Here is a 498,580-nt window from a genome sequence, read left to right on the forward strand (position 1 = left end):
TACAGCCATGGACAGAACCATGTTCCTTGTGATACAGGGACTGCATTCTAGGGGGAGGCAATGCCTCAGGACCAAGAGGGTTCGGTGTGGGTACCCCTCGGCCCCAGGGGGTGAAAAATATGGGGGGGACAGATGTCCCAAAGTTGAGACTGTGCCTTTTTGGAGTGGGATGAAGCATCCTTAAAAGTCGACCCTAGAAGCAGCTCTGGTCCCTGTTAGTGGTGAGAGCGCTGGACATGAAAGGAAGAGATCACCATTGGCACAAGAAGGACTCCTTCTCCTCTTGATGAACTGAGGATTGAGTATTCTGAAGGGTGGTGCCAAACTGAGAGTCGATGATTTGGGGGATGTATTGTATTGGGAATTTGGTGGGGAGGAGGAGGAGATGTATTTGTGAAGTTTTCATTTTCCTTGTGTGTTTCTTTTTTTTCCTCCCTTTTCCTTATAGTTTAGTTAATATTTTTTTTTCCTAAGTGGGAGCCTGCTTTGCTTATTCCTGGTCACATCTCACAGCAGAAACCAGGGAGAGGGTATTCTCATGGAGGCACTGGCATTGTGCCAGTGTCAAACCATGACACCTTTACACCTTTATCTGGGGCTCAGCCCTTGCTGTGCACCTTTTGGTATCACTTTTTTGGATGCAACAGGATCATCTGTTTTAGATTTTGTGTTATCCTGTGAAGATGCAATTATGTACATGAGTTTTCAGCAGGCACGAGGAAGGAAACATTCCTTATGGCAACGTGAGTATTTGGATACTAGAAAAGAAATAAACTGCAGGTAAAGTAATGATCCAGCCATTCTCTACTGGGATGAATTCCCAGTGGTTTGAGGTTTTTTAAGAGCTGAATTTTGGATTTACCCCTTGCTGGTGACACAAGTAAACTACTGGAGCTCACTCCAGCTACTGAGAATCAAGAACTAGACTGGGACTATGCCAAGGCTTGGTCACAGATCCAGCCTTCAGCTATTGCAGTTACTTCATTAATAATCCTTTTTGTACAGATTATGTGTTTAGTGCCTTTCTCTGCTCGTAGTTCTGGGAATGTTGTCTGTATTGCCTTTTGCTAATTGCTTTCTCCTTGCTTTGAAGAGCGAACACCAAAACCAGCTTTTTGGGTAGAAGCATCCTTTGTTTTTCAGGATGATGCATTAAGAACTACAAGCAACAGATGAGAAAAGCCCTTGTAATATAATTCCAGGCCTATTTGCCCAAGTTTATTTTTAAAAAAGCAGAGAACACTTGAATTTCCAACAGCCCAGTTTGTGCTCTGAATTACACTCTGGGTTTAGGAGGTGCATTTATTCCTGTGCTGTCAGTTCATATTTTTTCAAGACACTGGGTATTTGACGATGTTCAAGTGTTCTTTACTTTTACAGACTATACATATATGTGTATATATACATATATAAACTATATACAGCCTGAGATGTATATAGTTTATATATATACATCCACCACAACACTTTACTGGTATATTTGGAATATCTTGCTGAAAAAAGGAGCTTCAGCGTGGAAGTCATGGTGATTTTTTCTGATTAAGTGTTGCAGCCTGAATTGCTGCTAATAAAGTCCAGGGTAAGGAAGCAAAAAGGGCCTTTGCACGGTATCCACAGATGTTTAATTCAGCCACCTGGTAAGATGTTCAGGGTCCCAGGCACTCTCCTGGGGGCTCTCCAGCTTTCTCTCTGCCCAGAGGCAGGGGCTGGACAGCGGCATTGGGGCAGAACAAAGCCAAGGAACAATGAGGGAATAGGGAGGGAGTGGCTCAGGGACATAGGAACAGGGGAAGGAGCCAATGGGGTCTTAACAGATTTTTGAGAGAAGCTTCTTGTGTCTCCCTAACCAAGGGAATGCCCCCCAGGATCTCTACAATTAAGGACCCAGATTTTGGCTCATTTGAAAGAATTTTTGATATTCTGTGTTTTTGGATGTCTAATAAACTAGAGGACCACACTTCCAGGTAGTTGGTGTGTTACTTCTTCTCCTGGGGGGGGACCTTTTTTTTGAATGTATAAACTCTAGGGGATGGGGGAGCTGCAATTTTCATTTTTACAGTAGTAAACACCAGGGCAGAATCTTTCTCAGTGCTTTGGATTTTGGCTGGGGTGAAACAAGTCGGGGGGGACCTGGTGGTGTTAGGATTTTTTTCTTTAATATTTAAATATATTTTTATTATTTATTATATAATTATTATTTATATCTTTATTGTATAAAACTAATATTATTTAATTAAATAATAATATTATTTATTATATAAATATATTATTATTTATTATACAAATATAATAATATTTAAATATATATTTTAAATGAAAAATTTTAAAAATAAAAAGTAGAAGTGAATACAAAAATAACTGAAAAAACCCCAAAAATAAAAAGGTGAAAATTAAAGTAAATAACTGTCTTGATTTGACGCTGGCACAATGCCAGTGCCCCCATGAAAATATATTCTCCCTAGTGTCTGCTGTGAGGTGTGACCAGAAATAGGGCAAAGCAGGCTCCAACTTAAAAATAAAGGAAAAAAAAACTTTATTAACTTACAATATATAAAAGAAACACACAGAACTCAGAATGAAAACCTTCCAAAAACATTCCTCCTCCTCCTCCCAATTTCCAGCACCACACGAAATAGAACCTTAGATTCTCAATCCAGTTACCACCCCTCAGATCACCGACTCTCAGTCTATCACCACCCTTTAGGTAATCAACTCTCAGTTCATCAAGAAGAGAGGAGTCCCTCTTGTACCATAGGCTTCCCCCTGGAAACACAGTTGAGACCTTTTGTGTTTCCATGTCACACATGGCACTGCCCGGAGATCATTTGCCATCATGACATCTTCCTTCCATGCCCAATGCTCTCACCACTGTGCATGGACCAGAGCTGCTTCTAGAGTTCCCATTTTAAGGATGCTTTGCCCAGTTCCAAAAAAAGCACAGTCTCTCACTTTTGGGACACCTGTGCCCCCCAGATTCACCCCCTGGGGCGGACGGGTCTCGAGAACAGAGATCTTCTTCTCTGAAGACAGAGGTCACCACCACCCTCCTCACCCACCATCTCTGTTCAAGCTGCTCCTTCACATAACATCACTGCACTCTCTTGGCTCCAAGCCATTGCCTCCCCCTAAATGCAGTCTCTGTGTCACAGGAAAAATGGTTCTGTCCATGGCTATACAAGAAAAGTCCAGTCAAAGGCCACTCCATCATCTCCTCCCACCTAAGATTCTTCTCAACTTCTCTCGTGGCCCATTTCCTCTTATCTCTATCTCTATTCTCATTCAACTCCAGGAGGATTATTATTTGAAAGGTTTCCATCATCCAAGAAAAGGGTTAAAAATCTCAGGCTCTGCCTGTCCAGAACTCCAACGCTGCCCTGCCGGGCACCTTCTCGCTGCACCCCGCCCCGCCCTCCCAACCCCTTCTCCTTCTTGGCCAGCCGTGCTATCAAATTTCAAGGTGCACAAGCACAGGCACAGGCACTGGCACTCTCTCTCTCTCATTCTCTCTCCCTCTCTCTCTGTCTCTCCTGGGGGGAGGGGGCAGGGAACTGCCCGATGCCTCTCAGTGCTCCTCCACCCTTCGATCCTGCAGGGGCCTTCACCTCCCCTCTCTGTCCAAGGCCCGGCCTACCTCACCCGGCCGCATGGCTTCCCCTCCCCTGCCAGCCCGCAGCCGGGCAGGGCAGCTCTGACCTCTTTCACCTCCAGAACCCAAGAGAGCTTCCCCTGGGAGTTCTCTGCTTTTAAACCCCTGTGTTCTCAGAGGTGTATCCATGTCCTCAGTGGCCACACCAGGTGCCAATATTTGAATCTGAGCACCTATTGGTTTGACCATGGCATCCCAAAAAACTCACTTCCTTTTCAAACCAGGACAATAACAATAAGTGAAAACAAAAGTAAGCAAAGCTTAAAACAAAAACTAAAAGTAAATCAAAAATTACTTTAGTTTTACATTTAATTTTTAAATTATTTTAAGGGTGTTGCGTTTTGCTTGAACAAAGATCCCATGCACTTGGTCTAAATCATCTTTTATTGTGAAGCTTCTCCTCTTCTATTTAAACACAAAACACAGAACAAACATTCTCTACCCAAAGAAGAACAGGAATTTCTTTGCCCACAAAACAGCTTTACAGTCATGTTTACACATCCAGTGCTGTCTGAGCTCTGCGGCTCCAGCTCTACTGTTAAAGCTGGTCTAAAATATGAAACTGGTTTCTGCAGAAGCTCAGTCAAGTAATCCATGTGCTGAACTGATAATTTAATTAACCAATTGGTTAATTAAACTCTACAGCTTTGCCTTCACGAGTGAAGCTGGGAACTGCATCTCCAGTTCTTATTTTGCCATTTAAATCCAAATTTTACCTGGAATTTGGTACAGAACATCAGGAAACTCAGACTGTACACAGTATTGTACACAGTAACTTAGTTTTCCTTAAGTCAGTAATTAAAACCAGCAGCTGAGCATTTTCCATTTTTTATTGGATCCCTAGGAAATAAAAGGATTTTGGGCCAACTCCTCTTTTCTGGTCCCAACTTCCAAAGGCTTCGGTAACAAAAATGTTTGATACAAGATTAGGTTAAAGCAGAACTACAGCACAATACAAAAACTTCTTAAACCTAAAAAACTCTCTCTTTTAAACCCCGAGCCCCCTCTTTTAAACCCCAAATCTCCTCTTTTAAACCCAACTAAAACTCTCTTTAAAGCCAGAAAAACTCAAACTCCTGACCCTGTGTAGAACATTACACAATCTAAAACAAATACTTTGAATTTCAGAATAAGTAAATGTGAAACTGATATAGTTTAAGAATAAAAATTTCTCCTTTCTGTGACACTGCTGGGGCCCAAGGTATAGTTAAGACCCAGCTCTCACAGGAGCTGTGCCACAGCTTGAGCAGGTAGAATTTTTATTCTGATAAATTGCAGAATTAGTTAGGTTTTGTCCATTGTGACAATAGAGCCTCCTAGTGAGGAAGAAACAAAGGAGGAAACAAGAGCTGCACCATGTTCATCAGATGCCAGCAGCCCACAGGGGGAAAAAAAGAGCCAGCTAAACCCAGCAAGAAAGGACATTTTTTCCACCCTTTCATGGCAGTGGCAGCACTCGGCAGGTGATGGAGCAACTGATGGAGCACTCATAACACATTGTAGGGAAACACATCAGGTCAGCAGAACAGATGATTCACAAATATGCTGCAAATCAAATAAAAATTATGTTATTTGATAGATTCAAATAACACCTCTCTACTACACTCACACATCAGTGCAAGAGCTACATACTTTATTTCCCAACAGCATAACCCTGAGAAACAAGGGCCAATTGAACTAATCAGTATGGGAAGGTGACCAAGAGGCAACTGCTGTTCTTTCAGAATCCCAACATCAGCTCTGGAGAGCAGCTTTTCTAGGTTTTGCTGCACTACTGATAGCTTCAGCTAGGTTTTCAAGTAGTTCTGGCAGCTCATGGTTCAAATCCAGGTAATTAATCTTTTAATCCAGGTTACTCACGCCCCCACCACAATATCACCATATGTGGGTATCTCTACCCAGCGCACACAATCAAACCAAAGGAAAGTATTGGGTTATGATATTAAGCATTAGAAAAACCTTTCTTTATCTTTAGATCAAACTTTAAACTGAGGCAAGAAGGCAGAGAGAGCCTGGCTGCTGTTGCAGTTGAAGAGCCCAGAGAAGAGCTCAGGTTTGCTGAGGTGTCCTGAGGACAAAAGGTTCACCAGATTTAAATAGTTGCCTCAAAGGTGTTTCCATGTTGCTTTCTGAAAATCAGTAGGATGTGTAATAACCATCTCACCAGAATCCACTGTACTGAAAAGGATGCTCCTAGTGAACTCCAAACACCTCACAGAACCAGTAGAAATGGGGCACAATGAGGCATCCTACCACCAGCCTCAGAACTCACACAATTCATGAACCTTCCCATAGCCTGCAGGGAAAATAAATATTATTAAGGTTAATAAACAGGGCAATTTTTTTGGTGAAACACATTGGTACACCTGGATTTTTAAATTTTGTTTCCCGCCACAAAACACAGTCACTGGTATCTATCTTCAAAGCAGTGCTGGGAAAAGAACCACCTCCCAGAAATTCATAGACATGTCAGGAAAGAGGTGAGTGATGTGAGCACTATGAGACTCCAGAGATGTTACACCCAGGGGAAAACTGTGTATTTTTTAATAAGGCCACTCTAACACTTAAGATTCATTATATTGAGCATCTCTTTATACACATGCATTCATCAAACTGTGTGCTGGTCTGAAGTTTCATGAAGTACAGTGGAAACACATTAACAATTAACAATGGGTTTATCACCCCTGTAACACTGTGTAACTCTTGCTGGAACCCAGAGCATCCTTGAAGCAGGAGCAGCCTCCTCTCCACCTAACACTTCATGATCACCACCCAGACACATTCAAGAACCTCCAGCCTCCCAAGAAAACTACTCCAGCCAGAGCTGGAACACTTCCCCCTCCTTGGCAGCACTTCTCCAGTTCTGTTCCCTTCTCCAAGCTCCAGCGCCACGATGTCTTCCTTGTAGGGAGGGACCCAAACCTGATCACTATTCGAGATGCAGCCTCACCACAGCCTTGGATGAGATCCAGGTTGTGCATCCTCAGAGGAAAATAACCATGTACTGCTGACTGTTGTTTCTTTAATCACTTGAGTTAATAGGCAAGAAACACATTAAGATTTATAAAAAAGGACAAAAGTAATGGAAAATTTTAAGTTCTGGAAGAGATAAGCGACCTAGAAAATCCGATTGTTCTCTGAACAGCAATTGCATTAAGTTTGGAAGCTAAGTGTAATAATTAAGCTGGAAGAATAGATTTTAGTGGCGCTTAAAGAGCTAATTTCAACTCCTCCTAAAGCCATGAATCTCCAGCAAATCTCTCAGCAATAACAATAAAAGGTTTTGCATACAGATCTGAATACTGAGGGTTTGTAAAGCACCTCAGCTCATCCAGCAGCACTTTTCCATACGGACTCAAGAAGTTTCTCTTCTCTCTGGCTGAGGCAAGAGGATACCCAGATTACACCCAGCCATCCCCCAAAGGCTTCTATGGTCAGTTCCTCCGGTGCAAAATCCTGTTCCTGACATTTACCAGCAGCAGAGGATTTGTGGAAATGGGAAAACTTACTATGACATTCTCCCAACCCTTGCTGTGAGAAAACTTGTGAATTCAATCTGAAAGTGCAAAGGTCCCTGTTCCTTCCAAACACTTCAGCATGTGTGTTCTGGATACCTCAAAAAATTCTCCAAATTTAACTATGTAGCAGGGAATATTTGTCATCAAAACCACCAGTCTTGGTGCTTCTGTGTGCCAATAGGCAAAAAAAAGGGTAAAATGCAGGTGAGAATTACCTTAAATCCTGGTTTGAGTAGCATCATTTAAAGCTTAACAATGTGTGAAACAACAAAGACACACAGCATTGCTTTCTGGCCAAGGTATTTTTCAGGAAATCACAGCCCACAGACCATGGAAAAAGAAAATCATCCACATCTCTACATCTCCCTGGGGACTAACAGTGCAGACAGACCAGGAGCTACACAAGGAATTGAATGTTCTGACGAAAAATAACAGGAACAGCATCTGCCAGGTCTGTGTATGATAAATAATGAGATCCCCTGTAATTAAACTCCCATAGGCACACATCCTAACCGGCCTTGGAGAGGCAGGGACTGCAATGAAACATGTGTCCACCTCCCACCTATTTCAGGGTCGCCTGTGTCCACAGCACATGACTAGCAACACTTTGGGTGGACATTGGGGTCTTTACTGATCACTTGAATCTTGTCTAGTCATGGAATTCCAGAATGGTTTGGGTTGAAAGGTCATCTCATTCCAGCCCCCTGCCATGGGCTGACTCTCTATTCAATGAGTTTTATTCCCTTCAGGCTTCACTGGGAGAGATGTTACAGGAAATATCAATCCCATACCCAGGCTAGCTGGGAACTGTACAACAAACACATCCACAGCCTCAACAACCTCATGTCTTCTTTCTACTTTATTGACATAATGAACATTAGTCACGTATCAAATATGGGGTAGCTCTATCACCTAACATGGTAACAGGTAATTTTGGCTGCTCTGCTCAAAGAGATCTTCTTGGGCTTGGAGTGTGATCCCACTGAACCCGTCAAAACAGACAGCACGATGATTACTATTTGCTCTTACTTATATTTATTCAAAGAAAGAAGAAACATCACCAAAAACCCCCAACATTTTATGCAGCAAAACACTCAGTAAGAGATTCAGCACTGCAAAGATAACATTTGGGCAGAAAAAAACCCCAGGAAAAAAGTAACATCAGTTGATCAAAGGGGAAAGAGATTGTTTATCCCCTTCTTTTCAATCCAAGCTCAGTACACCAGGTTGCAACCTCTGCAATGCGCTTCCCATTAGTGGCAGCCAGTCTATAACAACTTGACACAATGACCCCACTTCTAGTCCCAGGAGGATTATTAACAATGGGAGCACATCACCTCCATGGAGCACAATGCAAGCTCTCACTACAGTACTGGAGATCCACACCAGTCCAACTTAAAGGCAACCAGGTTCTGGAGAGACCATTGCTCAGGAGGGCAGCCTGCTTCATCCTCGGTGTGTGGTTGACAAACGTGGGAGCCCAAAGTACTGCACTTACTTGGTTTTCTCTGCTCCTCAAGGCTTTTTTCTGGACACAAAGCATTGGTCTTCTTCCAGCCCTGCTCCAAAAGGAGAAAATATAAGAATAAAATACAAAAAAAAACCCCAAAACCCCAAAACAAAACAAAAAACCAAAAATAAAATACAAAAATAAAAATAAAATGCAAAATTAAAAATTAAATAGGCAGTACTCACTCTTCCAGGGAGTTCCCATGGGGCTGGCAATAGCAACTGGTCTGAGGCGGGAGGAATTTTTCTTTCCTCCCAGACTGTGCAGCACATCAGGGATGTGTTCAGACTAAACTGGCTCTTGCATTTCTTAGGGGAATACAGTAAAGGTGTTGGAAGATAATAAAATCAATGCTGCTGGTGCTCCCCTGTTCACCCAGCCCAGCCCTCAGCCATGGCACAAACATTTTAGATGTTGATTATTAACTTTTGGATGATGATTAGTGATGTTCTTTCACTAATCCTCCTAATGATATCTTTTACATTCAGTTTTGTTCTCCATCTCCCCTCAGGAAGGATCTCCCCACACTGTTCTGCTGCAAACAAAAGGAGACTCCAACAGCAAGGCAGATACCCCCTAACTGGAAGATTTTCTTTGGAAGTGACTAGCTCCAAGGATGGAATAAAGGTGTTGGAGAAAAATTGAAATCACTGCAGGGCTCTCAGACACTTCCCAAGACCATCCATACACCCACCCCCAGCCAGCTGAAACCATCATTTTGCTTCAAGGGTCTCTCAGCCGAGCCCCCTGCCCAGCAAACATCCCATCTCCCAGGAACACCAAACCCCTGGCTCATGTGCCTAACTCAGCTTCTGATGATAAACAAGAAGGAGAGCAGCTACCTTCCATCCACTGGCCACCCCTCCTTCCCTGGGCAGATTTATCCACATTAAATCATACACAGTCCCACCCCTCAGATATTTCCTCCACTGCCTAAACCATTTTGAAGCCAACATTGCCTTAGCCTGCAGCAAGGTGTTCAAGAGATCCATGGAGGAGATGTGTTAAAGCACTTTATTGGTGATCACAGATAGTCTGTACATTCAGCTTAGTACAAAACCCTCTCCATTAACACCAGAGGGAATGACAGCCACCAGGAGCTTTGAATTCTGGCTTGGCTCCCTTCTGAGGAAGAAGAAGGGAAATGTTAGGAAAAATAGTCTGATTTGCCACTCCAGTTGGACTCCAACAGCAAACTAGTCCTGCAGTCTGCAGCCTGAGCTGCAGCTCAGAGAATTAAGAACTCGTGGCTACCAAAGGGATGCACAAGGAAAGATTTGGCATCTCCTGTCATGCTCTGCCTCAGGGTCCTGCCTCCTACTTCTGATGCTCCATTGTCAAGTGCTGCTGTAATTTATCAAGACTAATTAAAAATTTCATCTCAAGAGCTCTAAACCATCAGGGAAGAAATTTCCATGCCCACCACTGCCTCATTTGTCATCCAAGCTGCTCTCTGGCAGCAAGGCACCACCGGAGCTCTTCTTCCCTCTGTGGAGGCACAAGCCACAGTCCAACTCCACGTCAATGTCCCCAAATTTCAGCTGGCAGGACTCATTGCAGCTGCAGGAGAGACAGTGACAATGGTCAAGGACTTGTGAGTAGTGAGACCCACTGGCTCACCCTACCCTGCTTGGAAAGGCTGCTCTGTGGTAGCACAGAGCCCACCCTTTCCAGCCAAGCCATGCTTGTATACATATAGACACCCACACTCCTTATCCCATGACACACTGGTGCATGGATTTCCCAGCCCACTGTTGGATCTGGGTACTGCTCTTGGCCACCCAGCCCATGCACTGTGCCAGAACCCCTCATACCAGCGGGATGCAGCAGCGTTGGCGGCCACAATGGCGAGAGCACCCAAGTAGTGCCAGCAGAAACACATGGTGAGGAACAAGAGGTTGCTGGAGTCTCTCTGGTCCCAGCCTGGTCCTCCCCACGGAGGGGACAACACAAACCCAATCTGGTCACAGATGAAAGAGAAGTCAGACTTCAGCACATCCCTCCTGTTTTCCTCCTGATTTTAGCCTACCTGCTGCAGCTGACTGTAACCCCAAGTAACACCTGAGACACTGCCCTTAGCTTCCCCAACCACTGACACAAGGGTGTCAGGAGGGGATGGATTCTCTGCAGATAATCCTTAGGGCTTGCAGTGCAAGCCCAGCATCCAGGAAAAGGGTGCCATCCAAAAAGTGACATTGCCAGTCTGTGCATTTCCCCCTGGACCAAAAGATGGGAGATTGCATGAGAGATTTCCAGATGTTTCCAGTTACTTGGAACAAACAGAGGAAGAAAATGGACCTAATAAAATTAATAAAAATCCATGATTGTGGTTTCCTTCCCCTGTGGGCTCCAATTTCCATTTTCCATTCATTTCCAGGTCTGTCCATGCTGCTACATTACACATGCACTTCACGATGGCAGCTCTGGCACTGAGCCTCATTTCCTCTTCTTATTTACAAAGCTATTTGAACAGCCTAGAAGTTTAACCCCAACAGATGTGCCTACAGGGGCAACCCCACTCCAAGCACCTTCCTGGGTGCAAAGATCTGAGGAGAATGCTGGATAGACACTGACCTGCCAAAGCCAAGAGCCCTGGAGAAGGAAGGAGCTGGTCCTGAATGTCTCCAGGATGATATGGTCTCGGTGGAACACCTCTAGGAGAGCACAGAGGGCTCCAGCAAAGATAGCCATGGCCAGCAGGGAGTGGAGGTGCTGGTCCAGCACAGCATCACTGTAGTCACGGAAACAGAAGAGCAAACCTGCCAAAATCCACCCTGTCTTAGCAAAGGACACTCTGGGGTTTTTCTCTTAAAAATCATCTGAAAACTCACTCTTAGGCTTCAGGCCTTGCCGTGATCTACCTTGGGGAAAAGAACCAGAGAGCTACCAGCTGCTGTCACCACCTTCCCTCTGCTATTACCAGGCAGCCCCAGCACTGTCTCAGTTCTGCTCCTGAGGAACCCCTGTATCTGTGGAAGTCTCTGAGCCCCTTTACCTGGGGAGATCCCTATGTCCCAGCCAGGGCTGCGGGAGAAGCACAGGGATGGGCACCTTGAGCTCAAAAGATGGTGGGGAGCTTTGTATCTGTCCCTCTGCATCCAAACAAGGTGGGGGGATGACACCTTTTTGTAACTTCAGAGTGAGAGAGCTGCTGGCCACCAGGAGCAGCACAGATCCCTCAAGCATCCCCTGTGGCATCCAGCTATGATTGGATCCACATTTAGGAGGAGCAGGGAGGGGGGGGTGACTGTCACAAAGCCAGTGTCATCGTCCATCCACACCCCCTCCAGGTCTGCCTTTTTGGCCCCAGACTGACCAGGAGCTGTCAGACCCATGAGCACTGCAGCAATTCCTTATTCTGTGTCTTCCCCTAGCACCAGGTACAATTCACCTTCCACAAGTAGAGCCAGGGACAGCGAGAGCCGGTCCAAGCCAGGGGGTAGCTTGAGTGGGGAGTGAGAGACCATGTCTGTGATGCCGGAGAGGAGGAAGAAGAGGTAGATGGTGGAGTAGTGCCAGTGGGTGAGGTCAGTCCAGCTGTGCGTCTTGGGGCTGTACAGCTGCAGGTGGGGACCAGTGGGGACAAACTGCTCCACCAGTATCCCTGGACAAAGACAGAAAAGGTCACTTTTCCTTATACATGGAGAAATTACAAGCCTGAGGGAATGTTTCTTTGCAGGTGTGGAGCTGTAAAATTCCTTTGCTGGTGTTTGCCCAGGAGAATGACAGCAAGCTCCTTGTCCCAGGGTGTGCCACAAGCATGTCCCTAAGTCCCACTAAAACAGGCCCAGTGTTGTGGAAGAGTAGATGCTGTGCTAGTAGATATTGGGGCACAGACTCATCATCACCCTCTCTTACCTACTAGAGCAAAGAAAGCTTTGACCGCGCCTTCGAAGACCTCCGTGTGCCCACGGCCCGGCTGGCCCTCAGCACCCCCTTTCCTCCTGAGGTACTTCAGGGGGTACCTCACCGACCACCACAGGCCAAAGGCGAAGAAGAAAGTGCCCCGGAGGGCACTGCCCAAAAAAGTTGTTGGCATCGGGCTCATTCTCTGGACCTGCAAGGACAAACAGTGCCTGAGGACCAACCAAAAGCATCCCCAAGGGAGTTGTTGGGCTGCTCAGCATCCCCAGGGATCCACATCACGACAGAGTAGGTGCACATGGCTCAGGTGCAAACAGGGAATACCAGAAATGGGATATCAGCACAGGGAAACTGCCACTGTGCACCTCTGTGTATATGTGTGTATGTATGTATTTATGTGGCTGCATATAAAATCAACAGAACTTCATGCCAGAAAACAATACAGTAGTGCCCAAGAAAGCGTAACAGCAATTAGAAGAGGAAGCACAACAAAGTTTTTACCAATAAAAAACAACATGACAATTATTTCCTTAGACCATAAACTCGCTCCAAACTAGGCAATTACCAGGGTGTGAATCCAGTACTGGATTAGGAGCTCCAGCCAGTGAAGGCTTTTCCGGGCTGTGCAGGAGGTAGCAACCCAGGAACCATTAACATTTGGAAAAAGAGCCTTATGCGTATTCCACACAACCTTTGTGTGGCACACAAGTGGTGATTTGACATAAGAGATTTCCTCTCCATAGGAATAAGCATAAAGAAAGCCTTGACTAAGTCAGACCAATGCCAGAGTACCAACCAAGTAGGATGGAGAGGAGCAAAGGTACAGCAAATTTATATCCTGCAAAGTATTTCAGCCATAACAAGATTCCTTAGAAAAATCCCAGTGTAGCGAGTATAGAAAGGAGTAAATAATGATCAAAGTGTTTCTAGCATTGTTTTACCTGGGGATGGTCTTGTTTCCTCCAGAAAGACCTCTCGAGCTCCTTGCTCTCTGTAAGCTTCTACCACCTAAGGAGGACTCACTTTTCTCCTCCTCATGGGCTTTCCGGTCCTTTTCTGTAGCTCGGATGTGCACAGAGGAAGGCATTACTCATTCCAATGCTTCCACACCGACCTGCCCTTGCATCACAGATCACATCCTCACTGTGTTTATAAATACCAAAGCAAATCACAAAGGCTGGATGAACAACTCCAGCACGTTCTCCGAGTCCTCCCACACTAGAAAGTAATTAGGCACTGCAAAACAAGGGTAGGATGTGGCATGGCAAGTGCCTGAGGTGAGGGAGAGCTCTGCAAGATGTTCCAGGTCAGGTTATGGCTGCAAAGCTGGCATGGGTCAGACTGGCTCAGCTCTGTGTGGCAAACGCAGGATTGGAATGTAGAAACCATCATCATCCTTTGCATCTCTGGGACACAGGCAATCTGGGAAAGGCTCAAATCTATGCTAAGGTTTCCTTTCAGGGTGGAAATTACTAAACAGCCTTTCAGGTAGGTGAGAAATGACCCATCCAGGAGCTGGAAATCACAGATGGCTCTCTGCTCTATTTGGGGTGCTTGCATTAGGGTGAGGTGGTTGATGCCCCAGGAGAACCCACATCTTTCTTGATTATACCCTGGGCACTCCAGCCAGGACACTTCTCATCCTTGCACAGACATCTACATCTGAAGTGTCTAACAACAAAGCACATTTAAGCATAGCACAACTGCATGATGCATAACCAAATTTTACCATTGTCCTACTTGTGACTGCAAGGGCAACAGCCTGAAATTGGAGCACACCTTGATTGAGAGACATGTGAGGAACATTAATTTGGCATGATGAAGTGGAGGAGAGAAGGAGAGCAGAGACATCCCAGAGTCCAGAAATGACAAACGTGTCCCACCTGCAGCCCCAGAGGCTGCTCCAAGCCACGCCAGCATCCAGGATTAACCTGGGCATCTGTCATCCCACATCCACCTGCCATGTCCCCCTGTTACCAGCAGACCCAACTTGCTGTTTCAGAGATGTCCCTGGAATCTCCTACCCTGACCATCCCTCTCCACAGCAGAGCAGCCTCGCTCTTCCTTGCAGCACCAGGGACCCCCTTGTTTCACAACCCCTCCGCAGCCCAATCCAGCAAGGCTTTGGGGAGTTGTCACGAGTCTCCTTTGCTTCCCAGCAACTGGAAATAGCCCTTCAACAGCCACCACAGATCCCAGAGATCCTCTCTTTACAACTCCCTGCCATGGGCAGGGACATGTCCTACTAGACCAGGTTGTTCCAAGCCCCTTCCAACCTGGCCTTGAACACTTCTAACACTTCTAAGAATCCAGTCATGTCTTGGGGGCATCCCTCTTGTAGCAGAGATGGCCCAAATCACCATAGACAAGCAGAAGTTTGCATGTAGCTCACTCACTCACCAAAAAAAAAAAAAAAAAAAAAAATCCCACCTCCTTTTATAAAACAGCCACTATTCTATAGCAAAACCAGACGTTTCCAAGCAACAGTCCACTTGCACAGCTCACATATTTGAAGCATAGAAAAACAACCCCCACATTCACAGAGCCCCTCCACCAGCCCAACAAGCCCAACCCCTGACACCCCTGACCCAGTGGCTTTCCCCACTCCAGCTTTGGAGCCCACACTCACATAAAAGCTCATTTAGCTCCAAGGAAGTGGCAGCCAGCAAAGAGCAGAGACACCAGGTTATTTATTCCTCCTGGAAACTGCTCTGTCTGTCAGAGCACTTGAAATATGACTGCAGATAGAAGTTATTACCTGAGCTGCCCTTCTCCCTCCACAGCTTCCAGGCTGTGATGCTCCTGCTCAATTGCCCCTGGGAACTGCCTGCTGTCCTTCCAGAGCCATGCCTGACTGCTCACAGCCTCCTCAGGCTTGGCTTGGGAAGGACTGCATTCCTGCCCAGCTTCCAGGCTCTCCCCTGGAGCCATTGCAGCTCCAGATCCATCACCATCCATGATTTTGACCCCACCTGCTCTAGTGGAGGGGATTGCTGCTGTCCCTCTGGATGCGCCAGCATTCCCTACAAGTACCCATCAGCATTTCAGTACAGCCAGCTTGTGTGCAGAGGACAAGCTCAGCACCTGGCCACAAACATTTGGGAGGGTCTTCTCTTTGCGACTCCTCCTCCATCCTTGGACATTTCCAGGGATCCAGGGGCAGCCACAGCTTCCCTGGGCAGCCTGTGCCAGGGCCTCACCTTCCTCACAAGGAAGAATTCCTTCCCAATATCCCATCTATCCCTGCCCTCTGGCAGTGGGAAGCCATTCCCCCTGTCCTGACACTCCAGGAGTCCCTCTCCAGCTTCTTGGGGCTCCTCTAGGCACTGGAAGGGTCTCTAAGGGCTCCCCAGAGCTGTCTCCTCTTCAGGCTGAACAAACTTCCATCCTCTGCTATCATGCAGCTCCAAAACACAATAATCCCCCCCAAAAATGGCTAAAGCCAGAGATTTCCGGCACCATCAGCACCACTTCCACCAGCCTCACCCCCAGCTGTCATCACAATGAACCCTTGTCTCTCATGGATGTTCTCCCCATGTTCCTTCTTTTCAAGTTCCAGCAGCCATGGCACAGCTGCTCACCAATGTACAGATGGGAGAGTTTACCTGTGACTCCTGCCTGTCCTTCTCCCTCTCCAGATGTGTCAGCAAGGAGGTTATTACTCAGAAGAGGCAGATAAAGGGAGAAGCCACCACGGGGAGGTGCCCCTCAGACAGGATGTTTGGAGCTGAACATTCCGTGGGCCAGTTCAAAGCACCCTGAGTCAACCACCTTTCACAACCTGGGCCACCTCCTGTCTGCTATTAAAAAAACAGCCAACAACTCTCCTGGAGTTTGCCACAAAAATCAGAATAAGCAGCCAATTCCTGTTCCCATGGCAACCATGTGTATTCAGTTGTTAGGATGGGGCTGGGGATGCCTGGGGAAAGAGCCAAGCAGAGAGAAGGCAGCAGTAAGGTCTGACAGGGCTCTGCTGGAAGTCTGTGAACTGGGCTGCCAGGGACATGATAACCTTTTAGGGAGTCCAATCTTATAAAAGTTGCCTGAGGACAGGAGATTTTGGGCCAGAAGCTCACAAACCAGAGCAGAGCCTTTGTGAGCTTCACCTCCCAGCCCACAGCAGCTGAGAAATGTGGGCCATGGCCCTCTCTCCCCCAAAAGATGGGCAGACAGGACACAGCAGCCTGTTTCCACTCCTTTTCCTCTCTAATACAACAACGCTGCCCTTCACCACGCAACGACAGGCACAAGCCACCTTGAAGCTGCTGCCCATCCCACTGATGATTGCAGAGATGAGCAGTGCAAGTGCTTCAGGCAAATAAATACCTCAGGCCACATGTCCTTCCAAAACATTGAGGTGATGGTGCAGAAACATTCAGCATCACCCCAGAGCCCTGCTCAAGCCCCCGACCCTGGCACAGCCACATTCCCAAACCAGCAGTTCTCCTAGGAAGTTGTATATTTCTCTCACTTGTGTTGCCAAACCCACCCCAAGCAAGCTTGCAGAACCAGCCTTGACCAGAGCCAGCGACCCACAGAAACCCAAGGCTGGAGCAGTACAGAAGCAAAGCAGCCTCCCCAGGGTGATGGGCTGTGGTCCAGCACAGCCAGAAAAACCACCAAGCCATAGCCAGGAGCCTTTTATTCCCATTATCTTCATATCAAGAGGGAGGAAGGGAGGAAGGGAGGAAGGGAGGAAGGGAGGAAGGGAGGAAGGGAGGAAGGGAGGAAGGAAGGAAGGAAGGAAGGAAGGAAGGAAGGAAGGAAGGAAGGAAGGAAGGAAGGAAGGAAGGAAGGAAGGAAGGAAGGAAGGAAGGAAGGAAGGAAGGAAGGAAGGAAAACAAGAGGTTGTGCTGTACACCCATCACTGCTCACTTCCAGCAGTGCCTGAGAAGCAGGATGGGTGGAACAGGGATGAGTACATCTGCAAAAGGGTCCTGGGAAGCTCACAGTAGCAAAGGGGCTTCCACAAATGGCAGTTTCACCCAAGCCTAAGCTTAGGAACTTGTTACAATATTAAATCCAAGCATAGGGAGAAACACAGCACTCATGGGAGTTCTTCCTTACAGACCTACCTCTGAAAATAATGCAGGATGAGAACCATACCTTTTTGCAGCAGCACCATCTGCTGAAGAGGACCTCTTTCAGCTCAGTTTTCCTTTCTGCAACACCTACCTTTACAAACCACTACCACAAAGAGCAAGAACCTGCTTCCCAAGCAGTAGGAGTCAAGACCTTGGAGAAAGTGGGGAAAGATGAAGTAGGAGTCCAGCAGCTGGAGAGTGATGGGAAGAACAAGACCCAGCTGGAAAGTATCTACACAGAGGATCAACGTGCCTTTTTCCATAAAGGGCCAGTAAAGAGTAAAGACCAAAGAGAAAGCCTCTTTGAAAAGGGCAAGTTAAGTTGCAGACAGTGAAGGAAGTTTTCAGTGCCTTAAACAGTTGTGGAAAGGAGGTTTCTTGTAAACCATCCCCATGAGAAAAACGAGGATTTAACTCTGACGGGTAGTTGGGAGAAAAGATAACAAATCCCCCAAAATCCCCTAGCAGGTCACTGAAACTCCATGCATGCTAAAATCACTGTGGGCACAAATGGATGTGATTCCATTTCAATTCTTTAGGAATATACCCCTTCTTACTCCTAGGAAAAGACTGAAGTGTGTGCAACTCCCTCCAGCTCCTCAAGCTAAACCCTGAATTGAATTTGATTTTGTATTTTTGGTTTTTTCTTGTTCTTTTTCTCTCAGCTGTAACTGCAACATCTCCCTGAAGGTTCATCATCAGCCTCAGTGCTAATGAAAAAATGTGATAATGTTTGTCTCCTTCCTGGGGGTGGTGGGAGGCACAATCTAATTAAAGGTTTGCCAGCAGCTCGAGTGCTGCAGATGGATGGTTGTTTGGGAAGTGCAAGGTATTATAATTGTTATTATGACGAATGCTAACACCAGCTTTCATAAACAGGCAACAGGAGGTAAAGCAGGTGGTAAAAGCAGAGGGAGGGCTTGTTCTGCTGCTACACCTTCATTTCAGCCTCACATAAAAGTGGCTGTGTGGGTGGCAGCAAGAGATCCTATCTCTGCCCCAGGAATGAGTGGCTCGTGGATGGGCTGTTCTGGCTCCTGATGAAGGATTTGTCTTTCCAGCTGTAGGAAGAACAGCTGCCAGGACCTTTGACTGCGTTGGAGTGTTGTCTGGGCTCCTTTGTAAGAGAAGGGCAGGATCAGCAGCTTATTCCGGCCAAGGATGAGCAGGACACCCGAGTGACAAAATCAAACACCAGACTACAGTTACATTGTAAGAAAAAAACATCCCTGAGATACCACCTCGGGATCCCACTCTTTTTTAAATCAGTGTGGATATGGATCCAAGCACACTCCCAGCCCCTACACCATCTGTATGGCCAATGGGTCCAGTACAGAGAAACTTTAACTCAATTTATAGAATCATAGAACGGTTTAGGTGGAGAAAAGCTCCAAGATCATCAAGTCCAAATATTATATGCTGAAAGACATGATCCAGAACAGCTGATTGATATTAATGTTGTATTAAAAGCAAGTCTCCATCTAGAACTGTCCTAAAATATCCATCACTCATGAAATAATTGTGAGGACGGCTTAAGGTTGCACTTCTATATAATAAATCATCTCTGTACCTCTGATCCAGACACCTTCATACTTTGTTTGGGTACCTTAACTATTTACAAACTGGTTTTAGTTGAAATGAAAATCATTAATTCTCATGCAGAAATGAAATCAAACTGTATTTCCTTCCTTAATCATAGGCTGGATCTCTCCTCCTTTCCTGACCTTCATACTTTGGAAAAGAATGTGCTCCAGAGCTGGAAAACAAATTAGTGAGCGCTTTGCTGACAGTCCTGGGATGTTTGTGGGAGCAGGGAGTTAATGAGGCAAACAGAAACTATTCCAGACACTGGGGCTGTGGAGGAAAAAGGTGTTTTGTTGCCATACAGTGACAGGGGCCAAAGAAAGGAGGGGGGAAAGGAGACAACAACTTGATTAAGAGCTGTGAAGAATTAAATAAACCCTATCCCAATTCCAAAAGCAAAGAGTGCTTTTAAAACGAAATTCAGCCTTCATTTGTGCCCTGTGCTTTCATTGTGCTCTGGAATGGAAAAAACCTGTGGCTTTCGAGGGTGGGTAGGAGGAACATGACTGCATCCAGCTTGGATCCATTCCTAGTCGAACAGCAGCTGCTGCCCTCCCCTGGCTGTTTAATGGGAATAGCAATGCTTGGGCTGTTTCCTAAAAGAAAATGATTCACAAAAAACCAGAAATAATTCAGAGCATCACAGAAGGCCTTTCTGCTCTTCAGTGAACCCGTGCCTGTCCTGCAGCACTCCCATTAACTTGGTTTGTCCCCTTCCTCATGGGGGTGAGGGGGTCTCTGCCATTCGCAGGTGGCAACTGCAGAATGGTTTGTGTCTCCTCATAGCAGCCAGAGGAATTTGTGATGTTTGGAAAAAATATTCTGCCTTGGCAGAAAAAAAGATATCTACAAAATGCTCCTCATGTTCAGTGGTTACGACTCATGAGTTTATGAGATGTATTTATTTATGAAGATGTAGCTCTGCTTCTTCAGTCTCATCATGCCCAGTCGATTTGCACCTCCCAGTATCCAGGCCTGCAAAACAAACCAGCTTAGAAGTGGATATACAGGAACGTTACCATTCAAGGAAAGCTACTCTTTTTGGCATAGTTAATAAGCAATACAATCCAGGCTGCAGTCTCTATAGTCTGTGATAGTCTCTTTGCACAAGGGGAAAAGGGTTAAAGGACAAACTTTGCCTTCCCTTGGACCTGTGTAGTCATGAACATGAGCACAAAAATCTCTTGCAAAACCCCCACTACACAGAAGGGAGAAGATCTCAGTGCAGACCATCCTTCCAGCCATGGGGTTTGAGACATAAAAATGGTAATTTACCTTGTGCTGGTGGTTATTTTATTTATTTATATATAAAAATTTATATATATAATTTTTTTTAAATCCCTGTACTAGCATATTTTCCTCCTGTCTAGGAGATGACATTTCCAGTCACTTTTTGCAAGAAATTAGCTAGTAAAGGCAGCCTAAAACAGACCATGTGCTTGTATCATCTTGCTTTCCAAGTTGAGGGGGTTTATTTTCAGTGGAAAACTGGGACATTTCATGAATCCCTGCTGCATGGCCATGTATCTTACAGTCCTTTAGGCTTTGCAGGTCTGAGAGATGGATTTTTCTAAGCTATTATTATACACTCTATAATTTATCAGTCTTAAATTTAAGGATATCAGCTCAGTGAGGATTTTTATTTCACATTTATTTACTCTCTTAGCCTTTAAGTGAACAAGAAAATTATTAACAAAATCCCTCTTTAGTTCAAAGCTTCAGTAATAACATTCGTAGTGTGTGCAATCAAGCCCTGGTGTTGCAAAAATTGCCATAATCTCACATTCAGCACTCTCTTACTCATCCTCCTTGGGGTGATGCCTTGCTCCAGAGATGCATGACCTCAGCCTGGAGATTCCCCTGACTTCAATCACAGCAGGTCAAAGCCTTCAGGCTCTTGGAAAAGTTAGCTGGCCAAAAGATGCCTTCCATCCCTATGGGAGCATACAGGGGAGCCCACAGGATGAAGTAATCTTGCCATGCTGAATTTCTATGCTTTGTTTTGCTGCTAAAAATCACTTCAAGCTCTGCCCATGTCTGAGCCAGAGATATTTGGGTATGGATGGAGGGCAGCCACCCCTGTGTGCTCAGCTTTCCTCCCAGAAGCTCCATGGGGGTACCTCTCATCCAAAACAAAAATATTTAATTTGATTTGTTTCTTCTGAAAAAGGGACTGTTCATGTATTTGGAGCAGGAGTTTTGCACCCTCTTCACTCTTCATCGGAGCCATTCAAGAAGGCAGCCTGGGAGCTGCTGTCACACTTGTGCTGCCGGACCCCCAGGCTGATGTAGGGCTCTCCACTGCCTCTCCGGAGCCTCTGGAGACAGCTGCAGCACAGGAGCAATAAATCATTATTAGAAAAAACTCCAACCTAATGCCACTCACCAGAACCTAAATTGCTATTGATGGGGGATTGAGTGGTTTTTGTTCTGAATAAAGTCTATTTGATGGCATGGACTGAAGTATCCATTCTGTAGCTTACACAGCATCCCTCAGAGCATCCCTTAAAGTGGGATAATCTTCTCATCCCCTTGGAAAAGCCAAACTGGGGGCTGGTAATGTCTTACTTTTTGTACCTCTAAGAATTCAGTGACCTTCAACCACTTTGAAGTCCTTGCAAGGCAGAGGATGAAGTGTCAGGGGGTCCTGGTAATGCTTTGATGCCTCTGTCAAACTAAAGTTTAACCTCAGCACTCATTGCAGAGGAAAATAAGCAGTGTGACTTTCAGGAGCACCTCTAGGGACTCAGTTGTTTGACTTCCCATTTACTGCCCATGCCTCTTGCTGACACTATTTTGCATTCTGTACACTCAACAAATAGCGTGCCCTAAAACCTGCAGTAGTCTGGGACTGCTTGTTCAGCTGTGATTTTGTACTGCAGGAAGGGCTGGGTTACATCTGTCTCACTACAGACATGCCGCCCTGCCTGCCTACCCCAGACCTGTCCCAGCCCCTGTCCCAGCCCCTGTCCCAGCCCCTGTCCCAGCTGTACCAGTAAGTGAGGCTGTAGTTCACAGCCAGGACGGCCACAGCAGCTGCCCAGTGCCAGAAGAAGCACATCGTGAGGAACATGATGTTGCTGTGGTCATTCTCATCCCACACAGGACCTCCCCATGGCTGGAACAGCACAACACCGATCTGGGTGGAACAAGAAGTTGGTGGAACAACTACATTGGGAAAAAAATTATAGAATCCCAGAATGCCAGAATTGTTTGGGTTGGAAGGGACCTGAAATAACCTGTGCCAGAGCCTCATCACCCTCCTAGAGTTACCTTTATTCATGTGGTGACCGAGGAACTTGAGCCCTGACCAGGATAGACATTTTTGCTGAGAGTGAAGTTCGTCCTTGTAATGAGAGGCCACACAAAGTAAGTCTGTGCCCAAGATATCTCTTTTTCTGTTCAATATCCAGAACAATTGTCCCTCAACATTCCAAACTCCAAACCATCCTTTAAAAACTCCAGATTTTGTACTTTACAAGCTCAGCCCAGTTTCTTACCTCTGAACAAAGGCTGATTTGAGCAAGCACAGCCTTGAAAAAGAGAAGGGAAAGTGGTTTGGTTTTGGGGTGGTTATTTTGGTTGGTTTTTTGTTTGTTGATTTTTGGTTGGTTGGTTGGTTGGTTTGGTTTTGTTTCTTTTTTTATTTGTTTGGGGGTTTTTTTGATAGCTTAGTTTTGAGAGCAATTATCTCCAACTGATTTCTTTGCTTTTCCAACTCCTACCAAAGTAAGCAGCTGGCTGTATTTTAACTCTGTTTTATTGCTGGCGGGGTTTGTATCTTTTCACTAAACCAGAGGGAGGGCTGTAGGGAGCATTAGACACATTAAGCAATTAGTACTTGGTTGTTAGGTACTGTAAAATGTTGCTCACTTGCTTTTTCTCTTCCCCCTGGAGAAGCAGTAAGCCAAAACAAACAGCTCTTGCAGCAGGAGCAGCCATCAGAGATGACCTGTGATAAGTAAATTTTCATTCTGGGTTATGAGCTATTTATGAAGTGAGCCTGGCAAAATAATCCTTGGGAGATGTGTGATTGATATGTGATGTATAACTTGTTCCCCTCTTTTCTCTTTGCTTCATTGCTCTGGGAAGGCAGAACGGACCTGCCAGAACCACGTTCCCTGGACAATGGTGATGTGGGCTCGGAACATCTCCAGGACAATGTTGTCACGCAGGAAAACCTCCAGCAGGATGCTTCCAGCCCCAGCGAAGATGGTGATGAGCAGCAGGGAGTGGATGTGCTGATCCAACATGGGGCGATGAAGGACGTGGTAATAGAAGAGACAACCTGCCAAAACACGAACCCTGCTTGAAGCAGCATTAACAACAACAGCCATGGCCACTGAGCTGAGTAAATCACCTGCCTGGGTGGCAAATTGAGACAGGCCATCATGGAAAAAGGGGACTCCACATAGCACCGTCCCCTAGGCCTCCTGGCATCCCAGCATCCTGGGGGCAACCAGGGGCAGGAGGATCTGAACAATACAATGACCAAGGACAGGGTAGTTTTCTTCCCACAGATGTCACCTCTTCAGATGAGGCTGCTGCTCTGTCTTTCCTTCTTATTGCTAAATTTCATCATTTTTTGGGAGCTGTAAATGATAGATTTCCTGGTCATACATGCCAAACTGTGCATGTGGAGCTGCCCCTGCTGCTGCTGCCTCAAAAACTGCTGTGATCAGGAAAGGAAAATTAACAGGAGCTGTGCCTTCATTAAGGAGGATTCTATATAAACAAGACCTTCTTTTCCCATAGGAGAGCGTTGGAACTAGATGATCCTTAAGCTTCCTTCCAAACCAAGTCTTTATATGATTCTATGATCCAAAAGGGGTCTGGAATCACAGCTGACAACTTGCAAGGCAGCCTGAGGACAGAATATTTGTGATGCGCTGAAGCTGAAATAAATCAGTTCAAATTGCCACGTGCCATGTAAGGAGATGAGGCTAATGATGCCTGCAGTGCAATTAATGGCTCTCAGGGGAACATGGGGCAGGGGAACAGCCTGTGGATGTCAGAGGAATGCAGAGTTCACCAGTCATTTATCATAACAAGGAACCTCATTCTGCTGCTTTGCACTGCAGTAGCTTCAGAAATACCAAACCAGAACCTATCCATGACTGTATTTCTCATCTCATTCCATCCCAGCCTGCCATAATATATCCCCTACAATGTGTCCTATCTCCAGAGGCATCTGGAACCATATCTCAGTCAGGCAAATTTTAGCTCTTCTCTGACTTGGTGCCCAATATCCTTCCCCTAATTAAGCACCACCTTCTACAAACCTTCAACGAACACAGCCATGGCCAACATAAGGCGATCCAGACCCTGCGGCACCACCTGGGAGATGAAGGTGAAGACATCTACCACCCCGGAGAGGCCGTAGAAGAGGTACATGGTGGTGTGCTGCCAGTTCATCAGCTTCACCCAGTCGTGCTTCTCCCCGCTGTACAGGTACAAGTGGGGACCATCGGGGACAAACTGCTCCGCCAGCATCCCTGCAGGACACCAAGAGCATGCAGTTGCTGGGGGTTCATTTGCAATGGTCAAGACTGTTCCTTGCTGCTGGGGGTTCTGAAGCAGGAACTGGTGAGTTTGCATTAGGGAGAAAAGACTGGATGGAAAAATCAGGCCTGTGTTTAAGGGCAGCTCAGCTTTGGGAAGCAGTATGAGAATTGCTTTTCCACATCAAACTATACCAGAGATCACGTCAAGATGGATGGCAAGGATGCATCCAGGCTGCCCAGGAGAGTGCTGGAATCACCATACTTGAAAGTATTCAAAAATATGTGAAGAGGGTGCTCAGGTTCATGGTTTAATAGTGGATGTGGCAGTGGTTAGTGGCTGGACTTAATGATCTAAGAAGTCTTTTCCAGCCTTAAAAACTCTCTGATCCTTCCAGATCTGGACCAGTTTCTATGGAGTCAGGGCTCCTGTACAGTCATCGGTGCAGGCTAGGTGAACACTGACATAGCAAGTGAAATATAACCCTTACCTGTTAGAGAAAAGAAGATTTTGATTCCCCCTTCAATGGCATCCACACGCTGGAAACAGTAAGCCCTGTGGGATTTTTTATTTACCTTCTGGCTGAGATACTGCAGTGGGTATTTCACAGACCACCAGAGTCCAAAGAGCAGGAAGAAGCTGCCTGGAAGCGCATGACCCTTAAAATTTGCCATCCTGTCAACCTCTTCTGACTACAAGGCAAAGAAAAACAATGTAATTATTCAATTTACACAAGTTATTTGGCGTAACACTGGGAAAAAATAGGATTTCCCTTTCAGGGAGGACTGGAGTAGGCTTGACTAACCACATGGGAATAGGAAGGAGCACAGGGAACCCCTGGGACCTCTCTGAGGTCCTTTCCCCAAGATTAGGAAAGGTCAAAAAAAGCCACAGTTGTTTCAAAAAAGCCCCAAATGTTCTGCAATATCTGACACATCCCAGCCTGAACCTTTAATTCCAAGGATCTCTCTCAGCAGTAGGTCCTGCTTTTCTTGCTCTTCTGAAAGTATTAACGTAAGGATCTGCTGCTGACCAGGGCTTTTCAGGACCAGGTAGGAGAGATAATACATAGGGAAAACAGGAATGTCTAGGAGTAAACAGCAGAGTTTTTCTTTAACTTCATGAACAGCCACAGAAGTGGTGTGCTAAGTCCAAAATTTTTTAAATCTCTGGAATTGTTTCAGGCCATGGAAGAGATGAAAAAATCCTGTATCTATTCCACAAACCAAAGCACTTTGTTAAAAATATACCTTCAAAAATACCCCAAAAGCTGCTGGAAACAAAACATTGTGGGTTTGGGCAAACAAATCAAGTTGCTCCCTGCATCCTGACCTTCTCACACTCCTTCTTCCCTCTCCTGAGCGTCCCTAAACCAGGACTTGCACCAAGCTGCTGGAGCCTCTGTGCCAGAGTACGCACACACATGGTTTGCAGGATGTTGGGGGACCCATTTCCTGGGAGAATTACAGCAATTAAACCCAGCCAGCTCCTGTTTGCGCTTTGCTCAATTAGGTTGAGAAATGATCAGCTCTTTCATGTGGGCTCACCCACATGTTTGAGGGCTGCCTTGGTGTGAGGTAGTGTCAGACTGGGCAATTAGGAATGTTTTAATTGATAACAAGGCTCTGCTGCTGGTGCCCAGGACTTCCTTCTCTGTTTAGTAGCTTCTCTGTAACAATCCACACTTAACCGTGGGCAGAAACTGTCTCCCTTGTGGAGTGGATGCTCTTCCTCCACATAGCAGATGTTGCATGGTTTGGAGCTAGATCTGACCTCCCCATCCCAGACATCCTGGTTATCCTGAAACTGCCTTCCCCAGCAGCATTTTGGGCTTCAGCCCCCACTTGCTGAAAATATAAACCAAAAATATTCTTATTCTGCTGTTGCACAAGGGATAATTTGTGTGTGGGGTAAAACATGAGTTGTTGCAGTCAGCCTTGGAGAAAGGGAGTTGTTTCTTTGGCTTTATTACTATCTGATTTCAGGTTGGTTTCTCCCAGGGACACCTTGTTTCATCTCTGGAAGTCCATGCCTGGTGCAGACACCATCTCCCAGAGGAGTCTGTCCCAATGCAGGAAAATCCACAGGGTTAAAACTAATCTCCTAAATCCCTGCAACCAATCTGCCTGATCCAAGCTGGTTTAACCAAACAGCTAATCCAACAGGTTGAGCAAAGCAAATATTAGCTCCATGTGCAAACATCACCCTGGTAGATGCAGCCACACAGGGCAGCACATGGGGCTGATGTTCCTGCAGTGCCACCAGGCTGGTTTCCATCCTGTCTTCACCAAGCACCTCTGAGCTATCCCAGTGGGTTCATGAAGATGAATTTAGGGGGGATTTAATCCAAGAATGGAAAAGCTGTGTATGGAAAGAGCATGGTATGAGCTGGCAGCTTTGCAGGTCACTATTAGCACTGCAGGGTTCTGCCTTATTTCATTACTTAAAAGGAAAGATTTATTGACAAAGGGTGCATTGGGTAATTAAACAGAAAATCAAACCAAGATGCTGTTTACCAGCAGGGCTAGCACAGTCCAGTGGGTTAATACAATCATTTCTGCAGTCCTTTGAAAGGGGCGATTGGGAAATGGGAGCATCCAACTGTTTCCCTGTGATTAAGGGAGCAGCATTCCCAAGCCATGGAGAGGGCTGAAAAAATCTGTATTTTCTGGGTAAGTAGAGAATCTCATCATATACATGAAATGGGGGTAATGGCTTTAAAATGAAAGAGGGGAAATTTAGATCAGTAACAAGGAGGGATGGTGAAATAACGGGGTAATATCTGGAAGCAGAACCAAACCCATCCCAGAATACCACAACAAGAAGGATTGCTACCATATCCTGCTGTATTAATGCTACAGTTATAACATGACCATAGCAATATATACTCAAATATTTAACTGATGTAGCTCTTGCAGTTACATATTAAAGGCTGATATAATGTGGGGCCTGATGGTTTTCCAGCTGAGATCAATGCAGTCAAACTGAGATGACCTGAAGGATACACCGATCAATCACAATTAAAAGATCAGCTAAGTGGGGTATGCACAGCCACCTTACAGTGCTTATGTGATCTGGGCTGAGCTCAGGGGGTCATGGGGACTCTTTTGTGGTTGCTGGTCTCCATTCCTGCCTTATAGCAGGGAGCACATGGCTCAGCTGGGACACGTGACCCACAAAACTATTTCTCCTGCTTCTCTTCCTCCTCTGAAAAACATGCAATGGGTAAGCACAGGGGAAAAACCAACCACAGTTATGTTGTACCCTGAGGCAAACCGCTCTTGTTTATCCCTGTATCTCCAAAGGAAGTGAGACATGCTTACAATCAGCAGGGAAAAGAACAAGCTGAAGGTCCAGTGGTTGCTGGTGTTTGTGGCCACAGCCACCATACCAGGGCATCCCTGCTGAATGTGACTTTGTCCCTTCCCTCATCAGCCAGCAATGTTTTGCAACACCCCCATGTCCTTGCTGGCTTGTCATTCATGCTCTTTGCCCCCTGCTTATTATGGTGCCCTGCACTGTGTCTGCTTAATGATTTACTGTTTCATCTGCTCTTATCACATCCCAGAGGAGCTGGTTTTTCTTGGTTTATAGCTAATGCACCCAACCACCAGGAGAGGCATCTGGTGGATGGTAAGGAGTCTGAGAACCCAATTAGGCTTTCACCTCCTTCTTCTCACCCTACTCTGGTAGCCACAAGCTCTCTTTTTAGTCACAACTTGGGCCATTTTACTATTCCAAATATCTCATTCGGTTTCCTGAGGGATTTTTTTTGCTTTGGTTTGGTTTGGTTTTTTGGTATTTTTTTTTAGTCCATTGATAATGTCTCAGTCAAGGCATCATTTCCATTTTCCCAAGCTAGGAAATCACAGTCTAAAGTTCACCAGTGGGCAGAGCTGACAGCCATCACCCCTACAATTAACTTTGCCCTTCAACCTGTGTGAATCAGGCAGTTTGAACACACCAGAGCTGGTTTGCTCACTGTACCTGTGCTTGGCTGTCAGAGCATCTGTGGGTGACAGGGATGGTCCCCAGGGAAAGGCTGACTCAGGGAAGAGGAGAAATGTCTTGACTTGTGGAAAAACCACCCAAGCTGAGCTCAGGCTGAGGTGAGGAATGCCACTGAGATGTGTATCTGGAAATAATAAAGCTAGTTCCAGCCTTCCAGAGGGGCTCTTGTGTTGAATCTGCAGCTGCAGAAGTGCATCAAATCCAGACCTACAGACTGACAGTAGCTGAGGTGCTGTGCTCACAAAACCATCCTCAGTCAGACCCTTCCCTATCCTGCATGTCCTCTGTGTGTCTCCCTGAATACAACATACCCACTGCCCAAACCTAATGGGGATGGCAGTGAGCGAGCTATCTCTGACTCAGGAGTGAGCTATCTCTGCCTCTGAGGACAGAGAGATGGCAGGAGACACCCGAAAGGTATCAGGAGAGGCATCACTGACTGTGATAAGCTCTCCTGTACCCTGTGCTGCCTCACTCATTACAAGCACTGTCTTATTTGTCTGCAGAGGCACTTATAATCATAGCAGCACTTCCATTAGCTCCCACAGGAGCTGGATCTCTAATGCATTAATGTCCGGCTAAAACCCCTCTCTGAACCATTTCATCTCATTATCCTCAGGCTCTCTTTTCCCTCTGCCTCTGTCCTCACCAGGGAGTGTTAACAGTGACACTGAACAATCATCTTCCTCATACTGGTAAGCTCAGCTGCTGCTGGAAAAGCAGGAAAGCAACATTTCTGCCTCTAAAGGATCCTTAAGGCATTTGGACTTAGGTTAAAAAATCATCATCATCATTGGACACTATTAGGCTCAATTGCCAGGAAGTATCTGAAGGACCATCAGGTACTGCAGTGGCTTATGCAGTGGCTGCAGACAGAGAACACAAACTGAGATAATCCATCTTCCTGAAATGAGAAAGTTCAACATGAAAGTTCAAACAGGGATGAAAGCTTTAAATTCAGGATGTTAGACTAGAGGTCTATTTAATAGACATAATGGATCCACCTGGAAAGAGACGCTGAGGGAGGGAGATACAAAAACTGATGATGGAGAGGTTATACAGCTCTCTGCTTCCTCTTCCTTATGCTGCCTCCATTTGTCTCCTGTTTCATAAGCCCCTGGTTTGGATTCTCCACCCCTATCCTTGCTCTGAGCCCCATCATCAGGGAAGCAGAAAGAAGCTACATCCCAGCAAAGAAAGTTGAGAAATAAAATAAATTAGTCAAGGACTAATTACAGAGGCTCAGAACAGGCACTGTCATTCCTTTGTGACCTGCATTTGTTTATTTGTGATTTTAAGACAGTGAGGTCTGACTTTAAAAATTACCTGTTGGGGGAAATGCACTTTACCATCTCCAAAGCCATTTTTCTTTGCCTCTACGTGATAGTAAAGATATTAAAATGCTTTCTAAAGGAGTGGATGCCATCTGTGCCCTGAACTGCCTCCCTTGCTCCATGATGTGTGATGGGGCAGCCCTGACTCCAATAACCCCTCACAGATACCAAGCCAAAATAAGCTCAAACCCAGCATTATCACCATCAAAAGTGCGACAAAAAAATCAGTATTTATAGAATCCTAGAATCACAGAACAGTTTAGGTTGGGGGGGAGTTTCAAGATAATACAGTTCCATCCCCTGCCATGGTCAGGGGGACTTTCTACTAGCCGAGGTTGCTCCAAGTTCCATCCAACCTGGCCTTGAACTCTGCCAGGGGTGGGAGAACCACAATTTTGCAGGACTCCACAACTTCTCTGGGCATTTTCCAAAGAGGAGATGAATATTTGTCCTCAAATTGTTCCAATTGCCCCAGAATGTGACACTTCTAAGCACTGTGTTAAGCATTGTGTGTCTTCAACATCCCTCAAGGAAAAATATCCAAAACAAAGGATTAAAACCATTTCCATTGCAATAAATACCCAAAATACCCATAAAACACATAACCCTAAGCCTGCTAAGTACCACAGTTTGTCTGTGGCTACCCCAGAGCTGTGGTCCCCAACATCCCCCTCCACAAGCACCTTGAGCCTCGGCTGTCACACCCTGTCCTGCCAAGGTGAAGGGTTGGTAATTTTTTAATGATAAGCTGGTAGGAAGAATGGAAAAAGGAAGGAAAAAAACTTTCCCTCCAGCAAAGGTGGCCCTGCCCATAGCAAGGGAGATGGCATGAGATGAGCTTTACGACCCCTTCCAACCCAAACCATTCTGGAACTCTACAAATCCAAAGTGTGAGGTTTTAGGCACTGGAAGTGACTTTTCTGGGCATTGCTGTGGGTAGAGGAGTTTTTGGTGGGGAGGGAATGAGGAGGGAGTTTTTGGTTCAGTGCACACAGCAGCAATTTCAGTTTGGCTGTGAGGCAGAGGCTTTGCATTTAATTCGGCTGGGAGTGGAGCAGGGAGCCAGCAAGGGCTCCTTGCAGAGTGGCGAGGGGGTTTTGGGGCCCTGCTGGCCCCAGGCTGCCCTGCTCTCACCTCTGCCTGCTTTGGGGCCTCACATATCATGTTTATTTTTCAACTTCCTCCTTGGAAAAAGTTGCTGCAGGTTTGCTGGGCTGTCCCATCGCCTCCCAGCCCAGCAGAGACAGCAGCCAGTCCCCTATGAGCCCCTCCACGGGGACCTCAGGGCAGGGCAATTCCCCGGTGGGCTGGGAACACTTCAATCCCTCCCAAATTTACTTTCCTAAGGGAAGCAGTGGTTCACCCACCGTGACCCCTCTCTTCCCTCCCCATGGAGTTTGGATGCCAAATTAAAGGGTCCATAAAGGGCAGGCAGGGGATCCAGGGGATCCAGGGGATCCCTTCCCATCCCACGGTGTGGGGTGACCTCCCCCCTGCCCGTGCCAGCCCTTGCCAACAGAGCCTTACCTGCCCTGGTGATCCTGGTGCTGCACCTGCTCCCAGGTGATCTGTGCTCCTCCCCTGCCTGTGGCACCCGCCTCACCTGCCTCCTCCCTGCCTCCCAAACCCCAGCTGGGAGGGAAAGGTGACCCTGGACACAGAGATCCCCCACTCCTGGGCACACCAGGTGCTTTAATTTGCAGTTTTCTCCCACAAAGGTAATCCATGATTTGCTGAATTCTGGCTGTCTCAAGGCCTTTCTTCTCCAGATCCTAATTTTCTCAGATTTTGTACAGTGATGAAATTTCCTTCAGTCAGAGTTCCCCATTACCCACCTCATGCAGGATGGGATACAGGGGAGCTGTGTGGGGCATTACCCCCCCCCCCCAGGTGCCTGCACCCCTCATCCCTAAAACACTGCATTAATTATTAACTGGATTAACTCCTTCAAAGCACTTCATTTTCCATGCTTCCCAGGTTTGATAGATGCCCCTCCTGGATACCCACTCCTAACCCATATTTCAACTCCAAATGCAATTTTCTGACCAAGCCTCCTATAAAGCTGAGTTTATCCTTAATAATACTTTCCACTTTCATCTCCAGTCCTGCAAGTGCTTTACAAATGTTAAATAATTAACCCTCATGACACCCTTGGGAGGGAGAGAAGTGTTATTATGGCTATTTGTAAAGGAAGCTCTGACAGGGCCTTCTGTGCTCCAGCCCTGGGTTTTACTCACTTTTAGGGAGCAGTGCAGCTACTTACAGTACTGAGAGCAACTACACCTGCCACAGGGAATTTGTAGTAAGAAAGCTGGATTTTAATTTTTTTAATATATCCACCCTGATTTATAAATTACTTGAGGTATAGAAGAGCTGTCTGCCAACCCTGTCTTTTTCTTTTATTATTATATTACTATTTTGATTCATTGACATAAAATCTATTCCCTCTCCTTGTCCCACAGTGTTGTTTAAACAGATGAGTTCTTAAATAATAAATAATTGTCAATTAATCCATCTTTCTCACCACTCAGAGAGCTAAGTGCTGCTGGAAGGGAGGAAGCATCCCACAGTCATCCTCTCCTTTATCAGTGATGGGGTTGGATGCCCAAACCCTCTGTGTTTTTCAGGTGGGAGAATTTAAATTTTTTAGAGGCAAAAGCCAAGCTGCAGATATTTTTTATCTCTTCATTAAATTGTTTCACAAATGTCCCAGGAGCCTGATGATGTTTTGCATCCCACAAACCCTGGAATAAATCAGAATTGATTGAGGGGTTTACACCCTGCTCCAGGCACATAGAAGGATTTACCAGAAATTTACCAGATTTACCCAGAAAACTACCCCCAAAACTGAGGCTGAGGAATAAAAGGAAGGAAAACAACTGTTGAGATGGAGGGCCTGGGAAAAATGAAAAATTATTGCTACAAGTGGTTCAAGTTGCTACAAGTTCATGAAAAAACCCCAAGAGATGTCCAAAAATGCCAATGAGACCCAAAAAAATGCCATGGAAAAGTCTTAGTCATGAGTGATGAAGTTGCTGTAGCTGTTACATAAGACCGAATTTAGCTAAAAACAAAACTTTTAGTTAAACTTGATTCTGAAATGGGAGCTTGTTCCCACCCAAAGCTCTGCTGAGTCATGTTGGTGTTTCTTGGCTACCAGGAAATTTGCACCTTCAAATATTTGCAGAACAAAATCATGGGTGTGTAGGGGGGTGGATCTTACTCTAAGGAAACAAATAACTTCTCTGGGAGCATTTATTGTAGAAAAGACCCTCCCTGATCTGGGGTTATGCAGAATGTCTCATTTCCAAGTGGTTCTGAAGAGTCATTTCCTGAGAAGACACATCAAAACCTGATGTCATCTCCACCTTATTCTTTATTCTTTATTCTTTATTCTTTATTCTTTATTCTTTATTCTTTATTCTTTATTCTTTATTCTTTATTCTTTATTCTTTATTCTTTATTCTTATTCCTTCCTAGAGCTCAGCCACTCTTAAAACCTTCCCAGTTCCTTAGACAGCCTTGAAACCACATGTAAACACTGTAAATTCTTCAGACATGTGTCCAGTTCAGGCTCTCTATCCACAGGCGCTGGGCTACCACTGGAGGTGGGCATCCTAGCCAGCACAGCGCATCCAGCCTAAAAAAACCAGTCCTGATCAGCAACTTTTCTCAATCTTGCCTTCCCATGAAATCAGTCCTGAAAAAATTTCAGAATTCCTATTTTAGGAATTTTTGAGGCCTCAAAAAAGCTCTTCTGTGTCCTGCCGATCTCTAATTTTCCACCTCTGATGTCTGTTTTCTCTCTGCTTATCTCACACAGAGCTGCAGCTCCTAAACATATCCACAGGAGATATGGCAGCTAAGAACACCCTGGTGCTCACCCTGATGTGAACATCTCTTCACATCAACATGCAAAGCTAGGAATGACCAAGAAAACAGGAGTTTGCTTCTTTGGGAGTCATCTCAGTATGCTGTCTCGTTAGACAATACCTGCAGTCTCCGTGGATGCAGCTTGGGATTCAGGCTGGTGCGTGCCGTGGGAGTGATGCTCAGAGAGAGCTCAGAACTAACAGCTCAGAGAAATGGGGGAAATGATGGAGTGTCAGAGCCAGGAAATTAGTTACTGCATTTTCCTGTGTTGGCAGAGGGGTCGGGTGAAAGAGTCATTTGCCATGTGGCCACATATCCGGAGAGAGGAGCTGCATAGGCTGCCTGCAATTTTAAGAGGCAGGAAAATGGGAAAGCATTTTCCCGCCTCTTAAAGCTGGCCACACACAGATATTTGTCTGATCCCTTGCTGGAACAGCAATGTATTTTCCAATCAAAATGATGATGTCTCGTTTTCCTTCTCCTCCTCCTGCACCCACAAACCTTGCCTGTGTCATGAAGGCAAAAGGTTTTGTACTTAGAGGCTCCCATTTCTAAGTGAGCCACCTCTTGTGGCACCTCCCTAAGCCTTCCTGGTACCCAGGGAATGATCCCTCACAGCACCCTCCCATCTCAGTGTTGTTTGTCACCTGAGTGCTCACCCATCATGTGCAACCCAGATTTTCAGTGGTGCTGAAGTACCTTGGAGCAGGGGAAGAGGCAGAGACCTGCAGCTGCTCCATAGTACCATCACCTAAATTTATTCCTCTCCATGGGCCACTTCAGTCCACACGTAGAGAAAGATGTGGAATGTAAAGTGCCCTGGGAGATGACAAGGGACCCACCAGACTCTCCCCAAAATGTGACCTAATTCTTGCAAATGCCCTGTTCTCATGCAAGGAGGTTGAGGAAGGAGTTTTCCAGATGACAAAAGGAGGAGGTGAATAAATCCAATATGGCACAACTGCAGCTGTGGAGAGCAAACGGCATCCGTGCACAGCCAGGAGGAAAAGGGGCAGAATGGGGCAGGAAAGGTGATGTAAGCAAAGACAACTCCCAGAAATGACTCTGTTACAGCCCTGTGATGAGAGCCCAGCTAGGAAAGAACAGGCGAGAATGAAATAAAAGCAGAGAGGGCTCAGCCCTGATGTGATTCTAACTGCATCAGTCCCAGCTGGATGCCAGAATTGAAGCATGCTTGGACATGGCAAAAGCATTAATAAGGGACAGAAAAGGAAATTTGTGTAGCCAGCTGAAAGAAGAGGATGAGAAAGAGAAGGCCAAGCATGAGACAACAGTGACAGGCAACAGTGAGGAAGGTTCAGGGAGAGGTGGTGAAGGTTAAAGATGAAAACAACGGCACCTAAAAGGAAGCACAAAGTGGCCAACCTGTGGGAAATTTCAACAGAATAAAAAAATAACTCACAGCTGATGAGCAGTTAAAAAAAATAAATGGGAACACAAGGAAATGTGCCCTTAAAACACCTCAGATGGAGAGTGACCCATCTAGGAGAGGTGCAGGGAAGCTGGGCAACCCTCAGGGCTGTTCCATCAACATTGTCCCTGGGAGCCAGACAAAAATCTTCACATCCTGGGAGGTTTGATTTGGGGATTTTCCCCCTCCATCCAGCTGCCATTCAGCAATGATGGAGCAAGGGCACATCTCGGTGGCAGAGGGAGGAATATCACCTCCCCAGCCAGGCTCGGCCTTGCTACTCGTAGCCAGATCACCTAATAAAGCAAGAGGAATTTGGGCAGAGGAATTAATTCATCTTCAACACCTGGAGCTGGAAGAAATGTCTCTGAGTGACAGTGAGATTACTGGGGATATAAAGCTGTGAGGAGCCAGAAGGTTCAGATGTGGTAGGTAATTTCATCTGAAAAGAGAGAAAATCAGTTCATCATTTTGACATGTTAACACTGAGCCCTTTGCTTTTGAAATTAGAATTGGGAAGTGTCATTCACACTTATATTTCATTGTTTTTCTTTCTTGTAGTCATCGTCTTTACAATCTTCCCCCTCTTATCCTTCTCTCCAGCACTCCTGCTCCAACTATATTTCCCAAGTAAACATTTATCATTTCTGCTACATTTCATTTAATTTTCAATCTTAAAAGTTGAACTACCATTAAAAGATACCATGGAAAACTATACCTAGGGTCAGGGAGGAAAAGCAACTTCAAACCCCAGCATTTATTGACCTTTAAGCAATGGAAACACAACTCTGATAGGGTGCAAACCAGCATCTCCCCCACTCTCTGCAGAAACAACTTTGGATGTCAAAGCAATCTAGCCTTCCCTGTAAATTCATCCCCATAGAGGAGGATGCTTTGGGAAGCAGTTGCTGAAGTTTTTGGGAGCAGACTTCACACCCGAGAGCTTGCACTGGGGATTTGTATTGTTAAACGGCTGAAGAGAGGTGGGAACTGGGGGCTGGAAGGGTTCCTTGAGGATGGAGGGATGTAGGGATGTGGGATGCCTCCCCAGCCTCGGGGACCGGCTACCGCACGGCGGCCAGACATGTCCCGGATGTGCAGAACGGAACCCCGGGAATATTTGGGAACACTAGGTGGAGCTGAGGGCTCACGGAAAGGATCCCTTTCTATCACAGAGGGATGCTCCGGGGTGCGAGGGTGAAGGGCTGGGGGGGAGGGGGCAGGGGCTGCAGCCCCGTTTGGGGGTTGGCTGGGAGCACAGGTGTGAGAAGCTCCTTGTGTCACTTTTTCACATTCTTCCCTCTCCAAAGGCACTTGGCCAGCAGCTGGACAGCTGCCCTGGTTTCAGGAAAACCAGCTCTGTCCCAGTTCCTTCTCCCTCTTTCCCGGGGTTATACCCGACATCACATCCCTGGTTTGCCATTGGGAAAACTGAGGCAAAAGGAGAGGCATCACCCAAGGCGATTCCCAACCCACCCGGCGGCATCTCTTTTCCAGAAAGGAGGTAGAATTGCCTTTTGGGGAGCCCTGAAACAAACATAAAGGGCTCAAACCATCCTTTAAAATTTAAGGATTGTGACAAAGTACCAGTTTTCACCACGGATCTCTTTGCAGCTGCAGATTTTCTGTGCATAGATGAGTTTTCAAGCACACGGTGAGAAACAAGGGCGCTGTTAATTAGGGTGAAACCCACTTAGGGCTGCCGCCTTCTCCCCCTTCACCTCCGTTCCTCCTCCGCGGGTTCCGGTTACGCCGCGGGTCCATAAACAGCGTCTGAAATAATTGTGCAGTTGTCACAGCCGGGCAGGGGAGGGGGGACTATTTTAAAACGCCCGGCTTAGCCCAAAGGGCCGAGGGGATTGTGGCACGGCCCAGCTGTCCCCGCCGAGCGCGGGCGGGGACTTCAAAGTGCCAGGCGGGATGTGTCAGCGCCAGCCTGTCCTGGCCACCCGGCCGGGGAAAGGAGCCAAGCTGGCCCGGGACTGGCTAATGGTGTTTTGACATGTTTCAAGAGCAATTGCTGGGATTCGGGAGATGTGGGGAGCAGCTGGAAGAGACCTGGGGATGATGGAGGGAGAAGGGGTGGGAGGTGGGGGAGGCAAGAGGGGAGTGGGTAGGGGGGTGCAGACGTGGAGAGGTTGTACATTTCTTTTGACTTCAGAAACTGGGGTGGGGAAAAAGCAAAGCAGGGAGTGCTGCAGTGCCTGAGCTCTGGTGCTGCAAGTCCCAAATGGGGGAAACAGAGAAATACAGGTTTCAAATTGTAAGAGAGAAGGTTAGATTGGCTATTAGGAAGAAATTTTTCCCTATGAGGGTGGTGAGGCCATGGCACAGCTTGCCCAGAGGAGCTACTCCATCCCTGGAATTATCCAAGGCCAGGTTGGACAGGGCTTGGAGCATCCTGGAATGCTGGTGGAAGGATGCAGGTGTCCCTGCTGGTGGAAGGTGTCACTGTCCAGGGGAGGCAGTTGGAACATGATCTCTAAGGTCCCTTCCAACCCAAACTATTCCTTTTTTATGGATTCTATTGTAGAACCCAAAGGGAAGCAGATCTCATCAAAATATTTCTTTTTGTCCTGTACCACTTCTGACAGTGACACAGGTGACACCTCTGCTCACCAGGGCAGAGCTCAGAGTCTGGAAGAAGAGAGGAACATTAACAACTCACAGTCCCATGTGATAACCAAGCTTTAGCCATGCCATGGCCATCCAGGCAGAGCTTCCCCATAGCTCCAGGAGAAGAGATAAAACTTTGATGTTGCCTCAAATGTAAGAGCTGATCATTAGAGTATTATCAGGGCCCAACCTGCCATTCCATCTGGTTAGTGAAGGGCTTTATGGCTGTGAAGACAAGGATTCTGTTGTCCCCTTGGCCTCTTCTTGTTCTGCTGCTCTGCCTTCATGTGAACAGCACTGTCCTCCCAGGGTCAGATGGTCACTGAGACCTCAATCACAGAACCAGAGAATGGTTTGGTTCAGAAGGGGCCTTAAAGATCATCTAATTCCCCTTCCCGCCCTGGACAGAGACACATTCCACTAGACTGGGTTGCTCAAGGCCATATCCAAACTTGGGTGCTTCCAGGGGCATCAGCCAGCTAAAAAGGTGATGCTCAGCTGGGGCAAGTCTTCCAGATCTATCACCCAGCTCCCTATTTTCCATGACTTCTCTGCAAGCCACTAAAGCCCATTGCCTGTATGGTTCCCACATTTAGCTTTGCAGAAATCATCAGCAGCATATCCATGCCAGTGACCTTCCTATTTACTATGTGGTACCACTGCTTTGGCCATTGTGGTGAATTTACCCTCCAAGTCAGCCACCCCAGGAGTTGAACAGCCTAATGTAGAACAGCTCTTCTTGTCCATGTGCTTCTTGTACCTCCAAATACTCCATGCATGGGGAAAAGGTGTGGGATGCCATCAACCTTGTACCCACCAGGAATGGCTTCCCAAAGCCATCTCCTGTCCTTTTATTAATAATCAACTATTTCAGGTCTCATCTGAAGACCATTTTTTTCTGTATGTCCTGTACATCCAGAATTTCTGGATAACTGTGATTAGCTGTCCTGGTTAAGTAGGCAGAAGTTTGGCAAACTGAAATGGGGCTTTTCCTGAAGCCAGGACAAACCACTTAGGAACTTCATGACATCTCAGACAGGCTGAAGACTCAGATCCTCTGCAATGTGAACTCTGAGGATTCCCAGAGCCAGTCAAGAGCCATCTTTCAGCAGCTGTGATCCATTTATAAGGTGGGTTTGAACACTTCTGACTGGGGGAAGGAGACAGAGGGGGCAGACAAAGGTGGGGGGAAAATGGTGTTAATTACCAGTCCATTAGTATGACGTGAAGCTGCCCCGGTCCGTCATCTCATCCCCGTGAGCTGCGATTTGCCAGGTTTTAGGCTTTCATTCCGGGATCCCAGCGGGACCCTCGTTTCTCCGCATCGCCGTAGGGACGGCAGCTGCCGCCGATCGCTCCTGTTAGAAGGGACCGCCGGCGCTCCAGAAATCATTTCGGCAGCATTTGTCGCAACAGCCTCTGCTAATCTTCTCTTTTTCATTCGTAATTATTTTCTCACTCCGGCGCTCCGACAGCGGAGCCGCCCGTGCAGCGCGGCAGGCCGGGAGCAGCGCCGGCCGCTCCCGGGGCTGGCGGGGCGAGATGAAAAGGGACGCGGGGGCGGGAGCGGAGCCGCTCTGCGAGCGGGACCGAGGGCTTCAAACGGGCTGGGGCTCCTCCGGACACGATTGAAGTGGGCCGAGGGCCGGAGCCGGCAGCTTTGAGGCAGCCTGGGCCAGCACGACCAAGAATAATTGAACAAATAGTTCATCTGGTGACCCAACAGCTGTAGGTAACAGGCGATTTCCAGAGGATTAGGGGGGAGCTGTGAAAGAGAGGTCCCATGGGAAGCCTAAAACCCTCATCTTGAATTTAACCAGCCAAGAACACATGTTGGAGCCTTTGACTTACTTTTTACACTAACTTCTTCCCTCATCCCACCACCCTTTTACCCAAACTATTCCGCAAACCAGGACATTTATGTTGTTGAAGCACAAGGCAGGAAAAATGGGGTCCATGGCAACGAGATGAATTAACAAGTGGTAGTTGATTCCTAAATGCGGTTTTCCTATTTTATTTTGATCTAAGCCTGGCAGTAGCATTATAATTTTTGCCCAGAATTTCCACTTACAGTGTTCATAGCAGCCACCAGCAAAGTGAGATGATTTGTCAAACAAAGCTGAACCCTGACATGAAGCTGGGTTGTGCTTTACCTCACAGCCACTTCACATTGAAGCCTTCTCTTTCTCTGCCATGGCACAAACAGCCAAAACAAACACTCTACACCCAGCTGTTGCTTCCCCCAGGGTAAGTCAGAGCAGGTTTAATCCCTAACCCCTCTGCTTTTGATTGCATATGAATAGATACAGTGAGAGATGAAGATAAGGCACAATGGGAGTTGGGAGTGGGTTGCAGCTCAGCTATGGAAACTGCTTCTACGTCCTGTCCCACGGAGTGCTCCAACCTCAACCTGAAGGATCATGTCTGGGAGAGATCATTCCAACTGTACCTCACATTACCCTCTCCAAAGGCAGAGGCCTCATTGGCTCTGAACCAGACCCTCCTAAACCTGTCTGAAAGACTTCTGGTTCTGATTTGGACCAGGAGTATGGATTTTTCAGGCACAGTTTGCCAGGTCAGAAGCCTTCAGTAGCCAGGTCTCGCACTGCTCAGAGGTCAAGTGACAGAGATGTCACTGTACAATTGGGAATTGCCCAGGGAAAGCCTCCAGCACACCTTGTGCCTACACTCAATCCACCTGAAGACCACCTCAAAACATCTGGATCCACTACAAACCTGTCTCAATCCACCAGCAGACATCCAGGGGAGTGAAACCCACAGAGCATCACCAAGGATGAGCTCACCATGGCCACACAGACCCAGGATGTGCTGCTGGCTTAACCTCTCTCTCTCTCTCTCTCTCTCTCCCTTTGCTGCAGTCAAGACAACCAGTTTTGATTAAAGAACTCATTTTCAAACAGCAATGAGATGAAACCTCATTTACCAGCCAGAGGCAGACTCTTGCCACCCACATGGCACAGCACACTCTCCAAATCCAATGCCAAAATCATATACATGCATTAATTCCAAAACAACCCAAATCTGAGGTTCTCCCCCTTTCCTCCCTTTGCCTAAATCACACCATATTTAACGGTGAGGATATGATGGTGTCAATAGGTGACAGCAGGTTCCCTCCAAGCCCTCATCTGCAGGAGACAAGAGGACAGAACTGTGAGAAGTGCTCAGTGGCATCCCCTCATCCTTTCCCACCACTCCAGACTCATTTGGACGAAGACATGGGGGTAGAGTTAATGACCTAAGCACTATTTTTAGAAAAGTAGTCCTCTGTTGGGTATGTACTTGGCAATCCTCAGAGCTGCATCACCAGCAAGGAAACCTTTGGGGATTGGCTTTGCCTAACTCCAGTTGCTCAGCGAGAAAATAAACTTTCAAGCCTGTGCCTTTTTTACTGCCTTTTTGCCAGAGCATTATTCAGGCTAGTTTTTAATTCATAGGCAGTGAGAGCTCCCTGTAAAATTACATCAATTTCTAATTTTTTTATTGTAGAGGGAAAAATTGTGACAAATTCTGGAGAAGATATTTGCTTGGGGTTATTAAACCCAGAGCTCTGCAGGCAGATTTCAGTTTAGGGAAGCTGTAAAACACTGACTGCTGAAAACTGCAGTTTACCAGAAAAAGGAAAAAAAAGCATTGTTCGTGCCATACTTCTCAAAGATGCACAGCCCAAAATTGTCCCTTTTCTTGGTGCTCAGTGAATCTGCAGTTTCCGCTGGGTCTCAGCATGTAAGTCAAAGGGGTGAGTGTGGGGGTCTGAAGATCCTCAGAGCCTTGGATGTCACCCAGCACTAAACCCATTCTTGTCAACTTCTATATTTGGTGAATGGGGGTGATTTCTAGAGAAAGCCAAGTTCAAGGCGGTTCTAGCAGACTTCATTACATAAACCACAGTTCAAGTGGAAAAAGAGGGTAAAAACCTCCACTTTTAAATTATGGGCTGACAATAGCTTAACGATAAGTCTCATTTGTTAGATTTTTTTTTCCAAGTACCATTCAATCATTCCATTCACTGCAGAGACCTTAAATTGAATCTCAGCCCTAGAAAATGCATTACTTACTGCTGAATTGATGTCACTGCCAAAGAATTTTCTCTCGGCTTAAGCTGTCTGCAGCAACACGCCAGTGGCATGTTCAAGATCTTTCCCTATTTGTGGACCAAAATTCCTTGTGTTGGTTCCTCACTTTTCCCCTTTTCCCCACATTTTTATTGAATTCCTTTGTGAGGGTGGGATGTGCTGCGAGTGCTGAAGGAAGCAGTGGTCCCCTGCAGATTTCTGTGGCTAATACAAATGAGAAAGGTTTATGGAATGGTTTGGGTTGGAAGTGACCATGGGCAGGGACACCTTCCACTAGCCCAGGCTGCTCCAAGCCCCATCCAACCAAGGCCCTGGCCCTGGACACTCCCAGGGATCCAGGGGCAGCCACAGCTTCTCTGGTCACCCTGCGCCAGGGCCTCACCACCCTCACAGGGAAGGATTTCTTTCTCATATTCAACATAAACTTATGTTCTTTTGTTTGAAACCATTCCCCCTTGTCCTGTCAATCCAGACCCTTGTAAAAAGACCACACAGATTGAAATAATTCGAAGGTTTCACTTTAAAGCATCCTTAGCTTTGCTTGAGCTTCAGTAGAAATGAAGCATCCTCATTAGTTCATAAGCCCAAATCTCAATTTCTTTGTTTCTCACTATGGATTTTTCCTGTCTCCCCATTCTGGTACCCAAACCTCAGCAGGGTTCCCTCTTACCTTCCCCCTTCATCTTCTGCCAAAAGACAGCCTGGGCTCTACTCACTACTACTTTTTCCTTGGCCCTTGAGACTCATTATCCACTTTTCTTCTTGACTGAGCTTTCAAATCAGGGCTTTTCCACCCCAGTTAATCCTTTCTGTGGCTGTAATAGCTTTCCTTTTTCCCCCTTTTGCACCAAGTGAGCAAAGAACTGCTTTTCACCATTTGAAAACAAAAATGTTTTAATTTTTTGAGCATTGGCTTCATCCAAACACCATTTTTTTTTGGGAAAAAAAAAGTATGAAAAAAATTCAGCAGATGTTCATCTGGAACTTTGTGCTACCAAAATTGCCAGAAAGGAAAAATTGCCAAAACCCCACAATTTTTCTCCAGGGAATGAGGGAAGTACATGAACCCAGTATGGGGACCAGAACCTTTCTGATTAATAAAATTAATTAACTTCAATAAAAGGAGAAAAGGAGGTCAAGAAACTTTTGGCCCAAGATATCCCACAAAGCCACTGAATTACCTTTATAGGTACTTTCAGTTTACTGAGATATGGAAAACACAAATTCCAGCCAAGCACAAACAGGGAAAGGAGCAGACTGAGGTTCCCCTTCCAGCCCCAGAGGTCTCCTCCATCACGTATGAGGAGTTTTCACTCTGGAAAGGGAGAAAACTGCCTGCCTACCAGGTTTTTTTCAGCTCTTGCAGGAAAGGCAGCCTGTAGCTGACTCACATTTTATTAGCTGCTGCCACAGAGGGGTTTCACCTGGAGGTACTTGGAAACACCAAGGCCATTGACCATGTTCATCTCCCATCCCCTTGAAACTATGCTGCCCTGGCTCAGAGAAAACCCTGGAAATCAACTAAAACAGCTGATATTCTGGGATTATTGCATATTTTCAGCCTAGTAGGACACAGGGGGTTCAGTCACAATACTATCTAGTGTTTCTATAACACCCTTCTCACCCATCCCTCCTTGACTTTTAGAAGGACGCATCAAATCTGCCTTGACTTGGATAATTTTACCCACCTCCCAGGCCACAAAGCCTTGTAGTTCATGGCCATTAAACAGGGACAGCATGGAGAAATCCCCACAGGTGCCAAGGGAGAAGCTCTGAAGAGCAATTATGCAAAACCCAGAAAGGTTTCAAATCCTAGGAAGTTAGTCGGATTTATCGTCACAGCAGTGTGTGAGCACCTGCTATCTGTCCCTCAATAAATATTTGAAGTATCACATTGAATACAGGAAATGTGGTGAACCATTTCTATAGTGCCCTGGGCTATTTTATGTGTTCATTTCCTGAAGCCAGATCAATACAAAATGCACAGTAAGGGGGTCTCAACCTACTTTTGGTATCACAGCTTAAAGCCGGGGCTTTGCAAACCCTTTCTTCTCATCTCCAAGGATGAGATGCAGCAAGCAAGCATTCTTGCCAAGCCTTTCACTCTCATCTTATTTCACAACCCCTCAGTCTCTCTCCTATCATCCTCTCTCCCTGCACGTACAATTGCTGGTGTCTTCCCAAACAGATGCACACCTGCAGGAAAAGTTGGCACCTCCTCTTTCCAAGCTGTCATAAAGTCAAATAGTTTATGAGTCTATTGATGACAGATAAATTAATTGCAGAAAGTATGAATGACTTAATATTTTGTGTGCTAATATATTTTTTTTTCCTTCTCTAAAATCCACATCATGTATATCTCAGGCTATTTGGGTCGTGTTCAGATTCCCATGTCTCACCAACTACTTAAGGTGGCAGAAGATACCCTGTGGCTTTTGAGCTCCTGGATTTGATGTTTTAAGCATGCAACATAACTTTTTTGGAAATGTTCTTAATGAACTTTCCTCAGTCCAGGCAAAGGATGAAAGGAGCAGTGACTTTTGGGTAAGATTTTTGCTAGGTGAGAAAGCACTCCCAAATCTCATGCTTCTGAGCAGGTACCTGCTACCCTGCGTAACCTCAGGACTTGGGCTCTCTTTGTAGCCAGTAGATGGACAGGAGGTAATTCAAACTTCCTTGATCATCTTTGACATCAGCAGTCTTTTTTTGGTGGCTACCAGATTTTGTTTTACTCCCATCTCTGTGCAAGTCCTTGTGGACTCAGAGGGAACCCAAATCATGGATGTGGATGATATGGATAAAATGGTGTAAGCCCAGATTGGATCTGGCCACAGCTGCCCTGTCATTCCTGCATGTATTGATGACTAACCCATTACTACCCAGATAGAGATCTCTAGTCAATATATTAGATCATTGCCTGATATTGATCCAACAAGCCCCAATTATCTGCTTAGATTTAAATGAATTTCAGTGTGTGGATTGAGAACAATCATCTGTGTGTTTTGTGCAATAGAATATTGATGAGCAGTTAGAAAAACTGACATCTGAAGAATGAGTAAAATGGTGTTGCTCAGCTGAGAAAAGGGAAGCTGGAGAGGGAGGGCTAACTAAAGCCATGCAAAAATATGTAAGTGAGGTAGTAAAATAACCTCTATTGATTCTCAAAAAGTTGAGTAAGAAATAAAGTGAAAATGGAACAAAAGGATTCAGACTGAACTTTGAGAAACTTCGAAGTATAATGAAAAAACAGAAGAGACTTAGAAATATGGAATTTGACAAATTGATGGGTTTTAAGGATAAGATAGACAAAAGAGTCAAACATGGGGCAGGTAGGTGGTATTTCAAGGCTGCTGTCCATCTCTGCTTCATAAATTGTCAATAAATCATTTGGCCACAGCACTGTCAATATTGGTACTGAGGTGGATATTTATAAGTAGACATGTTCTTAACTCGTCTGCAGATCTTGCACTGCTAAAGTCAATGTCAGGTATTATAAGAGCTGCCCTCCTCTTTCCTTTGATCTGTCATTAAAATAGGCAAACACAGCAGGAATGTTGCTGAGAAATAAGAACTAGGATGTTTGTGTTGCCTCTGACCCCAAATCTTCACTGGACTTTAGAATAAGTTCTGAAACTAAACACCCAGTGATGTATTTGGTCTGTGAATTTGATTCCTTACTCAAGCTGAATGATGTCACCCTGCCACTAGGGACAGAAAAGTTATGAACAGCCGCAAATGAGACTGTTGCTCCTACACACCAGCACAAGATTGTTGACTCTGCAATGCTACCCACAGTGAACTCTGAGATCACTGCCAACTCTGTTACTGGTGGATTTCCCCTGAATTCTGCCACTGATTCCCATAGTCCTTGTCAAACCACTTCTCCCACTTCCCAGACTAGAGGTGCATTATAAAGCTCAGCATAAGTCCTGGTTCAGGCAGCATTTTACCAACACCATTTGGGCTGAAAGGAATCTCATTGCTCTGCGCTTGCAACAGATTTTGCTCAGTGTGGTAACGCACCATGGGTGAATTCTACAGTTTTGTTGCAAAACTGTTAGTCGGGTCTGGGCTTTACCAAGGGAATAATTGCTTAAATGGAGCAAATTCCTCCTCACTTGCTATGTAGCCTTTGGGATGTCAACAGAAAACAAGTCCCAAGTGGCAGAGGTCAAAGCGTGAGCCCAGAAAGCACAGCAAGGTATCTACCCAGTTCCAGAAAGGACAATTTGTTCTGGTAGAAATGTACTGATCTTAGGGGTCTTTGGGCTTAGGCTGGGGGAATATGGAGGGAAATAAGTGACCCTGCCTCTAGAGTCATTCCGCCTTAAAGAAAAATAAATAAAAGCTTTGAAATCTGAGGAGAACAAAGCAAAAGGAAGAGAATCTGAAGGACTGTGCTGTAGAAGACCGCTTTGCTATTAAAATTGACTTCTGAAAATTGCTGGAAAAGTGCTGCAGTGTATTTTGGGAGAGAGGGGAAAAAAATTAATCTATTAGCTAATGTTTCTGGAACCCATCCACCAACCTGGGTGCCCTGTGGCTGTTTAAATTTTTTATCTGCCTTTCCAACAGGCATTTCACAATGTGGATTGTTTTGTGTGGGCAAGGCAGAGAGGGCAAGGCAGAGAGAGCAAGACTGTGCCCTGTCAAGGGCCCTCTCTGCTCTCTGGCTTGGATGGCTCTGGTTCAGGTGAAGAGCAGATAACACCTCTCCAGCCACTTTGTCATCAACTGTCCCAACCTGAAGACCTCATTAGGATGGAGACACAAAGAAGGACAATGATTAAATCAAGATGTAATTAGAAAGAGGCACTGTAGATTTTACTGCTACTACTCTGCTTCTACTGTAAAACAGCAATAAAAGATTAAAAAATCCAAAGGCAAAGTATGAGTAATGAGAGAATGCAGTTATTTGTGCAAGCATATGTCATTTCTGCTATGTTTTAACATATATCTGGGATGATCCTATGAACTCTGTGTCTGGGTAAAGTTTCCTAGATATGTTTTCCCATGATGCTGTGATCTCAGCTCCTACTAGCAAATGCTGCTGTCTTCATGCTATGTGACATGCAGGATCATGATCTGAGTCTCTTGAGGACAAACAACTGAAGCAGGAGTAGTAGTAAGATGTAAGTGGTAAAACACAAAGTAATTCAGTAATCAAAAGTTCATGGAGCACAAGGTACTTCTGTCACTTTCCAGAAAAATGTTCTCTTCAAATGTGTTATTATAGATTATTCAAAGCTTTTGGCTTAATGTAGGAATTAATATTTTTTTCTTGCTGGTCTGAGCTAAGCAAGAAGCTGGTCTCAATGCCAATCACATTTGCTTCTTGTTGCATGTAGTAAAACCTTATAAAATAAGGGCCTTGTTACCCTTGTAGAATCATGGCTCAGGCCTGCTACTTTGGCTAAGTAGAAAAGGACTGTGGGAAAGAGACTCAGCATAACTGGAGGTAGAAAAACATGTTATATAACCATTATGTGCTCACATCATGGATTATGGTGTTTGGTTGAATTTCATTTGTTATACTTAAATTGAATGTAACTGATAATGGGCCAACTGCTTTAAAAGGCCTGGGTTTTGAAATAAAGCAGGTCTCCTTTGCACCTGCATGGGGACTCTGCATCACTCAGCTTTGTACAGCTTCTGGCAGTAGATCCAGTGTGCCCATATTAACCACTCTCTGCTCGCTGGATTGCAAATCATCTGTGATTTGGGGAGGGTCAATGTACTTAGGGAAAAATAATCTGGGCACTTTTGAGTTAAAAACTTTCAGTTTGTCTGACTTGTGCTGGCCAAGAAATACTTAGAAATACCTTCAAGAAAACTGGTGGTCCAGGCAACTCCATCATTTATACCCTGCTGGCCCAAACCTGATTCTCTGTTGTCTGAGTGCCCTGTTTGTAGCAGGTGGCCCACCCCAGGTGCCCAATGCTGTTACTGCTCTTGCCCTCTTTGCTCTGTAAAAGGGCATCCATCTCCCTGACATTCCTGCTGCAGGATGAGGGCTGTGCTGGAATTCATCCTGTGAGACAGAGCCTCCCCCACTACTCTGCTGGCCTTATGAGACCCCACCTGCAGAGCTGCCTCCAGCTCTGGGGTCCCAGCATGGAAAGGACCTTTACCTGTTGGAGAGAGTCCAGAGAGGCCAAGGACATGCTCCAAGGGCTGGAGCCCCTCTGCTCTGGAGTCAGGCTGGGAGAGGTGGGGGTGTTCACCTGGAGAAGAGAAGGTGTCAGGGAGATCTTAGAGCCCTTTCCAGCACCTGAAGGGGATCCAAGAGAGCTGGAGAGGGACTTGGGACAAGGACCTGGAATGCCAGGACAAGGGGGAATGGCTTCCCACTGCCAGAGGGCAGGGATAGATGGGATATTGGGAAGGAATTCTTCCTTGTGAGGAAGGTGAGGCCCTGGCACAGGCTGCCCAGGGAAGCTGTGGCTGCTGCCCCTGGATCCCTGGAAATGTCCAAGGCCAGGTTGGATGGGGCTTGGAGCAACCTGGGATAATGGAAAGTGTCCCTGAACATGGCAGGGTTGGAATGTGATGAGCTCTAAGATCCCTTCCAACCCAAAATGATTTGTGTTTCTGCCACCATATCTGTGCTCTGAACCGGCCTCAATCCCTCCTGGTTCAGCTTTACAGAGATGTTTCAGGCTGAAGCTCTGCTTTAGGGATGAAGCTGATGAAAGTTTGCTGTGTGGGGTGACACAAAGCATCTTCAGTGCCTAGTGCCTGCACTGGGCCACTCTGTGATTCCTGTGGGGCTGGGGAACACTGGGACAATCTGGATGAATTTATGGGTCTCAGGGGTGCTGGGCTTTGGACCTGATCTCCGTGAGGGTTCAGTCTGGACACATACAGAGACAACTTGGAGCATGAATCTTTACCTTGTAACCTCCCTGCCCTCCCTGTCTTGCTCTTTCAGTTCAGACTTGAGCTGTGCCATGTGTCATGTGAGCCCACGTTTTCCACTTGATTTTACAGCCCATGGGGCTGTTTGTACAAGACTGGCTGGTAGGGATGTGAGCAGATTACAAATCAAAGGGAAGGAATTTGCTCCAGAAAAGCAATGGCAACGGTGGCTCCCACCAAAACCTTCATCAAATGTAATTAAACAAAGCTTCCTATTAGGAAAATGCTTGTACTTGTTAGCTCCCCTAGGCTGATCTGGCTCTTGTTTCCCCATCAATTAACTCTTTCAGGCTCAATCCATGCACAAGCAACCAGTGAATCCCCCTGGCAAAGCACAGTGAGCTGCTTTCCTCATCCCAGGCACCACAGCAAGCTCAGCCCTCCAGTCTCTCACAAGAAATGGGAGTGACAGCACCAGCTAATGCAAGACCACAGGAGCCTGAAATAGCTCCTTTCATCCCATTTTTAAGTTCCATGACACTGGTAAAGCAACAGTAGAGATGGCAGTTTCAGTCACCACTTAAAGACACAGGAGATGGAGATGGCTATGACATGGAGACACTGGACCCCAAGACTAACTGTCTGCAGCTGATGCAAAGCAGCCAGGACATGAACTATTAGGTGCAAATGCCATATTTTCCAGCTTTCCAGCACTTAGTTCCTCCCTGCAATTCCACGGTTTTCCCTGTTAAATGGGGGCAGTAGCTCATTGCTACAGCAAGTTCTCCTCCTCCTCCTTCCCAGGACCTGCATCCAGGAGATGCTCCAGGGGAAGACAAAGGCTTCAAGCAAAGAATTGCTATTGGGAGAGGGGCAGGGATGATTTATGAATGCCACCTGATGAAGGGGATGCTCAGCATCTGCCCATGGCCAAGAGAAAAAGAGAAAACACATCTCAAAGTCACCCTGCAGCGAACACCTGAGGGCTGTCAGAGACAGCACTGAGAGACCTCAAATGCTTTCCATTTCCCTCACCAACTTGCAAAATTTGTGTTTAAAAAGTTTGAAAGTTGAAGGACACAGAAGATCAAAAGGATGACAGTGTTTACAGAGGAAGAACAGGGACCAGAGATGCTTTGGGGAGCAGACTGGGACCAAAGCAGACCTGAAGCATTGAAAAAATGTTGACAGGCAGTGAGAACAAGTCCTTTTTCCTCTCCAAATACCTTTTTTCTCTAAAAAATTAAATGGAGTGTGCTTATTGATAAGTAAATGCCACCTTCCTGCCACAGCTCCTTGCTGCTGCTGGGTCTGGCAAGAGTTGCTGTCATGCAGGACTGTGGCTAAGAGTGGGAGAATTCAGCAGCAATGGGCTCTAAATGTGAAGCCCAAATAGGCCCCAGGTTCAAGCAAGGGCTTGTGAGGGGGATTTGTTGTGTGCCATGAGCACACTGACCCTGATAATCCCTGGGAGGGGGTCAGGGCCTGCGCTCCCACAGAGGCCACGGATCCTCCCTGGTTGTTTCCCAGTGAAGGAGAGGAGGGAGCGGGTCAGGTCATGGGGGCATGACCAACCAAGAGAGCAGAAGCTAGCCCTTAATTCATTGCAGTCTTGTCTGGAATCTCTTAATCATTTCACCTCATCCACTTCTGTATTTCTGTTACTTTTTGTAAACTGGTGGTGCAAAAGAATTTTCTACCTCAGAACCATTTTGCCTTTCTGTGTGGTCTGGGGCAAACCATGTAACCTCTCTGTGACTCTGTTTACCAGCCACCACAGCAGTGAGCACAGCATTTACCTCATCAGGGGTTGAGAGGCTTAATTATTCCAGACAGATGGATGCTGCATAAATGTAAAATGTTACGATGACTAAATCTTCCTGGAGGTGCCCTGAACATCTCTGATTAGTTTGTTTATGCCCCAGATTCTGCACCATGGGCATGACAAAGATTACAAGGGGCATGTTTAAGCAGGGGCACGGCTGCCGTGCCAGATACCTCCAGGTCAGAGGGAAACAGATGATGGAAAACCAATTAATTTTTTGCAGCAAGAAAAACAGCTACAGGATTGGGAAACATTAATTATTTATTGAACTGCTCCCTTTGCAGGAAAAAAAAAAAGAGTTTATACATACCTATATCTCCCTACATATAAAATAATCACTCATTGCACATAACAAGGTAATAACTTCAGTAATCTGAGCTCCTGTTTTGATGCTGTTCTTTTTTCAGAGGTCAATTAAAATAATGAGAACAAAAATACTTAGGAGCCTCAGGAGGAAAAAAAACTAGCACAATAATGGCAGGGGCTTGAGTTATGGAATATTTAGCCCATGGTGCTTGCTTCTAGTCTCCCTGGTATGAAGTGCTGAACTTCTGTGTGTGCGTAAGTCAGTTCCTGGTTGCTGTGGATCTGCCCCAAGATGCAGGTGAGATCCAAGTATCAGAGATGGCGAAGAGTCATGGCAACTTAGCAAGTCAGCTGCAAGGTGGACACTGGCCATGGGCACCTCACTATCCCAGAGATGGGATGCAAACACTGGATTAAATGGATTTGCTGCAGCCACTTTCCCGCTGGTGATCTTGGAATCCCAGAGTGCTTTGGGTTGGAAGGGACCTTAAAGATTGTCTTGTTTCAACTCACTGTCATGGTCAGGGACACCTTCCACTATCCCTGGAGGTTGCTCCAAGCCCCATCCAACCTGGCCTTGGACATTTCCAGGGATCCAGGGGCAGCAGCCACAGCTTCCCTGGGCAGCCTGTGCCAGGGCCTCACCTTCCTCACAAGGAAGAATTCCTTCCCAATATCCCATCTATCCCTGCCCTCTGGCACTGGGAAGCCATTCCCCCTTGTCCTGGCATTCCAGGTCCTTGTCCCAAGTCCCTCTCCAGCTCTCTTGGAACCCCTTCAGGCACTGGAAGGGGCTCTAAGTCTTCTTCAGACTGAACCTTGGAACTTCAGCACTGCTGTGGCTTAACCACCTCTGATTCCCTGCCTGGATGTACCTTGAGATGCCACTGGTGCCTTCTACAGAACCTTGGTGGAGCACCTCGTGCTGTGGTTCACAGGGTGCCCAGAGAAGCTGTGGCTGCCCTATCCCTGGAAGTGTCCTAAGCCAGGTTGGACAGGGATTGGTGCAATCTGGGATAATGGAAGGTGTTCCTGCCCAGGGGAGGGGGTGGAACAAGATGGGCTTTAAGGTCCCCTCCAACCCAAATCCTTCTGTGGTTCTGAGACCTGCCCGCTTATCTGGGATAGGATTAGCTGTGTGAGACAAATCCCGTGTTGGTGTACTTGTGTACTGTATCTAGGTGCAATCCACAAAAGGCAAACTTGGAGGGACATGAGAAGCAGCATATGCTTTAATCCAGGTCCAAACTGGAGTTTGCCACGTGCACACATGCCTGGGGAGAAGAGCACCTCCAAGCATTTCCCAGGAATGGCCCTGTCCAGAGGACAGCAATCAGCACAGCCAAGCCAGTGCCTGGGCACGAGGCTGAAGTGAACAGCAATCCCCTGCAGACCCCCAGCAAGCACACCCTAGCACCATTCATCTCAGAGGAGCCCTCACACATTAGGACTCCTCAGGCTATGTGGCAATAACCCTTTTATCCAGGTGCCTGGGGGATTTGGAGCCTCTTCCCCAGTGGAGATCTTCTCTGAGCTTTCAAGAGCTGTGCTAAGGTCACCTCTTGGTCCAGCCAGTGAATCAACAGGTGGGACTTTGATCCCTTCCCATGGGACAAGAGTACATCAACTGGGTTCCACAGCCATGGCTGATCTGATCATAGATAAATAATTTATTTACAGAAATTTATTTTTTTTTCCTAATGCAAGTGAGAAAAAAAATCAGATTTCCTTCTCTGGGCACCCACTATAGCCACTTCAATTTCAGTGCTTTAAAGACCTCAGGTGTCTTCAGAGACCTGTTTGCTACGTTTTCAACCTAAAATTCCACTCTGCATCCTCTCTCACATTCCAAACTCACCATCCTCAGGCCTGCCTATACACTCCATGCCATGGGCTTCTCTGTCTTACTCTTTTCACTGCCTAAAAGGGCTTAAACCAATCCTCCAACTGACACTGGTTATTTTTGGCCAAAAGTAACACAATAATTTGTGCAGTAACATCAGTAATTATCAATACAGAATTATCAATACAGAACTGCAGTAATTAACAATCAGGGACAATAATTAGGCACTTTCCTCCCTCTGATGTGAAATGGCGAAGAACAGCTAGGTTTGCTCAGTCAAATTGAAGCCCATGAGGATGATTGAAGCAAAGCTAAACACTTTGGCTAACTTGAGAACAAACATGGCTTCTGAATTTTTGGAAAGCAGGTCCACATTTTGGTGTGGTGTCTCTGACCACAGGAACTTCAGTTTTCCTTCCTGTTCAATCAGGATGTGCAAAACCCAAGGAAATGCCCTGAAACTCTTCATCTGTTTTAGGGGTTTTTTTTTGCAGACACACTGAGATGGTTTGATTTGAGCCTGGTTCAACTTTGTGGAAAAGTTTCTAGGAGGTAGAAGAGATAAACAGGAGGAATTTCTGATGGCTTTTCTCCATTAGTCTTCCCAGCTCTGTCTTCACTTGCCTTGCAGTTATGCAGCAAGAGAGCTTTTCCTCTGTGGTTTTTTAAATGCACTGACAGGAGCAGGGCTGTCCTAAGCATGGGAGTCCCTGTGACCACCTGACTGTCACCCTCTGTTATGCACAGATTTTGCAATTTATAGCTCCAGGTTCTCCTGTATGTCACCAATCTGTTTTCCAATGTGCTCACTGTGAGGCCCACCCCAAAACCAGCCAACCACACCAAGCTCCCAACAGCTTCTGCCAACAGTGTCTGGGCAAAGTCCACCCTGTGCTGTTGGCCAGGGTCAACAAAAAAACCAACAAGGAGTTGTTTTGTCATCATGAGGCTCTGCGTTATGTCAGTAACCAGTAGGACACAAAGCACTCACACCAGACTCGTTTTTGGGGAAAAAGGTAGAGACCAGAAGGAAGCTGTGTCCCATGAAAAAAAGGAATTAAACGTCAGACTATTTCATCTCCCTGTTAAGAAGGATTAATTTCCTAGGATTCCCTGGCAGAGAGAAGCAATTCAGTCAGAGCAGTCCTGGTTTTGATACAGTGACACAATCCTGGGGCTTCCAAGGAAACAGCAAGAGACCAAAGTTTGATTCATAAAATCAAACTTCAGGAAGAAGAGGGGGGAGAGGAGATAATAAAAATAATAAAATTTAAAATATAATAATAATAATAATAATAATAATAATAATAATAATAATAATGCCTTGGGGTGATTTCATAACATTAATAGGTAATGTAGTCAATTATGTAGGCTTATTTTATTTCAGCAAAGTGCAGGTGGTGAGCTACATCTCCTCACAGGTGCTTTTCCAATTAGCTGTATGTCTTCTAGGTGAATAAATGGCTGAGTGCCAAACCTCCATGCCACTGGCAACAGACTAATCCAAACTAATCCTGAGGACTCATCTTGCTTCATGTTAAAGCAACTAGAGTCTACTTTATTTATTATCTCTTGAAAGATCTCTCCTCTTCTTGGAAAAACAAGGAGGACTATTTCACAGTGGAAGCAATAAATGCACTTCACTCGGCATTCAGTAAGGGCTTGAAGACTATTTCTGCCTGGATCCAGTTGCTTATTACCATTATGTAATAGCAGATGAATATCCTGTTCTGCATTAGCTAAATGTTTTCTTTTAATAATCAACTCATATCCGCATAATGGGGCAGCTTATGCAATCAGCTGCCTCGTGAGCTCTTCGGGGAGACATCTGTATTTCAGCATTGTTAATTACCACCATTGGATCATTAAAATGTATTTATTTACTTTTGTTATTACAACTGGGCGAGTCCCACTGCTTAGCAAAGGGGCTGGCTGGTAAAATCGCCTGGTGTAGGCATTGTGTGGGCAGGAATTATCCCAGGTATCCACACACACACACACCAGCATCCAGCAGGCACTTTAGGCTTGATGTGATGCCTTGCTCCTCCCAAAGCAGGGATGATGACATGGGTAGAGAACAGATGGGCAGGAGAAACGGGGGACAACCATCCCTGCTGATGTGGTTGTTCATTTTACATTCAATCCCAGTAGAAACATCTGTGTTCGTCCTGTATGTGAATTTTGTGAAGCATCACTACCAACCTTTTGACTTTTGGAGGTCAGGCACTAGGAATTCTCACAATGACAGTTCAATGTTGAGGGCGCAGTAGCTCCCTGATATTTGACCTAAGGGCTGAAAATGCTCAGTTTTGACCCAATGCAGGGAATTTTACAATTCACCCACATCTTTAGATATTCTTTTCGGACCTCTGCTGTTCCTTAGCAGCATGTTTGGGGAAAAGAAGGATTTTTTTTCCAGTTTTCCAAGGCAGCTAATTTATTCTATGACTAAGCAAGTTGCTGCCAGAGGCTCTCAGAGGACCTTCGGCCCCTAATTCCTATTAATTTCCCTCAAATGTCAGTCCCATACACCACAGACGACTTGCACAATGTTGAAACCCTGATGTTGGAGCCGCAGTGCTGGGGTTGGAATTAGATTTTCTCTGAAGTCCCTTCCAGCTCATTGCAACCTAGGATTCTGTGTTGGTCACTGACACCCCTTAAATTCTCTTTCTCTCCTGGTTTACCCAGGCACCAGCCCTGGGTCACCCGCAAATCCCCAGGGACTCTGCCCAACTTTGGACACTCCTGGAAGTCCTATCAGTTCTTGGAGAACCCTTCAAAAAATCCAACCACCTCCCTAGGCTTTTGAAATGATGACCCCAGGTTGGTGGGGAAGGGAGGCTGCCAGGATAAGGCTGCCTGACATCATCCGGATCTGGTCCAGGACCATCAGACACCTGTTGAGCCTCCCAGTGCAATTCCACGGCAGCTGCTGCCCTAACCCACAAGTGCACAAGCGGGAACATGAGTTATTTGGATCACTTGCCTCCAACATTGTTCTCTGGAGTGTTTGAAAAAGGCCTAATGAAAAGTGACTCAGAAATAGCTGACAAGTGCCAGCCTCACCTTTTTATTGTTTCATCAAAATGGGAAAGACAGTGAAGGAGAAGAGTCAACCTTCTCTGTAAGATCCACTGTCCTAACTTGCCTGCAACTTGCAGGCTGAGTGAAATGTTGACACAGGTTTGACAGGGCTGCTTGATTTATGAACAGCTCAAAGGAGGGGGGAAGAAAGGGGGAAGAATTAAACATTATAAATCAACGAGTAACATCCATAACCCTGAAGTGCTTGTTGTAAACAATACAAAACACTAGCCTAATTTTTATAAGTGTAATTTACGACAAGCAATTCCTTCCAAATGAGAGAATTTAAAAGGAAAAAAACATCACTTGTTAGAATATCATTAATTCAATCAGATGAGAACTAAGCCAGCCATTGTTCCTAATGGTGGAAAATTTCACAGGAGCTAATTGCTCCTCTATGGTGCCTCTCAGGGTGTCTGCATTGAGGCCTGTTGGTGCTGGAGAAGAACCAGGCTGGATGTGAGAGTGGTGAGGGCATGGCCAGACCCTCAGCTCTGCCCAGTTCTTGGGACAGCCCTGGGTACGACCCTGTCTGGCTGGAAGCCTGCTCCCAGGTGTGCTGCTGGCTTTATCTCAGCATCTCCCAGCTTGCTTTCTCTCCAGGGACTTCTCCAGAGCCTGGGGAAATATGTCCATGTAATGATCCAACCTTTTGGGCAGTGAGGGGATCAGGTAATACCAGGTCAGCTAAATTCCAGCACAACCTGCGTACTGTAGGAAAGCCAAGTATGATAAACCTTCCCAAATTCAGCAGTGATGCCCAGCCTGACAGTTGGGGGGTACTTTGCAGATGCAGCTGTGCTGTGGAATTTATCAAATCCTGATGACGTGGGAATTAAAACTCATGTGGCAAGTAGATGACGTGAAATCAGCCCAAGTAATCCTGCTCTTACCTCTGCCTGCCTCACTGCTCACCATCAACCAAAATTTCTCCAACTGGTATTCCCCACCTTCATTGCTCAAAGCTGGAAGATTAAAGCAGCAAATGGTGCCAAGGAGAAACAAACCCAAAACAATTTGCTGTATTGTGCAAGCACAAGAATGGCCTCTTCTTATCCCAAATACCTTTCAGTGCAAAGAGCAAAGCAAGAGATGGAGAGAAAAAGGATGCTTTCACACAGACTATCATGCCAGGCATGAACCAGTGGTCCAGGAAGTTGCTGTCTCAGCTGCAGTTTAAATGAATCTCTTAATTTGTGCCACAGCACATTAGGAGAGCACATCACAGCACTTTGGACAGGGGATGGTACCCAACCCATCATCATCCTCCCAAAAAAAGCATGTCCATTTACACCATGGCAGGATTCAATTGACATGGTTTGCAGAAGGAGGAATCAAACCCCAACTGAATTCCTAATCCCAAGTCTTGCTCACAAGAACAGCTTTGTGTTTATTCCCAACATTTTCATGGCAAAGCTTGTCTCTCCAGGCCTACTGTATGCCTTCAGGAAGATTCCAGAGTGCTTGGGGATGGAAAGTTCTTCATCTATTAATAAATGGATCTAGCAGAAATGTAATGAGACTGTAATTAATTAACGTTTGCAGAATGCTATGAGAGGCACAACAAAACGCACTTGCAAAATGCAAGGTATTAAGGCAGAAAGCGTATTATTGTTGGCACTCCAGGGAACATTAGCACAACTCTTTGAGCTCTGTCTTCTCACCTTCCCTGCTGTTTCACAAATGTTATCCTCCCAAAGGGAAGTGGGGTGTGAAACCCCATGATCTGCTTGCCAGCAAACTGCTCCTTCATTAAGGGAGGTAATGAGAAGCTGCACCAGGACACAGAGCAGAGAGGGTGGTGCTGGGGCATGGAGTGCACAGAGCTCAGGTGCATGACAGGACCTGGTCTTGACTGTGGGATAAACACATGGCCAGACCAGGGCTCTCCCACTTTAAAATTAATTCTCAAGAGAGCAAGAAATGCCTTACCAGGGACATAACTGATCTTTTCCAGAGACATCTTCACTTCCAAATCTGTAAATCATCTTCAAGCAGCGAATTCAGCATCAAATTTTAGGGCTTTGGCTTTTTTGTCCCTGAATCCCTGTTTAATACTTGAAGCTGCAGGCACTGTGAGTGATTTACATAGGTCCCTAAAGTTTGGACAGCCTCAGTACACAGAATCCTGGAGTGGGTTGGAAGAGATCTTAAAGCTCATCCAGTCCCACTCCCTGTCATGGGCAGAGACACCTTCCACCATCCCAGGTTGCTCCAAGCCCAGCCTAGTCTTGGACACCCCCAAGGATGGGACAGGCACAGCTTCTCTGTGCCAGAGCTTCTTCCCCCCATCACAGGGAAGAATTTCTTCCCAATATCTAACTAGACCCACCCTCTTTCAGAATCTCCTACCTTTTTTTTACAGTCAAATGTGACAAGGGTTCAATAGAGGCCAGAAAGCTCTAGACATTGGGGGTTATTTAAGCTGCTCCCACATGTTCAAGTGCAAGTATCAGGACTGAGCTAATCATGACTGAATATCAAGATCAGGGGAAAACCTTGCTCGATAGACTGTTCAGCTGCACTGAGCCAATCTATCCTTGTGCAAATCACAGAGGCACATCTATAGCAAAAATAAGACTTAAGATTTCCTACAAACAGCTAAGACTAAATACTTCTTTCACCAGAAATCTGGAGTGGATGAATGTGCTCTTAGCGGGTACATGGATTCGTGCACCTTACACACATACACAAATACACACATATATGCATTAACACTGAAGGTGGGGACAGCTGTGACCCCTGGAGGGCCTGGAAAGCAAAATAAATCTGTTTCCACTGTGTCTTGGAGGGAAGGAACTGACACAGCAAGTTGCATTATAGACACTTCACAGATTGAGCAATGACATTTGTTTTTCTGGTAAGCTCTTAAATGCCTTGAAAGAGGTGAAACACGATACATCTAAAACATGAGCTTAGAGTCATCAACTCTAAAGCCGCCCTCTCAATTACGCTTACAAGCAGCATTTTCCTTCACAGAATTAGAAGCAGTCTCCATAATCCCTTAGCCATTGCAGCACAGAGATCCCATGCCTGCATGCAGGGTAGGGGATCACTTGAATAAGGGAACTGCACAGAGATAACTCGAGATGGCACAAGAAATGTTGTTGGCAAAAGAGGGAAGACTGCCAGAAGATATATGCTGACCATGGAGCCTAGTCACACCCCTGAGTATCAGGGCACTCCTCTGCCAGCCTGATCACACTGATCACACTCTGCTGGCCCTCATCCCTCCCCTGCTATACTTGGGAAGGATAAAATAGGAAGGCAAGGCAAACCTCCCCCGGAAAAACTAAAGTATTCTGTGCTGCCAAAGCCTTTACCAAGTTGCAAAACCTTCAGTTCATCTTCCCAGCACTGATAAAATGAGGCTTGGAACAATCTGCTTAGAGGAAGGAGTCCCTGCCCATGGCAGGTGGCTTGGAACAGGATGGTCTTTAGGGTTCCTTCCAACCCAAATTGTTCTAGGATTCTATATACTGGGAGGGAGCATAGGAGCTCAACTGACATGGTCAGAAGACCAAGGAACAAAAACTATGCAAAGAAATGGAAGAAACTAATTTCCACTGATCCTCAGTTTAGAGCGTGAAGCTGCAACAAACCCAGCACCACAAGCTGGCTGCCAGACGTCTCTGCTATCCTTCCACCATGGCAGCAGTTGCATGGGACACCACAAAACCTAAGAGCTGCAAGAGCTGCATGGCCACCTCAACTCAAATGAAGGATTAGGATGTGTAACACTTGTGGAAGACACTTAGCTGCACCTGGTCAGCCTGGAACAGCAACGCAACCCCCAAATCCAGATATGGATTTGTGGAACAAGTTTCCTGGAGTCCTGTGTGACCAACTAAATGTTTTACCCATGAGCACTCTCTTATCTCTTTCTCACACAGGTCTTGCGTCTCACCTACTCAAACAAGCCTGTCTTTGGCAGGCCAGCCCCAGGAGGAAGAGTGGAAGACAGCTTGATTGCCAATATCTAATCACAATTTGGGATCCAGAAAGCTACTTATCTTAGGAATTGCTTAATAATGCACTTAGTGTGTGAAGTATTATTACGACGTATAATTAAGTACAGAGAGTTACACAGAGGGAGATAAGGATCCTGTGCAAACGGACAAGGAGGAAGGTAATTGAGATTTGAGCTTCTGTTCTGCCAGCTCCTCACCTAGATCAGTGTGAACTGCCCCAACACGTGTGCCTGGAGAGAGATAGACTTGGAAAGTGGGAAGGGAGAGGGGGAAGGTCACTCCCTCCTGCCCTGTCTGTCCCCACTCCTCAGTTTCCGTGAACAGTTGCCCACAAAATCCACAGGAAGCCCTGGAGGGCAATGGGGAAACTGGTGCACAGGAATGAAGCCCTGGGGTGTGAATTATTTCGTACTATGGAAGAATGATTAAGTTCTGTGAGGTATTCAGTCCAGCCCTATGGCAGATGGAAGTTGGAAAGCACAGAGGAGCTGTGACAGGCACAGGGGACGAGTTGTGCCCAACCTCCAGCAGCCCCCAGTTGCTCGTTTGTCTCATGGGACAAAAAAAAGTCTGTTGTAATATTGAACACACCCTGAGGATTTGCACAGGAGGTTAGTGTCAACCTGTAGTTTCCTTCAGTTAGGGGGTACATAGAATCAGAATAGTTTGGGTTGGAAGAAACACTAAAGCCCATCCAGCTTCATCCCCTCCCCTGGGCAGGGACACCGTCCACTATCCCAGGTTGCTCCAAGCCCTGTCCAGCCTGGCCTTGGACACTTCCAGGGATAGGGCAGCCACAGCTTCTCTAGTCCAGGGCCTGCCCACCCTCACAGGGAAGAATTTCTCCCCTGTATCCCACCTAACCCTGCCCTCTGGCAGTTTAAATGCAACGCCCCAAGTCCTGTTGCCTTTGAGTCAAACTGGCAGCTTGCAGGAGATTTAACATCCCTTCTTGAGAAGAAAGGAAATGCCACCAGGTCTGATTTATTTTGTTGGTTTGCTGGCAGAGGATGTGGAGCAAACAAGAAAAAAAAAAAGACAGGAAAGAGCAGAAAAATGGAGGAGAACACAAGTGAGAGTAAAGGTTCCAGCATGATATTTCTGCTGCAGAATCATCTGCATTTCTTCAGTGATGCTACCATAACTTGTGACAACATTGCTCAGCTCGTGGCAGAAAGGGGTTCTCCTCATACCCCAGTTCTTGGAGCTACGTGAGCATTAGTAGCCTTAGGAGTTATGGTATTTCTTGTGGAACCCATAAAGCTTTAGAGACTCTCTATGCCAAGCACTAAGACAACACAAACCCAAACAAGCAAATCCCTCTTCAGAGGAGGAGCACAGAGGGAGCAGACAGCCTTCACATGTGCAAGAAGGAGAGAGAATGAAAGGAAAAAGCAGCTGTTGCTCACAATTGTTTTCCACTCTTTTCGTGCTCATGGGAAAAAAAATAGAAAATGCACATGAAACAGCACAAGGACCAGTGGAAATGCAGGAAACAACCTGAAAGTTATTTCTCTAAACCCTGTATTGTCTGTTCCTCAATATTAGGATGTGTCTCAATCGACACCTCCTAATTACAACATCCAGCTGCAGCATCATAATCAAGGTGAGCAGTGAACCTGAGAGAAAAGCTCTTCAAACATTGAAACTCTTTGCCAGCCTCTCCAAGCATCCCTGAGAGTGGTTTGGGTTGAAAGGGGACTTAAAGCCCATCCAGTTCCACCCCCTGCCATGGGCAGGGACACCTTCTACTACACCAGGTTACTCCAAGATCTGTCCCACCTGGCCTGCAGAAGCATTTCAAAAGCCAGAGGATTGTTCACCTTTTCCCCACCCAAGGACACTGAAAGAATAAGCAAACAAAAAAGTCAAGGGAAGAGGGAAATGCTTCAAGACCCCTTGGTAAGACAAGCAGTAAGTGAGCACCAGGCTCGTACAACAAACACATCAAGGAACAAAAAAAGTGTAAGAGAGGAAGGAGAAAATCTTTATTTGCCTTTTTTTCTAGAGTCCTTTTCCCTTTCAGGCAAATAATATTTGTGCCATGGGACTTTGACAGTGCTCTGGAAGACACACAAAGCCTTTTTGTTCCCACTTGCCTCCCAGGTGGGAGGACTGGTCGAGCAGCTCTGAGGAATGAGGGTGAAAACCAACGACCCAGAGCTGCTATTTAAAGAGTGAAGAGGAAAAGGAGTGAGGATCAGGGCAGGAAGGACAAAGCTCTGCAAGGGAGGGAAGAGGAGAGTTCCAGAGCCAGGATTCCTGGACATGTCCCTTCCAAAACAGTCCACTCTAATTTGGAACAGCATTGCATCCCTCCTGACTCCAAAGGACCTGCATTGCCTCAAAACCCACTCCTGAGCCACCAACTAGAATTTACCTACAAACATCACCGGGTCAGGATTTCACTTGCACAACAAATTCCTGGGAATTTTTAGTGGTGGACTTTAAGCCCAGTTAAATCACAGGGATCTGCAGGAAATCTTGAGTGATGACATTGGTTCTTTCCCACCAGGCATTTGGGACACGATAAATTTGGTTTGATCTTAAGCTTCCTCCCACGGGGAGCTCTGCAAGCCAAAAAGCATTTCTAAGACAAATTCAGAGTGATGTAATGGATATGTGACTAAAGTTGTGGGGTTTAGGTAAACCTTAATCCTTAATAAATTACAGATAGTTTGTATGTAAGGGGTTATAAAGACTATCTGGACACTTCTAATAACTAAATGACTGAGTGAGAAGAGGAAAGAAGAGATGAGGAAATCAGTTAGGTGTAAATTTTAATAGGAGACCAGTTTAACAGCCCCTAGAAATGCTCATTATTTTGGGAAATGCGGGCCTGATGGAATTAAAATGCTCTGTGGGAAGAGAACAGGTTTTTCAAGCATGGGAGAATTTGGAGGTGGACAGAAGGAAACGAGTAGCTGGCTTAGAGATGATTTTTTTCCTTTTGTGGTGAAAACAAGAAGAGCATTATATGAAAGCTAAGCATTTTGAAGAGCTCAGAGTGATGCTTTTTCAACATTTGAGGTTTTTTCTACATCAGTGGCTTTTAAGAAAGTTATAGCTAAGGGCTTTATCAAGAAAGCACTGACTTATCAATAAGGATTTCTGCTTGAAAAAGGAAGCTTTTGGTGAAAAATCAGGGCTGTTAACATTGAACATTCATTTTATTTTAAAAGGGCATTTCAATTTTTTTTTATCTTGATTGCTTAATAATTGTCAAATGCAACATAATTCAATTATCCCAGATTCCCAGCATTCCTGTACCAAGTGGGATGTCTAGACCATAAAAGGTCATGGGCTGTTTGCCCCAGCAAACACCCACTAAGGAAAGGTTTTCCACTCATTAATCCACTCCAAAGTCCCTATGCACAGCAGGGGATTTACTGTAACCTGGGCAGGACATCACAAAGGAGTTTGCAGGATTTAGGATGTGCCACTCAACATTTGACTTTCACCCTTGGCATCCCTGGCCCTCATCTGGTCCCTGGAGTATCTCCACTGCCACTGAACCTGGTTGGTCACCCCATCATTCTGCAGGAAAGTTGCTCCAAGCCACTGACCCATCTGACACTGTCAGGAAAATAAGCACAGGATTTTCAAAAGCACCAGAGTTTGCCTTCTGAACACAGTATCACACTCAAAATCCTGAAATAGTTTGTACTGGAAGGGATCTTAAATCTCATCCAGTCCCGCCCCTGCCATGGTCAGGGACACCCTGCACTGTCCCAGGCTGCTCCAAGCCCTGTCCAGCCTGGCCTTGGACACTGCCAGGGATCCAGGGGCAGCCCCAGCTGCTCTGGGCACCCTGTGCCAGGGCCTGCCCACCCTCACAGGGAAGGATTTCTCCCAAATATCCCATCTAACCCTGTCCTCTGTCAGTGTGAAACCATTCCCCCTTGTCCTGTCCCTCCAGGCACTTGTCCAAAGTCTGTCTTCATCCCTCTTGGATCCCCTTCAGGCCTTGGAAGCGGGTCTCTAAATTTTCCCTGGAGCTTTCTCTTCTCCAGGCTCGACAATCCTTGCTCCAGCAGCTCCACATCCCCCTGCTGTTTGGGGTCAGCAGAGCTGAATTCAGCTTTGCAGGAGTGGTGTCCCCAGAGCAAATGGGCAGAATCCCCCCCTCATGTGCTTCCCATGCTGTGGGATGAGTTCAAGTCATGGTCAGATTTCTGGGGTCACGTGAAGTCTCTCACTCACAAGCACCCCACTCCTTCATGTTGCTTTCAAAATCTGCCCATTTCCTTACATGTTATAAATCACGTTTTTCTTCCATTCTGCCCCTCCTGCCACTCCCAGGGCTAGGAAACCCACCACCAACACAGACATTGACACTGCGAGGAAGGGCAGAGCAAGCACCCCTTCCCTCCCTCCTTCCCTCCTTTCCTCTCTCCCTCCCTCCCAAGACTAATCTCTCATGACCTGCTGCTACGTTTTAGCAGGTGATGGATCTGGGGGCAGATAATTCTGTTCTCTGTTTAATTAATCCAGCATTACAAGAGCAATGAGAGTCTAATGCCCAGTCTTAATCCCGCTGCAATAACATTGCATTCCGCCTTCCAAGGCAGCCAAGGCAGGGCCACTTGTTGGGGTGCAGCTAAGGTATTTGGGATCACAGAGGCTACTGGTTCCTAGTGCCATTCCTACTGCTCATGCTTTATTAGCCATAATTTGATACGTTACCCACCCCGTACACCCGATCTAAACCCAAAATATTGTTTTACAACATTAATTAAAAAGCATTGACACTGAATGCTTGGTTCACATGCTCCAATGTGATTTATGGGTTGTGTTTAATTACCTGACAGCTGTGATTTACCACATCTACCTGGTAGGTATCATGTGGATTTAAATCAATTAATGTTTGGTGGCTTTAGTGTACCTTGCTGGAAAAGGAGGGAGCACTCATGAGCACTAAACTCCAGACACATGAAAGAAAAAAAAAAGATATTTCAGGCATCTAAACTGCAAACAAGATAATGTGACCTGGGCAGAGTCCCACAGCAGCTGTTTATGGAGCATTGCTTCATTAAGGATCTTGGTGACTTTTCATGGAAGGTTTAACTAATTAGTTGAGTAGGCCCTCAATAATCAAGACATCAAGTTATGTTTAGCTTTAATTATACAGAGCCCTGTTCAGTTGCTCAAAGTCAGACATGTGCTTAAGTGTTTTGCTGAATTAGGGTCAGTGTGAGTACACAACTCCTGTAAGCATCTAGGAAGCTGTGCTGATGTTGATTTAATGAATGCAGATTTGCAGCTGAGGAACAAAATGTCCCAAAAAATAATGAAGAACGAAAGCAGCTGGAGCCTTGGCTGAGAAGGGGCACTGTGAGAGGCACCTCCTGTTTTTAATGGCAGTCACTTTAGCAGGCTAATATTCACATTTGGGAAGAGGGGCAGCTTGCTGTGGCATATGCCCTGGTGCAGTTAAGATTTCCTATTCCAGGAAGAGAAGGTTACTGCAGAGGGCCTCGAAGGATGGAGAATTTTGCCAGGTGTCCGCTTACCAGCTTTGTCCCATCACAGTCCTCCTCTTTGTCCCTCTCCTTCCCTTTTCCCCCCTTTCCCCATCACAGGCTCTATGTTCTCACTCTTACATTCTCTCTTGCTCCTATTTCCACCTCCAGTCCAGCCCTCTCCTTCCAGCACAGCAATTTTAAGTGCAGAGCTCTCTCACCCCAAACTCCAACTACTCCTTCCAGTGTAGCCTCCTCCATCCCACACTGCAAATAGCAATTTGCTCCTTCTGATTTTCACCCACCACTTTCCTTCCCTGGGAGCCCTGGGAGCTCGTCAGACACAACCAGCCTCCTACCTCTGTCCTTTCTACATCCAGCTGCAGGGATACCCTGTATCCTTCTCTTTTAGACAGGTACTGTCCTAAATCCAGCCAGGACAGAGGGAATGGTTTCCCCTCACCACTACAGATGAATCTTCTCTTCCTTGTCACTCCTCCACCCACTGTCTCCAAAGGATGGTACTGAACTGATCCATTCCCCCCTCCAGCACAAAGTCCAGAACCCATTCCCTGTCCCTCTCATATTTATTCTCATATTCCATTCCTTTGACCCATAGATATCCTGGTTTTTCCTTTTAGGTGACCTTTCCAGCTCCTCACCTTACCTTTCTGCTTGATTTTTCCCAATTATTTCACCCCAGTCCAAGCACACCCTAATTTATATCCCTTGTCCTTCCCAGCTCCCACCTATCCCCAGCTCCTTCTCATTAAAAACCTCCTTAAACACACCTTTGGCAATTGCTGCCCCAGCTCCTCTCTTCCCTCCTCTGCCATTTACCCTCCTTTTCATGACACAAAGTATTTCAAACCCATTCAATCAACATTTCCCAAAACAAAGAGGGCCAATATTCAGGTGGAAAATTGCTTTAAAAAATAAACATCTTTGCTGTCCAGATGAATACATGTTACCCACTTGTTTCCCAGCTACTCCGTTTATGTAACCTTGAAGCTATTTCGTACAATCCTTTAGTTCTGACAACTCAAGATTTGTTATGAACTAATATTTTAAAGTCAAAATAACTCACAGGTACAAGAGATTGTTACAGATCTCTCAGACAATCTATACAGGGAGAAGCAACATTTATAATTTGTATTTTTTTAAGAGGAAAGACTTTTCCTGGGTTACCTTCTCTTCAACTCTTGAGTAAAGCAGACCTAATCGCTTTCCAGTTTGATGGCCTTTAGGAAGTTGAAAATATACACATGGATACACACGTGTTGTCTTTCTACCTGGCATTTCTGTGTGAATAAAAGGCTTTGAGCCAAAACCAATCAGATAAAATCTTTCAGGAACTTTTACAATGTCACATACTTGTGCAAATCACCAGTGTGTTTATAGCAACAGGCACCACAACAAAGCTCTGTGCTCAGTCAGAGCAGGCAACCTCCTCCATCTGTTCTGTGCCTGTATTTACATGAGGCACCAGGCGAGACATCACCTGGCACAGCCCAGAGGAACTCAGAGGGGTGGGGAAATCATTGCTCTTCACTCACCCCCCACCCTGAGACCCAAACAGGCCATGGACACATCTGCAGGAACAGATGGACTGGCGCTGCTGTCACACAAACCAAACATGATGGTTTAGGACAAGAGGAAACGGCCTCAAGTTGTGCCAGGAGAGGTTCTGGTAACATATTAGGAAACATTTACTTCCCAGAAGGGCTGTCCTGCCCTGGTACAGCTGCCAGGGCAGTGGTGGACTCACCATCCTTGGAGTGAATTAGAGCTGCGTGGATGCAGCATTTGGGGGACATCATTTAGTGGTGGGATTAGCAGAGCTGAGGAATGGTTGAGCTTGATGATCCCAGGGATTTTTCCAACTAAATAATTCCATGATTCTATGCTTTTGGGTCCTCTTGTAGCAAACCGCTGGGCTGCTGCACCAATTTTTCCCTCTCTCTATGAAGGAGAGTAAACAAAACTTAATAATGTCACTGAAGGTGCTGTGAACTGTCAAAGACCTGGAAATCTTAGAGCGTAAGATCCAGCCCCAGAAGGAAATATTACTATGCATGATGGTGTGTAACTACCTTGGTGAGGAGTTGCCCAATGCTGGTATGGAGAAATTGTCTTTCAGGTTGTGTTAAGATAAAGGAGAAAAAGACACTTCTTTTAGAATGCAAATGTTCCTACCAAAGTAATTATTCCAGAATAGCTAATCTGATAGATAACCAGAACCAAACAACTTCTGTGTCCTGGAAGGATGGAGTTTCATGATTTTTGGGGATTCCCAGGCATGTTGTTGGCTGTTTTGCCAGCACCTAAAATGGTGGTTTTCTACCAAGCTGGGCCAGACAGAACCATAAATAACATTTGTGAAGATGATTATGGAAGTGATTAATTTGAATTCTCTTTCACAGAGAATGGGCTGGAAGGATAAAGCCAAAACATTTTAACCATAAACACCTTCCTACCAAGAGTGGACATTTTACCCAATACACTTATTTCTCCAAGGAATAAATGACCTGCTTTAATGTTTCTATTTGTCAATGGAAATTACTTTCCAAGAAGCTGAGTAGAGTCTATTTTTTTTTTCTCAAAGGACAAGTCCTTTCCCTTTTGCACCTTTCAGTGAGGCAGAAGGTGGAACCTTCACCCTGCCAGGGATGAGTGCTGCCAATGCAGATGTCTATCAACAGGTAAAATGAGTCCCTAGGCAGTGCAGGCTGATGGAAGCTCAGCTCCAGGCTTTAAAATGGGATGGAAAAGTGTCCAGATTGCATGGGGGAGCCTGGGAAAGACAAGCATGATTTATTGCATTAAATCACACAAATAAAGGTAAGTGAGTGACTCAGGCATGTGCTTGCCTCCACAGGGGTCAGCACAGCAGAGAGGCACATCCCTCTTCCCACCTGGTGGAAAAGCGCCCCAGGCGATCCTCCCAGGATCCAGTTGCTGATCTGGGGAACATCACTTTAAGCCAACACATTTCACTTCCAGTCCTCTGGGATTCCAGATGAGCCATCAAAGGGGTGAAAAGGGAAGCTCCACCCAAGTTTGTATTTTGCAGGATGAGGCACAGTATGAACTGACAGTGGAACTGCCCGAGGTGCAGTAAGGACAGATACAGAGCCCACATGAGCTCTGAGTTTTGATTAATTACCCCAGCAGAATTTTCTTTCTCTTGCCATTGAATTAACTGCATGCACTGGATGGAGGAGATGCTCCTGGCCAAGATGGAAGACGAGAAAGAACCCTCCTCCTGCCCCCCAGCCTGCAAACTCCTCTCCTACTTGAAAACCCTTCGCAAAAAATCATTTTTGAAGGGTTCTGCCAAATGGATTTTAAGCAATAATTGGCTGGGGATGGACTATGAAGATGCAGAAGTGCCATTAAAAGGAGAAATTATTCACTCCACCACCTCTGGGAGCAATGCTGTCCTGGTGTAGGAGGAGAAGAGAAAGCACCAAGAGCCCACTTGCCAAACCCTGCTCTCCTTACTCAGAGGAAATTTTTAAATTGCCACCCACACAAATTCAACCCCCTGTGACTCATTGCCACAGAGAATGAGATCAGCTTTAAAGCAACCAGAACTTGAACACAATGAAGGTTCTCTCCTAAGTTCTTCATTCACAGATGGCGCCTTTTCCAGATTTTCCCACCTTCTGCAAGAGGTAGAAATATTCTGATTTATTTGCTTCTTCACTTCTCCCAGGAAACAGGGCTCTCAGGAGATCCCATGACTCTTAGAGTCAGAGATTTCTGGATGAACACCTATTCTTAACATACAGCAAAAAGAATCCCAGAGCTGGCAGAGGCCTCATGTCATGTTGTGGGACCATTGCCGAGTGGGAACAAGAGCTCTGGGCTATGATCAGCTCCAGCTTGGGATGGTTTACTCATTCCTGGCTCTCCTCCCACAGCTCCATTCCCAGTTCAAACCCGATAGTGGAGGACAGAGAAAGGATTTAACACCTGTATCAACCTCCTACCAGCTGCTGTTGTAGAGCAGGATCAGGCTATTAATCATGGACCCCTCTGGATTTTTGACTAGAAAATAATTCCCAGAGGGATTCTGAAGCTCAGCTTCAAGCTTAGGGTCTCTCAATCCCTGTGTTGTTGGTTGGGTGGTAGGTTTGGGGTTTTTTTTACATTATCCCTTTGGGCTCAGGGTTCTAATTACTTTTCATTCCTTTTTTCTTTAATGATAATATTTGAGTGACAGATCTTTTATTAAAACATTGTTATCAGAAAGCATCCGGGAGTGGGCAGGGCTAGAGCTCCACTCAGGGTTTCCATGCCTCAGGGAAGCTCTTCCTGGCTCTCACATGGCCTCTGAAGAACAGAGGTTTGGTGTGCAGGTTTGGGGAACGAGACAGAAAGACATGGTTGTCCCAAAAGTTTGTTAGGAAAATGAATGTCCATCACACCAGAGAGGGAGGTGGTGAGGCAAAGGAAGGATCCTTCAACAGCTTCTTCCCATCCTTTCTCCTTGGCAGGAGAGCTGTGATCAAGAAAGACATGCTGATGCTGTATTCACCTTATTCCTTGTCCATGTGGTGACCACCCACACAGCAAAGAGCTGTGTCCTCTCCTCCTGATCCCATGCCCCAGGCACCTGACCAAAGCTGGGAGTGGTCATGTCTTGGAGCCTTCTTTTGGAGCATGGCTTTGCAGGAGTCATTTTTCCATGCTTCCTTCTCTCCTCCTGCTTTATCTACTGAGACCATGAGTTCTCTAGGACAAGAAACCTGCAGTGGTCCATCACCCCTGGTACTGTTAGTGCCATCATGGCACCTTCTGACACAGACACCGCACAGAAAATTCTGTGGAATATACTTCATGGGAGGTCAAATCAGTTGCTCATGGATCTGAAGCAAAATGAAGTTTTACCCATCAATCTTTTTTCTTTTTTCCCCTCCTCTTTGAGTGCATAATTCTTCCATTTTTCTTTAAAGATAATTCTAACATGAGACTTGAAGCACTGGGACCAGAACCTGAAATAACAACCTGAGATTGTCATTGGGTGGCTGCATGTCTTCTCCACCTCTCCCATTTTCCATGGCACATTCTGGCTGCAATTTCCAAGAAACTGTGCAAGAAGGATCCATCCATTGCATTTTTGTAATTCCCAGCTGGCCTTGCCCAGGTGATGAAGTGATAACACCAACTGCTCTGTGCCAGAGTACACACTTGACATGGCCCCACTTTCCAGCCCTCTCAAACTGATGTGGTTTCTACTCAGATAAGCCAATATACACCCAATGCCTGTGGGAAAAGGTTAAAAAAACCCTAATTTGCTCTCTCTTGCCTATTCATGAAGCAATTCCAATTATTTAATGGATTAAATGAGCCTGAAAGCCACAAGGAGCCCCTGTGAAAGGAGAGGGGACATTACTTCACAGCTGGAGGTATTTGGTGGGTCAGATTTTGGCAGAGGGGCATCACCAGCATCCAGGGTTGGCTGTGCCATCCCTCTACTTCTCTTCTGCTGGAGTGGAAGAAGGTTGGAAAGAGGGGAACTTCTGATTTTTTGATTCTGCTGCAGTGAGTCTCACTTTTCCTGAAAGTGGATGCAGGGTCCGGTTGAGACAATCCCCTTTCCTAAAGGCCGCCTATCTTTCAGGAGATCATTTTTTTGGGAAGCCAGTGTGCATCCTCAGTGATGAAAAATACAAGCAGAAAAATTCCCGCTGACATGCAGGGAGCTTGCTGTAGCCCTGAGGCCGTGTCTGCCCCCAGGAGCCCCCATCAGCTCCATCCCACATTCTTGCTCCTCAGTGTGTGTTTTCAAATAGTTTTTTCCAAAACAAAAATTATTATCAGGGCTTTTTCTTCCTTCATTTTGCTTGGCTGGGTCACCTCTGCTTATTGCTCATTCCCATGTTCATCTCTGCTCCCAAGCATCTGGGGACAGGCTTGTGAGTGGGGAGTTCTGGACAGGCAAGATGTGGCACTGCTTCTCAAGACCCCACCTGAGACCCCAGATGGTGGGAAAAATTCATCCGAAACATCCAATTTCCTGTGAAGTTGCTTTATTATCATTATTGTCATTACTACTAGTATTAATATTACTTTTATTAATACTGTTGTTACCTTGTACTGAAATATCCACTTCAGGATTTTTTTTCCCAACAGAAATACTATGTCTATTTTTGAGGAGAACCTGTGGACTCAGCAAGCAATGGGGCAAAAACCACCTAAAAATTTCAGAGTGGAGTGAAGGAGTTGGATGGGAAGGAGCCAGGGAAGGAGCTGGGAGCAAGGTGGTACAAAGGTGCTTAGACTGGAGACTTTGAACTTGAACGAGAGATGTCAGGGGAGAAATACAAATAGAGAGGGAGAGAAAAAAAATGAGAAGTACTTTTCCTGTACCGTTGTTAACCCATAAAACCAGAGAAGCAGAGTCATGTACACCACATATGCCAAGGGAAAGGGGAGGAGAGAAAAAATGACAGCATCACTGGCTTGACGAGATCTTCAGTAAAAAAACAAATGACCTTTTGTGCTGTCTGGGGAAAAACTCTTCCATCATCTTTATGAATTTCCACCTTTGGCAATAGCTAAATAGCCTTGTGTATCTACCATCGAGACACTTACAGCCATGCCATAAATCTTAACTCCAAACTATCATTATTTGCTGGAGAAAATGTATGGTCTGCTCTGCACATGAAAAAAAGAGCAAAACTTCTGACAGAGGAGACCCTTTCAGGCTAACTGTTCTCCCTGGGCTCTCTCCTTCTTGTTGCTGGGATGAACATTTCTCGCATGCTCAGCTCTTAGAAATATCTGTGGAAATGTGCCATTTTCTATCTCTTAAAACTGTTATTATCTTGGTATTATCTGTTGCTTGCAACAGTGAGTCAGTTTGGGAAACACTGGGCGGTCAAGTCTCAGCCATTCATCTGCAAAATGGAGTTAAGGAATAAACACTGGAGATTCTTGGGGTCCCATCAATTACAATAATTGGGGTTAAAAAAATTGATACAGTCAGAAGTGCCCAGAGCTTTTGCCTTCCCCCTCTGCCCTATGGAAGACACAGCCCAGGTAGAGGTGGGAGCCCGTCCCCAGTGCTGGCTCTGGGGCAACTGGAATGTGATTTAATTCCTCCCCTCTCATTACCACTTCCTGAGCCTGAGTGCCTACAAGCCCTGAGGGACAGCAGGGGATGAGGGGAAATATTAGTTTCTTAACAAATTCTTGTGTCATCTTCTTGACAGTACCTTTAAGTGCTGGATGACACTCAGGAATGATGTGGCTTAACCTCCAGGGTTCAAGTGAGGGAGCATTTCCCTTTGCCAAGGAGCAGCAGTAATCGCTGGAGAAGAAATCCATTCCAGCTCTCCCTGCCAGCAGCCACAGAGTGCTTCACCCACATGGCAGGGACATGTCTGGGGGTCCTGTGCCACCTGTCTCGGGTAGCTGTGCTACCTCTGGAGTACCACTGATGTCAGCAGTATCGGGATTGTTGGTCTCCGTGAGCTTTTCCAACCTTAATGATTCCCTGATTCTCGATGTGTGGATGAAGGGGATATCATACATTCCCCAAAGTTAGTATCTTTCCATGGAGGTGATGTGATGGACTGTGGGCACTCCCTTAACCTGCTGCAAAAGGGAAAGGAAATGGGTTAAAGCACAGGGAAGGTGAGCTTAAGTGGAGGGACTCCGGGGAACCAACATTTCAGTGGGATGAAGGCTGGCGCTCTGGAGGAGTTGGATGCAAAGGCTTTTCCCGGCACTCCCTTTACACACTTATTATCTGGAGATGAATAAAAAGCCACAGTATTATTAAATCCCAGAGATTAAAGGTTTAACATGACCAAGAAGAAGTTTGGAGAGCAATAATTAATGTTTATATGTGGTTTCTATCTTCTCCTCTCTTTTTCTTTCACCCTTTGGCTGCCCCAAAAGAGAATAGATGGGAACAGCTTCTTCTGCCAAGGCCACACTTCACCAGTTAAGACTCTTCTTTTTCCACTTCAAAATATTTGTAACAATTCAATTCACAGGCTCATGATTCATGGAGTTTTCCCAGTGTTTATCTGCAATTACAGGTCCCATTGTTCCCCAGCACCAGACTTTCTTGTAGTTTACATTCTCCACACAATGATTTCCAGCCCTGTCCCTCAGCCTGGGAAACCTGTGGCATCACTGCCTCCACTGCTCGAGCATTCTCTTCTCCCCCTCTCTCTCCAAAACAGAAAGATAAAGAACTTCCCATGGATGTGGCATCAAAAGCTGCAAATTCCTACCCTCAGTGGCTCTTCAGGAGCTGCTGCGTGTCACCCTAACCTTTCTTTGGAACATCTCCAGGTCAAGACTATTCCTTGTTCCTTGGCATGAGCCTCTTGCAGGGAGGACAGAAGGTGGCATGTAATCTCTTCTGAGCCAGATGCTCAGAAAGTATAAATGTCTCCCCACTGCTTTATGTCAACTGAAAATACAGCTTGACCACACCTCTTGGTTCCTGTACAGTCCTGTGCTGTGCTGCTCTTGAACCCAAGAATTCTAGCTAAGCAAAAATGTCAAGTTCCTACAACAGGTGAAAAGAATGAGGGGCTGTTCCCTTCTCCTGCCTCAATGGAATGAAGATTACCAACTTAATTTACAAAACCCCAAACAAGGCAGAAAGCAACAACCCCACCCCTAGATAAACATTTTCTATCAGACCTAGACTTGGATAAGCATTCCTGGTTCCTGAAGAAATTTGAACCACAGAAAATTCTGAGTTGGAAGGGGGCCCACAAGGATCATCAAATCCAACTCTTAAGCAAAAAGCCCATACTGGGATTGAACCTGCAGCCTTGGCATTATTAGCACTGTTCTCTGATCAGCTAGGCTAATGAATTTCATAAACCTGTCAGTGTTTCACTTGTAAACTCGAGGCCTTGAGTGTTAGGAATGCTGGAAATTGGGTGTTGCAAGATAATGAAATGACAAATTAATCTGTTTTTTTTCTGGAAACCTCAATATTGGGCATAGATGGATGGTAGATACAAACCCCAATAATAATAAATGCTGCCTTCTCTGCATTTTCCATCATTCCAGTCTGCCCTACCTACAGATATCTGTCCATTACCTCTTTTCCTCCTGCTGTTGATCCTGAAAACCTGATTGAGATGTGCCATGCTGGGGGCTGCAGATGAAAGGAGCTCTGTGCCATCCGTTCCTCATCCTTGGCAGATTCACATATGGTGGCACCATGTCACAGTCCCAAAACGCTCCTTGCCCGTGATTTTGGCAATCCTGCTGCCTCTAGGTACAAAGCAAAATTGCCAGGGAGGCATGCCCGAAACAACGCAATGCCAAGACAGGATTAAGCCTCTCTCATTGCAGGAATTCCAGGCTATTCTGCAGGAAAAAGGAATTGTCGATCCCCTACCACATGCAGCCAGGGGTTTGGGACTGGCCACAGACCCAGCTGAGACCATCCATCAGCTCCTGGGAGTTATCCCATCCTTTTCCTAAACAGTTGTTCTTATCCCAGCACTGCCAGGCTGGGAGGCAATGTAACACCATAAGGGGGAACCAATGTGATTCCCTCTTTTCATCTTCCTTAGAATACAAGTACAGAATTAATTTTAACTAAAGGAAGTCTCTTAAGAAGAGAAGTTTACCCTGGATATCAATATTTCCAGTAATGGAAACTCAAACATACCCCAGACACATTCTCCATGCTCAATTAGCCACGCTGTTAAAACATCTCCCCTGATGTCTCTATTATCCCTCCTTTCCATTAGGGAAAATCCAGTAGATTTAAAAATTAGACACATATCATTTTAGATTTTAATGCAAAAAAAAAAAAAAAAAAAGAAAAGTATAATGTTCATTAGGAAAAAAAAAACCGTTCTCAAAGTCACAATTCTCCGGAGGCTGCAATTGCAGCTCTTTTTTTCTGACTGGAGCCCAAGAGCTGACAAACTGCCTGACAGAACAAGTGCCCTTCTTGGAGGGGACTTGGCACAGCCCAGCCCTGTGATAAAAGGTTTTGTACAGCCCCAACCACGTTCACGCTGCCTCCCTTCACACCCCCTGAGCCTGAGCATGGGGGAGTATTTCCAAATGGAATGGCTCTAACAGCAGCTGATTATTACCTCAGTAAGTAACCTCGACTTCTCTGCTCTTTCCCCAAGTGAAAAACAGAGGCTGAGCACAACATCACCACTCACAGCCTGCTCAGTGAGATCACACATTTTTACTGTGACATCTGTCAATACAATAAAGTATTATTAATAACTAAGAACTCCTGAAAAGAAAAAAAAAACTGGATAAAAATTTATTTTTATTAATTATAAACCCTAGCAATTACAGAGATGATGGGTTCAATTCTCCTCTCACCCACTGACAGTACAAGGACACAGTATCGAGTGAGGGGAGGACGGTAGGACTGTGACCTGGAAGCACATGAGGAGTTGCCCAGGGCACATCCTTGTCCCCATCCTTGATGAGCAAGAAGAAGATCAGCACAGGAGGGAGGAGGGAGGGTGCACTGAGAGCCTAATGAGGCTGCAGGACTCCCTGCCACATGATGCTTCTGAAACCCAAGAACCAAAGTAATTTCTGTGGATAAAGATACCTAGGGTCATCACAGCCAGGAGTAAGGAGCATTTGGAAGGCAGATACGGTGTCATGTCCCAGGGTTAAGCCAGCTGCTGCAGGTCAGGAGAAGGAGGAAAGATTGCTCTCCATCTGTCTGAACTGCTCCTCGTATTCCCCTTGGCAGCCAGTGTGACACAGGCTGGACACAGCCACTTTTCTAAAACTACTCCATATTCCTCCATATTCTCCATTTCCACAGAATGGTCTGGGTTGGGAGGGACCATAATACCCTCTCATTGAATCCCCTGTCATGGGCAGGGACACCTTCCCCTGGACCATTTTGTGTTAGTCTTCAGCTAAAAAGCCCTCTAAGACATCTGCTTTTGCTAAAAATGCCCAGTGATCATCAATTTCCATGCAAATCAAGGTCTGGTGTCTTCAGCTGTTAACATGAAACATGAAGGAGATTAGGGAAAGGATCTCTCTGTGTACAGTTAGTGGTGATTCCAGAGAATGACTCGCCTCTGCAGGAGACAGCATAAATTGTCTGATTTTTCACACTGGCCACAGATGGAAGGAGATGGTCAGCTCAGGCTTAACAGCAAACTTTAAGATGGTCAAAGTCAGGTGGGATGAAGCCCATTCTAAGGAAGAAATGTTTCAAGCTGCTGTTGTGTAGCATTGCCCAACAGACTATAAACATGATAATAAAAATATCTGCTCTAATTTAAAAAAATAAAAATGGGAAAAAAGTGCATTTCCTCACCTTTGATTTGTCAGTCCTGAAAAGGCTCATTTTTTGCATACCACAAACACAACAAAACTTTGACAAAGTGAACCAACTACCAACCAAAACTGGAGGAGAAACAAAATTGTGTAAATCATTAGCAACTTCCATCAAGAAATTGTGGCATTAAATCCTGGTGAAATCCACTGGTATTGGCTCATTGGGCTCAAGAACATGATTGACAAGGTGATCTGGAGGTGAGTTACACAAACACCGTGGTGGCACCTGCGGTGTCTGAAGTGGCTCAGACCCATACTGGACAGCAAAGCCAATCAAGGCCTCCCTGGGGATGGATCCAGCTTCAGCCATTAAGAGCTGGTGGCTTCAACCTGAACCCCTCCACCCCTGAAGAACAGCCCCACAGGAGCACTTGGGTGATCTTATTGACACTCAGCTTTGGGTGCCTTCCCCAGCTCACCCCTGACAGCAAACTCCACTCTACTGTGGGGTGTCATGATCCAGCTCCAGACCTGAATTCTTCAGTTTGCTCCCATCCTGCACTTGCTGAATTGCAGGTGGTAAAAATAAAGGCTGCTAAAATATTTCCCAGTGCACCAACAGCACATAAATATGGGAGAATTTAAGAGAAACTCCAGTCAAAGCCTCTCAAAGGAATTAAAATGCATTTCTTATGAGCAGCTGAACTCATGTCCATACTCTTACTGATCTCAGAGAGGACCCCTGGGGTTTGCACTCCTGCCATTTTTGTCTTTGTTATTTTGAGAACTGTGTTTCGTCTGTTTGTACCTTTAGTTTCCATATCTGTAAAATGGGCACTTCCCCTAACACAGTAGTTCTGCATTAACTAAAGTTGTCAAAGTATTAAAATCATAGGAATGGAGTTCTTGTTTTCTTGATTTCACCCTGTAAAGAGAATAAAATCAAAGCAGATTGCCACAAAAAAAGAAGCCTTTGTGTCTCATCTTCCTCCACAGATAGAGTTTCTAAGGTATGTTAAGAAACAAAACCCCATAGGGGTTAGTGGTGTCCATTTAAATCTCTCAAATACATACATGCAAATATTCCAAGTCCAGGAGGATTAACTCCAAATCTGAGTGGCTTAGTCAAAAAGCTTCCTCAGCAATGTAGAACTGCTAGAGAAAAATATATAAAATTGTCACTTTTGTCAGCTTTACAATACAACTTGATCCCCCTACGTATAACGAGCTGTGAGCCTGGCAATATCCTGGGATCAGGTGGAGAGGAAAATTTCACTTGGGAACAAAGCAGTGGAATACAGAGGGTCGGGCCACCTTGGTCCCTCACTCAACACCCCACAATCCTCCCTGGGTGCACCCATGGAGCTTGGCCAGCCCCTCTGCAAACCTATAGTCACATATACACACATATAAATATATATTTCAAACTCCAAGTAGTTACAGACATCTCCAAAAGATTAGGATGTGAAGGACATGATAAACACATTAAATCACATAAACAAACAAACAACCTTGCACCATTGTTTGAAGGTTATATACATTACAAGGCTAAAAAAAAAAAGGGATACAATTCCTTTGCAAGAGGAATGAGGAAAATGCAGCAAGTACAACTTCCTGCAGGATTTCCTGGGCTAGGAGATTGAAGGGCACAGATAACCACTAGTAACTCACACACAGAATTTATACCAGGCTCCATGGGTGGAACAGGCGACCAAGGGAAAAGTCCAGCTCTGATATAGAATCCCAGAATCCCAGAATGGTTTGTCTTGGAAAGGAATTAAAGCTCATTTCACCCCCCTGCTCTGGGCAGGGACACTATCCCAGGTGGCTTTGAGCCCTGTCCAGCCTGGCCTTTGGCACTGCCAGGGATCCAGGGGCAGCCACAGCTGCTCTTGGCACCCTGTGCCAGGGCCTGCCCACCCTAGCAGGGAGGAATTCTTGGGAATCTACTGGCTGAAGAAAGAACACACCACTCTGCACCTGTGGCATCTCTGGATCAGAAATATTAAAATGTAGTAAGAATTTTTTTCAGGATTATAAAGGGAGATCTACTCCCAGGCTCCCACATCCAAGGTTGCATTTGATCTGCAGAACTCTCCTCGCTTTTTATTGAAAAAACTTCCCTGACTGGAATTGGTTGTCAGTGCCTGCATGACTGGTCACAGCTTATCCATAGCCTAAATTAGCAGGTGTATGACTGCCTGTTTAGCTATATTTTTAGATCTCTGGGCTCTTGCAAGCTGTCAGAATGAAAAAGGCATTATTTTAGGAAAAATAGCACAGCAAAACAGAGTGACAGTCCATTTGACGTGTGAGGATAAATTAAGGATGAGAATACATTAAAGAAAATTCTGAGCATCTTCATCATATTCCTGTATTCAAGGAGAAACACAGCTGAGTTTCAGTTGATCTTGGCTTCTTCATTGACCTGGAGCAGTACATTTTCCCCCTTTTTAGTGTTTGAATAGTTTGTCAGTGAAAGATCCCATTCATAAAGTGCTGGCGATGACAATTCTGCAAAGCTAAATGGCACTTAACCGTGTACCTAATAAATCTGCAACAAAAATAAACAGAGAGGATGAGAGGGAAAAAATTAACAATGGCAGAGAGCTAAAAAGAAAAAAAAAATTTAAAGCCCCACTGGCAGGTATGAAAGGCCATTGTCATTAAAACTGTTTGGAATGGTATTGAGCAGCATTGCTCCCATTGCCCTCCCCTGTTTGCCTGACCTTTGAATTCTCAGAAGAAGCAGGGCTGGGCTGATGTCTGGGTACTCTGTATTTGGTAAGACAAACTTGCTGTGAATGGTGCAGATCTATCTCTCCATGCAGGTGGCCCCATCCACTGGCACCTCCTAGGTAAGACAAAGGACACCTCCATACTCATGGAAAGCAAGATTTGCATTTATGAAATGAGTGACTCCATATAGGAAAAATGAATGCAAATCCTCAAATTGTTGAAAGCAGGACTCAGGGAGGGAAATTCAGGCAGAAAATTTGGAACAATGACAATTCTGTAAGAAATTAATCTCATGTCACAAATGAGATAATTTATCACAGAAACCCCAGAGCAAAGGTTATAATAAATCAACTTAGCATGAAAAATTGTCACCTATATTTAAGAATTTGGAAGAAAATTTGATAAAATAGTTTTTAACAGCTTAGGAAAATAAAGCAGAAGAGATACAGGGAAATAGGATAATGTGAAAAGATTTTGCTGTGGATAATTTCTTTTCAATAATGTAATGGATTTTCTAGACAAGGGAAATGTCATCCACCAGCAATTTGTATGAATTCTCAAATTCTGCAAGGAGAAGTAGTGTCTTCACTAACAAATCAGGGCTGTTATCAGAGGGTCCAGAGGTGGTTGGAGATAAAAGGAAAAGAGAGAGAGAGAGGCAAGTGGGCTCAAGGAAGTTTATTAACATAGTTGTTCAGGATTCCAACTGAGATTAATTTTATATGAGTCTTTAATTAAAACTCTGGGCAGTAAAAGCAGAGTTGAGCCATCAAAGTTGGCTGATGACAAAAAGCTGAGTCAGATTGCCATTACCAAAGGAATTGTACAACCTGCATGGAAACAGGAGATTGAGAAATGAGATATGGGAGAAGCAAACCATGTGGTAATCACTGAATGATTAAATGAGATCTCTGGCTACCAAAATCAGGTGGCCCACCTTAAAAAACCCCACCATTTTAGCTTCAAAATGAGCCAGATGAGATATCTGGGGTAGAGGAGGTGCTGCTGTAAGACCTTCACTACAGCAGTGTGTATGGTTTTCATCACCTGTGCTCAAGAAAGATAAATCCAGCCTGGAACAGAAACAGCAAAAGGATATGGGAGTGATCCTGGGAAGGAGATTATCTCATAGGACAAGCCTCCAAGAGCCTGACAGGATGAAGATTGCATGGAGATCTGATCCTCAGCTTTAAATACCCAAGGAGAAAAGCAGTAGAGAGGGAGATCTGCTTGTGGACAATACCAGGGAAAAATAAAAGGCCATGGAATGGGACACACAGAGGCCTAGACAGAAAATTTAATGAAGGGCTGCCACAGGAACTGGCCTCCGCAGCAGCTTTCCAAGAAGAGTAGAAAACTAAAACCCCTTCCATTTGTTTTTAAACAGAGGCAGAAGTATTTATGAAAGTATGAACAACAAGGAATTGCACCAACCCGTTCTTGTAACCCAAACAATCCTGCTAATGCTGACTTTTATTTCCTGCCATGATACCAGCTTGAGAAGGCACCCCCAGCGCTACCTGCACAGAACCTGCACAGGTAAAAGGGGAATATTTGTGTTCTATTTCACAAGCATCCATTTCCTGCTCTGTTGTTATTTTAACTACACCATGTTTAATCAATGTAAGCTGTTAGGAAGAACAGGCAGGAAATGAAGCTGATCAAAATAGAATCCTCCAAAGAGGACACCTGGTTCTGGGAAGCACTTGGGGACCATCAATGGTTTGGCAATAATCCCCTGCTCACCTGCTCCAGATTTATTGTGCCCAACTAGAACTGTTTCTTTGCTAAGAGCAGATCTTGAAAAAGAGCTAAAATATAGAAAGCTTTGGGTTTCTGAAAGAAAGAAAAGCATTCTGCCTTTGCAGGCCAGGGGTTAGATGTGCAGTAATTCCTGGTTTTGGGAGACCATGGCTGCAAGGAGAAGTGTGTGACACCCCCCAAGGAGCTCAGTTCCTTCAGAGGGAGCATTATCTTCTGCTTCAAAATCAGTGGTTCTCCCAGAATGTCTCCAATTCAGACTTTAAATCCTTATCTTAGCCCTTGTACCAGGCCCATGTCCTACATAAGGCGCCCCAGTGCTGAGTAAATAATGAAAATCTCATTTTGCTGCCCCAGGCTCCCAGATTGCTGCCAGAGCAGATGGGCTCCGTGCTGTGCCCAAAGGTCAGCACACTCGGCCTAATCCAGCCAGGGCTGGGCGCCAGGGAGCTGAGCATTCCTTGGGAAAGGGTGCAGGGAGACTGTTCCACAGCTTCCAGGCAGTTCCTGTCAAGGGGAGGATCAAGTTCAGGACTTTTGCTCATCCCAAGGTGGTGATATGGCACAAGGAGAGGGGCAGGACCTGGGGAAGGGGAACAATGAACCTCAGATTTAGCAGGTAAAGGGCTGGCTGATGCTTCAGAAATGAGCTGTTCCCTCTCTCCTGGCAAGAGCTTGGAGCAAGTGCCAAGCCATCCTCTACTCTCTGACATCTTCATCTCACTGTGCAAGATGGTGACTTTTCACTGCAGGATCAGATCCAATTATTACCTCAGGGGTAAATATTCACTGAGGCACATGTAGAATAAGGCAGGTAACTCCCAGTCTGGGCTTTTAATCCCATTATCAGGGATTATTATCAGCATCATTATGCTACATAACACAAAATGAAACACAGGGGGGGAAATGCCATTGTCTTTCCAGTAATGAAAAGCATGGACAGGAGAGAAAATAGTTTCTCTGAGTCATGGTCCCCACCCAAATAATAGAAATATCTCCGTGTGGAGGAGCAGGTGACGTTATGGATTAATTGCTGTTAATTTTCACCATGAAGCAGCTTCTTTGGGCAAATCCCAGCACGGAAAGCTGCTCTCCCTCCTTAGGTGGCCCAAACTCTAGAGCTTTGTTCATTTTCAGGTTTGCAGAGAGAGGATGCTCTGCATCCCCTGTTTGGCAGGGATCAATCCTCTGAGACTGCAGGCACGTTCCTCCGATCCTCCAGCACCAATCCAGGAATGGGCACAGCACAGGAAAAAGAGAACAATTGTTCTGGATGTGGAAAACAGCCCTGGTGTGGCAGCCTGTGGTTTGAGAGCACACTAGGGTGTCTGCTAAAAATCCCAGCAGCATTGGTGGACCACAGCTCTGGGAGTCCTAGGAGGTGCAATTCCCCAGCTGCCAAAGCCCAAAGGACCTCCTGTGGGAGCAACATTGATCAGGAAGTGTCCAGGGTAGGAAGGTTGGGAAGAGAGACAGAATTATGGGCAATCCAAAGGTCCATAAGAAGCTGGAAGTTCCCATCCCTCCTGGCAGGACCTTGAGCACCAAAGCACCAAGGCTTTTATACATACTGACATGCCAAGGACAGGGATGGATGATGGAGGAGAAGTGTCTCCACACTGATCTGATGCCACCATCTCTCAGCAGAATCACTGTGAGCAAGAACTCCCAGCCTGTGATCTACTTGTGCATTTATCACTTTTAATCCACCACTTTCAGCTTGTTTGCTCCTCACTGAGCTACCAGTCCTATATGATAATGTGAATTTTTCCAGAGGCACCAGGAAAGCGACTCAGGGAGCTATGTGACCTAGCTTTACAAATAACCCCCCCTTCCTCCATGTTGGCTTGCTAGAAAATTTTGAAAGCCACAAAAATACGCATGGCTTGTACCTAGCAGCCTCAAGGATGGAGCCCTGCTGTTTTCATGGCAGTTTACTCCTCTTTTTTCCCATTACTTTTATAAGAGTAAGTAAGAGCACTACTATAGAACTGTAATTACAAGGTGACGCTGCTGGAACAGCCAGGCTGGGACAGGAAGGGATGCTGCTGAAAGCTTTCTCACAGTGAGCTCCTTCAAGCAGAAATAGCAGGGCCTGACTGATTTCAGACAGTTGTCAGACCTGCTTTAACTTAATCCCCTTTCTGAGACAGCCTCTGTGACACCTTCCAGGGCTTCAGGATCCCTTGTACTCTTTGTCCCGACCAAACCTGCCTGAATTCATCATGGTCTGCAAGGATCAGCATCAGAATTGGGTATTGTAGCTCTGATACAACTAATAAAGACTTTACTTCAGCTTAAGCGAGACCTGTCTTTGGGTGTGGTGAGAAGGGTGAAGTCTGCAGTGTCCAGGAAATCAGAATCTTCTCCACCTGACAAGGCTGGCTCCTGCTTGGGAAGGGCATTAATGGTCCATGTGGGAAGCAAAGAAGGCCTGAAATATTTCACTGTTGTTTTCTCTACAAGGGTTTGGATCCTTTGGTTTATGCAAATATTAGCAGCATTTGCCCAAGGGGTACCATCACATCCACTGCTTTTGTTAGTGCTCGACAGCCTTCGTCACCTTCTTCCCCAGGAAATTTTGGCTCCTGAAATTTTACCTTGATAATTTTGTCCTCAGTAATCTCTGGAGGGAAAATCCCCACTCCTACCTGCATGCAGGAAGGCAGGTTGTCAATGATTTCAGGAACTTCTCCTAGTGAGTAACGCTTTCTATTACCCTCAGTTTGACAAAACAAGAACTCCAGTGTTTCCAGCAGTGAAGGGACCTGTCAGAACAGCCTGGAGGAGTTCCCTGTCCATTGGCAGCTGCCTACACTTCTCCCTTTGGGAGAGGATCATTTTACCCACGGATCCCAGCAGATCCAGAGGCTTCCCTTTGAGCAGTGACTACAATTCCACTGCACTGGGACATTCTGTTCAAGGAGGTTTATAATACAGGAAGGGACTGGTATTACTGGGAAAAGCCTAGGAACCACAGGGTGTCTGGTTTAAACAAAAACAACAACCAGACAATCTATTTCTGCCAGGGAAAAATGTATTTAGATTTCAGGGTTCAAATACCTGCATTGAAAATCACCCTCATGGACTTTAACTCCACAACTTCAAGGTGTAAACTTGTTTCCAGTTGTGGATTCCTAGACACAAGACAAGGGACAAGTTGAGGGTTTTTTTGCCAGTTTTTAGACAGTAATTTAAACTAAATATCACTAATTTAAGAGATTTAAATTGCAGCTACAATATAATAATGGAAAGCTGCTGTGCTCCAAAGATTGATGCCCCCAGACCACTTCAGTTTACAATAAAACCTGATAAATCCTTCCTGGCAGTACCAGACCTTGGGAAGAAAGAGGAGTGAGGTTCTTAGAGGATATTCATGCCCAACATCTAAGATTCTACATGATCCAGACTACACCAAACCTCTGCCTTGTTGAGATGTGGGCCCAAATCCTGTATCATAGCTGAAGTCTAATCCAAGAACTGTTCTTTATCCAGCTATATTTTAATTTATAGTGCATAAAAGGAACCATGAAAAACATTAATCATCCTTGCACGTAGAGCTAAACCACAGAAAAAAATCTCTCTACAGAACTAGTGCTTCATCTGTCCAAAAAATAGAGGTTGACTTTTTAACCATGATTATTTTTCTTTCTAGTTTTATCTTTCATGTAGGTTGATGCAGTTAAGCTCTTTCCCTTTGTTTTTTCTTTCAGCTACTTCTCTCCTCTTTTTTCCAGTCCATTCTTGTGTACTGGCCTTTTCCACTTTGCTGCTGAGGAAAGATGATTGAGAGGGGGGAAACTGAAAACCCTCTCAAACACCAGATTTCTTTGTCCTGGCCTGAAGTTAAATGAATAAAGATTTTTTTCTTTCCTTATTTATCCTTGCTGGGACCTGGGGAAACCATCCAGTAGGATGAGCTCAGTGCTTTGCAATATTATCTCAGGAGTGGGTACAATAAAAGGTGGGTCCCAGCCAGAACTCCGGATATGAGCACTTCCCATCCCTGTAGGGGAGTTGGGATTTTGACATTGGGGCTTGTTCCTTTCTGTCAGGACTGGAAGCCAAATACCCCTGAACACCATCAGGGCTCAATCCCAAGGGCTCTTGCCTCAGGTCAGATTTCTGGGATGAGCAACCAGGAGTCCAGGGGCAGCAGATCCTGAGAGTCAAGAGGCTTTTAAAGGAATGAAATCACCCCCAGGGCTGGCCCAAAGGCTCCCAGGCAGCCCTTGGCTGTCACTGGGGGTGAGGATGAAACTCAGCAGATTGCCCCAGGGAGCTGCTCCTTGTGTTTCTCCTCAGGGGCCTAAAATCAGGTTCTGCAGAAGGCAAACACAACTCTCTGTGGGCAAACAGCCCACAGCCCCTCTTAAGGGCTAAATCCCAGTCCAGCTTTCAAACCCAACCCAGTTCAGCCCAAAGTCAGTGGAAGAGTCACTCAATTCTTGGCATTTCAGTGACAAGACCAAAAATAAGCCCAAGTAGAAAAAAACCTTAAAGCAAGAGGAAAAGGAGCACTTGCCTCCCAACAGCAGCTGGGATCCCTATGTCTAGTTCTACTAGAATTTGTAATTCTACTCCAGTTGAGCTGTAAATGGGTTTCCCCATTTCTTCCCTGCTGCTCTCCCTCCATCCAAAACATTCTGAACGTGCTTTCCATGATCACTCAAAGGATTATCAGTGAAAGTAATGCAGTGTGAGCAGCAGCAGCGAGCATTTCAAGAGCTAATTCTGGACTTAAATAATCATGTTGAAAAATAAGATGTTAAGATTGTTACTCAGCCAAAAGAGGAATAAAAACATCTTCAGTGTCTTGTGGACTCATGAAAAACTAGCCCAGACAGCAAGAGAATTGCATTTTTACCCAGACTGACTCATAAATTATTAGAATGGGATTAATGAGGGGGGAAAAAATTTAAAAATCACTGGAACTGTTCCCACTGTAAAGTGGGACTGAGTCAGAAACAATTATTTTCATCTGGGAAGTGGGAAATGCCATTATGTAAAACTTACTTTACACTTTGTTAGAAAATGGCCAACTTTGATTTCCTTGGGACTTCGAAACTTATCATTAAAATTCTTGTAAATTTTGTATTCTCATATTTATCAGTTTCAGGGAACAGCAAAGAAACCCCACACACCGTTTCCTACCTCAGGGCAAGAAAGTGATGTTTTTTCCAGTTTCTACGTTTATTTCCCCACCCTGTTATGTAAATCTATTGGAATTCTTCAAATTCGACAAATCCAGTAGGTAACAACTGCAAAAACCCCAGCAAATGTGTTATACATTTTATAAAAAACATTTTGGTTGAAGAAAACACTGCAGTTTCCAAATGCTGTGTTTACAGTACATCTCTGATTGGGTTGGTTTTTTAAGTTAAAAAAGTCCCAGGATGGTTTGGGTTGGAAGGGGCCCTAGACCTCATCCAGTCCCACCCCCTGCCATGAGAAGGAACATCTTCCACAATCCCAAGTTGCTCCAAGCCCTGTCCAGTGTGGCCTGGAAGAGAACAGATTCATTACAATATATTTCACTTTGACTCAGACAAGCTGAAATATCTTTGATGCCTTCCCTGACGGTCAGCTTTTTGTTTCTAGAACCACACAAAATTCAATTTAATCAGCTGTTCAGGCTTACAAATCAACTGAGTAGAAACTCTTGCAGAGTTTTTTTGCAACTTGATGGTGAAACTCATTATTAGACAAATGATTTCCACTCAGTTGCTCTCTTCACTCTCCCTGAGTACTGTGGCATTTGAGACTTGTGGAAACATTTTCTGTGGAGATAGGAGTGCTGATGCCACTATCCAAGAACAATAGAGGCTGATTACAGATTTCATAGACCATGTAATCTAATTCCTGTATAAACAGGCCACAGGCCTTTTAAAATTAAATGTTATTTCTAGTCCAATAGATACGGTTGAACTACAGCACAATTCTGGAAAGAAGAGGGAAAAAAAGACATCCACAGATAAAGAATGTGCAACAACTCAGACATTGCATCATAGCTCCAGCAAAATCCTGCCTCACCACCTTTGCCTCTCATTGGGGCTGTCACAAGCATGTCTGGGCTCTGTGAAAGGAAAATGTTCAAAGACAACTAAATTTTGATGCATTTAATGGCAGAGGAAACACTTTGCAGTTCACAGCCTGTGTTTGCAACAGAACAGGCAAGAGGGAAATGTTTCATCCCATTTCTAGTTCACTGTGACACAGAAAAAAAGGAGCTAAAAGGTAACAAACCCCAGGTGTTTTCTAAGCTCCTTGCAAATGAGTGTTGCCCAGTTCTGGTAAATTTGGCTTAGATTTAGGTGCAAACCTGTCGATGCACTTACACCAGTGGCTGCCTTTTCCAAGCTGATTATTGTGCACTGGACACACAGGGAGTGGAGCATGTCCCTCCCTGGCTTGGCTAAAGCTGGAGTTTCACCACATGAAAGTGTAATCTCTGTCTCACACACTGTAAACACACACAGTGAGCAGCACAAAGAGGATTACCTGGAAAGTATTTCTCTATTAAGCCATTCCAAAAGTCAGTCCCCAGGCAGGATTATACAGATTCATTTCTTCAAGGAAAGAAGAAACCCACATTTTTTAATATAAACTGTTCTAGGACAGGATGTCCCACAAACACCACTGTGCTTATATGACTTATTTATTTTTACCTTTCTGAAAGCTGTTTGCAAGTTTTAAAGCACATCTTCAGTGCTGGCTGGATGGAGAACAAACAACAGCAAGGGTTGGATGCATGGCAGCCGTGGAAAAGCCTTGCCAAGTGAGACACTCAACCATGGATATGAACTGCACAAATCCTTTACCAAATACCTATTTTATCTTACCTGATTACCCAGAGCTAATGCAGAGCTGGAATCAGACACTACCAAACACCACTGAGCAAGAAACTGGGTGAAAAAGAATCCCTTTCTCCCCACTCAACACTGCTTGGATAAACTGTTTGAGAACTGTGTGTGAATCCTTGCCATCCCAAAAAAGGGATATTCAGAAATCATCTTCACAGAGCCACAAAGAGCCACTAAATATGTGTCCAAAACTGGAGGAGGTGACAGAAAATAGTGCCCTTGTTCTGACACATTCACCCAGTGACAAGGTGGCATTTACAACACCCTCACCTCCCTCAGCAAGTGCTACAAATAGTTTACACAGAGCACGTTGTAGAGTGATGTTAAGGAAAATCTGATGATTTCTATTTCCTCCAGATTTTGTTGGAATAGAAAAACCTATTCCAGAAAAGCCTCTGCCTGATACTCTGAAATAAGAATCTCTGGAAGAGAAACAACAGCAACAACGGTTTAATTTATGTATTTTATTTTTAATTAAAAAATAAAGGTTATCTTAATACATCTTTTGCAGCCTTTGGGCAAAATGCACTCTTAACAAGACTCTATGAAACATGATGCACATCTTTTCCTGGCACATATCTTAAACAAATGCCAGCTTCCTGCAGCAACTTTGGAAATCCACCATTTTCCCCAAACCCTGAAAACATTTAACAGTTCATTTAAAAAATCCCTCTAAAAATTAAAAGTGGGCCGAAAGCAAAAGTCCCAGATCCAAGCACCCAAAAGCTTTTGGAGGAGACTTATATCGAAATGCTCATTTCATTCCAAGTTTTATCCCACATCACTGCAAATTCACAGACACAGCACCCAAACCACCCAAGGAGAGGCAATTGGAGCTGACCCAGGTATGGATCTCCCTTTGGAAGCTTTGATCTTAACTGGGCCAAAGCAAACCTGGGGGTCTGAACCGTTTCCTAAAATTGTTTAAGTCAGGCCCATCCCTAACAGAATTAAGTGCTGGTTACACAAGGAAATGGTGCTGTCAGAGCTCCCATTCCTTGCCTATCCCTGATCTGAGCCCAGGCCAAGCTCTTTGTCCATTGGCACCACACAAGGCAAGGATAAAGCCAAGGGAATGCACTGACCCTACAACACGGCCACACACCTGCCTCCCACTGCCTGGGAGAGCCCCAGGCTTCTCAAGGAGTTGTCTTGGTGTGGTTTTCCCTGGAAATGTCCTGGCTCAGCCCTCCCTGCAGGAAAGCTCAGGCCCCTGCCAGAGGAGGAACAGGCTGGCACCATTCCCACGGGATGTCTTCGTTCCACCTGGCCCGTGATGGCTGATTCCCAAAGGCACAACGTGACCAATCTTCAGACTTATGCACAAGGTCTACATACATATATATATATATATATATATATTTATATATATATGTACACTCACACCACTACATACATATTTAAATATATATATACATATATATATTTGGTTTTGATTTTTCTCTTTGATCTTTTTTTTATTCTCTTCTTTTCCCCTCCTTTCTCTCCCTTTTAACTTAAGGGTGTAGTCTCCTCTGAGGAAGGCTCTGGTATATGTTCTGGAGACTTCTCTGTCTCCAACAGGACTTCTGGGTTTTCCTCTGTTAGTTTTGGCTCCTCAGAGGCTTGAGATCCCTCCTGCAGCTGACTCTGAGCCTGGCTGTTCATTTTCTCCTCTGCTTCAATCTCCTCCGAGGTGGGAATGGAGTTTTTCTTTGGACGGCCTTTGGGCTTCGTTGGAGCTTCCTGTCCACCCTTCAACACCTGGAGCAAAAAGATGAACTGTCAGGATTCTGAACTCTGCTGGTCTCAGACATCCTGTTCCTATGTCTAAGTCCCTCTCTCTACACACCATTCCTGCAGCAACAAGACACTCCAGCCAAGGATCTATATCCAAGGTAATGCCAAATTTGTTAGAAGTGACAGTAACTTCTGCAGGTGCCACATGCATCCAATGGAACAGCCTAGACTGCATCTCGTCTCCCAAATCAGAAAACATAGACATCTCCACTAGAGAATGTCACAGCATCATGCTCCCACCAGCATTTATTGAGTGGCTGACCTTCATAAAAAAGCATTTTAACTGGAAAAGGACCATGAAGATGAGAAAAACTGAAAGGTGAAACAAAGATATGAGAAGTAAAAATTAGTATCAGCTCTCAAAACTGCTCTGTTTCCATAGAGCAACAGAGTCTTTTTTTTCTATGCACAAAACCAATCTCAGAAGCACTGAGATCACAGGAATGCAGAAAAATGCAGAAGGAGATATTTTGGTTTTTCCCTCACTTCTATTCTCATTTCTTTCACTTCTTTGCTTTGTCCTCCTCCTACTGCCTTTAGCCCCCTCTAGCCCACCACATGTACTTGCAGTATGAACACTTTAAAAAAAGAGACCATCTCTGTGAGAAATGATCAGGAATAAAACAAAATTTGGTATAAATAGACACAAGTCACTCTACTATGTTCAGCTTCCAAATCTGTTATTTGCAAGGAGCCATTTAAGAGCCATGGAGAAATGACAAGCACCCACTCACCATTTTCTTCCACTTCATCCTACGGTTCTGGTACCACGTCTTCACCTGGAGCTGAGTCAGCCCCAAAGATTGGGCTAAGTCGAGCCTGGGAGACAAACCAGACAACAAAATGAGTTTACTTAAGCCAAGAGGAGCTCAGGTGCCAGGTCTAGGCAGTGCAACACTGTTAGAGCATTCAGCAGTTTCTGATCAGTTGTCTCAAGAATGGTCACACAGAAGTGGTAAAACCCGTGAATTTAGGATGCAAAGATGGATGCTGCTATGGAAGATGCAGGTGTTGGCAAGCTCTCTTTTCTAGACATGGCAGGGTTTGTCTGCCCTCTTTGAGACATGAACCTGTTGCACTCCAGCTGCTGATGCTCTATGTTTGTCCATGAATTAGGAGCTACTGGTACATCACATCCCTGAAAAACAGGTCCCTGGTGTCTGAAGCAAACTGGTGGGAACAGACACACAGCATCAGCTACTCTTTGTATCATATTTCTCCTTCACTACCTTCAGAATGGGGATCATGGTACTTGCCCATTTCTCATGGAATAGTAGTACATCTAAATCTATCAATTTAATATACATTCTGTTATTGAGGCAATTTAAGCTTCTAAGTGAATTTATTTTTTGTATGTTTAGCTGCAGGGTATATGTGGCAGACAGCCCATAATCCTGATTCATCCTTCACAAATCTCCAACCCATGCAAGTTCATGTGAACCCATTCATTATTTCTATATTAAAGCCCAGGATATGAAGCAAATGTGGCTCAGAGTAGCTCCTGATCCTTCCCCACAGGTGATAGCACCATGCATGTGGTGGTTTTGTAATGGAGCTGCACAAGGGATGGAGCTGGAAATCCTCAGCCACACCAGGAAAGTGCACCTCAGAGTCATGCAAGTCCTGCAGGTGGGACAGATCCAACTCAGAGCCACATTCCACAGTATTCTGCATTCTGTGACTTTTTGGCAAATATCTCCTTGCCTTTGGATGGGCAAACACATTTGTGAAGGCCAAGTTTTTCATAATGAAAGCTTTGTTACACCTGGGCTCCTTGGGCAACCAGATTTACATTTGTAAACACCCACGTACCCCACCCTAGCTCTCTGTGCTCCACCTCACACTTAAGGATTCATGCTTCTCTCCCACTCCGGATTCACTCTGGACCTGCAGGCTTGTTCTGCCACTACATCACATCTGAAGCCATTGATCTAAGACACCAGTACTGTTAAGAGTAGAACATGTCAGAGTCATTACCCTGATGATAAACCAGGGGTTTCAGGTGCCCTCCCAGGGCTACAATCTTCTATCCAGGACAAAAGCTGCAGAAGTGAACACAGGTCACAATTCACTGCTTTGCCAGGTTTTCAGCCATGTTGTTGACAGAGAGAAGCTTGGCTTAGCCAACCCTTTGTGCCTTAGTGCTCATGTCTGGTAACACCTGGTTTACTTGCAACCAGCTTCCATCTCTTGCCACATACCTCAGTGCAACCAGCACTGCCTGGAAACCCAAGGAAACAAACACAGAGGAAGTGGTACATGGGCAGGAATTGCTCATCGTCCTCAATGAAGCCAAGGAACAGTCATATGAGATTATTAATTACCAGCCTTGAGTGCCTCAGCAAAGTGTCAACCATCTGGTGATGTGAAGCTGTGAGGAGTCATTGCAGGCATAGCAGGAACTCTGAAACTCCATGAGGCAGGTTGGCTACGACCAGGAATTTTCAGCTGCAGCAATTTGGTCACAGGCAGTAGGAGCAGAAAATGCCATCTTCAGAATCAATTTAAATATTGGGACACTCCCCTCTGTGGAGTGCAGGGCCTGATACCTTTCAAACATTCTCCAGGTTTACAAACTTCCTAGGAATTTGATGGGTCATTTTTCCATAATTTAGATTTCCAGAGTAGGATTCAAAGCCCTTAAAAAAGCTAAAATCTCTCTTAGTTTGGTTTGCCCATGTGGTACCAAGCAGTGCCTAAGAACTTGCCTGTGCCTTTGCAAGGCACCTTTCAACTCCAGGCTCTGCTTTCCAACCTTATGAACAGGCCACCACCTTCCCACTGAATTGCTGCCCAAGGTGCTGGATAAAAGCCAGCTCAGGAGCAGCTGAAGATACCATGAACACACAGCCATGACCCAGCAGATCCCAGGGGGAGACAGGCTCCATCGTTTTTCAAGTGTGCAGCAGGAGTTGGAAAGGCAGAGATCCTTCTTCTCTGAGGAGATCTCTGAGCCTGGAGAACTGCTCCCAACCATGTGTATCATCTGACATTTCCACTGATATGATCTATTTGTGTTACCTTTGATCCCAGGAAAAGTAGCCTTGGATTTGAATCAGGTTACCTGCCATGGCCGCAGCCAATGGCAGAGGCAACTTGGTGGAGCAAGAGGCAGCACCCCCAGCCAGGGAATGTTCACTGTGGAACAACTGAGCAGGGCTGGAGTATCCCTTTTGCTCATCCCTACTCCTGGTGTGAGCAACCAACCTACCTGTCGGGGGTGGAGAGGTACTTCTGCTTCTGGAATTTCTTCTCCAGGCCCATGAGCTGGATCTCGGTGAAGATGGTCCGACTTCGGCGCGGCTTCTTTGAGCGGGGTGGGGGCTGCTCTGCCTCCGACTCACTGCTGCCCTGGGCCTCGCTGGGGGAAACCTCCGTGCCCACGGCGGCCCCGCAGGGCTGGGCTGGCAGCAGGTGGGAGCTGCCGGCGGCCGGGAGCAGCGCGGGCAGCGCGGGCGGCTGCCGGGTGATGACGGAGAGGAGGGGGTAGGCCCGGAGAGAAGGGGAGCCTGGCAGGGAGGAAGCACAGGCAGATGAAGGACAGATCAGTGCTGATGTGTTTGAGCAATGCGAGTGCAGGGGAGAGGAGGGAGACAGGAAGGGCTTTCCTGGCTCTGCCATTTACTTATTAAAGGACAAGCAAGAATATTCACCTCTTTGGACCTGTTCCTTCTCCCAAATTGCACAGCTTTTCTTGGGCTGGGGAACCCTAACCCTAACCCTAATTCTAATCCTAACCCTAGGACAGGGAAAGGAAGGACTGCCTTTCCACTCCTTTTTTAGGAGATATTATAACCATTGAAATCATCTGTCTGATTACTGCAAGAGACTGAACTCCAAGCAAAGGATGAAATATATCCCCAATCTGTTCCCAACTTTGTTTCCCTGGGGAAACTAGGACAGGGTTCACTTGAGATAGTCCCCCTGCTCTTGCAGGTAAATACACAACAGAGTCTGGTTCACAGCTCATTCCATCCCCTAATGGGCAACTGCATCAGAACCACCCTTGCCCTCCATTGCCCACACTGATCCTGCTGACCATGCAGGAAGATGAGGATGAATAGACCCCAAGAGTTCTTCACTGACTGAACGCTGCATCTTACACCACCCCGTTGATACCAGCCCTAAAAACAAACCAGTTCTGCTCCAATCTTTTCAGATCAGGGCTGTTCTGGGATGACAAATCCAAACATTCCCAAACACTAGAGGAAGTTCTGATCCACATCAGGCCTTCTGATTTACAACTATAGCAAATTCCTGCTCAGCCTTAGCCCCAGGAAATTGAATGTTCCTTTAAAGTTTGGGCAGGGAAATTGAGCTACATACGGGAAACGTAAACTCAGTGTCAGATATACAACCTGCAGAGTCTTGGGCAACTCATTTTCTTGCTCTGTACCTCATTTTACCTCATTTGCAAGATGGAAACAATCCTCCTTACCTACATCACTGATGGTAAAATATGGATTAAAATTTAATGTACACAAAGTATTTGGAGATCTTTAGATAAATGGGACTGTGGAAAGGAACATATTACAGGCTGATTGTGAAACCCTTCACATGAATCACCACTAATGAAAATAATGATCTCAAGACCTCAATGAGTGTGTTGGGGTGAGTAACTCCACACCGTGGAAGAAAGGAGTTCCCAGCCTGGCCTGCTGATGACCTGTATTCCTCAGCCCTCTCCCCAGCTGTAGGCTTGTGATCACAGGAACCAGGTCCTAGGTGAGCTGGGTACATCAAAGAACATCATAGACTGTTGATCGTTGCTTCTCTCCTCAACCACAGCAAGTTGTGCAAAACTTAGCCACTTAAAAAGCAAGCTGGGGAAACTATTGTCAAAACTCTAAATAGCTGTGACTACAGACTGGGGTTTAGGCAGACTAGGACTTCAGTCTTGCTTTCTCCTCCACACCTCCGCAACACTAAAAATCAAAGTATTTCCATTAAATGTAAAGCTTTCCACTTAAACCACCAAGGAAGCATTTGAGAGATGAGATCAGGTTTGCCAAGCCAATCTTTAGCTTGTGTCAAGCCTTATCTACCTTTTTTTTCTGGGTATTTTTTCTAGCTGAAGACTGTGCTGATCTACAGCACCACTGAGTAACCTGGTGGAAATTTTGCCTTGATTTACAACTTCAGTGGCTGTTCAAAGATCATAAATTAGGACAGAGTGTGCTGTCCTTTGCTTTACACCTCTGTCCTTTGCTTTACTCACAAAATCTATGCTGGTATTTATGCCCCCTCTGACACCACTCAGCTAGACAGAAGACAAAGCAGATGCTGCTCCCATAGCCTATGTCCTTCTTGTCAACCCACCACTGTTCATTTCTGACACTGTGGGACAACAAAAAACTTGCTGGCCCACCCATAGAACAGACGATTTCTTCTCTTTCAGCCAAATTTGCCCAAAAATCATCCCCTCTTGCCTCCTTGAAGGGTTTCTCAATTTCTAAAGTCCTATGAAGGAACATTGAGGCCACCTCCACCATAAGAGGTGTTCCTGGGTGTGCCATAGGATTCATGAGGACATTGTGTGTTGATGTCTTCATTTGCAGCAGTCCTGGGACTCAGCCCCAGGACACAACTGCGCTTGGTCACTCAGGCTCCAACAGACTTCTTGGATCCCAGTTCTACCCTGTTCTGGATAAGGAGACTTAAGCTTAAGCTTACTCCAGAAAGGAGTGGGTCCAGTCTTATTACATCCCCCTATCCACTGCTCTGGAGTCCTGGTTCAATCCTGCCCATCACAGAGGTCCTGCTCCTCCGTAGGTTCATGCTCCAAACCTTATCCCACAGCCCATTCCTGTTCTCACTCATGGGTAACTTTTGGCACCAGATCACCGATTAATCAATACTTTTGTACTTCCATACATTTCCAGCAGGGCTCTCCATAAAGCACAAAATTACTCATTAATAATAAATCATCTGAGCTCAGAAACCCCTGCAAGGCTCCAAGTGACTGACACCTCTGGATGAAAGGATTTTTACAAGAAACTCTCTTCAAAGGAGGTCAGCAAAGTCATTTGATATCAGAGCAGCCAGGGATATTTTCTTTTCTGTATGGCATGGTAGCAGCATGTGGAGTGCTTGAAGGGAGGGGAGGGCGGTTACAATCATCCCAGAACATAAGATCTGCCTTCATCAAACAGAGAAAAGTCTCTTCAGGTTATTTTTCTAATAGTCAGGTAAGATTTGGATTACAAGAACTGCTTTTCAAGATGACCAGCAAGGCCTTGGCTATTTTTGCAGGGTAAAAGGTGGTTATTAGAGAAGCAGATGACACCGGAGTTGTTTGGGTCTGGGTTTTCAAGTGCTGAGCACCTGAATGAGGAGATACATTTTCCAAAATTCTCAGCAGCCAGCAGCTGTGCCCTGGTCAAACACTTAGAAAAGCTCAGCACATGCTTATTTTTGGAGCCCACGTCAGGTCACAAATGTATTTACGGCCCTTCTGACACCACAGTGCTGCTTCTGCGCAAGTCGTGGTTTACAGCTGCCTGGCTGATTTGAGTTCCAGGTGCTGAACAGATTTGTGAGGCTGTTGACACTAAGTGTTGTGTATTTGTTTATCATTTGTGCTTGCAAGAGTAACCTTTGCTTATGGTTTGACACCAACAGTTGTGACAGGGCTTTTAGAAACCACTGTAAATAATGAAAGCATCATGATCAGCCCAGCTTTCACAAGACTGCTCAGTTTTTTGCCCTCAGCCTGGTGAGGACACAGGATGGATGTGGCACAGAGTAAGAAATAAAGATGGCATCTAGAAAAGACATGAGTGTCAAGGCTGCAGATATTTTTTGGGAGAAAGCTACAGGTCAGAAAGGGGGCAATGCTTTAGCAGCCTCTTGCACGTAGAGCAAACCAGAAATAACTGACCTCTACATTGCACGAGGAAGCTTTCAGTTCCCAGAGAATGAAGCCCAAGTTCAGTGTCCTGCTCTGGATCTAGTTATCCCAAAGTTCAAAGCAGCTGAAGGTGAGCCAGTCCATAGTCTCTAGGTACACTGTTAACATGACTCCCCTTAAACCATCTGTACAGTTCTCACCCTGATAAAGCCTTGCCTTCCAAACGCCACAAAATCTGAGGCGAGATCTAAACTCCTCATCCCCCGGAGTTCAAAGGTACTTCTAGACTGACATGGTATTGTAAGAATGGAATAATTTCCTAATCTTCAACAAATTAAATGCTGGCAGGCAGCTCTTGTCTGCTCAGCACTGTTGTGACACGCTCTGTCTCCCAAACTGGGATGAATGGGAGTGAAGAGCTCTTTCTTTCCATACCTGCCTTTCACAATGGTTCCACTGAACACGTTCTCACCTGCACTGTTGCGTGAGCACTTTTTCTGACCCACTGCTCTTTCGTACATGAAAATGCAAAAGATGCCCATATAAACCAGAAAATGAGGAATTTGCTACTCTAGAAAAACACCTAAAGCATTTTAATATTTCCATCTAAAACTGTCAAGAGGCCCCACACTCCAGTGGTGAAACCACCAGTGGTTTAGGACTCAGGAGGTCTCAGTGCTCTTCACAGGGACAATGGTCTCTGACTATGTGGTTTTCTATAGAAAAGTCCCAGTTTTATCTACTAGAATAATCTTAATCACCCCAAAGCAGGTATTCTTGGGCTCACTCTGCTGCTGAATACTTCTCAAATATTTGGGAAAAATAAGTATAATCCCATACTTCATACTATGCACTACTGAAGGAGCACTGCCTAAGCAACAGATTTTTTTCCTGTAGTTCTTTTTTAAGGATTTGAATAATCTCAGTTTCGAGCAGTAAGAACGCTCTTATTTCTGTCCACCTCACAAAGCAAACATCTGGCCACTCTTGCTAAAACTAACCAAGGGCTAAAAATAAAAAAGACATTGGATCTGCAGAGCATTTTCTACGATCTGACAACATTTTGCTTCGCTATTTAAATCTGCATTGGCAGCCACTGTACAGTGAATAACAGATCTGTAGTAAGCACTGCCCACATCACCTTGGCATAAACTGGCATACTCAAGCCACACACAGGATAACCCTGGACTCCTGTTTCCTAATTATATGTCAGATATTTCTGAAAAAAAACTATCATGGTTTGATGTATCCAAAATTTTTTTTGTCATTTGTTTTTCTTTGCAGCAGCAACAAGAAGAAGATGTTACATCAAGAAAACCAATCTGAAACCATCTCCTCTCACCTTCTGGAACGTTTCTAATAAACTTATTTTAAACTTCTGACCTCTGCCTAAGACACAGTGGATACACCACCACTGGACAGATCACCTTGCAGAAGTTGTAATTAAAAATAAATACTTGAAACAAGTATTTTCCCCTTATTTACCCCCACCTCCCCTTGTCCCTGGCTTAATTTCAACCCCAACAGACATGGAATAGAAGGAAGAGAGAACAGAAAGCACTAATTAGTTGCACGGTTTGACTGCCGGCAATGGAAGAACAGTTTTCCTCCCAGGCAAACTTAGTTTCCAAATGTTGTTTTGGAAAGCAAGAAAGAAAAAGGAAGGAAAGATTTATGGATCAGTTCCTCTTGGCAAGTCAGCCCTGCTCAGAGGCTGAATGAATCTCACTCAGAATGGGCTGCAGCAAAAGGTAAATAATAAAAGAAAATGAATTTATGACTTAGGAAGGTCTATAAATCTCTCATCTCCTGAGTGTCAAAACAAAGAGAACCAAGGAGTTGAGTTCATTTTGCTGAAGGAGCAGGCAGTCTCCAGACAGGAATAAGTGATCCCTGAGTGAAGTAAGGAAAACAAAAGAAGCATGGAAACGTTGAGAATTAGTTGAACCACACACAGTTTCTTTAGTGGGGAGGCCATTACATAGACTTTTTCCACCACAGATCCCAAAAAGCAAAGATTTTCCAACAATACCAATTCCATGGATCTCAGCTAGACTTTACCACCTCATCCAGAGCATGAGGGACCTGGTACAATCCAGGAACTCAATGTGGCCCAGGAGCCAAGTGCTTAAAGACAGCAGCCAGGTACCCAGTGTGTGCTGCAGGACACATGGCATCCCCTCAGTTAGAGTGGGACTTTGCCTTATGGCTGCCAGACCTGCCAAAAGTTGATCAGAGAGAAAACCTGACCCTTGTACAAGGGCTCTGTTCCTCTGCTGAGCTTCCTCAGGCAGCACATGGATCTGCAGCACCTAACTTGTCCATTAGGAGCACCACTGAGGGCAGGAAAGCAATTCTTGCAGTCAGGTGAGACCTTATTTAATCTATTTTTGATGACATCAAATTGAAACCTTCTCTGCTCCCTCTATACCAGGCTTAGGCACTGAGAAGTTCCCCAGACATGGGAGACTCTTATTAACTATTAGAAGGCATCGGGTTCTTCCCAAGACCAACACTGTGCTCCACCAAGCACCCTGATACAGACATAAAGGCAAGAAGAAAAGGAAAGAACAGCAAAAGGCTGTGCATATACCAGAAAAATTCACATTCTCTCAGGAACAAGTGCTTAGGAGAGGGTTGAGGGCAATTGCCAGGTCTCTCAGACTTCCTTGATCCAGCCATTTCCAAGGTGCCTGGCCCACTAAGCACACTCATGAACACTTCAATCCCAAGTTTAAAAAACGACCTGGGTGATGTTTCTGCTATGCAGCATGGTGGGAACAGATCCCTCCGCTATCTCCGGAATGGGAAGCAGCAGAGCCATGCCTGGGGATGGCTGCTCCTGGGCCAATTATAGCCTGGGCAGAGGTGGGCTAATGAGGCTGCGATCACAGCGCTGACAGCTTGGCACTTCCCAGCTGTGAGTCCATGTATTTGCATGGAGCAGCCCTTGGAACACACTGGCACACACGGTCCTTCAGAGCTGAAGTCCAGGCATGGCAACAAAGCCTCCCTAAGCTGCCCCTGAGCAAGGCAATTGAGCCTAGAGGTGGTACCTAGGTATGGAATTAGATGTTTTTAGCATCCCTCGCAAACAAAGCTTAGCCAGAAAAGTGCAGACAAGTAATTTGTCAGAATCCCTTTTTATCAACTAGTTCAGGCACTGATTCTCTTCTCATCCTTTTCAGTCTTTAGGAAAGACAACCCTCAGATACTCTTTTAGATTTCCTATACCTCTCTTAGTATTGGAAGAGCTGGAAAACCTGCAGATAATCCTCTGAGCCTTTGCAAGTGCCATAGCTCAGCTCTGTAAGCAGATTTTTCTGTGAGATTACATATAAAATGGGAATCCTGGAACTGGGAGTGTTTGAAAATGCTCTTTGTTGCCATTCTTCCTCTCCAGCACCTCAAAGCTCAGTGACAGACTTAGCCTTGTTTGGGGAGAGGAGAATTGTCTGCGGTTTGGTTTCTTTTTCTACTTGCTCTCTTTCTTTGGATATGTATGGAAAATGGTGGTAGCTAAGCTAGACCTAAAGTCTCTGCACAAGAGCAGAGGTGAAGGGCACTTCTGGGACATTTTAAGAGCTTCCAAAAATAGTCTTAAGACTCAGCCAAAATGCAGAGAGACAAAATTTCCATAGGAATTGTGTCATGGAAGCTACTGGAAGGCAGAGCAATCAACCCAGAAATCTTAAGTGCAGAACTGGAACACGAACAGACACTGCTGACACTCTAAAATAGCACCAGGGAGGTTCCTTGGAGTAAAGTTTAACTGCTCCCTCAACCAAAGACTGCAGGTACATTAACACTACATTCTTTTGCTACTTCAATGAACCCTACTAATCTGACAAGGACCATGAGTCTTGCAAACATTAAATACAACTCAGCAACACAGCAAAAAATGTAGCAAATGGCTTCTCTTCATTGTGGAAAAATCCAGACCTAACTGATATCCATGGCAAAATACCCATCAGCTTCAGTGGAGCCAGGATTTCACACGCATGTGCCCACAGAAAGAAAACAGACGACAAAACAAAACAAAGGAAGTTAGTGCAACTAATTTTAGCACAGGGAAAATGATCCTTTTTTTAGGCATTCTTACTGAAAGCCAGTTCTTCAGGAGTCTACACCTCTGTATGAGCCGAGTGAGAATGGGAGAAAAAATTGGCATCTAATCAAATGTCAATATTTTACCTCAGATTTTCAGGTGGGCTCAACCAGGAGTCGTGTTTAACCTTCCCTAAGAGAACAGTCCCTTTTCCCTTCAATCACTCTTTTTGGGGGGATCAGGTTTTTAGCTAAATCTGTTGCAAACAAAATCACTGATGTTGGTGGAGGTTGACTTAAAAGATGCTCCTCCCAAAGCATCTCCCACTCTGCAAATCCTAGTACAACTTCCCAGGGATGACTGGAGCTGGACACGACTCCAGCTTCTGCTCCCTGGGGTCTGGGACACTTGAGCTGTGGCTGAGTTCAGCCCAATTTCAAAGCCACAGGGGAAATTTTCTCAACTCTGTAGGATCCAGATTTTCTGTTTTAAGTCTGTCTCCATTAGCAATTTATCAACACATTGCTGTATTTCTTCTCAATAATAACAGCAATTAGTAAATTTGAATGATGCAAGGCGTGCATGCTGCTGGCCTCCACAGAAACCAACAGAAAAATAACTAATCCTTACTTATTAATGACATTTGATATTCATATCATACTTTTTTGTGTGTTTAAGGCCCTGCACACACTAAGTAATTGGCCTTGGACAGCTGAGAAGCCTGAGAGCCCCCCTGAACAAGACTTGTCTCACTCCCTGCTGCCACAGGCACCTTGCCTTGGACAGGGCTGGATGTGGGACAATTATCCATCCTAAAAACACAATCCAAAACTAACCTAGAGCAGCAGTGTCTCCAGGGATGCCAGGTCCCTGAAGGATGGCACCAGGGATCCTCTGGCAGGGCTGGCGATCACCATTCTGACAAACTGGCTTTGTTCAGGGCCATTGGGGGGGAGGAGATGGTAATGCACCTTTTGAAGCTAGAGTGGAAAGGCCTGGCTGTGCTGTCCTGGGGCAATCACTGGGATATCCTGGGATAACAATGCTCAGCCACTGAGTTTATTCCCAAATGCTGGAAAGACACAAGCCAGCAGCACCTGGTGCTAAAGGCTGCTGTCCCTGCACAGAGCAGCCTTTCTTCCAGGCTGTCAGTCAAGCACAGGAGTGTGCCAGGACCTTGTCAGATCCTCAGTGAGGAGGAAAATTTATATATAAGGAAGATTTATTTTGTTTTAAAGAAGCATTTAAAGAATCTATTTGGCCAGCACTCAAGAAATCCTTTGTGGCAAAAGTAATGGCACTGTGGCTTCATTAGCGGAGAACGAATCAGAACACACACCACGTCTGTACTTTGAATTATTCTGTTTCACATACTCAAATGACACCTGCCTTTTGGATGGGGGACCCCTTGACTCAAACCTGCCCCCTCCAGCCAACCTGAGCATGGCTCAGAGAGGTGCTCTAAGGCTAGACAAAAGGGTCTCTGTCTGGGATTCCCCATCTTTAGCTGATGAGTCCTTTAAATCCTTCTCAGTGGGAAAGGAGGTGCTCTGAACACAAGCAGATCTGCCTTAATATTTATTGGATACGTGGGCCCAAGGCCATTGTGACTTCGAACAGCTCCCAAGGGAAGGCAGGCTTGGAATTGAACCTCCATTCCAGACTCTTATTGCTTGGACTCAGAGGGAGTTCTAAGTCTGGGCTACATCAATCCCAGCACATCTCCATAAACAACAACACTCAGACAGTGCAGGGAAATTCCGGGATACAATCTGCCAGCTCCCTGCCCAAATCTGCACCAAGGGGTGCCTGCACTTTGGGTCCACTAAGCCAACTTCAGCTTGAAACTCTTTTATTTTGAACTGAGTCATGTTAAATACTTCAGTCAAGAGTTCTCTCCATCACTGAGGAGAAGGCTCAGCACTAGAACTCATCATCCACTGACCCAGACTTCACATGTGAAGCAGCCAAAGGATGAGAGAATGGAACAGCTCTAAGGGGTGGATTTACAGGAAGTATCTGGTCTTGACTATTGGGGATGGAGGGGGAACACAGCACCAGAACTCTCAGGGTGTCTCAGCTTAAGTTGCAACAATTTACCAATGACAGACATGACCAGACATCATGGGACACTGGGAGAGGCCAAATCGATTCCTCTGTCCAGGTGGTGTCACTGGTCAAGGAATAAGATTTGGACTTTGATGGTGAAACAGCTCATCCTAGCTGAGAGGGTGGAGTTTGATAAAAGGATAAGTCCTGTCCTGTGCTTTGTTCTGCTCCCCAAGCATCCCTCCCTGGCCACTGCCCAAGTTTTGAGTCTATATGGCCCTTGGGCCAACACATTATGGCCATTCTTACATCCTCACACATCCGAAAAATGATTCTGCCTTCTCTGAGGATTTCACAGTTTCTAGCCAAGATCAAACACACAATGCCACGGACACATAAATCAATCAGTCCCCCACTTCCTGCTCTGTAATTATTATCACAGCATCCATAAGCAAACACCAGCCTTGGTCAGCTGACAGGCTGTGCACACAAAAGCACTCTTCAGGTTTCTCAAGCCCACCCTTGTGTGAGATCCAGCAGAAAGCTGGCCATAAATATCACTACCTCTTCCTGTCCCAAGGCTCTAAAACACACTGCTGAGAGTGACACATGGAAAGAAAGAGAGTGCAATTGTTTCTCAACACCAGACTGTGTAAATTTTGCCTGATGGACCCTTTGGAAAACACTTTTTCCTTCTCAGAATAGTAGATCAGTGTTTAAAATACACATCCAGCTCTTTTCCTACCCGCTGAAATGAAAGGGGGACTTCAACAAGTGCCAGTGTTAACCTGAAATGGATCTGCCACATCTTGGCAAAGCTTTTCCCTCTTATAGTTGTGCTTATAATCTCAAGGGTTGCTTTATTAATAATTTTGCCCTCATCAGGACACATTTAGGAGAGAGCTTGGTCTGTCTGAGCTGCATACATGATTCTTTAATTTTGCATCTGCCCTAATACAGAGAAAACCCATCTCTGTTTCCTCTATGGACAAAAATAAACTCTGTGGCTAATTTGGCTGAACAGCTGCACAAACAATGCATTTAGAAGGATGCAAATGATACACGAGCAAGTTTTGTTCACAGCCGGCCTGTCCTTTGTGGTTGACAATTAGATCAGTGGTCTTAACCATCTCTGGTGGCTGGGGTAAGGAGGAGAGACATGCACAGGGAACAAAGCTGAGGATAATGGACATCCCAGCGTTATTCCAGGAAGCTGAAACCCTGCTAACAGAATCTAGAGCACCCTGGAAGAGGATTTCCTCCAAACCTGATCTTTTTGTTTGAGTAAGCTGACTATGTCACAGCTTCCACAAGCAGAGGGCATGGCTATTTTTATCCTCTTCACATCAAGTAACAGCACACCCATGTCACCTTACAGATCCAATCTTAACTGAAAGAGAATGAATTTAGGACAACTAAGCTTTCACGTTTTGGATGGGGGGAAATACACAGCTGGATTTCCAGGTAACAGAAACTTTTCCCTGCCAATGATTCTACAGCATAAAAATCAATCATAAAAATCCTGGCAACTTCATTCCTGAAGCAGCTTCCTTGACTTCAGGACTCTCTGTATTACATAAAGTCAGTCATGAGCTGAAGATGTTGCAAAAACCATCAGTCATGGTTCCATCTCCACCTCTGCCTGCAGACATGAGTGTCCATATGGACATGAGGAGGTGGATGCTCCCACCAGTAATACCCCAGTCTCCCAGCAAGCTGATTGATGGGAGCCAAGACCCATTGTGTTCATTCCAAGGTCAGTGGCATATTGGGGTTTTTCAGCTGAAACAAAAATCAAGTTTCCCTCTTACAGAAATTAATCTAATCTCAAAAAATAAGATGAAAATGTCTCAAGGATGGGCAGTCCCCAAATGGACACATACAGAATAAGCAGTTCCATGAGAAAAATGTCAGCCTCAGAGTTGCAAAGTGCTTTGGAGGGATGAAAGCAGGTATGTGCCAGAAAAGCGATGATAAGGTTTTCCTGACATCCATACTACAGCCCTGACAGAAGGATGTGCCAGAGATTCCAGCTGGTGAGCTCCAGCTGTTGTGACCTCCACCTGCTCAGAGCAGCTGAGGCTGCCCCATCCCTGGAAGTGGCCAAAGCTGGGCTGGATGGGGTTGGGAGCAAGGTGGGATAGTGGAAGGTGTCCCTGCCCATGGCTGGAACTGGATGAGATTCCAACCCAAACCATTCTGGAATTCCATGATCTGATGATCTCCAAATGCAAGCCCTCACTCATGTCCAACATTCATCTGTGTGATTTTTTCTGTTCTGATAGGAAGAAACACTGTTTTCACATCTCCAGACAAATTTAGATTACACGTCAGGTGGAGAAAAGGCCCTAATTAATCATAATGGATGGAATTAGGTTTCTACAGTGCTCAAATTCAGCCTTAATTGTGAACAAATGCCCTTATGTGCAGAAATGTTAGAAGGATAACTGTTGCAAACAGCTTCAATCCAGAACTACAAACTTGCCCCTGGAAATGTTCTGATTTAGGGATTGAGGTGGGAAATTTAGGGATCCAAATGGAAAACCCTCCCTCAATCTAAGATTTGAAATCAAACCTTTGGTTATCATCCGCCATCATTCATGGATTCTCCTCCGAGTTTCCTACAGGCCCTGTCACCGGGAAACGTGGCGCTGCTGAGTTCCACAGGGATGTTGGGGATTCATAATCTCATTCCAATGCCAGTTACAAAACAGGCAAAAAACAACACAGCCCTTTCTTCCCTTCATGTGTAGGTGGGTGTATAATTCCCACTGGCATAAGAAGCAGCTCCAGGCTAATGGGGTATTGTCACATTCCCACCAACTTTACTCTGTCCCATAAAAGAACCAAACAAACCAAGTTCTGTTCACTTGGATGTAGATTTTGGGGAAAGAGGACGTCAGCCACAATATCTCCATTCCTGGCATTGCCTTAATGGTCAGTCTCAGCCAACTCCCTGAATCCCACTGGACTTCTGTTTTCCCCACATGCAAAACGAGGGCAATAACACCAACCACACCAGTGATATGGCCTGGAAACCATATCAACAGCAGCCATGAGAGGAGGCAGAGGTGTTGCTATCTCCCAGCTTGCTGCAGACATTCTGCATTAATGCATTGCATGAGTGCTGTGTCAAGAACTCTCTTTTGTGTCACACGATTATGAAATTCCTTAATGTGCCATTAATATGTATGTTAATTTTGAAGCAATGCATGTGTCCTGTTCTTGTGCAAGCAGTAATGTTTCCAGGGGAACTCCTCCAATAAGAGGCACAGATACAGCTCTTGGCTTTCCCAACAAAAATAGCTTTTTTAAGCTCAATTTTTAAAAAGTTCTTTTTACCCAAGAAAGACATTCTGCCTGGGATCAGCCATCCCTGCCAATTTTAACATGATGCTGATCTAAATAATTCTGCAGGGAATATTTTATGCATCTCCCAAATCTCACCACTACCAGACTCTGATTTGGCTGTGCTGGGATGAAACACATATTAGAGTTGGCATTTCCACATGCAGACAGACAAAATCTTTACACTGACAGTGTTTTCATTAAGCTCTGAAATAGGGGCTGTATCCCACCTGGAATGTTATTAAGCTGTCCAGAGAATTTAGGCAATTATTGACATTTACTGCTCTCTGATGAAAACACCCAACACTGCTGACCCATCATGGGAATTGGTATGCTCTGCTCAGCAATGGTGTGATAGTTCTGAGGGAGCTTTTAAATTCTGAGACTCAAAAGAGCCTTTAATTCACATTTGGTGAACCTCATATGAAAAACTGTTTCAATTTAAATTTTTTTTAATCCCATTTTTCCTCTCTATTGAAGTATTGATGCGTTGCCTACAGCTGTCCCTGTTTCCATCCCAGGAGATCTGATGGGAAGGAGATCCAAGGGCTTTCATTTTATGTAGAGCTTCTGAAAGATTTGCTTGGACCCTGCATCCCGTTTCACTGCCTTGAAACAGATTTTCTCCAATTAATTAAAAAGTACTTTTAAAAGTCTTTTTCCTCCTTACTTAAAGCCATTCTACAGAAGTTAAAGACTTGACATTAGATGGATGCAATGCTGAATCCATATGGATATAAATATATAGTTGGTTAATAAAAAGGTGAGTTCTGTGTCCACTCTGTGTATTCCAACCACCACACTCTACCATCACATCCTTTACACATACAAAATGACAAAGTAGAGGGAAAAGTGCAATCAAAACTGCAGCAAAATCAGAAACTTATAATCTGATACAAAAATTGGCTCAAATAACAGAATATTTCAAATTATCTTAGTCCTTTACTAAAAATAAATTTAAGAAAACAAAGTTTAAGGCACTTGAATAGCTTGCCCCTTCAAATGCATAAAGTTTCAGAATGACAACACATTCCTACTTGTTTCCAATTCGGAGGGAGCAAAGTAAGAATCATGAAAGAAAAAGAAAAACCTTGTATGAAAAAATAATTTTATGAGTTGTCTTCTCACACATTAAAAGGAGGCAAAGGAAAGGCAAATTTAAATTATTTTCTCCTCTCTGTGGGTCACCTTTCATTAAATTGCTGAGAATGAAACATACTCCCACCAGGACGTTAACATCTCATTTTCAGTGCTGCTGGGGTGAGAAGCCTGAATAAAAATAAATGGCTTCTCCAATGAGACACATCATCCATCGTCAGCATGTAAAACACAGTCATTAATCACAGCACAACCTGCTTATTATGGGCATTCAAGAACTGGCAATACAAATGCTTATAAAACAGGGGCTCCTTTCACAATTGCCTGCCCTTGTCTCTCAATAGTTTAGAGGATTAACCCTTTTGCAGTGAGGGATAGGCAAACTGGTTTTGCTTAATTCCAAACCAACCTGACATCATAGGTTCAAAAGTTCGACTTGAACATTCTCAGGTGCAGTTTGTGTGAGGGAACAAAGAGCTCAGGGAAGATAAGGGAAGGAATATAGCAAAAGAGCAAATTGAAGAACCCTACAGGGCATGGACTGAGTGTAAAAATCCAGTAAGAGACAAAGGATGGATAAAAAATGGTGATGAAAGAGTTGAAACTCTTGCAAAGTAATAAACACGGTTTTGTCTTAACACCTCTCTTAAAGTGATTTATGGGGAAGTCTCGTCCTTCCTACAGAATTCTCTCTGTTGGGAAAAAACAACAGGATTTTACTTGTACTTAATTAATACTCATGAAGAACACAGTTAAACATACACAGTCCCCACAGACCATATGACTTTGGGCTTCTCTTGCATTTCTTAGCAAAGGAATTTAAAATGCTAATGTGTAAAGGACCACCATTTTTCTTTAAAAAACAGGAAGGATGAGGAATTCAGCGGGCTCCATGTCACATATGAATTCAAGGACAAAGCCAAGTACGGATGGCCCAAGCACAAAGCGCTGCCTGCAAAGCTCTCAGCTCTTCCCTGGGCTCTGCAAAACCCAGCTCCACTCAGTTATCCCTGCTCCCAACACAGCATGTCCCAAGCTGCCAGCTAAATGAATGCTCAGAAAATGGTCATTTATTTGCAGTCTGATGCAATTCCTTTTCTTTTTCTACACACCCAAAACTTCTATTGACTCCAAGGAGAAAGTAAGTGGGGACACAAGGAAAATTCAGAGGTCTTGAGAAAAGCAGTATTTGGACATCCATGCAGCAGGCAAAAGTACCTAAGCCCCACTATTTACTGATAGCTGTAACAAGTGAAAACACCCCAATGAAGAAAATTCTTGTGGAGAAAAACTAGATGAGGTGTGTATTTGAATTTTCTCCTGAGGTGTAAACTGGCCCCAGGTTAACCAGAGTTGATAATTTGTCAAACACTTCAGTTTGTCATCAACTGGACAAATATTTCCAGTGTTGGTATCAGTTACTGGAGGCAAATGACCCATGACTGGCTTTGGGGAAAACAAACATTTTGAGAAGACAAATTAACAGTCCACTGTATTTTAAATTACACTAAAGCTACATACCAGGTACTGGAAATGAACACTTAACTTTCTTCTGGGTGGATTTTTCAGTTAATTAACATTGCAGCAATGGGTGGTGGCAGCAATTCCATTATCATTTACTCCATATGTAAGAAATACTTAGCAAATGCTTCATAGGCATGACTGGTTCAGAGTAGAGTGGGATACATCCCAGCAAATCATCAGCAAGGAGTTAAAATCAAAAAATATCTTGAGTTAAAAGAGACTCACAAGGATCATTGAGTTCAACTCCGAGCCCTGCACAGGGCAAAATCACACCTGAAGTACTCAGAAATTCAGCACTGGCTCTACTTCCTAGAAGTAGAACTGTCAGGAGTTTTCCCAAGGTATTTCTTTTAAAGGAAAGGTTTTCTTCAACTGAAGTCACCATCAAGACACTGTGATGAATGAAAGGCTTCTCAGTATCCTTCACTGCCAAAAGAATTTTCTATCCTGTAATCTACTACAGGAAAGCATCACTTTTGTTTTGTGGGTGGAAGCTCAGAGATAAAAACCACGAGCAGGTGAGAGCTTTATTGATGGGTTTGCATTTCCAAAGGAACCCCCAAAGGTGACTTTGGTGCTGAGCCAAGGCTGTGCTGAGCAGTGTCTGTGAGGTGGGAACAGCAATGCTCAGGTTTTAAAAAGCTGCCAACTGATTTTAATGCATTTTTGCAAGTTGTATCATGATTAATTGTGCTAATGCTGAAAAGGGAGAAATAGGTCACAGAAATCAGCTTTTTCAAACATATTAAAGCTACAGAGTCACCAGTTGCCATCAAAGTGTCTCATTGCTCTCCTGGCAGTGGTTTTGCTCTGTGACAGGGAAGAGAAGGAACAGTATTTTTCCTATTTTTCCATGGTTGAGTATGTGCCACAGAAGTCCTGTACTAAGGTTTATCACAGTTCTGTCCTTTTTTCCTGATTAAAACTGCTGGATGAGTACAATTTTTCCCTTCTCTGAAGGCCAAATTTCTATTTCATAGTTGCCAACTCAGTAGAATGTGACAGTGGGAGCTATTAATTGATCCTGCTATTAATAGAAAGCATGGAAAACAGAAAGGACAAAACAATTACAAAAACTGTGCGAGCACAAAAGAAAAGGAAATTATTTGCCAAACTGAGTTTTCCAGACCAAAGCCCAGTCCATGGAGCCAAGCACACAGCAGTAAGACACTCCAGCACTCCCATGCGTGCTGGGCATATGCAGTCAAACCATCTTTTCCATTTCCACACATGTCCAGCACCTCCATCCTCCACAAAGAACCTCTCACAGAGCCAAAGCAATGTCATGCCATGAAAACCAGGATCAGGCCCTATCTTTAATTTTAGCACAACCGCTACAAAGACCAAGAGACCAAGCCAGATCAATCCCACACCTGCAGACTTGGCATGGGCTGGGAGATCATCTGTGCAGAGATGAATTTAGCTCACCCAGAGATGGGAATGCTCCCAGTGCACAGACATTCCCTGCTGTCTGCACGGCTTGCCATAACCCAAGGTTTTGATGGGATGGCACTTGGGAGCTCTGACCTCCCAAGACAGGCAGACAAATGCAAGCCAGGAAACCTTACATCTGCAACTCAGAGCTGCTCCCTGGCTCTGCTGGAAAATGGACAGGGAAGAAAATTTTGGATGATAAATGAAAAGAATCAATCCTGAATGTATTAAAAATGCATAAGTTGTCTTAAAGGAACCATGTGAATTACAATTTAAAAGATAATAATGATTTAAAAGATAATCTGCCCAATTTCGTGAAAACACTGCCATACTTGAACTCATTTCTAAATCCTCTATTTTATCATGTAGATAATTTCTTTTTAAATACTATTTTGGATGGTGTACTTTGTTCAGCTGAGAAACAGATTAATACCCATAACCATTCCAGCTTTGGAATTTGGGATCAGCTCATGTAAAAGTTTCATTAATTTATGAGCTGGTACTTACACAAGTAAGCTCTCTAAATCTTGACAATTAGATGAAAAAGCAGTGGGATTTCTACAATCTCCTTTCAGTCTTCTTTGCTGCCTCTTCTGATGCAATCACTTCAGCAGCAAGTCTGTGATGGACAAATTCATTTACAGCACCAATGGCTGGGACATCTCTTCACAACAGACAGGTGCTCTGGGGATTAGGGACCAGCCAAAGAGATCTCTGTCCCAGCCACAAGAAAAAGGCTTTTAATAGGGCTGTACAAATAAAATAAAATAAAATCAGTCGGGATTTCATAAATGCTTTTGTTTTAATGTAATTTAAATACTGAACTACCTTACAGTATTGTGCTTTCAAATGTTTACAGTTAAGACATAATTGAATTTGACTCATTCTGGCCCTGATCCAGCTACGATTTAATTGACTTCAGTGGGAGTTGGACTGGGCTCTAAGTAATTTTAACTAAAGTAATCCATCAATTGTTCCTCACCCACTTCATCAAACTCCTTCCTATCATTTATGATTGCTCTGTAATTTATTGCAACAAGGTGAAACCAACACTTTTAACTTCTGGCATGGCTTCCTGACCCTCAGTGGAGAATTTCACCATATGCAGCCACCTAAACCAGACCTGTTCGAGGAAAGCCAAGAGCTCAATACAGCTGAGTCCCAAACCTCCTGGTACTCTCCACAGAAACCTCCAAATATCAGCTCCTCCATGGCTTAGTCACCACAGCAACAAAATAAACTGTTAGCAAAGCTGTCAAGAGGAGGCTTGGAACAAAACAGGCAGAAGGGTGAAGTGAAATGCGTTCACAAACACTCACAAATTTTTTTTTGGCCAAACAATCCCATTTGCTTCAGTCTTCTCATCATTTTTTTCTATCAATGATTACATTACTGTTTTCTATTTCTTTTCATATTTTTCCTCTTTGAGCCACAGGATGAAACACCATCCAGAGCACTAGGCCTTCCATAAGGCATATCATGTTATGTGCAACATACATAATTAAATACCACTACTGCTAATTTCATTTCAAAGATGACAGGTTAATCTGTCATAGAATACCCTGTTTAAGTAACCAGAAACATATAAGGCACATTTCTCTATCTTCTAAAAGAAAAGGACATGTTTTTATTAAGGCTTCAATCCTTCTGTGCTTACACAACACAGCTCTGGTTTTTAATGGATCAACATAAGCAGCTCTATGTTGGATGTGGCAATAGGCACCTGCACACTCAAAGGTACAGGAATTGTTGCTTCAACCTTAATTCTCAAGATGTCTATTAGAATTAAATTCAGATGAAATTCATTCCCTGTAAGGTGAAATAAATCCCAGTCTGGAAAAAAAAAAACCAAAAACAAACAACTCACTGGCAGGAAACACAGCCATTAACTGCTCTGTGACTTGCAAAATAACCATTAAAAGAAATATCCAAAGGCAAATGGTGGCCAAGTATTTAAAGATGACTGACTGATTACATGGAAAACTCTTATTCTGATGAAAATCCAAAAAATGAATAGTAAGGTTATCCAAAATACAGGCCAAATATAAATACTTCCAATTCAACCCCTTCTCTGCAAGTCGTCCCATTGAAGTCAGACAATGAACTACATGAATAGAAACCACTGGCATGTAAAAAAATTTACAAGACAAGACCTGAACATACACATCCAAACACATTAGGGTCACTGAAAGGTTGTTGCTAGGAAAAGAAGACCATATATTTGCAAATTTTCTGTTATCACATCTCCAAAGGGAATTGTAATTTTGTTGCATGGGAAGTTCTGGAAAATTGTTTTTTTCCTTTCATTAAAAAAAAAAAAAAAAAAAAAAAAAAAAAAAAAAAAAAGGTGTGATTTTTTGAAAGAGAGAAAATGAAAAAAAGAAAAAAACCACCAGATTTGTCTCTTACGGTTCTTTCAGGTTCTGTGTCTTAGACAGAGCTTAAGTATTCTGGATGTGCTACCTGCAGTCCAAAGATTTTGAATGTGAGTACAGTTGGGGTTTTATTTTAAAGACTGTTCTTCATCTTTCTCTTTAGTAACATAAATGCATCTCACCTGTTCCTAAACACCTGAAATACATGCAGCTAGTATCTGGGCGTTGCTCTGAGCTGTGTTCTGGCCAAGAATTTCCTCTCATGCATGTAAAGGTGCATGAGAAGAAAAGGGAAAATACTGGAAAATTGAAAATATTACATATTACTGTCTTAGCCAGGTCCTAATACCAAACCTCTATATTTTTAAAGATGTCATTAAAATGTAGCTTTGGGAATGCTGGGGTAGAAATCTCTCAGCTAAATTCTCCCACAGTCCTGGGAACCCAAGAAATAATGGATAACACCAGACTTCCACTGCTCAGCTCCCATTAGCTTGTCCTTGTGATCCTACTCTTATTACAGACTTTACACAAATACAAGTGAGATCAAAAAATAAGTCCCAAATTTTCCAAAGAAGTGCTGCTTCCTAGCAAGTGAAGCTCTTGAACATGTTCTGGGTTCTGCAATCTAGCTGGAGCATTTCTTACATAGGAATGACTGAAAAGGTTTGGTTTTAACTTTCTCTCCTTGAAAAATAAATAAAATTTTGCAATACTGAAAGTAACTTCATTGTTTTGCCAAATGTCTCGTAAAAAGAAAAGTGGTATAAAGTTTTGCTTCAGCCTTTAGAAGACAAGTTTTCAGTATTTATTCCTGATCGAGTATTTTCTCTGATCTGATCTTACACATACACCTACTTTTTAAACCTCTCCATTATCAAGCTAAATTTATAACATTTTCTTTGTTCTGAACTGAAAAAGACACATAATGATTCTTCAATCTACCAATAATCCAAAAGATCAATTTTTCTGACTTCTCCTATTTTCACTTGGATATGATGAGATTTTGTACATAGCCTGCAAATGCAAACCCAGGTTTCCAGTGGCTCCAAGCAGGGCTGCAGTCACTTCTAACACTGGACAACTTATCAAGGGCTGAGCAGAAGAAAGAGATCATCAGAACCAAGTAATTAAATTCTCTGAGCAATCAGAGCAAAACCTTTCTCCAGCCCAGCAGTTCTTTTGGAAAAAACTTACGCCACTGCATTGAGCAAGTGCCTCCAGAGCTCAGTTCCTGACTCAACCATCAGTTCTGGCTCGGCCATCCATTGTGTGCATTCCATGCAAATGTGCCTTCCCCACAGGCCTGCACTGAGGGCATGGAAGTGACTTTGAACTGGAAAGGCATAAATTTTGTTCCATCACCCAAACCTGCTCACAACATTCCTATCAGCAGAAAATCCATCCTGGAGGTGGATCAACGCCCCAATCCGTACATTGCCAGAGCTGTGATCTGGGGAGCTGTCCGTCACTGCACCCAGATGGCAAAGAAATGTACTGCTCAACACAACAGAAGAAAAAATACAAAATCTCCTTAGTTACTGCCCTGCTCTGCTCCCCAAGCCTGGTGGAGTGACAGGAGCTCCACACAACACATCAGCTCCAAACAGTCTCAGTTCCTTTTCCTCACCTTCCACAGTGAGAATTTTTGCCCCTGTTCATGCCCAGCTTGTCCTGAAGGCAGCAATGCGGAGCATCATTGATTCTACAGGATGAGATGGTCTTTTCCTGCATTCTACAGAAGCAAGTTAAATAAAAGTCCTCAAAATAATTATGGCACTCAGTCTGCATTGTGCAGTCTCCATGAGCAGTGGCCAAATTGAGGACACTTAATGAAAGTGCTACATTTAAACTTAACTCACTGTGCAGATGGATTTAAACTGTGCTTCAGTGCCAGCTGTGAGGCTTTAGAAAATGAGGCGTAGGTGTCAATTTTCCCAGTGGAATCCCAGATTCATTAATGCCTCTTATTACAGCATTCCTCCACAATGCTTATTCATGCCCAACCACAACCACAATGCTGATTACTTGCCACAATAGGTTTTATTGCAATCACTGGGGTGTGATCTTCTGGTTTGTTCACTGTAGTTTTGCATTCATGAAATCCTTTTATTTGCTATTAACAGTACTGAGATAAGAAAGCAAAAGTCACTCTTTGTTACAGATATTTTAATATCTAGCACTGAAATTTCTTTAGAGACAGATTTCTCTGCTCAGTCCTGAGATCTGCTTTCAAATCCAGATTTTAATCTGGGTTTCCTTCTGAAATGCCATATCTAGTACTGCATATAATCCAACAGAAAAAAATAACAGGCATTTCTCCAAGTATCCATTTATCATCACCCAGCTCATTATTATTATCCCCCATATGCCACTTTTGGGTATTTCTGAACTAGATTTTCTGCTAAAAACATCAAAACACTTAAAACCCAAGACGGTCACCCTGAAAAACACTAGGCTCCTTAAAATTAACTGCTGTGCCCAGTCTACAGCACTTACAGAGGAATCCACTTTCAGTTCATAGGTTTGTTTCATTTACCTCAGTTGATAAAGTGCTCCTCATCCACAGACAGGCTTTCCCTTGTAGGGTTAAAATAGACAGGGAATTTTGGAGAATTTGAGAAAACTCTGACTTTCCCAATGTTGCAGCTGAATAAATCCTGCTACAGGAGCAGGGACACAGTCCTGACAGGAAATCCTGACTTTTCTGGGTTTTCAGAGGAATGCTCAGAGACAGCAGTGTAACTGTGACTGCATCTTCTGCCATTTCTAGGCAGAAATATTATCTCTGAACTATCTTATATCTATTAAAAATACTCAATAGCTTCACAAAGACTGGATCAAAGACATCTATAGAGGAAGCACTTTGTATTTCTCAGGATTAATAGAATTCCTTTCTAATTTTGCCTTTACTTTTTGCTACTCAACTATAGAATTCTATTGATCTTTGTAAGCTAAACGAAATAAATACAGGCAGTTTTCAAAGTATCTTTTTTTTTATTCATATGTTTTTACAAATAATCAGCAAAAATCCCAAACAGTCTTGGCAGCAATGCAGATTTCCACACAGAGGCATTTTCAGCTTTGCAATTTAGGTTGGCACCTCCTGTATAAACACACAGATTCATTTTGGCCTGCTTCCCTTAACATTTTGGGACACAGGTTTTTCATGGACTCAGGAGCCATTTAAGACATGTAGATCTCCTGAGCACTCACTTCACACAGCACAGAAAGAAAACTCTTTCTGAGACCTTGCACTATTGCCTGGGATGCCGTTGCTTTCCCGGCAGCGTCCTGGGGGAAGACAATCCAACCCCAGCTGCAGATGCCAGGCTCGGGGAATGCGGGACGAGTCCAAGGGAGCCTGGCAGAAGGTGCTCCCACCATTCCACATCAGCTTTATTCAACCGGATTTATCCATCTGTCATGTTCCAGACTGGAAGCACGATAAATGGACGGCATTTCATTTTTCCCCGTGCTGGAACACACAACATGGATTCCCTTTTCCTTTCCCAAGCGTTTTGCTTTTCCCCCCGGAATTCCATAACAAAATCTGTTCAATGTAAAGGAAAAGATTCAGCAGGTATTTGAGCAACAGAAATGGCTTCCACTCCAATTTGAAGTAACTTCCCACAGCAAAATCAAGCCTTGCCTGTAATCAAGACCTTTTAAAAGATAATCGGAAGGAATCTTTTGTTGTGAGTTTGCACATAAAAACTGAGCTATTTCAATTCACAATAAATCTACTTTCTCACCATGGTTTCCTAAAAAGGCTGAGGAGACGGGGTGAGGACCAGAAGAACGAAACCTCATAGCTTATCTCCAAAACAATGATTCCCCAAAGGCCCCAGCGGCTGCAGGTACCGCTGAATTTAATCCAGAAAATATCATTTATATGAGGAAAATGACAGTTCAAAAGACCCCTTTGGAATAACCAAGGGGTTATTCCAAAGTTCATCCTAAGATAAAACAACAGAGGACAGACATGGAACTGGAAGAGAAGAATTCAAGATTTGAACAATTCTGTATTAGACACCTGAATACATTAAAATCCCAACCGCACAAATCCTGAATGTTTTAAAGTTAAAAAAAAAACCCAACAAACCCAAACAAACCAAAAGATCTGATCACCAAACTAAAAATCCCAAAAATTATTTCAAAAGAGCTAATAATAATAATTATTAATGTTCTTTAAAGGAAACTTTTTGCACAGAGCAGCAAGAAGAGAAGAAAATTTTCAAAAAAGCAAAAAAAAACAAGTGGAGAAACTTAAGATTGCATTCACTTCCTGAAGTTACAGCGCTTTTAAATGTACATATAACAGTAGAATCCTCTTCAGGACAACTCCCCTAAAACATCGGTAAATATTTTATATCTTATATCTTTATATCAATTCTCTCATAAAATAAACAGGGCCACACTGATCCAAGGTATATTTTTGCCTTGCAAGGTGTTGTTCTGGTATAGCAATTAAAGAGAAATCATCACAGCCCTACCTGAGATATGGACTAGTAAAAAACCTTGGCATAGACATAAATTACTCGGCTGCTCATTAGGATTTAAATTATAAACCACTAAGATACATTCAAATTTGAGGGTTTTTTAATGAGCTGGAATGAGGCCTGGTACAAATGAATACACATCACAGACAATTAACAATTTGTATTACCAACTTTGCTGAAATAACTGAACTCTGCAATTGAAGGCAACGCGATTCTTTCTAATCCAGCCATCTCAATTCATTTGGAGAGTTTAAAAAGGCCATCCAAGACCGATATTACTGATTACCCACACACAATGTCACGAATTCCACTAAGACCAAGGATTGCACACAACTCCCCTCCACACCCCAGCCTAGTTTTCATTTCCAAACTATTTTAGTTTCTTTGATAAATAAGGAGCTTTTCTAATTTGACCTTGTAACACTGCACACTGACAGTGTCCTTTGATTCTTTTACCATGCCCAAAACTACCAATAAGGCAACTGGATTCTAAATCTATCACTAAACCAACATAATACAAATAGAGGAAACAAATTAGAATTGGAGTAGGCTTGCCTACAAATATTTTTAATTGAAAAATTAAATTTTAAATGCAATTTGAAAATTGATTCCTATAGGACTCTGCTCGGTGAAAAAGCAACCACTGTAACAAACCAAGCATATAAACAGTGTATCATTATTTATAAAAATTAACCAATGGTGACATAATACGAAAAGTCAATAAAAATATAAGTATCATGAAACAAGAGAAATATTATTTTCACTCAGCCATCACAGCCCAAAAGTCATAAAGTAAAGTGGCATTAATCACCATCTGAAAATATTTCTAGTCTTTAAAATTTTAATCAAAATGCCTCTGAACCCAGACTAGCATTTTGTTACAGATTCGGTACAGATTTGGTACTGGTTTAGCCTTTTTTTTTTTTTTGCTCAATAAACATAAATACATGTTCATATATCAAATTTTAAACTAATGATGGAACATTTTCACAGGGAATTGCAGTTTTCTTTCAAAAAAAAGAAATTGAAGCTCTCTTCAATGGGAATCTCCCCGGCGACATTGCATTAGACCGGCGACATTGCATTAGCTTTGCGTTAGACCTCACAAATGCTCCTCACAACTAAAATGTCAATCTTTGACCTCAAGATTCACCGGAAGAGTCCCAAATGCTTCTTCCACCACCTTCTGCTGATACTTGACAAATCTGTTTTGTTCCAATTCAGATGCACTCAGTTAAATATTCAGCAATTCATTAGAGCCAGAAGAAAAACTCTTTTCTATTGGGCTCGCAAAGTTTTCTGATCTCTCTTCGCTTAACTGGGGATGTTGTTGAACACACACACTGCACAAGTACAACATCTTATGTCTTTCAGCTCCAAATAAATTATAAAGGCCTATCAGCCTTCTCTGACTTCACCCAAGATGAAAGAAATATTTAATCTTTAGCCCATGAAAACATCTCAAACCCTGACTCCTGCCTCTCAAGGCAGTTTCTCCTGCCTTGAGAAAAAGCCACTGAGGAGATGTTACCTCAGTGGAGTAACTCATTACTCATCACTCCATCAGTTTCAAACACTCCCAAGTCCAAGCTATGATGGTACAGTAACAAATCTCTGTGGTTTAGGTTAAGACGCATTTTCTTAGATCATGAAGAGACTAAGTGCTCACTCCCTTCCTGATTAACTCCGGAGGCAAAGGAAACTCAGGCAGAAAGTTAAATGCCATACAGTATTTCTATAGTTTTATATTTCTGCAGCCTTTAGCCCCCAAGTAGTTTGGGAGGAGTTTTTTAGTTTATTTTTACTCTGTGTGTGTGTGCGTGTCTTTGTGGGTTTGGTTTTTTACTTTATTTTAGTTTAGTTACAGATTTGTACTGGGTATTTTTCAAATTCTTTCACATTTAGGTATCTTTTGTGGTATTGTCCATTTCTTAGCCAATAGTTTCCTTTCATAAAAAAAAAAAAATTCCCATAGCCTAATACACATAAGACTTGAATTATGCCTATACACCTTAGAATCTGACAGTTTGGAATTGTGGACTTGATAGTATTTTCGCCTGTGATTTTAATTCCACAAGCAAATCTCTCTGTGTACTTCACTTCACAAATGCTGCAATTCCATACAGCTTAGTCCAATAGAAGCAGATATTCACAACCCAAACTGACATAGGGACAGGCCAGAGCTTGGGCTAGAAACACAACCTTGAGGGCAAATTCATTAAAGATCCCAGGCACAAAGAGAAATAAGGCTTTAATTGAAGAGTAACCACAAGAGACTCACTAGCATCACTCTCAATCCACTGCTGAATCATACGAGGATTATTAATGATTATTTACTGAATATACATCACCCTTGCAAAGACAATGCTTGCTATACTTGACCCAGAACTATGTTTTTAAAAAAATTCCCTCTTTTTTTTCCATGGGGGGTGGTGGGAGTCACACCAGCTGCTAGGAAGCACCTCATCCATCCAAAATCCCGAGGATCTATTAGGTGACGTTCAGACCATAATTTTTATGCTGAGGTAATTGTACATGCTTCTGGACACTGATAATATCGAGGTTAATATTCCTTTTGGATGCTAAAGGAACTTTCTTTTCTAATTCTTCCTCTTTCTGTACAGAAAGAGAGAAAAGCCAAGAGGCTTGGTGTCCTTACCCTGGTGGATTGAGGTCTGCAGGCAGAATCAGGCACTCCGTGCGTCACTGCCACACACCAAACCCCTTCAGGACGTTTTGGCCAAGCACTGAATTTCACTACTTAGTAGTGAGGGATCAGCTCTCAAAAATTCCCTTGTCAGCAATATCTTGATTAACAACTAGTTCTTATATAAAATATGTCAGCAATTAGTTAGGGAAGGCAAGGGATGTCACGCACAAATCGGTTGGAAGAAATAAATGTTGACGGAGGATCAAATTGTCCATGCAACTTCTTCCCAAAAGCTGGTCATCATGGGTCTTAATTCTGATCCAGCCCCCTAATCCCTTCTGGATCTTTAATAACTAGTATTTACAAAATAAATATTGAGGTTGAAGGAAGATTTATGCTTGGAGCAAGGATTTACTCTACTTGTCAAACTCTTAGGGTACGCTAACAGCAAGTTTTCTATCAGCACAGCTCCGCTAAGAGCTGAAAAGATCCTTCTCATTTATATTCAGCAATAAAAAATCTCAAACTAAACCAGCAAACCTAAGCCAAAGGAAGGCATCGAGGTTTTAAACACAACCTAATACAAGGGTAAAATGAACATTTCCAGCAAAGAGAAAGAGGAAAAATGTAATTCTATGACCTTGAAATAGGTATTATTTTTATTGGTAATTAGTCCTTTACAAATATTTTTCAATAGACAAGATTTTTTGAAGAATGAATTTTTAAGTTGCAGTTTCATCACCTCATTTCTCTTGACACATTATGTGTCACCATTGGAAGTATGGCCTTATGGGAAGAACAGAAATCTGGAAAACTGCCTGCTTCACCAGAAAAAGGAATGTTTAAAAATATTTTTTAAAATCTGGAATGTATTCTAAGAATACTGCTTTTACTTTTAATGTGGATTTTTAAACACCCACATTAGACCAGTCCGCTTGTGAAATTTTATAATGCCCATGGTCAAGACCCGATTGCTATTGTGCTGCCTGTGCAGGGCAGAGCCGTTTGTGCGTATTTATTTGTGGTGTCGGCAAAATCTTTACAAGTATTTTCCCATCTTTGCTGTTAAGAAATAACCTACGTTCTTTCAAAGAAAAAGAAAATTTAGGGTAGAAAAACTGTGCATCTATAGATTTTTTTTCCTTTTCAGAATATTTCTATTAATTTCTTTGTACTCACACAGACATATTAAAAAAACACTGGAGGTTTCAATGTGCATAAGATGAAGGACGATTTCTACAGTACTTAGCACTGATATATTGGCTCCAATGCACACCCCGGATTGGGCTGAAACCCACCACTACACACTGAGAGTAACTAAAAAGTGATAATAACTAACTGATAGCTGCTAGTTACTGATAGTAACTAACAACGATCGCAGCGCTGGCAAACCCAGGGAGTGGGGATGGAGTGTGAAAGCCGGGCTTCGTTCCGGCAGGGTTGGGGGGACGCAGTGGGAGATGCAGGAGGCGCTCGTCCGAGACCCCCGGCTCCGCGCCCGCCGCATCCCCGCTGCGGGCACCGCTGGCGTCACGCTTACCGGCGCAGGAGTGCAGCGGCTTGGGCCGGACCAGGAGCGACGGGCAGACGGAGTACAGGGAAAGTTTCTCGAAGTAGTCGCAGGTCTCCTTGGAGAGGATCTCGTCGATCATGAAGGTCTTGTAGCGCCTCCTGCCTGCCTTGGGCCGGCCGGCCGCGGGCAGCCGCGCCGGGGGCTGCGGGCCGGGCTGGGGCTGGGGCTGGCCGTGCATGGCGGGACCCCTGCGGGGCGGCCAGAGCCGCGCCCGGCTCGCATGGGCGCCCGGCTCGCCGAGCCTGTCCCCGAGCCTGTCCCCGCTGTGTCCACGCTGTCCCCGCCGCTTGGGCCGCGCTGCGCGGCGCCGGCTCCCCGCTATATAAAGCCGCCGATAAGCATCTCTCCCATCGCTCCGCGGCCTTTTTAGGAGGCTCGGGCTGTCAATCAGGGCGCCCGCTGCTCCCCGCCAGCACCATTGTTACCCTGCGCCGCGCTGGGAGGATCCGCCGCTCCTCTCCCCTCCCTGCTCGCTATTTTAAGATACTGGGGTGTGTGGCGTTTTTTTTTTTTTTTTTTTCTTTTTTTTTTCTCTCTCTTTTTTTTTTCTTTTTTTTTTTTTTTTTTTTTTTTTTTTTTTTTTTTTTTTTTCTTCTCCCCCCTCCTCCTCTTCTCTGGCCTGTAATTATCTACAAAAGTTAAAACGCGGTCTGCCGGAGGAGAATGCCGCCTCCCCGGCCGCGACAGCTTTCCCCGACCGGCGTCAAACCTATTCCCGAGCCTCCAAGTGCTGGAGAGTGGCAGACGGGAAAAAAAACCTGTGTATAGTTGCCTTGCCTAGGAGCACTGTGTAGCAGTTATTTTTCTCTGGAGCGGCGTTACTTGGACCCCACGTCTGAGGTTATTTTCTGGCGGATCCCTGCTTAGTTCAGCTGGAATTTTGCAAAGCTGAGCTTTCAGCCCCTTCTGCTGAGGGGTGTTGCGGCTTCGTCACTGGAAATTTTCCTACCAGGCTGTGGGCTGAATTCTGTTTCTCCGTGGTCTGCGAGAGGAATCACCAGGACACCCTACTTATGGAAAGGTGTATCAGGAGGAATCCTCTGGATTAACTGATTGCTGCAGGTTTTGCAGAATGCCCAGCCAGCTCACTAACTTTAAATGGGTAAAGAGAGGCTCATTATGGAGATTTACCACTCTCTAAAAAATATTACTTGCAGGTTTCGCACAAGGATTTAAATGTAATCTGCAAAAGGTTATCAGACATCCTTCGGTTCTCATGCTTTGGCAATCCAAATGACAGCAAACTTATTCTAATAACAGAAAACTCAATCTGCTTTTGCAAAAGCCAACAACCATTTCAAACTCTCATCAATGATTTCAACCACTTTTATTTTTTCAACTGTTTTTTTTTTAAATCCTTCAAAACACTGTAAACTATCTTTAACCTCTTTTGTAAAAGCACTACTTCTTTTTTCAATTCAAAGTTTCATTTAACTTCAGCAATACAGTTGTTCATTTATAGAGACTCAAAATCAAAATAAGACCCTTGCATTGTCCACACACTGAACTGGAAGGCAGATGCAAGAATATATCAGGCTTTCGATACAGCCGTTGAAATTTTTTTCTTAAAACCTCATTACTTTTTTTTTTTCAAATATAACACAGCAAATTATAATGAAATAAATGTAAAGCAAAGTGTTTTGCTAATTTTAAACCATTGGGATGACATTCTCATTTAAAATAAATTGTTTGGAAATGGTTTTATTTCTTTTTATTTTGAGAAACTAAAGTGATCTTCCGATGAGGAATTTCCCTAGAATGATAACAACTTAGGAGTTCAAGAACTTCTCGCCTCCACGACATTATAACTCTTTCTAACTTACTTAAACTGCTGCTTTAATTCCTAAACAAACTATGGCTATTTAAGCAGATGGACTGATTTTGTTATGACTGTAGTTTTTTGAGTATTCACCTCTTCATTCAGACATACACCACTTCAGGAGCATATTTTCTTCCTCTTTTTCAGACACTTTCTTTTTTTGTAGGAAACAAAGTAAGTACCAGCAACATTTACTTCAGCAATTAATACGTGCTGATAATTATTGCATAGAATATTTTGGAAGCAACACTGAGCAAGCCACTGATTTAAGCCCCAAAGCAGCAGCAAATGGCATTTTACTACTTATGTTTCCTCGGGGTCCGGCCAGGAGCTGCAGCCCACCCTACCCCCACTTCAAATTTATCCTGCTTTTCTTTACTTTGAAAAACCTGATACAACAGAGCAGACGAATGTTTCCTGAAGAGTATTGCAGGAGCTTGACTAGATCCAGCCCAGAAATCAAGAGGAGAAGCAAACCGCGGGCTTCCCAAGCTCACGGGACAAGAGGAGAAGCAAACCGCGGGCTTCCCAAGCTCACGGGACAAGAGACTCTGCTTGTCTTTAAATGTTTCTTTCTCACATCTGAAGGGCTGAATATCCAGACGTGTGTGGCTCGCACCTCTGTCCATATTCTAGAAATGTGATGCCCTCACCTGAGCCCAGGCAGATGAACTGGCAGGTGGGATTAGCCCACACTAACCCATCTCTAGACACTGAATTTCTTTTTATTAATGGTTTTTTAAAAGTAAGTGGCCAGAGCAATACGGTGGGTTATGTCAGATGAAACACACACTGTCTGTCAATCAAAAAGGGGGTGCTTTGGTCAGGAATAACCAGGGGTTTTGTTTCCAAAATTAATGAAGTGGCTGGAATAGCAAACATCTGCCAAGGGGACTCAAACCCCGAGCAGCTGTTGGAGCCCCAGGACTCTTCCCATGTAGGACAGCCTTGCTGATAAGTGCTTCTCCCTGAGGTTTCTCTTGTGGCTGGGAGCTGGGACCAGACGGGAGGCTGGGAAGTGAAAGGCGCATTTGGGAAGGTCTGGAGGGCAGGAGATTTGACACAGTCTGTGTGCCCCAGGCTGGCACCTGCACGCCACAAATGGCAGCTGGGTGGCCAGGGACCAGGATTTCTGCCCTTTTCCAAAAGGGAATTAATCCAAGGGACACAATACTCCATTTTACCGAGTAAAGCATTTTTGAAATCAGAATTGAGGAAAATAGAACTGCTGTGAGTCTGTCAGTCAGTAACAAGTAATTTCTAAGGAAAAGCAGGGAGGTCAGCCCAGCACCAGAGAGCTGGAAATAGATTGTCCATGAGGGCAATTGTGTTCAATCAGAAGAGATATGGAAGCACCCTCTTTAAACTTGGGTTTCTGAAGACAACTAGTTTTAATTTGGAGTCAATTTGTGCTACCAGGCCTTTTGTGTGCAATGCCAGAGCCCCCAATGTGCAGTGCCCCTTGGGAAAATGATTAAGCACCTTTGAGTTGACTTGTTAGTCCCAGCACAAACATTACCATGAGAGACAGTGATTAAGGGAAGAGGAATTAAGTTGCTGCTGTATTGCTAAATTTGTGATGTAGGTAGTACCCAAGTGCTCCTCTTAGGGCAGAGTCAGCTGATTGTGATCACTTTGCTGCTGCATTTGTACATTGCCGAGCACACTAGAATTGTTTGCCCGAAGAGAAGAATTCTATCTGTTGGGCTTTCAGCTTCCAGTTTCCACAAGAATTTAAAATGCAAACCTATTTTGACAGAATGGGCAGGATGAACTAAAGTGCCAAAGTCTGAGAGTGCCTTGGCTCTTAGTCTGAATTCCTGTTTCTATATCGAAAGGGCAAAGATACCTTTCACAAGCCCCTGGCATTACCATTTTTAATCACTAGAAAGTCCCTTTTTCAGTGAAATGCAATCACCTTTGAAAACAGATCTGTACAGACATAATCAATCCTGCTAAACACCAACACTCTAATCTCAAGTGTATGCCTTTTTCAGCATGATATTGGGCTTGATACTTGATCCAGTATAGAAAAATCAAATGTGTGGCTAGAAAGAAGAAGGCATAATATGGGCCAATGCTTTGCTCCAGGGAATCCAGAGGCTTTGTCCTCTCAGCATAAAGGTCTCAGTGCATAAAAATCTCTTTGAATAAAAAATCTCAGCATCTGCCTGACATAAATAAAGTTTCTAGTATCTGCCCCATTCCAGAGAAAAGGGCATTGCTCAAGAAGATTTTTTTAAGACAGTGAGAGTGTAAAACATCCAACACATGCACATAGAAGGAAAACCCACCTGATGGGTGGCTAAGTGAGCCCCCAGTTCTGTGCCTTCCCCTGACAGAAATGCTCACTGAGAGAAAGATGCCTCTGAGCAGGGTCTCCTCCCCGCCTCCTGGAAAGCCTTGCAAAGGCAGAGGAAAAGAGGAAAAGAAATTAAAGTGTTTGTTGATCCTGAACTTCACCTTGGCCCCTTTCCTCTGAGGAGCCGAGGAAACAGAAATTGCAGAGCAGCAACTGCACAAGCTCACACACCCCCATCACCTTTAGGGGGGCTCTTTGCTCCCAGCTTATCTTTACAACCAAATTTCACTCCTGGCCTAAGTGACTATGGAATATGACTGCTCCAAGTCCAGCAGTCTCATTAGAATTTTTATTTTCAGTTGCCAAAGCTATGGAGCCTGTCTCAAATCCTCAATTACATTATTTCCCCTGTCACCTAAAATCTGTCTGCAGCCTCTTTGAGTGTCATCAGGCCTCACTGTGAGTCGAACTGATTCCCCTCTTACTTCCTATTCCCCCACTGTGATGCTGCAGCATTTGTGTGGTTACAAACCATTGCTGGCTCCAGTTTTGTCCCCTAATGGACAGCCCTGGGCTTAGGGCAGCAACACTACAAAGGTGTCCTTGACATGCTCAGAATAAACCAAAGCTTGAGTTACTTTCTTCAATAAAATTATACTGAAAGCTGAACTATCTATTGGGACACCTTTGTTTTATTTCCTGCTCTGCCTCAAGCCCTAAACCTAATCTCCCTTGCCTAGAGCCAACTTTGAATCATCTAGAAATAGAGTATAAGGGTATTCATCATGTGACTGGAGCCACTGGCCAGTCCCCAAATTAGTTAAGATGCTCTGATTTAAAGTAATAGTACAGCTAATAGCCATTTTTATCAGTGCTGATAGTGGGCTTAGAACACACAAGCTGTAAAGTTCATGGCACATTCGCAAAATCTCTTAAAAAGGAGACCTAGATATGGCCTCAGATTTACGTGCAGAGAAACTGAGGCAAAGTTTTCCTCTGTTAATGCTTGGGACAGAAGCCAGATCTCACTAACCATCATGTCCTCTCCAGGCAGAGCAGAATCTAAATCCCAGAATTTTCCTCTGTGACCTAATTTTTTCCCCCACAGCACACTGGGGGGCTGTGAGACAGAGTGTTAATTTTTTTCCAAGTTTCCTCTTTGCAGGACAAACAACACCTGAGCAGCTTCTCCTTCCTACCTATTGCTACCAAAACCCTGCAGCCAGACTCTGGCACTGGAGTTGGAGTATTTCCATGAGCTCCCAGGGCATTGCTGTGCCACTACACAGGGCACCAAGGAACTAAACCAGAAGGAATAAGTCGCAATGAATCCTGAGACAGACCCTCTGGCAGAACTGAAGGCATCTAGAGAGGTATTTATGGGGTGTCTCTGATTTTGTGGGAGTTGCACAGACACCACGTACACCAGAGGCTATGCCAAGGAACAGAGCCCATCTTTCAGCAAGTGGGATTTATTTTTCCAGGCTATAGCTAAGAGACTACATTCTGGACTTATAAACTAGGGCTAAGGAGCTTGGGAGTGGCAACCAGGAATGCAAAGATCATTCTGTGCCACCTGAGGGTCCAGTTTGGGCAAGACAGAGGCACCTGGTCCCCTACTTGTCATCCCAAATATTCCTGGGACAATAAACAGTATTTTTCCCCTTTCTCCAATGAATTCCATGCTGTTGTGACAATCCACCCTTAAAGGGAAGGAAGTGTCCAACCATCATCCTCCTCCTACCCACATTGCCGTCCTCTCTGAGATGCCAGTGAAAACAGAGACAACTATTTTAATATGGCCAAGGTAACAACAGTCTCATTTAACTCATTTTCCTAGAGGGACTGGAGCCAATTGTGAAGGGAAGTATCTAATCTCAGGAGAATGAGTGTTTGGAATTGGAACATCTTTCAAAAAACACCCCCAATTTTTGGCAGGGAAGGCTTCCCAAATCTAACACTACTTCACTCTTTAATCCATGCTGCAGCCTCATTTGGATGAAGATCCACATGTGAATGCTTCATCCAGCTTTGCCTAAGGCCAATTATTTTAGCACAAGTCTTGCTAAATCTCTGCCAAGCTGGTAGTGTGTTAAAAAGGAAAAATCAAAATATTTGCATCTCCTTCTATAAAACAGCCAGGATGTTTTGGTGTTCTGTGACTGATGCTTTATTCATTACTCAGAGGATTATCTCTGCTTTCTTTATTTCTATAAGACAATTTACCTGAAAGCAGCAAAGATCCCCAACCAATAGACCAGAAGAATGTCTCCAGTCTCCATAGAGACACCAGGAAAACACCAGGATCATGTGAGTTGTACACAAGAAACCTATTCATACTGGAATGGGTGGTGTTCCAGGATGTTAAGTAATTTTGACAATCTGCCACTATCTCAGCCTGAAAGAAGCCCAAAGGGAGTTATACTGATGCCATCAAGTTCTAATCTTTATTAATGGTTTCTAGACAGCCTTCATCATTCTGGGCTCTGCAGGACCCCAATCCAAACCTGCAGATAGATCTTTGTACAGTCGTCCAAGAGAAACCAGGACCCCCATTTCCAGAGAGCCCAGGGGCTGAGTATCCTACAGGAGCTGCTCAAGCTTCCCCTCCTGACAGCCAGAAGCCCAGTGATCCCAGTATGCTGGAACAGTCCAGGACTTGCTCTTCACTTACTAGGTGCTGTGCTGCCGTGGTTCACTACTGTAGATAAACTTGTACTTGATTAATACAAGGACAAACGAGGAGACACAGGGGCTCTGGGACTCAATAAATAACGCAGCATACCAAAATGAACTGTAGCATTCCTGCATCCACAGGTAAGGCCAGGATTTTCATCATTTCCCAGGCCAAGGGAAGGACAGAGAGGAAGAGCCTGATCATGCCTATAAATAGATTAGTTCTTTCTAAACAAGGAAAGAGCAAAACCTCAGCTACAGTGAGAAGTCCTTTCCAGAGGTCCCGGCCAAATTTACCCTCTTGAGGAGCAGGCAGAGGACTGACTGTGTGTGTGGAAGCCAGCCAAGGCAGGGTTTGGGGCTTGAAACACAGAGGAGTCTCTCTCCTATTTAAAGTGCCTGGTTTGGCTCCCTATGTGTCATTCCTTGACCTTCCACAAAGTCACAGAATCCTTACCTGTGTAAGAGCTCAGGAATCAATTTCATCACCAGAGCCGGAGAACTGTGCCATTCCCAGAAGGATTTGTTGCCTGGGTTGCTGCAGTTGAGTATTTCAACATCAGCTGGGAGGCAGCACCCAGCTCCAGGGGTTTGGGAATGCTGCAGAGGACACTCTGCATTGACAGTGGGGCTGCCTGCAAAGCACTCAGCTTCTTCAGCCCCAGCTCAGTCAGAACTGCTTGGAACACTGAAACCTTCAGAGCAACCCTGGACTAAAAGGTTTGACCCTGAAGAATGACCTGGATGTATCAGTGCTACTCTAGAAGCAAATCTGTCACACTCTAGATTGCTTAACAGCACTGAGGCACCTGCAGGAATCTGCAATCCGTCAGGTTTTGCCACTGCTCAGCTCCAGGCTCTGCCTCACTTCCCTTCCCTGCAATGCAGACAGAGATTTTTGGGTAATCCCAGTTCCATGCAGAGACAGGCCCTGACCCCAGCCTTGGGATCAGGCAAACCAGCCAGTGAGGAACAGGGAGGAATCAGCTCTAATTCCATTGCCATTCCCTGTAATTAGGATGTTCAAATACACGTAGCTGTTAAGACCCTGGTGCCAATAGTTAAGCCCCAGAGCTTTCAGTGTGTTATCAGTGCAAGGGGGGAGTAGGACATCAAACAACTGGTATATGTGCCCAGTGTGTCCAATCCCCTTATTTAAGGAGCACCCCCAGGTCCCTTAACACAGTTGTCCCATCTTTCTGCCCATAGTCTCAGCTTTATGCTTGATCCTGAGCTGTTTTTCTTCTCACCATTGCATATTTCCTTGCCTGCTCTCTCCAGTCCTTTTCCAATGGCATTCTGAAAGACTTTAATCCTTACTGCCATGGATTTTACAGCTGCTGGGAGCCTCGGGGCTGTCTCAGCTGATAACTGAGCAGTGTCTTTCACTCAGGGCTTAACACAGACTGCACAGATCCTCATCCTGTCTGCTTGCAAGGCAGAATTGTTCTCATTTGCCTTCCACCCATTTCAAAGGTTTCCCAGGGTAGATAAAGTTCCACTTTCCTGCTGGAGGAAACAACAGCAGCAATTGCAGAGTATCCTTAACACACAAAAGAAAGGTCTCTGGACTCAGCCTGAAAGCTTGTCCCTGCTCCTTGTCTGCCACCAATCTGCCATTAGCATTTCTTCATATTCCAGAGATGCTCCTACTTAACTGCACTAATATTTTCCATTTAAATTCTTCATGACTTATCTCCATTTTATGCTCTCATTTGGGGCAACATCTTCCTTCCCCAGTCAGGACTTCATGTTCTGCTGTGAAAGTCTTCTGGCTATAAGGAAGAGAAGAAAAAAAGAGAAATAAACAGAAGGAAAGTTCACCTTCCCCTTTTCATAAGATGTCCAAGTCCTTGCACTTCCACCTGCAAGCAATAACAAGGGGTCATTGTACTAAGTGCCTTCTGCACCGTAAGAAGGGGACAGGACAGTCTAAGAGAGCTGTAATAGTTACGGTTGCTGGTTATATTGTGTTCATAGCTCAATGTTAATGTCAGCACTTGAAAACAAAGTGTTTCAACTGTTAAAATAGGCAAGGCTAATATAAAACAAGTTTATATAGGTTATAATTGCACAATGTTGGCCTAGAAGGATGCCATGAAGAAAAAAAAGGTCTGAGCTCTTATAGTAAGGGCATATTATTATAGATCATTCTTTATTATACAGAGCTCTTTTTTTCTCAATTCGAAATTTCTCATGAATGTATTTTTTAGCACTGAAAAAAGAATGTTCTAACACTTAGTTTCTGAAGTCTTTCTAGCTCATACAAAATTTTATTTTCATCTGCTATGAATCCCTGGTGTAGGCAGGAAATCTCCTTATAAGCTACAGGGGTCAGGGAGCACTTGGAGACTCCTTAGTCTTTGTCTGTCTCTGTGTCCTATTCTGTGCTTTGTGTATTAAAGAAAACCATGGTTTACCACAGCTGTAGCTCCTAGTCTAGAAGAATTTAATATAGAAGCATTAAAGTTGGTATGTATATTAACACATGGAACAAAGGTCAAGGCTTATGGAAAGTCTCCTATTAAGAGAACAGAAAGAAATGACGCAGCTGCAGCCAGAGAATAAATCAAAATACACCATTTTTCATAGTAAACCATGTTCCTTTTAAACTTATTACTACTCCTTCATAGCCTGATAGTGATTAATAGTAATTCAGTAATTGCAGTAAGATGTTTCTGCAGACCTGAGTGTGAAAACCCCCATTCTTCCAGAATATTGGGATTGTGAACAGGATCCAGTTTTACAGATGATTCCTGTTCCATTGCCTGCAATGGGATTTTACTGATAGAGGATAAAGATCTGTCTTGTGATCCAGATAAGGCAAAGCTTGAGAATAATTACCAGCTAATTAGGTCTCTATGGTCCAACTGTTTTCTTGGTTGAATAAGTAACTGGTTAACACTAAAGACCTGCATCCTTGAGAAAAGTTGCTCCTTTCAACTTAGTGTGATTTTTAATTTATTTTTAAGTATCTATACTAAAGGCAGGACAATAACATCTTCATTCAGGCAAAGGATAGTGACTGGGGTTGTACTGGTAAGCCACAACTGATTGCTGGGAAGGCAAAGAGCAGGTTAAAGAGTTTTCTGTCCCTAATTGTTCTCAGCAGAACTGGTATGGCCACATTTCTCCCAGATGCTCCTGTATGTAGGAGAACAAACAACTCTGCCATGTCCCAGAGGGCTCTCTGGGTCTGAGACACCACTTCAGGCAGAGAGCTTTTGTTCCCCTCTTGCCCAGTTGTCACTCTGTACACAGGAGTAACAGGAGATGTGCTGCCTGGCCCATGGGCTGGGATAAATGGGGCTGGTTCTGTTTGGTTCCACAGGGCTTGGCCTGCCAATATTGGGAGGTGCAGCTCTCCTGAGAAAAGGTTGACCTGGGCAGCTGCTGCTTTCTGACACCTCTGCAGGGATTTCTGAGGGTGATGTGCATCCAAGCAGGAGCAGAGTGGGAAGGGTGAGTGTTCCTGGGCTGGTGGTGGTTGTGAATGTTACCCCTTTGTGTGTCATGAACAAACACTTTCAGCTGTAAAATGAGCATGCAAATAGAAAAGGATGACAATCCCAGACTCACAGAATAGTTTGGGTTGGAAGGGACCAGCCCCTGCCATTGGCATGGAATCTTCCAGTGTTACCAAAAAACAGACTGATCAGGAGTCCTGGACTCCGTGTGACCTTTTCACATCACACAGCAAACGTGGAGAACAGCTTGCAGGTCAGAGTGACAGTAATCCATAGTCCCTAACAGCCTGCAGTGGGATCTCCAGAGCCTTGTTCCCCACTGGGTATGGAGTCACTGTATTAGTGGGGAAAGGTCAGCAGAGCTTCATTATTTTATCAATACAGTTATCAAGTCCCCATTTTGGGAGCATGCTCCCATAGGGGAGTGGCTGCTGACAGCCTGTCTGAGGCACTAATGACCCAGTCATTAACTGCTGAGTGGAGAAGCCTGTTTGTCCAACTCAGGGCTGTGTGTGCAGTAGAATAGACAGCAGCAGAGGAACCCAGATGCTGGCTGAAGAGGCAAGAAAACAAATGTGCCTTTGGTGTGCTTCAGATGCCATGTTCAAACACCCAGACGGGGCTGCTGTGTTCTCGGAACCAACTGACCCTCCCTTTGCTAGTGTTAGGTCACAGACACGTGGGTTATTCATGTTAAAAGACAGGCAACACAACTCCTCCATAAAAGTCCACCAGACAGACACTTTAACCCCTGTAATCCCTTCCTGTGGTGTATGTGACGCCACAGAGATTTATTAATTAAACCCTGTTATCTGGTGGCCACTGTCAATTAAGTGTTTCCTTGTAACGTGCATAACGAGGGCTCATTCATTAGCAAATGTTTCCATTACATTTAAGGCTGTGAGTCTCTCTGAGCACTTCTCTTCCCCAAAAAGAGGTACTGAATTGGCTGTGGTTTGAGATTCTGGGTGAAGGAGAGGAGAGAGAAGTAAAAAACAGATAATGGATCTGTTGCTAAACTGAACAATTAATAAATTTAATTGCTGTGCCCTGGGAAGGCACAGTGCTGTCTGCAAAGAACTCTGTTTCAGGAGATGGATGCAATTCTTGCTGTGCCACTTGCCACTTGCACTGTGACCCCAGGAAAGTTGCAGCACACCCTTTTTGTTACTGTTCTCTGCTTTGACAGCTCTCTGGAGAACTCTGTATACGGATGAAAAAGAAGAACCTCATATGCAGGGTCTGCATCTTGATCAATGCCTCTAGAATGTGCTCTCACTGAATAATATGACCCAATAATTAATTGCAATATGTGCTGACACTCTGCTAAAAGTACCAGTTCCCTGAGTTCTGTTACTAGAAATAGTCACATCTCTGCCTGATAAACTCTGACTGCTGAGAAACTAAAGTACCAAAAGACTGAACAAAAAAGCTTTCAGGCAGTATCTGTAATAATAAAATCTTCATGATTTAAATGAGTACTAAAAGTCCCTTCAGACCTGATATGGTGTCTAGATCATTGGATTTCGGTGAAACGGATCTAACAGAATAATTAATCCACTTGGAATGTTAGCCAGAGTTCTTTCCAGCAGCTGCCTCGAGAGAAAGAGGGAAAGGACTAACTGAATCCAAGGCTTTTAAGTGCATTCCTGTCAGTTGTGCTGGAGCAGCTGCTGGGAGATGGAGCTTCAGTTCCACCTTCTGGCAAAATTTGCAGTTGCAAGTTTCTTTTAAAAACAGGATTTAAATTAAAAATATATTTTTTCAATTAATCCAAGACTGGGTTAGGGCTTATTCTGAATAAAGCTCAAAGGTAAATATGTCAGACAAATCACAAAGTCCGCATGTCAAGGAAAAAAGGAATTAAAGCATATAGGGAGGTAATGACAAATAGTCAAAGAAATGATACTCAGCCAGTAACTTGTTGGCTGATTTAGTCCTCAGAACTACATTTTTCTTGCTGCAGTGTTGTTTGGTCTTTGTACAGTGATCTCAAGGCTTTAAATTTATTACACTGGCAAAAGGAAGGAAAACCTCTTGTAAAGATTCATTAGCTGCCAGAGAGCCTGGAAAAAGAAGGGAGTGGAAATTTGGCTATCAGGCTGAGAAGATCCAGTGTGGTGTCCCTGTGCTGTTGGAGTGCTGCAATATGGTGCTGGATGCCAACACTGGGGAGTAGGGTCAGCAGCAAATCCTGAGAGCATCCCACAGCAAGGATTCGAGTCAGATGTTCCCCTTCTCCCAGGTCCTTTGCAGCCAGACTGAGGGAGCTGTTACTGTGGAACACATGGAAAAGGCAACCTTATCGAATCAAAATCACTGGGAAAAAGAGACAATGCCATCTGGCTCCTCTGGAGAGAGCTGGAGACCATGCTGGCACTACCTCAGGCAGGCTGTGCACTCATCCTTCCCCACACATTCCTGGGACATTTCTAATCATAACTGTGAATGGCATCCCGCAGGGCCTTTCTGGGATCAGGTTCCCCTCTACAAGTGTCCAGTCCTGTGTCTGGAGGCAGCAGAGCTCCCACTAACATCCATTGAAACATAGCCTGCCTCACTGCCATCAGAACTGCTATTTCATGGAGGGCCCATTTATAAAGTTTTTAATAGAACATAATTTAGACTTTTAGAGAATCATCATATCTATTCAAAGCTGCAATTTTTTAGGAATTCAGCAAAAGACAGGAAAGGATAAAATGACATATTCCTTGTCCTGGCTTCTGGGTTGTTCTAGTGTAACAAGTATATATAATCAATCATGGAGAGCAAAAAATAGCATTACTTTTAAGAAGCCCACTTTACTTTTCTGTCTTTTTAGTGTTCAGCCTGGGTTGAAGACATAACGAGTAACTCAGCACATGGCCCTGTCTGCTCAGTTTATTATCGTGCATTCCTATCTGACTATCTAATCTAAGATGTTTTTAAAGGACCCATCACCAAAATATTTAAGTGCTGCCACAGGATCTAATTACTAATCTTCAGGAAGAAACACTGGCTTTGCTGCAGATTTGAAATAAACCCCCCTTAAATCTTTCTGAAGGTTGAAAAGCAAACGTGTATAAAGCATAAAACTGCCTTTCCTTGTACATGCCTGAGAACACTGAATGCAGGATGCAACATAAAACTATTGTTCTGTCAGAAACCAAGGTGTTGTTTCACACTGCACGAGAACATGAGTCATTAATACTGAGCTATGGCCAAGGCATGGTCTACATTAGCCTGTGTTCTTCATCACTCTCTTTATTGGCTGGCTTTTCTTTGAGCTTGCTTCTGCAGCCTTGGAGTGCCCTGCAAGTAGTTGTGGATTCATTCTCCAGCACTCACAGATCAGGCAACATTATCTTTTTTTTTTTTTTTTACATGTTGGGATTTGGAGGCAAAGATGAAGGATGAGATTTGTCCAGGGAAATAAGAGTGATTTTCACGGCAGCATTCCAAGTGTAACCAGATGTCTTGTGTCATAGTCCTTCCCTGCAGGAGCTCTGCTCATCTAAATAGAGCATTTCCCCTTGTCTCCTGACAAGCCAAGGACAGGCTCACCAGCTGAACCAAATAAAATCACAGCCAAAGTCTGCATCCTTCTGCTCAAAGGAGTTATGAAAACACTTAGGGACCAATAAGCTCAGAGTAACAGTGTTGGATAGAAAATACCATAAAAACTGGGGAATAGAAGATTAGGGAATGAGCCTGGGATGAGTATTTTATACTTGTTATAGAAACCATCTTGCCTAAATCTAGGTCATTCCTTCCTTCTGTTCCTAAGTCACTACCAGCCTTATCCTCAGTTCCTGCCCATCAGGAATATCAGGACTATCCTGCATATCCATGTTTCTGGATAGTTCTTCATCACAGACAGGAACGGCCTCATGAGTCACATTCTTGTGTCCCAGAAAGAAGGGAAGACACTAATAGTTTTCCTTCCAATTTAGTCCACTCAAGACTCAGCTCTGTTTGATTTCCATCAATCAAAGTATGATATTCCTAAAAGCACTGGAAAACATTGGGTGGGCACAGGCTCATTTAGGGTTTGGAAGGACAGGTCAGTTTATAGCCATACATTTGAGCTGAAAAGGAAACCATTAGAACCAATTCCATTGTAACTGACCTGGCACTGTAGTGTTACTGGTGTAACTGTGTTTCTAAACAAATGTCCACAGACAGAGCTACCCAGGCTCATGGAACAACCATCAGCCACTTCCCTCCATGGACAGAAGCACAGACCACATGTTCTGAACCTTCTCAGCCCGGCCTTCTCATTCCTTTTTTCCAGTCACCCTCCTACCAAGCAATGGCAGCACATTCATGGAGTCAAGGCACGTACCAAAAAGTTATCCACTGGCTCAATGCTCATGTCCTTGGACTGCTCTGGTTGGTGATTCTGAGGTGAAACAGCATCTTTAGAAAACCATGCACAAAGCCTTCATGTGACAGCACCTGTAACATGGAATTCACAAATCTGCTGAGGTATGCCTCTGCAACATCAAAGTTTTACATCTAATTTGAATGCATTCAGCTCTAGCATCTAAATGCTGATTTAATAAGATTGTTTGGCATTTTATTTGTAAAACTTCTACTTATTATTTTGCTTTGTAGTGCATTTAGTTGGAGTTTTTTTAAGTGCTTTTACTAGGCTGGCACCCAGTTGGGATGAACATCGTTTGTGCAGGATGTTGAATCCCTGTGCAATAAAAATGGTCCCTTTCACCAAGATCTAATGTTATTCCTTTTCTCTGGGGCACCCTCACAGATGATGAAGACCCTTTCCTCCCCTGCCATGTCCTGGGCAGAAGTCAGACAGAATACTGCTACTCTGCACATGCCTTGGGAAAGCTGCCTGCCTGCTTCATACTAGGTGGTTTGCATGGAGCAGTGAAGGGGCTGCAATGAACACCAATAACACTCCTCTTCCTCCCTATATTCTCCCATAATTGTAGCACTCATTACATTTGTTACTTTAAAACCACTAAAATACAAACCAATCTCAGCCTAGAAGTGTTCATGCTGGGAAAGACAAAAGAAGAATTTTAATGACACTGGGACTGGTGCATAAACTATCATTAAAAAAAAATCAACTATGCAAAGCTTAAGAAACCACTTAAACCCAGCACTAAGAGGGAGATGGGGAGATGGTGTTGCCCTAAAGGTGAGGAAACACAGAAGTGCTTGCAGCCAGTACCAGAGTGGCCTTCATCTCCTGAGTTTGGGGTTCCCAGAGCTGAGGTCTGACTTCCGAGTCCTTCTCCACTCGGAGCTCGTTCAGAAAGCCAAGCCCACGATCTCCCTTAAAGCCACTCTCCTGCTCCATGAGCCTCAGCCACTGTCCCGCCTCTGCTCTCCTGCCACCCCAGCGTCCGACCTGAGCTCTGGAGTTACCAGAGTTACCCGCAGGAGCGGAGGGGAGCTGGGATGGGGCTGGATGCCGAGTGTCAAAAAGACAGGGAACAGCAGGGGGAGGTATTAGGCCAGGAAAACCAAGGATATGCGGCTAACCAGGAGAAACTCCTGCCTTGTGCTGACAGACACGAGAATCACTAAGGCCGCTTTGGTTTGTATGTTTACACTATGGGACACAGTGGGCCCAAGGAAAAGGGTTTACAGGTGACAGGCAGAGACAACCCTTTGTGCCCTACTCAACTGCACAGCTGTGCACATCTGTGAGCTCTCGGAATGACAGAGGCACTGGAGGGACAGGGAAATGTTTTGCCCTGTGGGTGTATTTCTAAGTGCTGCTGACCTCTCATGTCTAAGGGAGAAAGGCAGGGATGCCACGTGCATCTCGGGAAGAGGATGTGCTCGCACCCTCCCAAGACATGGGTGCTCTCAACAGCCAGAGGTTCCAAAGAACACATCTGGAATAATTTTCAGCAGCATCTGGAAGCTGTCATGAGCTGCAATGAGACACAGTTGTTTAATTATTCCATATCCTTTGCCACTGTTGTCAGTGGCTATTCAACCTCCTCAGCATACATCCCAGCACACCAGCCCTGAGGGCTCCTTGTCACATGGAACACTTGTGATGGCACAGGGGCATCAGCTGCACCTTCAGCCCTGCCCTGATGGCGTCCAGCACAAGGAAACAACCATGGTAAGTTCACTGTTACAGCAAGAGGAATGAAATGAAAAGGGAAAACTCTTACGTACTGAAAGAACCTAGAACAACATTCTAAGAGAATCACAGAATATGAGCTGGAAAGGACCCACAAGGATAATCCAACCTAACTCTTAGCCCTGCACAGGACATCCCTAAGAATCAGAGAATTAATCTGTGAGAGGAGAGAAAGGTTCAGGCATAATTTATCTCGCCACGAGACACAAATGAAGATTTCATTCTCAGTATCAATCCCTTCCTTCATGAGAAACCCATCAAGAAATCAATTTCCAGCAGCTGTATGGCTAACATTCTCTTGTGAGAAATGCTGGAAGAGGAAAGGAGTATGAAATTACCCAGGACAGACTTCTCTTTCATCATTATACTCTCAGTATCTTGTGCTCTCTTACCAATACAGAAGAGATGGATTTTTCATGGAAGATGCTCCTTTGTGTTTCCCTATCTCTTTACTAACACCTTTGCCGCTGGCAGTGAAGGAGTTAAGCAGACTGTACTGTGCATTTTACTCATAGCACAAAGGGAGAGGGCTAAGAAGTCTTGCTGATTATCCCAGTGCTGAACTTTAAAAGCTTTTAAAGCCGAACTTCCTCTGTAATCGTTTGCACCTTCCCTTTTTGCCTCCAGCAATGCCTCTGAGGTCACTGTCTTGACCCAGGGTGGATGGGATTAGACATGGAAGGACGCTGATGCCTACCCTCAGTTCACTGTTTCAGAGTGGGATGGTGCTCCCTGTGCTAACAGGAAGCAGAGAAACGTGAGAAAAAATAGAATACAAATAATAGAAACCAAACAAGAATGTTGAGAAGTTCTGGGGCAAAGAGGAATACAAAAGGATACGTGGGATACAAAAGGATAGAGTGCACTCACACAGCAGTGGCTCCGGGGGCATGAACAAGACGTATGGAAAATGCAAAGGAATGACAGAGAAATCACTAAACCAGAACCAAATTCCAAAGGATACATCTAAGAGTTCAGCTCATGCTGCAATAAACAGCCAGATGGCTGCGTATCCCAGAGAGACGCTGCTGGGAAAGGAAATGGAGAGGGAAGGAGGGGGCGAGCAGGGTCAACTACACATGACTCTTCCATTCCCAGTGAAAGAGGAAAAGGAAATGTAGATTAAGAGGTGTCTTCAAGGCCCCAGCACTGGCTGAGCCAGCACAGGAGGCAGAAGAAGCCAAAGAATGTCTTTGAACGTCTTGTGCTCACATATTTTTCTTGCCCTCTTCCTTCTCATTCTCCCCCACCATTCCAGCTCCCTCTTCCCTGCACACCAGCCATTCCTCCATTTCTGACAGTCCCTCTGCAATTTTTCAGAGGCCCAGAGCAAGGGATGGTTTCTGACACCCTAAGCTGTGTGTCAGGGGCTCGTGCCCTGCCTTCTTTTGGAGCTCTTGACTAGAATCTGTCTCAGGTCACCCAGGGAAAGCAGTGAGACAAGGCTTTATTCTTACAAAAAGTGCTCTCTGCCATCCCCAAAGATCCACAGGATCTCCCAGACTAATTTTAGCCATAAAACCAGGAAAAAACAGCTCCTCAATTAATACAACAATGCAGGCTGGAGTTCCCACACCAGGACAGTTATGGAAAATAATGTGAATTTCAGATTGCATCAATTAGCTCAAAAGCAGGACATCTTGTAGTTGTCTGTGTGATCACTGTGTGATCTTGCATTAGTCATCCACTCAGCCTGTATCTCAGTTTCCTCAGTTCTGAAACAGGGAGGAATACTGACCTTGCTTTGTACAGGACTTCAAGATTTTGTATTGAAAACAGGAAAACAGTTTAAAGAAGCATTATTGGAAGAATCAGGTGCTATTAGTGCCTTCTCTAAACAAGATTTTAAAAGCTTTGGTCCTTCAAACTGTTGTGAAGGTAAGAAGCATCAGTGAACTTCAAAGAAGGGGTTTGTTGTTTGGGTTTTTACTGGGCTCCTTTTCTGGCTTGGGCTGCAGTGTTCCACAGTGAATATGCATTATTTTTTCCTATTCAGCTAGGATGCATCAAAGACAAGCTCCCATTGACGGCAGAGAGATAACAGAGTGTTCTTGACTCATTGTTCAGTGGTTCATACATAGCCCTGGCCCACTGGGTGAAGGGCGGCAGCAGAAAAGGCAAAACCTGGTGCCTCAGACAACTAGCAAAACAAAAGCAAATAAAATAGAAAAACCCCACAATATTGTTCTGTTCTGCTTTGATAAAACTCCTTTTCATTGAATATTACTGTATTACCTGTACTCAATTGTACCTGTATAACTGTACAATTGAGTCTTCAATTACAATTAAATTACTCTGGGAAATGAGGGAGCTCAGTTACACAGAAAGAGCCTTTCTAAAAGGCAGAAAAAGTTTGAACATTAAATCAACGATAACCAGGTTCTTTTACTTCTCTCTGCAGCTGGAAGTGCCAAACCCTAATTCACATGGAATAAATCCAAAAAGCTGAATGTCCCACGTGCAAATACAGATTCCAAGCACTCCTGGGAAGTCAGTTCAGGATGTGCAGCCTTAGATCTCCTCTCTGCTCCACCACTGAGCTTCCAGACTGCCCTAAGCCAAGGGGACTGGAGCAGCTCATGCAATGGAAAACAGTAGAAGCAGTATGTTATTATTACTGGGAATGCCAGCGGGACTCCTGGAGAAAACAGTACCAGAAACCATTCCTCAAGACCTATTCCCATTCCAGCTGTAAAGGGCTGACAGTTTGTTCTGCCCAGGAATACTAAACTGTGAGAGATGTGACATGTGAGCAAAGGCTCTCAAGTGGAGTGAGACATGAAAAACCAGGTTGCAGGTTGCACTCCATCCACCACTCTGGAAGGTTAATTCACCAGGCTGATTTATCCAAGCTTTAAAAAAGTAATATATTCAGAAAAGGAAAAACTAGACTGGTTTTGCTTTTTTCCTCTTTCTTCTGTATGCCAACCACTTCAGGTTGAATAAGGAATTATTTCTTTTAAGCTTTTAATTTTAGCATCACTGTTTGTAAAATATTTTCCCTTTTACATGTTTGCCTTTAGAAAGAGATTAAAGTCTACGATGAGGAATGTGTTGGTACTACTTCTGTTCCTGGGTGCCTGATTGACAGAGTGCAGTACTTTGAGAAGTCAGCATTTTTAGGGCTGTATGCTTTCATCTGTTTTAGAACCTGCTGACTAAGCAGGGAAATAAAGAGATTGGGGTGGAGGGGCTGGCTCAAGCAGGAGGGAGACAACAGACTTCCACAACACCTTGCTAAGGGATCCCTTTCACTCTAAGACTGCTCATAATGCTGCAGATGCTTTCCCCATCCCTTCCACCCCATGAGCAAGAGCTGAATATTAAAAGAATGGTTTCATGAATAAAACAGTTAACCAGATCCTGCAAATTTTATAGATCATCTTTAGTAAGTCGCTGTGGTAACTCATCCGTAGAAAACCAATTTGCTTTTCCACCTTGTCTTTTGAGGCTGTGTTTCTCTGGTGACTCACGTGACCCACCGAGCATCTCCCCACAGGGATTTCTGTGTCTCTGAACACCCCCACAGTGGGAAAATCAATGGCTGAATCCTGGGGCACAAACTTTGGCCACCACTCTCATTTCCCCTCAGATCACTCCTGGCACCTCAAGGAGCAGGAGGCCTTTTTGCCTGAGTGGCTCAGATTCCAGAGCCCTGCAGCAACAGAAATTGAAACGCACTGTCCAGAAAGATTTAATAAAATAGTCTTTCAGCCACAAAGATGGGCACCAAGCCATTCCCCTTTGTCTCTGCTTAGAAGCATTCCTTAGCTGACAGGCAATCAGAGTCCAAAAGAGGCAGAACACAGGGAAGAGAACAATTCTCCAGAGTCAAAACAATTTCAGCATAGAAAGAATTTGCATTTTTGGGCTATTGCAGTAAGTGAGACAAATGCACATCTCTACTTGCTACAGTATTTGCAATATCTCATACTACAGAACAGCCTAAGATACTAAGATAAGCAGGAATTCAATGGAATTTTCCCTAATTGCCCTTCCTCTCCACTCTTGCTTTTGAAGTTAGAAATCCCTACCTGCACCATCAGAATAGATAAAGATTCAACTATAACTTTGGTGGATTTTTTCTTGTTTCACCTAATGATATGTGGGATATTTTTATTATCATCATTGGCATTCCAGGAGTATCTCAAATCCTAGTCATAGCCCAGCAGAACTAGCTGTTGTACAGAAAAACAGCAAAAGGCTTCACCCCAGGAAGTTTCTCTGATCAGACTTGCGGAATCCTCCTTGTGTCCCATAAACATGTACACAGCTAGTTCCTACAAGTGGAAAGGGATTTACACTCACAGACATCTCCACTCTCTGGAAGTAAAGCCATTTCATAAAAATAAATAATAAAATAATAAATAAAACCAAAATAATAAAGCCAGTTCATACAAAATTAAGCTCCCTGAAGCTATCAAGCTGGGAAACAGATCCAGATATTTGCTCATTGAGAATGGGAAGAGGTCTAGGTCCATTAAAACTGGTGAAAACTTCGTAGAGGATAATGCCAGTTCATTGGGAGGAACCATTTAGACAGTCTTGTACTCTTCTTAAAAATTGTCTTGCTTAGATGACACAATTCAGTCCTAAATTGGAGACTGCACAGCACAGTGATGAAAACAACAACAAAAACCAAAAACAAAAAACCAAAAACAAAAAACCAAAAACAAAACAACAAAAAACAAAACAACAAAAAACAACCAAAAACCCCCAAATCAATCCCCCAAAGCTGTGATTTCATCTAGGGCTCTCAGGTACATAGCAATTTTTTGTAGCTGTTGCTGTTGTTTTTCCTTCCAGGAGATTATATCCAAGCAGAACTGAAGACCACACACACTTTTCTGGGTTTCTGGGTATTCTGCAGCAGCTCTGATCAGGCAGTTCTGCGTCCAGGACTCCTGAACATATCCATTGGGTATGTGAAGCTCATTCCTACAGCAGCAGCAGAGCAGGACTAAGGCTTGCAGGAACTTAGGAGGCATTTAGCATGCAGCTCACAGCACATCCATGCAGAGTGACTCATGGTGCTCAGAATGTGCTGCACAGAATACCTGAGCAGGAAAGTGGCAGCTCTGCATCTTGCTGGCAAGACAAATACTGTTCTTGTGACAGGGACTTTGGAAAAGACTGAAAATCTCAAACCAAACACCTAAGGTGTGCAGGAGTTGGAGACACTCTATTGTAGGGCTCCAGCTCTATCTAGAGGTTGGTTTAGACAGTTCAAGAGTTTAGAAACATGCTGCAGAGGTCCATTCCACACTCTGGCAACTCCTTTGGTTCTCTTCTACCTAGATCCATGTTTGATCTCCCTCCAGTGCAATTCAGCAGGAGCTGTGGGCACTAACCGTCCATATTTCACACCCTTGCCAGCCCCACTGTTCCTATTCCCCAGCTCAGGGGATGTTTTAAGGCACCTGTATTCACACCTTCCCCAATTCTCCCCTGTGTGATGGATCAGCATCCTGAAGAGCTGCTACTTATCCATGTCCATGGTAATTTCCTAGAGACAGACTTTAATTTTAATGATGTCAGTTGTTTTTGCTTGGCACAGGATTCACAGAATTCATTTTGTGTTTTTCTCCTTCTTCTCTGAGGCACTGCAGAACCTTCACACAAACGCCCCCGGTCAGTGGGCTCATCTCTGGGATGGAGACAAGTACTGAACTTCCAGGTATGGAAACAAGCCTTAAAAGGCACTTTATGCTCCTTCATGGGAAGCAACTTGAGGACAAAAGTCTGTCTCTTCCTCCTCTCTCATCAGTAAATAAGCTTATTCCTCAATATGAGAAAGAATAAGTGTAGCAAGAAGGAGCAAAGGGAAGAGAAATCTCTCTGAAATGAGTAAAGGAATTCCAGCAATTGAACAGCTCATATTTTGACACACTGAGTTATTAAATTTTGAGAACCGATGAAAAATCTCTCTAGACATAGTACTGCAGCCTAAGTGCCAGGATAAATACCAGAGCTTAGGCAGCCTGATTTTCCACACAGATACACTGTCCATGGGCTCAGGCAAGCCTACAGCTGCTGCTGGTGGAGAAAATTTTTAGGAAAAAGCCTCAAAAGGAGAAGGTGGCTCTGAAGGCAGTAGATGCTCTTCAATAACTGTCGCTAAATCATTAAATTAGCGCCTGTACCTCAATATTCCTACAAATTCTTCCATTATCTATTGATTTTACTGAAATCTCCCACACCATCCCCTCCTCCAGTTTCTGCAACCTGCTGCATTTCCACCTCTTTTCTGTTCCAACGGAACTGATGGGAACCACTCCCACAAGCCAAATTTGGCACAGTGCATCACTACTAAGTATATACTTGGCTTTTCACTTGCAACCTGAAATGTGCCATGCATCTGACTAGACTGCAAATTTAATATTTCATAATGAAACTAAATTATTTTTACCCTCCAAATATCTGGGAGCATTGCTGTTAATAACTATATAATCATCCCTTACACATACGTAGCATCTCATTCAAAAGTCTCAAAGCATTTAATAAGCAACAATTAATTAACCCTGTAACATCACACTGCTGTAATTAAATCATCTGTATAAGGAATAATTGCACCACTGGTGATTCCGGTTCCAGTAATTTCATCAAAATGCAGCAGATATGTCACAGCTGTTGTGGTGCAATGCAACAAATGGTGGCAGCCCAAGAAAGAGCCTAAAAAGTTCTGTGCGAGGCCCTGGAGAGGGATTAAGGAAAGGAGAATGTATATAGGTAACTCATAATATTACAGGGCAACATGTTTTAATACTTCTCTTTTATAGATCCATTAATCACCAGTATAATTCTGTTCATCATGTTCACATTAGGTTAAAAGTACCCTATAGAATCCCCACAGGAGCCCAAATATCCAATTCCCACAGAAACAGTCAAGTCAAGACTTCCAGCCTCTGAAACATAGTTTATGGATCAGTTGGATAAGATTGCCTGAAAAAGCCAAATGAGTTTGTGTGTCCAGCTGATGCATAAAACACCTTTGAGACTTACAGGCTAAAAAAGAAAGAGCAGTAAATGCTAATATCTCAGACTTCAGGGTGTTACATTTGCATTCAGGGAACAACAGCCATTGTCTCACAGCCCCTTAATGTCTAAATGTTTATGGCATACTTTCAAAAGGCCAGTTTGGGAATAATTTATGTTTCACTATCAGTTTGGATGAAGCTATCTCCCATCTTTTCTTTTTCTAGTGCTGCACTAGCTTCTTTTCTGCCCTTTTGTATCTCCTTTTCAGAAATAGCTGTCCTATCTTCACACACAATTATGATATTTTAGTCCAAGACAAAGGAAAATGGAATTTGTTCCTTTAGAGGGCTTTCCTCTGCACACTTTAAGGCATCTGCCTAGATGTATGCAATCTGACGGATTAAAGATGGAACAATACTACTAATAATAATAATGGCAAGACTTGCCCTTTTGTTCCAGCAGCTCTCAAACCAATGCAGTGTTCATCATTAATTAAGCCTTACACCATTGCCAGTGTTTCTGTAAATGGGAAATCTCAAGCACACAGTGTTTGAAAGCACTTTTGGGTTTCACAGGAGTTAGTAACACATTTAGGAACAGAGTCCAAATATCCAGACAATTGTGGCAAGGCCTAATTTCTCCTTATTCCTCTTGACTATATCATTAAAGTGTGTTTCTAGTGTTCTGATTTATAAGAAGCAGCTGTACCTCATGGCTTGCTGCTCTCCTTTTCCTTCCAAGCCCACAGACCATCAGACTGGATCAATCCCCAGCGCTGCAGTCCAAAGCAGTGCTTAAAATGCTAAACCCTGCAATGTCATACCCAAGGTTTCACAGGGTGCTGGACCACAGACTGCTGAGCTTGAGTTACTTGCTATTGTCAGGCAAAGATCACACAACAATAAGGGACTAAAATCTTACCAGGTGTAATTTTCCAGCATTTTACTGAAGGCAGAAATTTCAGACCAACTTAAACCAGTCAAAGCTGTGGTAGCAAGACTCAAAGGAAGCCTTCAGCATGCATAAAACCATCAAGATCTGGAGTTTCATCATGATGAAAAGAGAAATATCTTGCTTCAACATTTATGCCAAACTTTGGAAGAGACCCAAAATGGGACTGGGGTGAGATTTTCCCCACACATTCACTTTATTGCCTAAAAAAGGAGATTCAAGTTAGTTCCATCAAAGGTCAGTCTTCTGCTATAAGAGCAGAGTTCTGGCAGTGCTTGGACCTGAAAGGCAACACTGTCAGAGTAACAATGTGGCAGCCAGTTTGCAATAAAAGTGGTAACCGAAGTCTGTGCTTGTATTGCCCCAAATTGCTGCAAAAGCCCCAGGAAAGAATTTACTTCTCAGCTCAGAAGGCTAAGGATGCCCCAGCTGTAACTTCAGCTGTAGAGGCAACCACCCCTTGGAACTTTCAGCTTGTTTCATACCCCGATTCCTCCTGAATAGGAAACTAATGCGTGGCATAAAAGGTGCTGTTAATTAAGAGTTTCTAAGATGCCAGACCTTCTCCATGCTCAGGCTCAAGTCAGCAGTTCTGCAGGATTTGGTTTGGTTCAGGCTGCACACCAGCCCACAGCCCCTGGCAGCAGCAGTCAGATATTTGGGAAGACATTCAGCCAGTATTTAACCCACTGTTAAGAAAAGTCCACATCTTGTTTAAATTTCTCAGAATGCTTGCTCCTGCTAAGAAACATTTGACATGACAGAGCTCTGAGGTTGTGGTTTTTGTCTAGAGGACCCAAGCCAGTGTTAAAAACATGCAAGGAGCACTCCAGCTCGGTGAAATCAAAGCACTACATCAACAAAAGTAGTGCTGTGCAGAAACAGGCCCCAGATTCCCAGGTTCCAACAGAATTCCTACTGCAAGGAGCCTATCTTACGAAAGGCTGTGAGTTTCTTGCAAATTTAGAGGCACTGCCCATGCTGACATCAAGGCCTATTTGGTACATTAAAAAAACCCATCATACTGGAGGAGTGGAATGCTCTGTTTTACAGAGCTAAGGCTTTCAGTGTTCATTTCTGCCTTGATACAAATGAGGCAAGCAAATCCCATCCAAATGAAAATCCATTTCCTTACTGTTATTGTACATGGGACAGATAAGCTCAAACTAGGAAAAAAAAGGGAGAAAAGGAGACCAAGTCACAGCATGTTGGTCACATCTCCCAGGCCCCTAGCTGCCAAAAAATTAAGCAACAGAATCTATTTGTTATTGTCAAGTTTCTAATATCCTCAGATGAAATAACTTCATCCTTGCAAATTGCCTTTTATAATGAAACCTTCGAGGCGAGAACATCCTTATTTCATGTAAAGCACCTGATGCTGCAGCAGTGACTGAGAGCTGTCAGCAAGCACTGCCATTACCCTGGCTGCATCCTTCACCTACACACCTAACTGGGAATTACAGTTTAATAATGAAAAAATCTAAAAGAACTCAAGCAAGAAGGGTGGATAACTGTTCTGCAGTGTTTGTTCTCATGACAATTAAATAAAGTTTCTTCAGTCCTCCATGGCTGGCTGTAGAGAAGACCAGATATTAAATTAAACACACAGCATGGGACATTCTTCCTCTCATTTTGCTCCAAGTCTGTGCACAGTATAGAGCACTTACTTTGCAAGGAATGGTCTTGTTTAAATGGCTTGATAAACTGGATTCTTTTGATGCTGTTTGCTCTTGCCTTCCCTAATCTCTCCTAATTATAATGATTTTTTTTGTCTGCAATGTATCTGACCTACTTCCACATTCCCCCCATCCTGCTGTTCCTTTCTATCTATATTCTCTGTGACGCATCTGTGTTTTTCTGCCTTTTCAGAAAAAAAAAAAATTAAAAAAAAATTAGGATCCTTGGGCAAATGAGGAGAGGTTTCGATTCTCAGCAGACAGTGAATGCTGGAAACCACATGCTCAGATTTTTCCCCTTTAACCAGTCCAGGCATCAACCTTCATCAGTCCCAAGATACTGTGAGTCTACATGGAATTTGTTGAACTGTTTGAACAGACTCTGACAGAGACCTACAAAATGCAAGCAGATGCAATTCTTAATCACTCCAGCAAAAGATGAATTTGGCAATTAAAGAAGCAACTTTGACACAGGGACAGAAGGAAAATAACTGGCTTTAAACAGTGGCAGGTGCATCACTTCAGATAAATTATACACCATCCATCCCAAATGCCTGAAGCAGAAGGATAGCCCAGGGATTAGGGTTTTAATAGAGAATTTAGAATTAGGGATTACAGTCCCTGCTCCACTCCAGCCAATCGCTGCAGCTTTGGCCATTTACAAAACAGGGTTAACAATTTTCTTCCTCTCTCAGCAATATTAAGAGATCAGAAATGACAAATATTTTCAGGCTGTTAAGGCTAAATACACCTTAGAGTAAATAATTATTGGATGGGATCTGCTGTAGTTTTGCAGAGACCTAAAGAGGAGCAGGGAAGCTCTGACCTGACCTGAGCGGGGAAGCACTTCAACTCATGTGAAAATTCTGGCATAATCCAAGAGAGAAGAGCAAAGCCTGTTCACAGCCCCATCTCAGCAATCAGATTAGTTTCTACTGGACACCAGAATGGTTTGGGTTGGAAAGGACCTTAAAGCTCACTCAGTTCCACCCCCTGCCATGGGCAGGGATACATTCCACTAAACTAGGTTGTTCCAAGCCCCATCCAACCTAGCCTTGAGAGTTACTTCTCTTTGTGTGTGCGTGTGTATGTGTCTTTTTGTTTGTGGTTGGTTGTGGGTATTTTTGGTGGGTTTTTTTTTTTTGTTTGGTTTTTTTTTGTTGTTGTTGTTGTTGTTGTTTTTTTGTTTTTTGTTTTTTCTTGTTTGTTTTTTTTTTGTCTGAGACTCAGACAGTGGTGCAACATCTGCCATAAAGTCAAGGAAAGAGCTGCTGGGTGAACACAAACCACTTCCAGGACATGTAGGTGTTAATGGGGACCAAAGTGCGACAGTGAAGTGAAAACAGCATTTTGGCCCAAATATATTTATGAGGTTGTCCCTTTTTGACACAGAATATAGCAATAAAATAGGAGAGGGACTCAGTCTGAATAAAGACAAAATAACACCAAAGACTTCAGGACAGTTGTTATTTTTGTTCAGACCTTAATTATTTTCCATTTCTTGCCACTTCCATCTGGCAAACTCCACTAGGAAACCATTTGTAGAGGTCTCACCTCTGGATTCAAGAGCCAGCCCTGCTGCAGACTCTGCAGCCTTCTGTACCAGTAATGCCTCAGTCTTCACTCCATGTTTTGAGTGTCTTGTGACCAAGTAAGTGAGGTTTCTATTTGCCCTGAGAACATGGCTATCTGGACATACTTGTCTTCTGGGATATCCATCCAGCTGAGTTCAGCAGGACCCAGGCAGCTCCACTAGAGTTGTGGCTTGTGCTGTGACTGCAAGGGAGTGAAGGATGATCAGGTAACTGGAAATAAATATAATGTGTGCTATCACCACTCAAAGTATAGTCACTCAGTCCTGGAACTAATACTGGAAGATTTAGGAAAAGCAGTACAGAATCCTTGACAAAACCTGGGAAAAAATTATTTGTCAAGAGTCCTAATTCCCCTTGTGTGTGTCAATGCTTCCTAACTAATTGCTTCAGAAGCAGTGTTTGGTTTGCTGCAGCATGGGAGAGTGGAGAACCTGGGCCCGTGTTCAGGGAACAAATTGTTTAGAGCCAAGTGAGCAAAGACAAAAGGACAACAGGAATCAAAGGAGATTGTATCTGGTCCAAGAACACGAGGGAGTTGGAAAACCGCCTCCGAAGTAAATTGCAAGAAATGGCAGGTACCATTGTAGCCAGAGAGCTGAGAAACAAGGCTATTTCCTGAGCAATAAACCAAGTAGCATTACATAAAAGAAGAACTTAATTGAAAGGGACAACCATCCGCACTCCAGGCTTCCACCACCCTTAACATTTTGTGACAAACCAACAAGACACCCTAATACTACAGCATCCAAGGGGCTCTCATTTTACCACAGAATCTATTAAGTTCTTTTCATGGATGCCAAGCCAAAGCACAGTGAGGATACGTGACCACATTCATACAATTTGTCTCTGGCACCCTCCAGCTGAATCTGGACCTCCCACAGTTCAGGCTCTCACAGCTGGACTCCATTTTAACATATCACCCCCTCAACACATGCACACCTACAAAAAGGGGCAGGACACTGGGCTCAATTTTTGTTACTAGAAAGCCAGTGAATCAGCTCTCATTGAGAAAGTGCAGAATCAAGCACATGTGACTGCTCAAAATTCAGGGGAATAGGGAAAGACATAATTTTCCCTCCTGTCCTCAATACCTTACATTAAATGAATTTGCAGGGTGTAAACCCTACCATATCATAGACTCCACCATTCTAACTGACAGTGTTTGTCCTCTTGTCAGACACCTGACAGAGCCAGGAGAGCTTCTTCATCCAAGAGCCTTCTACTCACACTGAGCATTCAATGCATTAATTACAGGTCTCATTCCCACTGGCTATCTTGCACTTGTCAGAAGAACTGTGCAAAACTCCCCTATAAATGAGAAAAGAAAGTCTCCTAGATTAAGCAGGATTAAAAAAAAATTAAAAAGCAGCTCTTGAATGGAGTATATATGTCTAATAGCTAATTATGCTGCTAAGTCATGGAATCTGATGATAAAAAAAAATTAGCTATCCCCAGAAGACACACAATCTAATAAGTGTTCATTGCAAATCTAGCTCCTAAATCTGCTGCCCACTGAGCTAATGAGGAATGATTCAGTCAGCCCCAGACATGTTTTTAATTTCACTCAGTGTTGTGTGAGGCTGCTGCAGAGAGCACAACTGGGGAAGACAGCACAAACCGGCCAGATAGGAGGAGCTCCCTGGCCAATTTCTTCAGGACTGGAAGACGAGGAAGAAAAAAGGGCCATAATGAAGGCTTGGGGGCAGTAGGATTTGAGGCTTATTTTTTGGCTTGATATAACTGTGGAGAAGCTCTTTGGTATATGCTTGGCCAATTTACAGAACAGGGAGAGATTCTGAAGACGTTGCTGCTTGTTAGCAAATCTTCTCTCAGGGCACTCCTCATCCTTATCTCCTGGTAGGTATTTTTATTTATTAATGCCAGTAAATAATGGAATCCCAGAATAGTTTGGATGGGAAAGGACTTTAAAGCCTATTTCATTCCACCCTCTGCCACAGACAGGGACACCTCCCACTATCCCAGGGTGCTCCAAGCCCTGTCCAACCTGACCTTGAACTCTTTCAGCGATGGGGCAGCCATAGCTTCTCTGGCCACCCTATGCCAGGGCCTCAGTACCCTCATAGGGAAGAATTTCTTCTTAATTCCTTGTCTAACCCTGCCTTCCTCCATCTTAAGGCCATTCCCCTGAGTTCTATCCCTATATAACCTGCACCTGCCCTTTGGGAAGCAAAGGGTGACATTCCTTAATCTCTAAGCTAAGAACAAAGCTATTACCATATTACTTTCAAAAACTGATCAGCAGCCCCAGTGATAGAGCACTAGGCAACAAAACTCCCATCTAGTAAATAAATTGGGATGTGCTTTCTGTTTTCTGACCTACATATTTATTCAACATGTATTTTCAAGGGGCTGGTAGCATGTGGCGCTGTTCCAAGGACAGCCAGAGAGTTTTCATATCATAAATGAGTTCCAAAAAAGTTCCACAACTGATGATACAGCATTTTTAAACAAAATTGCAGATACAGGGATGTCGCAGACATCTTTTCACTAAAAATCCTTTCTTTAGGATTTTTCCTTCTGAGAAGCTAAGAGGCCTCAGAGACAGAATGTAAACAATGGTTATCTGCTGCTGTGGAATGCAACAGGTGCACCTGTGATTGGCCCATCTTGGATGTTTATAATTAATGGCCAATCAAGGACCGAGTCCAAGAGAGCTGCCTTCGTTATCATTCTTTTCTTTTCTTTTCTTTTCTTTTCTTTTCTTTTCTTTTCTTTTCTTTTCTTTTCTTTTCTTTTCTTTTCTTTTCTTTTCTTTTCTTTTCTTTTCTTTTCTTTTCTTTTCTCTTTTCCTTTCTTTTCTTTTTTCTTTTCTTTTCTACCTTCTGAGAAAACCCTGTCCTTCTTTTTCTTTTTAGTATAGTGATAATGTAATATATATATATACATCATAAAATAATAAATCAAGCCTTCTGATCATGGAGTCAACATTCTCGTCTCTTCCCTCATCCAAGAACCCCTGTGAACACGGTCACACAGGGAGGTGGGTGCACTTCCTATTCACCTCCTAAGAGAGGAATCAAGGGGGAAAAAAGACTCACAACTCCTGAACAGGCATGTAAAGGGCATACTGGGGAACTGTCCTTGGAAGGGACATTTCTTATGCCTTTCTTGTTTGCTGCCCAGAGGCCAAAGTGCCTGGCCCAGCTGTCATTCCAGGATGCTCACAGGGAGAGCAATCACATAAAAGCACTGCAGACTTGACCCAAGGCCAGTTTCTCTCCAGCATAAGTTCAACCAATCAGCCAAGGAACCTTTTAGCAAAATTCCCTGCTAATTTCTCATACTTCCTCTGTCCTACCCATTGCCCAAAGCCACCCTCAATTCTCCCTTCCCTCCAGTGGCTTTTCCCCCCCAGCTTGTCCCTTCTGGCCCCAGAAGCTCTCTGGCTCTCTGTGATGTTTCCTCCCCTCATCTGGGATTCTTGATCGGTGCCCAAGGGATAAAGGAGGCTCTGTTGGCTGCACCCGAGTCTGGAACACTCGATCTGCTGCTTGCAGCTCAATTCCTGCAGAAGTCTTCTCCAGGGGAACTTTACTCACCCTGGAATTGCAGTGCCCTGTAGGGACAGAAAGCTGGAACGTGTCATCTCTTCTGCTGCATTTGCCACATCTCTTGTGCTTGGCTCTTATAACTTTTTCTACTAACTCACAATTTAGTCCAGGTTGGTGCGCAGGACTTCTCCCTCTCCCATCTCAGATTTTCAGGGTGGCTAATACCAATATCCAGAACACCAGCAATTTTCACATCATTGTAGTCCTGGGATCTGCCAAGCTCTCCAGTCAATATCAACCTGAAACTGCAAAGCTGTTAAATTCAGTGTTCATATCCTGGGCTTTCTATCTACACTCTTCTAGTCCATTCATTCAGGTTAAACATTGCAGCCTTAACCTTTTGTTAATCTACAGATTAAGGTTTTTATTCAGTACTGTAAGCAAAATAATGTCCATGTAAGTCTAAAAGAATTATGTGTTGAGGTCCAGCCTGCCCTTAAAAATAAGTGGGATTTCTGGTTTTTACTGCAGCAGTATTACAAATTGACTCTCAGCAAAAGGCAGGATGAAATTTTAGATCATTGCTAAGTAATTCAGTAGCAATAAATTTTATTATAAATTTTGTGACGGTAAGGACTGAGTTTTGAGTTGTTTTAAGGCTTCAGCTTTATTGCTCTGTGTTAACTTTTGTGAGGCCCAAGGCCAGGTACAGGGAGCCTGTGAGGGCTGAGAGTAGGAGATACTCTCTTCAAAAGACACATTTCATTGTAAGATTATTAAATTCCTACAGTATCATTTATTTACTTAAACAAATCACCACCCAGTATTTGGGTTAACAAATGTAATTTTCAATAAAAAATAATGAAATATGTAAATAACAATTGATATAGAGCTAGATTAATTAGTTTTGTTAAAGAATGTGCCCTAAAACATCAGCAGCCTTCCAGAGCTTTTCTGTCATTGTGCAAAGGTCATATAACACGGGCAAGCTGCCACAAATATTTACACTTGTGAAATAAGTTTTGTGAAAGATGAGATGAATAGTTGAGCTGAAATGAGTGCCCTGCCATGAAAACTACCCTGTAGCATCAAAACTTGTGGTGAAAAATTACCCAGCAAGTCATTTGCAAGAGGAGGTTTCCCTTCCATCAGCTGATATCTGGGACACCCAAGCACTAGAAGATTTAAAAACTTCTTCTAATAATAACTGAGTATATTTATAGATATTTGTAGATAATTTCATCCTCTGGATAAATATGCTACGCTAATTCCTGTTTAGCACCAGTATCTTATGGCAGCAACTGCTGCTGATTGTAATTATACAGCTGTCAGAAGTCAGGATCAACTTGGGCTTCCCCCAGCTCCGAGCTGAGTGTAGGAAAATAAAAATCTTGCTCTTAGTTGTAAATCTATAAAGACAGGAATTCTCAGTTTGTGCATTTGATGAAAGTAACCACCCTGAGCTTTTGGAAAGTTCACAGCCAAATACAAGAACTTAGTTCAGTTGTGGCTTTTCTTACTGTGACTGCTGGGAAATTCTACCCGTCCCTGAACCTCACAGTAGATTTGTTAACAAGAAAAAAAATTAACAAAAGCTTAAGAAATAATCATCCCTCTTTCCTTAAATGTGGGATCAGTTCTCTGAAACAACAACAGCAGAAGAGCTGCCCCAGCACTTCAGTTCTAAGGTAGATGAAGATTTCACTGCAGATTTCACCAAAAGTTTCACTGATTTTCCCATGCTGATTAACCAACCCAAACACCACAGTGCAGGGGTGAGCTTGTCACATCAGGCTTACACGATGATCAGATGAAGTGTTACAATTCAGGAAAGGAATGAATGGAAGATAAATGTGGGACACAGCAAAATAATGAGGTCTGGCTCTGTCCTGCTTGCTTGTGAGCCCTCTTGACAGAACAGCTTTTTCCTTTGTTATGCATTTTACTAGGTCCTCCCCCAAAAAAAACTCTCTTGGATCTGGCTATGTCTGAAGTGCATGTGAGGGGAAAAACCATCCCCAAGTTTCCATAAGCCAGAGCCCGCCAAGCATCTGCATCATGTGTGACATGTTCCCACTTGACAGCTCTGCCAGGCTCTCCTGGAGGCTCCTCAAATGCCATACGTCTGTCCCAGCTCCAGAGAGCAGCTCTGCTTCTGCCAGCAGCAACCAGAGGCCATTTCTGGCACCTGCTCTGTGCAGCCCCTCACTTCCCCTCCTTTCACTTGCCCTTCTTGCAGGAATGTTACTCAGTGGGTGTGACTGGGAAGGCAGAGTTCAGATCTCATCCCAGTTCCAACCCTGACAGCCGTCACTTTGTTTTAAGCTCTCCCCATCTCAGCAGTTCACTCTCAGATTCCTCCCCATGATGTTTACAGGCCCCCATCTAAGTCATCCTGCAACTTACAATTTTTCCAAACTAAAGAGCCTCTAGACTTCATCCCACTTGCTCAGGGTTACAGCAGTCCAACTCAAACCCAAGCTATGGCCAACATTCAGTTATAAGGAAATGCCACATTTATCATAATTTCAGCAACTGGATGTTACAGCTCCTGCATCAGGGGTTAAGCCACTCTCTCTTAGAGATGGAGAAAATCTACGGTTAAAAACGCAAGATTCAGTGCACTTCTTACAGGATACTTGTCCAGCTTGTGTAGCTAAACCTCAGGCCTGCTCCAATCTGCCACATTCACTCACTCCAGGCAATTCCAGGAGAGACAAGAATAAGAATAGGCAGCTCTGGCTACACACAGTCATAAATATACAAATAATTACACAACAGAATTTGCACAAAATATGGTGGGGAGCAGCAGTACTGAAGCAGTCTCTGTAAAAACAAGGCAGGGGTTGGTTTACCCTGCACATCTGATCTCCATCCCACAGTTCCTTGGATATCCTTTTCCAAATGCATTCCAGGGCCTTGCTGGTTTTCCCCCCACCCAGTATCTTTACTCATCACATGATGCTTTACATTCATGCTCTTTCTCAGTGCTTTCTTCACCGGGTGTAGCACCAGTGTGTCCTAATTCACACCTACCTCCCAAACCTGTGTCAGCTCTCAGCAGAAAAAATACCCAAGCGTCAAGTTACTAAACAGAGGTTTTGAGTACTTGTTTAGCAAGTCACAGAGGTGCACAAATACTAAGCCTTGAAGGGCCCTGCTTCCCTAAGTTCTCTCAATTTCTGTTCTCATTACCAGAGCAAGCTGTGCCAGTTCTCCACCCATGCCAGTGCCTGCAACTGCCTGGAAAACTGGCGCTGCAAACCCATCCTGCAGCACAGCGGGGGGGTCTGTCCCAGGTTATACCAATGGAACTGAAAGTCTGCAACCTCCAAGCAAATTCAGCACAAGTGGCTCAGAGGGATTGTGTGAACAAGTTGAAACACATCCCGACTTCCCTGTGCGCCAAGGTCACCAGCTGGAATGTGCTCGCCTGGAGTTTGCTCTGGGAGGAACAGCCTGTGATTGACCCAGCGAGTCACTTCATTTCACAGATGCTGCATGGCAGAGTAGCTCCAGGAACATTTGTGAGACTATGAAAGAAGGACTAAAAAGCAAGCAGTCAAAAGAACAGTTTTACTCTGTCCCAAACACAGCATCACATTTGCACGCAAGGAGAAGCCCAATAACTGGAAGAATTCCATTCGGCAGCCTGGGCACTCGTCTGGGTGGATTTGACCATCAAAGAGACAGGCTGGAAGAAAAAGTAATATTCTGCTCTGCTTGTATTTATGCACAGCTGACCTTTACATATGCACAGTCCAAGAGACTGAGTGTACACTAAGACTATTTTGTAAACTCTGAGGTTCAAGGCTTTAAAAATCAATTTATTCAGTTACATTTCTAATCTTTCTCATTGTCTCATATGACCAAACACAATGTTCTCCACAGAGCTGACAGAATAATAATAATTTTTAAAGGGTGGAAAAATTCTTGGCATAAAGGCTACAGAATATTGCAAATTTAGACTGTTGTTTGCAAGCATTTTGAGTATTCAGTGACTATTTAATCCAAACCAATTCAGAGGAGGCTAATTTTTTTTGCTAAATAGTCTAAATGAATGGTTCATTAAAAATCTGATCTCAGTTACTCTGAATGCTTATCTTTGTGAATACAGAAGTCACTTGAATTCACAGAGTTCGGTGTGTGTACAGTAATGTGCCCAGCTAATGGGTCTGTACCAATGTTGCTTTCAAATTTGGGAGCTGTTTTACCTTGGGTAATCTTCCCCACCAGGAGTTTTTAATCCTGAGCACCATCTCGGAGTTACTGAACTCTGTTTCAAACCATGCACAAGGCACACACCACCATCACACCTGACATGCCCATTGTTTAGCTATCTTCCTGTTTATCACTGCTTTTAGAAAACGTCATGCAACAGCAACAAGCTGTGGCATTACCAGTGACAAGTACTCATGGTTCAGTCCCTGGGTGTAGGAGGTACAAAAACTAGTCACAGACTGATAGCTCTCATTTTGTGAACACCACACCCTTTCCTTTCCAAAGGATAAGCAGCTTTAAAAATATAGATATGCTGTTGGGTTTGTCCTGCATGAGTCAGGGGGATTCTCATATTTAAAAACAAATATTCTAGCTATAAAATATGGCAGAGAAAAAGAATCTACTGTATCTGATGACTATGAGTTGAGATGTCTGTAAACAAAGCACTGGGGAATGGAGCACAACCTGTCACAACAGAGTGACCAGCTGAGCAATGAGCCAGACAGAGTCAATACACCCATTGCCAGGAAAAGATATATTTATTCTCTGAAAACATGAGTAGGACTATTGGTAAACGAGTAGAGCCTTTATCTCTCCTCCCACGGAGTCCTCTCAAACATGCCAAATTTGCTACTGAAGTTACTTGGATGAAATCTCTTGGTCTTATCATTAATATCTGCTTTTGGGAAAGAGTCTGACTTCAATTGTCAACAGCAACGTGCCTGATGGCTTCAAGAGAGGCAAGATTTCACACTTGATATCCCAATCCTAACTGAGTTACCTGCTTTTCCAGCAGGAATGAAGATTAGCTCAAAACTGAAGTTAATGAAAGTAGTCACATTTTTAGGATCATGCTTTTTTCTTGATGGCAAAACCACTGTACGGATTCTGATATACCAGCTCATGTCTCTGCAGAGATTATCTCGGAGCCCCAGCCCAAATTCACCACCCCTAGCACAAACGGCCACAACCCTGCTCCAGAAAGGACTTGCCTTCCTCCCTGAGTTATTCATATCCCTGAGACTCATCCTCGGAAGGGTGACAGGAATTGCCTCACTCATCCCCGAAGTCTGGCATGAACCATGACTAATGCTTGTGCTGTGTCCTGAAACACTGGGAGGAAAGGTGCTACAGAAGTGCAAAGCAGCTTTCAGGAACAGAAACACATCTTTCACATGTCTTCCTTGTGGTCCCAGTTTATTTTGTATACAGAGTCTAGTACTGCTTGGCATCAGCATCTTCTCAGAACAAACAGACAAAGCCCAGAAGAAGTCTCCAAACGCAACTGATTTCTTAAATATTTATCATTTCACTCCAAGAAAAATATTTAAAAGAAGAAGAACATGAAGTAAAGGAAGGAAAGATACAGTTATCTCAGATCAACATCTCAAAGCACTGCCAGGCCAGCTGATGGAAACCAGAACCAAATTCTGTACCACTAGCACAGAGCTGCTCTCTAGGGCATCTCTCAGCAGAGGCATTCTGCCATTGACATTCCCAGGCAAAAAAGCCACCTGCAAAACCCCAACAATTCCAAGCTAGGCAAAATCCCTTTCAGTTTCCCTCATCTTCTTCCTCAGAGGAAAAAAAAAATATAGCAGAAAAAGAAAACCACATGGATCAAAAATCCTCATCATGATAGAAAAAAAAATTGGTACCCTTGCTAACAAATAGATATGCACCAGTTTTTAAAAGCTGAAACCAAGAAATCAGACCTGGAGGAACTACCACCTGATCATATCCCTTCCTCTCGTCCCCTGGGGAAGTTTTTTTCCTGGATGCCCTGGCTAACTTGCTGATAAGGTGATGAGGACCAAGTGACCTTCAGATCCATGGGAAAGGGCAGACAGGCCCTGTGGACACACAGTAGCAACCTATAACTGGCAAGGGCTGCAGCAGTTCAGATCAGTCCTTTCCTGTTTGGCAGAGCTGGATATCAGGGCTCGGTGCTGGTGAAGCATTTCCCAGCAACCCCAAGAGCCATTAAAGTTTTCCAGAAAATTAGCAACATTAAGAACTGACAAGAAACAGAAAGGGGAAGAGAAGGGGAGGGGTAAACATTCTCCCCTTATTTATTTATCTTTTTAAGTGAAATGATCAGACACAAAAGTGAAGGCAGTGAGATTCAAATCACAAGGCACAGCTTGATGGGAGGCAGTTAAGGGGAAATTCATGCAAGATCCTCAGCACTGAGTCAAGACCTTTCTTTGATCTTCAGTTTTCCCAAACCACATTCCCACATGCAGCCCACCATTTGTTTTTAGTTAGAGAGGAATAATGAAAAATGCTCTGCTAGGGAAGAGCAACAAACAGGCCTTGCAAACATCACGCAGCAACAGCCAGTCAAAATCAGGAAGAGGCAAAACCACAAAAGTGAGATGATGGCAGCTATTACAGCCAGAAAGGCACAGCTGCTTGGGGATACTCCTGGTATCCTTCCTCCAGGAATTTCAAAGTCACCCAGATCAGGGATGGATAGATAGGGATCACCTCCTTGCACATTACTGAATCTTCTCTCTCCTAAATACGGAGCCAACAAATCGCTTCTGGCACGCTGGGGTTTATCAGCAGTGAGCCATGCAGGGCCTATCCTGCCTCATCCTAATTCACTTGTCAGGTTTGACAGGACCAGAGTTGTAGACAGCACAATACATCACATCATTTTGCCTTGTCATCACTGCAATTTGTATATTTTCTGCCACCTTTTTTGTTTATTAGCCCACATAATTATGCTCTTTTCCATTTTAGGGACTACTGTGCAACATCTTCATGATTTGCTGTCTCCTTACCTGTGGAGTCCGAGCCCCACCAATGTTCTTAACTCCAGTTTTGTTTGTTGGCATCTGGCACAGCATATGCTGATGTCTCACAGCTATTGTTCCAGACTCTGCACATTTACAGTTACCATCAGTTATTCACAATAGGCTCTGAAAAGTTTCATCACAACAACTAGAAATTCTTCAAATCCTTTAAATTAAAACTCACAATTTGGAATTTCTGCATGCCTAGGCTTGCCTTTCTTGGTCACCCAATACATTCGCAAGCAGTGGTATCATTTATCCAAACACTCCGGGTAGCTAGGATCACCACAGGCCTAATGTAGATTATATACTTCCTTTACAGTGTTTCACAGGTAGAATGAAAACCAGAATGCATCAAATCCAGCTTGCAGAACAGTTTCAATTATGCCTTTCATTTAGAACATTTCTGAAAATGTATCAACCGGGCCATTTCATATTTGCTTTTGCAATGCAAATGTGGCTAAGCCCAGGCACAGCCTTCCCCCAGCTCTCTGTGAATGCCAGGTGCATGATCCACACCCCCACTCCATGTTCTGCACCCCATGGCCCTGGCCAAAGGCCAGGAGTGCTCCCAGGTTAACTGCCTTGCCGTGCTACTGCTGGAGGAGTAAACAACACCAGCAATCAGACTTGTAAGCTCTGCGGTCACCAAATGCTATAATTATCAGGGAGGGGTTTCCACATCTCCTACTGACAGCAAGATCGAGTAGTGTGTTCCTGGCCATGCTAATGAAACAATAAAGCACATTATGAAGTGGTTTAGGGTCAGCCATCGAAACACAACACGCAGGTAATGGCTCTATCCAAAAGATCCTCTACTACAGCACAGCAGGTCCTTGCATTCACAGAGGCACTTACCTGGAGGAAGGAGTTTGGGGTTAATACTTAAACCTCACTTTAAAGTGTGAGTTAACTTTTACTGATAAAGCAACACTGTCCCATACAGCTTTAATAAAATCAGCTCAACTAGAGGGGAAAGTTTTGCATTGTGAACAGGGTGTGCAAGTGACCTGTCCACAGATAAACATGTCTGCATGTGACTGCAGGTCTTGCACTAGCACAGTGAGGTGGGAGGGTCGTGGTGGAGGCAGCTACCTGGTACATCTCTTCTGGCTGGGACACCTCCCCTTAGAAAGGGTGTGTGCCTTAGACACAGTAAAAAACACACAAACTTCAGGACATCTTTGGTGAGTTTCTGCATATTCAAGACATTCAAAACCCATCCTGGACATGTTCCTGTGTCACTTGCTCCAGGTGATCCTGTCTTGGTGGGGGGAGGTTGGTCCAGATGATCTCCAGAGGTCCCTTCCAACCCCACCATCGTGTGACAGGAGCAGCCCTGGCCTCACTACAGCTCACACAGAGCCACTGCAGGCCCTGCCAGCTCCATCCCTTCTCCTGCCTCTGGATTAGCCCCAGCACTTTCCGCATCCCTGAACCCCAAATGTACCTCATCAATGTGTATAAATATAGAAAGAAGGGGTGCTAAGAAGATGGACCAGGCTCTGCTCCATGGTACCCAGCAACAGGACAAGAGGAACAGGCAGGAACTCATGCATGGGAAGTTCCAGCTGACCGCGAGGAAGAACTACCTTGTGCAGTCATCAAGCACTGAACAGATTGTCCAGAGAGGGTACGGAGTGTCCCTCACTGGAGATATTCCAGAACCCACTGGACACAATCCTGTGCTCTGTACTCTGGGATGGCCCTGCTGGAGAGGAGACCTAGGACCTGACGATCCTCCGTGGTCCCCTCCAGCCTCAGCCATCGTGGGATTCTGTGAAATAACCCCAGAACCTTCACAGTCCTGCTCAGCTTCTCACACCCTCCCCCTCTTCTCCTGGCCCCAAACCAAGCACACCTGACAGTGCTTTCCCACACTGAGGAAAAAACATTTCCCTGTGCCCAGACCCACACCTTCCCCATCACCGGCAGCCCAGCTCTGGTGGCTTTGGTCCTGGAATCCCAGAGTCATTTCGGTTGGAAAACACCTCTGAGACCATCGAGTCCACCCTGTGAACGATCCCCACCTCGTTACCCAGCCCAGCTGAGTGCCACTTCCAGTCACTCCTTGGACAGCACCAGAAACAGGGACTCCACCACCTTCCTGGGCAGCCAGCCCCTTCCAACATCTAATCACCCGTTCGGTGAAGGAATTCCTCCTGATGCCGGACCTAAACCGCCAATGGTGCAGGTTAAGCCTATGTGCTCTCATCCCGTCGTTGTTCCCTGGGGGCAGAGCCCGACCCTCAGCAGGCTACAGCCTCCTGCCAGGGGGTGGTAGAAAGGGACACGCTGCCCTGCCAGCCCGAGCCGGCATCCTGAGCTCCTTCCTCCGCGTCCCCTTCACGGCCACCCCAACATCACGCCATCCTCCGGCCCCATCATCCCTCCCTTCATCCACTTATCACCCCCTCCATCTCCTTTTCCCTCCCTCCGTCCCTCTCTCCCTCCCTCCCTCGGCCGCCGCCTCACGCCCGCCCTTCCCGGCGTCGGGGCGGAGCCGGCGGCAGCAGCAGCGCGCATGGGCCCCGCCGCCTGTCCCTGAGCCCCGAGCAGGGGGCGTGTGCCGGACGCGGATCCCCCTTGCCGGGCCCTTGCCGCCCCTTCCCGGCGGCTCCTCCTTACCTGCGGCGGCCGCGGCCATGGCGCTGCGGGCGGCGGGACGGGGCTGCTGAGCGGCGGTCGGGGCGCGGCCCCGCGGCGGCGGAGCGAGGTGAGCGCGGCCAGCAGAGGGGAGGGCTGAGGGGACAGGTCGGCATAGCACCGGCGGTCGCGATAGTGTCGCGATAGCGCCCTGCAGGTCGTGAGGGCGGCGCTGGGGTGGGTGATGGGGCGCGCGCCGCGGCCTCTGTCGCCATGGGCGGGAGAGAAAAAGGACAAAATCCCGAATAAAAGCATTCGTGGGTTTGTCGTGGCGGGGTTTTGTTCGTCCCGGGGCTCCCCTTTCCCGCTCCTGGAGCTCCGCCCGTGTCGCCGGGGGTCCCCAGGTGGGCGAATTCTCCCGTGGCCGGGGAACAATCACTGTCAAGGAGGGATAATGGGCATTTCAGCCCATGCGTGCCATCCCCGCGTGGGGCTCGGCGCGGGGACGCGGCTTTGTGCCGGCTCCATTGTCCTGCTGCCCTTTGTGCGGCTGCTGCGGGCACGCAGGGCTCGTGTCCTGGCCAGGGACGGTGTGAGCAGCGCCCAACAGGTGCTACGTGTGCTCGCGGAGGTGGTTTATCCAAATTACCTCGGGGAGCTTCCCGCCTCGTTGCAGAAGGAGGTGAGCGGTGGATGCCGGAATGAGGTCTATAGGGACGGATCCATAACACTTCTGGGCTCTGAGTGAGCAATGGCAGCTTGGGAAAAAGGTAAATGAACCTTTGAAATTCGCACGTGTGTACTCACCTGTGGTGCTGTTTTTTCTGCAAACCGTGTGTCCCATCTTGTTCTCCCTTGGGAATCTGTCTACTGTGGCAAACGGCTGTTCCAGACCTGACCGAGGGCTGCTGGGTTGTTTGGAGGTGAAGGGAACGAGTCAGTTTTTGTTCCTTCTCTGTCCTTTCCACGTGAGATTGTGCAGAAAACAGCACTTTGGACAGAGGCTTGGACAGGCTCCGTGGGTGCCCAGTTTGTTGTGTTTGTTGGTCCTGGCGCTGGGAAGAATGTAATTGAGAGGAATAGGTGGAAAGGTAACAAGGTAGAAGCTTAAAATATGCCATTTAATTTCAAGAAACAGCCGTAAGTGTGTAATCCAAAGGTGAGCAGACACTCTTCTTTGAAATTAACTGAATGAGTTAATTTCCAGGACTCTTAAAATCTATTTCAAGTGTTTAAGGTGGGAGCTTCTGCAGCATAGGGACAAATATCCTGCATGTGCTTATTGAGAACATGCGGTTTTTTTTCCCACTGCACAGATGTCTTCTCTCCTAAAATCAGGTTAGCCTTGAGTGCACAATTTATTTTGACTGGTAAGGAAAATATTAGATATTCTTTATGATAAAAGAGCAGTAAATAGTTCTTGTGCTTGGACTGGTTTGTTTTCATGAAACTGATCAGAGCCGTACTAGGGTGCGTGCATGTGGAGCTGATGGGTGTGTAGTGTTTGAATACACTGGAGCCAGCTGCAAGAATCAAAATTCTAGTCATTTGAGAGCATATGGTGGTACAGATAATAAAGTGGGGGGAAATGGGGTCAGTCTGGCAAAATGCAAAACCTGTTACTTAGGGAAACAGAACTGAAAGTGTTACTGTGGTATAAATGGCATGTATAATGGACAGAAGAAATATTAGTCTATTGCCAGAAGCAAATTATTGGCCAATCTTTCAGCGTGTGGTCTTAATCTGGAGTTTGTTTTTTTGAAGTGGTCTTTGTTTCTTCAGAAACTCGACAAATACATCTGAGGCAAGTCAGCAGAAATATCATCCGGGAACTGCTTTAGTTTTTGGGTTTTGTATTCAGTCTGTAGCTGGATGTTGCAGTGGTTTTGTATCAATTGCTGCTGCTGGGTTGTGAAATATCAGGATCACAGCCCTTAACAATCTGTTTTCTGTAATGCAAAGCGAGGGGAATGATGATCATCATGTTCAATTTAAGGGGGATGACTCCAGTGGTGACTTACTGCCTGGAGAGAAGATCCCAGAGGGAGTAGAGGAAATCCAACAAAAAAGGGGAATAGTGCTACTTTGGCCGTTTTCCCCCTGGGCTTCTGGTTCTTTTGTGAACTTCTGAAAAGGAAATGTCATTTTGCTGTCTGAGTGCATTGTTTTGCATGAAGTGTCAGACCGCATTAAGGGGATGATTCTAGTCAACTTCCCCCATTTCAAAACAAACACATCAAATACAGTAATATGTTTGTACAAAAGCTCAGTGTGTTTTGCAGGATCCCAATGTCCATATTTCCAAAAATAAATTATGTTTTTAATACTTTATTATGGATGGAATAGTTTTTGTAGGAGAGAAGAATTGAGGGCTCCCTTGGCCTTTGGGAACTGCACTCCGCCAATAAGAGGAACTCGTTGGCTTTTTCATGAGCTAGGGGATTATTTTCATTTGCATTTCCTCAAAGTATTCTTATCTTTGCAGTAGTTCTGATTCCAGTGGCTGTGACCAAGGCAAGAGCTATTGTCTCTCAGGGTAAGGACAGAAAGGGAAGAAGATGTAGGTAAATTTGTAAATTTTGGCTGCAGAACCAAATTGGTCCCATGGGACTGTGAAGACGGATGGCCTCTGCCAGGTGTGGTGTCCATGGGCCTGGTCCTCTCCCAGGTATGCTCCTCACCTGCAGCTCCTGGATCTGGTTTCAGCCTTTGCTGTGCAGCAGCAGCATTGTGTACCAGCAAGGCTGATGAGCTTGCTGCTTGTATGGGTTTGATGATGGGCCAGGTAGGTCCAAGCTGAGAAGGATCCTGACAGAGCCGTTCTTCCCCATCAGACTCGTGAAGGAATTTGAACTTGAGCAGGTTGTGAATCTGTGTTTCCAGGAGTGGAGATGGTTCTGTGTTACTGTTCGGCTCTGATATCCAAGCTGCTCTTGGGATATCTGATATTGTAATAAAAGAGAAACAGATTGCAGTGTTTATCAACTTTTAAAGTCCATAACAGCTTTCCTTGGAAAAACCAGCCATTTTGATATTTGGGGTGAGGCAGGTCAACAAGTCTGGGCAGTCGGAGCATGTGGATTTTCCCAGTGATTTCTATTCTTATGCTAATCTTCTCAGCAGGCTGGCTGAGGCTGTTGGAGAGGAGGGGAGTGCACATCGAGAACACTAAAGAGAAGCCATTTTTGGTACTTATTGTTATGCAGATAAGGCTTTCCAGCCAACGAGAATTTGGAGAATCACATAACCCGAGGATGTGATGCTGCAGGTCAGGAGTAATTTAGCAATTCTAACCCGGTTTGGCTGAAACTGTTCCTCTTCAATATTAATTTTGAGGGGTTTTGTTGGCTTTGCTTAGGTTTTATTTTTGTAAATCCATGTTGTAGCTGAAAAGTTGTTATCTTTGCTGCTGAATTAAAGTTGGAAAACATCAGTTTTCAATTTTTAATTATTGTGATGGGTAAGAAGTGTAAGAAGGTAGCAAAACTGAGTTGCTCATTTGAATTCTTGTTCTGTTTTTCTGTGTGCCTTGCTGTGTTTCTCCCACACTGTCTGCGAGCCCTCAATTCCTGCAGTGCAAAAGATTTAAGTTATGTATAGATTGTTGAGTAGTTTGTGCATGTTCCTAGGGAGGTGTGTGTGTCACTAGAAACCAGGTAAAAGATGTAAATCTCACTCTCAAGAATTCCTTGTTGTATATTGGCTTTCCAAGATTGCTTTAGAAATATGAGCTACTGGAGAAGTCTGAAGGAGATGCTCCAAGTTAGGATTTTGTTGCACAGAACAGGAAACTGCAGCTCTTTGTGGCCTCTGTCTTGTATAATCTCCCCAATAATATATGGGGTTTCTGCAGTGCAAAGTGCTGGGGCTCTTAAGCACGTTAAGAAGTCTCAGGGTGTTTATTTCAGTGGTGTTTTGTGGTTCTGAGGTCTGTGCTCACTGCAGTAGATCCGCTTATCCATATTTGTGTGTAATGTTCGATTCTTTGGAAGTGTGCAAAATAATTAAAAACCGCCCTTTAAACTATTTAGTAAATTGGATTTGCTTTGCCAGCAGTGGAACAGGAACTTAATCGTGTTTAAGCTGCTGTTGACTTTTCCAATCTGATTTTCCCTGGAAAGAAACTTTACTACCTAGTTGTTAAATGCACAGTTAATTACCTGCTGATTGGTTAAGCTGATAAACCAATGCTACCAGGTTTACTTGTAATCAGGTTGGTAAATGTGCCACGGATGCGCTTCCTCATGCTATTGTCTTGCTTTATGATTAAACCCAGTGTTAACTCTCATCATGCTCACGATTTCCATGTATTTAGTATTGTCAGGTGATGATTGACACTGAAGTTACCATTCAGGGGATGTTCTTGCTCTGTGCTTAAGTTACGCATATGTACTTCTGGAGTTCATAGTGTCATCTCTTAATAATCTAAGAGAATATGGCTTAGCAGCTTTTAACCCATGGTTTAGGAAATAAAATGTATCTCCACTTCTTAAAATAGTTGTTGTAGGCAACTTTATAGTCTTTCAGTCTTATTTCAGTAGCTATGTTGCAACATTTTGATTGTGTCCTGACATGGTGGTATGAGGTCAGTGGTTGAAGCAACAATAGCTGTGCATCTGTTACTGATCAATGAATCATTCACCCTCTTGGTCATCTCAGTTTTGCTGATGAAGAAGCTGCAATTGCTGCCCCTCCATCCCGTCCCTAATGTGCCTGGGGTTTTTGCCTGCTCTCATCTCAGCACTGATGTTTGTAGGTAGAATACATTGATTTTTGGTGTATCCATTATAACTCATTAAGAATCAGAGAGGGACTGGAGTTTCTCCAATTTCCACCATTAATTCATTGAACCAGCACTGCAAGCACTTTGGAGCCTGGCTTCCTGTAGATTTCAGGGTAAAATTAAATGCTTAAATATCCTTGAGGTGTTCTGTTGGATGGAGAGACACTTGGTGAGCCACAGTTGTGGGCTTAGGTCTTCTGGTGGCAGCTCTTCCAATGGGTGAATTGCTTTTAAGATACATGGATGAAAGGTGGTTTGCTAAAAGCTTTGTCACCCCTTATTGGGAGATTAAGAAAATCAGTTTTCTCAAAAATACCTTTGATGGCAAGGTGTTAGGTTATGTGTGGTTTGAAAATTCTTGCTTCTTACAGAAAGACATATTTAATTCTCTGTGTATTTTGTTATCTGAGACATACTTATTACTGACTAAAAAAATTTCTATTAAAATATTAAAGTTAAGTTGCTATGCTTTTTTCCTTCCTTTAATTTCAGTAACAATGTTTCCTGGCATTTGAGCAATGAACTTTCTGGCCTTGATACTCAGGATATTCAAGGTGTCTGTGAGTTCTCTAGGGAAAAAGAAGATGCAGTGCTTGGTGTTTTGAAAACAGTTTGGTTTTTTGGTGCCAACCTAAAACTAAGACATTTTCCAGATCTAAATGTTATAATTTTGCCATATTCTTACAGACTTCACTTAGGCATAAGAGTGGTTATTATGAAGAAAGTAGTTGGACAACCCTGTTTGTGCACAATATTAATTGCTGCAAGAGTCTATGAGTGTTTGCTGATATTTACCCTTTTCCTCCTTGTTATGATTCATGAATGTCTTCATTAGATTTCATAATAGCAACCTTGTGCCAGGCCTTTTGTGTTTGTGTTTTACAAGAAGCATCTCTAGAGAATTAGCTCCTGCCTTCTGGGAACAATCAGTCTTTTAACAGGGTGATTTCAGTAGTTTTTAAAATTTATTTTGACTTCAAAAAGGCTATTATCTTGCTTCATAAGGCACCTTGCTGGTTCTTTCCCCCAAATTTACATAGCACCAGATACATTGTGGTGGAATCTTTACAAATTTTATCAACAATTTGCAAATCAACTTTTCATGAACTATGAATACATTTCAGTAGCTGCTTTCCATAACATGCCCTTATGATTATCATCTTATCCCTTACACTCTTCTGGGATAGAAATGAAAATTGCTGTTTGGGTATCATGATTTGTTGTTAATGCTTATATGTGTATTTATAATGTATGGATGATGGTACTACTTTTGTACTAAAATATAAAATGTAGTTTTTTTGTAAAACTCGCAAATGAATGAGCAATAGCTATGAATATTCTGATAAACAAAAAAAAAATTCTTTGGCACAATCCGTAAACCAGAGTGTGTTGCTCCTTCCTCGCTTCTAGGAATCTGCAGAGGTGTAATATGTTCACTGGAGGTTGAATCACAAAGGAGTACTTGATTTTTATTTCAGCAAAAGTTCTGGTAACTTATTTTTTAAGTGTAAATGAGATTCCATAGTCGTCCTGTTGCATGATGCACAAGGCAAGCTTCAGACGTAAAGTTCAGTCATTGGTAACTGCTGCAGCTTATTTCATTGAAGAAACAGGAACAAAAGTTTGTTTGTAACCACTCTGGAACTGAGAACAAAGGCTGCAGGGACCTTTGAACCCTTGTGGCTGTGCATCTGAAGGAGGAATTGTTCAGGAACGGGAAAAACTGCCAGAAGACCAGGGATTTGCTTTTCCCGACAACTTTCTCCAGCAGTGTTCAATGACTGCATTTAAAGCAAAAAAAAAAAAAAAGGAAAAAAAAGAAAAAGTTGGTTAATTGGAAGACTCCCTTACTTATTCTTCCCACTGAGCTCTGATTTGATAATCAAGCAATCAAGCATGCTGGGATGGTTATTCTTACCTTTTTTTTCACCAAGGCAAGCTTTGAACAAATGAGTGTGTGTGCTCTCTTTTTTGGGAGAAATTTAATGATTGATTGCAACCTTAAACATTATGTTCTCTCCCAAATGTTCTGTGCTAGAGATTCTGGCGTGTGAAGCAATTTGTTTCCCCTGCTTCCTGGTGTTGTTCTGACTTCACAATTATTTTTCATTCCCTGGTGGCTGTCTCCTCAAGGAAGAGGGTAGGGACTTATCAGTGTTCTGAAGAAATTGTTACTTCTTTGCAAAATGTGTTGACTGGCACGTTGGGTCTCCAGTGGGTTGTCCAGTGTGAAGGTTCTGCTGCAGGCAGCGATTTGTGCCTTATCGTTCACCTTCATGAATTTTACAAGGCTTAAGCAGAGGATGGGCTACACTGGATGAACAGATTCTCCAAATTGCTTCATGCAGAGGGAGAGAAACCCAGTATTGAGGGTTTATTATTTTTCCTTGAGTAGTGAACATAACACACCAGCTGGAAGAAACAGAGTTGTTCATTTATATTTCTCATCCTAAACATGCAGCTCATAAGTGTGCTCAGGCATGCATGTAATGTGTGTGTCTGTCCCTCTTTCCCCTGCTGGAGAAACACTCTGTGCTGCTCTGCAGTTCTTTGGACAGAAGGGAAAAGCTGGGTTTGCCCCTTAAGAATTGAATTAGGTGCAAAACAAGTGGAGGCATGGAATAAGATCTGGAATCTGGTTGTCTTTGTGCAGTCACCCTTGGAGAGGATGCTTCAGACCAGTTTGCAGCCAGGTGATGTTTGTGGCTGCAGCCACCTGAGTGAGAGCTTTTCTCGGGGTGTTCCCTGCTACCTGGTTCCCAGAAAGACACAGAAGGAATTGGGAAAACTCCAGTTACCAGAAAGAAGAGTTAGCCATTGGGTATGATCTGGCTGATCATACCCATACAGATAAGTATTTTAAGCAGTGATTCCTCTTGCTGCTAGAGAGGAAAAACAAATCAATTTCTTTCAAATTATCAGGGGCCTCCAGTTCTTCGCCTCTTTTTCCTTTTCCCTGAGGGATGTACACGTGGGGTGGCACTCAGGGTGAGGCTGTTGTAGATCCTTGTCATATGTTCAGCCTGCCATTTCAGCTGTCCTGAATGACAGCAGCTCTCAAACGTCTTGTCTTTGTTCTTAAAACTGTTGATCTCTTTCTAACCTCTGGCTGCAGTTTCTGTGAAATTAGGCTGGGCTGTGGGGAGATTTGGCTTTGTAAACCTGGTTCCCAGGAGCATGGGAAAACTGTGTGGTGGTTGCCCTTGTCTTTGAAGTTCTTTATGGGATATGAATTGGTTGTCACTGTGCTCTTGACTTTCTCCCCTGTTAAGATATGCAGCAGCTTGAGCTGCTCCAGTAACCTCTGTTCAGTCACCCATACACAGAACAATTGCCAATTGCATAAGGAAGCCAATACACCCGTGGCTATTCAGTTATGTAGCCATACTGTATTAATTTTAGAAGAATGTAACTGTCTGGAATACAGTTTAGGACCATTCTTAACAGTTTCATGTAGATTGCAAGAAAACTTAGTTCTGTGATTGCATCCCTTGCTAGAGGTACTCTTTGCATTTCCTGTTTGGCAACTGCCAGGGTTAACAATTAAACCACAGTTAACATCTATGATTAAAACTGGAAATTAAAACATATAGATTGGTGTCTTAGAAAACTTAATTTGTCAGTTCTTATCTCTAGCAAACGTGTGGAGGAGGGGTGCCATATGGCTGCTAAATATAACTCAACTTGCTCCTGAAAGCAGTTGAAAAAGTACAGAAGTTCACAATCTGATATCCGTGTTGTTAATAAGAATGTGCTGCAGAATTGTAGTGCAGACTAAGGTAATGGGAAGAGAGCCAAAAGTAATCCAATGAAATGTAAGTATTTCCTGTGATGGGTGATGGGGGCTGACACACTGGGGAGGTGCTCAGCATCCTGCAGACACTGGAGCCTTTCTCAGCAGTGGCTGCAGTGGAAGGGTGGCAGGAGCTGCCCAGTTACACCAGTTTTCTGCTCACCACCCTTGCGGTCCAACAGCTCCTAATCCTTGTTTGCTTTAAATATTTGCACTGCTGCAGCCCAGTGCTGGGATGGTGGAGAACTCAACCTGCTAGAGCTGAGTGAGTAAAATCAGGAATACAGGGCTGTGGTGGCAAGGCTTGAGAGTAGTTATTCACAACTTTTAATTCTGTTTTTAAAATTCTTAATACTAAAATTTGTGGTTTTTTGTGTGGACATACTGCCAAAATACACTGTGATCCCATGTTTTAAGGTTACAACTATAGTTGAAATAAGGAAACATTTCTAGTAAGTATTTTCAAATTGTATCTGTGCATGCATTAGAAGGAAGTATAAGTTAGTCATACACTGTGCAATGGATTATTTCTGTGTATTTTTCAGCAGTGGATATTTTTGTGAAATACTTTGATTGTGAAATACTAATCTATAAAGGAGATTAATCATTTTCTGATGGGAAAACCTGTGAAAAAAGTAGAGCTCCAAAATACTTGAATACTTGTGATTTCCTCCACCTCCCCCCAAAAAAAAAAAAAAAAAATTACCCAGCCTGTAATACAGTTGTTCTCACTCCTCTTTTTGAATGCAAACATCCAGAATAGGTGTTGAACTGATTTAGCAAAGCACTTTAGTATATGTCTAATGTTAATCCAAGGGCTCCTGATAGGGTAAAAGGCATTGCTTAACTGAGGCAGAAATATCTGATAGGAAAAGCTTATCCTTGAAAAGAATCAGAAGAGAAACTGTATTGGTTATATTCCTTCAGGCCTTTAAAATATTTCAAAGGATGAGTATAGACTTTCTGATGGGGTTTTGGTGGCTAAAAATGCAGTTACACAAATCACAGCTTGTTGGGGCAGGGAGAATTAATTTATGCGCTTGAACATGGGCTCGTCCACTGTTTTCTCTGAAGTTGAATTACAGACAACAAGAATGCACTTTGTTGTTCTTTAATAATAAATAACAGCATAGCAGTTTTGATCTTCAAAGCACTGCTCAGACCTTAATTAATCTTCATAATACTCCTGTGAGAGACTTAAAAATACTCCCTACCCTTTTGGACAAGGAGCTCCTTAGCATGGAGATGTTGGAGGGTTTGCTCTGGGCCACATTGTCAGGGTCAGCTGGGACAATTGCTCAGAGATTGTTGGCACTGGGAGCTTTGGCTGCTTCTGGAGGCTGTGTTGCTTTTCTCATTTATGGGTTAAAATTTCTGAAAAATTTGAATACACAAAAAACTGCAGTTCTTTAAATTATTTTGGATTTCCAACTGAGTGTTAACTTATGCATATGCATGTTGGAATTTCCCTGTTGAATATTCCTGTAGGCAGGAAAGTGCAGAAGGTTTGTGTTAGTGCTGTTGTGTGGGAGCAGGTATGGAAAACTGCACTTCAGAAAGCCTGGGTCGCAACTTCGGTGTGACAAGGTAGAAAATAAAAGTATATAAGTCTTTGAAAGAGTCTATCATAAATACATAGAAAGTGTCTCTCAGTTTACCTTCCCTAATTGTCCTAATTATTTGTGTTTAAAAAAGGAGAAGAAGAGGAATTAATGTAGATGTTGATTTTCAAGGTTTTCCCAAGGTAATTGCTGATTGGAGTTTCAGGACAGATTTAGACAGTACATTGCCCTACATTTGGAGAATAAAATAGGAATGGCAGAATGAACTGAGACTGTTCAGCTCACCTGGAGAAACAGTTCAAAAGGAATTATAATGTAAACTCTTGAAATGTGTGACCAGTGGGATCCAGGCTTGTCACATGTGCATTTTTCTCACCAACAGCAGGAGGGAGTTCATTGAGAACTGGTTACTGCTGCAGATAAGGAACCCAAAACATGGGCTGTCAGGAGAAAGGCAGAGGTGTATCAAAGTGTTCACATCTGTGTTTGCTTCTGACATAACAGACCCAAGGGCAGAATGTTTAATGTTTTGTTCAGTAGTGTGTAAACTCAAACTACCTTTTCAGAAACTGGGATGCTTCAAAATCACAAGTAGCCCCTAACTGATGTTTTTGTACTGAGCTCTGTGAATGCTTTGAGGTTGTAATTTCTGCTGGAGGTTGCACCAATTTGCATGAGGAATGAACATGGTACTGGCTAGTGAAGCAGAAAGCTGACAACCCATTAAACAGGTCTGAAGGATTCCTCAGCATGAAGAGTAAAGTCAGCAGAATCCTGGAGCCAAACACCAGAAAAGCCTGGTGCACTTCACCTGGTGACCTTGTCATCCTGGAGAAACCTGGCAGGATGATGCTCCCAGCACTGCTGGGGTGAAGGTCTTTTCAGCATCTCCTGCTGAGCCAATTGTTTGGCCCATGGGTTCCCAGGAGAAATCTGTGAAGTGTTTAAATGTCTTTTTAAAATTCATTAGAAATGCAGTGACTTAAGCTGACTCAAGGGTCCATATTGATACTGCACTTTGTTTTGAATACAAGGTGCAAATAAAATGTCCAAATGGAAAAACTATGAGAAGTTTCAAGAGTTCTGAACTGTCAAGTCTAATTTCTGTTCTAAATACTGTTGAAATTTTTATTAACAAAATTCTGCAAATAATGTGTTTAACTCTGTTTGGTTTATGCATGCTTTTCTTCCACATTTTTGATACATCAGAGCATTAAATTGTGATTTAACAGAGGGCAGAATATATCCTTCTTACAGAACTGCAACCTCATAACCCATAAAATGCATGAGAGGTAAAATCTTCTCTAGGTCTTCCTTCTCTGACTTTGTAACCTCATTTCTGGACGTTCCTTAGAGATGCTCAGAGGGATAAATTAAACATCAACAAACAAGTTGGAAAAGAATTTGTGTATTTTAGTTTCCCAGGTACTGTGACAATAAGGAGGGTTTTGATTGCTGAACAACACATGGTGCTGGACCAGCTGTGTCTGATAATGGATAAGGGAAATCCCATGGCATATGCTTTGGGACAGGCAGAGATCTGCCTTTCTGAAGCACACACTGCTGAAATGCTTCTGGTTAAAAATGACTGCAATTATTTAACTTGCCTACCTTTCACAAGTTTTTAAAGCTATTTATGCAAATAGCAGTTTCAGTGAGATGACAGTAAGACCCAGGAGTTGTTTGCTGTATGGTTTTCATGCCTCCTTGAACTAATTTCTGGCCCTAATTGTGTGCATACACATGTAGTGCTCCTGCACTCTCGTGTGTGTCTCCTGGGAAAGGTCTTTTCTTCCCTCCCAGCTAGGCATTCCTCATGCTGCCCACCAGAGCCAGCTTCTGGGACTGGTGACACTCATACCTTTTTAAAATGAAGAAAAATCTCATTCCCCATTAGCGTTGCTGATAGTTTACCTACCCAATAAGGACTTTTAGAAATGAAGATGGAGGTATTTGACGTGTTACTTCATAGGCATGGATAGATGAGTTAAAGTATTCACTTCTAAGCCTTTTAATTCTTGCCTGAAATTTTATTGGCACATTGCTAGACAAAGTGCTGTATATAAAGGGCTAGAAAGTGTATGTAGATTTGAAAGTTTTCACTGTTATATTTAATTTTCCTAAATAAATTCATCGGCAACTTGTTCTTTCCCCAAATGCTGCATCTTCTAAATCAGACTAATCTGTGTGGCATTCAAATCCATACAGCAGGCCTTGTAAAACTCAGGGGAGCGCTGGGTGGATTTTCTCAAGTTGGTTCAGCAGCTCTTGAGCTCAGCAAGTCCAACAGACCAGAAACTCCAAAGAACTTGGGTTGTTCTTGTCACTTAGGACAGGGGTAAAGAAATAGTCTCTGTTTCCAATGGGAGTATTGTGAGGGTTCAGTGAGTGTGGTCTTAACTCTACTTGCATCAGTGGCACTGGTTCTTTGTGGAGTAAATTGACACCTTCTCAGCACTGAAATCCTGCCCTGTATTTGCCTGATCTTTGAAAGGATTAATGCACGGACAGTGCGTGGATTTTCTTGTGTCACTGCTTGTTCCTGCTTGTGGGGAAATCCAGACGATTGGGAGAATGGTTTTTGAGAGATGATTTGTGAAGGTTGTTTGCTGACTGACATATGGTGTGGCATACGGTGCTATTTACCACCTCAGAGTCTGAACTTAGAGGGAAATGATTTTCTTTTTTAAACGTTTAACTCTATTAACTAGTTGTAGACATCTTCCAATATTGCCCTGGCCAAGTTAATTTACACCTTCCTTTTATTCAGCTTGTCCCATCTGATGGTGACTGTTTTCTTCCTTGTTTTTATTCTATAAATAGATTTTAGAGTTTCAAGGGCTGAGGGTCTCAGTAGCATCAAGCACTTGTAAATCTCGTAGCCTTTTACCTGTAGCCTCCAAGGTCTCAGACCTTGCTATGATGTGGAAATGGAAGCCAGGCCAACTACTGGACTGAAAAAAATGCTTATACAGCCTGGTGTAAGATCTTCTTTCCAAGTCATCCTGCTTCTCCCCCGGAGTAGCAAACTTTTGAAATGGTGTTAGTGAAGATGAAGAAATGATATCAAGAGGTTCCATTTTTTGTTAAAAATCTGGTTTGTAGAGGAAGAAGAAAAAAGTAATAGGGGACAAAATTATTATCTTAAAACTTGGGCAAATGGAGCTTTGAGATGATGGAGTTTCTGGAAGAGTACATCAGTCCTTTTTGCCCTGGTGGGAGATGTTGAAATAAAAAGGCTTCAAAGGGAGATAAATGCTCTCAGTTTTTCAGTGCCAACTTTTGATACCATGGAAGTTGCTGGTGGGTTTGCTTTCTTCCAGCTGGGCCTGTGTAGGTATTGAGTGAAGATACTAAAGATGTTTATTTGCTTTTATATTATTGCTTTTTCGACAAATACTTAAAGTTTTTTTTACATGCAGATCTTAAGAACATGAACAGAAGTGAAACAAATGCTCAAGTGTAGATTAACATAAAAGAGAGATGAAAAGAGGACATGAAATATACAGGGAGATGTAGAATGGTTTGTGTTTTTCTGAGCTTGTTTCCATCTCTCTGGCTTATATTAGTGTCATTTCTCTAGCAGAGGCTGCAATTTTACAGAAAGAGAAATTAGGAATGTATACAAACACTTTGAGAATGTTTCCTCTGCTCCAGTTCTACTTCCACCTCCTCCAGTCTCACTGTGAACATTCTGATTGAACTGTGGGTCTACATCCTCATAAAACAGTGTCAGGATCTGTGCCACTTCCCTCTGAACAGTCACCTTGTGAACATTCCTGCAGAGAGAAAGCAATAAATGTTTCTCCTCCCCCATTCCTCACCTATACAACTCTGCCTGTTTCTTTTCCTTTTTTTCCCTGAGTCATAAGGAAATGGTGGTCAAAGCTCTAAGCAATAAACCTGTATAGACTATTACAGCTGCTGCTTAAATATTAAGGTGGTAGAAAATTTTGAAGTGAAGGTCCAGCCTCCATCAGCTTTCTGTGTTTCCACTCTATCCCAGCTATACAGATAGAGAATCTCATTCCAGGATGCAAAATGATGGTATTTGTAATATTTTCAATGTAAATGGTAAGCAGGATGTAAAGGAAAAGGATTTTTACTTAGATTATTAAGTTCTTTGTGATGTGAGGCTCTTTCACACAACAGAAAAAAGTATTCTCTACTTATTGGAAGCTTTGCAAAGATTAAGAGATTCTAAACAGGAAAATCTGTCTGGATTTGTCATTTAGAAGTTTGTTTCTTCAAACCAGTGTTTATAAGATGCAGAAGAGATTAAGGATGTCAGAACTGTACAGTAAGGAGGAGGCAACATAGGTATCTAGTCTGATGCTTAAAATACAGAAGACAACTTTTGGTGGCTTTCTTAAGTAGATAAAACATCCTTGTGAAAGCATTTAAAGGAGAGCTGGTTTTGCTTACAGAGGCCATACATTTAAATAAGCTTAAAATGTAAACACAACTGCATGCCTTCATGGAGACATAAACCAGCATGCCTTACATGTTCCCCTTCTCTCCCAATGGGACTTTGTGCTAGCCTAAGTTCGCCAATTGACACCTTTTTGTTGGTAATCAGGAAGATTGTCAGTGTTTTGAGGTAAGTTTGACTGTGTGTTACCCTGCATACTGAAAGTTATGTGCTTAAAAACCTGGTGCCATAGTAAAATCAGCTGATTGTGGTATCAAAGAGTTCCCTGCCTGAATGAATATTATAGTGTCATCAGTCTGGTAGTCTACTCCTTGTCCTGTCTGTAGATGTTCTCTACAGGATCTTGGGATTCAGCAGAGGTGGAAAATGACACACCAAATGGAAGAGATCCTGTGCTCACAGCTCAGCCATTCCAAAAAGAGGGAAAATCCGCCTGCCAGTGGCCATAAGGGCCACTATCTCAGTGCTACTGGTGTTGAAGGGACGTCTTTGTGATGTAAATGTCACGAGGACCCTGCTGGCCCCACAGCAAGGAGATCATTAAAACATCCAGGTGTGCCAGTGCCTAAACCCCCGGGCTTTCTGTCCATGAGGAGGGGGTTTCATCAAGGCTCCAGCTGCCTCCAAGCCAATGGACAAGCCAATTTAAGGTGTCAGCAGGAAAGAAATGTGTTTGAGGTTCACCAGACCCAGTTCCAGTTGGTACCTTCTTGCAAAGCCAGTTTCCTTGAGTTTCAGTTCTGACTCCATAGTGTTCATCAACCATGGGGCACCAACTGCTGGCCAGGGGCACAGCTGTGACCCAGCTGGATGCTGCAGCCCTGGACCTCTGTCCCTGCCTTTCCTTCATTGCTGTTACATTTTGCAGGATGTATCCGATTCTGTGTGTTTTACTAAAGTGTGGCGGAGGTGTCTCATTCACTTCCCTCGAGATATTTTTTTGTAAAACTGCAGCATGTGCTGCTTTGCTTCAGCAGAACCTGAAGGCTGAATTTGAACATTTTCCTAAGGTTCTGAAAAGAAACCTTTTTGAAGGTTAAAAAAAAGGGTTGTCAAATGAACTTAATGTTATTTTTAATTTCAAATAATTTATTTATTTAGCCATGTTATTAGAATATTTTTAGGTTGCTTTTTTTCTCTTTCTAGTGTAGAAAGGGAAGATTAAATGACCATATTTTGGAAGTGGGGATGAATCTCTCTGAAGTGGCAATAATAAACCTTTCCTCAGCCGTGATGTCCATCCTTTGGAGGAAATGTTGACAGAGCAGTAATGTTTGTGTGTCCTTTGATGTGTGGGGCTTTGACATCTCCTCAAACTCACTGTTGCCTTAAATAGCCCCAAATATTACTTTGAAGCAAGAGGAGCAGGAAAAGCGAATGACTGACGAGACAAATTTCCTTAATAACTTCCTATTTAGCCAAAAGATAAACTGGTTTTCATCTGATATTCTTAATTTATAGCAAGACTGACCAATTGAGACCCATATAAAGTGTTTCTACAACATGCTCCAAAATCAGCTTCTGAACAAATAAATCACTTGCCTGTGGCTGGGTTGTTTTTTAATCAAGTTCAAATAGAGATTCCTGAAGTGCTTTTATTGAAGCAATTTTATTTTATGATAATTAAAAATGTAGGGCTGCTACTTTATATTGCTAGCTTTAGAGGGGCATGTGTGCAGCGTAGAATTGAGGCAACTGTTTGGGTTTTGCTTTTTTAAAAATTTCTTGTGCAAATCTCTGAATCTCTTCTGGTTAACTTTGAGTGGATTTGTGCTGCTGTCCTTTGAAGAACTGAGCAGTGTGTTTTCATAGGTGATGAAATGGGAGAGTGCATATTTTGGGTGCAGCAATCCTGCACACGCCCTGCACGGTTCAAGCCTGGTCTGTACCATGACAGTCCTGTGGTGTACAATCACTATTTAAAATGCAAAATATGTTAAAGAATTGCTGTTGCTGAGCAGACACCTATCAAGGTGAGTGGCCTTTATATATGATTTACCTGTTGAGCGTATCTGTCTTCTGAATGTTATCAACAATATTTCTGAATTACAGAATTGTAGGGACAGTGGAGGGGGTTGAATCTTTGAATAAGTAATCTTTAACTGTGCTGTTTTTGACAGTTTAAATATTATTGACCAAAAACATATTTATGTTTGTTCAGCACGAATGTTCTCCTCTGTAAGAGTCACCATCTGTCTCATTTCTTCTGCATCTGTGGTGGTTTTTGTTTTTTCTTTAACTCTGGGTAGACTTATTTTTAGAGTTTATATTAGGTGATTAGAAGTTGTGGTTTGTTGCAGGTATTTTTCTTTTAACAAAGAAAAGAAAACTTAAATTTATTACTTAATATAATTTTTAACTCTTTCCCCCAGTGGTTTGATACTCCCCCACTGTTTGGTTATGGTATTAAGCCATGTTAAGTTATTTCAGCTTCAGTGAGTGATTGCTGTTCCCCCATGCTGGCACTTCTTAACCCAATTCTGCCGGACCTCTCTGGGTTAGCAATACCCCAGACCATCGTGAGAAGTCCAGGAAATAAGTTCCAGCTACTTCTGTCATGTTGGGCCAGCAGCAGCAGCATTGAGTTCGGTATTAATTTCAATTTCTTTGTGTCTTTCCTGCGGTTATGCTCCTGCTGACTTCAAATGGGTTTGAAATTGTTCAGCATTTAGGAAGAAACAGCAGCATCTGGTAAAACCAACACTCAACAGTGTAGTGCTTCCAAGGTCTCCAAGTACTGGAATAGAGGTCAGCATGGGAAAACTTTTCGAGGGAATTCCAGTCACTGAAGTCTTGGAAAAAAACACTCCCAAGTGTAAATGGAGATGTGTTAGGACCGGAAAATCTTTGGCATGGCAAGCAAGATGCTGCAAATAGTGTTGTTTATCAGTTTATTTATCTATTTAATCTCCCCCCAGGGGATTTCATAGTTATCTGCCTTTTGGAGATCATTTTTAAAAGGATTTTTTCATGGCTGTTGATGATCACTGTTGTTTCTTTTTAGAATTGTTAAAGCACCACTTTTCAAATAATCACAGAATATTCTGAATTGGAAGGCACCCACTGGAATTATGAAGTGCAGCTCTAAGGGAATGGTCCATACAGGGACTGAAACCACAACCTTGGCATTACTAATTCTGCACACTGCTTTTAAATGTCTTTTTCTCCTTTGAGAAGAAAGCATTCATTATATGCCTTGTGATGTGAGGTTTGCAGAACTTAGTGGAATGAACATGACACAGCTTGAAATAATAGAGTGGAAAAAAATCCCTCGCTCAAGGTAGCTTTAAAAGCAAATTAATTTTCTGTGCCTCTGACTGATTTTATTGTGGTGCTTTGGTGGTTTTTCTCCTTCTTGTTGCTCCCTTAAAAGCTTCAAGGAACTACCAGAAAACTTGTGGCCTTAGAAAAGCACAGTGCCATCAGGTATAACTGAAATTTCCTAAGTTAAGATCTTGTCAGCTTTAAACAGAGAGGAGGATCAGGCAGGTGTCAGTAGTGACAGTTTCAGTCATTGTTTTCATGGCTTCTATGTAAGTACCAGGAGGATGTGTTGTAGAATATTATTTAGGATGATGAACCCCAGTCAAAGGATATTTTTAATTCACTGTCTGAAGGAGTAATTTCGTGGCTGTCAGGATGTTTCAGCCAACATGAACCACACCTGAAACCAACTTATTTTTCTATTGTTGAGCTGTTGGTGATTCACTTACATTTTGAGACAGGTTAGTTGCAGCCTTCATTAATGAGTGTTTTGAATCATTTAATCGAGCTCTTTCTCATAATTCATACATTCAGAAACTTTTAAAATGCATGGAGGGGATAGGGAAGAATGTTTTTGACAGCATTTCAGAAAAAATAAAATCACCGTCATTGAAATTTTGCATTCAAGACCACAGGACTTTAGGGCTGTATCTACCTCACATGGTTTTATTTAAAGACTTTTTATAGTTTCTTTTCTTTGCTAATAAACCAGTTTGTGTCCAAGTTAAATAATTTGACCATCTAGTTTTAAAAAGTGCATTTTTAAAAATCCTTTGCCTGGTTTATCTGCAGTAGAAGAGAATCTGGCCAGCCCGACCTGTGCTCCAGGCTCAGCCCTTTCCAGCTCTGGGGATGAGCTATGCTGACTTCATGGGAAAGGGAAAGCTTTCAAAGTGAGTGGGTTTTGCTCAGCACCCTTTACAAGCCTTCACACTTCTGGAGGTGCAGAAAGCCAAACATTTCAGCAACAATTTGCTTCGTTCCCACTACTCATTGAAGTTGCAGATGCACTTGATTTACGAGGGTGCTCCACCACTGCTGAACCATCAGCACAGCCCCATGGGTTCAAGGCAGGGCATAGATTTAACTTGAAGCATATGCTGCGCTGAAATGGGATGTAAACCAGGATATTATTGCATTTTGTCAATTATACCATTGCTCTGTACTTCTAGGAGTAAAAGGGCGTTTTCCCCATGCTTGGGGAAAATGTTATTCTTCTTTGTCACATTTTAAGATTTATAGATTTCCTTTTTTTTCTGAATAGGAAACTTCAGAGTTCTTTCCCACTTTTGTAGTTGAGCTATATAGAAAAGATTTCACCACGATAACATATGGGAAAAAAAGTGGCTTGGATTCAGTCTGAGGAGGAAGACATCTCAGAACGTTCATAGATCAAGTGATAAGGGAGAGTTTCAGTCAGAAACCCACCAGGTTTGAGTGACTCCACTGTGCTGACTTTCCCTCTACTCATCAAGAGATGTTGAACATCTGTTTGAGTTGAGGCCACAACACTAGTTCCATTTTTCCACCTTCTTTCTCCTTTTATTATTTATTATCTCCTAATATTATAAATATAATATTATTTATTATTTATTTTATATTTAAAATTTTGAGGCTTATATTGTCTGGCCTTGCCTCTTTAAATATAGATTATTTTATCTGACAAATGCTGGATTTTGGCTGCACCTTCTCTTCAGTGACTTGTGTATTTAAGAGGAGGTCACCACTTGAGCGTGAGAAAAAGTGGGTTATTGAATTGCAAAAGAGCATACTTGTCTCTTTGAATTCCTTTGAGAACAGCCTACTTTATGTGTATTGCTGTTTGGAATTGGCCCTGTACATTTGGCAAGCACAAATGGAAATGGGTAATAGAGCCAGAATATTGTACTCACTCTTCTTTAGTGCTGCATCCTAGAGTGTCTTTAGATTTTACTGAGGTTATTAGATTATTAAATTAGTGAAATGTGTGTTTGTGTGTATTGGAAGGAGCTTTTAGTAGTCCACTTTGTTGCAGCGTTTTTGGAGACTCAGAATTTTTCACCCTATAATCACATTGAATAAATCATGGCATTAAAAGTCTTCTTTTGAAATAGAATAATTTATGCCTTGCAGCAAATACTTCAGCAAGATGAACTTTTTAAGTTAATAACTTTGGAGACCTGTCTCTGTTTAGCATGTTGTAGTTATGATTTGTTTTCCATGGATGTTAGAGCAAAACAGTGGTGGCAGTTTATGATGCAAAGGGATGTCCTCAATTACAGAAAAAAATAGAACAAGGATATATATTGAGGGGAGAATTCTCATTATTGTCATGAAATTTAGCATTGCTTTCTGCTTCCACTGAAAGTTTTAGGAGAACTTATGTTCAAAGACCACAGAGAAGCACTGGGCACACAGAACTCATAGAAAAGAATTTTGAATTATTACTTGGAAAAAAAATTTGTACATTTCCTTTCTTTCCCGGCTTTCTTCCAGCTGCTGTTGGTGACATCAAAATAAACTCTGACTTTTGGGCAAAGGTGGGATTGTGGGTTGGATCAGATGCTTATTCCCGCTGTGAATACTTGTTTATTCTGGGGCTTGCAGTCATTTTTGTTTATTGCATGAAGTTCCTCCTCCCTGATCTGCAGCTACAAATGAGGGTTCCCACATGTGCTTTTCCTCCCTCTGTGTGTGTGGAATCTGTCCCTGCGATCGCTGGAGTCAGAAATGCTCAGCACAGGCTCCAAGCTGCTCATAAAACCAAGCGAGTCTTGGAAAATGGGGCCTGGAGGCCTCGGAATCAAATGTTTCTCTGCATTACTTCAAACATAAACCTCCAGCAGCTCATCCGTTATGATTTTGCACAGCACACTTTGGGTTTTAAAAGCTCCAGCAGATATGAAAGCATTGATTATTGGCAAACTAATCATCCCAAATTCATCTGGGATTTCAAAGGCTTTCTCTAATTGAGCTGTTTAGGAAATTGGTTAGTCAGAAGATATGCAATGATAACACCCATTTTCTTTGGGGAATATTTTTAATTCATATGTTATATATTTGATACTTAGAATCAAATAATGGGGAGACTATTAACTGCAGAATGTTCCAAAGGAGCTATAAGCAAAGTATAGGGTTAGGGTTAGGAATTTTCCTGCCTAAAAATTGAATTTCTGGGTTGGCAAATGAGTGTTCTTGTAATTTCCAGACTGGTATTTAAAATGTATTCAACTTTGCAGCATCATCCTTGTTTTGAGGCATTGTCTGCCAAGGGCCATCCAGGTGTTATTTCATTTTGGGATTATTTTTTATCTAAAACACAGGTATTTAACTGAAGTCAAGCACTCAGTTGCCTACACCTGGCTCAGTGAGATTTTGCCAAAGAAAGGTTCCAAGAGAATTGCTCCCCAGCATAAGACAGTTGATGTTCTAGTTCTTAGCTCTTTGTTCTTTAGTTTAAGTACTATACTTTCATATATATATATATATATATATATATATATAAAAGGTATAAAGAAACTCAAGGAAGAATTACTTAGTTATAAAACTGCTTTAAATTATTTGAATGCTGCTTAATAGGCTGCTGCAGCTTCCAGTTTTAAGATGATTTAAAAACAACAACAGCAATCTGTGATGGTTAAGATGCAGGAGTCACATATAACTAATATTTTGTCCTAAGTCTTTTGGTCATAATTATTTTTAAATTGTTTATTTCCTAGTATTTTAACTTCTGACTGTTCAGCTAGATATTATTTTGTTCTTTTGCAGAGTATGTACACAAAATACATAAAACGTTTCAGTTATGGCTTTAGTGTAGAGCAGGAAGTGGAGTATTCCTATCTTTCTTGCAGAGGTTCTCTGTAATGAGGTTTCAATCCATTGCCCTCTCTGGAATCAGATTTCTATAAGTGACCACCTTGTATGTGATGGCTGGAAAAATAAATAGAATAAATAGGACAATGAGAAATTTGGGGTGGAGGTTGGGGTACAGAGTTTGGTAGCCAATATTGCTGACTTGCCTCTTAGATTGAAATTGTAAAGTCTTTGACAGAGAGTAGGGATGGGGGATGAGATGGAATTTAGCTGAGCATGGTGCTGTCTCATTTTCCTTGATTTGCATTGGATATCTGCAGAGCAGGAGCCTGAAGATGCTTTGCAGTGATGCCATTGTTGGTTGGTGCCTCCCAACACTGCCCTGGAGGCACCGTGTCCTCCTGAGGTGGCACCAGGCACATCTGAGTTGTTATTTAATGCAAACTGTCTGAAGGGCCGTTCCTGCTCTCATCCTAAAAAGAACACCAAAGTTGTGAGTTCCACGGGCCAGTTGGCTTAAATTGATGCATCTTTATGGATTTTTAGTGGAGCTGAAAACCAGGTGTGCCTCTAGTCCGAGTTGTCTTTGGAAAAACTGCATCACAATAGCGTAGGACTGTGTGTATATGTTTATAGTAATCCATTAAGAACCACAAACCACATGCTGTGAATACATTTACCTAAAGCATTGTTTAGTGTTCTGCTCTGATTTCTCTTAATGTTTCACTCTTACTTTTATGGTGTTGGTTAATTTACAATTTGTTTAATATATCAAGTTCTAAACCCACTTAAAGGCAGCCATAAGGTCTTTCAGCTGAGGTGGCCATTATGCCCTTGAAAATACTGGGATTTCTCATTTTGGCATTAAATTCCAAGCTTTGGCATAGGCTGCAGATATTTTAGAGATGTGTGTGAGATACTGGATCTTCTAGACTTGAGAGGCAACGAATTGGAGGTTACCTGGAATGTTTGACCAGAACTCTGTTCCAGATTCTGTATATAGCTCAGGATTTTGCTATGGATTTGGCCAGGCAGAGAGTTTTGCTCTGGAATGGTGGATCCTGCCATCCAGTCTGTTTTTGAGACACCAGAGACACCTGAACCAGGATATAGTTCACTTCAACTGTTTGTCTCTCACGATCTGTAAACAGCTCATTTTACCCAAGCATTTCTTAGGGAACTGAACAGCTGAATTCAACTTGTGCAGGTAACAAGCACATCAGGAACAGGTACCTTTCAAAAGGTTTTATGTCTTCTCTAGTTAGCTAGCCTTTTCCCTTAGGTTTTTAGTTAGATATAAATACTTGGAATTAGGTTTTTTTCATGGTTTAGCCTCTCAATGGTTCTAATGGTGCTGTTGAAAATAGTGAAAAGCTTTCTGGAGAGGGATATTCAAGCAGTGTATGTGTTAAGCCTCTTTCTTCCAAGCTCTAATTCCAAATCAGCATCCTATACAGATCTGCTACTGCATTTCCTTAATCCTAAACAGTTCAGGATTTTTTCCCCCCTTCAGAGGAATTTTAATTATTTTTGGTAGCACATGTGTGGAAAAAAAAAAAGTAAAAAAAACCCTTTTGCTGTAGAGTGAATGACAAGTCATTGCTATTGTCAGCTCTCAGTGGGTTACTTGCATATAAATAAATTACGGGGGGAGGGGGCGAATAATCTTTTGTTAACGTTGCATTCTGTTTCTCGTGGCTGCTATGGCAACAGATGAGCCAGTGCTGGATGGAAAAGCTTACTGGCGCAGCAGAATGGAGTGATGAATTTAGCAGGAGTAAGAAGGGAAGAGCACAAATCCTTCGGCAATGCTGTGAAATGAGTCACCAATTAACCTGCAGATGGGGAAGGGCTTCCACGTGTATTTACAAATTATTGAAATCAGATTTTGGCGATTATATTTGGAGCAGGAAGAGTGACAGACTGGAACTCTGGGGAGCAGTAAATTAGACTGTGTCGTTTGCAGATGATTCGGACTTCCCCCCCCCTTAGGTCCTTTGTGTAGCTCATAAAGGTGGAATTTGCTATCCTGGTGTTTCTTCAGTGGAGTCCTCAATGACTGGACCACCACACATTCCTGCCTCTGGACATTGCCAAGAAAAGGCAGTGAACGACTTCTGTCCCCTGCCCTTCTAAGATTTTGGCTAGAAGAGTTGCCCTTTCCAGTTTTCTCCTGCTAGGCTGAAAATAAAGGGGGTTAACCCTCCTTTAGATGATAAATAGTTTTAATTCTGCTTTTTTCTTTTAATCTTCCATAGTAGAAAGCACCTCTCACACACTTCAAAGCTTGGCTGGAGTAGCAGTCTCGGTCATAAATCAGAATTTCGTTGGGAAGAGAAGGTTTTATTGGAATGACTGCAAAATGTCATCTTGTGCCATGCCTGGCTTTAGGTGATACTTTGAACTTGATAAATGTGATGAGGCTAGTTCTGCTTCTGGCTGGTTCATGACCCCTGTTTTTTAAAATCACAAACTTTGGTTGGGTGGTGGGATATTTCCCCCCACATCTGTTCTGGCATGACTTCTATTATCCTGAGACAGGGATTACACTGAGCTCTTGGGGAGAGTACTTGTCATCTCAAGTTCCTGGTGAAATGTCAAGTGGGCATTCTAATTGCTGCTCCAGTGGGAGTGTTTGTGCTAAGGAGAAAGTTCCAGAGCATGGAATCTTCTCTGCAGAAACTTCACCCAGAGCTTTAGCAGTGTGGATGGTATGTAATGGAAATGTCCAGAAGTTAGTAATCGAATTATTTACTGTTAGTAAATAGTGCCAGACAGTGCAAATTGCACAGCTGTGAAGTTTTTAGCAATGTAGAGTTTTCAAAAGCCTGGAGGGAAGGAATATTGGGCAGGAGAGGAGAAGTAGAGGATGGGCTTAGCCCAGAGCAAGGGAAAGCTTGCAGGGAAAATCAGTGAAGGATGTTTAGAAGGCTGTCAGAAAGGGGTGGAGTAGTGACAAGATGCTTATTTTTTATTTTAGTGGAGAGACAAGAACACTTCTGAAAGAGTTTTAGCAAGAAAAGTTAGAGATGGATGAAGGATCTTACATGAAGAGTGTTTTAGCCAAACTAAAGGATAAACAAAAAAAATACTGTGGGGGAAATCACTGATGCTATAGGTGATGCTTCCCTCTTGAAAACTGAAGTGCTGGGAGAGAAGGTAAAAAGCTACAGGAAGCACAAAAACGCCTTCTTCACTGCAGACACAGATTGTAGGGAATAAAGTATCTTTGTGTACCCTAAATGGTCCTGTTGGAGAAGCTGTTTGCACTTTAAAAGCTTCAATCTGTGTTGTCTCTTTTCAGATTTTGACTTCATTATTTAAGGGGGTTGAACAATGTGGTTTGACTCCTGTCAGAGCTGGCTAAGGGCTTTTCTGGGTTGCTTTGTGTTTTGGTATTTCTGATGATCCCAAATGTAGGCAGAAAAATACCTGAGGTTATTACTTTGTGAGAGTTGAAATAGATGGTGATTGGAACAGGTGGGAGAAGAATTAAATGCCGTGAAAAACCAATTTTTATGTATTCTCCAAAACTGAGTAGGGTTGTAAATACTGGGAAATGAAATTTGTTCCTCTACTATGTGCTGTGAGCTTGTTAAAATGAGTCCTCTGTCCCTCCTGGGCAGGGAATGTGTCCTTGCCATCCTTTGGGAAAGAAGTTTGCTTTGGCAAAGTGAGAGGCTTTGTGGGGCCTTACCTGCCCTGCTTGATTGTCAGTCCCTCTGGGGAGAGATGGAGCGAGTCTATCAAGGACTATTGATTTCCATTTCAGGACAGGCCTTGCAGTAGGATGTGGGAGGGGAATACTCCTGGGTCCTTTGCAGCCTAATTCTGCTCGTGGAATAACCTTATTTAGTGAGATTCTGTGTTTTGAGATGTGCCCTGAAGGATAAGGCTGAAAGGCTTCACTGTAAGTCCTGCCTCAGCTGAGGAAGGAGACCCATCATCTTGCCTGCATCAACTTTGTTAGTCTTGGAAATAATTTTTTGCCATTGTTTGAAAGAAAGTCCCATTAAATAATGTATTTCAAACTGTGCTGCTCTGCAAATGATTAATAGTAACACCTCAGATTATTCCGGGCTCACCATTTCCTTTCTCAACTCCACTTGTAAGAAGTGTATTTCATCCCTAGACACTTTTAAAAAATTATTTTCTGCTCCATAAACCAGCACAGTGCTGAATCTCTGATTTGAGCAAGCAGCACCTTGTTAGAGGTGATGGTAAACTGAAGGTAAATTTTCTTGCCTCTGACAAAGTTGTCCCTTCTCTTGACATCATTATACCATTCCTGCTAAGGCTGGCTTTCTTCCCAGATAACTGAAAGACAAAATTATTTCTGAAGAGTTGGGATTATGGCTTTGGAAATAATTTAAACCAAACCAAATTGCAGAGAGGGATTTAAAAATGAAATATTTTTGCAGCACCCACTTCTGTTACAACCTTTGACTTCTCAACCCCTGTGTGTGTGGATGTGGCATGAGCTGAATTTGTGCTGCTCTCTTGGTGGAGAACAGTGTTGACTGCCAGAAGAGGGGTAAAGCCATGTATTGAGAGAGTTCAAGTGGTACAGGAAGTTCACACAGTTACTTACAGCATGTTTGATTTGATGAAGTCAGGATTTTGTAATTATTGATCTGCTAACAGTGCTGTGAGATAATAAGGGAGCTGTCTCCAGTCTGGACATGGAAAAGCAAAAGCATAGAGGAGAGAAACTGTGATCATTTGAAGTCACTGGGAAATAAAGCTGCTCAGGGAAGTCTGTGTCAAACCAAAAATGAGTCTAGAGCTTGAAATACTGAGCAGGCATGCCTTACTTGCAGAATGCTCTCTGTGATGTTTCTGTCATTTTCTAGTAAAATTTCTGCTGGTGTCATTATAGTGTTGGTAATAAATTAAACCAGAAAATGGTCATTTCCTCCTTTACAGCCATTTGCACAGAATTTTCTAATTTCTGAGAAGGCTAAAAAAAGGCTGGGTTTTTTTTTTGTTGTTGTTGTGGTGAGTTTTTTTGTTTGTTTGTTTGTTTTTTTTTAAATGTGGGTTTAGTTTTATTCTTTTTAATCTGGCTATTTGGAAGTTCTCATTCTGACCCTTCATACAACACTTCAGGATTTGCGTGTTTGCCTGAGTGTTTTCCTGATTGGAGGTTGTATTTTTTCCTGATTGGAGTGAAGGGGTTGCACTGAAGAAGTTGTTCTGAATTTTGTTCATTTTCATAGCCAACTAAGAACTCTTCTGACTGAGAGAAACCTTCAGCCTTAGCTCTTGTGCCTGGATGTGCTGCAGTACTCGTGTTTGGCTGTTGCAGGATTACCCTCTTTAGCCTGTGTTTCCCTACTCTAAATCTTCCCCAGCTGCTTGGAATGTGGGTGGACAGCTCAGTACATTTGTTTTCTGTGGAAAGGAAACAGCTATTTTTGGCTCCTTGCCATCCTTGACCTTTAATACTATGAGGGGCAAACTACAGAGACCCCTTTTTGAGCAGTGTACTGTCAGCATTGCTCACAAATGCACAAAACATTCCTTTTTACCTGGCAATTCCTTAATATGCAGGTATAGCAGCACACCTGGAAGGCCTTAAAAAGCTGGGCAGGATGAGACACAGCAGAACCCATTTGTCTGAACATGTTTCAAATTCCCTACTAAAGAGAAAGTGTTTGTATGTTGCTCTCCAGAAACACTTATTCTCCCTGCTCTTTCCAGTGCTCCATTGGGCTTTGTAAACTCTCAGGAATATTTTGCTACCCATCAGAATGCTTTTTTATCTTTATTCCATGTGTTTTTCATGTCTACAGGTTGTGACACTCAAGTGGATGTGGTTTCTGTATGTTTCTTAAACCTTGTGTTCACTAATCAAACATATTTGTATGGTTAAAGTGGGCTTAGAGGTTTGATGCCCTCAAGGTTAGACATCCATTTTGGCAATTGGATAGAGGATTCTACGGTTATTAAATATCTCCAAGTGCCATCAAATATGAAGATACAGGAGACAAAACTTCTCTTACTTCCTGAATGCTTAGAGCATATCATTAAAATAAAAAAAAGATACAAAGATCAAATATGCAAAATTCCACCCCAGCCCTGCAAATCCCAAAAGGTTTGACCAGCCAACTAATGTGTTCTTAGTTCTTGCTAGTCATAAGATAAGACGTTGTAAGATTTAAGATGATAACTACTTTTCCCTTTCCCCCCGTGTAATTTAAGCTGTGAGAAGCCATTGCTGAAATTCTAAAAGAGCATATATTGAATTATATAAAGCATTAATCTTTAAATCTAGCAGATCTACTGAAATTGTTTGGATTATTAGGCTTTTCTGGTAGCACATGTACTCATGTGGATCTGGTGCTCTCAGTTACCAGGCCTTAAGGGATGTCTCTGATGTTGTCAACTCCTTATTTTTGATAGGAGAGAGATTCTAGCCAAAGTAGTTTTCAGGCTCTGAAGCTTTAAAACAAACAAACTAAAAAGTTTAAAAGAAGAAAAGAATGAGACCAGTGCTAATTGTTGGTTTCTTACAAGCACACCTTTCCTGCAGGGCAGTGGCTTGGGGATGTTCAGGTGAAATTCTGCACTCCAGAATGCTACAGGAAGCTTTTTTATGGTTTTGGGCAAGTTTTTGGAGTGTCTGAATGACCCAGCCTCCTTTTGAAAGGGCAGTTTCACTATTTAGTGTGAATTTTATGCATTTTTTAGTGAGAACACATTCAGCAGTACCTTATTATGCTTCTGATGAGGGCCAGATGTGTTTCTGCTGCAAAACCATGCAAAAAGGGACTTGCAACAGAAGTACCTTTCCAAGGGAGAAGAGCAGATCGTTTGAGGTGAAGATATTAACTTCTATTAATAATTAGAGGGAGGGAATCCATGGGGATTATTGTGAAACCATGGGCAGCACTGATTTGTACAGAGACAACTGCAGGGCTCTTTATAATGAGGAGGAATGACACTGCAACTCTCTGAAGACAATTACATGGCAAATAAACAACTTATGTCAGCTAAGTGGTGTTTATTGCCATAATGGAAATTAATTTCAAGGGCTGGAGGCAAAGTGAAGGTAGCCCAGCCGAGTGGGGCGTTCCACAGCGAGCTCTTTCTGTCCTGCCATTGCCAGGCTCCCGAGTTCCCATGGAGTGCAGGCAGTGCAGTGCTTGCCTGTCAGGTGACATCTACCAGGTCATTTGGATCCATTGGCTCACTGGTGTGTTAAAGACATGCTGGAGGACACTCAAATGTTTTTAATTACCATGGTCTGTGCTGGCATAGAGAGACTTGGGCTGGGAGAGTGGCCCCTACACTCCAATTAAAAGACCTTAATTTTGAGCCTGCTTTATTCACTTAGCTAAGTTCTCTCTGTTACCCAGACAAACTGCACTTGTCTGACTGTTTCTGTTCAGCAGGAATGATAGTAGAGTTTCCTGGCTGGGATAAGTGCATTTAAAAGGCTGTGGTGCTCCAATGTAGTGTGGAGCTAGGAACTATAACAGGAATTGTCAGCTTTATTTTTATTGTTCCCATTAACTGTTTCCACAGGCTTGTACGTGGGCTCTGTGCCTGTCACCACACTCTACTCCCAGCAGATATGGTTTTCTTACTGCTGCTGTGTTTTTGAGATGCTGTTTCTGCCACTGTTCTGGAAAACTTGCCCAGGTTGCTTGGATGAGACTGAAGACTTATGATCAAAGGGAGCATATCTGCATTAGTGCCTGATCAGCATAACTTTAACACAGAATGTAAATCCTTCAAAATGTATCTCCTTTTGAGAGTGCTGCTGACTTCCTCATGTCCTCACCACTTGGAAGAAGTGAAAGTTGTATTTTGAAGGAGATTCATCTGGGGTAACCTCGTGTTTGATTTAAATTGCTGCACTTTGCAGAAACCTCTCATTCAACTGATGAGCTCTTTGACAACAGGTGATATTCTCTCTGAAAAGACAAAATTTTGTGTTTCCTCATGAATGGTTTCATATATCATGCCTGAGGCTTGAAACATCACCCTGATTTTTCTTCAGAAGGCCATACCATAACTATATATTTCAGCTGTGCGTTAATCTTGTTTTGTTCTTGTAAAATCCAGGAAAAAACAGTCAGAAGACCAGAATAGGCTTGTTTTATTAAATCTTTCATATGAGTGGGTAGGAGTTAGTCCCATTTCTTCCTGTAATGTCAAGGATTTCAAACTGGGAACAATTTAAGCTGAATTGAAGATTAGTAGCTGGGTCAGGATGCATGTGAATAACAATGTATCCTTTCAGAGAGAAGCAAACAGATGTCCAAGCAAAAGTAATAATAAAAAAGATTAAAAATGACCTTTCCTCTGCATTAGCTGCCTTGAGAAGAGGGAAAGCCTACACAGGGAAAGTTTTGAACCAGAGAGAGGTATTCAGAAAGTTCAGCTGTGTCCTGTTGCAGAACCAGCTCTTGTGATGGATTGGCTGTTTCCTAACTATTTTCAGCAAATCTGGAATCTTGTATGAGCATTTTAAAGCATTTTCTTGAGTCACCACTTGGCTCACAGTCCCCCCTTGTTTGTTTTTGAATGAATACCTTGATAGGAAGACTGAGCAGGGAGGCATCAGGATTGTCATGGAAACAGGAGCTGCAGCACGGGCTTCCAGCCGGGAGGTGTGGTGATTCATGGCTTCAATGTGGGTGTCTGGAAATGAAATAAGTTCCAATTCTCAGGTGAATCAATGAAATAGTATTTGTGTTTGTGTTTTTATTTTCCCCTAGGAGGTGTTCTGAACATCTTCCCCACATATCCTGTTTTATTTCTACCATTTTAAAAGGTAGGAAGGGTGTTCCCTAAGTATATACTCAGCATCTGAGCGGTAAACACAGCTCTGTGTGGGGAATACTCACCTGCCTCTTGTTTTCATTTTAGCTTAGCCTTAAATTCAAAAAATACGAAACCTGTAAGCTGGAATTTGGTAATGCAATTTGATTTAATTCTGGATGAGTTTGGGAACAGGTTTGTGCACTGTACATGTGAATGTGGTCTCAGTGTAGAACATGAGAATGAGGTAATTGCAGATCAGGGTTTCTAAGCATAACCTCAATTTCTATAAATGGTGTCTGTGCCCACACCGAATCCCACGTTTTGTTTATATTCATATAAATATAAAGTAAGTAATTGTAGGGCACATACACAAGTGTAGATGTGAACAGCAGGATTCTGCTTTGGGCACACGTAGTTTGGGGCACTGCTGGTGCTGAGAATGATTGAGTGGCTCATCTCTGAGAAGTGCCAGCAGGTTGAATCCTCCTCTTTAACTGCAGGATCCCTTCAGTGCTCTATATGATATATTTCCAGAGCCTCATCAAATGCCTCAGTTGTATTTAATAGCACAGAAATGGAGTGGAATTTTAGCCTCACATTGCATACCCAAGATGCATCTTCAGGGTTCTATTTAAAATGAAAGAAATTTATGAATGAAGATACTTCATATTGTGTTCATGAGGAAGAGAATCTCTTGCTTATCTGCTCTTATTGGTTTGTTTTTAAGTTGCTGCCACGGTGGCCAAAGAACTGTGTTGCTCTGTTTTTTGACCTTTGGGGATTTGTGGGAGTGGATGGGTACAATATAAATTTACTTAAGCTTTGGGAAAAACCTTGTGTATCAAAATTTTTCACCGCTGTCTTTGAGTTGAGGATGCCCTATCAATAGATAAGGAGTCACTCCTGTCAGTAATTAAGACTGCAGAGAGGTGATTTAATAGGTTTTATGAATTTGAGTGCCATATATTGTTACTGATTGCTTTTCTGTTTAAATCTTCAAGTCACAGACAGGGTGACCTTTTCCTCCATTTCTTCCTACTTATGCTTTTGCTATCAACTCTGTGGTTTAGGTGATCAGTTTTTCTTTTAATCATTTTTGTTGCAGTGGGCTGTGCTGTTCCCTGGGTATCTTTTTCCTACGATCAAAGAGTTCATTTTGTTGCTGGAGCTGTGGTTTTACCTTCTGTCAGGACTGATACAAATCCACATCTCTGAGCTCTTAGAGTAGTTCTTGGAGTAGTTCTTTCACCAGCTATTTGTCAGTGCACAGGCTTTGATGTCTGGTGTTTTGGGTTAGCTGCTGCTGAGATCATTTATCCTGGGGAGGTTTAGCAGGTTTGTGGGTGCTGCTGTGAGTTCCACACCCGTGGTATATCACTGCTTTTGAGGTTTTAATTGCCTTCTCCAGCTGTGCATAAATGGAAATATTCCTGTTGCCATCCCAGGGGCAGAAGGTCCAGCCTGGGTGTCTCTGCTGTGGAGGAACAAGGAGCAGGTTTGCATTGCAGCAAAAATGCGATCCAGGAGGGTTTGCTGGGACCAAATTCTCTTAGCTTTCCCATCTTGGAATCTGCTTCCAACCCTCCCCCACTGCCTTTTAGTTTTCATAAAGCAAAAGAAAAAAGTTGTTCTTTCACACAATTGCTTTGTTGTTTTCTGAGCCTCATCTGTTTACATCATGTGCAACTGAGAGAGATTAGGTGTGGGGGAGAGGGGAAAAGAAACCTCTGGGGCCCTTGAGGGCTTTGAGAACCATCTCTCTGTGTTTCTGAGGTGCCTAAAATGCCTCTTCTCTAATATGAGCTGCTCTGTGGGGGTTTTCTTAATCTTCTATTAAATTAGTGGGGCTATTTTTGTTTGGCTTATTTTGATTGGTTTTTTTTTTTTCCATATTTTGCTCTACTGTAGATGTTCTTCATCAGGAGGCAGAGCTGTGGGAAAAAAGGGAGCTGTCTCTCTGCCTCCCTGTTTTTCCTGCACTGTGTGTTTTCCTGCAGTGTGTATTGGCACTTCATTTGGCTGTTGTCTTTTATGAATAGTGTGGCTTTTACATCATTCTAGTTGGGAACCAGGGTGGAGGAGGGGAATGAAGTAATCCTTCCTCAAAGGCATCTCTTGCTGCTGAATTAGTCAGTGCTGTACTTCTGCCTCACCTGGTGAAACTGCTGTCTCATACCTGCCAGGGTGAATGTCACCTGGCACCCCTGGGAGGGGTTTAATTTTAGATATTTTAGAGTCGGCATATTCTATGCCTTTATTGTTTTACTCAGACTCACCAGGATGCCCAAAGAAGCCCGTGTAGAAATAGGTTCCATAGAATATCTGACAGCAGCTGAAGGAGATGTGTCTGGAGGACAGCAGTGTTTTATTCTGATTGCTGAGAAAACAGAATAGCAGCACAAGCAGCACTTACATTCCTATTGCTGTAGTCAGATGGGAGCAAAACTAATCAGTATTTTTAGTATGAAAGTAAATTTGGGATACAAAGTAAAAAGGCACACAAATTATGGCAATTTTTGGTTCTTTGTAGAAAACTTTGGTGATATTTAATTAACATGTCTTGTTAAAAGCAGGCAGACAACAGACCACATAATTCTTTTGGAGAAGAGAGCACTTAGCTTTCACAGTTAGGACAAAGGGCAGGATTTGGACGTAAAGAAGGAGTTGTGTGTCCCTTGGTAACATTCGACAGCATAGCAGCTGTGCTGGAAGAAACTCCATGTGGACAAGTTCTTCTGCAGAGCTTTGTTTTTTTTTGTGCTAAGGCCACTAATCCACCTAATTCAGCTGTTCATCCCCTACGTGTGAAGCTTTTTATACTTAACTTTTATAAAACCAAATCAACAACAAAAAGCTCCTGAAATGTAGGCTAGGAATGGATGTGACCTAATGGAATATTTAAAATTAGGACTGTTCAGTTGGTTTTGTGTGGGGTTTTTTATTGTTGCAGCCAAGTCTAAATCTTTTATATTGTAGGGAGTCCTGAAATTTTTCCCCAAAATGTTCCAGTTGCTGGACCAGATTAATGGGGTTAGAAAACCACCTCCTCTGGTAGGATACATCTGCCCTAACATCCAGTTTAAATATTGGATGGCTGTCATCTCTGGGTTTCCTCAGTAGCTGATGCTGACAAACAAGCACCTCCCCAGGGTGATGAAGCTGGCCTGTCTTTAATTTTTGCCTGAGGATAAGATTAATTCCCCCTGAGCAGCGTGTCAGGGTTTTTGCACTGACTCTTAAATGTAATCTAGAATGGAATAGTTTGCACCTGGATTTCTTACACAAATGGTAATAGGCATTTAGCATCCCTATATCTCTGAACAAGGTTTGCAGGTAAAATATCACTTTTTAAACACTATGCACAAAAAAAAGAGTTTTGGAAAGGCTACAGGATTTCAGTGCTAATCAACGCTTAATTTTCTCATATGTGTCAGAAGAGATTTTACCTCATTTTGAGCTCTGAAAGTCCCTTTTTCTCCTGTTGAGAAGAACTGGGGGGGGTGCAGAGACCAGGATGTGATTTAAATAGGTGGTGGAATTGTTCTCCTGTGCACTGAGATTGTGCATATTATCCAGCTTTGCAACAGGTGAAGCACGACAATAAACTACAAATTAGCAAACAGACCCTCTTTCCCCTTTTCCTTCTATTTCTCCTCTTTTCCTCCCCTTTTTTCTCCTTTCCCCTCCTTTCGTTCCCCCCTCTTCTTCCCCCTTTTCCTCCCCTTTCCCCCCTGCCATTTTCCTCCCTTTTTTCCCCATTTCTCCCTCTTTTCTTCCTTTTCCCTTCTTATTCTCCCCCTTCTTCCCCTTCTCTTTCCCCTTCCCCCCTCTTTTTCCTCCCTTTCCACCCCGAAATCCTCTAGTCCTCGTTCCTGAGCATCCTCTGCCCGCGTGTCCCAGCACAGAGCAGGAGCTGTTCGGATGCTTTGCCCAGGCAGCCTGGCAGGAATTCCGGCTGTTCCCTGCTGGGGCCACCTCGCTCCTTGAAACCATGAAATGCTTTGGAAGGGGCCGTGCTGGGTGCTTTTTGCTTCTCTGAATAGCGCACGCTCCCAAGGGAGCCAGCGCAGGGAAATACAGAGGAGGAGTCTCTGGATGAGCCGGGCCTGTTGGGGCAGGAACTTGTTTTGCCTTGAAACTTAATGCGAAGCTTAGGCAGGGCTGAAGATGAAAGGCAGCGGGCGAATGATGAGTGTTCAGTCATTTCTAATGTGTATTGCTGTATCTGAGGGGCCAAAGTTCAGTCAAAGATGGCTTTATAACTCCCTTGCCTGTACTGGACAAGTGAAACAAAGATTAATCACAGGGTTGAACTTTACTTTGTATTTATTTCCCATGCTGGGCTGGGATGTGTTTCTAGTGTCAGTGTTTGGTTGCTTAGGGTTTTCCCCCTTCAAAACTCAAGATTAAGTTGGACTTTTGGGAGAAAAGGGCAGATCTTGTTAGCATTTTAAGTTGAAATAGCAGAATTTTCCAGGAGAACTGAAGTGATTCTTTACTGCTGTTGTGGTTGACTCCATTGATTTTACAATGTCTATTGTAGGATTGGGAAGCTGCACATTTTCCTTTGCCCTTCCCTCTAAACAGCTTCTTTTCTTCAAAGGAGTAAGTACACCAGAGAGCTTCAGGCACACGAGTTACCAGGCAGCTTCAGGTACTAAAAATGGGCAGGGAGCCATGTGTTGTTTCTTAGGATTCAGCTGATAGACTTCGAAAGAAACTGTAAATTGGGACAGGTCAAACCAGCTCTGAACAGGCAATGCTATTGTTTGTGTTTCTGTGTTTAATGAGTGATTATTTATTTCCTGGGAGTACGTTTGTGAAAGGGGAATGTTTTCCATTTTCCAGCCACATTTCAGTGATGTGGTCAGCCTGGCTTGTGTTTTGGTTGGGCAAAATACGAAGCTTGTTGAGAGCCACATGATCAGCTTGGAAAAGCATGCTGTTTTTCTGGGATATTCAAAAAGGAAGTCCCTCTGCCTTCCTTAAGTACACCTTTAGTATGTTAAGGAATTAATGGCACTGCTCTTCTGCCTGTCTGTTGTTCCAGTTCTGCAATGCCATCACTGTTACATGGTATGCAAATCTCTACAGCCCAGAAAAGTAGCTGAAAACTCATTTGACTTGGATGAAGAGGCATTTATGTGGGTATCAGTCTAAAGGCTGGCAAGATAAAAATCTTACCTTGGTTGAGATAAAGGGGTAGCTGGAATTCAGAACAGGCAGCACTAGTTTGGTCAACTGTCAAAAAGGCAAAACTCTGATTCAAGCTCTGAAGGCCAATGATGCTTTTTAAATAGCTGCTATCTTTGAAAGAAGCTTTTTTCCTTGGTGACTGCTCCTAGAAGGCCAAAATCCCCATACTGTCCTCAATGGGGGTCCTGTCCTATGACAAGCCTGGTGTTTGAGAGTGGTGAGTTGAGTGCACAAATTAGAAACAGTCAGAAATAGGAGTTTAGGAGTTCTTTGTTGTTTAGGGTAAGAAATAGCTGCCCCGACAGCAGGAAAAAATGGAAACCAAAGAGGAGTAATAGAAAATGGTGATGACAGCAATTGCTGCTGGTGTAAACAATTAATGCTATTCATTTTGGATAAAGCCCAATCACAGCATTTCCAAGAAAATGATGATTCTGCCCCACCTTCTGCCCCTCTACAAGCAACCACACCAAGCATGTTGTTATGCACAGTCCTTCATTCCTATCTCTGGATTCTTTTTTGCTTTCTTTGGGGTTTCTTATCTTATTCCAGTGCTGTATTTCTTTCCTGATGTTTTTGTGTTACTGCTCTCTGCTCCCTCTGATTTGTTTGGGGTGATACTTTTGCTGTGAGTGGATGTTTGGGGAACATTTCAGTCAGCCCATGGTCACTCCTGTCTAAGAGGGCTGATGTGGAAGCAGAAGGTGAACTGCTGGGACAGCTCTGGAGCTTTGGGGAGGATTCTCTCTCAGGGTTTGAAGTTGCTGCAAGGGACAAGGAAGGAACTGGGAATTAGGGCACATCTGGGGTCATGCAGCTGTTCCTGCCCTTGAGTCATTCCTTTCAGTTTCTCTTCACTTGCAGTGTGCTGGAAATTCACTTACTCTGTGAAGTAGCAGAGCTTGCTGCCTTTTTGTTCACATCCTCTGGCACTTTCAGGCACATCCCAGTGGTGTTTTCCCACGTAAGTGTTTCTGTGTTGCTGGTAGGGAGCTCAGCTCAGAGAGACAGAGGTGTGGATGCTTTGGAGCTCAACCCTCTTACACTTCTGCAATGCTCTTCTGCTCATACTTTATATTCCACTGGTGAGTTTGGGCTGTGCTTGTTCCTCCTTGGCTTTGTGATGATTTTGGCTGGACATTCCCTACTCTTGATTGAATGAATTCAAAACTTTGTAAACAGCCATGCAAGGTGGAAGTTGCATCTGCCTTTGCTGCATTTATTCATTTACAGTGGTGCTGGGAACTCACTCTGCTCTGCAAGGAACTGTCCTAATTAGAGCAAAGTTTTCTTGGAAGCCAAAAGCAAAATGGTGCCATTTAACTTGCAGAGAGGCAAAATAGTTTTGTCTGGGCTGTAGGAATGACAATTGCCCAGGAAAAGTTAATACTTCCAAGTACTCCTAACTCTGTTTTTACATCATCAGCGACTATTTATGCTCTGTCAGCTTGAAGTTACATTATCTGAAGTGTGTCAAGTCAGAGTGGTGTCATTGCTTTTACAGCCTCTCTCTTCTTGAATGTCACCTCATCTACTACTTCTTAATTCCATTTCCGTCACTCTTTCCATCTCTCATCTCTTTCCTGGCTTGCCAGACAGCACTGCAAAATTATCAGACTTGCTTTCCAATTGAAGTCACTGCAGCTTAGCTCACAGCCAGGCTTTGCAGCATTAGTCAGGAAAACTTTGGCAATAGCCTGACACTGAATTCCAAGGCAGATGTGGCTGCCTGCATTGGAGGGATGTGCTGGAGAGGAATCCAAGGGTGTTTTTGTGCAGATAAGGGCACTGGGAGTTTTTCTTGTTTTCCCTCCTTACAAAAAATTTCACAGGTTTATTCTTCTTTGCTCCACAAACTGCTGTCTTGTCTCAGGAGTTACCAGAGAAATAAAAGTTTCCAACAAAGGAAGGATGCAAAGCACAGAAATGCAATTAAAGTAGCAAAAAGGAGGTGCAAGGCAGGCAGATTTACTCATTTGGAACTGTACAGTATGTCAAGGTCTGATTCAAAACCTTCTGGGGTTCTTCTGGTTTTCTTTGCCATGTTGTTTGTAAAAGGGATTTTGTGATAACTCACCTACAGCAGAGAAAATTCTGTAGCATAGATAAGAGTGCCTGGGAGGGAGAAAAAAAAGAGAGGTCCGGATGTAAATGAGTAAATTAATTCTTATGGGTTTTTCCCTCGGGGAATGTCCACATGGGGTTCTGAAACAGAGCTTTCTTCTCTTTATTTTCACTGCTGGGATTTTGTGTGACACTGGGGGTGGCAGTGGAAGGAGAGGCTGGAAATGATGGTCTTTTCTTGAGTAATAAAATAGGAGAGAACAGAATTGGAGATGGGAAATAAGGCCAGGTCTCACCAGATTTGGAGATTCTCATTTGAACCTAAACACAATTGTGCTTTATGTCACAGCAAAAAACCCCAAACCCAGCCAAATTTTGAAATATAAGCCTCTCCTGCTGCTAAGAAAGCAAATATTAACTGCATTTTTATTAAAGGGAAGTTGAGTTTTTTAGTGTATAAAATCACAGTCTGTCTTTGCGCTAAGTTTGAGATACCATAAAAGCCTCTAAAATACTTATCTTGGAATTGTGTTGGAAAGATTATTATGTAGAGCCAATATACAATGTGATTTTGTCTGATGTTTGAACTTAAAAATGGGTTTCTGACTTTCTTTAACTTTGGTAATTGCCCTGCCTTTTTTTTTTTTTTTTTCTTTAGCAAGCCAGTGCATGTATTAAATTGAAATCTGTACAAATTACAGTTAATTATAGTCAGCTCAGAGTGAGGCCTAAAATAGGCTACATGCTGTTTGGAATAAAATGTGCTGAAAATGGCTAAACCTGTTTGGTTGGGCCTGAAGTCCATTCTGAGGTGTTTGACCCTCCCCTGGCTGCTGCTCTCCCATCTTCCTCCTGTCTGCCATGGCAGGTCTGCTGGCTGGGCAACAAAATGACAAGATTCCTTGGAAGGAAAGGAGGGTGTGAGACTGTTGAGCCTTCTGTCTTTAATAAGAGAGGCTAAAATGGTTTCTCACTCCTATTCATTTCAGACCAACCAAAGTTCTTCCTCAGTATTGTCACATTATACAAATACCATGGGGAAAGACTTGCTATTTACTAAAATAAAAAAGGAGCTAGCACTAAACTTACTGAATTCCTGTCTTTTTCCCCCTTGGAATTGCATTTTGGGTCCTGACTTTGAGGGGACATTTGCTGTCCCCCCTGTTTGGAAGGGATTGTGGTAGAGCTGCCCCGTGAGTCAGCAGGGGCTGCTTAACCCTGGCCCAGTGCAGCACTGCCAGCTCTGTCATGGTTTTGTTTATGGGTGATTCACAAACTGTGGCTGCTTGTTGTCCTTCAGCTGAATTAGTGCTTTATGCCAGTTTTTATTATTCTGAATGCTGCTGAATTAATTACATTAAAACAACTTCACTAGTGACCTTGAGCAAAAGTTATTTCCAGCAGCGCATCTTCCTGCATTTATATAGTGACTTAATGAATGCCTGCACACTTCCACTGCTCAGCTATTGTTCCACATTCCTGCATGCATGTCCTTGATGGGAACTAATTATTAGTTTAATTGTATGCAGAAATATTTATGCATTACATTTTTTTGAGCATTATTGCACTAGGTACTTGTAAAATCATCTGCTGATGAAAACATGAGATCTAAAAGGGCACATACAGTGGGACTGACCTGCAGGTACACCTGGGAAGCTTTTTGGAAAGCAAATTACTTTGAAAATAACTGGACCTGAGCTTAGTCATTCTGCTTCCTGATCAAGTATGGCTGCAGTGTAACTAGAAGAGGATTTATTCTTTACCTTGCACAAACCTGGGTGCTCTGTAAACCCAGCTGTTTTTTTCCTTCTGTTCTCTCCTCCATCACTCACCCAAATTTCTGTATAATTGGTAACAGAATATTCAGCCAACTTCTGTGCTCACGTAAGGCTGAGACTAAAAACCTGCCCTCAATGATGAGTGGTGCAGACCTGGCACATCCTGGGGGATCTGCTGTGGGTGAGGAGGTGAAGCTGCAGTTGTGCTGACTTGGTTTTGTGACTAAAGAAGGGAGCACTTTTGACCTTGGGCAGCTTTCAGGAGCTGTGTTGTTGGGCAAGATGCTGTTTGTGTGGAGTTATTTTGAAGGATAAAACTGGTTCAAACTGTGCTCTTTCCTAAGAGGTACTTTCTAATAGAGGTTGAGATGCACATGGAGGAACCTGAGGAACACACCCCACCCCCCAGCCTTTCACTTGCAGCTGACAGGAGGCTGATGCCGTGTGGAAGGCCTTGAGCTCCTGACTGGAGGGGGTAAAATTTCTCCCAGTCACCAGCACCAGAAGTGCATTGTGAATGTTCTTCAGACTTGTCCATCCAGGGCAGTGGGGGCTGGTTTTGATGCATCTCAAGTCACAGAGGAAGTTGGGCTTTGAGTTAACATTTTGTCTACCCCTGAATGATTTGGGGAACTCTGCATCACAAAAAGTAAAACATTGGAGCATTGAAGTCATTCATTATACTTTAAGTTTTGTTGAAAACTCACCAACAAAGTGCATTTGTTTTCTTTTGCTGATACCATGTTCTTCTTGGAACTGCCAGAGCTCCAGGAGTGGTTGGACAATGCTCTCAGGGACAGGGTGGGATTGGTGGGATGTCTGGGCAGGGCCAGGAGTTAAACTCAGTGGTCCTTGTGGGTCCCTTCCAACTTGTGTGATTCTGTGAAAATGGGGAATGGTTTCCATACTCACCAGGGCTGTAGAGCCCTAGTATTCCCAGCCAGAGCTGCCCTATGCCCCAGCTGACTGAGCTGCCATTGTTTCCCCTGTCTTTCCAGTAGCACAGCTGTGCTTCCTATGAATCATCACTTACCAGGCTAAGCCTGGAGAAAAAAAATAGAGGACTTGCCATAGGAACCAGCTCAGGTAGCTGATGATGTCATCCTGTTAAAGCTTCAAAAAAATTGATTATAAAAGATTTCCTATCCTTGAATATTTCAGTCTGTGGCCTTTCTTTTCACCTTGTGCCTTTTGCAGTTGTGGTTTAGCAGGATCTCTGAGGAAACAAAGGCAATCAGAACATTTTAGGTTTAGATTAGTCTGTTGAGGTTCTCTCAGCTCAACAGGACTCTCAAGTGTGGGGTTGAGCTTTGCAAGGGGTGCTTGTGCATATCCCACTCTAAACCCATGAGCAACTCTCTGTGAATTTGCTCAGGGGCTGCATTATGGGTATATTAGCCACAGATCTACAGTTTTGCAAGAGGAGAACAAAAATTTATAGCCCCTGTTTACTTAATGGTAGGTCAAGAGACCAGTTCTGCAAATCACTTCTCATTGTAGTTGCTTCAATATGGAAAATATTTCAGGGGAATGCATCCAGCTTTTTTCTCTTCATTTTTCTGTTTCTGTCTGCTGTTCTTTGAACTTGCAACACTGGAGGCTACAGAGGCATTTTGTGGGGAATATAATCTCAGAAAGGAACACTTGATGGAAGCAACTTCTACAAATGAAATGCTCTCTGTAAAAGGAAATAATTCATGGCTTTTAGCTCTTTCAAACCCATCCTAACGCTCCTGCTGGGTTCCTTTCACTGTGAAGTAATGCAGAGGATTAGTCAGCATCATCTAATTAGGCAGCGGCAAAGCAAAAATGGTGTTCAACAGCCTCTGCCCTGGTTCTGTTTCCATTCATAGGACTTGCCCATGGAAGCCAAGGACATCTGAGTGATGGCACTGGAAATGTTGGAGCAGCTGTGAGGTGAGGCATGCTCAAATAGGATTTCACCTCAGGAGGAAATCCAAGGTCATCCTCTGCAGTTTCTATACCAGAACAGTCATCCTGTGGTCTGAGTGAGTCTGCAGGTAACTGCAGCACCTCCTGGTTCCTTAATAGCTCTGGTGATGTTAGAGCTTTAATTCTGCTCCATTCTGCTGGAAAAGAATGGAGTGAGAGTTGCTGGATAGCATTTCCTTCCTATTCCTATAGGTCTGTGCTGCTTTGGTGTCCATATTGGATTGTCTTGTGGTGTATCTGTGGCTGAATTCCTTTAAAATGTGCTTAGCAACAGTACCTGGCAGGGCTGAAATGGGAGAGCTCCCCTTGAATTCTTCCAGGGTGGGATGGTGGAGTCTCAGCATCCAAGAAAATTGTGTTTTACACTACAACAGACAGGGAGCAGGAAAAATGGTTTGTTGAGAGAGGGCTCTCTTGGCCTTTCACTTGACAGCAGCACTTCAGCACGTGGTTAGCTGCACTGAAGGGCTCCCAGTGACCCTGGCCCTCACTGAGGGATGCTGACACTTCAGCACACTTGGAGCACAAGCTGGATTTCACTTCTTTCTCGGTGGTTGACATAGGATTACTTAAAGCTGGGGAATTGGGGAAGAGCAAGTCAGCCTCTTCCCAGTGCAGGATATTAAGCTTTGCCCACTGGAGCATTAGATGAGCATAAAGGAAGAAACTGATCTTTTTTGTACTGGGCTTTTAAAACAAACAAGCAAAACATTTTTCTTATTAGAACATGGGAGTTTTACCAGCAACGCAGTTGACACTAAACAGTTTTAAGCAGAAGAAGTTGCTGTAGATGAAGATCATCTGCAGTTAATTGACAGAGCTGAGACATGAGAGAGGACAGCATGGGAAAGTGTTCTGCTTATTTCTGTCCAAACTGCTTTTTTGGTGTGATGTTGTTGATCAAATCAGCCTTATTGCTGATAGTTGATATTGATAATGAACCTATAAATTGTTCTATTGGGACTTTTTGTGACTCCCGTTTTCAGTTAAGCTGAACCCACAAGCTCAGCTCCTAGTCCTGTGTGGAGGAAGGATGTATATCCAAGCCTCCCCAGTTCACTGGAATGTCCATTTTGGTGCCTGTGAGTCAGTCTGGCTCTTCTGACCATGTTACACAGAGGAGAAAAGTGGCAGAATTCCCTTCTGGTACAGCTGCTAAGAAGCTCTTGGGAGGAAAGAGCTGTTGGGAAGTGGGAACTGTGAGACTTTGGTGATGCCGTGCTGCAGCCCTGGGGTGGTGTTGCCTTGATGAGGGGGATGAGGTGTAGTGGAGAGGGAGCATGGTGATGGCTGTGCAGTTCCTTCTCCATGGAACTGGGAGAAGGAAGCAACCAGGGCTGAAAAAAAGCGCCCCAAAATGCAGAATTTCAAGAAGTGAGAGAAATCCATTTACTTTGACACATTATAGAAAGGCTGAGTCTGGAGAAATTATTTTTCCCTGCCTCCCACACCCCCTCAGGAACACCATCTGCAAGTGTTTCTCTTTTCCAGTCTAAGGAGTACCAGAGGAGATTAGAGCTGTTTTTTTCCCAGACTTTAGATGGGAGATCTCCAGGGACATGTCTACCCAACTTTCCAGCTAAGCTTCACTGCTTTCTTCCTTATTTTTCTTATTTTAAATGAATGTCCTCAATATCGTAATAAAAGCAACATAACAATTCACTTAGGGACTGCAGTAAAAAAATGACTGTGTGACATGTCTGCCCATTGAAGACACCTTTGAAATGATGTCCTGAATGCAGATGAGATTTGGATCTTGCCTTTCCTGCTGCTTTTGCAGGGCTGGGCACATGGCAGTGTCAGGTGGGATCAGGGTGACAGTTTCTGGTCCAGCAGTTCCCCTTTGTGCTCACCCCAGATCCCCATGGCAGTTCTGAGCATTCTAAACCTCGTGTATCACCTTGTCTTTACAGCCCTGTCACCAACTGGGGATGAACTCTAGGAAGAGTTCTTATTTTCACAGTGTTTTCCTATTGTTTTTTGAAGGGGAGATGGAAGAGGAACCTTGTGTGAGGCAGTTGTAAGGTGAGCCATGTCTGTATAAATAGAAGTGCTGAGGTGGATAAGCTGCAGCAGAAATGCTTCAGAGGCAGGAGAGCTGCCTTGGTGAAATGATCACAGAATTGTGAAGTCTGTCCTTTCTGGCTGCTTCCATGGGGACCCGCACATCAGTTTTTCCTCCCCCCAATTCCCCTTCAAGTGCAGATTCATTTAACATTGGAATTAATGCATTTTAGACCCCTGAAGTTTAAGCAGAGAGCACAAGGGGTGGGGATGGCTGCAGCAGAGCTGAGGGTGCTGCACAGGGGCTGTGCTGGGAGGGAAAGGCTGTCCCGGCCTTTGGAGCTGATGCAGGGATTGTCACCTCATTTCTACCTGTGCCTTTACTCAGGATGGGTCTGGAAGTCCACGGTGTTATTTCTCCAGTTTCCAGTGATTTACAGAGTAAAGTAGGAGAGTCCTTGACTTCCTTGGCAGTGCTGTCTGCAGAAGAAACACCTGGCAGTGTTTAGGCCCCTTCACTCGGGGTTGTTTGAGCACACACAGCTTCTCCTCTCCTCTGCAGTTCAGGGTACTGGGAACAGCTCAGAAAATCCATCTTCAGAAGCCTGTTTGGTCTCTTTTCTCTTTGGTCTGAAAGCCTCATATTGTCATTGTGAAACTGACTTTGCCCAAGAAATCAGATGCAGACTGTTTTACATGCAGAGTGTCTGATCTCTGTAGCTGATCCCACTGTGCTGTTGAGCAGGTGAAATCCTGTGGTGATGGAATCTATTTGTGATGTAATTCCAAAGTTTTTATGTTCTCATTTAGTTTGTCACTCAGTCTTTATTTCAGTCATCTTGGAAGTACACTGGCATAAAGCAAGTGTAAGGTAAGCTGGTCCTTAAGGAAAAGGAAGATTCAGGATAGTACAAATCCAGGCAGAGTTGAGTCTTCACTTATTTCCATGGGGAGGACCTGGTGATGCCTGTGCAGTTCCTTTTCTCCAAAGCTTCACTTGCTCCAGGCCAGCTGCCCCCATGTGACCTGTCAAGGTTTGTTATCAGCCATTCATCCTTAATCACTGGGAAAATTGATCAGGGTGTTGTGAATAACTGAGGGTTCTGAAAATCTCCCTCCTCCATGGAACTGCAGTTAATGGATTTTAAAAATAAGCTGGGACAGTCTGGCAGGTACCTGCTTGTTCAAGAAGTCACACAGAGAGAATTTAACTGAATCCACCCGAAGTGAATTGGGCAGGAGTCCAGAAATTCATTCACAGCCAAGGTGTCCCACCAGCACTTCCCAGGAGTGCCATGGCCGGGTGTCTGCTTTGGTGCTGCAGTGAATGCATTTCAGCTCCAGGACGGCTTTCTTCTCCATCTCCTTTCCCTCCAGACTTCACACCATGCTGAGTGCTTTGCTAACAGCTGTTGAAGAGCCTGTTTGCTTCAATAATCTGATCAAGGAGGAGCAGAGAGATTCTTTCCCTTTACTCTTTCAACAAAAAAAAGAGGAGCCTGTCTTACTATTTATTGCTGGGCTCCCTTTGTTTTTTTAACTAGGCCAGCACTAAAAATGGAAGTGAAGATCCCAGAAATTTCTTTTGATTAGCAGTAAGTTTGAAGAACGACATACAAGGGAGAAGGTGGAGGAGCACAGGCTACGGAAGATGCTGGAAAACACTGAAATAATCCATTTGGGTCCTCAGATGCCACATAAAGCAGGAGCTTGTGGCTCCAAATATGAAAACAAAATTAGTCTCTCAGTAATGTGGGCTTTTTTTATTACTTTATTGGATTTTTCTTTTTGTTTTGGCTTATGTTGAAGTGGCATTTCAAGCCTCTGTTGGAATACATAGACTGTATATATTGCTTAATTTCATCAGCCTTTTTGTAAAGCAGCACTGGGAGAAGAGCAATGTTTCTTCTTTTTTGCAAGCTCTAGTTTATTTTTTCCCTTCTCCCTCTACCTTGTTCCTCTGTTTTCTTTTTCCCGTAGGAGTGTCATGATATTCAACAATGATGAAAACATATTGAATCTTACAGAAACGTAATTTGGATCATTTTTTTAAGGATTCTTATTTACATGCACTGTGAGACACCCAGGAGAACTTTTTATGGAGATGGTTACTGGCTTAAATATTCAATAGGCTTATATATTTGATGATTATTAATAATTATTATTCTTTTTATTGTAAGTATTATTTCTAAACCCCTTGCATCTAGATCAAGTCACAAGAAAGAGCAGAACCTCCAGCACTAAATGTGGGTTTTCCTTTCATTGTTGACCACAGTAAGTTTGGCGTGAAAACAGAGAGGCTGAATTTATATGATAGCAATAATTCTGGAGGAGCAGAGAAGGAATTCCATCAATTTGATCGTGATCAGGAATGTGATTCAAAATAATTCTCCAGAATGTGATTACTTGTAGTACTCTCATATATAGCTCTCCTAAAAGGGCTAAATTAAATACTGCATCACTTGACAGGAAATCCGTAAAGGTTTTAATTTGAGGTCTGTGGCTAAATCAGTCCTTATTGTGTCCCATGTCCAGGAATCTAGTCACAGCAAGGATAACATTTGCATTAGTCTGCTTTAAAAGCTTTCCTTTAGATAAGAGGGAAATCCTGTTCCAGTAGATGTGCTGTGTGTCAGGACTGAAGGCAGACAAGGCTGATGCACCACACTGGCTCATGTACACAGCACTTTGTGCATCTTCCCAAAACACTGCCTGGCACAACTCCAGGGTGATCCAGGATTCTGTGCTGGCCCTGAGACTGCAGCTCCTTCCCTAGAGCTGGGCTGGGCTCTTGTGCTTTGTCCTGGCAGGCAGAGAGTCCTCAGCTGCACCAGAGCTGAGCTCTGCTACTGACTTTGAACTGAGAAAACCTCTTTTCAATCTCCAGAGGGGCTCAAACATAACTTTTGCTGCCCCACAAATGTTCTTGGAGTAAATTTTGTTAAGAGATGTTATATTGCTGAATGCATCAAATCCATCAGTTCATCTGCTGTGTAGGAATTTAAATCAGGAATATTTATAGCCACTTTCCTTTTTCACCTGTCTTTCTCCTGCTTGTGATAATAAAATTATGCCAAGTGATTTTTATTTTATTTTGTTGGTAATAAATGTTTCTGTGCTTTTTCTGCTTTGGAAGCAATGTTGGGAAATCATTTGGGCATCAGGCACTGGGATTGAGATTGCTGAGGAACATAACTGGTTTCAAACTTCTGCCTAAAGATGTACTTGAAAGCATTATTTTAGCTAGTGGTGAACCTTCCTATTCTAGGCATGAAATATAAGTTATGCTCCTGTGTAGAACTTCAGATTGTGGCACATGGTTTGTTTAGAATTAAGTTTGTAACAGAGAGCTGTGGATTTCCATCCTGAGAACTGATCAGGAATGGTTTGGGTTGAGAGGGCCCTTCAAGCCCATCTCATTGCACCCCTGCTGTGGGCAGGGACACCTTCCACTAGCCCAGGCTGCTCCAAGCCCTGTCCAGCCTGGCCTTGGACACTTGCAGGGATAGCATAACCACAGCTTCTATGGGTGGAATAGACACATAAAAGGCAGCAATTCTGTAGCTGTAACCCAAGGTTGATGTGTTGGTCACTGTGTACTCTGGGAGAGGGGACTTGCCCCAGAAGTGTCAAGGAGGGAAAAGGCATCTGGATGTGCTGGTTCACAAGGGTGTGGAGTTGCACTTAGGGAACCTGCCTAGTTGCATTTTTCCATAAATTACGGTGCTTCAGCATGCCCAAACTTTTCTTTCTGCAGTGTCTGCTCTCCATTTAGAGGCAAAGTTTTTCTAATGCTTTTTTTCTACTATTGTTTGGGTTACTTGTTTCTTTTAATCTCTTTCTTCTTTTAAAATGTTTTCTCCTTTTTTCTTTTCTCCCCCTCAGTATATCTTCCCCCCTTCTCATTCACACTCAAAGCCTCTCTTACTGAAAGTCTTTGTTTCTCTGCCTTTTTTTGCCTCTTGTAGGTTACTTTGTTATGGGGTGGGAGTAAGGGACAGCAAGAAAAAAACACGGCAGTCTTTAGATTTTTATTAAAACCACACTTGGTAAGATTTAACGTTTTTAGAAATGCTTCTCTGAGCAACTATCACTTTCAGTGCTCACTTCTCTAGTCAGAAAGACATTTTGAGTTCCTTTCATTTTCATAATCTTCATTTAAATGCAGCCCCTTAAACTCCAAGAGTGATAATTGGACACACAATTTACTAGTTCTGGAATGCTGGCTGTTTGGCACTAACAGAATTGGAATGAAATCAGCTGTGAGTCCTCCTATTTGATCTGGGAAAGATGTGTCTGAGCTTTTCTGTAGTGATTTAAAGTGACAGCAATGGTCTTGTTTTTAATTTGCAAATATTGGGTCTTCTTGCAGGTAAGCCCTATATATAACCTATGTATAAGGTTATATATTGAAAGCAAATTCATAAGCAAAAGCTGTTCATTTGGACAGCCTGCAGTGAGCATTAGAAGCCTGAGAAATAAGTGTGTTCTATATGTGGTGCAATGAGTAGAGTTTAAATTTTATTTCTTTTATAAGATCTTGATTTTCTTAAACTTATTGCAAATGTTTAGGATTTTTTTCTAATTTCATTTGTAAAATTATTCTTTGTTTCCCAGATAGTAGGACAGAGAAAAAAGACTATTACTACCACTGCAGATTAGAGGCCTTTAGCAGAGGCACCAGCTCTGCCACCAGTTCTGGTTCACAATTGCAGCCCTTAGGCATGAAGTTGTCAGAAACATCCAAGTAATCACCTCATGTGCTTGAAATCTATCTGGTGCTTCCCAAGATTCATCCCTGAGGAGTTGTTGGCAGTGTTTGTTTTCACGCTGGAAATATGAACATATTTAACAGTTGCATAATAGCACTGATCCTTTTAAACAAGTTTCAGAATCCCCCATGGAGTGGTCACAGAATCACAGGATCAGGTTGGATTTAGGCTGGAAAAGCTCTCCCAGGCTGTCGAGTCCAGCCTGTGCGCGATCCCCACCTTGTCACCAGCCCAGAGCACTGAGTGCCTGTCCCTGTTTGACGGTGCCACGTCCAGGCCTTCCTTGGACACCTCCAGGGACGGGGACTGCACCCCCTCCCTGGGCAGCCCCTTCCAGTGTTTAACAACCCTTTCTGTGAAGAAATTCTCTCACCCCATGCTTTTGGGTGCTGTTGCCAGTGGGGTTGTTCTAGTGGTGCTTTTGACCCAGGGTAAATGTCCATCTCCGTGGTCAGATTTGAAGATGTATTTATGTTTGAATACATATCTATTTTAGAGGAGGTGCAGAATTTTTCATCTGATGCTTTTCTTTGCATTCAAAGAGCAGTCTCTAAATCTGTTGTGGCAAATGTGCACTTTTTTATAAAAATACTCACCTGTAAATATTGATTACGATGACTTCTTTGCACCAAATTACAGTGTGCCTGTGCCAGGGCATGAGTCACCTGCCACCCCACAGTTGTCACCCAGGAGTCTGACACTTGTGTTTCTTTTTATAGGTTTGACTTAAACATAGTGACTTACTCATTTCCCTCCATTCCTCTACAGAAATTGAGTTTCAAGACATCTTAAAAGCCATGTGTGGATTGTTGAGATGCTAAAAAGGGACAGCCGGGACAGAAATCAGAGGTGTTGGGTTTGAGGGGTTTTCGGTGGGACTGGAAAAATAGGCACAAGTGATTCCACATGATCCACATGTGTTTCCCTGGGAACAATGGCCCTACCTTGCCATGTCACCATATGCAGGTACTGTGGGGAGTTGTGTCTTGCTCACAGTAGTAAGACCTGGTGGTTGGTGTAGTAGCTCTGCCGTGGTGCAGGTCTGATCTTCAGCTGCCCATGATTTATTGAAAGCTTCTCTGCTGATGCATAATGTGCTGCTCTGTTACACTATTTACAATTATCTTATATTGGGTCAAATGAAACACTCATTTCCTTTCACAGTCTGTGAAAAAATTTGTTACTTGTTTGGTTTCTGTGAATGCTCAGGGTTGAGCTCAAAGGGCTTATTTTGACTCAACAAAATGTGCAGGAGATTGTCTGCCTTCCTTGCTGGCCCCACGTGATGATTTTTCTTCCTCTTGCTTTATTGAGGAAGAGGAGTCTGTGTCAGTGAGCCAGCATGGCCTGTGAGGGATTGGGAGACAGAGCTGGGATTTTGGAGACCTGTCTGATGTCCCACAGTAATTAACTGTGTGCTCAGACTGGTCATTTAATGCCCCATTCCTTCGTTTCTTCTCTGGCTTTTCTGTGCAGACTCCTCTGTCGGGTGAATGTTTCTGCTGGAACTGTGGAGTTCAGTCCATGCTGGGACTCCCAGACACAACTGGAACTAACTCATTGAATCGAAAAATGGGTTTATTTGCTTTCTTTAATGATTGTAATCACTCAGGTGCTGGTATCTTATCCTGTACTCTCTTCTGATTTACTGACATCATTTGTCTTGAAGTTTTAATGCTATTGAGCCTTCATGCCCATGCAGAATAGATGCTGGAGATCCATTTAAAATAACTGGCAATGGATGTCTTAAAAATCCTGTCCCTGTCTCCCTGAAAGACTGGAGGGTAAGCCTCGAGCCAGGGTTCAGGTAGTCCTTTTCAGGAAAAGCTTGTATTTAGCAGCTTATATTGGATTCCTTCTCTTTAATCTGTGAAGAATTTGATTTATGCCAGCAGCAGTTCTTTATGAAATAAGTAAAGTGAATTTGTGAACCAGAAGAGAGGGTGGCCTGACCAGGGAGGTGGCTTTAGGGGAATGTTACTTTCCCATATTTAGGAAGTTAAAAAGGATACAAACAAGCGTTCTCTTTAGCTCCATGGGCTGGGTTTGTCTTCAGTCTCTTTTTTCCCCCAAGAGCAGCATCCTCTCAAGCACTGTTCACAAGCCTGTAACTCCAAGCAGTCACTGAGATGTGTGTTTAAAAGTCTATGCATGACCAACTGAGCAAGGCAGGCAACAGTGGAGCATCCTTATGGATCCGTTATCTTGTACCTGTAGGAGGGTCTTGAATCATGACTTGGGAGGTTCAGGTTGTTGACCTGTGATCTGGTGATTTGATCTGTTACCATTAAATCTGAGATAACCCCTTGAGGGCTGTGTTGATTTGGCATGGCCTGGTTTTTTGGTAATGGCGGGGAAGGAAAGCATAGGGGGGGAAAAGGGGTAGCTTCTGCTAGAAGCTCCCACCATGTCTGACAGAGCCAGCCCCTGATGGCTCTGAGGATGGACATGCTGCTGGCTCAATTAGAGAGGTTTGTAACGCCTCTGGGATGACATACTTCAGAAGAAGATCAAAATGGCATGTTTGCTGTTTTTTCCTGAGGGGTGGGGAGGTGCCGTGGCTGCCAGCGCGGCCTGCAGTGAGCTGTGCCTGCCTGGCCGCCCCAGCCAGCCGTGCTGCGGGCACACAGGCAGGGACGGTGCCAGGGGCTGCTTCTTCCCAGTGCCCTGTGTGAGGAGAGGTGTTGGGCACTGCCTGCCAGGGGCTGCTCCTTCCCAGTGTGAGGAGAGGCATTGGGCACTGCCCGTGCCATGGTGATGGGGCCATGCCACCAACGGCGAAAACGTGGCAGACGACTCCCTTGTGCAGAACCTGGATGAAATCATCCTCTTGGTGCTGTGGGATCTGCAAGAATCTTTAAATTAGTGGAACTTGTTGGCAATGGTACCTATGGGCAGCAGTTTTTCTTCTAGTCAGAGAAGAGGAGGCAGTGAGGACATGTGAGGGAAAACAACATGGTGGCACCAAGGTCAGTGGAACGGGAGGAAGTGCTCCAAGTGCCAGAGCTGAGATTCCTCTGCAGGCCATAGTGAGGACTATGGTAAAACAAACTGTCCCCTTGTAATGCATGAAGTCCATGGGGAATGCAGAAATCCACTTGCAGCCCGTGGGAAAAGTGCTCGCAGCGGAGCGGGTGGAGGCTGGAGAAAGCTGTGATCCAGTGGGAGACCCAAATAAAGAGAGAAGGCTCCTGCTTCCAGAAATAGAGAAGGCCCTTACATCCAAAGTAGAGCAGCCTAGCCATGAAAGGCTGCACCCCATGGACAAGTGACCCACACCACAACACTTTTGGGAAGATTCTTTGCCCGTGGGAGGGACCCCATGGCATAGCAAAGACTCCCTGCCTCGAGTGAACAGAAGATCTCGAGTGATTAACTGACCAAAATCCCCATGCCTTTTCTCCCTGTGCTGTTAGTGGGAAAGAGGGTGGAGCTGGGGGTAAAATGGTGTTTTAAAGGCTTATTTTACTTCTCATTTTCCTCCTCTGACTTGTTAATAATAAATTTACTTTATACCTTTAAATTTGAACCTGTTTTGCCTTTAGAATGTTTTCTCCTAGTCCTTATTTCAACTTCTGAGCCCTTCATTCATTTTTTCCCCTTCTCTGCTCAGCTGTAGCAGAAGAAAGTAGGCAACCAACTTTCATGGGTCCTTGGCATTTGACCAATGTCAAACCACGATGGGGGAAAGGAATGGTAATAATTGTAAACATACCACCTTTTTGCTGAGTGAAATATGTCCAATATTTGTTAAAAAGAGTATTGCATGTGTGTAAAATACTGGGTTTCACCCAGAACTAAATGATCAACTACTACATTGTGTGAATGTGGAGTGTAAAGGGCCGTGCTTAAAGCAAAACCCAGCCTTGCTGCAGAGCTGTGGGCATGAAGGCAAATAGCACATGAAATCCTCAGTTCATTCCAGTTACTGAGAAAATGCCTTAAATCTATTTTCCAGTTTGTGTTTAATTTTAGTTACCTGTGGATGTGGGCACGTATAGAAGTGTTACATTGTGGAGACAGGAAAGATGGGATTTTAAACTGCTGGTTTTGCACCTTGTGTGCTCATTACATTCTGGAAACTTAATGTGGAACCAGCTTTTTAACCTGGTGGGGATAATTCCCAGCTTCTTAGCCTGGTGTGGACAATTCCCAGCTTTCCTGCTGTGTGTTCAGCAGGGCTGGTTTGGTGGCCAGGGCTGCCCCAGCCTTGCAGTGTGGACCAACCTGGCTGAGCTCTCCTGACTCTGGGGTAAATTACACTGGCAATAAATAAACCTTGGTTTTTATTTCCCAGACATATTTTTGGAACATCTTACTGCTCACTTTTCTAGTACATGTGTTCAACAGCTTCTGTATTCCCTTTCCCACCAAACCAATAATGAAATTCCAGAATGGTTTGGGTTGGGAGGGGTCTTAAACCCCATCCTGTCCCACCTCCTGCCATGGGCAGGGACACCTTCCACTCAACCAGGTTGCTCCAAGTCCCATCCAGCCTGGCCTTGGAGACTTCCAGGGATGGGAGTGTTAGGAATTCTGGATGTTGGGCCTGGGGACCAGGGCTGGAATATCCTTTACTGTGTGTCCTTTTCCCCTGACCTTTGATGTTTTCTCGCTATAACACACACCCAGGCTTCTCACATGATGTTCTCTATACAAAACTAATGAAAAATTTGCTAGAAGATTCCCCAGGCTTTTTCTCTACTATTTTCCTGTGGTGCTTTGTAGGTTTATTATATCTTAAAATGTTTAGATTATACCCATAAGGAAAGAAATTAACAAAAATCTGTGCATCAATGGATTATAATGAAAGAAAATTAGATTTGTCTTTCATGTTCTTTTTTTTTCTGTTTCAGAAAAAGTGAAATCTCCTTCATGTTCAAAACAGCCATTTTATTGTCATTTAACTGTGTGCTGTGTTAAAAAGCTTTCAGTGGTGTTGAAAAAAAATCACAGAAGCTGTACTTGGAGAAAATACAGAACTTACCTTTTAACAGAAAGCATTTCCAGTTTTTACCAGAATGTCTATGTCCAGTTTTTAACAATATCAGTGATTTTTCATGGAAAGATTAGGAAAAAAATGCATTCTGTCCTTTGTCTCTTTTTCTGAGTGATAGCCAGACTTGATCCTTACCTTGGAACATCAGAGGATGAGCTAAAGCTTGGAGGTGCATTGGTTTTCCTTGGGGGTTAGGAGCAGGAGCAGCATTTCTTGCTTTGCAACATTTGTGTTATGTAACATAAGATCTACATTTCCATGCATTATCCCCTTCTCCAATGTTTAAACACAAAAATAAACCCCCAGTAACAGCAGAATGATCCTTTCCTGAGGATCTCAGTGATCTTGTCCTTCTCAATGCAGAGTGAATGTCAGCATGAGAGAGAGATGCTGAGCGACAGTTTCCATGAATATTACTCAGGCCTCATAAAACAGAATATTCATGTGTTTATAGCACTGGAATAGAGGAGAGTTTGCAGATACAGAGCTGTGACTGACCAAATAAATGCCCTGCAGGCCAAGTTTAGACTATTCTGAGAAATTTCACCTGTGTTTTGGATCTTCCTGCATGTTGCGTTTCTGCCCTGTTGGCTGTTTCTCTGTGTTGAGGCAGCACCTTCTGTGAAGGACAAACTCCACACCTCATTTATTTGGGGTGTTGTGGCTATTTGTATTTGGAAGGAATTGGTGCTCAGTGCTGGGCGCAGATCACAGGCTCTTCCAGAGCGTTCTGAGCACTCCTATCCATGCTGCTGGGTTTTCCTTGGGCTTTTCTGAGCTCCTTTTCTGTGTAGCTCCAGGCTTCCCAAGGCTATGAGAGTCACATGCACGTATCAGCAGAGTGTTCCAAGTAATTTCTGAATTTCCAGTGTAGCTCCCTCATGGCTTTCATTTATTTATCTCCCAAAAGCCCCGATACCTTTACATAGCTGGAAAAAGCCTTGTATAAAGGTGAGTTCCCAATTTGAGGTTACCTGTGTGATGCTGCTTGATACACAAGCTTTATCCAGGGTTATACCAAGAATTTCCTAATCTCCTCTCCCAGTCTGCCCTGCAGTGCAGAACTGTCTGGATTTTGTGAGACTGAGCTGATCCTTCAGCTGCTTCTCCCATGTCTCCCATTTTAACAGAACTGTGTATTGTCTCCTTCAGCAGTCCCAGCTGATTTAACTGGATTTCTTTCCCTTCTTCAGCTTTCAAACTTGCTGCAGAGCAAGGGAGAGACTGTCAGCTGTGTTGTGCTTGGAGAAGGAATGCTTTTCCTAGCTGTATTTCCAGAACCAGGAAAATAGTTCTCTATTAGCATAACAGTGTGTCCCGTGTCTGGATAAATGACCTGGAAGAGCAAATCCTGTACTTTGTCAAGTGGTCTTGCTGTCAAGGTGTCAATGCTTGTGTCAAGACCTCTGGATAATTGATTTAACTTTGGTGGATTTTGTTAGCATTTCATTTGCCCATCAGAGCTGTGGGCATAAAATGTTGATTTAGGGGCAGTAGGAGGACAGTGTTTAAAACCAAGTGGTGTTCCTCAGCTTTTTCCAACCTCTCTCCATAGGTTTAAAAATTGCAAGACTTGCTTGAAAAGACTTGTTTTTTTAATTGTAGCAGGGTAAAGTAGTTTCTTAGAAAGCAGCACTTGGGAAAGGAGATACAGGGCATTTTGTGATAATGAAGGAGTGAAAGAATGGAAAGAAGAATATTGGTAAGTGGAAGGGTTGAAGTAACAGCAGCAGTAACAATGAAGGATGTGAATGGGAAAGTGGGGTGATAAGGTGGAGAGCAGGAAACAAAGGATGAGAACTTGAAAAAGACAAAGCAGCTGAGTAGGAACCTGATGAAGTAAAGCAATGGAGAGATGTGAAGAGCAGAGCAAAGTGAAAGTTGGATGTGAGGTTTTGGGGCATTTGATATGGCTTAAAACACACCTAAGTAGAGGAGGAACGATTCTGAAAATGTCTTCTAATAATATGAGAGCAAGGCAGAGGTCATGAGGGGTCATTTAAAGATACCTTCCTTGCAGTAGTGTTTGTGCAGAATCCAGCTTCAGTCAAATGAAGCTTCCTGCAGGATTCACAGACTCACCTTCTGGGATGTGTGCCCTGACTTCCTCATCAGTCCCAAATCTGATCTCTGAAGAAATAGTGCACATTCTTTTATGGGTTAATGTGAGGAGCTTGGGATGACACTGAGTGCAAGCTCTGAGAGGTTACACAGGCAGCTTTGGGAATGTTTGAGTAATCACTGCTCTTCTGACTTTCAACTCCCTGCTTTTCACAGGGAGAACATCAGCAATATCCTTTACTAGATGAGGTGCTTGGATACTGAGTGTGGAGAAGGAAGGTTTAACTGCCTTCTAATCTAACATGATTAGAAAGAATAGAACTGAGAGATTGTACAGATGGAGGTACTTAAACCACAGTATCTACAAACTTTAATGTCTGAACAGGCAAAACTGTAGCCCTGTTTCAGAGAGGGTCAGTCAGAGTGAAAGGAGAATGACAGCTGTGATAAGAGCAGGCAGTGACACAGAAGACAGAAATTCTCCACTCTTTCTCTCCTTGCAGCTGTCTTGGGGATATTTTAAATAAAAGCTTTCATCCAGGAGGAAACTGAGGTGAGATAGATGCAGAATTATTACTAGAGCTATTACAGTATATTCCTGTGAGTCAAATCATGATTGCCTAATATAAAAGCAGATCAGCTCATTGCCAGCTTTACACCTGGGGAAAAAGCAAACTGGAGTTCTTTGTAGGACTGCATATTTAGACACAGTGTATTTAGTGCCTGACAGCTACACCAGAGATGCTTAATGCAATTCCCAGCTCTTCCACGTGGGAAGCTCCCTGCTGTGCAGGTGTGGAGTCAGATCACTCCTGTTGAAGAGGAGAGACTGCAATCCCATGGGACACCTTCCTGCAGCTAAAGGTGCACTGCTCTGGTGGTCTGGGCTGTCCACAGCGCTCACAACTGACACACATTTTTCAGTTCATATGACAACAGAGAGGATCATCTTGTACTTAAAGAGCAGCTGGGCTGAAAAGGGTCTTGGGGAAATGTGGAATGATGCTCAGAAAGGAGAGGGATGGACAGATGGGGGAAGCATTTGAAATTTTCTAACTCCTGTGCAGTCTCCTCTGGTTATAGATACATGGATGCTCAAATCACTTGCAGGAAGTTCTTTCTGTGTCCTTGCTAGTGCAGAGCTCTTGCTCTGGAGAAGAGGCTGCTCTGTGAGTTGCTTCTTTTGGGTGCCAGATGCTGTTACCTGGGGGAGCTGTGACCTAGGGGCCCTGAAATGTGTCTGTGCTGATGGCATTTGATCTGTTCCTCCACTGCTCAGACTTGGTTGCTTTCCACCACATTCAGTCTCAAACTGTGGCTCTCTCTTGTGGGCCCCTTCTGTCATCCAGCTTTAATGAACAGAGTTTCTCTCTTGGCCATGAATTTTAAGGGTGGCAGAGCTCTTCACAGCTGTGTCAGGACTCAAACACCTCTTTCCCCTGAGCTGCCTCTGCTCCTCCCTGATGCTGAACCTGCTCTTGTTGTCTCCAAGGCTGGAGAAACCCAGACCTTGTGTTTGATAATTACTGTATGTGCTTCCCTCTCTCACATCTCTGCTCTCCATCCCTCGGGAGTTTTTCTTGTCCTTGTAGCTTATCATGCACTTTCTCAAGGTTCAGTGAGACAGGTTTTCAAGTCTTAAGCCAGGGGGAAACAAGTCCAGGGAATGAGCTGCTCCTGAGCAGCTGTGACACTGATGATCTGTTTCTCCATAGTGAACTGGTGAAAATGTAAATTTTTAACAAAGGTTGCTGTTTACTTTACACTACAGAGTTCTCTTTTGCCATGTCTAAGATACTTTTGAGGGGAATACTTCTGAGTGCCTGCTCATTCCCTGAGGGCAGGTGCTGAGGGATTATGGACAGTGCTGAACAGAGCAGGTGGATCACACAGACACACCTTGGGCACAGCACCACAGGACAAGCACAAACTTATCCTGATCAGCAGCTTGCTCAGACTGTTGGGGGAGGAAGAAAGGCAGTATGGGAATGCTGCAATTACTCATCCAGTTAGATGTCTGCTCCACAAGGCTGGTTTCCCTTTACCCTGGAATAAAGTTTTGCTAACAGTAAGTTGCAGGGAGTATCTGTTTCTTCTTCTGGCAGAGATTCCACCAGTGAAGATTGTGGTTCATGACTTAAAAACACATGCTGTGTGTGCCATAAAGGACTTGGAGCCAGGTAGGGACTCCTTAGCTTCCTCTTTGTGTGCTGTGTCTGGTCTGAAGTCTGAGTATCCTATTGGAGCTTGACACTTGTGCATTTTATAATGCAAACTCCTTAGAAAGGATCTGAGTTTTCAGTATGGGCTTGACTGTGGAGTGTCAGACTTTGCAGCATTAGGGTTGTGCAGGAGTGCCACAGACTGTGCCAGTGTCATTGCACAGGTACAGCACCTGATGGCTCAGCTTGGCTCAGGTTTAGGAGGGGGAGGTGAGACACTCAGGTTCATGTGTTTGCTCGGCATCTCTAGCAATGGCTGTGCTACTGAGTGATCCTTTCACAGATTGTGTTGTAGCAAAAACTGCATTTGGCACCTTTAAACAGAAGGCTTGGTTGGGAGCTGAAGATGTCCCACGTTATGTACCCATTGTGAGTAGAGCTTGGTCTCCACATCCCAATCACCCTTTTGCTATGAGGTTTGCAGGGCTAGATTTTCACTGAGATCCTGAATTGTTTCTTCTTTTCTTCCCTTGATAAACACATACACTCTGCAGTTTATGAAATCAGTAACACACCTGCAGCAGATTGATTGGGCATCACAAACCCAAGGTCTATACCAAGGAATTCAGCAGAACAGTGGTTTGGAGGTGCAAGAGCTGTCCCGGAGGTGCAATAATGCAGAGCTGGGTCAATGGCCCTTGAGATCATTAACTGGGAGGTGTGCAGCAGTGACAGCACACTTGTGTTTCAAGTGAAGCCTTGGGCATAGCTCTTGCCTGGGAGAGTGTGCAGGAATGTCCTTCTGGACAGGGACTGGAGGTGCCTGCTCAGCACTTCTGCCTTCATGTGGGAGCAGGGCTGCAAACAGCCTTTCAGAGGCTCATCCAGCCCTAGCTGTGCCTGAGGAGCCTCTGATACGGGCACAGCTTGAAAGGCTTTTACATATGTTTTGTCAGTCACAAAGTGCTGCCTAGTTTTCCCTTTCTTGTGCTGTGATTCACCAAGTCCTTCCGGTATAAAACCACCATTTTTCATATAAAATTACATTAAACAGGCCTTGAACAACTGCACTCTGTGCCTGGGGGAGGCAAATGTCCTGTCATAATCCTCGGGAGAGAGCAGTTTGTGACCTATATCATTAATTAGCAGTGAAATAGTTCTCAGCTTGGGCTACCAGCAAGATTTTCTTTTAAATATTTTAGTTTCTTGGTTCCAGCTGTCCAGTTGGTCTTTGTTTCATGAACTTGCTTCAGTGTGTATTGAGCAGCACCTCAGCTAAAACTGTGGTTGTAAAATACCCTACAAGAATGGTGGTGCTTCATATAATTTACTCAAAAATTTGTATATCTTAACATTGAACTATTTTCACATTAAATTAATTTACTTTTGGAAACAAAAGAGATCCTACAGTGTCTTCTTCTGCATACATTATTAATGGCAATCCATTTTTAATTTAATGAAAAATTATGCAAAGAGCAAGGGAGGAAGGCTTGCAGCATCCTTGGCCTTTTTCTGCCTAGATAACCTCAAGCAATCGAAGAGGTTATATTTAAAATCCTCTCTTGGTTGGCACTCTTATCTTCTTAAATGGAATAGTGTTTAAACTCAGAGAAACTATCAAAGGTGGAAAGAAAGTACTGGCAGAGGTGAGAAGTGGTAAAGAATTGTCTAATCCTGTTCTTTAAGTGGTTGACAGAAATTTCTGTTAGAGAATTGTCTGAAATAGGTGTTGCTGTTGCAGCTTCCCAAAATTTATTTATGTGGTAGAAAGCTGAATCATTATGTAATCAAATTATCCGTGTTAGTTCTATCAACCTGAAGTTAAACAAATTGGTCATGGGTTCAGCCGTGTCATAGAACAGCTTTCCAGGTTGGAGATTTGTTTTGAATTTGACTCGGAGTCACCCCCTGTTACTCCAAGGATTAAGAGATAAAATGTTTCCAAGCCAATTCCTATTTTAACAGCAAATTAGAGCTTGCAGTTAGTGATACCTCTCTGCTCTGCTCTCTTAATTGAAAAAGCAGCACCAAACCCCCATTTGAGTCACTTGTTATTGTGATAATTCAAGCCCTAGCTAGAGGGAAAGCAAAGCTGACTGGAGAGAGATCTTGTCTGCATTGGAAAAATGATCCATTACTGTCAAAATTTACCTCCAGCAGAAAGAACCCAGCCCATGTGCAGGAAACTTGTGAGGTTACATCAAACCATTGCAGTTTTGAGCCTGGTTGTCTGAAACATCTAAAAGACCTTTTTAAATGTGACACTTGGACATGCACAGTAGTGTTCCTAATAACTGGTGAATTCTAGTTAGCTGTGAAACAAAATCCTTATTACTGTTTAGCTGTACAGTCCCGAGCCCTGGCCTTGGAAAAAGGCTGTGCTGCACTGAAAAATGTTCAGATAAAGAGCAGGAGAGGCTCTGCCTTGGTGGGCTTGTAGCTGAAGTGCAGGAGAACAGGTAGCCCTGGATGAGGAGAGAGGAGATGGCAGGAGGAGCTGGAGGTGGGATCTCAGCATGGAAACACAAAGCAGCAGCAGGGCACAATCCTCTGCCGTGCCCCCAACACCTGGCTGTGTAGGGAGTGCAAGTGCTCAGTCTCTCTGCACTGAAATCCACCTTCTCTCTGCTTGTCATAGGTTCCAGGTAGTTGGAAGAATCTCCTGGAGCTGTAGTGAATACATTTCCCTAATTTTTCCCCACAGCTATTTCTACTCCTCTGAGCAGGGTAGTAGACCTTAAGCTGTAGCAGATGCTGTGTGGACAGTGTCTGTTGCGCTTTTATGCTTTATCACTTTCTGAAGTGACAGCTTTGGTTTTACTCTGGTTCTGTTTCATTCAGCTTAGATTGAACACTGTTCACCAGGAACTGTGGAACTGGGTTTTAGTCTCACTCCTTTAAGCAGAGGTTTATCTTCTGTGTGTGCTCACCTTAGGGTGCAGTATTTTATTGTAGCACACCTGGGTGGAGAATTTCCACAGAGTTTCCTACCTTGTGTTCTCATTCTGTTGGTGCTTTGGGGTCTTGGACCACTGGGGGCCTCTGCCCTGTCTCTGTCCCCATCACTTCATGCAAATCCTTCACTTCTCAGTGTGCTTCTATTTTCTCCTGTCTTGGAATTGGAATTAACTTCCCCACTCAGGTCAGAGAGGTCAAGTCCACCAGTTGAGGTATAAAATCCCTGGGATGAATCCACCCAGTATCCCTTGGTCTCTGTCACTGGGAGCTGCAGGTGAGGGGTCCAGGGGCAGGAAGGGTGTTTAAACAGCTTCTGCAGCCCAGCAGCCACTAATGCAAAATGAGAACAGCTTTTTTCCCCTCAATGGACATGTTGTTTCCTATTAAGTTCTTCTGTCTTTAGGTTGTCCCATTCCTGCATGTCTGTTTTAGTGAAACAAAGAAAAATTATCGTTGGGAAAGAGGGATTTGGAAAGGATCATTAAGCTTTCTAGGCACAGAACGGGTATAACCTGTTTGACTTTGCTCAGCTTTGCCAAGCTTGAATCTTCCCTGTCTCCTGTAAGTGCTGAGCTCATGCTTGGCCTGGCTGTGTCCTTAGGCATCAGGGCTGATGAACAGGGTTATTGTCACTCAGTTATACAGCATGTAGGAAGCAGCGCTGATCCAACCATTACAGACTAAAAAATAACAGTTATACAGTTATACAGTTATACAGACTGTTCTGTATAATTTGGGGTTGTGCAGCCTCTTCTGTTGAATTTTTAACAAAAAGGTGTTGTTTTGGAAGTCTTTTTGTCTTTTGGAACTTGGTGTTTTGCTGAGTCCAAAGAGCATACAGTATTTCACCCCCTCCAAATCTTCATGTACACTGATAAACCTCAGCATCCTACCGAGTTAAAAGGAGCTATGTGCAAAACCTTTAGATTCCACATGGAGTTTCCATGGACTGCAGCCAGACAATAGCCAGCATTGCTACAAATTCTAGCTTGTACCTTTGAGCTTCAGGCAGGAGTAGCAGTGGTAACAATACAGAAATTCTTGGGCTGTTTCATAGAAGTGAGAAGAGCTCTGCATTCTATAGTGATACAGAAAGATTAAAATGACTTGATGAAGGTCACACAACAAGCTGATGGCCAAGCCCGGACTGAGGGTCATACATCATCCAGGCTTTCCTCTTATTTGATAGACCTCAGTGCTTTAGATGGAGAGCTCATCATCCTCACTGCTGCATTGGTGGTCTGGTGAAGAATTTCAGTAATTTAATGGGATCTGAAAGTTGGGTTGTAATAATTATCCCTCATTTTTGGTTTGGTGTATGAACCAGAAATTGTAATAGCAGTTTTTACACAGCTTCTTTTCAAACTGGCTGCATAAACAGAAAAATAAATTAAGGCTTACAAGTCTCCTCTGGGAATGCAGTAAATATTACCCTGTTTTCCAAAAGGAGGAAGCAGAACAGCAAACACATTAATGTGATATATCCAAGGTTAACCAGTTGGCAGAACTGGGAATAACTCCTGCTTGTAAGGTCCTTACTGGTCACTTGTTTAAGTGTTGTTTAGGGGTTGGACATGCAGAGCAGGTGAAAACATCCCTGCGTGTATGCGAGGGACGGGGATGGAGGTGACCAGGACAAGAGATGCCTTTTCCTCCTGCAGCCGGGAAAGGGTTACAGCTGAAATGCCTGTAGCAGCCTCAGGAAAACATGAATCGGTGCTGCTGAGGGAGGGCAGGATGGGAGCCCAGATCCACGAGCTGCCTTGTGCTTTTCCATTATAAACACCCCTTTTGGGGGGGTTAAACCCGGGGCTCCGGAGCATCGCGGCGGGGCTGGCGCGGGAGCAGCCGCTGCCCCTTCCTTCCCCCGGCAGCTCCGTCCCGCTGCTGCCACGGCTCCGTGCGTGCTGTGCTGTGCTGTTCTGTTCTGTGTGCTCTGTGTGCTCTGTGCTGCCTGCTCCGTGCTCGCTGTGTGCCGTACACGCAACATGGAGGGAGGGACCGGCGCCGCCGCCGCCTTCCCCAGCAGCCGCTCGGCCGCGCTCGCCGCGGGCACCGCTGGAGCCGGAGCCGGGAGCGGCCTCGATGGATCGCACAGGTCAGTGCCAGCCATACCCTCAGGACGCTCCTCCGGGACGAGCCTCCCTTCCCCTCCTTTATTTTAACCCTCATCAATGGCGTGCTGAGACCGTATCTCCGAGGGATGTAATTGTTTCACACTTGGTCGGAGCCGGCGATGCCTAATAAAAATGTAGAGCGGGATTAAGGAAGGCAAGCGTGGCGTTCCCACCTGGCAAATGCAAGTTCATTTTAATATTTGCTGTATTTTTTAACCCATGCAGATGACTGTGTGTCTTAAGTGGTTGAGCGTTTGAATGGAGAAAGGTTAATTGCCTGCTTCAGCCACATTACACTGTGTAGCTCCCACCAGCATGCAGAAAGCAGACAAAGTCTAATTTTGCATCCCATCCTTTTTGTGACAGCAGTCCTTGAGGCATTTTCCGGTAAAGTGTGTAGAATGCGGTTATCAGCATGACAGAAAATGCGTTTTTTCTACTAAAAAATGTACTATATCCTGTGCATAGCAGAGAGGAGCACACAGTGTGTACTTTGTGTGAAAGCAGCAACAGTCACAAGGGCTCTTTGCTGAGTGTATTTTTTTCCCTTTCTAATGGATAACTAAGAACTGTTGGTGGGATATGGTTTAGGAGCAGTAGTTCTGAAAGGCCAGGTTATCTTATGTGTGTTGTTAAAATTCTTGTGGAATGAGGCAGTGCTGATTATCTCCAGGGCAAATCATCTCCTTCACCCTGGGCTCGGGTTTTTGCTGTGCCTGATAGGAAGTATGCCTGGTGCTGCTGCAGTTCCATTGGGATTTTCTACTTCAGGGCTGAAAGTGAATAAGTATTTACTGCTGAGGTAAAAAGGAGGGAGCTGTGGACCCAGTATCAGTTAAAATTTGCTGTTACCACCTACCTGGGTTACTGATCAAGGCAGTTTTACCACACCAGAAGTTATTTATGAACCAAGGTGCCAGAAGCTGGAGATGCAGATTCTTATTTCACCGTTTAACACATTATCAACAAAGTCTTGGTAATTTATGCTGACTCCTCCTACTTTACTTATACTGCCAGAAACTGAAGGAGAGTAGCTCACATCAGTACTGCAAAATTTCTTTGAATTTGTCGGTGTTTTCTTTCTTCCTTGAAATATTTATCCTTAGGAAAGCTGCTGCTGGATATCTGCTCATTGTTTGACTTGGGCACTGTGAGAAAAGTAGTTGGAAAATTTTGGTTCCACTTACTTGGAAACAAAACTGTATTTAAAAATTAACTGTGTCTAGTGTGCTAATGCTGAAGGCTTTACACTCCCTGGCTTCCTTTGTCATGGAAAAAGCACAAAATGCAATATATTGGCAACATGTTGTTACCCAAGGATAAAACCACAGGCTTACCAGAGGGAATTTTGTAAATAGGAACTACAGGATTTGTGTTTGGTGTGAATTCCCTTGGGAATGAGACCTTTGATATTTGTGAGAAGCTGGCAATGTCAGTGTGTACAATATGAGGTTTCTGGCTGAAGACAGTTTAGCAGTGGTTTGATAAAATCTATGCAGTTTTCCTCCGAATGAATCTTGTCATCCAAGAAGACTGTAGATTAAATAGGTTTTAGTTCTGGCAGTGACATGCCCTTTTTTTTGTCACTTGTGCAGAGAGTCCAGAGTATGACAGAACTAAGGATGAGCTTATTTTGATTGGCTTTCTGAATGCAGATCTCTTGCTCATGTCCTGCCTTTCAGCACAGAGATAAAATTGGTATTGTTTTTTGGAAGCAAAGCTTGCATTTAACAGGATTATAGGAGTATTTTTAACTTCCTGCTCTCACTCCAGTGCTCCTGATGGATGCTTGGAGTGCGGGGAGTTTGCTGGTTATTGATGTCAAAGTGAATGTGCTGTGCTGATGCAGATTTTCTTGAGGAAAAACGTCCTTTTCTGAGTGGCACATGGGAGGCCTGCAGAGTGCTTGTCCTGCCCATAACAGTGGCTTTGGGGCTGGAGGGAAGAGGGGCAGAAAGCAGCAGTGCTGAGCTGGTGCCAGGGCAGTGGTTGGGAGGGCAGGGGCAGAGCCCTGTGTGTTCCAGGGATGGGGAATATCTTTGGAGCCAGGCTGGGGGATTGATGTTCGGAACTGGCGCTCGGCACGGGCAGCCCGGGGTGACTTGGGTGTCACAGCGTGTCCCCTGCTCACGGCTGAGCTGCCTGTCCTCCTGACCTCTGCGTGCCCTCCAGCTCCGGCACACAGCTTTCCCAGGCTCCGGCCCCCTGGGATGCTTTCCATGGAAAAAAAACCCACATTTTTTCTTATGCAAGGAGGGGACAGCTTTATCAGTCCGTTAGTGAGCACGTCCTTGGCTCCCCCAGGTCTTTTTGCAACAACCAGTGTAACAATGTCCTGTGTGACATATCCTCAGTATTTATATCAAAAATACAAAAATAATCATTTAATCCTGCTTTGTCAAGCATTTTGGTTTAATCTTCCTTTGTGTTGAACTGTGTTTCTCCTTATTATTTGATACTTTATGAAAACTTCATGCTCTGGTGTCAGAGACCGCAGTATAATCTTTTGATATTCTGCTTCTGATAGTTGTCATTAAAGGGAATTAAATCCTTAGTTTTCACCTATGTTGAAAAAAAGGAATGTTATTTGCAGCTACTATTCAGTTATCAGCCTGAAGAAAAGAGGAAAAAAACCCCACAGAATCCCTGGTGAAAAGAAGAAATAAGGTGAGTTTGAAACAGTGGATGTGATGGACAGAAAACAGGAGAGCTGGGATGGGATCTGAGTTTCCCAGTCCTGAGGATAAAGACCAAAGCAGGCAGCTCTTTAGCTGTTGAGTCAGAGCAGGGTAGACTCCAGTATCTTTTCATGTAAAGAGAAAAAACGGGCACATGTACGCCTTTTGTGTGGTTTTTTTTAATATTGGGAATAGTGACAGGATGCAGTGGCAGGGGCTGAGAAGGAGTGGGCATTTCTAGAATTCCATCCAGCTCCTTAGGATGGAGTGGTGCAGCTACTCAGCTGCTCGCTGTTGTGTATTTGTTGGAGGAGGTTGTGTGTGCTGTTTCTGGAGCATGCAAACATGCCTGAATTGGGGATCCAGAAAGAAGCTGAGGGGTAACCCTCAGCACCTGGGTGCATTTCACACTGCCAGCTGTTCCTTTGGCTGATGAGAAGATCCAGTGTGATTTAGAGTGGGGATGACAGAAGAAGGAGGAATTTGAACTTGGTACCTTGCTTTAAGGCGCTATTTGTATTCCAGCATCTCTTACATCCATGTTCACTCCTTCTGAAAGTGTGACTGTGGAATTAGTTTTCCCAGCACCTCTGGAGACACCTTGGAGGTGATGTAACACCTGCTCTTCCATCAGTTGCCTCTCCTTACGCAATCCACATCTAATCTAGTTTGCTTCTTCCCCTGGGTAAAGCAGCAGTAAAAGTGCAGTACTTACTAAAAGGTCTGTTCTAGTTTTCCTTCAGTCTGGTCCGAGGAGCTTTGTGGTGGCAGAAGCCACCCTTGGTTGCAGCGGCTGTACTGGCAGAGCAAGGCATGCCCAGGAGCAGGCTGGATGTGTTGGATCATCTGTGTCAGATTTTACTGCATTTATAAAGGGTTGGGCCTTGCCTCTCCCGTCAGCAGGTCCCACGCCTGACTAAACTCCTGAAGCATCCAGAGGTGACACAGCATTGCTGCTCCTTGAGTTACTGACTTACTCCAGGTTCACTCCGAGCCTCCTCAAAGGTCTAAATTCTCCAGTTAATCCAGCTTGGGGAAGGACTTCAAACCTGATACTTCCCATAATCTTAAAGACCAGAAAGCCCTTGTTCATTGGCATTGACAAGAGTTTAACTCAGCTCTTTGTTTCTTGCTTCAGACAGTTCAAGCAGGGGGCAGTTTTAGCTGGGGCATCCTCTGGCTTTTCTGGAATAAGAACAGAGCTGGACACAGAGCTGATACACGACCAGTGGTGGTGGTTGCTTTCTCCTGGCAGATGGATTTAGTGCAGTGTGCAGCCCTGATGGGATTTAACCACCCTTAGAAGGGGCAGTTTTGTGGCTGTGACTCTCCACCGGATCACCGAGTGTGTGTCCCCGTTCCGAGTGTGACACTGATGAACACCAGCAGGCTGGGGTTTTTCCCTTTCATTGTGCATTATACATAGATTTTCCTACTCACAGGGCTATTGAATAGTCAAAGATTTCTCAAAATGTTTATAAATTAGTGTTCCAAACCTTGTTCAGGCCTGGAATGTGGCAGATGAGATTTCAGCCCTTAAGGAGTATTTTAATTGTGCAAACTGGCTTGATTCTCTGGCCGCTTGTTTTCATTTGTGTATTTCAGAAGGCATTGTCCTTTTAGAAGTGAAACATAACAAGATACCACACAAACTTTTTTCAGAAATAATAAACACAGTATTTCCAAGCCTTTTCAGTCTGCTGTTCTCTGTGCATTTGCTCTTACTGATACTTTAGTGGAATAGCTTTGCTTGCTGTATGAGATAAATGTCATTTGTAAATGAGCATTGTATCTCTTTGTAGTGTCACTGTGCTGGCTTCTGTTTTGGGAGTGGAAATGTGCTGTGCTAGTGCATGCCATGCTTTTTAAAAAACTATTGACATAAAATATCCAACTATTTTAAGTGTATATGCCTACAGTGGCTCTGTGAAAATCTGTTTGTGTTCTAATAAAGATGTGCTACAAGAAAGCTTTTGACAACCCAAAGTCCATGCAATTGAGAGCCAAAAAATAGATAAAAAGAGCACTTAACTACTTGGTACATTTTTTTTTTCATGGTTTCTGAGCAAATCTCATAATTTGGAGTGATGGGAAGAGGGACCAGGACCAGATTTTCGTGTTTTCCTTTAGTAGAGCTTTGAATGGCATCAGGCACCCAGCAAACCCCTTGCTACAGGTGAAACAAGAGTGGGTTTTGACCTTGGGCGTGTGTTATAACAAATTCGATACCAGGTGTTGGATACTCGGGCACTCTCCTGTGAGGATAAAGGCAGTGACTCCTCTTGACGTCCTTTTGCATAAGCAAAATCTACTGCAAAACCAGCTCTTGCTGGTGTCAGGCCAGGGAGCAGCCAGAGTGTAGGAGCAGATCTGAGCCTTTTCTACAGTTAAATTGGTCTCATTTGGAACACTGAGGGGGAGCAGGCTGGCTGGAGGACTTGGCTAGCCAGAAACAAGGTTATGGCTTATGAAAAAGAGAGCAAGAAGAGGAAACTATGCTGATGTCTTCATCTTGCAGGGTCTCATCTAGTGCTCAGTGTTGACAGCTTCATTTAAAGGGACTTTTGCAGCTCTGTGTGGTACCAGGGGAGCTGCTTCTGGGCACACATGAAAGCACTTAGATTTTCATGGGCTGGGAATCTCCGTTCACTATTAATGGTGGGGGAACAAGGCCAACACACACCAGATATCAATTTCAGAGGATGGTCGTTCTTTAATCCTGGTATTTGTGGTTGCAGAGAGCCATTAAATTTGTGCCCTGAAGGTTAACCAAAGCTGTGTTGAGTTTTTTGTGTACAAACGAATTTGTTTAATACTGCCACCGTTGCTCATCACTTTCTGCAGGAGCAATATGATGAGATTAACAAACCTCTTCCATCCATATCTGATCCTCAAATCCCCCTGGGAAGCTGTGAAAGTGTCAGAGCTCTGCTGCTCATGTGTGGGGTCTGCTCTGGCAAAGCCCAGAGTTGTTCTTTATGGGACATGTTGGGATGTGGTTGCTGGGATGATGGAGGAGCTGAGCTTCCATCTGCAGCCTTGGAGCCAGCATGAGTTTGGGAAACAGCAGAGCTGCTGAGGCTGCCAGCCAGGGGTTCACCATTGGAAAGAAAAGACAAACACCCCCTCCTTTTTCCCGCTGGACTCTGGAGAGGGAAGCAAGTTTCATGGGGAGATAATTACACTACTGGAAAAACTGCTGTGACAGCTCCCAGCACCACAAGTGAAGTTCTTGTGGGGAAAAAGCCATGTTAGACATACCAATTCCTTCCTTTTTCTCTCACAGTTCATGTGGTGTGCAGGCACAGTGTTGTCCTGGGGCACTTGAAACTTCCTTAGCTCCTTGCCTTGGTTTTCCTTACCAGCTTCACCCTAAAAAAGCTTGCTGTTTCTAATGAAGTTTGTTGTTTTAAAATGACACACTTCGTGGTCTGGTTTAGGAATGCAAATGGACACCTGAATTATATTTTACCCTGCTTATAAAAGCATCCATGATTGATTGCCTCTGAGTGCAAAACGGGAAGCTTTTTCTTTAAAACAGAACCAAAATGAAGAAGAACTCTCACAGTTCCTGTGTGTGTTTATATATATGTGTGTATATATATTTATGTATATATATAAGCAGCACAGAATGAACCAAAACTCCAACTAAGTATTGATTCAGAAGCTATGTTGTGCTCCTGGGCTTTGTTTATGCTGTGTTTTTAGCCTTGTTGAGGTGATAACAGTTTTGTCACATACTTCATGGAAACCTGCCTGAATCTGTGTATTAGATCTCGCTGGATATCTGCCCAGCTTACAGCCCTTTCTGTGCAAAGTCTATGCCTCATTTTTAATTAATTTCCCCCAATTTCCTCGTGGTGGCTCTGCAGTTGACAAAAAAGGCTTTTCCTCAGTTCTGGAGTGGTTGAACCTTGGCAGAGATGTTGCTTCTTCCCTTGTGTGCAGGACTGATGATTTGCAGAAATAATACAGCTTTTCTGCACTCTTCAGTATTAACAAACATTGGAGACACATGATTCACACAAAAAGCTTTCTCCAGCAAATGTTCCTGGGTTTGAGCACATTCTCCCTTTTCAGTGCTTGACCACACATGGAACTTCTCAGGAGCAGCTGCTCACAAATAATTCCAGATGCTGAAAGACCCTGAATACAGTGTTGTGTTTTGTATGGCGCCTGCTTGTGTTGACCTTTCCCACTCCCTTTTCTTGCTTTTTAGACTCAGGATCGCCTCTTAGCTCATTTAAAATATGTATTCAAGACACTTTTAAATCCCAAAATTCACAGACAAACGGCAAAACTCCTTTTTATTTGTTGTTCTGTTCTTCTCTCCATTTGGGGCTGGTAGACAGAGGGTGCTTGGCTGCTGCTGTCACTGTCCCTTTAGAAAGAATGGTGGGATTTGCAGGTCTGCACAGCTGTTGGGTGTGCAGACAACATCAATCCTGGTCTTGGCTTTGCTGCTTATGAATTTCAGGAGTGAGCTTTATTTCCCTGAGAATTTGTTACTTAGTTCAGCGCTCAGGTTGGAACCATTGGCAGTGGAAAATCTGAGCCACTTGGCCACAGGACTCTGTGAAGATAAAGATTTCCCTTCCAGGACTATTGAATTCAGCTCCTTGATTCTGATTTTCCCTATTTCTCGTGTCTTGTTTGGCAGGGGAATGTCAGAGCAAGGATGGTTACAGAGGCTGTGAGTCAGCTGCAGACGAGCCGTGGTGCAGGCAGTGAGCAGTGGGATTTGTGCTTGGCTGGGCTGCCGCAGGAGCGGCCGGGGGCGCCCCAAGAGCAGGGGCAGGGCTGGGAGCTCTGGGCCCTGCTGGGGCTGGCTGAGGAGCAGCAGGAGCAGGGCTGCCAGCTGGAATGCAGCTGCTGCTGGGGCTGCCTCTGCTGCTGAGCCCTGCCAGCACAGCCCTGCCAGCACAGAGCCCTGAGCTCCATCGGCTGCGGGCACTGAGGCTCACTGCGGGTTTGGCTTGCAGGGCAGGAGGGAAGGGCTTTAAACCTGCTGCTGTCAAGATGAGTTTTGTGTGGGTTCAGAAAGCCAGGATGGGTTAATTTGCAGCCAGAGGACCCAAAAGGAGTGTATTTGTGCAAAATGAACTGTTCCATGGGTTATCAATGGCTCTGCTCCCTGTGCTCTCTAGCACCAATGTGCTTCAGAATAACTCCTAGCTCCTGGAGCACAACCCTTTGAGAGAGAGTGGTACCAGTTAGGGATTTTACCACGCACTTTTCCTCTGGATTCTGTGGAGACAGGTTTAATGACACATGAGGAATGCTCTATAATTGCAGATTTCAGTGGCTTTAGAACAATGGTGAAAGTACACCCTGCTGGTTCATGGAGTGGGAACCTCCTCCTGGGCCTCTGCAGTACTTTCTGCTCCTTTGAGCAGTAGGAAGGGTGTTAAAAATAATGTACTTGGGTGCTAACACCACCTAGCTGTGATGGCAAATTGCTGGAAAAGATTACTGAAATGGGGAAAAGTTCAAGCTCACTTGGTAAACTATTTCTCAGGTTTTTATTTTACTCTCTTCATGCCTTATAAACTTACCTCCTCACACCCTGTGAACTCTGCTCTTCACACTTTATAAAACCATCATGGCAGACATTAACAACAGAAAATTCCAGTGTATTTTCAGTTATGTGTTTTCTTTGTGTTCAGTCCTCATATCTGTGCACAGTGGGGTTAATTCTCCTAGCAAATGGCACAACCAAGCATCAGAAGAGAAAAAGTATCTGGAGTGATATGAGGTAATCGTGCATTTTCTATTCTTCCTTCACAAGTGCTGCATTGGCAGATCTGACTGGCTTTTGGAGCAGCTGTTAGATCAAGGGATGAGATAAAGCTGGGTGAAAGAGAGGGCCTGTCTCAGAGCTGCCATGCAGTGCTGTTAGGAGAATGCAGTACCTTTGGGATGGACTAAAAATTACTAAAATTACATGTATACACAAGAGTAGAGTGAAAAAGCTAAAATGCAGTTGCATATATTGCACCTCCTCCCTTTCCTTCCCCCTTCTCCCTTCCCTTTCAAAATGGAAAACAAGTCCATGAGTGGAAGCAGTATGGACTTCTCCTTCATGTACTTGTTTGATTTTTCTAGTGCAGTGAACTGACCTTTTATAAGTTTGCACCTGTTCCATGAAATTTATTTGATTAAAACATGTTCCTGTCATCTCCCAGGGAGGGGTTTGGCTTTTCCTCTGTCCATTGCTGTTGAATTTCCTCTGCCCAGGGCCCGTGGACAGACACCTCAGGGGTCCCTGTGGTCCAGCACTGACTCCCTGAGCCTGAGCACTTCATTTCTGCACCCAAGGATTCATTTTAAAGAAATGCTCACCTTTTGCAGTAACTTTTCATCTGTGGTAGGACTGGCCCCTCCAGCATTTAAAAAACAGCAATCAAGTTTCTGAAAATCACAAGTCTGACTTTAAAAATGATGCCTTTCAAGGTGTGCTTTGGTTATAATTTTACTTGCTCTCCAGTTTGAGTTTTTATGTGCAAGATGGGTCATGTTGTTCACATTTCCTCCACAAGATGATTTAATAGTGATACTGAAAACTGAGAATATTTAATCACCATTTGACTCCACAACTGGAGCTTTGAAAATATGAAATGCTGAGAGACTTGCAGTGAAATGGTGAGAAATTAAACATTGCTTTAATATGCTTATAATTCAAGGTCATGACCAGTCCCAAGGACATCTGTACAGGTCTCGTAAGTCCTGGGGGTTGGTCTGGCAGTAAAAATATTTCCCCATTTCTCCTCAGCTCCTTGAAAACCAGCAGCAGGACATTTTTTCTGCATGCATATTGTTAAATGTGCACACAGTTCTTGTTTTCTTTGGAGGGGATTTCAAGTACAGCTTCACACAGATTTGTGAGGTTCTGTGGCAGCATCTCCTGCTCTGTGTAGGGCTTTATAAGTATTTGCAGAGGACCAGCAGGTAACCTCATCTTCCCTTCTGCCTGGGTCAAAGGCGAGGTTCAGGTACTGGAAGAGGCACTGGGATAACGTTCCCTGCCTTGTGGAGTTATTCTGTGCCTCCCACAGGGAAATGACAGCAACTTGGATCTGTACTTTTTTATTATTTTTGTGTATCCTGTTGAAATAACTGAAATACCACCTTGACTTTGGAGTGTGTAACATGTTTCACAAACTCCAGTGATACTGGGAGAAAAGGTGCTGCTCTGCCTGATGCAGACTTTGTAAATGAGATTTTGGATCTGATTACAGCTAACAAGGAACAGACATTGGATATGGCATTGGAAACAGACACCACTGAGATGTAAAACCCTTGCTGCTGCACACACAGGATGTTTAATTAGTACCTGGCCCCTTTCTGAATCAGGATGTACCTCTGCTTAGGGAACATTTTTGACAAATCCCCAGTGGCTCATAAAAGAACAGAAGGTAAGGGTTTTGGCCCATTTTCTCTTGTGCAGACAGAAGTTTCCTTGGTGCCTGCTAAGGACAAAGCAAAGTCTGGGTGCACAGGAAGAACAGGAGGGCTCATGGGAAATAACCTCAGACTGCCGCTTCCTGGTAGAAAGGAGTTGTGCAATTGTGGATGAAATGGATGCTGTGGTGTTGGATGGGCCTTGGAGGTGTCACCTGCTGAGCTCTCTGTGCTCCAGCCCCTTTGGCTGCCAAGTCATGTGTGGGAAGCTCTGGCCAGAGTGTTGAGATTCCTGCAGTAGCTGGGGCTTTAAAGGTGTTTTATCATTGTCCATCAGGTTCTGAAAGTGCTGATCAGCCGTCACCTGTGCAGCACAGGGAACAAACAGGAAATACTGGTTTGGGAAGAAGTTTTCTGTGTTCAGCACTGTTAGAGAGAGGGAATATTGAAACAGAAACTGCAGATCCTTCTGGATCTGTTTGTTTGCCCACTGTTGTTTGCCCACTCTCGATTTTACCTTTGCATGTGCATTTCTTAAAAATTGGGATACAGCTCTTTTGGAGAAATAAGGAATTCAAAGGAAGCCAACAGCCAATGAGTACATTAGAATATATCTGGGTGTGTACTCTCATGGGATGAAATATTCTTGCTTTTGCTGATGACATAAATAAAGTCTTTATAAGGCTACTGATGCCTTGTCTCTCAAATATCTTTTCCCAAATATTCCCCCTTTCCCACCTATCCTAAAACACTCCCCATAGTCAGTAAATCAGAGAAACAGCACCCACTGATGTTTGACACTTTCTGTGCCAACAGAACAGGAAGGAAAAACAAGGACACCAAGGGATGCCTTTTGCCACTGTCATGAGCCTCAGAACTTCATAAAAATAATTATTTTTGCTACTTGAGTGTGCTTACAGAAGTGAATTGACCGTGACTGGCTCTCTGTGCTGTAATGAGTGTGTGGCACCATATCAGGGGAAAACAGCCATCAGATCTGAGCAAGGGGCTGGTTCCCTGCTTTTTGTCACCATTCCTGCTGTTGCTTTGTGAGCAAAGGGTTGGTGCTGGCTGTCTGTGGGAGCTGAGAAAGTGGGAAGTGTTGGCATGGTGTGAGTGTGGTCTAACAGGAAGCTTCACGTGCAGACACATTTTGTGTGGCAGCAAATCTTCTGTTCTAGCTGTGCACTGGATCTACTTGCAAGGGAAAATAAAATCATGTTATTTTAGAGAACATATTTAATTACTGCTGCATTTACAATAAAACAAGTGTGTTGAAAGCTTTAATTATATAATGGGAATACAAAAAGATATCAATCTCCATTCAGGAACAGAAAGGTTTGTCTTTTCAACTAACTATGCTCTCTCCTGTGGGTTTTCCATGACATAATGGGAGGCATTGGGTCTGGGTTGTGTTGCCTGTTCAGATATCGCTTGAAAAATAAAGCAGAGCAAGCTTGAAGAGGTTGCTTAGATAGCTTAGAGATACTCAAATTGAAAATCCTGGAGTGCCAGGAGAAAGGGGAATGGCTTCCCACTGCCAGAGGGCAGGGTTGAATGGGATATTGGGGGGAAATGCTTCCCTGTGAGGGTGTTAAGGCCCTGACACAGGGTGCCCAGGGAAGCTGTGGCTGCCCCTGGATCCCTGGGAGTGCCCAAGGCCAGGGGCTGGAGCAGCCTGGAATAGTGGAAGGTGTCCCTGTCTGTGGCAGGGGTTGGCACTGGGTGGTCTTTAAGCTCCCTCCCAACCCAACCTGTTTTGTGTCTCCGTGGTTTATGAAATGGTTGTCCAAATAAGGAAAAAGTATTTTAAAAAACCCAGCCCCTATTTCTGGACAAAGTTTGCAGTTTCAAGTGAGCTCGTTTGTCTCTGGGAATGAAAAACCTCAGAGGAGAGAAGGAGCTGTGGCTTGGGCTGTCACATGGAATAGAGTCTCACTCTGTGAGCTGCCTGGGAGCAGAGAGGGAGACACTGATCACCGAGTCACATCCCTGTGGGAAGCCACCAGCCCGTTCTGGGGAGAGCAGGGTGAGGAGCCTGGCAGGGAATGAACCCTGCCATGACCCGAGAGCGACTCGGCTCCCGGCTCACTCAGGTTTCTAACGCCCGCATCATGGCCGGGGAAATCCCAGTCCTCTTTGGCAAGGAGATTTAGGGATCAGGCTCATTTTTGTTGCACTGGACTTTTCCCTGCCCTGATGATAAGAGGAACTGTCTTTTCTGAGCATTCTGACAGCGTGGGGGTAATGTGGGAGCAAGGAGCAGGTGCTTTTCCAGGATGGTTCCTTGCCTGTTCCATGGCTCTGGAAGCCACATCCTCACCAGGAGTCTTTGCAAGTTCTGCTGTCAGGCTGCCCTATTCACTGAGGCTGCATTATATCTTGTAATTTTACTCCTTTGTTCACTATATTTTTACCCATTCTCTCACAGCCTTCTCTTTTTGCTGAGTTGCTCATTATGCACTAGAAAGTCTCTGTTGCAGGTGTCAGTTCTAAAATGATCCTGGTTACTGAGAGAGGGGGTAAGAGGCTGGCAGAGTACTGTTTAGTGCCCTTTCCCTGGGCACTGAGATTAATGTGTGCTGCTTTCAGCAAGGTCTCATTGCTTTGGGAAGGGCTATAGCCCAGTCACTTCATTATCCTGCTGCTCTGCACAAGTGCCAGTGGAATAGAAATGCTTTCACTTTCCAGACGACCCTTTGGGTGCTTGAGACAAATGCTTTCAAAAGCTGCTCCATACTTTCTTTTTTTGTTGTTTTTTTTCCTTGTCAAAGTGACAAAACTGTAAATCCCTTCATTGCTTGCTCTAGCACATCACACCTGCAACCTTTTTGAATGCCTTCAAAATAATGGACAGTGTGCTTTCACTGGTAGGTACTTAACCAAATCATTTGTCTATTTATTTGTTTTCCCAAGAGGGTATTTTATTACTGACAGCATGAGTCAGGACAACTGAAGATTGCAGTGAAATATTGCAGCCTCTACTGTGATGCAACTGGAATGAAGTGTTACCTTAGTCATACTGAAAATAAACAATTCATGTACCTTATGCTTCCTTAGCCCTTTCCAACTACTCCTTCCCCCAAAGCACAGTGTTTTAGGAGCTCCTGGGAGGGGGAATTTTGTTCCTCAGCATTTGTGTGCAAACAGGTTGTCAGCATGGGTTAGAAAAGTGTCCATGGTCGTTTTATGGAGAGAAGGTTTTTATGGAGGACAGACAGGAGCTGGCACTCTTGGGTTTTATTCCAGACTTCACTGACTAAGGCAATGCTGAGTCTTCTTGTGCATTATTTACACCATTTTTAAAGAAGGAGTTACAAAAATAGCTGTTTTACAGGAACATTTTGACTTAATTGTGAAGAGCTGCATGGGTCAAGTAGAAAAATTACTTCAGGGAAAATTTTTATTTTATTCCTGTTTGTCTTTTGAAAGAGAGTTGAAAAGTGGATTGTATTTTCAGCAGGATTGTCCTTGTTCATCCCAACCCCTCAAGTCCCTTGAGCTGTGCCTGAGGGCCTGGGGGGCTGGATGTTGACACAGGTGTCAGGAGGATATTGCAGATGTGATTGTCCTCACCCTGGCTTCCTGTTTTTAACTGTAACTGGTTGTGATACACCAGGCCAGGGTCCCCCTTGATCTCTCACTGCCAGCTCCTCTAACACACGTAATTCTGTGTGCCAGTCATGAAGCCCCAGCTTCCCTTGCCTTGAAGGGGTTAATTTTCTCAGTAGTTTTCACAGCTTGTGTTGGCTATCCGGGATGTGGTGGCAAAGGAGAACGTTTTGAGTGTCATTCCTAGTGCTGTTACCTTTTAGCTGCCCTTTTCTTCCCTTCCCTCTGATTTTATAGTTCCCTGCTCCAGCCAACACAATTATACAGTTATTCTGCTGCACAGAGGAGCTGTTGGCATCCTCTCCTCTTTTATTACCTTGGTGCAGAAGCAGAGTGGTGGCAGAGATGCAGAATTGACACCAGTGGAACCAGGCCAGGTGAGATTCAAAAGGCAGAGATAAGACACAGTGCTTTTCAAGGGATTGGGTTTGCCAGGGAGGAATGATGGAAAGGAATTGCAGTTACCTGATCCACCTCCTTTCTCCTCCTGCCTTGCAGAGCACATGAGCATCTGCTTAAATGTCACTGAATGTCACCTGGCTCAGGCCAGGCAGATGCCAGTGCCTTGGGGTCTCTCTGGGCTCCAGACTGAGGGGACAGCGATGCTGCTGTGGTAATTTGGGAGCGTGGAGGATTAAATGTTCTTGAAAAGCTATTTGCATGAAGGTTTGCAAAGGAGAGTGTGAGTGAGAATATGTTCAAACTGAGCAGTGAAATCTGCACAGCTTGTCTTTCTCATCCATCTGGTTGGAGCACGTTATCTCTGTTTTACAGATTACATTTAATCTTCCCATTCCAGGAGGATCTGTTGAGCCTCAACAGTCATGGTGGAGCCCTCCTGGAAAGTTACACTGGAGAAGTAGGAGGTGGGATTTCATGCTCAGGAGGACAACTGAGGAGGTGCAGGGATGCTCTGTTACCTTCCTGGGCCTGGGAGGGCAGCAGGCTGACTCCTGCTTTACCACACTCCTGCTCCTTGCCCTGGCTTCCCCAGGCTGGCATTCTGTCTGCTCTGTGCTCTCCTGACTCCTGGCTGGGCTGTAGCTTCCTCTCATGTGGCTCACCAAGAAAATCACCTTTGCAGTGAGCCTGGCAGGTGCTGGGAGGCAGCAGGGGTTTAAGCCAGGCTTGCCTGCTCAGGTGTGCTGGGAGGGGATCAGAATGGACGAGCAGCAGAGACAGCTCTGTGCACACAGGCAGAATTCCAGCCTGGGAGCTCAGCTTCTGTCCCTTTATTACTTTACTTACTCTTTTTTGGTACCTGTCCTTATTGAAAAGACTTGCCTATCAGCTGCTGTATTTTTTTTTTTCTTCTTCCTGCTGAGTCATTGCACAGCTCACCAGTCCTTTGTGAGCTTTGCTTTCTGGAATCCTGACTCGGTTGTCATGTCCCTTTCTGCTCTCCTCCTGCATCCAATGTACCAGCACTCCATCCAAGCACTCCTGCAGTGCTGCTCCCATGGTACCCTCTGTGACCAGGGTGAGTGAGGCATGTTCTAGTGGCAGGATTTGTCCTATGCTCAGGGACCTGTTATTCCTGTGATGTTCACATTTTGAAATTGTTCATTTTCCTTGCACAGAGGCAGCTGGTGGATGCAGACACGTTCTCCTGGAGTTGAGGGAAGAGGAAACCTTGTTTGCTTTTGATTTTCCATGCATTGCACTGCTGGCATCTGCCTAGGCAATTCAAATCTTTCATAGTTTTCATCCCCTAGAATGTATTAGAGAAGGCCTCTGTTCTTTGAGTATCTTTTCAGTCTTGACTATGAATATATAGTTCACTGTTTTCCTCTTTCTTTATCCCTCCTTCCTACTGCCTTTAAAATTGGGTTGGTATTTCAGAGACTTTCTTGTCTGCCCTGATATAAAATTAAAGAGGTTTCATAAACCCACAAAATTTTGAAGCAGTGCAATTAAAATGTTTTGTTTTAAAAGGTTGCATTTTTCCCCCCAGTTTTAAAATCTCCTTGTTCTCAGTCACAGGTTGTTTCTGTAATTCCTTTATTTTGTTGTTCATAGTTTGCTTTTAAAATTAAAAGACAAATATGACCTCTAATTTTTTCCCGGAAGTGTTTGTGTTTCAGTTGCTTCCCCCCCAGTTAATTAGAAATAATGAAAACCAACCAAACTAATCCTATTTCGTGATCTCTGCCATTTCCAGGAGACTAGGGTGGTGTTCCATGATGAGGCACTGAACGCTCCTCCATGCCCAGGGACTCAGCTCCAGCATTGGCAAAGCAAAGATAAATGTCCAGATTCTCAGTCAGAGGAGACACAGGCTGAGAGCAGGGCAGGATCCTGAATCTGGTTTAGCAGCCGGATCTAGTGAGTGGCATCCTGCCTGTGCCAGGGGGCTGGAATTAGTGATCCTGAGGGCTCCCCCCAGCCCAGACCTTCTGGGATTCTTTGATGTGCAAAAGCCCCCCTGGGGCTCACGGCAGGAGGTGGCCCAGGTCAGAAGGAGGTCTCTGAGGTGATGATGTCCCTCATCACCTCTGTGCAGCCACAGCCGTGCAGGTGACCCAAAGCGCTGCTGTGGTTGCACCAGATGTCCCCACCCTGGAGCTCTGATCTGCCCTCAGCAGCTCCCGGGGCCTGGCAGCTCTCCTGGCCCAGCACAATGCCAGCCCTGTGTGGAATGGGTTCACTTTTCCTCCAGGGCAGTGTCTGTAGAGGTGGGCAAGTCCCTTTGCTGGGTACCAGGTGGAGATGGGAGCTGCTCCCTGCAGGAACCCCGTCAGGGCTGTCCCTGGAGCCTGCTGGAGGGGCTGGCTCTGAGCTCTTTGGGGACACTGCTCTCTCAGGCCAGAGCTTCCCTGCTCAGTGATCCTGCTCAGTCTTTCTGTGTGTAGCGTGTTGCTTTCTCTTCTCATTTTCTCCTATTTGGAAGGAGTTCATAAAGTAATGAGTGAGGAGGAGGTGTTGCATAAACTCTCCATGCTCAGAGGCACAGGCTGAGGAATGGGGAAGGGCAGAGCTCCACTCCTGAGCCTTCTCTGACAGAGCCTTCTGGTATTCCTCGGGAGAGTGCCCTGGTTGCCTGCTGGGAGCTGGGCTGGCTCTTGTCTCTGCTCCATCAGGATACAACATTTCATGGCAAGGAGTGAGTGAGAGCAGGGTGTGATCCCCCGCACAGGAGGGTATTGTTCTCCCTGAACCTGGATTCTTCTTCCTCCAGTCCCTGATAAGGTATTTGATAATTCCTTATGTGATGGACTGGGAAACGGAAGTTATTTCCTGCTTTAGGGCCACTCTTCCTCTGAAACACTGGACAGCTTATGTGAGCTGTCAGTTACTTTGGTTTTTGGAAAATGGATGACATAAAGCATTAAGAGGTACTCTCTTAGCACACCTCTTGCCTGCTTTGATGTAAGCAGTCCTTGCATTGATGTTTTATGATCTCCTGGCATATCCAAGTACAGCTTTTAGCATAACTGGTGTCACTGTTTATAATCAGAAGTCCATATAATACAGGTTACACCTGGTGTTTCAGTCTTGTGCTCCTCTGAGCAGCTTTAGAGTTAAGGTTTAGGTTTATGATGTACCATCTCTCAGTCTCCCCTCCAAAAAGAAAAATACATCTAAATTAGACTGAAGGCTTGGCTAATTGTTCTTTCTGTATTCATCTGCGAGGCAGCAGGAAACCAAGCAGCAGGGTTTCCATTGAGAGCAGCCGTGTGTGCCAGCTTGGCTGCCTTTGTCCCACACTGCCTGCGGGTGTTGAGGGGAAAAGGGACAGTAGTGGCTGCAGCTGGACCCTTGAGAGCCAGGCAAGGGAGAGTGAGGAGCTCTTTCCTGGTTATTGGGGGTTTTATTATTCACTGAAAGTGCTAATTAACAATTGTAAATTATTCCAAAAGCCAAAGTAAATGTGTTCCTGGTTGTTAAAGACTTCATCAATGCTGGGTGTGTTGTCACTGAAGGGAAATGTGCTCTGAGACACTGCAAGAGGGTTTGTCCACTGTGCCCTGAAGGTCTGCAGCCCTCAGGCCCTGCTTCTCCTTGTCCCTCCTGTGTCTTCTGCAGCCCTCCCACTTCCATCTTCCCATTCCCTGCATCAGAAATGCTGTGGAGGGGGGTGGCAGGGCAGGTCTGTCTCAGTGCTCTGGGAGCCCAGGGAATCATTCACGGCTGTGCTGTGGAGAATTAATTACAGTGTGGCTTTGCACATTCCCTGCCCGTGTGACCCCCACCTGCTTAAATCTGTCCCTGATGATGACTTGCTGCAGTTGGAGGCCTCCATTTAATTCCATTTAGCTGGTCAGGAGCTATCCAATAGGAACAGTAATAATGAAATATATAAGTAGTGATTTCTAGATGGAGAAAGGACTGAGCAGCCTCCTGTTTGCTTTTGATACCACTGAAGTGCAGTGATAATAGGAGGGTAGGAGGAGGGCTGTTGTAAATATGATGCAAGGATCACCCATCATTTAAGACTATTTATTTAAGTCAGAGTAACTGAGCTACTCTTTATTTATTTGCTTATGCTTATCTTTTATTATTTGTTCAGCTATTCAGGGTCTGGTGTCCCAGAGTTCATTTCCATTCATTTCCTTGTAAGAATTCACCAGCGAGTGTGCTTGGGGTGGGTTTTCTCCCCTGGTTTTAACCACAGAGTGCCCCAAAACCATGTACACAGGCAGTTTGGATGTATTGGATGGATAGAAGGTGTGGGATGGATAGAAAATACAGCTCTGGGTGGGTGTCAGGCTCCGTATAAATGTTTTAGTTGGAGAAAGGTTTCCCCGCTCCGCAGCTGCCTGACTGGGCAAGGTCTGAACATTGTTTCATGTTATGAACAGTTGTCATTCAGCAGCACACGGGGCTGATTGTAACTGATGAGGTGATTGCTCTTGATCATTCCATGTGCTGAAAACATTGTTTTCCAGGATGTGCTTCTGTGAGGGAAGAGTACATTTGCTATGACTTTGCATTGGAACTGAACTACAAACAAACCCCAGATGAGCCCAGATGCATGTCCTGGATTAGGTTTAGGTCACTCTGTACAATTTGGGGTCTCCTTTGATGTGTGCAGCATTTGGATCAGCTGGGAGCAGGTGGGGTTTGTTCCTGCTTTGTGTGATGGTGAGATCTGAAGGGTCCAGCCAGGGGCAGAGCAGCACGTGCTGGGCATTGAGAAGGGCTGGCTGGGAGAGAGCTTGCTCTTACCCAGACAAACAAAAAGAGGAGATTGCAGAGGAAGTGCAAGGAACAGCTTCTGACTGAGAGCTTGGTGAGAAGTCCCTGTTGGTGTCACTTGGGGAAGGACCGGCAGCGAGGCTGAGCCCTGCTGTGGGGTTTAGATCATTCCCACCACACCAGTGGGAGTGGGAAAGGCCCCAGGGCTGGACATCCCACTGCCCCACGAGGAATCTTTGCTGACATGCCCAAGTTCAGACTCCTTGGCAGAGCAGGAGGGCAGGAGCAGCATCTTTTCCCATCTGCCTTCTGTGTTCCAACTTCAGAGCTGCTTGTAGCAGTTTATTAATGGTAAATAAGAGGTTCATGCCCTTTTCCCTAGAGGTATTTTTTTTATTACTTTTATATTTGTTCCTGAGTCAAACAAAAGAAATCCAAGCCAGGGCTCAGAGATTTTGATTGTTCAGTGATTTCCTAATTATTTTTCTCATCCTGGGCAAAGTGATGAGAGAAACCTATTCCAGAGGAATTTTTTTATTGACTGTCACTGTGTTCTTCTGAAAGAAAATGCTGAACACCTACTAAAATAACATCTTTTATGTGTTGCCAAATAAAAGAGCAGGTTTGTTCAGTAATACGTATGCAAAAGCATGAGGATTCTGTGATTATTTTTATAAAGCTTTTTAATAACTAAGAACATGTCTCTGAGCTTGCAAAAGCCGAATATTCCAATAACTTATTCTTTTCATGAAGTGCTTAAAGAAATGCCAGTTATGCAAAACCTGAATGCAGATTCTTACAGCCCAGTTGCACAAAGCTCTTAGTTCCATGTTCCAGTCCCTTCCAGAACATGGAGTGCATCTCTCTGTACTCACTTATGTACTTGGAGATGGATGGTACTGAGCTGAGACATAAAACACAACCAGGGGAGACAAGAGGATGCCAAAACCATGGTGGAAGGGTAGGACAAACGAAGATGAGTCTACTGCTTTTTGCTGCTTTCAGATTTAGAGATTTCCTGAAGGTGGTTTGGGGTTGATTTTACTGTGTACCTACAGAACTGTGCTTGGAGGAAAGGAAACAGTCAGAAGGTTTGTTTATAGTACAGTGTTGACTTCTCCTCTTCCATCCTCCTTCCTATCCTTGATGGATGGGAGAAATGTTCAGTTGTTTGGTACTTTGGAACTCACCCAGTGGTGCCATGGTCCTGCTGGGACAATCCTGTGGCTGTGTGAGAGCATAGGCAGTGCCCTCAAGCTCTGGAATCACAAAATAAATCCTGGGCTGATTTGGGTGGGAAGGGGGCTCAAAGCCCATCTCATCCCACCCCTGCCATGGCAGGGACACCTTCCACTGTCCCAGGCTGCTCCAAGCCCTGTCCAACCTGGCCTTGGGCACTGCCAGGGATCCAGGGGCAGCCACAGCTGCTCTGGGCACCCTGGGCCAGTGTAAACCTCAAAGAAAAGAACTACTTCCAAATATCTAAATTTATCTTTTTTCTAAATTTATCCTTTTTCAGTTTAAAGCCACATTCCCCCCTGGATTTGAGGGCTTTGCTTATGCAGTGAGGGTTAGGAGGGGTTGGGGGATGCTCAGTGTTGGGGACACCAAGAAGTGAGTTGGGAATAAAAAGCTGATCCCAAGGTGAGAGAGGCTCCCTGTGGTACCTGGAGATGCCTTTTTTTGCTAAAAGGGGAACTGCCGTGCCCAGACTTGTCCTTTTGCCCATAGGTTTTAAATTCCAGGTAATCTGGTCTCGTTTGTGCAACTTTTCTTTGCGGGCTCTGAAAATGTGGTTTAAATGCTCTTGCAAATGAATAAATACAATGTCTATTTGGAAGTCTGAAACCACATTAAAGCCCTTGAGCAAAGATAATTGTCTGACTGTATTGGAGCTTATATTTAAGCATGTCCAGAGAGCTGGAGCAGGGCAGGAAACCAATATGTTAATCAATCTCTGCAGTGCCACTGGCCTTGTCTGCCTCCCTGTGCAGAGGAACATACACAGTGGAAGGGTTGTCGTGTCCACTCTGGAGTTTTAAAAATTAATCAAGTGATAGTGCTGATTGCAAAAAAATCTTTATTTAAAACTTTCTATATTTAATTTTTGAAAAGTTTATCTAACTTCATATATTCTTTATCTAAGAAGAGAAATTAATGAAAAAAAACCCCAACCCCCCCCACATTCTTTTCCTTCCTTAGAGAAAAAGATTTCAGGCAGCTGAGAATCTCATTTAACAAGTAGAGATGCACATCAAATAGGAAGTGATTATTTTCTTAAAAAAAAAAATCTTTATAGGAATAGAAACCCCAGAACTACAAGTTTGTGTGAGGTGGTTTGTGGTGACCAGTTGCCTTCTGTAGCTGAATGACAGTAATTGGTATTGGGGAACCCATGAGCCCTTCCACTCCACCCTATTGCACTGGTGATCTCGTGCTCCCTGGGAATAGGTATGCCATGAATTTGGAATTTGAACATTGGGAAAAACAGAACATTTGGTGTTTAAATTATTTTAAAACTACCTTTGTGGCTGTAACTAACATGGTTAATTTTTGAAAGCCGTCACAACCAGTAAGATGGGATTTCATTGCAACAGTGCTGATCCTGCCCAGACTCCTATTCCCATGGTTTAGAGTTTCCCAGCCTCCTTTATTTGGGCACATGGATAGATCTGCCAGGGAAGCCTACATTCCATGAGAAGGGCACATGAACTAAAGAGCTGCACAGCACAGTGAGCTTGATTTAATTTTTTGACTCCCGCCACCCACAGTTGCAGTTCTGAGACCCTCACATATCCACATCCCCCAGGCTGAAACCCACTGAGCTCAACTCAGAACCAGGCCGTAAATAAATGCATCATGAGTAGCCCTGGAGCACCCAGAGTGCAGAGAAATCCAGTTTGCTCTGTGCTGATAATTGAATGACATTTCATTCCAGTGATTTTTAGATATCCTTTTATTGTAATATACTGTTACACTCCTGATTTTCCTTCTGCAGTGCCTTCCCAACTAATTGGATTTTGGCTCTCCTATGATGAACTTCCATCAAAAGTAGCAATTACAGCTTTCAACATTGTCCAATGAATCACAGCAACCCTTTAGTTGTGCCAGATTCTCACTCTGTGGCCAAGGATTGAACACAATCCATTTAGCATTATTTATCAGGTGGGCTTGGAGCTGCCCGTGCCAGGCTTTTCCAGCTTCCTGTCGTGTGATCTTGGAGTCAGACTTCAGAAATCTTGTTTTATATAATACAGATGGACATAATGTAATCAGGGAGGCGTTGACAAAGCTGATTTGAAACATGTGAAATTAAATCCTCATCAGGTCAGCACTGTCAGCCTGCAGTTCCCATCTCTTCTTTCATTTTCCCTGGGGCTCATCTGAGAGCAGAGCTATCTCTGCTTTCCATGTTGTGTGATTATTTTTTTCCTTTCCACTGTATTAGTTTTAATTTCATGGACAAAGAGTTTACTTGGAAAATTGGGTTGAGAGGGCTATGTGCATTTTGGTGTTTTCCCTGTCTTCCTAATGTAATTTCCTAATTTTTGTGTGTGTTTGTGGTAGAAGTCTGAGGTCAGAAGTGAAGATATATCAGGGTTTGTCACACAATTCCACCGTCTTGCCCAAGTGTTTGTAAACTTTGGGTCAAATCTCAGTTCTTGTTTAATATTTTTTTTTCCTTTCCTGGTGGCAATGGGCAGCTCATGAGATGTGAAAAGTTGATTTAATTCTGCTGTCATATATTGTAAGGTGGCCCCCACAGCACTTGACATCTTGATTGACTCATTTTAAACCTTCTGAAGCAGAGTTTTCAAGGTATTTCTGTGTTGATTCACTGCTGGATTATGTTTCCAAACTGTTACTGAGAGTAATGGGATTAAAACTCTACTTTCTTACATTCGAAGGACAGGGATGCTCCACCCAGGCTAGGATGGGTTATTTTTGCCTTTTGTGCAAATTATTTGAACAAAACAAATGTGAGATTTTATCAAATAGTGTTTGAAGCTTGTTGGTTTCCAGTCTTGGTTAGTGTCAGCACAGGCCTTAATTAAATTGTAGCCTTTGAGGTAAAATTTATATCTTGGGAAGCATCACTTTCTGTAGAGCTCTAAATCCTCTTGAATTCTTGGTTCGGTAGGGCAGAGCTATGCTTTTCCATTGGGGGAGCAATCTCCTGGCACAACAACAGTGTGATAGAAGTAATAAATAAAGTAATAAATCAGTTCTCAATGGCTCTCACCTCTCAGCTGGAGGTCAGGAAGAAAAGGCACTGGTGGGGGGAGCAGCCAGGAGAAGTTGCAGTGCCTGATGTCCCCAAGGAGGAGAACAACTCCAAGACATATTTGGCATTAATCTAAGGAACCCATTGCCTGTCCAGCTGGGGTGGGGCAGGCAGAAAATTGGCTCTGGCAGGGCTCTCCCACCATCAGCACCTGGGGAAGGAATTTGTCTCTGTCCTGTGTCCTGCCATGAACTGGGGTGGCACATGGCACCAAGGCCGTGACAATTGTGTTTCTCCTCTGCTGTGGCCCTGGGGGTGTGCCAAAGAACCTGAGTAATGGGAACAGACACTCTGGTAGGGGTCCCACAATGCTTTAAAAGTTCTGGTTTTGTTTAACTTGAGGAGCTGTTTCCACAAACATTCTTTTTGTGATTCTTCCTCTCTTATGCAAACAGAAATGTGAAAATATGTTGGATTTGTGGATGTGGGACTCCCTCAAAGCCAAAGGGGAGGTTCTCATCTAGTGAAAGGTGTATTTCAAATTTACAGTATTATAAACAAGCAGTAACTGTAGAGTTTAGGGATGTTAAGCTGAATATTCATCTATTTAATACGAAGTTTACATTTACTTGAGATAAAGTTCACTTACTACAAATCACCCTACAGATCTCCTCTAGGTGTTTCCTGGTCTGTGACACAACTCAGTGTCAGCAGGCAGAACTTGATGCTTGGATAAGGCACCAAGGGTTTTAATTCCTGATATGGCACAGAAATACCATAAATGAGGGGAGCAGCTAACTGGATTTGAGGAGGAAAAGGACATGAGATGTTTTCTTGATACAGTTGTGTCATGTACAAATATATAAGTTCTAACTAAATTAATCAACTTGACCTACCAGAGAACTTCAAAGGGTGAGTGTGAAAATGGGCAGGGCCTTTTGTGAAATGTCCTGTAAACATTTATTCCAGTACATTTGGTTCTCAGTTTGATGAAGAAGGGTTCATTCATCTGCAGGGAATTGCTTAATGGCCTCTGTACACCAGAACTTTTATTAATATAACAGTGTCACGTTTCATTGCAAGGGCAGAGCTGCTGAGAAGTTGAGGAAGTGGCATTTTAAATAAAATTCTATTTCTATTCTAATGGCCAGGATTAAATTTTGTAGTGACTTCTCACTTACTGAAATCTGCCCCAAATATATATACCCAAATGGAGCTGTTATAGGGCAGCTGTTTAGTTGGTTTGGCCTTTAGTGCTTACAAGATCCGTGTGTCAGTGTTTTGTGTAAGTGCTCCTGGGATTTGAGGTATTTTCCTCTTCTGTGGAAAAGAATTCATGGCAAAAAAAAGATAATTTCTCTTGTTACAGCTTGATATGTGTGGTGAATCAGACATATGTATGTTGTGCTATTTATTTATTATATAAATTAAAATAATGTCAAATATACGTAATGCACATGCATATAAAAATGTTTGAATGTGATTATACCTAGAGATAATATTCCAGGCTTGTCTTGGGGTGAGGCCAGAGTTTTCCCTAGGCCAGCTGCTAGGAAAGCTTCTTCCCCAGCTGTTGCTCTGAGGTTTTACATGCCCAGAGGAAACATTGTAAAAAGGAGAGTGTGTTCAGAAGCTGTTCTTCTTCCTACTCTCCTCCCTTTCTGTCCCTACTCCTCTCTCTGTTTCATTGCTGCAAGTTCACAAAGTTATTTTCCTTCATCCAGGCCACTGATGGGCAGAAAAAAGCCACCAAACTTAACCCATAAAGGGCTAATATTACCTACAGCATCTTCAGCCTTCCTTGCTCTCTGTCTCAGGTGGCATGGAATTAAATAGTGGCTATTAAAAATTAATAAGGGTGCACAGATGGTTATCAAGTGCTGATAATTGTGTCAGAGAGAAAATCTTCAGTATAATTTCCAGTATTTCTGTGATGTTGTGACCAAGTTTGAATTTCCCTCAGCAGTAGAAGTCTGGCAAAAGCTCAAAGAATTGACTGTTTTAAAGGCTCAATTTTGCATGTGGAGCTTTTCCAATTTGCCATAAAAGTCCAGAACACCTTCACAGGATGAATAATGGGATTACATTTTGGGATCTCAGTGGGAAGGGTTTGTGGAGAGTTTATCATGGAAGTTTTATAGACAGTGATTAAAGAAATGATGTGAGTAGATAGATTGGAGTGTGGTAAAAAGAGCTGGGTGCTGTGACGTCCATGTTGATCCAGTGTGAGGGTACAGACCCTGAACATGAGTCTGATTCCCAGGATTATTAAAATTAAAATAGGATATACCATCCTCTGCACTCAGTCTCACCACTGCAGCCACCAATTTCAGAGGAGAAATCTGTCAGGATCTGCCAGAAGATCCTCTCTACCCCTGAGAAGCTGGGTAGTGAATCCATTTGTACTTCCAAGTGCTGATAAAGATGTAAATGCAGTCCCATTATTTTCAAGTCTTTAAATGAGGAAGCACTTTGATTGCTTTAACTGCTGGAGAAGGTGGGTCTTGATCTCATCACCCATCCTTCCATTCCATCACCTCAGGGAATTAGGCTGACCTTGCTGTGGGATAATTTGTTTAGAATCTTTTTATTCAGGTGCAATGTGGTTAAACCCCAACATGTAGAAATCTTCAGGAAAACTGTATTGAGCCTTTTTCAAAATCATGACATTGATATAAAAAGTTGAGGTTTTGTGGTTTTTTTGGGGTTTTTTTGTTTGTTTGTTTGTTTTGTTTTGGGTGTTTTTTTTTGTTTTTGTTTTTTTTTAATGTCTTGTTTCTGAGTTGCACAACTTGGTTTCCTCTGCTTCAAGTTAAGTAGGAAGCCTCTCCTGTGGTGGAGCTGGGGCTGTGAGGCCAGGTGTCTTCCTTTTGATATGAGAAGGAAAATTGAAGCAGCAAATGTTTAGTCTTTCAACCCCAAATTCCTTTAAACATGTATTGCAAAGGTGAGGGTCTCCTTTCTGAGCTGACATTGCACCTCTGTATTCCAAATCATGGCTTTTTCCTGTGGATTTTTTCAGCTCTCTGCAGCTTTCCCCAGGCAGATGCATTTCTTCCCTCCTGAGGACAGTAGGTGATATTGGGGGTGGGAATGACAGAGACCCCCCAGTGAGCAGCATTTCCCTGGGGCATTGTGACTTTTGGTTTTGAGGCTCATTTTCTCTGGGATGTTTCTTTTATTGGAGCAGAAATACGATCACAAAGGTGGGGATGAAATTATATGGGTTGTAATTCCTAACCCAGCCGTGCCATTAACTGCAGTGTTAATTACTTCATCCATAACCCTCTTGGAGAGAACAAAGCAGAGTTAAATTATGTGGCCCAGTGTCAAGCAGCATGTTGGGGTTTCAGAACTTCACATCTTGGATCTGAAGCAAAGAAGTTTTATTAACTGGCTTTCACCAGGCGTGTTTCAGTCAAGTGGTGCATAAATCAGCAGGGTTAGAAACCAGCCCTTCTTGCCCATGCCTTTGCACTGCTGATTATCAAAATGCTTATCCTAAATACATAAGTGGTGATCTATTAAGGGAATAAAAGCCTGCCTGAATATCATGTTTAATGAAACTAGAATGGGTGATACCAGACTTTGAACAGGCCTTTGGTACTTCAAGTCTATGCCGTAATCTCTGCAAAGGCACATTTACCCAAACAGAAAGTGAAAAAAAATACCTATCTACAGAGTGCTGTCATGTGGAGGGGCTGAGGAGCTTTTATGAATTCTTTCTCAGTTTTCATTTTGAGCCTCTGATCTCTGTGCAGGCTTGGAATAACCTTCACAGGGTATTTGGAAGATGGCTCCTTTTATGAAGAAAAGTTAGGCCTGGTCACATCAGGCTGATTTGCAGTGCTCACTCTTCAGGTAGAATCAGGAAGGGATGAGAGCTGATGGATCAGGCCTTGGGATGTGGAGTCAGACTAAGATTTGGAAGGTGTTACTCCCATTTCAGGCAAAACCTCCTGAAAGGAGGAGGAATCAAAAGTGTGTATTTTTCCTTACAAATGTGTGTTTCTCTTGCTGTTTGCCTGGGCAATAGGAGCCATTTTTCTGAAGTGAACTGAAAATCACTCCTCTGCATTTTTCTGTGTTGTGAGACTTGCAAATTGTGCAGTGATTAAACAAAATTATCTACTGATTGGTTAGGAAGTGCAGATTTATCTCCACCAAATTTACACTCTTGTCCTGCTTGTATAATGAGGAAGTGGGAGAAACTCAGGAGTCTGTGGGATTTCTGGACATGTAAAATCATTTTATGTTGTCATATACCTGAGCACTGTAGCAGACTGGGTGTGAGATTACCTTGGAATTGTCAGTGAATATCCAACTTCTGTCCTTTGCAGAATGATGAAGTCCTCTGTCCACGCAGAAGAAGATGACTTTGTCCCAGAGCTGCAGAGGAGCATCCACCCCAGGGAGAGGCCGGACTGGGAGGAGACGCTCAGCGCCATGGTAAAGAAACACCTGGGCTACACCTTCTCTTCCCATATTTCCCATTCTGAGCACTCTGCTCCTCTAGTCCATTTATACTCCCTAAGTTTCAGCTTTTTGAATGGATTGGACAATACTTTGAACAAGGCCAAAATGCTTCCCGTCCTCTGGCAGTTTGTCAAGGGGAGGGAAGGAGCTTTCACAATGCTTCTGCCCTATTAATACGTGCCCCAAAGCAGGTCTTGTAACCAATTAAAAGGTCCATAATGTCACAACGATTTTCAGTCTGCATTAACCTCTTTTTCAGCAAGACTTCTGAGCATGAAGGGAACTTCTTGTACAAATGTGCTCTTTGAAGCATGCAGCATTGTGAAGGAATGAGATTTTAGCAAAATGCTGGCTAAGTCTACATAAATAAAACCTCAGCCTGAGAGCAAACGTGCCATCAGGGGGACCAGAGCTGCAGAAAAGCACACACAAAGGTGCTCTTTTAATCTCAGAGAAGGCACTCAGGTGGGCAGTGTGCCACAGACAACTGGATTACCTTAATATACATGGGGGTTTTTGAAGCCACAGTTTCTCTGGGCACCCTGTGCCAGGGCCTCACCACCCTCACAGGGAAGAATTCCTTCCCAATATCTCATCTAACCCTTCCCTCAGCAGTGGGAAGCCGTTCCCCCTTGTCCTGTCACCCTCTGCCTGTGTAAAGTCTCTCATACACCTATTTATGAGCCCCTTCAAGCCCTGCAAGGGGCTCTGAGCTCTCCCTGGAGCCTTCTCTTCTCCAGGTGAACACCCCCAGCTCTCCCAGCCTGTCATTTTTTGCACTTTTCACTTTGTAATTTTTTTCCTTCCTCGTGTGTGGCTGTTTTTGCCTTCTCTCCACCTTGGCCACAGTTGGGAGCACTGTCTGTTCCCATCATTGTTGCTCAGGCAGCAGCACCTGCTCCCAGCTCAGAGCTTTCCACACTCTGGAGTCTGGTGGGAGTCACTGTGTGACACCTCACTGCTGTCTGTGACCTCCAGGTGTGTCTCAGAGCTGTCAGGCTGTAATTCAGTGTCCTCACCTGTGACACAGGTTTCCTGGCATATCTCATTAGTGTTGTTTTTTTTCTCCTGGTTGATTTGCAGTGAAGGGAATGTTCACCTGCTTGAGGCTGTTGTGCTCATGGACATTGTTCAGTGTTTATTTTACCCTGCATGCTCCTCTGCCCAATTAAATCACACTTTGGAACGTGCCCTCTTGCACAGCTCTGTGCCAGCAATGCCAAAACTGACTGGTCCAGTGGAGAAGAGATTTAGAGGATGATAAACAGGGAAATTCCAGCTGGCATTGCTGCACAGTGACTTGATGTGATGAAGGACAGTAAAGCTGCTGAACCTGAATTTAGAGTGGCTGGATTTGTGCTCACAGTGTTGGTTTGACCTCAGGGTCCTTGAATACAGTGTAAAGAGGAGGGAGAAAAATCTATCTTGTTTGTGTTTACTGTGTTGAGTGAATCAAGTTTCCACTTTCCTTACCTGCAGTCAGGGGCAATATTCAGATGTAAATATTTGCAGGACCTTGTTCAGCACTGACAGTGTTCTCTGTTTAACCAGCATATCTTCAATATTGTGCCTTTTCCCTGACCATTTGAAGCCTGAGGTTTCTTCCCTCACTCTGTTCATTCACTTTGCATTTTTAGCAGCCTCTGCTTCAGCCCTGTCCCAGAGACTGCTCTTTCCATGCTATGTGGCTGTCTCACAGTGCCACGGTACATCTCATTTTTGGTTAGTGGTTGTTGAAGATGTAGATTTTAGGTTTTGTTGCTGCTTGAAGCCCCAGCCCCCAGGGAATGGAGGATGCAGGGTTGGAAAAGTTGTTCCCTCCATTGGTTCCCCTGGCTGCTGCTGGAGCCCTGACAGGCGCCAGACTTTGTCACCTCACATGAATTTCTCCTTCTCCCAGGTGAGCAAAGGCTGAGACATGGGACACTGGAGAGCTGGGGGAGTCCTGGCACTTGTCTCCTGAGCTTTGCCTTGGTACATGCTTTTATTAAGAAAAGTCAATTTATGCATTCACAGCTACATGAACAAGTCGTCCCTACTCTTCCTTCCCAGTTTTATCCATAATACTTTTCAAAGGGCTTATTATTAATTTATAGAAGTGCTTTGTTTCCAGAGCTTTTTCTTAATAAGAAATAAACTGAAGGTCTTTCTAAATGTGTGGAGGTTGATGTCCTCCTATACTCTAAATATAAGGTGACAGAACCTCTTTATTTTTAATGTTTCTGTCATTGCCAGTTCATTTTTGGCACCTGAGTAGCTTCAGTCCTTTGTTTGATGCAACTTCTTTTGTCTTCTTTAGTTTATTATTTATACTTTCATCTGCTTCTTAACACTGCTCATTTTGTGTTTGTGGTTCAGCAGAAGGGCAAGTGATTCTGTGTTGGAGACCTGGTTTGTTTGGGGGGAACCCTAGAATTGTGAAATGGTTTGGGTTGGAAGAGACTTTAAAGCTCATCCAGTTCCACCTCCTGCCACGGGCAGGGACACCTTCCACTACCCCAGACTGCTCCAAGTCCCTCCCAGCCAGGCCTTGGGCACTTCCAGGGATCCAGAGACATCTCTTCCTCAGTATTTCTGGTGCAATTCTGTGTTGTAGGTGAGGTCCAGGCTGAAGGAGAGGCAGCCCTGGCTGGACAGAGTTCCCAGGAGCTGGGTAATGAGGCAGCTGCCTGTAGCTCCTCAAGCACTGCTATATTTTGTATTCCCCCCCGACTCATGCTCTGTATTTTTAGACTTTAGGTGTATTAGACACATTTTTTCTGTCTCAGCCCCCAATTCCCACTGTGCTGCACCTGCTGAGTAACCTTCATACATCCTGGGATTTCTGCCTCTGCTCCACTTCAGAAAGTGCAGTTGATGATACTGACTTTCTTCATAGAACACTTCTGAGTTCTGGAGCTGCAAAGCCCTGTGTGAGCCAAGGAAAATTGCAGTTTATGGATTTTCTAGCATTTCTCCAAGACAGTAATGTTATTTTGGAAAGGGGAAAGGAGTATCTTTTCCTTGTCAGGCCCTGCTGAGTGCTCTGTTTCTGAGTTGCAAGAAATGAAGTTGTGAAAGAGCCTTTATATAATATATCTCACACGAGCCTACAAAACAGCTGTCCTCAGCCTGCATTAACTTAGCATAAATTGATGCTTATGCTTAATATTACATTTACCACATGTTGCTGACCTCCTGAGTTCCTCCCTTCTCCTCTTCATGAGTTCAGGGAGTTGCACTGTTTGGAAGCACTGAGCCCATGGCTCTCCCCTCATCAGGCTGCTGTACTTACAGACCCTCTGGTCCTGCCTTGTCTGAATTTTGTTGTGAAGCAGGATTAAAATGCTGAGATAGACACAGAAATCTTCATTTATGCACCCATTGCAAATGTGCTGACACAGCGAGGTGCCACGTGAGCTGCATTCACCTGACACTGGAGATCACAGGAATACACTCAAAAAAGGACCTGGAGCTGCTGGAGCCAGTCCAGAAAAGGCCATGGAGCTGCTCCAGGGCTGGAGCCCCTCTGCTCTGGAGCCAGGCTGGGAGAGCTGGGGGTGCTCACCTGGAGAGGAGAAGGCTCCAGGGAGAGCTCAGAGCCCCTGGCAGGGCCTAAAGGGGCTCCAGGAGAGCTGGAGAGGGACTGGGAACAAGGGATGGAGGGACAGGACCCAGGGAATGGCTCCCAGTGCCAGAGGGCAGGGCTGGATGAGATATTGGGCATTGGGAATTGTTCCCTGGGAGGGTGGGCAGGCCCTGGCACAGGGTGCCCAGAGCAGCTGGGGCTGCCCCTGGATCCCTGGCAGTGCCCAAGGCCAGGCTGGGCAGGGCTGGGAGCAGCCTGGGACAGGGGAAGGTGTCCCTGCCATGGCAGGGGTGGCACTGGATGGGCTTTAAGATCCCTTCCAACTCAAGCTTTCTGCAATTCTCTGTGTGCCTCTGAAGAAGTCACTTTTCCTGCACTTTTTCAATTCCTCGAGCTTTGGAAACCTTCAGAATATGAGAATATGATTCTCTAAGCCCATGGAAGGTTTTTTGTCCCCCTGGTGCACCTCTGGCTGGGACATCACGGGATCTGGGTGTTCTGCTGTCCATAACAGGGCCAAGAGGTGACAGCTGGGGTCAGGTGTGGAATCAGGGTGCTGAGAAAAGGGGAATCTCTAAATTAATGTAGAAGACTGTGAATTTGACAAGTGCACAAGAAGGCAGCAGCTGCAGTTGGTACCCATCATTTTAGGCTTTTGCTGTTGGAATTTCCTTAGGAGAAATGCAAGGTTATAAATGCTTTAGAATGGCACAGAGCCTGTCCTATGAAGTCCCTGGAATAATCTTAGTTCTTAGGTCAGAGGGGTTCTGAGATCTGTAGTATTTTCAGCATTTGATGCCAGATAGGGAAGGTTCCGTGGCCTATGAAGGTAATAAAGGCTTTTTAATGAGACCTCAATATATCACTGTTAAATCTGGGACATGAGTGAGGAGAAAACTATTTTTAAATGCAATTATGAATGTGTGCAGAGATTAGTGCATTATGAGGGTTTAAAGAAAGATTTTTATGTCCTTAGTGTTTGTTTCTCATTTTTTGTACATCACTTGGCCAGTGCTGCCCCAGGTCTTGAGTGGGGCTTCTGCAAGAATAGATGCCAAAAATAGAATACAAGGGGCTTCTTTTTTAATTAGTGTTGGTTCATTGGTTGGTTTTTAATTCACAGAAATCAGGCCTGTTTCTGATGTAGACTAACCTCCAGGAATTGTGGAAAAATCTGCATAAAAAGGGAATGTGGGAAATCCATTTTCTTGGCCCTGTAAGCTGTAGTGATTTCCCAGTAGTGGTTTACTGAAATGATCTAATTTTAGTTTCTCAGATATGTAGATATAATACCTTTAAACATGTTAAAATTGATATTTTGGAATTTCTTTTCCCTGTGTCTCTTAACGCTTTGTATGTGTGTGAACCCAGACCAGAATTTTACGGCTGAGAGCTCCGAAGTCACTGACAGAGTTTTATCAGGCTGATCCTGTTCTCAGATGGGTTCCACATCATGGAAAAAATTTCTTGGGGAAAAATGTGCTTTTGAACTCTGACTGCCCAGCTGCAGGTTCTTTTTAAAAGTCCAAGGTTTTAAGCTCCTGAGTGCAAGGGGAAGTTTTAGGAGATATGAAGCTGAAATTGTGGGGCTTTTCTGCTATCTTTTAAAGGGCTTGAACAAGTCAGTAGAAATGAACTTTAGAATCATGGAATCTCCTGAGCTGGAAGGGACCCACAAGTCATTGAGTCCAACTCCTGGCCCTGAACAGGAGGACCAAGGATCCCAGCCATCCCACCCTGTGCTGAGGGCATTGTCCAAATTCTCCCTGAGCTCTGACAGCATCAGAGCCCGATTTCAATGGTTCTCCACCTAAGTGCTCCAGCATTTGGCTTCTGGCTCTAAGTCTGAGGGATCATTGCCTTAATGCTATAGAAAATGTTACCTGTAGGTTTGGAAGTTGGTTTTGTGCTGCTGAAGGTCCTCAGGAGACTTGCCTGGATTAGTGAGTCAGAACTGTGTTAATCCTACAGGAGCTGCAGTGTGTCTGTCTTGGGCAGCATTTTCATGGAGTTGCTGCAGCTCAGGCTGGGGAATAGGGATAACAGAGGGAAGGGTGGAATGGGAGTGGGAGTCCAGGAAGTGTGGACAGCACAGGCACTGATCTGACACAAATGTTTTGGGACAGGCCAGCACACCAGGCATCCATCAGGTGCAATAATATTTTGGTCAAAGCAGTTCTGCTCTGGCATTGCATCAGTAACCTGTATTTCCTATTCAATTCACATAACTCGCTTTTCCTTGTTATTGCTGCATGGGTCTAGCATTATTTTCCCTTGTTAAGCTTTTGGCAAAGGTTTCTGTTGCTGTGTGAGGTTCTTTCTCTGCCTCTTGGTTAGAGGGGCCTTTTCATTTCGCAGGCTGGCTCCCAGCATGAAACTTGTCCCCGAGAATCTTTGGAAATTGGGGCGATCACTTAATTGGCACATCGGCTTCCATTTGGCTTTGCCAATTAAATAAGTTCAATTAATCCAGAATGGAAACTGTATTTTTGGCAGGAAGTATTAATTCATAGTAATAATTTAATTTTCATAGGCAAGAGCAGCAATAGTTTCTGGTTACATTTAAAGCCTTGCCAGGGTGTGCACTCTGGTACTACAGTGGTGAGCCAGGAGATCCAAATTATATTTTGTAAATATCTGTTTGAAAGTCCCTTTCTATACAACAAAATGAAGGAATTATTATGAAGACTATTATGAAGAATTTGCTATGGCTGGATCAGCAGCTTGCTGTGCACCATCATCACCAATTCAAATGCACCTTGTTTGTAATTTCTTTCCTAATTCTGGCTCAGCCAGGCTGCTGTTGCTGGTGGTGCTGTTCCCGTGGTGCTGGGGATGCTGCTGTTCCTGCTCCAGGTTCTTCCTTACCCTGAGCTTTGAAGTTAGGATTACACTGTCATGACCCTCCACCTCTTTCCCTCCCACCCTGTTCTGAAGCTGATCTCTTTCTATGCCTGTTTTGTTGTCAGATTACAGGAAATGCCACAGTTGTTCAAAATGTACTTATTTGGGAGATAAAACTTATAATTTATTTACTGTCAATCACTTTTCCCTAGTCCCAGCTGCTTAAAAATAAGGTGGAACATTAAGGAAGGGAAAGAAGTCTCTAATTTATAAGTGGTTCATGGTTCATTTTAACTGGCTTTTTTTTTTTTTAAATTACTGTCCATGTCTTCTTAGTTACCATAATGTAGGAAAAGATGGAACAGTTTTTAAAGGGTATCAACAGTCTGCTCATCCATCTCCTTCCATTCCCCACCCTAATTTAAGCCCAAGAGACAAACAAACCGTGTCAGAGTTTGTCTTTCTGAAGATTGTAGGCATTAATGTTTGGGGTTTTTTGCCATGATTCAGCCTTCTTAATTATAAAATGATGAATTATTCCCTGAAGATGTTGGTAATCATTAGCCTGACTTTTTTATATGTCATTCCCTACATTTCTGCCTTGCTGCATATTATGGGTCACTGCTGTGTTGGTGTAAGGCTGCACATTTTGGGATTTGATCAAATACCGTGTTTTTTTAATCTGTGCCAGGGCACAGATTATTCATGGAGTCATGGAATGGTTTGGGTTGAAAGGAACCTTAAAGCCCATCCAGTGCCACCTCTGCCATGGCAGGGACACCTTCCCCTGTCCCAGGCTGCTCCAAGCCCCAGTGTCCAGCCTGGCCTTGGGCACTGCCAGGGATCCAGGGGCAGCCCCAGCTGCTCTGGGCACCCTGTGCCAGGGCTGCCCACCCTGCCAGGGAACAATTCCCAATTCCCAATATCCCATCCAGCCCTGCCCTCTGGCAGTGGGAGCCATTCCCTGGGTCCTGTCCCTCCATCCCTTGTCCCCAGTCCCTCTCCAGCTCTCCTGGAGCCCCTTCAGGCCCTGGCAGGGGCTCTGAGCTCTCCCTGGAGCTTCTCCTGTCCAGGTGAGCACCCCCAGCTCTGCCAGCCTGGCTCCAGAGCAGAGGGGCTCCAGCCCTGGAGCAGCTCTGTGGTCATTATTCACCTTCCCAGCTCTTGCAGCATCAAGTGTCCTGTTCTGACCTCCAGGTCATTTCTGGAGAGCAGTGTCACCTCCCACTTCCAACTTGTGTCACCTTTTCTGGAGGGCAGCAGGGTGAGGAGTCCTGCCCTGTTTGTGGAGCCTGGTGTGTGATCCCAGGCCAGGCTTTCCCCTCCCTTGGGCAGAGTTAGTTACTCTTCTGTTGTATTGGTCAGAAGTTTATGGACACTGTGGTATAAAGTGCATGCTGGAGGCAGCCACATTCCTCACATTGCTGTGTTGTCACAGGGCTTTGGGCAGGGAGTGCAGTGGATCCCAGTTTTGTGCTCATGCCATTGGACACAGCTCTTCTCTACAAACAAAAGCTGAGCCCAGGTTGGCTTAACACACAGAAATATAAATTCCTGTTAATTGTCCTGACTCAGATGCTGGGGTTGAATGTCAGGCTGCTGTTTTTTCCACCTTCCCCATCTTGCTGCTGCTGCACTGGGACAACTCCTGAGTTGCTAATCCGATTTATACCTATAACATAACATCACATTGTTATTTGCATAATCACTGGCTGTGGCCAGGGGACTTACCAGAGTGGGATTTGCTTGTTTGAGCCTGAATCTATCTCTGTTGTGTTTTATGTGATGAGAAATTGCTTTCTACAATAACAACCCAAAGCTCCAATTGTCCTTTTATATCCAAGCCATAATTAGGATCCCCTCCTCCCTCTGTGCATCAAACAGTAGCTGGGATCTTTGGGGCCTTTTTTTTTACCAACAAGAAACTGGAATCAGAAGTATTGTTCTTGTTGGATGTTCTATTTTCTGTGGCTTTTCTCTGTAATTTATTTTGTAGGCTGTACAGAAGCAGGACTCTAACCCTGTCTGCCTTTCCCACGCATATTGTATGTGGGATTTTTGTTCTTAAAGAAAGTACATTCCTGAGCCACTCTGCCATTGTGTGAGGCTGTGTACTGTACCCTGCAGCTCCTGGGCCCAGGGCTTTGGGAATGGTAATCAGGCTTCACTATGGGAATGTCAGATCCAAACTTAGGGCTGTCAGGGAGTTATCATGCTAATGCTGCCCTCCGTAGCTGACCATTCACTTGTGCTTGGTTGCATCCCTTTTAGCCCTAAAACTGGGGATTCTGTGAAGGAAAACACAAGTGTGGCTGTTCTGCTGAAAATCCCCAGCACCCCTTGGGTGCACTGGGTTCATGTGCAGAGAATCAGTGAGAATCTGTGTGTCTCTTTCAGGCTCACTTGGGAAATGTTGCCATGGCACAAACTCACGCTGCTGTGCAGAGGTGAATTTTGGTCACAGTGACAGTGGCAGTGCCAAAGGAGGTGCTCAGAGCTGCCAAGCTGCTTGTTCCATGTCTTGGATTCCACTTCAGTGGTTTTACACGGGAGCTGGAGAAGGTTTGACCTACATATCAGTGATCTGCAGATCTTCATTTGAAAACATAGTAGACAAATAGTTAAGAATTTGTTCTTTGCTCATTCCAGGCTGATCCTTTAAACTATGGTAAATGGATGCCCTGGACTAACTCCTCTGTGATGCTAAGTCTCTGGAATGAGAGGTTTCTCTGAATTTGCCAGCTCATGGCAATGCTTTAAAGTGTTTTTTTGTTTTGCTTTTTTTTACTTCCCCCCACCCCCTTTTTCATGGAGATTCTGGGAGTAGAAAAAACACGTTCTGTGTGGTCCTTTAAAAAAAAGAGAAGAATTCTCTTTTATACATGGAATGATCTAAGTGTACTGGTTGGAGCAGTTTGGAATTGAGAACCTGAAAAATGGAATTAAAAGTTCTAAACTCACAAAATGATGCACATTCACATGTCTTTATTCAATGCAGATTTCTTAGTCATGGGATTAAGAATATGCATTGCCAGTGTTCAAAGTTTCCTTACTGTAAGCACTTGTCATTTTTTCATTCCTTTTCTCTATTCCATTATCTCAGTTGCCATGAGATTTTAAAGGCATGTCTGGCTGGTTGAGTGTTTCTGCACTTTCCACAATCCACAAACTGAGAGCTAGATTAAAAGGTCAGTTCTACCTCTAATTACTTAGGCCATCCTGGCCTTGAGCTCTGCACCTAAAGCCCCCCTCCAGCCAGAAAGGATATTTACACTAAGGAAGGAGCTAAGTGATGACTTCAATTAAAAAAAAAAATTAAAAGGTTCCAGTGTTTCTTACTCTGGAGAATATCCTTGTGCTGGGTGTTATTGAATGTGCCTGTGCTGCACTCTGCTGATGAGAACATGAACAGCACAGGATTAATCCTTAAAATCACAGAATCACAGGATGGTTTGTGTTGGAAGAGATCTTAAAGCCCATCAAGTTCCATCCCTTGCCGTGGATAGGGACACCTTCCACTATTCCAGGTTGCTCCAAGCCCTGTCCAGCCTGGCCTGGAGCACTTCCAGGGACAGGGAGACCACAACCTCCCATGTCAATTAAGAAATGCAGAATTGGAGGGGGATATTTAATGTTATTTTTAACTTCTTTGGTAAAACTGCTGTAGGATGACAAACACATATTTTTCTTTAAGATGGCATTGTCAGACCTGGGTACCTAAACTGGGTGTTGCTTCTTTATTTTAAACGTGTACAAATATCTTGAGCAGCTCTGAAAAATGTAGCTGCAATGTGCTAATGTGACAGAGCCATGCTGTATGAAAATGCTTAAGAAATTAATTTTGTTTCACTGAATGAATCCATGGAAAGTGGTAACATGAAGAACTTAGCAAATATTGCATTTCCATCATATTGCCCCGGTACCTCTGACGTTTTGGGGTGAATGTTGTCTCCTCATGCATTCCCATATATTTCTGCCATTCAAAACAGTGACCCAGTTATAGCCTTGCTGTGCTCAGTACATCTTAATCCTTTTAGGGATAAATGCTGTGGAATTGGGACCTTTCCTTCGGAATTATTTGGAGCTCAAACATGGCGACTCTCAGTTTAGTGGAGCATTTTCTCTTTCCTTCTTTGACTTATTTATTGTGGAGAACCAGGGTAGTTGTCACAACATCTGAAGGAGGAGCAGAGAGAACTTTGTCTCCCTGGAGTGTGTTAAAGGCTGCACGGTCAAAGCTGAGATGACCAAAATTCTTCCTTCATTGTGCTCCAAGTGAGTTCCTGAGCAGTAATTCCTGAGAGCAGGTGTTGAGGGAGCCATCACCTTCCACCTCACAGGGAGCAAGGAATTTTGTGGGACACTTTCTTTTTAGTGCTGCAGAGCAAACTCCCTGATGGAGTAGATGCTGAGCCAGCTCTGTGTAGTGAGCTGGTATCCAAAATTTGGGGTAGCTATTGATGTCCTTGTACATGAGCACCCACTTCAGCCCTCTTCATTCCTCCTCATGCCAAGTGAAGAAATTACTGCTCTCTACAGAGTAATGACTTCTCCTGAAGCAATATTTCTGTTCCCCGCTGTTCTCCAGCAAAGAAGTAAAACTGAAGCAAAGCTTTAGGGTTTTTGAGAGCTCTAGAGGCGGTTTAGGATTTTTTCCTCTCTTTGTAATTTTTCCTTCCAAGAAGATTGAGGGGAAATATGAAGATGATGTAAAGGAAAGACTGTCATGGAAACCAAACAGCATTTAGAATCAGCTCTGCTGCTTTTAGAAACAAGGCCATGTGCTGACAGAATCCAGAGCAATCTGGTCCCTCCAAACTGGTTTTGTTGAGAGACTGACAGTGGAATACGTTAGTGCCTGTCTAATAGTTAATCTTGCTTTGTGATAACCTTGGATTAAATTCCTGCCTTCAGAAATCTCACCTGGATTCAGTCACCTGCCAAGGTGTATCTGTGGTCCCTCCTCAGAGGTCTTTCTGTAGTCCTGTGGAAAACCAACTATGGGATTACTTGTGGGATTCCAGGGTTTCTTGTGCATCCCAGAGTAAGTCAGAAGCAGCAGGAGGAGGGCTGTGGGATCTGCACTGGTTCAATATTCTCCCCTGTTGAGGATACCAAGGTGGAAACTTCATCACATTGTGTTCACTGGACTGTTGTATTGAGTTTTACACATATTTCAGATTGTGTTACGTCTCTGCACGTGAGGGAAACAGGTTGACATGTTTTCTGATAAATGCAAGGAGACTCTTTAGGAGAAAATCCTTTCATATTATGCTGTGGAATCGTTAGATATAAATGATTTATGACTAAGGTTTTGTGTGCTAGAGAGCACAAAGCTGAAGTTTTCTAAATCATGTCTATAAATAAAAAGACTAGAAATCTCAAATGCTTAAAGCTAAACAGCCTGATTTGCGAGAGCTCTCAGATTCCTCTCTCAGATTCCCAGGGAGATTAGGAGCAACACTTGAACATGTCCAGGGAAGGGAGCAGACCTGGGGAAGGGGCTGGACCCCAGGAGCAGCTGAGGGAGCTGGGCAGGGGCTCAGCCTGGAGCAAAGGAGGCTCAGGGGGGCCCTTGTGGCTCTGCAGAACTCCTGCCAGGAGGGGACAGCTGGGGGGCTTGGGCTGTGCTCCCAGGGAACAGGGACAGGAGAAGAGGGAACGGCCTCAAGTTGCTCTAGGGGAGGTTTAGATTGGATATCAGGGAAAATTTCTTTCTGGAAAGGGCTGTCCAGCCCTGAGACAGCTGCCCAGGGCTGGGTCACTGTCCCTGGAGGTGTTCAGAAAATGTGTGGGTGTGGAGCCTTAGGACACGGTTTGGTGCTGAGCACAGGGGTAGCAGTGAGGGATGCTCTTGATCTTGAAGGCCTTTCCCACCCTTACCAATCCTGTGATGCTGTGATCCACGGGAGGGTTGGACAGGCAGACAGGCGTTCTTCCTCCTCCCTAGAGGAAGGGTTTCGTGAGATCTCCCTGCCTGGCAATCCCTGCAGGTATCTGTGACAAAATACTGACTTACTGCAATATTGTCTCAACTACTACTGATACAAGTCAAGCTTTTGGAAGGAGAATTTCTTGGTTTAGGGCAAGCCGGTGAAGTGGTGTCGCTCCTAAGCCTTCCCTGCAAAGGTAAGCGACTGAGATTCCTGATAAATCAATTCTCTGAGTTCTGCCTTGAGCTCTAATTTGTTTACCAAGTTTTGGACCGGAGCAGATTGATGCAGCAGTGACATTCAGCTGTGAAAATAGGACTAAACAATTTGCATAAACAGATTTGCTCTGCAATTACCAGGTTTCCACAGCACAGCGACGCATAGAAAATAGGGAAGTGAGAAGCCACTGATGATGCCAGGTAGCTAATTTTCAGATGTAAATAATCCAACTGTTTCAAAATTATTTTTAAAATTAAATTACTGTGACACAAAGCACAAAAGATGACAAATTTCATTTGGAGGGTTTTGCATGTGTTTTGAGGGGAGAGTGACCTGCATGCTACATGCCAAGTTTTGCATCCAAACAGGTGCAAAACAGTGTATAAAATCCATTTTATGTAGCTGTGTATCTTTGGTTTGAATGGAAAGGAGCTGTGGTTATTTAGGAGTAATGCAGTTTCTAAAATTACAATAAGTTTCTTTTTTGGTATCTGTCTCTTCACCAAGGTTTTTTCTCATATTGGTACCTCTTAATAAAGATCTGAGCTTGCAAAAGTTCTATGCCCTTACCTTTCTGTGCTTTTGCCTCAACTGTGAGCCTTGGAGAGATCGTTGTTCTGCAGCAGTCCATGGAGCTCAGCTCTAATTGGAAAAGCCCCTGGAGTTAATTACTGCCTTGCATCTCATTGTGGTCCAGTTAACTGGATGCAGAAAATGGGAGGTGCAGAAATCCAGCTCAATTTGGACTTAACTCCACTGGGAAGGAGAGGATAATGCAACTTTTCCAAGAGAGGTGCTGGCATTTTGGGCTCCTGGAGGTGTGAGTTTTGCCTACGCTGCTTTGAGTCAGATCCAGGGAGGTCTCTGCCCACTGCTGAAAACTGGCTTGAAGCCCACATTTTCTGTCAGATTGTTTATCCATTTTTATATCCCACCAGCTCCTACTGGTGATGGAGAAGAAAAATTACTTCTCTTCCTACAGAAATTCTGTTCCTTAGGAAATTAAGCAAGCGCATCCAGCTTGCCCTAAAAGCAGCTTATTGGAATGGCACATTTATTCTTGTAATTAGTTATTTTCTTATGTAAAGGACCTGTAAGGTTTATTAAATTGGTGATCCTCTTAATGCTAAAATCGACAATGAGACTCTCAAGTGTCCTATTACATCCTGAAGTGATTGTGTGCTCAGTAAGTCAGTCAGCCCAGGGTAGGTTTATTTGAGTGTATAAATATTGTTCCTGTTTTCCTCTGGTGAGTGGCTGTGCCTGTTGTGCAGAGCTGTGGGACACTGGGGTCAGAGCACTGGCTGTGGTCAGGGCTGTGGACAGTGCAGCTGGGGGAGAGAGACCTGGGTTCAGACTTATTCAGTGGTGCTCAAAGGGTGGAGCTCGGTCAGAGTGGATCTTCCAAGGGCAGCACTGGAAGCACCAGGAGCTGGATGGGTGCAGCTGCAGGTAGGTTACTGCAGCTCTTGGGGTTCATCTCCTCAGAGCCAGGCTCAGCCTGGAGCCCTGTGTCCAGGGGAGTGGGTGTTCCTGCAGCGTGTTCGGCTTTGTCCAAAGGAGGCACCAGGATGATCAGAGGGATGGAGCAGCTCTGCAGTGAGGAGAGACTGAGAGAATTGGGATTGTTCAGCCTGGAGAAGAGAAACTTCAGGGTGACCTCATTGTGGCCTTGCAGAGCCTGAAGAGGCTGAGAAGGAAGATGGAGAGAGACTGTGGGCGAGGACCTGGAGCGACAGGACAGGGGGAATGGATTCACACTGACAGAGAGTAGTTAGATGGGCTGTTAGGAAGAAATTCTTCCCTGTGAGGGTGGTGAGGCCCTGGTACAGGGTGCCCATAGAATCTGTGCTTCTCCTTGGATCCCTGGAAGTGTCCAAGGCCAGGTTGGATGGGGCTTGGAGCAGGCTGGGATAGTGGAAAGTGTCCCTGCCCAGGGGAGGGGTGGGACTGGATGATCTGTAAGGTTCCTTCCACCCTGAACCATTCCAGGACTCTCCTCCTGTTGTCTAAAGCAGGGGAATGAACCTCAAGTACCGGAGTGTCCCTGGTGACTGTAGCAGGAGCCTCACATGGATAATGTGGTTGTAGCCTCGCCCTTATGCCTGTCTGGTCTTCAGTGGGATGAATCTCTCTCTCTCTCTCTCTGGCACTGGTCTGGTTGGTGAAAACAAGCAGGAGAATGGCACTGACTGACTCACCACAGCTCTCAGTGATGTGGTGGAGCTCAGGTACAGGTAACCTGTGCCAGGGTCAAATGGGAGCTTCAGGGAGGGGTGACAAAATTGTCCTGTAGTTCATCCCACACATGGGCTGCTAGCTTGGGTTTTGCTGGTCCAACTATTAAGTTTTGGGGGTGGAGACCATATTCCCATATTTCTCCATATTTCACACTGCAGAATGCAACTGTGTTCTGTTATCAGTCGCAGCTTTGGGACAGATCCAACTCTGTTCAGAGATCTTCTGCTGGACCAACTTGGAACCATTGGGGCTGATGTAACATCAGGGCAATCATCTTTGCTCCTGTCATTAGGAAAAGGATTTCATGGAATACTTTTTGGTTCCAGGCCTGTAAAACAAATAACACTGAAGTGCCTTTCTTCCTCTTGGTTCAGCATTCCCTCTTTGGGACATTGTTCATGTTTTTAGTGCATTGTATAAAGCAGAAAAAACTCACTCAGGTGGTGTCACCCACATCACTGATGGGCAATCTCTGGCCAGCATCAGTTGTTTCTCCTCCTTCTCTGTGAAGTTGTGCTGGTCTTGCTGTTTGATCACTGCTCTCTCCATAAAAGCCTCACTGAACCTGTCATTCCTCTGGATCACAGTGGGAGAAATTCATGGAGTCAAGTGTTTGTGTCTCTTATGATGGAGAATTCAACCCCAGCGGAGCTCATGGCTTAGGCAAAGGCAGCTGGAGGAAGGAGGGGATGGGAAAATATGACAGAACAGAGAGGAGGGAGTTTGGAGTTCTGGCCTCACTGAAGTAAATGAATTTTAGTAATTAAGGAATTTTAATATCCTCAAGCACTTAAACCAATAGCTTCAAACATCTATTTTAGAAGTTCACATCCCACATATAAGCAGCTCTGTCATTAACTTGTTTTCCACTGTGTGAGCAATCCAGCTTTTTGCAGTGCCTCTGCCTGAGTTTAAACACACAGATGTCTGGAAAATCAGGTACTCACTGAGGAGTCCAAGTACGGAGTTTTGGAATTTCTATTTCACTCCCACCTCTGAAAATCTCTGCTTTAGAAAGCAGAAGTAGCAACGAATTAAGTACTGGATTTCACAGTTACCCAAGAGTTAGCAAGGCTTGGGGCAGGAAGAGATTGTCACCTCCCTGGTCCCCATCCCAAGGGTCAGTTTTCCCTGGTCAAAAGGCAGAATTCATCTTAAGCACGTGTGAGGTTTGTGGCCCTGTGCAGAACAGAGGGGCTGCTGTCAGCAGGCAGAGCCCAGAGCCTGCAGCCAAGTTTAACCTCCCTCTTTGTCCTGTCTCTTCCCTGCAGGCGCGAGGTGCCGACATTCCGGACATCCCGGGGGAGCTGCCGCTCCGCTCCTGCGGCAGCACAGCCAGCATGAAGGTGAAGAATGTGAAAAAGTAAGAGCAGACTTCTATGATTTTCTCGTCTTTCCCGGGCTTCCAGTTTTGCTGTGCTGAGTTCTGGCTGCTGGGCTGCAGTGCAGGACATTCAGCAACATTTCTGATGGTGTATCTTCAGCAGAGCAACTGAAATCCATGTGGAGCTAAGGCAATTTGAGCTAATGGAGCCTAAAACTGGGAATAAGAGGTTTTGCTGGCTCACTCTCCTCTTTCTGGCTATAGAAACAAAGCTAGGTAGGGTTTGAACTTCACTGTTGCAGTGCTTTTAATTTTCTTTACCAATTCTTCCTGAAAGTGATTAATTAAAAAAAACCCACAATAGAACATATTATAATAGAACAATTATTAAAAAATCTCAAAAGAAGCACAGGCAATGTGTAAGTGAGATAATTTTCCCTGTCTCCTTATGCTCTGGAAAGCTAAACCAGGACGAGTGGGTGGCCTATATGTATTTTTTATCTGATATTTTTTTCTCTTTTCTTTTTGCATTCTGCCCTCTGTAACTTCATTTGAATGGATTTTACACAGTTTTCCCTTCTAAGGGATATTTTTTCTTCCCTGATCTCCCAGTTTGGTTTTTTTTTTCCTGTGGGCTCATGCTGTATTTCTGTCTCTGCCTCACTCCCAGAGACTGTAAACCGAGTCATTATGTGTGCAGCAACAGGGATCAGAAATAATCAATATTACTTTTGCTAAAATTGCTGACTTGAGGAGCAGAACTCCCCGAGACCGATGCATCTGAGCCTTCAGCTTACCCCTCTAGTGCTCTGCTGAGAGGGAAATGGTTCTTTGTTCCAGTGCTGAGCAGCCAGATGCTGCATCTCACTTCCCACTTGTATTCCCGTGGGAAGAGGGAGCTAGATAATGACAATCTCATTGGCTCACCACCAGGAATATCTATAGGAGTCTATAATAGCTTCAGCAGAAGCAGAAGCATGTTGCAGAGCCAGAGGAGCTCCCCGGCAGCCACCAGTGTTGCTGGAAACACTTGGGAATAATTATGCCTGATTTTTGAATTTTGCAAAAGGCAAAGGATAAATAGAGTTTGTTCTGCACCCTCAGATACATCCCCCCGGGACTGATGGGCTGTGATGCCTTTCACAGGTAAAGTTCTGCTTTCCTTGTGTCTCGTGTAAGGCTGTGGATGTGCATTTGTGAGCTGCAGCTGCTTGTCCCTGCTCCTGTCCATCCTGAGGGGTGTGGTGCTGCTGGAATGTCACACCCAGCTCTGTAGGGCTGCACTGGGATGTGGTGCTGGAATGTCACACAGTTCTCTAGGGATGCAGTGGGATGTGGTGCTGCTGGAATGTCACACAGCTCTGTAGGGATGCACTGGGATGTGGTGCTGCTGGAATGTCACACAGCTCTGTAGGGATGCAGTGGAAAAGCCACTTGGCATTTCAGCATTCCTTTCTCACTTGGTTCCCTTCCCCACTGTTTTGGTGCATCATATCAACAAATCCCTGTGTTCCCTTTGCTTTAGGATGAGAAAGTTGTTGTTTTTTATCAGTAGCTGTTGCTTATCTGTGTTGAGTGGTCTGCATCCATCTCATGGTGTGCTCTTGGTGTGCTCCAGGTTATCCTTTACAAAGGGGCACTTCCCGAAGATGGCTGAGTGTGCACATTTCCACTATGAAAACGTGGACTTTGGCAACATACAGGTGAGTCTTGGATTTCTCTTACACATAAAACACCTTGTGCTTCCTGCTAGCTGACCCGGCGGGGAGGCATAGAGGGAACTCCCATTGAGGCTCATTTAGTTTGTTGCTAAATGTTTAGTGGTAAGAATTTAAAGCTGTAGAGACTATTTGGAATTGCTTCTATGTGCTGGGGCAGAATCTGCACTCAGTCATGTGGAGTTCTCCTTTGAGCTTGGAGATGGTTTTATATTTCCACTGGATTTGGCTGATGTCACTGTTTTAAAACTGTATCAAACATTCAGTCTTGAGTCATCTGTAATCACTGCATGTTTATTTTTGGTTTGAGTGTGTGTGTGATTAAAAAATTGTGTGAATGTATTTATGTAAATATAAATAAATCAAATTTACCCCTTCCCTTAGCTCTGCATTGTGCATTGCAGCAGCTGTGTCATCAAAATACCAGAAAGTGCTCGTCAGCCTGAGCTGCATTTCTGGAAGTGTGCAGACTTTGCTCCTCTGTGATCCCTCCCTCAGGAATACAGGCAGAAGCATTTTTCAGGCAGGGCTGAGACCCAGGAGTTTCTCACAAACAGGACACATTTTGTTCTGCACTTAGAGGAGCAGGAATGCCTCCAGCATCTGCCAGCCTTGTAGCCAAAAGGAGGTTACAACCTTTTCATTTGTAAAACATTTCCTGTAATACTGAGTGAATTATTTACAGCCTTCCATGCTGCTGTACTTGACACTTTTGCAAGCAGAATTATGCAGCTGGGTTTTTTTCCTCTGTCTCAGTAAAATTCTGGCTGGGAATGAGCTTGGGTCCTGTTCAGGGCTGGGATCTGCTGTTGCTCACACTTGGTGTCTCTGGGAGGGTTGGTTCTGGGGTGTGGGCTCTGCAGACCCAGGCACACAAAGTACTGGGCACAAAATAGAGGGCAAAGAGCTCAGTTCCCATGGGGGCCCCAGGAAACAGGCGAGCAGGAGCAGAACTCACTCTGCTGAAAACTGTTTATTTTCATTTTCTGTGTATAGGAACACCATGGCTTATCTGTGTCCCTGCTTTCTGTCTTCTGGTAATTTGCCAATTTTTCAGTAATTGTGGAGAGAAGTTTTATGTTGGAGCAGGTGTGTGTCTGCACAGGTGTGGTTTTTGCATCCTGTGGTCCTCTGAGTTCTCCCTCCCATCATCCAGGGGTGTTCAGTACAATGTGCAACTGGGGAGGGAGCACAAGCTGTGCATGGCACATTGTTTTGATGACCAATAATTAATTCTTTTGTGGGTTGAAGCATTTCCTGGGATGTTTTCAGGTTGGCTGGTCAGACCTGTGGGGCTCATCTTGATGTTTGTGAGAGGCAGAAGTAAGACCAGGTGATACATCCTTTCCAGGTTTTCCTGAAGCTCATTCTGCTGGGAAGCTCCCACAAGCAGGAGTGGTTTAGTACTGCTTTTTGTGATGTCACTGCTACACCTGCAGCTTCCCCTGCTCTTGCTCAGTGGTTTCCTGGCACAACCAGACCAGAGGCTGTAATCTCGGCCTGAAAAACAGAGATTGTGGAAGGATGTAGTGCAGGAAATAAAAATGGTATTGGTTATTGAGCTGTTATTGGTTATCTCAGCCCTGAGCTGTTTTCTGTATCTGTGCTGTGAAACCAGGAAGAAAACAGGGGCTGGTGACAGCATGAGAAGAACTGTCATGAAATTGAGACTCTGTGTGTGTTGAGGGCTCAGTTCTGTTTCCACCACATCTGCCTCTGAAAAACCCTACCTGTTTAGCTATTTGTGTACCTAAAGCAAAATTTGTGTCTAAATAAGGTGACTCAGGCCCTCTGTGCCTGTAATTGCTTCCTTTGCCTAAGCAAGGTTTCTGATAAATCCCCACAGTGTCAGGACTTTTTTATATGGTGAAAAATCTCTTTGAGAACAAGAGCTTTGCTGCTGAAATGCGAAAAGATGAAGCATTGCAGCACTTCCTTAGAGTACCAGTATTAATGGTAAAATAAATGAAAGCTGTTAATACAACAGCAGTATTAGTTGGGAGATTTAAAAATAGGTTCACATGGGGCTCATGCATTTTAATCAAGTTGGAGGCTCCTTTGTGCTCCCAAGGTAGGGCAGAGAATAGCAGTGGGCTGGAGTGATGGGAAGTGACAGCTTGGCACCTAATAGAGAATTACTGAGTTGCATCTGAGGGCTGGTGGGTGTAAACTGCTTTCAAAATCTATTCACTGTTAGAAATTTGCATAGTAGAAAATACAGCATTATCTGTCCGTGTCAGGAATTGTGTAATGCTGTCTATTAACAGCCTGGCCAAATTTCAGGTTGTTTTGTAACGTTTATGTCACTTATAATATGGTCTCATGGTGCAGGAGGTATTAATAGCCTGACATTTCACCTGATGAGATAGTTTTAAATTAAATTGCTGAGAGGTATGAAAAAGGATTTGTTCTCTTCTAATCCTTGCACCGTGCTAGTGAGGCTGGATGCATTTTGGGGGGCTTTTTCTCTTCAGAAATGTCCTTCCACACTGCTTCCAACAGCAATATCTTACCCATACCTGTGGCTGGCCAGCCAGGCACGTGTGGCATCCCAGGAAATTGCTGGTTGCCAGGCAAAGGCAGTGATGTCAAAGCTGTACCAACAGGTTAAGCCTCACAGATTGCATCAGTGCCCAAAATTCACTGGCATTTTGCTGAAATACCTTATGTTCATTACTGTATTTATTTTAAGGGCTGCATCATCAATTTTTAATTTCTAATGAAAAGCCAGGTTCTGCCTCATAGATGTGTTTTATTCTGACATGGGATAAATATTCAGAACTGTGGTTCAGCTGTTTTATGGACCGTCTCCCAGGGAGATACAATGTTTCTTCTCAATTTATCTTTTGCCTAATTTAGCTCCTTCTCAATTTACATATTATACAAGGTATCTCCCCTTTAACTTTTTGAACCTGATTCTCACTCATTGGATACATTGATGGTAAGTCTACATAAAAATCTTTGTACAAATAAAAGGTCATTTCCAAGTGGTTAAATTGCATTGTGCAGAAGAGTCTGTAATTACACCTGTGAAATGATGAAAATGCCCACTGTTCAACATCACCACTTTGCATCTAGAAAAACAAACAAGCTTTGTATTATATCTGTTTGGTTTCCAGCAGATTTATGTGTAAATAACTGAAAAGAACTCATCAAAACTCTATGGGACCTATTGAGGCAACTTCAAATTCCCCAGATTTAAAAATGTGAGATAGAAAAATGGATATGGAGTCCCATATCTTTCTGCTTGCATTAAGAACTGGCTCTAGACTGAGACAGAGTTAAATTTCTTTTATAATTTAAGAAGACATTAATGTAATTCAATAAATATATTCTAAAGAAAGTCTGCCAAGTCTCCAGGAGCATTTGGACAATGCTCCCAGGCATGCACAGTGTGGGATTGTTGGGGTGTCTGTGCAGGGCCAGGGGTTGGACTAGATGGTCCCTGGGGTCTCTCCCAACCCAGGATATTCTGTGATTCTATCAAATATGGCTTTACTTTACTTAGTGCTAAATGCCATTAATACAAACAGGAGAAAGATTAGGAATTCCTTAAATATCTACTTCCTACCAGGAATTAATACTCTGTTCCTCACTTGAAAGAATTAAGACATTATCTTCAGCTGAGAAGGTTTTGGTAATGGAATATGGAGAGCTGATCAGCTCCACGCTTCCCTGATAATATTCTTTGCTCCCTCAAAAGCCGTTTGCTCAAGGCAAGTGCTGTAACATTCATATCACTTCAGCATCTTGCATTTGACACAGAATTATCCCTTCCAACAGCACAGTCTCTGTTTGCTTTGCTGCATCTGACATCTAAAAATAAATCCCTGTGGGAGCAGGACTGGGTTGCAGATCCTCTCCTTATCAGTGCAGCCTTGGCAGGGCCATGTCAGGAATTGTGTTATCAGTGGTAAAGGAAGTATTTGAGGCACAATCACTTCCGCCTGCGCAGCTTCAGCTGCCAGGAGTTCCTGTCAGGAGCTGTGTCCTGTGGGAATGCCTCTGCCCAGCTGATGGGCTGCCTCCAGCAGCAGCTGGGCTTTGCCCCTGGAAGTGGATGTTCCTGCTGTGCCTCAGGGGTAAGAAACAGTGCAAAGAGCAGCTCAGTCCTTCTGTGCCTGTTGTCAGCAAAGCCTGCTGAGAAGATCCTTTTTGGGGTCATCTGCTCTTGGTTTGCCTTTTTTTCTTTTATATAATGATATTCCAGGGAAGGGCAGCATGGGGGGAATGTGCTTGTGAAGGAGTCACTGTAAATTTTTTCCTAGGCTGGATTGCAGAGGAAGCAAAACTGGTAAAGCCTGGCCAGATGCCCTTGGCTGGGGTTAACTGGGATAGTTTCAAGTGCCACAGCTAAAAGGAGCCTTGTGGATGAGCTGGGAGCAGCAGGGATGGGGATGCTCCCTGCTCTGTGTCTGCCAGAGGTGGGACAGCCTAGCTTGGATCTCTCCATCAGGGATTTGACCCCAAGCCTGCTCAGTGCCTGCAGGGCAGGAGGGTTTGTTTGCCCCCGGTTCTTCTGTGGATACCATGCTGTCGGTGTGTGGCAGTCAGGAGCAGCATGAGTAGCTCCAGGCTGCAAAATCATTTATCCCACTCATTGTGTGAAGTGTTTAAGAAGGAAAAAGAATTGATTTTTAAAGGCAAAACATAAACCAGCAGTTCCCATCTCAGTCCCTGTAAAAGATGCAAGTTCTCAGTAAGAAGCATAAAAATTGGCCTGAATTTTGGTGTGTGTTGGGGCTTTGAAACACAATTTTGCTCTATTCTGCTTTGTCTTTATGAATATTTGAGTGAGATGTAGACCCAGATTGTGTGTGAAGAGAGGCCCCTTTTCAGTCCTTCATCTTTGGATGCTGTTAATCTCCTCCCAGAATTACCTGGCTGGATTCTGGTATGTTCCCCTTCTTTAAACTGAGGACTTCCCCTCCCATTCCCTGTCTTCTCCATGTGATTTTGTTCCTATTGCCTCCCAAAGTGGTGCTGGGGATGTTGCAAGGGCTGTTTTAAGGACGTGGGTATATAAAAACAACTGTTCAGAGTGTAGGTGGAAAATGCCTCTATTAACTTAATAATTCCAGCCACAACTCCCTGAAAATTGGCACAGCCTCCTGCCAAGATCAGCGAATTTCAAAAATTTGGAGTCTCTGGGCCAAGGTTTCTGCTGCCAAAGGAGTTATGAAAATATTCGAGTAAGTTCACCTCAGTTTTTGGATTCTGCTGTTTCCTGGTCTTGCTTCCAGCTTGCCACAGGCTCCTCAGAAAAATTCCTCCCTGGAACAAGATCACACCTGTGAAATTCCAGGTTCCCTGGTTTTCTTCCCCTGGTGAAATCCAGTGTGGGTTCTGTCATGGAAGGATTACCTCAGCTGTCACAGGGCAGGAAGGAGATCGAGGCTGGTGTTCCCGTGTGGATTTACTGCTAATTCTTTCTGCAGGTGTTTTACACCCTTTGCTCCCTTTGACTGTTCTGAATCAGTACTTCATCTTTTGGGATGGCATTGCTCAGCTCATGGAATGGCCTCTGACAGGGACTCTCTATTTCCCTGGATTTATTTATCTTGATCAGCTGTGTCTGATTCCATCTATGTGCTTGATTTTAAAAAGATGCTCATGAAGCTGTACCCATGGAAGGATGAGCTAGACCCCACAAAGAAGTATTACAAGCAAATGAGATTTTTACCTCGTGGTTCAGTGCAACAGGTATTTTTGGAGCTTTTTTACCATCTCTTTTTTCTTTTGGATGTTTTTATGCGTTTTTAGGGAATGATCCATAGCTCCACAGGAGAACAGACCCATTTGGGACAGAAAACAGACCTCCTGCAGAAATCCAGCTTATTTTCCCTTCTCCAACATTTACCACTGGAAATACAGCAAGCTTGTCTGTGGAATTGTAGGGTTTTTTGTTCATTGTGGCTATTTGATGGCATGAGTAAATCTTCAAGTGGCTGTAATAAGCCCAGCTGTTATTTTGACATTGACCTCCTGCTGTTTGCCAGCCCCATAAATCATCTTTACCAACATGTTGCAGAAAGGTGTTAAAATTGGTTTAATTAGTAACTGGAACACAGTTGTGTTGGAAAATTTTTCTTTCCTGCAGTTTAACGACCTGGAAAAACCAGAAAGCTGTATTATATACATTATTAAAATATGTTATAAACTTGAAAAGATTCTGTGGGCTCCAGAAAAATAATGCCTGTTTTGGTAGTGCTTGAAGGGAGATGAAATCCTGTCTGCAGCCAGCCATCCTCCACCAGGAATGGTGTTAAAATGCAGAGTAATGCTGGGCTCAGGGATCTGCCAACATGCCAGGCTGGAGTGATTTAATAACTGCCTTGTAGATATGATCCCCGAGATTTGCAGGAGCAGGGTTCTGTGTTTCCCCTCTCGTGGAGCTTTGTCAGGTCAGAGGATGTATGAGCTGTGAAACCAAACTTCTGTGGGAACATTCCTGTGCTGTGTTTAACCTGGAGCTGCCTGCAGAAAGGGCAGCTTGTTCAGACCCTGCTCAGGGGCCAGAGTTTGGGGGGCTGATGACAGAACTGGCAGCTTGGGGGCAGCAAGTCAGACTGGGGGTGTTAGATGTTCATTCATTAGCTCAGCCCTCCCTGGGGTGGGTGCCCTGCCCTGCCCTGGGAACGTGTTCATTCATTCCCTGCTGCAGGAGCACGGCTGCGATACCTGACACAGGGAGGGATAGATGGGATGTGGGGAGAAATTTCTCCCTGTGAGGGTGGGCAGGCCCTGGCACAGGGTGCCCAGAGGAGCTGGGGCTGCCCCTGAATCCCTGGCAGTGCCCAAGGCCAGGCTGGACACTGGGGCTTGGAGCAGCCTGGGACAGGGGAAGGTGTCCCTGCCAGGGCAGGTGTGGGACTGGATGAGTTTTTGGGTTGGATGTCCCTCTCAAGCCAGACTATTCTAGGATTCTGTAATTCTGTGTCTAGAATATAACCTGATCCTGCAACATTTGTTGGCTCTCTTGGCTTTGACATCTTTCTGTGTAAGATTTGAGCACACCACACACGCTCCACCTCTGTCTCCAGGTGTGCTCTGTGTCCTGAACCTTGTGGCCATTTCCTCATGGTGCTTCCACGATCTGGTTTCCAGGTAATTTCCAGTCTTGGAACATCAGCACTGCTTCACTCAGGACTACAGTGTTGCACTATGTTGTGATGAGCTCAGGGTTGTTCTCTCAGGGTGAAATCAGGGAGGAGCTGTTGGAGTGCTCAGGACTGTCCTGTCACTGGCCTGGCCTGTCCCCAGCTGTCCTGTGGGGAGGGGGAAGAATTTGGGCTCCTGGTGTTTGGATGCTCCATGTGGAAGTGTTTGCTGTCCTGTGCCAGAGCGCTGGATGTGCAGCTGCACAGGGGTCACAGAGGGTGTTTCTAGATCTGCTGAGCTGAGGCCACACTTTTGTTTGTTTTATCTGCAAAAGAGAGATTTGGGCAGAAGATTTCCTGTGAACATAAACATTCCCAAGGAGCTGGATTCAGGCAGATTTCTCTTTTTCAGAGGAGGAGCAGGCACATACTCCCCCTACCCAGGCTGTTGGATGTCTGGAAGGCATTTGGAGAAGTCTGTGGGCTTTGATGGGTTCGTGATTTTATCCCTTGCTGTGGGGTGGGAGCAGAAGGTGGAGGCTCCTGCTTCCCTGTCCTGCAGGCAAGGCACTGACCATCAGCTCTCCTGAGCTTCCAGAGCAGAGAGCTCTTTGGTCTTGACTCAGAATTCCAAAGGTATCAATTACTGGCTTGTCATTTCTGGCCATTTTCTCAGCAGAACCTGCAAACTCAGGCTGCTGGCAAAGCAGCATCAAAGGGAAGGGGAATGCTCCCATTACACGTGGATGTGTGGCTGTGGGCTTTGAAAAGCAAATACTTACATGGAGAAGCATGAGATTATCTCACTGCCTCTTCCAGACCTCTTCCCCTGAAGTTTAACTTCTTTTATCTCTTAAAACTAAGTGAACAAACTTTGATTCTACTCACTAATTCTTACTTCCAACCGAGCAGATGAGTAAAAGAAATATTAATAAAAACTTACTCTGGGACATATTTTTAAAGTGCAAGACATTCCCTACCACCATCCTGAATTTCTTCCTTTCAAATAATTCATTTCCCAGAAGGAACTTTTATCAAAAGCTTGTTTAGGCTGCACAGAGATGCTTCCAAGCTCCATCAGATGTGTTTTGGAGGCTCAGGGCATGGTTTGGGAATTGCAGTCAGAATTGACAACTCTGACTGCAGAGAGAGCTTTTGGCAACATCACACTCAGAATTATGTAGATAATAATTTAAGGGGAAGATGGTTCCACAGATCTGGTATTATATGAGTTGGAAATAAAAATACATAGTGCCATACACGTTATAGATGTTCAGAATCCTTGAACAGGCCTTAAAATCCATTCTGTTCTATTGGAAAACTGATGAAACTTATAAATGTGGTTATAAAACAAACTGACTAGAAAAATGCACTTTTTGGGGAAGTGGCATTGCCTGGTCCTGACAGTTTATGTTTAGATCCCAACCAAAACTTTTCTGATTTACCTTGCAGTGGAGATGTAATTCCTCTGTGTGGTGTTTAAGTGTGAATCTTATTTATTGCAAATACAACATGTCAAAACATTCAGTCTTTAAACGAACTGATTTTTTACCAGGTTCCCATTTACCAGCTTGAAGTAGTTCAGAAATCAAAACATCTTCTGTTATTTTTACAGCTTGAGCCCAGGAATTCACTTCTGAATTCCAACCAACCACTTCTGAATTTAGCAACCAACTGCAATGTTGCTAAATTATTGAATAATTCTTTATCTGCTAAGTCCTGCAATAATTGTAGGTATAGCAGTGCTGGAATGGGCAGGGAACCTACTGGGAGCTGGAGCCTTGGGGCAGAAAGGATTTGCATGAAAGGAGGGGGAATGTCATATCAGGACAGGGCTGCTGCCTTGCTGAGGTGAGGGGAGCTCAGGGTTTTTGAGACTAAATAAAAGGTGTGAGTCTTGAGAAGCATCAGAGTGGTTCAGAGTCCCCTGGCTCAAGGTTTGATTTAGTGTTGTGCTTTGCCATTTGCTTTCAGATTAAATAAAAGCTGGGTTAGGTTTGGAAGCTCTTTGTGGAGGAGTGAGTTCTTAGGCTGGCGCACTTTGAATTATTGATGGGTTTTAGCAGGAACACTGAGCTCTGATGGGCACTTTGAATACACCCTGGACAGCTGTTCTGGGCTTTATTTCCCCTGGTTCCTCATCCCTTTGAACTCTTTTAAGCCTCCCTGTATCCCTCAATTTCCAGCTCTGTTCCTCTAAGCGCAGTTCAAAGACAGCAGAGGGTTCTGCAGAGCTGCAGGTCAATGCTGACCAAGGCACAGGGAGGGTTTGGTCTGGAGCCCTGCCTTCCTCTCCCAGCTGACTTGAACTGCTCAGGCCTATCCAATGTCACAAAGATGCAGAACTTGGGCCATTAATCAATTCACTCAGTCTGGAAAATAATGTTCCAAATTTATCATTTATGATTTTCAGATAACCCAGGGGAGAGGGAAGACTTGGATTTTTAAACAACAAAATATCCATGAGCTCTTAGAATTCTTTGTGGTGCACCATATGGAGGAATGGTTTATTTTCCTGTTAGAAAAGCAATTAAGGTGTGGATGATGTGTTTTCTGTTAGTGAGTGTCCGTGTCTTGTAAGTTGTGACGATCAGAGTAAGGATGAAACAGCCCCTGTAAAGCAAACTGTGTCTGCAGCAGTAACCCTGAGTTGAATTGCCTGCAGAATTAATAATGATCTGGATGGCAGCACCTTCCACACAGGCCCTGTGCTGTGGGGTTTGCAGGCTCTGTGTGTGTGCTCCAGTGTTCCACAGCAGTTTGTTCACATTTAAATGTGCTTGGCCCCATGGCTGAAAGTGGTTTGAGGTGTAAGAAGGGCTGGAGCATTTTACATCCTTCATGTGCCCATTTAGACAAGTTATTGTATCAGTGTTTGCTATAGAGGAATGCTTATTTTGCACAGAACTGTTGCTAAGTCATTATTTCATTATTTTCTCTTCAAAACTACTATATGCTATTAGTACAAATCTTAACTGAAATACCAATATTAGAAAGCAAAATAAAGGTTTAAATGTGTCATTTGTCCACAGTATGGAGCAGCTTGGGAACTTGTTCTGGAAGGGTTGTTTTTCCACAGAACCCCAGAAAATCTGAGCTGAAAAGGACCCCCATGGTTCATCAGGTCCAACTTCTGTGTCTGTCCTGGTGTGTGAAGCAGAGCTGTCCTCTGTCAGGTCCAGATTTGTTGTGACCACTAATTCCCTTGCCTGGTGATTTAAGGGCTTAGCCATTTAACTTGGGTTAATGAGCATGGTTGGGTTAATGAGTCACGCTCAGTGTGACAGCAGTGCCAGCCCAGGTGACTTCAGGGGGCTGTCCCAGCTTGGGTTGTGCCATTACTTTTGTCCTCATGCTTGTGTGCTTAAATACTGCAAGAATTGAATCCCACAGACCCCTCTCCCTTGAAATGTGCAGAAACTGGGAGGAGGGCAGGGCTGCAGGGTGAGGCCTCTCTGTGGAGAACAGGAGCTTCCAAGCAGTGCATTGCACAGGGGAGGCTTACACTGACCCCTTTGGAGAGTGAATGAAATGGTTAAAAACCAGAAGCCCAGTTCCAATTCCACTGAGAAGCTTTTGGGTAGTTCCCAGGACATGAAGCATTTCCGGTGTAACCTGAGTTATTCACAACCCACCTTCCCTAATTGTCATCTGGGAAATGTAAAGGTTAAAATATTCTTTTCATATCTCTACTATTGTAACTCCTGCCTCTGGCATTTTGGCAGAATTTTTTAAATTGAAAATGAAAACAGAGTTGCAGATCTGTCTGTTACAGACCCTTTATGCAGTTAACCTTGTAACTCTTCAAGTCCATCCTCTGGGCACAACCAATTTTGATAGATGGATCAAAAAACCAAGACAGTGTTTATGAACTACTTCACAAAATTAAAGCTCATCCTATTCATTAAAGGTTTCCAAGATAATTTCTTTAGTACCCTGAATTTCAGGCATTTTGTTGTGCTGTTCTCACTGCCCTTCACTGAGTCAATACATACAGAAGCTGCATTTTTTATCTGTGAAAGCATTTTTCTTCCTTCCCTGGGGTTTTGGATCCATACTGGATACAGTGCTCTTGCACAGCACATAAATAACCTGTGAGAGGCAAGTAACAGGGTAATTCCTGTGTGTGCTTGTGCTCTGGAAAATACAGCTTCAAATTCAGTCCAGCTGGGCTGCCTGTGAGCATTTACATGTAAGCCCTTGAAAACACCCAGTGCTGCTGAAGTGCTCACGGTGTGGGGTGTCAGGGAGCGTGGGAGGTTGGATGGCACAGTAATAAAGCCTCTTATTTGGCCTTATCATAAAGCAGAGCAATAGGGCTCAGGAGCTCAGTCCCTGGGTAGGGACTGGGTGCCCGAAGCTAGCTCACTCATGCCAACACTGTGGGGCTACCATCTAGCAAGCATGATGATTATCAGCTCTATGGTGATTATCAGCTCTATAGTGATTGCAAGTTCTTAGGATTTCAGCTCTGCTTGCTTGGTAGTGGTGCCCTGGGCTTGAGGCTGCAGCAGACGGAGAGAGAGGAGAAGGAGAAGGCGCAGGCTGTTCCACGGAGATGGATTTATTTGGGGAGGTCCGTGAAGGGTCTCTGCTCTTCTTCTTTCTCCCCTAATGGGGTACAGTATGCTTCTTTTATAGGGTTGGAAAGGATCCAAGCTTGACCAATGGGTAAGGGGTTAACATGACATTGCCTTATAGGGTTACAGAGATAGGTTAAGGGTGGAGGACAGGAAAAACAGGAATTTTCTTTTGCTGTTTCAGCATTCCTGTTGTTCATATCCTCCATAGTGCTTTTCCTAAATCTATGGGGTTTACTACAGCACAGTGCTCCAGGCTTCAGGAGAGTCTGATTTTCCTGGCCTTTCTCTCCTTACTCCAGGGGATGGGATTGTGAGTTGTGCCCCCCTGACTGGCTGTGAGTCCTTACTAGGGCTTATTTAGTGAACTAAGAGCTTGACTTCTTGGCAGAATTTAGCAGGAATCCAACTTTGGCATCTTGTGACTGACCAGAAGAGCTCTAAAATCCCCACTGCCTTCACTTTTTGGTAGTAAGAAGGTTACAATTAATATTTCAGAGCATAATTGCTTTTCAGTGCAGTGTCATGAGTTTGGTGTCCCTGGACACAGAGTCACTGAGGTTGGAAAAACCTCCCAGATCATCATGACCAACCACAGACAATAGAATCCTGGTTTTCCACCATATTGTCTCTAAGAAATAATATCACCAAGTTATAGAATGAGATAAAAAATTGTGGGAATTAAAAATTTCAAAATAAGTCTCACTTTTCCCTAGGGATTTTTCTGTGCATCCCTTCAGTGTACAAGGATCTTCAAGGCTTTCTCAAGCAGAGTGAAGAAACTTGTTTGTTTTAAGCTTGAGTTTCTCCCATAATTGCTTGAGACCTAAGATTTCGATATGATCATTTCAGTCTCTTTCCCAAACTCATTTCTTTTCAGAACCAAAAATCAGTAACCATGGTGTCAATGGTTTTATTCCTGATGCCTGAGTTAGAGCAGCTTTGTGTTTGCTGGGAAGTGCCTTTTGCCAGAATTAGGGAGGCTGGAGCCTTATATATAAACCATTATGGAATTCTGAGTCTCATGGAGCCTCAGATGAAACATCTAAGTTTCAGTATCTTCTTAGAGATTTTCCTCCTTAATTGGGTTGAGATGAAACTAAACCCAAGCACTCATTTTAGGGCTTGTATTGGTGCCTGCTTAGACCTCTAGCAAGGTTTGGGCATCTCTGTTTGGTAGGAAGACTGTTAATACTGATGATAAAGACATTAATCCCATTTCCTCCATCAGAATCCTGGGAGTTTGCCAGGATGTGGCAGAAACAGGTCTTTTCTCTGTCCTTCCTCTTCACCCTCTTGTCCCTCACCCATCCCTGCTGAGCACACAGCGGTGGCTGTGGGTGTGAAGGGTCACCTCGCTGGACTCTGCAGAACTTCCCTCATGGCTCCAGGGCAGTTTCTTTAAATCAGTTCACTCCTGTAAATGTCACTGCATGTTTTCATCACAAACACACTCAGTTCCTTCCCACCCTCATTTGCCTGTGTCTGTAGCTTTAGGATTGATTACAGGTTAGGTGGGGCATCCTAGGCTAGTGAAAGGTGGAATGAGGTGGGCTTTAAGGTCCTTCCAACCCAAACAACTCTGGGATTTTCTGATCAATGTAAAATCTTATATTAAAACATCACGTGTGTGTGTGTGAGGGAGGCTATGGTTCCTTGTTTTAACTGACTTACACCTTTTCTGCACTTTGTATAAATGTTTCTCTTCAATTTACTGTGCAGAGCAGGTAAACTCCTGCAGTGTGTGGTCTTTTTTTTTATTCAATATGTAGAAAATACTTAGTTCTTAAACCCACTACACCTGCATTACTTGTCAGCTACGTTTTGAATTCTGAATGCTTGTGTGAGTTGAATATTGCCCAAAGCCTGCAGGTTCCCTGGGACACCCCTTTCTTCCAAGGAAGAGCAGTTGGAGAAGTTGTGCAGGGCACAGCTTATCCTTGTTGCTGGTGAGGTGTGACATGGCAGATGTGCTGGAGCTGTGAGGATGTGATTTGTGAGCAGCAGGAGACAGGACCATGTGTGTGGAGGATGTGTTTGTGCACCTGAAGAGATGGGGAGGTGCAGAAAAGCCCAGAGCTGTGAGTTTCCTGTTAATGCCAGATTCTTTTAGTCTGGCTGAAGTTTTTATGCAACATTCAGCTAAGGGGGGAAGTTTTGGCTTCTACTCCTAGAAAAGCTTTTGTTTTAGAAAATCAGTTTGACCATATACCTCTGCTGCTCATTTTCCAGCCCCTCTTTCCCCCTTTTGCTGAAGGAGGTGTTTCCATGGAGTCTGTTCCATGTTTAACACTTGCTCAAGTTGTAGAGAAATGGAAGCGGGTTAGAAAACATGGGTCAGATTTGTCCCAGCTGTGGGACAAGGGCTTTCTGGTTCTTTGCTGAAAAAGCAGGGTGGGGGCAGATTGGAGATGTGAGGATTTGAAGTATTTCTCATGCATGGGCACACAAAATCCTGCTTGCACCTTTCCCCAGCTCAGGTCTGGCAGAGTGAGAAGCTAAAGGACTTTATTGGGAAGTGCTCTTGCTGTGGCTGTGTTCTCTCAAAGTACATCCAGTTTGGTCACAGCCTGACCTCGACTTCATGTCAGGGGATGTGGGCACAGCCTCAGTGCCAGCAGTGCTGGGTTTCACACAGCCTGGTTTGTCCACATGAGTGGTTGTTGATCTTTCCCACTTGTGGGGTCATGGGAGGAAATGGAATAAGATTCCCCTCAGCTTTTATCACTTCCTGCTGATAGGTAAGGGGAGATTATTGTCCTTCACTTGCTGCTTCTCTTGTCAGCAAGAGAAGTTGGTGTTGAGCCAGATGATAGATAATGTTTGTTGTGGGGAAGGAATTCCCAGATGTGGCTGTGGCAGCACTGATATCCCCCTCCCTGCCTTTTGCCCTGGCCTGGTGCTGCCAGGTCCTGCCCAGACAGCTGTGGCTGGAATGTGCCAGCTCTTGGTGTCAGTCACTGCAGGCTGGCAGGGATGGTAATTTTTGATGGACAAGGCTTTTGGAGACCCTGCACACCCTGCCAAGATAAAGCTGTGCAAGTTGAGCCAGCATTATTTGTTCTTACAGACCTTACTTCATCATTTGAAAAAATACATTTGCTGTAATTTCCCAGAGAGGTTCTGGACTGCACATCCCTGGAAGTGTTCAAATGGTTGGATGGGGCTCAGAGCAACCTGGGGTAGTGGAAGATGTGGAATGAGATGGGATTTAAGTTCCCTTCCAGTCCAAACCACTCTGGGGTTTGATGATTTTATGATTTGGTGGAGATTGTTGTGATAAAATTTTAGCATTGTGAACTTCCAATTTTCAAAACTTTTATCTTGATGCTTACTTGGAGTTTCTTGGGAGTGGGAGTGGGCTGGGGTGTAGAAGAGGGCAGGAGAAACAGTGACACAGTCCAAGGAGGAGATTTCTGTGACCATGGGCTGGCTTTGTACAGTTTCTGTATGTGTCATAAGTGAGTTTCTGGGGTGCAGAGCATGTCCAGAGGTTGTCAGGTGTTTCTATCCAGTTGTTACTGCTGTGCTTTCATGGCTTGTGAGATGCAGTCCTGCCTCCACACTGAGACAAACCCCTCCTGCACCAGACTGGAGGTGTTTGGTGCTGGGAGGGGAGAGTGTCCTCTTTTGGAGTGTCAGGAATGTTGGTGTTGCTTCCTCCAGCCTTCCTTCCTCGCCCAGCACCGAGTCCTGCTTGTGGAAGGGGTCTGGTGGAGCTGTGCTCCCAGGAGAGCCAGGAGTGCACCTCTGATGGGAATTCAGCTGTATTCACATCCTGCACCTCCACACGTGGCACAGCCAGGCTCCTGCTCCAAGGCTGTCCATCCCTGTTTGGTTTTCCCTTGTGTGCTTTGCTAGGTTGTGTTTCCTGCCTTTGCTCCAGGAGTTCAGGTCTTGGTCCTGCTTCTCTGTATGTGAAAAATCCCAGATCTTACTCAGCACAGCACAGCACAGCTCAGCTCAGCTCACACCAACACCTCTCCTCTCCTTGGATGACAGGAGGCTGAGAAATCCCAGCATAAATGTATCTGCACTCTGGGTAGAAAAGGTGCTTAGGAAATGTGACAGTGAGATAGGATCAATGACTCCCTTAAGCCAATTAAGCTGCTCATTGCCACAGCACTCTTCCCTCCATCAGAATTACTGTTGCTGGGGGTTCTGTGTTGTTTTTTCTCCTCCTTTGGCACTCCTGCTGGTATCTCAGGTATAAAAGGCATTTTTTCCAGTGACTTTGATTCTTGTCAGCATGGAAAAAAAGTTAATACTGATTTAGTTGGGGAGAAAACAGAAGAAGTGAGTAAGAGACTAATAGCTTGGAATGACAGGGCTGTATCAATTTTCACTACCTCAGAGGAATAATGTGCTTGTTCCCAGCAAATGGAAAAGTAGACTAGGAGTAAAACTGTCACTGGCCTCCCACAGAATATAATGGATTTTGGAGCTCAGAGAAAAAAAGACAGTCATAACTAACTCTGTGATTTTAATGCACTTTCCTTGAAAGTCAGCAGTTTTATGAAATGCCATATGCAGGAAGATAAAAACTGTATACATCTTATAGAGCTGTATAAAAAATGATATTCACTGCTTTAATCTTATGTATTTGACTGTGGATGAATGCACTTCTCAATAAGCCTAAATGTGTTTTGGGTTTGAGTGGTTTATATCCTTACCTATGTGACCAGCACATAAACTGAACCTGTGAAAAAATGATGGACAAGCACTGTAGAAAACCTAATTCCTGGTGCTTTCACGTGGCTTTTCTGTGGGAGTGGTTCTTGAATGAGCCAAATAAATATAAATTATGGTCCCCTGGTAGGCTGACAGGGAACGCTGTGTGTCTGTGCTCATTGATTGGCAACAGCCAAGGGAGGAATCCTGCTTGGTCCAGGGAGAGACAGTGAAAGAAAGGATGCTTTGTTTTGTGGCAAGGCCACTTCTCTTTTAAATAAATTAATAAATCAGGCTGGTCCTTTAATTTAATTGCCTCTTTGTTTTAGCCCAAAGTCACTAGGTGTTGGTTCCTCTTCCAGAGCCATCTCCATTGTCTTGGTCCTGTAAATATTCACTCACTTGGGCTGGGCTTTACTCTCATGGAAACCCGGGGCTGCAGGAGCAGGAGGATGATTGTGCTGCTGATCCCTGCCATCGTTTGTAGTGCAATGCCATCTAGTGAGCAGAGGGCTCTCAGGATTGCCCTGCTCTGGAAATTCAGCACAGCAGCGCTCTCCTACCTGCATCTAATTCCAGGCAGCTCCAGACAGATTCATTTCTGCCCAGAGAGGCTGTGGCTGCCCCATCCCTGGAGGTGTTCAAGTGGACAATGCTTGGAGCAACCTGGGATAGTGGCATGGGCAGTCCCTGCCCGTGGAATGAGATGGGATTTCATGTCCTTTTTAGCCTAAACTATTCTGGGATTTAATGGTTTTATGATATGGTGGAGATGGTTGTGATAAAATTTTAGCATTGTGAACTTCCAGTTTTCAAAATTGTCATCTTGATGCTTGCTTGGAGTTTCTTGGGAGTGAGGGTGGGCTGGGGTGTAGAAGAGGGCAGGAGAAACAGTGACACAGTCCAAGGAGGAGATTTCTGTGACCATGGGCTGGCTTTGTACAGTTTCTGTATGTGTCATAAGTGAGTTTCTGGGGTGCAGAGCATGTCCAGAGGTTGTCAGGTGTTTCTATCCAGTTGTTACTGCTGTGCTTTCATGGCTTGTGAGATGCAGTCCTGCCTCCACACTGAGACAAACCCCTCCTGCACCAGACTGGAGGCGTTTGAACATGGCTGGGCTGTTCCTTGGGGCCTGTTTTTTGATAGTTTGGGTGCAGGAGAAGCATTTCTTCATTGTCTGTCTTCATTGGTACTTTGATCTCTTAAATTCTGCACATGAAAGAAGACAGTTTTCTTGCCAGGAGGACAGAAGATTCCCCCCCTCTCCTGTGCTGAGGAATGTGCAGTGTGAGGGGTTTGATTTCCTTTTCCAGCACTGTTTTGGTGTCCTTGTGTGGTATCCAAGATGTTGGATTCTGGATGCTGCCAGGAGGGGGGCTGGGTCTCCCCAGGTTTTTACTAGGCCTGCCAGAGAGGAATCATTTCTGAATAATCTCCTTTTGCTTTCAATTAATTGTGAAAGCAGGCTTTAATAGGGTGTGAAATGGAAATAGAGAGAGGTTACACCAGCTGCCTTTATTTACATGTGTTAATCAACACAGACCCAAACAACAACAAATTAAACTCGAGCCATTCAGAGGGTTTGAAACACTCCAGATTTGGCTGAGGACTTTGAAAAACGTGTACTTTGTGGAGAGCTGGAAGATTATGGGCACTTTTGTTCTTTTTAAAATTAGCAGCCATGGGAGACCCAAAGCAGAGCCCTGCAGTTGCTGTGGCCCATGGTCAGCTGAGCTGGCTTTGCTCTGAGCAGTGCCAGCCCTGGAGGGTCTTTGCTGTGCCTCTGGGGACTTGGCTGTGGTGGCAGGGCTGGCACAGCAGGGTGGCCACCTGTGCCAGGAGTATCCAAGGGCCCTTCTCCAACTCTGGCATTGCAGCACAGGCTCCAGCAGCCAGTGACTGAAGGTGGTTTCCTGTTGGACACGTGGCTGTGCTGGTGCTGCAGGGGTGCAGCTGCAGTTTGATGGGAATGTCTGTGGGAAGCAGAGCTTGGTTTGCAGCCAGAAGGAATTTTGGTTACCTGTGTTCAGCTCTGAGGGGCCAGCGAGTGCCTGGTGCTGGTGGTGCTGAAGGTGCTGTAGGGCTTTGGCTCTGGCAGGATGCTCAGAGGTACTCCTGGAGGATACCCCCTGCTCCAGCAGAGCCACTGGGCTTGGCTTCTGGGAAACTTGTGGATTTGATTTCTCTGGGAAAGAGTCAAGGCAAATTCAAGGAAAATTTTGCTTTGTTCCTCTAGAGAACTTCACAATGGAGACATGAACCTGCTGGGGTGTACAGCACGTTGTGTGCACTCCCAGACTGCCCCAGCTCATCCCCAAGTCCATAGACACCCACAGTACCAAGGAGATCAAAGAGAAATATTTCAGAGTTGGGAATTAAACCAGGCTTCTGATCTGCCTGTGCCAGTGAGAGCTGGATGTTGTTTGTGAGGATGAGAGTGATGATTTCATTTAATGAATTCAATTTAGAGAATGGTCCATATCATGGCTGGTCAAAATGTGATTTGTCAGCAGAGGGAATGAGAATATTTTGCTTTTTTTCTGGTGTGTTTTTTTCCTACTTAGAAGGAAATCAGCTCTCTAGTAGGAATTATGTGATCAAGTACCAGAACTTGTTTATCAGAAGGAGCAAAATTTATGATGAGGCTGGTCTTACACTGATAAAATCCTTTTCTGCTCCATGTATTTATAAGCCGTAAATTCTGATTCTTCACTCAAAGGTTGGACTTGATGTCCTAGAGGTCTTTTCTAACCTTAATAATTCTATGATAATTATTATTAATTAATAATAATGAATGTGTGTTAGGGACCACATTCAGACATCTTTCTTGCCTCTTACAGGTCATTTAAGGATGCTTTTGACCTCAGCAAATATGTTTCCATCCTCAGAACAGATTTTCTTCATTGTCACTTTCTGTAATCCCTTTGTCCATGACAGGCCAGGCTGCACATAGTGATGTGTAGTGGCACCAACTCTGTGTCAGGAATTGCTTTCTAGTTGTATCAGAAACAACCAGGTGCAGGAGGGGATTGGGAATCAGATGGGCTGAGGGACCCTGAGGGGAGAGCAGCACATGGAAGGCTCATTCTTGCTGATTATACCCTGTTTGCACTAAATAAGGCTGCTCCAGGGGTGGCCCAGGCTGTGTAATTTATAGGCACTGATTTCCTTCATAAACATTCCCTAAATGTTTATTTCTTCGTGCTGCAGCACCCCATAGTCTCATTTATTTGGGGATATGAGAAGACATCTCATAAATTTTCCCAGCTTGTCATACCTGAAAATACTGCAACCCGTGACACCTTTTGATAAGTTTTCCAGTGTAACAATTAAAGGCCTTTTTGACAGTTTATTGCACAGGAAATTTCCAAGGTATGGGAGAAATAGGACATTGGGTAGGAAAGAAATAGAGTTTCTTTCTAACAATGGTAATTTTCAGTTCTTTAAACAGCTTGCATTGAGCATTAAAAATTCTCAAGGGTATTTTCAGAGCTGAAAGAACAAAGAGAAACTTTGAAGAGGGGGAAATCGCTATCAGCTGATGAAAAAGGCTTGAAAAGTTTATGTTCCTATCGTAAAAATCCATTTTACTACCCTAAACATCAATGTTCCTGCACTAAAAGTGTATGTTCCTGTACATGCTGTGCTACACTTGTCATTTGTGAGGAGGAAAAGCTGATTAAGTGTCTTCACAGCCACATGAAGATGCTTTTTAGGCCTCAAAGGTATTTGTGTTATACTGTCATGTAGGGTATGGATAAGGGACACGTAAAATAGACTGAAATTTATTGTCAGTGTAGGCAACAAATGGGGAAAATTGGGAGAATTGCCCATGGACAGGAGAGAGGTATCAGGGCTGGAATGGGCAGTACTCTCTGTCTCTTCCCTGTGTTATTAGAGAAATAAATCTGAAAAGTGGGGAAAAGTCTTGGCAAATCTGTTCTCAGCAGATTAAAAATGTGAACTTATGGGGAGTTCCTGCTGTGTGATGTTACTGACCCACACCGCTCTGCTGACCCTGCTGGGTGCTGAGGTGATCATTCCCTGCCATTTTTGGGCTGCCCAGCCCATCTCTGACACTGGCAGTCTGAAGCAGAGTGGCCTTCAAACAGAGCATCATTTGCAGTAAAATAATAACTGAAACACAGGACTGACTTCTGGCATATTCAGAGTAAAAGCTTATTGTGGCTTGAGGAAGATGAAGGCTCTGACAGGGACCTGCAGTTTCTGAGAACTGACTTGGACTGCAAAAATTGCACGTGAATTTGACAAGAGACCTCTGTGACCAAAAGTAATATTACCATAAATATTACCATATTACCATAGAGAAGAGGGAGCTAATGGCATTCTCTCCCTTTGGTGGTGAAATCATCACCAGGCAGGGGTGGGCTGGCCAGGATGGAAGCACTTCCATGGCTAGCGTTTCCCAAAATGCCTTTCTACAGAGAAGGGACTAAAACTTGGATATTCTGGACTGGAAGAAGTGGTGTGGACTTGTAGTAGTGGTGTGGTGTTCATGAGAATAATCACTCTGTTAAATTACCACTCAAATTTAAAAATTGAAACCCTCACTGAACCCAAGTTTTTGGGTCTGTGGGGAAGAGGATGATGTCCCTGTCAGTGTTGATCAGGTCTCAGGTGCTGAAGGCTAAAATCCAGCCAGTGAATAATGACCTGCAATATTGGATGTTGCAGATGAGTCTCATTTACTCTCACACCGGACCTCTCGGACACGCAGACGTGTTCCCTGTTCACTGGCCAGGGAAGGCTCTGACAGCAAACTTTTCCTCACCAAATGCTTGTGTTGTGTGGGGCCTGTGCAGCGAGCGGAGCCCCGCCGTGCCCGGCTCCGGGCGCACTGGGAAAGCGGCGCTGGGAGGCATCGGCTCGGCTCGGCTCTGCCCGCCTCTGCTCGGCTCGGCTCGGCTCTGCCCGGCTCTGCTCGGCCCGGCCCGGCCCGGCTCGGCTCGGCCCGGCCCGGCTCGGCTCGGCCCGGCCCGGCCCGGCTCTGCTCGGCTCGGCTATGCTCGGCTCTGCCCGGCTCTGCTCGGCTCGGCTCGGCTCTGCTCGGCCCGGCCCGGCTCGGCTCGGCCCGGCCCGGCCCGGCTCTGCTCGGCTCTGCTCGGCTCGGCTATGCTCGGCTCTGCCCGGCTCTGCTCGGCTCGGCTCGGCTCGGCTCTGCTCGGCCCGGCCCGACCCGGCTTTGCTCGGCTCGGCTCGGCTCGGCTCGGCTCGGCTCGGCTCTGCCCGGCTCGGCTCGGCCCGGCCCGGCCCGGCTCGGCTCGGCTCGGCTATACTCGGCTCGGCCCGGCCCGGCCCGGCTCGGCTCGGCTCTGCCCGGCTCGGCTCTGCCCGGCTCTGCTCGGCTCTGCCCGGCTCTGCTCGGCTCGGCCCGGGCTGTGCTGGCTCCCGGACATGTGCTGGCACTGCTGTCACTGCTCTCTCTCGGCCGTGCAGCCGCTCGTGTGCCGCTGTGAGCCCGATCCCCGCACGCATTCCCTGCCTCCCTGTTTCTCTTGGCTCCCGCTGAACTGCACGGCTCGTCCCGCGGGACCTTTTCCAGTGTGAGAGCGAGCGGCAGCGGCTGGAGCAGCCCGGGTTTCTCTGCGGTGCCAGCCGAGCATGAGATGGGCAGCGTGGCGGGGGCAGAGCCCCGGGGCCGGCCCTAGGAGCGCTCGGCCGGCAGAGGCCCCGCGGGCACGGCCCGCCATCCCCCGGCCCGCGGCGCCGCTCGCCGGAGCTGCTGCGCTGGATCCGGGCGAGCATTTCTCAATCGGCTGCTGGGAGGCTACGGAGAGACCTGGAGCTGTTAGACCTTGGCTAGGGAGCCCATCCATGGGAAGAACGGGGCGTTGTAGCAGGGGTAAGTAGGGCACAGGCTCAGAGAACCTCTGGGCTTGCTCTGAGATCCTTTTTGTTTGCTACAGTCATCAGGATAAAATAAAAGCGGCTGGAAGGGCGCCTGCAGCGTGGCACCAAGTGCTGCTGTGGCAATAAAGAGCGATTCAGATTCCAGTTTAACAAGGGTTCTTTGCAGAATCTTCAGAGGTAGTTCAGAAGGGGGGGAGGTGGTTGTATTTTTGTGCAGACTCTCTTCCATGACAGATTTTAAAGCTCAGGATAATACAAACTGCGGTTCTCCTCCCAGGGATTAACCTGTGGCCTTTGGGAAGATCTTTTTGCAGTGAGGAAGTCAGTCTGAAAGCCATATTAATGAGGTAGAGGGAATTAGCTGGGAGTGGGGTGGGGAACATCCCAGCAGAGCTTTCCTGCCTCAGGAGAAGGGAATGGCTTTTGAGAGAAATGTTTTTAAACCTCTAGTGCATCTCCTACTAAGTAGAGAAATGAGAGGCCAGCACATTTTCTGGTGCTAAATGTGTTCCAAACTAGTGCTAATAATTCCTAGGACATACCCTTTATTATGAAGGTAGGGGTAGCAAAGGAGATTTTAGCATTTGTTTCCTCTTATTTGTTCTTTCATGCACCTCTAAAAAGAATCTTTTGAATATAAGGGAATCTGTTGTCAAAGTGAGTGTATATTGACTCTGAACTTTTACCTGGATAATCTTGTAGATCATTATTCCGAGTTTCTGAGGCAGATCTGTGGGTATGTGAAGCAGACTTGGATAAATCTTTCATCAGGTGCAGGGACAGGTAATGCTCACTTGGATGTTGAGCTGACAGGAGCCACAGAGCAATCTGCCGTTGACAGAGAAGTTTTAGGAGATTACATGTATTTCTTCAGTCATAGCCGGTAAATTATTAACCAGACAAAAGCAGCATCTGGACTTTCTAGGAATGACTCTTTCCGTGTGCCACCTCTGGAGTCTGTGCCCTGGGAGCTCGGTGCAACTCCAGGCTCTGTCAGAGCACAAGGGGGTGCTCAGCATCTCCAGCGCTCTGCTAAACCCTTGTGAGAATTGCCCTGCTCCCTGCCCTTCCAGGGTAGGGCTCTGTAGCTGTCAGGATACATCCCAAATCTCCCTTTTTGCTGGCTCAGCTCCTTGGCTTTTTTTTTAGGAGAGTTGGACCTAAACCACTTCCTATTTCCTGCCTATCTTTGCTCCTTGCTTTTCCTAACGGCCCTGAGCCTTTCATGCCTAGCACCCAGATTTGCATATGTGAAGAGAGGGAATCTTCTCAGACTTTAACCCCTCCATAAATTGGTCAGGCTGACACCTTTTAATCGGTTGGTGGTGCTACTGATACAGCACCCGTGTCACTCAGAGCTCTGAGCTTAATGTTTGCCATGAGTTAAAGAAACTGAGGGGGTTTTGTATTTTATTTCTCTGTGTGTGTTTGGCTGAGCAGACTGAGCAGAGTAACCAGGATTATTTGGACTGGAAGCTTTCAAATTCCTGCACAGTGTGCATGGCACTGCTTTTCACACACAACATTCGGCCACTCTGAGATTTAAATTAATTATTTGGGATCTGTTGGCTTGTGGCTTTTTCCTTACAGCACACATCTGTGAATAACCAGGCTTCCCTTCCCTTCCCTTCCCTTCCCTTCCCTTCCCTTCCCTTCCCTTCCCTTCCCTTCCCTTCCCTTCCCTTCCCTTCCCTTCCCTTCCCTTCCCTTCCCTTCCCTTCCCTTCCCTTCCCTTCCCTTCCCTTCCCTTCCCTTCCCTTCCCTTCCCTTCCCTGTTAGGATTTCATGGGGAACAGCTGGGTGTTCTCTGCAGGTACCTCTGGGTACTTCCTTCCAGGTACTGTGCAGCTCAATGAGGGCCAAGTCTCAGAAGTTTGAAACAAAACAAGAAGTTCAAAGTCCTCTGCCTGGTCCTGAAATGCTCCAAAAGTTGCTTTTTGTAAAGTCACTCAAATATGTCTTCAAACTCTTTTTACATCAGACTTCTCTGCTTGGGATCTGGTTTATGGTACCTGGAGGTGTCAGTGCCAGGAATTGCTGTTGTTTGTCATTAGGTTTTGCCAGCAGTGCAGTGTTAACAGGAGCCTGTGCCCACAGCCATTTAATCCAGCCTTGCAATTGCTTTTATTGAGGAAATGTTTCATTTATGCTGTATTTTCTTATGGAAATTGAATTTGGAAGGGATAAGTTGTGCACCCCAAGATTGTTTTCATTTCCTTGTGGCTGTACCACAGTTATTTCCTTTCCTTGGGAAAAACAAAGCTCCAGGGGATGCAGAGCTCGAGGTGAGGTTGGCCAGGGATGGAGCTCTGGGACAGAGCAGGACATCACACATGCTCCTGGTGTGGGCTGTTTTCCCAAAACAACAACATAACAATTCCATCAAGAGCTTGCCATAATGGAGGCTCTGTGTGTGCTGAGCCAGATGCATCTGGGCTGGGCTGACCCTGCCAGCTCTCCTTGAAGGAGCTGTGTTTTGGATTCCCACCAGAGGTGTGCTGGCAGAGCTCTGTGCTTTGTGTTTGATCCCGTGGATGTCTCTTAGAGGTCAGAAGTCATAGATGGGAGTCAGTAACAGATTCTGCTCGTTTATTTTCTAGTTCTCTGTCCCTGGAGCACGTGTCCATGCAGGGGAGCACAGGGAGGTCACTCCTGTGCCCCGTGGTGTTGGGAATGGCCTGATCACCCCCTTGGGACAAGCTTGCAGGAGGGATGGGATTGCCTGAACCAGCCCACGCTCCCAGCCAGGCTGGGGCTCTGACTCCCCAGCTGTGGCACAGTTACTGAGCACAGGGACTTTCCAAGCTCCTCCTGTTTGTAACTTCCTACCCCTTGTAAGTCTGGTGGGAGAACAGCTTCCTGTGCCTGTGGCTGCTGGTTTGAGAGCCTCTGCTTAGTGCTGTGTTTCATGTTGTCTCCTGAAACCCCAGAGGAAGTTTTTGGAAGTTGTGTGCCCCCAAGGGAGAAGGATGTGAGGTTATCATGGAAGCAAAAAAACCTGCAGGAAAGAAATCCATGAAGCAAATCTGGCAGTACCACTGTGTTTCTCCCATGTCTTCTCAAATGTCATTCCAAGTGACATAGATTCTGTGTCATAAAAAAAAAAAATAAAATCCAGGCTTCACCCAGCTAGGGTGAGAAGCAGTTCTGAGCCCAGTGGCTTCAGTCTGTAAAGTTCAGCACTGTTTATCTGAAAACCAGATTTCCATTGCCTAGAATGCAAGGAGTGTGGAAGTTTCTCAACACTGAGAGCTTTAGAGACAAAAGACAAACCCAGGAAATTCCAACCAGAAACCCCACAGGTGGCAGTGGAGCCCATGGAGCAATCCAGGATGTTCTGTGCTCTGTGCCAATCCCCGGTGCCCGAGGCCCTGCTCTGCCTGCAGCCGCACGCAGGGGTGTTCCTGCTTTGTTTTTAATAACCTCAGATATTTTAATTCCATGAAAACATTCTGTTTGCAGACACTTAGAAGTTGTTTTTGCCTAATGGGGTCTCCAGTGGCTGCATCTAAGAAGTTTTTATAAATATTTTATCGCTTATGAAGATTGACCTTCTTACACATTTAGAGGAGATAAAAGGGTGAGACCACTTGAGAAAACATTTGCATCTTAATACGGGAAAATCTGAGGGAAGTGTCTCTGATAGAACTCTGAGATTTTGTGTCTCAACAAGCTTAGGCATCAAATAGACTTGGCTTAGGAGTTAAACAGACTCCTGCAGTTATACAACAGTGGCCTGTGTTGGCAGCTCCATCTGGCTTCGGGGATTGAAAGGGGGATCTTTCCAGTTTGTGCATTTCTGACTGCACCTAGCTCAAGGTTACTCCTGATTTCATCTCCAGAGAGGCACCAGCTGGATCCCCTGTGAGTTGTGTCTCAGAGCAGCTCTCCAGCAGCAGCATGGGGAGGGGAGGACCCTCCTGTCCAGAACAGCATGTGAGATTGGAAAGGGTAGAATTCACAAGGAATTGCCTTTCCTTCCCTCTTGCTATGTGCAAGAGAAGTGTGGCACTGGGCAAGTGTTTTGCCTGGTTTCATATTTATTCTAGATTTCTCTCTTAGCTGATTAATATCCCTTAACGTGCCTTATCTTTTACCCTGTGGCTGATGGACCAGAGTGGACCTGTCCTGCCCCAGTCCCTGGAAATCTGAAAACCCAGCAGGTCAGATCTCAGATGCTGTGGTTGCAGTGGAGTTTTTGCTGCCATCTCGAAGTGATGCCATTTCCCATACCTCTGGGAAGAGCTCAGGGAATGTGTATTTAAAAAGTTGCAGCAGTATGTCCCACACCAGGAGCTCTATTTTTCCATGGGAGCCCAGCAGGCTCTTCTCAGTGTCCATACATTCCATCTGTGGATGCCACATCCCTGGAAGTGTCCAAGGCCAGGCTGGATAGAGCTCTGAGCAAGCTGGGACAGTGGAAGGTGTCCCTGCCCATGGCAGGGGTGGAATGAGATGGGCTTTACAGTCCCTTCCAACCCACAGCTTTCTGGGGTTCTATGATTTTGAAGTTATTCTCTGCAGGAGTTTTGATTTTGAAGGACTTCAAGAAGTGTGCCAGCTGTTCTCAGCTCTCTCAGAAGCACCAAGATGTGTAGCACTTGTGCATGACCTCACTGGATGCTTATATTAAAACCACAATAACTGAATACCCCAAAGGAGATGTGTTCTTGTTCTTGTAAGGCACAAATGGAGCCATTGCTGCATTCAGTACTTGTAAAGCACCCTGAGGGTCCTGCTGGAGCTGGGACTTGCCCTTTTCTCTAGCTGTTCGTACTTATAAACCATGCTAGGATTTATTAGTCTTGAAGGTGAAGCTCAGATGAAGGGATGCTGACTGCTGAATAATCATCCTGCCATAGGAAGAAATTGTCTTGTGTGATTTGCAAGCTTAAAATAGTTCTGGAAGTAACTACAGGCAAAACACACATCCCACAAGCTCTTAAATTGACTCAGTGTGAGTTCTTGCATAAAACCCAACCTCTGAGTACACCTTTAATTGGATGGGAATTGTGTGTGCTGGGAAAGGGGTTTACTGTGTCCAGCTCTGGGGTTTCCCATGAAAGAAGGACCTGGAGCTGCAGGAGCCAGTCCAGAGGAGGCCACAGAGCTGCTCCAGGGCTGGAGCCCCTCTGGAGCCAGGCTGGGAGAGCTGGGGGTGCTCACCTGGAGAGGAGAAGGCTCCAGGGAGAGCTCAGAGCCCCTGGCAGGGCCTGAAGGGGCTCCAGGAGAGCTGGAGAGGGACTGGGGACAAGGGATGGAGGGACAGGACCCAGGGAATGGCTCCCAGTGCCAGAGGGCAGGGCTGGATGGGATATTGGGAATTGGGAATTGTTCCCTGGGAGGGTGGGCAGGCCCTGGCACAGGGTGCCCAGAGCAGCTGGGGCTGCCCCTGGATCCCTGGCAGTGCCCAAGGCTGGGTTGGACATTGGGGTTTGGAGCTGCCTGGGGCAGTGGAAGGGAGTGGAATGGGATGGGCTTTAAGATCTCTTCCAAGCCAAACCATTCCCTGGATTCCATCAGTCAATTCACATCTATCCCTCCTATCCTCACACATTCCAGGGATGTTTGCTGTTGTATTGTGCTCAGTCCATGGGGAGAAAACAGGGTATGACAGATCACAGAATCTCCTGAGCTGGAGGGACCCACCAGGATCATCCAGTCCCACCCCTGGCCCTGCCCAGACCCCCAACAGCCCCACCCTGGGCATCCCTGGCAGTGCTGCCCAACCCCTCCTGGAGCTCTGGCAGCCTCGGGGCTGTGCCCATTCCCTGGGCAGCCTGGGCAGTGCCAGCACCCTCTGGGGACAGAACCTTGTTCTAAATCCAGCTTGAACCTCCCCTGGCCCAGCTCCAGCCATTCCCCCATGTGTCACTGGGCACCACAGAGATCTCTTCATGGAGATGTTTTTCCGCTTTACTCCAGAGGTGCCTTGGAGTTTAATTCCAGCATCCAAACCCTTCCACACAATGGTATCTCACACTCTGTACAAAACAGGCGGGGGAACCAGAGAAAGACAGAATGCTTGGGTTGAAAGGGTCCTTAAAGATCAAAACCCACCTGTCCTGGGAGAGCTGTGCTTGGATTTCTGCTCACCCTGGTGCTGATGGTGGCTGAGTGTGGCCAGGCTGGCCCCTGGTGCTCTATGGGACTGTCCAGGGATAATGTCCAACACTCCACATGGTTCAGATGAGGTGTGAGGGATTTACTCACACCCTGGAGTAGTGACTGCATAGCATTACAGGAGGTGCATTTTCCTTTTTTCTCTTATCAAGCCCTATTTGATTTTCTGTGTATTTTTCTGCTGCTTTTTGAGCACTGTGTTGGAGTTGTCAAAGGGGTGATTTAGAATAGCAGAGGAAAAAAAGAGAATCAGATAGAAAAATACTCTTTAAACAGGGCTTTCCTGTCTTTACTTTGATCATTACTTTAGGATATTTATGCTTGGGTAAAGAAACCACTCTGTGAAGAATGTACTTTTTTTGCTCTGAAGCCACAGTTGAGGATGAGACAGGAAAGCAGGAGAAGATGGGAAGTGTGTGGGAGGATAATTAGTACATTTAGCAAGATAAAGCTGGAATGAGGCAAAATAGGCCATATAAATACATTTATGCTGTCAGAGTAATTAGGTAGAAAACATTTCCCTGTTTAGGAAGATTTGCCAACCTGAAATTTCAGATAGAAAAAAATCAAATCTTCACATGTATCAAAAGGCAAGGCAGGTCTGGAAGATGTCCTATTACCAGACAAGCTGCTGTGAGTAATGGCCTGGGTAATGAGAGTGAAGTGGGGCTTGGACCAGCAGGATAATTTAGGAACTGGTGCAGGGACTGGCTGTTGGTGACTGGAGCTGAGAGATGTGGTCAAAGCTTTTCTTTATAGTGAGGCAGTATCTCGGAGTTTCATCAGCTTTTAATTTCTTCAGGATTTGTCCCAAGGATATTTGAGTCTTAGAATTATTGTTTTTTAATCAAACATGGCCATGTTTCACAGGGAAATGAGCCTCCTGCTTCTTGCCCTTGGCCATTAGACAGACTTGCACCCACTGCACACATTCCATGAAGGTGCCGCTGGTCCTGGGGCTTTGCCCTCGTTTGATTTGCTAAATTGCACCAACATCAGAAATTAACAGACATGAAAGTGAGGTGGTTTAGGAAGGGGAAAAAAAGTAATTCCTAATACTGTCAGGAAAAAGTTGTCAGATGTAACAGTGCTTTGGAGGATTAATGGGCTTTTGCCATGGCCGAGTGTGAGCAGCAGCAATTCCTGTGTCTGGCTGCCTTCCCCATGGATTTAACCTGAAATTCTGTCTTGGGAAAACGTGACAGGATCACCAGCTGTCCTTGGAACAATGACACAACCTCTGGCAGGAAAAGCAGCAGCCTTCCCACTGCCTTACAACTCCTGGCTAAAGCCTTGGTCAGTGTTCCTGCCATCCCTTGTCTCCTGGAGACTCCTGCAGATGTGAGCTCCTCATCCCACCTGGATCACTGGGCCACTTGGTTGTCTTGGATCACAGCGGAGAGGGTCTGCTAATGATGCTCAACTTGCTTGTACTTTATCTTATAATAACTAAGTTATGTTCAATATATAAATACAGTTATACATTTATTGTATTTTATATTATGGGTGTAGTTTATTATATGAATATCACAATATTTATTATACAAGTAAAGCACTCATATTTATATGCATATATTTAGATACATACTGCAATATAATTATATCTATTAGGTGAATAATACTGTTGTAATTAATATTAAGTAATTAATATTTTGAAGCATAGAGAAGGAGCTGTAGGGAGCAGCTGTGTTTTGTTGTCCAGGGAGGTGGAAAGGGCTCAGCCTGGAGCAAAGGAGGCTCAGGCTGTGGCTCTGCACAGCTCCTGCCAGGAGGGGACAACTGGGGGGCTTGGGCTGTGCTCCAGGGAACAGGGACAGGAGGAGAGGGAACGGCCTCAAGTTGCTCTAGGGGAGGTTTAGATTGGATATCAGGGAAAATTTCTTTCTGGAAAGGGCTGTCCAGCCCTGAGACAGCTGCCCAGGGCCAGTGGTGGAGTCCACATCCCCAGGGGGATTTCAGATCCACGTGGATGTGACGCTTGTGGACATGGGTCGTGGCAGTGCTGGAGGAATGGTTGGACTCCATGATCTCATAGGCTTTTTCAACCTCAACAATTCTGTGATTCTCCATAATTCCTTTGACTGGCCGTGAAATGTATGAGAAACCCTCAGGGCAGGGCCAAGGACAGGCAAGTTTCTGTCACCCTCTGTGAGAGATGCCAGAAACTCCTCTGTCAGCTCAGATTGGTGACATTTGGATATTTGTGATTGTCCCAATATTTTCCTGAAGAAGCTCCTGTTTGCTCCCTGTGGCTTGATCCTGTCTCAGCTCTGCACTAACCGTGTCCCTAAAGCCTCTTGCAGGAGCCAGGCCCTGGTGCTCACACAGCATCACCTTTGAGGTCTTGGCTTTCTGCTGGCTCCCAACCAGGACATCATTATCCAAGGAATTTAGATGAAACCTGGGAGGTGCTGTGTAGGGGACTGAAATCGGCTCCAAAAATTGTAGGAGTTATTTTACAGGGTTTTGCTGCTCTCTGGAGTGTTATTCCCTGGCTGTGTCCCAGGTCAGTGTAGCTCCACACTGACTCCACTCCTCTGATGCAAGAGGGGGGGGTCTCAGTTGGATTAGTTTAATTAAAGTATAAAAGTTTACACCATTACCTGCACAGACAGGTTTGGAGTTTGGGAAGGATGATCTGCTCCTCCTATTTGGAAACAAGATTATTTTTCCAGCTTACAGTTCTCATTAATTAATTGTCATCTAATTACTAAATGCCTCCCCCATTAAATTATAACCTTAACACTTATTCTGTTGGGGAGGGGGATTTATTTGAGCTTTTTTATTTTCTTTTATGTTTTGTTTTCTCTTTTTTACATATTTTTATTTTATTGTGAGCTCTCTGCCACAGCCCTGTGTTACTCACTTGCTGTGATGTGCATGAGTGAGATCAGGGCATTCATGGCTCTATGAAGCAGAAGTTGAACTAAGTTCCACAGACAAATCAAATCCACGATTCCCAGGCTTCTCACAAATCACCCTTTGACCAGGAGAGCTGGATGATGGGGTTGACATCACTCAGGAAACGAGGAGATGAAAGTTAAAGCTGCTGAATGAGCTTCCTTTGACATCTGGGGCACCTGGTCTTACCTGGTCAGGATTGGCTCATTGTTAGTAGCCAACAATCCCTGTCTTCTCAACAGATTTATGTAGTGCTTTCCTGAGATGATTTTTCACAGCTTTTGCTATTTGTAAGAGGAGCACACAAAACTCTGCAGTGGTTGGAAGTAAAAAAATTATTGCACACATCTCAAGAGTTATCTTTTAATTATTTTTAATTCTGAATGTGCTGTATCATAACTCAGCCTCCTGCTTTGCCGTTGTTCTTCCCTACAAGAGGAATGACCAATAAATTTTGCTCTGCAGGAGACCCCTGTAATTAGTCCCTTATCACGCAGCTTGCCAGAGATGAGCCTCAGACATGAACTAGAAGCATTTTTATGTTAAAGCTCCTTGTAGATGTGATCAGCAAAGTCTTGTCCTGCAAGCACTGCTCTTTTGGGCAAAAAGAGCCCAAAACTTGTGGTACAAGTTTGCTGGTAGAGGAAAAATTACCTGTGTTGAACTCATCATCAGTTCTCAGTGAGTGTGTGCAGGGTGAAGGCTCCCAGACTTGTCCCCAGCCATGTAAAGACAAATTTGAGCCATGCCTTGGCCTTGCTGCCCAGAGGAGCTGTGGCTGCCCTGTCCCTGGAAATGTCCAAGGCCAGGTTGGAGCAGCCTGGGACTGTGGAAGGAGTCCCTGCCCAAGAAACCAGATGAGCTTTAAGGTCCCTTCCAACCCAAACCATTCTGGGATTCCCTGATTCTGTAATGTTTTCAAGACTCTGCATTATCCATGCACACAAAGTATGGTGTGACTGGTTTTAAGGCTTTCTTTGTGTATCATGAAATGCTACCAATGAAAAGTTTAGGATACTCTAAAGCCAATTTATAAAATTTGTCATATCCACTCATCCTAAGCATATATATTCCAACAATAAATGAACCTAATGGGATCTAATGCCTCATAATTGTTCATCAGGCTCAGGAGGTTTGACAGCCAATTTCAATGTGAAGAAGGAACATTGCAGATTATACATTATAAAGTATATGCTTTTAACTCTGATCACTTGCAATAAATGCTATTTACAGATTATTTACCTCAGGAAAACACATTGGCACAGTTACAGGGATATCCACCAGGCCCTGCTGGCTGCTCTGTTATTTAAGAACACAAAAATCAATGTCCCACTTCGGAGCCAACCAGATTCTGCCCGTGAGTCATGTTCAGAGTCCAGTAAGGTCAGGAGAGGCCTCTGCTTTGTGCTTGGATTTCAAATCAAGCCTGGGGGCAACTGTGCTTTCCAGGATGTTCTGTTTACAAGGAATGCAGCAGCAGGAAAGGCTTTTAAACATCAGGACATCCATGATTTTTGAGAGAGCTTTGGTGTGTGTCTATTAACAAAGCAAAATACAAACTGAACCAGGTGGGGCAGGGAACATGAGCGAATATTCATCTTTGGGGGCATTTTGCGGTGAGGACAGCTGGACTGCAGGATAAACCCCAGAGATTGTCCTGTGTAAACAGTTTCTGTCTCCGTCTCAGTCAGCACGAGGCTGCCGTGGGAGAGGAGCAGTGTTCAGCTGGTTTTTAGAGTTCCCCTCTGAAATCAGGGACAGGTGCATGGCCCATGGCCAGCAGTGGGCTGGAATGTCCCTTCTCCCCACAGTAAGATTGTGTGAGCAGGGCTGAGGAGGGGCTGGCTGGGAGGTGTGAAGCCCCTGAATGGGATCCTGAGGATGGTCCCCAGGCAGGAGTGCCTCGGGAAGGAAGATTGCTGTGCCCCAGTGCCCTGCTCACAGCTCCAGCTGATCTCTGCTCCTCCTGAGGTCTGTGCAGAGCCCGGCCTGGTGTCGTGTGTGAGGGGGAGGGTGATGAATTCACCCCCTGCCTTTCTCTTCCCCACCTTCTGCTGCACAGTCAGGCCCTGAGTTCCTCTCAGGGAGCTCTGTAGTTGCCTCTTGGTGGTTTTGTTACCTGGCTGTTGTTTTTTTGGGGCCTGTGGTGATGAGCTTTGCCACTGATACACTCAGTGAAGGGACATCTGAAATTCCTTTGGGGCTGGGGAGGGGAGTCCATGTGCCCTCAGGGAACACAGGGGAGATTAGAAGATGGAAACCTTTCTCCAGGAGTAGGAAACCCACATTTGATTCATAGAATCTCAGAATTGCATTGGGTTAGAAGAGCCCTTAAAGCTCATCCCATTCCACCCCTGCCATAGCAGGGACACCTTCCCAGCCCCATCCAGCCTGGCCTTGGGCACTGCCAGGGATCCAGGGGCAGCCACAGCTGCTCTGGGCACCTGTGCCAGGGCCTGCCCACCCTCACAGGGAACAATTCCCAAGTCCCAATATCCCATCTATCCCTGCCCTCTGGCAGTGGGAGCCATTCCCTGGGTCCTGTCCCTCCATCCCTTGTCCCCAGTCCCTCTCCAGCTCTCCTGGAGCCCCTTCAGGCCCTGGCAGGGGCTCTGAGCTCTCCTGGAGCCTTCTCCTCTCCAGGTGAGCACTTTCAGTTCTCTCAGCCTTTCCTTACAGAAGAGCTGCTCCAGCCTTTGGATCATCTTTGTGGCCTCTTTGACCCAGAGCTCCTCATACCTGGCAAACATGGCAAATATCTACATTGTGTGTGAGCCTTCCCTTACTGCATGCTTTGGCTTTCCTTTTGCTGTTTCAAAACTCAGCAGCACTTCAGATGTGACATTTGATAGCAAAGAATGATGATAAAGGTGGGGGGGAAGGTGCAATACAGAAGCAATGGTTGTGTTTAATCACATTAATGGCAGCAGCCTATGCTGGTAATAAATTGTACAAATCTAAAGACCTTCTCTGGACCAGGAATGTTGTTACTTACCTGTGTACAGCCATCAGGAAAGAAGTCAGAATTCCAGGAGCTGGGTTGGTGGAGGGAGAGGGCTGAATCTGTGCAGTGGGACTTCCCTACAGAGAGAAGGGAGATTCTGGCAGAGCAAAGTTAAATAAATTCCAGGTGTCATGGTCATTTGTATGGAGAGAACTTTGCCTTCTTTGTCCCTTTTTCATGAGATGTCTCTCACTACCCACTTCTGATTTTCACTTGCTTACATCCATTAAATACAACAACTTGGGATTCTTCTCCTCAGCCTTTTTTCATTTCTGCTTTCATTTGTTTCAGGATTTTTTTATTGCTCTTGACTAATTAGGATTTTTTTACAGCCTTTTAAATTTTATGTACACATTTCCTTTATTTATTTGCTTTGCAAACAGTCTTAACTTACTTAGGATTATTTGTAATTTCTGCTCTCAGAGAAGATCATTAAACATTAGCCATTTTAGTGGGTTAACAGGGCCAGGAGTGGGATGCTCCAGGCTCGGTCCATATGCAGCAATGTCTCCTCACTGCTCTCACACAAACACATCCTGATGATGCTCTTAATGACTCTGGGTGTGATGAATGGTGCCATAAAACTCTGCTGGGTGAATTGCTTGACAGCACTGAAATTGGAAGATATGTTTTATTATTTAATGTCTGCCTGAATGTATAAAATAAAAAACTAAAAACATGTGGGGAGGGGGTATGGAGAAGCTCTGTTCTATATTCACTATCCATGAATATTTATAGAGATATTTTCAGTGAACAATTAATTTTGCAGACTTCTAAGCTGGAGGGTTTAATTCCTGCCTCGAACTGTTTGCCTCCCCGTAACTGTTTTATTTTTGAACTGTATTTTTATTTTTAACATGTCAGGTGAGGTTCCAGAATCCGGTGGCATTGCAGGGTCTGTGTGTGCTGAGTGCCTCCCCTGGGGCAGCTCCAGCCAGACAAGCCCTTCCCTGATTCCCTGATGCCCTGATTCCCTGATTGCCTGGTTCCCTGGGACTCAGCATGTCTGCTGTGGGTGCTGAGCTCCATGTGCTGCTCTGGGCTGGTTTGTGCCCTCACTGACTGCTCCTCTCTCCTCTCCTCCCTGCCCTGCAGCTCTCGCTCCCAGAGGAACAGAACGAAGTGACGAGGAATGGCTGTGAGTCCAAGGAGCTGGTGTACCTGGTGCAGATCTCCTGTCAGGTAAATGCCCTGTTTTCTCTCCCCAGCCTGGCTTTCATTCTCTTTCCCACACAGCCCCAGAATGTTGGGATGTGATGCTTCCCTGTGGTGTGTCTGGGGTTTTCCACCTCTTCCCTGGCTCGGTCCCCCAGGGCTGCTGCCTGTGGTGCTGCCACCAGCACGTTTTAGGAGAGAAGGATTGAGGGGAGAAGAATGAGAGTGTGAAGGAAATAATCCTCACTGATGGCCAGGGATGAGCCCAGAGACAGGAGTGGGTGTGCCCAGGCTGAGCTCACTCTGGGGGGAGCATGGACACCTGGACACACCAGTGACCCCACCAGGGAGAATCCCAGCCAGAGGTTTGTTCCCTCAGTGTGCTGCCAGGAGTGTTGATCTCCTCCCAGACACCTGGCCTGGAATTCTCATCTCGGGATGCTTTGGGCAGAGGAATCTGCTGCTCTGTCCCACGAATTCTTCATCTGCTGATCTGTGTGCCTTTGTAAAATGCTGCCTAATGGGTGTGTTTTAGTATGCTCAGTGAGTCACCCTTTGTGGGAGATGCAGGGTGCTGGCAGGTTCAGTGGGAGTTACTGCCTGTGTTGGGTTGTTTTCCTGGGTTCAGGACAGCAGCTCTTTCCATGATTCACCTCAGCACCCCCTGAGCATCCATCTTAGCAGTGAGTACACACTGACAGGTGGTGAATTTGCAGGGTCCCTGCTCTGCTGCCTCAGCTCTGTGCTCAGAGTGGGGTGTTGTGAGAGCTGAGGAACACAGCATCCTGCATCCCACATCTCAAGGAGCAGAGCCTCTTGCCCTGTTCTGGAGGTGGAGCTTGGCCAGGCTGAGCTCCAACAGTGTTAATTCCAGCAGGAATTATAATAATAGTATATTAATGTAATAATTCCTCTCTGTGGGCAGCTTTCACATGTTCCTGTGCATGTTTATGAACGTGCTCTTGGGAGAGGAAAGAGAGGCTCGAGGTGGACATCTCTCAGATTTGCCAGTGTTTTGGCATTTTTTGGGACTGTTGTAACCCCCTGGAGCCAGTCTGGCCCAAAAGCAGCACTGCCCAGCCCAGCAGCCCAGGCTGACAGGCAGCACAGCAGACCCTGGGCGTGGGCACACGTCTGTCCCAGCTGCAGCAGGGCAGTGCCTGGCAAAGGGACTTGCAGGGGACTGTAGGAAGTTGGAATTTCAGTGTGTTTGGAGCCCTCACATTTGGGGTACATTTGCAGTGCTCAGTGGAGGGATGAGCCCTGGATTATTAACAGCCCTGGCTGTTGCTGGTGAGCCTGGAGAACATGGCAGTTTTTCAGTAGCTCCAGAGCACATCACTTCTGATCCTTCCCCCACCTGACTGACACCTCCAGAGATTCACAGGGTGGCCTCAGGTATAATTGTGTATCAGACCCTGCAGAGTACCCCTGTGCAGGAGGGAGGCCCAGGAGCAGCAGAGAACTGGGATGGGGAGCAATGGAGGTGAGGCCTGACCCTGCTCCTCTGGTGCCTTGCTCCCACTCTCCAGAGCTTTGCTGGGATGTGTCTGAGGGTACAGGCATGGATTTCATCTGAGTGGGGACAATGGGGGGAATTCTGTTAGCCTTGGACAAGGGAATTGTAGCCACTGTGCACCAGGCCCAGCTCCTGAGAAATTCCCTTCCCTTCCCTTCCCTTCCCTTCCCTTCCCTTCCCTTCCCTTCCCTTCCCTTCCCTTCCCTTCCCTTCCCTTCCCTTCCCTTCCCTTCCCTTCCCTTCCCTTCCCTTCCCTTCCCTTCCCTTCCCTTCCCTTCCCTTCCCTTCCCTTCCCTTCCCTTCCCTTCCCTTCCCTTCCCTTCCCTTCCCTTCCCTTCCCTTCCCTTCCCTTCCCTTCCCTTCCCTCCCCTCCCCTCCCCTCCCCTCCCCTCCCCTCTGTAACTGGACTCAAATTCAAACCCTGGGATTTGGCCTCATACATTAAAGAATGGTTGTAGAACCATCCTTTGTCTCCCTTTCTTCCTTTTTTTCATGTTTTCATTTTATTTTTACTTTATTTTCTTTCCCTTTTCCCCTTTTCCTTTTCTCTCTCCTTTTTCTCTTCCCCTTTTCTCTCTTTTCCTCTTTCCCCTTTTCTTCTTTCCCCCTTTCCCTTTTTCCTCTTTCCCTTTTTTCTTTCTCCTTTTTCTCTTTCTTCCTTTCCCTCTTTTCCTCTTTCCCCTCTTCTTTTTTGCCCTTTCCCCCTCTTTCCCTTTTCTCTTTTTTTCCCTTACATTTCCTGTATTTTTTCCTTCTTTTTTCTCTTATATTTTTCTATTCTTCTGTTATAAAGTACTGCCCCTGGCTAGCTGGAGCTTCTCCCTTCCCCAGGCCTGTGACCACCCTGTCCCACATTACTGCATGTCCCTGTCTCTCAGATCCAGAGGAAGCTGAGACATTTGTGACATTTGGATCCAATGACCAGGAAGGCATGGGAGGAACTGCACAGCTGAGCATCATTTCTGCCATGGAGATCCTCCAGCCCTGGCCCCCCTGGCCTCTCCCTGTGCAGGGGAAGATTCCATTCCATCACCCCTTGGACACCAGCAGTGTCTGTGTGGAGCTGGCTCCACAGGAGAATGGCATGGGAGGTGTGAAATAGCTCATGGAGTGCTGGTGCAGTGGGGACACATTTGGGCAGGGTACATCTTGATCAGGCCAAAAATATTGAAGGGGGGAGGAAAAAAGCCTGAAAACCAAATTTGGCTTTCCTCACCCTTTGGATGTGCTTCCAGCACTGGTGTTTGGGCACTGCAGCAGCCTGAGCTGTGTCCTGGATTGTCAGATGGACACAGGCCCCTTCTGCTAGGGAGGCTGGATCCCATGAGTGTAAAAGCTCTAAATTGCTGTGATTTGTTGCAGAAGCAGATAGCAAAGAGTGAGGGTGTTGCCATCCTGGCAACTCTTGATTCCAGACTTGGAGAAATCAGTCAAACCCCTGGGTTTGGGGGCCAGTGCTGGCCTTGGCCAGTCTGGGCTGGGCAGACCCCCCTGTGCTGTGCCCATCAGGTGGCATTTTCTGTGCCATTCCCTCTGGAGCGGGCAGCAAAGCAAAGCCTTGGAGCAGCAGATATTTCAAACATCCAGCTCAGCCTTAGCTGGGTTTGGCAGGACACAGCTACTTACACTGAGGGAATTCTATCCCACTCCTTCCCAGCTGTAAGTATCATTTTAGTGCTGTAAAGAGAATTAGTGCTTGATACCTATTTTGCAAAACCTTCCCAGCTAAGGTTTGAAAAAGCATTCTTTGGGAGGTGTATTTGTGCTACAAGTCAGCTTGTGAAATCCAGGCTTTGTGCAAGCTTCAGAGGAGGGGTTAAGTCTCTGCTCAGCTTTTCTTCTACTTAAAAACCTAAAAAAATTAATCCAGTTTATTAGCTCTTAAGAAGAAGTGGGAATATATAGAGAGCTGTTTCAGAAAAGAGGAGAGATAGGATTCTTCTTTTGATTCCTTTTAACAAATTTAAACATGAAAACTAGGAAATGACAAAGGGAGGGAATTAAATCCTATTGGGAAGAGACAATGATGGGAGGGTTTGGTTTGAGGTTTTTTTCAGCAATTCAGGTTGATTTTCCTTTTTTTTTCCAAGTAAGATTGCACTGAACTCGCATTTCTAGAAGATAGATTTCAGGAGTTCTGTGAAAAGAGTGATATTATTAAAATAAAAGGGTGAAGTCCAGAAAGGGTGGTGTGAGGACTGTACCTGTGGACCCTCTGAACCTGGAGACAGGAATTGGGAATCCCTGTGGTTCCTGGAGGAGCACAGGGGATGGCTGAGACCCCTGAGGAATTTGTGCTGTACCTGCTGCAATGAAAGTCCTTGGACAGTGTTTGCAATCCTTGGGAGTTTCCACAGGGATAAACAAAGAATTTACACGGCCTGAACCACATTTAAAAGGAGTTACTTTGTCTCTGGAGAATAAATCAGCACAACTCAGAGCCTGCAAAGGACTGGAATGGGCTAATCCAGTCAACTTGTAAGGAAGGCTGGAAATGGCCTTTTGGATGTTTTGGGGTTTGTTTGTGTGACATTACAGGTACTCCCTGTGTACTTACTTAAATATTACAACAGAAGAATGCCCAGTCTCAGCTTTTGTTCTGAAAAATGAAACTTGTAAATGCTGTTTACTATGTGAAATTTGTGGTGTTGGAACACCTCAAGCATCATTTTTGGTGACATTTGGAGTGGCAGGGAGAGAACAAGGACTGTCTGTGGAGATGTTCACATTCGGGGGGGGCTGGAACTTCCAGCCTTTCCCGAGGCTTTGGCTGCTCATGTCCATGCTCACAGGTGGATTGTTGGGACAGGAGTGACAGGCCCTGCTCAGCAGGGATGTCAGACTGCACAAGCACGAGCCAGGGCTGACACAATCTCAGGGATTAAACAAGGCTGACTGCTGTGATGGCAGCCCAGCCACAGCACCTTTCCTGCTCCTCCCTTCCAGGGATAATGCCAGCAAAGGGAGCCTTTTTTCTAAGGCTGTTCCCAGAGCAGGAATTCTTGTGGTCCAGGTAGGGTTTTGTCCATTTTCCTGCTGCCGTTTTCAGGCTGGCAGGAGCTGAGCCATTCCTGTGGCACGGGATGCCCAGTGCTGTGCCCTGTTCCTGTTCTTCCTTCCAGCAGGGGCTGTGTTTTCTCTGGTGGATGGCAGCAGGTCCCTGGTGCCCCAGAGGAGGACATTGCCCCAAACCTCAGCCACTTGTCCCAGCTCTGCCCTGCGGGAGGTTTGAGCTGGGCACCTTCTGCTTGGAGAGCAGGATTTGCCAAGCTCTGAAGGCATCCCCACCCCACATTCCCTGAGCAGTAAGGAGTGTGCAGGGGCACAGGGGGAGGCCAGGAAAGGCAGGCTCCAAGGAGGAAGGGCAGGCAGGACTCCCCTCCTGGGTGGTTTCTGGGGAGGAGAGAGTGCAAGATCTTCCCACAAGGGCAATGTCTGAGTCAGAGGAGCAATATCTCAAATGTGGTTTGCTGCTTCTGGCTGCCTGGGATAGTCCAGGCTGGAACCACAAATTGCTTGCAGGAGATTTTTGAGTCAAACATTCAAAATATGGTTGGGTTCTTTGTCTTCTTTATTAATAGTTTCTGATTGAAACTCAAACACCTGGAGAACAGGAACTGAGTAAGTCCTACTTTGCTCCTGTGAAAAGCTCTTTAAGCTGATGACTGAAGGACAGATTCTAACTCACAGGTATTAATTCTTCTGTGTGCTTTATATACATATAGAAATACAGAGAGGGGAAAGCTTTCATGTATTTATTAAAGAGATATATCTATGTGGAGCATCCAGGTAGATCCTACCCAGTGCAAAATCTGTTTTCAGAATGTGTGTTAGCCTCCTTCTCCATGTTTATATAGGATTTTCTGCCTTGATTTAGGATTTTACTGAACAAACCAGAAGCAGTTAATGGATGCTTTTAATAAACAGCAAATTTTCCCATGATGCAGCCTCCTGTCCCTATCTGTGTGTCCTCACCCCTTGGTCAGGGCCAGGCTGTGTGTGCTCAGGGCTCAGAAAAGCTCCTCTGCTTTCAGATGCATTAAAATTCTGGTCACCATCATGACCTTTCCCCTGCCTTGTTTTTTGTTCTTCTTTTCTGCCTCTTGGCACCACTTGCCTGAAGATGACCAGGGAAATGAGACTTCCACTGACAGGTTGTCCACGAGTCTGGTGCCTCATGTGTACAGGTGTCTGGAGGTGGAATCATGGAATGTTTGAGTTGGAAAAGAGCTTCAAGCCCATCCAGTTCCAGCCCCTGCCATGGGCAGGGACACCTTCCACTAGACCAGGTTGTTCCAAGCCCCATCCTGGGATGGGGCAGCCACAGCTTCTCTGGGTAACAAGTCCTGGGTATTTTGTAAATCCACAAAACCTTTTTAAAATCTGCCCACAGGCCTTTCTGGCTTGTGTATTTCTACCCCATCCTTCCAGATGTTCACACATGTTGAAACCTCTGTCCTAAGCTTTTCTCGGGTGTTGAGGGCTGTTTCACATCAGAAAAGAAAGCAGCAGAATTCCTGGTTTGCACCCTGCTAATCCATCACTCCAGTGCTGTGCTCCGGTGGATCTGAGGTCACACACTGTGTGCCTCCTGCTCCCAGCAGCAGTAAATAAAAGCAAAGTGACAGTGGGAATGAGAATTAATCGAGAATGCCTGAAGCTGGCAGGCAGCCTGCAGGGTGCTCTGGGCTGTGCTCAGACCTCAGGAGATCCCAAAGCCAAGGTGGAGGGGCTTTGAAACCCCTGGCTCTGTTCCAGGCTTTGGGGAAGTAAACTGCCAGCTCTAGGGGTTGAATTACATCTGAACTGCTTAATTAACATCATTACTCTGTAGCTGGCATGGTAACATAAAGGATAAATTCATTTACTAATTGGGAGAGTAGCTGTTAAGGACCAGGGTTTGACTGGCTGGTGCTCAGAGATCTCCTGCAGGACTGGGTAGGGCAGCACTTCCATCCAGCAGGATTAACACTGGGGTCTGCTGTGTCCTGCTCTGAAAGCGGATTCACCATACCCTTTGCTCAGCCTGGAGTTTTGGCCTGTGATCCTTAATTCTCACCCAGAGTCATGGAGTCCTTGAGGCTGGAAAAGCCCTCCCAGACCATCAAGCCCACCCTGTGACTGATCCCCACCTTGTCACCAGCCCAGAACATTGAGTGCCACATCCAGGCCTTCCTTAGACACTCCAGGAACCTCCCTGGGCAGCCCCTTCCAGCTTTTCCAGGAAGAAATTCCTGGTGTCCAAGCTGAACCTCCCCTGGCACAGCTTGGGGCTGTTTCCCCTTGTCCTGTTTGGACATGTCACCATGGCAATGCCAGTATAGGTAAAAGGGATTTTTGTCCCTCCAGGAGCAGACTGCACTGTCCCAGCTGGACCCTGGGGCTCTGGGGTTCCCTTCCCTGCTGCTGGGGCTGAAGGACAGGGCAGATTCACTGCTCAGATCCATCCACTGCTCACAAGACATGAAAAATTACTGCCACCCTTTCAGCTTTGGTCTTTAATTGCTCCATTCATGGCTCTCTTCAGATTTTTTTTTTCCTCTATTTAATTATTTAAACGTGTATTGTGAGAGAAATGGGGTCAGCTCTTTGTTTTCTTAACTCTGGATGCATGAGATGCAAAACCAGGGATGTAGTTGTGTGTGGATTTTGATGGAATAATTCATTTATAATAAATTTCTGACATTGCAAAAATAAAAACTGTTGTGGAGCTGTTGGTGCTAAAGCACATTTTTTCAGCAGGTGCAAATGTAGGTGTACTTCAAGCTGTCCCCTCAGCATGCCAGGGACAGAGGCTTTTGTGCTCAAATTCCAGTGGAGAAATGCTCAGGAATTTATTTGAGGGAAGGTGTTGCTGGGGAAAGAGGGTATCTGGAAATAACCTCCTCAAGACAAGAGGCTCCCAGTTCATCAGAGCTGCATGAGGCTGAGCTGCTGGGCAGTTCTTGTCAAAGGGGATGTGAGTGATACTGAACAAGCTCAGGTGCTTTTCCCTGGTGGAAACCCCCCAGCTGAAGGGGAGGGCCAGGCCCTGCTCTAGGAAGGGATGATGAGAGAGAGGGGAGATCCTTTGTCAGGATAAAGTGCAGTGTCAGTGGAAGTGCTGTTCTGGAAGGGGTTTTGTGAGCAGCAGAAGCTCTCACAATTCCATGGTCGTTTGTTAAAGTCATGTCCTTTGCCTTCAGACAGAAAACCAGCCCAGAATTAGAGACCAGACTGTGCTCTATGCTCTGGCACTGAGGGCCACTGCAGAAAGCCATGGGGACTGGGATGGATCTTGGCAGGGCTCCTGACCCTCATGTGGTGCTTTGGAGACAAGGCTGGGCCTGGCCACAAATTGAAGGGGACACTGGGGCTGTTCTGATGAGACACCAAGTCATCCCCACAACTGAGCAGTGCAGATGCTTTGCAGAGGAGCCCTTTGCCTACAATTCACTTGTTCTACAACTTTTCCAAGAGCAAGGCTTGGTTCAAGTCCAGAATGGGAGGAGGATTGTGGGGATATTCCTTCCTGCCTTGATGTTTGTTCCTTATGGGGAGGTTTGTCATTTTCAATACCTGTTTACCTGGGGAAGGTGACAGGGCTTTTGGGACAAATCATCTAAAACTGCTTCATCCCCTCCCATCCTCTGCAAGGCTGCAAAGCTGCTCTGGTCACCAGGTGATGCTGGTGTAGGAGGCTGAGGGAGCAGCAGCAGACAGCCCAGGGGAGCAGCTGGGATGCTCAGCCTCAGGGTAGGTGAAGTTCACAGACCTTGGAACAGCATCTGCACTTCCAAATAACAGATTCACTGCACATAAAATGGAGAGCAGGCAGGGCAGGAAGGGATGGTTTCAAAAAGGCTCTCTCAAGGCACAGAAACCACATCATAATAAACAGTGTGTGTGTAAAGGCAGAATCATTGACTTATGGAGTCATTTAGGATGGGAAAAACCTCCAAAATCATGGAGTTTAACCTTTGCCACAGCACTGCCAAGCCACCACCAATCTCTGTCCCCAAGTGCCACATCAACACAGTTTTTTTAGCTCTTCCAGGGACTGTGCCTCCACCCACCACTGCTCTGGGCAACCTCTGCCAGGTCTTGACAACCTTTTCCATTTAAAAAAATACAACCTAATGTCCAACCTAACCCTCCTTAGGGCAATTTGTCCTAAAGATACTTCAGCAGTAAATCAGAGATGCATCATTATTGCTATTTGTAGCAAATATTTACTGGCACAGAGCCAGGTGGCAAAATACACAATCACAACATTTTCTGAAGTTCTCTCCTACCAGTTACACTGGGTGCACATGGGTTATTAAACTGATACTCTGAAGATAATTTGTAATGGATCTGTCTGGGTAATAAGAGGCTGAGAGTGCTGCTGTTGCACTCAGTAAATAGAGGTGCTTTGCCTCACCCTGTGTCACATTACAAATAAGTTTTGTTTAGAGGAGTCAATCACAGAATTCTCAGGGGAAACCTGATTTGAGCTTGTTCCCTAAATTGTGGGGGCTTTCCCAGAGTTACAGAGCAGGTTTGGGCCCCAAGTTTGTAAAATGCACGGAGCAGGTGTTCGTTGTCACTCTGAATTGTGTCACTCTGAGGATGTGCCACAGGCTGGGGGATGGAGGCATCAGAAATAAACACAGACTGTATTTTCCAAGACCTTAGAGCAGGTTTGACACCAAGGGCTCAGGTTTTGACAGATCAGGATTTTCTGTTTTCTAAATGGTGCATTTTAAAGTCATCTGTGGGTTAAAAACTGTGCCTTTATTTCAAACGTTGTGGTTTAGGTTTTGAAAAGCTGCCATCAGGGATATTAGATATTGAAGATGGTCTGTCTTAAATATTTCATCTCCTGGGCCTTGGCACCACTTTTCATTCTTTCTTCATAAAACTGATGGCTGCAGCTGCCAGAAAAGCAGATGATTTTCCATTTTGACTCCAGCTTTGTTCACAAAACCTCCCCATAACTGCTTCTGTTTCTTGTGCTTTCAAAACAATGTTTCACCCTTCCTTGAGGCCTGATCAGCTGCATCTCTAACACAGATTTTTTTTCCCTGGGAATACTCATGGTTTTTATCTCTAACCTTGCCCAGAGGCATTTCTTACCCTGTTAGTGATATTTTCCAAGCACTGGTAGTGTTGCTTCATTCTGGAGCATCAGGGTGAATGGGGCTGGAAGGGAGCAGTGGCAGATACAGCAGGGTTTTGTTATTTCTGTGCTCCTGAGTGCCTGCTGTTTGTAAATGATATCATGGATGTCTGACCTGTAGCATAGCAGGCCTAACGGGGTTCTTTGGGTTTGGACCTATAAAAAATCTCTTTTCTCACTGGCAGTTTGTGTTTACAAGAACATGGTTCTGTTCTCTGATCTCATATATATATATATATATATACATACATACATACAAACATATATACAAGCTGCCATGGCCTGCCTGAGAAATGGGATTTAAGGAAATTGAGATCTCTATCTGCCAAAGCTGCTGATGCTGTAGGTGACCCCAAGCAAGGAATTCAGGAAGTTTTGGAAATAGGAAAGCAGGGGAATGGCTTCTCACTGCTGGAGGGCAGGAGAGATGGGATATTGGGAAGGAATTCCTCCCTGTGAGGGTGGGCAGGCCCTGGCACAGGGTGCCCAGAGCAGCTGGGGCTGCCCCTGGATCCCTGGCAGTGCCCAAGGCCAGGCTGGACACTGGGGCTTGGAGCAGCCTGGGACAGGGGAAGGTGTCCCTGCCCATGGCAGGGGTGGCATTGGATGGGGTTTAAGGTCCTTCCCAACCCAAGCCATCCTGGGATTCTGCAATTTTCTTTTGTTTTAACAACCTCAGGCAAGTAATTTTAAAGGTTTTTTGTTTGTTTTGCTCCAAAGGCCAGTGGTGGCTGCTGGCTTTGATGGAACCCTCCCCTGTGGTTGAGTGCAGAGCAGTTCGTGGCACATTTGGGCTGTGGGGTGAGGAGGGAGTTGTGTTTAATGCCTGCAAGGTCCATACAGTCATTTGTAGCTGTACATACACCCCCTCACTGCTGTGCTACATGGAGGATGGTGGAATTTCAGCTCCCTGAGCTCTGCTCTGGCTCTGAAGGGTTTTGTTTGTGGCTCCAAGCTCTCATGTCACGACTGTAATTTTCTGAAGTGCAGAAAAGCAGCCCCCCATGCTGTGCCCACCCTCCTCTCACCCCTGACCCACTGCTCCATGGTGGAATTTTGCTGAAGAGATGATGGATATGGAAGTGTTTAAATTACAGCATGGCAGGAGAGCAGGAATGTCACTCACATGTCGAGGGCTGTAAATCCTGGGTTGAGTTCAAGGTCTGTCAGGCTGCCATTCAGAAATGGGCTGGTTCTGGGAGGAAAATGGCTCTTAGGGTTTCAGGCACTCTGTTTGTGTTGGGTTGTCTTGCTGGGCTCTTACTCCTCTGTACCTGTACAAAACCACTCATCCCCAAAGCCTGAGCCTAGCATTTATCTACTCTGGCAAAGTTGTTCCTCTGAGGGACACAGGAACCACTGGGGCTCATGGCTGGTGTCACCTTCTCCCCCAGAGAACCACACACACCTGAGGAGTGATTTCCCAAGCAGTGAGGACAGACAGGGTGACACTGCTGTCCCTCAGACCCAGCCCTGTGTCCCCACGTGTGCTCTGGGGGCTCCTATCTGGAATCCAGCAGCACAAGGAAATATAACTTTCAGAGGAGAAAAGCTGCAGTGGTTTCCATTAAAATATATTTTTTTTCCTAGTGACTGTAATTAATTGATAATAAACTGATAATTAATGCTGAGAGATTAATTTATGCTGTGGAATAAGACTAATAAGGGTTCACCACATAAATATAGCAAATTTTCTCCTCTGCCTTGTGCTCTGTCCATTTCTATTTTCCCTCTTATCTCGTGCTTGTTCCTCCCTCGTGTCCATGAGCTGTAATTCCAGGTGGAGTGCTGAAGTTTTAGTGTTTCATTCAGAAATAAAGTGCTTTTATGTTTCCTTAGTGCAAACTCCCTTTAAGTTTTAAAGATTTATAATTTCCTTCAAGTTACAATAACACACCAGAAGTCATGGAATCACTTTGGGAAACAAATGTAAGTGTAGATAAAGTGACCTCAGGCACCAGCTAAAAACACTTCCTGGGTGAACTCCCTGGGATGGATTTTATCCATCTTGCTTTCTGTTTTGACTAAATCTCTAAACCATTTTCTGCTGTGACTTGAAACAGGAAAGGGCTGAAGGGTCAGGCTGGAATAACATACAGAGCCCGAGCCCCAGACAGCTGTAAGAGTCACCCATGGCAGAGTTAACCTGCCCTGTTGGATGCTGCTGCTTTTCCAGCCATTTAATCTGTGGTGTTTTCTTACTGAGGGGTCAAACTGAAGTGACTTTCGCCTTATACTTTCATCTCATTTTCTGTTCTTGCTCTCCATGTGGGCTGCAAGGTTCAGGAGAGCATCCATGTGTTCTCTCTGAGGAAATAAGCATTTGAACCAGAAGAGAAAGGTCTATCCCTGTCTTAAAATAAATAAATCCTAAGTGCTGTAGAGCAAACGCAGTCAGACTGAGGGACAGGAAGGTTGTGTGTGCTGGAGCTCAGTGCAGCCAGGCCGGCTTGGAGAGGGATTGATGGACAGGGTGGCATCCTGCCTGCTGACATGGAGACAGATCCAGCTGGAAACAGCAGTTTTTCTTACATAGCAAGAAGATCTATAAATCTTTAATACAAGATTCTAGTGTGTAAGTTTTGTGAATGGATGGTACCACAAATCCTGGCAGCAGCTGGACCTCACTTGCAGGCTGGGTGCCTCTGGGTGTTGCTCAGGGCAGAGCAGGAAGAGTTTTCTGCCAGGTGCTGAGTGGAAACAGTTAAACCCACATACAAATATTCCACTATGGAACTGACCCAGACTTAGGGGAGCCCCAGTTAGAAAAGAGCATGATTCTTGTACTGATAATTGAAGAGTTTAAGGGATGATGGAGCAAAGTGGGCTTTGACTGGGGGAATGAAACTGCAGGGAAAGGTTTAAAATTGCTTCCTCTCAGATTTGCAGTGGATAATGTCTGTCTGTTGGTAATGAAGCCATCACTGAGCTGCAGCAATCAGGATGGGAAGAATGGCAGTGGGAGTGACACTGCTGCTCAAGTGCCACAGGATTGAGCTGAGCTTTAGGGAGTAGGAAACTACTCCAGGCTGTGGCTGCTCATTGTCCTCCGCAGGCCATTTGTTCAGCAGAGCTAAAAATATTCCTTGTGGAGCTGGGCTCTGGGTCCCTGTCCCTCCCCATCTCCTCCTGTGCCAAGTGAAGCCCGGGAGTGTCTCTGATCTGTGATCTTGCAGTGCTGGTGCCACTGATGGAGGGTTCAGATCTCTGGCTCACTGGAAATTAAATCAGTTCAGTAGTCTCCAATCTTTTCTTTAGCATGACATTTCTCCTTGCTTTGATAATCAGAAAAAGATCGGCAGCTCTGTGCAGAGGCTGAAATCTCACCAGGCATCTCATCCTACCCAGCAGAGCGAGGGAGAACAGATCAGGATGGGAAAAGAGTAGGGATGAGACCAGATTTTCCATTCTGAGAGAAATTCCAGATTCTTCATGATGCTTTTCATTGTGAATGTTTCTGTAAAAAGCAGTATCAAAAAATACTTTGATTTTTTTTTCAAGAGGAACTCGTTTTTAAGTCGCTGGTCAATTTTTCCTTTTAAAGATCCTGAAACTATTTAATGGCATTATTGAAATCTTCACTTGATATTTAATTTTTTTATTTTAAAGAATTTTGTCACAGCCAGGTTTGTAGTTGAAGGTCTGAATCTGGGAAATCACTTTGTGCTTAACTTCACCTCTTATGTCCCACTGAAGTGAATGGGATTTAAGCTTGTGCTTCTGTAAATCAGGACAATTAATAATTATGGAAATGAAAAGTAATTATTGAATTAGAAAATGAGAGGCTGATCAAAAATTTATTTGTGCAGCAGTTTATGGAAATCATTAAAAACACGAAGAAGTCATTTTTGCCATATTGATGTTGAGTGCCTGAAACCCCAGAAATTATGAGCTTTGATATAAAATACAGTTAACAACACAAGACCAACTTGACAGGCACTTACTTGTGCGTCTGATATTTTATTAGCTCTAAATTTAAAAAGAATCCTTTTGCCAAACCTTTCTGGTGCTTGAGAATTTGCAGGAAAGGGGAGCAAGGTATACAGGTTTTATATTGGTAAGTTATATTACATGGTTTCCAGTTATATTGGAAACCTTTGTGGTACTTTGGATCTGGGATGAGGCTGCTGCTGTTGCTGCTGCTTTGGCTGTGGCTCTCTGGGAGTCTGGCTGGGAGAATCCAGACTGTGCTTTCCTGTGCTGGAGATCTAAGGGGAAGCATTAAATACTGTCCAGTTCCTTCCTTGATTGCTGCAGTGATTCCTTCCTGTAAAGTTAATTGCATCCCATGTAAATGTGGCTTAAAAATTCATCACTCAGGCTCCAAATCTGCAAAAAACTTGGCTTAATACAATTTGAAGTGCAGCCTAAAGCATGGGAGCTTTTTGAAATAAGTTATGCCAGGCTTAAAGTTGTAGACTATTGGTAAATACTCCCCTTTAGGGTGTTGGAATAACATTCTGCTGGGTGGAAATGTGTGTTACTGCTCCTGAGGTGCTGCTCTGTGCCAGCACAGCCTGTGCACGGCCACTCTGAGTGAGACAGGAATGGGCAGCCCCATTCCCAGAAGGTGGAGGGGCAGCTGCTGAGCTCTTCTGAGAGAACTGACAGGACCTGAGGAACAGCTGGAGCTGTGCCAGGGGAGGTTTAAGTTGGATTTAGAGAAAGATTTTTCCCCCAGAGGGTGCTGGCACTGCCCAGGCTCCCCAGGGAATGGGCACAGCCCCGAGGCTGCCAGAGCTCCAGGAGCCTTTGGACAGCGCTGCCAGGGATAGACAGGGTGGGATTGTTGGGGGTCTGGGCAGGGACAGCAGTGGAATGATGATCCTGTGGGTCCAACTCAGGATATTCTATGATTCCATGAAGTAAACTATGATCCTTTTGCACAAGTGCCTGATGTCCACAGTCCTAGGCTGAGTGACCTGGGAATGGTGATGAGGTTCTGGCCTCCAGGCACCTACAGCATCCCTCTCCTGGAGCCTGGGCTGCTGGCAGGGACAGCTTAGGGATGGCTCAGGGATGGGACAGCTCAGGGAGAGCTCAGGGATGGCTCAGGTATGGGAGAGCTCAGGGAGGGCTCAGAGATGGCTCAGGGATACCTCAGGGGTGGGAGAGCTCAGGAAGAGCTCAGGGACAGCTCAGGGATGAGAGTGCTCAGGGAAAGCTCAGGGATGGCTCAGGAATGGGACAGCTTAGGAATGGCTCAGGGAGAGCTCAGGGATGGCTCAGGTATGGGAGAGCTCAGGGAGAGCTCTGCTGGTTGCTTAGCAGCTGCGAGCTGCAGTTTGGAGGTGCAGGAGCTGAGGATCCCGGTTCCCTGCCCGCGCTCTGGCTCTGCTGCCTGCCCTTGCTCCAGGAGCCTCCCAGAGACACTGCTGCTGGTGTGGGGTAAGCTGTCCCTGCTCATCCATCACCTTTTCCTGCTGCTGTCAGCCCTGTGACCGGGATGGTGTGGGATCCCGCACACCCTGGCACAGCAGGGGCTGACCCAGCTCTGCCTCCTGGCTGCTTTTAACTCTTACTGTCCTCATTCATGGCAACCAGGCTGCAAAGCTCCAGGCCAGCCTTTAAAATGAAATAGAATGGAATTAGTGACAGGTTCAGGAACGTTTGACAGATCATTTTGTTGTTTGGGTGGTCACAGAGGAATGAAATGCCCGCTTTGGTGGCAGAAGCAGATCCAGGATCACAGGGATTTCTCAGGCTGCTGTTCCCTACGTTGGTGACTGAACCTTGAAGGTCACACTGGCAGCTCAGTGAGAATCCCTTAATTGTAAAAGATGGAGAAATGGGGAAGGCTGACAGCTCCCTGAACAGAATTAGCCTTGCACTCCTGGTTTTATTTTTCTCCTATAGACAGAAGTGAAATGACATAATGTGGAAATCCCAAATCATTTATCCTGTGTAGGTGCCTCTTTGTAGGATTGTGAAATACGGTGATTTCTCATGAACTGAAAGCAGAGTCTATGGACACAGTCACAGTGTGGAGTTGTCTTAAATCATTGGGACAGAATGTAGCTGGATTGGAGTGTTTACATCTGCAATTGCCTCGCAGGCTTTGGATATTAATGTAAAACTGATGCCTAGAACTTTGCTGATAAAGAAGTCAGCATAGAGGAATTATGCCTGGGAATTCAGAGTAGGCCATGCCTTTTGTATCCCAGGGGAGAGGGCACCTGGCAGAGCCCTGCCAGCCAGCCACAGCAGGTCAGCATTTACAGCTCTCCCCTGTTGTGTCCCCCTTACCCCACGCATCCCCTGTTTTCTGCTCCACTTTCAGGCATCCCTGTGTCACTTCCAGTCCCTGGCACTACCTCTGTGTGCCCATGTAACCCAGAGCAATCCCATCCCTTGATTCCTTCCACATCCCTGGCAGTGTCCAAGGCCAGCCTGGACAGGGCTTGGAGCAAACTGGGACAGGGGAAGGTGTCTGTGCCCATGGCAGGGGTGGGACCACTCTGGGATTCTGTGATTAATGACTCTTCATAAAGTGCTTTGACCTGTAAACTGCTGCATTATTACAACATTTTTTATTGACCATAATAGGCCATGGAGCATTTAAAAGTCATCATTAGATATTAAAAGCTTCACAAAGCAAACTGTTCTGTGCTGCCACAGTCCCTTCCTTGTCCCCTGGAGCAGTCTGTATCTTGTCTATATTTTAATTGGGGAAATGATATGCACTCAGGAATAAATCTGCAGCTAGAATTGTTCATCATGGATTGTTTTCTTAATTCAGCTGAAAGTTTGCCTGGGGCACCTGGCAGAAATTTTGCAAGCTTCAATCCTGCCTTCAGATCTCTGGGTTTATATGATTCTATCTGCTTGGAATCTAATTTCATGCTGTTTATACAATCACTTGGTGATTTACATTTGTGCAAGGACACCTTGTGTAGGAAAATGCCACAAAATCCTTGTAAGACAGGTGGAAGTTAAAGCTCTGGATGTGTCTCATGCTGCTGGGCCAGATCCAAAGCCATGGTTAAATAATTAAAACAGGACCACTAACGGCTGGTTTGAGCATGAATGGCTGCTGCAAATTAAAGCATGAAAATGTTACCTGCAAATTAAAACATGAAAATGTTACCTGCAAATTAAACCATGAAAATATTGCTAGGGCACTTTGATCGCTTTCAGATGTTTCAAGGAGAAAGTGCTGTTTGTACTCAGATTTGCCTCTCCTGCCCCTCTGTGCTGAGGAGCTGCTGACAGTGTGGCTGTGTTTGTGTGTGCAGGGCAGGAGCTGGATTGTGAAGAGGAGCTATGAGGATTTCCGGGTGCTGGACAAACACCTCCACCTGTGCATCTACGACCGCCGCTTCTCGCAGCTGGCAGAGCTGCCCCGCTCCGATGCCCTGAAGGACAGCCCCGAGGTAAGGGGCCCCTCTGGGCACCCAGGGCACCACCCAGCCGTGGGATTTCTGCAAGGAGTGACCTCTGGGGGAGGTTTGTTGGATATCAGGGACAATTCCATCGTGGAAGGGGCTGGCAAGCATTGGAGGGAGCTGCCCGGGGCAGTGGTGGAGTCAATGTCCCTTGAAGTGTTCAGAGGTGTCTGGATGTGGCACGTGGGGACATGGTTTAGTTGGTGGACTTAGAGGTCTTTTCCAGCCTCAGCAATTCCATATATTTCTGGTACACAGAGTATTCTCACAGAGTATTGTGTGTATATTCAGGTATTATATACTAGCATTATATTCTAGTACTATATTATAATACTAGAATATATAATTAATATATTACTATTACTAGATTACTATAATGCTATTACTATATTACTATTACTATATTACTATAATTACTAGTAATATATAATACTAGTAACATACTAGTAATCAGGATACTTACTTCTAGTAGAGAGTAGTTTTAATGCAGCCTGGGCTACATTTGAAAATTGGCTACCACGAATAAAGTCAATGTTTTCCACCCCTAATTTCAGTGATCTAAAGGGAAATGTCCTGCAAGTTCAGACAAATTAATTAAGCTCCTGAATCTGGAATGGTAATTGAGTGTCAAGAAAGCTACTGTCCTGTGTTCCCTTAGATGTGAATTTGGTTTTGTCTTTGGAGACTTCGTCAGTGATGTGGGTTTTTTCTGGCTCAGCGTTAACAACTCAGCACTCCCAGGGAATCATGCTCTCTGAGGCTGCTGCACTGCAAGAAGAATCCCATTTGGAGTGCTAGGCTTCCATTTTAAACTGAGTGCTCCTAAAGTGTTTTTTAAGAGCAGTTACATTAGTGTGTTATTTAAATGGTCTTTAAAAAGCTCTTTTTCCTCAATGAGTTTTTTTTTTTTTCCCTCAAAGAGATACTTCTCATTTCTTGGCTTGCTGTCTTCACCCAGAGTATGATGAGATGAAATTACCTCAGCTTCTCACTGCTGATAATTGAAAGATTTATTCATGTCCAGAAAAATCTCTTGGAAAGCAGCAGGTGAATCATGGCTGCATTGTTTTGGAGGATGTGGACACTGAAATTAGTATCTCCTGGAATTTTAATCGGTGTTTGCCATGGAATTTAAGGAACTGATCATGCAGCCCCATCACTCAGCAGAGAGACTGATTTAACACTTGCTTTGGTTTCACACAGGGTATTTCTGAGGAGGATTTAAAGTTTAAATTCAGCAGAAGCAGCAATATTCAGGACAATGAATTCCTGGTTTACTTTTAACTATATTTTAGGCATTCCTATCTCTTGCATCCTTACTTGTACCAATTTAACTGGACTTTAGAGCAAGAGCCTGAAAATCTGCATTCTGTCTGCAAACACAGAGGATGTGAAGATGCTGAACAGCTCTGCTGCTCTGCAGCTGTGGGGTGTCTCATCATATATTTTTTATTTTTAATTGGCCACATTGGAACAGATGTTTGAGGAGAACAATGTTTTAAACAGTCCTACAGATTCTGGGCTACAATGCTGCTTTATTCCACTGTCACTGGGAGACTCTGGAAAGACCTCAGTGGCTTCTCTGTAATAAAAACCAGTTTACTGTTACAGAAGGGACATGGCAAAGTGTATTTTTAAACCCCTCTTCTACTGCTTGAAATGTTACTCTTTGGCCAGGGGGTCACTCTGAGGTACTGCATTCTTTAGGCTCTGCAGGCGTGTGGAAGTGGCACTCAGGGGTTCTTCACTGGGTGACATTCAGGGGTGTTCACTGGGGGACATTCAGGGGTGTTCACTGGGGGACACTCAGGGGCTCTTCACTGGGGGACACTCAGGGATTGTTCACTGGGGGACACTCAGGGGTGTTCACTGGTGGTTCTCAGGGGTTCTTCACTGGGTGGTTCTCAGGTGTGTTTGGTGGCCCTAAGACATGAGTTGTTTGTGTGTGTGCCCACGATGAGGGCAAAGCTTTAAATTTCAGGTATCTTGACAAGGGAAGTTATGAAAATCTGCATGAATGTTACAAAATGATAATAATAATGTTATTACTTTCCCAGAGAGCTGCTTCTTTATCCTATCTTTTGGTGTAACAATTATAACCCTGTGTGTAGCTTGCTGTCCTTCGAACAACAGAAATGCGTTTATTTGCAGAAGGGAACATATCTCTGTAACTCTCGCCTGTGGCAGTGGGTGATTTCTGGTCCTGCCTAAGCTTGCAGAAGGCTCTCCAAAGGCAGGTGCACTAACAGAACCACTGTATGTGTGTTTGTGTCCCAGCTGGTCACCCAGATGCTGATGGCTTACCTGGCTCGGCTCTCCAACATCGCAGGCAACAAGATCAACTGTGGCCCTGCCCTCACATGGATGGAGGTACACCACAAACCTGGGGTATTCCTTGTTTCCTGACCTTGGAAACACAGCAGGCACACATCTGCTCTTTCCAGACCTGCTGGTGTCACTGAAATTCTATCCTGAAAGTTTTTTATTCCCCTATTACCAGCATGTAGAAGGTGTAGGACACACAGAATCAGAACCACTATTAAGAGTACAGAGTTTTTTCCCTTGTAACCTGGGTTTTGTCTCTCAGAAATGGATTGTCCTGCTGATATTCACAAACAGAGGAGGTGGCAGTTCCAGGGCTTCCTGGGAATGCCGGCTTCAGGGCTGGATCTCCCATGATGGGTTGCAGAAGGCTCACTTGTTTCAAAGCTCACTTATTCCTGCTCTCCTTTTTACTAAGGCAATGCTGCAACTGTGGCACATTTCTAAAACTCAGCTGTCTCTGTTCTGGTGTTTCCCTGCTCTCTTGGTTTTCTAAATAATTTTTCCCTGTGGCAGCTCCAAAGCCAGTAAATACTCCGTGCTCCTGTTGGCTCCCCTGCAGACAGAGGCAGCCTTGTGCCTGCAGTGGCACAGTTTGTGTGTTGTGAACTGCAGCTGCAGCTCTGCTTTCAGGTTTCATGGTTTGTAGTCTTTAAACAATAGCCCTTAGTGGGGATGAGGGCAGGGGAGGCTGCAGGAGTGTCCAGCTGCCCCTGTTCAGACTGCCTGCAGACGTGTGGCTTTCCATCACTGCACACCAGGAATAGAAACAGCTATTAATAGACTTGCAGCTCCTTTTTAAATGGATCTGATAAGGATTGAGTGTGTTTTCCTGCAATTTTCCCCACTGATATCCTTCTCACCCTGAAATCCTTTAGGATGAGAAAAATCTTGGAAAGCAGCAAAGGGAAGGAGGAATCTGTAGGGAGAAATAAGATGTAGCATTCAGAGCAACACAGTAGGCCTGGAGATCACAGCAAACCCAGTGCAGAGTAACCTTTGTGACTCACTAAGAATCCTACACAATTTTACACAGAAATCTGGAGTTTTGGAAGTATGCTGATGATTGCAAGGGAGGGTGCATGTTTTCTTTAAAAAAATAAATAAAAGGGTAGGAGAAAATGGAAAGCAACACTAGTTTTTGGATTGACAGCATTTTCTCCTTGCCTCAGTACCTTGAGCATTAATTCCACCTCGTAGAGGATTTTTGTAGCACGTCTGTATTGCCATGGAAAACCACCATGCTTTGGTGTTAAAGGGAGCTGCAGGCCCTCACTGTGTGTTACTGTTTGTACACAAAGCTGCACCAAGCCAGTGTTTCTCTCCTCTGGATAGGCACACCCGACCTTCTGGGGCCCCCAGTGAGCTGTTCTGGCTGTGCTGTGCCCTCTCTCCTGGGGCCCAGGGCTGGGCTGTCTCTCTCAATCAGCTTGAAGCCTTTGCACCACTAGAATGCTTCCTCACTTGTCCTCAGCTGCCTCACAGTCCCCTGTGCTCTTTGTTTCAGATTGATAACAAGGGGAATCACCTGCTGGTCCATGAGGAATCATCCATTAATGTCCCTGCTATTGCTGCTGCCCATGTCATTAAGAGATATATTGCTCAAGCAGCAGATGAACTGTCCTTTGAGGTAAATAAAGCACTTGCTTTCCTTGTTGTCAGCTCCAAATCAGTGTAATCTGTTTGTCTGTGTGCCCATCAGGAATATGTCCAGACACTTCCACAATGTTTTGTGAGGGGAAGCTTGGAAGATTGAGTTAAATATTCGATCTGCAACGAGTTGGATATGGGCAGATATTTTAAAGATTCAGTCATCTTTAAAATACAGCTTTACTTGGCATTAGTATCTTCTGATTAACCAGCTCCTGCCAGCTCCTCTGGGCTGTCCCTGAGTAGAGCCCACATGTTTTCTGTTCAGGATTGTCCCTGTGTGTGTGGACTCAAGTTTCATTTCTCCTTGCCCAGGTTGCACACACCCTCTGAGCAAGTCCCTGTCCATAACCATTTTTAAGAGCTTCTGCTCCCTTGAGAAGTAAAGAACTGGACTGGCAAAGGATTGCTGCTTGAAGGGCAGGTGATGAGCTAAAACTGGCCTGAAAATCCAGCACAGGAGCTGCTGTGGAGTAAATCCCTGAATCTCAGGATGGTTTGACTTGAGAGGAACCCTAAAACCTGTCCCATTCCACCCCTTGCCATGGGCAGAGACACCTTCCAGTAGCCTAGGTTGCTCCACATCCCATCCAAGATCTCCAGATCAGACCCTGGAAGCTTTTGGTTGGTCTGTTTGACCCAAAAAGCAATGGTCTGTGCTCTGGTTGCCCTGTGCAACGCTGCTGTTTCTACAAAATGTGAAGGAAAACAGTGCCCTGAGGAGCTTTGTGATCACATCCTTGGTGTGCAGCACAGGAAGGAAAAATAACAGTGATACTCTGGTGCTGCCAGGGCTTTGTTCTTGTTCAAATCAAGGCAAGGATTGGTATACCCCAAAGAACTGTGTGGTCAGAGGGATGTGTGGGCATGGCAGCTCTGAGCTGGACTCCGAGCAGCACAGGATTCAGTCTGCTTGTCAGCTTATGAGAGCACTGAAATTACACTCCCTGCTTGTAAATCTTGCTCTGTGCAGAAAGGAAACTGAGGCACATGTAGTTTCCAAGGGTGTGCAGTGAGACACCACAGCAGGACTGGCACAGAACAGGGTCAGGAGTTGGGGTTTATGATCCTGAGTCCTGTTCCCTAACCCAAAATATCTCTGTGTTTATTATTCTAAATTTCTAGTAGGCAGTTGCACAAGCAGCTGTCTGGGGTTTGCTCTCCAGTTCTGAGAAGCATCCTCAGTGTCTCTGCTCCTGTGGTGGCAGCAGTTTCCTTCATGGACATTTGCTTTGCTCTTGATTCACTATTCCCTGGAGGAACTAATTTCCCCACATCTCAGTCATCCCTGTCTGCAAACTAGGGATGTGTTGCCTTTTCTGTAAATCACTTTGAGATCCATCAGTGTAAAATATCTGGTGAAAGCTGGGCATTACTGGCATGAATTTTTGCCCACCTACCTGGAGTACCTGCAGTATTTATTTAGTTTCTTCCCTTTCTCATTTTCTGTAATAGAGGCCACACAGAGCTTGATTCAAACCAAGCCAGATTTAGTATTGATGATACTGATTTCCTTTTGAACTACTGCAGTACTACATTTTTATGGGAATGAGCAAAGCCTCAGAAAGCCTGTCTGGTGTCCTTGGCCATTTTCCATCCTGTTGCTGTAGCACCACTTCTCCTGTGTTCACTTCCTAACCCTGGGCAGCTCACCTGGGGCAGTTTGGGAGCTGCAAAGGCAGCTCTTCACTCTGCTGTGAGAGTGAGCCAGGAGACACATGCCAGTGCCTACAGACTCGAGGCTAGGGCAGTAAAAATCAGCTCAGCTACTGGAGCAGATTTTCCCAAGTGCTCGACACCATCACTGCAGTTTAACCAGAAGCCTCTGTAGCCCTTCCCAGGAGACAGCTGCTCTTCAGGCCCTATCCTTAGGAGCAGCTGTATCCTGTGTGCTGGGCAGTGCAGGAACTCTTCCACCCCACAGCTCTGCTCTGCAAAGGCAGATGTGCAGCTGCTCCAGAGCTGTGCAGGTTTTTGCAGTGCTGAGACTGTGGTTATTGGAGCTGTGCTCTCCTCCTGGCTGTGACTGATGCTGTCAACCTTTTGCAGGTGGGGGACATCGTGTCTGTCATCGACATGCCACCAAAGGAGCTGACCTCGTGGTGGAGAGGAAAACATGGGTTCCAGGTAGGCACCAGCCCAGCCATGGCAGTGGGGTTGGAACAAAAGCAGGAACCTCAGCAGGAGCCTCAGAGCTGTGTTCCTGGAGCTGCTGTACCTGGTCAGGGCGGCTCAGGGGACAAACAGGGTGTCCCTGCCTTGGTGTCAGGGGGCTCCCCTTCTCTCTGGGCTGGGGCTGGAGCACACAAAGGGTGTCCACTGGAAGTTTCCTTCCTCCCTCACCACAGGAAGGAGGGCTGGCCATGGCCTGTGATGGACAGCTGGCCTGATGGCAGTGGAAGCTTGTGCTGCACCCCCTCTAAGGCAGCTGACACTGTTACTCACATCATCCCCTTCCTTCCAGTAGCTGAAACCAGCTCAGGCAGAACAGAGAGGATTTGGAGAATTCCAGCTGAGGAAACAGTGCTGCTGACTTAGACAAGCCACCCATCCGTGCCTGTGTTCACTGTGTGCTGTCAGTGGTGCTGGTCCCTGTAAACATCACAGCACAGAGATGGAGACTGAATTTTCAAAAGGTCCTAAGCATGCCTGGGGATTAGGTACCAAACCTTGTGTGTTGAAATGGCACTGTCCTTCCAAGGAGCTTTTAATCCTTTGGATTTTGCTGCTAGGAAATGTAAAAGCTTTAAAAGTCTCTTTTAACCAAGCAAACCCCAGAGCCATTGGGGATGGGGGCTGACTTGTGCTGTCTCACATTTCAGCTGCTTCCAGCCACAGGGATTTCCATCTGCAGCTGCTGTCTGTGAGTGGGTGGGATGAGGAGTTTGCTCTGCAGAGGCTCAGGATTGGCCAGACACTTCTGTAATTTAGCATGGAAAGTCTTCTCAAGGCTCCTCAGGTTTTCCCTGACAGCCCTTTCTGTGCCAGGCCAGGCTGTGGCCCTGCTGTTGTCAATGCCCAGCAGTTGGATCTCCCAGTCCCAGCTGGATGCAGTGTAGTACACCACTGGATGTGGATGGTGTGCTTACACCATCCTAGTGCTGTCTGCTCAGCCAGGGCATTGAGACACAGCTTGTGTTGGTTTTGTGTCAGGTGTGGGAGTTCAGGTGACATCTCCTTTGTAAAGTCAGAGCAGCATGGACAGAGTACCTGCTCTGAAGTTTCATTTGTTTCTAGAGTCAACACACTGGTACTACTTGAACAAACTGCTGCTTCTGAACTGTGCTGTGCCTTTGCTGGACTTGTGTTCTAATCTTAGAAGCCTCAAAGCTGAATATGCTGTGCTGTCATAGAATCAGAGAATGGCTTGGGGTGGAAGGGACCTCAAACAGTTCCAACCCCCAATCAATTAAATGCTGTGATACTGCTTGGAATGATCAGCCTATGCCATGATTAACTTCCAAGTGAATCAATGAAGCAAAACAAATCTACTCTGTGGTCTGTGCCTGAGTGTGGGCACTTTGCACAGGGCTTGGAAGCCCTGTGTGGGATGTAGATCCCATCCATTATTGAGGCTGGCTGACACTGGGGCCAAGTCTGGAGAACAGCACTGCTGATGGAAGGCAGCCCTTGTGCAGTTTGTCACAGCTTTGTGCCTCTCTGATCACAGCGATCCCGTTGTGTTTTCCCAGCATAAAAACATGGTGATGAGCAAACTGCCAGAAAAGGGGGTTTTCTGTGTCCCTGCACAGTCAGGCTCCTGACACAACACATATGAGCAGCTGCAGAAATTCAGCACTGTATTCTGGCTTAACAGAAAATTAGGGGTGGAATAATCTTGTGTCCTTTATGGCAGGCAGGAGTGGTCACAGTGTGAGCAGGTGACAGCCAAACACACCATGGAGATGCAGCTCTGTGTTCCTACAGCTCCAGGAGCTGGGTTTGCTTTTGAGTCTTAACCTGTGTGTCGAGTTTAAGGCTCATGAGCTCTAAATGTACTGAAAATGTACATTTGCTGATGGAATGAAGTCTTTGGATGATACAAGCAGTAAGAATTCAGGGAAAGGGAATTTATCTCTGGTGTTGCTACACCAGACCTAGAGATGAGTTACAGGCAGAAGTGTCCTTGATGGATGCTCAAAAAGAGTGTGTAGGTGAAGAATGTTGTTACAGCAAGAGGTGTAGGCACAGATGAAGCTGTGCAGCCTCTAAAGCATTTGTTAGAGGCAAATAGTTCTGTTCTGTTTAGGAACATTGCAGTGATAGCAATCTGTTGATCCAGTCATTTGAATTAATAAATCAACAGAGCCCCTCTTGCCAGATAATTGTGATTCTGAGAGCAGATAAAAGGAGGAGGTCCTGCCACCAAATGTTTGGACAGCTTGTCCTGTTATTTCTTGGGTTTTTGCTTTATGTTAGGGAGCAGCAGGGTTTTATCAACCAACCACAGCTCCCGTTAGAAATCATGTCTTGATAGGAGGAAAGCAAGAACAGGGGAAAAAATTTCTCGTTTTGCTGAAAGGGGAAAAAATACTTCTTGACTTAAAGGAACTCCCCTGGTTTTGTGCATTTAAAGCAGTTTGCCTTCACTCCTGCCTGTCCTGCATCCCTTGGGATAATGGGAGGGCTGTGGTGAGGAACTGGAGGCAGCTCTGCAGATGGGAAGCAAAAACTGTCTCTGACAGGCTGCAAGCACCTGCAGCTTGAATTCAGCATGGAAGTCAGAGTGTTCCTGCCAGCCAGAGCTGTCCTTCAGGGATGACTCACTGGGTTTGTATCCATCACACTTCCCTGGCACAGTGCCTGTGCTCTCTGCATACCTGAGCTCACAACTGCATTGCAACACACCTAATCCTGTGTGAACAAAACAACCCACGAGGCTTCTTAGCATTTGCTCTGCTTGAAGTGAAATGATTTTTAAGACATTTTTCTTCAAGCTTTTTTCTCTTCCAATGCCCTCAGTGTGAGTCAGTGCTTTCTCTGTAAGATTGTTACCTAAATTACAGCCACCTCCACATTAACAGCCTTCAGCCCTCTTTGTTCTGCTCTGCTTTTGCTTCATGCTTTGTCTTTTCAATCAGCTCTGTGTCAGGGAGCTGAGTCACTGGGGACAGGCCCTTCTTTGATGCATAACTGCCCTTGGTTGTCCTGAATTATTCTGGTTTTTGGGAATAGTTTGCTGAGGTGGAGAGCTGCCCCACAGCCTGCACTGCTGGAGAGGTGACAAAACCAGGGTGTGCAGCCAGGGGGGACTGGGCTGATTTTAATCACACTGTGATTGCAGCAGCTTCAGCTGGTTGTGAGACTGCAGGTCCCAGTTCCACAGAAGTCCAGGATGGTTTGGGTTGGAAGGGAACCTTGGGGATCAGCCAGTCCCACCCCTCCCATGGGCAGGGACACCTTCCATTGTCCAAGTCCCATCCAGCCTGGCCTTGGACACTGCCGGGGGTCCAGGGGCAGCCACAGCTGCTCTGTGCCAGGGCCTCCCCACCCTCTCAGGGAAGAAGTTATTCCCAATATCCAATGTAAATCCCATCCATCCCTACCATCTGGCAGTGGGAAGCCATTCCCTGTGTCCTGTCCTTGTCCAAAGTCCCTTTCCAGCTTTGGTTTCCTGCTGGCACACCAGCCAGGAATGGATAATCAACACGTACCATCCCAAACAGACATTTCTTTTTGTGAATAAAAGAAACCAAAATAATTTTATGGCCCAGGTGTTCAACTGTCTGTAACAGGAGCTCAGGATAAGAGGAGTAGTAATCCTGTTCTTCCTGTTAGTAGTGCCCTAAAGTGCAAGAGCATCTCAGCAGGGGCTCCTTTGGGAATGAGGTGAGGCTGTCCTGCTCTCTGTGCAGTCACTTGGCAAAGACTCAGTGAAAACTCTCCTCAGGAAGGCCAAATAGGCCATAAAAAGTTGCAGTTTCCCTGTCAGGTTTTGCTAGACTGTCATCAGATTTAAAAGGAAAAGAGAAAACTTTTTGACTAAAATTGAATCCACACTGTAGATTATGTCAGACCCAAAAAAGCAATCTAAATGTCTCATTTGCCATTTAAGTTGCAGGTACTTCCTCATTTGTTTGAATTCCCTCCCCATACTGAAAATTACCATTTTACTCTGACTTTTCCCCTTAAAGCCTCTGTGTCCCCCAGTTTTAGCAGTCCCTGTCACAGAAGTGAAAAGATAAAGCTGTAGTAGGTGGTGCAGAACAGTTCTCATGCACTAGCAGCCTTTACCTTCCTCATCTGCTGAAGGTCTGTGGTGATATATTTAACCTTTAGATGACCTTGCATTTATCTAAATATATACTACCCTGGCTATTAATTTTCCTGCATTCCCAAATCTGGTAATCCTGGCTCAAGCTCTGGTAGTGCCTTGCTACATCTGTTGAGATTAACTCTTGGACTAAACTCATTTATTTATATAAAATCATGGAAAACTTCCCATAGGAGGAGAAGTATCATCTTTTAAGTGGGTGGGAATGAGGCACAAGTTGAGGATTATAACCCCCAAAAAGATCTCCTGGGGATCTTGCAAGAAGTTAGAATAAATCAGTGTGAAAATGTGAATAATTTCTAGCAGTGAGTTAACATGAGAGAGCCAGCACAATTCTTTGCCCCTAAAAATCCATTGTAATTATTGGTGTGAACATGACAAAAGTGATACATGGAGAGCAGGTAGAATGTTTGATTTGGGAAGGTTCTGGGATATCTGGAAGCGGTGACATCACCATCCTTTCATTTCTGAATTCCTGGTTAGTGGTGTTGTACAGTGCATCCAGAAACAGGAGAAATACTGTGTTAACAGTCAAAGGCAAATGAGTTTTGATTTCATGTCCAGCATTTGTTTAAATGTTCAACAGTGTGGGATCTGGGTTGGGTTTAGATCCAGATTTGGGTTGGTTTTAGATCCAGAATAATAGAAGGCTGGGGTCCCAGGACTTCAGGTTTCTTTACACAGACAATGTGGGCAGTTTCCGAAAATGGAAGAAACTCCATCACTCCAGCTGTGGAGTTTCCCAGATGATGTCTGGGTGGTGGGCTGAGACTTTCCCTGGATCTGTGCATTTTTCCTAATTTAAAAATTGCCTCCTGTATCTCTCACATGGGCAATGTTCAGCAGAGACTCTCAGCCACAGTGAAGTGTTAAAGTTCAGTCTGGGGAAGAGAAGAGAACCTTGTGTGGAGACCTCAGGGCACCTTCCAGTGTCTGGGTGGGCTACAAGGAAGGTAGGGAGGGACTTTGCATCAGGAACTGATGTGACTGGACATGGGAGAATGGTTCAAAATGAAAAAAGGGAAATTTAGGTTGGATATAAGGAGGAAATTCCTTCCTGTGAGAGTGGCAAGGCCCTGGCACAGGGTGCCCAGAGCAGCTGTGGCTGCCCCTGGATCCCTGACAGTGTTGGCCAGGTTGGACATTGGGGCTTGGAGTAACCTGGGACAGTGGAAGGTGTCCCTGCCCTTGGCAAGGAACTTTAGGGATGATCCCTAAGGTCCCTTCCAACACAACCCATCCTGGGATTCCATGATATAAAACCATGAAATGTATTTTGTTTAAACACCAGCACTTCAATGTCCATGCTACTCTGCCTGTTGGCATCTCCCAGCAGAGCAGGTCCCTGAGCCCTGAGCTGCCAGAGGAGGGGCCTCTCTGTGATGCTGCTGTTCATGATCCTTTTCTTGTGTTAATTGGCACATTGCTGTCTATGAACTGCACAAAAATCCCCACTGTGTTCCATAACTCCAGGATACCATGTCCTTGCAGACCTGGCAGATCCACTGAGGCAGTGGCTGGTGCAGCCATGCCTGGTGCTGGATTTTGGGTGGGTTCTGTGAGTCTCCTGTGATGCCCAGGCCAGTCCCAGTTACAGGAACCCCAGCTCAGAGCCCGAGGGCTGCTTCTGCAGGCTCTGCCCTGAGCTCAGAGTCCTGACAACAATTTATTTTAAAAATAATTTCAAAAGTTCCACATTGTGTGCTGGGTGACAGCTTGTTCTTGTGCTTGGGCAGGGCATTGCCCTGCTGGATGTTGGCGTGTGGGAAGGGGAAGATGTGGGCTCTGGTAACTCTTGCTTCCTTTGGGGAATTTGGAATAACTTCAGTCTGGACACCCCACACATGACACTGCCACCAAACTGGTGGGAGGTTGATGGGTGAAAATCAACTTGGAGTAGGAAGGAGATCAATCTTTCTCCATGGAGACAAAAAGGGAATTGTGTAAGATGAATGAATAGAGGAGGGAGTGTCTGCCAGGCTTGGTGCTGGCTGCCCCGTGCCTCTAGAGGATTTCATGGATGTGCCAACATGACTGGCACAGTCCTGCCTCAGTTCTGCTCAGATGAGCTTGGGGCCATCCTCTGGCTCTTTCCCTCATGTTCCTGTGGTGTTTGAGCAGACTTGGTGCTTCCAGCTGTCCCAGTCACAGGCCTGACAGTGGGACAGGGAATCTGCCCTGCCTCAGGTGAGAGTCTGGGGAGGTGCTGGTGCCTGAGCTCCATCTCACAACACAGGAGCTGTGCTGGGTGAGCAACACAGAGAAAAGGTGGGAAAAGATGTGCCATGGATTAAAGTTACCAAAGGTCTGCTCTGGTCTGACTTTCACCTGGGATGAGAGTAAGAAGAAAGTTGCTGGGAAATAAGAGAGAAGGTGGGGATGCAGGGGAGTGCTGAATATCTCTCTGGTCACAGCTTAACCTGAATCTTCAAACAGGGAAAGGGAAATAATTTCACTTCTCCCCAGATACAGCAGCCCCTCTTGAGTGGTATGGGAATTCTGCAGGCACATCCTATTCCAAGAACACATTAGGATCCTTCCCACAGCCTTTAACCCTTAGGCTGGTTTAGAGGGGCTTTGCAGCCTTTCTGCCTTTGAAGGGTTGCAGGGAGAAATGCTGGGTTAAAAGGCAGTGCAGGGACAGTGCAAATTAACATTCAAAGTTAATCCCTCCAGGACCCTGCAGTGCCTGGGGCTCTCAGATTGTTCTCTCAGGTGCTGGCAGCAGAGCAGAACCTGCAGTTGTCAATGCCTGCTGGTCATTTGATGCTGGATAATTTCAGGGAGCATCACCCAGGGGGAGTTGAGGGGAGATGTTGGTTGAACACTTCAGATCATAACACTCCATTTCCTCCTTCTGTTTTACTCCAGGTTGGATTCTTTCCCAGTGAATGTGTAGAACTCATCAACGACAAAGTCCCTCAGTCCGTGACCAATTCGGTGCCAAAACCAGGTGTGTAATCAGCTCTTCTTGATGCAGTGAACTGGACTGGAGTTCTCTTTGTGTGTTCTGTGTTTAATTCCTCCTTCACACGTGTCATGAGTGTTGATCATCCCCTGCACATCCTCCTGCCCCTCTGTGTGTTGATCACCCACACGTTGCCCCTCTCTGGGGAGCTCCCACTGTTGAATGTCCTTCACCTGCTGCACAGACTTGTCTCAGTGTCCTCCTCCTGCCTGACTGGAAGGATTTAAGCCTGTCAGAATTTCAAGGTACTTTGAGCAGTCTGTAAAGAGAGATTCCATGAAGCATCCCAGTTCTGGGTGATCAAGGGAGTGTCAGGATGTTTTATACAGAACATGGATGAGCAGGAGTGTTTGTGCTGATCAGATAGAATAGATCACCTTGGTACTGGAAGGTTCTTTCTGCTTGAGGATAAATGGAGGAAGTTGGATATTACAGAATTGGAATTCTGGTTGCTTGTGCTCTGGGTGCATGGCTCCATCTGCTTCCTCCTGCCTTCTGGACAGTTCTGTGTTGTAGGAAAAACAGGCAAATTAATCCAAAGTTCTGCTGAAGGAAGGAATAATAAATAGAGAATGGGATTTTGGATCTGACTCTACTGTCAACCTTCCCATCCTTTCAGTGTGTTCTGGAAGTGATTGGCATTAGGTGTGCTGGCATAACTGAGATCTCTGTAAAATTTACTGGTGGGGAAGATGAAATTTTAAAGAAAATATCTCCATATTCATATAGGTAAAGATATTTCTATATATCTTTCGTGTTGAGGAGTTTCAATGTGCTGTTCTTTCTTAGAATGTTAAGCAGCTGGGAAGGGAAGTTGGTGTTGAACTGGTGTTCTTCTCATTCCTCTTCTCTATTTTAATGATGTTCCTTATCTTGGCAGATTGCTGACTTGATACTTTTAAACAAATAGATTCAATTCAAAAGCTTGACATTTGCCAAGGGAAATATCAGCACTTTATCAGCTCAGAGCTCTGGGGTTTGGTGGAAAGCCATGGATACCCAAGCTGTGAGTGCTCTGCAGTGATCTGTGTGCTTTGGAGAGCTGGCAGGTCGGGCCAGGGCTGTCCTCAGCCATTGGCACTGCCAGCCTCTGACACTGCTGGGAATATGATTTGGAATCAGAGGCACAGAGATGAGCATTCCCTGGATCCAGGGCCTGCCTGTGCTCCATCAGCTAAAACAGGAAAGGCAACTTTCAGCCTAAACACAAGCAAATATTTATTGTTAAACGTGACTCGGGCCATTCAGTGTGCTGAGCTGCTGGGGAGCAGGGTCTGCTTTGGTGGGAGATAATGGAGCAGAATGGATGAGGGGATTCTGTTTGGCTTCAGCAACACCATGGGGGGAGGATTTCCCCCTTCAGCCCTGGGAAATGTTTGGTACAAAGCTGGCTCCAGAAGCCCATGTATCATGAAAAGCAATAAGTTGGAAGATATTGCCAAGTCACAGAGGTGTCCCCTGACCTTCCCTGATGGCTGTTCCATGGGTCCATCAAAGGCTCCTCTAGGAGAGCTCTAAGGAGCTTTGAGATGTAAGGAATGCTGAAGCTGATTCTGTCATCCTGCCCCTCCTCTGCACACACAGTTCCTGGTGCCACTCCTTGGGTGCATTCTCTGTGCACCTTGGGAAGTGACAGCACTTGACTGAGGTTGGCAGGAGTCTGGAATTCCTTCTTGGATGCTGCAAAAGCTGCTGGGAGAGGAGCAGGGAGGAGGGTCCTGTAGTTAGGGAATGGTGGATGTGGTGCTGGAGGACTCCAGGAACTCTTGGCTGGATGAAAAGTGCTGTGTGAGATGGGTGACAGGAGGAAGGCAGGAGGGAGTTCCAGGTCCAGGTGTGCCAGCACAGCCCCGGGAGCTGGCAGGGGCAGGACTGAGGTGCTGCCAGAGGGGAAGCTGGCTCTTCCCAAGGGCACCCTGCAGGGATGGGAATGGCATTGCTGGGATAATGCACTTTGCTCGCCCTATTCCTGCATTTTGGGTTTTCCAGTCCACACATTATGCACACAGGGTATTTCTCATGCACTTAGATACCCACATTAATTACTTTTCTCCCTGTACCTGTGTCCCCAAGGACCAGAGACTTTCCTAAAAGTCTCACATGGAGCTGTTGTCCTCACTTGACATTAGCAGGGTATTTCATCTTGAATTACTGTGAAGTTTTAGATTTGGCCTTGACGAGCTGCACTTATCAACAGGCCAACTTTGATTTCTTTAATCAAAATATGATATGTGGAGCATCCAGGACATTGTGTATGTGCAGAGTAAAGCTCTTTGCCACGAAGGAATTTCCAAACACAGAACTCCTCGTGCTGCTTAATTGTCCCTGGGTCTGGCTGGGCTGAGGAACCTAATGAAAAGCAGATGGAACTTCCTGCCCTGGGTTTCTATTATTATTTATAATTAGAGGGTTTAATGTGCACAAGGGATGGGGACAGCATTTTAATGGAGCCATAAAATATTGCAGTGGTCTTTAATGCAGGGCAGTGACTGCAGTTCCATGGAGATGAAACACAGGGAAGGGCAGAGGAGGGTTGGGTTTGAGGGCAAACTCTGCTTTTGGAAACAACATTTTCATGGACTGTGGCAGGATGTGCTTTGTACCAGCAGTGATGGAGCCAGGGCCTGGGATGAGTGATGGAAAATGGGAAAATATAGGAAAAACAGAGAAACAGAAAAACCATACAGAGAACTGGCTTTTTATTCTGTTCTGAACAGTCAGAGTCATGTGAAAGAATACCAGTTTTGCCCCAAGTCACCTCTCAAATATATTTGACAATAAAGTTTGGAGTCAGGAGAGGAAAGGTACCTGTTGAGAGGTATTTTCTCTCCAGTTTTGGACTAAGCCTGTGCCCTCTTTTTTTCATCTTCAGTCCTGTAGGAAAATGGGGTTTTTTTCCCCAGCTGGGATGCAAATGCTTTCCTGACTGTTTCTATTTATGTAAAAAAACCTGTGAAGATCTAGGAAGGTTCTGTGAGCTCATAAAATCCCACATTTCTTGAGCACTTTCCTTTTCTCTAAATTCTCCCAGTATTCTTAGTGGGATACAATACACTAATGATAATTTTTTAGCCTAAAATATTCTATTGGTTTGATATCTACTATTTCATAGTTAATATTATCAATTTAGCTGAATTTCAGTGCCACAAGAATCAGCTTATATTCATGAGCATTTTTAGAGATCCAGGATAAAGGCTGCATTTGAATTTCAGATCTTCAGGGAGAAGTGAATCTTTTAAATATTCAGTGCTGCTCAGAAGGAAAAGTGTGAATAGCTGCTCTGGATTTTCCTTCTAAGTGAACATTGGTGAAGTGCCTGAACTTTGTGCTGTGTTGACTCTTCTCGTCCCCCTCTGTCCATCCCTTTTTTGGGAACAGTGTCTTTATGTCCATGTGTGCTCGTGCTGTCCCCACTCCTCAGTCACAGTCAGTGTCTCAGCTCTCTCTTTCAGTCCCTTTCTTCCTCAGAATTCTGGATATTCATAGTTTAGCAGTATTTTAACCTGCATCTCACACCTTACCTCATACCTGCAGTTTGTTTTGTCTTTTCCTAACAAGCAGCATCTTCCTGTGACCCAACTTCACTGCAGTGGCCTTGGCAGGGTCATTCTGGGGAAGGTTTTAGACTTGGTCTTTGCTGGGGAGCAGCTGCATTCAGTGGGAAAACACAGAATTAAGAAAAGAGGGACAGTTAGAGCTGAAGAGAACAAATGGGGGTAAGAAGGTAGTATTTCACTTTTTTTTCCTCCCCCCAAAATAAGCATTTTTAAAGCCTCAGGGATCATTCTCACAAATAATGTAAAACCCAGCAGCTCTGCCCAACTTTATGGAGGAATTTTCAACTTCCTGTCTCATCCATTTAATTTATGTTTGAGAGGTGAAGGTGCTCTTATGGGACACACATTAAAAGGTCCCCTGTCAGTATTGCAGGGTGTTGTGAATGATTAATTTTCTTTTTAAAACATCAATAACAGATTGATCCGCACACCCAATACAAATAATCCACTGAATTTTAGAAGGATTGAAATTTAGCTCTGGATCAGGCAACAGGCTCTGGTCAATGCTGGAGAAATTAATTTTAACTGCAAAAATGCAAATTGAGACACATTCACTGAGCTGTTGTAATGACAACAAGGCCATGCCTGGTTTGAAACAGGCTCATTTCTAATCCCTGGGTAAAAGAGATTGTGGTCAATATTTATTTTAATAGAAATCAGAAAGGAGAAGGTGCAAATAGAGCTTAAATTCTGCAGATGCCCAGGCTGAGCAGCCATTTGACACTGATAAGAGCATCATGTCTTAATTAGTGCTTTGATAAAGAAATCAGGGGAAGTGTACATAATTAGTACCAGTCTTGTTAATCTGAAGTAAACAAAGGAGTAGTTTGGTGTTCATGCCACTGTCTCGTTAAAGCTGAATTAAATGGAAAAGTGCTGAGCCAAGGCAGGTCTCCATTTGCAGGGGGAGGCAGAGAGGGGATGAGCACCCAGAGCTGCACAGCTGGAGCTGCTGATGAGACAGGAGCTGCTTCCAGCCCTGCCAGGCCTCAGGACCAAAATCCTGCAGGGAATCCTGATCCCTTGGGCACGGGGATGCAGGAGCAAAGGGCAGCAGGGGGAGAGTGCAAACTCCCTCCAGGAGAGTCCCTGTCCATGTCTGGGAGCTGCTGCAGGATCTCCCCAGCTCTGAGAGCCACCAGGAGCCAGCCAGCAGCTCCAGCAGGTCTGTGCCTGCTTGTGGGGTCCTTGGGCTGGAGGAGGCCCAGCACTGCCATGCTCACCTCCCTGTCCCCAAGGGCCACATCCCACACTTCTCCTTCCCTCCAGAACACAAGTGTGGGGCTGGGGCAGAGCTGGGCCTGCCTCCTCTGCAGTGCAGGATTTTCAGGAGGAGCACAGCAGCAAAACACAGCTCTGAGACAATTATTCTGCTTTTTGCACAGGATTAAGAGTAAGAACAGCTTCTGCTTTAGTACCAGGAGAGAAGAAGGAAAATTCAGTATATAACAAAATTCAGTATATAACAAACCACGTGCTGTTTGGCAGGACTGGGATGGGCCTTGTGCTGAAAGGTCAAGCATGCAAAATGTTGGGGTGTTTTTTGAGCTGGGACACAGGGGGGGAATTCCTGGATCCTCTGAATTTCCCAGGTGTTTAGCACCAAACAACTTGAAGGATTGGGTGTGTTGTATTGTGCTGTTGATAGCCCAGCTGAGCTTTGTGTGAAATGAGCCCATTTTCAGTGCAAACATATTTTAACCAGCTGCTTTTTGTTTTTGTTTTGCTTTTTTCCTTTTTTTTATTTCTCCCTTCCCAGTCTCCCCTGCCCATGGAGCCCGTCCAGCGTCCTGGAGCTACTTCCCCCCTTGTATGTCTTCATTTATTCCTTTGTCTTTCTTTCATTCTTGCCTTGTTTCTCTGTCTCCTTTTTCTTTCCTTCTTCTTCTGTACATGCAGGTCAGTAGCACTGATGCCCTGAAGGATATTTAGGGGAAACCAAAACAAATCTTTGTTCTAAGGTGCTTTTAAAAAAGATATTTGGGCATAAAATAATACAACAGGGAAAGAACAAAGCTGGTTATAGCTCTTTTCTGGGGGTGATAGAATCATCTTGAATCCATAAAAAGATTGAAAATATTAAAAGGAAAGAAATTAAGTGTCAGACAACCAAGCATGAATGTCAGTGTGAAAGAAACAGAAGATAAAAATGGATGATGGGGAGGAATTAAACATAGTTAGTGAAGTTTGTTAGAACATGGCAACCTTCAGAAGCCAATTTTTTTTTTTATGAGGGAATGGTGTTTGTGCTAACATCTGACAATGCCCAAAGTGAACTAATATGTGGCTTGTTTATTCATAGTCCTGCTTCACGTTGCTGTGGTCTTTTTTAGATCCTGCTAGTGCTGGTCTGAACGTCACAGCAATAACCTGGTGTCAGTAAAACCTGGGATTGGTCATGTAGATTTGTCATTTTTACAGCAAATGCCTCACTTGCACAAATCACCTCCCCCTGGGATGTTGTTTGGATTCCCTAAGTCAGTCTGAAAGCTTGATATGCAAATACTGTAAAGAGACAATTATAAAATATATCATATTCATGGAAATGTACACAGATACATCCTCTGCCCACCCACCCACTGCCAGCCTGCTGGCACAGCCTGGAGAGGGGGAACAGGCAGTGCTCCCATTCCCAGGGCTCCCTCCAGCACAGGAAAACCTGGTCCTGCTGGGAAGAGGTGGTTTCTGAGCAGCTTCCTGAGCACATGCCAACACCTCCAGACCCTGCAGGCAGAAGGACTGTCCAGAGGGGGAGAGCAGGGGCTGTATATTGACAAATATTGACATATTTGGGATACGCCATTGAGAGTGAGGTGAGGCTTCTTCCACTGCCCATGTCCAAACCCACAGGAGCCAGGGAATACTGAAATTGGGGTGGAGGTTTTAAGAATGAGGGCAGAATTTATTGCTGAGACTGGCCACATCCACTGATAAATAATCTGACAGAAAATTTGGGAGGAATCAGAATAGTGAATCTTGTAAGGTCCAGGGAGTTCCCTTTGGGCACACAAATATGGAGAAAAGATTTTTCTTCATGTTTTTCCATTTGTACAGTCAAGTTCCTTGGATCCCCGAGCCCTTCAGAGATGCAGTTCCTGCCAAGGATCAGCAGCAGTTAAATTCAGAGAACACAGGGAGGCTTTAGCCTGTCTATTTTTTCAGGCAGACTTTTTTATTAGGTTTTTAACACAAGAAAAAGGAATGGCCACATTTCTGGTTATTTAATGCCAGTGGTCAGTGTTGAGTCCCCCTCCTCTCTCAGCTGTGAGAAGGAAGCTTCTGACAACAGAGCAGCTCTAATATTTCTGCTCAAAGCTATGAGGCTCATTAGTGGTTCTGCTTGTTTTTCCTGTGAAATTAATTCCTTGTGACAGCCCTGTCCCTCTGTGAGTCACAGAATTGCCACAGAGATGATAAACTTGGCTGTGGCTGCTCTGTGAGCACCACTGGAGAGCTGGGGAACCACATCCTCCCCTGGATGAGCACTCCTGGGCTCTGGGGCTGTTTTATATTATTTCTGTGTGCCACAGATCATGGCTTCCACTACCAGGAATTTAGAAATACTTGTGGTTTTTAGGTATGGGGGATTTGAGGTCCTGTTCAGGTTTTGCTGGGGCAAGGGGGAAGTTCCTTTCTGGGCTCATTTAGGCACTGAAGTTCTTTTTTGGGCTCATATAAACGAGCTGAGCTCTGGACAGGGAGGCAGGGGCTGGAGAGGGTTTTGTAACTGGGACAAAGTGCCCCTGACCACAGGCCCAAAATCTTCGGTCTCCCAGCCACAGCAAAGGCTGTTCCTCTGCAAGCTGTGCTGTGTTAAAAATCACTGATTTCTCCTCCAGCTTTTGCCAACATAAACTGACATATATTTTATATAATTTTTAGTACTCTTTAACAGTGAAAACTCTGCTTAGGGTGGACTGTGCACAGCATCTCAGAATCCCAGACTGGTATGGGTTGGAAGGGAGCCTAAAGATCATCTGGTTCCACCTGCTGCCTTGGGCAGGGACTGGAATTGCAATTGGCCTGCACACACTGTGCTCACTGCTGAGCCAGCTCCAAGCCCAGTTGTTCAGGCCCCAGCACCACCCACTTCATCCCCAGCTCAGTTTTCCAGGGATTTGGGTGTTCACTCAGCTTAGTTCAGCTCTGCCCATGGTTTTTGCTGTTCACTCTGTGAGTTCAGTGGATCAACTCCCTCACAATGTCTGCTCCTGCTTGCACACAGACATTGATGGGCAGGAACAATTCAGGCCTAGAACAGCCCAGAGAAGCTCAGCTCTGCATGCCCAGCACTGAACTCTGGATTTCTCCAGCTCTGTCTCTCTAACTGCTGTCTCTCCACGCTGAATTGTTGGTCTCCTGCAGTCCCCTCTAGGAGATTTTTAACCTTGTCCTCTCTCTTGCCTTCTGTCTGTCCCTGTGCCCCCTCCCCTGATTATCAGATTTGGAGATGGATAGTGTAAAGCCAGGCTCTGCATTTGTTACCGAGGCTCTGAACCAGTCCCACCTGAGCTCAGGTAGAGCCTGTTCTGTGCCATCACTCTCTGTCCTAACCACCTCTAACCCTGTATGTGGTAGCAATAACCACTCACTAACCCCTAGGCTTGCTGGCAGAACCTAGCTGTAGTGTCATAAGTAGTGAAATAGAGATTTATTAATTTCTTTTTATATTAAAAACTGTTGGGTAGAAGAGCCAGTGCCTGGTTCTGAGAACCACCTTCTGAGGGGCAGATTTTCTGCATGTGCTCTCCAGACCCAGTGAGTGAATCCAGATCTTAAGGTGCTGCTCAGCACACCTGGGCCTTGCCTTGTGCACACTCTGCAGTATCAGCTGCCATGTGGGTGTTAATCTGTGTATCAGAAATCAGCTTCTTTTCTCCCCCAACTGCTGCATTTCTAAATATAAAGTGTTCTTCTTTTTCCCAGGCTTTCAATTGTGCCTCCCTCACTATCCGAAGAGTTTGCCAAACCCTCTGTGACCATGGTCTGGAGGGAAGACCTTGCTTAAATAAGAGAGGGAAGAAATGTGGTTAAATATATAGTTTTATGGCAATGGAAACAACCCTCCTGTGTGCCCAGTGCACTGTGAGAGCAGAAAACAACTGTGTTGTGTTGTCATTGCCATGACAACGTGGCTGTCTCTTGGCAGAACTGGCACTAGGTGAAATTAAAGTGTTCCAGTGGAACTGAGGAGCTGAGATGTGTCCCTGGTACATTTTATGTAATTAAACATTTGATCCTCAGTTATTGAAAGGTATTTGACAACAGACATTCCCATTTATTTGCTTGTTGTGTTAAGTCATACCTGGACTTCTGTTTCCCTGGATCTCATAAGTGCTTGGAAATAGACTGTAGGTGGGATTTTGGGAGAGCAGAGCAGCAATGTGTGGGAGCTTCATTTCTAGGCAGGGCTTGGCACCAAGGCCAATGGCAGAGTTCTTGCCCAGGCTTCAGACAACGTTGTCCCGTGTCCCTCTGTTTCACCCAGTCCCTTGGGATTGGGGTTGAACTGTACCTTCCTAGAGGTCATCCCAGGGTGAACAGGTTATTATTGGATATTTGATATCAAAGCAATGCTGATAAATACAGCCAGTCAAAGCTCATTTCAGTCCTGCTCTCCACAAAACCATGGAATCATGGAATCCCCTGAGCTGGACTCACAAGGATCATCCAGTTCCACTCCTGGCCCTGCACAGACACCCCAGCAATCCCACCTTGTGCCTGAGAGTGTTCTCCAAACACTCCTGGAGCTCTGGCAGCCTCGGGGCTGTGACCATTCTGGGCAGAGGAGGAACCTTTCCTGACACCCAACAGCACTGATAGAACATTTCAGTTTATGAAGGAGCCAGTGTTGGTGCAATTCGGTGACTGAAGTGCTTGGTAAGTGCCAGGCCTCTCTTCTAATTGTATTTGAACTGATTGAAATTCTTCTTGTGGTTTAGGTGTAAAGCTCTGCTTCTGCTGCAGTCCTTGTCTGGATGCCCATTGTTCCTTCTCCAGTCATCAGAGGAGGATTTATTTTTAAACTAGGATTTAGGGCTTTATTTCACTCCCATCAGAAGTGCTGAAAGCTTGCTTTAAAAAAATATTATTTTGCTAGTAGTGTGGATCTTGGATACATTAGGAATGTCCATCTTCACCTTCAATAATTGTGTTGTTTTGCTGGATTTCAGTGCAGTGAGCTCTGGAAAGTGCTTATTTACCCTGAATTGCTCCAGTAATTACCTGATTTCAGGAGAAGGGGATTTATAGCAGGCTCTGCTCTGGACTATAAGACTGTTTAGTCCTTTTAGGTCTTTAACTTTTAGGTCTGTACTGCAGATCAGAACTGCAGCAGCATTTTTCTGAGTTTTTAATTTAATTTCTCTTTCTCTTTGCCATCCTTCCCTTGTTTTAAGTCATTCGTCTTTTGTTCCTTCCCATTTTTTGGCAGAAAGGGATGAGAGCTGTGGGCTGATCTGTGGAAGTGCTGCTAAATACAGGATTCATCTGGTCCTCTATGAAATTTGCACCATAAAATCTGAGATCCTGCTGGAAAAGTAGGAGTTGGAGAGAACAGCTTCCTGAGCCTGTGTGCTGGGAACAGACATGGCAAAAATTCAGTGTTCCCTGGGCAGGCAGGAGTCGGATGGAGGAGTATCCCAAAAGCAGCAGCAGCAGCAGCTCAGTCCTGCCTGGCATGAGGAGTTGCTCACAGCCCTCTCTGGGGGACTGGATTTGGAGAAAGTCCTGCTGTGCTTCAGCCAGCCAGGCAGCACCCCTGTGTTGTTCTGCTGCTCCAGCAGTAGTTTGGGAGAAGCCACCAGCAGGGCTCTGGATCTGGGGCTGCTGCTGCACTCCCTTTCCCCACAGGGCCCAGGATGCTCTTGGCATTCCCAGTTGTGGGCTGAAGCTGTGAATGATCTTCTAACTGTCCCATTTCCCTTTTGCAAGGGGCCAGGGCTTGGATGTTCCTCTAGACCTGCATGGAAATCCACCTGAGGGTTCTCCACAGTGTCCCATGGTAAGACTTGCAGGCACACAGGATGGCAGGGGATTGCAGTTTGGGGAGTACTCCACCAAACTGGGACAGCTGGTGGATTTACAAGGAGCAGGTTTTAGAGTTAAAAAGTGTCAAATATTCTTTCTACACCCTCTGCCTATGGGGACATGTTTTTATTTGTAACTTGCTTTTGCCTTTTGCCTTCAGTGGCAAATCTGAAGCACTTTTCCTAAACAAAATCTCTAAACCTTGGCTAACTCCTAAGTGAGAGATGAGCAGGAATTGTATTTCACAAAGTTCCTAAGGATGCAGAGCATTAGGGAGTTAATGTATTTCTCCTTTCTCCATAATCCTTTAATCCTTTAACAGTGCAGATGTTTCTGACAATGGCAGTGAGAGCCAGGAGTGCACTCTGGCAGTGCTTCAGGAGCACCCCTGGCTGTTCCATGCCCCCACATTGAGGAGTTTTAGATGATGTTTATGCAGTATTTGCAGTGAGAACAAATCCATGTTTCTGTGACATTTCCTGGGTGCTATGGAAACTGTCTGGGTGGTTCTCAGCAAATTCTGAGTGAGTTGGTGGACATTTTCTTCAAGAGGCTTGGATTTCAAAGCCTGGAGTAGAAGAGCAGGATTTGGGGATGACTGTTATGTCTGGAGGGCACAGGGGAAGCTGGGGCAGGGCAGGAGATCCATCCTTTGGAGACAAGCTGGACTGAAACAAAAGGGACCCTCAGGCTCAGGGACCCAGGAGCAGGAGGAAGGTACCCTTTGGTCCTGCTGCTTCACTCATATCTTCTTTTCTTTTTTAGCTGAACTCAGAGAGAGTTTTCTATTCTATGAAAGCCTTTCTGGAGCCCTCCCAGCCCCAAGGGAGTGGATCCTGTGTCCCCTCAGAAAATGCCATGAGTGCAAAGCCAGTGGTCCCAGGACAGTTGGTGGACACCAGTGTTGTCCTGTGGGACCACTAGATGCAGGCTGAGCCTGGGGATGCTCCAGGGACTTTCTGCCTTCTCTGAACAATCCCAGTGAGGCAAAGGTGGAGGTGTCAGTGAATGAGCCTCTGTGTCCAGCCCCCAAATTTGCATTCAGGTTTTTCCCTGGCATAGCTGAGTCTCCTGGAAGTATGGAAAAGATCTCACACAGAGCTGGCACAAAAAACCCCATCCCTGCCCACCCCAACCCCCTGCCAGGGTCCAGGCTCCTGGCTTAGGAGCCCTTTAGCAGCTTGGAGAGGAGCAAGGGGAGCAGCAGAGCTCTGCCAATTGAGGAGCATCCTCTGCTCATGCCAGCATATCCTACATCCCCACTGGGAGGCACTACTGGTGTAATTACAATGCTGGAAATCAGCCTCCAGGCACAGGGAAATGCCTGGAACGAAGGTAGAGGGAAGAGCCAGATTCATTCCTGTGTTCCCTATCAGGCAGTTTGTCCTTGAGTGTGGTCACTGAGGCTTTGGAAAGAAGCTAAGCCCATAAACAGCAGCTTCAGGCATCTCACACTTTGACAGATAATTTTGTGGTGAGCCTTGACCATGTTTCCTGGGGAATTTTAATTGGAAAAGGAAAGGAACAAGCATGGTGTGTGAATCTGTGCACAGTCCGTGCACATCAGTTCATGAATAATGACATTCATCTGTGTTCTGTGCAGGTAAGAAAGATCTGTGCTGATGTTTGTTATGAAAATATTCCTGGTGTTTGAGAGGCTGGATCCCCCAGAATAGGCTGAGTACTGTGAAGCAGAGCAGTGAAGCTTGGCCGAGTGCAGGGTGTTGGAGGCACCAATGTGCTTTAATAAGGCCACTTCCCTTTTCACTTGTTCTGTGCTGCTTTCTCACTCTGCCTGCTCTCCACTTACTCAGGTTGGGGGGGGCTGTTATTTTTAAACAAGTTGGTTTTTTCCTTTCTCACAAGCTCTGTCAAAATGGGACTTAACTGTAGTCATAGTTGGCTTAGCAAAACTCTGCAGTTATGCTAAAAGCTCTGAAATAATGTCAAGAGGCAGTTTTTTCTGCTCTGCTTTTCCTCTTCTTTTCTCCTGAATAATTCTGTAAATTAGTGTGGGAGCCAGACTGTGGCTTGAAAATACTTCAGGCAGTTTTAACCATAAACGATGGCACAAAGCTCTGATCTCTTCCTGGCCTGTGGATTTATCAAGGGTTGTGCCAGTGCATAGCTCAACTCTCCCATTAAAACTGGTCCTGGGAAGCTCACAAAGGCTGAGCAGCTGCACCACCACCCCTCTGTGCACAGAGACTTCGTAAATGGAGTAGTTGGAATATTTTTGTTGCAAGGCATGGCAGACCATGGCTCCATCCACCAAAGCCTCAGTCACCACATGAGAGAGCTGTGGCTCTCTGGAAGTGTCCAAGGCCAGGTTGGACAGGGCTTGGAGCAGCCTGGGACTGTGGAAGGTGTCCCTGCCATGGCAGGGGTGGGACTGAATGAACTTTAGGGTCCCTTCCAACCCATTCTGGGATTTGATGATTCCATACTCTGTGACATGAGATACCTGCATGTCAAACCTGGTTGCTGACAGCTCTGAATCAAATCTAATAATTTTAAGGCATTCCATGTCATGATGTGCTGTTCTATTGTTTGTTTTTTTTAACTCCCCACTGTGCTTTCATCTATAATTTCTCAGCAACACCCTTATTTTTAAAGGGGCTGTTATTTATTTGTGGGGTGTGTGTGTGTGTGGGTGTGTGTGTGTGTGTGTGTTGGGAGCAGCTGACTGCAGGACAAATCCGCTGAGGATGAAGCAGCATTGGAAAGTCCTGACTGTCTAACTCCTAATGATGGCTTGAACCTCCTTCAGTAGTTACATTTGCAAAACCAGAAAGCAGAAGAAGCTACAAGCTGCACTAATAACATTCTCTGGGTTGCTTTGCCTTCCCAGTTCGTCTGTCTGAAATAACTTTTGGAGCATAGGGTGAATTTCAGGATTCAATTTGTGACAGGCACACGGATAGACCCTTTCTTCTGTGGTTTCAAGTGCTTGGGCTTCTTAGCTGGGTTTAAAAGATACTCATTATCTGCTTCCTCTGCTCCATGGCAAGCAGACAAACTCCTCAGGAGTGGAGAATGCATCTCTTTCGCTTGCTTAATTTAAAAAAAATGCTTAAAACTGTCTGGCAAAAAAAATTAGAACAGAAAATGAGACTCATGTGATTATTTTATTATTTTCAATCAAACATTCAGAAACAGCAAAAGACATTGCAGTGCTGTTCAGTGCAGTGGAGAGCAGAGACCCCTGTGCAGGTGCAGAAGGTCCCAGGTGCAGAGGAGTCACATCTTGGTCACTCAGGTTTCATTCCGAAAAGAAAGGCAGTTTCTAAGAAGGATTAAAGATTTTCCTTTACAGGAAACAAAGTGCAGATGGGGGAAAGGTGTGTCATTGTACACCAGGTAGTAAAATACCTCCTCAGAGCAGTAATTTGAAAGGTAAAACCCAAGCCTGAAGCTGAGGCAGCTCTGTGTTATTGAGGATGCAGCTGTTACATTCCTACTCTGATTAGCAAAAACAGGATTGGGCAACTCCTGGCCTTAGTTTGAAACTGGGCACCAGCAAAGTGTGTGAATGGGGGGTCACCAGCCTTGAAGGAGTCTTCCTTGCCAAGCCTGGCCTACAGTAAAAAGAAAAAAACTTCCATGGGGAGCATACAACACATCCTGGCAGCTTTGGGCAGCTCAGCATTACTGCTCTGAAGTCCCAGATGCTGTTGGAATTGTATGTCCATTTTGCATGTTAATTTGGAATAGCATTGCTTCTGCTGTATTAATCTGTGTTGGGATTTTCCCAGCTTTAATCAATGGATTTGGTAGGAAGAATGTTCTCAAAATGGTGAGTTGGTACCAGGGAAAAGGGTTTGCACTTGGAATTATTCAGAGAGAAGTGGATTTAGGGGTCGTGCTTGGCTGCTGAGGTAAACCTGGTTTGATAGTGTGCTCATTGTCCAGGCCAAACAAGTCCAGCAGTGAATACCAAGTGTACAGAGAACCTGGAGAACAGGATCACTGGGAGATGTGAGTCAGCAAACGATTTTGAAAATAGCACAGAGGAGAAAGCATGAGCACCCAAAGAAATGAGTTTTCCCCTCCTGCTCATCAAGATATCTCCAGATAGAGAGGCAAATTCCTCCCTAATCCTTCTGATCCTGAGGTTGCTCACCTTTAGCTGGCAAGCCCACATTTTAAAGTGGGTGACAGCAATTACTGGGATTGATGAACTGGTGTTCATGGGGGAGCTCAAGGTCAAACAGCACAATGGCAGAACTAATCCCACAAACCACACTGGCATTAGGAGAAAGCTTGGCTGAGGCTTCCTGCCCTCCTGGCTCCAAGTGCTGGCTGAAGCTGGGCAGGGAAGGCAGTGCTGGAGTCAGGTCAAGTCCCAGGGTCTCTGTGCTCTGTCCTGGGCTGGAGCCCGGCTGCAACTGGGTCACTGGGAAATGATCCCATCATTTGGCTTTGCTTTCAAACAGCAGAACTCCCGGAGAGTTTTTAATTGGGTTTGTTTTCAGTGATCTGATCACTGATTCAGCTCAATGCCAACTAGCCCTTAGGACTGGGAGGGGACACTGCTCCTGTGATTACATTATCAGGGACACTGGTGTGAGGTGAGGTCCCTGGGCTGTGGGGCCCAGCCTGTGTCACATCTGCAAGCTGGGACGTGCTTCCCCCAGAGCACTCAGGCCTGCCCGGTGTGTCTCCCTTCCTTCCTTCCTTCTGCACATGCTGAGACAGATCTTCAGTGTGGCCTCAGGGATTTGCAGCAGGAGCAGTGACTGAGGGACAGGGATGGTGGCACCGATGTGCCCCTGAGCCCCGCAGTCCTGGTGGGACTGGGCTGTGGCTCTCACCACAGTGTCCTCTGTAGTTTTTGTGGCATGGAGGAGCAAGGAAGGAGAAAGTGGATAAAGGTGAGTGCAGCTTTCCTGGCCTGTGTGTTTTCCTGGAGGAGCTCACAGGCTGAGGGGATGGCACCGGGCCCGTCCCATGGTGGAGGTTCTGGAGCAGCCGTTGGTTACGTGGGGCAAAGGCAGAGGTCAGACCTTTGCAGAATCCCAGGATGGGTCGTGCTGGAAGGGCCCTCAGCAGGGCCATCCCGTAGCACAGGCAGGGCACAGGATTGTGTCCATGGTTCTGGATTAACTCCAGTGAGGGACACTCCACACCCTCTCTGGACAATCTGTTCTGTGCTTGATGACTGCACAGGGAAATTTCCCCTCACGTTCAGCTGGAACTGCCCGTTCCTCTTGTCCTGTTGCTGGGCACTAACGAGCACAGCCTGATTCATCTTCTCAGCACCCCCCTTCTAGATTTTTATACCTGGTGTTGTTTTACATTTATATTTTAGACCTTCCACAGACGAGCAGTTGTGTGCTGCTCTCCATCCCTCCTTGCCCACCCAGCACCCTTTGCCCGGCCCCGGGAGGGGCGGCAGGAGGGACACGAGGGTCCCGCGGCGGTGCCGGCCCGGGGGCAGCGCCGGGGCGGCTGCGAGAGCCGGGGAGGGAGGGAGGGAGGGAGGAGGGAAGGAAGGAAGGAGGCACCTGCGGAGGAGGAGCCGGGGAGGGGCTTGGCCGAGCTGCAGAGGCTGCGAGCGCCCGGCGCATCCCGCGGATCCCGGCGGAGCCGAGCCAGCCCGGCGCGGAGCGGCCGCGGGGACCCGGCCGGGAGCAGGGCCAGGTGAGGCAGCGATACCCCGGGGCACCCGGCCGGGGCTCGGAGAGGGGGCCGAGGTGTCTGCGCCACTTGTTGCTTAGTAACTTGCCAGATACTTAATGTTTGTGTGGGGAATGAGTGGCTTTGGATGAGGATTCTTCTTTCCCGGTGGTGATGGTGCCTCGGGAAAGAGGCTCTTGGTACATACTTTTCATTGGATATTGGGAAGAAATTCCTCCCTGTGAGGGTGGGCAGGCCTTGGCACAGGGTGCCCAGGGAAGCTGTGGCTGCCCCTGGATCCCTGGCAGTGTCCAAGGCCAGGGGTTGGACGGGGCTTGGAGCAGCCTGGGACAGTGGAAGGTGTCCCTGCCCATGGCAGGGTTGGCACTGGATGGGCTTTAGAGTCCCTTCAAAGCCAAACCATTCCATAGTTTGATGGTACTGAACACCCCCTGGTTGGGCCCAGGGGTGCTGGGCTGTGCTGGGGTGTCCTGCCCAGGACACTGCCTGGAGCAGAGCTGGTCCTGCAGGGGTGTGATGCCGTCGGGGTGCTCAGATGCCTCCCTGCCTGTGATCATGTTTTCAGTCAGGTGAAAATATACCTGGTGTCAGTAATTTCTCTCTCATCCCCGGCTGCTGGTTACAGACCTGTGCTTCTGCAGTGGGAAAGGATCCTGGGGATCCATGCCCTTGGGCAGCTTCCCTGGCTTGGTGACCAAATACCGATTACATTTACATACTTACCCCTCTCCCCCTCCTTGTTAATTGTTTTATTTTTGTTTCCCTCTTACTAATCTCTGCCTTGAGTTTCTGTTCCACTTTGCTCCACACTGGGTCCGTAGTTGTAAATTGTTTTATTGGATTTGTTCTCGGGTCATGGGTGTGTAGCAAACCAGAGCTGTTAAAGGGAGCCTCTTTCATGTCTGGGATGATTTGTGTGAGGATTCCCACCCAGATCCCAGCAGAGAAGGAATTCCGGCGTGCAAACCCCCTCCACCCCAGCCATGATCCTGGGGCTGCAGGGCTGGAGTTCAGTGCCTCCCTCTCAGATTTATACCTCCCTCCCAAAGAGGCAGCTGACAGAGGGGAATGTCTACAATTTAAATTTCAATAGATTTTTGCATATCACTTTATCCTTTTGTCTTCCCTCCCTTCCCAGACTGGCACATCCCTGAGCATTAATATTATTGATGCTGTTGGTCAGGAGAAAGGGGCTTCCTATTAAAACTGCCAGCCCATTGTTTGCTGGAGCCCTGCGGCAGGGAATGCACACTCTGGAAAATAAAATTCCCAGGGAGAGACGTTACTGTGATCACAGTAGAGACTTTGCAAGTAGCCATGGCTCGTCTGTTCATATTTGTTCAGAAAACCTCCTAAAAGCCAGAGCCCATTTTAAGGACTAAATGCCCTGCAGGATCTGATTATTTGTGACAGAGAAGACAGGAGGCCTTCCCTTTCCACTCTTCCCCGGCCTCCTTTGTTCTGGGTACCACACAGGCATGATAAAAGAGGCTCATTTGAAATCAAAGCCCTGCACTGGGAAGTGAAAGGAAAAGAATATAAAGCAGGCAAAACAATACATTGTCTGCATTCCTAAGTCTTGAAAAGCAGATTTAATTCACCTCAAATCCCCAAACTTTTAGGTCCAGTTTTCACTTTCAGTGAAGTTTTTTTACACTTCTTTAGCTGTGTAAGGAGAATGTATGTGAAAATGTAATTGTTATCCTCTTTTAGCTATTGTATCTTTCTTGTGCTGTATAAGGTGACTGTAATGTGAATGAAAATTGTGGTCATGGTCTTCAGGATTCTTTTTGTTTCTACTCCAGGTGAGTGGAAACTTAACTTCCAAAGGCAGAATCATCTCAGGGGTTAATAGTGAAAGAATGAACAGTTTAGGAAGTCAGGGCTGTAAACAGGAGAAGAACCAGAGCAGTATGGATCTGGGGAGGGTAGGTCACTGCAGTTTGGAACTGGTCTGGGCTGCAAACACTTGCCCTCAGGCAGTGAAAATGAGAGAGGCCGCCTTCGGGAAGGGGCTGGGAGAGCAGCAGGGATGTTGCCTGTCACACTGGGAGTACCATGTACCTCAGGACAGTCTGTACCCACGGCAAAGGCTGTGCCATGGCATCAGGAGCAGTGAGGCAGTGTGCCCTGACCCGGCCCCCTCCTGTTCCCAGAGGGATCGCTCACGCCCCTTCCCCATGGAATCCAAAGGGTTTGTTCCTTCCCCATGCCTTCCCAAGGCCTTGCATAAGAGCAAACACCCTCTCGCTGTGGGATTAGGCTCCATCTGCCAAGCTCCTCGTTATTGCACTTGTGTTGTTTGTTGATTCCTGTCAGATCCTTTTCCATGGCTCGCCCCCTCCCACCAGAGCGGGCTGAGGGAGCGCGGTGCCACCGTCACTGCGGTGATCCCGGCCCGGCTGATGCCACACTCGTGCTGGGATGGCCTGGGAAGGCTCCAGGCTGCCTGCCTGTGTCCAGAGTGCTTGGTGTGATGCAGGGTCAGCCTGGGTTGTTGTCAGGTTTTTGGAAGATCTCCTGCAGTGCTGCTGCCAGTTGCAGGAATTGTGTGGGCGAGGCTCAGCCGAGCTGCAGTTCCACAGGGCTGTTGGGAGGCTTTTTAAATCAGGGAAGGAGCTGCATGGAGCACAGCTGAGCTCTGAACTAGGCAGAGCAAAGGCACTTTGCCTTCAAGTGAGTGCAAGTTTGGAACAGTCAGCTCTTGTCTTCTCTGAGGCCATGGCTGCTGAAGCCAGGAGAAAAAATGTTTGGTTTAGATTGTCCCAAAGGGAGGTTGAGGTTGTCCATTGGGCAGTTCCACCTGTATGGATAGCTAGCAGCTCCAGTCAGCTCCAGCAGGAAGTGTGGGGCATTGCCACCACTGTCTCTCTGTGGATCACGTTCCTGTTGGTGATGCCTGGTGAGTTGGAGAAGCTTCTGGCAGAGGTGGCCCTGTTCTGGTGTCACCTAATGCCAAAGTGACATCTTGCCTCTTCAATGTTTTTCCATTTCTCCCTGAGCTGCAAGTGTCTGCAGAGTTACCCAGCACAAGTTGCTGGTTGTTGGTGTTCATGACCTCACCCTTAATGCTGCTGCCCCAGCTGAGGTTCCAGAAATTCCTTTAACTAAAACCACCTTTCATGGGCCACACATCACAACCTTTGGGGTCATTCTGAAATCGGGTTTCTTTTCAAACCATGCAAATTGTGTATCAGAGATACGCTCAGGTAACAGTGTCACATCCTTTTCAGTGGGAATATAGGGTTGCACATTTTGGTGTCAGATCTCAAATCTTTTGGTGTGGTGTGAGTTTGGGCATGTGAAGTCAAACAATCCTGACATGCCAAAGTGGATGTGGGTAGGAGGCTGACACCATCTCCCTGATGGGCAGATCTGGTATTCAGTTCTGCCTCTGATGGTTACCTGAGTCAGAGCAGCCTTTCTAAAGGATCCTCAGTCTCCAGAGTAGGGGAGATAAGCAAAAGGACTGCATTAAGCTTTGCTAGAACAGAGATTTAGCTAGAATGAAAGAGAAAAAAGGTATTTCAAGTGTCTCTCTGGATATTTTTTTCCTACCTCCATGTTTCCCAATTTGCTCCCTTGTCTCCCAGTTTTGCTGCTGGCCCTGTGACCTGTTAGTGTCACCTGAGCTGCTGACCCCACTGCCACGTGTGCTAAATCTCTATCAGTCTGTTTTCAGCTCCCACTCCTTTTCCAGATTGAGCCTCTAATAACTGGTTTCCTTTGCACTACAGCCCCATCCATCATTATTTCCTCCCCCAGTCACCTGTCCTAGCCTGTCCCTGCTGCATCATCCCTGGGACTCTGTTAGTCAACACTGTTGTTTTTTTCCAAAATACCATTTAAACATGTTGATAGAATTAATAGATTGACCTTTCCAGCCCTTGAACCTTTGAAACCTCTCCCATGTCTCCATTAGCCTTCAGCTGCATAAATAACTGATTTATATCTCCTGGCCATGTACCACTGCCCTGGGGCAGGTGTGCTGTCCTTCAGGGATTAATTTGAAGATGTCCTGGGTCTCTTTGTTCAGGAGGTCAGGTATCATCTTAGTGCTCCCTTATGGTCTTAGATTCTGTGCAAAGATCAGTCATGTCTTAAGGCTGGAAAACAGCACAGATTTCTTGGTATCAGACATATGTGATAGACTTTTGCATCAGACTAACCTCGTGGTTATCATTCCTAAGCCATTACAAACACTCAAAAAATTTGGCAGAAGAGCTGGGAAGGAGGTTTTGCTGTTGTACATTAGCTCCTAGTTCACATCTGTGTTTTCTCATGGCCATAAAGAAACTTCTCCAGGCAGTTCACGCTGTAGATGATCCTCGTGCATGTCACCACAGACATGTGGTATCAGTTAAATGAAAGCAGCCACCATGCTGGTAGCTTCTGGATTTGCAGTGTGCTGTCTCTGGCAGAGGAGTGACCAGAGCCAGATGCAGCAGAAGCTGAAGGAATTGTGTAATTGTGAGTTGTCAGGCTGGTGGATATCTGCTGCCAGATGTTCCTGTGCTCAGGAGGAGCCAACCTGAGCTGAGGGCTGCTGTGGGCATGAATGGGGAATAGCTGGAGTTGAGCTGAGGTCATTGCACAGACACTGCCCAAAGGATGGCTGCAGGAGCCTGGGCAGATGCAAGAGATGCAGCTTCCTTATTACCAGGCTTTATAAATAAACAGCACCAGCTCTTATCAATGACCTATTTTACTCTCCATATGTGTGGGGCTCTCGTGGTAGTTGGAAATTTGTCCTTATCCTTGGCTGGTTCTTGTCTTAGCTAATTTGAATGGTTCTTATCAAATTACACTGAAATTAATCACCTTTAACATATTGCTTCACTTCAGAGCCCAGCCTTAACTGATGGCAGCCTAGCACAAGAGAAATGCTGCAGCATCAGAAAACACAATTTATTTTGCTCTTGTTTATGGCAAACCAGTCAGTACATATTTATGAAAGTTATTTGAGATAGAAAGATATTTTTAGACTCTCATATCTATGGAATTTTAAATTATCTCTTGAAAATCTTTATGCCTGCTGAGGGAGCCCAGTATAGAGATTAGTGAGGTTATTGCTGTGTTGGTTGGTCCTTCTTCAAAGCCAGCATCCTGTTCAAGGACTTAGGGATGGTGCTTGGTGGTGCGTGGTTCCACATTCTGCTTGGGGGTTTTAGGGCTGTGTAAATGAGCTTCCAAAATAGAATGTGCTGTGGCAGGAGGGAAGGAGGAAAATGTCTTGTTGCTAAGGAACATGACAGAGAACTGGGAGATGTGACTCAATTCTTGGCTTGGCATCACTTCTCAGTGAGATGTGGGTCTGCAGAGTGGGTTTTTCTGAGTGCAAGGGGATGGATATTGAGTATATTGGCTGATGTTTTCAGGAGGGGTCAGGGTAACTGCTGCTGTGTGGGGACCCAGCTGGCCTCGCTCTGCTCCCACCCTTCAGTGTGATCCCAAGTGTGCAGAATCAGGAGCACAGGAAATGTGTGGCAAAAACAACCCCAGCTTCTCATCTCCTGATTCCTGGTGCTGCTCTTTTTTCAGAAGAGTCTGTTGCTTCTCCTTCTTTCTCTGCAGCAGTTTAATTTTAGAATAGAATGGCTCTGGAGGGACTAATAGCCTAGAAAAATTTTTGCCTGGTTTGCTGTAAATCTCCTTTAAGAGGGGATGGATTTCACTTTTGTTTTGTAATGCTTTTCTTTATGACATTCCCACACCTTTGTCCATCTTTGGTTTTGTGCCTGCCAGTGCAGTTTGTGGATTGCTGTGGAGCTCTGCCACCACGTGTTGTTGTTGCTTTGGTCTGAGCACCAGGCTTCCCTCGCAGCGGGGGCCAGCTGGGTGCTGTGACCTGTAAAATCACTGGGAATAACAGAAACAAACAGGCTGCCCATGTGCTGGGAATGTGGGTCAGCAGAAACCCTCCAAGATTATTCTGTTGGAGTCCAAGTTTGCTAACCCTGCATCAGAAAACGTGGTGCTATTACCCTGGGAAGGGGGTTTTGTCAAACCCCAAATATTAGTGCTACCAACAGGGAATGGGACAGGTGCTCTTTGTGAAACAGGGGCTTGTTTTCTCTTGGCAGAGGCTAATGAGGCTGCAGGGAACAGGCAGAGGGCTTGGGAAACAGGCAGGGATTTTGGGAGGGTGTCCTGGAGGAAGTTGCCATTACCCTGGATGGGGCTTGGAGCCACCTGGTCTAGTGGGAGGTGTCCCTGCCCATGGCAGGAGTTTGGGACAAGATGAGCTTTAAGGTCACTTCCACCCCAAAGCACTCTGAGATTCTGTGTTTAGAATCTGTTGCCAGGTAACCTTTGCCTGGATGTCCCCTGGCCTTTGGGAAGAGGCAGGATGAGTCAGCTGAGAGATGCTGTCCTGCTGTAGGGTTGGCTGGGTTGTGTTTTGTTCTCAAGCCTTTGTCTCACGGGGCTTTTCTTGCTGAGCAGAACAAATCTGGGGACACAGTAAGGCTGCATTTATTTGTTTGTTAAAGGGATTTTTCCTGTTTGGTCTCTATGATCCAAAGCCAAGGAATCAGAAGGAGACAGTGCTCTTTGCCATCCTATCTTTCCTTCTGTTGGCAGCACTTTGGGCAATTCTAATTAAATATTGCAGTGGTCTTGGGAAGGATTTTGTGGCCAGACATCACTTGTGGAGTTTGGGCTGAGCCACGTGGTGTTGTTGGACTGTGCTGTGAATCCCAAATAACTGCATCCCTAATGAATCCATGGGGCACAAGGAGGGATCAGGACCAGGGAGAGCAGGTTGGTTCTGGGCTGTCTCACCTGGGCTGGCCCAGCTCTGCCCCTAAGAGCATCAGGGGCAGCAGATTATTGTTAATCCAGATCACGGCAGTGCCTCAGCTCAGCCTCAGGGAAGGGTGTGGGGACACCCAGCAGTGCCACCAGGGGCTGAGCCTGTGGTGTGGGGACACCCAGCAGTGCCACCAGGGGCTGAGCCTGTGGTGTGGGGACACCCAGCAGTGCCACCGTGGGCTGAGCTCGTAGTGTGGGGACACCCAGCAGTGCCACCATGGGCTGAGCTCATGGTGTGGGGACACCCAGCAGTGCCACCAGGGGCTGAGCTCGTAGTGTGGGGACACCCAGCAGTGCCACCAGGGGCTGAGCCTGTGGTGTGGGGACACCCAGCAGTGCCACCGTGGGCTGAGCTCGTGGTGTGGGGACACCCAGCAGTGCCACCAGGGGCTGAGCCTGTGGTGTGGGGACACCCAGCAGTGCCACCAGGGGCTGAGCTCAGAGGAAGGCTCAGGAGTCCTCAGCAAATCCCAAGGGATGGATCCCTGGATTCCAGGGGGGTGAGTTGTCCTGACCAAGAGCGTGAAGCTGACCAGGAGCTGGTGGCTGGCACAGCTCTTCAGTAAAGCTGCAGAAAGCATGTCCTGAGGGTGAAGGAGCCCTGTTTTTAATGAAGAGGTTGTTATTTAATAGCTTTTACCAGTGTCAGGGGGATTTGGGGCCTCACTTGCACCACAAATGCTGGTGGTGAAACAACAGCACTGCCTAATAAATGTTCCTGGGGGAGGTACTGGGCAGATTCCCAAAGCCACAATGAACTACCTGGCACAAGGAATCCTTTTCCTTCCCCTCCTCCCCACCACGTAAAGGCTTTGGCCAGCACAGTTATGACAGCAAAGGGAACGGAGATTTTTGTATGCTCCTAATTGATATATTTGTGCCAGCAAAACTTCAGAAGTGGTCCAGACTCAGGTGGGGTTTTTCACTTGGGTTTCATTTGAGGGTTTTTTGCAGCCAGCCACTCTCCACTGGATGGAGAATTTATCTTTGCTTCTTCAGGCTAGGATATTAAGCTAAATCTGCCTTTCTGAGGAAAGCAGCCCTTGCTCCTTCTAGGAAAGTCTCCATTTCTTGGTAAACATTGTGTTTTGTGGTGGTTAAGTCTGAGGTGGAAAGTAATATGGATAAATGTTGGAATTTTTGTTTAGTTTGGTTTGGCTTTCAGTTGGTAACTTAAAGCACAGCAACCATTTGAAATTTTCTGTTGCTAATGCTGGTTACCAAATTTATTTCTATGAACACCTTGTGTGGAGACTCAAGCTGTGGGTGGATCAGCTCTATCATGTCCCTGCTTTATTGGAGGGACAGTAATGGTGGGAAAGGGTTAATTGTTTTATCCATATCAGCTTGGTTTGTAACACTTGAAGATTTATTTCAGGTCTAAACCCTGTGCCTTGATTCCCTGGTTTTCCTGCAGTCACCAGTTCTGGGTGCAGAGCAGTTATTGGTGGGCACTGCTGGCTGCTGCTGTCACTGTCACCTGTGGGGCAGTGAAGCCCTGGATGGGTGTTTTGGAGCAGAAAACACGGATTCTGCAACATTCCTGGCAGCTTTTGGCGTTGGTGCTTGTCCAGAGCCTGGCTGTGCTGTGCTATGTTCACCCAAAGCAGGGTGCAGCAGGAGTTCATCCCTCGGGATGCGCTTCGACGGTGGGCAATGCCCGAGGGTGGGGGGATCCCACCTTTGCTGCTGCTGCAGGAGGAGCAGAGCTCATCCCTCTCAGACACCTACCTGCTTTCCTTCTCCTTAATAACCTGTCAGCAGGGAGATGACTGCTTGGATTTTCTTGCCATTCTCTTGTTCTCCCCCACCCAGCAGAAGCCTGAGTGAATCATTCCTGCGTGGGTACAGCCCTCGGAGCTGGGCTCAGCCTCAGAGAGGCTTGCAGAGCAGGCAGTGATCCAGAGCAGCCTTGTTACAAACCAAGGAGCTGTGCTAACACTTCCACAGGCTGGGGACAAGGGAATTTCTGCTGGCTGAACCTGCCCTCGCAGAGTCCTTGGCTGCTGCAGCACTTCTCTGTGGCAGGGAGTTTGTGGGAGTCTGCTTAATGGTGCAGAAAGCAGGACAATTATTTTAACCTGCACTGAGTGGCTTAAAGGCAGAACAGATTTACTATGTTTTAAAAACTCGGCTCACTTTTCTGGTCAATGATGCCAGTACCAAGCCAAGTACATCTCTGGACCATGGAAGTGCACCCATTGCAGTTTTTTTTCTGGTTTTAGTGCTGAGGTGACACCCAAAAGTTGCTTGTTGATCTGCATTAGTAGTAGAAATTCTTCAGGACTAGAATTGGATGCGTTTTTCTCCACTAAAATCCATTCTCTGATGGGCTCGTTTTTCATTAAGTCAAGCAAGGTACATAGTATTCAGAGTGTGAAATGATTCAAGTGAATAAACACATATAAATGATTGCTTTATTTGGATTAGTAGGTGCTCTGTTTGCCTGTTGTAAAAGCATCTGTCTCAGGTCTCTCACCTCCAGTGGTGTTACCACAGCTGCCCGAGGGTGCTAACCTTGGAAATTCCTCACTAATCAGGATGAGACTGTCTCCATTTATCCTTGAGCTGGGCCGATAGCAGGTGATAAATGAGCCCTTATTTTCCTGTGATGATGGATACAACCAAACCCCATCCTAACTTTGTTTGGCATGTCAGCACAATCTGTTCCTTTATTGTGTGCAATTAAAAAGCCCCATCAAACTGCGAGCACGCCTTTAATTAAAGCCCCCACAGCCACAGTTTGTCATGCTCAAGGCTCCTGTGGTTGTTAAATAAATTTGGTTTGATTGCTGAGCATGCAGATCTGGGGTTTGGTGGGGATTTTGGGATTTCAGGTGTTCAGGTGGTGCTTAGGATCAATTTAGTGTTACACTGCTACAGGGGACTTTGTGCAGAAGGAGACGTTTGCTTTCTTCACATCAGTGCAAATTTGTTAAGGTCAGTGGAATCAGGTTTATTATATAAATATACATATATCAGGTTTATTACATATCTCAGTAGAGGGACCATGTCAGTGTCTGGTAAAATGGAAGGAGAAATATTCCTCTGTGTGAAGGGATTAAAGCATCCTGAAGCATTATGTGGTACAACCAGGATCTTGGGACAAGGTTTTTGTGTTCCCTGCTTGAAGAACCACCTGAGGGAAGCAGTGCCCATCCATCTTTGCTCTTTGCTGAGTCCCAGTTTCAGAGCTGCTCTCTGTAGTTCACATTTCATTAGGCAGCAGAGGTGACACTGAAGGGATGAACCTTTGTCCCTAGGTATCTTTGCTGCTGTGGAAGGTGTTACTCTGATGATACTTGATTGCACTATTTGTGCAGTATTCATGCAGGTGGAATACAGGGTTCTTGTCTTTCCTGCCTGGGATGAGAGGGAGGAGCAGGGGAGGGTGATAGCTGCTGCTGCAGGAGCCTTTACAACTTCCCGAGCTGCAAAGGCTTCCACAATGCACGGCCCTTTGTACCCAGCAGTTTGTTCACTTCAGTAGAGCTCTTCTGTTGAATTAAACTGCTTTTAAATCGTGTACACAATGGCACCTTTGTTGGGGAGGCTCTGAGGGCCTCTGGAGGAACATTGACATTCCAGGGCATTGTTCTGCTTCCATTCAACCTGAGGCTGGCCTCTCCTGCCAGGGCCAGGTCGTTATGTCACCCACTGCTCTCCTTTGCCTTGCACTGGGGTTCAGCTCCTGGGCAGGTGGTTTTAGCAGAGGGACCAGAGTTTCCCCAGCACAGCCCAGAGAGACACAGCAGGAGGTTGGAAGGCATCTCCTGCCTGAGCCAGATCCTCCTCTCTTTGGATGCTGCTTGTGTTCATTCTGGAGAGGATAAACTGCATCTCTTCCATCAGCTGCCTTTGTGATCTGTTCAGTGGGGGTGGTGGAGTCCCCATCCCTGGAGGTGTCCAAGGGACACCTGGATGTGGTGCTCAGTGCTCTGGGCAGGGTGACAGGGTGGGGATTTGGCACAGGTTGGATTTGATAGCCTTGGAGGGTTTTTCCAACCTCAGTGACTGTGAGTCTGTTTTTATTTTGTGATGGCTTGAGAAGGGAGCTGCTGAAGCTCTGGGGTGGTGCCTGTGCAGGGGCAGTGAGGGGCAGTGAGGCCTTGGTGTGCTGGGAAGGCAGGTTGGGCTCTCAGGGAGTTCTGCCTGCTCAGCCTCAGAGGTTATAGCCAGCCCTTTGTTCTGCAGGGGCCTCAGACCAGAGCAAGGGCCAGTCACAAAGCTTTATTTCTGTGTGTAGATTACACACTGGTTTGCACAGGAGATTACCAGATTTCTCAGTTGAGCCTCCTTCCCTTTCCCAGATATGAAATTGCCCCTCCCAGGTGCTGTCCACCATCAGCCCTTCAGGTGGCTCCTGCCTGAAGCTACTCTGCAGGAAATGTGTCTCTGTGTGAGTCCTTCCATTGCAGCTCGCTCCTGGTAACTCCGCACGAGCCAGGGCCTGGGACAAAAAGCCAAGTCTGTGTTTAGTGTCAAACCTTGGGAAATGTGTTTCTGTAAATAATTGATGCTAATGCTACTCCAGTTCTTACATGCTCTGTAGAAGGGTCGTGCTCAGTGGTTGCCAGGCGTGGAATGAGCTGGTTGTCCCTTTCTTGTGCAGTGTCGAAGAAGCACGGGAAGCTCATCACCTTCCTGCGGACATTCATGAAGTCGCGCCCAACGAAACAGAAACTGAAACAGCGGGGGATCCTCAAGGAAAGGGTGTTTGGCTGTGACCTGGGGGAGCACCTGCTCAACTCTGGCCATGATGGTAAGAAACAACCTGCTCCTGAGCTCTTCCTCTGTTGGGAATTTGTCAGAGTGACCGTGGCTGTTCAGGGTCGTGCTGGGGAACAAATGTGTGACACAAATCCGTGGCTGAATGGGAAACTGAGGCTAATGAGAAGCAAACATTGTGCTTCGACGTGGGAAGCACCATGGTTCAGTGTGGAAGCACTGAAGGTGGCTGCAGCTCCTGCAGATGGGTTTTCAATCTCTTTCAGTCTTCAATTCTTTTTTTTTTTCCAGGAATATAAGCGTTATTTGTATGTCAGTGTCAGTGATTAACAGGCATGTTAAACCCCTACATTTCTCTTAACTCAATACTTTTGTATGATTCTAGCACAATTTGCAGTGTAAATCCTTCATCTGCCTTTTCTTTGGATTTCACAGGATTTACAGGAATTAACTGGATATTGTGTTTCCTCACAGCTGACTTTTCCTCTCCGTTCAGGGTCCCTTTTCCCTCCCCATCAGCAGTTCAGGGAGGCAGAGGAGCAAACCTCTCCATTCCAAGAAAAAAATTACACAATTGTTGCCACTCTTCCTGGGATGAACTTAGATTTCACGGGCTCTTTCCTGCCCTTTCCCACCTCCAGCCCAGGTTCCTGCAGTGCTGAGGAACAGCCAGAGCCCTGGGATGCTGTCTCAGGGCCCCAGGCTCAGCTGTTCCCATCAGGAGCCCACACCCAGGGATGTTTGGGAATGCAGCCTGGAGCAGCTGTGGGCTCTAGGTTTGCCCAGGAGTAAAGGCCATCAGGAAAGGAGTGATGGGATCTGTTGGCTTTGCAGCAGATCCCTTGGGCCAGAGTTGTCCATCTGGTGTCTCCCAGCTTTTGTGTGCAGGCAGAGGGAGAAGTGACAGGATGTGTGGGGCAGGAAAGGAGTTTCTCTGTTAAAGTTGTTTTCAGTGAGTCTTCAGACTTCTTGTTCGTCCAAATGCTTTTTGGAAAAGGGCTGGCAAAGGGCAGGGAGTAATTTCTTGCTTTTTTCCAGCTGATCTGGTTGGTAACAGAGATGTGCACTCCCTCACCTCACATAAAAGTGTTTCACTACCAGCTGGTGCAGAGCATGTGCTTGTCCTTATGGAGTCAGAACTGTGGCAAGGCTCGTTGGCTCAGTTGGAGCCAGCAGAGATCCTTACTGGGGCTTGTGAAGCACCAGAGATGATTTGGAGTCAGGAGCAGACACTGACCCATGTGGAGCTGCATCAGGAGTAGGTAATTCACAGCACCAGATGGCTCTGGAGCTGGTTTTGTGTGTGTGCTGTGGGAGCACTCCTGGAGGGCAGGTGCCATGCAAGCAGAGTGAGCTCATTGATGGGCAGCAGGGAATTCCCTCTCCCCCCAGCCCTCCTCCTGTCTGTTTGCCTTAGGCACAAGGCAGTGATGGCCAAAGCTTTTCCCTGCCCTCTGTGCCAACTGCTTCCCCTGGCTTCAAGGGTGGTTTATTTAGCATTCAAAGACACATCCTGAGCTGAACTAAACTGCTTGAACTCCACTGGAGGTTCTTGTTTGACAGTCTCTGGGAACTCTGTCCTTGTCCTGGTCTCCCCCCACCATCCCACACATTGGGCTGACACTGACTGGGCTATGCTAATGAGATCCCTCAGCTCAGGAGTCACCAGCTGCTTTCACCCTCATTTTAATAACCCTTTCCTAACTCCCTGGAGTGAAGCAGATCCAATTTGATTGTTGCCAGCAGGGTATGACTCCATTTCCCACAGCAGGATTGTTGTTTTCCATGTGATTCAGCTCCCTGACCTGTATTCCAAGTGATGTAATCCCTGGGATGGGGCTCGTGGAGACATTTCTGGGTCTGTGCATGCACAGCATTTTAAGATTCCCTCCTCCTGTAGCATTACTGTAGCTCAGTCGTGGAGCCTCTTGCAGTGCTGACCTGCTGAAAGGGGCCTGAGGTGAATTTAAAAAGCTGCTTCTCATAATCAGAACATCAAGTGCTTTTTCCAGGAGCTCAGAGCATGCTCTGGCTGAGCATGGTACCTGCTGGTGTTATTTGGAATCACAACCTAGAACATGAGAGTTCAGAAGAACAAAAGGAACCCAATACATTAATTGGTTTGTTTAAGCTCGTGATGGTTTGGTTGGGTCAATGTCCCGTCCCCAAAAATATTTATCAAGGCTGAAGGAGCAAATGCCACTGTCCCTGGTGATTGCAGTGAGTGACAAGGCATCATGTCCACCTCAAAAATGCAATATTGAAACAAACTGGAGTTATGCTAAGAATTTTCTTAGTTACCAGCTTTGTGAAGATGACAAATTTTCAAGAATTTGCTAAGAAACAACATGAGCAACCTAAATTCTGTAGTCATGAATCTCTGCAACTGTGCTCAATTTTAGTGAGTGGGAAGAGGAATGAGAGAATAAAAGGGATAAGGACAAAAACTGCAATAGGTGTAACATTTTTTTAATAAACCCTGCACCGAGGCAGCTGGCTCAGGTTGCTTAGTGAGGAGAAGAACATGTTTGCTGTGTACCCAGAGGGGATTTACAAGCACAGTGGAGATGTTTCACTCACTGCAGTACCTTGTCTTTCTGTGGGCTCAGCAAGTAATCCCTCATTCTGCATCCTCTGAGCCACTCTCAGGAGGAGGATAAATTTGGCATGGGATGCACAGGAGGAAAGTGATGCAGGGATGTGCCCTGGTTTGCTGTTAGGGAGCAGGAGCCCTGGGATGCCGTCCTGCAAAGCTCCACGTGCTGCACTCGCCGAGTCCTGACCTAGCAGAGCATTTTGTGGTTATCTGAGCTGGGTGTTCCCAGGCAGCAGCTGGCCCTGCATTTTAGCTGCCTGCAGCTGAGGCAGTGACTGCACTGCTGGGAGGTTTTCTGGAGTTGCTGGCTGAAGACCCCACGGCTCAGAAAAGGACTAAAATCCCACTGAGGATCGGTGATTTTTGTTACTTGCCTGGGAATGTGGCACTGGGAAGGGCTGTGTGCTTGGCTAGATAAGCCAGGCACCAGTGCTGGGCTCAGAGGTTCCCTGAGCCAGTTTCCTGGATGGGGCTGCAGGAATGCACTGAGTGTCCCTGGCTCCCTCCTCCTGCCTTTCCCAAAGCTCCTGGGCATTGCTGGGAGCCAGGTGCTGACCCAGGTGGGCCTTTTATGGCTCTTAAAGCAAACCACGTGTGCCATGGTGGTATGGAGTTTTTGGGATGGGCCTATGCCAAGGTGAAGCCATGCACTCTGTGCTGGGAGGTGCCTCCCAGGCTGCAGGACAGAACCTGCAGCTCTAAAGATCAGGATATGATCTGTCTGTGCCCAGGTTTCTCCCCAGGGAAGGGTGTCTGGGCAGGGCAGGAGTGCAGCAGCAGGCTGGTGGTGCTGCTGCCCTGGGGAGGGTGTAGCAGGTCATTTCCCAGAGTGTCCTGTGTGGGTCTGAGCAGGAACACTGAGCAGCTACAAGGAGGGAGGTGAGGATTTAACAAGTGTGAGGGATGAGCAGTGCACCCTGAACCCTGCTGTGTTTCTGGTGATTCATGGTGGGGACTATGCTGAGTGCTGGGCAGTGTCCTGGGGGTTGGATTTGGTGTGTTTGCTTTTTAGTTCCAGTTTGGTTTGTGCTGACACTCTGAGCTGTCCAAACAGTGCTGGAGCCCTTCCAGGGTAGGAGTTCCACCTCCATGGGGTGCAAGCAGTCCTTCCCCAAAGGCCTTTGGAGGGAAGGGAAAGGAGGGAAGGAAGCATCGCTGTCCGGTCTCTTTGGTGAGGTTCTGAGTCATGGGCAGATCACAGGATTATATTTCAAAATTATCTGTGCTCCAAGCTGCTTGGGGAAGAGGGAACTGGGAGTCACAAGGCTCCTGGGCATGGGGCTGGGTAAGCATAGGTGAGTTGCTTCCAGTGAAAGTCTCAGCAGGGTGTCCTTTTCTTCTCTCTTGTCACATATCAGCGCTGAATGATGGGCTGGGACCTGCAGGAGTAAAACCAGTTTTGATAGGAGGGATTTTGGACTTCTCTGTTGGCAGAGCCTGTGGTAATGCTCCCTTCAAGTATCTTGGTTTGCTCAATATTTCTCCAGTCAGCTCCATACACCCCGTGGAGCCTGCCTGAAGGGTCCTGTCTGCATCCCATCCAGTGCCTTACTCATCTCTTGGCTCCTGCTGGGCTTGGGAAGCGTCACTTGGCAGCAGACCAGGCTCAGCAGGGAGTTGCTGTTTCTCCACTGCCCTCAGAAATGCTCCCAGTTGAGTTGGTGCAGTTGCCACCTGCCTTGCTGGTTTGTTTTACAAATTCAGGGGGCATTCCCAGTTGGGAGGGAGCCACAGGATGATCTGGTCCAGCCCCTGCCCAGACCCCCCAACAATCCCACCCTGGGCATCCCTGGCAGTGCTTCCAAAGGCTCCTGGAGCTCTGGCAGCCTTGGGGCTGTGCCCATTCCCTGGGGAGCCTGGGCAGTGCCCAACACCCTCTGGGGGAAAAACTTTTCCTAGTATCCAACCCAAACCTCCCCTGACACAGCTCAAGCCGTTCTCTGTGTCCTGTCACAATTTTATGGAGCTGTGAGATACAGCAAATCCACCCCAGTTCCTGACTCCTGAAGAGACCTTGTTCTTATTCCCTTTGTAGGCAGAGATTCTTTTTTTTCCCCTCAAGTTTTTCTCTCTTTAAGGAAACTAAATAGAACTTAAATTTAGCCCGACCCCAATTAGCAGGATTGTGCTGGCAGAGGGTGTTTGTGGAGTGTGGGAGCTGGTGGAGTGCTGCATTGCAGCAGCTGCACCGTGCCCTGGTTCCTGCCTTGGAATGTTTGGCCAGGGAGCTCCCCACAGCTCCTGGGGGTGTGACATGGGAGTGAGGGGGGAACGTGGAGCTGGGCTGCAGGAAATGCAGGGCTTGGGGAGCTGAGCATGTTCTTGAAGGGGTCAGATGGAACCACAGTGCCCTCGGGGAGCCCAGGCAGGGCTGGGGCTGCTCTGGGGGGTGGGATGGCTCAGCACCCAGCAGGAGGGGTCAGCACAGCCAGGGTGGCTCAGCACCCAGCAGGAGGGGTCAGCACAGCCAGGGTGGCTCAGCACAGCCAGGGTGGCTCAGCACCCAGCAGGAGGGGTCAGCACAGCCAGGGGGGCTCAGCACAGCCAGGGTGGCTCAGCACCCAGCAGGAGGGGTCAGCACAGCCAGGGTGGCTCAGCACCCAGCAAGAGGGGTCAGCACAGCCAGGGTGGCTCAGCACAGCCAGGGTGGCTCAGCACCCAGCAGGAGGGGTCAGCACAGCCAGGGTGGCTCAGCACAGCCAGGGTGGCTCAGCACCCAGCAGGAGGGGTCAGCACAGCCAGGGGGGCTCAGCACCCAGCAGGAGGGGTCAGCACAGCCAGGGGGGCTCAGCACCCAGCAGGAAGGGTCAGCACAGCCAGGGGGGCTCAGCACCCAGCAGGAAGGGTCAGCACAGCCAGGGTGGCTCAGCACCCAGCAAGAGGGGTCAGCACAGCCAGGGGGGCTCAGCACAGCCAGGGTGGCTCAGCACAGCCAGGGTGGCTCAGCACCCAGCAGGAGGGGTCAGCACCCACCAGGGAAAAGCCACTTTGCCGTTCTGTGGGTGAGGGACTCCTGAGCTGCTGCACATGAGGAGTTACTATTCAGATACTGCCAGGCTCATGTGGTGGGGTTGCTTGTACTGAAGAGCATGGGGACACCATTTCTTCTTCCAAGCCTGAAGTGTTCCTGTCACTTGTTGGAAATGATCCTTTCTCCCTTAGCAATTGGACTGAAGCACAAGCCAGCCCTGGGGTCCCCCAGTGAGGTGGTGTCACAGATCCAACTCCAGAGATAATCCATCATGCAACCAGCTGTATCCACACATGATTTTGTAGGCTAATGCCACAAGGCTTTTTTTGCACCTCTTTATGCATTTGACATTTATACATCATCAGCTTCCATCACTGGAAAAGATGCACTCACAAATGGAATTTTTAGTTCAAAAGTTTCCTACAGTGAAGGATCTATGCATGATTTTTTAAATGTTATAAAATGCCCGTGCTGTGTGGTCAGCAAGAGGCATTGACTTCTGCTGAAGATGTAAATGCCTACCAGAGGCAAAGTTCACTAACTCACCTGATCTTGCTCTGTGTCCTTCCTGTTCTTCTAGCCCTTCACATTTATTCAGAACTAATTTGGACAGGTGGGTAGAATTAAATAAAAAATGAAATGGAAGAGAATAACAGGAAATAGCAGATAGGGGATCTGCATCCCTTTATGTACTGCACAGGGGCAGCAAGGGTTTGCCAGGCATGGTTTCATTCTCCTGTGCTGGTTCAGGTGCTTTTCAGAAAGGTCCATGGGAGCACCTTGGGGTTCCTGCTGACATCATGGCTTGTTTGGGGTCCTCTGGAGCTATCCATCCCTTGGAGCCATCCCTGCCCTGCTGCTGGGTAATGTATTTGCCTCTGACAATAATTTATGGCAGAGTTGGGTGTAGAGGGAGCTGTTACCAGAACAGAGAAACACAAGGAATGAGATCTTGGCAGCCTCTTGGCTGGGATCTCTGGAAGCCTGGTTCCCCTTAGCTCAAGCACAGGTTTGGCAATCTGTCACCCCTTTGGCTCCTGCTATTGATGTGAGGAGCCCCTTTTACCAGCTCAGAATTGTGATTACAATAAAAGGCTGGCTTGGAATCTTTGCCATCCTGAAGGAAGCCTTGATTGGGAATTCAGGACAGCGGAGTCTTACAGATTAAATAATTTCAGTTTTTCTTGCTGTTTGAACTCCAGGAGAGTGAATGTAACCAGTTCCCATTCCCTGTTACTGCCCTGTCCCTGTCCATGGCAGGAATAGGACTGAGGGAGCTTTAAGGTCCCTTCCAACCCAAACCTGTCTGGGATTCAGTGTTTTGATGCCCCAGGTGCAATCCCTGCTTGTGATGGCTTTGCTCCAAGGTTTTCTTTTCAGAAAGGCTTTGGAATATTTGCAGAGCTTCCATGTGAAATAGCCCCTCAGTTTTTACCTGCAGCTCCATGGAGTTCTGTGACAGCCCAGCAGCCTGGTCTGTGATTCCCAGGTATGTTTGGAATTGTTATGCCTTGAATGCTTGCAGCCACATCAATGGGTTTGTTCAGGCAGTAACAACTTGTTCCTGTACAAAGGTTTATTGAAGTGCTGGTGTTGTGTGACGTGCATGTGACATTTCCCTCAGAACGGTGACATGGGCCACAGCCATTCCAGCACGGGAGGGAATGTTGGCTCTGCATGAGGCTGGGGGGGTGTTAGATGTGCTCACTCTGGGAATGAACCCCTGGGGCATTTTAGTGCTTTCAGTAGGTATTTTCAGAGTATCCAAGCTGACAAGTTCAGATGTGAACTGAAAAGTTTCAAACCTCCATGTAGGTTCAGCTCTGGCATCCTGCTATCCCAGTTTTCCTTCTGTCTCTATTTTTAAGTATTTATATGCCTGAAGCAGTTGGTGATTAGGACACAAGCCAGAGTTCTGAAGTTTTTGTTTGCAATTCTCTTTTCTGCTGAGACATTTCTTGTGTGACTTTGGCAAATCCCTTCAAGTCCCTGCCTCCTTTATGTTAGTTATGCTTGCAGGTGGAGATATCTGAAGGTGATTCACCTTGCCTACCCTATTCCAGGTGTTTTTTAAGAAAGGGGATCGTAACTTCTCAAGTGAGCAGGAAAAACAATGCATCCTTACTCATCCAGTAATTTCTGTAATGCTCTCCTGGATACCTGGGCTTGGTTGTTTATGTAGAGAGCTGCAGTTCACAAGTCAGGGGTGGATCTTGTTTCCTGACAAGGCCACCTAACTGGGGACACTGGAAATCCTCCTGCTGTGCCTCCCTCAGTAGTATTTGTGTATCTATAAACAGGTTTCTGTCACACACTGAGGAAACACTGGCCTGTCTCAGCATTTTCACTTGCACCTGAGTCCCTGTTGTGCACAGTCCTGTGCACACACAGTGTAAATGAGGGGGAGAATGTTTTAAAGTTGCATTCTGGGGCAGGAATTGTGTGGGACATCTGTGGCTATACAACCTCTGGGATCCCAGGTAATCTTAGCCATCCCTTTCCCTCCATCCTGCTGTCCTGATTGTCCCTTTTTTAATTGAATTGGCAGTATATTGAAACCAGGCAGCCTCAAACATGCCAAAACCAGTTTCCTTTTGGTATTTCCTGATTTAGAGTATTTTTTTTTAATTCAAAATCAATCTCCAAAGGCCTTGGGCAGTCAATGGTCACAGCTGCACTCCGAGTTCTGGCCCTGAGCTGGGAACTCAGACCTGTCCCTGCCACACGTTTTTGGCCTTGGGGAACTCGTTGGTTATCTCCCATTCCATCTCCAGGCTTGTACAATCAAACTAATAACCTGTGTCTGCCCCCAAGGTGCCACAAGGTAAATTCCTAATACCCAGGAGGTACTTGGGAGATTAGGAGTGGGATATAAATATCAAGTAGTATTTATCCAAGTGCCAGCACAGCTTGGCACGTGACATCCTGTTGTGAATGTCTGTAGAAATTAAGAAAATTCACCTGTGTGTTCCCCCTGTATTTATTGTGTTCCTTGGGTTGGGTTTGCATACCAAATCTGAACGTTTCTGATGTGGAACTGTTTTGTGAAGAGTGTTTCAGGTGCCTAAAGTCCCCCTGGATGTGGCAGTGAGTGTGTCTGTGTGACATCAAAGGCAGATCCAGCAGCCTGGGGGAAAAAGGGAACGGTTGACCCAAATTGGAGATGAGTAGAGAACTCCCCTTGCTGCAGATGTGACTCTGCTGCACAAACTAACTGGACACAAGTTGATACTTTCAAGGCCAATAGTTTTGAGTTATTTTGGGCAAATTTCCAACCACAACAGGCATTGTTGTTGCTTCACCATCTGCCCTCCGAGTTGCTGGAACTTGAGATTATTGGGTATGGGGTCATCATTACAAAGGGGTACATGGGATCCCTGTGGAGGATCCCTAGTTTGAGGGGACATCGTTGGAGTTACTGGGCAGGGAATACAAGCCTTTGCTGCTAAAAAAGACCCAGTTTGTCTCTCCCCTTCTCCCTTGCCCTGCCTGCAGCTGCGAGGAGAGGATTCTTTGTGCTTGAGTGACCCTGAGGACAGCTGAGAGTTGAAAATTAATTTGCATTTCGAAACACTACAGCTGTGGGAAGAACAAACATGAGGAAAAATGTCACAGTCAGTACAGGAATTGCTTGTGCTCTTATCCTGCTGCTCTGAGCATGGGGAGAACTTCCCCCCCCCCCCCCCCTCAATTTATTGGAGGGAGTGTAGTTGGTCTAAACAAAAGAGCTCCAGCACACTGGCCAAATCTGAGTATTAGTAGTGTGTTATTGGATGTTAGGAAAAATTCCTTCACTGAAGGAGCTGTCAAGCACTGGAACTGCTTCGGCTGCCCAGGGATTTAAAAGCTGTGGGGTTGTGGCACTTGGGGACATGGTTCAGCCATGGCAGTGCTGGGAGAGCAGTTGGACTCGATCTTAGAGGCTTTTCCAGCCTTAATGATTCTGTGATATTTTGTATTAAAACAAATTAAACCCGAGCCCTGGGAAGTGGGCGGGTGCAGCCTGCAATAGGGGTTGGCTATTGCATCATGGATGGTGGGCAGGCAGGATCCCCTGCAGCCCTCAGATTCCAGGCTGTCCTGGCACAGCCAGGGGAATGTTGTTCATCTGCCAGGACCTGACAGACGTGGCTAGTGACTTGCCCTGCCTGCTGCAGCCCAGGGGGATTTCTGTTCCCCAGGCCTGAACTTTGCACTTTGCTTTCCACAGTCCTGGCTGAGCTGCCATAAAAGAAATCCAGCTGAGGAAGCAGAGTCCGTGCTGCTCCCTCTGTGAGCCCTGCCTGGGTCAGGGATCCAGCTCAGGGGTTGTGCTCTGCTCTGCTGTTGCTGCACTCTGCCAAGTGCAAAAGTCCCACTCCAGCTCACAACTGTGTGCCTGGCACTGGGGCAGCTTGGACTTTACACGGCTCATCACCAGTGTGGATAACGTCAGTGTGGCTCAAAGCCTGGAAATGAGGGGCAGGGAGTTGAAGAATCATGGAATCCCAGACTGGTTTGGGTTGGAAGGGACCTCAAATCCCACCCAGTCACACCTGCTGCCACAGGCAAGGACTCCTTCCACTAGACCAGGCTGCTCCAAGCCCCATCCAACATGGCCTTGAACATCTTGGAAAGGAAGGAAAGTGTCTGTTTGGTTGGTCTTGTATTTCTCTTGGTGGTTCAAACATGAGGACAGAGATTTAGGAATGAGACAAAAGTGAGACAAGAGTCCTGAGAAGAGAGTCTTTTAAAGTTGGATGTTTTTCTGAATGTGCAGGGGCTGGTGGGGTCACTGTGCCTGTGGAATGGCATGTGCAGGTACAGTGTTGTATGACACACAGCTCCTCGTGCAACAATAAAGAGAAAAGTCCTTAATCTCTCTCCTCTGCTGCTTCACACCTTTGTGTAACTAAGGCGGAGGGCAGAGCTTCAGAAATGAGAAGTTTAAAAGTCACAAGGCTGAAATATTACAGAGTTTTTACTTTTTTTTTAAAGGAAATATTTGGACAGTTTTTTGGAAAAATGGCCTTGATGATCGTAGAGGTCTTTTCCAACCTTAATGGTTCTAAAATTGAGTTAAAATAGGAAACTATTGGAGTAAAAGCAACTGTATTTCTTGAAGAGGGGATATTCCCTGTTAGGTTTTTACATAATCCCTCATTAATGGCAAGGGAGTTGGGATTTCTGTGGCTAATTCCAGATATTTGGAAGTTGGCAGTCTTGGCCAGGCACAGAATTCCAAGTAGGGGCTCATCCTGCTGCAGTGGCACCATTTGTGCTGTGCTGGGTGTGTGTCCTCTGCTGGCTTTTCCCCTGCCTGTCCTTCCCAGATGTTCCCAAAGGCAGCCTGGACAACCAGGGCTGAGCTTCTCCACCTGCATTTTATCTGAATGCTGATTGTTCCACTTTCTATCCTGGTGGCTCAAAACAGCCTTTAACCTTCTGTTACTCAGGTCTGGATTTTCAGTGTGTGTCCCCAGTCTGCTGGCACTGCATGCTGGTTGCCACCTTTGCTGAGGCAGAGCTGGGGGCAGTCTGTTTTCCATGCTCCTGGAGGCTGAGCTCCCTTGTGGGTTTGCTATGTGTGGAATTCAGTGAGGAGCAGCAGCCCAGGTGCTCTGGGCCATTGTCCAGCCCCAAGGCCTGGCCTGTGGGACCTGCACCCCACTGCTGTATTTTGGGAAAATGCCAGTGCCAGAGGGGGGCTTGGTGGGAGGCCTCATGCCCTGGCCTGAACAAACACTTCTGGTTCCAGTAACGTGCTAAGAAAATAAAATTAAATAAAACACAACACAAACAAGCCTCTCAAAGCCCAGGGAGGGAACATTACAAAATATTGAAAAAGAAAACCCCACCCATCAAGATGATAGGAAAGGAAATACGCCTCATGTGAGGATGAATCAAAATGTTTTTCAGAATTAAAACCATAGAACTTCTGCTTCCTCTTAATGGCAGAGAATTAAGCAGTTAACAAGCCCTCAGAGATGCAATAAACCTTTCAAACCAGCTGAGAGATGCTCTGGAAGGACTTGAATTAATTCCTTTGGCTGCTGTGATGATGAAATGTGCTGGGGTCCCCTTTGGTGAGGCATCCACATTTCCAGCCCTTTGCATTTTGTCTCCTGGGAGCACCTGATGTTGGAGATGTTGGAGGGAAGGAGGGAGGGGTGATTGTTCCAGAGGGAGGCGTGTGCAGTGTCCACACAGAGCTGGGTGTTCCCAGGCAGCAGCTGGCCCTGCATTTTAGCTGCCTGCAGCTGAGGCAGTGACTGCACTGCTGGGAGGTTTTCTGGAGTTGCTGGCTGAAGACCCCACGGCTCAGAAAAGGACTAAAATCCCACTGAGGATCGGTGATTTTTGTTACTTGCCTGGGAATGTGGCACTGGGAAGGGCTGTGTGCTTGGCTAGATAAGCCAGGCACCAGTGCTGGGCTCAGAGGTTCCCTGAGCCAGTTCCCTGGATGGGGCTGCAGGAATGCACTGAGTGTCCCTGGCTCCCTCCTCCTGCCTTTCCCAAAGCTCCTGGGCATTGCTGGGAGCCAGGTGCTGACCCAGGTGGGCCTTTTATGGCTCTTAAAGCAAACCACGTGTGCCATGGAGTCTGGCTGTTGTAATTGCAGGAAACCACAGTAATTAACTGCCAATAATAGAACTTTAGTGTTGCTGCTGGTGCATCCTGTGAGAGGAAATCTCCTTTGGTTCCCTGCTGAGATGAGGCTGAGGTACCTGTCTGGTTCAAATCTGGGTTGTGGTTTGGGATCTGAAAGCCAAAATCAGTTCCTGAACTGAGAAGTCCACCTGCAGGGGAGGGATTTCTGCAGCAGATGGACATGGTCCCTGAAAAAGTGACAGTGTGGTGTCAGAAGCTGCTGTAGGTGTTGGTCTGGGCACACTTGACATTTGCAAAATTAAGTCTTGGCTTGTGCTGTCATCCTGCCTTCTCCTTCTGAGGGAACAGTCACTGTTCCCTCCATGTGTGGATGTACATCTCTAAAATGGGTATTAAAGGGCTGGGGCTTCAAAGGGCAGAGGGAGGTTAAACACACACCCAATGGCCAGGTGTCATCTTTGTTCAGAAATCTGAAAAATGAAGTCACCATTCCAGCAAAGGCCCCTCAGGTACAATTTTAGCCCTACTTGAATTTCGGTCCCTTCTCCAACCCTGCAGAATTCCCCCAAAATATCCGTGGTGCTGGTATGGTATATTTAGCTTAAAGAGCAGATTGTCCTGGTAACCAGCTGAGGAGATGCTTGGAACAAGCCCGCTGGGATCTTTTCAGGGTATGTTAATTACTCTCCACTGTGCCCAGGCTCTTCCGTGACAAAAGAGAACTCGAGGCAGAGCATTGGTGCTGCAGCCCTGCCTTCCCTTGGGCTCCCCTGCCCTGCTCCACTGTCACTCCAGGTTTCCTGCTGGGAATGGGGCAGGCAGGCAAGTGCTGTTTATTTCTCTGCCTCTTGGTGTGTTTGCTTCTTGATTTATTTGCCTGTTTATTTATTTGCATTTTGATTTACTTATTTAGCAGGCTCTGTGATTCCAGGGGACCCCTCCTGTGGTTGCAGTGTGGATCATTAATGTCTTTGGGATTTGCAGCTTTAGCAGATCTTGTCACAGCACTTCCAAGCTTGGGAAAACTCCTTTGCCCAATCCTCTGGGACTGTTGCATGTAGGAAATGCTACTGAGGGGGGCTGAGCCCTGTGCAGGTCACTGGTGAGATCTGTGACCTCTGGCCCATTGTAAGGGATGGCTGTGGGACAGACATGCAGGGACATCCCACGGGGTCTTGGTTCAGGTCTGTCTGGCAGTCTGGGGTTTCTTCTCCCACAGGGGACAAACACCACTGGCTGTGTCAGCACACAGAGCCCTGTCCTTGTCCTTTGCTGCACAGGATGGAGCTGTGCCACCTCTGCTGCCCTGCACAGGTCACACCTGGGCCCCACTCATCTCCCTGTGCCTTACAATGCACACTTCAGCCCTTTCTGGCCACTGCTTGAGTAGGATAGGACTCCTTCCCTGTCCCTTTCCAGCCTTAAAAACTTCCTCCTTCAAGAGGTGTTGAATCTTTTTGAATAAAGGCTGAAGTGTTGTCCTCCAGAAGTGTTTTGGGACACTATGAGAATTTCAGGCCTCGTGTTCCACCTGCTCTGCTCAGATCTGTCCTTGTGGGTGATTGATGGACATGCCCCCAGCATGCTCTGGGTGTGTGTTCACTGGGAACCTCTTGCCTTTCCCAGCTTTCCCAGGTTCAGGGTGTGTCTGTTGGTTCCATCAGCTGTGGTCTTCTTTGGAGCTCCCTGATGCTGAGGTAGCCCAGGGCTTCACCTCCACTGGTTTTTGTTCCCCAAAAAGCAGCACTTGGTTCCCAGGGCTCTTGGCTTAATTTACAAGGGCTCTGCTTCCCTCAAAGTCTGCCCTGCTCATCCCTGGGAATATAACACTGGAGCCTGGCTGGCTCAGTTCTGTCTCTAGGTGCCTTGGAGCATCCCAGGTGCAGGGTCTAATCTGCTCCTGCTGAGCCTGTGGCTGATGTGCTGCAGGATTTACAGCTTTCACTGTGTCCTGTGCTCCAGTGTGCAGCAGACATGCCCTTATCCTGGATATCTCTGCTGATTTCCAGGGAGCCATCTGAAATGAGCCTTTCCTCCAGCTGTGAGGGTTTACTGCAGGCTGGGGAAGCAGCCTTGTGGAGGCTGGGGGGAGCATCCAAGTGCAGCAGCACTTGGGAGCACACTGCCTGGCAGATGGCATTTGCTGTGGTGTAAGGGGATTTGCCACATGTCCTGCTCAGCATCGGTGTCACGTGGCACACTGATCAGACCTGGCATCTAAAGAACACACTGAGATCAGCAGAGGAGCTGCTGCAAAGAGCTGGCTGGCAGGGGGATCCCAGCTCTTTCCATGAAGGTTTGCTGATGCTCACAGGAGCTCAATTCTGGTTTTCTCTCTGTGTTCAGGGCAGTTTTAGTGTCTTTTGTAAATCCAATGATTTGCTGCTCCTCATGGATGGACACACAGCTCCAGCACTGGATGTGCATGAGCCTGGGAAGCCAGCTGGAAGGAATGGGGTGGTGAAGCGGCTGCAGTATTAACTTGACACCTAATTATGTCCCCTGGGCTGATTTTTCCATTCTGTCATGCCCTGCTCTGTCTGCACTTTCTGTGAGTGTGGGGTGCTGTGAAGCTCTCCATATCCAGCCATGCTCTGGCAGACATTTAAGATGAAATTATCAGTTGTAAAAGCTCTCCTGTCTGTGCCACCAAAAGTAGCATCTCCCTGATGTATATATTTCCTTAAACCAAGCAGGACAGGTTAATTCTGTATAGATTTGAAAGACAGTATTTATTCCAACTCTTCTGGAATGGGATTTCACACCACAGTTCCCATAGGAGTTGCCATGGAACCTTCACTGTCTCTGACCAGAACTGGCTTTTTATGACCTGATTGATATTCTGGCATTCCCTTGTTGAAGCAGGAACACCTCTGACCAGTTTCCACATCGACTCCTGAAGTTCAATTTCCTACAGGCTTTCTTCCCTAAGGAGGAGCTGAAGCCAGGGCCTGGGTGGGAGCAGTTAATGGCAGCTGCCAAGAGCACAGGTCTGTACTAACCATGGCTGTCGTTGTTCAGTGCCCCAGGTCCTCAAGAGCTGCACGGAGTTCATCGAGAAGCACGGCATTGTGGATGGGATCTACCGGCTCTCCGGGATCGCCTCCAACATCCAGAAACTCCGGTAAGGGCCTGCCTGGGGGCAGGGCACAGCCTGGCTTCCTCTGCAGATTCATCCTGCAGGAAGCTTCCCTGCAGGATAAAGCATCAGGATCCTGGTGTCACTGTGCTGCCATCTTCCATTTCTGTTCTTTCTCCAGGAGCCCTTTGGAGCAGCCAGTGTTTCTCCCTGCTGCCTTGGGCTCCTGGCTTACCAGCAGTTAATTGGGAATGTGCAAAGGATGCGTGCCTGAGTCTGGTGGGGGGCATTGCTGTGCTGCACAGGGAAGGGCCAGGAGTGTTCTGGTTAGGAGCTGTTCCCACCACAGCAAACTTCCTTTCTTCTTTCATGAGCCTGTTGTCCTCCTGTCGTGTGGTGTAGAATGTTGTGCTGTGGAGCATTGATGTGCTGAGTGGATGGGACTCACCAGCACTGCTCCTGGGCCCACGGCCTGGCCAAGGCAGCACAGGGATATTTGCCATGGGCAGAGTATCTTTTTTGTACCAGCTATCCCCCAGTTCAGTGGGCAGGTTTGAGCTGGTACAGGGACTGTTCAAACCCTTGGATGGATGGGTTTGTTCTGGTTCAGATTAATCCTGTTCCTTTATTCCCTATTTTGCCTTGTGTTGGACCATCCATATAATCTCTGCCCTAGTCCATTTTTTTCCTTTTGTGTTACCAAGACCACTTTCTCCTTCATTGTGTATCAAGGTGCTTTAAAAATGGTTTTCTAAAATTGTAATGGCATCGTTCCCTGTTGTAGTGCAGAGAATGAAGTGACAGCCTGTTTTCCAGGTGTTTGAGATGTTCCAAAAACAAAAGGAAGGGAGTACATGGCATAACTTATTGACACTGTCCTGTTCATGTAAATCCCTACAGATTTTGAGTGTTTGATGAACATAAGACACATCTTGCTGCAGTTCCCAGCTGTATAAACAGGGCATTAGGCTCATTCCAAAGCTGGGGCTGCAGTGTCCTTATAAATGAATCACTGTGCTTAGATTTCCCATAGAAGATCTGGATCTCCTGGATTTAAAAGGCTTTTTGGTTGGAGAGAAGGTTAGAGAATTTATTCCCCATGGGAGATTTCCATGGGACAGATATTGGCTCTTCAGTAGGGCAGTAGCTGCCTTTATTTGGCAGTGGGCAAACAGCCACCGTTGATTTGGGGTGTTGATCCCTGTATCCTGGTATCCTGGCTCTTTTTGAGAAGCTGTGGAGTTGTTCTTCACCTAACAAAATCTTTCTTTGGGTCAGAAGGAATAACATGTAGCTCTGGAACCAGCCAGTGCAGACAGGAGGAGGATTGAATGTGGTGGGGCATTCCTCTCTTCCCTCCATATTCACTTCTGCAAGGGAACATTTGACAGAGTGTGAGCTTTACTCCTAGGAAAAACCACTGGAGTAGGGCAGGATATGGGCAGGGAGTTTGAGCCAGGGCTGAGTGTGTCTGTGTGGGGTGGGCTGGTACCTTCCTGGGCTTTCTGTAGAGCCAAACGCAGGAGCTGAGTTTCTGTCCTAGATGTGAGCAAGGGATGAGTCAGAAGGTGCCTGTGGAAATGGTGTTGCTGGACACTGGGCATGTGGAAAATTGAATTCCTCCTTTCCTCCTCTGCTGTCTTCAGGGTGAGGAAGGGATGGGCTGTTCACCCTCAGAAGGTGGGGACCACTCCTGCCCCTTTTCTGGTGGGAGTGAAAGGCTTCCCATGAGCAGTGTCCATGTCCAGGGATGGAAGGAGTCCATCCTGATTCCAGGAGGGCTCAGCTACAAACACACCTGGAGCCCTGGGCATGTTCTGCTCTTCAGGCAGGGTGAGCTCAGGGGTTGTGTGACCCTCTGGGCACAACCTGCCAGCTTTGGGTAGGGGACAGGACAGGGACAGGGATGGGCCACTTCACCCAGCCCACTCACTGTGGTTGCAGTGCTGGCAGGATGAGTCCCCATGGCTGTGAGCAGCCTAAAGACTCTGGCAGGGACCCCAAGGTTCTCCAGCTCCCAGAGCCTGGCTCACAGCTCTCATCGCCCTGGAGTGTCCTGCTAATTGGAAACAGCACTTCCCAGCATATATGCCAGCAGCAAGCCAGCCCTCAGCCTTCTGAGCTCAGCTTTTATTTCATAAACATTGGTGATTGGGGTTTTTTTCTCTCTCTGAAAACCAAGGGAGTGCTATGGGATTTTCTTCATGTGGTTCCTGGCTGTCTTCTCCCTGTAGCAGAGGCAGGCTCAGCTCACCAGCTCATCCCCCAGGAATTCCTGCACTCACTGGTTTCCATGTGCTGCTGCTGGAAGTGCTGCTGGCAGGGCTTTATCATTGCCATTTCCAGGCCTTGGAAATGCAGAGGGACAGCAGCTCTCATCGTTCCTATGGGCAATCCCAGTCACAGCCCTTGGGAGTTAAACTTGTGGTCTTGGAAGATGTTCTCTGGAGACTTTGCAAAAAGCCCTGATGCAGCAAAAGGGATTGCAGCCAGTTGGTTGTAAAATTAACTGAAAATGCTTTATTAGAAAAAGGAAAAGTCTCTTTTTTGAAAAATATCCCCGCTGGCTGCCCCACAGTCGTGGGTCATGTGGTTTTGGTGACTAAGTGTTTATTTTTTCCTGTAAATCAGGAAAGCCTTGCTGTAATTTGTGCTGGGTTTGATTTCATTCCTCCTCCTCAGAACCCTTTACCCATTTCTCCGTTCTCATTTGCCAGCCACGAGTTTGACTCCGAGCAGATTCCTGACCTGACCAAGGACGTTTACATCCAGGACATCCACTGTGTGGGCTCCCTGTGCAAGCTGTACTTCCGAGAGCTCCCCAACCCCCTGCTCACCTACCAGCTCTACGAGAAGTTCTCTGTGAGTGTCAGGCAAATGTGGAGTACTTCCCCCTTCAGTGGGCCTTCAGCTGGTAGAGCAGAGAAATCCTGGAAGCTGGACCTGCCTTCCACACACTTCCCTCTCTGTCTGCTCTGCCTCAGTTGGGGTTTTTAGAGCCATCAGAAGGGTGTGTCACCAGAATTGCCAGCCTGACACTGTGCTGCCCACACTTCTGATTCCACCCTGCCATTCCAGGAGGGGCTGGCAGTGCCCTGGGGTCTCAGGGACCTTTTCCATGTCCCCTTTAAGTCACTCAGAGGTGCCTTTGTCCCCTCTGCCACACTGTGTTGGTTCCACTTGAGGGGCCACAGCAGATGGTCCCTGGCACAACTCCCATGCTTTGCAGGAATTCCCCTCTCGTTTGCCATTTCCCAGGAATTGGAAGCAAATGCTGCTCTGAGCTGAATGTCTTCTGCAGAAATTCTCTGTGCCATTAACATGCCCCAGGTCATGGCTTACTTGCCCTTCCTTACATGATCCATATGCTGCTCTGTCCCCAAGACAGAATCCCCCTACCTAAGGGGGAGAAGAGCAACAAAACCCAACTGACTGCCAAGGCTGGGGATTTATTTGCAGCTAAATCCTTTCCTGCCTCATTCCAGGATGCTGTTTCTGCTGCTACAGATGAGGAAAGGCTGGTTAAGATCCACGATGTGATCCAGCAGCTGCCTCCTCCCCACTACAGGTGAGTGCAGCCTTTGGGGTGTTGTGGGCATTTTGTGAGAGGAATTCTGTAATTCCAGTTTCCCTCTCAAGACAGCCACACTGTGCCTCTGCATATTGAAATGGTTATGGCTGTCAAAAGTTGGTTTATATTTTAATTAGCTCCTTACTAAACACTGTCCACTAAACATGGTATTACTTCAGGTCCTTAGAAACTCCATCTAGGAGGGAAATAGGAGCTTGTTATGTCAGAGTAAGGAAACAGTTTTATTGTAGGGGGGTACAATACCAGTGCTAAGAGCACTTTAAAAAGAAGTGAAATATAGCCAAAAAATTGCTCAGGCCTTCAGCCAAACTTGGTCAACTGTATTTTGTCTCCAGTTTGCCCCTCCCTGTAATAATAGTAATTAGCAAATAACAACAGTGCTCTCAGAATAACTGATGTAATTAATTATATTAGTGTAATGTATTAGAGTAGCATAATATGGTGTTTAAAAATCACCAATTAAAATACTATATTCAAGCTAATTAGTAGTAATAAGAAATTGTGCTATATAGTAATGAGTCTTGACTTAGAACAACATTTTAACAGTCTTTAGTATTAAAAATTATGGCAGGGTATGGTGAAAAGGTATCAGACAAATTGGCATTGATGATTGGCTTTAACAGCTATATAGAATACTGTATGTTAATGAGACTTTAATAGTAATAACTAGTGATGCATGGTATGCAGCATTCACTAATTGTGAATTGTAATTGGTAGAAATAGCTAATGACAACATATGGTGGAAGTTATTTACAGATAGGCAACGATTTTAATTGGCTGGGCCAGCTCCCCTGATGTGTCCCAGTGGTTTAGGTAAGTGACCATTTGGGGTGAATGCAGGCAGTATTTGGCTATTGATGCCTAATTAGAATATTTCATTACAATCATCAATTGATTTTTGTATGTTAATGTATGTTAATCTACAGGTGAAGTCAGAATTCTGGTCTGAGGGGTCAGGTGTAACACATGAGGACGGCTACTGATAACTATTTGTAGTCATTTCTGCCAATAAATGTTTTAAGTTTCAGTTACTGTGATGTGTGGTGATTAGCTGGACAATTGCAATGCTGTAATGAGTGGTATAAATAACTAATTATAAAAGTTAACTGGGATTTAACTGATGTGTTATAAACTACAACTGTGTTACTTGCTCTTCAAATAAGGTTGGCTAGTTGGTGCAACAGCTGCTGCTTCTAGTAACTAATTTCAATATTGATGTTAATTGAGGGGGTGTGGCCCTTTAAAAAATAAACTGATCTCTTCCTTTTCCTTTTCATTCACCTTTTCCCCTGAAATGATTTTTAGTTTATGGGGCTGGTTAAACTGAGTTCTGGTACCAGCAGCATGTGAGTCTCAGAGAGGGGGCACAGCCAACAGCAGGATGTGGAATGCTGTAGGTCACAGGGTGCTGCTCTCCTTTCCTGGGGTTTGCTTGGAAAAAGGAAAAAACACTTCATTTTTCTGCTGCTCAGTGATGAGAAGTTGCAGGCAGGAGGTGTCTGTTTGGTTTCCAGACAGAGCCATTTTCTTTACTTCCAATCTTGTCTATTTGTGGAATTTTGAGCCCCAAAACACCCTCTCTGTTTCATCTCCCTTCCCCCCAAAAAGAATAGGCTGTGAGACAGACACAAACCAGAGGCACCAGGAGGGTTCAGCAGCATTTTCACTGCCACCTCCTGCTCCCTCCTCCCTAGTATATATCAAACTTAATATACAAATCCCACCATTTTTTAATATGAACAGAAGCTTCTGAAGTTTAACCTTCTATCTGCCTTACCAACCCTGAGAAACCTACAGCCAGGATTTTCATTGTTCTGGGGTGTCTAAATCAATACTCCCCCATCCCAGGATTAGCATTCCACATCCTTCCCCACACATCCCTGAGCAGCCCCTCACAGCTGTCACACACCTGCAAAGGGTTTTTCCTGGAACTGTCCTTTCCTTGAGCCTGGACCAGTCAGGAGAGACTCCCCTCAGCCCAGGCTGTGTCAGCATTGCCAAAGCCAGCTCCACGGTGGGGCTGAGGGGAACGAGTTCAGCATTCCTTTCTGGGGGCTGTCAAATCACAAGGAAATAATGAGCTGGGTTTGTGCTGTGGATCACAGCCTGGCTTTGCTCAGTGGTGCTGAACATTTGCCTCTCTCCTGTTTTCCAGGACACTGGAGTTCCTAATGAGACACTTGGCTCGTCTGGCTGATTATTGCTCCATCACAAATATGCACACCAAGAACTTGGCCATTGTGTGGGCTCCAAACCTCCTCAGGTACTTTGGGATTTTCCCATTTCAATAGAATATAAATGTTTACATTTATAAGCAACAGATACTACAGAAAATCCCAGCTTTCAGCAGCTGGAAAGAGCTCTTCCTCTCTTCACCAGTGCACTCTTCACCTCCTGTAAAATATGGGAAATTATTCTAAGCAGGATTTAAGATGGGCTGGCAAGTTCCTGACCTCGTGATACAAAACAGCCCCTGTGTTATCCTGTCACACACAACACAGTTCCACTGGCTGCAGTCTTGTCAGTAGTAACAAGGAAGAATTCCCTGAACCCTCTTTTAGAGGATAATTTCTCTTCTCTTGGTTAGATGAGACTGATGTGTCCTTGATCATCCAGGAGAATTTCTACAGTGGCATCACTGATTTCCCACTGCATAAGTCTCTAGAGTCTAATTTGACAGCTTTTGGCTGCAAGAATTCAAACTTACAGAAATTGACTTGGATAAATCTGTTTTGAATCTGGATGATAGGGCACTTTAATGGTGTAACTAAAAATTTTTGCTTCAAAAGAAAAAAATATTATCCTCCTGCCCTTTATTGTACTGATTTCTCACCTGCTGTTGTTACCAACCTGAGAAATCTGAGTGTGCAGTTCATCATGGAATCCCAGAAGGGTTTGGGTTGGGAGGGATATTAAAGCTCATCTAGTGCCACCCCTGCCATGTGCAGGGACACCTTCCCCAGGTTGCTCCAAGCCCTGTCTGATCTGCCCTTGGACACTCCCAGTTCATGCAGGTGGGCTCCTCTTTCTGGCAGTTCTCCCACAAGCAGTGGAGTGACCTCATGTTTGAGTTTGCCTTGGTGAGTCCTGGAGCATTCACTCAGTAGGATCAGGTGGAGACACTCCCTGCTTGGGGGAAAATCCTCTTAGAGGCCACAGCAGGTTTATACAACAGCACTGCCTTAAACTGTGCCAGTCATGGAAATGAGTTAACAAAAAGCTCTTGATTTTGGCTGTTCAGCGTATTAACCTCAATTCAGACCTCTCCCACACTCCCTTTTCCTCCCAGCCCAGTGTTCCTCTTGCCCCATCAATAAGGCTTGAACCTGGATCTGAAGTTTGGCCATAAATCCCCACAGTCAGTGATCATTTGTGAGCGTTGCTGAGATTTAACCCCACAAGTGCCCTGAAGGCCTTTGTGGCTGAGCCCCAGGCCCTGCAGCCCCACAGGTGCCCAGGCCTTGCTCAGCAGGAGCCTCTTCCCTGTGCTGTGTCCCTCTGCAGGTCCAAGCAGATCGAGTCCGCCTGCTTCAGCGGCACGGCCGCCTTCATGGAGGTGCGGATCCAGTCGGTGGTGGTGGAGTTCATCCTGAACCATGTGGATGTGCTCTTCAGCTCCAAGCTCAGCTCCGTCATCCGCGAGGGGGCAGGTGTGTCTCGGGCTGCTTCCCTCGGGCAGGAGCAGCAGCGCTGCATGGCTGAGCTCCTCTGGGACATGGACGTGGCTTTTAGTTTAACCTAGAGGATACATTCTGGGTTGGGATGCCAGAACCCAGACAGAGACGGCCTGCTTCTAGAAATTGCTGTCAGTACCTTTCTTAAAAGCCACAGATGCCCCACAAGAATGCAGACATGAATGTTTTCTACTTCTATGTTCTGCCCCTGAGAAATTGCAAGGAATCATTTAAATCTTTGTCTCTCCTGCTCCCTCTCCTTTTTAAAACCATCTTTTCTACTGCTCCTGCATACTTACCCATTGGAGCTAAGTCTGTCTGCCCTCATCCCTACCTTAGAACACAAATAGAACAAGCTGGTGTAAAGCAGTCTCTCTGCATTCAGTCATGTTGAGGCTAAGAAACTGAAATCTTGCACTTGCTCAGGCTGATGTTGCTTTAGGATGAGGAATGAAGCTGGAGCACCTGATATGTCATCCAGCCTTGGAGCCTACAAATTCCCTTGAGTAGCTGAGACCATGTTATCTTTTCCATTGAGAAAGAGCAGAGCTGCACCAGGAGGAAAGTTTACTCTCTGTGTTAGTATGGCTGCCACAAGCTCTTCCTGCTCCTAAGCAGCATTAAGGCTGCACCATCTGCCTTGATAACCTGCCTATGCCTGAAACATGCACAGCTGCTGCAGTTAGCACCACCTGGGGACTGCAGAGAGCTGTGTTTCCACTGTATTTGCTGCTCCCTTCTTTTAAACAAAGCCTACATCTGCTTAGGCTGGCAGAGTTGATCCAAGTCCAGCTTTTTCTCCTACTGTAGTGCAGTTCTAAGTCCATGGAAGCCAGAGGTTAGCTTGGCTGAGCAGTGCCAGCCCCAGCAGGCTGACTCTGCCAGGGGAAGGAAGATAAGCATGCTCAGAATCCCAGCCAGATGATTATCCAGGCTTAGAATGGCCCATGTAAATTCAGCTAATTGTTTAATGACTTGGTCATTTGCATTCAGTGGCTTTGACACAGACCTGGCAGGGAGCAGGGTCAGGCTGTTGGGTTGGCTAAATGCAGGAGTTCTGCATTCCAGAACGGCTTCCTGGGAGCCTCTGGGTGTGAGCACAGCTCCTGCACCCACTGGTGAGAGGGGCAAATGGTGCTGCCAAACCTGTTTTAACCCAAACTTGACCCAGGACAGCTGAGTGATGTTTACAGCTCCTACACCCCCCCACAGACTCTGCATCCTTCACACAGAGCTGTGCTGCTCCAGGGACAGCCATGGAACTGGACCAAGCAGGATATTCTGCACTGATACAACTCCCCCAAAGCCTGAACTCACCTGGGAATCACCCTAGAAACACCTGTACCAGAGGCAATGGCAGACACAAGGAGAGCTGCTCCTACAACAGACTCCCTGTAATCTCTCCACTGAAGCTGTCAGCAGCAGGAGGCAGCAGCAGCTGCTTTCAGATTTTGCACATTCATCACCAAAACCAGGCACAAGCTCTAAAGGCCACAGGCAGGCCACACAGCAGATTCTGTTTGCTGTGTCCAGGTTTACTTTGGCTCATAGCAACTTCAGTCACACGTGGCATTTCCTGCTACACCGAGGTGAAATCTTGGAATGACCCAGACAGACTTTATACAAAGGAAAAACATCATTTTCTTTACAGGCTCTTGCATACAGATGAAGGAAAGTGTGTCACAAAGGTTTCCATCCTACCTGCTTGCCTCTGCTTTTTCTTTTTTTTAATACACTAAGCCATCATTCTTTTAGTCATCAACATATCTGTGACATTGTGATCACATTTTGTCCACATCTTTCAATGGCTGGGATAACAAATGTTCAGAAAAACACAGCACCTCCCTAGACACACAGAGCTGAGCTTTGATCTCTGCACTGCCTTTGCTGACTCTCCCTGTTGCCTGTGGTTTTCCCTTGCAGGGCACAGCTCTTTATCCCGGCCCAAGTCTCTGCTGGTGTCCTCCCCCTCCACGAAGCTGCTCACGCTGGAGGAGGCTCAGGCACGGACACAGGCCCAGATCAACTCTCCCATCGTGGCAGACAGCAAGTACATCGAAGTGGGAGAAGGCCCAGCAGCTTTGCAGGGGAAATTCCACACAGTCATTGACTTCCCATCTGAAAGGTAGAGACAGGTTTCCTCTCCAGCGTGTGTCATAACGGTGTTATTTTGAGTACAGCAGGAATTTGCTTATGCTGACTTGAGACTTGTTATATATGTAAATATTGTGGCCAGTTTTCCACCTGCTTTTGATTCTGGGAGGATTCAGCTCGTATCAGTGGTGTTGGTTTAGCCAAATAATTTGTGCTCCACTCCCTCTTGTTTTCACCAGGGATATCATTTAATGTATAAATCCATGTTGTCTGTGATGCAGAGATGCCTGGACCAGTCACACACAGAAATGTAAACAGGGTGAACACCTGCAGATGTTGGGGTTTTCCAGGACTAAGTGCTCTTCACAAATCCAGGTTCCCTTGAAATGGAGCAGTTGGACAGGCTCAAGGACACTGGAAATTAAATATGGTAGTGGAGGAGACTAAGGTGGTTTTAGAGCAGGAGTGAGAGATGCTTTTGAATACCTTTATGGCTGCCCAGCTTCCCAGAGAACTGGGGCTTCTTCCAGAAAATTCATCCCTTGGCTGCTGGACTGGACAAGGAAGAGCCTTTCCTCACCTGCACTGCAGCTGCTTTGTGGAGTTTGAGGGAATTTACACAGCAAGACTTTAGGGCTGAGCTGGAAGAAAGAAAACATCCTCAGCTGGGAAAAGAGGGAGGTTCCAAGCAGAAACCTGGAGTTACTGAGCAGAAAGCAGAGTGCTGATAACAAGCAGCCAGGATTGAGCTGCAGCCCACCCTCCATCCATGTGTTCCATTTTCTCTCCCCAGGAAAAGGCCTCCCAGCAAGATGAAGAAGTCTCCAGTGGGGAGCTGGCGTTCCTTCTTCAACCTGGGAAAATCCTCCTCCGTGTCCAAGCGCAAACTGCAGCGCAACCCCAGCGAGCCCTCGGAAATGAAAGCCATAGCCCTGGCAGGTGAGGCCCCCTTCCAAAACCCGCGGTTGTCAGCAGTGCAGAGTGGTGTTTCCAGTGGGCTTTTATCTCCTTCTAGCGTCCAAGCCGTGCATGACACCTCCAGTAGCTCTTCTTTCCAATGGATCTCGGGCAGCTCTGGAGCCTGCCAGGGCTCATAGCTCTGTGCTTTGCTTGGAACAGCTTTGGAAAGATAAGATGTGGCTGCTGCTATCACAAGTCACAGGACAATTCCTTCTGACACTCTCATTATGAAATGAGAATACAGTTCTCATTCCCGTTGCTGCTCTCAGAAGAAGAGGGAAAGGCACCTTCCCACAAACACATTCCCTCCAAAAGCTGTACCAGAGTACCCAGAGAAGGCAGCCAACAACCGTTTGTAGTCACAGCCAGATTATGTAGGTGGAATTCTCAACCTTTTCCATATATAATTTTCTGTTTCTTTCCAAACTTAAAAATAGCAACAACATGTTTTTGCAGTAAAACACATCACAAATCCCAAAATATGGGCCTGGGAGAACTTTTATCCCCTCATCTCCGAAGGTCGATCTTTAAATTCTTACCCTCACAGCCTTCACACTCGCTTATGATGCCCTTCAGGACTGTCTGAGGAGACTGAAATTATACTTGTTTGGTGCTCATAAAACAGGGTCTGAAATGTTCCTTCCTTCCCCCTTTTTGAGGGGTTTTACTTGTGGGAAATTGTTTCCCATCCTGTCACCTGCAGCAGTCATCGCTTGGGTTGGTCACTGTTTGCCGGTAAAATGAGAATCAGAAACCCACCTTCAAAACAAGATTACTCTCCAGACAGTGATGTTGGTGCTAGAAATGCATTTGTGTTTTTCCTGCCACCGTTACCCAGCTAAATGGAAACCCCTTTCCTAACTGATCCCTCTGTGGTTCCTTCCTTCAGGAGGACGAGGAGACAGCGGGACGCTCCGCTCGGCCAAGAGCGAGGAGTCCCTCACCTCCCTGCATGCTGTGGATGGTAAGGCAAAATCCTACCTGCACTTCCAAGAAATGAGCATTAAGGGAGGCACTTTGACATCTCTGGCTGTAGATATTTAACAGGGCAGGTTTTCCACTGCTCCAGGGGAAGCTGAACTTGCTAAGTAATGAAGCAGCTTTCTGGTCCCAGCACAGATGAGTCTTACAGAAATGCTCTTCATGGCTTTTCCTGCTTTTAAGGTTTAAAAAAGCAAACCTCTTGCTCTGGTGTAGTTGACGCTGCTTATGTTCATTCCTTGGCTCCTCCCCTTGCTATTTCAAGCTTGACATAACAGCATTGTGGAGGAAAGTGCTCTCTGAGAAAGGCCTTCAGCACATTCAAAGTGTCTTTGCTTGTGCTCACAGCTTAGTTTCACACTAAATCATGCCTGGCAAGTGCTGTAACAGAGTTTAAGCAAATGGAATAAGCAGTCACTGCCAACGATGTTACTTTGTGTGCAGAGATCACCAGGGGAGCCTCTCGCTGCCTTAGGACTGCTCTGACCACCCCCACCCCCGACTGGGCCTGGCCTCCTGGGCAGGAGGTCTTGTCACTGACCCATGGTGTCTCCTCACTTCCAGGTGAATCCAAACTGTTCCGGCCCAGAAGGCCCAGGTCCAGCAGCGATGCCCTGTCTGCCTCCTTCAACGGGGAGCTCCTGGGGAACATGAACCGCTGCAACTCCTACGACAACCTCCCCCATGACGACAGCGACGGGGACGAGGGGCTCATCCACGTCCCTGCCCTCATCTCTCCCCGCTCCTCGGAGGACGTGGACCTCAGCCCGCCGGACATCGGCGTCGCCAGCCTGGACTTCGACCCCATGTCCTTCCAGTGCAGCCCCCCCCAGGCAGAGTCCGAGTGCCTGGACAGCAGCACCTCCCTGCTGGAGTCCGTGGATACCAATAAGGAGAAGCCAAGCCTGCTCAAGAAGGATTTAGAATCAGGCAGCCAGTCCCAGACCCCAGGCAGTGCCACAAGCTCTGAGCCAGTGTCCCCTTTCCAGGAGAAGATGAGTCCCTTCTTTACGCTGGACCTGAGCCCCACGGAAGAGCAGGCCTGCAAACCCCTCAGCTTCTCACCCAAGACAACCCGAAAGCCCATCAAATCTCCACCACTGAGCACAGAACCAATGTCCTTTGTGCTACCCAGCCGTGTGCCAGAGGCCATGGGAGGAGTGCCCAGCACATCCAGGAACTCCTCTGCTTCCAGCTGGAGCAAAGAGATTGGCATCACTGAGATCACAAACAGGTCCCCAACCCAGATGTCCTTGCCCCTGAAAAACAGTGAAACAGGAACAGGGGAAGGAGCCCACCAAGAGCTGCAGCATCCCCAGCTAGTGACTGCTTGCAAAGCAGAGTTGCCAGAAGAAGGGGAGAGAGCCATGCCAAGCAGTCAGAATAAGACTGTACCCAGTGGACACACCCAGCCAGGTACAGTGCATTTTCCTCCATTCTTTCTTTAAGTTCCAAAGGGGAGCTGCTCTCAGAACCGTCCTCCTCTGCGTGCCTTTAGGAGAGGGGATTGCCCGTCAGTTCTGGTCACGAGTGTCTTGCAGGGCTGTGCAGATCAGTAAAGTCTTAACCTCTGCCTTCTCCCTACATCACACAAATCTCGGATAATTTCCATAATGCTTTATATTCCGCTTTTTTTTTCCCCATCCTCTCATACGTGAAAATCTCTAGCATGTCCTTCTCAATCATTTCAGCCAATAGACCATCTAAGACTTTTCCTTTTTTAAATTAAAAATCTGCCAACACTCGAAGAAGGGACCTTTCCGCCTAAAACCTTATGATCAAAATTGTGTAAGGGTATCTCATTCTCTGCTACCTCCTTCCTACCTCTAGAAATGCAAGAGGAGCCTTTAGACAATCTCTTGGGTTTTTTCCTCTTTGTGATGAACTGCTGTGCTGTCGAGCAGCGTTTGCCTGTGAGACACAAGTGTTTCACATCAGAAGGAGCTGCCACTGTGAAAGTGTGGAGAGCATCTATTTTTTTATAATAGTCGTTAAGGTCACTCTCCTTATTGGGTAACATAAAATCACTCTCTCTCTCAATTTTCCCCCCATTAGGAGCAGTTGCCCTCGACTCCCCCCAGGATCCTGTTCCCGTCAGTTCTGTGTCTCTTATCCCTCCTCCTCCTCCGAAAAACGCAGCGCGCATGCTGGCCCTAGCGTTAGCCGAGTCCGCACAGCAAGCATCCGCCCAGTCCCACAAAAGGCCAGGAGATGCTCATGCTGAAAGCACAAATTATGGAGAGGCTGAAGCTGGCACAGCTCTAGAAAAGCTCCATCTCTCTGCGGGCGCTCCCGACAAGCTCCACCTGTTCACTGCTCTGCCCGAGAACCGCCTGCACTTCCAGCCCGGGGCACCTTTAGAGCAGGACTGCCAAGGCACGGCCGGGGAGCAGAACCACCCGCCCGGCGCACCTGGAGGCCAAGAGCCCCCGCCTCTCCACACGGGCATGCCTGGGGACACGCCTGGCAGCAGGGATGCGGAGCAGGAGCAGTCCAGCTTCCACCTCAGCAGAGCGGGGGACAAGGAGGCCTTCCCGGCCCACGTGGGGGACTGGGAGCATGCGGCCCTGCACGGCCCAGGGACACTGCCGGAGCGGGAGCTGCCCGGCACGGAGCTGGCTGTGGAACAGCCCCACCTGCGCGCGGGCCTGGCTGGGGACAAGCTGCACGCTCCCTGCACGGCCGAGGACAAGCTGCAGTCTCCCTCCGTGGGTCCTGCTGGGGACAAGGGCGCCCCGGCCGCGGTGCCGTACCTGAGCACCCTGCCGGGCACAGAGCCCCGTGCCCCGCCCGGGGCTGCCCCCCAGGCAGATGTCACCGTCCCGCCCGCGCCGCGCGCGGCCACGGCCCCGGCACAGAGACAGGAGCACCAGGCAGCCGTGGGACAGGTGCCAGCGGCCAAAGCACCCAGCGGCTCTGGGCAGGTACGTGCTGCTCCCTGCACAGCTCCTCTGGAATGCTGAGCACTGGGAATGTTGGTCCAAATCCAAATGGCAAGGGGGGGGAATTGCAGGAAACTGGGAGTGATGTGGGTATGACACAGACACAGCCTTGCAGGAAATCCTGTGCTGCTTTCCTAAGGGAGCATTCCGTAGGAGAATACCCACTCACCTTGGTTTTAAGGAAAAAAGTATTTGCAGGGGCAGGTGACAGAGGGATTGATAGTTCAGAATGCTCAAAATGAAGAATTTTTGCATCCTCTGAAAGGGTCCTCTTCCAGCGTCCTGGTTAGGTTCTTGTCCAGTCAGCAAAAGGATGAGAGGACACAGTTTTAAACTGCACCAGGAGAGGTTTAGGTTGGGCCACAGGAAGAATTTCTTCACGAAAGGGTGAGTAGGTGCTGGAAGGGGCTGCCCAGGGAGCTAGTGGAGTCCCCATCACTGGAGGTGTCCAAGGAGCAACTGGACATCCACTTAGTGCTCTGGGCTGGTGACAGGGCGGGGATTGATCTCAGGTAGGACTCCATGGTCTCAGAGGTCTTTTCCAAACTCTTTGATTCTGTGATTCTGTTAAACAAAGCAGGTCAGATTGCTTGTGCAGGATTGAAAAATTTCCATCAGAAATCTAAAGCCCGCAGCCCATGAAACACGCCTGGCTGCAGCCCATCCTAAGCCCTGCAGCCACATTTAAGTCAGGAATTTCTACTTTACTGCACTTCTTGATCTGCTCACCAGGGCCTGAGGAGGCTGAATCCAGGAACATTTTCATTAACATCAGACTTTTAAAAGCAGACCACCTAAGGAAACACTGAGGATAATGCATGAGGAGACAGTCACCTCCTCCCCTCCTCTGGTTTGGCATTTGCAGAACACACCAGTTGTGATGGGTCCCTAAAAACTGCCAGTGGCATCACGCCTTCCCATGCTGAGAGAGGGAACCTACATGTCTGTCAGTGCCCAGCAAACAGAAACCAGGCACAGATACGCTGGAATGGAGCTGATCTGTACAAGTGTCTGGGATGTTCTAACTACAGAACAGCAGAGAAAAAGCTGCTTGTCCCTAACTTTGTCTGCTTTCTTCCCTGCAGATGTGGAACACAGCTACACCTGAAAAGCCTCTGGAGCCCACGCCAGGCTTTGTCTCCGAGAACAGTTCCAGTGCCCGTGGCTCCTCTTCCATGCCTGCAGGCCACCAGAGCCACTTGGAAAAGCCTCGGGAGAGCACGAGGGCTCCCCCTCTGCACCTGCGCTCTGAGTCAGTCCCTGCCCCCTCCTCCTACAGCTTCACCCCGCCCGTGCCACCCGTGAGGACACTGGAGAGCAAGATCGCCGCGGCCATGCACTCCAACAACACGGACACCATCAACAACTCCAACTACCACTCCTTCCTGGCCTCCTCCATGCTGGCATCCTCCGTGGAGGAGGCGCTGCTGCCGCCGCCACCGCCGCCGCCTCCCAAGCACTCGTCCCTGCCGCCGGTGTATGTGCCGCACCCCAAGGCAGAGAGCCTCCCTGAGCCCGTGGCGCCTGACAGCTACCTGCACACCAAGCACCAGTACCGGCCCGAGAGCGTCCCTGCCCACAGCTACCACGGCAAGGCTGAGCAGCACCAGCCCTACCCGCCCCGCCCGGAGCCGCCCGTCACCGCAGGCGCGCGCTACGGCTCCTACAGCACGCAGGGCAAGGGCTCTGCCACGGGCCTGCACCCCAAGCCCCGCAGCCGCACCGACTTCGTGTCCTCCGTGAGCTCCACGGGGCTGCGGGGCACCGGCTATGCTGAGGAGGCCCCCCCGTACCCCACCATCCGCAGGGTGCAGTCGCTGCACGTGCCCGGCCCGGCCGCCGCTGCCGCCATCCGCTCCGTGCCCATCTCCCGCACGGAGGTGCCCCCGGACGACGAGCCCGTGTACTGCCCGCGGCCCCTGTACCAGTACAAGCCGTATCAGCCCCACTCCGACTACCACGTCACGCAGCTCCAGCCTTACTTTGAGAACGGGCGGGTCCATTATCGCTACAGTCCCTACTCCAGCTCCTCCAGCTCCCCCTTCTACACCGCAGCCGACGCGAGTTTCTATGACCTGGATCCCTACAGCACCGTGCGGGTCCGGCCCTTCCATGGCCTGCCCAGCCGCGAGTTCGGCCCCTACGTGTCCCGGCTGCAGGGCAAGGGGCTGTACCGCTACCCCAGCCTGGCCGCCTACCCCCGGGCAGGGCTCATCAACCACCTGGGCAAAGAGCACAGCTTCGTGAGCAGGGACGTGCCCCCCGCCCCGGACATCAAGCACATGTACATGTCCTGGGACCTGGAGGACATGGAGAAGTACCGCATGCAGTCCATCCGCCGCGAGAGCCGCACGCGCCAGAAGGTCAAAGGGCCCCTCATGTCCCAGTACGACAACGTGGCCCCGCTGCTGCAGGACGAGCTGGGGGGCTTGGACGCCGTCCACCTGCGCAGCAAATCGGATCCTGGCAAGAGCGGCCTGCTGACGGTGGCAGAAGGGAAGGAGGGCAGGTACCCAGCCAAGGCGGCCACGCCCGAAGGGGACGAGCGTTACTACGGGCAGCACGCGGAGCCTGAGCTGGACCGAGCCCTCTATCACGGCGGGGGCTACGGGAACGGGCAGCCCGAGAAGCCGTCCTTGCCCCAGAAGCAGAGCAGCATCCGGAACAGGAAGATGCACGAACCAGGCAGCAGCAGCGGCGAGCACAGGACGTATTTGCAGCAGGAAGCCAACCACAGGCAGCCTTCCGAACCCAAAAATGGGCCCCCTTACCCTGAGTACAGGCCCAAGGGTGGCCCGGAGCCCTCTGAGCCCATGGGCTACCAGCACTCGGGCAGCAAGTACATCCCAGCCAGCCAGGAGACCCTGAGGCTGAACCACAAGGAGGGGAGGCTGGCAGAGGACAGGCCAGACCTGGAGAGGCCCCGAGGCAGAGCGTCCATGGAGAAGCACTCCAGAGACTGCTACAAGGAGGAGGAGCACGCCGCCCCTCCCGTGGCACCGCCACCCAAGCCCGAGCGGAGCCACAGCCTCCGGATGCGGGAGCACCCCGAGCCCATGGAGAGGGACTCTGCCCTGCTGTACCCCTACCAAACCCTGGGCAAGCGCCAAAGCACGATGACTGTGGTGTCCCAGTACGATAACCTGGAGGATTACCATACCCTGCCTCAGCACCAAAGAGGGGGCTATGCTGGAGCAGGGGGCTTTGTGCCCCCTGGCTTCCCCCACGTGCACAGCAGAACTTACGCCACGGCGCTGGGGCAGGGAGCCTTCCTCCCCACAGAGCTGTGTCTGCAGAGGCCCGAGACAGAGGTGCACGTTGAGTGAGCTCTGGGGGGGACGAGGGATAGAGTCTAAGCAGCCTCTGCTGGACAGTGGACTGTTTTATTTTTTCAGTGACAGTAAAAAACTCCCTGACCCTGCCCAAGTGAGCAAAGCAAAGCCCCCTCAGCCCTCCCCTGGCCCCCACTCACTGTTTTTATGTAGTAGAGCTATAGATTTTCATGTAGTTTTGAGTCACCTGGGAGGACAGGGCAGGCTGTTGGCACACAGGTGTTGCCAGAGGCCAAGCAGGGCTGACACAGATGCTGTTGGGACAGGGAGGGAAGGAGTTTTCCCTTCCCAGAAGTGACACTGGCTGCTCCTCCCCACGCCCGGGGTCCCATGTATGATGGGCTGTGCACAATGGACTGTGCCTGCAGCTCCATCCTGCTGCAAACTGCCCATCCCAGGCTGGCTCCCAGGAAAGGGCCGTGGAGGATCCTTGGAGTTACACAGAGAGAGTGGGGCTGGGCAGGGCTCCCCAGGGATCCTCTCCTTGCTGAGGCCCTGCCTCTCCTGTGGCTGCACCCACTGCAGCTGCTCTGAGCTGGGTGGGGGCCTGTTTTGATTTCAAGCCCAAGGAATAGGCTCTGAAGCCAGCTCAGAACACAACACACTCGTTACATTTCTTCCTTATTAACAAGCTGCTTCTGCCTACAAGAAGTCCATTTCCTTCACATTTCTCTGTTGTAAGCAGAGGCCAGCTGCAGGAGCCATGTAGGACAGGTTTGCATTTCTCACACCAAAAGAAATAAACCACTAAACTACACCAAACTCAACCCCCAGAGCCTGGAACAGCACACCCATTCCATGCCAGTCCTTCCTCTTTGCTGCAAGGGTATCTGTGGCCCAGATAAGCTCAATTCCATCCTGTGGCTGGCAAGACTCTTGTCATCTCACTGCAAAAAATACTAAAAAAATAGATTTAAAAAAAAGTCTATAGGATTATGTAAATCAGAGCCCTCCTTGCCAGCTGTGTGTGGCAAGTTGTCTGCGTGAGCAGCTGCCCTGGGCCAGGTCCTGCAGCAATTCCATCAGGGAATGCTCCTGCTGAGCTTAAGCTGGAGGTCTCCAGACTCTCTGCAGCCTCAGAGTTCCTTGCTAGGCAGAGATCCCTGTGGAGTTGTGGCACACAGGGAGCAGTGATGTGCCCAGGTGCAGTTCCTCCAGGACTCAGTGAGTAGGAACAGAAGGCCAGTGCACTCTAAAATACACCAAAAACGGTGTTCAAGCTGTTGAAAAGCTTTGATATTGTAAAAACAGCCTGGCAGCCCCTCATGCTGCCTCTCAGACTCCCCAGGACTCACACCCCCTGTACAAATAAAGCACATCCATTCCATTAGGTAGGGCTTGCAAGCAATACTTGAGATTTAGCAGTTTTTAAATGTTCACTGATAAATTCCAAGGCCATTCCTGTTCCGTGTGGTTGAAGAACTTCTCTACCTGTTTCAAATCTCTAATCTTTTATGAAAAACCTGGAAGTCCTGCAGTTAGCACACAGGTGCTTAGGTGGGGCTTTTTGAACAAAAAGTTTCATGGCTATTTTGGGACTTTTAAATCCTAAGGAAAGCCTGCTTCTAGTTGCTGACTACTCTGTAGCTTTTTGCTTCCTTTAACCTTGGAGCCTTGTCTGGGGCTGTTTCAGTAACTACCTTCTGGTTATATTTTATTGTGCAATGCTGGTGTTTTAAGCATTTTGTTTAGAAGAGTTCTCACATGTTACGGAACGAAATCTGGCAGTAAGAAAAAAAGAAGAAAGAAAAAGAAAAAGAGAAAAAGCAGCACTGTGATCCAGGTTACCACAATCTCCTCATGAAGAATTCCCAGGTAGAGGGGTTGGGGTTTTTGGTGAGGGAATGCTTTTTGTAGTGTTTTCTTTTAAGGAAAACTGACAGAACTGCACAGAAAGGGACCACTGGGTGAGCCACCCTGTCTCCACTGGCAGTAACTCCCAGGCAAGGCTGAGCTGCCCTGGTTCCTCGGGAGCCAGGCTGGATTATCTGTGCTCCCCAGCAGAGCTGTGTTGTGCCAGGACCAGCCTCAGCCCCTGGCTACCTGCCAGGTCTCCAGTTGAAGCAGGGATAAGTGTTTGGTTCAGGCTATTTGGGATTCAGGTAAAGAGAGCTGCAGGTCCAACCTCTCTCTCCGTGAAAGCCTTAACTCCCCCCTGCCCCGCAGCCTCCCCCTCCCTCTGCCTGGGCCTTACGTCAGCCAGGACTATCCTGCCACTGCGAGGGGCTGCTCCCAGCTCCTGTTCACTGTAAACGCCTCTGGATTTTCCTGCTTGAAGCCACTGTCTCCCTGTAGAGCCCAAGTGCCATCCCTGACAGCCTCTGCTCCTCAGTGCTGTGCTGCTCTCCCTGCATTGTGTGAAGTGCCAGGTGCAAAGCTCATCCCATTGGAAACAAACCCTTCAGCACCTTTCCCAAAGGGCTTCTGGAAGTGCATACCTGTACCCTAGCCCAGAGGGCCGCTGTAAACAGCCTTTTGGGAATGAGAGGAAGAAGACAGCAGAGCCAGCAGAGAGAGCAGAAACTCTCAGCCACCTCCCCCTTGGTGCGCAGCCACAGCCAGGTGTGCTCCGAGGGTGGAAGCTCTCCAAGAACCCAAACTCATGTCCAGCACTGCTGAGCCACAGTACAGAATCTAAAAAGGTGAAGGCACCAGCTTTTCCCAGGTAACACAGACCAAAACCTTTCCGTTATTGTTTCTCCTGCCCACAGCTTCAGCAGCATCCTGCATGACCCTGCCCTGCCAAGCCATACAGTGAACTATGCAGTCCTGCTCCTGCTCTGGGCTCAGTCTGCTGGTCCTACAGAGAGTTTTACATCCTCATTAACCCCAAAATTCATATGTGAGGTTGGAAAGGGTGTCATGCATCAGAACAAGGCAGGCAGGTGACACCAGGAGTCTTAGGTGGGTGAGCTGGAGGACGGTGACAGCCCAGTCCTGTGTCCCAGAGTGGAGAGAGCAGGGGGACAGCAACGCTAATAATCCTCTAATCCAAGTGCAGTTGTGCTTGGGCTCAGTAATTCTTGCTTGACCACATCCCCACAAGGTGACAGCAGCTCTGTTCCTCAGCAGTTCCTCACATGGACTCTATTGCATCTAGAGCTGCCACTCCCTCTGTTTCCAGAAGAGGGTCTCCCAGTGCATGCAGGAGTGTGCTCCAGCTCTGGATTTTCACCTCTGCTTTGGAGCAGGACGTGACCCGCAGGAGCCCTTCCTTGGGAAGGGGAGTGCAGTCATAGGTGAGTAATGAGGACTTGGCCCCTATGAAGTCTTAAGTAAAGCATTAATTTCTGATTTTTGCAGAGTCTTATCAGGTGATATCTATATGCATCTCTGAGAACACCCCCACAACTTTGTGCCTATGTCTTTGCAGTGATCCCCCGCCCCTGCTCCCCGCTGGGGGATCAGTGAGCATTGCACAGTGGTAGTAAGTTGCTACACAAAACCAAAACCGACTTGAAAACGTTCTGGTCCTCTTTGACCCCAGAAGGGATAGAACCTCAAGTGTGCTCTGCCATCCCCCGTGCTGGTGACAGGGCATTGACTCAAGTGGTGTGTTAAATGTCAGGAAATCCGGGTGAGAAGTTGTTTTCCCTCCTTTCGTTGTGGCGGCTTAGGCACGTTCCTGTTCCCCGAGCCCAGATCCCTGTGAAAGGCATGGTGTGGTGTGAGCAAGCACCACATTCCTCCTGTGTGCACAGCCCTGCCTTGTCCAGCTGGGGGGAGGGAGGGGGACAAAAGGGTTGTTTTGCCGTTCATTTTCCTGCTGTAGAAGACTTGATTTTTCTTTCCCTGAGCCGCATGAGAGAAACATCCCAGAAAGTCTTGGGTTACCTTTGGAGTTCCCTTCACTTTAATTTATAGAGTGTCTTTTTTTGTGAACTGGTGTAAAATGTATATGCTGACAAGCTCATGTATTTTTATGTAAATATTTTTTGTGGTTCCCCACTTGCCCTTCTCTGTAAATATTTAGAATTCTCATATTCTTCTCACCTTGTATGATGCAGATGTGGTTTTGTTTCTGTTTTTTATTTGTACTGTAATGCAACAATCCAGACTGAGGTGTCTTGTGGTATTAAACAAAAGCAACAGTCCCACTGAGCTCACACTCAGATGTGCAACTTGACAGCATTAATCAAGCCAGGTTAAAAACTACTCAGGTGTGCCTGTGTGTATTTTTTCCTCTCTGCCTCGTTAATTAACAGCATACTTAAAAAACAAAACAGGAAGAGCCAGCTTGGGGCCGTGCCTTGGAGGGAGGGATGCTGGCAGGCAGCTAAGGATGAAGGAGGTGACTTTGAATTCCCATGCCAAGGCTTGGGCTTATCTGTGCCATTCCACCTGTGCCCATTGCTGCTTCCTAACAATAAATAAACCTGCCTGGGCTGAGTGTCCCTTTCCTCTCACCCAGCACGACAGCACAAGCAGAAACAGCCTGGCCCTGGCAGTGAAGGCACAGGGCAGATGAAGTCAGGACAAACAGATGGCACAGGCCACCTCCAAATTGGCTGGAAGGGATTCTGGGCACCACAGTAATACTGCTCATAGTTAATTAATAGCAAAAAGATGATTAAAGGAAGCGAATTTCAGACATTTTTAACACTCTAAGAAGGATCTCTCACAGTTTTTTCATCCAGTAAATAATACTGAGTTTAGACCTGCTGCCAGAAATAAGAGCAGCCTGATCCTTCTCTGAATGGAGGACAGGTGACCCCACTGCTCATGGACCTGTGTGGTGGCTCCTGCTGTGCAGTCCAGCTCTGCCCAGAGGCTTTGTGTGACTGCAGAGGGGCTGCATCAGGGCCTTTGGAAATCTTTGCCTTATCTGCTCTCAAATCCTCACTTCAGTCCAGATCTGCTTATTAATGCACATCCAAACTTGGTGCTGCTGTCCTTGTAAGGTCCCACCAGCAAATGCAGCAGCCCACCCCTCCTGCCTGAGCCAGGAATTCCTGCTCTTCCAGAGCCAGGAGCAGAGGCTGTGCCACAGGGACCCTCCTCATGGGAGGACACCAGAGCTGCCCTGACAGGGCAGGACATGACCAGGCTGATTTGGCAAAGAAAAATCTTGATTTTCAAGTTCAGTAGACAAATTCCCGTCTTAACTGAAGTGTTGGTGGCTGGCCAGCCCGTTTTCTGCACAGCACCCTGCCAAGGGTGGGTAAATCTATGGCAGGACACTGGGGCTGGGTGGGAAAGGGAACAGAGGAGGATGAACCCCAGGGATGTTTCCTCAGGGAGCAGCCCCAGAAGTGGCAGCCCACCCCCCCAGCTTGGCTTAGCCTGAAGTGCTCCAAAAGCAGCACCACGGGCATTTCCTTCAGTGCCACCGAGATCAGTGAGCCAAGATCTGCGGGCTGGGGGTTCCACACACCAGGAGAGGGCTCGGGGTGCCCCTGCAGCACCGGGAGCAGCTCAGATGGCCCCAGTTCTTCACTGCTGTAAGGATAAACAGGATGGAAACTCCATCTCCTCCGTCTGTCCTGAGCAGCTGAGGTTTGTGGGCAGAGCAGGTTGAGGAAAAGGGAGAAGGATGGGTTTAAATTGTACCAAAGGAGCGGCAGAAGCCGGGGCGCAGAATCACTTCTCCTCCCGAGCAGTTTCCAGCAGGCAGCGCTGTTTGACCGCCTTTGCCTCTCAAACCCGACCTGCCACTGAAAAAGATGATGATGTTCCTTTCCAGCAGTTTCTGCTCGGCTTTCCAACTCCTTGCACCTAAGGATGGGTTTCCTTTTAGTTTTTTCATATTAGAAGGGATTTGCAGAGTGGTCAATGTCGGCAGCATCCTAGGCAATCCTGAGAAGCAGCCCCACTCCCCCCAGCGGGAGGTGACCTGCACTCCTCGGCAGGGATCCACTAAGTTCCACTATGCTCCAGGGCCCCATCCCTAAAGAACACAACAATATGTTCACTTCTACACTAAAAGGCATCCAAAACCAGCAACTGATGCTGGAAAAGCCAGGAAGATGCTCAGTCCTTCCTTCCTCCCTCCAGCTGGTGCACGGATGCCCTGCTAAGATTCATTATGAGCTCACAGAGCCAAAGAGCCCCAGCACAGGCTCCGAGCCCAACACCTGCCAGAGCAGGGCTTGGGCAAATACATCCCCAGCCGTGCCAGGGCTGAGCCTCCCCTCCCTTCCCTTCCTCCTTTCCCACAGCCCAGGCTGCATTTGCATTCTCACCTTCCCATCGCCTGCCTGGGGCCCGGGCAGGGCAGGGGACAGAGGTGACTCTGCCCCAGATCGCTCCAAACTGGAGCTGCTGGTACCTCTCTAGCAGGACTTGACAGGAGTTTGGCAGTGTCACAGGAGTGGAGGAGGGCTGGAGAGGTCACCCAAATGCCCTGGATTGGCATTCCTGGTGCAGGAACTCCCTGCCAGCCCCTCCAGAGAGCTGGCACGGAGAGCAAGGATCCTGCCCAGGCACAGACTGGCCACTCCTAAGGGGGAATTCGTGACGTGGGGCCAACAGCAGCAACCAAAATGGATGGGAAAAGCAATTCTTTGTGCTCCTCTCATCCTTCTCAGGGACAGCAGGAGCCTCCTCCCACTCCTCCCTCGGGAAGAGCTGAGAGGGCAGGGTCTTGCCCTTTGCTTTGCCTCTGCAAATGCTTTGAGGCAGCTCTGCATCAGGAACTGTCACAACAGCACTCCCTGCCCCTCTGCTGTCACTTCATCAACCTTTCCTGAGGGTTTTTGTTAATCCTGTGCCATTTGGATGCTCAGAGGCAGTGGGAGAAGCCAGGGGTGTTGGGAAGGGCTGGGGTGTCCCAACGAAGGGATCACCCACTGCCTGATAGAACCTGGGGGCTGCTCAGCACACCCAGAGTCACTGCAGTCCTGTGGGGTGACCAAACTGCACCCCACCCCTAAAGTCATTCATTCCAGAGGCAGCAGAGCCCAAACCAAAGGTGTGACCTGCAGAAAGCATCCCTGGAATAGGGAATGGGCTGTCCTGGAAAAAGGAGGGCTTGGTGCATTTTACAGGGAAATTAAAGCTGCCTCAACTCCATCCCGTGCTTCTTAATCCTTCCAGCTCCAGATCCTTCCCAATGGGCCAAGGAAAGTCACCAGCCTCAGACAGACACCTTGAGTCCAGACTGTGTCTGTTTTATGGTCAAACTGCAGGACAGGCTCCTCCAGGATCTGCCTGGAAAGGTCTCCCTGCCCCCCAGAGCCTCCCCCAGGCCCTGCCCAGCATCAGAGGGGGAGCCTCACTGCTCTGATTGCCTCACAAGGGGAAGAGGGAGATGGATCCCCCCAGAAATGTCCTCTACAGAGTGTCTGAATTCATTCATTACAGGCAGATGCAGTCAGGAGGCTCCCACCTTTCTGAACAATGAAAGATGCCCTTCTAAACACCAAAGGCAGCATGGAAGAATGAGATCCTCATACAGATCTGATCCTGATGGGGGTTGTGCATTTAGAAGGACACAAGGATTGTAGGTGTGACAGGTGAGAAAAGAAAACCAGGTTACACAAAGGGGGAGGTGTTCAAGTAAAAATGCATTCATCCATTTTTTAAAGATGCTGGAGAAGAGTATTTGACTCCAGCAAGTGCTGGAACTTTATGCATTATTCAAACTGTGTGAACGTTTGAAGCCTGGAGACCTGGAAACCTTCAGTGAGAACAAGTCTCCTGGCACGTTCCCAGGGAGGAAGTGTGGCTGATCCGTGTCCTCCTGGCAGAATCAATGATCTCCATGGTTTCCACTTCACAGCAGCTCTGCTTCCCCTGCACCCCCAGACTACACCAAACCCCAGTGGGATGCACTCAGGATACCTCAGGGAGAAGCTGCTCCTGAGCCACCGGGGCACACAGAAGTGAAGTGGTGCAAACACATGGAAATGCAGCAGGAAGGCAGAGAAGGAGAGCACAGCAGCCCACATGAAACTTGCAAGGGAAAACCAAGTCATCCCCTTCCTCCAAATCCACCCTCACCCTCCCAGGCAGCCAATCCCATCCACAGCAATATTCCAGAGAACCTCATTCTGCTGCAATTCAAGCTATAAATTCAAACATCAGAATAAAAAAAGAGGTGCCAGACGGGGCCAGGTTTTCAGACAAGCAGGCAGGCAGCCAGCAGCACAAACACACTGAGCACGGGCAGACATCTGCCTTGCCCCCTCCTCTTCCCCATCCCTGCTTTTTATTTATTCCCATCTTTTCTTTTTTCTTTTCTTCACATTCCCCCGGTTGCTTTCTGAGGGGGACCTGCATCACCTCGCCCATGGGGTTTTTGTTTCAAGCCTTTAGTTTCTTTTCTCTGAATCCAGCTCAAGCTTTGCCAGCCTTTCTCCCTTGATCCAGCCCCACAAGGGTGGGAACTGGAGCAGGATCTGCCTCATCTTCTATGGCCAAAGACAGCTGGGGAGGGATGGCTGGGGAGGGATGGCTGCCCAGCAAAAGCAGGAGGTGGATCCCACCACAAACCCACACTGTGCTGGCCAGAAACCCCACTGATGGAGAAAGTGGAATTTCACTGGTAATGCAGACACTTCCCAACTAATCTCCCATACAAAAGGCACATTCAAACACTACAGAGCAGCCGCCAGCTGCTGCAGGAGAGCAGAGAGGCTGCCTCAAACGTCCTCACTTTTTCCTTGTGTGAAAGGCTCTTGGAAAAGGAGCTGATGTTAAAGTGCCTCTGCTTTATGAAATACTTTCCTCAATCAACAAAATAAGTTCAAAAGCAAAACAAACCCACTGTAACAACACCCCCAACCCACAGCCTTGTCCCTTGCACCTCAGGGATGATTTTAAGGTGAAGGATGAGGGCAGGCTCAGTGTCCCACCCACAGGGAACTCCTATGGAAGGGAGTGGAGGTTTCTGTCAGGGCTCTGAGTCTGGAATCTGCAGGGCAAGGGCAACCACAGAAAGGTTTGGGTGGGAAGGATCCCCTCAAGCTCATCTTGTCCAAATGAACAGAGTGATTTTCACATCAGGTTTTGAGGGACAGGTGGACCATCAGGAAAATGAGGAAAAGCTCCTTCCCAAGAGCCAGAGGGGTTATTTGCTGTTGGTGGAACAGCAATTGATAGCATAAAAGCCCACAGGGCTCTAAGTTAATCACTCTCTTTTCCAGAGCAGGATTGGAATAATAAAGGGACAGACATGAGACCATGGGGAAAAAAGAGACTATTTAATGGGGGCTGAGCAGGTGAACATGATCCATCCTGCACCCCATGAGAGGTGGGTTGGGAGCCTTGGGAAGGGACAGTAGAGCTGCACAGATAGAAACCATCCCAATGCTGAGACACAAAGGTGCAGACTGGGACTCCCCAGCCATCCCTCTGCTGGCAATTCCTGGCTTTTGGGTACCTCACTTTGCACCTCAGGAGTTCTTTTTGGGATTGTGTTGTAGATGCTCCTGCACACCCCCATCACATCCTGCACCATCCCAGCTGAGTGTTCCTGCTCCTGCTCCTTTCAGCTCTGCTCAGGAGGATGAAGGTTGGAGCAGTGAGCACCAGGAGGGAGCAGAAACGCCCCTGTGGACTCAGACCAGGCACAGAGGAGCTCAGCCCCTGACTTAGCAGGAAGCCCTGAAGGTTTGTGTCTCACCACAACAGCACCAGTGGGAAGGAGGCTCTGCCAAGGCCCCTCATCATAAAAGGAAAGAAAGAGAACAAGGAATTCGATTTACATTCCTTTTTCCCCTACAGATATTGGGGCTTTCTGGGTGTAACAGACGAGCTCAGATCCAGATCATCCATGTCCTGCCAGGTGCCAGGGGCTGGAGCACCCCTGAGCTGGGCAGTGCCTTAGAGATGATCCATCCTCACCTCTGGGAGGCCTTTCCCCACCAGGACCTCATTACCACAGTTACCTCATTTACTAACAGTAAAACCCTGCTCACAGAATCCTTCATTCATGAGGAGAAGGGGTCCTGCAGTGTGAACCTGGGCCAGCAGCACCTTCATAGAAATTCCCAGCTCATGACAGGGACACAAATTTGTCTGTGAAACACCATTCCCTAAAGGATTGGGGAATGGATGAGTGCAGATTGGACAGGGCTTGGAGCAAGGTGAGATAGTGGAAGATGTCCCTGCCCATGTCAGGGGGTGGAACTGGATGAGCTTTGATAACCCTTTCCAACCCAACCCATTCTGGGACTCCATGAAGGTTGGTTTCAAACCACTCCAGTTTCCAATTCCCAAGCCTTGAGAAGCAGGTTTCATCCCCATTTTACTGAAGGAAAACCAGAGGCTGAGCTCAGGGAGTTTGGGGAGGCAAACAGTACCTGGGATGTGACAGTGGGACCCCACAGACATCAGTGTCCCCAGGGGACCCTGCCACAAGGGACTGAGCCCATTTTCCTGGCTGCAGACTCCAGGTTTATTCTCTCCTGGTTATCCTTGCACAGTGGTGGGGAACAGGTCCCCCCAGGCTCCTCAGCCCTCAAAGCTCAACTCCCAGGTTCAGGTGACACCAGCAACCAAGTCTGTACCTTCAGAGGTAGTTAAGCACCCAATCAGTTTTGGGCCTCTACTCACTAGCTGAACATACAAATCTGATTTATCCCCTTCATTTCAGCAGGCAGCAGAATAGGGTGGAGCACTGCCAGGAGCTGAGGCAGACCTCTGCTCAGCCTTCCCCATCCTGCAGGTTTGCTTTTGGACACTCACAGGACTCCCACTGAAGCATCCTGAGCTCAGGAGGGCACTCTGCACTTGAGGAATAGAAATGTCAAAGCAATTAAGTCTGAAGAGGTTCTTTTTCTATCCATTCAAATTCTGTGAATTCCCTCCAGTGTGTACAAAACATCTCCCACTTTAACCCTCATCCAAGAGTTTTCCCTGTGCCATAGTCAGGGGATGAGGCAACAATCCCCTTTCTGCAGAGGAGCTCCTGGGACGTGCCTGGAAACCACCCATGTGCCACTGGACACCCCCCAACCAGTGGGGAAAAGCCAAATTACTGAGCCCCAAAGCTCTGAACAGGAGTCATGGGGCCCAAGGCCACCAACCAGCTCTGACTGTGCTGGGACCACCCCCAGAGTCAATTCCTGAGTGTTTCTGCTCCACCTGAGAGAAAAAGCTGTCACTGTCCTGCTGGTCCCACTCCTGCCCTGCTCTGTCAAGGACAAGGTCAGTGGTGGATGTTTCCTGCAGAGGGAAATCCATTGGGGACCCTTCCCAGGATCCAAACCCTGGAAGGCAGCTCCATGTCCTTGTGGAAGGAGGCAGGGGGCAGACAGGGAACAGCTGACTTCCTCCTCCTGTGGCCTTCCAATCTTCCTTTGGCCTGGCTGCTGTGGCCACACCAAATCCCCCCAGTCCCTCAGCCAACCCTCTCTGGGCTCCTCTTGTCCTGAGCAGCCTCCTGAGCCTGGGGAGATAAATGCAATCCTTCCTTTCACTCATCAATCCAAGACTGAAACCTCAAGGAAAACATGGAAGATAAGGACATTTCTCCCAAGGCCTCTGCAAGCAGCAATAAATCCTTCAGCTGCCTCCTAAAGTGATTCTGCACAGCCTCTGAGGCCACAGAGTGGGTTCAAGAGCTGTGGCTCATTTCTAGGTTTGCATTTCCACTCCCATTTCCCACCAGGAGGCTGCTGGGGGCTCAAATACCCCAGGCTGGACTTGTGGTGCCAAGAGGACCATCCTGGCTGCCACGAGACAGCAGCTTCATAAACCAGAACTGCCTCATTTCTTGAAACAGGGAAGGGAGGAGGGGAGCTGGCCCAATGCACCCCAGTGCACCCCAATCCACACCAGCCAGCCCAGCCCAGTCCAGCACCACAACAGCCCCAGCTAAGGGAACAGAGCTCAGGCAGCCCCAGGGACAGGACACAGCCCCTCAGAGCCATCTCTGCAGGGCCTGGCACCCCTGGGATCAATCTTTCCCCTTCCCTGGCTCCTTCCCAGTGCCAGGGGCTGCCTCAGGAACCAGTGCTGGCTCCAGCCTGGGCTGGGGATGCAGCAGATGCAGGGTGCAGGATGCACCTTCTGCAGGGTGCAAACAGGGGCTGCTGCAGCTCAGAGCTGAGGGAATGGGGTGGGAGCCAGCCCTGGCCCCTCTGCAGGGCCCTGCATCCCACAGAGCATCTGCCTCATCCCCTCCTTTGTCCCTTTGCACAGAAACAACAGAGGGGGCTCCTAAACTCACCCACTGAGGATGGCTCCATAGTCAGAGCTTAGATTCCCCCTTGGCACCACAGGCCAGGACTCTGCTCCAGTCTGGCACAGGAGTGCAAAGGTTCTGTCACCATGGAGAACCCAAAACTCAGGGTGGGAGGGAGGGAATGACACCAAGTGCAGAGCAGAGTTCTCTCCCCAGCAGCTGGAGCTGCCAGCAAGGAGCTGCCTCCTGCTGGATTATGCTCTTTTCTGACCTAGATGGGGGAACTGAGAGGCATTTTAAAAACTTTTCTTCTATTTTCAGTCTTATGTGAAGGGTGAGACAATACAATACCCAATACAGATGCATACTATAGAAACTTTCTGTCAAACTTTAAAAATTCTCTACAAATCCATTTCCCACACCTCCCACCAGGAGCTCACCCCAAACCCACCCCAGGCACAGCTGGCAGAGCTACACCCTGAAAATCCTATTAGGCACTATTGTATTTGCTGGGAAATGTCCCAACAAAAGCAGGAATGATGCATCTGACTCCATGTTCTCAGAAGGCAAATTTATTACTTTATAATACTGTATTATGTTACACTATACTAAACTATACTAAAGAATACAGGAGGGATACTTACTGAATGCTAAAAAGATAATAATGAAAACTCCTGACTCTCTCAAGAGTCCCAACACAGCTTGGCCCTGATTGGCCAAAGAGTGAAAACAACTCCCAGCAGAATGCAATGGAACAATCACCTGTGGGTAAACAATCTCCAAACACATTCCAGATGAGCACAACACAGGAGAAGCAAATGAGATAAGAATTGTTTTCCTTTTCTCTGAGGTTCTCAGTTTCCCAGGAGAAAAACCCTGGGTGAAGGGACTTTTCCAGAGAATGTGAATGCCACAAGGCACGAGCCATAAGCCAGCAGAGGGATGAGCCCCAGCATCTGGGCAGGCACTCAGTCAACCTCATGCTGCAGCTTCTGCTTTGAATGTTGTGGTACAGGTACAGTACAGCACCAATAACAACAATTAAACTGTGACAATAACAGGGTCCTCTCCCAGCCAAGGGCACTGCCAAACCACATTCATCACCTAAACACAAGCTGAGTCCCTTTTGGCTCCACAAGTTCTTCTAGCAGGGAGTTCCACAGTCTTGGAGATTAAACAAAAATATTTTCAAAAATGTAGATTTAACTTCAGTTCAAAATGAGATGCTTCTGTTTAAATCTGGTGTCATTCTTGTTTTGGGTCTGTACTCCACCTCTCTCCCTGGCTCAGGGACGTGACATTTCCATAACACACTGGGTTCCACTGAAATTGAGATAATTCCCAGGCTGTGGCCTTTTGGAAGGCAGGAGTCAGGACCAGCTTTCCTTCATCTCAGTGTGTGTGCCCTCTCTTCCCTCAGACAACCCCAGAGCTCTGCCAGCCCAGGAGGAAAGGGCAGGAGCTGTGGCAGGCACATGCTGCTGCACTTTCATTATCACAGTCACAACAAGCTGCCAAGCTGGGGGAGTATTTTTAGACTGGCAAAGAAAAAAACCCAGGCATTTATCAGAGAATTATTAATACAAAAGCAACACTAATATTAGCAGTGCTTGCTTTTCCCTGTACTTATACAAATTGGGGTTGGTTTTTTCCCTTCTCCAGCTCTTCTAGACAAGGAAATTGGTGCTTTTCCACCACTCAGAGGTCTTGGATAAAGAAACCAAGACAGGGGACAGGGATGGGGGACTCCAGGACTTAAGGGATGTCTAAAAAGGACCAATTTGACTCCTGCCATGGATGGCAAAAGCTGTCACACCCCATAGGCTCCCCCAGGGAGACGTGTGTGACACACACACACTGAGGATCCATGGACCAAGTTCTCCCCTTCTCTGGAATATCCCTGCTTTCAGAAAACTTGCTGACAGGTAGATGACCAAGGCAGCTCATCTGGGTAAGATTAGCATAGATAAACTGGATTAAACCCCTGTGTGGACACAGCTAGAAGCAAGTTTTTAATTTATTTTAGCTCTGAAGTAAATAATTAAAGACCACTTTTGCTCTGACCAAGAGCAGCCATGCCAGTGTAGGTGAAGTGATCCACCTTCAATCCTTGCCATTAATTAATTTGGACTAATTTTCACCCTTCAATCCTTGCCATTAGTTAATCTGGACTAATTTTCACCCAAGTATCCCTGATCAAACAAAGCTGAAGCAAGACAGAGAGTCCCCCTGAGCTGACTGCAGCCAGTGCTTTGGAGGCAGCCAAACAGATCCAACACCAACCAGCAACAGGATCAGGCAAGTTGGGAACAATTTCAGCTCCTTCTGCAATGACATTGAGCTGCCTCAATCCTTGGGGCTGAACAGAGGCCACAGCAGAGCCCAGCTGGCAAAACAATGCCAGGATCACAGACTGGAGCCTCTGGAGAGCACCAGGGGCTGCTGCAGCTCAGAGCTGAGGGAATGGGGTGGGGGCCAGCCCTGGCCCCTCTGCAGGGCCCTGCATCCCACAGAGCATCTGCCTCATCCCCTCCTTTGTCCCTTTGCACAGAAACAACAGAGGGGGCTCCTAAACTCACCCACTGAGGATGGCTCCATAGTCAGAGCTTAGATTCCCCCTTGGCACCACAGGCCAGGACTCTGCTCCAGTCTGGCACAGGAGTGCAAAGGTTCTGTCACCATGGAGAGCCCAAAACTCAGGGTGGGAGGGAGGGAACCTGAGCTGCAGCAGGGTCACCATGGCTCAGGAAGGAGCCCAGGTAGAGTTTGGACATCTCCAGAGGAGAAGACCCCACAGCATCCTGGGCAGCTGCTCTGGGGCTCTGCCACCCTCCAAGTCTGTCCTCATGGTCCAGTCCCTCATTGTCCCCAGACTCTGGATTCCTGCTGGGTTTGCTCCTGGGTTAGAGCCCAGGCAGCACTGGGGCTTTCAGCCTGATCTTCTCCCAGAGCCATTTCTGGCTTGGCTGTGCACAAGGTTATTTAACAGGAGCCCAGGGGAGAAGGGGGAGGGAAGGAGGGATTTTGCTTCTCCAGAGAAAGCTGCTGCTGTCAATGAGAAAAATAAAATACTGTGGAGAGAAAGTGCCTGACAAGAGACTGAGCCCCAGGAATTGTTATCGGGATGGAGCCAGAGGCTGACACTGGAGAAATGAAAGGCTGAGCAGGCACTGCAAAGCAGTGAAGGAAGAGCAGAGATGCTCAGGACAGGCTCTGTACACAAGGCAGTAGCAGCAGCTCCTTGCCAGCCTCAGGCTGATCAGAGCAGCTCCAGGGGAGGAAGGTGATGGTTCATCCCTCTCATGCTCCTACATCCCCATTTTCCACAGACAGGAATTTCCACAGCCTGATTCCAGTACAGCAGCAACAGCAAATACTGAGGATATTACACAGCAACTCATTGAGCTGGAAAGAGACGTTCTGGAGGGGTTTTATCAAGATAAGATAAGCAGCAGCTCAGTGCAGAGACAGAGACCCATCAGGACACATGATCTGCTTGGCTCCTGTGAGCAGATTTATATCTGGGGAAAGAACAAATACAAACATATAAAAATATCTGAGACAGATTCTGTCCTCTGCAAGGAAAAACACATCCACAACAGTGGTGGTCACAAGCTTGAAGCTTCAGTGCACTCCCCTGTACCAAGGCCACACCTTGAGCAGAGCCAGGAGCTCAGGGGAGGGCATCACTTTGGAAGAGAGGAGCCCCAGGGATAAGGAAGATCTGACAAGTTTTATGGAAACAGCAGCCAGGCAGAGGGAAAGAACCCACAGCAGCAGCCCTGTGGCAGGAAAGGCTCCCACAGCAGGCAAAGGTCAGGCAGCTGCAGAGCCCTGCTCAGAGCACAGACCCTGACCCCAGCCTGATGGGAGTTCATTCATCCAAACCCTCCCAGGGCACTCAGGTTCTCAAGAGCAATGGAACCTCCACTGGGAACCTGCAGCTCAGGAACTGGCTCAGCTGTTCAAGTGATGTGTTTGCAGTTAAAGGATCTGTTTTTCCCAGCATAAACATGGCCATGGCTTAAGTGCAGCTGTTCCATCAACAATAAGCAGAGAAAAAACCAAGGATAAATCAGTATGTGAGCTAAGAGAATAATTACTTTTACCTCTTTTGGTCACAAATGGATTGGAGCAACTGAGAGTTTTCCTGGATCTATTTATGATGGGAAATTCACAAGGCTATTCCTGCAAATAATTAGTTATTGATCCCTAAGTTTGCTTAGGGAAAAGCTCTCCTAAGCAAGTCAATCTATTATTCAAGCCACATTTGTTTAGGGATTTGTGGCACTGGAGCCACATTTTTGGTTTCCTACTGATGAAGCACAACTCCAGGTTTCTCCATAAGTGAGGGAGGTGTTTGAAATCCCATTTTTCAGAATCAATCCTTTTTTCCCCTTCTTCCAATAAATGCTTTTCTCCAGTATTTACTTAAAAGGTTTTGAATATTTCTTGGCAAAAAAATTATGGTCATTTTATTAATACTCTAGGAGTGTTTTCCCAGCATATAGATGTTCTAACTAATAACAAGAGCATTAAGTGAATCCTTGAATTTCTCCTGACCCAGGGCACACAACTGAGGACAGAGTTTTCATTTCTGCTCAGCTTCCTGCTTCTTCTCATGACTGGAAAGCTCTGATCATCACCAAACACTTTTTGTTACAAAGCCACACAGATTTCACACAAAACATGCCACACAATCTTTTCCCAGTGTCAGGACCTGGCATGTGGCTGGGACTCCTCAACCCAGTGTAACAAAAAGCCCATCTCATCTCCTCGAGGGCAGGGCTTTCCCTCAGCCACTGCTGAGTCCCCACCATAAACTTTCCTTAGGTTCCTTTTCCCAGAGCTGGAGGAATCAGCACTTTTCTCCTACTCCCATTTTCAAGAAGCATTTATTGCCCTCTGATTTGAGTTCTGCTTGGATCCCACCACCCCCAGAAAAGCAGAGCAGACTCTCACTCTGCAGCAATTAGAGGCAAAATCTGAGCAAATTAACCCTCAGCCTTCAACTCCCCTGGTTCCTGCTTCCCTGGGCTCTGACAGAGCAGGCTGCCCGTGCCTGATATCAGTGGAAATCCCAAGTGCAGGGGGTGAAGCAGCTTGGTGAGGGCACCCCACACACTTGGTGAGGGCACCCCACACACTTGGTGAGGGCACCCCACACACTTGGTGAGGGCACCCCACACACTTGGGGAGGGTTCCCCACACACTTGGGGAGGGTTCCCCACACACTTGGTGAGGGCTCCCCACACACTTGGGGAGGGTTCCCCACACACTTGGGGAGGGCTCCCCACACACTTGGGGAGGGTTCCCCACAGCTGGGGGCACCTGGGAGTGCCCCAGGCCGGGCCCACCCCGGCTGTGCCTGTGAGGCAGAGGCCAAAGAAAGCAGCTGGGACTGACACAATCCCCAATGCCAGAGGGGTCTGCAAAGATCCCATCACATCACCATGGAATATCCTGAGCTGGACCCACAGGATCATCTGGCCCAGCTCCTGGCCCTGCCCAGACCCCCAGCAATCCCACCCTGTCCATCCCTGGCAGCGCTGCCCAACCCCTCCTGGAGCTCTGGCAGCCTCGGGGCTGTGCCCATTCCCTGGGCAGCCTGGGCAGTGCCAGCACCCTCTGGGGGCAGAACCTTGCCCTGATCTCAGCCTGACACAACAACCCTTCCATGCCTTTATGTGCACACTGATTTTAGAGGTGCAAAACTCCCTGAGCAGCCTTTCCTCTCTGGCTGGCCTGTCATGAATTCATGTGCTGCTTGAGCTCCCTCACCTCTCATTTCCCTGCTCATCCCCATCCATTCTGCAGCAATTCTTCCAACTGTGTGACACAAAACTCTGTGGAAGTATTCCTTCATCATGCTGCACTCACAGAGATGCTGCTGTGAAATGCACTTTTTCAGCTCCTCACTGCAGCCCCAGCAGTGTTTGTTAATGCAAATACCCTGAACTGTCCCTAAGCTGCTCCTTCCTCCTCCCACAGCTCAGAGCCATCCCCAGCAGCTCTGGAGCTCATTCCTTTCAACAGCCCGTGCAAATCTATATTACTACACCATGATGGGCTCAACAAAAAACAGCATTTCCAAGGCAAAGGAGGAAATTTTTGTTTGGTTTTGGTTGAGCTTTCATTTTTTTCAAGGCATGTTGCGAAAGAATAGGAGCTACTCTTAGAGATAAATCTGCCTTTGCAAGCTAAACAGGAAAAGTGCATTTCCATGCCTTTGAATGCCTCAGAGCCCTCTTTGAGAGCTCAGGAGGGTGTAGGAAAACCTGGCCCTAGGCACAGACTTTGGGTTGGAAGACACCTCAAAGACAATCCTGCCGAAGCCAAGATCTGTTTTCCATTAATTCAAACTGCTTTTCACAAGTGATTCATCCTCACAATAGGATGAGCACAGGAACTGAACCTCAGAGAAGAAAACCACAGAACTGTAGTGTACTAATGGGACCATATGAACTTTTACCTAATTAGTAACATCCTGTAAGGTGCCTTTACACAGTGTGTCATTAGTGCCATTAGAGTGACCACAAAAAGGCCAGAGGACAGTGACACTCAGGGTTTAGGATTCCCAAGGCAATGCCCAAACTTGGCAGTTCCATCTGCTCTTACAGGAGCAAGGATTTATTTCTGTATCAGTGCAGACAAAAACAACCCCAAGACTTTGCACAGAGGATTCTCAGTTACCACTGATTCGCACTGATTTCCAAAAGCCCAACAACTTTAAGAAGTCCCTGCGACCTCAAGGACTGTCACAACTCCCTGTTAATCTGAGCAGGATAATGAACTTGGCTGTCACCAGCACCTAAGGCAGGCCAGATTTAGAGGCCAGAATTCCCTGGCTGGTCAGGCAGTGGGAACTGGCTGCCACAGCCCTTTAACACCAAGTTTTACCCTTCCCACAGTCCAAGCCTATCCAGAGGAAACCAAGTGCTCAGGTTTTAAACACTCATATTGAGAAACTCTTTAAAAGTGAAAAATCAGCAGGCAAAGCATAAGTGTGCTGCAAATGTGATGTCAAAGATGAGACCCAGTGAGTAAAGGATCCCAAGTTTGGGTTCAGCAGCCTCCTGGACGCTGTTTGGAGGGGTGACACTTCATAATCATTAATGCACTTCCAAACCATGCCCTGCTGAAAACCCTGTGAAATTAAATGGACTCCTTGCCTTGCAATGAGGGAGGCAGCAGGAGCAGCCACAGCATTACACTGCTCCCTGCCCCAGATAAGCCTGTCACCAGTGAATTCCTCCTCCCCCTTTTCTTCTTCCCATATTAATGCCCTTCATCATAATAAGGATTCCTTCCCACTGCCAAAACTCAATTTACACTATTTACTTTAATGACCTCATTTGTCATCCTGGCCTGTGCTGCTGCCTCTGGGACCACAGCCTGTCCTGCTGCCAGAAGGTCTCATTTACAGTTTGCTCTTTCATTATTTTTTTTAAAGATTAAATTGCTTCCATTTCAAGGCAAACAATCTGGGATAGTGAGATACAATCGTGCATTTGATCAATGCATTTCAGGGTTATGGACATCCCAGTCTCAACTGACTGCTGTCCACTGCATCATCCAGTTATTTCCATCACCTTTGGCTTTGTTATTCCTTTCAATCCTTACAAAATATACTGGCTGGGACACTTGAATATTGCTACAACATTAAGCTGTGGGAAGAATTTTAACTTGTTTTTGGGGGAGGAATGGGAGTGTGATCACTTCCCTCCCCAGTGCATCAGTTCATTTGCCTGTCTAAACCCCATTTTTTATCTCACAGCTTCCCTGCTCCAGAGAGGTACATTCCTTCCTATTAGATTATATTTCCCTCTCCACTCCTGACATGCTCAGTAAAATTCAATGGTAATGAAGTCATGTAAATAGGTTAGGGAAGAGCACAATACTTCATGTTCCATTATGCCCCATGTTCTGTGCACACAGCCTCACACAGAGCGCTGGGCTGGGCTGGGGGAGCCTCCAAACCCCCACACCAAACCCAGGCGGGGCAGCAAAGCCCCTCAGAGCAGGGCAGGCTGAGAGGTCACTCCTGCAGCCTTGCAATAAAACACTCCAGCCTGTTTGCAGTGGCTTTAAAAGGACACATTAAAGCCCATTTTCCTGTTTAGGAGTAGCTCCTTTGCCTCCTCCCAGCTCAGCCCCCAGCAGAGGTGTCACCTGCAGGGGCCACTTTTCCAGTTTGTCTGGAGCAGTGGCCAGGTGTGAGGGACACTTGCTGGCCAGCACTGTCAATGCCAGCATAAAGCTTAACACAGATCAAATGCCAAGTGCCAGACTTTGAATCCCAATGTCATTCGTTCCTTCACTATTTAAAAATCTTTTCCCCACATAAACAGAAACCTGGTTTTTAACCAAAACAAAGAGCAGTGGAACTTCCCTCATAAAAAGCTTCAAGAATTCACAGTTGTTTCGAGGTTAACAAGCCCCTGCCTCATTTTGTTCAGCTCCTGCCACTACAGGACTTCTTTCTTGTTTCCTTCCATCCCAAACATTTGTCTTCAGCCTCAATAAACATCACCCAAACCCTTTGTAGTGATTTCCAATATGCTGATGTATTTCTTCAGAAGCCTCTTCAGTGAATAAATTGGTCCCAAACTAATAGTCCTTGTTATTTATACAGACACAGCCTTGCTCAGGCTGTCTTCTAAGTAGACTTCAGGAGGAACATAAGGGATAACATCTTTTCCAGATAAATTTGAGTCTGATATAAGTATTTTCTGCAAAAAAACATGCTTCAGATTTCTCATCAATATTTATACATAAAGCTAAACCAACCTTTTAAAGTTGCTTCTAGATAATATATGATGGTAACTTGACAATAACACAATTTTACAGGTTATGTATGATGCATAAAAGCACATAAATATTACTTACTGTCAGAGAATCAGGTTTCTGGTGTGTGAGGAGAAGATGGAAGTTATTCCAGCACAGTCTTCCCCCAATTCCCTCAAGTCTTGCCCTGGATCATCACATGCAGATGAGAGCAGCAGCAAGGCTGAGGGAAAACAAACCAGAACTGACAATATCACAACAGAAAAGTATTTCCAGTGTGGTCTGAAATAATCTCCTAATACAGGAGTAATAAAGCAGCATCAAAACTCTTGGAAACATCAGTTTTCCACTAATTTCTACAAATATGCAAACATTTTAGAGACTGTGCATTAGAACTCTGGAAAACATCTTCTGGACACAATAATGTTTTTTTAAATTTTATTTTGTACTCCTTTTACCTTCATCTGTGCAGGACTTATGTCATTACCTTACTCTGCTCACTGCAGCACAAAGTGGTGGTGCCTGAGGCTGGAAAGGATTCTTTACTGCTTCTAGGAAGCTGCTTTTCAAGGAAACATGGGGGAATTTAAATTTAAAAAATACATTGGAAACCCCATGGAATTTGCATGTGAAGCGGGGAAAAATTCCAATTGTTCCTGGTTTACTGGTGGGGACAAGCACTGAAATAATTCTAGAAGAGCTACAAAGAGGGAGAGCTTGGGAAGGAGGCAGAGCTGTGATCAGTGGATCACTGAGGCTGGGAAAGCCCTCCTGGATCACTGAGTCCCAGCTGTGCCCCATCCCCACCTTGTCCCCAGAGCTCTGAGTGCCACCTCCAGGGATAGGGGCTCCCCACCTCCCTGGGCAGCAGCTTCCATGAAGAAATTCCTCCTGCTGCCCAGGATGGATGTGCCAGGGCAGCCCATCTCCCGCAGCCTGGACCTCCCCAGCTCCAAACCCAAGGTGCAATCCTCACCCTGTCCCGTTCACAAACCAGGCTGTCCTGGCACTCCCTGTCCCAGGAGTTTCTGATCCATTTAAGCAGGGCAGGAGCCTCTTCCTGACAGACCTCTCACACCTGGCATCTCCCAACACCTTCTCAACGGGCAGAGGAATATTTGTAGTCACACCAGGTAAATGAGCTGTAGACAGGGAACACAAGGAATTTAATGGCATGAATTATTTACACACAAGCCATCTTGCTCCACAGCAGTCCCAGCAGCAGGGATTATTAATTTATAACCCAACTACAGCTACATTAAACAGAATGAGGTTTCCATAAAAACTTAACTGTGGAGCCACAGAAATATTGCCCAGCACATCCAGCCAGTGCAACAGGGTTCTCCAGCAAAGCCTCACTGAAAATCCATCACATCTCTTGGGATATGGAAAAACATCCTCTGGAATCCAGTTTGTATCCAGGCATGTCCTTGTCTGCCTTGTCATCCAAACAATGCACCTGAAGCAGGATTTGCCTTGGAGGTTCTAAAATAGCACCAAATTCCTCTCTTTCAAACAGCAGTGCCAACACCCCCCCTTCCCTAGGGAGCAAAATCCTTGGAGAGGTAACAGGGAGCATCCCCCACTCCTGCAATGTCCCCTCTGGGCCCCCTCAGCTGATGGGAGCAGGAGGGAAAAGAGACACCCCAAAGGGAGAGCAGGAGAAGCCTCTGGGGATGGGACAACACAGGATTGGGTCAGAAGCTGCAGAAGGAAGCTGCACATGAGGAAGAAAGGGAGGGAACTGGAAACACCTGAGCAGAGAGTCCAGGAGAAGGAAATGGGGCACAGAACACAACCACAGCAGGGTCAGAGGGGGGACTGGGGAATGCAGGTAAGGGGAGCGGGGGCACAGAGTCCAATTCTACAGAACAAGAAATGCAGATAATAAATCTGTAAGGACAAACCTGGCCAGCAATGAGAAGGCTGCAGACTGGGAATGGATAAGGAAATGGAAGGCTGAGCCTGGAGGAACATGAGGAGCCCCACAGGATCGTGGGGCAGGTTTAACCAAGCCTTTAACACTGGGTGTTCATGTGACAGCCACCTCCATCATGTCCTGCCATCAAACATGGCTTTATGGAACACAGGCTTGTCCATACTCCTAAATCCTGCTGCTGTGGTTTGTGCTTCTGCAAAGAAACAGAACTGCTCCAAGAATTACATGTAATATTCAACCCAATAAACACATTAACAGCTGCATCCTCAGCTGCTTTTTCAGCCAGTTGGTGGCTGAGGCAGCAAATGAATCTCCAGAGAGCAGGAATTCAGTTCCCCTTCATGGCTGGAAACCCTCCCTACTGCACTGGGAGCAACCCCAGGGATTTCCCATAGCACAACCTCGTGGCACAGCAGCCCTGCTGCTAACTCTGCCCAAGGTTCAGGGCAGGCTGCATTGCCTGATTCTGGTGGCTCTGAGTGTTCCTGATGCATGGTGCCTCCTGAACACACGAATGACCTCATTTGGGGCTGGAGAAAAGGCCCTCAGAGGCCCCCAGCCCTGCTGAGTGGTGGGCAGGGGGCACCTGCTCAGCCCAGCACAGCAGCTCCTCCTTTGCCTTCCACAGGTGAGTTCCTGGCACTTCCAGGGCTTGACCTACTGAGGGATCACTGTGGGACTCCACAAGTCAATCCCAAGCCCCAGAGCTCCCTGTTCCTGGGCAGGAGAAGCTGTGTTGTGCTGTGTTCTGTTGTGTTGTGTTGTGCTGTGTTCTGTTGTGTTGTGCCAGCCCTGAGCCCCTTTCCTGTACATGATGCTGTAGGAAATCTCTCTGCTCCTTGCCCAAACTGGGGACAGGTGAGGTTTAACAGCTGCAAGGTCCTAACGAGGAGCACTTGTAGGAAATAGTAAAGGTAAGAAGATTTTTAGAAAGCTGGGAAAGCAGGCTTTAGAAAGAACAGAGAACTCAGAGCTAGCTGTAGCTGCAAAGTCTGAAAGTAGAAGAAGTTACAATGGTACAGCAAGTAAGGACATGGAACAATAGCTTGAGTTTTAGGCTTGGTTAAGATAGATCTCAAGACTGCAGAACAATATGTTTAGTAAGATAGTAGAAGGTTTTAAGCTTACTAATGGTGTTCTGTGTATTGTTAATAGAAAGCAGACAAGCCAACATTGTGTGAAGCAGGTGTATGTGTGCCTGTAGTAATTGGTTAAAACAAATGTCTGTAAGCTTTAGCAATGTGCTACTGGCTAGGAAGTTTTTAAAATGTTCTGTAACAAAGCAACCCTTGGCTGCTGCTGCTGTACATGAGCTCTGCCATCCCTCTGTTGTCTCAGCCATGTAGTGAGGCTGATGCTGCAATAAAGCTCAAGGGCTGTACCCCAGCACTCCTGTCCTCTTGGTGAAAACAAAACCCCCAAACCCAAATGGTGCCCTGTGAGGGGCTTCCATTGGTGTGATTTCCATGCTGGCCTGAGCTGGTGCTCTCAGAGCCCTGCTGAGATGCAGGGAAGGCTCTGCCCATGGACCAGGACAGGAATTCCAATGAGGAATTCCTGCCTTTTTGCTATCACAGCCCTGTCAGCAGCTGAGGAGGAGGTCAGAGAGCTCAACAGAGGGCTCATAAAAAGTTCTCAAACCCAGAAAGTTTCCATACAAACCTGTTTTTAACATTTATCCCATAATCTGCCTGCTCTGTGCTTCAGCTTCTCCCTCTGTACAAGTGGAAGTGGCAGCAGCCCCCCAGGGGAACTTTGGAACACAAACCCCTGAACAGCAGCTACAGGTTGTGCTACTGCTGGGAGCAAGGAATGCAGCCTTTAGGGGGGCAGGGGCAAAGGGTGCTTTGGCAAGAACCCCAGGGCCAGAGCAGGGTGGAACTGAGTGAGACTGTCCTGAATTCAGTGCTCAGCAAAGCAAAGACACGGCTTGGTCACTGCCAGTGCCCTGGTCCTTCACACCAGCACTGGCAGCACAGCCAGAGCACCCCAACAGGCACTGCAGAAATCCCCCCTGGAGAAAGGCACCAGCCCTGGGCACCCCAGGGCAGGAGCTGCACACAGGGAGAGTGTGTGTGAGCCCCTCAGAGAGCAGCCAGCTTGGTTTGGCTACACACACCAGGAGGGCAGCAGGAAAGCTCCTTCCAGTCTCCTCCCCTCCTCTGAGGCTGCTCCTTGTGCTCAGGGGAGCAGGGCAGGAGGCACAGGGGACCTGAGCCTGTCCCTCACACACCAAAGGAGCAGAAAAGTCAAGGAGAAGCCCCCATGTCCACCAGGAGAGTTCAGCCCCTCCAGCCAGACCAAAGCTGTTTTCCTCCCAGAGCAAACCCACACTTTTCATCCCAGGAGAGCACAAAAGAGGGAGCCCAGCAAGCTCTGCTCTCTCAGCAGCTGGAGGAGTCCTGAGGGCCTGGGGAGGTACCTGGGTGTGCTTTTTTTGGGGTTCCCAGGACAAAGGAGGAATTGAGAATCTGACTGCATGTTCTTAGAAGGTTAATTTATTATGTACTTATATTAAAGAATGCTACACTAAAACTATACTAAAGAATAGAGAAAGGATACAGACAGAAGGCTTAACAAGATACTAATTAAAACTTGTGACTGACTCCTCAGTCCCGACACAGCCAGACAGTGATTGATCATTAGGTAAAAACAATTCACATCCAATCAAACAATCACCTGTTGGATAAACAATCTCCAACCACATTCCAAAGCAGCAAAACAGAGGAGAAGCAATCAGATAATTATTATTGTCATTCTTCTCTGAGGTTTCTCCACTTCCCAGGAGAAGAACCCTGGGCAAAAGGATTTTTCCAGAAAATATGACAGTGACACCTGGGAGCAAAACCACATTGCTCCCACTTGGTAACTCTGGTTTTTGGGGCTTAGAGATGAAATCCACCCAAAATAATCCAGTGGGGTTTATGAGGACTTTGGAAAATGTCAACGCAATTCATAGCATTTCAAAACCTTTTGTAAAAGCTTTTACATGTTTCCTCTCTGTCCACAACAATGTGTGTTGAGAATTCACATTTGCTCTCTTTTTCTTCTATTTTTCTTTTTGCAGAGTGCCAGGGGAAGAAACAAGCAGATTTTATTTTCAAGTTCTTGTTCAAGACTGTAATGAAAACTCAGGGATTATTTTTTCATGAAAATGTCCACTTAGGAAAAAGGCAATTCTCTTCTCTTTTGGGAAGAAATGGTTTCATTAAAAAACAATAAAAAGGTAAAATGGTACTTTCTAATGAGAAGCTGGAGTCTCTCCTCGAGTTAAATGGCAGCCCAAGCCACACAAACACACTTTGTTATCCTCCCCAGTGTCCACACTCGCAGCAGAGAAAATTCCTGCCAGTACTTTGGAGTTACCAGCAGTACTTTAGTAAGGAAAAGATAAAAACCTGTCTGGCACACAATCTGTATTTGTGATTTGCAGTCAGGCTTTGGAGGCTTAGCCCAGGCCAAAGCTCAGCTCTGCCTTATTCAGCAAAGGACATGAGCTGTGGTCCTGCCTTTGAGATGGCAGCAGGGCTGTGAGGGAGGGTCCTGGATGGGGAATGCACTCAGGGTTTGTCTCACAGCAGCTCTCAGGAGGCAGAGGTTTGGTCCAGATGGATGCTGTGGGTACAGCACTCAGCATCCCAGAACTCACAGCATTCCCAGGAAGGCTCAGCTGTCCCAGCCAGATCTCAGTGTCCCTGGAGAACAGGGCTGGCAGCAGCAGGACACACAACCCAACCCCACAGAACAAAGAGCAGCAGGAGCATTTCTGGGGAAAGCAAAGGTGGGGAAAGCAAAGGCTCAGGGGAAATGTCAGGAGCTGGCTGCTGCCCCACTGTGGAGCTGCCCTGGGTGACACAGGCTGGGGACAGTGCTGGCTGTCCCTGCATGTCTCTGTGGATGTGACAGGCTGCTCAGAGTGTGAGAAAACTAACTAACTAACTAACTAACTAAACTAACTAACCCTAACCCTAACCCTAACCCTAACCGTAAGTTTTCCCAGAATCGGCCTGAGAGACTTTAGGGAGTTGAAGATAAACAATGATAGATTATTAATATAAACAACCTGCAAGGTGTTTTCCTACTCTCTGTTTTCTTGTTTTTCTCAAAGATTCTTTATAAGAAAGGTGTCTTGTTAATTAGCCAATCAGGTGAAATGTATTGATTAATTGATCAACCAGGTCTATCTGTACTGAACAGTATAGAAAGAGGATCAGAAGTAAAGATGGGTGCTCTATGCAAAGCAGCCTTCTGGAGAGTCTGTGTATTTGTTACTCAGCAATGACAGGTCCCCAGTGGGAAGCAGTTGGGAGCAGGTCCCTGAGCCAGCCCAGCCACGTGTGGCCCTGCAGCAGTGGCCTCAGAGGTGCCTGGGGTGGCAGCACGAGGGAGGTGCCCCTGTGCCAAGGGCAGGACTATCTGCAGTGCACAGGGCTGTTCTTGGCTGTGCAGCCTCCATCAGGCCCTCACTCGCCCTGGCTGGCACAAGCCCCAGCAGAGAGGAGCAGTCCTGCCACCAGCAGTGTATTTATAGCCATGCTATCAGTGCACTCCTCCCGGGGCTCCAATCCCTTTCTATTCTGAGCCCTGCAAGAGGAGAAGGGCAGACGTCCTGCCCCAGAGAATTCTCAATTTAAGCAGCTTGCAGGGACCTCACTTTGGAGTGTGGTGGACACACAAATATGACCTGATAACTGAATCCCTGTTTGCTCCCTCTGTTGCTGACCAAAAAGTGTTTCCATAAATTTGCAAGTCCAGAAATTCTGTTCAGAGCCACAGAATGAGTCTGTCCCTAAAGCACTGGAGGCCTGTAAGCCTCAATCAGCCATCCCCTCACACTGTGGTGTGTCAGCACAGGGGCCCTGCTGCTGGGCAGCTTCAGAACTGCTGCTCTCCCTCCCTGGTGACTGAAGTTCTCCCAGCACCTCATTACCACTTCTGCCAGCTGCCTGCCCCACATCAAAGGGGTTTCCTGAGGCTTTGACAACCATCCCCCTGCTTCCATCAGAAAGCTGTTGTAAGCTTTTTTGGGGAAGAAATTATTTAAGGCAGCTGAAATAGGATTTGCCCATAGAGGAAGAAGCTCCAGGTTTGCATCCCACCATGCACAGTGGAGGATGATCCCTAGAGCCAGTGGGGAAGAGAATCACAGAATCCCAGAGCTGGTTGGGTTGGCAAGGCCCCTAAAGCCCATCCAGTGCCACCCCTGCCATGGCAGGGACACCTCCCACTGTCCCAGGCTGCCCCAAGCCCAGTGTCCAGCCTGGCCCTGGGCACTGCCAGGGATGAGGGGCAGCCCCAACTGCTCTGGGTCCCCATGCTGTGTGAGCACTGGGAGCTGCAGGGCTGCTGCAAGGCTGGAAGTGCTGCTGCTGTGAAGCCCTGGAGGCTCAGGCTTTGCTGTGCAATGATAACACAATTATTTATCTCGAGTGGATGGAAGTGTAATCAAGGCAGAGCCTTTCAAAGCATCTTGAGACAGGGAAATCAGAGCTCCCAGACCCAAACAGGTCTTGCTGGGCAGTACAAGTGTGGCTGTGCAGACCTGCCTGCTCTGTGGCAGAGTTCCATCACTGCTATTCATCCTGGAGCAGAAATCTTCAAGAGAATAAATGAGCCCTTATTTCCCAGCACTGAAAATGCCTTTGGGCATCACATCCAGGGTGATTTGCCTTGCTGGAATGTTCTGTCTCTATAGAGGGCCTTGTGACAGTCCCTGTGTGCCCTGGGGCAGGGGGATGGGGTGGATGTGAAGTGCTGGAGCCTGAGTTTGCCCAGCACACTCAAGTCCATGCCCACCCCAAAGAGCAGGAAGCAGGGAGCTGTGCCCCTCACACACACCTGGGAATGGTCATTCCCATGGAACGCTGCCGTGCCAAGCCAGGGCTGAGCTCCTGTGTCTGACTCCTGCTGAGCCCTGCTTTAGGCAGCTTGGCAGGGCAAATAATTAAAGATGGGCTCCAAATCCATAAATCAAAGAGAGAAAGGCCTTGGATACAGGAACAAAAGGAAGAAAAAATGACTTAAAAGTCTGCCCTGTGCTGTACAATGCTCAGAAAGGTTCTTTGCAGGCACAATTGTGTTCAGGAAAAGACTGCTGAGACTCAGCAAGTTCCCTGGGAACACAGGTGGGGGAGGCTTTGAATCTCCGGGTGCTTTTGTGGCTCTGAGTGGTTTGCTCTGCTCTTAAATCACAGCTCCCCTTTCCTGCATGGCCTGCCAGGGAAGAGCAGAGGCTGGGAGTTCCCCAGGGAACAGCTGCCTGGCAGAGGGCAGGTGACAAGCTGTGACAAAATACCCCAAGAGAGAGCAGGGAAATTCTCCACAGCCCATGGCCACGAGGAGAAAATTAACCAAGAACAGACCCCCAGCATGACCCCTGTGAGGACTAACATTTCAGCAGCATCAGTGAAATCACAGAAGAGCTGAGAGGGAGATTTCCCATTGCACAACAAAGGAGAAACTGAGGCACCAGAGGGGGAAGTCCCTGGTGGACACTTTCCTGCCAGGAAGACAAGCTGTGCTAGGCCATGGGTGGCACCTTCCTGGGGCTCCTCTGCTGCTCTCCAGCCCCATGCCCCAGCTCCTGGTGGGTCAGGCTCCAAAGGTGATGCCCAGGGCAAGGAAACCTCCAATCAAATGATGGCCAGGGCTCCAAACAGCCCTGCAATCATCACTTCTAAACCAGGGAGGTTTCCTGCTCTGAGGAGGCCAGACAGGTGCTTTTGGTCTAAGCTTTAGACCAAATTATCTGCCCAAGTTTGCCAGAGCTCCTCGGTGAGGATTTTCAGGCTGAAGGGGAGGGTGAGGAAGGTCTGTGGTGCCCTCAAACCTCACGAGGCTCTGGAGAGCAGAGAGAGCCTGACTGCCCCAGGAACAGGCTCTGACAGGAGATATGGAGAGCTATGCCCTTGGCTGAGAGTGATACTTTTGTTTTCTGGTTTGTTTTTTTTTTTTCCCCAAACCTCTTAACCTGCTCCCTCACACTGCAGAGCTGGGAGCCTTTTGTTAACTATTTCCTGCTCTGGTTTCCATGGAAAACAGAAAGTCACATGCACCATCTCCCAAGAGATGGCAGAAATGCCTCTGGCCTAACAATCCCTCTGCCTTTAACAAATGAGGCCAAAGAGAAAAACCATGAAGATGCAAACCAGGGATTTCAAGTCCATCCACTCAAGTGCCACAAACCCTCAATATTTTAGAATAATCAAGTGCTTAAAAATTCCCAAGCTGTTTAGGTAAGTCCACACTGAGGCATTCTTTCTCCTAAAAAGGGCAAAAAAGAGGCATTAAGCCTGTATATTGGTAAAGTGCTGGGGGGAAGTGTAATATATTGTGATTTAAAGCATTTGATCTTGCTTTTCCCTGGTGACACACTTCTAATTCTCATTATTTCTAAGCTTTGGGCCAAGGTCCCATCTGTTACTCCAGTGCTTGTCTTTCCTCAAGTTTCAGCTCATTGCCCCAGGGTTTCTGCTGGCTCCTGGGTAACAAGATCCACCAGCAGGACACCTGGCAGCATCCAAAGCCCTTCAAGTGAGAGGCTCAGTGCCCAAAGCTGGGCTGAGGCGTCCAGAAGAGGAGAACCTCATTTCAGCTCTTTGCAGTGCTGCTTGAAGCCAGATTTCAGCACCTTTGAGTCTCAGCTTCCATGAGATGTGTAAGAACCCCTGGATTCATCTATCTGCTCACCCCAAGATGGCACAGAAGGGCAATTCAAACCCCAGTGATGTTTGCAAGCCAGCATGAGCTCCTTTTCTCTGCAGGCACTCACACCACACCTTCTCACTTAGCTGGAGGCAAAACCAGCTTTGTTTTCAGCTGGGCAGCATTTGCCCCGTGACATCTAAAGAACGGGGGTCAGCTGAAGTTCAAGGTGCAGGAATGAGGAGGGATGTGAGGAGGGATGTGAGGAGGGATGTGAGGAGGGCCCCGAGCTCTGAGCAGCTCAGGGTGAGGAGTGGGAGCTCCTGTTAGTCCGTGCAGCAGCAATGGGGCTGCTCCAGGGGACATTCCATGGAGTCTGTCTAAAGTGGAATTCTTAATGAAAGAAAAGTGCAGTGCTCTAAATTTAGATGCTCTACTAATGTTTTTAAAAGCCACGGAGTGGCTGAAATCTCACTCAGAGTTGTTGCTTCCATCAGGCCAAAACTGAAATCCTGGAGCCAGTGGGGGAAACCTCACGGGTTTGAGTGCTGAGCTCCCTTTTGCTGTCCCTGCCCGTCCTTGGTGGCACTTCCAGCGGTTGCTGAGTGTTCCTAAGACACAACCTACAGCTGTTAATACTTGTAATTCCATTTTATGCTTTAGCCTTTCTGGCAGCAGAGCAGCAAGGCCAGAGCTGCAGTTGAGTGAGACAGCAAATAAACAGCAGGCCAGAGAGCTGCCGTGCAAAGAGATACCCATCTCTCAATATCAGATCTGTTAGTCTAATACCCTTTGTTTGTGTTGCAGAACAGGTTCTGTCTTGCACTCCAGCTACAGCCACATCAGATGGGCCATAAATCATTGAACAATACAAGCAGGAACTGGGACTTGTCTGGTAAATCACTTTCTGCTGGTGATATGCTGATCTCTGTGGGATGGGGATGGATGAGATCCCTGGCTTGGAGGCAGTGCTGTGCTATGACAGCTATACAAGAGGGATGTTCATAGCAAACCCACGCTGCGATTTATTGTTTAGTCAGAAAATTTCCCCTTGATTTATAAATATTTCACCTGAGAAGAACATCCACACTAATTCCAAGCACACAGACAAGCTTCCCAGTGCCCAGGGATGATCAAAGAGCAGCGGCTGGATGCTGGGGCTCCAGGGGGACTCCAGAGCTGCAGCTCCTCCACAGTAAAGCCCATTAAAACAAACGGGAGTGCAGCTCAGCCCTTCCAGGGGATCATTGCCAGGTGTTAATCTGCCCTGTGCTCCCCGTTCCAGCGAGAGGGGAGGTGACGGTCCGGGGTCAAACGCTGCTGGTGGCTGTTCAGTCTGGAATCGGGAGAGGTGCAATCCTCCAGCGCTGAAGGACAAGTCACAGGCTCACCTGTCCTGCCCAGCTCCTCCTCTCTCATGAGGTCAGGAAGCTCAGGGTGCTGCGTTAATAAAACAACCCCACTCCCATCGCTCACTGCCGCCTTTATCTGTTCCAGACACCTCTTGCTGCCAACAGCCCTGTTCTATTTTTACGGAGCAAATGCTTTCACGGCTCCGCTTCCCTGTGCTGCCCACTCGATGTGTTGTTCACACCTCGTTTACTCTTCACACCCTCAAGGACCTGGCCGTGGAAAGGATCCCTCCCCTGGAACGGGAGGACAAATAGGAACCAGAGTTGCTGTCAGCACTTGTGGCTCTGGGGGGACAGGAGGGAAAAGGGCGAGGGGGGGTATCTTTACTCCTTCAGCTGCTGCCCTGATTATCCCTTCTCTCCTTGTAACCAGTTCGCAGTGGAAGCCATCAAGAAGAGCATCCCCTCAGCCAGGGCCTGAATTACTGCATCCCAGCTGGAACTCTCCTGAAATTCTCCATGCGGGAGCACAACCTCCCACAAGGGGTCCAGCGTATCCACAGAGGAAGTTTAAGACTCACAGTCCCAGATGAATAATTTAATAACTGAACAAACTTTCCAGATGTGCTAAAGATTCCCTTGTGTAATCACTGGGATCACAGGGACCAGGCTGGGTCAGCTCATCCAGAGTCTTTAGGGTTACCATGAAGGAAACACATCCCTGTCCTTCAGCACTTGCTAAGGCTGCAGCAAGATGTGCTCCAAGTGTGGCCACTAAACCAAGTGTAGTCTTGGAAATATTCCCAAACCATCCATCTCAGTGACAATTAGGTCAGAAATATGAATCCTTTGTTATCAGTTCAGAGTTTTTCCAGTAACTTTCTACTTAATCTTTGGAACATGCACTATTCAAAGAGAGAGGACCACAAATTTAATTGGGATGGGAACATATGCACAAGACCAATATAAATTGACTTTAAGGAATGATCCCAGTATTTAAAACCTATCAGTTTTGCCCTCCACCTCAGTTAATAATAGCATAGGTGCAAAAGCAATCAGCCACTTCTCTTGGGATGACCCAAAGCTGCTGGGGCTGTGTGGGGCTCTGGAAGGGCATTTGGGCACCTGCAGGTCAGAACATTGTGTGCAGATGCCCTGCTGAATGCAGCCTGGCTGTGAGTTCCCACTCTAAGAATAAACACTTCCTAAAAATAAACCTGTGCTCTCCTGGCTTTCTCCTTCTTCTTCTTCTTTCATTTGTTTTCTTTCTCTATTTGTTTTCTTTCTCTCTTTCCTTCTACCCACCTATCCAGCAATCTTCTCATCTTCACTTTGTGCAGATCAAATATTCCCAAAATCCTTTCTCCAGCCTCCCAGCACACAAAGAAAACTACAGCACTTTTAAGTTCACTTTCTAAAATCACAGATATGAAAATAAGCCACTTTGGAGCCAAGCCTCTGTTTTACAATCATTCACAAAGCCTGTAATTCCATCTTTATAACCATCAGCAGACTGTGTAAGGAGTGAATCACTGAATTGATTTGGATGAGGAAAAGGCATCTTTTCCGTGTCAGAATTACAACAGGAAGAATTCAGAACTTATTTTCAACTGAAAAACAAATGAAATGGTTCAGAGACTCCAGAATACTCACAGGGAGGAGATGGACAACTACCACAATAACACAAAGTTCAACATCATAGAGCCTTTCCCTTGTTGTCATTTCAAGTCAGGTGTCCCTCCATCCCTCAGTCTCCCTGAGGAGAACAGCAATATTGCCACAAAGGGCATGAGAAATTTCTAAGACTTTCCTTTTTTGCACCCTCACTTCCCACTCTTCCTAAAGGAAAGTTCCAAGCCCAAGGGGAAGTCACCAATACCCCACATGTCACAGATAAGGGGTTTGGTTCTTTCCTCTGTCATGATGAGCAGGGCCAAAATCTTCATCTCTCACTGAGTGGTCATTTTGGGAATCCAGCTGGATCTGCCTCAAGGGAACATGCATTTCCCAAGCCACCAGAGCATGGATCTCACTGACAATTATTGAGCACCTTTTGTACTCAGCCTCTCCTCTCCCTCATGCAGAGCAACATCAGGTTAAGTGTTGTCATCCCAGCTTTTCTCTTCCCACAATCCAGCTCTTCCACATCAGCAGGGATGGGGACAGCCCTCCCCAAATGTATTATTTCATTGAATGTTTCCAACCAGGCTACATTTTTCATGGTCTTTATTTGGATCAATCACACTAAAAGCTGATGTAGCATTATTTAATCTTTGACAGGGGGAGAATTAAGATACAGGTTTATTCACTTACAGAAAATGTCAGACTAGAATTAGACGATCACTTAAGGGATTGAACTTAACTACTATGAGAGCTGCTTTTTCAAGCAGGAAATGTTAATATTCTTGCCTTGTTTTTCCCTGGGTTCTGGTGGCATGAAAATGGGATTTATTAGAACCAGGAGTAAGTTTGGGGTAAATTATGCTGTTCTTTTCTTCAGTGCAAACAACTGATAGCTGAATATTCAGCACCAAACTGCACTAGGTTGGGTCTGGGAGCACCCTGGGTAGTGCACACTCACACAGTGGAATTTTAAAGACTTCTGCCTGAGGGCAAGTGAGATTGGCTGTGCAGTCTGGGTCTGGTCTGGCTTCTGACAGTGCTGGGAGCTGATTTACAGAGCCAGGACAGCTCCTCTGCAGCTGAGGCTTTCCACACACCAAGCACAGAAGGATGGAATTCAACACTAGGTACTCCAAGAGATCATTCCATGGACAGCCCAGGATGGAATGGAGCTGTCCATGAGCCAGCACTTTGTCCTGGCCAAGGAGGCCAGTGGTATATCCAGGGAAGCACTAGGAGGAGCACTGCCAGCAGGTCAGGGTGGGATCCTGCCCCTGTGCCCAGCCCTGGAGGCACATCTGGAGTGCTGTGCTCAGCCCTGGAGGCACATCTGGAGTGCTGTGCCCAGCCCTGGAGGCACATCTGGAGTGCTGTGCCCAGCTCTGGAGGCACATCTGGAGTGCTGTGCCCAGCTCTGGCTCCTCCTGGAGCGGGGCCAGTGGAGGCTGCAGAGCTGAGGAAGGGCCTGGAGCAGCTCCGTGCCCAGAAAAGGCTGAGGGAGCTGGGGCTGCTCAGCCTGGAGAGGAGCCCCAGTGAGAGGGGCCTCAGCCCTGGCTGTCCCTGGCTGTCCCTGTCTGGCTGTCCCTGTCTCTCCCTGTGTGTCCCAGTCTGTCCCTGTCTGTCTGTCCCTGTATCTGTCTCTGTGTGCAGGGGTCAGAGCAGGCCCAGGCTCTGCTCCAGGCCCAGCAATGGCCCCAGAGCCACAGGCAGGCCCTGAGCCCAGCAATTCCCCCTGCACAGGAGGCACAACTCCTGCCCTGGGCAGTGCCCAGCCCTAAGAGGCTGCCCAGGGCAGGTGTGGAGTCTCCTCCCTGGAGATATTCCAGAACATGGACACACTCCTGTGCCCTGTGCTCTGGGATGGCCCTGCTGGAGCAGGGAGCTGGACCTGGTGACCCTCTGAGGTCCTTCCAGCCTGACCCATCCTGGGATTTTGTGGAAATCTTCTCCTCTTGATACACTTGCCTGGGTCAGGAGGCTCCCTGCAATTATCACTAAATTAATAGCAATTAAATACCTCAATAATGAACAAGCAGCTCTGTAGACCTCGGTCCTGTGCTGTGCTGAGTTCCCACTGATGAAACACCCAGGCACTGATATTTCCTCTGCCCCATTCAGGGCCCAAGCAGCACAAACAGCCCTGGGAGTGTGGAGCTGGGATGGGGAACACCAGCAGCTCTCCAGGAACCCATCCCTTCATCTCCAGCCGGGCCTGAGCCACTGCTGCCCAGCCTCCTGCACCTCGTAGGGAGCTCTGGTGAGGAGGGGGTTAACAAGCAGCCACACACGTTTTCCTCCTCCCTAGCTGAGTTCCCCCCAGTCGAAGCAACAGCCTGTGTTCCAGCATGGATCTCCTCTTCTCACTCCAGGGTCACAGACTGCCAGCCTTGTTTTAATGAGCTGTGTCCTGCAAATTTCACAGTCACTTCCAGTCTAATAAGGGAACCCACAGGGGTGGTGTTTTCAATTTGCTCCTCTTTCCTGGAGAGTTTGTGCCATACATCACACAGAGCAGTTCACAGCTGGTGCAAAGAGAAAAGAATTAGCTTGTATTCCCCACGCAGGGGTTTTATAATTCAATATTTATTAAGATTGGGGTCCTCTCATTTGAAAGGCCAAACAGTTTGTTTTACTATGTGTGGGATAGATTACGTTAATATAGTGAACAAGGGCTTCCAAGAACTAATTTAGTGAGGGTGTTGAAAAGCCCTGCACATGATAGAAATATTATGAACAAGTAAGAATCCTTAATACTTTGTCTAACCAAGCCCTATGCATACAAATTAAACATAATTGGAAATCCTGTTCCAACCATCAGACTAAGGGCTACTTTACAACTGAAATGACACCTAAATGTCTAATTTTAATTTTAAATTCACTCTATAAAAGCACAGCCTGATTGTTTTCCTCTCTTCGAAAGAAGATTTATGAAAAACGGGCAAATCTAAGCTTTACTTAAATGTATATGAATGAACACAGCTTTCAGCTGAAGCTCATTGCAAAGCAGAACTCCTTGAATATTCATTAATTCTTCCAGACATCTGATATTCCCCTGTACACACAGTAGCACAATACTATTGCTCAGTAAATAATACCAGAGTCCCATGAGAAATTCAGAGATTTGGTTTCAACTTTTAATCTAAAAGCACTGTGAAATATTCCATCATTTTGGAATATTGACTATATCAATATTCACATAGAAAACTTTGTATTAGAGCCACAGATCTGGAAAAACCCTCTAGGACCACCAACAGCAGCCACCTGGCAACAACAGCCTAGCACAGCCAAGGCCACACTAAACCATGTCCCCAGGTGCCACAGAATGGGAATTCCACCCTCCACCCTCCCTGCCCTGGGCAGCTGTGGAAGGGCTGGACAATCCTTTCAGTGAAGAAATTGTCCCCAGTGTCCACCCTGAGCTGCTCTGGCCCAGCCTGAGGCCGTTCCCTCTGCTCCTGTCCCTGTTCCCTGGAGCACAGCCCGACCCCCCCGGCTGTCCCCTCCTGTCAGGAGCTGTGCAGAGCCACAAGGGCCCCCTGAGCCTCCTTTGCTCCAGGCTCAGCCCCTGCCCAGCTCCCTCAGGGATTCTCCAGCCCTTTCCCAGCTCCCTCAGGGATTCTCCAGCCCCTGCCCAGCTCCCTCAGGGATTCTCCATTCCCTTCCCAGCTCCATTCCTGCCCTGGACGCGCTCCAGCCCCTCCATGTCCTCCTTGTCAGAGGGGCCCAGGGCTGCCCCAGCAGGGCCAGCACAGGGGACAATCCCTGCCCTGGGCCTGTGGCCACCCCACAGCTGGCACAGCCCAGGGGCCAGTGGCCTATTGCCCACCTGGCTCGTGTCCAGCCACTGGCACAGCACCCCCCGGGCCTTTCCCAGCCCCTCTGCCCCAGCCTGGAGCTCTACAGGGTTGGTGTGACTGCGGTGCAGGAGCTGGTGCCCGGCCTTGGTGGCCCTGTTGGATCCAGGGTCCAGCCCTGCCCATCCCTCTGCAGAGACCCTGCCCTGCAATACAGCCAGAGCCAGAGCCACAGCCAGAGCCACAGCACAGCCAGAGCCAGAGCCAGAGCCAGAGCCACAGCACAGCCAGAGCCACAGCCAGAGACACAGCCACAGCCAGAGCCACACCAGAGCCAGAGCCAGAGCCACAGCCAGAGCCAGAGCCACAGCCAGAGCCACACCAGAGCCAGAGCCAGAGCCAGAGCCAGAGCCACAGCACAGCCACAGCCAGAGCCACAGCCAGAGCCACAGCCAGAGCCACAGCACAGCCAGAGCCAGAGCCAGAGCCAGAGCCACAGCACAGCCAGAGCCAGAGCCAGAGCCACAGCCAGAGCCACAGCCACAGCCACAGCCAGAGCCACAGCACAGCCACAGCCACACCACAGCCAGAGCCACAGCCAGAGCCAGAGCCACACCAGAGCCAGAGCCAGAGCCACAGCCAGAGCCACAGCCAGAGCCACAGCCACAGCCAGAGCACAGCCACAGCCACAGCCACACCAATCCCACAGCCACACACAGCCACAGCCACAGCAATCCCATGCCACAGCCACAGCCACCCACAGCCACACCAATCCCACAGCCACAAACACCCATGCACACCCACACCCACCCCATCCCCTCACCCACACCCACCCTGCTGGGTGGCACTGGCAGGGGCGCCCTCCATCCCTCCATCCCTCCATCCCTCCATCCCTCCATCCCTCCATCCCTCCATCCCTCCATCCCCTCCCCATGTTCTCCAGAAGGACATTAACCGGGCCTGGTGCCAGGCGGAGCCCTGGGGAGTGCCAGCCCTGCCCAGCTGGGTTTAACCCATTCCCCGCTGTGCTGGGGGTTATCTGAGCACACCAGCCGGGCACCAGCAGAGGTTTATTAGCAGAATACTCTGGGAAATGCTGGCAGAGGCTTTACCAAAGCTCAGGTATGGGGACCCAGAGCCTGTCCCTCCCCCAGCAGTGTCTGCTGGGTCCTCTTAGGCCTTCTCCATGGCACTGCTCCTGCCTCTGGCACCAGCTGGGGACTCCTGGCAGCTCCCTCTGCTCCCCAGGCTGGAGTCCCCTGTGCACCCCCTCCCTGCTTTACTGCCATTCATCCCAGTGCCTGCATTTGAGATTGTCCCTCCCAGCATTTGGGAATTTACCTGCTCTATTGAACAGAATTAAAAGATTTAATTTAGTGAGATTTGGCATTAGCTCGTGCTTCTCTGCTGTCCATTGGTGTCAGAACTGAGCTGTGGATCCATTCCAATAAATGTTTGTACAAACATGTTTGTATACAGATTCATGCAGGCTATAAATTCAGCGTGAGGCACTTCTCACTGAAACATGCACTGTGACTCACCAAAAACATGAAGAGGATTTCATTTTTTTGAGGGAAGAATTTTTTAATTAGCCAGTAAAGTTCAGGAGACAACACATCATCCGAGAGTGGACAAAGGCTGCTGTTAATTGGTAGGAACCTCCCAAATGAAGAGCAGCTAATGGAAGTATTTAAGTATTTTTTTATCTGTCTCTCCCAAATATTCCTGGTTTGGATGTTTCTGCTTAAACTGTTCGAGTTAATGTGATTATTCAGTAAAATGAGTAACAAGAAGAGATTCCTCAGCAAAGGGTGTGGCAAACATGTTAAACACGCCTGGAAAACTTCAACATGTCTCCATCATACCCAAATCCCAGCATGTGCTCCTGCTTTTTGCACAAACTGGAAAGAGAGCCAGCCACTCAAGAACCAGGAGGTGCAGAGGGGCTTTCCAGTGACCAGGGCTCACCTTCTGGTGTGTACAGGAGACTGACCCACACTTAGACCCTTGCAGGTCAGCAGTGAGGCTCATGTTCATGCACCCACTGTACAGTTCTCATGGGCTCAGGGAGATATTATTAACCTTAAACCCAAGTTTAATCTTCCATGTCCTGCTGGAAAATCTCAGAATGTCAAGGAAAAAATTCTCTCAAGTGATTCTGGAGTGACTTTCTGTGGCCTGGAGAGCAGAAGAACACGGTGTGGAAAACAAAGAAAACCAGCTTTACCTCACACCACAGTTAATAAAAATTAAATGTCAGACGGGACAAGAAAAAGTGATGTGGTAACATACAGAGGACAGGATCCATGAGAGACTCTGAGTAATGAAAAGGTCAGGGGAACCTATAAATAAAGCCTGAGGCATGCGAGGTCTGGGGAGGCAGGGAGCTCATCAGGGAGTACAGAAACTCAGGCAATTAATGGATATGTTTTATGTAAATGGAACAATTACTGTTCCAGGTATGGAACCTGCTTTTTCTCAGAACTCTACAGACCCTCCCTGTCCACCCCCAAAACACAGCAAGGGCTGATCACGGTCCCTGTAAGACTGGACTGTGCAGGGACAGCTCAGCCAGGGGATGGGGAGCCATTCCCACCTGTGCCAGGCTGCCCCGTGCAGGTGTGTCCCAAAGCCCAGCTGGGATGTTGTTTGTAGGCTGTAGGAGTGACTGACAGGGGTGGGACGGGACAGACGGACAGAGATGAGAGATCTCTGGAGCCAGGTCTGGGAACTTGGGGATCATTGCAAAGGGCCTGGGTGCAGGGCCCTGCTGGGAGCTGCCAGCCACAGCTCAGAGCAGGCCCAAAGAAGGAGAGAGAGGGAAAGAGAGAGAAGGCAAGAGTGTGGTAAAGAGGATGAGAGAGCGAGGAAGAGTAAAAAAGAGTGAATTTCCCGTTACAATACCATAAATCTTCTTCTGTGCTGAACATTCTAATTCTCACTAACCAATCTAGTACAAGATACAAATCCTATAGCATTTACATACAACCTATAACAATCATTACATTACCATACTGTGTTACATTTTAAACCCTACAAACTCCTCTTTGTGCCCCTTCTGCCAAGCTGTAGGGTCTGCTCTGACCCTTGGAGCTGTCTGCAAGCAGAGGGTGTTGTTCCATCAAAAGGGGATCATCTTCAGCCAGCCACACCATTGTTTTCCAGTTGTTCAGTAACTGAGGGATCTCAAAGCTTGCTTTCATTTCAATCTCACTTATAGTTTCTATATTCTCAAAATCTTTTGCCAGGCAATCATATTTATAAGGCTTTCCTGTTTCATCTTCCCCAACAGTGGACCCCACCTTCTGAATGGAAAATCCTGAGGGCTTGCAGCTTTTGCAGGCATGAAAAGTCCCAGGTTTGCATGGTTACATGGTCTGATATTGCCAGGGCTTTCCTCCCTGGTTTGAGTCTCCAATTCAGTCCCCTCTATAGGACAGAATTTTTCCTGGCTCTTTATCCCCAGCATCCATGCACAGAGAGCTGTCCCACCCTGCACCCAAGGGCTGTGCAATGTCCTGTGCCAGTGCCCCACCCCGCTGTTGTACAAATCTGGATGAACAAACAGATTAAATTGCAGCCATAAAGCCCCAGCTCGAAAAACCAACCTATTTAAAATTCAGGACATGCTCATGGGCCTTCTTGAGCAGGAGCCTAAACTGATCCCACAAAGCCACAGGTGTGAGCACTGAATTGTGTGGGGTCAGTGGGCGGCAGGGACAAACCCAGGGCTCAGAGTCAGCCCCTGGTTATGGTGCCTTCCCCACATTGTTTGGAGTGAGGGGCAGCTCTTTGTGCTGGGGTGGCTGCTCAGGGACACCAGCCAGGACCAGTTCCTCACAGGGCTCACAGGGCTGAATTTTAGGTGTGTAATGCAGGAGGAGCAGCACAGGTGCTGATTTTTGGGTGTGTCATGCTGGAAGAGCTGCAGAGGGGCTGAATTTTGGATGTCTCATGAAGGATGAGCAGCACAGGTGCTGATTTTGGAGTGGAATGCAGAAGGAGTTGCACAAGTGCTGATTGCTGGGGGTATAATGCAGGAGGAGCTGCACAGGTTCTGAATTTTGGGTGTGTAATTCAGGAGCAGTTACACAGGTGCTGAATTTTGGATGTGTAATGCAGGAGGAGCTGCACAGGTACTGATTTGTGGGTGTGTAACTCAGGAGGAGTTACACAGGTGCTGAATTTTGGAGTGGAATGCAGGAGGAGCTGCACAGGTTCTGAATTTTGGATACAGAATGCAGGAGGAGCTTCACAGGTGCTGAATTTTGGATGTGTAATGCAGGAGGACTCACACAGGGGCTGATTTTTGCGTGTGTGATGCAGGAGGAGCTGCCCAGCTCAGGCTCTGCAGACACAAGCCTGGGAGCTGAGCTCTCGTGGCAGCAGATGGGGAGAGGAGCTGTGTGGGTGAAGCACAGGGCAGCGAGCAGCCCTGATCCCATAAAACCAGACATCCTGAAACCCAGCATGGCAGAACAGCTCCTCTCCCTGTCCTAGCAGCCCCATGAGCCCTGCCCTGGCCCTGCTCCCTCTCTGTGCCCCAGTGCCATTTCTGTCCCTTTATCTGCCTTGGCAGCGTGGAGAGGCTTTGCCAGGGAAGGACAAAGCCCTCCTGGGCTCCCTGGAAGGGTCCAGCAGGCCAAGGCTGTCTCTGCCTGCACCTGGCACTGCCTCCCCTCCTTCTATTCTGGGAGCAGGAAAGCAGCTGAGCCCTGCTGTGACTGGAGGCAGATGGGGCACGGATTCAGTGGCTCTGCTGCTCATTTGTTTGGCACAAAAATGACGGGCACGCAATGGAACAAGCAGCAGCACACACAGGGTGAGCACCCAGCAGCTTCCCCCATCATTCATTTTCCTGTTACTGTGAGTTTTTCTCCTCATTCAGGGATAAATCTGCAGCAATGAAAAGGGTTGAGTTGTCAGCCTGATTCTCCCCAGGTGCTTTTAGGTCCATTGCTCTGATTTCCTACAGTGCATTTCTTGCACTTTTGGGAGGTGGGAATGGCTGTGTCCTGCTCAGTGAGCTGCACACTGGGACATGAGGCACTTCTGAGTTCTTCTGAAGTTCTATCTGAAGATATAGTTTTTCACTATATCTTCAGATCAGTCTATAAAATTAACTGTAGTCAAAATGAAAAGTCTTAATATGCATAAATATGGGAATTCATACTGGAGAAAGAAGCACCCAAGGCACACAGGGCAACTTGGCCCTCCACAAATTGTGGAAGCATTTGCTCCTCTTTGGGATGGAAATATGTTTTTTATTAACCTTGGCATTATCTGCATTTAGTTTTCATCTCTAAATCACACAGGATATGAGGACCTGAGTAAAATTAAGAAAGAACAGATTTTAAGATTAATATTTTTTGACATCCATCCCCAAAACATTCATCAACCAGGACAGTGTATTCGGTGGTTCTCAGCCTAACCCATAGCAGCTGTTTGTACACACAGTAAAAACACAATCTCTTTCAATCTGATGAAAATCCCATAAAGGAAAATATAATGAAAGAAAGATGGGTCAAAAATATGATTCATTTGCACTCCTAAAATGCAGACTAGTCTTGCTGAATTTGCACATTGTAACTGTAAAAGGCATGAAATCCTTAAAATATTCCTGCAATGGTCTTATGCTGAATGAAGAGCTTTATGAATATTTCAATTACAAGATGAGGCATGAAAGGATAGAGTTGTTTCAATTTTGAATCACCCTTCCTTAAATAACTTGCCCTATTTGGTAGGAAACGAGACTCAGTTAAATCTGACACAGACTGGGTAAGGATGGAGCTCCCTGAGCTGGAACCCCCTGGCTGCCCCCTTTTGCTGCTTGGAACAGAGCAGCCCTGGCTCCCCTGAGCAGACACGGAGCCCTTGTCACCCCTGGGGCAAACAAGCCCTGTCTGATGGCTCCAGGCCTCCCCTCCTCCTCCTCCTCTGCTGCTCTTTACAGTATTTGGTAAATGAAAGGCTCAGCTCTTTGCTGTGCAGTGCTACACCTGCCCCTCTTTGCATCAGGAGGCCATCCTGTCCTTTTGGGATTTGAGACACCCAGAGGGCAGCAAATCCACTGTGCTGAATGGATCAGCTCCTTTCTATTCCCAGGTACAGAAAGGCCCCTGATTTCCTCCTCAGCCCTACTCAGAGATAGACCATGATGCAAATACTCATGAGTTAAAGCAGAGCTTTACAACCACTTTATGTCTTGATTCTGATGTCACCAACCCAACCAAAATACAGCTCTGATTTTGAGGAGTTACTCCTGGTTTTACTGGAGTTAATGAAACCAGGCTGTTGTTTGTTTTTTTCATTAATTCTTTCAGATCACCCAATTGAACCAGAGTCTGTATTTACCCACACCTTCAGTGCTTGCTAAACTGGAGCAGCTCTAGAATTGCATCCAGCCCAAGATGTGAAGCACAGATTTTAGTGGAACTTTGGATTTCAGCTTCTTGGGAAAGCAGTTCCATGTTTGTGCTGCCTGGTTCCAGCTAAGCAGGACAGCTGAGTCCTGCAAGGAGAATAACAAACTTCCTTCAGCAAAGCTGCAGAATCAGATTTCACTTTTCAGCAGAAATGATCCACCACCACCAGTTGTTCAGCACAGACACCCCTGTGTGCATTTTCTTATGCACAACAGTGTCTCAAAGAGCAACTTTCCCCTCCACTCCCTAAGGTAGGATTTAAAAAATGAGTTCAGGTCTGATAGTTGTTGGCAAAGCTGAGGGACACACTGGGCTCCCTGGAACCTTTCCCCATTTCCCTGAGAGAGAATGATCACCCAAAATGAAATCAGAACTCAGCCCTGACTTCCTCATGGAATAAAATGCCAGACTCTGGATTCTGCTGCTCCTCACAGCCACCAAAGAGACCAAGCACCCCTGGAAATGGAGCCTGACTGGTGCCACTCCAGCAGATTCCCAGGAGTTCACCACTGCTTCCCTGGCCTTTGGATGGAACCACTGCTCTGAAAGCTTGCCTGGTTTCCTTGTACCTTAATTAAGCATCTTCTCTGTCCTCCACCACACTGCTGTTTAACACATCCTGGCAACCTGCCCCTCATATATTGCAGGAGATATGGCTGGCAGCAAACAGAGCTTATCACTGGGTATTAATTACTTGAGCATAAATAACATTCCCTTTTCTCTCAGGTCCATGATCCACCCTTTCTGATGGAAATATATTCATAGTAACAAGAGAGAGAAAACAATGGGGCTGTAAATTTAAGCCTAAAATGAGTGATGAGTCTTGCAATGGGTGAAAATTAAAACTAGAATAATAAAAATGAAAAATAAGGTACATTTGTAAGAGGGATATTGATTAACCCCTGCCCAGAACCATCTGCCAAGGCAAAGGCTGGGTTTTTCCACTCTATCTTCAGATCAGTCTAAGAAATTAACTCCAGTCAAAATGAAAATTCTTAATATGCATAAATATGGGAATTCATACAGGAGAAAGAAGCACCCAAGGCACACAAGGCAGCTTGGCCCTCCATGAGCACCAGAGGCACTGCCCAAGGACAGAACAGCTCAAAGGCTGGGGCTGGGAAAGCAGCTGATCAAATAAACCACGGGGTGTGCAGGGCTCCCTCCCAGGGTATTCCCAAAGCCTCCCAGAAACCCCAGCTGAGCACAGAGCCTCTGCTGTGCTCCCCCTGCCTCTCCACTGCCCCCTCAGCTCTGCCTCAGAGAGGTGCTGCCCACCCTCCCTGCACAGGGAGGAGAATAAAGCACAGGAAATGCAGCTTTTGGCTGCTCCAAAGTTCTCATGGGTGATTGCAGGGCAGGAGCACACCCTGGCATCCAACCCCTTCTGCTCTGCACTGCTGAGGGTGTTTGTGCTGTGCCATGTGGGCTGTGCCTCTGTGCTGCTGGGAAATGCTCTGAGGGTGCAGCTTTGCCTGCTGGGGACACACAGTTTGTGGAGAGGCACCTGGGCTCATGTTTAATAAGCCAGCCCTCAGGTGCTGTGTTAAAATGCAGCGTTCAGGTGGAAATGTTTGCACACACAACACTGGCAGCTTCTGAGAGCCCCTGTTATGCTTAAGTGGCTCCTACATGAGTTGTGGATGGATTCTGTTGTGACTTTGCCTTATCAGTGATACATTCATAAAGCAGATGTTTTCCATGTTTTGAATATGTATTTTTAGCTTGTTTACTGGGTCCATTATAGAAATGGTTATTCATGGGTGAATAGCATGCTTACAGGTTATAAATGTTTCTTGTGGAGTATTAGTTAACATTTTTAAAAGTACACTGATGAGTGTAGAGTTTATATGGGGTATTTACGTGGGTGGATGTATCTGTGTGAGTTATTTCAACTCCCAAAAGAGATGCAGCTTTGTATCTAAATGTTAATTACAGCAAAGAGTGGATCTTTTATGCTTTTATTCCCATGGTTTATTGTCCTGCATGCGCTGGTGAACAGCAGGGAAACGGATCCAATTGTCAGAGAGGACAACTCTGGAAGAGGTGCTCTCCCTCACTTTCAGGAAAGTTCAATACACTCACTAAATTAAAACTCTTTCAGGAAAAGGACAACCCTGGGGCCTGCCTGACAGGCTTTGGAAGGGGTCCCTGAACCCCCAGAAGTGATGGCCAGGCTGCACAAATTGAAAATATGGTTTGAAAATACAGGAAGCATGTAGGGAGCCCCCAGCCCTGGGGGACCCTCTGCTCTGGATCTGCTCATCTCAATGAGGAATGCAGGAGGGTGTTTCTCCATCCTCCAGAACCAGGGAAATGCCTGGGCTCAGCTCATGCAGACACAGCTTGAAACCTCAATTCAGGAAGTCACTGGGGCACAGCTGCAGATTGCAAACACAGAACATGCCTTGTGCTGCCCCCCATGCCCTGGGATGGATTTTGCAGACAACCCAAACTCCTTACAGGAGGATATATGAACTCCCAGACTCGACAGTCTTAGGAAGGAGCAGCTTTGTGGGATGAGATCTCAAGGGCAGTGAGCAGACTAAAGAGCTTCTGGGATATTTGCAGGTGGCCATTTTCTCTCTGGGAGGCAAGAGCCAGGAAGGAGGAACGTGCAGAGGGGGTTCAGGGCCATTTTCCAGGCTCTGTCTCTGGCCTCACAGGAGGCACCCATCAAACCTCTCTCAGGTCCAGCTGAGCTGGACAAGGCACTCCCTGGGCAGGGTTTCTGTAACATCCCACTGAGGGTTCCAACTGCCTCTGACTTGCACAGACCCACTGCAGGTTTGCTTTCCATTTCCATCTCCTGCAGGAGGAGATCACTTCAGCTACAGAGGAAGAAAATCTGAAACCCAGTTTGGATTTTTGACACGTAATTACCATGCAGAGGTTGGGTGAGAAGGTCTCAGAAAATGGACAAGCCATTCTAAGGATCTCATTTTTCTCTCTGTTTTCTTCTCTCTGTTCCTCTGAGACTCAGGATAGAAAAAGAAGAACCTGAGCAGAAAAACAAAAATGAGACCTCTGGAAAAGTTCTGGCCACTCTGAGGCTGCAAGATGCTTTCTAGAACTGAGCATTTCCAGTGGAGTTCCTTCCCTTGAAATGTGCTGTATAACTGAGAGGTAACTCCTGTACCCTGGAGGCTGAGCTGGCTGCTGGTTCCTAGCACGGTTCAAGTACAACACAGCCATGTAGTGGTCATTTTTCCACCCCCTCAGAAAAACCCCCACAAATTTCTCTTTCCCTAAATTATAAGATTACATCTCTAAGTAAATAGTATCTCTGACCCCTGCAGATTGCATTCTCCTCCTTGTTTCCATGTCAATAAGACCACTGCTTTCTATTTCCAGTTTATCTTGTCTTTGTATTAAAATCAAGAGGCAAAACTGTATTTCAGATCCTGAGTGTGCAGCTCAGTCCAGACAATGCACATTTATTTCCCAGATAAAGATACAGTCCTTTCTCTATGGAAAATAACTCTCGCATATTATGTATTCCTCATTTTATTTTATTAAAGATGGAATTCTGCAGGTAGCCTGTTTTTTCCACCAAAGTTTTAGGAGCAAGGGAAGAGATTTTCCCCAACATGGCCATTTTTTTTTCCTGTGTTGTTGAAATTTGTGGAAATCTTTTATCTCAAAGATTGCTTTTCTTCATTTGTTTTCTGGATGAGACAATCCTCTTTGGGAAATCTGGTTTTCTGCCTCTTTCTAAAGATCAAAATTGTTGGCTTCAGTTATGTCAGTGTGTTCCCATTAGCTGCAGGAACATCAGTACTTCAACCTTTATTTTAAATATGTGCTTTGCAGAAGAGCAGAGAATTTTGCAAACTGCCACTTACCAAGTCTCCCTACTCCAGAGCCTCTGAAATTCCAGAACATTCTAACCCCCAGGGGACTACATCCTTTGTTTTAAATCATCAATTGGAACTGCAACTGGGACATTGAGGCCAGAAAAAAGCCTTCACTGGGGTAAAATCTAAACTTTCTCTGACCATGGGTAGCCGATGAAATGTGTCAAAGATTCCATTAAAAGAGTACACAAAACACTTCAGCTGGAGAAGACAAAACATTGGATAAACATGTTAAAGGTCTGCAGGCAAAGGTGCCCTGCTCATATCAGACAATTTGTATGAAATAAACCCCAATGACTGTAATCCTGGAAGCAAACACTAACATTGTAAAATTCATGAAGGCAAAACGCTTCACTACATAGCAGGGAGGTTTTTACCTTTTCTTTTAATTTAGCTGGAACAATGTCTACAATACATTGACTCACAAGTTAAGTGAAGGTATGAAATCACATTCTTCATACTGAGATGGGACATTCTGGACTGGTCAAACCCCCTGGCAAGAGGGCCAGAGTTCTGCATGTCCAATGAACAACCAGCAGTGGGAATTTTGCTTTTGACAGTGATGAGAAGAGTGGGCCTTGTCCATGGAGATCAAGGTGCTCTGCAGAGGAGGGCAAAGCTCAGAGCCTCAGGAAACTGAGGGGCCCTGAGGCAGGTGCAGTGCAGTGGCTCCCAGGATGAGCAGCAGGCCAGGGATCCCAGCTCTGGCTCCCAGGGGGTTCCTGCTGGCCAGTGCAGTGTCCCAGCAGGGTGTGGGGCTGTGCTCCAGCGGCTCCAGGGTTATACAGGCACCTCTTCCTTCCCCTCTCCCGCCGTCCCGTTGGCTCCGCTCAGTCCCGCCGGCTCCCTGCCTTCCTCCTCCTCCTCCTCCTCCTCCTCCTCCTCCTCGTCCTCCCTGGCTGTCCCTGTGTCCCGGCCCAGGCTGGGCAGGGGCCCGAGGAGCTGCCCTTCCCGGCGGGACTGGGCCAGCTCCTTGGCACAGCACACGGGCGTGTGGGTCTCATAGGTGCTGTGGAAGCTGTTATAGTCCACCTCGTAAAAATCCTTCTCCAGGCTGAGCACGGGGGTGAAGCGGTGTCCCCACAGCACCTCGGTGTCCATGTAGGAGCTGCGAGCCTGGCAAGTCATCCCTGGGTGGAAAGAGAGGGATGTTAGAGGCAAAGCTTCCTTATGTGCTCACCCAACCACGCCTGGCACTTAAAAGCACTTCTGTGTCGTTTCCATACCTGATTACTCTGGGACACAGAAAAGTCTTGGCTTAATAAGCCTCAAAAAGCCTCTATCATGAACAAGCCGAGCACCCAGAGGGAAAGGGGTGCATTCACATCGGCATCTTCCACCTCCTGAACCTCATGCTTAGGGGTTTGCAGGCTCTAAGCAGCTTCTCTCTGCCTCCCCCTGCTCTGCTGAGCTGCTGTTTCTGTGCCTGACACAAACAGGTCCCGGTGGATCCTGCTGGAACAACCCCCAGCCCTGCAAGTGCTGCCCCAGCCCCAACCCACACAGCCCAGAGCACAGGGAGCCACTGCCCTGCCCTCCTCAGAGCTGGCACCATCCCTTCTCTGCAGCAGGGCCAAATTCCTGTGCAGCAGTGCCAAAATCCCCTGCATTAGTGCCACAATTACTCCTGCATTAGTGCCAAAATCCCCTGCATTAGTGCCACAATTACTCCTGCATTAGTGCCAAAATCCCCTGCATTAGTGCCACAATTACTCCTGCATTAGTGCCAAAATCCCCTGCATTAGTGCCACAATTACTCCTGCATTAGTGCCACAATTACTCCTGCATTAGTGCCATAATTCCCTGCATTAGTGCCACAATTACACCTGCATTAGTGCCACAATTCCCTGCATTAGTGCCACAATTCCCTGCATTAGTGCCACAATTCCCCTGCATTAGTGCCACAGCTCCCCTGCACACAGCTGCACACACCTGATGCTCAGCCCAAAGGTGAGGGGTTCCCAGCTGCCTTTTGACTCCCCAGGAGGGGTCAAGCCCTTGTGCTGCTGGGCTGTGGTTTGAATGAACAGTGGCTCACAGGAACTGGTACTTGTCAAGCTGCTTCTCAGCCCCATGGATCAGAGTTTATTTACTTTGAGAAAGTTTAAAGAGAAGGTTTGCAGAGCAGGGATAAGCATACCTGTGAGCAAATCCTCTTGGAATCACCCCCAAGTGTCAAGGCTGTGTTCTCTTCCAAACATTTTTCTTCTCTTTTTCCTAATTATGTTTCCATTTTGGAATTAATTTCCAGTGAAAAGCTAACCTCACAAAGTCCTCCCACTGTTCTCTCATAGAGGGTTAGGGATTGGCCTGACTGGAATAGATTCAAAACATGCCTTGATCCAGTTTCTGGCCAATACTTGCAAGTCTAATTCCTACAGCCCAGAGCACAGGGACAGAAATCTAAAGTAATGCATAGGGAGAAAAAAATCTCAGTGTCAGATGCTTCAGGAAAGAGCATATCACATATTCTCACTCTGTGAGCTCATTAGTAACTGAAATCTCAGAGCAATCAGAAAACTCCTTTCCTTAAAAAACCCCACCTTTGTGCAAAGAGGAATATTTTGTTCTTATAATTGCTACAGACCATTAAAAGACACCCACACAGGCAAGTTCTCTGCAAAGCTGAAAGCCTCTTAGTGCTTTCCATGGTTTAAAGCCACCAGGCCAGGAGTATTTTGTTCCTTGAAAGGGGAAGAGACAGTGACACACGCAATGCTGAGACATCTGCAGTTCTGTAGCACAGGCTGCAAACCCAATCCTTCCCCTCAAGAAGATCTGCAGGAGTGTTTGCTTCTGGGCAGGAACAACAAGTACAGCGTTAGTCACAGTGTTCCAGCGTGCTGCTTCCTGGGCTGGAAGGAACTGGGAAGTGCAGAGGCTGCCTTGAGAAACACAGCCAGGGAATGAAAATCACCCCAAGTGCTGCTGCCTCATGGAGAAGCTCTGTGGAAGTTCAGTGTCTTTTCAGGAAACTCAGCTTTTGCTTTAGAACTAAGGAGCAGGTGGGGCCACTCCTGCCTTTGGTGGCTCTGCAATGTGCAGCATCACCAGCCCTGGGGTGAGGAGGGTCAGCCCCTGCCCTGGCCAGCTCCTCACTCCCTGGCAGCCCCAGCAGTGCTGCTTCCCCAGTCCTGGTACAGGTTTTGCCAGGGGAGCTGTGTTACAGGAACTGATCCCACCCTGACCTACCCAGGCAAGGGCTTTTATTCCTGTTATCTGGGGGGTCAGGGCTGCAGAGCAAATCCCATTTCCTGGTGCTGCCTCATGCCAGGAGGTTGGAAACCAGCAGCTGGCTAAAATAAACCAGTCCTTTTCCCTTTGCACAGAGCTGGTTTGGCACCAGACATCCCAAAGGCCTCCAAGTGCCTCCTCCAGAGCCAGCAAGGAGAGCTGGAGAGGAGACCCTGCAGGCTCCAGGATCAGTCCTGTGGATGACCCAGCTGGTTCTTACCCTGCTTTTCCAAGTGCTGCATCAAGGTACCATCAAGGAGTCTCCAGGGCAAAGATGAGGCCTCCTTGTGAAATGTGGGGGCCTGGGGCCCTCTGAGGGAACTCCTGCCTTATAATCCAGGCCTGAAATAGCTCCTTCCCTGGGGGAGCACCTGAGTGAACCTGAGCTCCTGGGACACCGTCCCAGTCCAGCTCTAAGTATTCAATTAGGGCAGGAACAATGGAAAGCTTTCAGCAAGCAAACACTGCTGCTGCCAGCTTCCTGCAGGAGCTGCTTTCTGTAACCCCAGGGGGACACTGAGCCAGCACAATAAGACAACTTGTAATTGCTCCATAATCCCATTCAAATATTCCTTTTTAGCACATGTGCAGTGGTGTTTAATTGCGTGGGGACACACTGCTTGGCAACTCCCACATCACCCAGTAAACAACACCATTGTCTCTGCTTCAAATTCCATTAAGTGCCTGCTTTGCAGGCTGCCCTGTGCTCTCCAGCCTGGTTAATTAATGCATCTGTAATGTCCCTAGCTAATTATTGCCTCTGTGACTGCGAAAAGATGACAGAAGAGGTGTGGAAACAATAAACCTTGTTTTTATTAAGAGCACATGGATGCAGCCACTTGCTACTGGAACACAACGTGCACCCTCCATGCTTGGAATATTCCAGTCCCACCCTGCAGAGGAGCACAGCAACCTCCAGACTCAGACCTCTGTGTATCCCTGAAAAAAATCACCTGTTCCATTGTGTATCCCTGAAAAAAATCACCTGTTCCATTGTGTATCCCTGAAAAAATCACCTGTTTCATTTCATTCTGGTTTATCTGAGGCTGTGGGATGTCTTGGGTATAGGGAATCATTTGCCATATGCTCCCATCCATCAAGCAGAATCCAAATTCAGAATATCCTGAATTAGAAGGAAGCCACAAGGATCACCAAGTGCAACCCCTGGCTGCAAACAGACCCAGATCTGGGTACCACACCAACTGTGACATTACTGCTCTTCCATCACTCATGCACTGAAGCACTGACACTTTGGGGAGCACAAGAACTGAAGAGAGATTCCAGACTCTCTGAATTTCTTGCAGAATTAACCATAGCATGTATGGCCCCAGTAAAGGCTGTTAATCCTTCCCTTAAAGAATATATAACTCCACATTTTGGGTTTAAACTGTGCAGATAGAGAGAAGTGGTATTTGGGGGTTTCATTTAAATAAACTTCATGCCAAAAGAATACAGAATCCCAGAATGGCTTGGGCTGGAAGGGACATTAAACATTGACACCTTCCCCTGTCCCAGGCTGCTCCCAGCCCTGCCCAGCCTGGCCTTGGGCACTGCCAGGGATCCAGGGGCAGCCCCAGCTGCTCTGGGCACCCTGTGCCAGGGCCTGCCCACCCTCACAGGGAACAATTCCCAATTCCCAATATCCCATCCATCCCTGCCCTCTGGCAGTGGGAGCCATTCCCTGTGTCCTGTCCCTCCAGGCCTTGTCCCCAGTCCCTCTCCAGCTCTCCTGGAGCCCCTTCAGGCCCTGGCAGGGCCTCTGAGCTCCCCCTGGAGCCTTCTCTTATGAACAATCCCAACTGTCTCAGCTTTGCCTCACAGGAGAGCAGCTCCATCCCATCATCTTCATGGCCCTATATCCTCATTTTCCTTCTTTCGGTAGAAGAAGTAGAGTAGAGTAGTTCTACTTGAGTAGTTCTACTTGAATTCACAGACAGATATTTTTCAACTCTATCATATTTTAAGGGGTTGTAAGACCACTAAAAGTTTCATTTTCTCCTAAACAATCTGGTTTAAAATGAAAAAGTATGTTTAATATACATGTATGCAATCTATCTGTTGAGGAAAACATGCAATGATATGAGAAATCTTCAGATGTCCACTTTTAGTTGCAGCTTTCTCATCTCTTACTGCAGCAGCTCAGCTTCATGCTGCAAACAAAACTCAATATTAATGGAAACCAGAGATAAAATTTGTCTGAAGTTAGAAGCAGATGCACCAAGTTTCAGTAAAGCTAGAACCAGTTCCAGGGTTTAGAGGGGCTGGAGACCAGGGCACTGTGTCTGGGTTTCCAGTTGTTTCCAGTTGCAATAAGCATTGCACAGAGATTTAATGATCATTTCACTACAGCAGAATCCTAAGAAGTGGGTTTGTAGTCCGTGGTCAGTAACTGAGCTGTGCCTGTTCCTGCTGAAGGCAGCCAGGGATGCTCCCTGCACAGCCCCGTTCTCTGAGCAGACTGTGATGTGTATTAGAGCCGGTGTCTGAGCACATCTGAGAGCAGAGCGTGTAAAACAAGTGCCAGGAACTCTGCAAGAGGAGCTCTGCTGTCATCACAGTCCTTATCAAAGAGCTGGAATGGCTGATCCTGCTGCTCTGCCCTGGAGCACAGCCTGGCCTGGGAGGGCACAGTGCCCCTGGTGCCCGGGTAAAGCAGACCTCAGCACCCCAATCTGCAGCTGCAGCTGCTTGGGGGACACCAAAGGCTCTCTCCAGCTCTTGGAGATGCTGATTTTTGGCAAACATCCCATGCCAGGTGACCTCAGTTAATGGGAGAGCACAGGGACACACAGAGGGTGCTCTGCCAACCCCAAATCTCCCCAGGCTTCCATGGGATCCCATCCTGAGCAGAGGTGAACCTTCCAGTGCTGCTCCAAATCTCCCCAGGTTTCCATGGGACCCCTTCCCCAGCAGAACCTCCCAGTGCTGCTCTGTGGCCTGAAGCTCCTCAGTGGGCAGAGACAGCCCAGCTCCTGGGGCTGTCAAGACAACATTTTTCATCAGGCTAAAATTAACTGTGCTCATTGAAATGCCAGGGAGCTCAGTGATTATCTGCTGGGAAATGTCATGTGCCTGCCTGGGCTGGGCCAGATCTGCTCAGCCCCTGGGACACAGACCTGCTGGCACTGCTCTCCCTCCTCTGCCCTCTCTGTTGTGCCCAGGATGATGTTTCTCCTTCTCCTGGATGCTCTGAAGCTGTGGAACACCCACTGCCCAGGAGCTGATGGCCTCGGAGGTGCAGTGCCAGTGATGGAAGTTTATGGGTGGTAAGGAAAAGGTATAAAAAATTTCAAGTTCTATTGCTGTAATTAAGCAATATGTGTCTTTCAATTTGCATTAGCATATGGTAAGTTATAAAAGTTATTAGTCCCTCTGTGTTAATTAGACCAAAGAACACTGTAATGTCCAAAAAGTCAATATTCTTCCAGCTTGAAATGGAATATTAGAAGGTAGGAGCATGGTGCTCCAATTACTTGTGCTTGTCTCCTTTAGAGGACATGGCTGGGCTTGATTCACTTTGATATTTATGCCAGAGGAGAGTAATAGGATTTTAATTTATCTGAATGCTCTCCAGGCATGCAAAAGCTCTTAGGCACTGGGAAAAAATATAATAAAAGGACTTTATGATGTAAAGACCTTGGATTCAATTGCCATGTCTCCAGCAGGCCCAGCCTGAGCCAAGCTCACACCAGGTAACTCCTTTAGGGTTTACAGGGACTGCAGAGGCACCTCAGACACCACTGCCAGCCTCTGCCTCCAGAGGACAGTCCAGCTCATGAATACAATGACCTGAGACATCTCTTCCTATCATTTTTTAGGCAGTGTCTGTGACACTTCTGCAAGACATTCCTTGCAGAAAACTTATTTATATGCAAAATGCAAAGCAACATAAGACAACCCAAACCAGATGATGAATGCCCAGAAACTCCATTCAGTAATTTCACCCTTCCTTTGTGCTCCCATGAAAATCATGATTAATTTCAGCACATCTTTTGTTGTGACCACTCCATTTGCCCTTACATTTACAGCCAGGAAACTGTACTCTGTCCTCTGCAAAGGTGGATAAATTGAGGTGTGAAAACTCTGCTGCTTGCCTACACTCCCACAGGGACAGGATGGGTTAATTACTTCTAATCACTAAATCCCTTTTTATCACACTGACTCTAAGCCAGAAAAATATATACCTGTACTTACATAAGAGTTCATTAAAACTTCATTTAGTGACTGGACTAATCAGGCATCTGGAGTGTTTCTTGTGCCTTATTTAATTGTGCTGGGAAAAAGAGGCAATGGAAACCAGGGAGGAGCAGGAGTGGAGTAACAAGCTCTGCTGCCTGTGTGCCCAGGGAGCAGCAGTGCTGGATGCTGTGCCCAGGGAACGAGGGCAGCAGGAAGCTACAGAAAAAGCAGGATTTGGATCCAGGATTTGGATAACTGTCAGCAAACAGCAGAGGAAGGGTAAAGCTGGAAGAGAAGAGAGTCCCTTCAAATTACCTGTCAGGAAGTCTTGTAGGATATGCAGAATGTGTCAGCACATGCAGTGAAGGCTTACAGAGAAAAACAGTATTTTAAAAGATTGGACTTGCTAATGTTCCCTAACCAGATGAGCCAAATCCTTCACCACAACCCAGATGACTGCAGCACATGGGAAGAGGGCCTGGACCTTCCCTGCTCTCCCCTGTCCCAGCAGCTTTTAAACACTGCTCAGTTTGGGATCAGCAGGGCAAGGGCAGGAGCTTTGGCCAGCAGCAGCAGGAGCTGTCCTTCACCAGGCTGGCCCTGAGATTTTGGGGAGCAGAGAGGCAGGGAAAGCAAAAATGTATTCACTGTGCAAACAGATTTTCCATCTTTGCTTTGATCCCTTCTATTGCAAGTCAGATTTGGGGCAGCTGATGTTGACAAGAGTCCCTTTCTGATAAGGCAGAGATAAAGAATTCCCTGAAGGAATGCCTGTGCCCAGCTCACCAGGAGCACTGGGGCTGATGCTGCTGCCCCCAGATGCCCACAGTGCCCCCTGGGAGTCAGAACAGTTGTCAGCAATATTGATTTTATCTTCACTGTGCTCATTTCACCCAGCAGTGACCACAACAGATCTGCCCAGAAATTCACTCCCCCTCTGGCCTTTTCCCTCCTCTTATGGAGCCCCATCACCCATCCCAAACATGGATAGGAAAATCCTGGGGCTGTGCCAGGCTCTGAGGGTCCCTCAGTGCAGCAGCCACAGGTGCCACACAGCTCTCACCAGCTGCAATAACACCAGCTTTTTTATCTTTTTCAGCCAAATAAACCCACTGCCTTTTAGGTTGGCTGGTGAGCTGCTGTTCTTCAGTGTGCTGTTACTCAGACCTTTGAAAAACCAAGATAACTTGAACACAAAAATCTTTGTTTTAAGTCACAGTGTTTCACTTTCCAAAAAACCCAATGACTTGAAGGGTGTGAACTCCTCAGAATTTATTCTACACTTTTCATTTGAAGCTATTTACCATCTTTGCCTTGCACTGGGTCAGAATTAAACTTAAATGTCAGTAAATAGAACTGCTTGTTTGAGAGGAGACAATACATTACATTTGTAATACGTGTGTGCCTGGTTAAATCTACTGAAAATAGCTATAACATCACTGTCCCAAATTATCAGTGAGAAATAGCCCCACTTTTAGTCATGCTTCCGTTTCTGTGGTCATTGATATATTGCCAATCACATTTCTGACCTGCTTTCCAAACACCTTATGGAAAACAGAGCTGTATATTCTAGAAGACCAACGGTACCTCTAAACCCTGGGGGGGTGGAGTCCTCATTTTCCGTAGGGGTTGCTAAGGGAACAAATGCTCTGTTGTATTTTACACTGCCCTGAACCCGACCAGGCTGTGACAGTGTCAGGCTTTAACAGAAGTCCTGCTGGGAGTAAATATCACACCACTCCTGAGAGCAGATGGGGCTTGAGCAGTGCCATGGGCTGGGAAGTACCTTAAGAATTTGCCTGGAGCAGATTTTAAGGTGTGGAGGGAGGGATTATTAACCCCAAACTGATTTATCAATATTCCCAAGTGAGAGGATGAAGCAGGAAAGCACAAACACTGTCTCTGCAAGCCACTCTTCTTGTCACAAAATACCCCACTCCCCTGGCTGCCACAGGTCCCTCAGGACCCATCCCAGCCTCCAAACTGGATCCAAGGTCCACTCAGCTCTGAGTTTGTGCAAAATGCCTCCTCCAGCTCCAGGGTGGGACTTCCCAGGCTGCCTTGTGAGCCCAAGATAATTCATTTCCACAGATGTACGCTCCTTAATATCCTTACAGCCTGGCCTGTGCAATCCCTCTGGGACAGGAGCCCATTTGTAAGGCAATATTATTCCTCAGCCATGCTTTTAATTCCGAGGTTGTTATTGATAATGACTTCCTCTCCCACATCCCCAGCCGAGGCTGAGCCTTCCTGCAAGGAAGGCAGAGCAGCAGGGGTTCAAAGCATTCACAGTGTCACTGTGTGACGAGGAAAGAGGCTTTGGACAAACAAGGAGCTGCATTCCATGCTCAGATTAGGAGGCTCCAGCCTCTAATAAATGTTTAGGCTGCAGAATAAGTCACGGTTACAAATCTTGCCTTTGATAGTCTTTTCCACCCACCCCTTCCTTTGCCACGTCTCTACAATGCTCTGCTGGGGAAGAGCATTTCCCTGGATATGCCAGGTGAATTCCACTTGCCCAGCACATATTCCAGCCCCAGTGGAATGTAATTTATCCATCACCTGCCATCAGCTCTGTCTGGGAAAGTCAGCCACTGCTGATCACCTAAAGGGAGACTCTGGGACGCTGAATTACCTCTCTGGAGAGCTGCCTTTGGGAGCAAAGGTTTGGGAGGCAGGAATTTGAGAGATTTTTCCTCCTCTGGCTCTTGCAACTAATAAGCAGATCTCCAGGAGGGGATAACATTAACAGTCAGCAAGGGGCAGATTCTGTGAGACAGGGTGCTGACACCACTGAGTACTTGCAACAAGCTGAAAACCCCTGCTAATGACTCAGAGAGAACCTCACTGAGATGGAACACAAACTCCAACCACCACCCACAGGAAAACTCTGGGCTCATTACTAAAATCCTGAAACACCAAAGGGGAAAACTGCTTATAAAAGCTTTTTTTGCATCTCTTACTTTGTTTGTCCATCTTTACCCAGCAGTTCTCTCCTCAGAGCTGCCTGCAGCCCTTTCCCCTGCAGACCGTGATTCCATAAAGGCATTCTGGCCACCGCAGGCTGGAAAACCCTGCCTGGAATGCACCTGAGCATCTCAGGGGCTTGGACACATTCCCTGTGCTGCAAGTGCAGCAGGAAGAGCTGCCAGTTCCTCCCCAAACCCGGAGCAGAGGGATTCATGTGAGTGGAAATGACCCATGGAAATGACTGCCAGGTGCAGCCAGAGCTCCTGGGGGAGATACCTGTGGGAAGGAGCCTCTATGCCCATCCCTCCCGCAGCTGCCTTTCCCATGCCGTGGAAAGCTGAGGGTTATCCCTTTTTCAGAGTCACTATACATGGACACAGAGTTCTTTCATCGCCTGTCACAAACACACCCCTAGGAGAAACTGGGAATGGGCTGAGGATATCTCCTAATCTCCCATTACCCAGCTTTGTCTGAGCTGTTAAGCAGCTGCAGGGCTGCAACAGTCACAAAAGCAGCTTCTGTATTTTTCCTCTTTGAGCTCCTTCTGGGAATGTGTGTCCTGCACCACGTGCAAGTCATTCAGCCTCAGCACGTGCTGCTTTATGGGATACAGTGAGACTTGGGCACTTCATAGCCCCCATTAAAATCAACACTACAGCAGTACCTAAAATAGCACACTTATAGCCTATCTTTAATACAGGGAAGAAATGGGAGAAGATTTGCACCATGAATTTTGATCACAGGAAACAAGACCACCACAGACTTTAAGAATCCCTTTAGTCCATTGCTTTTTTCTCCCCTGGATCAGTTCTTAGTGATTATGAGCAGCTCCAGGACTAACCCCTTCACCTCAATCCCAGATTTATAAAAGAGGGTGAAACACTACCAAAAAAGAGGGTGAAACCCTACAGCACGAGCTAAAGGCCCAACTTTTCACTGCTGTTTATCTGAGATGCCCCACCTGAGTTAGGCACTACCTAAGGACAAGCCACACTGTGTTCCCAGGCCAGTGAAATCCTAATGCCAAACTGCCCACAATGCTTTGTGCCCCCTTCTTCCTCAAAAGAGTGACTGATTGATGACAGGTCCTTACCTGTGGCTTCCACCATTCCTTCCAGGATGACCACAATCTCAAACTCCTCCTTCTCCAGCTGGGTGCGGGACATCTCCCAGAAGGGGCTTTTCTCATTGATCTCATGTGAGATGATGAGAGGGGACACCAGGAACAACCTGTCATCTCCGGTGTCAAATCCCACGTTGATGTCCGTTTGATTCAGGGGAATAAACTCTCCTTCTTTGGTCTGTTTGGACTTAATCAGTTTGGCTCGAATGGAAGCCTCGACAATGTGGGAATTGCGGAGGTCCCCGACCCGGAACATGAGGCAGAGCTTCTCGTCCCTCATGGAAATGACGGCGTTGTTGGAGAACATGAGGGTCTCTGCCCTCTTCTTTGGTTGGCTGATCTTGACGAACATGCATCCCACCATGAAGGCGTTGACGATGGAGCCCAGGATGGCCTGGACCAGGAGCAGCACGATGCCCTCAGGACACTTCTCCGTGATGACCCTGTGGCCGTACCCGATCGTCGTCTCGGTCTCGATGGAAAACAGGAAGGCCGAGACGAATCCGCTGAGGTTTTCCACACAGGGGATCCAGTTCTCGTCCTCCAGGTGGTCCAGGTCTCCTCGGATGTAGGCAATGAGCCACCAGATGAACCCAAAGAACAGCCAGGTGATGGTGTAGACCATGGTGAAGACCAGCAGGTTGAAGCGCCACTTGAGGTCCACCAGGGTGGTGAAGAGGTCGCTGAGGTACCGGTAGGTCTCCTGGACGTTCCCGTGGTGCACGTTGCACTTGCCGCTCTTCTCCATGTACCGCTGCCGCGGCTTCTTGCCCTCGGCGGAAATGAGCCGGGTCCTGTCCGTGGCGATGGGGACGTCATCCCGAGCCTGCTTGGGGATCTTCTTGGGCTCCCGGGACGTGACCCCGATGTCCATGTCCTGGTTCATGAAGATCCGGGAATCTCCAGCCATGGCTGGTCTAGGCAACAAGGAAGGACAGGTTCAGGCAGAAGGCAAAGAGAAAAAAGCCAATTTGTTTCACTCCCTGGACCATCAGGACATTGATTTTGGAGGGTTTACACTTCTCCCACAACAGTCACTTGTTAAACACAGCCCTGCAGTGACCCAGAATTAAAGACTGATTTATCACACACAGGCCCTTCAAACATCAGCTGCTACTGGGGTGATGGGGACACTGTGGGAGTGTGGAACGCTTAAACCTTGAAACATTTTTGGGTTTTCTTTCTGTCCTTAGATTTTTTTACATACCAAATTTGCTTGAGATCACAACTCAGAACAAAGTAAAGATACATCAACATTTTTTCAGGAGGGACTGGAGCTTTTTCATGCCTCAGGTTTTGGGTGCATATCAAGAGAAACCTTAGAAATTAAGAGAAAATGCTGAGCACCACTATCTACCTAAATCTCACATGAGTCTAAATTATGCATGAAGGCTTCCCTTGCAGTCAGCAGAGAAAGGCATCTCCAGGGATAACTCAGGTTTCAGGAGTGCTGAATCACCTTCTGGAAGTTTATTTGTGAGCCTCGGCTTTAAACGTGAAATAAACATTTAATTGAGAATCTTGAATCCCACGTGTGAGGGTGTGATGAATCCAGGCCTGCTGTTAATGAGATCTATCAGAGCTCACCCCTTTGCTCCACCTGACATTAGACAAAATCATTGGGCACTTTTAGGAATGCATCAGAGCTATTAAAAAGCCCACTGTCGACATTCAGAGTAATGCTTACCAGGATACAAATAAATAACACAAGATGAGGGCGGCAATGCTGTCTGCCAGTTCTAATGTAACATCCTGTTTACAGAGATGATTAGATACTCCTTTAAAAAATGAGAGTCTTGACTCTCGATGCAGGGCACAGACAAAATCTCTGTGAAAGACTACCTAAGGAGCCTTAGGGATATCAAAGATAGAGCAGCAATATTTTCTATGGCGTTCATTCCCTGTATTGTCCTCTGCAAATCCTATTAAAACCTAACTAAATCTATTACTGCTCCCTCTGTCTTTAATCTTCTTATGTGCCTGTGAATGAGAAAAGGTGTAGAGATACAATTAAGAGTATCTTGGGAGAGACAATTTTTAAGACCGAGCAAAGTAGCTCCATCTTTTCGGTATTAAAAAGCACAAAGGGTGGGCGGGAAGGAAGCAGAGGCAGGATGAATAAATGAAACAACAAATTTTCACTTCCATTCGGCTGCAGCCAAGTCTGGATAATGGCAGAGAACTCCTTGTGGCCCTTGTCTAAGTCACCATCGATCAGTGCTCCAACGAAGCAGCCGGAGCCTGTTGCTGGCTCGGCTCCGCAGGGAGCCCAACCATCTGTGCCAGCCCAGCCCTGAGTGCTGCCTGCTGCCACAGCCCTGCTCACAGGGCCAGGCCAGCGCTGAGCCTGCAGCCACGCCAGGGGCTGGGAATGGCCATTCCTGGTGCTGGGATGGGAAATCAGGGGGATCGGGTTTGCCACCCGCCCTGGACACAGGGCAGATAATCCCAGTGCTGTGGGCTCCCTTTCTCCAGCCAGGATTTGGACACAAGAGTCACCCCTGCTCTGTGTCTGTCCCTCCTGAGGGCTGGCTCGGGGTGTATTCACTCACATCCTCAGCTGCTTCTCACTGCCTGCTGCAATGCAAGCCTGCAGACCTGCTGGCCTGGCTCTCTCTGCTCTGAGGTCCGTCTCTTTACACGTGAGCAAAGTGCTGCAAGATACTGAAAACTGACAAGGGCACAGCTTGACTCTCATTTCCCAACATCTGAAAGCACATGGCAGAGCAATCAATCACTTTCCCCCCCTCTTTAATAGGGAAAGAAGCCTCCCATCCCCTGGAAATCAGGTAGTGAAAAACCTCCTCACTTCTTTCTTACAAATAATATTCGCGATGTATGTTTGCATTGATTGATTAATCTAAAATTACTCCATTTGGACTAAAAAGCTCGTCATCAATCTAAATGTAAAACCAGGCAAGTGTTGCCTGTTGCTTTCAATTTTAAAAGGCTTGTTTTAAAGATAATTTTGTTATAACAGTAAATTCGAAGCTATCACTGGCACCATGGGAGAGAGAACAATCCAGTTCCAGACTTCAAACTAGAGTGGAAGGTTACATGTTCTAGATTCACACCAAAGAGACCAAAAGGATCTTAAGACTTATTAAAAAGAACAGATTAGAGGAAAAGAAACCAAAAATCCTAAATCCCTGGGAAGATCACCCTGGTGGAGCAGGTTTGAGGAACTGCCCATTAACGAATGTACGGAGGAACCTTTTTAACTAAAACACTCACAGGGCTGGCAACATCCCTGGTGGTGCTACTGATCTCCAGCAACAGCTCAGCTGAAACATCTCTGCAAACCTTCAGGAACACCTTCCAAGTGATCCAGTAAAGCAGAAAAATTCCTGCTGGATAAGAAGTTAACTGACAGCTTCAGTGGCACCACAATTCGTCTTTAACTTTCCCATTGTAGTATGAGCACAACCTCAGTCTGTGGTTATTGAAAATAATTAAGCATATGAATTTTTGCTTTGGAGTCTTTAAACAGAATGCTCCTGGTTAGCAGTTTGAGCACAGCTTTGGATGGCTGCACACTATCCAGCTTTCTGCTCCAAATGATTCCAGGGCTTTCTAATTCTGAGCAAATCACTGCTCTTCCTCCTGCTTTAATTCCTCAACAGTAAAATTTGTGATATGGATGTGGATGGTCTGTGAGATCCCAGGCACCAGAATCTTCTAGAAAATTTGCTGTCATTCTGTCATGATTTTAACTGTCCTGGGGAACTTTAGCCCAAATGACAAGAGACTCTGAAAGGAGCAGTGTAACTGGGTAAGGACCTGGTTAACTCTTCCCAGTGCAGTGCACAGCCACTGCTGCCAGCCATAAGCATCTCTGCCAGGTCATGGTAAATATGTTCATGCATCTCCCAGAGATCTCAGCTCCAGTCTGTAAATCCCTGCTCCCTCCAGCACAGAGAGCCATGGGGTGAAATTGCCTCTTACAGTCACAGGCACTGTTCTGTTTCTCTGGCATTTACTGTCTTTGGTTAAACGAGGCCAGGATAATAAAAATGTCACTTCTGTACAAAGCACTGCCTTCCTTTAGGACAGGCTACTGCATGAGGAGCTGTGAGTCAGTGCATTATCAGCCTTGCAGAGAGGTTTTATCAGCCCTGCTGATGTTCAGCTCTGCCCCGAGATGACACACTCAGGGCAGGCAGTGACATTTAGGGGCTGGGATCTGCTGCACAGGAGTCAGGCTGGGGTTGGGTGAGAATCTCCAGGAGTCAGTGCTTGCAGAGCAGCTCCCAGCCCCTCCTGACAGAGCTGGTGCTCCTGGCAGGTCCAGCAATTTGCCACAGACATCAAGGAGGGCAAAACTATAAAACACTTAAAGAAACTTCTTTCCTTGCTGACCAGGGGGCTTTTTCCATTTAAACAATTGCTGAACTGGCTGCAGTAAACACACAAATTTCCATGGGGATGGGATTTGATGCTGGAAAGGACCAAACTGACAGGCAGGTGGAGTTTAAAGATGTGAATCTGTCATCAAGTCTGTGTAAAAGCAGATTTCTTTTTGTTTCTTTTAAACCCAATGCCTGTGTTTTCTCACGTTGGGAGAATAATTGAGCAACTGTTCTTTAGCAAACCTCCCACAACTTCCCAGAAAAATATTTTTTTTTCACTTAACCCTATCTTCTTTTTTTTTTCCAGGCAATGAGTCCTTCTCAACAAGCAACCAATAATACTGAACAGAGATTACTGAAAAACCTGACCTGGTTCTTCTGCTGCCTGTTGGCCCACACCCCATAAACCAGGTTACTGTGCCCAGGTTCCTCTGGGCCACATCATTCTGCTTTAGGTTACAGTGCTGCAAGGGAATGAAATTCTTAATTGTCAGACAAGAGCAACACAGGGAAGTAGGTGCAGGAATAAAGGAAATTAAAGCAGCAGCACCAAAGAGAATAAAAGCATTGGCTGCTGAACACTGAGTGCTCATGGAAAGATGGAGGAAGGAGAAGTTTTAGAAAAGATGGCCTTTGACAATCTGAAAAAAAATGACTTGAGATAGGCTCTGACTGAGGTGGGGCTTGGATTTCCCTGAGAAAGGCATCTTTCCTCCACCCTTTTATTCCCTGTGTGTGAGTGGGACTGAGCAGTCAGCTCCACCAGCCTGCCTTTCCACACCCCCCTGAGCACATAAGGTGGGGAAAGGCAGGTGGATGTGGGGGAAACCATGGAATATTCTGCCTCTCTGACTTGATATAAATAGAGGTTTGGGGTTTTGGTGGCTACCTCTTTGGGAAGTGCTTGGGGATCCACAGGTGGAGGGAAGGCTGCAGAAGAGTTGTGTCCTTGAAAGCCAGGGAAAAAGATTCAAAGACACTGCACAAGAAGGGAGATCCTGTGGCACTTCACAAACAAATGTGGTTCCAAAGCTCCCTGACCCCAGTAAGTGCCTCTCCAAGAGTCATCTCACTCAGCACTGAGCTGGGAAGGTGCCTCTCCTCTCCTCTCCTCTGTGAGCTTTGGGTAAGTCTCAGCAGCACTTTCCTGGCCCTCATGATGTGTCAGCAGATTCCCCTGGGGCTCAGGAGGCCTCACCCTGCTGCCAGGTCACAGAGATGGGTGGCTGCTGCTTAACCTGAAGGGCCAGGGTGGCTTTGAGCTTGTCACAGAGCTGGGCTGTGACAGCTCCTGTGTGCCCAGAGTGCCCTTGGCTCAGAATACCCCAACAGAAGGCGCTCAGTCTTTCCAAAGAAAATGTCTCTGGCCAGGGAGCCAATCTGACCCCAAGGAAGGGTTTATGGACATTTGCACTTTCCTTTTCTCTGTGAGTTACCTCCCAATCCATCCTTCTCTGAGATCCTGGGACCCTTCCATTGCCACCTGTGAGGGAGGAGCGTGACTTTCCAAGGTATCCAAGTGTTTTGCAGCACTCAGCACAGATATCACGTGCTGTAAAATTTTATTGATGTATTTTCCAAGAGGCCTGGACCAAGGAAGGGCTCTATGTCCCATATTTCAGGATGGGGGAATCACTCACAAAAACAGTTCTTCAACACTCAATTGGGAATCTGTGGCAGGGCAAGAATTAAATTTAGCAGTTCCAAAATCCTAAATGAGCCCCTGGAATCGCTGCAGAACTCTTTCCTCCTTCCCCCACTCCAGCAGCAGGGAATGCAGTCCCTGTCTGCCTCAGGTGTGTCTGAAGATCTCTTTGCAGAGCCTCCACAGCCTGATCCACCAGATGAATAACCCAGCAAGATTATTTCCAAAGCCAACTAACGCAGTTTCTGTTCTCTCAAATAGCTACAGGTTTCAAATACATTTTTCCCTCAGCTATGGATTGAAGTATAAAAACCCCACACATCTCCCAAGTTCACAGCTGCATTAAATATAATGACTCCAGACCAATACAGAACAGAGTGGAGAATTAAAACTGTGATCAGGAGAGACTGGGTAGGTTGTTTTCTACAGAAAAAGAAGATGAAAACTAGGAAATGCTTTTTGAGGCATCATTCAGGCTTTTACAACTTGTTAGAGCATGAGGACTGGAGAATATGGAGTTTCCAGAAGACTGGGACTATCTCCTACAGCACAGTTGCACTGCACAGGAAGGATGGGAGGATTTAATCCATGTCACTCCCAGGCAATTCTCTTGCACTTCTTTGCATTAAAGACCTTGAGTGTGGCTAGTCCCTGAGCAAAGGATGCAAACACAATATTGTGCTCTTAGGTGTTTTCCACGATTTGGAACAGTCAAATGATGTTTTCTCTACCAACAACAAATAAAGCCTGGAAATAAATCAATTTGATCCTTCCACCTCCAAGGAAGTGACTGTGCCTGAGGCACTCTGCAGCCTCTCTGTCCCTGGCCTCTCACCCCAGCTCTATTTTAGGGACACCTTATGGTGTCATTGAAAATCTCACCACTGTCTTTCAACCAACACCACCGAACAAAGCCAGGGACACCTTTGTCCTGATCAGACACTCCTGTTTCTCCTGCTCCTGGCTGTTTAAACAGCAAACACAGGATGTTGAGAAAGCAGAATCTCAGTTCTGGGAGAAAATCCTGCCCCAAGAACAGCAATGTTCCCATTCTCCATTGTTTAGGAATTTACCATCGCAGCAAAAGAGAATCATTCTGGAATCTGCAGCTGCTTTAAAAAATACAACAAAAATTTTTAAAAAATACAATAAAAGTTTTAAAAAATACATTAAACTGTTGGACCACTTCACACTTCTGCAGTACCTTGCACCCAAAGAGTTCACTGATGGATTTACCAAACACAGGCTCTTTTTGCCCCAAGGCCTTCAGCAGTGCTTGAACCCACTGCAGAAAGGGGGCAGAGTCAGAGGGACAAACTGACCTCATACCAAACTGTTGGGCAAGGGCCAATGCTTGCCCCCAAGGGCCTCTCCTGATCCGAAACCCAACAGAAAGTGGGTGACTTAAACAGTGGAGTCTGGAGATTTGCCTTGGAATGTTACTCCAAAGCTCAGCTTGCTTTTTTTTTTTTCAAATAATTGGGCGGGCTGGAACTTCCCAGAGATGGAAAATATTCTGCCATGGGAATCAGAAATGATCCTAATCCTTTATCTCCAAGTGGGTAGGAATAGTGAGCCAAAGAACTGAAGCCCAGAGGTGAAATAACCCCCCCAGCACAAACACTGCCCCACACACTCCCCACCTTCTCAGGAGATCCTGGTTGCTTGGACTGCTCAGAGAACCAGTGAGAAAAGCCAGTTTGGTTTCCCTCTGAGCTCCTTTTCCACAAATCCAAGGTCTACTTTAAAGTAAAAGGGCGCAGGAGGATGGAGCTGCTTGAAGAGAATCTCCAAAAACCAGAGCTAAGTTTTTGGGACAGGGTCAGTTTCTGCCAGTTCTTGGCTGGTTCCTGAAACTCCCTCTTCAAACCCAAGGGAGAGAGGCTGTGTAAAAGTTAACCTGGTGCTCCCAACCACCATGTGCTGGCACAAGGAGAACCCCAGGCGCCTTTCTGAGTGATGCAACAGGACATTGGTAAAAAAATCAGTCATGCTTTTACCTCCCAGAGCCATAACCCCCGAGGGATACCCAATGCACTGCGTTCTCTGTCCCCTCCAAGGGCTGAACATGCCAGTTCCTCATCTGAAGCTGCACTGCCAGGGTTCTGTAACTCCAAGCTGACTGGCAAGTATCCTAATTATGAAAGAATTTAATCTTGGGCTCCAGATAAGGATTATGCAGTCGCTCCATAATTCAGGGCTGCTCACTGATCAGTCTCCTGGTGCCCTTTGCATTCCAGTGATCTCCACTAATCCTGTACCTGAGCAGTTCCTATTTTTTAACGTCTTTTCCTGCATCACACCTTTAGATCTGACAGCGCTTTTGCCCAAGATCGGCATCCAATCCCTGCCTTCCCAAAGAGTTCCGTGGCAGCTGTGAGTTAGGCAGGACCCGTCCACAGCTCGCACCCGGGCAGGTCCGGGCACAGGAGCCTGGCATCCCGCTGGCCCAACAGCTCCGCGTTCGTCCCGACGCTCTGCAGCCGGGGAAGCTCGGGAGTGACCTGGAATAACAAAGGAATCGTAACTTACTCGCTACGAGCGGCTCCGCATCGGTGGCGCCGGGGCTCGGGGGGCGGCTGGCGGGGGGCAGGAGCGGGGCTGGGCGAGGCTGCGGGAGCAGCGGCCGGTCCATGCCATCACCAGGGAGCCGGGCTGCTCCTGGGGGCCCCGGGCCGGCCACCGCCTCCCTCCCGCTGCCCGCGGGCAGCCAGCATCGATGTGGCACGGGCTGCCCACGCCCTGGCCCCGGCTATCCCCGATCTCCTGCTCTGCTCCGCTCCGAGCCCTCCTCCGCCGCTGCGGTGCCACTTCTGCCTCTCCTTCCCCGCCTTGCCCTGCCCTGCTCTGCTCTGCCCGGTCCGGGGGACCCGCGGTGCTCCGGGTTTTGAAGGGCTGGGGCAGAGGGAGGGCGGGAGGCTGCGTGTGACGGAGCCTTATCTGCTCCCAGTGAGCGCAGGGGCGGGGGGCGAGGGAGGGGCGAGGGCGCTGCCGGGAGCGGAGGAGGGAGGGTGGGCAGGCGGAGAGGCGAGTCTGTGCCCGGGGAGCTCGGGATCGCGGGGGCTCTGAGCTCGGCAAAGACCTCCGAGCTGCCCGGCACCAGCAGCGAGGGGCTCTGAGCTCGGCAAAGACCTCCGAGCTGCCCGGCACCAGCAGCGAGGGGCTCTGAGCTCGGCAAAGACCTCCGAGCTGCCCGGGACCAGCAGCGAGGGGCTCTGAGCTCGGCAAAGACCTCCGAGCTGCCCGGCACCAGCAGCGAGGGGCTCTGAGCTCGGGAAGGACCTCCGAGCTGCCCGGGACCAGCAGCGAGGGGCTCCGGGGGCTCCCCCAGCGCTGCCCGGAGTGCGGGCTGGGCTGGGCTGGGCTGGGCTGGGCTGGCACCCTCGGGGCTGGGGGCTGTCAGCATCACACAAAACAGAGAGCAGCTCCTAAGAGCCAGGAGGAAGGGAGAGCGCGGCATTTCACACGTGTGAAAATCGTCACCGGCACCGTGGAAACTCCGCCGGGCTGGACCAGGCACTGTGGGGACAAGGGGGACAGCGTGGTTCCATCAGGCTGTGCCATGGTGTTTGCCGACCGAGCTGTGGGGTTTGCCTGGGATCCAGCCGGTCCCCGGGAATGCTCTCGAAGTGCTTCAGTGCTTTGCCGAAATTTTTTGTCTTCCTCTTTTTTCTTCTTCTTTTATTTTTTTCCTTTGTCACTGATAATACCACACTGTCTCCCTAGCTTAGTGAAATATTTCCTTTTCTGAAAAGCAAATGTCAGGCCAGCTGCATATCTCAGGCAGATCTGCCTGGTGACTGCAGGTTACCCCCAGGCTTTGTTGCCAGTCCTGTCCCCCTGTCCTCCCTAATTCCCTATTCCAGGAGCACACACATTACAGCCCATCAGAAAAGCTTTCACAGAAGATTTGTCTGGTCAGGAAAAGAGAATTTACCCAAACCAAAGCACGGTGCAGGATTGTGTGGGTATTGCTGGAACCTGCAAGCTACTTTTTGTTCTCCTTTGAATGATTTTCAATTTTTTCTTTTTTAAAAAATTGCCCTATTGCTAATGAAATACATAAGCATTGGAATTATATTTTAATTTTCCTAAATAGACATTTTGCTATTTATTATTTGCATTCCTTTTTTTTTTTTTTTTTTTTTTAAACAGGACAAAAAGGTAACTAATGGAATTTCATGCAGATCAGAAAACTTGGTCTTAACCAGCGTAAATCTAGGCTACATAACACCTTATTATGGAGACTAGACTGGGAAAATCAAAGACAGACATGCTGGAGAAAGGGAAATAACCACAGGTTTGAATATTATTAATAGTCATATTGCCCAGGGACTGGGAGAAGAAAGCCCATCTCTATACACACACTCCTTTTATCCGTGCTCTGGTTCTTCCTGTGGATGTTGGATCTGTTCAGATGGGACAGGAATCTGGAGCCTGACCAAGGATTTCAGCCATCAAAATCAGTTTTGGAGATGTAATTTTGCTTTTCCACGTGCTAGTTCGTGTTTGCCACTGCAGCACAGCGTGGGCAGCGAGCTCAGCCCAGCCAGCCTGGCTCCTGATTGCCCAGCAGCAGCTCAGGCTGGCCCAGCAAGGCTGCAACAGCTCAGGGCTGAATTCCAGTCAGCACTGAAACCCCCTGCAAGGAAAGGAAAGGCCATGGTAAGGAACTGTTAACCAGATTCTGTGAAATTCCATCAGATCTTCTGCCTGCTCACAACTGCCAGGAATGCCTTTTCAGCAGAATTACTTTTACCTTTTAGGGGTGTGTCTGTGATAACTTTATAAAAGTGCTGTTTGGGGAGTACAGTCACACTTTGAATGTTCATTAAAAATACCCAAACTTCCTTAAAAAGCACTAAACAGTAAATTCATTCAGTTGGAGAGTCAGCCCCTCTAAATCACAGCGTTGGCTTTCAGAGCAGGTCCCTGGATGCTGCTTCTCCAGCACTAAGGACAGTGCCACCTTCAGAATGGCACCAGCTCTGCTTCCCCCTTCATGTCATCTCTGTTAATAAGATTTGCAATGAATTCTTGCGCTAGGAAATGCAGAAGGCATCTCTGTGCTGCCCAGCCAGCAGCCCTGGAGCAGCGCAGTGTGTGCAAGGCCGGTGTGTCACGGCCCGGCTGGGGATCGGCCCTTCCACCTGCGGGCTTGGCCCGAGCGGCGCCCTGGGATCGGGAAGGGCTCGGGGAGCAGGGGCCGCTCGGAGGGGTCCGTGCTGGCTGGGTGTCTGTGTGGGTGTCTGTGTGGGTGTCTGTGTGGGTGTCTGCCAGCCCGCACGGCTCCCATGGCACAGGAGCTCCAGTGGCTCCGTGCCTCGTGCGTGTCCCTGACGCCTTTCCCGGCTTGGGCAGATTCCCGGGGCTCCCGGCGCTGGAATTCTGCTCTCCCGACTCTGGAATTCTGACAGGCACTGCCATCTGCCGGCACCGCGGCCATCCCTCCAAACCGGCCCCAAAACCACCACACGAGCGGGGTTACACCAGGGCTTCAATGGGGCTCTGGATTTTCACAGCCCCCCCAGCCCCTGCGGCTGCAGAAATCCCAGTTTCCCCAACATCCTCCATGGATTCTCCAGCTGGAGAATGCACAGAGGCTTGGAGGCTCCTCCCCTAAGGACGTTTGTCCGTGGCAGGTGGATGGTTGGGACCCTTGCCCACACTGTGGGATTGCACAGCGCTGTGCCCACCCCTCTGCCAGGTGTCAGCTCGGAGCAGAGCAGAATTCCTGACCCCAGACCCACCCAGCACACGCTGGAAGTGCCTTTCTGTGCCTGGTGCACCAAACCAAGCACAGCCCAGGCACACCAGGCAGGGCTCTTGAGAGGCACTGCTTCAGTCAGCACCAAAGGCCTTGCAGGAGCTTTTCTTTGATCACCAGGCAGGATCACCTTCCCCTGGTCCATGTGAGTCTCTGCTTTTGCTTCCTTATTCCTACACTGCAAACTCTGCTGTTTCACATATTATTTCAACAGACATCTCCCAATTTGTCCTGATTAAAGACCAGCCAGACCTCAGAGCAGTTTTTCAGCTGCAAACCAACTCCGGTGACATCACTGTGCCCCTGCTGAGGTGGTGAAAAAGTTTTCAATGGCCTCACAGGTTTGAAATATGTTCCAGAGCTGCAGGGATCAGCAGGCTGCAGAAGGGCTGATTTAACACCAAATGGCAGCACAGTTTGGATATTTTTTGGGCTGGGATGGAAACATGGAAATGCAGAGGGATTGATTTTCTGTTCAGGATGGGATTCACCTCAGGCAGTGGCATTCAGGATGCGCTGCTCTGAGTCTGAGCAGCCCTGCTCCTTCCTTTCCAGCTGATGCAGAGAGACAGGTAGGAGCAGGAGGCAGCCAAATTAAACCTTGTGCTGGAATGGGATGAAAGATCCAATTCCAGGAGCACAGAGGTACAGATTTCACATCAGGGCAACATCTTGATTTTCCTGGGGGTGCTCATAAGCTCTAACAGCTGTACTGTTCAAAGGACATCCAGAGCTATTTACAGGGGGGATTTATGGCAATTGTGGAATGCTCAGCTCCTGGAACTGCAAGCAGAACAACAAGAACAAGCTCTAATCTCATTTTGGTGTCACTAAATTGCTCTCTGAGGATCTTACCTATATCAAAAGCTTGCCTAAAATGAACAGGTTAGATTTTTGCAGGGTCCTGTAGAACACAGCAGGGCAGCCCCACTTTTGATCTGTCAGGGAGCCAGTGGGGAGTTCCCTGCATTTCCCTGAGGTTTCACAGGCTGTAAATGAGCCATCCCCTCTGCTGAGGCCAGCCTGGCCCTGACACTCGTCACCCAAAGGGACAGTGAGCCCCGGTGACAGGAGCACCTGCTCTGCAGTCAGGGCAGGCTTTGGCTTTGAGAGGAGAGGGAGCAGCGGTGCCTCCAGGGAGCGTTTTAATTTGTTGTGCAATTTGATCTCTGGAATGAGAGATGTCTCTTCCCGTTTGTCAGCCACCCCACTAGAAGAAAACAGAGTTGTAAGAGGCAGTGCTGGAAACAGCTCCTAGGATTGCTCATCCACCTCCAGCCTTCCCTGGTACTCGCCTGAACGGGAGCTGAGGCTCTGAGAATCCTGACGTGACAGTCACCCACTCTGTCTCGACTTCCTTTTGTGTTTGGGGCTTATTCAGCCCCCAAAATCAAAACGGAACTTGGGAAGCAGGCGCAGAGGCAGGCGAGGGGAAGTTTCCTCAGCCAGCTCCCCCGCTCGGCTCTGGAGGAGTCGGGCTGGACGTGCTTTGATGTGATAATGAGGATCCCCGAGCCCGGCAGGGATGCGCTCCTGTCCCGGCTCTCGGGCTGGGGCCGGCGCTGATCCCCAGCCGAGCCTCGGATCCTTTACCGGGAGTGCCCGCCAGTGGGTGAGCCCTGCTCTGAGCGAGCGCTGTGCTAATTAACACTAATTACGCTCTTGTTTTGCAGGTGCAGCAGCAGCACCTAAGGCTGAACTTCCCCGGTAGGTGCCAGGGCGAGGATCCCCGGGAGGGGCACAGTGCGGAGCCGTGTGGCATCTCCTGTGTGCCACGTCCCCTGTGTGCCATCTCTCGTGTGTGCCACATCCCCTGTGTGCCACCTCTCTCTCCTGTGTGCCACCTCTCTCCCCTGTGTGCCACCTCCCCGGTGTGCCATCTCTCTCCCCTGTGTGCCACCTCTCTCCCCTGTGTGCCACGTCCCCTGTGTGCCATCTCTCCTGTGTGCCACGTCCCCTGTGTGCCACCTCTCCCCTGTGTGCCACCTCTCTCCCCTTTGTGCCATCTCTCCTGTGTGCCACCTTCCCTGTGTGCCACCTCTCTCCCCTGTGTGCCACCTCCCCTGCGAGCTCAGCACCTCTCCAGGGCCGGGCTCCTCCCTGCCTGCAGCTCAGGGGCCACAGAGGCGCCGGTCAGACACGGATGGGGGCAAACCCAGGGGACAATTTCCCTGTTGGGCTGTCAGAACTGGAAAGGTTTGTGACAAAAGCCAACACCTCAGTTCTTCCAGGTGGGGATCTCGTTACATTAATTCCCTCCTGAAGCACAAAGCCTTCCCTTTGCAGAGGGATGGGATGGGTGGGTGGGTGCAGGGTGTAACAGGAAGGTCCAGTCTGGTTCTCAAACCAGCCACTCATTAACCCCTTCATGAACACGGATCTCAGCTCCAGCTCGTGGCTCTCCCAGCACTGGCAGGACAGGGTCAGGAGCCAGAGCCAGCAATTCCTTCATTTGCCTATGAGGAATCTCCCAGGGGATTTAATTGGTTCTGAAAGATTCCACAAATGTCTCTGCATTAGTGTCATACACTGAGGGTTGCCTTTGGACACTGGAAACAGCTCAGCCAAAGCTGAGTGTGCTCCCCTCCAGGCCTGGATTGTGACCCTGTGAACAGGGATCCTCTGGAGAGGGATCAGGGGAGCCAGGGATCCTCTGGAGAGGGATCAGGGGAGCCAGGGATCCCCTGGAGAGGGATCAAGGGAAAAAGGAATCCCCTGGAGAGGGATCAGGGGAGCCAGGGATCCCCTAGAGAGGGATCAGGAAAACCAGGGATCCCCTGGAGAGGGATCAGGAAAACCAGGGATCCCCTAGGGAGGGATCAGGAAAACCAGGGATCCCCTGGAGAGGGATCAGGAAACCAGGGATCCCCTGGAGAGGGATCAGGGCACCATAACCAGTCTCTTCCAGCACATCCTGTGGTCACTGAGCAGAAAGCACAATCCGTGGAGAAAGCAACAACGAGAGGCCCTGCAGCACCAATTTGTGTAAATGCCATGTTTTGATACTATTTGCAATCCATTCTCAGGAGATAAAAGCAGATTGGCCCTTGCAGTTGGTCTCACCCCCCCTTGTTCCAAGTTCAGTCTTGCCCTGGGATTCTTTAGGTGGGAGAGTCCCAAAGAACCAAAATGTGAATTCCTGCTGCCCCAGCAGGGACATGGAGTGGCTGCTGGCCACACCTGGCCCAGCACTCCTGGCTGCACTCCCTTTCCCCTGCATGGGCTGGAAATGCTCTACAGGGAATTCTCTGCTCTGTCACAATTCCAGCCTTGGGCTGGGCACTGGATCTCCTCTGCAATTAAGTTTTATTCTTTTACTCAAAATAGACCTTCAAGCTGATTTCTGAGGTGCACCCACACCTTCAAGGGAGCCTTACACAGTGAAACCAATCATTCCATTTGTCCCCAGAGTGTCTGTGGCCAGTGAGGAACCTGCATGCACTGCTTGAATTCAAAGCCACCACTGCAACCATCTCTGTTCATTAGAAAACCCCAGAAACACTTACGCAACTCGGATTTCCACAGAGTTTACTAAAATTAGCAAGGTTTTCAGCAGTTTTTCAGTCATTTGCGAGCTCGAGAGAACCATTTCTAGAATTTTATTTGCAGACCTTGCAGCAGCATTCAATATTTATAAGGAATTCCCTGTCTTGGTAGCAACGACTGACAGTTACAAAAAATAAGTACATTATAAAATGCATTAATATTTTAAGTCTGCTTGAGATTGCTGGAGGAAGATACTGCCAGCTTTTGCCTGACTGGCTGATATTTAGTTCACACAAGTAACTGACAAAAGCAGACATATCTAGGAGGGAAAAGAGAGGGTATGTAAGAAACTGCAAGAGCTACAGTGAAAGATTTGTCTATGTTTACACAATAAATCAGCAGCAGAATGAGGAAAAGAACCATTTTTTTCCCCTGTTTTTGTTCCAGCCACTCATTCAGTGCTGTTAGGCTCTCAGATATTGCTTTTGGGTTCTAAATAAAACCCTTCCTGATCCTCCAAATAAAATGTTGAGGTTGTGCTGAATCCAGGTTTTCCCAGAAAAATACAAATAACTCACGTTTAATGATGCAGCTGAGAGAAAAGATAAATCTTGATCTGGCTGGAGTAAAGTGCTTTTTCCTGAGCCCTCCTGCATGCTGAGTGCAGGCAGTGCTGGCCACGAGCCAGGGCTGTTTACAGTGCCAGTGTGGCTGTCCCACACTCCTGAGCATCTGCACATTTTGTTCCTGGCATATTTGTGTCTGTGGAGCCAGCTGACCTTGAAACTCTCATCAGAGGAAGAAAAATAATAATAAAAAAAATCAGCAGCCAGGAGCTACCACCCTCCATATATTCCAGTTATTATCAGAATATTTTTCCTCTGTTCAGTTTGCACAGAAATGACATTCAATAACACCGAAAATGTTCCCTCTGTCCCGAGAGAGGCATGTTCAGAGTGAAACCAGAAGAAATTAAAGGCCTCTCCAGCAATCCCCCAGCATGGGTTCATAAATATAAAACTGCAGCAGTGCCTGGCTCAAGCACTGAAGACAAAATGTGCCAAAGCTCTGGGGTGCCCCTGCTCCTGCCTCCCCCAGTTTCTGGCTCTGGGAGGCCCCGTGTCCCTCACTGCTCCCACAGGGCAGAGGTGGAGTCCCCCCCAGAGGGGCTCAGGGGCCTCAGGCCTCTGGCTGTGACAGCAGGGGCTGGCAGCTCTGTCCACACCCCCCCTGTCCACACCCGCCCTGTCCTCCCGGGGGGCTGGAGGGGGGCACCCTTTGGAGCACCCTCGTGTGCCCAGGAGAAGGGTGCTGCACTGTGGGATCTGAGTTCCCTGGGAAAAGGAGGGATGCAGGCTCTGCTGCCAGACCCTGCCCCTCCCCAGCTGGGACAGCTGCTCCTCCTGCAACCCCAGCTGCAGAATGGCTTTTCACAGAACCATGGAACAGCCTGGGTTGGGAGGGACAACCAGGATAATCCAGTCCCACCCCTGGCCCTGCCCAGACCCCAACAACCCCACCCTGGGCATCCCTGGCAGCGCTGCCCAACCCCTCCTGGAGCTCTGGCAGCCTCGGGGCCGTGCCCATTCCCTGGGGAGCCTGGGCAGTGCCAACACCGTCTGGGGGAGCCTGGGCAGTGCCCAGCATTTTGGAGAACCCTTAATTGGCAGATCTTCTTCAAAGTGCTTCCAGTCCTCCCGAGGAGTGAACAGATGAGTTCTGCTGTGAGCGGTGTGAAACCTGCTGCAGGTCAGAGCCAGGGACCTTTCCGAGAGCCCTGGGAATGAGGCTGTGCTGCTGAGAGCCAAACTGGGTCCTCTGCAACCTCCACTCCTCCCTGCAGTTGTGCAGGATTCAGTAACACTGGAGGGCTCCCTCCCATGCTGTCACTGAGCAGCAACACCTCTCTAAAATTGCAGCAAAACTCTTGGATTCACCCCACACGTCCTCAGTGGAACTTCCTTTTCTGCCTGGATCTGCCTGGGCCTTCTTCCTGTGCCACTCCACACACCAACTCCAAATTTTACTGCTGCTTAGTGCTAAAATTGTACAAGAAAAGATGCTTCACCCAGATGGATGAAATTTACTTTACTTTCTGGTTAGTCATGAATTTCATCCTCTGTTTGATGTATCTGAGCCCAAGATGAAGGAGATCAGTGTAATCTCAGCTTTATAAAACCTTCTCAGCGTGCAGCACAACCACAGCCATAACTCAGCCAACTGCAGGGTCCCTCTGCTCCGTGCAGGAACAGACAGAGGAATTATGGACTGGATTTCCCAGGACCTACCAGTGGAAATGAGGCATAACACCAGAATTGTAGGCATGTCAAAAAGCATAAAAATAATCTTTCCCAGGAAAGATGATGCCATATGGCCATGGTCTTTGTTGTGGTGAGGCTCCTGGCAGTCCCCCAGGCGCTGCCATGGCAGAATGTTTCTGAGCAGAAGCCTGGGCTGTGTCAGCTCAGCACGGAAATTGCCTTGGGCTCTGGTGTTTCCACTCTGACAAAAGCACTGGAACTCCTGCATTCTGCACTGTCCCATTAGTGGAGAATTGATTCATCTGTGCTGATAGCCTGCACACACCTTGTCACCCAGCAAAGTCCCTGAGGTGCCAGAAGGCTCTGATTGTTGCTTTGGGTGTTTTATCCAAGATTTATGCAGCACTCGGAGCCGAGGCCAAGAAAATTCCCTGCTGTGCCTGGACCAGATGCTGCTCTCATCTGAGCTGTGTTAAATCTGAGCTAAAACTGCTGAAGCCAACAGACAGGGAGTGCTACCACCAGCCTTGTTTTGGCTCCCATGTGGGGCCACCCCATCCCCAAAACATCAGCAGGACAACCACACCTGTGTGGAAAGCTCAGCCTCTCTGATTGCATCATTTGCTGTCCAAAAGGGTTTTGACAAAAGATTGAATGTTTTTTTTGATTGATTGCCCCAGCCCTATTTTTAGGAGCAGGATGGATCTTTGTAGGGCTCAGGCAGGTATGGCATGAAAATGCTAAAACATTTCCTGCCCAAAGCTTCACCTTCACCCCATCCTCCACCTTTATTTCATGTTTTCCTGAGATTTTCCCACCACAAGCAGCCAGTGTTGCCTCCAGCAGTCCCAGCACAGCCCAGCAGAGGGGAGTGGGCCACCACACTGGTTTTTCCTCTCCTGCCCAGTCCTGGGGCAAAGCCACACATCTCTAGGACGTTATTTAACCACACACCCTATTTGCATAGACAGATTAAACTTTTTTTTTGTTGTTATGCATAATTTTTCTAGTAGAAGGTGCTCCTGGTCATGGCAGGGGTTGGAACCAGATGATCTTTAAGGTCCCGTCCAACCCAAACCATTCTATGATTCTAAGCATGAAGCAGAAGCTTTACTGAAACAAGGTCTCTGTCCATAGTTTGATGGCAAAGACACACTGATTTTAAGTTCTTTACCCACATATGAGGCCTAGGTAAGAGCTCACAGTTTTAGAAAGCACTGTGCAGGACAAACACGTTTTGGGACATCTGCAGAAAAGGTTGTGCAGAGTCAAGTTTCACCTCCATGTGAGTCATGGAGACCTCCCAAAAACCTTGGTGCAGGAGCTGGAGGTGCCTGCCTGGACATAAATCAAGTTCCTCTTCAGAAAGAGTCTCTGTGGAATAAAATCTTTGTAAAGTGGAATCTTTGGCACAAGGAGACCTCAGGGTATGGACACATGTAAGAGGAAGGGCAGAGGAGTGTCTCATCTACCCAGCTTGGCAGGCTTTTGTCAGGCTGAGAGAGATAAGGAGCCAACCTGCCTCAGAGCTGGCTGAATTCCTGCTCCCCATTGCAGCAGGAAGGCTCTGGAGCCAGCTGCCTCCCGGGGGGAGCTGTGTGCCCCCAGAGCAGCCTGGCCAACCACGCTGGCAGTGCCCCCTGGTCCCTCCAGCCCCTGCAGTGCTGGGGCACACGGGGCAGGGTGAGCTGGCACCCGAGGCTGGCACCTGAGGCTGCTCTCTCTCACCCTGGGTGGCAGCAGCTCCCTCCCTCTGGCAGAGCCCTGCCTGGATGGGCTCGCTCTGCACATCAAACATCCTTCATCCTCAGGTGCTGACCTCCAAAGCAGGGTCTGCTTTGTGCACCATTCTCTGGGAAATATGCAAAGGGAGCCCCGAGGCATCTGCAGGCCCCAGCTGAGGGAAAACCCTGCTGGAGGCTCCATGCTTTTTTCTTCTGATAGCAGCAACCACACACAAAAGGAATGGCAATTTCAGTGGCAGCAGTGTGGGACTGCCAGCCCCCTGTGCTGCCCTGAGGAGCAAGGACAAAGCTGCCACCCAGCCCTGCTGTCCCCAGGGCTGGGTAGCTCCTGAGGGAGGCAGGGATCTAGGGGCCCCAGTTCCCCTGGCACTGCCTTCATGGAGCACAAACCCCTGCTCAGTAGTACAGCCTTGGCTCCTGAGTCCAGCTCTTCCCATGGAGGCTTGGCCTAAATCTCACAGTGCCAGGCCCCACAGGCCGGTGAGCTACCCTCAGACAGCAGCCAAAGATAACCCTTCTCCCAGGGAAAGGGCAGAACAAAGAGCAGAACACATGTGGAGGGGATGTGCTGGATTCCTCGCTAGCCTGTCGTGTGTCTTTGCAGCCTCTGGGACCTCAGTGCTCTCGGGAGATGACTGAATAAACAATCATTGCACACAACTCGCTCATTTCCTCACTCTCCTATCACCGTGGGCTCCATCCCAGCCATTATCTGCAGAGGGAATTCAGCAGGGCTGTAATTCCTCCACACAATGTGCTCTCACTTTCTGCATGGCTCCCAGGGGAGATCAGTGGGTCAGGATATCAAACCAGGCTTTGTGCCTTGCTTTGCCTGTCTCTGCCTTGGTTATCCTCTGGGAAAAGCAGAATGGTGACTGCTTCCTGCCTCTCTCTCTGCCTCACCTGCATTCCCAGAGAGAGGGTGGGTTTCATTTATTAGTGCTGATAATTAATAAATGATGCTGTCTTTGAGCCCCTGGGGACCTGCAGATGAGGAGATTCAGCATGAAGCACCACAGAATGTTCTACCTTGCACAAGGATTGTGCTGTGCTGTTTCTTTTCAAAGCACCTACTGATGCTGTCCAAAGTGAGAGCAGCAGTAATAATCAAACCCAAGGAAAACCTTATCTCTGGCCGGGGTCTGTGTACAAATCACAAATGGGACAGGACTGCTGTGGAACGTGCCTTGAGCTGTTTTATTTTCCAGCATCAGTCTCATTACATGGTTATGACAATGGGAAGATGCCAGCAGCTCACATCCCAGGCAGCAGACAAAGAATTTAATGTTACAACTCACTTTAAAAGTTTTTTGACCAATCACACAAAGCAAAAGCACATTGACAGTAGTTCTCTCTAACCACTATAAGCACACGTACCTTTGGTTAAAGCAATGCTTGCTTATTTCAAATACAATACCTGCTTGTAAGCCTTAAAACACAATGCACAGAGCTCCATTATTAAGCTTTAACCCTCCTAATATCTTGCTAGATAAACTTTTCTGTAGTTTAGGGAGTTATTCTAGCCAAGCATTAATACACAGACCATTGTTCTAGTTGTCCTTGCTTTTCTACTTTTTAAATAATTTTTCTGCTGACCAATCTCATGGCTACTGCTTAGCTCCAATCACAGTTCTGCTGTCTCTGAGGCCTCCCTTTTGCAACTTTCCCAAAACCATCTGATTTTGTGGATTCCCACAAAACCTGAGCCTGAAGTGTGTGAAGTGCAGCTGAGGCTGCCAGGCAGCCTGCTTAGGGAACAGATGGAATGAATTCCTGAAGCTGGAAGGGAGGGAAGGCTAAAATGGTCAGTTGGACATTGAGCCAAAAGGTGACCTTAGAGCACATCCCAAAGGGAACAATGACCACCACCAGCAGGTCCTGCTGCAGAGGAGAGCAGAGGGATGACAATATCTGGGAACTGCTGGGGAGCAGCAGGATCAACCCATTGCATTGTCAAGGGGCTTTGGGAGCAGCAGCAGGAGTGGCTGCTGCTGAGCAGAGTGAGGCAGGGCTGTAGCTACACAGAACTCTTCCTTTCTTCATCTGGGAAGTACCAGGGCTGCTAAATCTGAAGCTCCAACAGCAGATTTAGCAGAAGTCCATATCTGGTTCTCCAGAACCCATTCTCCAGAACTAGAGATGATATTCTATTCCCAACTGAATTTTGCTGGTGATGTTGAACACAGCCCTAAGAAGACAACTGAAATAAGCCAAATATACCCATATCTGCTATTTCCTGTTTGAATATTCAAGCTCTGGCAGACAGTCCCCATGCCTGGCTGTGCCACCCTGCCCCTTATCCAGCTCCAGGCTGGCTCAGGCAAGCAGGAGGACACATGCTCCAGAGGAAAACCTGTGTGGAGACACCTCTGTGCTCCCAGCAAAGCTGGATCTGACAGCCCAGGGGCTCTCTGGGGTTGGTGTGGGGACAGTACCTCACAAATGGCAATTCAGGAACATCTCAGGCCCTTGAGAACAACTTAGACTTCCCTAAATGCCCTTTTTAGAGCTTCCAGAAGTATGTTTATTTGGTAACCAATGTGAGAGGAAACATGCAGAGGATGAAATGAAGTGTGAGCTCATTTTAAGGCTTCAGAGTATTTGATCAATTGCTGCTCAGAAAAACCTTGGTAGGTTGTGTGTACCTGGGACATCTGTGCTCCTTCTTCTACCCAATTAATTAACTTTGTCACTGAGTTGCAGCTACTATTTAACACTTTTATTGCCATCATGTGCACCAGAAAGGGTGAGAGCTTGAGAGCTCCAATGTCCCTCAGAAACCTCAGGTACCAGACAAACCCAGCTGAAAATCTGGAAACAAAACTTCAGCAGGTGTTACCTGCTGGCCAGTTCTTCGTGGCTTCAAACACTTTCCTACAGAGGGTTTCAAACTTCTGTTTTTCAAGCTCCAAGCAGAAGGAGAGATTTCAGATACCTCTGAGTCAGGTGCCAGTGCCACTGTTCAGAGCACTCACTCATTTTTTCTACCGATTCCTTTGCTTAGGAATGAAGGGAAGGTGACAAAGGCACTGCTGCCAGTGCAGGAATATGGCTCTTTATCAGTACAAGCCTTATCTTCTGTAGGCTCAGCTTAACTCTCTGAAAGAAGGATTCAGTGACTAGAAAAGGGAAGTGACCCTGCTGTTTGTGCAGGAGGGATTGCACACCCTCCACCTGAGGTGCCATGAGCCCCTGATCCCAATCCCTGCTCTGATCCCTGTTCTGATCCCTGCTCTGATCCCACTTTCTGTCCTAATCTCTGCCCTGAACCCTGCCCTGAACCCTGCTCCCATCCCATTCCCTGCTCCCATCCCATTCCCTGCTCCCATCCCATTCCCTGCTCCCATCCCATTCCCTGCTCCCATCCCTCCTCTGATCCCACTCCCTGCTCCGATCCCTGCTCTGATCCCTGCTGTGATCCCTGCTGTGATCCCACTCCCTGATCTGATCCCACTCCCTGATCTGATCCCACTCTGATCCCACTCCCTCCTCTGACCCCTGCTCTAATAGGTGCCCTGATCCTTGCCCTCCCATCCCTGCCCTGATCCCACTCTCTGCCTGCTCTGCTCCCTCTCCCATCCCGCTCCCCGCTCCGTGTCCCATCCGTGGAAGGGGTTGGATGGATTCCCCGATGGATTCCCTGAATCCCCAGCCCATGCTGGGCTGCAGCTGAGCCCAGCAGGATGGAGAGAGGAGCCTCTGGGCAGTGCCCCCTGCCCTACACTTCCAGGGAAGGAAGGATTTCCCTGGTGCTCCCTGCTCTGCCAAGTTCACAAGTAAATACAGGTAAGGAGCTTTGCTGCAGGATAATTCCCTCCATCAGCAGAGTTGCATAAGCCCCCCTTTCCCCACGTGGCACTGCCAGCAGAGGTGCTGTACCCTGAGGCATTGCCAGGGACCCGGGGGCAGATCCCACAGTTTTAGGAATTTTTTATGGCAGCTGAGCTGCTCCAGTGTAACAACTTGAAGATAGTGCTAAATTCTCATCATCAGTTCTCTGAAAATAATAGAAAAATGAAGTGTGTGAACGTGTCAGAAAGACACAAAACAACTTGGTTTGTTCAGCCTGGAGAGGAGGAGGCTGAGAGGAGACCTCAGGGTGATTTCAGCATCCTCATGTGAGGCAGTGTAGGGATGGGTTTGGACAACATTCCAGGCACAGAGTGGGATTGTTGGGCTGTCCTGTGCAGGGCTAGGAGCTGAGCTGGATGATCCCTGTGGGTCCCTCTCAGCTCAGGATATTCCATGATTCTGTGATCCCATGATAACTCACCAGGGCATCTCTTAGGCTGGGGAGGGATTTCCCATCTCTGGGCCCATCTGCGGTGCTCTGTAAAGGAGAGAGCAGAGAACACAAGGGCCCTGCTGCAGTATCTGACCTCCAGGAGTCCAATCCCACTGGTCTCTGCCTTTCTGGGGTCCCACATGCACTGCCAGCATTTAAACAGCCTGTGCATTTAAATTTTGTCATTAGACTCAGCACAGGAGGACAAGGCTTCACCAAGCTGCTGCTCAGAACGTGTGAGGCTGAAGTGATTACAAATCCTTTGCTTTCATCACTAGCAAGGCTTGAAGGTGCTGGGAGGGATGAGGGGTATAATTTACTCCATCTGTAAGGCTGTTCTTCCATTGCAGGCACTCAGAGATTTACACTCTCTGCCTGTCTGCATGCGTGCTCGGATTATTTAGGGAAGGCTGGTGGGGAAGCCAAGAGGAGCCAAAGTCCCACTCTCACATTTCCCTGGGCTGTGACAGTGCTTATTCCCAGGGAAGGAGCTCCAGGAGTGACTCAGAGGCACTCAGACAGCAGAGTGAGTGCTCAGCCCCCTGTCCCTGCTGCTCCAGCACAGCTGGAACCTGCTCAGTTCCAGAAGGATGGATCACCTCTCTCAGGAAGGAGGGATCACATCTCCAGGGAAGGATGGATCCCCTCTCCAGGAAGGATGGATCATCTCTCCTGGGAAGGATGGATCACCTCTCTCAGGAAGGATGGATCATCTCTCCTGGGAAGGATGGATCACCTCTCTCAGGAAGGAGGGATCACCACTCCAAGGAAGGATGGATCAGCTCCCCTGGGAAGGAAGGATCACCTCTTCCCAGGAAGGAAGGATCACCTCTTCCCAGGAAGGATGGATCAGCTCATCCTCAGAAGGATGGATTCCCTCTCCTGGGAAGGATGAATCAGCTCTCCCAGGATGGATCACCTCAACCCAGGAAGGATGGATCACCTCTCCTGGGAAGGACGGATCCTCTCTCCCAGGAAGGATGGATCACCTCTCCCAGGATGGATCACCTCTCCCAGGATGGATCACCTCATCCCAGGAAGGATGGATCACCTCTCCTGGGAAGGAAGGATCCCCTCTCCAGGAAGGATGGATCCCCTCTCCAGGAAGGATGGATCAGCTCTCCCAGGATGGATCACCTCTCCCAGGATGGATCACCTCTCCAGGAAGGATGGATCACCTCATCCCAGGAAGGATGGATCACCTCTCCAGGAAGGATGGATCCCCTCTCCAGGAAGTATGGATCACCTCTTCCAGGATGGATCACCTCATCCCAGGAAGGATGGATCACCTCTCCAGGAAGGATGGATCCCCTCTCCAGGAAGGATGGATCACCTCTCCTGGGAAGGATGGATCACCTCTCCTGGGACGATGGATCACCTCTCCAGGAAGGATGGATCCCCTCTCCAGGAAGGAAGGATCCCCTCTCCAGGAAGGATGGATCCCCTCTCCAGGAAGGATGGATCATCTCTCCAGGAAGGATGGATCACCTCTCCAGGAAGGATGGATCCCCTCTCCAGGAAGGATGGATCATCTCTCCAGGAAGGATGGATCACCTCTCCAGGAAGGATGGATCACCTCTCCAGGAAGGATGGATCAGCTCTCCCAGGATGGATCAGCTCTCCCAGGATGGATCACCTCTCCAGGAAGGATGGATCCCCTCTCCAGGAAGGATGGATCTCTCTCCCAGGACTGCACTGCAGCTCCCATCCCTCCCGTGCCCAGCACACAGTAAACAAGGACTGGGAGGCTGCCAGGATTCCTGCACCGAGGTTAATGAATAAACAACGCCTGCAGGACTCACTCGCCTCCTATTTTTAACGTCTGTATCTTTGATTGCATCTTCGAGAGACCTCTCCATAAATAACCATTCCAAGAGATAAAAGCATTGGATGTTTCCTTTGACAGAACAGAGATTATCAGCATTTAGACAGAAAAACTGCTGGTAGGCAAGCAGGCTCTTGCTTTTTATAGAAAATGTTGCCTTTATCGTGGCAAACAGAATGCTGAAAGACAAGAAAATGCAAATATAGCAAGGGACATTCTGGAAATGGGAGCTCAGTCATGCCTTGTTTTCCCCATTTTTCCTGGTGGGAGGTGCTCTCATCACACACATTTCCAGGAAAACAATGAAGGAAGCTCAGAAAAGTGGGCAGTGTTGGAAATTAGGAGAGCTGCCAGCACACCAAGGTTGCTGCTGAAAATGGGATTTAATTGCTTGGTTATGGATGCAATTTTGGGAATATTACCCAAGGTGAATAAACAGTTTCACAAATACAACCCCTTGGATTTCTGAGAGTGCCTTGGGTGGTTTGGAATGTCCAACATGAGAGACAAGGAGGAGAAATCCTTCTGCACTTTGTGGGAATCCCTGCCATCCAAGGGGGCTCCAAGCACCTTGGAGTCATTTGTCACTTGTGAAAATCTAGGTCATTAACTCCCCTCCTCCTGCTCTGCTTTTTTCCATGCTAAATATAGAATGTATTTTCTGGCTTCAGACTGAATAGTTGTTAATTACACTCTTTCCTAAAAACCTGCAATTGAAATTCACTTGGGGAGTCTCTGAAAGCTGGGGAAGGCTATTCTATTTTATAATATTCTTTTGACATGTCTTAGAGGAAAAAGGAAGAAAGCTCATTTGCTTTTAATTTCTCAGTTTTGAGGATAATATTTAACAGAAGTAAATCCCTTTAAGGGCTCAGCTATGCTCTTTGAAGCTAGAGGGAAAAATCCCATTGAGTTTCAGTGCAGGAGAACCAGCCAGATGCTTTGGAAAATTATGTTAAACAATCTGCAGTGTGTTAAGTGATGCAAGAAAATTAATTTGTGCTATCATGAACTGCCAATAGGTGCAAAAGATGGGAATCCTGAGTGTAGTAGGTAGGGTATAAAAATAACCAGGTTCTTTCAGGGGGTACCTCATCAATCAGCTCCTGGTAAAGGGTCTGGAGCGATTCCATCCTCAGCTCCTGGTGCTGTAAAAGCCCAAGGGTGCTGGTGAAACACACACCTGCCTGCCAAGAGGTGTAACAGAGGGATTGACATGCTCTGCAGATGAAAAGGGCTGCCTGAGTGAGATCAAATTTATTATTAATGATGGAGCTATTAGAACAAGGGGTGTCTAATAGCAGAGTTAATTCCTTGTTCCTGTGCTTTTGTCCTCGCAGCTGCGGGGCCAACGCTGCCTCCCTGAGCCACAGAGCTCCTCTGGTTCACTCTGAGCACACCTGGCTCTGCCCAGCTGTTAAAGAACTTGTTTTGAACATCCAAATCTGTTCCCTCAAGCCTTGGAGGATCCCATCTCCAGCTGTCCCTGCTGGTGGCCAGAGGCACTGGGCTCTTGTTGCTCAGTCCCCAAGGGGAGAGCAGCTTCCAGGCTGGGGTTGTTGAGGGAAGAACTCCTTTATTTACAACAGGGACACAGCCTGCCCCAGCCATCCTCTGCTGATGGAGAGGGATGGGCACCTCCACAAGGCAGTGCAGCCTTGGACACCTGCCTGAGAGGGAGGAGAGGAGATGCCTCCTGAGCACGAGGGCAACCAGAACCGCTTTGTCAGACACCTCATGTCTGCAGGTGGGTGGGATCATCCCAGGCCTTGGTCACTTGGTCCTTCAGGATGCAGAGGACTGAGAACTACAAAAGATGGACATTTCTCTAAGCTCCAAGGTGACAGCAGTGCAGAGAGACAGCAGCCTCAGTAAGGTCACTGCTGCAGCCCCACAGCAGTGGGGTCACTCCTGAGGAGTGAACAGCAGTGGGGTCACTCCTGCAGCCTCAATGGGGTCATTCCTGCAGCCTCAGTGGGGTCACTCCTGCAGCCTCAGTGGGGTCATTCCTACAGCCTCAATGGGGTCACTCCTGCAGCCTCAGTGGGGTCATTCCTACAGCCTCAATGGGGTCACTCCTGCAGCCTCAGTGGGGTCATTCCTGCAGCCTCAGTGGGGTCACTCCTACAGCCTCAATGGGGTCACTCCTGCAGCCTCAATGGGGTCACTCCTGCAGCCTCAATGGGGTCATTCCTGCAGCCTCAATGGGGTCACTCCTGCAGCCCTACAGCAGAGGGGTCACTCCTGCAGCCTCAATGGGGTCATTCCTGCAGCCTCAATGGGGTCACTCCTGCAGCCTCAATGGGGTCACTCCTGCAGCCTCAATGGGGTCACTCCTGCAGCCTCAGTGGGGTCACTCCTGCAGCCTCAGTGGGGTCATTCCTACAGCCCTACAGCAGAGGGGTCACTCCTGCAGCCCCAGTGAGGTCACTCCTGCACCCCCTCCTCTGCAAAGGGCCCAGATGGACTCAGGGGTTCAGCTCAGATTTGGGGGAGCTTAGCCCAGGAGTTTGGACAAGGACACAGGCAGTTCCCAGAGCACAGCCCCATTAAACCAGGCTGCAGAGAGTTCTGCAGCATAGGGGGGGCATCAAGAGGCACCTGGTTCTTGCCCAAAGCATCTCCCCATGCAATTCCAGTCCTGGAGCTCACAGGTGGCCAAGGCCCCCGTGCTGTGCCTGTGCTGCCGGGCTGGGACACGAGGCTGGGCCGTTGGGCAGCAGCAGGAACTCAGCTCCCCAGGTAAGGCTGCATTACTGTTTAACTCTGGCAGCCCAGCTCTTCAGTGCCTCCCCATCCATCCTGCAGCCCATTCCCCTGCCTTCCACATGCCCCGTGCAGATGAGGCCCAGCATTAATGAGCCATTGCATACAGATGAGCTGGCAGCCAGTCTGACCTGCCACAGCCACACATAAAAGCCAAGGAGGGCCTTGGGCTCTCTTCTCTTGATGCAGGAGCTGCTGGACCCAAGTTCTGTGGGAGTTCCCTGCTCTGAGGGACACAGGCAGCTCCTCTCCCATCTCCCTTCTGCACTGGGTGAGACACAAGGTAAGGGGCTCTGTTTTACTGCTTCCCCACCATATTTCCCTAGACTGTCCCTTCTGTCTCCTTGCACAAATTTACCATGTCAGGACTACAGCAAGGGAACAAAGAAAAATTTTCTTTTTTTTTTGTGTGTGGAATAGCATGTGTGGGTTCTAGTCTGCCTTGTCACTGGCTTACCTCTCCTTGGGCAGCTCTTTGCCACTTCTCTGCCTCTGTTTCTGCTCCCACCAAGCAGTTACTGAGGAGAACACTGCCAAAAAAATCTCTGCATCTACTGGAGTCCCCTCAGCCACCGGGTGCAGCTGATGGCAGCTCAGGCACTGCTCCTCTCTGGGAATGCTGAGTGCATTTCTGACAGTGCCACGGGGCTAGAAGGGCCTTCAGCCTCAGCTCTGTGACAAACTGGGGAGGGATAAGCTGGTACAAGCTCAGGGCACGATAGATTTGTGTGGGAGCTGCCAGCACTGCTGTTTAACCCTGGGTTAGCAGCAGCCATCTGGGCTTCAGAGTGACTTCAGGAACTTGAGAGTAAATGAAGGGCTAATTAAGTGTGTGTAAGTGGACAGTTAATGAGCATCAGCTCAGGGTTTCCACAGCCCTACCTGAGCTGGGAGGTGTTTCAGCTCCCCAGAACTGAAGCAACAGCTCAGAGCAGAAGTTGCCCCAGCTCAGCTGCAGAAGATGCTCAGAGCTCTAGGAACAAGGTTCTCAAAACTTCTAAAGTTAAAAAAAGTAACCACCCTTAAATTCTCTTCCATTTTGGGCATGACAATGTGTAGTGCATGGTTCACTTCCTTAATCTCACAGTCAATTGCTTTTCTCATCCCTTATAAACATCAGCAGGGAAAGAGAAAAATCTGCATATGTGTTAGTAATAAATTTAAAAATCAGGGCATACCACTTAAGGGTTGACTTGTCAGAAAATGGTAATTAAAAGTGTTCCAGCTGACAGTGCTGCTTTAATGAATTATTAGTAATGTTCTCAGAGAACATTTGATGAAAGACACTATAAGAGCTCTTGCTTAAACAAACCAATTTTCTGCACCATGCAACTTCAGTGCACAAGAGGGGGAAAATCTCCCCTATAGAATCACAAAAATAACCAGGTAATGGTTTGAATGATCACAGAGGAACAAGTGGCCATTCCTACTCAGCCTTTATTTCCTATACCCACATCATTTTTCCATAGGTGCTTATCTGAGGGCTGCCACTCTAGAGTTGAACTCTGTCCCAAAAGCCCAAAGAGGTGCAGTGTGAGAACTTCTTACAGTTCCAGGTGTTCTCCATGCACAGGGAATGTCCCTGGGACAGGCACAGAGCCTTTGGCACAGGGAATGGCCCTGGGACAGGCACAGGGCCTTTGGCACAGGGAATGGCCCTGAGACAGGCACAGAGCCTTTGGCACAGGGAATGGCCCTGAGACAGGCACAGAGCCTTTGGCACAGGGAATGGCCCTGGGACAGGCACAGAGCCTTTGGCACAGGGAATGTCCCTGGGACAGGCACAGGGCCTTTGGCACAGGGAATGTCCCTGGGACAGGCACAGAGCCTTTGGCACAGGGAATGGCCCTGAGACAGGCACAGAGCCTTTGGCACAGGGAATGTCCCTGGGACAGGCACAGAGCCTTTGGCACAGGGAATGTCCCTGGGACAGGCACAGGGCCTTTGGCACAGGGAATGTCCCTGGGACAGGCACAGAGCCTTTGGCTCCAGGTCCCTGGGACAGGCACAGAGCCTTTGGCACAGGGAATGTCCCTGGGACAGGCACAGAGCCTTTGGCTCCAGGTCCCTGGGACAGGCACAGAGCCTTTGGCTCCAGGTCCCTGATCACAGCTGGGGCTGCTGGACCCCTCCAGGCTCTGCCTGGCAGTCTGGGGGAGCTGCACAAGGCAGCACAGAGCACCCGAGTGAGGAACTGGAGCTGGATGCAGAGGGCATGGAACTCTAGGGATGGGCTCTCTGAGTACCTCAGTCAATTGTCCAGTGACTCTTTGTGTGTTTTACTGCTTGGCATCTACTGCAGCTCCTGCAGGAGGTCCTTGCTTCCAGACAGAGCCTAGGCTGGCCAGAAGACATTGAGGGGAGAGCATGTGGAGACTTGGAAACACAGCCCTGCTTGTTGGGAGTGTTGTGTGGAGTGGGGAAGGATGAGGGCAAAGGGCACTAAGCCTTAATCATGGATTTGTGCTTGGATGTGAAGGAAACGGTGGGAGGTGGGGGAAGGAGACTCCCATGCTTCATTTTCTTGCCATGGGATTCTTGCTGGCTTCCAGCTCCATCCAGATTTGTTGTTTGTCCTTGACAGGAGAAATGTAAGAGTGCAGCTCTGGGAATTCACCTCTCTGGCAGAAGCCCTGTGGACCCAGCCCAGCACTGGTGAGCAGCGCATGCTGGGGAACTGCAGGGTTCTAGCAGGGGTGGCGGTGGGAAAGGCCCTTCCCAAGAGGAGTTCAGAGCTCCAGAGGGCTGCTCTGGGTTCAGCAGCTCACCTCAGCCCCCTGGGACCAAGGCACATCCCTAAATCTTTGGATTACAGTAATGAGGGCAGTTTGACATGGGAATTTCCCCGTCCCAGCCAGGCTGCCCCAGGAGTGCCCGCTGTGTGTGCCCTGGGCACACAATCCCAAAGCTGCACCACACACCCTGCCTGGAGTGCAGCTCAGCCTGCCCACAGAGCAAAGGAGCTTTAGAGCTCAGTTCCAGGGCTCTGGCTGCCCCCCACCAGGAGTCCTGTCCCCAGAGCAGGAGCTGGGAGCAGCACGGGGCTGATGAGGGCTCACCCTCCCTGCTGAGCCTGCCTCAGGTAAGGGTTTGCTCCCTTCTTGCTTTGCCCAGTGTGGAAGTTTGAAATAGCTTGGGTTTGGTGAGGAGGAAAGCAGGGCAGGGACATGGGAACCTGCTTCCTCTGCAGCATTCCATGAGAAAGGTAAAGGACTTTAACTTAGCCCAGGCTTTAACAAACTCTCCCAGCCATGGTGGGCTGTGGGCAGAGCTGTGCACAGAGGAACCCAGAACGGGTAACAAACTGCCAGGTACTGCCCAAAGCCCTGGGAATGCCTGTCCCAAAGGGAAAACCAGGCAGTTCTACAAGTGTGCATCACAGGGCAGAGCTGCTGGGATCTGAATGGCCACCCTGTGTGTGGAGGTTTGTTAATATCCAGAGAGTCCCTCTCACTTCCCTTTCTTGTTTAAATCTGGGGGCTGTGTCTAATCTTGTCACCCTGGGTGAGAGGAGATGCCCTGAAGAGCTGCTCCTCCAGCCTCAAATTTAAACTGAGCTCTGGTGCCTCTCTTAAACGAGCTGCCTGGACTCTTCAAATGTTTGAAAGGGTAAAGTGAGGTGAGAGTAAATCCTTCATGGGTTTTACACCACTTTAGTAGAACTTTGGAAAGCTCAAATAACATCCGAGGTTTGCTGCATAATTGAATCCTACATGAAGTGGCACAACTGATACAAGATTTTTAAAAGCTCATTAATGGCTGAGGTCAGAGCTTCAGTTTTGGAAGTAATTTAGTCCCAGGTTCAACTTAGGTACTTAACAGAAGAAAAAACTTAAAATAGGAAGCTTGGTACCTAGAACTACTTGTGTTGCTGATGATCCAAGAAAGTTTGAAACAATTCATTTTGAAATGCCAGTTTCTGAGAGCTGAGAGGATTCTGAGGCACCAGAGTCACTTGAATTAGTTCCCTCAGGTTGGTGGAATGAATGAATCATCACCACAGAAAATTCCATCCAGATTTAAGCTCCTAAATGAGTGGGAAGGATGTGAGATGCCTGGACAGGTTAAGCTGTTTTTCCCTGGAAATGAAACAGTGGGATATATGTAAAGGGAGTCCAAGAGGTCAACATTGCTCTCACTTTTCTGTCTGGTTCTGTCTGGAACATAAGGACCTCCTGCAGGAACTGCATTAGGTGCTGAAAAATAAGAGGCAGAAAGAGCCACTGGGCACTTGGTGATGGTGTAATTTAAATACAAAGCCTTGCACAGTGTGGGAGCTCATCATAAATCCAAACTTAAGACTTTAATTTGTAAAAGGATCTGCAAATCAGCTTTGTATTTGTCCCCCTCCAAAAGCCATTGTATATTCCCTCTGTTTCACTCTTTGCTGAGAATATTGAGATATTATACTCTCAGAACTTTTTTCCCTTCACAGATAATAAACAGGTGCCTGCCAATATAGCAATGGGCCATCTCTTGAGACCCTTCTAAAATCTGTGCTCCATCCCAGCTCTGACTACAGCAAGCTGATGCTGTTACCAGCCCACAGCTCCACACTCAAAACTTTGCAGTCATTGAATTTATCCACCCAACCCCCTCCTTCCTCTTCCATCTTACAAGCAGATGGGGAAACAGGCACAAAAAGGAGAATATTTGTCCCATAGTACACAAAAAAGTGGAAAGTTGGGAACTCAGCTCAGCTATTTGGACTCTGGGAATGCTTTATCACTTGACTGCACTTCCTAGGTCCTGCAGCCAAAAGCCATTTGATTAGAACAGATCAGCTGGGTTTTGGGTTAAGACAGAATCTGCTCCCTAAGTTTACTCCTTGCTGTGAAATAGCAAGGAATGAATGTACTGAATGCTGGTCTCTGACCTTGGTAATAAGTTGATTTAATTGGATTTGATTTTTCAAATGTAACATCTCAAGTCAGCCATAAAGTCTGGAATTAGCATAGCACATCTCGGCACAGGAGAGATTTTCAAGCGGCAGAAGGAGATGAAGTCCGTGCCCAATGAATTTCAAATTACACTGAGGATGAACTCAGCCATATGCATGTCAAACCCAAATTGGGCAGGCTCTGAGTGCAGCAGGCAGCACAGTTATTAATGGCTTACATTTGCTATTAGGAATGCAGAGTAGCTGCTTTGCACCCAGTTTGTTCTGACATCTCCTCACATCAATGACCCATGTGACGGGTCAATAATTCACTCCATGCACTCTGCAAGCCAAGAATGTCTTGCAAGTCAATTACACTCATAGAAATAATTAGGAGCACAAAAGTAACTGGAGGATGGGGATAGAAAAAGCCTTGCTGGTGAAATATTGCATATCCCAGACAAAGCAGAGTGTTCCTGCCTTTAGATCTGCTGCTCGTGCTCCCCAGCACCTTCAAGGGCACTGAGCATGCCCCTGACAGCAGGAAATGGCCTGAAAAGGGGCAATTGTGGTGCCAGTATTTCAGGCAATAATCAGGTTCCCGTGTAACTAAAAGCTATTTTCTTTCTGCAGGAGATGTATGAAAAAGTAGGACATTAGGCAAATAGCTGCCTGCTGAGATCTGAGCCTCAAAATTGTTCCTGAAATTTGTTTAGCTTCCATGGCATTAAACTGTAATAAATCCCAGGAACATTTTAACCAATCTGCTGGGCACAAGCAGACTCTAATCCAGATGGACAAAATCTGCTTCATCAGACCCTGTATGAAAGAGCACAAAATGCCTTTACCAGCTCTGGGTTCAGCTGGGAAGTTCTGAAGCCAGGCTTCTCCCAGCCTAAGCCTTGGGCTGAGCCTAAAGGCCACAGCAGGGGCTGCAGGCTGTGCATCCCTGGAATCTGGGCTGTGATCCACACCTTGGGGAGGCTGCCAGGGAGAGCTGAGGGATGGAAATTGCTGAGGTGAGATTGGAATGGATGTTGTTGAAAATCTTGGGAATCAGGAGCCAGGGGCAGGACAAAACCCATCAGTCCCAGTCTGGAGCACCTGTGATGGACAGGAATCCTCCCAGGGACTGGTGTCTGGTGTGTGATTGTGCACCTGGGCTGGTTCAAGGTGGAGCATCAGCCTGCAGGGGCCAGCCTGGGCAGCTCAGGAGAGCAGGGCCAGGCAGCAAAAGGGGAGCAGGGAAAGTCACCAGGGAGTGGCTGATGTGCTTCAGTGTCAGCTCTGCTCGTACCATGGGCAGTCAAAGGAATTCACAGGGCAGAAAACCTGTATTATCCAAAGGAAAAGTGCATCTGTGCAGCAATGCAACAAATCCTTTCCCTTTTGAGCAATTCTGTGGGGTCACCAGATGTTTCTTTGTTTTCTGGAGGTGCAGGGAGAATTAAGAGGCTGCATTGTCCCCCCTGATCCTCCCATTCCCTGTGGTGCCACTGTGGCCCAGCTGACTTGACTGCAGATGTCAGGGAGGGCCTTTATGCTTCTGAGGTAAAAAGTCCAAAATGTCTGTTAATGGAGAGCAAGTCTGGAGTGATGTTCCCTTCAACACATCTGCTGGGAAACTCCTGAATGAGAGGCAGGACACACTGAGAGGAACCTGGCACGTGACCGTGAAGCTCAGGGTCTGTTACTACTCCTGTCTGGGAGACACTGATCCTACAGACAGAAATTCAGGAAACAAGGACAACTCGACTGCAAAACAAAGCCAGATCCAAGCAACAGCAGAGCCAGGGACAGACAGAACAGTAGCAGAAGAACTAAGAGTAGAAAAGCCCAGTGTAAATGATGTATTTGTGGGATTTACTATGAAAGTACTGTTATTTAAAGAAGGGGATGTGAGGTGCTAAGTCATGAGCACAGAACTCAGGCTGCAGTGCAGCCTTTAATCCCTGGCAGGTGAGACAGGCAGAGCTGGGAAATGCTTCACACACAGTGCAGTGCTGTAAATGATCCAAGGGAAGAGTTCCACACACACTTTGATCTTGAGAGAAAGCTTTCCTCACTTTGGTCTGTGTTTACATGAGGAAAAGGATAAAATGTGAAAGAACTGCCTTCTGTGGGAAACAAATCACAATAAATTCTATTTATAGCACAGCAGTGCTCCTGCAAGGTCCCAGAATCCCTGACAGCTTGCCCAGGGATCACTGCAGTTACCACTGAAGCAGCTGTAGTACTCTAAAGGGCAGGCCTGAGGGTGCTGAGCACTAAAACAGCACCTGCTGAAACCCCAGCCTCAGCCCTAAAATAGCCTCACACTTGCATGTGAAGTAGAGAAATGATTCTGATTTCCTTTGTAGACAGGGAGTTAGAGAGAGATGGAAACATCTGAGCACACAGAGTCACGCCCCAGCTCAGCAACTGCTGTTTCCAGGCCAGTGCATCCTCCCATGAACATCTCAGGGGCAGCTCCCACCCATCCCATCCTGCTGTACATCCCCAAGTCTTTCCTCTCCAACCCTGCTGTCTGGGAGGTGCTCAGGGGCTGCCAATCCCAATGGAAAGCTGGCAAAGCAAGCTTTGAGTCTGGCTGATCCAGAGCAGTGGGACAGAGCTCTGTGCTCTGCTCGGGCTCATGGCACCCAGCCAGCACAGGGGAGTTTGGAAACCAAAGTCACCTTGGTGAGCACCAAAGGCTGGAATTACAGCCTCAGGTGAGGACAGTGCTCTTCACATTCCATGGGAACATTCCCTGCCTGACTGGGGTTTTCCCTGGTGCTGTGAGCAGGGCAGAGATGGCAGCAGAGCAGTGACCCCAGGGTGGCACTCACACCACCAGGCCTACCAGCAGCTCTTTGTACCCCAAAACCCCAGAGCAGCCCTTCCTGCTGCGGTCCCACACAGGACTGGGCTTTCTTTGCATTTCTCTTGGCTTCCTCAGGCTCCCACACTGGGAGCCTCCCATCAAATCCTGCCCTGAGGATGCAGTGTGGTGTGGCAGGGCCGGCCAGGCCCTTGGGTGTGCTCTGAGTGCCCTTCCCATGTCCCTGCTCCAGAGCTGGAACTGCTCTCTGAGCTACCATGGGGGGACTCTGTCACTCAGCATTTGCTGTCTGGTTTCTGTCCTTGTGCAGACCCCAGACAGAGGGGCTGCAGTGCTCCCCTGAGGGAGCAGAACCCTTTCCCCACCCTCTGAGGTGACCCAGAGGGGCTGCAGTGCTCCCCTGGGGGAGCAGAACCCTTTCCCCACCCTCTGAGGTGACCCAGACAGAGGGGCTGCAATGCTCCCCTGAGGGAGCAGAACCCTTTGCCCACCCTCTGAGGACACCCAGAGGGGCTGCAGTGCTCCCCTGGGGGAGCAGAACCCTTTGCCCACCCTCTGAGGACACCCAGAGGGGCTGCAATGCTCCCCTGGGGGAGCAGAACTCTTTCCCCACCCTCTGAGGACACCCAGAGGGGCTGCAATGCTCCCCTGAGGGAGCAGAACCCTTTCCCCACCCTCTGAGGTGACCCAGAGGGGCTGCAGTGCTCCCCTGAGGGAGCAGAACCCTTTCCCCACCCTCTGAGGTGACCCAGACAGAGGGGCTGCAGTGCTCCCTGTGTGCCCTGGGGGAGCAGAACCCTTTCCCCACCCTCTGAGGTGACCCAGAGGGGCTGCAGTGCTCCCTGTGTGCCCTGGGGGAGCAGAACCCTTTCCCCACCCTCTGAGGTCACCAGTGCTGAGTTCTCTGCCCCTACCCCAGAGCTGGGCCCTGGCTGGGGCAGCACCACAGCAGTATCTGATAAATCACCAGCACTTTGGGAAGGAAGCCTGGATGGGGGCAGAGCTTTCATCTGCCAGGCAGTGCTGGTGCTGAGGGATCTGAGAGCAGAGCAGGGTTACACCTGTCCCTGTCCCTGCTCACAGGTGCTTCTGCCTTGGCAGAGTCTGTCCCTGCTGTGTCCCCAAGCCCAGCACCAGCTCCTCTGGGCTCTGCAGCAGCTGTGACTGACACTTGACATTGCCAGCCTGGAGAAACACCACGGGAGTTAATGATTCAACCCTTAAATGCTCAGCAAAGAACACCAGCGTGGGCAATGTGCAGAACTGCCTCACATGACTCTGCCCCTTTCCCCTGTGGCTTTTTGGGGGTGTTTATGCAGCATTTGCCTTCCAGCCTCGCTGCTGAGGGTTCACTGCATTCAGATCAATCCCACATGTCCAGGTGAGAACCCATTTCCATCTGCCCTTCTCACACATTCACAGGGCAGAGCCTTTGTCTGGCAACACAGAGCAGGAGCAGCCACACAAAACCTGCCTTTCTCCATGAAACATTTCAGCTAAAAGCAAAAGCCTTTATGTTCAAGGCTCCTCAGCCCATCAAAATCAATTGTCTTAAAGTAGAACAGAAATCTAGTGCAACACTGGGGGTGAGTTAAATCCCTTTTTTTTTTCTCATGCAACCACAACATGTCACACACAACTCTACTGCAATGAGAATTATTTGCGGGGATTTTTTGGCCAAATTAAAAATCCCAAAACATAGAATTTGCTTGAGAAATTATTTCTCCTAGACAGCAACTTCCTACTAAAACCTGAATATTTTCAGTGGAAACCTATTTGTCTGAAAATAGAAATGAGTTCTGAGAAATCCTGCTGGAAAGGCAGCTCAGCTCCCAGTTCTCTGTGTGCAGAGGCAACATCCCAGCGTGGCTGCACCTGAGCTGGTGCCTGGGAATTCCCTGTCCCAGCAGAAGGCGCAGCAGGAGGTTCAGGCCAGCCATGGAACTAACCTGGCACTGCAGAAATATCCAATTCTGATGGTTTCCCTGGTGCCTGTGAAGGGATTGTTGCTGAATGCTGGCAGATGGTTTTGTGCAGCCAGAGGTGTTTCCAAGGGCCAGGACAGGAGGAAATTCTGCTTCTGCTCCTCTCCCAAACCCTTCCCAGGTTTGTGTATGGGATGTGTCCTTTGCTCCCAGTCTGCTGGAGCCTTTAGCTCTCCCCCAGCAAATGCAGCCCTGGATTAATTTCTGTGCAGCACTAATTACAGAATTGTTAATTGCTAACAGTGACAGTAATGTCTTTATTGCTGTAAATCCTTTATTTATACATCTGAGGTAAATATTTTATCCTTTGAGGACCCCAAACACTCCTAAGCTTTCAGAAAACAAGATTTGCTTGAGTCCCCAGAGCTGCAGTGCCTGTTCTTTCATTTATTCACTGGCCTGTGTTCCCATCAGGGAATTATTTCTTCCCTTCAGATCTGGGGGGGAACTGCAGCCCCTCCTTTCAAACCATGTGTACAGGGCACAGCATGGGTGGAATTAGTGACTGTTTGTTATCACAGAAATATGATGGAAGTGGCTCTGAGGGGCACCCAAGTCACACTGGGGCTGCTCAGCAGCAGCACTTCAGCCCCAAACCCTACAGAACAGGTACCAGGCACAGTGAGAAGATCTCATGTAAGGCAGAGGGGCAGAACCCCCCTGGCAGGGCAGGGCAGGGCAGAGCAGCATTTCTGAGGTGGCTGAGTCCCTTGAGGAACCAACAAGTCTTGTGGAGTCCCTGCATCCCACAGATGTCAGAGCTGGCAGGGTTCTGCTCCACAAAGTCAGGACATGAGGAGAGGAAGGGCTGGGACAGTACATGTCCTGGTGATGGCCCTGCTGGCCTGGCTGGGCCAGTCCTGCTTTCTGCAGCTCTGAGGCAGGAGGAGGAGACCTCTCCCTTCTCCCTGCTCACACAGAGCTGTGTGCTCCCACAGAAATCTGGGCTGGGACACGCCTCTTCCAAGGATATTCCATTTTCCCAGGAGATATTGTGGACTATGCCCCCTGGCAGGCAGGCAGGTCCCTCTGCCTGTCCTGATGGAAAAGGGCAGCCCAAAGAGCTCACAGTAATTCTGTTCAGCAGGAAAGAGGGCAAGGCAGGGGATAAGATCCTTTGGGGTATCCACTTGAAATTCCACTTGGGCTTTAGGCAAATGCAGTCACTTGGGCTGGAGCTGTGACAAGACTCCAGCTTAGCTCTGAGCCGGATGGAAGGATCACATTTCCCACATGGAGCTGGCATGTCAGGCGACACTCTGAGGCACAGCCACAGTGCTCAGAGCTCCAACTGCTGCCAAGGATAAATATTCCATGGTGCCATTGCCAGGGCCAAGAAGGAACCTTGCCAGTGCCAGCAGGTCTGGTCCCTTGGCAGATGTGTCCCTCAGGATGCTCAGAGGATGGTTCCAATCAGGTTCTCTACAGACAGACCCCAAGGCCAACTGGCTGCTGCAGGGACCTTAGATTTTCTTCCACTCCCAATTGATTCAGTTTTCTGTGGCAATCCTTGATTCTGATTTTGATATAAGCAACAAGACAGAATGGTGAAACTGCTATCCCATCCCAACAGGCCCATTCCTGGTGTATTCCATCCCACCCCATCCCATCCCATCCCATCCCATCCCATCCCATCCCATCCCATCCCATCCCATCCCATCCCATCTCAACAGCCCCATTCCTGCTCCATCCCATCCCAACAGGCCCATTCCTGGTGTATTCCATCCCACCCCATCCCATCCCATCCCATCCCATCCCATCCCATCCCACCCCATTCCATCCCATCCCACCCCATTCCTGCCCTGCCCAGGGCAGCTGGCAAAGGGCAGAGGAGCTCTCCTCCCCAAAGGGCTCAGCAGTGGAGCAGCCAGCAGATAATACACCATGAGAGTAAGTGTTAGAGTTTGCTATTCTAATAAAAACGGATTTGATAAGGTATTAGGAATTGGATATTTCACGTACTTTGTTCAGAGAAAGTTCAACAAAAAGAAAAACACAGAAAGGACTGAAAGAAGATCTGAGTTTTGCAAAGAACTGAACAGGACTGAAAAAAAAATAATCCTTTAACTCTGTATCCCCTTTCTTCTAGCTAAGCTGCTTAGAACTTCCTCTGAATCCCTAACACAGATGTGTTTCCAGGCAGGCTGCGGGCTCAGGAGCTGCTCTGTCTCCCCCTAATGATCCCTGGTGCCAGCCTGGCTCCCTCACCCTCTGCTGCCAGCAAGGGAAGGAGTCTGGAGCCACAGACACCAAACTGAGGGACAGAGCAGGAGATGGAACCTTGTTCTTATCAGGCCCCCATCAAACATTCAGCACCTTTTCCTTCCTCCCCCCTCTGATCTCCTCAAGGGCTGCACGTGGCTGGGATTAAAGCCAATTCCCTGGACTAAAACTTACCCAAGGAACAATTGAATGTCATTATCCCCCACGTCCAAACTTTTCAGAACAGACCAGCTGAAAGGAAGCAAGAGCAAAGAGAAGCACTCAGTAACATTCCTGGGGGAGCAGAGGAGCTCCAGCTGCTCAGGACCTGCCAGGGTTGGTGTCACCCCCCTGCAGGGCTGCAGAGAGCAGGCAGAAATACAGGGAACAGCTCTCAGATATTTGGGGTGGAGGCACTGCTGGAGTCCTGGGAAAGCTGAGAATGGAAACATGGAACTTTTTCCTTCCTCTGGTGATCACTGGGAAACACAAGACTGGGCCAGGGAAGTGGAACCTGCTTGTTTCCACAGCTAACCTTGACAGGCTGTGTTTATTCATGGGGTTTTTATTGGTGAATGTGCCCCTGTGCAGGAACTGAGCAGTGCACCCTCTGTAAACACTCCATGCCTGGGGACAGCAGCATTCCCTGAGTCCCACAACACAGAATTCCACACTCCACACAGACAGCAGTGCCCTGTTTACTTGGGCCCAACAGGAAACATATCCTGGTAAACATTAGCTAGGAGGTAGTCAGGCACCTTTGCTGATTTGAATTAACAGGCTTTTAATTGCTGTATTATATAACTTTATATAATCTTCTCCAGACAGTCAGTGATATGCTCACAGCATGCTTATCCAGGAGGGAATTTTTCTCCTGCTGAAGCAAATCAACACATTTCAGCTGTGTGTGGGGGCAAAGGATTTGTTGAAAGGAGAATTCCTTTGTCAGCCTTCCTGAAGAGAGGTGTAATTCTTCTGCCTCTTTGATCTGCTCCAGGGTAGCTTAAGCAGGGCTTGTAAAGGAGCCTCAGAAGGGGCCATGGATAATTTAAAGAGGCAGGAGAAGAATGGTGGAGTTGGGGACTTATTTTCAAGGATCCAGGCTGAGCATCTTGTTCTCAGCTCTTCTGTGGCTGTTATCTGTTCAGCTGCATGTCCAGATCCTCACCCAAATTCCAGGAGGTTTCAGTGGAGGCTGGATCAGAACTGTGACACTAATTTGTCATGACCCCTGCTGTGAGGACATGGGCAGATCAGAAACCAGAATTTCTGCAGATTTCTCCCCTTCACACCCATTCCCTGAGGTCAGGAGCCCCTCTATGCCTGAGGAGTGCAAGTGCAGCTCATGATGTACAAGGTGAGGCATCCCAAAATGTCACCCTTCCATTCTGGTAAAGCCAATGTTCACATTCCTGCAGAAAATGAACACAAGGGCTAGCTGAAGTTGGGTGCTTTTGCACAGTAAGTCTAAACCCTGGAAAATTTGTTGGAATAATGTGTTGCGCAGGATTATTTTATTTCTGTTCAAACTATGCATTAACATGGACATATTAAAAATGCATCAGGAAAATAAAACTTGAGAATTGCTCAGAAAAGTGTGACCTCATTCCCCTTTCCTTGAATACAGGCTTAAAGTTTAACCTCTGTCAGCTTCATATGCAACCAATAAATTCAACAGCAAAAGGGTGAAAAGGTACAGTACAAAGTGACCTTCATTTCTTTCTTTTATTGAGCAGGGGAGGAAGGTGATTCAGCCCAAGTGCAGAAAGAAGGCAGCTGTAAGAGACATAGAAATGAGTTTATTCTTAGGGCTGCTGATACTAACAAGGACATTAAATAATAGAATTACTTCTGGCTGTACAAAATGCAATTATTTTGTACTTAGACTCCGTCCTTGATTGTTTAATATTTTCTCTTTGCTCCTGATTGACCCCTGTGAAGGTGTTTTCTGGTGCCTGTAACTGGGTCCAGTGGGAGGATTTCTGCTTTAGCCAGCTGAGCCATCAGGCAGCTTCTCTAAATTAATATTACAGGGTAAAGGGACCTTGCCAACCAGCAATTCTTGACTTCATAAAGCTGTTGTGGTGGCAAGGGGACCCTCAGAGGGGCACTTGGTGCTCCCTGTGTCAGCTGTACAACTGGCACACAGTTTAAATGGCTGTAGTTAAATGAGACAAATTTCACAAGAAACTCCCTCCAGTGTCTAACAGCTCACTTGGGATTATCCTCATTTGGGATATATGAAATTAAGAGTTTAGGAGAGGTAAACAGCTCTTGCCACAAATACTTAAGCACGTGAAATCAAGCAAAATTTGGGCAGTCCACTTGCCACCAATTTGAGCCCAAGCATTTTGCTGCTGACCAAAAGGAAGCCTGGGTGGGCTGGTGATAGGAGGCAGGGTTTGAGATAAGGGTGTAGCATCTTTAGCTTGCTCTAAAAAAGTCATCCCTAAGGCTTGTTTTACTGTCCCTCCCTACTGGGAAGGTAAAGTAACAACAGAAACACAAAACCCTCAACATCTCCTCGTTCCAGGTTCTCCAAAGGAAGCATCCCCTGGCAGCTGCAAGAACCCAACCCCTCACTCTGTGTGGCTGGGGATTCTCCTCCTCAGACACCCAGCAGGCTCAGAACAACCCTGTGTGAGGCAGCGCTGGGAATATTTTCCCCTCAAGTTCTTTCTTTGTTTGGAAGCTGCAGCATTTTGCCCCAGGACACATGATCACAGCACACAGCTCATTCAGGCACTCAGAAGGATTTTGTTCAACAAAAGCAAGATAAAAAGGCACACATGGGTCCAGGGCCGGCTCACTGTGCACTAATCCAACATCCTCTCTGGCAACCAAACACATTTTATGCTTCAAGGGTGATAAACTCAGAAATCAATTATTTCTGAGAACAGTCCTAAGTTTTGGGTCAAAATCAGGCCTCAGGATGGCCCAGGAACACCCCAGGCAGTGTCTGGCTCTGCAGTGCATCAGCCTCTCCCCACACCTGTGTGTCTCAGGACCTCCAAGACTGGAATTTTTCAGACTAGGGTGATCCAAATTCCAGTCTGAACACATCTGTAGCATTTTCTCCATCAATGACTCTTATTCCCTGGGCCTCTTGTTAACATGGTTGGACATATAGGACAAAATAAGAGGGACAGAGAGATACAGTTTCCTTTAAAGGATCAGGTTCAGAAATGCATTCTTAGTCTTAGCATCACCTTTGTGATGATCAAACACCCAAATTCTCCTGCTGGAGTTTCATATTTTCTTTTGTTCTCACTTAATGATCCTATTTGAGATGCCTGTGTGATTCCAGGGTCTGAATTTCACACCTCCAAACCCATCTCTAACCATCCTAAAAATAACTGTTTGTCTGCCTTAATTATGCCTTCTGCATCTGCTCCCCTTTGTGCCTAAATTTCCTATTCACATTTCATCCAGGGTCTCCTAATGTCAAGATACACAGAAAACTGCATCAACAGACCAGGATTCATCTCCTAAAAGGCAGAGAGGT

The 498,580-nt window shown here is 46.4% G+C and overlaps 5 protein-coding genes across 13 annotated transcripts; 1 reads left to right on the plus strand and 4 right to left on the minus strand.

Moving 5' to 3' along the window:
* Positions 1-9,674: 9,674 nt before the first annotated feature.
* Positions 9,675-16,900, minus strand: LOC129129598 (transmembrane protein 45B-like). 3 transcript variants are annotated; one of them, XM_077189994.1, is made up of 6 exons: positions 15,511-16,119; positions 13,480-13,594; positions 12,533-12,731; positions 12,066-12,278; positions 11,249-11,433; positions 9,675-10,634 (listed from the first exon to the last, which is right to left on the minus strand). In XM_077189994.1, the coding sequence occupies exons 3-6, from the start codon at positions 12,720-12,722 to the stop codon at positions 10,296-10,298; spliced, it is 927 nt and encodes a 308-aa protein (XP_077046109.1). In that variant the 5' UTR covers positions 12,723-12,731; positions 13,480-13,594; positions 15,511-16,119; the 3' UTR covers positions 9,675-10,295. The 3 variants fall into 3 exon arrangements, with proteins under 3 accessions (XP_077046109.1, XP_054503519.1, XP_077046110.1); XM_054647544.2 differs by lacking the exon at positions 15,511-16,119 and having other exon boundaries at positions 9,675-10,234; positions 10,489-10,634; positions 13,480-14,931; XM_077189995.1 differs by lacking the exons at positions 13,480-13,594; positions 15,511-16,119 and adding an exon at positions 16,144-16,900.
* Positions 16,901-20,915: 4,015 nt separating this feature from the next.
* On the minus strand, positions 20,916-25,394 carry TMEM45B (transmembrane protein 45B). The gene is made up of 5 exons (XM_054647540.2): positions 25,199-25,394; positions 24,489-24,701; positions 23,310-23,494; positions 22,200-22,345; positions 20,916-21,534 (listed from the first exon to the last, which is right to left on the minus strand). The coding sequence occupies exons 1-5, from the start codon at positions 25,380-25,382 to the stop codon at positions 21,417-21,419; spliced, it is 846 nt and encodes a 281-aa protein (XP_054503515.1). The 5' UTR covers positions 25,383-25,394; the 3' UTR covers positions 20,916-21,416.
* A 63,106-nt stretch (positions 25,395-88,500) lies between these two features.
* BARX2 (BARX homeobox 2) lies at positions 88,501-121,761 on the minus strand. Its single transcript, XM_054647567.2, has 4 exons — positions 121,249-121,761; positions 93,042-93,339; positions 90,565-90,649; positions 88,501-89,794 (listed from the first exon to the last, which is right to left on the minus strand). Exons 1-4 carry the CDS (start codon positions 121,457-121,459, stop codon positions 89,543-89,545), a joined length of 846 nt encoding a protein of 281 aa, XP_054503542.2. The 5' UTR covers positions 121,460-121,761; the 3' UTR covers positions 88,501-89,542.
* A 40,143-nt stretch (positions 121,762-161,904) lies between these two features.
* ARHGAP32 (Rho GTPase activating protein 32) lies at positions 161,905-400,214 on the plus strand. 7 transcript variants are annotated; one of them, XM_077190059.1, is made up of 25 exons: positions 224,302-224,420; positions 251,835-251,943; positions 268,047-268,138; positions 269,204-269,245; positions 269,718-269,802; positions 305,163-305,249; positions 322,117-322,254; positions 324,544-324,636; positions 326,096-326,218; positions 328,288-328,365; positions 335,384-335,465; positions 340,797-340,847; positions 343,480-343,554; positions 363,132-363,281; positions 378,427-378,529; positions 381,202-381,346; positions 381,970-382,052; positions 384,232-384,339; positions 385,581-385,726; positions 387,674-387,875; positions 388,638-388,783; positions 389,694-389,768; positions 390,350-391,201; positions 391,841-392,709; positions 393,813-400,214. In XM_077190059.1, exons 1-25 carry the CDS (start codon positions 224,311-224,313, stop codon positions 396,051-396,053), a joined length of 6,285 nt encoding a protein of 2,094 aa, XP_077046174.1. In that variant the 5' UTR covers positions 224,302-224,310; the 3' UTR covers positions 396,054-400,214. The 7 variants fall into 7 exon arrangements, with proteins under 7 accessions (XP_077046169.1, XP_077046174.1, XP_077046167.1 ...); XM_077190054.1 differs by lacking the exons at positions 224,302-224,420; positions 340,797-340,847; positions 343,480-343,554 and adding an exon at positions 161,905-162,104; XM_077190052.1 differs by lacking the exons at positions 340,797-340,847; positions 343,480-343,554 and having other exon boundaries at positions 224,303-224,420.
* Positions 400,215-443,916: 43,702 nt separating this feature from the next.
* On the minus strand, positions 443,917-464,017 carry KCNJ5 (potassium inwardly rectifying channel subfamily J member 5). The gene is made up of 3 exons (XM_054647393.2): positions 463,583-464,017; positions 455,027-455,973; positions 443,917-444,680 (listed from the first exon to the last, which is right to left on the minus strand). The coding sequence occupies exons 2-3, from the start codon at positions 455,964-455,966 to the stop codon at positions 444,331-444,333; spliced, it is 1,290 nt and encodes a 429-aa protein (XP_054503368.2). The 5' UTR covers positions 455,967-455,973; positions 463,583-464,017; the 3' UTR covers positions 443,917-444,330.
* Between the last annotated feature and the right edge of the window lie 34,563 nt (positions 464,018-498,580).

This window comes from Agelaius phoeniceus, chromosome 23 (assembly GCF_051311805.1).
Source record: "Agelaius phoeniceus isolate bAgePho1 chromosome 23, bAgePho1.hap1, whole genome shotgun sequence".
NCBI lineage: Eukaryota > Metazoa > Chordata > Aves > Passeriformes > Icteridae > Agelaius > Agelaius phoeniceus.

What these genes read in the sequence shown, in the direction of transcription:
- LOC129129598 (XM_077189995.1), bottom strand. Translation starts at nt 12,722, where the DNA reads ATGAGCCCGATGCCAACAACTTTTTTGGGCAGTGCCCTCCGGGGCACT. An exon ending in AGCTTTCTTTGCTCTAGTAG is followed by an intron (nt 12,279 to 12,532) that starts GTAAGAGAGGGT and finishes GTCTTTGTCCAG; the next exon opens with GGATACTGGTGGAGCAGTTT. An exon ending in CCTGGCTCTACTTGTGGAAG is followed by an intron (nt 11,434 to 12,065) that starts GTGAATTGTACC and finishes GGATTTTGGCAG; the next exon opens with GTTTGCTCTTCTGTTTCCGT.
- TMEM45B (XM_054647540.2), bottom strand. Translation starts at nt 25,382, where the DNA reads ATGGCAAATTTTAAGGGTCATGCGCTTCCAGGCAGCTTCTTCCTGCTC. An exon ending in CATGGCTGTGTTCGTTGAAG is followed by an intron (nt 23,495 to 24,488) that starts GTTTGTAGAAGG and finishes GTGTTTTGGCAG; the next exon opens with GTTGTCTCTTCTATTACCAC. An exon ending in AGGGAACGTGGTTCTGGCAG is followed by an intron (nt 22,346 to 23,309) that starts GTCCGTTCTGCC and finishes TGTTCCACCCAG; the next exon opens with ATCGGTGTTGTGCTGTTCCA.
- BARX2 (XM_054647567.2), bottom strand. Translation starts at nt 121,459, where the DNA reads ATGCACGGCCAGCCCCAGCCCCAGCCCGGCCCGCAGCCCCCGGCGCGG. An exon ending in GCCGCTGCACTCCTGCGCCG is followed by an intron (nt 93,340 to 121,248) that starts GTAAGCGTGACG and finishes CCTCCCTGCCAG; the next exon opens with GCTCCCCTTCTCTCCGGGCC. An exon ending in TACCTCTCCACCCCCGACAG is followed by an intron (nt 90,650 to 93,041) that starts GTAGGTTGGTTG and finishes TTTGTCTCCCAG; the next exon opens with GCTCGACTTAGCCCAATCTT.
- ARHGAP32 (XM_077190059.1), top strand. Translation starts at nt 224,311, where the DNA reads ATGGAGGGAGGGACCGGCGCCGCCGCCGCCTTCCCCAGCAGCCGCTCG. An exon ending in CAATTCGGTGCCAAAACCAG is followed by an intron (nt 335,466 to 340,796) that starts GTGTGTAATCAG and finishes CTCCCTTCCCAG; the next exon opens with TCTCCCCTGCCCATGGAGCC. An exon ending in CGTCATCCGCGAGGGGGCAG is followed by an intron (nt 385,727 to 387,673) that starts GTGTGTCTCGGG and finishes TTTCCCTTGCAG; the next exon opens with GGCACAGCTCTTTATCCCGG.
- KCNJ5 (XM_054647393.2), bottom strand. Translation starts at nt 455,966, where the DNA reads ATGGCTGGAGATTCCCGGATCTTCATGAACCAGGACATGGACATCGGG. An exon ending in AGGAATGGTGGAAGCCACAG is followed by an intron (nt 444,681 to 455,026) that starts GTAAGGACCTGT and finishes CTTTCCACCCAG; the next exon opens with GGATGACTTGCCAGGCTCGC.